At 35.2% G+C, this 566,622-nt stretch overlaps 5 protein-coding genes, 1 long non-coding RNA gene and 1 other non-coding gene across 13 annotated transcripts; 4 read left to right on the top strand and 3 right to left on the bottom strand.

The window, feature by feature from the left end:
- The first annotated feature begins 17,267 nt into the window (after nt 1-17,267).
- Nucleotides 17,268-59,219, top strand: LOC149065576 (uncharacterized). Of its 2 annotated transcripts, XM_089253576.1 has the most exons (10): nt 17,268-17,613; nt 37,795-37,851; nt 38,436-38,481; nt 40,275-40,359; nt 44,061-44,230; nt 46,503-46,654; nt 47,279-47,729; nt 50,968-52,425; nt 53,692-53,969; nt 59,139-59,219. In XM_089253576.1, the coding sequence occupies exons 3-9, from the start codon at nt 38,443-38,445 to the stop codon at nt 53,950-53,952; spliced, it is 2,616 nt and encodes an 871-aa protein (XP_089109702.1). In that variant the 5' UTR covers nt 17,268-17,613; nt 37,795-37,851; nt 38,436-38,442; the 3' UTR covers nt 53,953-53,969; nt 59,139-59,219. The 2 variants fall into 2 exon arrangements, with proteins under 2 accessions (XP_089109702.1, XP_089109701.1); XM_089253575.1 differs by lacking the exon at nt 59,139-59,219 and having other exon boundaries at nt 53,692-54,065.
- Nucleotides 59,220-71,771: 12,552 nt separating this feature from the next.
- On the bottom strand, nt 71,772-104,056 carry Sqor (Sulfide quinone oxidoreductase). 3 transcript variants are annotated; one of them, XM_089253716.1, is made up of 10 exons: nt 103,997-104,056; nt 94,302-94,545; nt 91,651-91,821; nt 91,460-91,513; nt 88,862-89,056; nt 87,566-87,778; nt 82,489-82,675; nt 75,496-75,563; nt 74,471-74,649; nt 71,772-72,005 (listed from the first exon to the last, which is right to left on the bottom strand). In XM_089253716.1, the coding sequence occupies exons 2-10, from the start codon at nt 94,506-94,508 to the stop codon at nt 71,945-71,947; spliced, it is 1,335 nt and encodes a 444-aa protein (XP_089109842.1). In that variant the 5' UTR covers nt 94,509-94,545; nt 103,997-104,056; the 3' UTR covers nt 71,772-71,944. The 3 variants fall into 3 exon arrangements, with proteins under 3 accessions (XP_089109842.1, XP_089109840.1, XP_089109841.1); XM_089253714.1 differs by lacking the exon at nt 103,997-104,056 and adding an exon at nt 103,839-103,928 and having other exon boundaries at nt 71,807-72,005; XM_089253715.1 differs by lacking the exon at nt 103,997-104,056 and adding an exon at nt 103,852-103,876 and having other exon boundaries at nt 71,807-72,005.
- Nucleotides 104,057-109,144: 5,088 nt separating this feature from the next.
- On the top strand, nt 109,145-125,189 carry LOC149065574 (uncharacterized). 4 transcript variants are annotated; one of them, XR_016195615.1, is made up of 4 exons: nt 109,278-109,487; nt 119,144-119,275; nt 119,663-119,855; nt 123,982-125,189. It is a non-coding gene; the product is annotated as an uncharacterized LOC149065574 (long non-coding RNA). The 4 variants fall into 4 exon arrangements; XR_016195617.1 differs by lacking the exon at nt 119,663-119,855 and having other exon boundaries at nt 109,145-109,487; XR_016195616.1 differs by lacking the exon at nt 119,663-119,855 and having other exon boundaries at nt 109,291-109,487; nt 122,296-125,189.
- Nucleotides 125,190-138,339: 13,150 nt separating this feature from the next.
- On the bottom strand, nt 138,340-471,310 carry LOC149065573 (metalloprotease TIKI2-like). Its single transcript, XM_089253920.1, has 7 exons — nt 471,115-471,310; nt 388,335-388,394; nt 351,961-352,521; nt 289,640-289,961; nt 181,425-181,515; nt 140,902-141,171; nt 138,340-138,956 (listed from the first exon to the last, which is right to left on the bottom strand). Exons 1-7 carry the CDS (start codon nt 471,157-471,159, stop codon nt 138,746-138,748), a joined length of 1,560 nt encoding a protein of 519 aa, XP_089110046.1. The 5' UTR covers nt 471,160-471,310; the 3' UTR covers nt 138,340-138,745.
- Nucleotides 471,311-493,431: 22,121 nt separating this feature from the next.
- LOC149065572 (protein XRP2-like) lies at nt 493,432-525,155 on the top strand. The gene is made up of 10 exons (XM_089253578.1): nt 493,432-493,465; nt 493,894-494,019; nt 498,249-498,366; nt 498,684-498,775; nt 501,576-501,748; nt 503,486-503,589; nt 513,183-513,311; nt 514,100-514,180; nt 520,368-520,461; nt 523,709-525,155. Exons 2-10 carry the CDS (start codon nt 493,901-493,903, stop codon nt 523,888-523,890), a joined length of 1,092 nt encoding a protein of 363 aa, XP_089109704.1. The 5' UTR covers nt 493,432-493,465; nt 493,894-493,900; the 3' UTR covers nt 523,891-525,155.
- Nucleotides 525,156-528,069: 2,914 nt separating this feature from the next.
- On the bottom strand, nt 528,070-528,143 carry TRNAS-GGA (transfer RNA serine (anticodon GGA)). The gene has a single exon. It is a non-coding gene; the product is annotated as a tRNA-Ser (tRNA).
- Nucleotides 528,144-541,605: 13,462 nt separating this feature from the next.
- Nucleotides 541,606-556,916, top strand: LOC149065570 (uncharacterized). The gene is made up of 3 exons (XM_089253856.1): nt 541,606-542,316; nt 546,088-546,243; nt 555,477-556,916. The coding sequence occupies exons 1-3, from the start codon at nt 541,950-541,952 to the stop codon at nt 556,709-556,711; spliced, it is 1,758 nt and encodes a 585-aa protein (XP_089109982.1). The 5' UTR covers nt 541,606-541,949; the 3' UTR covers nt 556,712-556,916.
- Nucleotides 556,917-566,622: the final 9,706 nt, after the last annotated feature.

Below are 566,622 nucleotides of genomic sequence, written 5' to 3'. Positions count from 1 at the left end.
ATTTATGGACCCATTATTTTCTTTTGCACCCGGGCCTCGACCGACTTTTATCCGCCACTGAAAAGAACTTCTCTTTCAAAAGAATTTAGCGCCTCTACTGGTCCACCGCCCAAGGCACTAGATCCGCCAGCATTCTTCTATTGTCTCGGGGGTTAGGGAGACTGGGAAAAACTCTATAGGTTTGAATAGAATTTAGAGCTATTTACTTTGTGTTAATGTTTAGTCAAACGTTATGAACGTTAACGTCAAAATGTGATCAAAGTATTTTAACCTGCTTTGCGGCTCCCTTAAATTTAGCGGTCCGGTGCAGCCGCGGTCTTCGCACCTGCCTAAATCCGGCCCTGTATAACCATGAATATGAATATTCAAATATTGCATGGTACTTGCATCCCCGTGCCACATTATCTCGATAATTTTTTAAGCTTTTGCACAAAAAACACGTGATTTGTGATATTATTAATTAATAATTCTCGGTTATGCTCTATTTATCTTTTGCCTAATATTTTTTACTTCATTTATATTAATTTATAAATCATTCTTAATTTAAAAGCATGCAATTAATTGTAAATAAACGCTTTTGTATTTAACGTCGTTGGTATTTATTTGTCACAAGCTTCAGTGTTAATTTTTGTGATTTCTCACTAAGAGGTGTTAATTTCTTGTCGCCAAGAGAATTTTTCCGGGGATGACCGATAAGTACCGTTTAATTATATTGTATAGTTACGGGGCGTTTAACCAGCACATCCTAGAGATAGAAGGCCTCCGCACGCTGCTCGTGACGTCACGCAAGTAGTCTATCCTCACTCAAAATATTCAGAGAAAAAAAATCCGCTGCATGTGCTAGTATCATCGTTGTACGGAAGAGAAACGATCGGGCACAGAGTTGGTGATTTCTATGCCCCACATCACCGTGTGGTATTTGTGAGCCAACCCGGAAGTTTTTACGCCAAAATAAGAAGAAACTAATTAGGATGCTGTGGTTCAAAATGTACCGGACTACTCGCATGACGTTCAGATGAACTTGGCAACCCGTGCTCAGGCCTTCTATCTCTAGGAGGTGCTGGTTTAACGATAGGCAGAGACGTATTTAGGGTTGTGCTGCCTGTGAGCTGTACAAATTTTGCCATCCTTCTTCAATTCACTCTCTAGGTCTTTGTTTTGGTCATTCATATGTTTTCAAACTCTCTAGGGGCGTGATAGCCCAGGTCGATAAGATACTCGATTAAGTACCACAGGATGTTTATAGGTGTCGCGAGTTCGGTACCCGGTTCGTCCTTGTCAGCAACTTTCCTGACAGGGGTACAACAGAAACGGCGACATGACCACAGAAGAAAATTGCTACCACAGGAAGTCCCACATCGAGGGGTTAACACACGAACCTCGCAGTGACTATAAAAAAGGCTGCCGTTCGGAATCGGTAATAAATTGTTGGTCCCGGTTTTATTAGCCCTCGTGTGCAGAAAATGACCGTGGTGAGACAAGAACGATCAAATGACCAAACTCTCTAGTCAGTCACATGCTTTATACACTGTTTTTGTCACTCTTTTGGTTGGTTTATTGATCTCTACGTCACTAATACGCTCAGAAACTATTCAGATTACTCTTTTGGCCACTTGGTTTAACTAACCTGGTCCCTCACTCTCTAGGTCACTCTTTTGGTTGCTCACTGACCTGGTCATTTCATTTGATGTCTAGGTCACTCTCGCGCTCAGATACGTTCTGGGTCACTGCTTTGGTCGATCACTGATGCCGTCACTCACTCTACGGGTCACTCATTGACTGGTTCTTTGCTCTCGTAATCACTCTTTTTATCCCTCGTGTACTCTTCCGTTCACTCACATGCTAGCAATGCCTCTAGGTCACTTGTTTGGCCTCTCACTGGCCCAACCCCTCACCCTCTAGGCAGAGAGAGACTTATGATTTTTACTCTTGCGGGCTGTAATAAAACATCTTACCACCACTCTCATAATTTTCTTGACATTTTTTCGCATTCCTCAAATTTGCTGCCTCTCCGAACTTGCTGCCTTGGGCTACAGCTCGCTACGCCCCGCCTTGTAAATATTCATCTGACGATGAGTGTTCGAAACGAATGAAAATTCTAAAGGTGATTCTTTAATAAAAATAGAGAATGTGAAAAAAATATCTGCAACAAAATATTAATTCACATAAGTGATAAGAGTCTGTATTGATAATCTGTAAAATTTAATTTCATAGTTAAATATTTGAATTGAAAAAAATAATTTGAAAATTAAGAAAAAGTGCCAATTAGTATATATAATTTTCATATTTTTTAAATATTTTACTTAAATAAAAATTCATCGAGATATCGGTGATTAAAAATCTTGATCTTTGCTATTTTCCGTGTCTTTTCGAAGTCTAAAATTTTGGGACTTAAATATTTTAGCACGTAAAAAGTGGCGAAAATCAATAATTTCAATCACCGATATCTCGGAGAATCACCATTAAATTATTACAGCGTGATAGATAAAAAGTTCCAGCATTTATATATATATATATATAGTTGGTGTTGCCAACTATATTTCAAGTCACCATCTGTCTGAAAAATACGTATCCCGTATCTTGATTTTTGAGTAGTACCTGCTAGATACTATTAGGAGGTACCCCATTTTACGGTACTTCTAGATATTGGGTTTTATTTCCCCCTCGTGAATGCAGAAGCGGATTTAAGGTTTTGCCGCCTGTGGTCTATTCGAAATTTGCCGCCCTTCTTCATTACAGCCAATTTTTCTTGACCACTCATTCATAGAATTCGCCCCCCTGTTGTATAACCTGCTCTCCCCCCCCCCCCCCCGTAAGCATGCCTGTCTCTCTCTATAAGTCACTTTTTGGGTCACACGCATGCTTGGGTACCATTTGGTTCACTCATGTTCTTGCATAATCTTTTGGTCACTAACATGCTCACACACGTTCTGGGTTACTCTTTTGGTCATTCACATACGTGCACACGCTCTAGGTCACTCTTGAGGTCTTTCCTATATACTCACACACACTCTCTAAGTCACTCTTTTGAACCTTCACGTGCTTGCACATACTCTAGGTCTCTCTTTTAATCATTCGCCATACGATCTAGGTCACTCTATTACTCATTCGTCAAGTGCTTGCACATGCTCTATAGGTCAATCTTTTGCTCATTCGTAACGTGCTTGCACACTCTTTCTTTACACTTACATGCTTGCAAACTCTCTAGGTCACTCACTGACCTATCCCTCGCTATCTAGCGAAGGTGGATTTATGGTGGGCTATACAAAATTTGCTGCCCTTCTGAACTTTCTGCCTTGGGCTATGGCCCGTCAAGCCCCCCCCCCCCCGTAAATACACCACTGCATGAATGGCGTAAAGATCTTCGATTTATGCAATTTTTATGAAAATGGAAAAGTCCGTAAATATTAATTATGGGGAAAATCCGATTATACAAATTTAATGTAATGGTTCTTTGAGCAACTAGCTAGTAGTTGCAGTTTTAGTTTTGCATAGTATTTTTTGTGGTTTTACTTTGTTTATTTTAGCATATTTTTTCAGTTTTACTTTACATATTTTTACAAGAAACACTTGGGAAATATTTTTCATCAAATTGTCTCTCCTGTCAGACGATTATTGAACAACAAAAAAAATTCACTATTTTTTTTCCTGTTTGTTGAAATATTTGTGTTTTGCCGGAATCACACCTCGCTGAATTTCAGAGGAGAAACAGATTAGTATTTTACTGTTGCCGGCTCGCACTAAATCTCGACTATCAGGTGGTGGTGTGGCTTCCGTTTCTGTTCCATTGTAATACCGTAACAAGGACTTAGAGATAAAAACTCCTTATTGAAACAGAAGGACGCATCCAAGGACTCCCAGAACAATAACCGAAATGTTTTCCCGACATGCTGACGGTGTTTTTTTTTTCGCGTCCCTCTCTTTTATTTGTCACTTGCACAGTGATTTTATGCACGTCTGAATCGGATGACTAGAATAGTTCGTAGTCAATTCTCAGTCGTTAAATTTGTTACCGGACGGCAGTATAAGAAATGCGGACATCCCAGTACATGGGTCATATTCATATTTCCTTAGTTTATGTTTATATTGACGGTAATCAAGATGGAACATATTTTCCAAAAAAATGAAGAACATTGTTTTCGTTTGGGTTTTTCTTTTTTCTTCCCTTGAAAATGCAAACAATGGGACATCTTAGACCTCTTCTTATGATAATGACGCAAAAGCAGATGAGCAAGATGCGTAACGAAGGGCGAAATAGAATAGAAGGTATTGAAGTCCAATAGACGTGATCTGAGCATTAAAAGAATCCTAAATAAATACTATCCGTGATGTCCGACAGAGAGCGCCTTTTCCGAAAAATTCAACATGAAGGACTTGTACGGTAATCTTGTCCATGAAATGGTATTGTGCTCTATCTCTGCGTTCTTTAGAATTCTTGATTGATAGCAATCTGGTTGTCGTGTGGTAAATCGTTCGAAAGGTCGGGATTTGTCCCTGCCAATGTATTAAGACTTTCTAACAGTACGTAGGCTGTTGATTTAACTAGTAGAGGTGGCTTTTGAAGAAGGCGTTGCCTCTCCGAAAAATTAGAGTTTTACGTCATTAATTTAATTCTTCAAATAGATTTGATACCAACTTAATACCATTGAATTACTTTTAATAAAATGAATTTGATAAATTATAAAATGAATATTTTTGAAAGTGCTGAAAAAAACGAGTCCCGTAAAGTGTAGGGGTCATATGGTTACCTCGTGTTTCCAACTACTGAGGTTCAGCGGCGCGTCCCATCACGCGCCGGCAAGAGCGACTTAATAGTTTGAAACATGAGGAAGGGTGAAACAGATGGTTGTTAAGCAAATTATTAGGCTGGGCTCACACCGGTTAGACAAGACTGCTTTAGACAAGCTTACTTATTGTTGTTCACGTTGATTTGTATGACGCAACGCACATTGATTAGTCATACAAATTAAATCGTTACGCCGTACAAATCAACATTAACACCAATGACCAAGTTTATCTAAAGCTGTCATGTCTTGTTTAACCCGTGTGCGCCCAACCTTATGCTTCTTCTGGCCGCGCGGAAAAACGCAGCCACGGATACTGATGTTGCACCATCTATCTTTTAAATGAGAGTATAATAATCCCGATTTTGACTTGAGTAGATCCTGGGCAAAGAAGAAATTAGTGGGAACTCTTTGCAACTGGATTATAGATATTTGGATAGTGAGTGAATATATATTTAAATTTATGGCTTCAAAATCATTTCAAATGCCCGACTTGCCCATGTGAAAATCGGGCCGTGCCTGTATCATAATGCATTGCAAAACAATTTTGGGTACCCCAAGAAATTTTTGTGATGAGCCGCCACTGCTTAGGTGACTATGGTGTCAGAAAATTATCAAATATGGTTGGTTTGATATATAACTTCATTCTTCGCCAGTTATAAAAAAAAACCACTTTAATCGTCTATAAATAGAATAATAGGAATTCTTCCTGCAAATAAATGACTTTTCTCTAGGCTAAAAATAATAGAAATTAATACGCAAAAGTTGTGGTGTTGAGTGCAGTGATCAAAATAAAGGTATTACTGAATAAGAACCATTTTCAATATCTGGTAGTTTCATGTTCATCTAACCGTAGTCGTATCGTGCAGGGTATATATATGCGTTCTTTTGTAACGAAACCTAACAGAAGCAATAGATTTTCAATCAACTGACTACAGTGGCTTGGTGGCGCAGGTGAGTTAATAGTTCAACGACCAAAGAGCAAATTGACAGACAGGGTGGCAATGTCACATCACATCATTTTGATAGAAATAAAGGTGATTTCCGTTAAGCGTGACTATTAAAAGAATATAACAATCTAAAAACAAAACTGACGTTGATCCAACGAGAAAATTGACCAAAAAAGGGATCTGTATTGGACGGGTTTTCATTCTCATTGTTGACCATCATATAACAGTAATTATAAATCGATTGTTATTTATTTATCCAATGCTGTTGGCCGAGACCTATACAAGTTGGCACTATATTGTTTTTTGCACTGTCGGGCAACTACTATGCCAATGTGTCAAAATGAAAGAATGATCAATTAAGTTTTTGTTGGAATAATGAGTATCCTTAAATCCGTCTGATGCATCAATATCCATGGCCAATGTCACATGTATCGGATCCATGGCCTTAATCAGGGTTCTCGTGACATCAAGCATACGTAAAAAACATCTGTTTGATAGCCTCTGGATAGTCGTTCCTTGTCCTTAATGATAATTCAACCCTTAAACACATTTATATAATCATCGCACTGATTATATGGTGTGAAACTCGATATGTTCAATTCAACTATAAGAGAATTTCTTAAAAGTTATATGTGAGTATATATTGAATGTTCATGTTATTATGCATTTCCGCATGTATTTCTCAGTATCGTATTTTTAATCATTGTTCGACTCGTTTTTGTTTTTTTGTGCTTTGTCGTATTCACCTTTTGTATTTGTGTTTTGTATTTCTCTTCTCTTGTCCATCTCAGTAATTGTGAAATCCTTGCCTGTTGAGATGTGAATAAATAAATAAATAAATAAATAAAAAAAATGAATGAATAAAAATAAATAAATAAATAAATAAAAAAAATGAATGAATAAAAATAAATAAATGAATAAATAAATACATTTTCAGTCCTTAGCAATTAACAATAAAAAAATTGTAATTGTATCGTACGTGAAGTTCCATCTATAAGCTGCACGCGTGCGCGGCCACGCTCGGTGAAAATGCTTCCGTGTACGAAAAATCACGAAGTACACCATAGGTCACATAAATGGATAATGACACATTGCTATACCGTGCACAGGAGAAACAGTTTCGCGCACGTAAAATAAAAATGAGAGGAAACGTTGGTCGCGTACGAACAGGTCCCAACTTTAGACCGAGTGCTCTCTCAAGATGAGAAGGTGACACCCCCCCCCCCAGACACATAGATTATCTATTTATAGTCTATGGATCTAGAGAGGACTTGAGTTCGAACCCCACCGTCGTCCCAATGGTGGTCGGCTAAAGTTGGTTTTCTGTAGATGCCGACTTCGAGGCGCAAATGATAGCAGATCTCCCCGTTAAAAAGTCTCGCCACAGAGAGCAACAGGCCTACGCACACACACAACGATAAAATTATTCAATCATTACACTTCAGCCATAGTGAGAAAATTCGATGGCAACATAACAAACATTACACAGAAACAAACTTCACGTCAGGTTCACAACACACACATTCCAACAAGTACCAATTCGTTAGAAGTTCCGCCGAGGAATATGGACGAGGTGCATGTTTGGTTTAGTAGTGATAGTCCACTGATCTACCACTTCCTCGTCTTAATGAGTTTAGTTCATGTCCGGAAAGATCTTTATACAGGGTGTCCATGCTTATCGTGAAAGAGTTTCAATTAATAAGTTCAATTAATTCGATTAATAAGTTTCAATTAAATAAATGTTTCAAATGATGTCGCCCATCATCTTAAATGCTGTTCAAATGAAATATATATATATATATATATTAATAAAAAAGTTACAACTTACCTCTGTCCTCTAACTTTCAATGAAAAAGTTGTTGCCCTGTCTCTCCTGAGGCCAACAAAAAATGTCCATGTTTTTAAGCGCAATATTCGCTGAGATATTTTGATTCAAAAATCAGAGAAATAAGGCGAAAGAACAGCATAAATGAGGGAAAAGGAGCGTTGTCCGTTACTCGATGCTCGTGATCGATTCTGTGCTCACGAGCACTTGATCAATTCGTTTCAATTAAATAAATTCCTTGGAGGAATTGCATTCAAGGACTGAAATCATCGTCTTTAATGATGAGTATAGGCAGTGTTCGCGAGTGGAAAAAGATTAAAACCTCTTGGTTTAAGTTAAGGTATTATTTCTTCTTTTTTTCTGCTATTGAATTCAAATATCTCAGCGCATATTGCACTTGTAAACATGGAAAAGTTTTTGTTGGCCTCAGGAGAGGCAGGGCAACAACTTTCTAAATGTAAGTTAGAGGACGGGTGACCGTATAAAAATGTAAATTTTGTAACTTTTTTATTAATAATTTTTTTCATTTGAACGGCACTTCAGATGATGGACGACATCATTTGAAACATTTTTTTCTAATTGAGAGTTGTCTCTGAAACCAACGGTTTATAAAATATAAAATAGCCGTTGGACAATGATAAGAGTGGACACTGTATACAGGTTGTCCGGGGCTAAAAATTATGCAAAAGTAATGACTTATACTGAGAGAACCACACATGATTAATTGTGAAAGTGCTGAGCCATCTATAGAAGATTGTTTTTTATCGAAGTTTTCTGCCAAGGTTGCACATGTACACTGTTGATAGCTGCTTTGAGACGCTTTTCACAGCTGTGAACGCCGCAACGTAAGGTTCAGTACGTGCTACGGCTAGCTGAATTTAAATCAGTGACGTGTATTAAACGCCGTACATGAACTGAATGGAATGTGGAGCCTCCCACATGATTTGAAATACTGTATCTCTGAAGCGATTGATTTGATAACACCTCTAATGCTACTAAACACTTGGCAAGAGATCGCGTACCGTTTTGACATCCTCAGAGCCACTAATGGCGCTCACATTGAATTTTATTAACCTTTAAATAAACTTGAGGAGTTTCTCCTCTTTAATGAAACCAAAATTCATAACTAATCATGTATGGTTCTTACACTATTACTTTTGGATACCTTTAGCTCGAACAACTTTTATTATATTTTTAATTAATTTTGAAAGGATGGCTGAAGATATCCATTCACGAGGTACAAAAAAATCTGAATAATGTCCTAAACAAGGGAATCCCTCATTTGCATCGTTGAAATATTTTCGGATCAGAAGATCACTATGAGGAAAACAAAGGAAACCATTTATATATGTATATGATTCGTAAAAGATTACCCGGACTCGACCTTGCACAAAGACTAGGAATACTATTGTTTACATCACTGTGACGACCGAAGGAAAAAAAATCCTAATTTTATTATTCCCAGAACGGAATGAAGTCATATAGTGTAGGTAAGAATTTATGACTGACGTCATGCTTTCACTCTTTTTCCCTACACTTACTCTCTATCGCGTATTGTACGCAAGGTTAAAAAACTTGGATGTCAAGTGAAAATACTCATATTGTCCCAAAAAGCCTTGGACTTCTAACCAAAAGACCTACTGTAATAGATCCGGGGAAGCACACAATTCAAAGATCATCAACTGTTTGTCCACGCCCATTTGAGTGAATTCCAAAACTAGTTACGGTTGAAGTGGTTTTTCTTCAAATCGAACTAATTCAGCTTAATATCATTTTATTACTACTATTACAAATAGTAGTAATACTAATAATACTAGTCCAACACCCCCTAAGGAAGAGGTTCTTCTTTAGGGGGTGTCGGGACAACCCTTACTGCAATGATTCTTGACCTCTTCCAGCTGCGACCCGAAATCAACAACATGACTAATTTCGCAACCCATGGTTATATTTTTGAAATTAAACATGCCTATTAAATATTTTTTACTAACCAATTTTTTGATTAAAGAAGTTAGTGAAACCAATGTACGTCAATTGTTTCAGTAGGAATAAGTATAGATATTTAAGAAAATTTTAAGTGAATTAGTGTGACCTACTTCGTGTGTGGTGGTATCCCTTTCGTATGGACGAGCTTGGAAAGAAACAGGGAGGAAACGTTCACTATAACCATCGCTCGTACGGAGCAGTTCATAGTTAGGAAAGAAGGAGGCCCCCAGTGATTTGGTTCCCCCGGGTAAAGCCATTACCTCCTAGAGACAGTGCCGTCTTAACGCATGAACCCACCCGGGCACGGCCCGGGGGTCTCAAGAGAAGAGGGGCCTCAGAAAAATGAGAAGTAGTTGAATTTTTCGATAATTTGATAGGTAGGGCCTCAGTGAAATCACTTGGCCCGGGGGCCCATAATGCTCTTAAGACGGCCCTGCCTAGAGATACTGTATCTCTAGAAGGTAATGGTAAAGGCGACATTTCAGTCAGTCACTAAAACCATAGTTAAAACCCGCATCTATCACAATTCTCTCTAATCCGTGCCCACCATTTTACTGGTTTGAATCGTGAGGTTATAAAAATGTTGACATACACTAATGACCAATATCATCATCACACATGACGTATTTGACACTTTTCCCAGTACTTTTGATGGTAAATGAATAAAACTGGAAATATCACTCAAAAATGAAAATTAAAACAACAATAATTATCACAATTATTGACTTCACGGGGACTTTCAACTAGTATTACAAATTCAATTCATCAAGCTATGTACATTGGTTATCAGATTACCCCCCTCTCCCTACCCTCCAACCATCGGTGCGTATTTTAATGAACAATGAACACGTGTTTTCACTGGTAATTGTTTAGAACTAGGCCAGGTATATATTACATTATGAATAGAAAATATCCTCTCATTAATCACCATATTCAGATGCCAGAGATATCATAAGCTATCACAATTTAACTTCGCTGCTATTTAGCTCCCATGCCCCATTTATGGGGCGTTTCATTCAAAAGAAACGTACCACAAAGAAGATAAAAATTAATGCTTAAAACGTAACGCGCGCGCATGTTTTTATATTCGTGTTTTTAAATAACAAATAAAACCGAAAGAGCTTATGTACGCGAGTTTTCCCAATCAAGTTGAACCGTTGTATTCGTTGGTAGTAACTATGGTAACGCTTGCATCATGGACGATGCTTTCACCTGGTACTTCCGGTGGTTGGTCCTATGATGTCTAGTCACTTCCGCTTCCCGAGGGTTAGAAATTAAAAGCTGCCTGTGCTATGGCTGCCATATTCATCAGATTATCACCCTGTTGTCTATTAGAAAAAAAAAATGAAAGTATATTAAAACTTATACTAAGCCGTTATACTGTTTTTCGTTGCAGGAACTTCCAATTTTTTGTTTTAAAACCATCAGAAAAGGAGTTATGAATTGTTTTTATCGTTAAGAATGCTTCGTTTATTTATTAGATACCAGGAATCGTATGATGTCGTGACTGTGTGTTGCGACGTGTCCGTGAAAACGACGACCTTCGCAGAATGATAAAATATGTCTGTGTGTTTGAATTGGAATTTCGAAGTGCTTTTCTCTGCTTGTTGTTGCGTGTATTTTTAGATATTACGCTAGATTATATGTTACCATGACGGTGTTTAGCGCTATATTAAATAATAAATAGTGAGATTCCGGGGTGAGAGTTACCGGAATTTCACGCATTTCGCTGTGATACCAATGCCCTTCAACTCAGAATAACTTACTTTTGTGTCACTGTTACACAGGTCCTAGTTCACCAATTATTTCCTGTAAGTTCGAATTTCAAGGAATACCTGTGTTCATGAAAGTAGAAATTGTCGGCTACAATACTTACCCTTATTCTTTTCAGTAGAGAATTGTTTTGACTTCAATTCATAGTAAATCACACATTTTTGGGACGAGGTGGTAATTGCCAGAAAGAAGAGATTCAAACTTCAAGAGAGAACCACTTCTTATATATATATTTCCTTATTATTATTATTTTTCTAAACAAAATAAAAATAAAAGCCAAGTATTCCTAAAAACCACAAACAGTTAACCATAAAAGAATTCAAATGACATTTCAAAAGTAAAAAAAAATGTTTTTAAAACTTAAAATAATGATTCTCAGACCAGATTAGAAAATATCAAAATGGATAGAATTGAAAAAAATGTTTTTTTTTCTAAATTTTCAAATTATTTTAATTCGCCCTGGCTAGATGTCATCCATTCTCTTCTAACTTGTTCGAGGGAAAACTACCCCTCTACTAAGGTTTTTATTTTCTACACCTATATCCGTGTTCTCAGGAAAAAGGAATTTTTCTATTTCGTTCTTCATGAGTATATAAGGCCCACTATAAAAGTTTTCGAGAGAAGGAAAAACATTCGAAATTCGGGCCCCATCTTGAAAATATTTTCTAAATATTCTCTATCCAAATAACTTTGAGCTATTTTTCATCCACTCTCAGGAAAAAAATTATGTCTTTATGTAATTTAGCTGGTTTTGAATAAAAAAGTAGTTTATTAGGCTTTCAAGCCTAGCATTGTATTTCATTTTTGCATTGCATCATAGAACATAAAGAAGTTCTAAAGAAGCGAAACAAATTAAAATGAGATGATGTCTGTGGTGAGTATAATCAATGTGATAAAATCTCCCAGCCTTTTTCTCATGGAATTTGTTTTGGTTGGCAAAATAAAAATGATGTCTTGAAAATTAGTCATTCACACCAGTGCCGTCTTAACGCATGGGTCCACCCGGGCCCGGGGGGCCTCAGAAAAATGGGAACTAATTTAAATTTTCGATAATTTTCTAGGTAGGGCCTCAGAAAAACCAATTGGCCCGGGGGGACCCATGACGCTCTTAAGACGGCCCTGAGTCACACACTGATCATCGATCCCCGTAGTTGTTCTCCGACTAGTTTCATCAAATATTTGTGAACTGTACTAAAAAGTAAGGCTTTTGATTAGAATCTCTGCCAAGTTAAGAAGGGGAAATTTTTGATTTTCTCTGTTATATCGGAGTTTATGACATCGTCATCGCTGTAACGGGTCACCATCTTTAATCGTCACCCCTTCCAGATTTAAATTTCCTTATTTAAAACTTTTGAAAACCATTGAGAGAGAGAGAAGTGTTGATTCACGTAACGCATCAACTCAATAGACAATGAATATTTATAACTCTGCACTTTTTTTTTAGCAGAATTACATTCGTTTATAAAAAAAAACGCAATGACATCAAGTGCCTATATAATGGGAAAATTTCCATCAGCCATATTCACGGAGCCGTAACAAATTTTTTCTGGAAGGGGGCGTAATTTCGCCACTCACTTCACTGTAATAGTCGATGATTTTGCAAGAGTATTTTTTAATGTGAAAACCTGCACCCCCCTCAATATTGCCATCAGTGACGTCGCCCCATTTAATTTCGCCCTTGCAGATTCAACATATAGCACTTATACTTTTTTTTACCTTGTTAAACCCCCCCCCCCTCCCCCGGACACCTTGTAGGCCATTTACAGGTTGCGACTTCAGATTTACGAATTTTTCGGCTAACGAAGATTTTTTTTCGACTTTTTTGTGCCTTGGCTAATGAATTCGGATATAACGAACATTTTAGTTTATATTTATACATCAGCTCTCATAAAACAGCAGCGTCGTGAGCTAAATTTTCATGTCAATTGAAATGAATCCAGTGATTTATTTATTTATTTATTCAATATTGCTTGGCGTATACAAGACAATGAGGTGGTGAAGTATGACAAACGTGGCGAGTGATGTTATAAAGTCGGAAATTGAAGTACAATCAAACAATATTGGATGGGAGATTGTTCCGATCAAGTTATAGTTCGAGGAAAGAAACTAGATTTGAAACAGTCTGTGTGTAGATGCAAAGATGAATTTCAATTTTTGGGAATGGTTAAGTCTATTGGAAAAATGTGAAGGTTCAATTTAGAACATGGAAGTGTTGATATTTAAAAAGCAATGGAGGATTTTGGAAAGTAGAGTTAATCGAGAGATACATACGCCTATGAGAAGTAAGCGGTTGGATATTGAGTTGGCGCTTGAGCTCAGTAATGGAAACAGGGGAAGATCAGAAATTAAAAATGAAGCAGATGGACTTTGTCACTTGTGCCAGATTAATTTATTTCCACCTAGAATCACTTTCTACATATATATACACCTCTCTTTCTCTTTCAGAAAGATTTTGAGCCATTTCATGTAAAATGAATGATTGAGCTAAAATGGGAAGTGAATGTAAAAAAAAAGAAGCTTCAGACATGAATGAATGGTTTCGGTGAATACGACAAAACTCTTCATACCAAACTGAACAGCCTGGACATTCCAGGAACTTATTTTTTCCATCTGTGTGATAGAGCAAAAAAGAATGTATTTTATTCGTACAGGAAGGAGCCCCAGAATTTGTAAAGTAGGTTTCTTAGCAATACCGAGAGGCAAAAAAACAAGGAAAAATTACGAACATTGGTAAATACATGAGAAAATGATTAGTTAAACAAAAATTTATATGGAACTCGGGAAAAAATATTTAGTGCAAAAATGGAGGATGTGTGTGTAAGCAAGTATAGAAAAATATATGGAATAAAATGACAAATAAGTATATTAAAAAAAAACAAATGAATCAAAAAATAAAGAACAGAACTCGATCCCGCTTATAATGTTTTTCAAAAAACCGTCTTGAAAAACCGTTGTAAGCGGGAAAACCCTTTGAACGGGAAATCTCGATGAGTATAATGAAGAGTTGGGACTACGAAAATGAGTCGTACTAAGCGGGAAAACGTTATAAATGGGAACGTTACAAACGGGTTCCATTGTATACAACGAGAATTAGCAGGTAGAATAGTTAGAAGCATTCAATAGCTTGATGAAAAACCAAAAATAATTTAACAAAAAAATTATAGATCTCCTGCTCCCTCTAATATTTTTCGCTTATGAGAGAAAAAAGCAAGATTTAACTGCTGTCATCGAGTTAAGATGGGCGCGCACTGGTTAGACACAACAAGACAAGGCAGCTTCAGACAAGCTTAGTCACGGTTGTTCCCATTCATTTGTATGATGCAACGTTACAATTTGTTTTTGACAAACTGGTGTGGATTTCGTCTTACAATCAACGTAAACAATAATGACTAAGCTTGTCTAAGGACGGGATTACACTATAAAAGTTTCATAAACGTTCATTTATAAAACTTGAAAAATGCAACCAATAAGGTTATCGGTTGCATTTGCTCAAATGTAGCTTAAGCTTATTGGTTGAAGTTTTATAAATGAACTTTTATGAAACTTTTATAGTGTAATCCCGGCATAAATCTATCTTGTCTAACTGTGTCTGACCGGTGTGCGTCCAGCCTAAAGTAATCAACGTCGCAAAGATCAAATTCAGTCTCGGGTGCAGTAAATTTCTGATATAGTAGAAACTATTCTGAATTCAAGTAAAACTTTAGGAAAAAATTAGTAAGCTTGAAACACAGTCTGAATTTATCACGAAATCTGATGAAGTATTTCATAGACTGTGTTTTATCAACACGATTCATAAGAATTACTTTAGATCAGCGGTTCTCAACCGGTGCTCCGCGGAGCCCTTGGGGCTCCCTGTGCACTCTCCAGGGGCTCCGCGGCCGCTCTAGGAAAAAACAATAAAATTTAAAAACATAATTATAAATATTTTTAAATGGTAAAAATAAACCAGTAACTTTAATGAATAATTAAAAATGGGCCTACGGGGCTCCACCATAGAATTTTTTTACTAAAAAGGGCTCCGCGCGAGTCAAAAAAGGTTGAGAACCGCTGCTTTAGATATATCAACAAGTTTCTTAAAAGAGCCATTGTAGTGGAAAAGTATACCTAGATAATTGCATTCGTTAACAATCTGTATTCGTTTCCCCTATAAAACCATTTAAGATTTTTTGCGAAGTGTGTGACCCTTACGGAAGATAAATATTTTAGATTTAGACAAAAATTAACTTGCATCACATAGAGCATCGCGAAATTTTCTAAGCGTTTAATCAATTTTTGCAGACCCACCATGGAATCTAAAATCATTACAACATCATCCACATAAACAAGTATTTTAATTTCCACGTCTAAGATTGAAACACCATGCGGCATCGGAGTTATAAATATCAATAATTAGACCATTTATAAATAAATTAAATAACACGAGACTTGAAATGTGCAACCCTGCTTCACCATTATCAATTGAAAACTCTGGTGAGAGACCCGAGTCAGCGATTACCTTGCCGCGCATGTTATGGTATGAATATGTTAAGGCATTGACGAATTCATAACTCATACCGGCTGTAAAGTGTCTTTTCCACAACAACTCTCGATTTATAGTATCGAAAGCGAATTTGTAATCGACAATAAAAAACATTCCATCGTTTTTGTTTCGGGACTTTGTTAGTCACTGTTTCTTACATAAAGATACGGTCAATTCACGATAATTCGATAATGCACGATAAACTCGAAATTTTCACTCAGCACCAGAACTTTTTTCGTATTTTAATGTTAAAATTGTCCCTTAACTCGAATTTTTCGAGAGTGAGAGAAATTTAGAAATAGCATTTTAGCAATATAGAAAGAATACAGCATTTATCAATACAATTCAGCACTTAGCAATACAATTTAACACTTAGCAATACAATTTAGCATTTAGCAATACAATTTAGCATTTAGCAATACAATTTAGCATTTAGCAATAGAATTTAGTTTTTTTGCAATACAATTTAGTTTTTTTGCAATAGAATTTAGTTTTTTTGCAATAGAATTCACTATTTAGTTATAGAATTCACCATTTAGCAGATTCACACATTTGTCTGCTTGCAAAAAGTGAATGACTTTCTCACAAAAGAACAACAAAAAAGAGAGAGACGGTAAAAAATTTCTGCATTTTTTGACGGAAAATAATCTTGTATGCACTGTTTACTTATAATTCGTTTCATTTATACGAGTTGTGCGTCCGTTTCCATAATACAATATGCACACGTCTAGTTTATCTCTAAATATTCTCATTCAATAATTAAATATGATTGAATTAGAATAACTTATCTTTTGAAGTTCTTCATCTCCAGTAGTTTTGACATGTTTTACTAATAATTTTAATAATTCGTAGATAGCACTGTTTTATTTTACTAATTTTTTTTTCCTACTGTTAAATCGGAATTTCCGATAAGTCGAGCTTACGATGACACGAAATGTTTTGTCGGCCGCTTCACATTCGACTTATCGGGTGTTTGACTGTATTATCGAGTGTTGAACGTACCTTGAATTTGCTTTCCAACTCCCTCAATTTGGTGCGTTTTTATAAATGTCTGAACACGTAAAATAACACTGACGAGGAATCTTAGATAAAAAAGTATTGTACTTATATAGTCGTATTTTGTATTGAAATGGCACTAAAAGATGTACTTTCTAAAATACCAAAAAAATTGGCAAATTTTTTTTTCCATGTATATTAAAATATACACGATGAGAGTTAACTGGCATTGTAGTAGAAAATTTACTTTTCGTTTTTTTTTTTTTGTTTCTAAAAGGTAAAAGATCGTTGAAACGAAAATCGTTTGATATAAGGGGAAAAACCGAAACTTATTTGAGGTGAAGGAAAAAATACTTTGTTTTCTATAACGAATTTTTATATTGGCGAGATTTTTTTCTCGCCAAATTACTCCAATCTCGTTAGTTGGAACGGAACGGTTTTTGAAAGCGTGCAATGTTACGGGACTTGCGGTTGACAGATGAAATGAACTTGTACATGTATTCACTTGCACAATTGCCAGATGAGCTTCCATGCAGAACTCACCACCAGTTAACGCGCGAGTTTCGTCTTACATAGTTTATGTTCTTCCTTTATTATTATTATTTTCATATTAGTTTTTTTTTTTTTTATCGCGTATTATTTCCCTGGATAAGTGTATTTTTTAATGGTATGTGAATGAAAAGAGTGATTTCTACAGTGAGCGACAGACGCAACAGGAAAATAGAAATGTTCTCGGCTTCTGTAGCAGCACGTGATCGAATATAACGAACAACGTGCGAAAAAGTGAGTGTTTTGTTTTTATTCTGCAATATTTTTTAGATTTATTTGCTCATAAAATATATTTTGAGTATAAAATAATTTTAATGCTTTGTATAAAGCATAGAAATAATTTTTTTTACACATTATATAAAATACAGGGTATTCGTGAACTGTTTAGAAAAAATTGGAGTAATGATAGTACCCATCAAAACGAACAATATTCACGATGGAACCTACGAAAGAAATCCACTCAGAGTGTCATAGAAACGTAAAGTAAATCTTTCACGTTGAAGTTTCAACAATGAAAAAAAAGAGACATAATGAAATCATAAGTTGCTCAATCTCGTGTAGATCAGCAAAAGACTCAAAGGAGATGCTCAAATGATGTCCAAGGGTGTCATTGCACAGCTTACATCAGCGAATGCAAGTGCGTTCTGTAGACTCCTGGTGTTGATCTTGTCAGCTGCAACAAGGATTCTTGCGATGAGATCTTCCGCAGAGCCTACAGGTGTCTCGTACACTAATGCTTTCATGTGCCCTCACAAAAAGAAGTCCAGCAGATTCAGGTCCGGCAGAGCAGGAATGACTTCAGAAGTGAGGACTTGTACTTATTGGACGTGCGTGCATCTACGTTTCGTTTTTCCGACACTCTCAGTGGATTGCAATCATGGGTTTCGTTGTAAATATTGTTCACCTTGATGAGTACTATCACCCCTCCAATTTTTATCAACATTTTTCGAACACCCTGTATGTTATGTTTGTTTATGAGTCTTTGCCTCCATGACAAAAAAATAAGATAACATAAATTTTTTGTATAAATCTAATCTATAGATAAAATATCTAATCAATCTGTTGGATGTAGTAAAATATCATGGTTTCGACGGTTGTGTGTGATCATATGTACAAATTCAAACACAAAGTCCACAACAGGCAAATTGCCATCAAGGTGGTTGAAAAAAGATGTTCATAAAAAATATGGTTGTCAATTATAAATAAAATACACAACCCAATATAAAAGCATATATCACAAAAAAAAATCTAGTAATTAATACTATAGAATGCACTGCCTATAAAAGATTATAGTTGCCTTATATGGATAGCTTCCCGATTTATCCCAATGTTTATCGTATTTCTTTTTAAACGTGTCAATTGTGTTAGAATTTACGGCCCCCGTAGGTAAGCTATTCCATTTATAAGCAACCCTATCAGAGAAAAACTCCCTGCGGCACCACAACCTGGAATTGTTCGATACTATACGATACTAGTGTCCCCCTTGTCGGAGCAATTGATTGACGGCGTATTAATAGCTCATGGCCCATCCTATCCATCACGTTGGAAACTTTAAGCACTTCGATCATATCTCCCTGACACCTGCATTCCTCCAATGTAAAAGTATCCAAGAAATCAAGTCTTTCTTCATAGCTCAAGCCTTGTGTGCCAACAAGAGCACGCGTAGCTCTTCTCTGCACCTCCCTCCCCCAACCAAATCAATGACCCTCTGTAAGTATGGTCTCCAAAACCTTACGGCATAGAGGAGTAGAGAGAGGAGAGATATACCATATCATATAAAGATATACCATCAACTATTGCTATCACATGTGACATATATAGTAGCGTTTGTTTACTTTCCACATTTTAGTGTGAGGGATTGATTATATGATTATATTGACGGGGATATATAGAATATTTAAAGCCAACTATAATTTTCACGTATGTTACGCAGTGCCTGAAAATAGGAAAAAATATCCGAGTCAAGATTTTTGTATTCTGATGCAAAGGTAGCATGAACAAAATTTATGAGAAATCAGAGGATTAAAAAATAATAATTTATTTATCGTGAATAAATGATTTAGAATTCCCCGACATGTTTTCCTATACTGCAGTCAATCTTTTTGATCCGTAAAACATTTTTTCATGGCTTATCGGTACATGTGCGTCACGATTTTTCATAGGACTTTGGTATTTAGAAGTCAAAATGCCTGAGACATGAATGTATGACTTCAGACCACTCGGCTATTATACAATACAGGAACAAGCTCTCGTGACCGATTGTAAACTCTGCACGTGAAAGTTTGAAGGACAAAGGCACAAAACTGCTTTGTTGAAATCGCGTGTTTGTTTTCCATTAAAGTAGTTTTCAATTTAGCATACAGCAAGGAATGTTGGCCTATATCATTAGATTTTCGTCATACGAAGAAAAGTAAGCACGTCGAGTTATCGAAATTAAGTTTTTTGAATACACGAGGTGAATTTTCGTCCACCTTTTCCTTTTCCTGTCATATAAGTGCATACTACTCTTCCTTTATTAATTGTTCTGTGTATTCTGGATGTATGAAACTTTTAAATAGCCTTCATCACACCGTTCTGCGAACAGGAAGTTTTGAAACATCATGAAGTTGTTAAAGAAAAGAGAAAAACATTCGTTTTCCTTTATTTTAGTCATTGCCACGAAACTTCAAAGAGGTTGGCAAGCGGAATGGTTCCATCCACTTCCTTTGAGAAGATTGAAATTTGGTCAAGTGCATAACTATCCACTTTGTTAGTTGAAATCCAACAATGCGTATCTTCCCGAACGTCTCTCTATCTAATCTTAAATAGCGCTAAAAAGTTAATCCTCAACAATATCCGAAGAGATCTGCTTACTCTCCCCACTTTCTCTGTTTTCGAAAGATTTAAAGTTACAGCTTATGATGCCCACTCAACTGAGAATAGATTTTGTATTTTGAGAAATAATACGCAAAAGGAACTATCGAGTTGATTCGATTCTTGTGGGTCTTTCAAAAAAAACAATGACGGTTCGGTAATGGTAAATCGGAATTTAGAATTTTGATCAATTTCGTTTTCAATATGTTCAATCAAAAATATGGTAGATGGATTTGGTACTAGATAGGAGTGATTCACGGAAGAATTATTTGAAGATCCAATATATTGATTTTTCTGGAAGGTTGAAGAAAAAAATTATAGCCTTCGGTTTCAAAAAAATTACTTATCTGAAAGCTAGATATCAAGGGTTATATTTTATTTCGGTAAGCAATATTTCCGTGAGGTAAAATTTACCGATATACGAGTAATTTATATTCACCCATTTTTCACATCATTCCGTGTGTTAATTCAAAGTTCAAAATAATAATACAATGATTTCTCACGCACACCTGAGAAATTGAGATCGTTATTCCATTTTTTTTTCAATTTGATTTACTTGTCTTTTTCTGGAGGAGAAAAAAAAACTAGGTAAAGAGATCAAACTTCATTTTCCAAAAAAAATATCAATCAACAAGGGCTACTTTAGGTTGAACAACTATCAGATACGCTGGCAATGATAAATTTCTACCCTAACCCAAGCTCATTATACATGTCGATGTTGCCGTCACTTATAATTTGCCACTCATTTGTTCCTCCAACGAAGCATTAACCGGTGACGTGACAGATGAGGTCTGTACGCCCCCACAACAAGGAAAAAAATTCTATTCTTTTCTATGTATATATTTTTTTGTTTTGGTTTTCATGCGCTCTATTGACTCGCAGACTCCATCCAGACCTTTAACACTAAGCTTTGTTATTTGTTATTTGTGCATTGTTAACTTCCACGTGCAACTTGCAAGGACTTGCGAATCTTAATTAATCAGCCTGACAGATTTTTTTTCTGTAGAGAAAAACACTATTAACCTTCATTTCCACACATGCATTGCTGGAGCTTCCTTCTTTCATTGAAGTGTTTGTTGTTAGATGTATCAGAAAAAAAGCAGATGCAGCTTAAGAGCGATAATGATAAAATCTTAGTATATTGTATTCAGCCACTCAATCATCTACTTTCCCATTTAAACACATTCATCGACAACAGTAAGAATACAGTAGTTGCATATTTTGTCGACTGAACGTGATTCTCCTTTCTCGCACTTAGATACACACGAAAATGGTTGAAGCCTATCATAACGATATCATTTTGCGGTTGAATGGGAATCGACACAAAATTTTAAACAGATGTCAGCATTGAATCTCCTCCCACAATACATTTATTTAGGGGAACAAAAGCGTATCCGATATAGAGCGACGCCAAAAATAGTTACCGAGTGGCCGTCTTATGGCTTGAGAAGTAGACTCGACGAGCGTATCTTATTGGCGTTTCGAAGATTCGCGAGAATGGAAGAAGCTCCGAACTGGTGACGGATATTGCTCTTGTTAATCAATTGTCACTGGCACGATTGTCCCATTTCCCATATAGTCTGGAACACGAGGACCAATACCAGCACCTCAGCCAGCGTGATGATCAGCCATAACGCACCGTAGTTATGACAAGGGCTTTCGCGGGTCATTGCGCGCTCAACATGGGTCACCAATCAAAGATTCGAAACAACAACAAAAAATCAACGGACGAATATAATAGAAAAAAAAAAGGAGAGTTCGGAGTGTCTAGGGATGGAACACACACAAGCACTCGTTCTAAAGTTCTGAAGATATATTCGTAAACACCGGATTAGTCTTCTGATGATCTTGATCTAGATATTCGATATTAACCTGATAAACAATGGTAAGATGTGAATCAGATATTATTTTGAAAGAAAACCTAGTCGTACCACACAAAAGAACAGGTGATTACTCATTTTGCCCGAGCGTTATGAATGTGATTGTAAATGTTTTGAGTTTCTTATAGAATTTTCAGTAACTATGAAAAAATGACTAACTAACCTATTACATAGGCGTACGCAGAATTTTCTCAAGGAGGATTTCAATTTTTTTTTTCTTCTCGGGGGGGGGGGGGTTACGTTTTTTCCTGCAAAATAAAACTATAATCTCGGCTTGGGGGGGGGGTTAGAACCCCAAACCCCCCTCTGCGTACGCCAATAACCTATTAGCCCATAGTTTCCCAAACTTTTTGTCCCATCGCCCTCTTCTTCAAAATTTTTTTCTTCTCATCGCCCCCCAACTCAAGCCTACCTATAGGATCCTATACTAAATCCAAAGCTTCTACCGCCCCCAGGGCGATATTTACCACTTTGGGAAACACTGTATTAGACTAAACTAAGATTAACCACAGACGTGTATGTATGGGGGGGGGGGGGATAAGTGGGCTATTCCCCAGGGCTGCAAGTTCGAAGGACAGAAAATTTAACTATTTGGTAGTTAAGGACACATTAAATTAGAAAAGGGGGAAGTGGCAGCAAATTTGAATAGCTCACAGGTGCCATATATAAATTCATCTCTGATTAACCCACTAATTTTCATTCTGACCGGTCTCGTCTATTGAATCCCGATCTGTAAAATTGATTTTTTTTGTGCATCCATTCAGAATCAACTTTAATCCTTTGTCGCGAACCATATGAATATTAATGCCATCAGTGTAATCTGTCCAATTAAGACAAAAATCGAACTGGTGAGGTTGAAAATGAACTAAAAAATTTGAACTTGTTTGAATTTATCACATTCTGTGATAATTGAAATCATAAAAATTGAAAAAAATTACTGTGAATCACTGGTAATTTTTGAAAAAAAACCTGGTGTGAAAACTCTCAGATAAAAAAATAGATCGTGCGTCTCACAGATTACGTGCGCTCAATGGAGAGTTAAGCCAACACTTACTTAGAACAGTGGTTCTCCACCTATGGAAGAACGCAGCCCGGTAAATGTCTTTTGTGGAAGTGAAAGGCCCAGTCATAGGCACAACTAACGAGAAATTAATAAGAAAAATGAAACTGCGAATCGCTCACGGCCCGGTGAAACTTGTGTGAGGGCCCGGTAGTGGGCCGCACAGGTTGAGAAACACTGACTTAGAGTGACCATTTATAGGGAAAATGAAAAGTAAATATATCAGTTCTATATATCAACTGAGATGATGATATTGACAAATCTGAAAGTTGGTATTGTCAACCGTCTTGAGTAGCACTTATAACTCGCCTGCCCTGTTCCAACAAGCTAGTGTACTAATTAGAGCTGGGAAATTTACATCTTTCTTTATCCATTCAGAGTCAGCTCCAAACTTTAGATCAAGATACAAAAGGCCCTGAAACTCGCCTCGTATACATAGAATAGATGTACTGAGACAGGATAATAAGTAAATATCAGTTCTATCAGCAGAGGTGAGCATATTGAGAAAGATGGAAAGAGCTTGGAAATAATTATTGAACACCATCTTGGGTCCAGTTACAAGCTGCCTGACCACCGAGTGTTTTGCACGCGAGCCTTCAGTTCAACGAAACTGTGTTCCAATCTCAGCTCTGGAGTATGAATATTTTTCTCTAGTCGTGTAAAAAATCAGCTCTAAACTGCAGGTCAAGGTACAATAAGTCCTTTCAGCGAAATGTGACCGTGGTGTATCAGTCACAGGAAGTCACTCTAGGAAGAGAAAGAAAGCAAAGAGAACTTCACTCAAGAATCATTGCCTTGATCCTTCCACCCCGTAGGGCTATTGATGGTGCATGTTTACCCATAAAATATAAAAAAATAAACAACTACGCCATATAATAAATTATAGGCTATTCTAAATGGATTTTTTAGTTAATCGGATAGCCTTAAAAAAAGCAACGACATCTTTGGATTATACAAAATTATACAACACCTGGTCATTTGCAAGTTATCCTCTAAAATAATGAAAATTTTATCTTCACCTGAGAAAAAAAATACTCTCCCACATACAAATCAATAGTCATAAAACATAATTCACTGACTGTATAAAGCATGACGTAATTGTATAATTAGAAAAGAATCTCTTAATATTTCGAAATTAATTACTGCTTATAGAAAATAGGGTTTAGTTTCTATTCGAATTCGGGAGCATAAATAGGGTTTTTATTCAAATTCTCGGACATTTTTTTTTTTCAGAATTGAATCCGAAGGAATCAGATTTCCAATAGCTTTAAAAAAAACTTGGATATAATGAACTCATAAGGCGTGAATTGAAACGAAGAAGGTCTAATGAATGGCGCAGGGCGCTCAAGTTTCACCTTATCTTCTAACCTTTCCGCTCGTGGTCAATTCGTGCACCATTCATCCTTGAGGTGCAAGGTTGCATTGCTCACTAGCACTAGCTCATTTGTTTAGCTGGTATTCTCGACAGTGTGGATTTGTATTTTTTTAAGCCATTTATTCTCTCTCTCACGCTGCACAATTACAACTGTAACATGTACATATGCTACCTCTTTTTATTTTGAATAGAAGAGTTTACTTTTTTTTTTCACCCACTGTAAATTCTGATTAGCTGTTAAAAAATTGCATGGAAAATAAAGGACACAGCCGAGTATAAGGATGTTATGCTCTTTTTGTGGTGTTAATGAAGGTGAAATTACGTAATTTATAAGCAGGTGTACAAAAAACCGGTATAGTACCATAGTCGAGAGGATTCGAGGACATGTTTTCGCAATTGAAACATATTGCCATGAGAGAGAGACGAGTAATTGCTCATTTTTCTCGTGCTAAATGTTTTTCTAGAATTGCTTCTCCATGTGTAATTGAAAATTTTTCAATTCAAAGTTATATATATATATATATATATAAAAATTACAAGACATCTATGGATCTAATGTAGGTAGTATCATCAGCAAGCCCCAAGAAACTTTAGAAACTTTCTGGCATGCACAACTGAAAGACTTTATGTAAATACAAATTTTTTGTGTAACTCATCTCAATCTTCAATGGTATACAGGGTGATTCAAAACTCAACGTACAAACTTTTAGGGGAGGTAGAAAACACAAAAACAACAGAATCACACAGTATCACATTTTTTTTGTGCATAACTGTGGATTGTAAGAACTTTGAGCACTTAACGTGTACACGTACTATCCTCGTGTAAAGTATCGCTAAATAAAGAGTTTGTCCACCCATTGGGGTAAATCGAGAAGCTATCCATACTTAGAATAAGACAACCATAAGTATTCTTTATGGGCATTGTATAATATTTTATCATGTGTATATATTGTTTATAATTTTTGTTAATTGCATTTTTAATTGGGTTGCTATATTTTTGATATATGACATCCATATTTTAATGGGCATCTTTTTCTCAGCCACCTCGTTGGGAATTTTGCCTGTTGTGGCGTTGTATTTGTATTATTGGCTTGTCATTTCTGCACCTTCGTTATCTCCAGCTGATCAGGTTGGGGTTTCCGGCATACATTCCTATATGATTCTGTTTTGTGTTTTTGTGTTTTCTACTTTCCCCTAAAACTTTTTACATTGAGTTTTAAATCACCCTGTATAAACATCTTCAGAGAGAAGAACTTTCCATTCTTATTTCTTTACTAATGAATATAAATACCAATTAAAAAGTTATGGCCGAAAAAGGCAAAGTGTCAAATGGGGTGGCACATGGAAATGTACGTGTGCACATACAATATGACATTAAGCTCAGAAAAACGTGCTCTGCTGGTGGAATTCCTTTACGAAAACTGTGATTCTGTAACAGTAGCTTCGCGAAAATTTTCCATCTTTGGAGGAAAAGCTTCGTAAATTCTCTCTACCCTTCATTAAGGCGTTCACAAACTTTCATAACTTTCTCATGAATAGTTATGGCTTTAGATAGCCCAGGCCAGAAGAATTTCGATTATAGACACGCTGTATTATGACATCGTGTTATTCATAACGATTCGTTTAAAACCTACATTAAATCACATGTAGCAAATACTAAAAACTGATCTTTAATATCAATCGTTGATCAACATTTTCCAAAGCCTTCACCATGTCATCCATCAAAGAGAAAAATTTTCCAGCTTATCTAATTATCCTCATAATACTCTGTGACAATAAAAAGCACGAATTTTACAAGTCAGGTAAAAAGTTCGAAAATACGGTAGTTAAAGGGTTATTTATTTATTTTAGACCATGTTAAGGTTACCGCATCATTTATTTTATGCTCAAGTTACTTACCTACAACGAACACTCTTCAGGTCACGGTTGGTAAACAAACAAATAAGGAAAAAATTTGGGAGAAAATTTTTATATGCTTTTAAAATTATGTTTCAGGTCATATTTTACAAATACGTGGTTCAGTGTTTCAGTCAAAGTGTTACAGTTGACCGAGAATATCACGCAACGTGTGGGAAAAATAAATAACAATATACTGAACACATACAAGCGTGTGACTGTTTTTCTGGCATGACATTCAAAATTCGTAAAGGCTAATGACCATGAAGAGATGATGGTAAACATATTTCTAAAGTTTAATCTCTGGCAATACGTGTTCGTCACACCGTTATTTTGAACATTAAGTACTGTATTTGGTCATATGAACACGAGGAAGTGCGTGTAACCTTCGCGTGTGTTTAGAATAGACTTCGAACGAACGAAAATAAAATACCGTTGTATATGGCAAATCCCTTAATGCTATATATAAAACGTTATATCAATAATTGAAATCTTTTACAGATATTTAAGTGTGCATGGTATGAATTTATTTTAAAGATCACGTTGTTTGTGAGTTGGAATACACTTCTGTTTCGACTTATAACGTCTGTACAAAGTCCCTTGATTTAATATTTAGTGGTTGGGTTTGTTGGGTCATATATTGAACATCGATGTTACTAGATGGTATGGAATGTCACCTAAGACATCTTATTTTTGTATTGCGTTGATTGTATTCTGTGGTAAGTAATTGCTACTCTGGCCATTCAGTTCATTGGTGGTAGCATATTGCCTCTTAAGGTTTTTTGCCTCGCCACTTTCTTGACACGAGCAGAGAGAAAGAGAAATTTATCATCACAATCATTTTGTTTCAAAGCGGAAATATTTCCATACTGAAATCTTTAATGAAGGTAGTCTATGGAGTTTCTATGAACTACATTACACTGTAGGAGGTTCTTTGTCACACGGATAAGTTGTCACATGCATTATTTCTCAGAGCATGGATGGTGCCCACTGTCCATAATAGTACAGTTTGTTCATCTAGTTAAGAAGATTCTTCTTCCTAGTATTCATCTGCTTCGGACACATTTGTAAATTTTTAGAAAGATTTTTCTGAATTTTAATTGGATCAGTAATTTTTTCAGTTTCAATTTTTTTTTATTATTTCAGTGACATGACTTTATTAATCGATTTTATAGAGTATTTCTATTATAAAGTTGAGTCTTTTATTTAGTCAAGACCACAAAATTTTGATTTTTGATAGACGTTTTGTGTCATTTTCTGTGACTGACACACATATCATATGTCGTTTTTCGCTGCCAGGGACTTTCAACAAAGACTTTCTAACGGAACCTAAAATTCAGAGCCGATTCGGAAAGCATATACAAAGACATCCATTTTTTTCAGCTAAGATTAGTATCCAACTCTGTTAAATCGAAGTCTAGTAGGCCAATGCTGCGGTAGATTAACAGCGGTCACAACTTACATACGTTTACAATGGATATTATATCCTATATTTTTTCCCTGATAGAATCTTCAAAAATCACACAGTCGGGATAATGAAATTCTTTAATAAAACCTTTGTGAAACGCCAAGGAATAGATGTATTTTAGAGCTTTCCATGATGGCATAAATGCATAAAATAAACATAAGATCGCTGTCGTAAAAGAAAATCTAAATGTTTTCAAAGTCAAGGAGAGGAAAGTGACTGAGAAAATTCGGGGGAAAAAAATGAAGGATTATAAGGTACAATATTCAAAGAAATAGAACAATAATAATAATAATGATAGTAAAAAAACACTGTCGGAATCCATAGACCGAAACGAATCTATCCTTAGACAATGCCTTTATTTTCTCTTTTGAACAGAACAACGGATATACATACAAAAGCCACGATTTCCCTGTATATCGACCATAAACAAGTGTTTGAGAGATCGGGAAAATATTTGACCGCAGACAAATATTCTGGAAACCAACCCCTATGGGATGAGTGTGGGTTCACGAGCTCCATCTATGATCAATCATCAGCAGAAAGCACTTATATGACAACTCTAACACATGTTTAAATTTAAACGAAACTTTAAAAGTTAATTTAGGTGTCCATGAAAAACACCATTACACACAAAACAAATACAACCATCGAGCGATTCCTGGATGCATCCATGAACTGCGGTGCTTCCTCGCGGTGAATTGCACGGCGGTAAATTGTTGTCGGTGAATTGCTGGCGGTGAATTTTCCGGACACGATTCCATCCACAGCATCGCCCACTTTGGGAAACACTGCTCTAAAGCAGCGATTTTCAACCTTGACAAGCCCGCGGCCCGGTTTCATTCATTTTCACCAATTAAGTCAAGACTAACGGAAAATGAATGAGGAAAAATGAAACGGCTGATCTTTCGCGGCCCTGTACGAATGATGTCAGGGCCCGGCACCGGGCCGCGGCCCGGCGGTTGAGAAACACTGCTCTAAAGGACTGCATTCAGAGCACGCTAGATGATTTTGCAGCTTCAGTTATTATGAAAAACACCAGCCCCAAGAATCTGCTGGTAATCCTTGACCTGATAAAAAAACACACGTTACTATTATTAAGCGTTATTTTCGTAAGCTGATGCTGAGCATTGTGTCCGCGTATCGGAAACACAAACACAAACAAAACTGGAGCAACACCCGTATACGCGGATCCAAACGCCATCACATATATGTTACCAAAGAATGCGTCTTGTCTTCACATATTAGATCAAGACCTGCGACAGCACAAATATACCGTACATTGTTGCGAAACACTGATCGCTATCTGGTACCATAGCTGGACCTAAATTGAAATGCATACATGTCGCAACGTCTGCCGAACAAGTTAACAATTTACTTCTCAGTCGATTCATATATCTTCCGGTTTAAAAAAAAAAATGCTCAACGGTAGAAGTGTTGTCCATCGTGTCGTCTCTTCTGTAACCGGATTTGCGCTCGAGAAGTGCTAATGAACACCGTTCTGCCTTTTTGACGACCCTCTCAGAAGCGAAAGCTGTGTAATAGCAACGGAAGCGGACGTTAGGACCCAATGTTTCTTTTTTTTTTTTTACTTTTCAACATTCAACAAGGAGAATGAAAACAATCATTGGAGAGATAACAGCAATGGCCCTCGTTTTGTTGTTTTTATTAATTTCCGAACACTAACTGTGTCAAACCTCATGCCAGGTGTTCTACACCCGCACAAACAAAACTTTCGATGATGCCATTTCTCTGTTTAGATTAGTTTTTACCCCTGCTTTCTCTCTTCTTTTTTTTTTTTTCCTATTCTTCAAAGGACTTGAAACACAAATGATCTTAGGACATGAAGTCAAATCTTCTTCTTTCTTAAGCAGGTGGTGGGTTTCTTCACCCGCTACTTCAGTGTAATATTAATTTGGTTAAACATCGCGATTGTTGCCGTTCACACGGTCGATCAATAGGTCATCCGTAGTCGACAAATGAGATGTGCAAAAAAGGTTTAGGGAATGACTTTTGTGAGCGTTAATGGCTGATCTTTTATCACTTCCTGAGAGAAAGCGTTATTATCAACGCCCAAAACATCGTAAGATTCTATAAAAATATGACCCGAATGGTCTTTGTTTTTTTTTTCCCCCTTCTCGAAATCGTGAACTTCTGGGTAACCATGAGTATGATGACTCGAAGGTGATAAGTTGTCGGTAGCAGAAACAAGTTGCGAAGGTGTTAATTACACTCGGCATTGTATCGACTTTGGTATAACTCTGTATCGAAACAGAACCGTCACTGTATAAACTTTGTGAAGATTAATTTCTTTCATCTGATATATATACACTACAACTTGATGCACTGCGTTTATTTGAGACTAGCACGCATTCACCCTTAGAATCATTACTCTAAATCTTCCAGCTACTCATAAAAACCGTAGTTATTGTGATCCGCACTCACCAATCCTGTATACAAGCGCATAAATATATCTACAAAACCGACAAGAGAAGATAAGGAGTTGATGCTGCTCTTTTGATTAAAAAAATGACTATAGTGAAGGCATGGTAGAGCCTAATCGCTCATCCGCGGTGAAGTGGAAAATGGCGGCATTTACTGAACACCTCGCACACAACAACATGATATCGCCCGGAAAATGATCACAAATAGAGCTATAACAATCTAGTCGATGATAATGAAGATTCAAATAAAGCAGCAGTCCGTAAAATAAAAATCTTATGCTTAAACACTAGCCAGAACACTAATGAATAAATTTTTTTCGTGTATGTCAAGTTGTAATGATTGAAAACACCCACGCACTTCAACATAAAAAAACATTAAACATTTGCTGCTACGTTAGGTCCTCAAGGTTATTCGTAATGATTGTTTCATTTCTAAGATCTTTTGTACGGGAGACTTCTGTTTAAGAATTTTATTTGAAAGGACCAAACGTTTAGCATTGTAATACAACTATATTATAGATTTTTTTCAGAAAGAAAACAATGAAAAAGAAGCACAGTAACGTTTAATTTTTGTTTCGATTGGTGACGTGTTAGAAACTCTTTTAACCATGGCAGAAACTATATATAAAGTTTACCTTTTGCTATTATTCCGTTGTAAATTAATTTTTTTAATAGGACGGGCGTGAAATTATGCCGAAATTTGGGTGTTTCTGCGCAACATGCTTCACTAAAGGTCAAGTTCTTGGATGACGATGTATAGTTGGAACGCATTTTTTTCTTATCATCTGGAGCGATGATCTAAGATTCTGCAATCCATGCCAAACACAGCAGGAATTTGGCAATTATTTAAGAAAAATTTAGCCAAGTGTTGTTTAATGTCACTTTTAGGCGTACAGAATAGAAGTAAAATATTACACATTTTTTGCGTTGAAATGTTTCGATATAACAAAGTGGTGGTCTCTGTTCTCGTTTAAAGTTAAAGAACGTTATAGAATACCAGTTGCAATCAAAAACCAAGGTTACTCGTAAAAACAGGAGCATTTTCAATGGCTTTTTTTAGCACCTTACTTTAAAGGTTGATAGATAGTACCGTGAAGGATGGGCATTTCACAAAGGTTTTCTTGTCAAACTATTGTCACACCAGCCTTCGAATTAAACAATACTGAAATCTGTTTATGAATGGAACGGTGGAAACAAAAATCGATTAAAATGATGTATCTTACACAAGTGACGTAGAATAAAACAATATAAAACAATTTCCTATATATTACCACTTTCAGCTCGAAATAGAGCGTGGGGAAAATTTAGCTATTTCAGCGACCTAATAACGGGTAACGACCGTCGACATAAAAAGAAAAGAATCCACCGAAAAACCTTGAGTACATAATTAAACTAGCATTGTCTTTGAAGCCAAAGCAGGAAACATAACACAAAAGCAGCTGTCAAGCACGAAGTCCAAAAGTCTAGTCGATTCCTTCCTGAGGCTGCCTATTTGTTTTGTGTGTATATATATGTGTTTATTATATTACTGCACCATTATTACTATCTCTTCTCACTATTTGTCGTGGTCATAGACATTCAAAAAGTGAGTGAATAACATTACAATACACCGGTACAAAACATTGGTTCAAGGACAAACACACAAGTGGTCCCGAGAAAACAAAAAACGCTTCACTGTGCTATTTATATTTGTTTGTAACAATTTCGAAATGCTTCAACATTACTGATTGTGTGGTATAACCCATCGTACTACACGTAAACATTACAAAATTTTGGGTTGCAAAATTACTAGATTTCAGTGATTTTCTCAACTGCGAACGTTCCCATTGATCGTGGAATAAACTGTGATTTTTTTTTCCATTATAAAATTGGTATAGGGATGATGGGTGTAAAATCAACTAGAGATGTAAAATTATTTATATAATGTGAGATATAATTTTAAGGTATTTTTTCCGACTACTTCTCTTGTCACTTTTCTATAAAATGGTGTACTGGAGTAAACTTTAAGGTATATCCGACTACGTTGAAAACGTCACTTAGGAACAAAATATCGAATTTTATTTATTTTTTAATACTCTTTATGAAAGCCGTATTTCTTGTAATTCTTAAATAGGCTTTGCAATCGTGTTTGGAATACCACATGAATTTCGCTTGAAATTTGACATGAAAATGATTTTTTCATGTAAAATACATATGCAACGCCATAAAAGACAAAATGCCCAACGAGGTGGCTGAGAAAAAATCTGTAGCTTTTCTGTGGGCGGGTTTGAACCTATGTATCCTGAACGGAAGAAGAAAAAATCACGAAGGCCCCGCCATGTTTTACCAACTCACCACAACAGCACTGACATTAGGTAGTCCAAAATTTGTTATTGTTTTCACCATTTTGAGACACTATTAAAGCACTCCAGTACTATTTTATAGAATAGTGACAAGAAAGGTGTCGAATACCATAATAACATTTTTTTTTTATAGAAAGTGCCTCAAAATGGTGGACAAAAAAAAAATTTGACTACCTTGTCATTTTCTATGAAAAAATCATTTTGAGGTTAAATTTTAAGTAAAATTCATGTAATATTCAAAACACGATTACAAACAATTCCATGAATGTAATTTCACAGTACATTCAGCTACGGATGGCGACGGTTATGAACTTAAATTTAAAGGATTGTATGGTATGCTCATAAGTTATACCTAAATCTGTTGATGTGCGTGTGAATTCTTTCGAAATTTCATTTAACAAATCGTGTATAAAACACTGTAATTAGACAAATACATGAGATTGACCTTAAATTTTAGTTTATAACCTTAACAATATATGGAAAAATATTATATAAAAATTTTGCAATGTTACAATCTTTACATGTTTAGAAATCGTGTTTTTTTTATAAGTAAAAAGTCAAAAAAAGCATTCCTCGCAAAACACGTTTAAAGCTTTTATTCACAGATTACTTGTATGTAAAAACGAAACACTAAAGTCAACATAACTTCGATCCAAATCGTTATATAAAAAAAACAAGGCCTGCTTTGGAACTACAAGAAATGGGTCTTTCATAAAATTAAATTTTTTTTAAATAAAAATCAACATTTTCTTTCAAAATGACGTTTTAAACATAGTCGGTTACCTTAAATGTCTCAGAAATTGACAAAATGGTACTGAAAATGTGCCGAAATTAAAAGTATCAACATATTTATAATAATTTTTATCTTGTCTTGAAATATGGACTGTGAAGAGAAAATCAACAAACGCGTGCAATATATTAAAATCATTCTATCGTACAATATTTCCTACACGTGGGTGTAAACGGAATCAAACAGTTTTATTCACTTCATTTCGTTCTTTATTATTTAATACTCTATCGAAATTAGCATTATCATCCATCACAGGGGGCCTTTCTTAGTCAGATACATGACTGAAATGGCATGTCCTAGGCTCATAAGATACGATAACGTATTGGTGACAGTTGCCCTATGACTTCCATGAACATTATCAAGGAAGAATAATCGGCCATTAAATGCGTTTCTTCAAGAGAGAGAGAATTAGTAGCTAACGTTTTCTTATTTTGCTGAAATCCCATTGCATAATGCATTGTTCCCTCCTGCTGCAAAGATTAAAGGAAATAAATTACAAATCCCGTATTTAAATAAAAATGCAGGGTGTATTTTCAACATTTTCACTTAGGTTTTAATTATTTTACATTAATTTCGATCAATGGTTCGTGTTATTTTCTCCTCGTGTTTAAACACTAAAAGAGCAAAGTTTCAATTCGTACACGTTGAAAAAAAGTTGAGCCTTCTTGGTCTACATCGGTCTCTCAATTGTGTTCCAAGATCCAAGTATTCACAGTTAGATACTATAACAAATGAAAATTAAATCATTCAACAAATTCATTTTTTTTATATGAAATTTTATACATCGCTGAAGCCAAAAAAAGACTGCAAATGTAATTTTTTTTACACTACAGTTGATCGCGTGCATCTTCACTGTCATTACGAAAGTCAACTAAAGTCTTTTTTTAATTTATTTTTCTAGATTTTACTGCAATGAGGACAAACATAATGTGCCATTGTTTCTGTTTCTCCTTTTTAATTTAGGACTTCTGTGAAGTTTCTACACGCTCATGTCGAAATTTTTCAAAATGGTTCTCTCTATCTAACTTTAAAACGGCCTTAGATGACTTTGGAGTATAGCAATACGGAAAAGAGGCCATCTGGGACTCTTTCCGACATTTTTAAGTTCGGTTCTTTCACCAGGAATATTTGAATGACTTTAAGAATGATAAAGCGTTTTTACAGCTGGTTTTCGTAAAAACATAATTGTGAAGCTTTCTTTCAATATAAGAGGATTTATTTTGTAATTCATAATTACCATTGTATGAGAAATATTTTATTTTGTATTTAAGCAGTTTTTTTTTTTGTTCTCAGGTGAGTTAATTTCAACAATTTTCGTGTAGTTGAATTACGGAGTGTTAAAAAGAGTAAAACAGTACAATGGAACCGCATGTATGCTTATGTATGTATAGCCATATGTTAAACATCTATCCCCATCAGATAAACGACAAGCATTTTAGATTTCCCATAATTTACTTTCTTGTTAAAACTAACAATGTTATCGTACAAACGAGTATGTATAGAGCGTTCTAAGTTCTCTGATTAACGTTGATAGGTGACTAGTAATTAGACATTTGAAAAAGGTAACGTCATTAACATTGAAGTGATCGTTATTTTTCGGACCAGACACCAGACTAACAATAGTGAACCTTCCGGCATCGAAACGCTGCTAATTATCATAAATCAACGAGCTTTGTAGTCAAAGCATTTTTTGAAAAGGGATTGGCACATATTACATGATCAAAAGTGTGCTTACTAATTGACCTTATTATGAATTTCATTCGAAAACAGCGACGATCTAAATAGGCTTTCAATGGTAGAATAATAGTAACCAAATCACTCACGTTTGATTGGACAAGTTTAATTTCTTAACCACTTTATGATTAAAGTAAATCAAAGATTTAAATAGAGAAACCAAAACACATTATCCGTTTTCCCGTTCTATCGACATAGAACAACTAGAATTTATGTAAGTGATTATTTAAAGCATAAGTTGGAGTATAGCAATACGGAAAAGAGGCCATCTGGGACTCTTTCCGACATTTTTAGGTTCGGTTCTTTCACCAGGAATATTGGAATGACTTTAAGAATGATAAAGCGTTTTTACAGCTGGTTTTCATGTTTATCATCAACTGATATAAGAAAAAGTTTATTATGTATGAAGTCAAATTCAAAAAACTAAGAAGCATCATTTTCGCTCGTCTGTTCTGCCACCTAGTGAAAGCAATATTGCATATCAAGTTGAATTCAATAATAAATCAAACATCATCGTTTTTGTTTGACTTTCGATCCTGCCACCAGCTGAGAAAGAAAGTTCTATTCAATAAATCAAGAAGAAATGTGTATGTGCCTGTTTTTGTTTTGTCTGTTCTACCACCAGCTGATAGTGAGCACGATATTGTGTACAAAGTTGAATTCAACAAATGAAGTTGCATCGTTTTTGTTTGTCGATTCTGCCACCAAGTGATGGATAAACCTAATGTTGAAACACAAAGTTGAATTCGACCAATGCACCAATCACAAGTCGCGTGTTTGTTTATGTCTGGATTAGGAAGAACAGAATAGCATCCGTAGTTCACGGACAATGACAATTGGAAGGGGAAATCGAATATAAAGAATTTTTCTGCTGCGCACATACACGCCACAGACAAGCTCCGGGTACTGTTCATCATTTGATCTTGATTAGAAATTTATTTATTATTATATATTACACAGAAAATACAAGCTTTGGTGCAGGAAGGAAGGAAGGAAAGAACTCAGAGACACATACACACAACAACTGTAGTCATCGAAGCGGAGAGAGAGAACGTGTCCCGCATATAATTTTACTCGAAGATTGTGACTGTTCTTACGGTAACGAAAACAACACATTGTAACAGTGGCACAGTGACCCTTTTATATATATAGTATACTCCATGGCGTGACTGAGAACCATATTACGATGAGAGTTTCTCTAGCTTTGTAGAAACATCCTTTGAATTGAAAAAATTACTTCGTACTTATACGACAGTTAGAACTTGGAAATATGCAAACATTTACCGAAGTTTTATTATTCGCATTTCCCGACCGAAAATTCTTTATATCCTCCACATCTCATTTTCAAGCTATTATTCTGCCAGCATTTGTGTTATTTTGAAACCTTGTCTATTGTTGTGAGATAGAAAATCCTGCATTTGGAAACTAATACATACCACTATCCATTGTGATTGCTATTGATTTAAATTTGGATTACCTGGATTATATTAAAATTTTGCCGTTTATAATCTTTTTGAGTATACCGTTTAATAATATGGAGCATTGTTCATTCTTCTCTATGAAATATATATTTTTTTTATTTACTTTCCGGAATGGCTTCTGGATTCCAAATCTACCGCATTTGTGCTGCTTTAATTCTACTTCATTTTCGCTTACGATAGTTTTAACGACTCTTGCAGTGGCTGGCCCATATTCAGGCCATTGTTGGAAACCTCAATTTATCTAATTACCATGATAATCGTCCGTTCAACTAATGCTTGTATCTCTTCCTCGTTTCATAAACTTTTATCATATCATTCTTTGATGTACTTTATACGAGTTTCATTTATAACCAGTGCTGAGAAATCTAATTTTATTTTCCGAAAATTTCAGAAAAGCATCTTCATATGATACATATGTAAAATTAGAAGTATGACTATTAATCTACCAAACAAAAAAAAAAAGGAACCCGGGATTACAACAAAACTGATTGAGAGATGCTAAAAGTAATTACACGTGTGATAAGAAAACGTCCTAGAAAAATTGAAAGAACCTGAACCGCTTCAGTCATGCATCTTTTTTGCTCTGATTACCTTTGGAGAAATTATCTTCAGATATAATATCATTTTACCGAATATTGCTCAAATATATATACATATACTACATCATATCATACTCGACTGATTCTTAAAATGAATACAAATATCTTCCTCCATTACCATCATGATTTTTAGAAACGGTTCGTGAAATGCACATCGTGTTTCGCTTGACTGTTGGAAGGAAAAAAAAAAACATGAAAAGCTTGATCGCGATCACTCAAGAAGAAAATCTGCTGTGACATTAAAATAAGATGTTTTGTAAACGTTAATGTTTTTCATTGATGGTTTCCATTTTTTTTTATTACGGTTTCAATTCAAATCGATAAGTACAGGAAAAATTAAACATTTTGTTATGAAAATTGTATCTTACCAGATTTATATAAGCGTTTTTTTAATCCATCTAATCCATACTTATATACATATATACATTTGATATTTTTCTACGGATAAGTGTGGAAAAAACTAATTTTCATTGGAAATTATTATTTTGTTTTCCAGATTATGTGATACGATGTCGCGTCAAACCAAAAGAAACAAGAAAACGAACCAATGAAGGTAACGGGTATTTTATTATCAAAATATCTTTTGGTGTCTTTGAGGTCGTTGATAACAATGAGTTGTGCTTTTGGAGTTGAAATTTAGTACAAGATGTCTGAAATCGCTCATCCAATTGAAAAACGGGCGACAATATTTTTAACACGGTTGATTCTGAAAAAAACAAACCCGGATGATATTTGAACGACGATTGTTAGATGAATGGAAAATAGTCCTCATATCCCAAACGCTGGAAGATACATTACACAAAAATCTGCAAGTTATGCTACGTAGTAGAAAATTATACTGAAAAGGAGTACGTTTCTTTCTTACGTTTCATTATTAGGTTGCCCGTTCCTATTTATTAATTCCGTCCTTTTTCGCGCTTCAGCAATTTGAGAACAACGAATATACTACTTTCTTTTCATTAAGATATTGTACTATCTTTGTTAATTTACAGATGCACGGAAGAAAGTCTTTTTTACTTTATCTTTCATGTTATTTTATTTTTCCAGTGTCTTTTAATGACGATCCCTGTTCCTCTTTGATATCCTTTATTACATGCCTTGTAATAATATCGCTGATTTCTATTGACAATATTCTAGGTATACGATGCTCCTTGGACTGATGGCTCTTGTGACCGTAGTTATGGTAAGCTGATCTTTTATTCGTTCCGCAAAAGGGATATTCAATTTCTTTTTTATCATTATTAGATTTGTTAAAGAGCTTTACTAATGGCTACATAGAAGAAATTGTTTTCAAATGCATAAGCTATGTAGACAATTAACAATACGTTTTTTTTAATGTAAAATTACTTTTTTTTGGTACACATGGTGAATGAGGGTGCCTTCTAATAAATCGTCCTTTGAGTAATGTAAGAGTACTTTTATTTTGTGTTATATACGCGGACATGTATGCAAAATGTGTATTAACGAAAATGTTTTGTGCTGGTTTTCAAATGGTTTTTCTACTTCCGTAAAAAAGAATAATTTTTACTTCATTAAAATTCCAAAGTCTATCTATTCTAACTATATACAGCACTCGTGTATCTAACGCTTATTAATAATTATTAATTTATAACTTGCTGTAGTACTTCGTATACGTTTTCTAAGCAGACCTATAGTGCAGGTTGACAAAATTCCGGACCTGAAGAGAGCTGGATTTTTAAAAATGCCGGATTTTTTGGATGGTCATACATACTGTATATGTTGCTCATATTTACAGGTCCATATACACGGTTTACAACGGTGAAGTGGTTGTGAATATCGCTCATACCAGCGCCACCTATCGGCAGTTTTTGAGGTTCCCCCCCCCCCTTCTTAAAAAAATTCCCGTAACCTAGCGATGCTAACCCTGCAAACTGTTTTTTATTTCGGTTATTTTTCCGGTTTTTATGAATTTTTAAAGTTTCTACGGACGTTTTGTCCAACCTGTATATAATAATCTAAATCATGAAATAACGTCGGAAAAATGTATTAAAATTTAAACGATTACTAATTAATGATATCAATCTTAAGTAAAGAATAGAATGTAGTCTGTCTGGTTTTTTTTAAAGTATCTTATGTTTAACTGTATTAGTGTTTTATAATCGGATCAAATTTAAATTTCAAATGAGCATGAAAAAATTACGATTACAAATTAATGACATCAATTTCCCAATGAGCAAATATAATGAATATTAATTTTTATGTACTTAAGTCAAGATAAGAGTGCTGTTTTACCTCGTTGGTCTGTTGCCAGGTATTATGCATTAATGAACCCTACAAGGATCGTATGATTCCTTGAGTTAATATCGGAATGCAATATGTGTTTGTGTATCTGTGTTCTGTATTTGTCTTCATGCGTTAATTAAATTTCAATTTCAATCCATGCCGAAAATCTGAAGGAATCGGATTATTGATGGCCAGATTTTTCAATGTAAACCTATAATTTTTTATTCTATGTATAAAATGATTAATAAAAATTGTAGAAAAATATGCGAGAATAGATGTTATAGATACACGTATCATTTTATGGTCGTAGTAGAATTATATAACCGTGATAATAGTATTATATATTATCATTTTACAACCGTGTAGGATTCAAACATGGGTAAGTACAATTGTTTTGTCAAATTTACATTAGTACAACTTCGGAGAATTGTTTCTGCGGAAAAATTATTAAAACATTCTGCTCATACATTCTGGGAATGATGGAAAAAAAGGTAAGGTACGGATGCAATTTATAATTTACTTTATAGTTTTGATATCATAGTTTAAGGGTAAATCATGCAAAGAAAGTACATGAAGAAACGTTATATTTCATTTAGATTAAAATATACTGTATTTATAGATCAGTTAAAGAATATGAAATTTATAAATTTAGTTAATTAAATTCAACTGTAAGTTTTAATATTTTATGATATGAAGTTCAATTAGTGGAGTTTTCACCTCATTTACTTTCAGCACATGGTTTCCGCACAAAATCGTGGATCTGCTACCGTCCGGCAAAACGGTGAAAGTAGTGAGATCGTTACTGCTAGAACGCGAGGTATATCATATTTGTTTAAATGAAGTTTCATAATGAATGCCAAAAACACATTCATAATGTTATTTGTATTTGTGTGTGTGTTCTTATACTCGTATGAAAAAAAAAATCATAAATTTATTATAATTTGACCATGAAAATCAATTTATAAACTGAAACATTCGAGAACAAAAATGTTCGACCACCTCAGTTTTGAGGAAAAAAGTGATCGATTATGGGATCTAAAATGAGAAATCTAATATTTCGTAACTCCACCTTTGGCCCGGATGACGGCGTTCATCCTTCGAGGCGTAGAAGCAATAAGTTGTTTGCAGTGCGTCGGTAGAATTTTTTTCCAGCTGTCTCTAATTACTTGCTTCAGTTCCACGACGTCATTTGGCCTTTTAGCGTGGAGGAAGTCTGTCTACCTTCTTCTTCAACTGATACTAAACATTCTCGATCAGGTTTATATCTGGACTGTTGGCAGAATTTTTGCAATGTTGGTAATTTTTAAACATCTCTCAACTTTTTTACTGCGATGGCAAGAAAAGCATCGTCATCATAGTCAATTGAATTCCCAAACCATTTGTCAACACTGGGAATCGAAAGGTTTTCAAGAATGTCCATGCAGACTTCTGAGTTGACTATATGCTTCACGATGCTTGGTTCTCCTGATCCGTTAGTTGTCATGCAGCTCCACACGGTAAACGAGCGACGAAATTTAGTTCTTTTATCAATGCACTCATTTTTAACTTTTCTCCTGTTCTTCTCCAGACTCTCATTCATTCATGTTCTTCTCCAGATGAATTTGCCGTAGTTATTATCTCCAGTTCCTGAAAAAATGACTTTCTTTCAATCATTCATTTCCCAATGGACGTGGTTTCTTCACCATTGCATCAGAGACCTCTTCTGCTGCCAAGTTAAATGAGGTTTAGGTGTTGACCGATTACGTACGGTACTGTTGCAGATATGAACGTTGCACTTCGCTCACTCTGCATTCAGCTGTTTCGAGGTGGCATGGTGATTTTTCTTGGCAATTGCAATCAGTTTTCTAAAACCTTTTTTTTTGTGGCACTATGAGAGCGACTAGGCAAGCTAATGCTGTCCCAATACGACATCAGTTGACGTCATGGCTCCAACAGGGGGGGAGCTCACAGGGTTCCAGCCATGGAACTCATGCTGTTTTGATTTTATTTTATTTTTTACGTCATAAATAAATGCAATAAATGAACTGCAAACAACCATGGTAAGTTATTTTAGGTATACAAAAATCATCTCCGGAATTTGAGAAATCTTTTTTTTTTTTTTTTTTCGAATTGGTGCAAACCGATCGAATACAAAGCTCGATACTTGAAAATTTTGAGAAAAATATGCCGTTTCAGTATAAAAATATTTTAAATAATTCCATATGAAAACGTTATAGCTTTTATATAATTATTCTTTAATTTAATCTAGTACTATTTTGCATCACGCAAAATTACATATCGAGTATTCGATTATTTGATTTCGATCTTTGACATAATTATTTTTTATTAAAAAAAATTAATAATGCAGTTATTATCTATTGATCAAATAGTAGACTCAGTGAGTGAAATCAATTTTTTATCAATTTTTCGCAATCTTGATATCATAGCTTTAAATTACTTTTCCATTTTTCCTATTGATTATAAATGCCTTTTTAGTGCCTGTTTTAGACAATTTTAGTGCCTTTTTGCCTACCTATTTTGACTAGTGCCTGAACTTCCAGGCTCTACTTATTATATTATACTGCGTCTACTCTCTTCTAGCTCGTAAATCAATTAACCTGTTTTGGTACATTGAGTTCACTAGTATAGCTGAATGTATTTTTAACCGAATTATCACTCTAAATGTCTTCTGTGCTTAGACCTAATTATATAATTATATAATATATTGTATGATTGTGTTATATTGTATATGAATTGTATCTTTAGTCTATGATACAGTCTTCGATAACACTAGTCTACAAGATTTTCCTAACGTGGAAAAATTTAGCCGTTCTTAATTAATTTTTGGGTGCTGATTCGAGATCTGACCTTAAAAAATGGCCATCTCTATTTTTTGCCATCTAAAACTTGGGGAATGGCAACATTGATTTTATCTCTAATTGCAACAGCATTCTTGGTATTTTTAATTGAAAGAGAAACGCGTTCTTTATGTTTATGTATGTGCAACCCTTTAGTCAAAAAATGGAGTTAAGTCAACGTCGCAGATGCATTAATGTTCCAAATAAGTTTTGCTATATGTTTTGCAGCCACTACGTGATATTAAATTGGGGATGTTCAGAGATGTACTCAGGGGGCCACGAGGGCTTATGCCCCTCCCAAGACGATCAAAAATTAAAAATATTTTTTTAAATAAAATATGAAAGACTAATAAAATACCTTTATCAGCTAATTTTAGTAAATTTCCGTTAATTTAAATGTTTTTGAAGGTTAATAACTAATAATTTATGTGGAAGAAAATCACACATTCTGAATACCCTCCTCCAACCTTTTGAGACCCCTCCTTAATCAATCCTGCGTACGCCGCGGGGCCCTGATGGAAAACATTATGAAGGTTATGGACAAATCTCTCCCAGGTTTTTCGCAAATAAAAGAAATTTTTTTTCGAAATTAAATGAAACTTTCTTCTAGTTCGTCTAGAAGAAGAAGTATTTGTAAGTCCTCAAATAATGAAACTATCAAGTGATTTTGTTTAGACATAGAACGCGTTGCATGGCAATCATTCACGTCTGCAATGAAGGGGTTTTTTTAGGGAACCCAAGCAGGTGGGACCCTTCAATGATGAGTGATCACTATTGGTTTTTTCAGAAAGGAGACAAAACAATACATAAGAGAAAGAAATTAATTATTTTTATAAAATACTAGAAAAATTGGTATAAATTTCGTTTTGTGTATATGCATGCGCACTCTATGGATATTACATGCATATGTATAAGAAAAAAAAATTTTTTTTGTTATTTCATATATAACGGTGTATGGGTATGATAAAATAACTATCGTAATAAATACATTATAATTTGTTATTACGAATATGCCAATTATCTCCATTTTCAAGATGCGCAAATTTTTCATACGGCCGTATTCACCGACCGAGTTTAAACTACAACCGCAGGTAAAAGGATTAGAGATTGACACGGATTGGTTAAAATCCTGAATTTAACCAATCCGTCTCGATCTCCAATCCTTTCACCTGCGATTGTAGTTTAAACTCGGTCGATGAATACGGCCGATAGTGTAGTGTATTTCAAAGAATGACCATCATGCATACAGGAAAAACTGTACGTGATAGAGATTTTTTATAATCGTATTTGAATTCAGCACTCCAAAATTAGTCTAAAAAAATTTATTTTACTCATGTTAGGAAAGAAAAGTTAAAAATCGTTGACCAGTGGGACAGATATGACATCAATTACTGATATTATATCAATCACAATCACATCAATTACTGATATTATATCAATCACAATCACATCAATTACTGTTATTTAACTTAAATTACAATAGACTTACGAATAGCATAGATGTTTGCCTTAGATTTTGATTGATATAGTACGCTTCAGTATACCCGTGAATTTCCTTACTCATCTTTACCTTTTGGATATCTTGACAAATGAATACACGGTTACGTTTATACTTTTTACGCACATTTTTTTCTTTCACAAATTGCTTTCATTTACTATTTACTGTCTCGCATAATTCAAGCGTATTTGTCCTGCAAGAGTGGAGATATGGTTGTTACAGTGAACTTCACAAGGCCTTTCCGTGGTCTCATGTACGCGTACAAGTCCCGAAATTCACCTTGTCGAGTTTTCGGCAGTGGAGGAACAAACTACGTATTGCGGATACCACTGAAAGGGTGTGGAACATGGCAGGTAATATTTTTGATTCAACATGTTCATTCATCCTATATGTGTAATGAATAAATGTGCGACCGAATAACTAAGAAATCATTCTTTAAGAACAACAAACAATTTTCGACATAAATATCACGAGTGGTATTGCCATAAAACTAAAATGACTCTCCAAAGCTAATGATTATTATGCTATTCTGATCATTATATGCAGGGTAGTAAGGAAAGTCTCAAGGTAACATTTCACTGGTGAACCATTGATCCTAGAGAGGCACACATCCAATCAGAAATAGTATCCAAATAACGTGTACACACCTTAGATACGTCATTCATACTTCACAAGGGAATGTGTAGTTATCAAAATACAAAGACTAACTTTTTATACGGACACCCTGTCCTCGAAAACCAAATTAGAAAGTTGTTGCTCTGTCTGTTCTGAGGCCAACAAAACAAAATTCCCCATTTGTAAGTGCAATATTCACTGAGATATTTGAATTCTAAAATTTGGAAAAACGGCACAGATAAAGGGAAAAAAGCGTTGCTCGTTGGTTTTTGCTGTTCTTTCTCAATCTTTCTTCAATTTTTGAATCAAATATCTCAATGAATTAGACTTACAAACATGAAATTTTTGTTGTTGGCCTCAGAAGAGACCGGGCAACAAATTTTTAATTTGGTTTTTGAGGCCAAGGTGTCCGTATAAAAAGTCAATTTTTGTATTTTGATACAACCCCTTGAAGTATGAATGACATATCTAAGGTCTACACGTTATTTGGATACTTTCTAATTGGAAGTATGCCTCTAGGATCAACGGTTCTTCAGTAAAATTTCTCCTTGGGGGTTACCGCATACTCTATATGTATACGTTGTGTAAAAATTTAAGTAAAATAGGAAAATATAGCATTTGAAAGAAACAATTCATTTTTAATTGTTATCGAAACCTAAAAATTAACTTAATTGAAATCACTAGATTTTCAAAATTTTATATCGATCAATATAAAGAATATAAACCAAAAACTTGGTAGCAATACGTGGTAAAATACTAATTATCGAGACATATACAAGTTTGTTTCAAAAAATTGGAATGTCGCAGAAATTTACCAGCGCAGTTCATGAAATGCTCAAATTAGAAAGCTGAAATTTATAGTATGGCTGTGTAATTTGAGTTTCCATCTTCTAAGAGGTTCTTCTTGAGCATGTGAGTGGCAAAAGTGTACATAAATGTAGATTGTATGCATCCTAAAATGTTATTTACTGAAGAATTTACAAATCACTGAAGAATTAGAAATAAATTACTTAAGAATTTGTTTGAGGATGGAAAACGCAGATTGGATCAAGAATTCGGCAATGTAGATCGAAAATCATCAATACTTCAGTGATTTCGGGATATCTGATGATTGTACCGTTGGAATAGGCTGATTCTATCAAGAGATTGGGAATCGTGCTAAAAAAAAAGCTGGTCAACTGCAAACCAGCTGCTATCGGCTCTACAATAGCAACGATAGGATTCATGGTTGAGGTCCAATCCAGATTTGTGCCAGAGATTTATCAATTCAATGTCTTGATGCATAAAATCCATAGTCAAGGCCAAAGATGGCCATAGTACAATGTATTCGTGCGCTATCAACACACGTCTTTTCAGACTTCCCAAGCAAACCACATGTAATTCTGCGCGTTTGCAGAAATATCCCGTTTTTCTACTCGTAATGCAAAGATTTAACTGTTCTAGGTTTACGTACATAACCAGGTAAGACATACAAAACTTGTTCGATCAAGTTGATGTAAATTTGCATGAAAATATTCATGTAATAATTCCTTTTAGGTCAAATGTTCTAATTTTTTGGGACAAAGAAAAAAGATCATACGGCATTTTAGGACGCATTCGATCTATTTTATGCATACTCTTCCCCATCGATATGCTCAAGAAGAAAAATCTCTTAGAAAATTTAAATGCAAATTACAATCATACTGTAAATTTGACTTTCTAACTTGAGGATTTCATGAACTGCTCTCGTAAATTTCTCAGACATTCTAATTTTTTGAAACTAACGTGCACTTATGCTTTCACAGCATGTATAATAATGGTTATCATTGTTTTAATTCTAAAAGCTTCTTGACGTAAAAAGTTATGCCTTCTTTACTGAAATATATTCGTGTCTAAGAGCAATGTTTCAAGTGCAGTAACCCTTGTTATTAATTTTCTCAGACGTCATTCACATTTTCACTGTTTTATTACTTGAAAGTACTGAATATTGTGTAATTGTATGTTTTAACTTGAATAATCTTTTAATCAAAGGAATCGCCGAGAGTATTCGTAAACAATATCACCATCCGTTTTCATCCAGCGCTCGAACTGGAAGAAGATGAAACAAAAACACTAGTCTGTCGATATCCACCTCCACTGACACCTTCTCCATCAGAAAGTATTCGTATAAAGGAGCCGATTTCGTAAGCAGTTTTTTTTTTATACCCTCGAATTTATTTTGACCATCTTTAATTAAAATTCTTTCCATCGTATCATTTTCTTTGTGGTCCATATAACACACGATTGTTAAGCATTTTAGCTGACAGGCAGCACACACACTGAGCTGGATTCATAGAAACTTTTTGTTAAAAATGGAGCACTATATTGTTTATATCTATGGCTTTCGTTGATAACTGAATGCTGCAAGTACTACTTTACCGCACACCAACTCTGATCATACTGCCATACAGCAATTTACTACAGATGGAGTTGAGTGAACTAGATACTGCTGGTAATTGTTAGATCAGTGATGGTTATGGGCATTATATGTACGTGTCTCCTAAGAATTCCAAATTACAATGAGTCTTACTTTCCATCGTTTCGAATGGTGTATAAATAAGTTGAGAAAAACGCACGTAAATAATAATGTGTCACTTTTATGGAATATTAATCCACGCGTCTGGGATCAAAGTTCAAGAAAAGGATGTTTCTGAGTGAAGGTCAATTTTTTTGCTGACTCTAGAATTTTCTGTTAAAAATTTACTACTTACGTAGCTTTGGAATTTCTATACCTTTTGTGTAATTCCTTTCTTTTATGTATCTTTCAGGCCACCTAATAAAGGAACCAAGAGTATTCAGAAAGCTCGGCTGTCTGAGGTTGAGATACTAATCATCATTTGTGTTCTTCTTTTCCTTTCTTTACTGACATTAGGAATAGGAATCGCGTATTTTTGCCTCAAAAAGAGAAATATTCATCTGGTTCGCCGCAAGACAGTATCCTCGGCTCCTCCGAGTCAAATGACGAAACTAAGTAATCTGTCGCCTCAGCAATCTTCGTTGATTTCTGGTGCTATATTGAACCATACAGTGAAAATTCCTCGTGCTGTGCCGTATTCTGCATCCTTGAGAACACACACGGTTTCTGATCATCCGTACGAGCGCACCTATCGCTCCAGCAGTGCAGATGTAAGTCCAGATTCACTCGAGTTGACTCCATCAACGTCAACTACGAGTACGGAGTCGTCGGATGGAACTACGCACCTTCTACGCTTCAGTCAAGTAAGATTGTTTCTTAAAATCCTAAAAAAAAATTAGCTGTTCTGTGGAAGTACTGTATTTTACATTGTGTTATTGTCGGATGGTTTTTAATATGATTTAATATGACATAATACGTTGGAATGCTACAGCACTACAACTGTTTTTCAAAACATTGTCAGTTACAGTCATCCAACGTTAACTGCGACGAAAATTTAATTGTCATGATGTTTTTTTAATCTATCTCGATCAATTTTGTTGGAGTTTAAGTTCCGTTAAAGATATACATTACTAAAAAAGTTGTCATTCTGTAGCTAATATGAAAAATGAGTAACAAGTGGGTATTTTAACCCGAGACCCAAGAATCATGCTGTTTTTTTTTAACATGTCTCGAAGAGATTTGTTTCTCGTGTAGACATCTTTATCGGTTTTATTACCAAAACTTCCAAGTTGTGCTATCACTTACCTGGAGTTATAATGGATAAAGATTTTGTCAGGCAATATTAGATCTTATTTTTGATTGTGAAATTTCAAACTTTCATATCTACTCAGATGAAGCCCGTTTTCATCTTCACGAACCTTTGAACAGACGATATCACAGTGCACTTCACCAGCAACAATAACAGTGATACCTCGGCTGTTATATACTCAGTGATATAACTCAGCTAACGAATACGGATTCAGCTAACAAACGTTTTAGTTGACATGAATGGACGTGCTCACATAACACAGCAGCGTTGTAAGCTGAATTTTTACGCAATCATCATCAGAATCACTGTGCCACTCGAGTCTGATTAATTTACATCCGTCTTTTAGAATCATTTTCTTCAAATAAACTTCTATTTCTCTTCCAGAAATCTTTTGAGCCATGCTATTTCGTTCCATTTCATTTCAAGCTAAGAGAAAAATGAAAAAGACCCTAAACTTCAATGTTTTTAGTGTGCAAGCTCTTTTTGCATCAAACGGGACAGTATGGAAACTCTAGGACAGTGGTTTTAACCACAGGCCAAGCACCTCATTTTGGCCTTAAGAGAGGTTTCAAGGGACAGTGAGGGGTTGGATGAGAAAACAATATTGTTTGTATATCATTATGTACTGAATAATTATTTGGGAAAGCGGTCTGCAGCCTTCATCTTATCAGCGAAAAGGGTCCGTGGTTACAAAAGGTTGAGAACCCTTGTTGGGGAGCTTATCTTTCCTATCTGCATTTGTGAAACACAGAAATGATCTGACCACATCACTTAACAGGGCACTTATGAACCCGAGTGAGTTGTGCACATAGTGTAAAATAAAAAGATCAACAGTATCTCATCTTCCTTTAAATCTCCTTCATCCGATTGTGCAGCTGTTCATTTCAGCCTTTGATCAACTTTTGTCTTTTCTACAAGGCTTAGTGTTCTATAAAAGAATAGTGTTCGTCAAGAACTTGGTGTTCTATAAAACCTATTTTCAAATTTCAGTCCGTACCTGGAACAGATTAAATAACTTTCCATAGAAACTTATGGCAAATCGCGTTTCGGCTAGCGAATATGATTTTGGAACGAATTATCTTCGTAAGCCGAGGTATCACTGTAGATGGTCTAAAAATTGCTACGTTCATCGCATACACCCTGTCTCAATCATCACAGGTTTTGAGTGTAATTCTCCAACACAATTAACTTGATTAACACAATAAACTTGTTGAATGAAATCGATCACAGTCACAAATTGTCATTATGAAGTCTAACAACTACAAATTTTTACGGCACCCATATGTTATCAGCGTGCATATGAAACAATATTCAAAACCATGTTTAGAGAACAAAAAATAAAGAGATAGCTTTCATTTTGAAAATTGAGAGCTATGGGGGGGGGGGGATGGAAGGGTGCATTGTTTTTCAGAAAAAAAATTAAGAAACGTGAAATATAAGAGTATCTCAAAAGTGCGGCAAAATTTGTTGTGCCTAGGGCGGCGAAAGCCTGAAGTCCGTGACTGGTAAGAGGGACCCGGAGCAATCGCACCTTATAAATACGTCCCCCCCCCCCCGAATAAAATTTCACCTGAAAAAATGACCATTGAAGGAAATTAAAGAATTTTAATTTTATGGTTCTTTTATACACAATTATATTTTTCCTATCGTTCTGCGTGAATCATGTAGGCTGGAATAAATTTCGAACACGTCGAAATATTTCTTGTGAAAAGAAAAGTAAATTTATCAAGACAGTACGGGTTCATGAAAGACAACATTTCACCGCGATAAAAACCAATTATAGTTTCAATGAAGTGAAAAATCTTTATTGCAATGTGTACAGCGAATTATTGAATTTTAAAGTTTTTCTTGACTTTTGGATCAATTTCTGTAGAATTCGATATGAAATGTGACTGAATGAATAATCAATAGAAAAAATCCGAAAGAGAGCACTAATTATTTTCAATATTTTAATTCATAAAATAATTAGTTTGATTATAAAAGTCTCTGATTGAATCATTGTTATTATTTTACTGTTTCCACCAGTCACCTTCGCCAAGCTATCATTTTTAAATCCTTTCATTGAAGCTTTTAACGCGTTACGCGTAACAGTTTCGATTAAAATATAAAATATTGCCTCAAAAAATATTGCCCTGTTTTATTGATCAACATGTGGTTTAATTCAAATGAAGGGTAAACAAACGGTTTCGCTGTAAACACGTATGCACATTCCCTCAAAAAAATTGACTTGATAGTGAAGGAGAGAAAATTACACATTCTGACAAAAAGTGTTAATATTTTGGTTAAAAAAATTTCAATTAGATCTCATTTGTCTAGCACTTTACAAATCAGGTGATAAATTTGTCAATATAGCGGGCGAAGGTAACACGTAATGACAAGGTTATAACATACTCTACACGAGGAGAAAAAGCGCCAATCGTGGTAAAGAAATACCGAGCTTGGCTTCTAACGAGATCGAATATTTCAGTTCATTTTCAGGAAGTTGCAACCCGTTGCAAGGGAACAAATTTACTTTCGTTAGGTGTGTGTGTGTGTGTGGCGTAACTGACCGTTATGAAACTGACACGTCACACAACTTCAAAACAGTTATAGTTATAAACTCCCGAAAGATTTTACCGATCTTAAAACGGATAACGTTCTCCGACATTAGTTTTCCACAAGGAATCATGTGTACAATTATTGGGCGGTGGATAGTATCCACCCTGTATATATATATACAGCCTATTAATTTCACGAAAAAAAAATTATTGATTTAAATTTTTCCTGATTATTCTTTACCTTTTCTTTTCAAGGATCGTTCTGGTCCGTGTCTAACAATACCTAAAGCGGTCTTACGGAAAGATCGGACAGAACGGCGAAGTTTCCCTGGAGTTCATCGGCGTTCATCTTCTACGCCACCATTAAAAATATATCGATCTGGAGAATTGGAAGACCAAATTGTAACTACTGTATTAGAACCCGAATCTAGTGATAATAGTAACAATGTTGACATTAGTGTCACATCTCCAACGCATTCCATGCCTGTATATGCTCAAGTCAATAAGAAGAAACAGAAGGTAAAAATCGTGGAAGAAATTGGAATGCATCGCAGTACAGGCGTCGATGAAGTAGACACTCAAACAGCTCATGAAACGCGAAGGGAAGTATTGAACTTGGACACAGTGCGTGTGAGTAGATCGAATGAAAAAAACACAACAGTCACCTCCACTACAAGAAGCAGGACAACTGAAAGCAAGTCACAGCGTGAAACATCAGACAAGCATATTAACGCTTCACTAAAAGTTCATACTAAAGAGCCAAATGTCAGAGAACAGCCAAGTGGCAACATACAAAAATATAATCCAACCGCTTCATCTCTAAAAGACATTGATGGTCCTGATATTTTGAATTACTTGAAGGAAGAGAAAAGTATTAGCATCAAAGACATCTCTGACGTATTTATAACAACTACAGTCGAAACCGAATCTACTGAGGTGAAGACAACTGTTACGCGAGATATTATAGAAGAACACGTAAAAGATGGTCACCGTAACATTGACGAATGTGAAACTCCCGAAGACGTTCAGGACGAAAATAATTCGGAGGGAACAGAAAGTTCTAAACTTACATTTCCAATATTGAAAACTGTGTTAGCAACGGGCAACGAAAAAATTCAGAACTTCGAAAGTCTTAGCAATACAGAAACATCCAACAGTGAACTACAACAGACTACTGATGAATTAGAATCTGCTCTCAAGACTTCAAAAATTGCTACCAAATCTGCCATCGAGAAAACCAATAACTGGAACGTAATAATTCGGCAACGGAAGCCCTCAACTACCGCCAAAGATTTAAAATCTTGTGATAATGACAGTGACGACATACGGTCTGTTGATCAGACTTCACCAATACATTTTGATGTAAGAATACGGACTTTGCCTCCTAAAAGTGCCAGTGAGAAAAGAGAGGCTACAGAAAGGAGAGAATCTACGGAACTTGTTGAAGTCCCTCAGCTTCAAATGCCACATTCCATCGAAAAGCTGCGAGACATTATGGCTAGACTGGAATCAATTAATTCTGAAATTTCCTCTCGAGAATCTGCTGGTCCAGATGAAATATCGACTGATATTTTTAAAAATAAAGCAGTGCACCAAACGAAAGCGGTAAAATGGTCAGATGATTCAAAGCCCGTTATTTCTACGTACAGCCCTGAGCCAATAGACAGTTTAGTCAGCTCAGAAACTAGTCTTCGAGATAGGTCCTCTTCTGAAGTAAGTGAAAAAAAAATTACTTCTTCCAATAAAACAGGGGTCCTTAACCTTTCTTTCTTTCAAACCGAGCACAACTCCGGTCTATTGCCATGGATAATTTACTACCTATAGGTCGCGACTTAAACGTGAGTTGCAGGGCTTCCGAGATGGATTGTACACATTCACTTACAGCCAGGGATTGTTAAGCTATGGGTCATGACCCAAACTTGATTGGCAGGGGCTTCCTAGATGAAGCGTACAAATCCCCTTGCGATCAATCCTGTTATAAATGCACTTATTGCGTCACTGGTTCCACTGATCTCGAAAAACAAATAGACCCATGGGTCACTAAACTGATCTTATTGATTTTGGGTCAGGGACGGAAAAAGGTTAAGAACCCCTGCAATAAAACATAGCTATTACAATACGTCCAAAGTCACTGGGAAAAAGTTCGAATTATCCAATTAATCTATCCTAGATCCGTAAAATGACTACAAATTGCAACTTAATCATCAATATTCACATAGGGCAATAATCATCACTTATTAAAATTTTGTCAGTTACGAAACGGTTGCCCAAATTTTAATAATTTATAATTATAATAATTGATCGTAGCTGCTACATTATTCCACTGTTCTGGAATCAGAATCACTAGAATTTTTTGACCATGCTCAAAGCCTGATTTACGGAAACAGGTCATGATAATCCATTATGAAACCGTTTCCTAAACTTTGCGTATCATTCTTATGCTATCAAGGAAATATACTTTCATTAACACACTGCACAATTTGAACTTTCCGATATTTTCCATACTCATAACGACATCAAAAGATTCAGATTTTAAATGATACAACTTGATCTATAGATTACAGAAACATAATCGGTATTAAGTGGTACACAGTATCGATGCACTCCAGATGAACATTGTTAAAATGGGCATTGAATTATCAAAAAAAGAAGAGTAGAGGAAAAACAGGAATTTGCCAACCCCTTTATTTGTCTTTGAAGATTTGCTTTTTCAAGAAAAGTCTGACTTCTTGTAGAATTTTTTGAAACTAAATTTGCTCATGCAAAAATCATGATTTTTCCCTCTAACTTCGAATTATTCAAGAAATTCGAATTAAGCAAGAAATTTTAACATTAAATTAGATATAAAATCCGTAAAAGTTCCACTGCAGAGGTAGGTATACATAGGTCACACCTAAATTTCATATTTGGGAATAAGTACATTCTGTCTTGAAATTTCTATTGAAAATCTGAACTTTTGTTTTTGTTTCTTCACCTTAGGTTCTCGAAAAAGCCCCCACTCTCTTTAGTTCTACGGATTCTCCCAATTCAAATTTGGAAAGGTCCACTTCCGAAATAGTCAAAACTCCAGAGAACTACAACAAGCAGAGCGCAAGTGTGCCAGTATTTGAATCTTATTCGCCAGAATTTCTTTCGAATATTCCAGTGGTGTCTCAAGGTGGATTTTTTAGCAGAACCAAAGAAGAAGACACGGCGAAAAAGAAAGAAAAGAAATTTGAATTAGAAATTTGGAGAGTATAGCAGATCTACGTCAGAGGGTATCTACTCTTCTCGTTGTTCAATAACTAATACCGTTAGTCTTAGACGAAATTTCCTATTAAAAAAAAAAACTTTCAAATAATATGATGATATAATATGATAATAATAATATGATTTTTCAAATAATGTCACCTATCATCTTAAAAGCCATTGAAGTCTGAAAAAAGTGTTAAAAAATTACAAAATCAAAATTTTTATACTGTCTCCGGGTCCTATAAGTCATACCTAGGGAATCATTTTCATGAACTGACATGTTAAACAAAATGAAATCCATATTTTTACGATCAATATTGACCGAGTTGTGAAACGTTAAATTTTTTGTAAATTTTAGGCATATTCCTTATTAGTAGAGCCTGGAAGTTCAGGAAAAATTTTATAAATGCCCTTTTTTACATATTTTTATTTTTTTGTCTTTTTTGGCTTTTTCCAGCAGTAAGTGCCTAGTTCGACATTGTTTCGTGTTTGTCCTTGAAACTTAGAGGCCATAATCTATAAGACTCGGACATTTTCGGTTTCGAGAACGTTAAAGGAATGAGGTTCTCGGAATTGTTCTTTAAAAAAATTTCAATTCTTAGCATTAATTCTTCTCAGGAAGCCTCGCCCTTCCAGCCCCATTAAACGCAAACAGGAGTTAATGTCTGAGAAATAATCATCTGACAAAACTTGTTATTGCCAGGCATAGAAGTGACAAAAAACTTTCATCTCTGCTATACATAGTTTTCCGATAGCAATCAACGCACCATCAAATTCACACTGAGATTGCATAAAATGCCGATTTTAATTAAAACAAAATTGTAATTATTCACTGATTATATTTCTTCCATTTTAGCTAACAGTATTTTGCATGTTAGTTTCCTACAAATACAACGCCACAACAGGCAAATTGCCCAACGAGGTGGCTGACTTAAGAACATCATGGATCCCCGAGCCATTTTTTTGGAGACCCTACCTACTACTGCTACACCATACATTCTGAGTTGGAACACAGAAAACCAACTTCAGACGACCACCACTGTGGCGACGGTGCAGTCCACCGTTATGACCACTCCACCACCATACCGGCGATTGTTAGATTCGCTCGAATGTAATTGATACTCTTATTGGTTGCATTTTTCAAGTTTTGTAAAAGAACTTTTCTAAAACTTTTATAGTGTATAATCCCGGACTTAAAAAAATTCGAACATTTTTAGTAATTGGAAGTTTCCTATAAGACTAACAAATAGCTATTGGACAAAGCTAAGAGTGGTACCCTATGTACATGTTACGGTAAATGTGATAAATCGGTGAGAGAGAGAGATTATCCATATATAATAGCTGGTTAAATTATGCATAATCACCACAATCGTCTCGGTAAGTTTGGTAAATTTTCCTACATTTATCACTTTTACCGGTGATTATGCATAATTCCCAAATGAAATTGGTAAGTATAATAAATGTGGAAGAGAAATCATACGGAGAAATATCACTTAAATTTCAATCACTTATCAGTTTCTCCCGTACGTGATCGGTGTGTGTACTACACATATTTTTTCATGAAAATTAAATTAAATTTAAATAAGTGCTATAAGTAGAGCCCGATTATATGGAAATGCATATGTGCATACGCATTTGCATATTTTGGCCTTTTTTTTAAATTAATGCATATAAATGCATAAAATCAAAGAATTTTTAGTATAAGTGCATATTTTTGAAGGTTTGTTTAAGAGCTCACTCAATTTTTTTTATGTTTCAAATAAATATTGTTCATAATGTTTTCATAACATCGGTTTTTTTCCAGCAGGTGAAATTTAGTGAATTAATACAAATTTATAAAGTATTTAACGAATATTAACCGTTTTATTGTAATGCTATTTCTAGAGATATGTCAAAGTGTTGAATTTTTTTATTTTAGAAATAATGTCGAAATTCTTTTGCTATTGGTATTTTCGTTATCGAGAAGATACAACAAACTGAAAATTAAAAAATGCCTGAATAAAAAATATGTAGAAGTTATTTGCGAGTTATATGAGGGAATATTTTTGGAACTGGTGCTGTATAATCCAGACATTTTAAAAACACATATGCTTTTTTTTTTGCATGGTGATTTTTTTAATGCAAATTTTCTCATTTTTTGTGCATATTTTTGCATTTTTAAGTGCATATTTGCATATTTTTAGAGTATATTTTGCCACTTTTTTAGTGCATATAATGCTCCAGGGCCGTCTTGAGCATCATGGGCCCCCGGGATAAGTGATTTTTCTGAGGCCCTACCTGAAAAATTTTCGAAAATTTCAACCAGTTCTAATTTCTCTGAAGCCCCTCTTCCCTTGAGGCCCCCGGGCCGTGCCTGGGTGGGCCCATGCGTTAACACGGCACTGCCGAGCTCTAGTTATAAGGATAAAACCGGATAAATTATTATCAGTCTTGTAATGTTAGCTTTCTTCACATTTATCAGCATTTTCAAACATAATCAACATCACCAAATGAATTCACCAGAATTAGTAGTGTCAATATACTGACGGGTGCTACATTGATCTGAGCAGTGTCAGTATACTGAAACTACTCAGAGAGACCTATGTAGCTCCCGTTCTGGTAGACGTATTCCATTGAAACTAGGTGATACATACGCTATATTGACCATGAAAAAATTTAAAATGCAATTAAAAAGTGCCACTTTTTCACCTGGTGGTCGAAAAATGAACTTTTTATTTATTTCATAAATCTCTCTCTCGTGGTCTCATTAAGATATCCTACACATTTAGCTGTATTCGGATAAGCAGTTTCTGAGAAAAACCACTCAGAATACGGGAACTTTAATTATAATAACCCTGTACATACGTTTTTATGCTTATTAACACTTATTTTCATTTAATTTCCATTAAATAATAGTGTAGTACACCCATCACGTACGGGAAATATTGATAAGTGGTTAAATTTAAGTTTTATTTCTACATGATTTCTGACATATTTATCATGCTAACCAACTTTATTCAGGAATTATTCATAATCACCGGTGAAACTAAATAAATGTAGGAAAATTTATCAGACGATTGTGGTGACCATGCATAATAACCGGTGGTTATGGATAATCACTGATTTACCGTAACAGATACATCACAAAATTGGAATCACACATTGGCATTTTACAAAGGAAAAAAAATCGCTTCTCTATATTTTCATAGTTACGTTTTTCCATGCGTTTAGCCTATACAGGGTGTCCTGTAAATGCTAACGCGACCTTTATCTCATCAACTGCCTGGCGTAGAGGTGTGATTCCAATTTAAAAAATGCTCAAAAGGCTGTCAGAAATTACTGTAAATTTAAACTGTACCAGTTTTAAGAGCGAGAATACGGTGTGTCACAAAATAAAGAATCTAAATTTTTCTATGATTCCCCTTGTCCTCTAACTTCCAGTTTGAAAGTTGTTGCCCTGTCTTTTCTGACGCCCACAGAAAAAATTCCCATGTTTCTAACTGCAATATTCACAGAGATATTTTAATTCAAAAACAGAGAACAGTTCATATATATATATAGCAGCAAAAACTAACGGACAACGCTCCTTCCCCTCATTTATATTGTCCTTTCCCAACTTTTCTCAGATTTGCTGTTGGAAACATCGGATTTTTTTTTATTTGAGTCAGAAAAGACAGGGTAACAACTTTCTAATTGGAAGTTAGAGGGTAAAAATTTAGATTTCTTATTTTGTGGCACACTGTATTTTCACTCTCAAAACTGATACAGAGTGATTGCCGAACACATTTTAAACATTTTTCTTAGATTAAAACCTCTACGATGAAGGGTTGATGAGATAAAGGCAGAATTAGGATTTACAGGGTATACCCTGTATTACCCTGTATATTCAAAACCGGTTTTTCTTCTCACAAATGTCAAATTATATATTATATCTTGATAAATCTTTAAGTGCTTTTATAAAACTTGAAAAATACAACCAATAAACTGATTGGTCAAATTTGCTCGAATGTAACCGATCAGCGTATTGGTTGTATTTTCAGGTTTTATAAAAGCACTTTCACAAAACTTTTATAGTGTAATCCCGTCCTTATTGTGTTAATATCATTCAAGAAAATTCCAATTTTCCCATATTTTGAGCGTGGTAATAACTGGGTATAGATACACTTGGGGAAAGAAATTTGCCATCACACACACAAAATATACCTACAAGTCCATCTAACACAGAACTAAAAAATAGTTCAGAAGCGAGTATCATTACTAGAACCCGGATTATATGAAAATGCATATGCGCATACGCGTTTGCATATTTTGGGATTTTTTAGCATTATCGCGTATAAATGCATAAAATCAAAGAAAATTTTCCAAAGTGCATATTGTTTTTTAAAGGTTTATTTTACTCAATTATTATTACTCAATTACTTTTTCTTAGTTTCCAAATAAATATTGCTCGTAATATTCTCATAAAAATGGGTTTTTTCCTCCACAGGTGGGATTTAGTAAATTAATAGAGATGTTTGTGATATATATATTGTATTTTCCAAATATATCAACCATTTTATTGTAAGGTTAATAGAGATATGTCAAAAGTGCTTTTGGTGAAAAAGTAGTTTTTCTTTTAAAAATAGTGTCGAAATTCTTTTGTTACTGATATTTCGAAACTGAGCAATTGCAACAAACTAGAAATTAAAAATGGCCGAATAAAAAATATGTAGAAATTATTTGCATATGCAGTATATGCATATGTCGGGATATTTTTTTTTTTTTTTGGAAATGAATATGGACTTCTCGAAGAAATAGAAAATGTGCATTTTAAAAACATGTCTGTTTTTTTTTTCCGTGGTAATTTTTTTAATGGATATTTTCTCATTTTTAGGTACATATTTCGGAATTTTAAACTTTTTCAAGATTTATAGTGCATAACTTCTTTTGGGTTTTTTTAATACATATATTTTGAAAAATTTTTAAGTACATATTTTGGCAATTTTTAAGTGGATATTTGCATATTTTTAAGTGGATATTTGCATATTTTAGAGCATATTTCGCCACTCTTTAAGTGCATATAATCCGGGCTCTAATCATCTTACCACATTTCGGTCCTTCGTTATCTTCAAGTAATGAGGTTGTTAAGCACCAATAAAATTGCCCTTCCCCCCGGTATTGATATATATATAGATACCGCATATATTTCAGTGTATTTTCTCACAAATTATTTTCAGATTGATGGGAGAAAACAACCTATTCGCCTGTACATACATTTCATGTAAAGTCTGTATATACTGTGTAAGTAAGCTATACAAAATTATGCTGCAGGCGATGAAAATGCCTTGACTAATGTCAAAAAAATACCAAAAAAGATGTACTCGAGCTATGTTTTAGAAAAAATAAAGCTAAATTTTGTTGTCTTTTATGGGTGGAAATTGTAATTACAAAAACCTTATGGTATGTGCATAGATTTTTCGAAAACGACGAATAATGATTGATGTGTATGAGGTGAAGGTGAAATGAATCATCAATGAATGTCGTTGTGCAGTCGTTTCAAGTTAGAGTGATTCCAAGGCCACCTTAATTACCTGAGTATTAAGATGTTTTCTCTACCCAATTATAGTGTGGGGAAAACACAGTATTCATGTAATTTTTACATCATTTAAAAAGTTTCGTTCAATTGTTATAGAAACTTTAAAAACATTTCCTTTTGCGAGAAAGAAACTACGCAACGTTTAAATAACTACATAATGTTGCGAATAACTAGAGTGACCCATATGACCCGTATTTTACAGGGCATACTCGTATTTTTCCGTCCTTTGTGAAAATTCACTTTGATCCTACTAATTTTCACTTGATCCGACATTTGTGAATACATATATATATATAATATGTATTTTTTCTGTATTTTCAACGAATATTTACTTGAATTTTTATCATTTGCTGAAATCAATTACGACTACTTTCATAACTCATAAATTATAATTTCACTATTGAAAATATGAACGTATATCTCCCATAGCAGTCGTTAAACATATTTTTCGAGAAATACATTTTTACCTACTGCAATTTGCAGCAGGGCTTTCTTTCCTACCATTGGCCAGCAATTTCAGCGATAACTGACTATTTTGTTCACGTTTGGTAACTATTTTGGCTGTAATTAGCGATATTCCATTTTTAGGATCTCAATTCGTCGTGTTTTCTCTTTGATATTTATTTATTTATTTAGCATACAAACCTGTTAAAGGCCAAAGGTCCCTGACTTTACTAGGTACACAATACAAACAATGAATTGGAAGGAAAAAGCAGGGGATATCAGTAAAAACTAAATTAATCCGATACACGAACCTATGTAGAAGGAAAAATGCATAAAGATGACACCAATAAATATGTTAAAAATCCCCGAATAGGGAATGAACATAGGAATATATTCATAGGGAATGAACAATAATCGAACATGGCTGACAATAAGATACACAAGTATACAAAAATAAAATTCAATGTATGATAAAATAAAAAAAAATTTAAAAATTGCATGTCATTTCAAATTAAAATAATCAATAGAACTGGTAGGAGAGAGAGAGAGAGAGAGGAAAAAATAGTTATATCAGTGAAAACAATAAAAATATTACACTCGAAAAACGCACATAAAGGGGGAAAATACATAAAAAGATGACACCTATTAATAAGTAAAAAAAAATTAAATGAATAAAAATGAAATACCGAACACAACATATATAGCAATAAAACTCAATATGATGAATTAAAATGCATAGCATGTTAAAAGAGTTGAGAGATCAAAAGCACTTAGCGAATGACAAAAATTGTGACATGTGGATGAACATACAAGATCCGGTGGCAATTTGTTCCATACTCTTCCCACTCTACAACGGAAGCATAAAATTTAGTATTACCCCTGGCAGTATATATGGTCAGCCTATGAATTATTAGAGATTTATCTTCCTTTTTGAAGTAATCATCTATTTAAACTACAAATTTTCAAACATTTCAATCTGTGTTTAGCCCAGAATAAGAATATAATTAACTTCAGGATATATATATATATATATCTTTCACCAGAATATTAATGAGATATTACGCAATCGTGAGGTATATGAAGCCAATGGCGATATTAATACGAGTTCGACCTAAGTCAGACCTAATTCAGGCCAAAGCTCATAATTTCTGACAGTGAAACCGGTTAGCGACTTATCCGAAGTTGATGTCACTCTGCGCTAATCATATGAAGATTTCAACAGCTGGCTGATGCGAAGATCAAGTCAGGAAAAAAAATGCAACTGGCTTTGCGAAGAATCGAACTCACGTCCTCTCACTTAAACGATGAGCGCGCCAGACCAACACCTCCTAGAGATAGAAGGCCACCGCTTGTGACGTCAAGTAAGTAGTCCATTTTCCCTAAGAATATTCAGGGGGAAAAATTCCCTGCTCGTGCAAGTGCCATCGTTGTGAGGAAAAGAAATGATCGGGCTCAGAATTGGCGATTTCTATGCCCCACATCCAATCACTATGCGGTATTTGTAAGCCAATCAGGAAGATTCGACGCCAAAATAAGAAGAAACGAAATACGATGCTGCGTGGCAAACTTGCTAGGTAGTCTGAATGACGTTTATGGCATACAGTGCAGAGGCCTTCTATCTCTAGGAGGTGTTGGCCAGACCACTATACGCTACAAGGGCAACGAACCTCTCTCCTTAGAGCTCGTGTGCGTTGAAGGGGATCGTACACCGATAGTCGGACAACTCAAGTTGAAGCTCACAATTGCTGATACAGCCACCAAATGGCGACTTATCCGAAGATGATGTCACTCCCTCACTGATCGTACGAAGGTTTCAACAGCTAAGTGAGAGGACGTGGGTTCGATTCTCCGCAAAGGCGGTTGAATTTTCTTTCCGGAATGCATCAGCCAGCTGTTGAAACTTTCGTATGATCAGCGGAGAGTGATATCAACTTCGGATAAGTCGCTATATCCGGTTTCACTATCAGAAATTATGAGCTATGGTCTGAATTAGGTCTGACTGTTTATGTACGGTCCCGTTCAGCGCACACAAGCTCTAAGAAGAGAGGCTCGTTCCCTTTGTACCGTAGCGGTCTAGCGCGCTCATCCGGTAAGTGAGAGGACGTGGATTCGATTCCCCGCAAAGGCAGTTGCATTTTCTTCCACGAATTAATCTTCGCACCAGCCAACTGTTGAAGCCGTCATATTAATAAAGGTGTTGAGTAATGTTGCACCATACCTGCAGAAGGGAAGCTTTCTTTTCCAACTGTTGGGTTGCATGTTTAGGTTATAATCAATATGCAACTCTTTTTCCTAGTACGTTGCAGACTTGATATGGTTCACGTCTGGGTAACATGCTAGTCAGCTCATTCGAATAAGAGGTCTAATATCTACCATGCCTTTAGGCCGAGACACACTACATTGACGTGGCATGATTTCACGTCATGTCAGAGACGTTATAATCACGTCACGTCGGTGTAGTGTGTTTCGACCTTTAGACTCACAGACGCTCATTTTGAGGCTACCACGAACAAACATTACGACGCAACACGCAGCATATCGCTCAGACGGTAAAACAGTTTCAAAGTGCTTTAATGGTAGTAGATCGCAATTTTGGAATGGTGAAGAAGAAAACGAATCCTACTCCAGAAAATTTTCTATAAGTTGAAAACGGTATCAGAGTAAAATCATCACTCTCGAAATCAACTTAACTGCTGCTACATAAGTGGTTGAAAATGATCTCAGGATATACCCAATCACGATTTGGTGTCCCCTTTCTTAATTATATTGATTACCCCCCTGAAAGGGTTATTATTATTCAAAATAAGTGTACATTTTTTGTGGACCCCATTCCGTTCGGGGCCCTGGGGATTAATGAAAGAGATACTTCCACAGTTATTAAAAGAAATTATTCCATCATTAATGAAGTTATTCCATCATTAATGAAGTTATTCCATCATTAATGAAGTTATTCCATCATTAATGAAGTTATTCCATCATTAATGAAATATATTATTCCAGTATTAATGAAAGAAATAAATCCAGAACTAATTAAAGAAATATAATTTAATCTTTTTTATCTTTAGAAGAATTCTCTATCCTATTTTTTTTATCTTCAAAAGACAATTAATTAATTAAAGAAAAGACAATTAATTCAATATATAGAGAGTGAACTGCACATTTCAATGGGGAAATTGCCTGGCGCGAACTGTGTATTAAACACGTCGCATGATATCATCATATTCTTCGATGTTACTGCCCTCGCAGCGGCTCCTGCTCCCTCCACTAATATAAAGCCGAGCACATAGTGCTGCGACCAAGAGGTACGGAGGTGTATAATAGAGTAGCGAAAAAAACAATTGTATTGTTTTGTTCTACACCGCACATATTCGAGAAGCGAGGCGAGGAAGAGAAAGAGGGCGCTCAACGAGGTTCACGATTTGAACAAACCTGTCTATTTTCGTCTCGATCTGCTGATTGGTCCGTTTCTTCCTTTTTTCTTTGACTCTTCTGCGGTGGGATCATCCTCATTACACCGTTACATTTCAGAACCTCTCCGGTCATTTTCTATCCTCCTCGTCCTTTACTATATGCGGACATGTCTTCCTCCACTCCATGCATTTTTTTCTTCCTATTCACAATTCTTGAAACTCGTACCTCGTCGCTCCACTATGAGCACAGCCTAAGTTCGATGTTCATGGTCCATGCGCCATGTACCAACAATTGTACGCACGCGTGGCTCTTCTCTGCTCCCCCTCAACCAAGTCTATGTCCCTCAGTAGGTATGGTTTCCAAAACGTTACGGCATACTTCAGTCCAGGACGAACCAAGTCCCTGAAACGTGGAAGGATCACTTTAGGAGAACGCAAAGACACCTTCTTAAGAATGAAACCGAGTATTCTATTCGCTTTTTTGACCACCGCGGAACAGTGTTCAGAAAACCTAAGCCACTCGTCAATGAGAATTCCCAAGTCGGCGATACTATATTTGCATCCGGACAGGGCCGGACCTCGAATCCTGCGAACTACGCGACCGCAGAAGGCACCAACTGAAGGGATCCGATATTTTAGGGTGACAACTAAAAGGGAAAGGTGATTTTTCATAACCAAAATATTATTCGCTTACACTTGAAAAATGTCCAGAACAGGCCCTGCATCCAGAATCCTGCCATCATGATAGTGAGATCTAGTTACAATTTTTGAGAGTATGTAAATGTGTTGGCAGTTACTTCTACCCGGGTAGGAGACCTCAGTAAAATCACTTTGCTTCCATGCTAGTAAAAAACTCCTGGGGCTACATGATGAGATCTGGTACTGTGATAGATCTATTTCTATGGTTTTCAAGAATAAATGTACAAATATGTATAAGTGGAGTGACCATACGTCCCGTATTTACCGGGACAGTCTTTTCTGTTTTTGTAGCCATCCCGACTTTTTTGCAAAAATGTCCCGGTTTTCCCCGTTTTTTTAAACAAATCCTACTTGAATTTTTATTCTTGGAGGCCCCATGATGTTGAGAAGACGCTGCATAGAACCGCTACAAAGAGAAAACTCTAACCCAGGAACAGTGTTGCCAGCAGTCAAAAAAGTTTCCAGCTAGATGGAAAAACAACTAGTAACTGGGCTTAAACAACCAATTTTAGTCATCATGTGTATGACCATATGTCCGGTATTTATCGGGACCTACCCTTATTTTCACGTGATTTAATAATAGACCACTAGTGCACGAGAAAAATCTTTCAAAAATACTAGAAAAACAATTAGCAAAACAACAAGAAAAACAACCAGATGGGTATTTTTTTCTAACCGAATGGGCGAAAAAAAAAAAGACGTAGTTGTAAAATAACACTAAGTCGTCGACACTGCCCTGGGATCCGAAGACTGGTGTTACTTTTCGTTCATTATGCACATTTTACTTTAAAAAATCAATTCAAAAAAGTACAAAAAATCTCACTCCGGAATGAGGACAAGACGGGAGCCACAAGAAGAAAATATTGTTCAAAGAGGGGACACATGGGCTGAAAAAGGTTGAGAAACACTGCATAAGCCCATACTGCAATCATATTCAAATTCGTCTGGAGCAACTCCCTATTGGATAGAAAGTGACGATTCTTCGTTTCTGTGAAAGAGTAATCACTTTTACGAAACGGAGAATCGTTTCTAAAGTTTCTATTCAATAGGGAGTATATATCACTGACTTTTTTTATCCCCATAACATCCCTTACATACGTACGTTTTTTGGGTATTGATATTTTGAAATATAGAGACTGTATAACTACTTTGCGATTACTAGAAGACAGCACAGCAACCTTTTTTTAGTCCATGGCCAGTACCGTTTTACCGCGTGGGGCCAACCGGGCACGGCCCGGGCTCCTCAAAAAAACGAAAAGTAGTTGAATTTTTCATTAATATTCCAGGTAGGACCTCAGAAAAATCACTTGACCCGGGGCCCATGATGCTCTTAAAACGGCCCTGCCCATGCCCCCCTTTGGACAATATTTTCTTCTTGAAAAACGGAGGAAAGTTACGAATTTGAATATCTCAGCGAATATTGCATTTTGAAACGTGTATTTTTTTTAGTTAGCGTCAGGAGGGACAGGACAACAACTCTCTAATTGGGTTTTCAAGCACACAGGGACAGTATAAAAAGTTAATTAGTTTTATTTTACCCCTTTGAAGGGCGGTGGGAACCCCTTTTTGTCCCACGTTTTTCAAAAATATTCTAGTGGCTATATCCAAGCCTAACGAGAAAGAGATATGTCAATCTCGTAGCCCCGCACACATCCTTAGTGACGTCACTTATCCCAATTTTTGTAATAGATGGCGCCACTATTCCGACCAATAAAACCGGCCAAAACAATAATTTTTCTCAAAAGCAGAAACAGAAAAAATTCTGGAAATTTCGACGTCTATTGGTGAATGCGTGTGAAAAAAACCACAAAAACACTCATATCAATGAAGAAATATGTTTCAAAGTGGAGAAAAAATTTCCTAAAAAAAAAAAGAAAAGTAATTCTGGAATCCAGAAAGGACAAAAGAATGAATTTTCCGAAACGTAGGAGGACGCTTGAAATGACAGCAGAGAGGAGGACATGCCCTCCTAAAAAACGACGGTTAGTAACCCTACATTCCTACATATGTGTAAAATGTCGCGAAAAGGACTAACGACTAACAGCTACTGAAGCTCTTGCGCTTATTGAATAAATACCATTGTATCATAGGCGGAGATACAGGGGAGGGGGGGGAAGCCTGGGGGGCATTGCCCCCCCCCCCCCAGAGTCAAACGTGGAGTCGACTGATCTAATGTATATATGTATAGATGAATTGACATCATCATCATCGTGCCCCCCCCCAGCAATAATGACCTTGCCCCCCCCCACCCCCAGACTTCCAAGTCAATTCCGCCTATGCATTGTATCCAGATTCCCCAATTGAATCTGATAATCATGAAATGCAAGAATGCATAGAAATTTGTCTATCACGGAATGAAGAAGCGACTGTTATGGAAGAATCTATTGTTAATGAAACATAGACTCCACAGAACAATCAATAATGTAACAAAACCAAAGCCTCCTAGATGTAGTATCTAGGAGGCTTTGGCAAAACTCCACAACAAAACACTATTCCGGAATTTGGAGAAAAGACTGGACCTGGAATGATGAAATTTTGGACCTGAAAGAACAATTCCCCCATTGCGATTTTTATGTGTTTATTTACATCATCCTTGATTGAGCAAATTGTTTTGCCAAACAAATCTGTATGCAACCCAAGTTTGAAAGAATGGGTTTCTATGCTTTTTAGCCATAAATTTAGCTATTAGTATAAAAAAACTTTTTTGTTAATATAATTTTTTGCATTTTATATACATTTTTTGCGTATATATATCATACATATACATCCAGGTTTTTTTTCTTCGCATTTAAATCGCAGTTCTATAAAACTCTTTTTTTTTTTTGATTTTGCATTTAAACAATTGTCACACACACATTTGAGACATTGTCTTCCATTAAGAATCAAAATACAATTAAAAGAAGTATTTCTCCATCTTATGACATCCTTTAACTATTCTAATCTTTTTCCGGTTAATAAAATGAAATATTATCTATTGTAAAGGTGCCTTTGTGTAATGCTTTCCCTGCCAAGCATTTTCAACCTCGCTGAGCACGGCCGAACACATACTGGAGATATGGAAAAAAGTGCGCGGTGGGACAAACGGTGTCCATATTCATATATAAATAAAAACGTAATATTGTTTTTCAATTTTCTGAAAAACCTAATATGTACACCCATATGTATCAGTGCATCAAATAATTTTTTAATATTTCGATGTCGCACCCTTCAAAGAGTTAATAACTATACAACCCCTTGCAACATAAATGATATGTCTGCGTACAAAACGTTATTTGGATACTTATAAGTATGCCTCTAGGATCAACCGTTCGCCAGTAAAATGTCATACGCCCTCTTACCTATACACCCTGTATTCAGGGTAACTATCGACCGTCCAATAATTACACACGTGATTCCTAGTGAAAAACTGATATAGAAAAGTGTTTCACATTTTTTGATCGGATGAATATACACTGCTGGCCACCCAAATTGCAACACCAAGAAAGACAAGAGATATCGCAACAATATTTATTTTGTAGATAACATGTTGACCAAGCATCAAATGATTAAATTTATAGACTTCTGTGAAGTGTGGTTCCTGCCAAAATCAGTAGCCAGAGTAGCCGCCATTGTTGGAGATCACCGCTGCCACACGCCTCGGCATTGATTCAAAGAGACTTTGGATGTGTTCTTGGGGTACAGCAGACCAAGCAGCTTCCACGCGTTGCCAAAGTTGATCTGGTGTGGCAGCTGGGGATATAATCTGGGTCAATCGTTGAGCAACCATGGACCACATGTTTTCTATCGGCGAAAGATCCAGAGAGCGAGCTGGCCAGGGAAGCAATTCAATCTGGCGATTGACGAAGAACCTTTGGACAATGCGTGCCACGTGTGGTCGCGCATTATCCTGTTGAAATATGGCTGTGGGCAAGCCCTGAAGGTAAGGAAGGACAACTGGCTCCAACACCTCGGAGATGTAGCGCTGGCTTTTTAAAGTACCGGCAATGCGTACTAGAGGAGTGCGAGAGTGATATCCAATACCGCCCCATACCATAATACCCGGTGCAGGACCAGTGTGGCGGTGCATAACGCAGCTGTTCAGCATCCTCTCTCCACGGTGTCTCCAGACTCGAATCCGACCATCGTGGTGTTGCAGACAGAAGCGTGACTCGTCAGTAAAGACACTTTCATTCCATTGTGCCGTCCACATCCTTCTTTCATCACACCATTGGCGGCGGAGACGTCTGTGGTTCTGCGTCAAGGGTAGACGAAGCAATGGACGTCTTGCGGACAGACCACTCTGCTGTAAACGGCGTCGAATGGTACGCGCAGACACTGGATGATGCGGTACAGACTGAATGTGCTGTGCTATGGTTCGTGATGTGGCTGAGCGATCCGTCACTGCCATACGCACAATACGCCTGTCATCACGTGAAGTGGTGCACTGAGGTGGATGCGATCGAACACGTCGGTCCGTCGTACCCTCCTGCATCCAACGATCACATATCCGCATTACAGTTGTTTGGTTTCGTCCAACACGACTACCGATTTCCCTGAAAGATAATCCGCAATCTCGGTAGGCCACTATCCTTCCTCTGTCGAACTCGGATACTTGATCAAAAGATGATCGCTGTTTTCTACGAGGCATAATTGATCGTTTTTTTGAAAAAACCACAAGAAAAACACAATTGCCGTACTTCAAATCGTCGAAATCTCCAAGCCTTAAATAGCGCTTTGAAGTGGCGCCACAGGCGCGCGTGATGTGCGTCTGCGCTGAAATTCTAATCATTTGCATATCTCACCTCCGCTAATGCATGTTGTAAATTTCATATTATTTGCATGCTTCCTGCAGGGTGTTGCATTTACGGTGGCCAGCAGTGTATTAAGTGAGTTATAAGGTTTGAAATTTTGTGACGTGCCACTTTTTCTAACGGTCAGTTACTTGCCAAACTCAGAACGAAAGTACATTCCTCCACCAGCAGCGGGTTGTCACTTCTTAAAAATTAACTGAAACATTCAATCCCATTTGAAGCCAAGTTCTGCCTTCTTCCTTCACAATTGGCGTTTTTCCCCTCCATGTAGTGTGATATTATAAAGTTGTTATTACGTAGAACTTACGTATTAGCTTCGTCCCTTATGTTGGCAAATTTAATTTATCACCAGATTTGTAAAGTGTTAGCTAAATGAGATCTGTTTGAAATTTTTTTTAGCCAAATCAACACTTTTCTGCCAAAATGTGGCAATATGTTCACCTTTAATATCAAGTCAAATTTTTTGAGGGAAGGTGCACGAAAGTACGTAAGTGTTCACTGTGCGATTGTTATTTTACGTTGTCGTTTTAATCAGATTACATGTTGATCAACAAAACGGCAATATTTCTTTGAATTTTTTTTAACTTTCATCGAAACTGTTACGCGTAAAAGGCTTCAATAAAGGATGTAAAAATTATAGCTTGATGAATGTGTGACTGGCGGAAACAGTAAAATAATGATTCAATCGGAAACTTTTATGTAATCAAATTTATTATGTTATGAATTGACCTATTCGAAATCATTTTTGGTTTCGGATTTTTTCTATTGATTACACTATTCAATACCGATTTTATTTTTAAAAAAATTTCAGTGATTTTAGGGTGTTTTTGGGGCATCGATTCCGAATCTGACATTGGTTTTATCAGATCGGCTCTAGTTTTTGGGATGAAGTGAAAGTTGAATTTCAATGGTAATACCATGAGACAGGTGTGGATCTATGGGGCGCAATTCATGAAATTTTCGGAACTTTTATATGTTATTACATTTTTAGTCAATCCGTTCAAAATTACTGTATAAACGTTTTTGATTAAATAACAAATTCAAGAAAACTTTGATTAAAAAATAGGAAAAAACCAGTACATTTTTCAAAAAAATTCGGGACGGAGAAAAACATAAAAAATCGGGATTATTCAGGAAAATACGTGACAAAATGAGGAATGTATGGTCAGCCTATTCAAAGTGTATAACTCATTTTATTTATTATTATTATTTTGCAAAATCATCCCTCTAAACAATGAGCTCTGGATCCGCTCATGCCACAATCAGCATACAAATTACATTGAAAACTGTGCGAAATGCAAATCATTAATAAACTTAATATCAACACATAAAGATCACTGATGTCTGGTAATGATGCAGGGCCGCAACTAGATGCTTAGTCACCCGGGGCAAGCACGCATTTTGACGCTCCTTGTAATGTTGAAGGAGAGATTTCAGAATGAAATTTGCGCACCCTCGGTTCTAGCGTCAGGGGCACAAGACCCGCCTGCTCCTCCCTAGTTGCGGCCCTGTAATGATGTGTAGAATAAAATGGGAAAGTAAATAAAAAGTTGAAATATTTCCACGCAAAAATTAGTGGCTGCAGACTATATTGAAATATTGATATTATGCATTATATCAAAAACTAGAGCCGATTCGCCAAAGCCAACACCAGTTTTGAAATCACACACACATAGCAGCCCCAATATACCCTAAAACCATTAAAATTTCCTTTGGGAACATGAAATTTCTTTTTTCTGGCCTAAAATGTGGCTATTTTAAACCTACTCACAAACGTTTAGTTTTATGGTAGTTATTAGAGGCAATGTATGAAGTCAAAAAAATAATTTTGAAGAATAACTTCATCCCTCTCAGATATTTTCAATAGAAATTAAGCCATTAAGTTAGAAATTATAACCGAAAAATGTATATAAAATAAAACTCTCTCTTTCGGTACTTTCTGGGGAACAAAACAAAATGACTAATGTTTATCTATACCCTCTGTAAAGCTGGTGTTATGAGATGCAAAGAACATATTCTGGTTGACTTGTAAAAAAGTTTTTCTTTCCTGAAAAGTGAGAGGAAAAAAACTGGTTTTAATATCTCTCATTTTCTGGATTTCTGTGTGGGGGTTAATATATTTTTAGCACTTCCAAAAACGGCAGGTTATATGTTTGGTGCACGATTGGTAAATTTGGCAGGATTTTGAAGTGACGTCATCAATTTTTAAAGCATTATAACTCATTAATTATGACTCGGATCAAAAACTGAAAACACTTTTCCATATTAGTTTTTCGCAAGGAATCACATGTATAATTATTGGGCTGTCAATAGTTACCAACCTGTATATATGTCAAATTTTACAAATAAAATTGACTCAAACAAAGTACTTATATCAACCAAATTTCATATTTAAGCATCATAGAAAGCATGAAATTTATAATGCAATTAAATAACAAACTAAATGTGGTTTTAGAAATGCTTGTATTAAACACGTTTGACTATATTTATGGGATAGCAAAAAGTATATATAAAAAGAAATCTCTCAATATCAATGGTGGAAAAAATTTGTCATACCAAATATTTTGATTTCCCAACAGAAGATTTTTATGGCATTTGCTTTTATGGTATTTTCCCATTTTGCTATAGACTATGCACAAACGATCATAATTAGTGATAATAAAAATATGATGATAAAGCAGTGTTCATGAATTTATTGATATGTTCATACTATCATTGCTCCTGAATTATTCTAAAATCATTGTTATAAGAATGAAAAACAACTTAATTTTTCGTCACACTGAACAGAATTTGTTTTTCCAAGTATGTGAGAGAGAATTCATGTTTTTTTTAAGAAAGTATCTAAAAGTGAAAAACTACTTTGCTGATGCAAACAAAAAAGAGCAAAAAAACATTATTGAATGTAGACTATTAAAATGACAAGAAAAAATTCAAATTTTATCTTTATTAGACATAAAAAATAGAAACATATCTCAAATTTCACAAATAATTTTTCAACGTTCAATAAAAATAATAAGCTCTTACAAATTCTCACTGTAAAGTCAATATACACTTATGAAATGACAAACAAAGAATTTCTCCTCATGGACGAAAACAAAACTCTTCTATGAATACATTCTTGGATGAATAATACTCCTGAGTAAACCAGGGCCATTCCACCACCCCCTACAATATATACAAAAAAATCATGAGAATCATTGATAATGTAGAAAATTATGCAATCAATTAACTTGAATGGAGATGGGGTTGAAGGGAAAAAATGTGATAATGATGTCAGCAGAGGGGTCAGTGCTTCAAACCTGTTGATTTCATAGTTTTAGCTTATGTAGGAGATTTTGATTTAAAAATCAATTCTGGGGGGCTTGAGCAAAACTAAAAATATTGTGGTTTCTAAAGCACCCACAGCTCCCACATCACTGGACTCATAGGTATGTAGGATTTTCTCAAGAGAATGGGTTTCAATTTTTTTCTTTTTCTGAAGGGTTTTTTTTCCTGTAAAATAACAATATAATCTTGACTCTGGGAGGGGGAGGGCTTTGTGTATGCCAATGGCGGGACATCAGTACATACAGAGTGCAGCTGTGGTGGTTGAGTGGCCATAGTGACAGACTCGCATCGCAAGGTCCTGTATTCGAACTACAGTGACGGTCGGCTGAAGTTGGTTTTCTGTGGTTCCCACCTTTGAGACACAAATGCAAGTCAATCTCCCCATTAAAAAGTCTTGTCACAGAGAGCAACAGGCCTGCAAATAGTACAAATATTAAATCATTACACTTCACTCACTTCACTTCTGAAATATAAATGGCAGCACTTACAAATCTGACACAACATTAGCACTCTCACACTGTTAGGTGCACAACTCACTAGGAAGTAAATTGTCCATGGTGATAGACCTGAGTTGTGATCGGTTAGAGAGAGTAAAGTACATACAGGGTGGTCTGGAAATTCACCTACAAAATTCTAGGAGTGATCTTATGCATCAAGACAAATAACTTTTACAATGGAACCTTGGCTCAAAACGCAATTATTTAGTTGGAAACAACGTTGCCATTGGGAGAACTGCCAAGCAAGCGGCAACATATGCAGGGCGGTGGATTGGTGTAGTGAACCTGTACGCTCTCCGGATCTGAATACACTGGACTACTTCTGAGGCCACCTGAAATCATTAGGTATGCATAGCCTGATGAATTGGTATGTTTTATCTTTTCTGATATCTGCAACCTGCGGCTGTTTCTGTGCTTACTTAGTTCCCTGATTGAATAAATGTGTTTCAAAGCAAGGTTCCATTGCAAAAGTTATTTTTATTGACATATACAATCACACCTAGAAGTTTGTTGTTGAAGTTCGACCACTATATATATATATATATATATTAGATCAGTTGTTTTCATCATTGATGCTGCGAGGGCATGCTCCCCAATCTCTACCCATATTGACTAGGATAAAACTATACCACATATAATAGTAGTGCCCGACCATTATATGACTAGGAGTGCACATGTAATTTTTTGTAAGGTTGGCAGAACAATGTACAAATTTATTCTTAAAAATGGATACTTAAATATAACATAATTGTTATAATTCTTGCATAAGTAACTTGTTAGTCATTGCCAAGCACCAAGGGAAAGCATGGCTCATCCATGTAAAGTGTCTACAGAAACTAGAGTAGAAACCAGTGACATAATTTAACATTAAAAGAGCATCTGAACATAAAGTAGCTACATTTATAAAAAAATAAGAAAAACTGAAATTGAGATCAAGTAGGAAAAAATTTTCAATCAATCAAATTGATCAGTTTTTCAATATTCAGATTATTATCAAACATTGCTACATTGCTTAAAAATTCCCTGCTTCAAGTCACAATTTATCTTAACAGCAATTTAGACCCATGGCAATAGGAAATTTATGAATAATTGTTTTCCAGGCCAGCATATCAAAAAGTCTATGCTCTGAGATTAGAGAATGTGTACATAATGATAAATAAAGTGGTTTAAAATTCTAAAAATGGGACGAATATTCGGCTGATATTTGGTATTTAGCCCTTTTGCCAAATAATGCTTCAGGTGAATAGTAGAATAGCTTAAATGTCTTGACCAACTCATGAATGCTAAAAAAATGAAAAATAGGAAATGTTTAGGGAAAGGTAGTAGGGAAAAAAGTTGTTGAATAGGGTGGCTTTGAATCAACCGCAACAGCTAAAAATCAATTTTTAAAACTATAAACTGGTATTGTAACAGGAAAATAAGGTATACTGAATTAAAGTCCTTCTGTAAGTCAACACATAGTAGATAGATAGTAAAAAAACAGATACTAAGTAGAATTCAAGAACTTGAAGAGTAGAAATCAATATAACAATATTTATGGGAGAAGGGTAAGGAGTATTAAAACAATATTTTCAACAAATTTCCCTTTTGTTTTCATATCTGCCAATTGAATTTTTTATAATTTTTATAAGAGACTTTTTTTTTAAATTTTCATCATAAGTTCAATTTCATTTTTCCTCAATTTCTCCTTTGTTTATGTGAACTTCATATGAAATAGCATTTTATATTATTCAAAGAGTTTTTCACGTTTAGAGCCAACACAAAAGCAAAATATACTCTCTTTATTCACATACACAACAAACTAACCTTAGCATCAGGTTCCAATACAGAAAAGGCAAGGCATCTTTTTTCATGATGTAATGGATGTATCTTTCTTTGCTTTGATCAAATGGGAATGTTTCTATTGGTTTGAGATCATAATCAAACTCAGCAATAATTGCCTTCTTATTGCCGGTAACCAAGGGACATGATGTGTAGCCATCATACTATAAAAATAAAACAATCCGTTTATAATGTGTGTGATTTACATATCTAAAAAAAATATTGGCCAATTTAAAATTTAATCACAGAATCAAATTTCTTAAAATTGCTGTATGTGTGCTTTAGTGAAGAAAATTTTTCAAAAGAAAACTTTTTCTGATTTTTTTTGTTTTAGATACTTCATAATCTACTTCTAGTTTATCAATATATCACAAAGAAGAAGAAAAAATATATAATGGGTATACAAGCCTTTTCTCAATGTGTCGCAATTCTGATTTAGTTATAATTTCATTACTTCTTTTTTTTGGAATGGATATTTTCTGACAGCTGCATGATTACTGTTCAGATTATAAAATTCCATTGAAAAAAAAAGGTTTTTTTCATATCTGATCGAGTGCAGGCAAACATTAGATTTTAAAGGATTTTTTCTCTTTTAATTTAGACTGGTGCCAAATAATAAACCCTATGCAAATATAACGTTTCTGTATAATATTTATCTTGCAAAAATCAAATAATTTTTCATGAAAGTCTCTCTTAGACACATCCTTTAAAATGTGTATGTGAATAAACATCTACTTAAATTCTATTTTACTATGAGGTTTATGGGGATAATCTTAATTCCTTTTACGGATAAGTATAAGTATGGTAATTTAAAAAGAAAAAAACTACTTTGTACATATTTTGATTGATAATCTCATTCTTACGAAATAAACGCTAGCCAAAACCAACACCTCATGCTATATCTGAATATATAGAAACAAACCCCTAAGAAACTTACTCAAGTTTTATGTTTAAAAATAAAATAAGTTTTCAGTTTTATGAATACAGATGTATAAGAAACAAAAACATACTGAAAGACTAAGAGCCTTTTTTGACATAACAGCTCTTATGTTACCATCCAAAACAGCACACTGAGCAGCTAAAAAATGAAATAGAACATTTACACACATTTAGATATAATTTAAATAAAATAAACTTCATAAGCAGGATCAGTCAATTAGAATGCATCATTATGTAAATCACCTCTTCAAAGTGTTCAAATTCTTGAACCACACATGCATTTGAATCAGTATTAACTCTTCTCTTTTATGGGCTATTTTTTTCTCTTTCAAATTATTATTTTTATTATTTATTATAGTTTTGAGAATACCATTTAAGAAGAAAATTTTCATTTTATTGAACATGTTGGTTTTGAATAAACTTTAAGGGGTGGGAAGCAACACATAGTGATCGACTATACTGGCTTGTTCCAAATTGTTTGCACAGCAGATATCTCTACAACCATCGACTTCAGAAGCATATTTCCAGATATAAAGATTTGCCAGATACCTGGCACTAATCTCAATGGATTACTTTGGAAAGCCTGGATATATGTGTTGATGCACGAGGAAACTTCACATTCTGAACATATGTAGCATATCTTTTTTTTTTTTTTGGGCTTTTGTGTTTTTTGCATCTCTTATACTTAGGAATGAATATATTTTGGCATGAGTGCTCCAAAAATAGGCTAAGTGCACATTAGCTGAAACCACTCTTGTCTTGTAATGGCCATATTCATCGACAAAGTTTAACTGTAATCACAAGTTAAAGGATTAGAGATCGACATGGATTGGTTTAAATCCTGAATTTCCATTTCCAACAATCTGTTTCAATCTCTAATCCTTTAACCTGCAATTGCAATTAAACTCTGTCAGTGAATATGGCCATAAGATAACCAAGCATCTTTTACTCTTTTGGAAAAAAACCCCAACATATCTATTAGCTGATGAGCTAATAGATGGGATGTTGGCTAGCTACGGTTTCAGTTTCTCTCTTGTTCAGTCAACAAAGAATTAAATTGTTCATACTACCTCATATCAATCAAGGAAAAAAAAAAATGGTGCCCTATTATATCGAGCTTTTTCTTTTTTGTCACCTTTCTCTCTTTCAACCAAAATAGTCAACCCCTCCCAGGATTTCACTGTGCAATGTTTTGACCATACACGTCAATTGCATTTAGATCATATAGAACCCTTACCCCAGGAACATCAATGTTCAATTGACAATTGCGGTGACGACCAGCGTGTGTGATTCCAGTCATACAATAATAGTAAAGCAAAAGTATGCTAGTGAGAAATGGAATTGTTTCTCAAAGAATCAAAGAAGTAGGTGAGAAGTATATAGATCTCACCCAGTGGCAGATCCAGGCAGGGGTGATGGGCGCGATCTCCCCCCCCCCCAAGAGCCTTCAAGCCAACCTAACTACAGTTACCTCACTTTTTTTCTTTATTAATCCTTAATTATTTTTAAATTAATTTTTTCTCTCAAATTTCTTTTCGATAAAATTTGTGCACTTGAAGAAAAGTTTGACCTTGAGCTTCCTTTTCTTCTGCTGGTAAGGTCGAAAGAATAAGGAAGCCATGACCAGAGGAGGGTCAATTCAGTTGTATTACCACCAAAGATAGCCTAAGTTCTGTAGGGATTCCATGTGATTCGACCGTCACATTGCCTTTCCGGTGCAACTCACCCATATATATCCATAGTGCTTAAGGGCACAAGTGCAATTTTTGGGAGGGAGAGGGCAAACATACACTCTTCAGTTCTTTTGGTAATGCACAATAAAGAACAAGCCATCGAATAAGATGAATCATCCGTTCCCAGCCAGTCTTTTTATTTGCTTTTGGTCCTTAAACATATAAGCTTGAGGTGGACCTAAAAATGGAAGGATCTACAAAAAAAGGTTTTTTCGGTAAGTGAGTTTTCAAGTTTTAAAATAGGTGGGTGAAGAAAATAAATTCAACAACTTTTGTAGCATATCTGGAGTTTCTCCAAGGAATGAAGCTGCATTCGCTTGTGGATACACTGATAATGACATTAACGGGGCCCCAGATGAACATTTATGATTTTGATGCTTGCGGGCTACACAAATTTTACTGCCTTTCCCCAATTCTAGTCTAATTTTCTTGACTACTCTTTATCCGAATTTGCACCCCTGTGCAATAACCTGCTTGGTCTCCCTCCACTCCTGCAAGTACACCTGTGACTGTCACTAAGATCTAATTCACTCTTTTGGTCACTCCCATGCTCACACACTCTTTAGGTCACTAATTTATTCATTCACATTGTTGCACACTGTTCTGGTCACTCACATGCTTGCACAAGCTCTAGGTCACTTTTTTCATTGCTCACTGACATGGTTTCCCCTAGTTGCAGCCTTATTCACATGTTTGCTCATGGTCTAGATCACTCTTTTGGTCATTAACATGCCTCCACAACCTCCATGTAACGCTTTTGGTCATTCAAATGCTTATAAATTCTCTAGATCACTTTTTGGTCCCTCACTGACCTAGCCTCTGACTATCTAGGCAGAAGTGGATTAACTGAGGGTTATACAAATTTTGCCACCCTTCTCCCAAATTTTCTTGGACAATCATTCTTCAAGTTTAACCCCTTTCTGAACTTGCCACCCAGGGCTATGGCCCACTAAGCCCCATATAAATACGCCACTGCAGGGGCCCTCACAGGGTGAAGCTAACAGGACTTCTCATAATTTTTTTATTTTTAGGTCTACAAATTCACCATAGTGGGACCTAAAAATATGAAAAATCTGAGCAGAGCCCTCCTTCACGCTCTATAATATCTGAAAATATAGACCTCTGCCCCATCCAATAATTTGAAATCTTTCAGGTGCAAATAAATAAGTACCTGAATTAAATGTTACAAGTGGATCCCGCGCATAACACTTTTTTAAAAACTGTCATAAAAACATTCTAAGTGGAAAAACGCTTTATACGGGAACTATCAATGAATATTAGTGAAAGATGGGATCACGAAAATGTATCGTATTAAGTGGGAAGAGGTTCTGCCATGACAGCAGTGCCACGACCAAATGCTTGGTCAGGATTTCCCTTTGTAATGTTGAAGGGAAGTAAAAGTGTGAAATACACCCCTCCCCCGGGACACCAAACCCGCATCCACTACAAGTTTCGGCCCTGAGGAACATTATGAGCAGAATCAACTATATAAAATTGATTGTGTGATGTCAGATGTTCTGCCTGAATTAAATTTAACCACGAGAGGAATATTTTCGGGAAAAAAAAATTAAAATTAATATTGTGCAATTAACTTTTCAATGTTTTATTTTAATTCTTGTAAAATATTTTCATATTTTATCTCGAATATGGGTTTCCGATGCAAACATTTTTATAAATTGTGTTGTTCAAAGCTGGAAATTTTTAATGAATTTTCTTGATTTTATCATCTTGTTTGAAAATTATAAGCCGTAAATGAGAAAGTTAAAAGGTATTATTTGTGAATACAGACATGTTATCAGTGGGCAAAAGCTTAGTGTTTTTACAGAAGAGTTTCTTTCCACTTGAAGAGAGGATATAAGTTTGGTGTGTTATAAAAATATTTTTGAATTTCTAAAATCATTCACAGAAACACAAATTAATTGTCAAGAACTGAGTAATTGAAAGAAGAATGCTTAATGTTCCCTAAACAAATCGCTAAGTCTTCAAAGCATATTCATGAACACCAAAAGTTGCTAATGTGAGCAGAGCTCAGCTGTGGACACTTGAGTTTCAAGCAGTGGTTCCCAACCTTTTCAGTGCATACGCCAAACAGATGAAGGGTAAAGACTAAAGAAGGTACTGAACGAAATGAGCAGAGACCACAAAAAGTTCACCTGAGGGTCCCTCATGTCAGGCCCAGTGCCGGGTGGTAAAAGTACGAGATAAGCAGAGACAACAGAGGTCCCACCTGGGGGTTCCTCACTGGGGTAAATGAAGCTCATTTGGTCGGTCCCAGCAGTGGCATGCAAAATCTGAATAGATAACAAAACTATCCTGTGCTGCACTGAAACAGGAACTGTTTTATCATGGAAAATGCATGTGAGAGGTAAAAGATGTGCCGCGTAGGTTCAACTTTCTTTTCTCATAGCATGTGACCATTTAAAGTTTTTGAGCGGTCCCATACATTTTTTGCAAGCACAGTGAGACCCATTACAGGTAAGGGGCTATAATTGTGTGTCCGCAGTACATACTTAATTGATAACTGCTTTGTTTTTGTGTCTGGGTTTCTATTAATTTTTTTTCTTCTAATATTCAAGGATCGTCTCTATTAAACAAAGTGTCTGGTATCCAAGGTAGCACAGAATTGGTTTCCTCTGGTTGACCGAGATCCTTACTTTATTCATATTATTTTGCGTAATTGTTATCAAAACGTCGCAGAGAGAAACGTTTAATACTGTCACAGGGATAAAAAAAATACATTAATAAGGAAAGTATCTACCTGCATTGACATGAAAAGCTGGAGAAAAAACATTTACCGAATACATAGGGATGTATTTTTTAGTTGTGTATATTGTTTTGTCTGGTTAACTGTAAGCCTTAATTTTTAATCAACCAAAAGAGAAGGAAGTAGGATTATAGAATTTTAAAATAATAATTTACCATATGCTTTCGATATTCTGCAATATTTTCATCTGCAAACTTTTCATTTATTTGTACTGTTGCACTTGATACTGTTAATATAAATTGTTTTTAGCTGGAAATGCACATCAGAATTAACGTGATCCACATGTATTTCCAAGATATCTTTATGATCTGGCCAGGGAATTGGTTAGTGGCAGTGCTGTCTTAAGACATGGGTCCACCAGGGAACGGCCCTGGGGTCTCAAGAGAAAAGGGGCCTCACAAAAATGAGATCTGGTTGAAATGTTTGAGAATTTGTCTGGTAGGGCCTCAGAAAAAACACTTGGCCCGGGGGCCCATGATGCTCTTAAGATGGCTCTGGTTAGTGGTAGTAGACATCCCTGCCTGAGCCAGGATTCGAACCCAGACTTGCAAAGTCAGAAGCTGGCTTCCTAAACGCTCGACTGCCAGGTGGCTAGAGGCCTTACAATGTTTATAAATACAACAGATTATTCAGTCTGCTCAACAATTTTTTTTTACGTACAATATTTTTTGTGAGGATAGCCGGAACAAATGTCCAAATTTATTGTCAAAAAAAGCTAATTTATTAGTTGTAACATTAATTTCTTAAATAAGTGTGTTGCTTATTGAAGAAAAATATAATTTGTATTAATATAAATTTTGATTGTTTTAATTTTTAATTAATTTAATTTTAAATTTAAAGTTACAAATAATTAAAACTTATAAATAATTCAGTTATAAATAATTTTAATTTTTAATTAATTTTTAAAAATATATTAATTTTTATATTTTAAGCACTTTTGGCATCTGCGGATACTAGGTTGGGCCTCACTTATTGAAACCTTCACTGTAAAACTAAAAAATCGCCCTTCCCCCACACATCATCCTGGATCCGCGCCTGATCTCACCACCCACAAAAAAGGGGGCTAAATACTATTACCAATAATAACCACTGTTTTGAAGAGAAAAAAAACATGAGGAAATGAAGATTTCTGCTTTATCAGCTTCTAATTTTGCAAACTGATCTGTTTAAATTTTATAAAAAATATTTCAAACAATCTCAAAATACTTTTTAATGATGCTCCTTTTTGGACATTACTTATGGAGTGTATAATAGAATAAACTTACATATTTTTAAGAAACAGTAAATAATAATTATAAAACTTTCATTTTTTCTACTTATGAACCATGTCCTCAACAGTAAATGATAAATGCCATAAACTTAAAATTTGGACATCTTTGTAAATATTGCATTAAAAATGTGGAGTTTTTTGTCCATGACTTTGCAGAGCAGAGGCTCTATATTTCATTAATTGGAAGTTTTAGTACATGGGAACTGTAGAAAAAGTATATTTTTTTAATCTATATAACCTCTCAAAAAAAATTACAATATTAGATGAAACTGCACATCATTTAAAAACCTTTTGTAATTGGAATCATATTTCTGAAGTAAACGGTTGCAAAGATGACCCTGGGGATAATTTAAATCAATCTGCAGTTTTAAACTTTACTATTAGTTCCTCTGGGAAGTTGAAGCTGCGTTTTCTTTCCATGGCCTCTTCCAGAAATAATGTTAATATTGATGAACTTTACTGAGTGGCGACAATGATAGAAGACTGTTAGCATTCATCAGTCTTCCTCTAACACTTATCGTCCTACTTTACTACTATGTGGTTTCATATTAAATATAAATCTCATGGCAGACACAACAAATAGAAAGAAAACTACTCAGATGATTTGAATAACTAAACTGACCAATGAAAATTCATAACCATTGAGCTTGTTATGTGATCGAAAAGAGTGTAAAGGATTTTAATTCACATACGCTCTTATTGAAGTGTTTCTTTTGTGTGTTTTTTTGTTTGTGCAGAGAGACACTATCTTTTGCTATATTTGATGATATATCTAAAAGCTTTCAAAGATCTCAATGCTCTGCCTCCAAGATATTTTGCATTAAGTGTTTTAAACAAAACTGAATTTTCAAAGTTGGAACACAAACTGTGTTTGTTGTTAAATCCACATATTTCGTTTATTTTTTTATTATTGTAGTGAGCTTAACTCTCCAACAAACTGTAAACGGCCCTGGATATTGTAGAACAGTAGTAAAACAAAACATACTTCATTCATTGTACTTCGTAGAACAGTAGTGTCTTCAATAGAGGGATGTTGTGATTTGTTTTCTTTCTGAGTTCAGAAAAAAAAAAGCTTTGAGTGGAAGATCTAACAACTGTATTTTGTTCTGAATGTGTATTTTTTTCCCACAAAATTGTGGCATATATAAAACTGCAGCTTTTTTACTCTAAAATATTTTTCTGGGTGTGGCTTAAATTTAATGTATATATTCACTATGGTGTATATAGTCACTGGAAATTATGATGCACATATTCGAAATAGAATGCATTATAAGATAATAATTATAAATCCACTTACCTACTGCAGCAGCTGTTTTAGAAGTGGGCAAATTAGTGCAATCTCCAATGCCAAAAATATTAGGAAACTTCAAATGTTGCAAAGTATATGTGTTCACATGCAGATAACCAGATTCATCCCTCAGATCTTTGCATTTGCTTATGGGATCAGGTGGAAACATTGGTGGTGTCACATGTAGCAATTCATACTGAAACACAAATAAATTAATAAACATATATTTTTAGATATACAGCTTAATGCAGTGAAACCTGTATAAAATGGAATGTAAAGAGACTGAAATCACTTTCCGTTGCAGACAGGTTTCTATTTTATAAAGGTGCACACTATTTTTTTTTTTCTGTCGTTATGCAAAACTTAAATTTTGGGAATATTATCAAAAATACAATAAACCACTGGTTCCCGAACTTTTGCCGTTTACGGCTTCCATGACCTGTTCATGGTTTATCTGCGACTCTCCAGAATTATTTAGTAGATATTGTGCATTCGTAAAAGAATCATTTAAAAGCATAAATAGGCATTCACATCAATATTTTCAGCTCCTCATGACACCCCAGATAAAGGTTGATGACACCCCTAGGAGCCACAACACATACTTTGAGAGAAACATTTCTATAAACAAACGAGTATTAAACAGTGACATGCATATTATTACTGTATTTTGAATTTTTTCAAGTTTGTTATTTCAAATTACTGCATATTTGAAATTTCATATTTAATACACAAATAATTAATCTTCATTATAAAACATTCTCCTGAATAGCAATAGAATGAACACTTACTTATGTCAAAAAGTGAAAAAAAAATTCAAAATTAAAAGCATATAATCAAGAAATGACATACCTTTTTAAAAATAGTGACAATGAGATCAAAAACCAATAACCTTTGTGAAAGAGATTATACAGTTCCGGCAGTATTTATCTATACATGAATTATTTTTTTGAAATAATCAAGTATAGTTTTGTCAAGTACACACACGGGCTATCATGTGCAAAAGTTCCACGTCATCAAAGCTGCAAAGTCTTGTAAGATTGTAAGGCACTGAACTGCAGTTGTGTACGAGTTCATTACAAGATCTTTTTCTGCAACTGTGTTGGATTTCTCTTCTTCATCACTGCTGCTTTCATCAGTAAGCTGGCCTGGACTATCAGTTTCAATAGTTTTTGAATGGTAATACTGTAGCTAATTCATCATCCACTGTTATGAAATCTATTGCATTCAATCCTACTTTTGCTGCATCTAATGTGACTTGTAGATTATAATCATGAAATTGATTGACTGATTCTTCTATTGAATTAATTTCTCCGAGGAAGTTTGCTTTCACAAAATAGAGAGTTATTTTGGTTTCATCATAAACTTTTTCCCATGCTTTCAAAAGCCACAATAACACAAGTGCATTGATAAATTTGGTTAATACTGGTAAACTTGATGCATTTTTCATCTTCTCCAGCAGTGATTGCATTACAAAGCTCTGGTAATTTGTCTTCACATTGCGAACCACTCCTTGATCCATTGGCTGTGTAACACTAGTTGTGCTAGGTGGGAAAAAAGCCAGTCTAACATTGAAAAACTCATTGTGAGAGTTCGACAAGAAATAATAGAACATTTCATTTTTCTTCCTTCATTCTGGCACTGAATGCAACAAGCCAATCTTCCATGATTTTAGCTGTCATCCATGCTTTTTTGTTCGCCTTCCACTCAACTGGTAGATTTTTAGGATTTATATTACTGAAATAATGCAGTTTGAGGACTTACCAATAACCAGAGACTTTTCCTTTTCTCCAGTCATAAAAACACACAAAAACACGGTAAGTCACTCCTTCAACTGTTTGCCTCCAGCACAATATTCTCTCTTCATGCAAAGAGGTTTTTTTTTTTGGTAGAGCCCTGTAGAACAATCCGGTTTCATCTCTATTTGCTATATCTTTAACATCATATCCTTCAATTACAGTAAAACCTTGTTACATCATCACTATGGTTAAGTCGTCATTTTTCTTCAGGCCCTTCCAGCTTTCATAGACAACAATGTTATTAAACCCTTGTTTACTCGTCGCTAATTTTGTTTAACTCGTCACAATGAAAAAGTTTGAGAAAGAAACAGACTATTTTATGGCTCCCATTAGAAAAAGAGCTCGTTAACAGCATTTCCGTATGCTTGAAAGTCACCATAAAATCCTACATACCCAAACAGAAGAGTTTAAGTAACAAAAGTTATGCTGAGGAAGTTCATTTTCTGACTAAGGTTTTTGGAACGTTAGGGACTGTTCGAGCTAGATCTCATTCCTGCATGGACCCTACAAATTTAGGGCTTCAAATTTAAACAAAATATTTTTGTTGAGAAAAATCTGACATTTTTTCCCAAGTAGAGGTCATCTGTTTACTTTTCCCTGCCCAAACCCCCCCCCCCCCCAAGTCAAAAGTGTTTGAGATTACCTTGTACATGTATCATGAACTAGTGATGAAGAATTAAAACACTAAAATATTAAATTTGATGATATGTAAAATTAATGTGCAATAGAGAGTTCTGTTATGAAGAAAAGCTATCTATTCTAACAGTTGCTCTGTTAGTCTAAATTAAAAAATTACTAGTATAAATCAAAGTGTACCAGTACATTTTACCACAATAAGTTAAGTGATAAGAAATCAAAAAAGGTAAAAAATTGCTATTATTTTTTCTTTTGCAATCTATAAATTTCATAATATTGTTATTTTGATTAATATTTTAATAAATGTCATATTAATTTAAATTTATAAGATTTTCACAAGATTGCACATTAAAACTGACGGCACTCCACTTAAGTTATCATTTAAGTGGCCGCTGTGGTGGTCGAGTGGTTATAGTGACGGACTCGCTATGCGAGGATCCGGGTTCGAACCCCACAGTGGTGGTCGGCGGAAGTTGGTTTTCTGTGGTTCCCAACTTCAAGGCGCAAATGCGAGCCGATCTCCCCGTTAAAAAGTCTCGCCACAGAGAGCAACAGTCCTACAACGATAAATCATTCAATCATAACACTTCACTCATAGTTAGAAAAACTAGTGGCAGATGGCAGCACTACACATAACAAGCATTACAGAGAAACAACAAAAAACTTCACGTCGGGTTTCACTACACGTACACGCACATTCCCGCATGTACCGATTCGTTGGGGAGGGGTGTGGGGCGCGGGAAGAGGGTGTGGTGTAGTAGTAGTAGTAGGTAGGGCCTCCAAAAAATGGCTCGGGAATCCATGATGTTCTTAAGTCAGCCACCTCGTTGGGCAATTTGCCTGTTGTGGCATTGTATTTGTATTTGGCGCCATAATTTTCCGATAACATGAGGTGACGACTTGTCGAGGTTTTACTGTATATTCAAAAGTCTTTCCCCTCCAGTTATTTACAGTCACAGGGTCAACATCAACAGCTTCACACCACAAACTTCCTTGAATTTTATTGAAGGTCATTTTCAAAAAATTTCTAGCCATTCATTGAATGCATGGAAATCTACCTTTCCAAGTTGTTTGGCAATTTTTTTTGCTTTAGCTTGAACCATTGACCCAGTTATTCGCAGATTTTGGATCTGGCATTCACAAACCATTCCCATACAATTTCATTAATTTGCTCATTTTCAGTCTTGTGCATTTTTCATTTTGTTTCTCTATTTTCATTCAACCATTCTTGAATTTCATGTTTTCTTCTGATAATGTCATAACATTGGGTTTTTCCAATAGCAAACTTTTTTGTTATCGTTGTAACATTTAAATTTTCTTTTGCTTTTACATCTATGACCAGCATTTTTGAGTTCAAATCCAATACATATTTCTTGTGACTGGAGGCCATCTCTACACGAATGAAATGCTAAAACATAGTAATGCTAAATTGTGAACAATAATTCAGTCTCCCTCACCTATTTTTCTTCCGAACTAATTTGAATAGAAATTATCAACATTTCTCCAAGAAACAGGAGTGTTTCCTAACAAAAGCGACCATTTCTAGTGTAAATAAAATGCTAAGTGGGATTTTACTAAATTTTGAATAGTAAATCCGCTTCCACCCAAGCCAAACCCCAACCTTCAGATACAACACAGGATCTTATATGTTGTCTTGGCCTGTGATGATAAATTTTTTTTCCTGAGGGGGGAGGAAGAGTCTACAAGGAAAAATAAATTATGAGACTTTTGCTTAGACAAACATATTAAACCTATTGTGGCAACATCATAATCATGCACATGAAACTTAACTCATGACATCATGTTACCGGATCTATAAAAGGCGATGTGCCGATCCAGTTTTGCTCTTGTTCTTTAGCTCACTCACAATGTACTAAGTTGTTCCTGTTAATCATTAATTCTCTGTTCATGTTATCAGCTGATTAAAAAATGTTATAGGAAATATTCATTCAGTTGGGTGTTGATTTTGCACAACCACACCTGTTGCTAATGAGTAATTCATAGATATAAAGATGATTTCAGTTTTGATGAGTTTCTACAGTAACCTAAGAAAACATCAGTCACCTCAATTTATTGTCAAAAATTTTTCAAGGTATTTCTTTCAAGCTCTTTCAGCTAACACAAATGTATGCTCAACTTTTTGAAAAAAAAATCACTTTTATTATCAAAAAAATTGAAAACAAATGAATAAATTATTCAAAAACTAAAAAGCAAGACCATGAAAATTCATATTTTCTAGAGGAAAAGAGGGTACCAATATGCAGCAATACCTTGGCGAATGAGTATATTTCATTAAAGAACCATATTCATTAGCTAAAATGTGATTTCCAGTAGGTCTCTTGGAAAGTGTTCGATTATCATTCTTAATACTGCCTAAAATTTAAACCATAAGTGTTATAAAACAGTTAGTAGTGCTAGCACAAAAAAAAATCTGATTGAAGGCTGAAATACCAAGTGCAAATCAGGATTTGAGTCCAGGATCAATGAGGTGAAAGTTTGTTTTAAACACATAGCTACAAGATAGCCATCATTCCATATTTTTATATATTTATACATAATTAACTTCTTACAACTGTACTCTGATTTATTATATTGAACGGTTGTGAACAAGAAAATAGTTTAAAACCAATCTCTGCATAAAAAACTAAAAATACCTTTATTGAATAAGTTGAACGTCTTATGTCTTGCAACTTTGCAAAAACAGCTTCCCTGGTATGTGGCTTTACTTCAACTAAATTATACAAGGTGTAAACTTCTATGTCTTTACTCTGAGCAATCTTGGAAAGTGCTTCTGCATATTTTGGAACTGAAAATATTTTGTTCATGGCTGTGCAGAATATAATTTTTGCGTCATCTCTTTTGCCTTTCTGAAATATACAAAGAGCTAATGGTGTAATGATACATAAATAAAATACAAGTAGTTCAATAGAGTTTAGGTATTGGCTGTGTGTGTGCCAATTATCAGAATTAAATCTATTCTAAACAATTTTGATCACACAAACTTGTAGAGGAGAGTAAAGTATAGTGTATGCAGTCAACATAGCTTATTAGAATCACAGATAATGTCATCACTTGGGTATTGGTATCGTTTTTGCAAAGAACAGAATGGACCAATACCATAACATAGAAAAGAATTGGTTTTTTTCTTATTGGGAGTTTGGATAATGTTATCAAATTTTTTTTGTCAAAAGGGTTTTTTTTTGCACATTCTGAAGCTAAAATTTAACCAAACTTAATTTTTTTCCTGTAAGTTATTGTTATCAGGCTGCAAGACTATGTAGGATTCTAGAAGAAGTTCTTTCCCCCTCTTGTTGACAAACATTTCCGTACTTAATCAGTCCATAGCTGTGATCCATATACGTGTGGAACTGCTTTTGCAATGGCCTTCCTATAGTGGAGGCAAATTTATGGTGAAAAAAAAACCACTTTCCTTCAATTCTTAATCAGTTTCTTTCAGTTGACCAGATTCAAATGTCTTTTTCCAAGAGACTTTCTCAAGAGATCTATGAAATGTACTGTGTTACTGTGTGCATTAAAAAAAATATCGTACTTAGTGATAAACACTTGATATAGTTTCATTCTAATGCCTCACATCGCTGTTTAGCAAAAATGCAAAATTTTAGCTTAGAGGAAAAAAAAAAAAGAGGTCCTGTTTTAGAATGGAGTAAAAAAATGGTATGATTGAACATTTTGCAACCAATTATGTGGGAAAGAGAAATGGTTGTCCCTTTTTACGAAAACCAATTCCCTATACATTTCGTTCAACCAAATGGGATGTATGGTCACTGTACTTGCAAACAAGACTTTTTTCAGATGTAATTACTATTCGGTTATTGTTATCAGAAACCCAGAGTCCTGATGTGATCACATTAAACTGTGTGGACTGTATTTAATTATTTAGAGCAAATCACCATAGCTACGTCCAGTAAAAATAGAAGGTTTAAATTTACCTGTCTAAGGTAATCATCAGCTAAATATGCAATTTTTTGAGGAGCACCAGCACATTTTATTGGGGGAAGAGGCTGCGTAAATATGGCATTACCACTCTGAAAATTTTTCAATGCAGCAATGGTCTTTTCCACAGTATTTGGTGAGTAATTAGAGCACACTCCAGGTGTATCAAAAGCTTCTGGCAGACCTTTAATCTAAAAATAATCAATTCACACAAGATGAAAGTAATCAGAGATTTGTTGATAAATCAAATTAGAAAAAAAAGAGTATCAATTTAGGCTTTATAAACACAAATAACATACAAATTTCCAATGTCAGAAGTGCGAAAAAATAAAAAAAGTAATATATATATATTTTTTGCTTTTGAATCAGTGACAATGGAACAACCATTAAGATGCTACCGATCGTTGTTGCAATTTACTTTCAAGATTTATGATTCAAATCACAGATAGTACAGAAATTAATTCCCATCAATATACTATACAGTAGATGCAAGCATGGCCCCACATTTGCAAGACTCTCTAGACCAGACTTTCTGATGAATTTATAGCATGAAAAAATGATGAGAATTGACCCGAGCCCTGTCAGCGCCACCCTTTTGGGGGCCATGGAAGCAAGTTATGCTATGGAATCAGGTACATCAAAATCATTACACACATTTTACTTATGAAAAACTGTTTGATCAAACGTCTTTACTCAAAATGTTGTAAAATTTTATTTTTGTTGTCACTCTCTTAATACTGTGTTAAGCATTCTACCATGAAATTCAGTTAAACCCTAAAACGAAAAAAAAAAAGTTGTTTGTTGTTTTGAAACTTTGAAGGAGTCTTTATAATGGTAGCCACAATAGCATCACGAATACTTCATCCAAACATTTTTGAAGTGACACTTCATTAGGGATGGTGCAAATTATCAGATTCATGTCAGAAAAAGTGAAACAGAAAAACAGAAATAATAACTTTCCCTTTCCTTCAATGACAAAAGTGAAACAGAGGAACAGAAATAACGCACACATTCCTTTCCCTTAAAACCTGATCCGTAGATGGATTTACATTGGGTTGGTGGTGGAGAGAAAAAATTCAGAGATTGTCTTGTGGTTGATTGAAGCATTTTGTGCTTTGTGTCGGACAAAGGCAGTTTGTTATCTTTCCCTACCTTGTGTGACGACACTGGAATCATAGAACGTCCCCTTTAGAGATGGTAGGATGGACAATATGCTCACAGTTTGGAAGAAAAGACGAGGATAGGGTGGAGTGGACAGGAATGTGTGTGTGTTGTATGCATAGTGAGGGTGAAGCAAATTTTTTCCATGCATCACAAAGCTCTCATTTTCTTCCCACCGGTTTTTTAGACAAAATTACTGATGGTGGTGGGAAGTTAAAAGTGGTAGGATGGGCGATGAACACAAATTTGTAAGAAAAAAAAATTGGTTTGGTAGATTGGGAAGGAGTGTGTATGTGTTCATATGTTATATATCTTGCATTGCGAGCACGTAAGGTATTGCATATTTTATAATTATATTTTATATTTATAAATATTCAGTATAAGAAAATCCCTTGTTATCGTATCCACTATATGAGTTGTAAATTTTATATACAGGTTTCACTTCTGTTACGCAAGATTCTCATGTAAATTTTTCTAAAATCTAATTCCTTGAGATACAATTATTATTTATTGCCAGAAACAACCAAAATATATGGAAATTGGAATAGTACAACAGCAGTTCTTTATATTTAATATGCTAACTAGTCAGAAAGTTTACATTTCAGAAGTTATTTCATTATCAATTTTTTGACAATTTTTATTCCATCATTAACACTTTACATAAGCAAGGACCAATCAGACTGGGACCTAAAATTCAAAGTTGATTCTGTATGGCTATTTTTTCAGATCCTCTCACTATAACCAGAGATGGATTAAGGTTAGTTGAAGCCCCGGGAACAGAAGAAAATATTTGGCCCCTTAAATTAGAAAAAAATTTAAAGTTAGGGTTTTGCAGTGGCCTTCAGAACTCTGTGTCCAGGGCACACACCTAGTGCACCTGCACTGTTAAATCTGCTTCTGACTGGGATTCAAACCCAGACCTTATCAAACTGGGAGTAGGTATCATTCAGCTGCAACTGCTGGGGGTGGGGGGGGAGGGATTATCTGTATCAGGTATTACTGACATTTTTCTCACATTACAACTGATTGAACACTATGATGCCTTATATTTCACTTAAAATGAAGGAAGCTACTCATATATGTTCCCACCCACTCAACTGATGTTCAATTTGATTTTGTTTAATTCTGATTTGAATACAATATTTTCCAGTTTCATGTTTTCACACCAAATTGCTTACTTAGTCATAATTTACACCCCCCCCCCCACTTGTCATCAAAAGTAAGCAAAGAAACCCCCCCCCCCCCAATTAGTGCTTACGTAATGCTTGAATGGCCTCTGGGAAGCACCAGAGGCTGGTGTACTAACCATTCGACAACCCAACTGCAGAGTAACTTTCTAAATAGTCTTTTCTAATTCTCTTTCGTATGTAATAGTTGAACAGACAGTTATTAAAAAAATATTTAGCATGTAGAATCATATTTTTCAACAGTACCTTTTCAAAACCAAGTTTCATGCCCAGTGCAATGATGAGGTAATCATAATTAACCTAAAAATTGCATACAAAGAAAAATGTAAGTAAATATTGTTTGATAATCATCAAATTTAGATGCCTAAAAAAGAGAAAGTCATTAAAACTTTAATTTTTAATTATTAAAAATTAAAATAATTATCAGTTAATCTTACGTGCTTGCCAGATTTTGTTTTGATCATATTTTCTTTTGGATGAAAAGAAATCACACTGTCCTGAAGCCATGTCACTCCATTTGGTATCAAACTACACATTTTGCGATAAGATTTCTGAAAATCTACAATGCCACCGCCGACAAGTGTCCAATATGGTTGATAATAATGTACCTGCAAAATGTTTCAATGCAATCCTTCTTTAACTTGATACAAATTTCATTATATCAAAAATATTGTGCAAAGGGTAATAAGTCAATGTAAATATTAATTATTTTAGTGCAATAAAGTTAATTAATGCTCTCACACAATAATAAGATTGATATATACATTTTAAGGATATACAAGAGTTAAATATTCTTGAGGTTGTGGCAGTAATTGCATGACTCTTAAAAATCCAGATGCAGTGGAACTTCAGTTTATGAGCATGATGATCCATTCCATATAAATGTACTCATAATCCACACAAAACACTTTCAAAATACATATTCAAATGCAAGGCCACAACAGGCAAAATGCCCCCAACGAGGTAGCTGAGAAAAAGATGCCCATAACAAATATAGACGTCATATATTTCAAAAATGCAGCAACCCAATTAAAAATGCAATCAATTATAAAAACTAAAAACTATATATATAACATGAAAAATATTATACAATGCCCATAAAATATATTTATGGTTGTCTTACTATAAGTATGGATAGCTTCTTAATTTACCCCAACTTGTTTATCACATTTCTTTTTAAACATGTCAATTGTGTTAGAATTTACTACCACTAGGGGTAAGCTATTCCATTTACCAAACAACCCCATTAGAAGAAAAACTCTCTGCTACACCACAACCTAAAATTGTCCCTTACCAATCGATACTGGTGTCCCCTTGTCAAAGCAGTCGATTGATACTGTATTAATTATTCATGGTCCACCCTATCCATCCTGTTGAAAAGTTAATAATTATAAAAGCAACCTTTTTTATATAAAGATGAAGTGTCTAAAATGTACAGAATAAAAAAAACAGAGCAATCTTAATAATCTTTTTAAAAACTTAAAAGTGAATTCGACTGTTTTTCGGATGTGTGTGTGTGTGATGTTCATCCAAAACAAAACTATTGTAATTTGAACACTTTCAATTTTTTTTTAAACCAGCCCCTCATATGTACATGTTAATTTAAATTTGCTACATATAAATATTAGAAGTATCAGTATGAATTTTCACTACCTACTTTAAAAACATCTGGTTGAAATAAATATTCTAACTTTATCTGAGAGAAATTTGGATTTTTGACAATGAATTGACTTATATAACATTTAAAACATTGATAAATCTCATTCTTGCAGAGATCAGTCTATATCAGGAAGTGTATTGGTTTTTCATAGAAAATATTTCATTAAAATGAAAACTTAATAAAAGTAAAATGTTTTCATAGCATAACAAGAACCAGGGTTGTTTGGTTTAAACCACGCCTGTTTTAACCAAGTGGTTTTTTTGGGAAAAAAAAAACCATGTGGATTTATATTCATAAAACCACGTTGTTTTAGGAATATAAATCCAAAAACTCTACCGGTTGAGTGGAAGGCAAACAAAAAAGTGTGGATGAGAGCTAAAATCATGGAAGAGTGGCTTGTTCCCTTTAATGCCAGAATGAAGAAACAAAAATGACATGTCCTGGTATTTCTTGACAATGTGACTTGTCATCCTCACATTAAGCTTTTTAATGTTAAACTGGTTTTTTCCCTCCACCTAGCACAACTAGTGTTACACAGCCAATGGATCAAGGAGTGGTTCGCAACGTGAAAACAAACAGAGCTTTGTAATGCAATCACTCCTGGCAAAGATGAAAAATGCATCAAGTTTAACAGAATTAACAAAATCTATCAACCTACTTGATGCGATATTATGGCTTACGAAAGCATGGAAAAAAGTTGATAATGAAACCATAACTCGCTGTTTTGTGAAAAAGAACTTCCCTGGAGAAATCAATTAAGTAGAAGAATCAGTCAATCATGAAATTGATAATCTACAAGACACATTAGATGCAGCAGCAAAAGTAGGATTGCATACAATACACTTCGTAACAGTGGATGATGAACTAGCAACGGTAGCATCGTATAAAAACTGTATTGGAACAAACCCAATTTTGAAGGTTATCTGATTTCCTTCAAATAGAAGAAATGCCATAACAGACTATTATAATGGACAACTCCCTCTTTATTAAAGGTAGCTGAACAAAAATGTAATGAAAAAAACATGAATCACATAAATAAAATCAACTATTAATTGGAACACAAGCAAGTCATTTGATCATTTTTTTTACACCACAATCATTTTGATCATTTTCAGCACACAAAGACTGATTGGATTGAGACCTACAAGTTTATAGCTGTTCTACATTTTTTCTTTCTTCCATGTCTTTTGCTGACAGGTTGATAGACCTCACTTTGACAGAGGACTTCCTCTGGTAGCAATGTGCTTTTGTGATCCTGTGTCACAAAAGGCTCTGACAAAGACTAATTGGGGTATCAAACTTGTAACACCTCCTAACATCCTTTGGTACAATAGTTGAGTATCTTATTGACTTGGTCAACCCGTGCCCCATTAACAAATCATTCATTTAAGCCAAACAATATTCATATTCAATATATATATTACTTACATCAGATGGTTCAATAATTGCTATATTGCCTTTTCCAAACTTAGCAGACAACTTTGCAGCCATTGTAATACCACCTGTTCCACCACCTGCAATTACCAGCTTATAAGATGTTTGTTCACAGACTGCTGAAGTATTCAACCAGATAGAATTGTTAAACATGTGTGTGACATGCTTTGTCCAGAGAATGCGTTTCAAGGTTGACAGCATTTTATTTCAATGTAACACAGGCAGATCTATACTGAAACTAAAAATAATGAAATTATGGAAACTGATACATTAAATTGAATTAAAAAAAAACAAACAAAACTATTTAATGAGAATAAAACATTTTTATTCTCTATTAACTAAAACACACTACTATCTAAATTTCATTAGGGTGGGGAGCTCAAATATCGCTCACCTAAGCCATCATTTTAATTACAGGACTAATTCATATGCAATTTATGTAAAAATTGTTCTATTCTATAGTCCAGAGTGTTATTTAAAAATAAACTGAATTACAACTTCAACAGATAATTTTAACACACCCAAAAACTTTTTTTTGCAACCTCTAAATTTTTCCTATTAAAAAAAGTGTTCCTAATATCGCCTATATCTAAAATGGGTTGAAATAAAGTTTAATTTATGTTATGATTATTACTTTCTTTATTAAAAGTGAAAATTAAGACACAACAAAATTGAAAGTAATACAAGACAATTTTTTTGTACTTTTAGAAATATAATTAACGTACCTTTTTAACACTTATCTTAAATACAACATAAAAAAAACTTAATAGCATTCTATACAAACATAACATTTTGTTTTCTTTACTTTTCTCTCATCACATTTTTCGTGGGGCCATTTGTTACATATCAAACATTTTAACCATGTTTCTCTATGAAAATCATTTGAGTAGAGTCCTCCACAAATCGAGCATTGGGCATCATTATCTTCTTCGCCACAACTGCTGTCGTTGTCGTCAGTTGACACATACGGAGATTCTTCATCTTCTGAAGAGATCCTTCTTTCTTCCATTTTTCTGATTTGCATTTTTTCGGAGCTAGTCCCTTTACAGTTTTGCCTGATGTTTTTGCCAGTGTCTTGCTAGAAGTTGACGAACTTTCAAGTGATATCGTGCTTTTTCCCCCTTTTTTTCTTTTCTAGAGATAAGTCAGGGTATCTGTTGAAAAAAGAGGGAGGCATTTCGTCATTCATATTCGTCTTCGGCGTCGTTGGGAACGGACGTGCTATTATCGCGCTCCGCTCACCGACCAATAGAAGACGTTTTATCCGAAACCGTTGCCAGGGGATTACCGAAATATTACCGTCACGCCAGTGCGCCATTTTGTGTCTTTCTTTGTGTTTTTCTTCGTTCTCGTGAGTTTTACTTAGCGTGTTGTTTATTTTTGGGTCATATTCTGCGGTGATTTTCTTTTTTTCAGTGCACGTTGGATTGTGAGATAAGTGGTTTTTTTTTTATTATATTGCTCTCATTTTTTTTAAATTTTCGTTGTGTATTTTCGATCGACTTTAATTTATTTTTCTCGTTCGCATTTCATTTTCGTTGTTTTTTCGCCAGGTTCGCTCGCTTCTTTGATATAAGTTCGTAGGTTTTTGGACGTTAGTGTTAACAAACAGTGTATACTTTTTCACGGGTACTCTCAATAACTTTGTTTTCCTTTTATTTGGGCCTATTGTTGTAGTGTAAGTGTGATGAGATAGTTAGCTAATTCTAATAAGTATAAATTGTACTTCGTAGCTTAATACTTTTTTTAGAGGGTGTTGTATTCTTTATATACATATTTATTTTATTATTCTTGATTTAGTGCTGAGCATTCTACTTTACGTAATTTTTTCGTATAATCTCTTACGTATATTTTGCATAGTAATGTATTTTACATTATTTTAAATTCCAGTTAACGTTTCTCATTTTCCTATTTTTAAGTATTATTATTATTATCTAGCTTTAGCAATAGTGTTAGTATGCCTCGACCTCGACTAGTGTTGTGTAGAGCTTGCGACGGGAGGTTTCCCTGGTCTAGGGGTATAGTAGCTGATAGTTTCAATTGTAAAGGGTGCTTGGTTAGGAAAAGGCTGGAACTCGAGGTCGAAGCTTTATGGGAAAAAGTTAGGGTGCTAGAGGGCCCGGTTATAACGGAGCCTCTGGTCGTCGAGCCACCTGTTGATGAAGAAGCAATCTCCACGAACAACGACATTTTAGAGGGCGAATGGGTGGTCGTGGATGAGGTAGAGGGGGATAGTGATAGGGGTTTAATCATCGGCGATTCTATGGTTAGGGAACTTGGGAACCGAGTGTGTAGGGATTTTCGGGGTTTCGAGCGCTGTTGTCTTCCTGGGGGAAGATTGGCAACGTTCGAGACGTTTTTCATCGCCGAAAGTTGCCCTTGCGGGTGATTCTGTGGGTGGGAACAAATCAGGTAGGAGCGAATATTAGTGAGTCTCTGTCAGAATACCGGGATTTACTATTATCCGCTAGGGAGGGGGGTTCAGATGTGGCAGTGATTCCAGTGCTGCCAAGGGGTAGTAGGGGATATAGGAGTAGGATCCACCAATTCAATATAGGCCTGAAGGACATTTGCTCCTCACTTGGGGTCACGTTCTTGGAGCTTCCCACATTTACCGATAGGTGGCTTCGTTCGGATGGGATCCATCTAAATAAGAGAGGGGTCTGGGAGGTTTACGATAGTCTTAGGTCAGGTTTTTTACTCCCAGACCACGTAGTCGGGAATGCGGGTTAGTTAATGATAATCACAACAGTACTGACTTGAAATTACCCACCTCTGACTTGGATGGCTTCTCGATTGACAACAAACCACCCGGCAAATTAAAATGTGTGTTAATAAATGCCAGGAGCTTGGGTAATAAGAAAGATTTTTTAGAATAAAGCGATAAGGGATAGTAAAAAGGAAGTTGAATCTAGGTTGGCAGATAACATTGGCTCTGACCCAAAATCATTTTTTCGATACGTCAATAATGGATGTAAGGGGACAGTTGGCCCCCTCTGGATAGGAGGCTCTAAGGTAGAGAGCAATGTAGGCATGTGTAGTGCTTTCAATGACTTTTTCGCGTCTGTTTTTAATGGAGATAATGATATTCGATATACGGGTGTTGCATGGGGTAATAAAACCCTCAACGATATTCAAGTAGAAGACGTGGAGGTCCTAAATCTTCTAAGAAATGTATGTGCAAGCAAAGCACCAGGACCAGATGATATCTATCCCAGGGTTCTCAGGGAAGGTGCTAATGAATTGTTGGGGCCAGTTGCACAGATATTCAGGAGTAGTGTTGCTGAGGGTATCGTCCCGAGAGATTGGAAACTGGCTAACGTTGTTCCGATATTTAAGAAGGGTAGTAGAGAAGTGGTGTCTAATTATCGTCCAGTGAGTTTGACGAGCTCCCTCTCGAAAATTTTGGAAATTATCATCAAAAGGCAGTTTGTGAAGTGGATAGACGAGAATAATGTATTGTCGGATAATCAGCATGGGTTCAGGAAGGGGAAGTCATGTGTAACTAACCTCCTTTGCTTCTATGATTACGTGACTAAGGCTTTGGGTAAGAGCAAAAATGTCGACATTGTTTACCTTGATTTCCAGAAGGCATTCGATCGGGTCCAACATGGCAAACTCTTGAAGCGTTTACACGAGATTGGAATAGGGGGCAACTTGCTGAATTGGATAGAATCGTGGTTAAGAGATAGGTCACAACGAGTTATGGTGAACGGGGAATTCTCTGGTTGGACAGACGTCACAAGTGGGGTTCCTCAGGGAAGTGTCCTTGGCCCCATACTTTTTTCACTTTTTATCGACAAACTCGATCAGGGTATCGATGGAATTACTAGCAAATTCGCAGATGATGTGAAGCTAATGGGGGTAATCGGGAATGAAAGCGATAGGGAGTTGCTCCAGACCAACTTAAACAAGATTGCAGCATGGGCAAATGAATGGGGCATGACGTTTAGCGTAGATAAGTGCATGGTCGCTCATTTTGGTTCGAACAACCCATGGTTATCTTACGAGTTGAATGGTGTCACTATCCCGGATGCAACTAGAGTCACCGATTTGGGAATTCTCATTGACGAGCGACTTAAGTTTTCTGAACATTGTTCAGCGGTTGTCAAAAAAGCGAATAGAATGCTTGGTCTCATTTTCAAAAAAGTCTCTTCGCGTTCTCCTAAAGTCATTCTTCCGCTTTTTCGAGGCTTAGTTCGTCCTGGACTGGAGTATGCTGTAAGGTTTTGGAGACCATACCTACAGAGGGACATAGACTTGATTGAAGGGGTGCAGAGAAGAGCTACACGTGTCCTTATTGGCACACAGGGCTTGAGTTATGAAGAGAGACTTCATTTTTTGAATATGTTTACATTGGATGAACGCAGGTGTCGAGGAGATATGATCGAAGTGTTCAAAATTTTCAATGGGATGGATAGGATGGACCATGAACTTTTAGTACACCGCCAATCGACTGCTTTTACAAGGGGACACCAGTATCGATTGGTGAGGGACAATGCAAGGTTATGGTGTCGCAGGGAATTTTTCTCTAATATGGTTGTTAATAAATGGAATAGCTTACCCTCGGAGGTAGTAAATTGTAACACAATTGACACGTTTAAAAAGAAATACGATAAACATGTTGGGGTAAATCGAGAAGCTATCCATTCTTAGAATAAGACAACCATAAGTATTCTTTATGGGCATTGTATAATATTTTATCATGTGTATATATTGTTTATAATTTGTGTTAATTGCATTTTTAATGGGGTTGCTGTATTTTTGAAACATATGACATCCATATTTTTATGGGCATCTTTTTATCAGCCACCTCGTTGGGCATTTTGCCTGTTGTGGCGTTGTATTTGTATTTGTATTTGTATTTCCCACCTGAACTTTTTGTTCTTCAGAAAATGGATGGCATGAATTATTTCTATTGGCAAGTTGAAATTCCATCTTTTTTTACATCCTTTACTGTAAGTCCATAATAAGTTTCATCCATTTGTATAAATAATACTCAACAAATTGATCTTCTACATAAGGCGATAAAAAATGTCTTCATCCTAGTGGCACATCAAGCAATTTTTGAAGTTCATCTTCAGGTTTTTTACGTAGTCTTTTAATGCAGATCCAAATACTTGAAAAGCTTCTGATGCTTTCAATAGTCCCATCGCTATTTTTTACTGCTATATTACATCTTTCATTTTAATCTTGCTACACATCTTTCTATGTGACATCTAAAAAAAACCTACTTAGAAAGTGTTCATAATATCGCCTAGGGCGATAATGGGAACACTCAATTAGGAACAACCTAACTCTCAAACATGGCGGCCTCCACCCTCGGAATCGAATCTCAAACCAAGAAACAGACTACACCAAAAGGTAGCCTTTTACGGTCGCTATCACTGCCTCAAATGATATAATGCTATCACTTGAACTTTATTGATTGAACTAAAACTAATGAAACATGTTTATTAACTCATACACGAAAATAAGAAAAAATTCCCAGACAGAAGAAAAAACAACACAGGTGCGTCTAATCAAGAAGAAACCATGGTAGGCGATATTAGGAACATAGGCAATAATTGGGCCCCTTACACTGTATCTAAATTTTCAGTGTTTCAAAACTTTATATTCAGTTGAGTACAGTCCGCTTACTTGAAGACTCTGCTTATAGCAAGACTTGACAAATCTGAGGAACTTGGAAGTCACTGTGACTAAAAAATCCACATTGATGTCCAAAACTTTATATATATGATTACACAAAAAAGGTAGTTACTAAAGTAAAAAAAAATATTTTCGACTGATTTTCTGGAAAAAATATGCTTGGCTCCTAATAAATTTGGCTGGCACCTAAATTGTTTTCAATTTGTCATCTCGTCTTTTTTTTTTTAGAGCAAAACCTTCTTGGATGCAAAATTTATCTCATAGAGGCAATGTTAGAGTTCCTTGCTTATTAATTCATTTAAAAAGTGTTACCAACTTTTAGCAAGATAATGCTATAAAAGCATGGGTCACTTAGGGATATGTCCTGAAAAGAAAAAAAGATGGGCACAAAAGGAAAAGATTGAAGTTTGTTAGAAAATATGAGCAATATATGAGTATATTGCCTATCATTCACTCGTTTACAATATGTATATTGTAAATGAGTGAATGATAAGCAATATGCCTATGAAATATTAAGCATGAGCCCTGGAAGGATACCATCACTCATATCTCCAACTCCCCTAAAAGACCAGGCTTTTCTAGCTTTAGATTGACTACTGGACATTTCTTGGCTGCTCACCTGACCATATTACAATGGATTGAATGAACTCTGTAAGTTACTACATAGATGAAAAATAACATGTCCTGAATAGGAAACTATTTGAAACCTATTACAGTCTATGTTCATTATAACGACTCCACATTATAGCAACCATTCCATTATTTTATCAGCCATCTTTTTATCAGCCACCTCGTTGGGCATTTTGCCTGTTGTGGTGTTGTATTTGTATTTGTATTTGTATAATGACCTGTAAAATAAGTCCCAAATTCTTTCATGTAACTACTACTCTATATATTATCCATTTGATATAACGACCACCTGATATAACATAATTTTTGACGGAGCGGAAGGAGTCGTTATAACGAGCGTCGACTGTATATTGGTAACTGTAATGGAATGGTCATTATAATGCACATTTATTATAATGAGTGTCAACCATAATTAAATGGAAGAGTTGATAAACTTTGCCCAATAATATTAAGAAGACACCAACGAATAAGGTAAATACACGAAAATACAAAAATCTTAATGCATTTCGACACCAATGGGTGTCGTCTTCAGAGGAAAAGTTTCCTCCTTGGGTAGAATAGCAAATCTTAATGCTTGGTTGCTCAGTGGAAAAAAGTATGTCTGTTCACTTCAAACGTCATGGTCACCACAATGTTTTTATTTTTCTTCCATATCTTGTGTGTATTCAAATATTCCGTAATTTTCCACGGGCTGTAGCAGTTCCAATTTTATGAGGCGAGTCCTCCAGTACTTCATTTCTTTACTTCAACCTGTTTTTCATATCCTGTTTCTGCTCAGACAATTTCATTTTTTGCGTACATGCATTACAAGCCATGACACCAACATCCAGCAGCAGGGGTCCCCAGGCCAAACTTTCTCACTGGCTACTCCACAGTGAATCTAGTGTCTGCCACAATGAGGATAACTGAATCAAGAATGAGCAGTACGCTTTTGAACCAGGTTTTCAAAACTTCATCTTCATGTCCTTGTGATAATCCTCACAGACATGTCGCTGTATTCTAATTTACCTGTTATTGGCCAAATCTGGGTCCTTTTTGAGTGAAAGTGGGTCCCTCTTGAAAAAAAATTAAAGTATGCCCTTCCCCCATCATTCATTGGTATCCTTGTGAAGCAAATAATTCATTTCTAAAAACATGTTCAATCCAAAGATTCACTGAAAAAAAGATTAATTTACCAGCTTATACCTAGGTTCTTTTACTTTCATTCTCTCCTACTGCAGAACACGTCCCATGGGATGTGTTTATCAAACTTTTATGCATCCTTTTCCGAAATTCCAGGTTTTTGGCATGCTATAGCGTGTCAGCAGCATCTCTGCCTTAGACTTTTTCGCTAAAACAGAGCTGCAAGTTCTTTGGAAATGCGTATATTCTCAGAGATAAGTGATCCCCCTCCAGTGTATGTCAAAGCGCATGAGTAAGAAAAAAAAATCTTGTTAACAGCAACAAGCCCCTGTATGCTGTTTATAATAGTCACTGAGTAGCTGCAAAGAAATAAATTTTTTAATGGTTTTCTCACACAAGATAGACATGCACAGCTTTTCAAACTGTGTTCTCCTTTGTGTAATATTTGAAATAACCATCATTTCATTGTTCATTGTCTAATGTGTCCCTATATAGCAGCGGTTCTCAACAGGTGCTTTGTATGCACTCTCCAGGGGCTCCGCGATCACTCGAAGAAAATATAAAAAAAGTTAATTTGAAAAAAATAATTATAAATATTTTTAAATAATAAAAATAAATGAGTAACTTTGATGAATAAATAAAAAATAGGCATAAGGGGCTACGACATAGAAATTACAAACTAAAAAGGGCTCCGTGAGTCAAAAAAGGTTGAGAACCGTTGCTATATAGGATTATTTTTCATCAGGTTGTATTGTTCCTATATATATATTCTTTAACAAATATATATATATATATATATATATATATATATATATATATATATATATATATATATATATATATATATATATATATTCAGGAACAACTTTGCCTTTTTTGTCATGGCTTCTGTCTTTAATGGTCATGAAATATCAGGTCATTATTTCTAACGACCTCAATTTGAAATTTTCTTCAAGTCCCAAATGCGTTGCTTAAAATGCGACGGCAACACATGATATTATTCTTTGTTGTCATATCGGTTTATTATTTAAAAAAAGTCTGGGTTTTATTTTCTTTTATACAGAGAATATTTATTTATCTTATTTATAATATTGTTGGTTTTTGCTTTTGTTACGTTTTCTATGCTGGTGTTTTTTCTTCTGTCCATAGCATCAGTTATGACCTTGGCCACGTTTCGTCGGGCCGTCAGACATGTTTAGCGCCGAAAAAGAAGTTGCCAAGGGGATCTGGATTATACTGCAGCTGTTCCAAGAGGTGAAATGTTCTTTAACCAATCATTTTGAGTATTGCACACATGCTTTTGTTCACATCAGGACCAAAGGTAGAATGAACAGAGAATAGAATGTTGTTTCGTTTCTTTTATTATTTTTTATCATTATTTTTTCATTTCAACAGCTACAGTATGAAAAAAAATTATGAAACCAAGAAAAATGTAAAAAAACATGACCTGCTTCACTCTCGGCAACTTCTTGTTAGGTTTTTCGACATTTTTCTTGCCAAAGAAAAAAATCGCCAAAAAGGGATAATACTATAGCTGTTCCATTATTTTTTATCATAGTTCTTTTTTTTTTTTTTCGTTTTAACAGCCATAATATAATCCCTTTTTTCCTCATAGTATAATACTATACCAGGAACAAATCAAACAATTCTCCATAAAAACCTATGGGAAATCACGTTTTGGCTAATGAATGGGATTCCTGAATGAATTATAATTATCTCCATTAGCCGAGATGTGACTATCAATATTTTGTTTCTTTACACAATAAACTAACTGAAAAAAGTCTGTGAAATAATTAGCCTACACAAACCTATCTCATATGTGGGTAGCATGTGATCGATTACATACTGTACTCGCTACACATGCTCATTGGCGAGAATGGTTGTTGGCTCAACGGCAAATTGCTATTCTTTGAGTATTTAAAAGTATATAGTGTTTTTTTTTGCAAGAAATCACAGATTGCAATTCGCTATAGGATCATGTGTGTATTAACAGGATGACAATATTTTTCTCAACTTTAAGAGATAACACTAAAATGGAAATTAGAATCGATAAGCAAGCATGATAGTTGATTTCTTTTAGGGTTTGAAAAAAATCTGTAGAATATTGAATTTGCAATAAGAGAAAATAACCTGATTTCTTAACTATTGAAATAATTTGATTTCGTGAACAACTCGAATGACGAAAAGAAAGACCAGTAATTAAAGTAGTCGCAATTAAAGGAACATGTCATTGATGTGATATTTTAGCACAGAAATCATCATCAATTAAAGATTATTACAATATTTACCTTAGCAAGTTAGTTTTGAAATGGCAGGAACTTCTTGCATGGATGATGATGATGTTGTGTGGTAATTGTATGAGACTTGATGTTCTGACCATATTTCATATATAAATGGCCCTGTCACAAGGATTATGGTTTGATGACCATATTTTTTCGGGAAAAATACGGGAAGTTCAGATTTCGGGAAAATACGGGAGATCGCCGATTCTCGCTAAAGCACCAAGCTTATATTACTAGATAAGGTGGCCATCCGCTCCATGCAGGAGAAATAATACTTCTTTCCTCCATGCATCCACCCATTATTTCTTCGGACAGTCCCGGTTGTTTTTTCGGCCATCTCGACTTTTTTTGCAAAAATGTCTCGGTTTTTCCCGTTTTTAAACACAGCCAACTCGAATTTTTATTCTTCATTAAAATGAAAAATTATTTTTCGACTTACAAATTACATTACGATAGCTACAACTATAAATACGAATATTGATCTCTTGTTTGTCGTGGTGAACCTTTTATTTCGCGGAATTCATTTTAATCTACTGCAATTTGCAGTAGTGCTTCATTTCCCACCATTGGGATTATATGTTATTTTAGAAATATTTGGCAACTTTGTTTACCTTTGGCACCATTTTTGGCAATAACTGGCAATGTCCAAGATTTTCCCGTATTTGGGATCCCAATTTCCATGGCAAAACTAGCAAAACGTTTACTCGTTATTAAATCATTCCGTTAGTGAAGTCATATTTACATTCGGTCATCAGGTGTGACGTTATACTGAGGTCTGACTGAAAATGAAATGGCGTCGGAGCCGGGAAAGCTGTGGCACGTTGCAAGGAGCGGAGCACCTCTAGATTCAAAAATAAAAATTTGTTATAATAAGCATAAAGTTCTAGTTGTTTCCCAAATATTGAACACATGCCCCCCCCCCCCATCCTGGAACAGCCCTAGGCTGGGATCTTTTGCCTGTCCCATAGACCATACTTTCAAGAGCCTCTTTATGATGAATTTATATAGCGAGAAAAAAACAAAAATGATGAGAAAAATCGTCCCAGGACTCCCAGGCTCTGTCAGCCTCCACCCTTATGGGGCCATGATTAAACAAGGGAAAAGTGAAAAATCCGCGTTTGCCGTCGATACGTTTTGAATTTGTTTTTCCTCCTGGGGACATGGGCGGAGATACGGGGGTGCGTCCCCCCCACCGCCAAAGGTGGAGTCGACTGATCTAATGTATAAATGTATATGTGAATTGACATCATTGTCATCGTGTCCCCTCCCCAGACTTCCAAGTCTATCTTCCCCTATGCCTGGGGAGGGCCTATTTTGTTGAAACTATTGAAAGTCTTTAGCCGCCAATAAAGAGGCATTCCTGTAAAGCCCCCACACCCCACCTCTCTTTCTCTAAATTTTCATCTGAGTGAAGACTTTTTTTTTTTTGCCCCAGGAATGCAATGGGTGCATCAATAGGAAAGGAGATCCAAACACACATGCTTACATCTGTGCTACTCACCAGTGGCCAAGCCGCAAAACTTCAAAGTGGAATTACTGGTGAGTGTTGGGGAATTTTTAGGAAATAAAAAAACACCTTCCACCATTGGAGCTACTATTTATGACCAGCTGTAAAACCCTTAAAAATCTCTAGCAGTCCAAATATAACGATGAAGGACGTATTAACCTGTTCTCAGAAATGAACGAAGTAGTTGACATATGCAATGGCAAATGTCAGCGACTAATCAGTGAAGTATCTGCTGTATACAGAAAATATTGTGTTTTGAATCGGTCATCAATGACTGGCACATGACTGGCGGTATAATGCTTTCTTTACACGAACGCGGTGAATTACGTTACGAGTTTTAGTTGTGATTTTTTACCAGTGTCGTATAGGTTCACAAATCTAAATCTTTGTTACGAATTTGGAGAAAATTTTTCAAGTTTTAGAGTGGAAAAATCGCAAGCTCAAGGTTTGAAATTCACAAAGTTACACAATTTACATAAGCATCTATCGTGAATATACCGCAATGAGTGTTTCTCACAAAATTTGACAATTTTCTGCTCTTCAGCTGACTTTTATGGTGAGTTACAATGTACGCAGAATTTCTTTTTTATATCACTACCTTCTTTCTAGCTAAGATAAAATACAAAATTCAATAAAATAAAATACATTTTTCATTAAAGTATTAATAAAACGTGCTGACACCACACTTATTAATTAAGTCAGCACAAATAAATTCAAATGTATGGGAAGATTATCATTTCCACTGTGAATGAAAACTTCGTATTTGGAAACTATGCAAAATTATTCTATGAAATTGAATATAAAGACCTTTCGATTGATTTGTGATCAATCATACTTTCCAATGAGGATGTTTGATTCAGTTGCTGATGAAATGCTTCATTGATACGTACCTATTTTGAATTCTGTGCGTTATTAATACAGTCCCAAAAAGGAACAAGTTCTAACAGTCCGTTAAGACCGTAAGATAATGATGCATTCAACTCATAAATTGATTAAAAAGGTTTTAAATTAATTAATCCATTTGTGTGTGAATATTTTTAACTAATTAATAGATTTGTGTATGTGAGAATAGCTTTAATTAATTAATAAATTTGTGTATGTGAATGGTTTTAATTAATTAATCAATTAATTTGCACGCAACTAAAAAGTAATTGATTGTTTGTTAAATATTTATTACCTTATGAACGAGTAAACTATTCCAGACCGGGCCGTAGACTCATAGAAATTTGATTCAAAGGCCGAGGTTTGGAAAAGGTTTGAAAACCACTGTTTTAGGATAATTTTTGGGCTCTCAGGTTATGTTTAGCCCTGCTCAACAACTCTCACTACTTTCTTGGGATGGATGTCATACCCCCTCCAAGGGTAGTGCTGACAGGGCTCCAGCCTGGGGTCATAACAATTACTCGGCGCGCGGCCCACTATTTAGAGGGCTAAGGAGGGTGACGTCGAAAGAAATCCATTATTGTGTTTTATTTTTTACATCATAAATTTACTGAACCGGGGGGGGGGGGGTAATTTGATCTAGAAACTCACCAAAAATCCCAGCTTATGGGTCGGCTAACATTCTTAACTTTTACGCTGATTCAAAGTGATGATTGACCACAAATCAGTATCATTTTAACGCATGGGCTCCTCGGGCATGGCCCGGAAGCGTTAAGCGAACAGAACAAAAATCAGAACTGCTCGATATTTTCCGAATTTGCTAGGTAGGGCCTCAGAAAAATCACTTGGCCAGGAGTCCCATGATGCTCTTATGACGGCCCCGCGACATTTATGGATAAAAGTGGAACTAACAAGCAATGTGTGTGCGCATAAACACGAAAACCAGAGGTTTAAAATCGTCTGTTCTTTATTAGGGGTGCTTGGAGGTCAGTGAGCTTTAGTGAGAAAATAATCAACTCATTATTCTTATATTATACACTGAGTGGCCACATTATCATGACTACTTGATAGTTTTAAGAAAATGAACTATGGCGTCACACTGTTTCCGCTAAAGGGCTAGGCTGTCATAAAGAAGGAAAGCTTCCGCAACTAGAGGGAATCAAGCGGGTCTGCTGCCACGGGCACCGGACCAGAGGAGAAGTAAATTTCACCTCTTTACCTCTCATTCAACATTACAAGGAGGGCGCTAAAATGCGTGATTGTCCCGTGCTGACCAAGTATCTATTTAGTTGCGGCCCTAATTGTACAGGTTAGTGGTTCTTAACCAGGGGTGCGGAAAAGCATTTTTAGGGTGCAAGATGGAGAAAAAAAATTGTAACATGTTGATTGATTATTCGGAGAAATTAATTCTGGATTAAAATTTTAATTTTTAAATTGAAAAATACAAATCGCACACCTACATTTTGACGACTCATTTTTTAGCTTTTGCTTCCAGAAATGTGTTGCGTGAAATTTGAATGTTTCCAGCTTGAAGGGATTTAGAGGACACACTCATATATACAATTGGCACATGCTTTTGCTAAGTTTTTTTTTCTCTTTGCGACACCAGATCCATTTCTTTCGATCTCAATTCTACGAATGATGGTAATTTAGTGCAACATGCTTTCATTAAAATATGAGCCAGCGCACGTATTCAAGTGCACTTTCAAAATTCTGATTTAGAACAATTTTTGTGTGCTCAGTTGGAACCATTTCCGAAACTTGGGAAGACCGCTTCGCAAACACTTCTACCATTCGCTACCACCTACATGGGGTTTTTGCATCACGTTTGCTGATGAAAAGAAAAACCATGAATCACTGGAATGCAAGTCATAATATGCTAGCAGGTCCCCTCTCAAAGAGAAAACCTAAATTTCAATATAATTATGAAAAAACCATAACAAATTATTCACTAAAAATCGATATGTAGTGAGCGTATTTTAATTTTTTTTTGCGTTGATAACTGTGTACTTTTTTCTTCAACAAATTAGTTTTGTAATTATCTTTTAACTTTAGAATTTTTCAACTATCAATCAATGAATAATCAATGTAATTAAGTGAGAAACTTAATTTTTTAACAAATAGTCAACACATCATTCAAGGGAGTGCGGGAAGATAAATTGAACTGGATTGGGGGGGGGGGCGTGCGGAGTGGATAAAGGTTAAGAACCACTATTCTGAACCTTTGGAAGACCAATATCAATTATGTCAGTACCCACAACTCGATTCAAGACACAAAGAAAGCATTCACGTCAAAATTTGCGGTCGTGTCCACAACAACACACACAGCGTACCCAATTTTTTTTCCCTCAGAAATGGAAACCAATGATTTTGAATTAAAACCATTAAATTTTTTAAAAAAATTCTTAAAAAAAGGACTATGGACTATGGCGAATTCTGTCTTAATAGCTTAGTTGGTAGAGCACTCGTCCGGCAAACGAGAGACCGGGGTTCGAGTTCCCATCAGGGCAGAGATGAAATTTCCTTCCCTGAAACACCGATATTTTTCCAGTCTTCCGTATCCGTTGTTTTAACAGCGGAGAGTGACGTCTTTCTACGTATTTCAGCAATATAGTAGACATTTTTGTTCATCGACGATGGCCCGTATTTAGAATCCCAATTTTCAGTATCTTTCTCGAGGAGATATGGTCAGTATTCCTAGGTTGGTCCAAAGATGTAAAAATAATACAAATACAAAGGTCATAATAGACAAAATGCCCAATGAGGTGGCTGAAAAAAGATGCCCATAAAAATATGGTTGTCAAAATTAAGTCAAAATATTCAGATATTTTTAGTTAAAAAATAAGTCAACTCAAGTAAATTTTTGACAGGAAATTTGTTAAGGATCTGGCAACTCTGAAATTCTTGAAGCAGTCTTTGGTTTTATTTCATCACTTTCGCTGTGCAAGTAGGTTGTGCTTGGTCCGAGAAAATTTCCTCTGTCCTAGAAATATTTTGATAACAACCACGAAATTCTTTGAAGAACATGAATCGAAATTCAAGAGTTGATTGATCTCCAGATTATTGTTTTCTCTGCGATGGTTATTGTTGAAATATTTGAAAGTCACCGTGAGTATCTCAATTCAGTCTCCAACATTATATTATATACAGTGGATGAACCCATATGAACTTGGTAACTAGTTCGTAAATAACAGAGACGATGAAAAAAAGTGTGGGGATTAAAAAATGAGTTGGTCATTCACCGTTATTGATGATTTTCATAAAAATCACTTACTAACATTTTGCTAAGAATAAGATTCCATGGGATTGGTATAGGATAACATTTCACTTCTTTGACTTGGCTTCTCTGAAATATTTTCAAGGATGGTGGAACTACTTGTTGTAAAACCTATTTCTGTTTCTGATCTTTGATTAGAGGACTCAATGTAATTTTGTGAATCCCATATTTTCTCTTTGTCAATTTCTGTCTTTGTGAGAGTTTGCACAGTAATTTCTTCCAAAATATATATTTTTTCATCTACTGTCAAGCACAATCTTTTCCGTTTTGTTGGCATTGCAAAGAAGAAAGTACCCCAGTATCATTAAGATATTCACAACGATATCATTAAGATATTCTTACCAATACCGGTCCGACATTGAATGAATGCCAAATGTTAGAAAGAGGTCGGAAATTTTTACGTCTCAAATTTATCTGTTTACGTAGCCGTTCACTTCTCGTCCAAGGATGCCTGCTTGGGTTTTAACAAAAAAATTTAATTATAGTTTATATTATCATTTATTTCAAGTATTAATTTCAATTATAATATCATTTATTCATATTTTATATTTTTATTTATAAACAATAATAAAGCCATTATATCTAATGTATATGCCATTATGCTAATGTATTCTCTAATAATGTAATGTAAAATATCAGCTAAAAAATATCTTATTTTTGAAAAATTAATATGGTTATACCTCTTTGGTGGGTTATTATCATCAAATACCTCTTTTTCCCAGACCCTATTAAGAGCGTCCTGAAAAATCATGCTAAGCATAGGCGTGTGTAGAATTTTCTTGGGGGGGGGGGGGGTTAATTTTTTTCTTAAGGGGGGTTTAAGTTTTTCCTGCAAAATAACACAAATATCGGCTTTGGGGGGCCATTAGAACCCCAAAATGTCCCTTTGCATATGCCAATGATGCTAAGGCTTATTTTTGGGGAAACGTGGTATGTTCTGTGTCCACTTGACCCCTGCGAATATATCTATTGATGGGTCAACAACACTCATTGATTTGTTCTCCTGCCAACACATCACTTTGGATTTATGTCTGGGCGAAAATAACACTTTTGAATGCTAATACAGTATATGCCATGGATAATGTTATCATTTTCACAAAGTACGGAACAGAGACCAATATCATAACATGGGAAAAAAATTTGATGGTAGTTATCAGGATTTTGGTTTATATTCTAATTTTTTTTTGTCTTTTTTTACATATTTTGCAGCAAAGGTTGAACCAGACTCATTTCCCCCATAGGTTATCATTATCAGATTGCAAGAAGGCTCTTTTATTGACAAAAATTTCTGTACTCAGTTCACAATGTTCTAATTGGGCCATAATCAGGGGTCTGTCCAGCCAAAACATTGGTCCGTTTTCCCGACCCTTCACAAAATTCTGGATCTAAAAAATGAATGTTTCACAAAATTCTGGACCTGAAAAACGGACCCTTCACAAAATAAAAATTAATGAAACCATAAATTTAAAATTTCATTTCTTTTGTGATAGATTAGATTACTTTATTTCCCACAAAATTACTTATTTTTCACAAAATGAATGATCCTTTGCACAAAAATAAGGAAAATTCTCAAAAACAGGACCCTACAAAAAAGTCTAGACAGACCCCTGATAATAGCTGCTATGATCCATGTATGTGTAACGCTGCTTTTGCAATGGCTTTCCGCTGGTTATAGTGAAGACAAGTATGAGGTAAAAGTGGTGCTTTCTTCAGTCCCCTTAGTCAGTTTCTTTTAATTGACCATATTCACAGTTCCTAGAAAGGAAGAGTTTCACAAGGAGTCTATGGAGAACCTACCATACATCACAAGAAGTAATGTAATTCGTGATAGGCCAACACATTAGACAGTTCTATTCTAACTCCTCAGTTTCTGAAAAAAAAAGGATTTTAGCTGAACGAATTTTTCATTTCACTTTTTCCCCAACACAAAAAATTAGTAAGATTCAACATTTTTTAACTAGTTATGTGGGAGAGAAGAGTTGTCTCATTTTCATATGTACCATTTGACAAAACGAGACATATGGTCACAAAGCCATCTTAAGAGTATCATGGGCCTCGGGCCAATTGATTTTTCTGAGGCCCTACCAAACAACTTCTCAAAAATTTCAACCAGATCTCATATTTGTGAGGCCCCTCTTCGCTTTAGACCACCGGGTCATGCCTTAAGACTGTATGGCCATTGTACTTACTACCAGAATTTTTTTCAGATAGTTATTAATCGGGTGCTATTATCAGGAGCCCCAAATCCTGATGTGATCACATTAAGCGGCATGCACTGTACAATAGAAGCTTCTTTTTATGAACGTGTGCAGACTTGAAAACTTATTTGTAAATAGAAAAGACATTCTGAAAATTGACATTGTTTGGGACCAAAAGACTAATTTATGAAAACATGTTGGTTTGCAAATTTGATACGAAAATCGAGCTTTGACTGTTCATAGATGCTTAGTTATATTGACATCTGCAACATTTGTTTTTTTTTATGCATTATTTATAAAGTCCCTCCTCTTATTCCTCCTCATTTCTAGGTTTTTTTCTGGCAAAATAGTTCTGAACATAATTTTTTTATGTCAGCCAAAGAATTGAATTTCTCAGAGTGAAGAAAGACCTGTAGGTGTACCATTAAAGTACATTCCTGGTTTATTTTTTTGTTTTCCCAACAGATAGCTCATCAGCGAACAACAATAAAGAATGACAACTTTCTTTTTTCCACTTAAATCATTTATTAGCAGTGTTAAATTTTACAAGTAAAACATTTTAAGATTGAACATCATAATGAAAAAAAATGTATGGTTATTGAAACATTCTCATCAAAGCAGTTTGACGAGACATCCTTCAGGGTGTCTTTATCGCAGGAATCAATACTTCATTATTTGGCTGAACAGTTCAAGCGCTTGGAGCATCTCCTAGGGATGCAAGTCCTACAGGAACAGTGTTGAGAGTCCAGGGAAGATGTAGTTATGTCTCGAAGCTGGTCAGAAAGATCCCATCCTAGATGAGAGGCATCACCTCGAGCTTTTACATGGGGACTTTCACACAGGCAGAGAGATGGTGACCAGGAGGAGAAGTAAGACAACTTGGGAGGTGCTAAAGCACGCTACTGGATTATCAATACATAACGTAGAAAAAAATGCAACTCATCGCACAGCTTTCAGAATGAAGTGACATGAAATGCCACAGGAATGAAATGTGGTAGAATGAAACACAACTGTACATAGCACACTGCTGGTATATAAAGGGAAATTTTCCCATCACACATTATTGCAGGAACCAATCAGCTTTGAGAATCAGTGACACATAACATTTGACAAAATCTTATTTGAATATTTTTATGAAATAAAACAATTTTGTATAATTATAACATTCAGAATCTGGCAACACTGAAAATGTGGACCCCAGCCAGGTCTTCAATATTTACAACATTAGGCCTATTTAGCGTTTCCAAATTCCCAACATTTTGAAGCCATTGGGAACGGGAAATCATATTTCCCGAGAATTCTCTGGAATTCCCAAAATCACTTACCTACAGTTAAACCCCATTTACACAACTTCCTCCATTTATATGACATTATTTTCTTCCACTATTACTCTTTATACTTTTTAAATTTAAAATATTTCATTTATGCGCCCCACAACTTAAATTACATGACGTTTTCCCGACATGAATCCCAAATTTTATAATTACTTGATTAATATTATTATTATATTTATATTATTATAATATTAATGATTAAAACGTAGAAGGTTTACGAATCTTTGCGTTAAAAGGTGAATATTGGCACCCGTGCTGTACTCAACTCTCCTGGTGGCAGCCCTGGCATCTGTCCTGAATTTTATTAGTTTAGATATAGACTCTGAAAAACTTATTCAAAACTGATTCGATTTCATATTTTTCCTGTTGCAGATCAAATTAAATTTATGCATGTGAAATTTTATTCCCTCTAATTTTTCCTCAGTTAGGGTCGTTCAAGCAGATTTTTAGCCATTTTTGACCTCTTCCCTTGGCAGCAAAAGTCAGCAAAACTCTGATCCCTTCCTCTTGTCAGCAAAATTTCATCAGCTCTGCCCCCTACCTCATAACGTATATTGGGATCAGAGACATACGCAGGCTTGGGGGGGGGGGACACAAGCTTTTCTATGCCCCCCACCAGATGACAATCAAAAAGATTTTTGGTGCAAAAAATATTTTTAAAAAAACTAAAATTTCTGAAGAAAATACCTATATTATTATAATCAATTTCTGTTAATTTCAATGATATTTGAAGGTTCTCTATTCTTGTTACCTCGTAGGGAAAGAAAAACATCATCTGTCCCTTCTGTTGTCAGACTTTGAACAAAAGCTGATTCCATCCACTGACAGTTGATTGACAGGATGGGGGGAAGGGAAGGAAAACATGTTATCAAGGAAAGACTGTTCTACAGAGCTAGCTGCGCTTGTGTCAATGCAGAAATAAGAGGGGTTTTAAGAACCTGGAGATATTTCAGGATTGTGCCAAAATAAAGCAGATCCAGTTAGACAAGATATCTCAGGATTGTTGCTGTAATGGTTAATCCCATATGACAGTAAACATTTTTTACTTTTATAAAACGTTTCATAGATGGAAATATGATCCATCAAAATATTGAATTGTCTGGAGCCTATACATCATGGTGTTGGAAGATTCTTGCTTGTGAGCTATAGTCTGGGCACTTTGTTACCATGTTTCATCTACATATGTGACAGACATACTTCGCAGAGGAGTAAAGTCAATTAAATTGTTTTCACTTGATATTTTGATGCCTGTTTAATATTTGTATAACTATCCCTTTCTTAGTAAACAACATTCATTGTATGTTGAAACGTACCCCGGAGAACTTTATTTGCTCTTTTTTTCCCATTTATTAACTTAATTCGAAAAAATGAAAGGTGTGAATGATTGGAAACCAGCAAAAGCAGATATGATCTATATCCATAGAAAGGATATCATTTTGCATGAATTTAATAAAAAGGCTTCAGCCATTTAAGAAATCACTTTCCTATATAAAAAAAAGTTAATGCTAATTTGAAAACTGAAATTTCGAGTGTTTATTGATAATTGAATGGTTATTTCAACAGTCTTCAGCTGAAATGCACTGGCATCGTGTTTCACTTGTGTATAGTTAATAGTATAGTTGAATTGTAAAAGTCTAAAATTTCTCCAATATCTTGTTTCCAAATTTTTCTAACCACTCACAAGTTCCAACATACTGTTGATATATATATATGAGTATAATATAACTGTTTTTATACACCGCTGGCCACCGTAAATGCAACACCCTGAAGGAAGCATGCAAATAATATGAAATTTACAACATGCATTAGCGGAGGTGAGATATGCAAATGATTAGAATTTCAGCGCAGACGCACATCACGCGCGCATGTGGCGCCACTTCAAAGCGCTATTTAAGGCTTGGAGATTTCGACGATTTGAAGTACGGCAATTGTGTTTTTCTTGTGGTTTTTTCAAAAAAACGATCAATTATGCCTCGTAGAAAACAGCGATCATCTTTTGATCAAGTATCCGAGTTCGACAGAGGAAGGATAGTGGCCTACCGAGATTGTGGATAATCTTTCAGGGAAATCGGTAGTCGTGTTGGACGAAACCAAACAACTGTAATGCGGATATGTGATCGTTGGATGCAGGAGGGTACGACGGACCGACGTGTTCGATCGCATCCACCTCAGTGCACCACTTCACGTGATGACAGGCGTATTGTGCGTATGGCAGTGACGGATCGCTCAGCCACATCACAAACCATAGCACAGCACATTCAGTCTGTACCGCATCATCCAGTGTCTGCGCGTACCATTCGACGCCGTTTACAGCACAGTGGTCTGTCCGCAAGACGTCCATTACTTCGTCTACCCTTGACGCAGAACCACAGACGTCTCCGCCGCCAATGGTGCGATGAAAGAAGGATGTGGACGGCACAATGGAATGAAAGTGTCTTTACTGACGAGTCACGCTTCTGTCTGCAACACGACGATGGTCGGATTCGAGTCTGGAGACACCGTGGAGAGAGGATGCTGAACAGCTGCGTTATGCACCGCCACACTGGTCCTGCACCGGGTATTATGGTATGGGGCGGTATTGGATATCACTCTCGCACTCCTCTAGTACGCATTGCCGGTACTTTAAAAAGCCAGCGCTACATCTCCGAGGTGTTGGAGCCAGTTGTCCTTCCTTACCTTCAGGGCTTGCCCACAGCCATATTTCAACAGGATAATGCGCGACCACACGTGGCACGCATTGTCCAAAGGTTCTTCGTCAATCGCCAGATTGAATTGCTTCCCTGGCCAGCTCGCTCTCTGGATCTTTCGCCGATAGAAAACATGTGGTCCATGGTTGCTCAATGATTGACCCAGATTACATCCCCAACTGCCACACCAGATCAACTTTGGCAACGCGTGGAAGCTGCTTGGTCTGCTGTACCCCAACAACACATCCAAAGTCTCTTTGAATCAATGCCGAGGCGTGTGGCAGCGGTGATCTCCAACAATGGCGGTTACTCTGGCTACTGATTTTGGCAGGAACCACACTTCACAGAAGTCTATAAATTTAATCATTTGATGCTTGGTCAACATGTTATCTACAAAATAAATATTGTTGCGATATCTCTTGTCTTTCTTGGTGTTGCAATTTGGGTGGCCAGCAGTGTATATATGAGTATAATATAACTGTTTTTATATATATGAGTATAATATAACTGTTTTTATAATCTCGGCAATAACCATGCTCAATAATTGTATAGTGATGCTGAATCTAGAATAGTAAAATAATTTCAAAGGTAACATAACTTTTATGAATCCTATAATAATGATGAAAGTGTTGGATCTTTTGGATAATTCAAATATCCAGTATTGATGAATTTGAAAATTGGAATTATATATTTTGTCGTCATTTTGAACGTGAAGTTAAACAAGTTTGACTACATTAATTAGCCTATGATCAGTTGTGGAGGCTGGAGGGTTTATCTGGTTATTGTTTTTAACCTTCAGATGCTACTTGGAGGCTCAAGTGTATATCGCTAAAAATAGAATTTGAATGTGCATCTATGGGATGAATATCATTCCTAAGAAGTTAATGCTTTTGGGATGTAGTAGTTCATTTAATTTATGCCGATGCTAGATGAGCATGATTATCATGCAGGCTGAAGTTGACAACAACAAACAGTTGTCAGGTGAGTCCTGTTTTTCACGGAAAAACTGGTTTCATAATGGAAAAAAATACTTGTCAATGCTGCACAGTTTTGCCATTTGCAATTGACCAGCAGCTCTAGTTTATTCTTCATCCCCTAAAGCATAAACTTCTATGCGTGCAATTAATGTTCCTGTAATATCTGCCAGAAGCCAGAAAGCCTCCTCAAGAGATTTAAATGACTATTTTTCCATCAATCATCACTATTGCTTAAAAGAGCATGTTTTGCATTTTTTAAACCTTTGTAAAGCGAGTCATAGATGGAAATATGACCCATCAAAATTTTTCTGGTTGAGTTGTATGGAAATCATTCCGTAATTCTGTTGCTGTAAATTCTGTCATGATTGACATGCTTAAAAACAAATATGTAGGGATCAATTGAGAAGCTGTCAATTCTCTTAGACATAATACATTAAAAAAATCGCAGAATGTAATCTTTTTCCTTCTTTGCCTCAGAGTAGTGAAGATGAGCCCCATCAGCGGGGCAAACTTGTAATGCTATTGCCACCACACTGTGGGCCACCAGGATCTCTACCCATGGTGGTCCCACAGAGAACAGGGCACACCCAGACATCTCTTCTATCTACCAAAAACTTCCTGTCATTGAGTGTTCTTCCTTCTTATATTTTTCATCTTTATGTGGTATAGTAGATGGTAAAAAGCCCACATAACTCTGATGCATGATTTTTTCTGATGTATCATGTTTGATAAAGTAGCGTCCCATCTAACCAGAAATACAGTAACTCTTGTGATGTACATTGCGCATAGTTTCAAATTACTAGACATACCTCCAACAATTAATAAACACTTTTCAAAACTTGTCTTGATAAATTTCTTTATATGGGAAAACAAATCTTCTATACATATAGAAATGTCCTCTCCACTTGTCAATACAAGATTCATTGAGAGGCTGGTTATTTGTGGAGGTGAAGATTACAAGGAAGAAAATTCATCACTGCCCCCACGGGGACTCAAACCCCGGTCTCTCGCTTGCCTTACAAGTGCTCTACCATCTAAGCTATGGAAGCAGATAGAATGTTTCAATCTTGGAGCATATATATATATATATGTTGAAAGGCACCATACATGGATGGCGTCAACAATCAACTAATAGCTCCTGAATGACATAGGCCAACCAGATGGTCGCATGCATATAGAAATGTCCTCTCCACTTGTCAATACAAGATTCATTGAAAGACTGGTTATTTGTGGAGATGAAGATTACAAATTATAATCTTCACTGGGTTTCGAGTCCCCGTAGGGGCAGTGATGAATTTTCTTCCTTGTAATCTTCATCTCCACAAATAACCAGTCTCAATGAATCTTGTAAATCTTCAGCCATAATGATGGTGACAACTGAGTAACACTGACTGTAGAGCATCATGGAGGCATTTTAAAGTAGTTTATCACTGTTCTCCTTGGCCGCTTTACCTGAAAGAGGAGAAAACCTAGTATTCCATATTACCCACATATTCCATAATCCCTACCACTTCCTATATATATTTCCATACGCCACCTCATCAGGCAATATTTCCGCTGTAGCCATGTATTTGTATTTAAAAAATTCAGTAATTGCTTAACTGTATCTCTTTAGGTGGAAATCTTCTAATGCTGGCTATGAAAACTTACTTTTTTTGTAACCAATAAAAATGGTAAATAACAGCTTTTAATTCTAATGTGTTTCTACATATAATGAGTATAGTTTTCTAAGGATGAGATAGCAATCTAACTGACTAACAATTCATTGACTTGGGCTTCCTTTCAGGATTATCTTGACACTTTTCTACTGGTTTGCTCAATTGACAGTGATAGCAGATTTGATAAAGTCAGACGCTAAGGTCAATGTGATTCATTGGGAAATGAATCAAAGTCAAAATTACATATTATATGACTATGGCAGATGTATTGATGTTTTCTATACAGTTGTAGTTTGTGTTATTTTGCACAAGCTCATAAATGACATTTTTTTTTTGGTAATTATAAAAAAAAACATGTGCTAGCCTGTCACTGTTGAGTGAAAAATAATATTTGCTTATTATCAAAGCTCAGCTTAAAATTTAAATGCTGTTCGCATCGTGTCTGCCTAATGTCTACCTCTAATGTGTATAGACATAAATTGATATAGCTACCAAATAATTTTTCATGAAATACACAAATTCTACTGTAAATGTAAACATTGTTTGCCAAGATCTTTCATTCACTTCATTCTTTAGTTATTCATGTTTCCCCCTCCCCAATTATTTTAAATCTAATTTAGATTTTGTATGTAGATAATCCACTGAGGTATTGTGATAGAATCAATGGCTCAATGAAGAAAACAGAAATTATTTACAATCCAGAAGATCAGCATCTAACCTTAGACATGTTGAAGAGATTTTTGAAAACAGAGCTCTTATTTTACGGTATGAAATGTTTTAATTTTATTGTAATGTTTTCTATTACTGAGCATGCTTTTTTTTTATATGTGAGGGTTACCCCCCCCCCTTTTTAATCATTCTATGATTTGTAATCAGTGCATTTAAATTGCTAGTTAACTTCATTTGTATCAAATGGTTTTATAATTGTTTTAATGTTCAAGTTTGTTATACTGAAACCCTCATATTTGCTGATTTACTGAAGTTTCTTCACAACTGAATAATTATAATGTAGAAATATGAATTGAATTGCGATTGTACTCAGCATACTGCTGGTATATGAAGGGAATTCTTCCCATCACCTATATCGCAGTAACGAATCACTGTGAAGAATTGGCAGCATTAATTGCAATATTAACAAATTTTTTTTTACAGACAATTTCTTATTTGCATATCTTTACGAAATAAAACATTATTGCACAGTTATGACATTTGGAATCTGGCAACACTGAAAACACAAACATTGAAGACTTGACCGGGGTCTACAACATTAGGCCTATTGTAAATTGAGGAAACTCATAATAATATTGACCATAAGAGTGGTCCATGGCCCACCATCGATGTGAAGGTAAATATTGCGCATTTTAAATATAATTATATTTGCAAACATTTCTAAATTAAAAATATATTGCACATTTATCACATTTTAACTGAGGTAGACTACAACTCTTCGCAAGGTTTCCAATCGTGAACCGCAGAACCCCTATTATACTATCTGCGATTTGCAGGTCCCTCATGTTACACTGTCATCTATTACTCTTAATGCTTAGGTCTCACCCAGACACAGCCCGAGGCAATTAGGCTCGCTCAACACAGCCCTCATAACAATTTGATCTGTTTACAATTTGCAACAGTTAGTATGTAAATTATGTGTGTGGAAGGCAGGTATTTTTAGCTAGGGGGAGAGGGCTCAGAAAAATCAGTTCACTCAAGGGCCCCATGATGCTGTTTAGAAGGCCCAAGCTTACTTTATGAAAATTGCATGAAAGCTCATTCCAAAAACTCAGCATTAACGTGATCTATAGTTTGCAATATTACTAATTTTTCTGCATTTGTGCTATCCTTTTATTGAAGGTTGTTCAAATAATGTATGAGATATGTGGTACAAAAAAAACTGCATGAAATGTTATACATAATGATATTAGTAGTATTTGAGAATGAATTTGCAAATTAAAAATAATAGGTGTAAAAGGCGCGAATTAGAAGAGAAAAAATATACGAATGCAGATATGATTAGCAAATGCAAAAATTTGTATACTCAATGCTAAAAACCCTATATATACAGGGTGATTATAAAAAAACTACCCCGACATATGGGCCCCTAACTATCATACCATTCACAGAAACTGAATGAAATTTTGGCATAAGGTATTTTGATGTATGCGCTCAAGAATGATATGGAAAACAACAGTGTCACTCTAACAGTTACGGTTACAGTGAGAAAATTTCGAAAATATCAAATGGCAACACCAAATTTTTTGTATTGGAATGTGATCTCCATTGTGAAAAACCCTAAATAGCGTTCGAACGGCAACTGTAGCATGAAAATTAAATTAAAATTAATTAAAATTATTCAAAGCTCAAAAACTCATGGCCCACATCCTGCAGTCAGGCATCTAGGCTGGGATCTTTGGTGGGCCCCCCCAGGTCAGATCTTTACAGGCACCTCTAACATGAATTTGTAATGGCAAAAACAAAGAATCTCATCTGATGAGAATCATCTCAGGCCCTGCCAGACTCTTGTGGGGCCATGTAGGAACCTCAGTTGAATAGGAGTATGAAATTAATAAATAAAGTCTTATAACTATCGAGGGTTTTGAGAAACTTTACATTGGAAACCTCTGATATAGAGTACAGATATAGGCTTACAGAAATAAGCAGTCAGAACATTCCAGAGCCAAACAGCACCACACTAGCAGGGGTGGAAACTCTGCTCCAATTGCGCCGCACTGTGCCAAAATTAACATCTTGCTCCAATAGTGTATTTTCCTATTTTTCTGCACCAAATAGCGAATTTTGCTTCAGTATGCCCAGAATTTCGGAAAGGACGCCAAAATATTTTTGTTCCTCCTTGCCGTGAAATGATCCTTTCTGAGAAGAGCATGTTTTATTCTACCGTACTTAAACTATCGCCTTATTTAAACTATCGGCCCCTCATCGTGCGAAACCCAGATAATATCTGTGATCGTGCAACTGAAGATGGTTTGCAATGGTCTTTCAGCTTTAAAGTGCAAAATGTGAGTCAGTTTCCGTTTTAAGAAAAAAGTCGCTACTGGAAGCAGCAGAAATTACTATGGTCGATCGTCATTGCGTCAAATCTCGATGTTTCGTGAAAACAAATTTCATTCCGGGAGTAAAAAGAGCATGTCCGCCGAATTACGAATGCTAATTTAGGAACTGCTGAATTCTTTATGGGCGTTGTATAATATTTTATCATGTGTATATATTGTTTATAATTTGTGTTAATTGCATTTTTAATTGGGTTGCTGTATTTTTGAAATATATGACAACCATATTTTTATGGGCATCTTTTTATCAGCCACTTTGTTGGGCATTTTGTCTGTTGTGGCGTTGTATTTGTATAACGAGCGTTAAATCACCAGTATCGCCAAATAACGAGTGTAAATCGCTAATCTCACCAAACAACGAGTGTCAGATCGCGAAACATTGTGTTGATTCTTCCGAAATTCTCTCCCATTTTGCAACAATTTCTTTCCGAGTATAAAAAAATTGAAAACATAAAAAAAATTTTAGTTCATTTGAAGTGCTGCTGTTCCAGACAGCAAATAGTGCCCTCAGTAAGCAAAAATCATCTTAAATAGACTGTCATAAAATTTTATGACAGCCACTCTGTCAAACAAGGTGTTAAAAGCCTGAAACACCAAAAACAAAAAGCAAGCTGATGAAAAGATGTCTGATAACAAAAAACAGTGCAGTTGTTTTATTTTGAAAAGGGGTAAGGGTTAACGAAAATATTTTTGTTAAAAAATTCTGCTGCTCTAATTTAGGAATGTCTGCTCTGAATCATATTTTGCTGCTCCAAAACTGCTCCGAATCCTGAATTTGCTGCTCCAAAGCTGCTCCGAATCCTGAATTTGCTGCTCCAAAACTGCTCAGAATCCTTAATTTTGCTGCTCCAAAACTGCTCAGAATCCTTAATTTTGCTGCTCCAAAATGGACTTTGTCACTTCCCACCCCTGCACTAGGGATTCTTCTAATATGGTGTTGGCTGAAAGAAGCATTAGTCGGAAGATGAACAAGGAATCCAAACTTGCGATGGAGGGGATTTGATGAAAGAAATGAAAGTTGATTAGAAAAATTTTGATAAAGAGTGATAAAGATCCTTAACCTAATTTTTTTCAGAAACCAACCCTAGAGACAGGTGGTACTTTTTTGGAAATGCAAGGAGGTGTGTTGAGATGAATTAAGCATTGAATAGTAAAGACTTTAATAGCATTTCAACACTGAAAAGTATTGTATTTACCTGCGTTTATATATTTATCCACTCGTGCTTTCCCTTCAAAATTATTTTGAGGTGTAAAAAAGTATGAGAGTGAAACAGTCGTAATAAATCTGCCATGCAAGGGCGGCATTTGGATCTAATGAAATTAACCACTTTCACTACAACAAACATTACATGTTCAAAGTTGGAGAAAAACTTCTTGCACAAGTTTTCTTGGTGTATGATGCAGTGGAAAGGCACCATCTTCATATTTCTGCATTTTTTGTCATCTGACTTTGTCAGTGTGATTACCCGTCTTCTGACTGGTCATAGAGGGACACCATCTGTAGTTATGGCAGATATGTTGCATAAGTCGAGCTCACATTTGGCCAATGTTTCTACCATACTTAAATATAAGTCGGAACTTCATGTTGTATCTTTAAGTGCAACAACACTGGCTAACTCCTTAACAATATTGAAGTTTTTGTCGATTCCATGAATGAAAGTGGCTGCTTATGCGGTATCTGTTGCATCCGTTGATTCATCCATAGCTAATAATCTATCGCACAAATAAATCTATCTATCTACTGAGTAAAACAAAAATTCCTCATTTGGATTTGCAGGTCTTGAATACATCTGCAAACAGATCCTATGCGCGTCTTGCTACTGTCACATCAGACAAACTAATGTTCGAGGCCTTGATGGACAAAGCACATCAACTGCAGACTGATGACATTCTTTAACAAATTCTCCATCAACGAAGGGCTTCCCATGTTTCACAATTTTTGCTGCTATTATATAACTGACACGTATAAAATTTTCAGATTGTTCATTTCTTCCGAAGAATAATGATTGTTCAACTTTGATTTCAGTTCATTGACTTTTTCACATTGAAAATGTCCCTCCAATCCAAAATACTTCTAATAAATGTGATCAAAATGCTGTGCTTGTAATTATGCCTCCATGTTGCCTTGTGCCGACCCTGGTTCAAAGTGTATGTAAAGGTAGGGACACAATCATTGCATTCTATATCTATGAATTATTGGGGGGAAGTCTTAGCCCACCACAAGTTGCTATAGGAGGCTTAAAGGGCTGGAACTCTCTAGAATTTTTTTATGAAAAACTGCACTAGAGTCACTATTCATTCTTATTTTAATGCAAAAACAATAGCGACCAGTGTAATTTATTTCATGAACCCACTCAATGCTTGCTTCAAAAATGTGAAATTTTTATATTCATGTTTATATTACAGGGAGCTTTCCAGGAAAAGTTTTTGAAAATCCTTTAATTATGGAAGTGATATTTGATTATTTAGAAACAAGAAAAGAAAATCAGTTGGCTTTGCATCAGTCTCAAGAACAACTGGTATGTAATAGATTTGCCAGAGTTTCTGAAATGTGCTTTCTCAATTACAACAATATTAAACTGAGACCTAGAAATTATTCCGAGAGACAGAATAGCCAGAGTTTTGCGAGTCCATGTCTTGTAACAAGTCTAAACCAATATCATCGGAAAAGCTTGCTGACCAACATTTTTAGTGGCCTTTCTGCAAACATTTCTTCCACCTTTCTCTTTACTTCTTTTCTCTTCCTACTTTTTTTTTGGTTCCATTTTATTTCTTCTTGCAATCCCTATCTCAATTTTTACATCTCCATATATATTTTTCTGTTTATTTTTTCCAGTTCTTTTGGTTATTTCTGTCTTTACTTTAATTTTACGTCTTCTTAGCCTAACTCTCATTTTATTTCGATTTATAAACAATTTATAAACAACTTTCTTATTTTTTATTCATTTATTTTTAATTTTATAATTTTTTTTATTTGAATATTCTTTTACTGCATTTTTTTAAAATTAGTTAATTTATTGTCAAATATTTTTTATTGTGTTCACTTCTTTTGTTATTTTTTCATTTAATTTTTTTCTATTATTCTTCTAGCGTTATTCTTATTCAGCTTTTTTTTGTTATTTCATCTTATTTAATCTTATGTTGATCTTTCTGTTCCTGTTATCATGGTTTTGCAAAGATTGAAATTGGGATATATATTAGTATTATTTTTTATTTGTATCCTAATCTTTACTTTCCTCATGTTTTTTTATATTTATTATTTGTAAAGTTCTATTTCCACTGTGTCAATGTTAGTGAGAAAAAAAAAAAGCTAAATATTGCTAAGCAAGAAATTATGGCATTCATTCTTTGAATTTTGTTTTTTTTCGTTTGAGAACATGGAGAAAGTGCCACTGAAAAGTTAGGAAAATAATGCATTTTTTGCATGTCAAATGGTTGTTGCTTATTCATCCTGTTTGTGAGGACTTGTGTATACATGAAATACACAGGTAGATCTTGAACATTTTTTGTTGTATATATTGAGAACAGTTTTGTAGCTAGCATTTTCATGCAGCCTCTGTAAAATAATGTAAATAGAATCATATGAATAATAAAATGTTTTTCATGTGTCTCAATCTTTCATTTTTTTTTTTTTTTGTGTGTGTAAAAAAAAGTTCCTTTTGAATACCTACACAGTGTAGTTATCTTAGGGTGGTGCAACCTGTGCAATTGCACAGGGCGCCGAAACGAGTTAGAAAACTTAGATGCACATAAATATAAAACATGAAAATTAAAGGATGAGGGGAAAAAAATCTAGGTTTGGGTAGTTGATCAGTACTTATACTACTGATTTCTGTGAAAAGAATACGCACACACTAGCTTTTCTTTAATCATCCAGGAGATACTGGGAGGTTTGCTTTTTCTTTGGTTGTCCAGCAGTGATGGAAAAAATAAAGAGAAATCGAGAAAATCTCCCGCTATCATCCCCTTTTTCTGCTAACAAGGAGGGCTGAGCCGTCTGCGAGTTCCGAATTCCCTCACCTATTCAAAACACGGAATCGAATCGCCAGAACAGTATTTTTTTTAAATATTGGCATAAGAAATGAGTCAAGATCTGCAGGTTTCTTTGAACAGGGATCCGGCAGGGGCTCGGGCAGCTAATTTCGCAAATGCACCGCGATTACACGATTTCAGCCAATCACGTCTCTTCTTGGTTTACGATAATTCCCACAACTGTTGTGCCTTCGGTCACAAGATGGCTTCGTTGTCAATCTTCAACACAATCCAATCTTCATTCTAAACTATCTTGGCCTGTTGGACAGGCGTCTTGCACAAAGGACACCGCGAACCAAAAAAAGTTTGGTAACTAAGGCGGTTTTTAGACCGTGTTTTAGGAAATGGAAACACTTGTGAAGAGAACATCTGAAAGAAATGCAGGATTTTTGAAGAGCAGACTGAGTGGTATTTTATTGCTATTAGAAAGAGAGATGTAGAACAGTTAAAAAAAAGTTACAATCAACTCAGCTTTGTATGAACCATCGATGGAACTCTTTTTTTCGTACCGATCACAAGAAGTGAAGTGAGAAAGATTTCTGGCGGGACCTATCTGTTTTCAGACATCTGCCGCCCTAAAAACGGGCTCCTGGGGGGCCCATATGAAGAAAAAAGACGAGAGTGAATGTATGTATGTCGGGTTTGGACAAAATCGGGATCCCATAGGTTTAAGAACTCAACATGTCCTTCTGAAAGGTTAGTATTATTAATAATTTCGGCAGGAAAAGTGAACTGCTTCGTGACGTCATCATCTGCGTCTGCTCTCACCTCATTGGTCGGTAGAGTACCTAAAAAGTAATTGGCTAAAAAGATACAAAAATACAATTTATTAATCAAAATATTAGTTAGAGGGGAAGAATATTATTAGTAGTTTTACAAAGTTCAGGGAAAAAATAGAAGCGATAATTTTTATTTCATTTTTTCACCAAGCCATTTCTGATAAAAATCAGGAATGACTCGGAAATTTTTTGTTTTTTATATGATTTTTTGAGAAAATATTTTTGGAAAGATGGTGAAAGGAAACTAAGAAAAAGAAGTTTCCGTCAATTTTTACAAATACAACGCCACAACAGGCGAATTGCCCAACGAGGTGGCTGACTTAAGAACATCATGGATCCCCGAGCCATTTTTTGGAGGCCCTACCTACTACTGTTACACCACACATGCACCCCGCCCCGCGGAACCCCCAACGAATCGGTACATGCGGGAATGTGCGTGTAGTGAAACCTGACGACGAAGTTTTTTGTTTCTCTGTAATGCTTGTTATGTGTAGTGCTGCCATCTGCCACCAGTTTTTCTAACTATGAAGTGTTATGATTGAATGATTTATCGTTGTAGGACAGTTGCTGTCTGTGGCGAGACATTTTAACGGGGAGATCGGCTCGCATTTGCGCCTTGAAGTTGGGAACCACAGCAAACCAACTTCAGCCGACCACCACTGTGGGGTTCGAACCCGGATCCTCGCATCGCGAGTCCGTCACTATAACTACTCGACCACCACAGCGGCAAAAGTATCACTTTCTGGGGCAGGTCGGAGTCGAACCTCAGGGTTCGTTCTCGGATTGTCCCTATGTATCTCACGCCATGCCTTTACCGATCGCGCTATCGTAGCAGTTCAAGAGCTTTTAGCTGCTCTTTTGAAAATTTACTCGCTGCTACTTCACGAGTATAGTTCCGGCTTCTTGCAGGACTTTATGAAGTATTGCTCGTTTTTCTTTCTGCGAGCTAAATTGCACGATATCTTCCATGCAAGCTTTGGCAAATTCGTACATTTCGTACGCAGAATTAAGATTGGCCACCGATGAGTCAGTGAACGCTGCTTCTGGCGTCCTGGTCACATGTTTGCCGCCCACGGCGGATGCTATCTGCTCGGTCGGGGTAACGTTGACACTATTTTCAGTCTTAATTTCGTTGTTCTCTTGGGCTTTCTGGACCGGGGCGAGGGACCGCTAGCTTCGTTTAGTCTGACTTCGATGACTGACATCGATAGCAGATATTAAGTGATAATCGATTGGGGTTACGTCGATGTCTCCCTATCGATATGGCAACGAGTAGCAGTTGCTTCATGTCGAATATTTCCTTTGACTTGTCGTTGTACGGCAGTTCAACTTTCCATAACGGAAGCATTTTTGAACGCAATCTCCGTCTTTGAGATCGTAGCTGAGACACGAAAATCGGTTCGAAGCCCTCCTCGATTAATTCCTGTTTGATGTCTTCAGCGGGTACCGCTGAATCAAGTCCGTGTATGATGACGCTGAATGAATGACTTGGCATCAGGTGTAGATTGCCTTAATATTGTAATTTTCTCATCTGCCAGGACCTCCCTGACTCTGTCGTGATCAGTGGTGCTGCGAAAAATTATTTTATATTCACAGCGCCAGAATTTCACTTCACACGCGTCTCGGCATGAATCTTTAATTTTCTTTGCAATGGACATTCTCGAGTACTGTGCTGTTGTGCACAAAACGCACAATTAGGCCTATCATAGCACGTATACGATGCATGTCCCGTTCTAAGACAGTTCCTACATTGCAATTCATTTTTACTGCCTCTATACCTCTCTACCCCTACAGGTGCTCCACCTATTTCATTGATATTAAAGAGTCCCTTATTCTCTATAGTGAATTCTACCAAAAACAGTGGCAGCGTTTTCCCTGTTCTATAATTTTTCATATTTGAGACTCGCACTACCTCAAAACCCTGGCTCAGCAAGTCCTCAGCTATCTCATCAGTTTTCACATTATATGGCAAACCCCTAATTACAATTTTTAAATGTCTCTCCGTTTTAAGTTGAAATGTATAAAATTTAAATTTCAATTCCTTGCATTTAGCAGTTATAAATCTACACTCATTGCCATAAAAATTTGCGTACCAAGAAATAATTGTGGGATCGAAACGAAAGTTGGCCTGAAGGTACATGTCGGGCAGATATGCAAATGATTAGAAATGCAGCGTGATTGAGCATTGCGTAATGCCACTAGAGGGCGCTGAACTTCGTTCTCCTTGGAGTATAAAACAGGTAAGCAGAGCTTGCTGGAGTGTACTTAATCGTTTGCAAAGGAAATGCTCAGGTAGACATGCCGTTACGCCGCCGTCGAAGACCATATGAGCAGTTGTCAGAGTTCGATAGGGGAAGAATCATCGGGATGATAGAAGCTGGGTGGTCAGCTCGGCGAGTAGCTCGTCAACTAGGCCGTTCTGATTTTACTGTGAGGAGGTGTTGGGACCAGTGGACAGAAGAGACGCCATTTACACGGCGACCAGGTTCAGGACGCCCTCGACAGACCAGTCGTCGAGAAGACCGTCACATCATCCAAAACGCACGCGTAGAGCCAACCAACTGCCTCATTGGTCGCTATCCAGACACAGGCAGCAGCTTCACTACGGGCCCCTGTGTCTTCCCGAACCATCACAAGGCGCCTGGCTGAAAGACATCTGGTATCGCGGCGCCCATTACGTGTGCTGCCAATGACACCCACCCACCAACGCCTCCGTTTGGAGTGGTGTCGAGCACGACGGGATTGGACTGCAACGGAATGGAACCAGGTCGTCTTCAGCGACGAATCGAGATTCAACTTGAGCAGTGATGACAATCGTGTTCGTGTGTGGAGGCCCCGTGGTGAACGCTTCAATCCTGCCTTCGCTTTACAGCGACACACCGCTCCCACAGCTGATGTCATGGTATGGGGTGCCATTGCTTACGATACACGGTCACCCCTAATATTGATCCATGGCACAATGACAGCCCAGCGGTACGTCCATAACATCCTTCAGCCACATGTGTTGCCACTCATGGCAGGGCTCCCAGGAGCCATTTTTCAACAAGACAATGCTAGGCCACACACAGCAAGCATGTCACAAGACTGCCTCCGCCACATTACCACCCTTCCCTGGCCTGCTCTATCCCCAGATTTGTCACCAATCGAGCATATCTGGGATCATTTGGGACGGCAAGTTGGACACCCTACGAGGTTGGTCGAACTAGAGGCGCATTTACAGCAACTGTGGAACGAGATGTCTCAGGACATCATACGGAACTTGTATGCCTCAATGCTCGCTCGTATCGCATCGTGCATTCGCGCTAGAGGGGGTCCAACAGAGTACTAAAACTTCTGTTCATCTGTACTTTTTTCTGCAATAAATGATCCTTTTTCTTGGATTTCCTAATCACTTACTTATATCAACATAGTACTTACCTACATGTGTAAAATTTCGTTTCATTTTGACGACTTCTTCTGGGCGCGCAAATTTTTATGGCAATGAGTGTATAATCATTTTCCGAGAATACTTTTACTGAGACCGTTTTATCCGTGGATTTCACCTCAGGAATGAACTCACACCTGGTCTTCATAACCCCGTAGTCCCTCAGCCAGTTTTCTTCCCAGTCAGACAACACTATTGGGGGTATATTAAGTTTCCTCTTTTTCCTTTGAACTGGTATAAAATCTTGATTATTCGCCTCATTCACGTTACGCGTCAATTCTCCGTCGCCATTTATCTCATCCGCAATAGCGGTACTTGTACTCGCGCCAACGTTAACACCCAGCTCCGGATTTTTTATATTTACATCAATTTTTATTTTACCCCCAGTTTCCACATCACTCTCATCTTCCGTATTTATTGCAAAGGCTAGGGTAGCACCACCATTCTCAACCGCCTCATTTACCCTTTCATTATTTACATCGTTAACGTTCTTGCTAACCCTATTTTCAGAGGGGGCGTTTCCTTTGTACTCACTTTTACTATTTTTTCTCTTTCGGGGTCTCAACCTTTTCTTTATGTCGCCGCCATTTCCAGCATTGACTTTATTACCCTTTTTATTCACTCTGAAATTACTTGCCAAACTATGGCGGCACGGGTTTTTGTCGACATATTCAAAAAACACACAAGTTGACGTGAGTACCTCCGGCAGGCAATCGCACTGATCCTCCTCCTCTGCGGTAATATACTTGTCGAAAGTTGCTAATAAAACATTAAAATTTTCAGCTATCGGGCAATCCGCACCCTCAGCAGATATTTCTCTGAGTTGCTTATCATAGTATCCCCCCAACCATGCCAAGAGCTTTACCTCAAATTCATGGGTGTCCGCAGCTAATTTAAAATCCCTTCCAAAAATTTCATTTGCATTTCCCTTTAAAACAATAAAATCAGTATATCTCCCCAAACTCGCATCCAAAATGGGGCAAAATTTCACCATATTGCGCAGACAAGTATTCAAGTGCACTCACCTGTTTTTTCTGCCAAAATTCCAGTGTAAGGCCAGTAGCAAGGCCATCATCCAGCTCAGCCAACGCCTACTATCCACAGGCGTCCCAGGAAGTATACTCCCTCGACCAGGCCGGGAGAACAAAAACAGCAACAACGCCGAGAGCGCAGAGTGCCGGGGCCCCAGACCTGAAATAAAATATGCGATAATGCGATATTTAGCGGCTCTCAGGCCCGCTCTAGTATGAACCTTCCCGAAGACGACCTCTCCAAACTCTCGTCCAAGACCGTCCAGCAACTTCAGATTTATATCCGAGCTACCGCTGGAAAAACGACGGAGTGAACCCTTAGCTCCAGGAGGGGGCAGACGTAAAACTTTACTGCCGACACGCTAGCACCAACTCACAAAGCAGCAGCCAGAAAGCATCGACCTTCTTGAGGGCGCGTCGCGCCGAAATGTGCAGATTGCGAGGCAGTAGTGCTCGTCGATTCTGGCGAAGTACTTCGGAGCAGCCTGGTTTGCTCGGGTGGTTTGGTCTTCTTGTCGCTGAAGACATCTGCCATGGTTTTCTAGGTGCGATTGCCTTCGGAAAGCGAGTTGCCACGCAGGAAGCAGACAGGTTGCTTTTTCAGGTCAAGTGTCATTTCCAAAGATTTAATTTTTTCGTTTGCAATTAAAATAGTTAGAGTTTCTAATATTCCTACATTAGAATTTAAGATCCGACTGAGTACGGATTGTTGGTAAGTTAAATTAAGCTAAACTAATTCAGCATTGAATGTCGTGAAGTTCGATCATCGGAGAACAAAAAATACGTGCGTCTCCTCTCGTGTCTAGCTCGAGAGGGGTTCCAAAAAATTGAATTCGTACCGATCACATTAGCCCCGTTTATATGGGAAATAGAAAAAGCGGGTTTGAAACCCGCTTCAAGAATTTCCACCAATAACTGCGCTTCATTTCTTTCTTCACGAAGGAAAAAAGTCAAGCGGGTACTACAGTATATAACTCCCAACGCTACCGCAATATTAGCACATGTAAACGGACCTATTGATTGTGTGCGGAAGTCGACAATGTAAGTTGTATTTCCTTCAAGAGTGAGGGAGGTTGATAACCATCAGTCAGTTTAGAGCAAAACTATAGGAAGCTAGATAGAGCTATGTTGGTGGAGTCAGAAGACAGGAATTCAAAGCGATTGTAGTGCCCCGTTTTTTATGACTTTCAAGTGGGGGTGGGCTCAGGGCTGGATTAACCATTAAGCAAAATAAGCACGCGCTTAGGGCATCACAAAAAAGTTATCTATATTTTTATTATTGTACAATTTTTTTCACAGTATCAACCATTCGGTAGAAAATCCTCAAAGATCATATTGGAAATGGAAGTATCTTGAAATTCATCTTTGACGTAAGAGACGCGTATATTTCCACAGCACAACAATATAGAGAAACTAACAATATTGCAAACCAGAGTTCCCGTTAATGCTGAGTTTTTGGAATGAGATGTCACAAAATTTCCATAAAGTAAGGCTAGGGCATTCTTAACAGTATCATGGGCTCCAGAGGCTTATGCAGATAGGGCCCCATACCCTCCAAAAAAAAAAAAGATTAAAAAATTAAAAATATTTTTAGAAAAAGATTTAAAATATCGAAAGAATATCCTTTTATATGTTACCAAATATCTGTAGATTTAAAATGCTTTTTTGAAGGGGTTAGTAACTCAAAATTTCTCTGGAAAGAAGATTCCTTGTGCTCCTCAAAAGACCCCGATTCTGTGCAAGCTTTTGATGGGCCCCCGGGCAAAGCGAATTTTCCTAGGCCCCCATCTAGCTAAAAATACCTGTCTTCCAATTTGCATACATACTCTCGAAAATTGTAACTCAAAAGACTAGAACAAAAGCTAAAAATCAAAGGTCTGTCTTTTTTTGGAAAAGAAAAAAAAAATATTAAATTAAAAATTCAAAAATGGACTACATTTTGGCAAATTCAAAAATAGTGATAGTAACATTGATTACTATCACTATTTCGTATATCACATTTCTTTGGCTTGCTCAATTCTAACAAATTAGATGTAAAATTTATTAGAATCCTTAATTAAAAAAGTATTGAATCAAGCAAGATTAAAACTACACAGAAATGTAATTATTAGCATTTAAACGTAAAAAATCGCAGAACTGTAGCCAATGGCATGAAAATAGGGGGGGGGCGGCACAAAAATTACTCAAGTGCTTAGGGCCTTCAAGTGTCTTAATCCGGCCCTGGGTGGGTTCGCTGTTCAAATGTTAAAAAAAAATGTGAGGTGTCGGTGAGATACTAATTTTTTTTTCGTTACTCTCTCTCTGTTGACACTTTGAATTCGTAAACGTTGGGCACTTTGGAGGGAATATTTTGTGATAGCCCTTTCTTAGAGTGATTAGCCAATGAATGATCTTTCAAGCTGGAAGGTCGTAATCATGAATGAACGCATGAATGAATGAACGCCAGGGTCTACGCCACCGGACTTATCCCGTTGCCGAGATCTCTTCCAGCCCAGCTTCGTGACAGAGTCTGGAACAACGTGAATGCACCTAACAGTCTGAGTGTGTAGCTAGTGTTGTGCCTGATATTTCAGTGCTGCCATCTATGCTTTAAATTGTGAGTGAAGTGTAATGATTGAATGTTTGTAACGTTGTAGGCCTGTTGCTCTCTGTGGCGAGACTTGTTAACGGGGAGATCGGCTCGCATTCGCGCCTTGAAGTTGGGAACCACAGAAAACCAACTTCAGCCGACAACCACTGTGGCGCCGGTGGGGTTCGAACCCGGATCCTCGCGATGTGAGTCCGTCACTATCACCACTCGACCACCACAGCGGCCATGAATGAACGCAGTAAAAATTCTTGAGAAAAATTTGAAATTGCTTGACAAGATATGCCTTTCAGGTGGGGGGCCAAAAAGCTCAATATGAGTTTGATGGAAATGAAAATCTGGTGATCCTAGTGAAATTTTTGATTTTATTTTTCTTAGGAAGTATTAGTTTTCAAGTTGTAGAATTTTTTTTTCAGCATCTTAAAAAGAGTGAGTTATTTCTTTCCTCGATGAATAAAAATTATGAGCAAAACAAGCGTATTTTCCAGCAGATAATCCGCAGGTGTGAATTTCGCTGGTTCAGAGGAAAAAAAGACCGTATAGAGTCCGCAGCGGTATATAACTCCCATGAAAAAATTTCATCCATTAATAATGGAATTTTAAGGAATGGTGGAGGGGGGAAGGTTTGCTACGTTTTTGTAAATACAAAAATCGACATTTTATCCACATCTATATCCCTCAAGAAATATTTAAGAAATTGTTTGTAATAAATACATTTTTAAAGTAATTATAAGTAAACCCACACAAGCCTTCTGAGAAAGAAAAAGCTTTAGATAGCTTTACTAATTTAGTCAACTTGGTCTTTACTTGGTTTTTGAAGCCTTCAGTCAGAAGCCTTTTAGTTTTCAAATGAGTGCATGATGGTAAACCGTGACAGCATAAAAAAAGGAAAGTTTACGAAAAAAGGGAGAATTTTTCAAGAAAAGCCGTCATCCCTTTATTTTTTCGTCGAACACATGGCCAAAGCAGTTTGCCTCATTTGCAATGACAACATAGCCAGGGCCGTCTCAAGAGCATCGCGGGCTCTCGGGCCAAGTGCTTTTTCTGAGGCCCTACCTGGCAAATTCTCAAAAATTTCAACCAGATCTTTTTTTGTTAGGCCCTCTCTTCTCTTGAAGCCTCTCGGGCCGATACATTGGAGCGCAAATAAATGTATACTAGTGCTGCCATCTCTTACGGATATCTTGCTGAATAGTTTGTTTTTCTCGGAAACCCTTCTAAGAAAGGCACTGAAAATACTGTATACAGGCGTCCCTCGCTCTACGCGATTAATTGGTTCCACAAACTGATCGCGTAAGACGAAATCGCGTAAAATGAGTTAAATTTAACATGGGTAAGATAAGGATAGAGGATTTCTTCAGTGTACGAAAAAAATACACCGTGGAACTTCGGTTAACGAGCTTAATTCGTTCCGCCGACGTGCTCGTTATTAGAATCAAACCTCCCATAGGAAATAATGGAAATTCGCATATGATTCGTTCCACAATTATTCATTCACATATAAAAGTGACTAATAAAAATGGCTTCATTCAATAATACAAAGCAATACGCAATAATAATATAATAAATACAGGACCACAACTAGATACTTTGTCACCCGAGGCAAGCCGGAATTTTGGCGCCCCTTGCATGTAGAGTAAGCAGTTAAAGGGTGAATTCGGCGCCCATTTCGGTTCAGCACCCTTCAAGCAATTTAATATGCTGATCATAATTGCCAAAACCTGTAATTTTTTCATTTGGATCTTTTTTTTTTTTTTAAATCGGTTATAGTTTCGGTTATTATTCACTGATTTCGAAACTACTTTCGATTATACAGCGTGTGTGTGTTGCTTGTTTTTCCCGAAACTCCTCTCGAATGGTGCTTGTGAGGAGATGAGCTAATGCTCCCAAGAATACGAAAAATACGGGGTGGGGGGGGGAACACGAGCCTCCTATGATCAGAAATTTATTTTTTTGATGCAAAAATATTTTTTAAAAATTAAACTTTTTCGGAAGAAAATACCTTTATATGTGTTGTTATAATAAATTTCTGTTAATTTCAATGCTATTTGAAGGCTAAGAACTTTTCTCTTCAAAAAAATTCATTGCGACCCGCCCTCTAATCTAATATGCTCAATCCATGACCCACGGCCAAATGTGGCCCTTGGTGTTACCTGATGTGGCCCGTCACCGCAAACATAATTTTATAAAAATGAACTATAAGCGGCATATTTACAGATCTCTTAAGTGACCCGGAACACAATTCCAGAGCACCCGTGGTGCATTTACAAATCACTTAACTGACCTGAGCACATTTACTGATCACTTGAGTGACCCGCGGTACAGTTCCAGAATATTTAAGTGGTCCGTGGCACATTTAGAGATCCCTTAAGGGACATGTGGCACAGTTTTAGAGTACTTAAGCGGCTCGTAGTGCAATTCTACATCACTCAAGTTACCCGCGGCACAGTTCCAGAGCACTTCAGCGGCCAGCGACACATTTCCAGGGCACGACGTAATACTTGAATGACCCCTAACAACCTATACTGACATTCGTAATTCAATTTTTTTATACGGTCCTGGGTTCCTTTAAGTAATATCTGATTAAACCATTTTTGTGCACTGACATGTTAAAAAAAAGAAATCCAGTTTCTTACAACCGAAATTGATCAAATTTTAAAAAGTTGAATTGGCGGATTTTTGGCATATTTTTTTATCTATCAGAAAACGTATCATTCCAGTCAAGCTTTAAAGGGGTCGTATAAAACTTTACATTAAAAAAAAAATGCTTAATCTAATTTTCTTGATTTCATTCAATGAAGTTGTTGAAGTACTGCTGATGAATGAATTTTAAAGTTGTGAAAATTATTTGTCTCTGAAATAATTTTGTGGTATGATCCAAAAAAAAAACAAAAACGAAGCTTGATCTTCAATTAGCTGTAACTCGTTCATCCTTGGTTGTGGGAGAACGAATGTTTTTTCTTTCACATGCCAGTGCATGAAGAATGTTGTACTAAAAATGATTTATCAATAAAAATCAAATTTCATAAATTGCTCAGAAATTATTTTTTTGACTTGAACGGTTTTTAGGATGATGGAGAACACTCTATATGTGAAGCATTATCTGGAATTGGAAAAGAGTTTCCTCTAAGACTGACAGCTTAGGAAGTACATGTTATTAAACAACGATAAGAGCAAGGTTTCTAGAATATATATACACTGAAGTACCAAAAGTCATGAGATACTTCTTAATATTGCTGCACTTCGCCGGGTAAAAGGCGGTCCCACACGCTATTAAGAGGTATCCCATGACTTTTGGCATTTCAGCACTGAAGTCATGGGATACCTCTTAATATCTCGTGTGGGACCTCCTTTTACCCGGCGAAGTGCAGCAATATTAAGAGGTATCCCGTGACTTTTGGCACTTATGTGTAAGATAATAGCTCACCAAGATAAGAATGGATGACCTGTATGTAAAGGGTGAATACTGTAAGTAGTTACGGTAATTTCTTGTGCATAATCTGCACATGCGAATGTTTACTTTGAGAATAAATGCCATTGTATAATCCGCATTTGTAAATTTCATTGACACATTCAGTTTTTATTGCGAAAAATTTCGGAAAAGAATGTAGACTTTTAAACACGTAAGCGCCATAGTGCTTCTTTTAGAAATTCCGGTAAAAGCAAGCAAACTCCATATTAAGTTTAAAGAATCAAGAAAAGTTCAATCTTCAGAGAGAAATTTTGCTGAAGGATTGTCGAAACAATCTTGATGTACAGGGTGACTTTTTTTAAGTTGTGATTTCGAAACTGTGTGAAATAAGATCCACTATTCAGAATAACTTGAAAATTTGCATGAATACTCCTGAAGCAATGGAATTTTGTTTGGCAAAGGAAACGAAAATAAACCCCTAAAAATTTATTGATAGGTTGCGCTGTACTCGTGAAACATGAGGAATTCACTCACAGAATGGAAACAGCAGTGAGCCAGGTAAAAATGAAAATTTATTTAACATCGTAAAATTTCATAATTCATGGAAACACACCACAAAAATGAAGCCACAAAACAAACACCTACGACTTACGCAAGTAATGCTCAATATGTTGTCCACCGTAGAATGAAACGATGACCCTTTTCACTAATTATACGAAGTATAGATGACTGAATACCAAGCGAAGATAATTGAAAAGAAAAGGCGAAGTCAAAAGGAAAGTGTGTGGTCGGTGGTTCGATTCCCACAGAGAAGAATGTGACTTTTCTTTCCAATTATCTTCGCTTAGTATCCAGTCATCTGTATTTCGTTTAATTACGAAGAGGTTCGTCGTTTCGTTCTATGTTGGTAATTGGGGGCTGATTTCGTTGCGAGCTGTCGCTGTGTTAGGAGGCTGTCTATTGCGCAGTCCCCGTTCAGCCCAAAAGGAACACAATGTTCTTGGGAAAGAAAATGCCTGTCCTCTGTGCCTTAATGGCAAAGCGCGTGCTCCTGGAAAATGCAAGGCTGGTGGTTCGATTCCCCACAGAGGAATGTGACTTTACTTTCTAATTATTTTCGCTTGGTATCCAGTCATCTGTACTTTGTATAATGACCGTGTACATTAATTCTTATAAAACAGAATCTTCCAGACTTATATGGGATCTTTCACTTTTTTCAGAATTTTTTTCCTCAGCACGCCCTTCGTAAGCCAATTCATAGGATACTATGCTGTATTTGTAACTTTTACCGTCTCTGTGGTGCATTCCAGTGCTCCCTCCTCCAAGGGTGATAGCACCCACTTTGGGAGATACTGTGTTCCGAAACGAAACAAACCCCTTAGTGCCCTTTCAATGATAAAAAACATGCGAAGTCAGGAATTTTTTTTTTGGTTTTCTCGAGAATTTTTCTGATATACATGGGAAAACTACCGTGCTTGAAATAAGAACACAAAACAGAATACATAATATTTTGTTTATCATATAATACCCATATACATACAGACTACAAAGACACTTTTATGTATATCATATTCTCACAACATATATTCCAGACATTGCTGATGGGATGGGAAGAAAAAGAGGATTCACATAAAAGCACTCATCACGAGTTGTAATGAAACAGGTCACGGTTTTGTATGATGCATTTTTTTTAATTGTCTTTATGGCCACATACGCGAATTTTTTGCAGACTGCATCCACAAAATAAAAAAAAAACTCTTCATAGTTCATACACGTGTGGTACAGATTTTGTTTTAAATAATATCGTTACTATTTGCTGGTTTTTTATAGTCTCACGATTTAGTCCTGTATATATAAATCACACATTCTCTTGTAGAGAAACAACGAAATGATACGATTATTTTTTCACGTGATGCCACTGAAAACGCTGCCAAAGTCACAAGTGAGGTGACGGAACCATACTAGAAGATTCGTCATAGTTATGAGTAAAGAAAGTAAAGTTGAAACAGACATGGGGCTGGTAGTTTGACCGAAACTTCGATGGCTTTGTCGGTGTGATAATGTACGAGCCACTGGACTTGCTAAATCAACGTCTTGTTTGTGAAGATGTGAAGTTCTGAAACAAATTACAAATAATAAAATTGCATAAGTTTTTTTACGCCAAATATAATCTTTTTAAAAATCTTAAAATCAAGTGATGAAACCATAACGCATTTTTTACTTTCCGATCATTTTAATTAGTGCTTGAACCAATAATGTTACATTAATTCAATTAAAAGAAGACAATTTTTGTTTAATACCTATAATTTAGATTATATACAGTAAAACCTCTCTATTTCTGACACCGGTAGGACAAAAGAAAATCGTACGTAAAAGAGGGGTGACCTTTAATCAGGGGTTTGAAATGCATACTTTTATTATGTAAGGGGAAATTATTATTTGGCAGTAAAAGAGGAGTGACTGCATCTGAAAGGGTGTCCGTTAAGAGGGGTTTTACTATATATATAAATAAAACTGTTCCTTTTTTCCTACAGGTGTGATGCAATTGTTAAATAAGAGTTATTTAACTCCCATCCATGGAAAAAAATTTTCGTATGACAAGTAGGTTTTTGTAAAGCCTGTCCACACACGCAGGAAATCTTCCCAATCCTTTTCTCCTCAAAAGTTGGTCATAGACCAAATCTTTCAATTGCAAAAATGTAAATAAGGTAAATACTCATATTATAGCACTTTTAAGTATAAATGAATTATTTTTGAAAAAATTACGAAATACAATTTCTATATCTTCGAAATATATAAAAAAAATTCAAAATTTAATAGATTTGTCAATTTTTGTCGTACTGAGATCAAACATGTTTTGTTTCTCATATTACTGCAAGAACAAACTTTTTATAGATACTTTTTATAATTTTCCCTGGGAAAAATATGAAAAGTTTTGTGATTTAAAAAAGTAATTTGTTTATGTATAAAAGTGCCATAATATGAATGTTTACTTTATTCAAAACCTTTTTTGAATAGAAGTTATTGTCTATATACGACCAATGATTGAGAAGAAAAGGGCCCGAGTAAGAACTTTCTGGACACGCAGCAGGCTTTCACTAATATTCATCATGAGGTATAAGTGATTGTTGGCCTTCATGACATGTTGTTTGGAAATCAAGATTTATTGAAACATCATCTTCCCAAAATAATGCTTCGGTTTGCAAATCGCAGACCCAGTTAAATGGCTTGGAGCCGAATCTGCATAGAAACCTTCTCATAGTCGTCTTCGTAATGCCATCAGATAATTATTATATATACTGAAAGTTGTCCTGAAGAATGTGCAATGCGGCAAAAAGATTGAAGTTATATCACTTTATTCATGAAGTGGTTTGAAAGAAGATAAAATTATTCACTTTCATTACATCACACCATGTTAATTTTCTGCGCGAGAGATCGCAACTTAGAGCTTAGCGTAGGTTTTAAGAAACTGCAAATATATTCGTGCTGTAGCGTGACTTTGAACTCGAAAACCTGTTAAACTTAATTGAAAATCAATGCGATAACCATAGTGTTAAGCAGAATCTTATCCAGCATCAGTAGAGATTAAGCCTAATATCTTAATTGAAACTGTTTTAGAGAGAAGTTGAGCACGTGAATATTCCATTGAGCAACAATTGATTTTAAAGCCTGCCATTCATTTATTTTTCTTCAAAACTTTTTCAGAGCAAATTATCTTGTTTGTGCTTATGCGAAATGAGCACAACATCCCTCTTCATTCTTAGACAAATACCGCCTTTTCATATTCGAATTAATTTCGATGATGATACTGTAAATGTACATACATTTCCTATAGAGCATGGTCCCCACATCTTGGAGCATAGTCTGGGATCCTTTGCGCCCCCCTCCCGGTCAGACTTTTCACGGGCCCTTCTATACTTAATTTATAGCTTGAAAAAGCAAAAAAATGATGAAAATTGTGACGGGTGCAGGGGCTAGAGTCCTGTCAGCCCCACCCTTATGGGGGCGGCCAGGCTATAGAGAGCTAAGTTATATCATAGTTCATAGCTGTGTTTGCTTACTGTCTATGGTAATCATCAAGTCGAACCCACAGGTCATTGAATAAACGTGGTCTGGGGGTTGAGTACTCTATCCCTTTAGCTGATGTATCAGTGCGTGTATTCATGGTGACCGATGAAGACTGAATCCTCTTCCGGCTAGGTTTGCGACTACTCGGGTTGGATTTCCATTTGTTATCGTCTTTCGAGGCTCGCTTTTCATTGCTGAGTTCACCACTGGCACGTAAGAGTGTTTTAACGAGAGCTCCAGATCGTAATCCCAATTTAGGTTTTCTGTAAAGAAAAAAATAAACACAAAAATCATAAAACATTGATTGAGCCGTTCTCGAAAATATATAAAAAATTGAATGTTTCACAATCGAACATTGGAATTAGTTTTAGAATGAAGAAGGAAACGTAAGTGATCAGCAATTTAAGATAAATATTTCTAAAATTAAATTTTGCAACTTATACGAATATATAATACGAAATGTTCAACAAAGTTTTCAACAAGAAAAAATATTGTTTTCCCTAGAAAAGTTTGGCAAATTTTAGCTGTAGGACATTTATTTCCATCATTTGCCATCTATGAAACATCCGTGGCACTAAACATTTTACAGTAGAATGCTATCTAAGCCACTTACTATTTGCAATCTGCTGTTTTCATTCTATGACAAGTTATTGTCACTTATTCTTCTTGAGATTCTTTGAATCGTAAATTTTATTAGACAGGGTCGTAATAAATAAACCGACACACACACACAACTCTTACTCAGACGTACAGTATGTAGCATCCATTCTAATAGAGTATTTTGTTGAAACTTGGTATATAGGATGTATGAACTATAGGGAAAAGAAAAATTCAATAAAAAATAATTTGATTTTTGATCACCAGGTAAAAAATGGCGCTTTTTGCAGTTATTTTTTTCTCATGGTCCAAATAACGTATATACCAAGTTTTAATGGAAGTACGTCCACCACAACGGGCGCTACATAGGTCGGAGTAGCGTCAGTATAATTAAACTGACACTACTTCGAGCTATGTAGCGCCCGTTGCGGTGGACGTATTTCATTGAAACTTGGTACATACGTTATTAGGACCATGGGGAAAAGATAACTGTCATAAAAACCGCCACTTTTTTACCTGTGGTCAAAAACTGAACTATTTCTTTATTGAATCTTTCTTCCATAGGTCCATATATCCTGTATACCAAGTTCCATTAAAATATCTCCATCAGAATGGGTGCTACACATGCCTGAGTAAGTGTCAATATATTTATAACCACCCTTTATTTGCAGAGAGTGAGCTACCATTAAGTTCGTCTCAAAACAAGACATTTTCGAATTGAAAATTTATCAGTTAAAGAAGGCAGCCCATGAACCAGCATTCACCTTTGTATAGACTACTCCTACCTCTGTCATATATTACAGTAGAACATGTCAACTTGGGCAGCTCTGTTTAATGGAGGCCTACCTACAGGAGACGGTTTTGAATGAAACCCATCGTAATCCTATAACGCAGAATGTCCACAATACTGTACCTCTGTATCTTGGACACCTAACTTGAACAGATTTAAATTGGACCTATAGGTATCCAACTTGCACAGATTTTGCTGTATATAAATAAAACTAATATATATGCAATCTCTCTCTCTCCCTCTTTCTCTGTAATGGAAAGGCTTAATACGTTTCCACAGCATAGTATAAAATTAAAAAAAAATAGCGTTTCAAATAATTTTTGTAAGAGACCTAAGAGAGAATAACTCGAGTTTGATCCTTCATACACACATATATTCTTTAGTTTTTACTGTTTCTCTGCTCTCTATTGCGTTGGATGAATGATCTTTTTATGGGACTAAAATCACACCTACAGGCGAATAAGAAGTTTCGATGAGAATCGCTAATACGTGACCACCAGAATTTTAACAGACAAGGCAGTTATTGCTGTGTGAATGGTATATATATTTTTCTTGTCTCACTGAGATAAATTCGACTTGCCTCTTCCATCAGCTTCCGAAGTCGAAAGTCTTTTGACCATTTTTCATCTTAACGAGATAAAATGCCTCACGGTGCTTACGAAAGAAAAAGACACGTTTTTTTCTACACATTTCTTCAAGCTAGACGTCAGTGGAAGTAATTTCTAAAGTTATCGGCTATCTTATTCAATCCTGGAAAATAAAAATGAAAAAACCTGTGTTCCCTATGGAAAAAGTTGGAAAGGTAAGAAAAGACCGAAGAGAGTATAAAAGGATAAAGAAAACGAGTAGGAAACCCTAAAAAATAGGCCTTTTCTCGTCGATGTTATCCACTTTGACGCAACAGAAACGAATTTCTGATGTAATGGAAAAAATACGAAATTTAAAGTAAAAGAAAATAATAATAATTCCAACGGCGAAATCGCCGCGGGACTAAAATTCTGATCTGATAGGGAACAGTATCCACTTTCAGGTGCCAAATACATTAAGTTGATTGCATTGAAAAAGAACTCCTCAATTTGTGTGCAAGAAGGATGTCAGTATCGAACGAATTGCATTCGGTATCACATATACGTGTTGGGATAGAATGTTAGAAGGTCAGCTGAATTAGAGTTTAAGTACGTAAATTATACTTTTAGATTGGTGATAGCTACACTCCTTCTGATTTTTTATTTCTCACTAATATCTCTCGTTCGTCCCAGCTCTTCATATATTTCTTGTAAATAGTGACTAAATTTCATTTAAATTTTTTTTCTAATATTCTTTACAGCAATACGGGATGGACACATAGCAAGTAGGAGACTGTAATATCCTGCGTTCTATGGCTGGAATGTTATTTTTTTTTCCACATCACAATTTAACTGATAACAAAACAAATTCAAGAATATGAACTGTGGAATTGTTTCCGATTGTTAATTATTCATTCGTTTTTTCTGTTGTTCACTTTGAGACAAGAAGAAAAAAGACAAACACGAGTTGAGTGGAAAAAAGTTTTTCTTTTGCTTGGATTGATCTAGCGTCATGCCAATGTTCGTGATATTGTGACAAGAAGTAGGCTAAAACATACTTTTACCGTTTTGTCTAGAGCACTCCTGCTTCAAACATACGCGGCATTTCGCGGAAGTTCGCAGCTATGACGGAGATTCTTCTGACGAGGTCAGTGTCAGGGTGCCCCACAAGAAGAAGTCCAGGCTAGAATAAATCGGGCTATCATGGTGGCCACGGGCCAACAAAGCCCTCCAGCGGATAACAGTGCCCTCAAGTGTGCATAACTGTGGATGTGGTAAGAACTTTGAGCACTTGTGAAAGTTAACGTGTACACGTACTGTCCTCGTGCAAGGTATCACTAAATAAAGAGTTTTTGCACTTATTATTTTCTTGTCATTTCTGCATATTCGTTTATCCTCCAGCTGATCAGGTTGGGGTTTCCGGTCATGCATTCCTATGCGATTCTGTTTTGATTTGTGTTTTCTACCTCCCCTAAAAGTTTCTACGTTGAGTTTTGAATCACCCTGTGGATAGGATCCCATAGAAAAAGGACTAGACTTTCTAAAATTATCAAGATGTGGATGTAGCTGCCTCTTACAGGGCATTCTAAACATTTTCCAGAAACATAAGTTGTTTCGGGACATTCTCGGAATGTGCCGGTTACCTGCCCATCATATGAGAAAAGACTGGAATTTGTATGTGCTTTTGGATGAGAAATCTTTCAAGCATTTCACGCGTATGCTTTTGAGCAATGTTTCTCAACCTTTCTGAAGACAAGGACCAGTGAAATGTCTGAAACAATTTGACGAACCACTCATGCCCCGTACTACGGGACATTCCTGTAATTTCGTCTTTCCAATTTTTTTATACATTTGTCCCGTTTTTTCAACGATACTTATTCGAATTTGTAGTAGTTACTGAAGTCTTAATACACCCGCACATCGTTTTCATAAAATACCTGTGATGATTATGGCAAAAATGATAAATGTTCATATCACATATTTGTCAGGTTTAACGTTTTTTCCGAAATTTTTCAGTAACTTTAATTATGATCGGTGATCGTACCCACTTTTGGCAATGTTTTTTGATGACAATTGGTGATGTACCGTATTTTACGAATTATTATTATTCAATATTTCAGAGCTTACAGTATTTTTCTCAATGAATGAATGAATGAATATTTTTGCATGAAATACTGTACATTATTGTAAACTGCGATTCGTAGCAGCCTTTATTTCCACACCCTTCAGCAATTTTAGCAGTAACTAGCAAATTGCATTTAAAGCAATAAATTACAATTTTTGGCAAAATTTAGTGATATCCCTTAAGTAAGATCGCAATTTCCTGCATCGGTAAGGATCTAGAGGAAGGGAAGGAGCGACAGGAATGACAGCTCTCCCGAGAGCCGAATTTATATGGGAAAATTTGTCTGTCCCGTAAAATACAGGACGATCAAACGAACTTACCCAATTCTCCCCTCCCGTCACATCGTCCTGGATTCGCGTCTGACAAGAAGTAGTCTAAAAAAAACTTTCCCCGTTTTCGCTGGACCACTCCTGCATACTAAATGTTTAAACAGTATTAAAAGTAATTCAAAAATTTGTTCCAAAGAAAGTTGCTGTTTTTTAACCGACGGTAAAAAAATAACCCATTGAAATTAAGACGAAAATTGAACTTAGTAAAAATTTCTATTCGAAATAGCTTTAAGATTTTCTTAGAATAAATCTAAAAGTTCAGTTGTTAAGACACAAATAAAATTTACTTCGGGTGAAAAAAAAACTTGTGAAACTTTTCATGATTCATTAATATTTACGTCTCTGAATCTTCTTGATAAATGGCTCTTTTTTACCGAACTTATTAAATCGTTCTGTCGTGCATGAAACTTAAGACAATAAGTTAAAACACTTTTCCTTTTTTATTTTGTTTGAAATTCTATTTTTCGTTCGAGTGAACAAAAGAATAATAAGAAATTCTACGAAGTTATCGCTATGCATATGCCGTCGGAAAAAAAAAAAATAAATAAATAGAAAACGTTCTTTTTCTTTCCCCTTTTTTGAAAATTCTATCTTCAAATACGTAAAGTTCATTTTTTCAGCTATTTTCTTTTGCTATAAGAAAGTTAGAGAGCTCTTCTTAACGGAATTCGTAGCTATAAATTTTTAAAGGGGAAAAAAATCCACAGAAAAAAAAGGTAAAAAAAAAATTTTTCTTCTTCTTCCCCTAAAGTAAAAAAAAATCATTCGATTTCCGTAAGAAAAGGAGTTGAAAGTCCTTAATAAACGTGGCTCGCAAATAAGATTGAAAAATTTTCCCACAAACATACATAAAATGTTACGTACCAGAAAGTATCGACGTTAAAATATTTCATATTAAATACCTAGTTCTTAATAAATGTTTTGTTAACAGTGTAAATATTTATTTCGGAAATTTAAAACGTAATTCTGTAAATACCTAGCCTCAAAAGAATTATAATCAATGAAATTCTTTGATGAATATTATAAAAGAGGAATTCAGTCGAATAATTTTATTTTTTCACCGTATGTGCTGACTATAAGTAATATATTTTGTTCGTAACTTATTGTATGAGGGCAATAAAGATTTTGAACTGTTTGGAAGAATAGCTCCTTGTACTCATTTAAGAACTGAATGATTTCATTCTTTTTAACGGGAATTTTACAATAAAATCGTCACATTACTATATGAAATAGTTATCAATAAGCATTTTGGTATATAATAATGATTTTAGTTTCATTGGTGGAGAAAATATAAGGACAAACGATCTTAAAACGCCTTTAAACCTCTTTGAGGTTCAAAGTCCTCTACCGCCTTTGCTATTGCAAACCGAGGCGGCACATTCTCTGACAGAAAAATGTTTAGGTATTCTATCAACCCCTTTAAGAGTTGGATGATTGAGTTTTGAAACACCTTTGTATAAGTCTACGCAGATGTTCATCTTCAAAACATCAATTTGCCAGAACGGTATTTATGTATTTCGCAAATGTTTTTCAGTTCATTTCAGATTTTACGTTCTTTCAAGGTCTTTGAAGACTTATTTTTCAATAAAACTATGATGAAACAATGGAGAGATGTCATGGCCAGTCGTCGATACCCGTTTCGAATCATCACTTAGGATGAGCCCTTCTGGCAGATTCGTACCAATGGGATACAAACCATTGACTTTATCACATCGAATCTTCTGCTCAGCGTTTTAGTCAATAGTATAACGAGTGCGATGCGCGAGCTTTAGTAGCAGCAGTAAATTTTTGTTAGGAGGGGTAGAAGGCTTGTTTCCACCATCCTATTATGCATTCTCTAAAGCACGGGGTGGCCAACCTTTATTCAAGCCGCGCCACGATCAAGATTATTTTCGACTCATGCCACTTTATGAATTCTAACATGTAGACCATACACGTTGCGTTTTTACGTGACATGAGCGTTCTCTCCGTTCTTGCAAAATATTGTTTGACTGTCTTCTTATTTTCGTAAAAATGTTCAGTTGGTCACTCTTGAATTCTAAATTGTTTCTATTTTTGAGCCATAAATTCGATTATCGCAATGCAGATTGTGTATGTACGTATATCGGTAGAAGTTCATCCCTACACCATGTTGGGATAGACGTCGGAACCTGGGGCCTCAGGGTGCTCGGCCCTCTCCCTAATAAATTTTTTTAGAAGGCTTAGCCCCCCCCCCCAAGAATTCATGGACATACGACGTAATCATATTATTCTCCCCCCCCCCCCCCATATGTGGTAAATCCTGAATCTTGACACATGGGACTTCCAGCAACTATGCAGTAAGATGAAAAACCGAACAGAAACACATTTAATATAAAGTCATCACATAGTGATTACTTTAAGAGTGCCTGTGTGTGTGTGTGTGTGTACCATGCTCAATATAGGTTAGGCGGCCTACAAGAACATTATTCACAAGAAAAAATTATGTAAAAAATTAGAATTTCTTTGATTGAAAAAGGGAACAGAATTTCTTTAATTGAAAAAGGGAACAGAATTTCTTTAATTATGGAAAAGCGTTCACACGTGTCACTCCTGATACCACGGGTTGGGGCCACCCCTGTTCTAAAACATATTTCAACTGATAACATTCCAAATTTTATACAGTGCTGCCGATAATTTTTTGAAATCACATTCAAATTTGATTTATAACACCGTTCACACAATTTTGCATAATTATACACGGTTTGAAACAATGTATTCAGTGAAATTGTCATAGAGATAACTGTTTTATAAATTTTCTCGTGCAGTTTTGCATTTTTTAATTACACTTATCTGTGTGTCAGCTGATTGATGTTCCCCTATAAGTGCAAATTTAAAACTCATGCGTTCAAATCTTGGGAAAACAGGAAAATATTGAGTTAAGAACTCAATGAGTTGAAATTCATTATTGGATGCCCTTTTTCATCTCTGGATTTTGTCCCCAACTAGGACACAGATAATAAGTACGTTTTAGTTCAAGATTTAGTTCATAGCTTTATAGTTACGGAAATCTAAAGAAAATCTACAGATCGTTTATCTAGAGTGTCCTAATTTAGGAAAATATATTGCTTGGAAACACATCGTGGCTTGAAATCTAATTGCTTTTCTCGGTCCTTTTTTTGATACAGAACTTATTGGCACCTATCTTAATTGGGTCTAATGACGAAAATTAGTGGATTTTGTTTTAATCTTCATGGCAACAGCGAACCCCAAAATTTGTACCAGACCTTGAGTGACGTTACACTAATCTGAACAAAGATCGTTAATTATGGAAACTTTTACTCATTAAGTGATAAGAAGCTGGCGCTAGAAATTAAGGGTCTCAAAGCTTCTTCATCTTTTAAATAACAGAGAAATTTCCATTCAGTGTCGAAGTGGTAATTATTGATTTTGTTTCGCAAAAATTGACATCGCTATTCTTTCTGTAATCGTCGGTAAAAGGAAAATCAGAACGGATCGGCACTAATAAGCTGTTTTTAATAACCATTAAATTGGCTCTCAAGTTCTAAAGTTACATCTTGACATGTACGTGACGTCTTCTCTCCTGAAATGCGATAGTGTTGCAGTTTTTTTCTCACTTTAAGCAATTTTTGTTCCGCATTGCAATATATTCATACATGAATAAAGCATCATAATGAATATATCATTAAAAAAATAAATAAGAAACCTCAAAGTTACCTTAATTAGAATAGCTTAAGAAATTAATGAGCATTATGACAAGTATTACAAGGCAGTTTTGTATGGTTAATTATTTATTGCAGAAAAATTATCTTCTTGAAGAAAAATCTCTTCAAAAATTAGCTTTTAATAATTAATCACAAAAAAATCTTTGAAGTTTCATAGTTTTTATTTTTTACTGTGTGTGTCTTCTGTTCCCCCTCTCTCTATATTCATATAATTCTAACAAAACTAAATGGCATTTGCTAGAGATTATTAACACAGTAGGTTCATGTCGACTTGGTTAATTCGAAGCTCAAGGGAACAGAGAAAAAGTTCGAATTGCCCAACTCATAAATATAGGATTACTGAATTGAAAAAAATTAAAAATACTTAGTAACTATAAAAATATAATAAATGCCAAATAATGCCACTCACTGTGCCAGTTCCCTCGTTGTTGCAACTAGTGTTTTTGTATAAAACGTAAACGATTACGAAAACTACCGTGTTTTATTTGTAAATTTGCAGTTTCAATTTGTTTTCTTTTGGATGCTCTTGAGCATGGTATAAAATCTTCAAGTTTATTTAGAGAATGAATGATGCGATTTTCGAGCTTCAACAGCCTTTTTTTAAAACATGCCCACGGCCTCTGAAAGTGTTGCAATAGGGACCTCTATCGCTTTCTTGGATTTGTTTTCGTCGTCTTCATTAGATGATTCAATGTGACTTTATTCTCTACTTCTTCATCGATGTCCTCATCCGTAATTCAAACGCAATTCTTTTTCTAGATGTGCAAGTGTATATTGAACTCCGTTTGGACATGGTGAAAAATGTTCCTAAGCTACACGGGTATTCCAAAATAAATGAACAATAATACTAGAGAGACATGAATCTTAGGCCAGGATTACGCTATAAAAGTTTGATAAAAGCCCTTTTGGAAAAAACTACCAATAAGCCCATTAGTTACATTCGCTTAAATGTAACAGATACGCTTATTGCATTTGTGAGTATTTTGTTGCAAATTTTTCAAGTATTATAAAAGAACTTTTCTAAAACTTTTATAGTGTAATGACAGCCTTAAACACATTTTACCAGACAAATGACTGAGATTTCAGCACTGCAAATTTTCAACTTTCCGCTTCGAAGAAGATGATTACCACACACGTAAAAAACTCGTATTTCTTACTTAGTAGCATTTGCATTTGCCATTGGTAAGTGATAATGGAGTCATCCAAGATCAAGTAGAACTTCAGCTGCCCACGGAGAGACAAAAGAGATTGGTAACGAAATCATTGCTCCTTCTTGGAGCCACAAAAAAAAAAAAAAAAAAAAAAAATTAAGATTTTATTAATTTTAATTTTTTAATGTTTTAATGTAGGCTACATGCTATATTCCAGAAAAGATCTGTAAATCACGGGAAAAAGAAAAAGATGACTAAAAGTTAAAGTCAAACGAAAAATTTTTCAAATGGCATATCGTTGGCGTGCAAGAAAAAGTCACCAACTCCAGTTTTGAGATTTTGTCAATTTAAAATTTTGAGCCGTTATGAAAAATAATAAAAGTTATTTCAAAGATTTCTGACTTCTAAAATTTAGCTATGTTTAGATATAAATACCAACACAAAGGCCACAATAGACTAATTGCCCAACGAGGTGGCTGAAAAAAAAAGTCAATAAAAAGATATGGATGTCAAATATAACTACAACACAGCAACCCAATATAAAAGCATATATCTCGAAAATAATTAATAATATATAATACACTGCCCATAAAAATAATTATGGTTGTCTTATCAAACAATAATTATGATAAAATATAAATATAATGCAAATAAAAAATCATAATTGTCTCATCTAATTGTTTATCGTACTTTTTTTAAACGCGTCAATTGTGTTAGAGATTCATGAACAACGGAGGTAAGCTATTTCATTTATTGACAACCCTTTAGAGAAAAACTCCCTGCGACACAATAACCTGGAGAATTGCCCCTTACTAAACAGTACTACTTCACCAACTCTGGCCATATCGCTATATTGCAATTTACTGCCATTAATGAGATGGAAATGAAGGCGCTGTCTATTAGTGGTCGCCTCAAGTTCGTTAGGGAAAATATCTTATCTATATCCTCCCTTGGGTTCGAACTCCAGGACCGTGACAACAAGGAAACCTTCATGGTGGTAGACGAGCATCTTACCACCGTGCCACTCGTTGTACTAAACAATATTGGTGCCCACTTCTCGAAGCAGTTAATTGACGGTGTATTAATAACTCGTGGTCCATCCCGTTGAAAATTTTAAACACTTCACATCACACATCATATTCCCATGACACTTGCGTTCTTCTAATGTGAACATATTCAAGAAATCAAGTCTCTCTTCGTGCCTTGTGCACCAAAAAGAGCACGCGTAGAGTTGTGTGGTGTGCTTAATGCGCAGAGTTTGTTACAAAAATGTTTTGTAACACGTGTTTCAATAGGGATACACACACATTGACGTTTCAGGCAAAACTTAGATAGCAAAATAAGGTACCCAACCAGCTGATAAAAAAGTGAAAAAGAATGCCTAGGCAAAATATAGAATAAAACCGGTATTTCATGCTTTGCCTGAAACGACCAGGCATTGTATACCAGAAAATTGTATAGAATGCCTGGATTTGATACTTTGCCGGAAACATATATATATTATTATTATTTTCTTTTTCATTTCTTATTTAATTATTATTATTATTTTTTGTTTTCTTTTCTCTCTCTCATTTTGCTTATGTAAACAGAGAAGATATAAATCTCATAGGCTTCATGGAAGGGCAATTGTCCCTTGGGACCACATAAATGTCCATATTGTGTGTGCGCGCGCTCAATTTCATATATATATATATATATATAATTTCATGTGTGCACTAATTAAAAACTAAATTAAATTATAATAAGTGTGAAGAAGATAACTGTTAAAAACCTTTATAACAACATTATCAGTCATTAATGTTGGCTTTTTTACTCGTATACCAACCAATAAAACCAACACATTACCATTCGAATTCACCGTCCTGGACCATAGTTATGTTCAGATAATTAAGTAATTAATTGACGATATTTGTCATATTCACCATCCCGATTTTTGGATTAAACAATCCCAGTTGAATATGATGAATTTTCGGTTTATAATAAAAAATTAATAAATTGTAGTTTGGCAAAAAAAATTAGAGTATGCTTGATTTTACTGTCCGCTAACGGGGAGTGAAATACATTAAAGCCCTATTCCACTTGACCGGGGATAAGAGAAGTGCCCGTTAACTAGAGGTTCCCATTAACGGAGAGTGTCCATTAGGGGAAGGTTCCACTGTATTATTGTTATTATTTTCTTCAGTGTAGAAAAATATCTCCACTTGCTGACAACACAAATAGTCGTAATCTTTAGATGCTGCGACGTTTTATAAATTCATTGATGCAAAATGTTAAATTCCACGGAACGGATATCCTTGACCATCATTCAAGATTTGAGTTTTAGATGGGAGAATTGAGTCGTTGCCCTCAAATTTCAACCTCAAATGATTTCAGAAGAAAAAAGAAATTGGCAAAGGAACCGTTCCACTTCACCCAGTTGGCAAAAGACGTAAGTTTCGATGCATTTCGAAAATCTCCGCACCGGACATAACATAAACTAGAACAGATGCCTAAAAAAAGGCATCCAATTATTCTTTTTATGCTCAGTTTATTCGATAGAATAACCAGATAAGTCTGATGATACTGAATAAAAATCACCAAAAACAATACTAGAAATTCTTACTTGATAAAGTACTGTTAAGACTGAATATTCATCGTATTCGAGTCACGGTGAATCGATTATTATGCGCAATTTCCAATCGTCTCGGTAAGTTAGATACTAATTAAATTATAATTTTTACCGCCATAATACCCAAGTGTCGTTGGTAAATTTCATAAATGCTAAAAGAAAAATTTTAATATGATACTTAACACTTATAAATACAGTTAGGATTGTCAAATGAGAGTTCATTTTATCGGGGTAAAATCGTAAATTTTCTTAAATAGGAGTTCGTTATTAGGTACGATTATAGAATTTGTCAAATACGAGATAATTATATCGGGGTCTGATGGCAGAATTCGTTAAATTGGAGTTTTTTATATTGGGGTCCGATAATATGCGCACAAAAACTTGTAAAAATTCTTAAATCAAAGAATTTCTCAAATGAGATTTCCTTATATCGAAGTATGATCGTAAAATTTGTTAAATGAGAGACTGTTATATCGGGATATGACGGTAAAATTTATTAAATCAGAATTTGTTACATTCAGGTACGATCGTACAATTTGTTAAAAAGAAGTTCGTTATATCGAGGTATGAACATAAAATTTGTTAAATAGTTCCTTAAATCGAGGTCCGATTTTAGATTCATCAGATACGCGTTAGTTATAAGAGTTATTTCGAGAATGTTCGGAAAAATTCGTTAAACTGGAGTTAATTATATCCGGTGCAGACTCTGCCTTACAAATACGGTCATCTAAATAATAAATCTTACCAAGGCAATGGAACCGATTTATCTCAAATTTACAGATACGCAATGGCGATTATGCATAATAACCGGAAAACGTGAATTTAGTACGATTATTATGTTTACAAACGACACTTGGGTATTATGTATAATCAACGGTAAAACGGATAAATTTAGGGAAATTTATCGAACTTACCGAAATGGTCGGTGATCAGAGGCACATTAATAATTTTCCCCTCCCTTTTCCCATTCCAGTCAAATTCTCTTGACTACTCTTTCCTCGAATTAGACACCCTGAGTTACTTTGAACCCCCCCCCCCCCCCCACCCCACAAGTACACCCGTGTCTTTAAAGTCACTGTTTAGTCATTCACATGCTTGTACACTGTTTGGTTACTCACGTACTTGCAAATGCTCTAGGTCATTCATTAACCTGGTCCTTCGTTCTGGAGATCACTCGTTTGGTCATTCACATGCTTGCTCACGCTCCAAGTCACTCTTTTGCTCACTTACGTGCTTGCAAACTCTAGGTCACTGTTTTGGTCACTCACTGACCTAGTCAATTCTATCTGGGCAGAGGTGTATTTGGTGGAGGTTTTCCAAAAATATAGCCTTCTTCCATTCTACGAATTTTCTTCGCCACTCATTCCTTAAATATCCACCCTGCCCCTCTTAACTTGACTCCCTGGGATATAGCCCGCTAAGCCCCACCTGTAAATACGCCACTGTCGGTGATTATAAATATGAGAAACCAGATTTATCACATTAACTGCAACATATACATATTATACAGGGTGTCCTGTAAGTGCTAATGCGGCCTCCATCTTATCAACCGTCCGGAGTAGAGGTATGACTCCAATTTAAAAAATGCTCAAAATGCTCAATAACATGGCATCAGGGAAATCCAATAAAAACGGATTCAAAGTAAAGGAAACTGTTCAGTTCATAGAATGACAAAACACGGGACTTTCTCGAATATCACAGAGATATTCGCATTCGAAAAAAGGAAGAAATTTGGGAAAGAACAGCGTTAAATGCGGGTAAAACGGTTTTTCCCGCATTTAACACGCTGTTCTTTCCCAAATTTCGTCCGTTTTTATAGAATCCGAATATCTCTGTGAATATTTCATTTAAAAACATGAATTTCTTTTTTTTTGTTGGCATCAGAAGAGACTGAGCAACAAATTTCTAATTGGAAGTTGGGGAATAGTGGGAACTTATAAAAATTTAGATTTTCTTTTGTTATTCGTTACACACGATATTGTCACTCTTGAATCTGGTACAGGGTAATTTTTTAATGCCTTTTGAGCATTTCTTAAATCGAAACTATACCTCTACGACGGACGAATTATAAGATGAAGGCCGCATTAGCGCTTACAGGACACCCTGTATCAAGTGCGTGTGATGGATCTTAGTTTGTGATTTAAATTTTTTGTTTCGGAAATTTCCCGCGTTTTCAGGAAATGCACTTTCCCGCAGCTGTCAAACTTCTTGACGGTGGAGCGGGATCAAGATATATAAAGAGAAGAAACGCTCGAGGAAATAGTTTTTCGTTTCAAAGTTCCATGTTCTTTTGGTTGCCTGCCAGATATAGAACGTACTGACCGAGTCATGAGACGTTTTTCCTTTCCTTATTCTTCGCTTTGTTTATTTCTAAAATTTTCATGAATATCGTCTGTTGAGATTTATTTTTGCTGTTTCTATTTTTCGTACCATACGGAAGGATATAAGAGCTTTCCGTAGGCAAGTGCATGGTATTTAGGACTTTTACTGAAATGCATCTTTTGAGAAATGATGGCATACAGTATTTATTATACCTGACATTTATTTGCCACTATACTGGGTTCATGTCCCTGCAGGTGGAATTATGATTTTGCCGCCTGTAGGCTACACAAATTTTGCCGCCCTTCTCCTATTCTAGTCCAATTTTCTTCACCACTTATTCCTCAAATTACCGCTATAAGCTGCTCAGCCAGCATCTGCTAGAGATAGGCCACCGCAAGGTTCACCTGACGTTATGAGAGTAGTCCTGTAAGATAACCTAGTAAGTTTGCCACATTTTGAACCACCGCATCCTATTTCGTTTCTTCTTATTTTGGCGCAGAATCTTCTGGGTTGGCTCACAAATACCGCGTGGGGATTGGAAGTGGGGCATGGAAATCGCCAACTCTGTGCCCGATCGTTTCTTTTCCGCACAACGATGATACTAGCACGTGCAGCGGATTTTTTTCTCTGAATATTCTGAGTGGGCATCGACTACTTGCGTGACGTCACGAGCAGCGGGCGGAGGCCCATCTCTAGGAGGTGATGGCTCAGCCCTCCAACCCCTGTAAGCATGACTCTGTCTCGAAGTCTCCAAGTTACTCTTTTCGTCACTCACATGCATGCACACTTTCTTGGTCAATCTTTTGGGCATTTCCTTGCTTACTAGGTCACTATTTGGGTCATTCCTATGCTTCCACACTCTTTTGGACATTCCTATGCTTACACACTCTTTTGGTCATTCCTATGCTTACACGCTCTTTTGGTCATTCCCATGCTCATAAACTCCCGAGGTCACTATTTGGTCACTCAATGATCTAGGTGAGTACTCTCTAGGTCAGTGTTTCTCAACCACCGGGCCTGACATTAGTCATGCCGGGCCGCTTCATTTTCCACCATTCATTCTCCGTTAGTCGTGTGTTAGCCCGGGCCCTCCGCTTAAAAAAATGAATGAATCCGGGCCATGGGCTTCCAAAGGTTGAGAACCACTGCTCTAGGATAATCTTTTGGTTGATCACATACTTGCGCAGTCTTGGTTATTCACATGCTCAAGCTAAGTCACTCTTACGATCTCTCACTGACCTGATCCCACGCTCTCTTTGTCACTTTTTGGTCACTGACATGCTTGCATACTACAAATTCAAATATCTCAGTGATTATTGCACGTAAAAAATAGAATTTCTTTAACTGACCAAATAAAAATTTGATTTTTTTTATTTTAATGAATATACAACTCCTTCCAATATGAATGGCCTTAATCTGAGGTCTATACGTTATTTGGATAATTGAAAGTATGCTTCTAGGATGAACGGTTCAGAGTTATTCCAGGGTAAAGGAGCTTTCCTATGCACCCTGTATATATCGCGGAAAACTATTCATTTTAGTTTTTCTTAAGTTTTCATTGCATTAATTTTGCGAGAGAATTTTAGAATTTCAAAATCACGCAAATTTGTTTCCTCAGTCATAAAAATTGAAAATATGAAGCTTTAACCTTATTAAATTTTATTAGTCATTTTTTTAATCCTATTATAAAAACATGATTGAAACATGACTAATATCTACATTCGTAAAATCATAAATGACAAAAAATTTTGTGACTGTGAATCTAATATTCATGTAACTAAAAATACATTGCAAAAAAGTTATGAAATATGTATCTGAAAAAATATTCATGATACAAGATTGTAATAGTGTTTATAGATTCAACATCTAAAAACTTAACCTTTACAAAATTTCATTATTTATTCAAATAAACCCTGCCTGGTTAAAAATAAGACAAAGAATGAGATAAACTATATATATAGACAGAAAGGAAAGCAACGTGAAGTGGTAAAACCGAATAAAATCATAGTCGAAAAACAGTTTTCATTCATGGTGGATACTATCGACTGCCCAATCATTTGACACGCGGTTGCTTGTCAAAAACTAATATGGAGAGTAAAGTGTTTTGCGTTATTTTTTATTTCACCCATAATTAAAGAGTTATAGCGCTTTAAAAATTGATTACGTTACTTATAAATTGATTACGTTACTTATAAATTGATTATGTTACTTATAAATTGATTACGTTACTTATAAATTGATTATGTTACTTATATAAATCCTTTACAAATTCACCGAACATACACCAAACGTACTACTTGGCATTTTTGAAGGTGATAATAAGTTTTTTCCCCCTTGCTTTCAAATTTTTTTCTCGCTATCGTTAGCCGGGATTACAGTATAAAAGTTTGATAAAAGATCTTTAACAAAACTTGAAAAAAAAACCCAACTAATAAGCCTATTGGTTACATTCTCTCAAATGTATATAATTATTCATAATTACCGATTTATTACCTTTAACATAACACATATATGTAACAATGGTCTGTTGCCCAGGGTATCCTCAATCGATGAACCCTAGAGCCTAGACAGATCGTGTGATCCCTTGGGTGTGATTAAAATGTAATATAGGGTTGTGTTGATTGTGCATTGTGTTTGAGTGTTGAATACTTTTAAATTTACAATTTTTTGGTTTTTTATAAAAATTGAGAATATGAATCTTTAACAGCATACATATTGTTTTTATAACAGGAATGAAGCATGACTAGTTTTTACTTCTGTGAAATCATAAATGACAAACATTTCTCGGACAGTAAAAATTATAAGCAAAATGTTTACTCGATTTTCACAGACTGGAACTATAGACTACAATGCTCACCTACATATGATACAAACTAACCAACGCTACACATGACGGAATGTTCATCCGAGATCGATACAAAGACTACTGTAATGGTTGGCTAAGACAAATATTCCGTGAACTAGTGGGAAATCGGATTAATTCCATAAATAACTTTCCGTCTTTGATAGCGATTCCAGTTTGATTGTTTTAAGCATTGAATTGCTTGTTTTCACTCGATTCTAAGGAAATCACAGGTTTCGATCACTTAAGAATAGTTTGGGAAAGCTTTGCCATCTAATGCTGAAATTGGCCACTCTCCAGTTTAATGCTTCCTTGATCTCAACTAAACAACATAGGATTAATTAGAGCTCTTCATGCATTAACGTTAGATGTGTGTACGGAGAAAAGAGAAAGAGAGGAAAGTCATTTGGCTGCCTTCCGCGTCAAATCCTTTGAACGAGTTTCGAGTCGAGTGATATTTAAGTGCTTTTTCATTCAGTCGAGTTCAGTAACAGCTTAAATTTTTCAACTATGAAATGGCATCTGAACAACACACATTTTTGTCTGAGCTGAAATGTTTGTTTTTTATGATGAACAGTTTTTGCTTGATTTTCATTGCCATATATGTATACACACTTAATTTTAGAAAGCTTTTTATGTACAAACTGCGATAATATGTCTATACTTACGTAATTCAAGCAGAGACGTGTCCTTAAGCAAGTTTGAATAATCACTAAAAAGTTAATTTCTTTCTCGCCGAGACTCACAAATGGCCAAAAGCTGTGATAACTCTAATCAAGTTGTGTGACGAAAACTTATCAGGGAAAAGTTTGATCGAAGTTCTTGTAGTTCGGCAGTGTTTTTTTTTTTTTTTTTTGGATATATTTTGCAAGTCTTAACTTGTATTAACATTAATGTTGATCAAGGAAACAATTATTTTCCGGATATTATGCTGAGGTGAGCTCGGAAAGAAAAGTCATCACGTCTCCGCCGGGACTCGAACCCAGGCCCTCTTGCATACCGGGCAAGCATGCTACCATCTACACCACTGGAGACACATGAATCTGCCTTCCTAATTTCACGCACTGTGTCGTGAGGCGCTGAAGTAGAGGCATTAGTAGCCTCTCTTAACTTCAGGAAATGGCCCCCGGGTGGGACGGTTTAGAGAGATATAGATGGCCTTTTTCTCAGCCAGAGATATCAAGGAAACAATTATTTTCCGGATATTATGCTGAGGTGAGCTCGGAAAGAAAAGTCATCACGTCTCCGCCGGGACTCGAACCCAGGCCCTCTTGCATACCGGGCAAGCATGCTACCATCTACACCACTGGAGACACATGAATCTGCCTTCCTAATTTCACGCACTGTGTCGTGAGGCGCTGAAGTAGAGGCATTAGTAGCCTCTCTTAACTTCAGGAAATGGCCCCCGGGTGGGACGGTTTAGAGAGATATAGATGGCCTTTTTCTCAGCCAGAGATATCAAGGAAACAATTATTTTCCGGATATTATGCTGAGGTGAGCTCGGAAAGAAAAGTCATCACGTCTCCGCCGGGACTCGAACCCAGGCCCTCTTGCATACCGGGCAAGCATGCTACCATCTACACCACTGGAGACACATGAATCTGCCTTCCTAATTTCACGCACTGTGTCGTGAGGCGCTGAAGTAGAGGCATTAGTAGCCTCTCTTAACTTCAGGAAATGGCCCCCGGGTGAGACGGTTTAGAGAGATATAGATGGCCTTTTTCTCAGCCAGAGATATCAAGGAAACAATTATTTTCCGGATATTATGCTGAGGTGAGCTCGGAAAGAAAAGTCATCACGTCTCCGCCGGGACTCGAACCCAGGCCCTCTTGCATACCGGGCAAGCATGCTACCATCTACACCACTGGAGACACATGAATCTGCCTTCCTAATTTCACGCACTGTGTCGTGAGGCGCTGAAGTAGAGGCATTAGTAGCCTCTCTTAACTTCAGGAAATGGCCCCCGGGTGAGACGGTTTAGAGAGATATAGATGGCCTTTTTCTCAGCCAGAGATATCAAGGAAACAATTATTTTCCGGATATTATGCTGAGGTGAGCTCGGAAAGAAAAGTCATCACGTCTCCGCCGGGACTCGAACCCAGGCCCTCTTGCATACCGGGCAAGCATGCTACCATCTACACCACTGGAGACACATGAATCTGCCTTCCTAATTTCACGCACTGTGTCGTGAGGCGCTGAAGTAGAGGCATTAGTAGCCTCTCTTAACTTCAGGAAATGGCCCCCGGGTGAGACGGTTTAGAGAGATATAGATGGCCTTTTTCTCAGCCAGAGATATCAAGGAAACAATTATTTTCCGGATATTATGCTGAGGTGAGCTCGGGTTCGAGTCCCGGCGGAGACGTGATGACTTTTCTTTCCGAGCTCACCTCAGCATAATATCCGGAAAATAATTGTTTCCTTGATATCTCTGGCTGAGAAAAAGGCCATCTATATCTCTCTAAACCGTCCCACCCGGGGGCCATTTCCTGAAGTTAAGAGAGGCTACTAATGCCTCTACTTCAGCGCCTCACGACACAGTGCGTGAAATTAGGAAGGCAGATTCATGTGTCTCCAGTGGTGTAGATGGTAGCATGCTTGCCCGGTATGCAAGAGGGCCTGGGTTCGAGTCCCGGCGGAGACGTGATGACTTTTCTTTCCGAGCTCACCTCAGCATAATATCCGGAAAATAATTGTTTCCTTGATATCTCTGGCTGAGAAAAAGGCCATCTATATCTCATTAATGTTGATGATAATTGTGAGGCATTAGCAATGAGAAATCAAGCTGTATGATATGGATGAACGAGTTCAGCACACAACTGATCAACTCAATCTACTTTTTGTATTTTAAGAAGCCTTATTATTGATTTTTCCCCCCGAGATTTAAATACTCTCTCCTACATGCTTACAAGTCATTAATTACTTAACCCTTTATTTTGCAATGTTGCTCTCAAAAAAAGCAACATGGTTTTCTTATATTTTTCAAATAAACACATTTTATATTTTGAGCTCGTTTCGGCATTGGTAATTCTAAACAACTCCTAAACATGTGATTTTTACGTGTGAGATGCTCATGAAGTTTCTATAACTATTAGCAGAATGTCTCCAAGGTATACATGTCCCCTATTTCTTGACAAGCCAAGCAGAAATAATTTTTTAACCCTTGAATTTTGAGAGGAAATACTTTATATTTTCGTCATGAAAATACCACGTGTGGAGGGGAGATATTGCTGAGTGTGCCTTCTTCAACAATAATAGAAAAGTAAGTTGGCAAACAATAAATGAAAAGTAAGTACTATTCAAATCTATATAAATCACGTAAATACAGTGTGTTCCCCTGAAGTGCGACGTCCCATATTGTTTTAAATATTGACAATAATTTTTTTTGTCATGTAATAGCTATGAAATCATTCGTATCTCATTTGCCTAATGTAATCCCTCAAAAATTTTCTCTTTTGGATATTTCAATGCTTACCAATTAAAGGGTTAAATGCCCAAAATTAAAACGACAAAGAAATCATTTGATCATTTTAGTCGCAATACGGTTATTTTCAGCACACGAGGACTAATTAGACCGGGACCTACAAATTATTGCCGATTTCGAACGGCAGCCTATATTATACTCACCGAGAGGTTTGTACGCTAACCCCTCGGTGTGGGACTCCCTGCGGTAGCAATATTTTTCCGTGGTCATGTTGCCGTTTCTGTTGTACCCCGTGTCAGGAAAGCTTCTGACAAGACAAAGAAGAAATATCGAACACAATCAGAAAGTATATACTAAATATATTATAATAGAAATGCATAAAATGAAAATATACGGAATTGATCGAACTTAGTAAGAATGCATATATATGCCAGAAACTTTTGAAAATGAAATAACAGAAAAAAAAAGAAATACATATTACACGTGTAAAATGCACCAGATTTTCAGTGTCTGCAACTTGTACTTGGGACTGTATATCGATCGAATTCTTTACATCGAGCTCATTAGAAACTTATGTACTCACATGTAAACAGTTTCTTATATTCACGAATGATCGGAAAATTACCAGTTTGCTTCTCGTGGCTTAGGTAACTTGCGTTCAACCTCTTAAAAAATTAATTTCACGCTTCGATATAAAAATTTTATTTGTATAAAATGTGATGGAAAATTGAAAACTTTGATTTTGATGGTTCTCTTTCAGTTGGCAGCTTTTTCAGTAATTAAAATTTTCAACAAGTTTTAATTATTTTTTCCCTTTAGCCCCAACACTAAGTTATGCTTCGGAAAGACATCCTAAACAATGCAAAACTTGAGAAATTAAATTGTTTTATCATTATAAAATGATTTTTTTATATTAATATACGTAGATATATATGTATATACAAATACAAATACAACGCCACAACAGGCAAAATGCCCAACGAGGTGGCTGAGAAAAAGATGCCCATAAAAATATGGATGCCATATATTTCAAAAATAGCAACCCAATTAAAAATGCAATTAACAAAAATTGTAAACAATATATACACACATGATAAAATATTATACAATGCCCATAAAGAATACTTATGGTTGTCTTATTCTAAGTATGAATACCTATATAACAAGTATATAACACGTGTGGAAATCGTGTGAAAAACAATTAAAAATTCATTTGTATCCAAATTACTAATACGTGACCATTGTCTTGTTTGAGTAATAGCACACACACACACACAAATGATAATCTGATCTCACCACGAATGCTAAACCCTTTGTGCTTCTCACATATCAAATACGCACGTAAAGCGATTATTCGACGATTAATTGCGTTGGATCAAATACGATAGGCGCTGAAAATGCAATCACGGAATGATATTGACGTGATGTTTGCGGCATTGAATGCTCAATGCACACACTCATAGATTATATATAAACATGAAAAATTACTCTGGTAACAGGTGTTTCAATTTACCATATGGAAACCTAAATATTTGAGTCGTGCAGTTGCAAAACTGCAAAGCACGAACCAGATTTTTTTACAGAAAGCGAAAAAGAAACTTTTGTAGAGTGTATTTTTTGAGCTGACGCTTGTTAAAATGTTAATGTTATGTTGTTAAAATACACTCTCCAAAAGTCTCTTTTTCACTTTCTGTAAAAAACTCTGGTTGGCGCTTAACGAATTTTGCAACTGGGTGACTCATTTGTTGTGATACAAAAATCCATAAAAATATTAAAATATATAATTTTTTTATAGTATTCAAACCAGCAGATACGATCGTATTATTTATATAATAAGCCTATATTTTACTTTTACACGAGATATTCATGATTTTTTCCATTAAATATTTAATTGGAATCATAACCCTTTATTTTTATTTTAAAATTCTTATACAACCACAAAATATACGCTCAGTTTTATTCCATTTTCGGTATTTTCCATTTTATTCGTTTATGAGTGCCCATTGAAATCGTATCAGTTGCAAATTTAGAATGTCATGACATGGGAAATGGTATCTGAAAAACTTAATGCGCGCTGAAATCTACGGGGAAAAATATCCCAAATTGTTTTATAATGGTCTTTATTGAATTTTTCAAAAATTTCTGAGATATATTCCGCAAGTTATCTTCAAAAAAAGAGTTCATATTATGTACTTTTGAGAATTTAGGATAGGTTAACGTGACCGTTAGACTCGAAATGGAATTCGAATGGATCAAAACATTTATGCTCACAACTGAAAGAAATTTCCTGAAAGTAATTTTTCTTGAAAATATAATTCGTAACATTTCTTTGTTATTTTGCTTCCATTAGTGAAAGATTGCACTTGATGCAATATAAAACGGCAGAAGAGAAAATACAGACTGAAATGCGGACAAAACCATCGTGAATCAGTCCTTGATGTTTCCTGAGAACTCAATTCTTTGAGTGCTACAATGGAATCCCATCAAAAACTCGGCTGCCGACATCTTCAGATCGGTCTACACAAAGATTTCATTTACAGAGATTGTTGAAAGGAGACGAAAAGATGTTTTCTTTCTCGAACGTCTAGAAGAAAATCATGAGTACTATCGAAAATCGAGTGGTTCTAAAATGATCCAGTTCAGTTATCTCTGGAGAGAGAAAGCTCAAAAGAAGATTCACCATTAAGCAAAACTCATCGATTTATACACAATGAAGAACGAACACAAGGACACGCATTATATAAAGAACACAAAGAAACACTGTCCATATAAATAAAATTCTCATATTAGGATAGTAAATAAAATTCATTGTCGAATAATAATGATGAGGGTGAAGAAAAATGTAGGCTTTCACGACTGGCGTCAAGATAAAGAGATTCTAGAAATTTAGTTGGTACTTGAAAATTCGTTTGTGAGCATCGAGTCCATCGAAAAACTTTCGAACCACAAACAATATAATTTCAAAAAAAAAGGAAGAAACGCTTCGAGTGTATTGAGTTTGGCTTTCAGCTGTTCGCTACCTTAAATTGAAAACAGTCACTCAACTGGTCCAAGCAGCTATTTCATGATTAGTCCAAGCAATTCTTTTGTGATTGGTACAAGCAATTCTTTTATGATTTGGTCCAAGCAACTACTTTGTAATTGGTTCAATCGAGTTGATTGAACCAATCGCAAAGTCTGCTATGATTTGTCCTGAGCCCGATACGAACCAGATGTAGATGAAATTTAGCAACTTTGGGCATATTCCAGATCTATCTACTATATATTCCATAGACACCGCAACTTGAGGACTTGGAGCAATTGTGTGAGGCCCTTAATAAAATTTCAGAGAAGGCTGTGTGTGATTCTCTCCCAATAATTCTTGAATAAACAATTCACTATACACCACCTTCTCCCCAGTGTATGCCACGCAACTTTTTTGATTAGTCCAATCGAATCTTTCGTGATTAGTTGAAATAACTTTTTCGTTATTGGTCGATGCAACTTTTGTGATTGGTCGAAGCAACTACTATATTTTGCAGTTGGTTCAATCAACTCTACTTTGATTTGTTCCCAGCCTGACACATCTACTCCAGCTTCGGTCCACGTTATCTTCGAGCACACAGGCCGGATGATCCAATCTACTATATTTCCATACCGGAACTTGAAGGCTTAAGACAATTGAGGCCCCTGCGCGCCCCCTCCTCTGTGTATGCCCTTGAACGACGTCAGGTAACCCCGCCTCCGTTTGTCGCTGTCGCCACTGAAGATGTCTAACGCAGATGTGAACGAAACGTTTCAAAAAAAAATTTCCACTTGACCAAAGAGTTTCCCAATTTTTTTTCTTTCGTCCCCTTCTTCAGAAATTTTTCGTTCTCATCGTCCCGCAAGCCCCTGGGAAGGGAACATGGAGCTCCAAGAGCTCCGCGGAGCAACGGTGTAGAACCGCTGCTCTAGACCATAGGTTTCCAACTGGTATTCCGCGGAATCAATTTCGTAAGAGCTTTTTAAGGCAAGGGTGCTCAACCTTTCGAAGAGCGCGGACCACTTTGATGGTTTGAAAACGTGTCGCGTGTTACATAAGTGATCTGTAAATGTGCCCCGGGCCAATTGGGAATATGTTGCGGGTCACTTAAGTGATCTGGGAATGGCTTTAGAGTCACTCAACTGGTCTGGGAATACGTCGCAGGTCAGTTAAGTGATCTTAAAATGTGCTGCGGGTCATTTAAATGATATGGAAATGTGCCGTGGGTCATTTAAGTGGGGTAAGAATGTACCGCGAGCCGCTTAAGTGATCTAGAACAGGCCACTTAATTGATTTATAAATTTGTTGTGGATCCCTTAAGTGGTCTGGGAATGTGCCGTGGTTCAATTAAGTGATTTGTAAATGTGCCGTGGTTCAGTTAAGTGATTTGTAAATGTGCCGTGGTCCAATTAAGTGATTTGTAAATGTGCTGCAGGTCACTAGGAATGTGCTGCTTAGTTCATTGTTACAAAATTAACTTTGAGCTTGTGGGCCACATTTGGCCCCCGGGTTGAGCTGCATGTTTTTAAAAGGTAAAAAAAAATTCATTGGTTACAATGAAAATATTCCACATTAGTCAACTATTTTGTCCGGATTGCGTGGAACAGTCTCGTAACCATTAAGCGTACAGCGGAACAATCTCGTAACTATCAAGAATCTCAACCAAAACGTTAAGAAAAACCTCTTTCCTAAACCACATTTTTTTTAACCCGGAATCAGTTTACGATGAGTATACACTTCTAATTATCGATAAAAACCCCAATTCATATCAAAACATCGTATAAAAATTGTAACTCATTACTTAACTCAAGCTATACGGTTCAAAAAAATTCAAAATTCAAAAAAAAAAAACCCAATAATAATCCTTTGACTACGAACAATTTATTCTGGAGAAAAACTTAAATATGTTTTTCTTTAACAAAAAACTTAAGTCAACATGTTCTATTATGGGTAATTTATCTAAAGATAGAAAAAATTGTTTTTGTTCGATATTTTAAGTTTTACTTCCTTCCAATAACCTAAAGCAATGGGCTGAAAAAATAAATATATATTATAGTTTATATATAAAAATAATAAGTAAAGGGACCAAAAAAAATTGAAAAGTAAATTTTCTTTAAACTACGCGTAAAAATTGAGCCACACGAAAGCCGATATTCCGTACATGGAAGAAAGACCTAGTCTAGTGAAGAGTAAAAAAAACTATATATATATAAGATGAACTAGTCTCAATTTTCTAAGGTAGAAAAAAGAAATAAGAACTTTTGTCCAAGAGATTTTTACGGATTAATGCTAGAGGATAAATATCGAACAAGTTTTGTTTTTTTTGGAAAAAAACACAAGTTTGTTTTATATATGGTGTTGTATGTGTTCCAAAGACAACAAGGGCCAACGTATCAACAAAGAGAAGAGTTTCTCTCACCATACTTATATAGATATAAAAGAAGAACCTAAGAAAACTTTTCGAGAAGTTTACCGACTGTTAAAGAAACAGAACACTTGTAAAAAATATCTATAGAGAATAAACTCACGGTAACTTCATATTTTTGTAAATAATGAAGAAAGATTCAAATTTTAAACCATTTATTTTCTATTAACGGGAATAAAAACATTCGCCGGGGGTAAACTACAAAACATTTTTGGCATTGGAAAATTTTCTGATGTGTGTGTGTGTTGAGGGAATAATTTTTTTTTTTGTAGCAATATAGTATTAAGTTGTTCTACTTTTTTTTATTTTTATCGTTGCTCTTGAATTTGTATTATTACAAACGATTGATTTAACCCTTAAATGATGAATCTTTTTCGAGTTGATAATTTTTTTTTCATAGTTAATGACAGGTATATAGAAAGCCTGAAAAATCATGTATCTTGATTTGTACTGCTTATACAAGGCCTTAAAGAGGCCGTATAGAGCCTCAAAACTCACTCATACAATAAATGTATTGAAGCAATATTACATTCCAAATATATTACTACCTTCTTTGTGATTTTAACTATAGCATAGCTGCCAAGTCTCCCGAATTTTTCGGGAATCTCCCGAATTTTATCTTCATCGCTCGATCTCCCGAAATGTTCTTAAATCTCCCGAATTTTTACGAAAATCACAAAAATCCCTAATTGTCCCTAAAAATTCCCTACTTCATTAAAAAAATCCCCGCTTATGAAAACAATCCCTAAGGAATTTCTTGTGGGGCATGAAGCCTCTTTTTTTCCCCTTTCGAAATGACGTCACACGTCGTAAATGGGGAAATTCCCTTTTTAAGGAAGTTTTACAAACCCTCTGATGGTAACAAGAAAGTTGTTTGTCTTATCGTGCAGGGAAATGGCTTAGCAGCCAATAGTCCTGGATAATAATTGAAGATTATGGTGATGCACATGTGGTCAAAATTTCTTTTGTTGAAGTTACGTACGTGCGATATAACAAAGCATGAATAATGATAAGCAAAAACATATTTAATCAATTTTAAAGATACTTATTCTGATGAATTTCCTTTCATCAAACGTTCCAGAAGAGGGCTGACTTTTCCTTTTTGTACAAGTTGTGTTACGGACATAAACATCGGTCATGGAAAGACTGCCATCATCACTCGTGAAATGAAAAAAAACATCAAGTGTCACAAAAAGTCAGTGTTCTTCAAAAATTGACGGTGTTTTCCTTCATCTTCCGATGATTTTGGGGTCATTCGCGGAGAATGTTTGTTCACAGCGTTTCTGATTGAACACAATATTTATTTTTACATCATTGAAGTTTTGGCCTCCAATTTCACTTGTTTTTTGCGTAGGAATTTTATTCCCAAGGGTTTAACTTCCATGTGTGTAAAATCCCTATTTTAATTTAACTTCAGTTTTTGAGTAGGGATTTTATTCCCTACGCCTCAACTTTTATGTTTGGAAAATCCCTATTTTAATTGGAAAAATCCCTATTGTATTTATTAGGGAGTGGTTTTAGCATAAAATGCGGGTGTGCGCGAAAATCTCCCGAATTTTCATTTTCAAAAGTTGGCAGCTATGCTATAGTAAAAAAAAAAATTGGGGTTGCAAACTTGAAGGTAAAAAAAAAAAAAGAAATGCACAAAAAAAACCCCACTTTAACAAATGAGCGAAATCGTTGCGTTACTTGGGACACCTACCAGCAAATTCGAGACATCAAATGGAAAGAAAAAGACCTCAGCTTATGTGGAAAGTTGATTCTGAATTTTTATTTTCAAACTGGTTGCAGTAATGAACATCTAAAGGGCCCTTTGCATAGATGCAAAGCTACGCATAAATAGGGTTGACGCAATGTAGTCCAGATGTCATCGTGTGGAAATATCACAGAATTGAATCATTAGAATGGTGACAAAATAGTGATGCTGGTTTATAAATAACCCAAGATGTAAAATGCAATGAATTTGATGATGGGGCTGTAAAAACCCATTCAAAAACCATACCGTGATAGTTAAAAAATAATTCCCTGAAACAAAATAAAAATTTCAAGAGACAACTTTTTGAGTTTATCAAATATTTCTTAGATTGACGTAGGTATATCGAAAAAAAAAATGAATGAATAAAATTAAATGGTATGATATATATGATATACATTTATAAATAATATTTATAATATATATGATATATAAATAAAATAAATGTCATATAACGTAATTTTAATAAGTTAAAATGGAAACCTCATTTTTAAAAATCTTATTTTAAAAGCAATTATAGCTTAACAGAAAATTTCCAGTTTCCCATGTGCTGAACGGAATAAAGCCCAGGTCTTCACGTGAAAAAAATCACAAAATTTAATCCCTAGAATGACGAAATCCTTGAAGTGAAAAAATGGTGATGATTAATTACAAATAACCCGAGAAATGATAAATATGGTTATGGCTGTACAAACTTATCAAAAACCATATTGTGAAAATGAAAAAATAATTCCGAAACCAAAATGAAAACTTCAAGACAATTTTTTGAGTTTATCAAATATCTCTTTGTTTGATACAGGTATAGTGTATTCATTCGGGTAATATGGTATACTAGGTTTTCTCTGCCTTCAGGTATGACCTCCAAGTGGAACAGTGATAAACAAAATCGCTTGAAACTCTTAATGCAGCTTTGGTGATAAACAATTTCAAAATGACCCCATGGTGCTACAGAGTCAGTGTCGCTCGGTTGTCACCATCATCACGGCTGCTATGCGAGAATATTTGTTTTTCCACTTCTAGAAATTTACTTAAGAAAAATTTCACAAAAGTGTTTATTAATTATTGAAAATGTGCTCAATAATTTGAAACTAAGCCCAAATGTACATCACAAGTGTTCAATTATATTGTGCTGTGCTCATTTTTAACTAGCCATTGTCTCCGGCTACATGGAACGCTATTTTTCACAGATGGTGTGTCGGGTGATAATTATGAGTTGGGCTAGACTATCTCTTCAAGATGGAAAGTTTAGTAAAATAACACGAGGAAATATCTATATAGAAATAATGTGCATCCCGTTCTCGTAGGTACACCTTGACACTTTTGAGGCAGAATAAGAAGATTGCATTTGTGACTCTTGTAAATAGACTATGACACCACAGCATAATCATATACAAAAACAAACGATAGAATTTTTATTTTTCATTTTCATAGACTCATTAAATCTTGTTTTTGATCAATTTGAATTAGTTTTCTTTATTTTGAACCCACTGTTCCATATTCCCTCATGCAAATGATTTTTTAAAAGCTTTTTTTAGGTACAATATTTATTTTTAAATACGATACACTTGTCAATGAAAAGACAAGAAACCAAATTTTATATAAATGCAGGTGTCAGGTTTTTCTACCATGTTTCAAATCGGAATAATCGAAAAAAATAAAAGTGGTATTCCATATCACCCGAATGTGTTATATATCTAAACAAGCAAAAAGAAAAAAAAACTAAAACGGTACATAAAATAAGTATCTCATATAGCGTATTTCAACATGTTTACTGATGAGAGCCATGTTTAAATAACTCTTATTTTAAAAGCATTTTATAATTTACCAGAAAATCTTCAATTTAACAAGTGTTGAACGCAATAAAGTCCAGGTCTTTCGTAGAAAGATCATGGAATTTAACCCGTTTATGCCCGCACCTTCACGCGCTTTGAATCCCATTTCGATATTGGGATATTTTGTTGAAATTGCGCCAATTAAGAATATTCCAAGAGATTTTTTTCAATACATCAAAAAGGAAGTGTAACATTGGACGACAAGTGTCCTTAATTGAGGACAGCAAAATATGACAACGTATTTGAAAAAAAATTTGAAGTGAAATGAAACTGAATCGTGTTAGTTATTCCTATTAAACACTGTAACCTAAATAATCAATTATTAAAGAATCGCTTGCATGGAAATAGCAATATAAGGTCGATAATATAAGATGGAAAAAACAAAAGTACCACGAGATAATAAAATACACCAACTTTTCAAGAGAGAGTTCATTTCTAAACCAGAAAAATGGCTTCTCGAGAATTTTTTCGATGTCAATCTCTGAGTAGGACTGTCATCTACACGTGCTAAAATATACATCTAGCTACCAGGCTAAAATATTATCCAAAGCCAAATTCTCGCTGTACAAAAATGAGTACAGTCGGTACAAATGTGTTAATCACTAGAATGAAGAAATACATGAGGTGAGAAAATGGTGATACTTGATTATAAATAACCCAGGAAATAATAAATTTGACGATGGCTGTAAAAACTATACCGTGATAATGAAAAATAATTCCGAAACCAAAATAAAAAATTCTAAGAGATATTTTCCTGATTATATAAAATATCTATCTCTTTGTTTGGTATAGGCATATCCAAAAAAAATTGAATGAATTATATAGAGTGCATACAATAATTATCTCATACGCGTACTTTCAACGTTTACTGATGGGAGCCTCATTTAAATAACCCTTATTTCGAAAAAGCAGTTATAGTTTCGCAGTAAATTTTTGATTTTCCGAGTGCTGAACGCAACAATTGATTGAACGCAATAAAGCCAAGGTATTCACGTGAAAAAAATCACAGAATTTAATAACAAGAATGATGAAATACATGAAGTGACAAAATGAAAATGCTTAATTACAAATAACCTAAGCAATAACGAATTTGATGGATGGCTATAGAAACCTATTCGAAAACCATACCACGCAGTAATAAAAAAAATAATTCAGGAACTAAAATAGAAACTTTTGACATTTCTTTTTAGTTCATCAAATATGTCTTTGTTTGATGTAGGTATATATAAAAAAATAAATAAATAAAATAAAAATAGCACATAAAAAATGAATGTCTCAAATGCGTAATTTCAACACGTTTACTGATGAGAGAGGTCTCATTTAAAAAAACTTTATTTCGAAAGCAGTTATAGTTTTCGCAGAAAATTTCCAATTTTCCGAGTGCCACTTAGTATGGATTTACCATCAGTGAATACTTTAAAGGTTTTTTATTTATGTTTTTTTAAGCGAAAGTTAAATCGTTTTATCATATTTATGAGGTCTGTTTGGTATATTTCATGTTTCTATTTTTGCTCAGATATTGCGCATATTTTTCCGTATTTTATACTTTTTTGTGACTTTTTTTTAAAAAAACTTTTATATATATTTTCCCGCTAGTGCTATCAGTTTTTATCCCGTGTGCTTTTTTACGATAAGTCTATGACGTAATATACTGTATATATTTTTTTTTCTCTGGTTTCTTTATACATGATGCATAAGCACGAGTCGTTATCTTCTTTTCAGCTTTGGCTATTATTGATCTTTTCCGAATGCTAGAAAACGAAATAAAAAAAAAAGAAAAAAAAAAAAGCCGAATTTCTGGAAAAAGATCCACGCTATTCAAAAATTATTTCATTTCTTATCATGGTATGATATCTCTCCCGCAGAATATTCCACATCTGTTAAAAGGAATCATCGGAGCCGTTATTAACTTGAAATATGCGGCTGGAACTCACAGACGTTATCAATGATCGTGTGTTAGATTTATTCTTTTCCAATATGGGATTTTCTAAAGGATCTACAAGGATTTTCTAAATTATGTATTTTTTATTTCTTTGGGAACTTGTTATCATTATCCGTGATATAGAAATATAATTCAAAAAAATGAATCTGTTTGATTTGATAACTACATAACAACGACGACTTACCTGAAGCGTGGCCCGGTACAAAAATAATAGAGACACTAAATTAAATGTCAACTAACATAAAAATGAATGAAAATTCCAAATTGATGAAAAATTCGGAACTGAAGAAAATTTTAAAATGACGAATATTCCAAACCGAATAAAAAATTTTGGACTGATGAATATATTCAGAACCGAAGACAGTAATGAGAATTAGGACTTGATGTAAGAAATAATTCCAGAATTGATGGGAATCACGACATGATGGAAGAAATGATTCCAGAACTGATGGTAATCAGAACTTGGTGAAAAAATATTTTGAGAACTAATGAAAAAATAAAAACATTTTGAGAACTAATGAAATAAATTAATTTTTATAATTAATGAAAATCCAGAATTAAGAAAAGAACTTTCTTTCTTCACCTCTATTACCCTGATACTATGGATCCCAATGTGTAGGTTGCAACCCCCTAGGAGGACGGTCACGCTGATGATTTATTGCAGTGATTCTCAAACTTTTGGCACCCGTGGCTCCCCAGAATAGTCTAAAAATAGAACCACTTCAAAGCAATAAACATGCAATCATCAATGTCAACAGCTCGCAGCGACGTCCTTGACAAAGGTTGAGGGTCAAAACAAGCAAAATACAATATAGGGTGTTTCAAAAAAGAATAATCGGATTTAAAAAAATCATAACTATTCAGCTTTTAATCCGTTTTGATCGAATAATATATAGGTAGAAAGAGGGAAATCTCGAGTTCCACACAGTTGCCGACAGGTAGCGCAAACGCTCTTCCTTCGGCCGCCACTTCAGTGTTTGTCAAAATGGCGACTGCACCACAGAAATCGTTTTATGTTCTAAGCTTCGCGAAGTGTGAGTTCGTAACAACTGTTCATCGTGCTTTTCGTCGACAATACCCTGGTGTTGAACTTCCTACCGCTCAGAGCATTAGGCGATCGTATAAACAATTCCGTGACATGGGTTGTTTGTATAACTGTGTAAAGGGAAATCCGTCCCCGCATGTCAGACAAAAATGTGGAGCGCATCCGACAGTATCGCACGTAGTCCACAGAAATCCACTCGCAGTGGATGCAAACACATGCTCGCAAAAGTTTGGGACGAATTTGACTACCGTATAGACATATGCCGTGCATCCCAAGGTAGACATATTGAGCACCTTTAATTTGGTTAGTAAAAAAACTTTATGATTAGCCATGTAATACAAAATTAATCTTAAGTGTTCAATATTTTCCGTAATATAAGAATTTCAAATCGGGTGATTCTTTTTGAAACACCCTGTATATTATTTATTATTATTATAAATTGTTAAATATGTGCTTATATTTACCCATCGCGCTTTCTCCTCGGAATGATTTCGATGTGTAAAAATCTGCGGGAGTGGTAATACCGTCGTAACAAATTTAACACAAAAAAAATGAAAATAAAATAAATAAAAATGCCGCCATAGGCTGCCGTCCCGTCACCTCATGAATGGCACCGGCCCTGGGTGAAAAAAAGTATGCATTTTTCTGCCCCATACCTACAAATATATTTCAAAGTTTTATTTTTGATATACTTTTATATTTGATCATACCGAACCCCATTAAATAGAATGAAAATATTGTGTTCTGAGAAGAAAAAGGATGCTGTAACTGAATACCTACATTATTACGTCATTTGTCATTCAATTGAAGTAACCGTATTTTCCGGAATGAAAAACAAATACCTACCATTTCTTGTTCACTTTGTACAACTCTTTACGACATCTGCAATCCGTCTCATAGGAATAACTTCTCTAAGAGATGCCGTGTATTTTCGGAAAACAGCTGGCCGTTAAAAGATAAGTCGTGTAGGATGTAAATTACAGATGACTTTTCGCCAATGTTGACACATCTACTCGAAACAGACTATTTCGTATGAGCTTCGGGAAAGGGTTCTACTTACAACTTCTATCTAGCGAAATGCTCTTGTATTAGATTAGCTGCGTCGAACGTGCCACAGAACAGCAGCACCACAGAACAGCAGCAGCCACCCGTAAAATTGTAAGTGCTTGGTAACGGCAAGCCTTTTAGTTCCCAACGGAAGGAAGTTTTAGAACGTGAGGCTTAAGAATTTTTGCATAAACTCTCGTCTTGTGTTTTAGAGTTTGCATTTAAACTTGGAATTTTACTACATTTACATATTGATTCGGTCTAAGATAACGATCTTCGAAAAATGCACTAAAATGAATGGAAGTCATACTTACATATCATACTGTATCTACACAATTGAGTCATATTATTGTGACGTTATTGTGACTACCTCCTACTTTAGTGATCAACAGCTTGTAGCTGATGAAATGAAGGATGTGGCGCCAGCGGACTTCGTGAGGACATGATGCAAAATTAGAGCCATTCAGCAAAGATACATTTCAAGGTACCTTTGTATACTTACCTTTGTGCCTAGTATCTGCGCAATCAGTACAGTTGTGCAATCCACTGTCCAAATGGATTTCAACTGGGAACCCGGAACACAAAGTCTCTTTGGCCGGTACCTGGGCCGATCGGCAACTCCGAAATATGGTGGCAGACGCTCAACCGAGCGCTGGGTGCTCAACTGGGAGCCGGCATCTGGGCGGGTCGCCAACGTCGAGGCATGGCTGAAAAGCTTAACCGAATGCTGAGGCTGGTCGGCACTATTGAGACAAGACCTACTACGGATGGAACTCAAAAGACTTGGTGAAAAACGGAAACAAAACGCCTCTGGCGATGATAAAGTGATGTGAACAAATAAGTGAACTTTCTCGAGCGACGGAATAAGCTGTGCAGCGCGAACACTGAGCCAATGAGGCATACAATGGCATATATTGTAGAAACCTTGGCATACAACCACGCCGAACAAAGCTTCTGTTTACGTGGCGGCGCTGTCTGAGAGCTGGGCCAAAATGGCCAAGCGTCGTGTGACAGCTCAATTCTTTTCTTTTTTTGGCCTGTATCTGTATATTTGTAATTTTATTAAATGTGTTTTATTGTTATATATGTAACACATATATGTATTTTATGCATGCATAATGAGGCACCCGAAACCGTCCAACCCTTCTACCTGGCGTGTATGGTGTGAAATGAAATGGAAATATCCAAATGGATTAGAGTGCTATCAGATTTTTGTCTAAAATGTCAGTGTAGCGGTGCTTGTTGTGTATAGGGATTCAAAGCATATGAATGGTCACTGGACTCAAGGTCGAATAAGTTTCTTTGGTGGAAACGATTTCTATTTGTGTGGTGTTATCAAAACACCACACAAACGTAGACTGATTTGCCTTAGACGATTAGGGCATCCTTCTCTAGCATTTTATTGTGAAATAAATGCAAACACTCGAATTGTTTAGCTGCTGTACGGACTGCACGAGACTACTAGCTAATATTTAGAATAATAGTCTTGTGCCGTATAAAATGCCCAAGACCATTATTCTGAATATCAGCTGTTGGCCACATTAATATTAATCACCTACACAGTTGATAGAATACATTATCACAGAAGACAAGGAAAGCCAACTGTACAAATTGCTAAGATAAGTTGGTAATTATTTAGATCGTGATTTCGGATCAGTGACTTTTTGGGTGTATTTTTTCAACAAACAGACCACTTGTTATAAATAATGTAAATGTAACGGAAGGAATTGGCAAAAAAACAGCATTAAATGCGGGTAAAACGCTTTTGCCGATTTTAGCGCTGTTCTTCCCCAAATTTCCTCCATTTTTCGAATTGGAATATCTCTGTAAATATTGCACTTAGAAACATAGAATTTTTTTTGTTGGCATCAGGAGAAACAGGGCAACAACTTTCTAATAAGAAATTAGAACACAGGGGGACCGTATAAAAATTTAGATTTTTTTATTTTGTTTCACACTGCATTTTCACTCTGAAAACTAGTACAGGGTAATTTTTGAACGCCTGTTGAGCATTTCTCAAATTTGAATCATACCTCAACGACGGACGGTTGATGCGGTAAAGGCCGTGCTAGCACTTACAGGACACCCTGTATATATATTCACACGATGTTTGACTCACTGAAATAACAATTACTAGATAGTTTTCCAGGCCGTGGGTTTTATACAGCGACGCAATTCGATTGTACGGATACCATGAATAATGTTTTGGTAAAGAACATAAACATTTCATTAAGGGTTTTGATCACTGTCTCACAGAAACTGCTGAGTAATCAAATGTATAATGTACGGAAGTTGTAATAATTATAGTGGAGACATATAGTTTTGCTGCCGAGTGGAACTGAAAAATGATATCTCAAACTTGATTCATTTTCTATTAATTATTCACCTAAAATAGCCTTAGTGGTGATAATAACTGGCTGAAGCAAACACGATAGCTATTATTGTGTAATTAATAGATTTATCTATTAAGATCGCTAGGAGAAGGGATACTGGAGGTGAATAACCCCCTAAAGTGACAGATTTGGAATTGCGCGTTGGTAGAAATTCCTGTCCTCGAAATGTCGAACTAATTCGGAAGCGAATGATTTATTGGCATTAGAATATTTTGGCCGAGATACTCAATTAGTAACACCTGCCTAGATGGATAATTATTCAACGAATGTGTTTCGGAAAATTTCGAACCGAAACAACCCACAGGGGCTCAAGAGCAGAAGCATGTCGTTTCAGATGGGAAATCGTGCATAAGAGCCTTTTGGGAGAGAGAGAGTATACGTATAGAGAGAGATGAGACGCGTATTTACGAGAGATGAATTTCCTTTGGATATGTTTGGAAAGATTGTTTTCGGAAGATTGAGTAGCATTTAACCTCAACTGCTTGAACATTTTTAATGAGTAGTTCACGTGGAAATATGAATGATCGTATTGAAATGTTCCGAGTCGCGTGTCAAGTGACGTTGAGATAAGAGATTTCACGGTTTAAGAATTTAGTCGACATTGTATTCTTTCTAATATATATCTATGCGTATGAGGTGTAATTCATCATTTGAACAGCCCAAGGGTGCCGTAGTTCTGCGAGCCATCCATCTAAAAGACGTTATGTGATTTTTGAATTTAAAACCTTGACTGTAAGTACAGGGAGATTCATGAAGAAGTTAAACAGTTTCCGGGTGCTGTAAAACAGTAATAGTTGAAGACACAGACCGGAATTGTGATCCGTTAAGCCGGTTCCACACTCGCAACACTACACTACGCCGAGCCGCTCAAAAATCTGTTTTTCAGGTGAGGCTGAAGTGATTTTGACTGATTTTGCCGTGACTTGGCATCGGGTAGCGTGGCCAGACTTTAAGTAGGTGTACTCATTTGATCATTTTTGCAAGGTCATTTTGGACCAAGGTCATTTTTTGCACACGAGGACTAATTAGACCGGGACCTACAATTTATTGCTGATTCCGAACGGCAGTTTTTTTTAATTCTCACCTAGAGGTTGGTGCGCTAACCTCTCGATGTGGGACTGCCGTTTCTGTTGTACCCCGGTGTCAGGAAAGTTTTTGACAAGGACGAACAGGGTATAGAACTCGCGACACCTCTAAACATCCTATGGTACTTTTGGCGAGTATCTTATTGACCTGGGCTACCGCACCCTAGATGTACTCGTAAAGTTTGCTTCCCGTTGTTGAGGGTTGTGACGTAGGCGACAGCGTGTGCGTCACGTGAATAGTCAGTCGAAATGGCAGCATCTGCAGTGCAGAAGACATTTTGCTTTTTCTAGAGAAAACTGCGACATGAGGCTTTTTTTTCTCGATATGTCTAGTCTGATTCATGCCACAGTTGCAAGAAAACATTGAAAATTCACACACACATCACAATAGTTACAGATTTCACTTTGCTCAAATCAAGAATGCAAAACTAGTCAATGAAAATGGCAGCGTCTGCGGTGGAGAAAGAGTTTTGCGTTCTTCATTTTGAGCAGAGCAGAATCTGTAAGTGTTGATCTGTAAAATTGCACTATCTTTCTGTAACTGTGGCATCAATCAAAAACTTAACATATCCAGAAAAGAGCCACGACAAAGCGTGACAGTTTTCTCGTGAAAAAAGGACACAAAATGCCTTCTCCTATATGTATGCTGCCATTTCGATCGACTATTCACGTGGCACGCGTCCTATCACCTACGCCACTTCCATCAGTAGCGAGACACAAACTTTATGAGTACATTTACCTAATGGATCGCAGTTGTGGTTCGTGTCTTCAACTTTTACTTTTTTACAGCATCTGGAAAATGTATGTATACTTCTTTACGAATCACACTGTACTACTTCTTCTAACGGAAGGTAGATAATGAGTGTCCTCATATACCCGATTACTATTTACCGAAATTCCAGCACTATTATTTTCGATAATACTGTATATGAGTGTGCTTTGGGTATCATTTCGAAAAAACAATTCCGTCAAGGATTTTCGACATGACATAGATGATTATACACTATAGGAAATGAAACTAATACATTTTGAAAGACACGTGAGAGACATTATTTCCACTCGCGTGGAAGATACCGAAATCCAATTGAAATAGGAGAAACTATTCAGGTTGGAGGATTAGTTTGAGAATTGTGGAAACAGACGATTATCCATCAAAACAGCAGAATTTCGGTGATGACGGGAGGGTTCAGCCATTAGAGTAAATGTACCATGATGAGAGAATATTCGTATTACTGTCGTACTTCCTTTCTAGATATTGGACGCCTCGTCATACACAATAGTTCATACAATAATGCCAAGATAGAACAGATGCAATAATACAAGTCCATAACACATTTTAAAATTTAACAAAAACTTTACAAAAAAGTGCGGTTCGCACTAAAATATTCATCATAGCGTAGAGGTTTTTTTGATAAATTAAAAAAATAATTCAAAATTTCACTCACAGATAGCACAGTATCACAAAAAGTCGACATAACACACTCAATTCATAATTAATGTTTTTTTACGATTTGCTTTACATAAAAAGTACCGCATTTCTAATGTGAGCACCCTTTGTAGCTCAGGGAGGGGTACATCTGAACCATTTTCGATTTCAACCCACGTTTTTGCTAACAACAGATTGAGAATCGACCACTTTCGTGATTCTTATCTTCAGATCCTTATGTTCTTTACACGTCAGGAGTAAACTTTCTCTTTGATATACGTATCCCCCCTAGAAGAAATCAGGAGGAACACTAAATCTGGAGACCGAGGTGGCCATAACAGGGTTCTATCCCGTCCAATCCATCGGCAAAGGAATATGCACTGTTTATGTCGTATTTTTAGTGCTATGCCGAGTTTTTCGTGATACAGCGCTATCTGCGGGTGAATTTTTGAATTTTTAATTCATAAAAAAACTCTAAGCCATGCTAAGTATTTTAGTGCAAACCGCACTCTATGTCATTTGGTTGATTTTTTTATTAATTTTTGAAATGTGACATCGACTTTTCGCTTACTCTATTATTGGCAGCAAAAAGATTTTTCAAACCTACAAAAATATCCAATTCTTTCTATCAGATACTAAAGAAAATTAATTAATGATTTTTTAAGTGGTTTAAGTATCAAACATTTAGCGCTGTCAATTCAAGTTATACACAGTTTTACGCATTAGCACGTGGTGTTCTCTGAATTCATGAGACATATTTTCTAATGGTTTTTGCCAGTTAGCATCACAATGAATTAATGGCATGCAGGGCAAGTTTGTATCCGTAAATGGGCGGATATGTGTGTGTGTTCCGTTGCTTCCTCTTCTATCCGATCCCGTATTCCCATTCTGTGTGTCAAAACAAATGCTAGACTGAAACCAGGAGGTATAAACATGATACATTATCACCCTTGTCATAAATATTAATTCGGTACCACGCATTCGAATATCCCGAAATATGGCTGATATTGAATTTGTAACTCGGAGAAATGTGATTAGCCAACAATTCAAATGATCAGTCAAATGTAAGACCAGGAACCGATGATGTGACTCAGCCTGGGAAACATTCTCTTTAACGTAATGCAAGAAGCAGATGGTATCAGAAGGAATTTCTCCGTTATTATGCAAATTTCTGCGCAAGCGGCAAAACTAGATCAAGGAGAGAAAAGTTTTGTTCTTATATCTTTTCGAATACTAACAAGAACGTGTATAAGCGTGAATGTTCCAATTTTATTTTCCAGAGGGAGAAACTTGAGGCGAAGAAACTCCTAAATACTTGAAAAATTCTAGAGTTTACAATATATATATATATATTCCCAAAAATTACATAGTTAGGGATCTAATTTAGCTTTACACCACCATCTACATCTGTTTTGTATTTAAGTGTATGCAAAACGAATTTTCGTGCTCTTTAGGAATTCGATTTTTATCCACCAATTACTCTGCGGTGTTGAGCTCCTGATTTCGAGGAAGCTCTTTATCTTTTGTTTGGCGTTAGGATGGTTGCCAGACGGGGCTCATCTGCGGATCAAATTAGAGTCGTGCATCATGTGTCAGCGCTTCTTGTTAAATATGCAACGAAACAAAGGCTTGCGAGAACTGATTGTATGCTAAAATGTTCCGAGTAAACAAACTAAGCTGCCCATAATAATTTGTTTTCACTAAATCTTCTCGCATATATCTCTGAACTTCATTACGAAACTCAAATATCTCCTTTTAGATTGAGAAAACCACGTATATGTACTAACTAAACAATGAAGACAATACATCTTGGTATTTCAAAAAAGCTGTTGGGAATATATTTATGATAATAAAATTGACTAATACCACCGACTCTAACTTTATTCTTTATATTTATTAATATCATACAAAATACCTAATTACGGAGAAAAAAAAATTAGAGTTCTATCGCCTGATTTTTTGAGAGAAAAACAATTTTCAAACGACATTTTCCGGGTGAATCGATTTCATTGAAAAAATTATTTTGTCGGAAGTTTTGAAATATTTATGATAAAGTGATAAATTAAAATAGAAAAAATGGAGTGATGATTTTTTAAAATATGAACTTACTTCTGTAGTTTGCTTCCAACTGGTATATGCTCGATTTGAAAACCTTGGCTTTCCAGGTAATCTAATACAGTGTTGTTCCCGAGGAAGTGACCTGCGGTGGAGGAAGAATGATGAGATATAACCGTTCAGAAACAATCATAATTAAGCAAGATTTTGAAAAAGTATGAGCATTTCTTAGTATTTATGAGGCATATAAATCATTCTTATGTATTTATGAGGCATATAAAACATTTTTATTATGTATTTATGAGGCATATAAAGCATTTCTTATGTATTTATGAGGCATATAAAGCATTTTTATTATGTATTTATGAGGCATATAAAGCATTTCTTATGTATTTATGATGCATATAAAGCATTTCTTATGCATTTATGAGGCATATAAAGTACATTTAAAGTTGTACCTATCTTTACGACACCCCTTAAATCAGATCTTTCCCTAAACCAGACTGAATTTTCTTATTTGATGGTCAAGTAAGCTTATCTTACTGCAAAACATAAGTATGAAAAACTACTGTTCACAGTGGAGACAATAAATTTTTTCTTGCCCTACTCCCATCAAACTCCATTTGAAGCTGAAATCATCAGTTTTCGTTGAATCAATTTGAAGAAAAATTTGATCAAAATATTGATTCAAATACTTTTAAATACACTGCTCAAAACAAGTAGGGGAGCAAGCAAAAAAGTGAAGAAAACCGTGCGAGACAGCCACGTATTGGCATACAATGGATAGTACACGCGTATCAATGCGCAATACAGAAAAAAGACGTAAAAAAATTTGGAATAAAGATTTAATTCTTTGAAAATATGGAAAAAACATGAAAAGATGATTTAGGGCAACAATTTGGTTATATGTAAACGATAAAAAAAGTACTGTTTAGACATGATGCATGAGTTTTAATAGGGCGTGTGGTCTCCTCGAACACCTAAGACTGCTGCACACCTGTTTGCCATGGATGCGATGAGGTTATCGATCAGACTTTGGGGAATACTGTTCCACTCCTCAAGAAGTGCTATCTGCAAGTCTCGGACAGTAACAGGCGGCCTTGGTCGCGCAGCAATGCGTCGTCCGAGCATGTCCCAAACGCTGGCCATTCCATACGCTGTATTGTTTCAGCTTCAAGCATGTTCTGCACCAGACGAGCTCTATGCGGTCGGGCATTATCATCCTTTAAAACAAAGGAATCTCCAATGGCTCCAGCGTAAGGGATAACATGAGGTCGCAGTATCTCGTCTGCATACCTTCGGGCCGTCAAAGTGCCATTCCGAATGATATGCAGGTCCGTACGTCCGCTTATGCTGATTCCACCCCATACCATCCAACCAGCTCGTCTGTATTGTGACCTTTCACGAACGAATGCGGGGTTATTTCGAGTGCCCTGTCCCTCCATACCAGAACACGTCGAGTGTCACACTCCAGACTGAATCGGGACTCGTCTGTAAACAGCACTTGGCTCCAATCATGTTGCTCCCAATCTCGATGTTCAGCAGCCCATCTTCTTCGGGCCGCGTGGGGTCAACGGAATGCAGACCATTGGCCTACGTGCATAGAGCCCTCCCTCATGAAGCCAATTACGTACTGTTTGGCTGGACACCCTTCGTCCTGTTGCCAAGAGCAACCGTCTTTGCAGCTGCGTAGCATTCTCTGTTCTGTTTCGACGGGCTGTTAACCGTACATACCGGTCATCAGTTGCTGTAGTGGCGCGTGGCCGACCTTGCAACAACACTTCTGGCGACTCCAACAGCGTCCGCGACACTACGTTGTGTTTGCCCGGATTCCAGTCTGCCTATAACACGCCATGCCATGGATTCCGGTAAATCACGTTGTTGAGACATCCTCAAGTCACCTTGTCTCAAAAAAAAAATACTGCGCAATCGAATTTCACAGTTACGGCAGTAAAACAGACGTTTCTGCAACATCCCGATTTCTGCCCTTATCTCCTTTTTCTGGTTTTTGACGTCATGAACTTTGATTTGCATATGAAGTTTTCTTCTTCCGTTTCCTGCTAGGCTTTAAATTATGGATGATTCATTTTATGTTACTTATCGGTATACATCTTTGCGTAATTTTGTTAAAACCATGTGCTCCCCTAATTGTTTTGAGCAGTGTATATCTCATGAACTGTTTCAGTAAATCAGATTTTGAGCACGGCCAAGAAATTCTGCAATGATGCCGATTCTCCAGGATAGGAATGATTTAGCAGCTGCGATCAAAATTGTTATGATTATAAATTATTAAAGTTTGGGAAACAGTTTCTCTCGTAACTGATGATAAAATTTTAATAATCGATAATTATTATCCTATGTAAATGTTGATGATTAAGTTGTGATTTTTAGTCATTTTACGGATTCAAGATAGATTAATTGGATAATTTGAGTTTTGGATAATTGAACTTTTTGCCAATGACTTTGGAGTTCCAATAAACCAAGTTCGACTGTATTGACAAATATTTTTTTGTCATGTAATAGCATTAGGGTACCTCATTTGTTTAATGTACAGGGTGCCCTGTAAGTGCTAATGTAGTCTTTATCTCATCAACCACCCGTCGTAAAGGTATGTATCCAATTAAAAATTGCTCAAGGCGTTCAAAAATTACCCTGTACAAATTTTGAGAGTAAAAATACAGTGTGTCACAAAATAAAAAAATCTAAATTTTTATACGGTTACCTTGTCCTCTAACTTCCAGTTAGAAAGTTGTTTTCCTGTATCTCCTGAGGCCAACAGAAAAAAAATTCCATGTTTCTCAGAACATTATTCGCTAAGATATTTGAATTAAAAAATCGGAGAAAAGTCATGAAAGGACAGCATCAACTAACATGCATCCTTTATTTATGCTTTCCTTTCCCAACTTTTCTTCGATTTTCGAATTCGAATATCTCAGCGAATATTGCACTTAGAAACTTGGAATTTTTCCTGTTGGCGACAAATTTCTAACTAGAAGTTACAGGACAGGGTGACCGTTTAAAAATTCAGATTTTTTAAATTTTGTTACACACTGTATTATCACTCTCAAATCCGGTTCAGTGTAATTTCCGAACATTTTTTTAAATTGAAACTATATACCTACCTCCACGAAGGATGGTTGATGAGGCCGCATTAGCACTTACAGGACACCCTGTATAACCCCTAAATTTTTTTCTCCTCTCTCACGGATGTTTCAACGCTTGCCTATTAAAGAATTAATTCCCGAACTTTTTATAAAAATTTAATCGAGTTTTAATTGGATTGATCGAGTCGATATAAACTCAACTAAAATTTAATAATTGATTTACAATAATCGATTAACCTACTCGATGAATCTATTAATTGGACCAGCCCTAATATTTAGTATCGCAGTTTACCGTGTTTTCCTCGATGGGATATATATAGGACTACCCCAAGTATATACATATATGGAATTAAGTTTTTTATTTGAATTATCAGTTACAACAGTTGAATATTTTTTCATTCAGTTAGAATTAAAATTATTAAGTAGAGACCATCTGTACCATCATTGAGAGAAACGCTACTTTAGACATTTAAATCTGCGATGAACCAAAAATATTTAGGCGAAAACGTGGCAGATATTATATATAAATATGTAAAGGATCCCCAGCGGTTTGAAAATTTGACGTATAAAGCTTGACGTTATGAATACCGAGAATACAAAAGAGATGGTTTTTTTTTTTTTGGTAGAGAAAGAAGAAAATGTACTTTTTTTTTAAAAAACAGGAAAAAAGGAATAAAAATATTCACTGCCATTCATATGGGTTGACGATACCACAGAAACATTTCTATCCCATATCACTTCGGAATTCAATTTCTTTCCTAGATTTGTTGCGGCATACATCCCATAGGCATCCATTAATGGATATCGCGTGATTCAATGCGAAACAAGCGGGATTATGATCAATTTTAAAATAATAATTTCTCCAACAATATCGGGATCATTCAAAAATGTAAACGAAACCTACAAGTACATATACTCAACGTATCTCATTCCCGTTAATGGATATTGATCATTTATTATTATTATTATTTTTGCAACGGTATTTGGTTTCCAATTTCTAAGTATTACTGAAGATGGAAAGGATTACTGAATAGCTTGTGAATTCATTCTAGATATTAATTTTCCAAAGAGTAGCGGTCCATTAAAATTTAATAATTTTACTTGATGGTCGTAAATCTGGATTAGTTTAGACGCAGATGCTGCTCTACAGAGAATAAGAAGAGAAATTCGGTTCTCATTTTTTTTCTTAAAAACCTCTTCTGGTTGGTATTTTACTCTGAATTCGATGCGGAGAAAACTGGAAATTTTATTATCGTAATCTAAAGAAGCAGAATGTATACATAGAAGAGCATTACGCAAACAGATATTTAATCCGGTGAAGGATGATGGTGGATGTTCATGTAAAACACGACGACTAAAACGTTGACACAGGAAACTTAATCTTCTTACCTCTTTGAGAAAAATCTTTCGTGCCCATGAGACGAAGCAAAACTCCATCGAATGGGTTATTACAGGATTATTAGTGTTATGTTTCCGTTGTAAGTAAAGCGATAATTATTTGAGAAAGCGGGATTTTAAGCCGCTTATCAAATGTAGTGGTGTGTGTGTGTGTGTTTTGTGCAAAGTATTTCTCTCTGTGTGCGATTTTCTTTTCAACAGATCGAGTTCTCCACTTCAAAGAACAGCAAGCAAAAAACAGCTCCTTTGAATTTTCGGAAAATGATAATAAAATAGTCTATCCAATATTTTTTTTATTATAAAATAATGAATGGCATAAAGTCCATGGGTTTGCTTTCCAGGAGATTAATATATCATTAATATTCGATTTTGCATTCAATCGATGAAAATTAAACTCGTTTTATTACAAATTTATATGTTGTGGTAATATGGTTCAATGATTATGGCACATGATATAGGCCGGAATCACACTATAAAAGTTTGATGAAAGATCTTTCACAAAACTTTAAAAAAAAAACAACAACAAATAAGCCTATTAGTTACATTCGATCGAATGAAACATGTTCATATTCATTAATTTTAGAATGATTTTTCATCAGTTGTCGAATCGTCATCAATTGAAAATATTCAAGAATCTGCGTCAATTCCCCAAAAATGTCTGAGTCCCAGCCCAGGTCACTGAAACGTGAAGCGTTAAGGCGCACTTAAACTTCAAACCAGTGGTAGTATTCCTAATAGATTTATATTATATTATAGATAGATTTTTAGAGAGAGAGAGATATAGACGGCTTTTTCTCAGCCCAAGAGAGATATCAAGGCAACATATGTTTTTGAATATTATGCTGAGGTGGACTCGGAAAGAAAAGTCATATTTCTCCGCCGGGACTCGAACCCAGGATGAGATTTTTCTGGATATCATGCCCCCAGCATATTATCCAGAAAAATATCTGTTTCCTTAATATCTTTTGGGCTGAGAAAATGCCGTCTATCTCTCTCTAAAAACTGTCCCGTCCACCTGGGGGCCATTTCCTGAAGTTGAGAAGCTACTAATGCCCCTACCTTAGCGCCTCCCGCCACAGTGCGTGAAATAAGGAAAGCTGGGTCTTGTCTTCAGCGGTGTAGATGGTAACATGCTTGCCCAATATGCAAGAGAGCTTGGGTTCGAGTCTCTATGGAAACAAGACGATTTTTCTTCCCGAGTTTCACCTCAGCATAATATCCAGAAAAACATTTTTCTTTCCTTTATAAACGGATTGTATAAGTGGATTCGTACGACCCATCCCAGGAGCCCCTGCGACCCAAACTTCAAGAACCCCAGGCATAGCCGTTCTTAATTAGTATTATTTATCCTTCATTTGAAGAAGTGACAGAACACACTTATTGTCCTTTGATATTTAATATCCTCAATGAAGGATTCAATAATGTTTGCCGCAATCATAGCTCCAATTTTAAGGGGGTTGGTGCACGATCTTGGCTTCCTATGCTTTTCTATAAGAAAAATCTTCTTCCTTTAAGGAACATTTAAAAATTTTCTATTCACTTTCAGCAAATCAATTTGTTTTTCACACAAATGGATATTTTTATACAATTTCACAAGAGCATTTAGGATTTCATTTTAGTTGGTTATTTTTTTCTCGATTTTTAACTTCAATAGCAGGAAGTTTTTTCAAAAACCCCCAAAATTTACATGTAATTTGTGCCATAAATTTTTTTTTAAAGTAATTTTAATAAAAACTCTACGTGTTGAAGTATGTAACACTATAGTGATGAGAGAGACACAGTTTCAAGACATTTAAATTAGTGGTGTTTGAAAAAATGTTCCTTATCTAACAAAAAACTTGGTTTTCAGAAAAGAGTATCTTAGTGGAAAACATATTTTAGCATATACAGGGTGTATAGAGAAAACAAGGGATATGACATTTTACTGGCGAACAGTTGAACCCAGAGGGATACTTCCAATTAGAAAAAAGTTTCCAAATAACGTGTAGTATTCACATTTGTGATTCATGTTTCAAGAGGTTGTATAGTTATTGAAATAAAAAAAATTAACTTATTAAACAAAATTAGGAAGTTGTTGCCCTGCCTCTTCTGATGCCAAAAAATATCCATGCTTTTAAGTGCAATATTCACTGAGATATTTCAACTCGAAAAACTGGGGAAAGTTGGGGAAAAAACAGTTCTAAATGCGGAAAAACCGTTTTACTCGCATTTAAGGCTGTTTTTTTTCCAAAATTTCCTCCGTTTTTCGAATTCGAATATCTCAGTGAATATTGCACTTAGAAACATGGAATTTTTGTGTTGCCATCAGGAGAGGCAGGGCAACAACTTTTTAATTGGGTTTTGGGGCACACGGGGACTGTATGAAAAGTTAATTTTTTTATTTTAATAACTGCAGGATCCTTTGAACGATAAATGACACATGAGTACTACTTGTTCTTTGAAAACTTTTTCTAATTGAAGTATACCTCTAGAATGAACGGTTTACCAGTAAAATGCCATACCCCCCCCCCACCCCGATTGCTATGCAGTGCATAGTATGCTCCCTGTACAATGCGTGCCAGCAGTTTATATATATATATATTAATATATTTGAAAAATATTTCTAGTACAGTGTAGAACAAAAACTCGAACACGGTTAGACGCATAGTATTTCAATTTCATAGTATTTGAAAATTCGAAAATGTTTTTTTTGTAAAATTCCCGTGCATCAAACCCTTTAAATACCGTATTCACACTCTTCCTCTCACATGCAAAAAAAAAAAAAGTCATTCAAAATGATTCTATTATGAGGTTTTCATGTGTGACTTGTAACGCTTTGAACTCGTTCTAGAAAGTTTCTCGGCAGAGTCATCGTGAAAGAGTTTTCATAAATGGGAGAAAGAAGACGAAGAAAATAGAAAAGAATCAAGGAACAGAGCAAGATAAAGTTCCGCAGGGAGGTAAATCACACTGAATCGCTAAGTGCATTTTGAAATTCAGATACCGAACCGATCAATCATTTCCAGTGTCAAAAGCATTCTTCGTTTTTCTAGCGAACATTTCTGTCTGAATGGAAAGAGTTGAAGCTTCTTCGTATAAAAATAGATGCGAGAGTTGTTTTACGCTCCGCAGCCTCACTTCTCTCTTATAATGGAAGATTAGACGTTTAGCACTCAAATGAACCTACGCTCCACTTCATTATTGTAGTAGTTGTTTCTTTTTGTCACTATACAGTAGTCAATAGGGGCAAGTGGTATTACGAAAAACGGTTATTCGGGTGGATAAAGATAAAAATAAATAGCAAAGAGAGAGAGAGATACCTTTTCTCAGCCCAAGATATCAAGGAAATTGATATTTTCTGGATATTATGCTGCGGTGAACTCGGAAAGAAAAACCATCTTATCACCGCCGGGACACGAACGCAAGCCCTCTCGCATACCGGGCAAGCATGCTTCCATCTACACCACTGGAGACGCGACCCTGCATTCTTTATTTCATGCACTGTGGCAACCATCTACAGCAGAAGGTCTCCGCGCGAAGCTTGTGACGTCAATGAGGTATGCCATTTCACCTATAATCATTGGATGTACTGCAAAAAAAGGTAAAGATATCGCATGCGTTGGCCTGTTATATCAAATGGCTACAAGTGAAATGGCCTACTTCAGTGACGTCACGAGCATGGTGTTGACTGCGGTGTGAGGCGCTGAAGTAGAGACATTAATAGCCTCTCTTAACTTCAGGAAATGGCCCCCCAGGTGGGACGGTAGAGAGATAGACGGCTTTTTCCTCAGTCCAATATCAAGGAAACATATTTCCTGGATGTTATGCTGAGGTTAACTCGTCGGAGACAAGATGCCTTTTCTTTCCGAGTTCACCTCAGCATGAGCATGCAGAAAATATATCTCTGTTTCTTAAATAACAAAGTTTTACTTTTCGCTAAACAATTGATCAGTACTGCTTATTGTCATTGCATCTTTTGAGACTATAAAACTATTCGACCGTTATTGCTTGGAAAAAATAAAATGTTGGTGGCTACTAAAAATTTTGTTAAAAAACTGATAATACCGTTAGAAATGAAATTTTTTATAACATTACTTCCGGGAATACTTTCGGGTTGATTTCTTAGAAAAACAACTGGAAAAACAGTACCTTAAATTCTAACTTTTTGCATACACAAGATTCCTAAAAAACGCTAAATTTTAAAAACATATAAATACAGTGGTACCTCGGCTAACGAGGATAATTCGTTCCGGAATTTCATTCGCTAACCGAAACGGGATTTTCAATAGGTTTCTATGCAAAACCGTTTCACTCGTTCCAGAAACGGGACAAAATTTGAAGATAAGTTTTAAACACTATAAGAAGCATTAAAAAAAAAACAACTTCATGGAAATTTCAAACCACTGGATAGAGGAGGAGAGATAATTTGAAGAAAAATGAAAAACTGAACATACTTTATTTTTTACATTATGTGCGCTATAAAGTCGAGTTCGTGAACTATAGTGATAAAGAAGTGTGTGAGTTGGTGAAAAGCTATGCGATATAGTTAGACCTTTTCTTTCTCACCCACATGCAGGTAGAAAAGATAAGTTCCTAGAATGTCCAGACTGTTCAATTTGGTATCAAAAATCTTGCCGTATGCATCCAAACCATTCAAGTCTAAGGCATTTTTTTATGTCTTTTCTCTTACCTTAATCATTCATTTAACATGAAATTCCTCAAAATCTTTCTGTAAGAGAGGTGTATCTGGAAAACAATTCCGAGGTGCGAAATAATTGATCACGATCGATTAACAGTTAGTCAATGGATTAATTTCTGGTTGACACGAAAATTTAGTTAATTAAGCGGCTGTTTTATGTTAGCGCATGCTTACATACCTAAAATGTTCGTTAACCGAATCCGTATTCGTTAGCAGAGGCAGAAAATGTCTAAAAAATATCTTCGTTCATTTTTTGATCATTGATCATTTTTGTCGCACCACGGTCATTTTCTGAACACGAGGGCTAACTAGACCGGGACCTGCAATTTATTTCCGATTCCGAGTTTTGCTTTTTTTTAGCGCGCTAATCCCTTAGTGTGGGACTCCCTGAGGTAGCAATTGTTTTCTGTGTGTGTGGCCATGTTTTTTCGCCGTTTCTGTTGTATCTCCGCGTCAGGAAAGTTTCTGACAAAGGCGAATCGGGTATCGAACTCGTGATACCTCTCTAAACATCTTTTGATAGTTTAGGCGAGTATCTTACTAACCAGGCTAATCAGCACCTCCTAGAGATAGGCCTCTGCACTGTTTGCCATAAACGTCATTCAGACTACCTAGCAAGTTTGCCACATTTTGAAACACAGCATCCTGTTTCGTTTCTCCTTATTTTGGCGTAGAATCTTCCTGATTGGCTCACACATACCGCATAGTGATTGGATGTCGGGTATAGAAATCGCCAATTCTGAGCCCGATCATTTCTTTTCCTCACAACAATGATACTGGCACGAGCAGGGAATTTTTATCCCTGAATATTCTGAGGGAAAAGGGATTACTTACTGACGTCACAAGTAGACTGCGGAGGCCTTCTATCTCTAGAAGGTGCTGGGCGAATGCATCCCCAAAAAAAAAAAAAAAAAAAATCTTCGTTATCCTAAAAATTCGTAAGTCGAGGCATCATTGTACCCATATTTTACCAGGGATAAAAAAAACCGCAACATATATATTTATCTTCTAATAATTCCATAGAAGCGTAAAATTTTTGTTTTAGCAGTTTTACACCACAGATATTACTCGAAAATCTCATCTCCATTTGGCACATTTCATTAAAATGTTATCAAATTTTGAGAACTCCCTCTGGAAAACTGAAGAGTGTAATCTTCTCATAAGTTGATAGATATCATTTCATTAATGAGACACGTCCAAGGGAACGGAAACGCTTTTGAAGAATGGATCAAGAGAGTTTCGAGATGTTTGTCCAAGGGGCTGTCGTTATCATCTCGTAATCCTTTCGGGAGTCGTACCGCAGTGTGATGAATTATAGGGGGAACGGGTCCAACAAATGATTAATATCAAAGCAGTCGCGTCGTCTAAGGATATTAATCACTTTGTAAGTAGGGTAGCTCACTATCTTTGCAAAAGAAGACTGACTCGAACGCCACGAAGCGCCAGTTTCTCACTCGTTCTTCCAACACTAACCACTTTTCCTCACTTCTATGCTCTCAGTTTGATAAGCATTTCGTTAATGACATCGTCTTTACGTTATGTCTTGGCAGCACGCAGATGTTTGACCATTCATCACTGGGAAGAAAAGTTGAACGCATTGCAGATTATGTATTCGAATTCATGCAGAGTGAAACATATTCTGCGACAATATCTTAGCGACTATTGAACGACATCGAAACACGGAAGGAATCTAAATAGATTCAACGTACAGGGTGTCCCGCATATCATAATTCGGTCTTTATTTCATCAAGCGTTCGTCGTAGAGTTATAGTTTTAATATAAAAAATGCTCAGAATGTGTTCCGAAATCACCCTGTAGCAGTTTCGGGAGAGAAAATACAGTGTGTGATAAGATAAACATCATTTTAGAGCCTGGGCCATCGTGTTGGGTTTGAAAGAAAGAAAGTAAGAAAGTGTGTTATATATAAAATAAAAAAAATGTTAATTTTTATATGGTCCCCCCTGTCCTCTAACTTCCAGTTAGAAAGTTGTTGCCCTGTCTATTCTAAGCCCAACAAAAAAAAAATTCCATGTTTTTAACTGCAATAGTCGCTGAGATACTTGAATTCAAATAAAAAAGTTGGGAAAGAACAGCATCAACTCGGACAACGCTCCTGGTTCGGTCGTGTCTCCAGTGGTGTAGATCATATCATGGTTGCCCGGTATGCAAGAGGGCTGGGGTTCGAGTCCCGGTGGAGGCAGCTGACATTTCTGTCCGAGTTCACCATCCAGAAAATATGTTTCCTTGATTGTGAATTTAATTCATATTTCAATAAATTTTATATTACTTTGAATTTACATGATTTTCACAATATTGCACATTCAAAGGACGGCACTTCGCTCAAGCCGTCGTAATTTTTCTATAACATGAGTGATGACTTATCGAGGTTTTACTGCAGTTAAATTTTTGCTTGACCGAAAAATGAGATATCGGATTCTCATGGAAAGGGATTGAATGATTATAATTGATAATTATATTGTTTTGGAAAGTTTTTGCAAATGAAATTTAGCAAATTATTTGTTTGCAAACACGAAATTAATTAATTTTATTCGTTAATTTTGCTATACAAAATAAGTAGCAAAATTATTTAAATTGGAAAAAATCCACCACTATAGTTATTGAAATTTAATTTTTTGCAACGACCCATCAGTGGCAGATAAAAAGATGGCTTGCAAGCATCAAAGAAAAAAATTAATTGCAAACTTTGAAGTTGAATATCTCGCTTAAATTTTGTCGCACGGTGATGAAATTCGATTGTTTATCATATTAGATAAGATATTTGTCTGTGAAAGGACAAACGCTTTCTACATACCATAAGATTCTGAGGAAAATATGAGAAGTTGAATTTGGTAATATTAAAAAAAACCCGTCAACTTGTTCATGCGTGTGTACGAGTACCATATTATGAGAAGAATAATTAGAATATTTTTTTGCAAAGAAGATTTTATCTACTAAAACGGTAACGGTTAACGGGTTGGACTTTCAGGACACACTGTATAGCAAGGGTGCTCAACCTTTAGGAGAGTGTGAGCCATTTCATTAGTTTGAAAACGTGTCGCGGGTCATTTAAGTGATCTGTAAATGTGCCGAGGGCGGCTCAAATGCTCTGGAACGGTGCCGCGGGCCACTAAAGATATATGAAACTGTATCACGGGTCGCTCAAGGGATCTAGAACTGCGCCATGTATCACTCAAGTGATCTGGAAATATGCCAAGGATCCCTTAAGTGATCTGGAAATATGCCAAGGATCCCTTAAGTGATCTGGAAATATGCCAAGGATCCCTTAAGTGATCTGGAAATATGACGATGGTCGCTTGAGTGTCTGTAAATGCGCCGTATGTAAAGAGTAAATTCAGCGCCTTTCCTGGTCCAGCGCACTGGCACCAGACGCCCCTTGTCCTCCCTTAGTCGCGGTTCTGTGTGGAACTGTACCGTGATGATCTGTAAATATGCCCAGGGCAGCTTGGGTGATTTAGAACAGTGCCATGGGTGACTTAAACGATTCATAAATGTGCCGCGGGTCGTCTGAGCGCTCTGTAAATGTGCCGCCGAACGCTTGAATGATCTATCACTGTGCTGCGGGTTTACTTAAATGATCTACAAATGCGCCGTTCAGTTCTTAATCACAAAATTAGTCTTGAGATCACAGGCCACATCAGTTGACTCCCTCCGAGGGCCACAGTTGGCCGTGGGTCACGGGCTGAGCATGTATACCGTACAGTTTGTTGCACAGTTTTTCAAGTACCGTACCATACAGAAATAAAATTTTTACAATTTCTCCCTTTCATTAAATAAAGATTTTAAAATAAAACAAAAAAAACGTCTGCGGAAGCCATAGTTAAATATCAACTTCTCCCGAGTGACATTCGAAAAGCCTTTTTTTTTTCCAGGTTTTCCCGATTGTCAAAATAATGACGTTTTTTTCCAAGTATTTTTTAGATATCACTTGAATGGTTTCCTTTTTTTTTTTTTTCTTCAGGAAGCAGTTTTGTGTTACACATCGCCACCTTCTTGAAGAAAAACGATTTCATTCCATTTGGCCTCCTTGATCCTTACTTCAGAGAATAACACACAGAAAAAAAAAATGAAGGAGGAATTTCGAGCCCGAGTTACCGATTTCAACGTCAGATTGGGAAGAAAAAAAAACACACACATCTTATCAATCAACTCTCAAAGCAGTTCAACCATTTTTGAAAGGGTTCCACGATCTTCTCGAAATCACACGTGACTTATTCAACCAGAATGTAGAACCGTGTAGATATCGAATAATGAAAGAACGGGATCCATTCTTCAAGGTTAGTGGCATGTGCATGCATAGGGTGAAATCTTATCGATCTCATCTCTCTTATTTGAGTCTGAATAAATTCTGGAATGGAAGTGCGTAGAAGAAAGTTTTATCTCTCATTGTTTCCGATAGAAACATGACCATCATGTCATGTACTACTCATTATCAGAGAAATCCACGTAGAAATATATACGTATGAAAATTTCATATGAAAGGTAATTCGGAATGAATGGTACGAAGAAAAATTTTCTGTTTGTAATTATTTTATTTTCCCACGTAATCGTTAGTTTCCTGTGAACAGCTAACCAAAAGAGAAGCTTATGAGCTTTATGATATCCCATAGCTTTTCGATAGCTACCTCGTTGGGCATTTTGCCTGTTGTGGCGTTGTATTTGTATTTGATAGTAGAAAATGTCTTGATAAAAGTACGAAAATGTTCTGATAAAAGTACGAAAATGTTCTGATAAAAGTACGAAAATGTTCTGATAAAAGTACGAAAATGTTCTGATAAAAGTACGAAAATGTTCTGATAAAAGTACGAAAATGTTCTGATAAAAGTACGAAAATGTTCTGATAAAAGTACGAGAATATCAGTTTTTTTACGTTTTCGATAAAATGACATGTACTTTTTTATGATTTCGAATTCGGACAAAAAAAAACTGGTATGCATAAAAAATTTACTTGTTATAAATATTCATGTTTAAAATTTAATGATTATAGTAGTAGATAATAATGAGACATCACTTGACATCACACAAACACACACATTAAACTGTATTTCTCTACGTGAATACGCTTTTGAAACCGAGTACTTCACATAAAAAGAGCATTATGTGGATAGGTCTTGTTAAGACAAAAAACACTAGAACTTCATTCGCGTGTATAAATCGTTGAATTTAGTTGATCCCGGAAATCCTTGATCTCGGATGCACTGTATCGTCACGAAAACAAATGCAACTTTAAAAACTTATAGGAATTTCGAGCCCGAGTTCCCCGATTTCAATGTCAGATTGGGAAAGAAATACGTCTTATCAATGAACTCTGCCAGCAGTTCACCCATTTTTGAAGGGATTCTACGATCTTCTAGAAAAATCACACGTGACTTTTCAACCAGAATGTAGAACCGCGTAGATATCGAATATAATGAAAGAACGTGGTCCATTCTTCAAAGTTATTAGCATGTGTATACATACATGGGGCGAAATCTTATCGAGATCTCATCTTATTTGAGTCTGAATAAATTCTGGAATGAAAATGCGTACGAGAAATTTTTATCTCCATAGTTCCCGATAGAAACATAACCAACAATATCTACCTACCAAAGAAAAAATGTCTGTAACTATTGTAATTAATTCATTTCACACATAATCAACATGATGTGAAAGGTCAAAACCCATATTTGGCCATCGTTCTATGTACAGGACAGCAGCTTCAAACGGTTACAGCGTATTTATAAGTACTTATTTGGTTATTTTGACATTTAAAAATTTAGACTTAAACATATATTCACTATTTTATTAATATCACCGGGAGTAGTTTAAATCAAATTGAATTTTCATGAAAAATCAAATTGATGAAGAACCACATCAGGTACTCAATTTTAAAGGCGTATTCACGTAGAAAAATACAGTTTAACGCACAGATCAAGTGATGTTTCATTATTATCTCACACTATAATAATCCAATTTTAAACACGAATATTTATGACAAGTAAACTTCATATAAGCACCAGCTTTTGCGCGAATTCAAAAACATAAAACAAGTATAACATGTCATTTTTATCGAAAGACGTAAAAAAAATTGATATTTTCATACTTCTATCAAGACATTTTCTACTATCGACAGCCGAGTTTGAAAAGCTGTGGGACACCATAAAGCTCATTTTTGGCTTTCTCTTTTGGTTAACTGTTCGCGGGAAACTGACGAAAATTCTGTGATGAACGATATTGGATGGAATACTTTCCAATAAAATACTGGGTATATATCGAACTAGAGAGAGCTCCCCATCGACTTTCAATGGTTGCTGTTGAACTACACGTGCAACCGGAAAAGGCATCACTTTCACAATCGAACTTGTAACCTTTTTTTTTTTATTTTTTTTATTTTTTTCTTTTCAAAAACGATATCGATTGTTAAGAATCGAACTCCACCAGACACTGGATCAGTGAAAACTATAATTAATTATAAGATTCCCACGGAAAAGTGTGTATTGGAAACGAACACCAAGGGAAACCACTTCGGAAATCGGCGGCTTGCGGTGAGAAATACTTAATTCTGATTATGAATAAATTTACTTCACACACACATAAACAGTTAATACAGTGAAATCTAACTACAACGATACTCGATACAACGATAAATCCCTCTATAACGATATTTTTTTGAAATCTTGTTTGAAATCACAAAACTTTAACTTCTCCCGATACAACGATATCCTCTACTACGGTAAATCTGTCTATAACTATAATTTTTAAAAGATTTTTAAACCGCTAAAACGATGTTTTCTTTTAAATTTCGCTCAAAAAAATAACTAAAAAACAGCCAATAGGTGGCGCTGACGTACATAAGTCAAAGAAATGATACGTAAATAACTAACGGAATGCCCCCAAATCGTTTATTACAGCAGAATGAGTTCCACATGACCACCGCCACAGGGAACAACACGCTGCAGGCGAGTCACAAATCCAGCAACGACAGAGTACAGCAGGTCCACATACACGGTTCACAATGGTGAACTGGTTGTGGATTAGGAGCGCAGTTTTCTTATAACCGCCTCTTTTGCATATTTCCACCGAAGTCGCTCGTACCAGCGCCACCTATCGGCCTTTTTGAGTTTTTTTTTTTTCCTGTCTTAAATTTCCGTGACCTAGCAATGCTAGCCCTGCAAACCGTTTTTTATTTCGGTTATTTTTCCAGTTTTTATGAATTTTTAAAGTTTCTACACCGACATTTTGCCCTACCTGTATAAACAATGAATGAAAAATTACAATGCTAGAACTTACGATGAGGGAATTGACTTGGACAATTAGAGGAAATTAGCAGGAAGTAAGGGGATTATTTTAAAAATGGAACATTTCCACTTTTGCTAAATTTACAGTAGAAGTACAAAAGTAGAATATAGCCCAACTGGTAGCATGTAGGAATGATAGTAAAATATTTAAATACGATGTTTTACGATCAACATTGAAGACAGTTATCTACATTTGAATTTTGGAAATGTTCCGGTTTGAAAGAAAATTAGTGGAAATGTTATCTTTTGATTAAAATTTGAGCTGGTCAAGTCTGAAACATTGGAAATTTCTGCATCACACGTTGATTCCAGAAAGTTTTTACTAGCCCAAGAAGGTACCCTTACTGTCCTCTCGTCACATTAACATAAGAAACACGATCATTCTACAGTAGAACCTCCCATAACGAACACTCCTGTTAGTGGACATCTCCCCACTTATGGTCACAATTTTGAATTACATTGACGGGACTCAATGTATCTTACTGTCCATTAAAGGACACTCCTCATTAGTAGACAAAATTTTCCGTCCTATGGGTGTTCGTTATCGAGTGATGAAAAATGCCGAAGGGTATGAAAAATTTGATAGAAACCACTAACTTTTTATTGTAATTTCTATCAAAAATATTCCCGTTTGAATAATACCGATTACATAATATGACAGAGCATATCCCACAGATTCATAAACCGTTAAAAAGTGCATTTCCGAAAAAAAAAAGTAGAAATGTTCCCTTTTGAAAATAAGCTCCTCAAGTGTGTACTCAGTTATAAAATTGAATTTAGCACTATTACTCATAATGATCCAGAGCTCTCTTTATTTCTAAAATGATAGTTGATGTTAGCTATTGAGAAAAGATGATTTTTTGAACTTTTTTCCCACACAGTATCGGTATGGAATGAGAAAAAATTATATTAAATAAAGTTTATTATATAAAACTTCGTTTATATTTTTAAAAAATATTTGTAAAAAATATAAAAAAGTTTTATATTTTTTACATGGGACTTTACATTTAAAAAATTTCTATCTATAATAATATCAAGATATTTCATGGAGTTCACTCGTTTTAATGATGTACACGTACATAATAGGTCAAAGAGATAGTTTTCCCGATTAAAATGATATTATAGTTATTATTCATATTAATGAGGTATGAGAAATTAATGTCTTTTGTCTTTAATATATATTTCTTTTGAGATCATTTGAACAAAAAACCAATTTGATTAAATCGTTGTTAATAATATTATTCAGAGATTGATGATTGCTTCCAGAATAAAGACGTACAGTGTCATCTGAAAATGTGATTATTTTGGCAGTGAGTTCACGGTTATAGTTTATATCATCGTTACAGTATATATTTATCGCTATATCGAGTATCGCTGTAGTCAGTCTTCACTGTATATCTAAATTATACCAAAAATACAGCAACCCAATAAGAGCGATAAAAAACCGACAATTACGATAAAATATAATGCACTGACCACTAAGATTTTTTTCTGAAAATTCGGTAAGAAAATTTTGATTTCTACTCTTTCGGTCATTAATCTTTAAACAAAGTCCCTTTTTGCTCGATGGATTTGGTTTGTTTTGTTGTCTCTTTTCAAGGATCTATTTTTGATTGACAGTAAATACCACGCAATCGAACTTCAACGGTGCGTGGACTAACGTGAATGATGAAAAAGCGAACGGAAGAAACCTTTGTTGAAAGGACGAAAAGACAAATTATTATCAAAGACACTCTGACAAGAGTAAGAAATAGTTCAACATAAAAAATATAAAAGGAAAATGCTGGAAGCTATCGATTTACTCTTCGGGGAAGAAAACAAAAAGGTAAAAGACAAAAAACAAAAAATAAGGCGTCATCTTAAAAGATCATTCTGTCAGGTTGTTCAAACTTTCCTACCACTGTTTACGCCCAAGGCTCAACCACTTCATGATATACGATGCTTGGCATCATTTTAGATTGATGGATAAATTGAGGTGCTCCGCAAGACAAGAAGAGAAAGCAACTTGGGTCAAGTCACCATTATCAGCCATCGGAAAGATACTCCCACTAAAATGGAACGTTATTGGAAAGCAATATCTTCTTAAAGTTTTCTTTTTCTTTCTTTTTTTTTGACACTATTTTCAATTGGCTAACCATTTTGGCAAACTTCTTTGGGATTGTATCAACTTTCATCCAATAGGTAGATGTTTTTGGGTAATCATTCGATATACAGTGTGAAACCTCGCTACAACGATATTTTTTTCATAATCTTGCTTAGAATTGCCCATAGTGTATATATAATGCACTGTTTCTTAACCTTCTTCAGCCCATGGCCCCATTTGGATAATATTTACTTCTCGTGGCCCGCTGTCTTATCCAGGGCCCCCACCGTCATCCCAGATCGAGACCCTGTCTACTTATAGAATTTAATTTAAAGGGTTTCCTACCTATTAACATAGTAAAAAACTTTCTTATGTAGAAATATTATCAAAATTATTATTTATTCCCATTGATGTATTTCAAATTTTTACCACATACATTTGATTGTGTATGCCATCCTATGCTACTACTGAATTTACATATGTCCGATATTTAATTTTTTACAAATAAATTTTCAAAAAGCTCATTAAAAACAGCTTGCGACATGATAAATAACATGTCATCAGTGAAGTTGAATAAAAACTTATTTAAAGTAAAGGGGGAAAAAAGCTGTCCAGAGTGCGTTCATAAAATGACGAAAAACGGAAAGTTTCCGAATATCACTGAGATATTCGAATTCGAAAAATGGAGGAAGTTTGGGAAAAAACAGCGTTAAATGCGGGTAAAACGGTTCTTCGCATTTAACGCTGGTCTTTCCCAAATTTCTTTCGTTTTTCGAATTTGAATATCTCTGTAAATATTGCATTTAGAAACGTGGAATTTTTTTGTTGGCATCAGAAGAAACAGGGCAATAACTTTCCAATTGGAAGTTGAAGCACGGGGAAATTTATAAAAATTAAGATTTTTTATTTCGTTACACACTGTATTTTCACTCTCAAAACTGGTACAGGGTAATTTTTGAACGCCTGTTGAGCATTTTTTAAACTGGAATCATACCTCAACGACTGACGGTTAATAAGATAAAGGCCGTGCTATCACTTACAGAACACCCTGTATATATTAAAAATACTGCTACCTACTAATACACTCTATTGCAAAAAATACAAAGCACCATGAAGAAAGTGACTGTTTATATTGAAATTAAATATGCAAAAGCTCATACACAGATAATGAAATGATTAAAAATACAAAGCCGTAGAACCCATCAATGGCTAGCAATTGCACATTGAATGTTCAAATCAGTAATTGGTGAACCCCCACCTCTGGCGGCGATGCATGCTTGTATACGTCGATGAAGGAGTGATAAAGATTCCTAACCTCATCTTGTGATACATTCTGCCAGGCATTCATCAATTGTTGCTCCAGATTTGCACATTTTGGGGTGCCTGAATCTGGCAGCCGACCACGTCCCATACATTTTTGATTGGCGAAAGCTCCGGTGACCTTACTGGCCAAGGAAAAGTATCAACAGTACGGAGGCAATCCAGAAATATGCGAGCCGTATTTGGCCTGGCCAAATAATTTTGTAATTTTGTAATTTTTGGCCTGGCCAAATAATTTTGTAATATTTTTGTAATTTTCCAATCTTGTTGGAAAATTACCCCAGGATGACGTGCTACGAAGGGTAAGGCGACCGGCCGCAGGATGTCATCAACATATCGTTGAACTGTTTAAGTTGCACGCAGGATGATTACAGGCTACCTTCTGTCGCAAGAGATTGCAGCACACACCATCACACCGAGGGTAATGACTGTACGCCTCTGTAAAACAAATGCTGATTGGTACCGCTAGCCAAGGCCCCTCCACACACAGATCCAATGGCCATCTGCTCCAAGACTTAAGCGGGATTCATCGCTGAACACTATGTGATGCCAGTCTGCTGGCAGCCATGGTGATCGGTAGCGACACCAAACTAGACTACTCTGCCAATTTTAAAGGCAGAAGTCTTAACGGCCACTGTGAGCGTAACTCCGCCTCAGCCAAGCGCCGTGAAACGGTGGAAGGTACAACAGGTGGTATGGAAGAGTCTGTAGCACGTTGGATAGCGGACAACGATGTCGTTGGGAAAACGGTTCGGGATAGGACAAGGTCGGTAGGTTGTTTCATGATCTACTTGGGCTCGTCTGTCAATCCCTTTCGTTTGACAGAATAGGTCGGATTCACCTTGTATGCTACATTGAGTATATTTTTTTACGTTACAGTATTTTTTTAATAGATTACATTAAATAAATTGATTGAAATTAATAGATTTAAAATTTTAGATTTCAATACACAGCTAGTATTGCGTTTAGAAAAACATGGAATTTTTTTTTTTTGTTAGGCTTGATAAAGACAAGTCAACAACTTTTTAAGTGGAAGTTGAAGGACCGAAGGACAGTTTTAAAATTTAAATTTTGTATCTTGGTACACCATAAATAAATGGTAAAACAAATGACCCCTGGTAAAATGAATGAAATATAAGAAATGGGCATATTATTCGAATACTTTTTATAATTGAAAGCATGTTTCCATCACCAACGGTTCAAAAGATAAAATGTGTGTAACGACTAATTTTTTTTGTATCCCGTATATTAGTTCTATATGATCCACGAGGGCGTGCTTGATCAATAATGCGACCTCCAAAATTTTTCACCACCTCAATAAAGTTATTTTAGAGATTATTTCATTGAATAACCCACCAATATTGATGAAACAAAGTGATGATGAAATTGATGAAAGAAACTTTTTTAGGCCAGTTGACACAACACCCATTCCAGTAAGTTTTCGATAATTCAATTTCGATCTACTGGATATATAAAATTGAAATCGGTGAAATTGAATTATATTCAGTAAATTGATTATAAAAAATGCAATCATTCGCTAAAAAAATAAAACGGATATTAACAGAGATACTATTTATTTCAGCCCCATAAAATAGATCCCATTTTGAGCGCAAATACAAATCAATATTTTCTATCTCTAAATTGATATTTCTTATCACATCTTCAATCTAATCATATGGATTTGAAAAGAAAAGGAAAAACTTAAATAAATTTTCAAAAGTGAGACGATAGCTGCTGGTGCCATCTTAAGACATTAATGGCTATTTATAATATGATTCCACTTGCGAAACCCGTCAGGAGCAATATTTCATATCAGTTAATTGGATAGATATCACTAATTCTATTATAAATATTTTTTCCTCCGTTGAAATAAACTCGCTAAATCACATCAAAAATGTCTGCGCAGAAATATTATCCTTAAAAATTTCAGATAAATATTGATAACCACTTTATTTATTCTATCAATTTGCACGCACAAAGCACTTTAAGGGGGGGTCTCCTACCTTTCAACATGGTAAAAAACTATGCTCTAGTGGAAATATCATTAAAAATATTATTTAACCATTCATTTATTTCAAATTTGGTACACATTGTTTATGCTATCCTATATCAATACAAAATCTTATATACGTATCTTTAATACTTAAATTTTTTGCACTTTTTCAAACAAATGCATCATTAACACCTTGCGCGCATGATAAAACAGCATCACATCACTGTAGAGGAATAAAAATTGATTCAAATAAATGTTTTTTTAATAACCAAAGCATTTATGAATGGATCTCAGATCTTTATTGTCATTTCATAAAATAAACAATTTACATTATTTTGAATCCATTTTTATTCAATTACATTGATGTCATGCTATTTTATCATGCATTTTTGTACTTTAAAAAACTGCAAAAAAAAAATCGGTACTGAAAATATGTAAAGCATTTTATTAGCATAGCATAGCATATACAATCAAAAATATGTGCATCAAATTTGAAATAAATCAATGGTTAAATAATAATTTTAATGACATTTCTACTAGAGCACAGTTTTTGACCATTTTAAAAGGTAGGAGATCTCTTAATAATCAAAGCAGCAAAACAATACTAATAAAATAATTACCTCTGGCGTTTCACAAATTTTCAGTGAGTTAATGTTCATACGTTACTCTCGAATAAATGAATAGACTTTAATATGTACTAAACGCAAAATGGAGATCTAAATCCATTTATCATATGATGCTTTGAAAATCAAAACGAGCTTTATATTTAAGATTTCTTTATTGTATAAGCATTAAGCTTTTATTTTTTCAAGTTTTTTTTTTTTTTGCTTTCGGCAATTAATCATCGGGAGAAACGTTACGAAATGGAGATGCGATTAATTTTAATGCGTTTCTTATTTTTGAGGGTAAAAGCAAGAAGAGCACCACATACTACGACATACCACGGATAAGGAGATAGAAATAATGAAAAAAATAAAGGATGTGGATGAAGGAAGGGTTTTCAGATTATCATGGTTAACCTGACAGACAACGCTGACAATGCCATTAGTCGGTCAACGGAGTGGAAATTGCGTTGACATTAGGGGCATTGTAATCTCGTTTCCACCCATGGAACAAATAACAAAAGCAACAAAATGAAAGGCAGAATCAAATTAAGGAATCAAACAAGTTTCCTGCTTTTATCAAACTCATTTCCCCTTTCTTGAAGAATTCAGAATAATTATTATATAAAAAAACTCAACTTTTTTCCTTCAACGTTTTCTTTGATACCCTACGGGAAGTAGGTTTTAATGAGAAAACCCCCAAAAAAAATTACCTTAAAAAAACCAGGAGATATTTAAATATTTAAACCATAGGAGAGAGGAAGACAAATTCAACATCAGGGGCTTAAATACGTAACATGCATCTGTTTGCAGATTTCACTATTATTTTGGTGGTTTTTTTCGTAAAATTCAAGTCATCCGTATTGGATGTTTCGATTTCATGTTACCTCGAACTGAGAAAACAATCTGAATAATTTGTTGGATCAAAGACTTATTTTTTTCTTTTGATTGTCATTATGCGTTTTTTTTTTAAGGTTTTTTTTCTTATAGGATTTACGTATCCAAATATTTACATTTGTACCTTTCCATTGGGAACTATTTTCCGACTGTTGAAGCGATCGAATTCGTGATTACTTTGCAGATACAGTTGTTGAAAGCACGTGTTCTATCTGTCGTGGTCTCTTTTCACAGTTTTTAACAACACTCCTACTAACTAGAACATGGAATGCCGCTCTGTCTCAACGAAGAGATATAAGCAGGTGGCCAATTTATTTTTAACAACAAATGTTTTTAACAACACTGATGATATACAACGAATGTTGGTAAAAGGGCATAGTATATTTGCTTCCGTGAAACATAGAATTCAATTCGTAACAGGAGTTCAAAAAAAAGAAACAGTTTTTTCTACGTTTTTTTTTTTTTTGATACCCTACGGGAAATAAGGTTGAATGAGAAAAAAAAAGAGAAATTTAGCCTGTCATGCTAAATTTCCCTTCATCTCTCCTATGATTTTGGTTTAAAATAAATAAATAAATATATATATATATATAAACTGAAGAGCCAAAAAAACTGGGGAGGCATGCGTATGCAAATAAAGAGATATGGAACCAATCAGAGTACGACGCTGCGGTCGGCAACACCTATATAACACAACAAGTGTCTGGCATAGTTGTTAGATCGGTTACTGCTGCTACAATGGCAGGTTATCGAGATTTAACTGAGTTTGAACGTGGTGTTATAGTCGGCGCACGAGAGATGGGACATAGCTTCTCGAGGTAGCGATGAAATTTGGATTTTCACGTACGACCATTTCACGAGTGTACCGTGAATATCGGGAATCAGGTAAAAAATTAAATCTACGACATCGCTGCGGCCGGAAAAAGATCATGCAAGAACGGGACCAACGACGACTGACGAGAATCATTAAACGTGACAGACGTGCAACCCTTCCACAAATTGCTGCAGATTTCAATGCTGGGCCATCAACAAGTGTCAGCGTGCGAACCATTCAACGAAACATCATCGATATGGGCTTTCGGAGCCCACTCGTGTAAGCTTGATGACTGCACGACACAAAGCTTTACGCCTCGCCTGGGCCCGACAACACCGACATTGGACTGTTGAGGACTGGAAACACGTTGCCTGGTCTGACGAGTCTCGGTTCCAATTGCTTCGAGCTGATGGACGTGTACGGGTATGGAGACAACCTCATGAATCCATGGACCCTACATGTCAAGGGGCTTGTGCAGTTGGCGTGATATGGGACCCCTGATACGTCTAGATACGACTCTGACAGGTACGTAAGCATCCTGTCTGATCACCTGCACCCATTCATGTCCATTGTGCATTCCGACGGACTTGGACAATTTCAGCAGGACAATGCGACACCCCACACGTCCAGAATTGCTACAAAGTGGCTCCAGGAACACTCTTCTGACTTTAGACACTTCCGCTGGCCACCTAAATCCCCAGACATGAACATTATTGAACATATCTGGGATGCCTTGCAACGTGCTGTTCAGAAGAGATCTCCACCCCCTCTTACTCTTACGGATTTATGGACAGCCCTGCAGGATTCATGGTGTCAATTACCTACAGCACTACTTCAGACATTAGTCGAGTCCATGCCACATCGTGTTGCGACACTTCTGCGTGCTCGCGGGGGCCCTACACGATATTAGGCAGGTGTACCAGTTTTTTTGGCTCTTCAGTGTATATCTCCTTTGTAGGAGAGATGAAGGGAAATTTAGCATGACACACACACACACACACACACACACACACACATACACTCATGTCCATAAATTAAGGATAATGCCAGCTCCGGCAAATAAAGGTTCAGAAACAAAACAAACGTTACTTATTCATAAAGCCCATTTATTAAACAAAAGATAAAGAACAAAAACGATGGTGTATGTATGATACCATTCATAAAAACTATGATTTTTGCTCCCTGGAGCAATTGTAAAAAATATCTCCTTTACAAAAACTTACTATTACATGGTTGGTATGATAGTTAATACATTGTATGTCTCCCATGCGATGAAATACAGTCCGTACAACGCCTAGGCATGCTGAGTATCAAATTATCGATCTGATCTTGGGGAAGATCACTCCACTCAGCAAGCAATGCTCTCCGAAGTTCCGGTACACATGTAGGAGGTAGTTGACGGGCTGCAACTCGTCGGCCAAGCATGTCCCACACATGCTCTATCGGATTCAAGTCTGGTGAGAATGCTGGCCATTCCATACGGGTTATATCCTCAGATTCAAGGCATTCGTTTACGATGTTTGCTCGGTGAGGACGGGCGTTGTCATCCATAAACACAAATTCTGCGCCCATGGCACCCCTAAACAAACGTACATGTTGTTCCAGAATGATGTCCCGATAAATTTGGGCTTTCATGGTTCCGGTTTGAGCATGCAGATCTGTTCTGGAACCCAGTATAATTCCACCCCAAACGAGCAATGCTGCACCACCGTAACGGTGTCGTTCAATGATGTTGCCTTGGTGGTAACGGATACCTGGCGTTCTCCATATGAAAGTCCGACGTGAATCAGACTGCAAGCTAAACCTGGACTCGTCGGAAAACATCACACAAGCCCACTGTGACGATGTCCACATTGCATGTTCTCTACTCCAGGCTAGTCGCTGCCGACAGTGAGTTGCCGTGAGCGGAACACGTCTGACAGGCCTGCGAGCATATAGACCAATATCTCCCAAACGACTGTACACGGTTTGCGTTGAAACTGTGGTACCCGTGGCTGCAGATAGCTGACGAGACAGGTCGGATGCTGTGCTCCGTCTGCTTCTTTTGGCAGTTACTGCCAAATATCGGTCTTCATTCGGCGTTGTAACTCGGGGGCGACCTGTACTGTAACGTCTACTGACATTTCCGTTATCTTGGAATCGTTGCCAAAGCCTAGAGATGACACTTTGGGTAATTCCAAGTTCCTCGGATACTTCCATCTGAGTACGCCCACATTCCAGGCGGCTAATAATTCTACCACGTAAAAAATCCTCCACATGCGTCCTCTGTGTCATAACTATTCGCTTATGGCACTGAGCGCCTTACAGAACTCTTGTGAACAGTTTTACTTCTTTGCCACCATTCCTTATACACCCCCCCCCCCTACACTCTCGTCATTGTGACGTACTATCGGCATCATCTGGTGTCTTCCTGAAATTTGCATATCATTCTTGCAGATGTGTGTGATAATTCTACAGGTGAAATTTTTACTTTAGATTTCGATTTCCGTGTGATTCTGAATTATCCTTAATAAATAAATAAATAAATAAATAAATAAATAAATAAATAAATATATATATATATATATATATATATATATATATTTATTTATTTATTTTAAACCAAAATCATAGGAGAGATGAAGGGAAATTTAGCATGACAGGCTTAGGTACGCGTTTCCGGATTTCACTATATTAACTTGTTAGTTCCTTTCATAAAAAATTCAAATCACCCATTAAAATATCTATCCTTTGTTGGATGTTTCGATTTTATGTTATCTGGAATTGAGAAATAATCTGAATAATTTGTTGGATCTAAGACTTAATAGGTTTTGTTATTGCCCTTATGCGTTTTTAAGGGGTTTTCCTCATAAGAGTACGATACGTATCCAAATATTGGCATTTGTACGTCGTACCTTTCCATTGTGATATTTTTTCCGACCGTTGTTTGGAAATGTTTATACTTCAATGTTAAACTGCTGCCTCTCGATGTAAAGCTAATTCCTATACAACGATATTTTTTCTTAGTCCGCAGAGTATCGTTGTATCGAGGTTTCACTGTATACAGCTCAGAGACGTTTATCCGTCAAGTTACGGAATTCATGATTACTTTGCAGTTACAGCCGTTGAAAGCACGTGTCCTCTCTCCCATAGTATTTCTTCAGAGTTTTTAACAACATCAATGATATACAACGAGTGTTGGTAAAAGTGCATAGTGTGTTTGCTTCCGTGAAATACAATTGAATTCTTGGTAGGAGTTCGAATTTATCCAAGGAAGGAAACGCGCATCTGTTTGAACTCACACGCTTTACGAAAGCTCAATACTGGAAAAGCCCCAATATTTAGCACGCAGCTGAAATTAATTGAATAGACCATCCCCAATAAAAATCGATATCTTACTGTGGTTTCGATACTTCTTGAAAATTGTAACAGTTTTAATCGCGTAAAACGTATAACTCCGTTTTAGTTGAATAGTTTTATTGACTTAGAAATGCGGTATTATCATATCTGTGAAATTCAATTTCATAAATGGAATTACTTTGTTAGCAAAAGTTGTTTGTTAGTTAAAGTTGATTATATATTGCTGACAAAACTTTGGAAAGCAACGCAATTACACATGCTTCTTAAAACATCATTACAGTGAAACCTCAATGCAACGATACTCGATATAACGATAAATTCCTCTAGAACAAGTCTTGTTTGGAAATGTTTATATTCTAATGTTAAACTGCTGCCTCTCGATATAACGCTAATCCCTGTACAGCGATATTGTTTTTGGTCCCCAGAGTATGGTTGTATCGAGGTTTTACTGTATATAGCGTATTGAGACGTTTATCCGTCAGTTGCGTATACTGCACGCATAATAACTCAAAACTATTTGACTGATTTTTCACGAAATTCAGTAGACTGATGTAAATAAATATGGTAATCAAAACGACGGAAAGTATTTCTGATACGTTCATAAGTTTTTCATGTTTAAAATTTTAAATTCAATTTTTTTGAAAATCTGATTTTAAATTCAATTTCAAAGAAGAATATGTGAATAAAATTAAAATCTTTTTTGCCATTTTATTTGCATGACATGCTATTCTGTGAAACAAATTTCAAATTATTGTGCATGCAGTATACACAACTGTGCATTTATGTACCAAGATTCGAAATTGTAAATTCGAAAATTTGTAATTTATTTTATAATTATTTTATAATTTTATATGTATATACCGAGGTACAAAATTTAAATTTTTATACGGTCCCGCTGTCCTCTAACTTCTGAGTTTATACTTCAGCGAATACTAAAGTTTTTTAGTATTCGCTGAGATAACCGAATTCAATTTAATGAAAATGTGAGAGAAAAAACTGATTATATATGGAGCGTAAAATATAAGTTTGTCCGTTACTTTATGCGGTTTTTTTATTTTTTCCTCATTTTAAGCAATTTTTGAATTCAAATATCTCAGCGAATTATTGCACTTAAGAACATGGACTTTTTCCGGCTCAGGAGAGATAGAGCAACAACTTTTCAATTAGAATTCAGAGTACGGGGGGACCGTAAAAAAATTAAATTTTGTATCTCGATACTTATACGGTCCTTAGTAAAATAAATGGCATATTCATGATGGGCAAGCTATTTAACGCTTTATTTGGCAATGTTGCTCTTGTGAAAAGCAACACACATCGTTTTCTTATATTTTTCAAGTAAACGCACTTTATATATTGAGCTCGTTTCGGCATTGATGCTTTTGAGTGACCCCTAAACATTCGATTTTTACTTGTGAGATATCCATTCAGTTTCTATAACTACCAGTAGAATGGCTCAAAGGTAAACACGTCTCCAATTTCTTGACAAGATAAGCAATAACGATTTCTGGAGAGAAATTCTACTTTTCGCCTTGAAAACACCATGTGTAGAGTGATGTATTATTGTGTGCGCGTGGCTTCTTCAACAATAATAGAAAAGTAAGTTGACAAATATTAAATAAAGGACATCTTTAAACTATTAAAATCTATGTAAATCATGTAAATTCAGCGTGTTCCCGGAAATATAACACATACCATATTTTTTAAACACCGAAAATAAATTTTTTTTGTCACGTAATAGCACGTTCACTGTACCTCATTTACTTAATACTGTATATAAAAAACTCGTAAAAAATTTTTTCCTCTGGATATTTCAATGCTTGCCAATTAAAAGATGAAATACTTTTTAATTAAAAGTTTGTTTCTATAGCCAACGGTTTACGAGTTATTTGAGGTGAAATGGATTCAAGTTTTCACCCTGTATATGACAAATTTAAAATATTGTATATAGCTTGATATCAAGTATGGTTATCTTCAGCTCAATGACCCGGATTATTTTTCATCACTATCCATAGACCTGCTAAAGAGACACCTTTTTGAAATGGTCGCGATATAGCCCGTTGGTTCTGAAAAGACAGGAAATTCCAAGATTTTAAAGTATGTGTTCAACGTGTTTTGGGACTAATTTTATATCTTAAAATCTCCAATCCCTAAAAAATCGTCGGTGATATGTAAATGATGAAATCGAAACCTACGCAACGCTATTCATTCATATGCTTTCGAAACCAGAATTTTAAACTGTATATACTTGTAAAATCAAGAAGAATTTTGGAAAGTATTCCATATTGTAAAAGACGGGATTAGACTGATCTTCGTTTTACTTATTTCGGATCACAAAGCTACTGGATGAGTGTCTGAACAAAACAAAGTATTTCGAGCACATATCATCAAAGATAGCGGAATTCTTGGCTTTTTCTGCAGCCCATAAGTTTTACGTATCTCTGGGGAAAATGGTGAAAAGCTTTTCAACGCCTTTCCCTGCTGTCACGTCGAACTCTAAACGAATTCTCACTCCGATGGGTCTCATAAAAAGACATTCCCGCGAATATCTCGTGAAATCGAACACCTTTAAATTCGCACCTGTCCAACGATACGTTTTTGTTTCTTTTTCTGATTTTTCTGTTTCCCCCTTTTTCATATTATTGTGTGTGTGTGTGAAGGAATTGGAAATTGAGATGCTGTGGGGATTTAGAAGAAATTACAGACACGAGAGTGGTTTTTGGGTTGACTTTCTCTTATTATTTTATCCAAAAATAGGCATTTCATGTATCTTCTTCTAACCATATTGATTCCAAAATGCCATTAGAACGGAACACTTTCGCTTCGATATTATCTGCAATTTTTTCGTTTAAACTAGATTTCACTTCTTGAAAACAACCAAATATTGAAGGAAACTTCATATATAAAATAAAAATTTTAAAACAATAGAAAAACTTCATATAAACAATAGAAAAACTTCATATAAACAATAGAAAAACCTCATATAAACAATAGAAAAACCTCATATAAACAATAGAAAAACCTCATATAAACAATAGAAAACTTCATTATCATTAAAAAAGCATACGTGAGCACTATTATGCATATTCTCAAGAAACTACAAGATGTCTCGAAAAGGGCACCGTAACTTTTCAGAGCAATCTAACTGCTAGTGATAAAAAAAATATATTTTTTTTGCCGCTTTCCTTGTTTATACAGAAATTTAATTAGTTAGGGAAAATTTTTGAATTAGCTAAAATGGTTAATTAACGGTAAAATACCCAGATTGTCACAATTATAATGTTACCTATAATCAAATGAAATCTAGTTTGACAATGCTGAATGTTTTTTACTTTGCCTTAAAATTCCATCAATTAGGTGCAATTTTATGAATCTTTGAACACGTAAAATTTCAGCAGCTCTCAAAAAATGACATACACAATACTGAAAGTTATTGAGTAGTTTTTGGAAGACACAGTACAAAACAAATCATGAGCTCGGTACGCACAAATTCCATTTTTCTAGTATTTGCATAGTGATACATATATTTTTCGAACTTCGAACGGTTGTACCCAAATAAAAAAAAATAAAAAAAATAAAAAATTTTTATAGAACAAAGAGAAAGACCAACGTTCAGTTTGGATTTGAAATGTTAAAATAGCACAGCACACGTTTTCATCCAATTTCCCAAGAAAAAAAAAACAAAAAAAACTGAAAGATGCATCGAAAACAAAAACCAAAATGTGTAGCCAACGCCCAGTGCTGGAAAAAAGCCAGCGGGATCGGAAAATATCGCTGAATTTATAGAATAAGCCCCTTTTTTTTAACCCTTAACGTCAGTCGAGGCTGACATCTAAGTTACAGTCGAGAGCGGCCATCCGGAATAAAAGCAGAGTTTCACGATGGATTTTGCCAAACCATTTTCAAAGCAGGAATTGCTTGTATTCCAACGGGACACTTTATGTCCTTTCAGCAGTATTTCCTAGAATCAAAGAAATGAGAAAAAGTGGCGCAAAAAACGAGAAGCACGATGACGTGGTGTTGGGTAGAGGAATTTTTATGAGCGCTCGTTGTTGCCGCGAATAAACAAAATTTAATGTCTCCTCGATGGATTGGGTATTTCAAATGCACTGGCTTCCATTCCATACAGCGAGCGAATGAAGCGTCTTTTTGGAATCTGTTTCCATTTTTATTTTACTCGTATTTTTATTTTTGAAAGCTCTCACTTACTCTTTTTTCTTTTTTTCGATCTCCATCTCCGATACCATTATATATACACTATATACGTATCATGAAAATGCAATGAATGCTTTCGGTTGATCTTTAACACCCAACGTTTATGCTTTTAAGACGTGGCAATATTTTTCTCTGTATATATGAAAGTTTGATATAGCTTTCAAATTGAAGCTGAAAATAGCGCACTAGAGGAAAAATAAAACCGGAGAAGGTATATGTGATACTTAAACACTTTCTCTTCTCTTATGTTCTCACGGATCTCTATTTCTTGGAAAAGATTTACACGTACAATTTCGAAAAAGATAGATTTATATTCAAATTTATTTTCTTATGAATAGCTAATTAGATTTAATGGTAATGGTTCAATAACGTTTTGAAAAATGCGAACAGTTTGTTTTTAATTTGTTGATAGGGAAATACCATGCAGTTGTTTTGTAAGGAATTATACGGTATGTGTCTTATATAGGCCGGGATTGTACTATAAAATTTTTGTAAAAGCTCTTTGATAAAACTAGAAAAATGCAACCAATAAGCATATCGGTTACATTCGAGTGAATGTAACCGAATTGGTTGCATTTTTCCAGTTTTACCAAAGAGCTTTGTTTTATCGAGCGAATGTAACCGATATGTTCATTGGTTGTTTTTCTCACGTTTTGCGAAAGATCTTTTTTCAAACTTTTACAGTGTAATACCGACCTTAGGTTTGAAAAATATTTTGGTGAAAACTCACCGTACAAAAACAATAAGTCTCTAAAAATGATCTAAAAACTATTTTCTATTTCTTGATTGGATATGCCTTATGAGGAATCAATTGAAACCACACCTCTACGACGAACGATTTATGAGATAAAGGCCCGCATTAGGACTTACAGGACACCCTGTATATGAAGTGTATAATATATATATATATATATATATGGTATCTTTTGTAATACGGGAACATTATGTTGGGCCTGTTGTTATATGAATCACCCTTTGGATCATCTATGTTGATAACTAATACGTATAATACGTATACACTTTTTTCATTTTATTAATGGCAAACTTATATTCCTGAGTTTTAAACGGTATATTTGTCAATAATTTTTTTCGAAATCATAGATAAAACAAGAAATTTCCGTAGACATGCTTCTCATATATGAAAACCGTGTATGAGAATTATATTCCGCAGCACAAGAATACATTCCCTTACCTTTACGTAACTGTAAACTTAACCACAAACGGAGAATAGCTCTCGTGTGCTAATAATGAAATCATTAATTAAACACAATATATAATTACTTTAGTATCGCGTAAAATTTGGATTCAGTATCTAGCAAATATTGTCGCTGCCTCTCCAGAAGCCAACAAAAAATTTCATGCTTCTGAGTGAAATATTCGCTGAGATATTTAAATTCAAATATCAGAGAAAAAGTGGGAAAGAACAGCATAAAAAAGGAAATCAGAGTTGTCCGTTAGTTTATACTGTTCTTTATTAACTTCTTATTATTTTTGAATTCAAATACTTCAGCGAATATTGCACTTGGAAACATGGAATATATTTTGTTGGGCTCAGGAGAGACGGGGCAACAACTTTCTGACTAAAATTAGAGGACGGGGGGATCATATGAAAATTTAGACTTTATTTTAGGACACACTGTATTTTCACTCACAAGATGACAAGTAAGACCATCGTTGAATCCTGCTGAAAATAATGGTGTGTGGGTTTCACATCATTCAATTCTACTCCATGAATTCTCCGAAAGTATAGAAGTATACAGTGGTGTCCACGGTTGTGTTGAAAAAGATTGGTCAAATGCAGTGTTGCCAACGGTCAAAAAAAATTTTCAACCAGATTCTTTATCAAAAACAACTAGAAACCGGGCTTAAAACAGCCAGAATTAATTTTAGTCATTATTCACATGACCATATGCCCCGCATTTCTTTTGACATTCCCGTATTTTCGCGTAATTTAATAACAGACTGCTAGTACGCAGGAAAATTTTAGAAAAAGACTAGAAAAACAACTTGCAACTAGATGATTATCTTTCCCAACTAATTGACAGAAAAAAAGACCATATCTAGTTGGAAAATAACTAAGTCGGCAACAATGATTCCTAAATCAGTGTTAATAAATGGAATAGCTTACCCCCGGAGGTAGTAAATTGTAACACAATTGACACGTTTAAAAAGAAATACGATAAACATGTTGGGGTAAATCGAGAAGCTATCCATTCTTAGAATAAGACAACCATAAGTATTCTTTATGGGCATTGTATAATATTTTATCATGTGTATATATTGTTTATAATTTGTGTTAATTGCATTTTTAATTGGGTTGCTGTATTTTTGAAACATATGACATCCATATTTTTATGGGCATCTTTTTATCAGCCACCTCGTTGGGCATTTTGCCTGTTGTGGCGTTGTATTTGTATTTGTATTTGTATTTGTACGGTGCACCAGAGCCCTACTTCTGCACTGATCATCGTGCAGCGATGATCAGTGTTGCATACAGTCAAAACATTTTCCTACTATAGATTCTTCATCAAAAAAACTAGAAACAACCAAAACTGATTTTGATCATTATTCAGATGATCATACGTCTCGTATTTCTGGATTATTCCCGTATTTTCACGTAATTTAATAGACTCCTCTAGTACACAGGAAAAATTTTAAAAAAGACTATAAAAGCAAAACTATAAGCAACTAGATTGGTTTTCTCCACAAATAAATGGTCAAAAAAAGGAAAAAAGACCAGATCTAGTTACAAGATTCAATAATTTCATGTGTGCACCTTGAATTTAGCACCGTACGTGCTGCCATCTGTTTACACCATCCGCAAATTGTTCCATAATTCGACCCTACACGCACTATTATGTTCAATCACAGGATTGGTCAACCTGCGACACGCTATGGTATCAGGAATGGCACATGAAATTTTAATTTAACTTTAATTTTCAGAAATCAAAGAAATTATATTCCATTTTCCAAAGGAACTCTCTCCAACTTTTAAACAATTCTTATCTTATGAAGTATGAAGGATTGATATCTTATGAATCCTTTGTAGGCTGCCAAACATATGTATAAAGTATGGTATGCACTCTTAGATTAATAATCATGTGATGACTTTCTATTCAATGCATTTTTCTGTTGCTGGATGTCCCATGTATACGAGATTCGGGATCCACCGCATATGGGGGACATTCATTGTATAAATACAATTACATGGTATATCCATGAATTCTTGGGGGCAGGGGTGGCTAAGCCCTCTCACAAAGTTGATTGGGGGAAGCATCCTGGGTTCTCAGGTTTCGGTATCTATTCCCAACATGGTGTAGGTAAGATGAACTTCTACCGATATACCTGCATGGACAATCTGCATTACGATAATCGAATTATGACTGAAAAATAAAAACGATTTAAAACTGAAATGAATGGCAAACTGAAGATTTTTACGAAAATAAGAGGTCAGTTGAACAATATTTTGCAAGAACGGAGGAAATGCTCATGTCCCGTAAAAACTGGGCGTATGGTTTGCGTGGGGAAGAGTGGCACGCACATTGAAAATAATCTTGGTTGTGGCGCGGCTTGGGAAAAAGTGCATCAGCTACGGAAGTATTATCAAATTCATCTAGCCGGATTTATAAGAATCACCCTGTATATAACAACTGCTTCCACATTTTGTCTCTAAATCCTAGAAAGTTCTTCCACGAATATCATTTTGCTGGTCAAATTAATTATTTGCTTAATTGTTTTCAAAATTATTTAAATTGTTTTTTAAATTTCTTATACAAATAAAAATAATGAGCTACGATCCAATTTTTCTTTCGTCTAGTTTTGCAAATACAGTAGATAGATGTTTTGCTAATACAGACGAATAGTCAATCGTTTCCTATTTTATTTTTCAGAACCAGACTGGAATGAACTTGCATCGTTGATTACATGAAGTGTTTGCCTTGGACATAAATAATGTGCTTTACTACCCCCAGTGGAGACATCAATTTTTTCGACAAACATACCATCACTTGTGTGTGAGAGGCCCATACAAGGGTTTAGATGTGGTTTTGGCTCTACATTTCCTCCCTTATACGATATTGGTGGTAGTTGAAGCTTTCGTAGTTGTCAGGGAGTTTCAAAACCACCATCTTCTATATTCTCTTTGATGCTTTATCAAGAAAATATTCGATTTTTTTTCAATTCCGTGTTCAGAAACACTGATTTTAAGCAGCAGTCCATCATCGAGAAAAAGGATTGAAAGTAATGGAAACATTATGTGTAATGGCCAGTGATGGGCAGATATAGAACATTTTTTCGAACACCATTTGTTAAGGCTTTGTGTGTCTCTCAACACTAATATGTTACATGCCTTAACGAGAGGATTGCTCATTAAAATGATTTAAAATAATTATGACACTAAATATGGGTAAATTTTGGTTTTTTTTAAAAAGTTGGTGATGTTGAAGTTGAAATTCGAAGAAATATTAACCAGCAACTGAAATTCTAAAAGCTCTCGCTGAATTGTATAAAAATATTCACAAAATTGGAGAGAAAAAAATCGAGGACCTAAAAATCAATAGAAAATTTCTAAATGTTCTTCAAAGCCAGGGGATTTTTCCCATAGGAAATCCAAGATCGTGCACTAACCCCCTTAACCATGAACAGAGAATAATTACGAAAATTTAAAACTGGTTCAGAACAGCTATTTTCCATGCCTTAAGATCAAAATTTCAATTCAATACATTGAATCGTAAGATAGTGTCAATGAGCTGCAAGGAAGCGCATCTTGTGTCTGCCATACCTGCAACTCATCCTAAATTCTTACCTTTAAAATCTTCAGTGAAGCAATAATGCTTACACAACATCAAAATGCGCATTTAAAGATAAAATCCATTAAGATGAATTCTACTCTACCTCTTTATCATAGATTATCTCGAGCTCATCAATTCTAAAATTCAGGTTTTATACCAGTTTGTTGAGTAACACACGTATACATTGTAAGACCTTAAAGAATACTTAGAAAGTAATTATGTTCTTAAAAACCACATGAGATTAAAGCGAGGAATCTTACCGGAGGTTACACGCAAGCTCAAACAATCTGGCCATTAAAAAAAATAACAAATCCCAACAGACTCGTATTAAACGGTAGAAGAGATAAAAGTAAAGACGACTGAGACAAGATAGCTTTTACACGTGTGGAAGATCTATCTCTTAGTTGGTGTTATAATCCTCACTTCTCTCTCTTAGTGAACGCATGAATGTCTTATAAATTGGGAACTTTCCTTAATTTCCTAACACCATTCTTCTTCCTCATTTTTGTGAAGTTATTAACCGAGAATGTAATTTGTGTTTCCCAAGAAGATCCAAAGATTTCTTTCATCTAATACTTGGATAACAAGAAAAAAAAGAGACGGAGCCCGATTATATAAAAGTTAGTTGGGAATAGTCCGCGGCAATACTTTTCAAAGTCGTCATGAACCTCCGGAAGGAAGAGGGGCAGAAAGTGTGGTATTCATCTCGTTCGTACTAGAATATCTGCTTCAAATAAGTGGAAACGATGAAAAAATACGTTCCTCGGAACTAAATCTTTACGAAAAAAAAGGTAGAAAAGAAGTAAAATGAGAAAAAAATATATAAATGAACATGGGGACCAGGAAATTAAGAAAGCAACCGGGAAAAGAACGCCAAGGAGCATTAGTCAGGATGGATGGGACGGATTGGGAAAAGAGGCGAATCTAGACGCGGATAGCTTAATAATGGGGAATGATCCCAAATAGAAGAAAGAAATAAAATAAAATAAAAATGGCTCAGAAGAATAGCTATAGTTAGTGGCTGGTAGTAATCCGAAACTTGGGAGATAATGACCTATCAAGTTGAGGATACAAGGATGAAAACAGTTAAGCTAAAAGAGTGCTTCTATTCTTGGAGGTATAGTGGACATTCCAGACAGGCAACGGTGGAACAATAAATAAGGATTGCAGACAGACCGACTGAATAAAACACGACATCAACTTTGAACTAATGAAAGGAATGCTATTTTTTCGCTCACTGTAATAGTAAATGATATACTAATGATGAAAATGATCCACTGGGTTTTGTTCTGAGATTAATTCAACCCAACTAGAACTTATCATGGCACCAACCTAAAGCTTCAAAGTTTGTTATCAGATGTATAGCTTTTGCTGGTTCAAAAGAAACCACAATCTTTTTGTTATAATAATGTTTCTTTTTAACCCCCCTTCACGTACAGCCTTTTGGCAACAAATTTGGTTGATCTCTATTTGACGTAATCGGCGATAAATCTGGTAACCTCTTCCTAACCTAACCGCACGTTAGAAAAGAAAGAAGAAGGACGAAAGGAAACGGTAGAGGAAAAGAAAAAAAATAGAAAAGGAAAAAAACAGTATATTAGATAAGCAGATAAGAGAGTATACTGTAGATTTATAGGAGGTATTGGGATAAATCGAGAAGCTATCTTACTTAGACGAGACAACCATAATCTTTTCTATAGTCAGAGCGTATTATATATTATTAATTATTTTTCAGATAAAATATGCTCTTATATTTAGGTTGCTGTGTTTTAGTTATATTTGACATCCATATTTTTTATGAGCATCTTTTTTCAGCCACCTCGTTGGACAACTTACCTGTGTGTTTGTGGCCTTTGTATTTTTATTTCTTTTTTCACCCTCGCCCTCTACTCTTTCGCTCTTACATATATATATTAGAAAGATACATAATACGAGGAGGAAAAATCACTAACAGGAGTATGGAAAAAACGGAAAAGGGAAAGCAACTTCGTGATCATATGGTTACAACAAAGCTTCGCAATGGTGAGGAGAGAGGAAATAAAACACAGAACTGGATTGAATTTATTTCACTGGCATTTGGACGAAATATTTAGTACATGATCGTAAAGAGGTTAAGGAGGAAAATCATTTGTCTTTTTTGTGATAGAAATATAACAACTATAATGTCTTCATAATTTTGTAAGATCATTATTTTCTTATTACTATTATCTACGTCTGAAATAGGGCATTTGATTCAGAAAATCAAGAGTTCTGCAACAAACTCAGGAAGAAAAGAATTTGATCCTGGTGACCACAGTACATTGACTTAACAGTGTCCTAAACTAAAAGTTATTTCTCCAAAGCGACGCATGTTCAGTGGTTTCCAAACCTTGAAGTTCAAACGCGTACGAGTTCCCGCTTTGGTGAAGTCGGGAAAATACTTATTCGTGGGAACGCACTCATGTCTAATTCGAAAATTAAACGCAGCTCATCAGTTATGTTAATCAATTTTATGCGGTATCAACAGGGGCGGTTTGAGAAAAAACCTCTACCCATGCGGGGCATATTTTCGGTGTCCCCGACCACGTTCTTTTGTCGACAAAGATTTTTATACCTTTTAGCTTGGATTTAGCGCCCTTCCTAGAGTGGCCGCAAAGCACAAAAGCCACCCCTTGCAAGTTGAACCATTATGATGAATGAATAAATAAATAGATAGTTGAACTAATTTAAATATGAAGGCACTATCATACCCGGTTCGTCCTTGTCAGAAAACTTTCCTGACACAGGGGTACACAGAGTATACAGACACAGGGTGAAACAGAAACGGCGACATGACCGCAGAAAAAGTAGCTACCGCAGGGAGTCCCACACCGAGGGGTTAGCGCACCAACCTCTCGATGAGTATAAAATACAAGCCTTCCGTTCGGAATCAGCAATAAATTGCAGGTCCCGGTCTAATTAGCCCTCGTGTGCAGAAAATGACCGTGGTGTGACAAAAATCATCAATAATCAAGGTACCATCCCGATGGTATTATATTGCAAGCAGATGATAGGAATTTGGTGTCTTCACGTGTGTAGGTTCGAGTTCCAAGTAAATTTTTATAGTTTTGGTGATACCGTCATCGTACTCATTGGTTTATCTGGACATTTTTTGTATTTTTACGACGTTTATAACAACCAAGAGGCGTTTCAAGGCTTAGTAAAACATATGGAGAACAAATATGGACGTAACTGCTAACAATAATTTTTTAATGTTTTGAATGCAAGTGGAATATTTATCTAAATATTACATCACAGTTTTATCTTTTATCAATTAATTGTAGATTCATCAGAAACTGGTTCCAATTAATTGAAAATATTTGGAATCACATTTCAAAAGATTCTATTCGAAGAACAGGTCAGAATAGCTCTCGATTTTATTCAAATATAGAGAGATAGAGACGGCTTTTTTTTTGAAGTTAAGAGGCTACTAATGCCTTTACTAAAGCGCCTTAAACCAGAGTGCGGGAAATAAGGAAGACAGGGTCTTGTCTCCAGTGGTGTAAATGGTAGCATGTTTGCCCGGTTTGCAAGAGGGCCTGGGTTCGAGTCCCGACGGCGACCAGATAACTTTTCTTCCAGAGTTCACCTCGGAAGAATATATAATATATCCAGAAAATATCAGTTTCCTTGACATTCAAGTATAATTTGTTGGCAGAAAAGAAAAAGAAACCTAAAACGTGCCAAAATACGGACAATTATATGTAATATTCAAGAGCTAATCCCCAATTATAAAACAACAACCCCTGAGCATGATGAATTTTGACTGTGGTGACACCAAAATAATATCGAATACACCGTAGTCTTAGTAAATCTAAAATCACGCATTATACATCTTATTATGGTATCTAGACCCGAGTACCATAGTTGTTGCTCTCACATCTCAAAAAATGAATAAGTGTACGCATTTACACATTTTTCTGAATATGGCATTTAGTGATTTCAATTTTTTGTGAAGAAAATGAAAACTCACAACGGTGTAACGTTTTATCAAAAGATTTCGGCTAGGGCTATTTTCCTTTTGCGGGAAAAGGCCACTGGTTCGATACTAGACTGTAAAAATTAAAAAACGTTTTTCGACCAATAATTCTTTAATTTACATTAATTAATTTTAACTTAAAACATTTATTTTCAGTTTAAATCAATTTTTTTTCCCAGCACTTGCCTCTATTTTGTACATTCTATAATTTTTTTTTGCCGGTACGAGGCAAAAACATATTCTACCGACTACATAACACTCTAATAAACAGCAAAGGGTGTGAATATATTCTGCCGCATCCGTTTTTCCAATCGTTGTACGTAGATGGAGCGTTAGATAACCGTATTTACCCGTTTCCAATAATTTGTTACGGGTAACCATAACCGAAAGGATTCAGTATGAATCATATTGCGCAATCGTACGAGGGCGGTCGGTCTTTTTAGTCGTGTCGCATTTACGTTCGTCTTATAAAATCATCTTAGGCTTATCGAAATTGTAGAAGAAATCTAAAATTGGGTAAGTTCTTTTCTTTTACGATCCATTTTAATAATTCAGGTGAACATTTCTATGTTGTTTTGATGGATATTGAATTTTCAAAAAATAAACGGCGTATAACACAAAATCCGGATACTATGTATCGTCAAATAAATTCTGTATTAAAATACGCTTTCAAGAGGTTGGAAAAGACCAAAAAAAATTCTTTTCTCTTAAACTTTGGTGAAAAAAATTTGGTTTTGTGCAGTCAAAGGGAAACATAAATTAGATTACCGTATATTCTTTTAAAGGTAGAATAATTTACTTGCATTCTAAATAATTTGCTTAAGCTTCTTCTACCAGGTCTTATTCAAGCTAAATCACTGTTATTATCTAGGTAGGAGAAAAAATATTCAATCCTATAAGATAGAGATTAAAGCCAAAAAAATGCTCTTTATTTTGTAACAATTCATTCTATTTATTGATTTAGCTATTTCGTATTTTGCTTCGAAAAGGTAAGAAAATGCCGATTAGATTAGAAATAAATTGCCTTGAGGGAAGTATTTTGTTGATATTTTTCATCTTGGAAACGAAATTCCAGGAAATTAAACCATCTCCGTTGAGAAAAACATTTCCGTTGAATGTATATGAAGTATTTTCTGAAATTTATACTCTTGTAAGAATCGTCTTATTTGAAATTGGAGAATTTTATGTTTTTTTTATAGAAATTTTCGATTAAGAAATACGAGTATATTTGCTGTTATATATTTGGTGAATTTTTACGGAGGTATGTGTTATAGTATATTGTGTTATCATCATGGCCCCCACATACTGCAGCAAGGTCCTAGGGCTAAGGCATTTGGTGAGGCCCCCCAAACCAGATTATCAAGGGCCCTTCAAAAGTGAATTTATATTGTGAGAATAAACAAAAAATGATTAGAATCGTGCCGAGCCCCCGGACAGGAGCCCTGTTAGCCCCACCATAGTGAAAGCCATGGTTATAATGTCGAAATCCTATCCCTCGCATTCTCATGATGTTGTCAATTTGACACCACATTGCCATTTTTACATTTAAAACATTTTTCTTTTTAACAAAATAAGATTTTAGACTTTTTTTCTTAATCTTCTTGTGCTTCTTTTTTTTGTAATTTTGAAAATTCTACCATTATTAATTTTTTTTAATTTCCGAAAATCGCGGATTTGGCCACGAGTTTGGCGAAAATGATGAAAATGGCCTTGTTGCGTCTTTTTTTTGTCATTTATTAGCAATACTTCGGTAGATATTGCTGCTTTTATTGCTTTCATCATCTAGAAACAAATTAAAAAGCCGGTATTAATTCAAAATCTTTCAAAAAACGAAGGTAATCACTTTTTACAATTTTTTTTTTTGGTTTTCAGCAATTTTTTTTATGCACAATTTTAATTAATCATGAATATTCAAGAAATTTCATTTTCCCATTTATAATAGAAGCGAATTATTTTATGTTACATTTTATATTATTGTGAGTAGTTTTTTTTTACCTTACGAACCCATAGACATCTACTGATGTCAAAACGCTCCCATTTGGGAAACTTTGAAATTTTTTGTCACGGTTTGTTATCCGCACGTAATTTCTCGAATGTCAGAGTTTCTACGTGAGCTAAAATATAAAGGAATGCCTGGAATATATATATTCTCATCTATGTTTTAAATTCAGTTTTGTTTTTAATTTGTTATGTACACCGTGGTCATAAAATAGACACTTCTATAGAAAATTAAGAAATCTGAGATTTTCAAAGTTTTGTCAGTGACGATTTCAGCTGAATTTCTTGAAATTTTAGTAAAAAAGTTAGAAGAGTCGTAAAATATGGAAGTGTGCGAAAAAAAGAATAATAATTGAACATGTTAACATATTTGTGTCGTGAAATTTTTGAGCAATAAATTTTAAGTATATTATCTTTATAACCTGCAGTGATTGGTTGAATTCTTGGCCCAATTAAATTAGAATATTTGAAAATTGGAATTTAAAATTTAATCACTTTCTTAAATACACCTATGTCCAGTTTAGGATTCGAATCGAGACACAATTTGTCGATGCATTAGTGACTTGGTTAAAAAGTGATTATCTTCAGTTTAAATGTCAAACCACGATAAGGCATTTTTTGATAGTCCTCCTTTAAGTTCCCCTAATTCTTCAATTGTTTGTCAAAAAATTTCCAATCAACACATGTCGTGTGCATTCAATGACATAAACATTGAAATTGTCAGATGCTTGCTCCTGAATAAACTGAACTGATCAAAATAATTTGTCTTTGAATAATTTTGTGTATGAATTTCTTGGAAAAACACATTGTTCCACTTCAGTTCGCTGTATCTTGGTCAGTTTTGTGGTCGTCAGTGAATGTTTTTTTGTTGCTTCACACGTTAGGGCATGAAAATATTTTTACTAGACATGACTTTTAAGATACAGGGACAGTATGAAATTTAAAAAAATTTTAAATAAATTTCGTAACTTTTACCGACATAATGATTTCCTTGAACGCCTTCAAGGATGATAGGTGTAAGCATTTTAAAATTTTTTTGGCAATGTTTTGTAACGTTTCCGCTAAAACTAACGGTTAGGAATTCGTTATTGAACAAACAATAAGAGTATATACCCGATGCATTATAATTGTAAAAATGTCAATGCAGTTTCCATCAACGTAAGTAAATTTCTTAACCAGAATGCTCTACGTATAAACAGAAGGTCGTACAAAAATTCCGAAGCATCCACAATGTGGCATTGACATTATACTAATTTCCTGCCGTTCTCCGACGGTAAGCAATTAGATAAAACCTTCACCTAAGAACGCATATGTCACGTAATAGTCTCGAGTCGAGTCATTCGTTGATTGCCTATCAGAGCATGTCTTCCCCAAAGATACCGAAACCTTTCACTAGAATATCTATGAGATACACGGAATCCAACTGATCACAGAAATATACTACTCAAGAATTATTGAAGACACATATGTATATAAAAAAATTCAAACTTCACTCTATGGCAGGGTCGGCCAACCTTTTTCCAAGCCGTGCCACAATCAAGATTATTTTCGATGCTCGTACCACTCTACTAATTTTAACATACAGACCATATAAGTTCAGTTTCTACGAGACACATGAGCATTCTCTCCGTTCCTGGAAAATATTATATTTTGAGTTCCAAATTGTTTTTATTTTTGAGTCATAAATTCGATTATCGCAATGCATATACATATATCGGTAGAAGTTCATCTTACCTACACCATGTTAGGTATAGACCTAACCAGAACCTGAAGACTCAGGGTGCTTGGGCCCCCTCCGCAATAAATTGTGTAAGGGGGGGCGTAACCATTAAATTCATGGACTCCCACCCCCAATTACTCATGGATATATAATCTGATTGTATTATGCAATCCACGTCCTCCATGCGGACGATCCTGAATCTCGTACACATGGGAGGTTGAGCAACTGTGCCTAAAGATGAAAATCTGAACAGAAATGCTTTGAATAGAAAGTCATCACATAATTATTATTTTGAGAGTCCTTACCATTTTAAATATAGGTATGGCAGCCTATACAAGACCCATCATTCATTAGGAAAAAGTTGCATGAAAGTTGGAGAGAATTTCTTTGATTGAAAAATGGAATAGATTTCCTAAATTTTTGAAAGGCGTTGGCGTGCCATTCTAGATACCATGCCATTCTTGGGAGTAGGCGGATCTAGTGCCCGGGCGTCGGACCAGAAGGGGAACCGAATTCATCCTTTAATTGCTTCTTCTACATGGCAAGGGGAGCCAAACTGCCGCTTTGCCCGGGTGACAAAGTATTTAGTTACGGCCCTGCCACTAGATTGTGAAAAATCAAAATGTTAAACAAGGGATTCTATTAGAACTATTAGTTCTAGTAAAATCGTCTTGTTCACAAAATGAGAACAAATCCACTTACACCACCCTGACTTTAACGTCTCAAATGAAGATAAAATTTAAATTTTAAGTTATATTATACACTTAATTACATTTTGTAATTTTCATTATTTTGAAGGTACCATATATTCTTATGGGTTTATGGTGTTTTTTATGGCTTTTAAGTATATAATACTTGCTTTAAATCGGGATTCGTTTTCTGTTTGATTGAATTTGTTATGGTGAAAAGAACACATTTTGAAGTTTCTTTACGCTGTTCAGTGATTCAAATGAAGTATTTGCATCGAAGGAAAGAAACCACATGAGTGTGTAGAGAAATGTCTGGCGAATGAAATGCTGTTTGCTTTTTGGTATTTGTTTACATTGAGAGGTTCCGCAGGAGCATAGCTGGATGATGACTCACTTGGATGGGACTATGTGATGAATAGCTTGACCTTCTTAGCTGGTAACACGCTTGTATTCGAGTGAAATTATAATTTTTTTGCCATTCGTTTTTGGTTTTCTGTTCTCTTTGGCTCATGGTTTTTTCTCAGGCTGGTAGAGGAAATAGTTCTCGAAAATCGTTCTTTTGAATTAATTTTTTCCTAGTTGTTTTTTGTTTAAAAAGTGACATAAAAATGTCTTACTTTCTTCCATTGCCTTTTTTTGGATGTTCTATATGTCGTTAATGAATTTTTTATACGATACATAGCCACCCATTTTGTTGTTGGAAACTTTCGAAATTGCCTTACGTGGGACTCGCATAGAGTTATTGAAAGCAATTTGCTTAAATGCAAATTCAGCTGTCTTTTTAAAAAATCTACAGATCTGCTAATCAAGTTAGAAGTATTAAATTCCGGCTGAATATCAAACGTTTTGTTAGTCACCATTTAGAAGAGTGGAAATCGTGCGACAAAATTCTGACAAATTTTCTCGACAAAAATTCATCATGGTTATAGGGAAAAATATGTATTCCATCGAAAAAAAATCCTGAAAGATCGGGGCAGAATCAGAGGTGTGCTTATAGGGGGGGGGGGGATCTGAGCGGGTTAGTTTGAAGTAGGACGAAAATTTTATTAATTGGTGGTCAAGAACATCAAATTAGAACTGGAGAAAAGGCGGCAAAAGGTTGATAGCCCACAGATAGCAAGCCATAAATCCGTCTCTAGGCAGACCTCAGAAAAATTTCCAAGCTAAGAGTTTGAAGGCTAAAGGCACATTCGACTATGATGTCACTCTCCGCTATCCATACACAGGTTTTTTACAGCCAACTCATGCGAAAATATATTTTGGAAAGCGAAAAAATATATTTTCTTTGTTTCCGAAATGTATCTTCGCATCAGCCATCTGTTAAAAACCTTTCGTAAAAGCCCATTTACACGCGTGAAGTAATTTAGTAGTTAACTAAATTTCAAGTCGTAAAGTACTTTTAAATGTACGCAGACGTCAAGGGCCGTTTACACGGATTAAGTTGTCAAGTGATTTAGTTATAAAGTAAATAAGTAGGATAGAATCTGCTATATGTGCCAGTGGGCGTGGTCTCGTATCATCCAATGAGCATTTACTACTTATGTTGGATCAGATTTTAGTACTTATCTCGACTTATCAACTTAATTACTTTCTCTTTCAAACCGAGCACAACTCAGGTGTATCACCATCTATGGGCGCGATTTGCTACCTAGTGAGCTGTGCCGGAAGTGTAACTGTGTGTATACCTAACACTCTGAGCGCGTACGTTGGTTTGATTTTTCGGTGCTGCCATCTATATTTCAGAAGTGAAGTGAGTGATGTGTTATGATTGAATTACATTTTTAATGTTTGTAGGTCTGTTGCTCTCTGTGGCGAGACTTTTTAAAGGGGAGATCGGCTCGCATTCGCGCCTTGAATTTGGAAACCACAGCAACTTGATTACTAAATCACTTGACGCGTGTAAACCGGTTTTAAGGGTTAAAAAAAACCTGAATTTTTTTTTTCAGGATTTTTAACCAATTTCTAACGACACCTACAGAAATTTATTTGGTTTACGTAGCGCGCGCGCACACACGCACGCACACAAACCCTTTCATTCTACTCCAAGTGTAAATGCTATAAATGGGAAGCAATTACTTCAAGAGTAAAAACATATCTAAATATATTTTCTCTTATTTTATAATGATATCGACGAAGTAATAGTTTAAATTATACATTTTCAGAGCTTGTTGCCAATCAAAACAAAACTTCCAAAGTTATGGCAAATTTATCACCCCGTGCTCACCTTTCGGCAAACAGCGTACTTTCTCTAAAGAATATTCACAGAATGGAAACAATAATGCACGGAATCCCCCCTACCGGATAATTCTCCAGTTAAATAAACATTTCTTTGCATCATTTTAAATACCGAAAAATCCATTAAAGTTCCCACCGACCAAAGACGAAAATCAAAGTTATGGACGAATAATAAATCAACAATGACGTCAAGAAGCCGGAAAAATTAATAACAGTATTTTTTCCTTTAATGAGCTTCAAACATGAGAAATTAAAAAAAAAAGAAAAAAGAAGCGAATATGTATTGTTGTCTCCTCCACTTCAAAAACATTATTACCAAGAGACTTCTCGACATCATTTTTTAAATCCATTATTCAAAAGATCAAAACAAGATAAAATGATTCATTATCGAAGACTTACAAGTTGTTGGGAGAACTTTCATTGAGGATTAAACAACGAAATAACATTAATATATAATCATGTAATTTAAAAATAAACTAGTACATGATTAATTCTAATTTTTTTTTATACTTCAAAACCCAATTTTTTCGTCATTTTAATAATAAATTAATATTTTTTTCCGTCAGTTTTTCAGTATTAAAATTCCGGTATTTTATCATAGTTGAATACGCATCGTTGAACCCATGGAATATTTATATCTTTCTTTTTAAACTGTGAGTTTTGCGTTCAAATTTATGAGAAAATAATTCATTTGATGGGATGAAAATCTCAGTCGGCATTGCTTTTCTTTGGTTGTTTGTCTTCGAGAAAAGATCCGAGTCCTTTATTTTATTTGACTAATTAAATTTAAGTGGAGAGATAATTGATTGGGATTCCACAAAATCCTTTTTTTTTATCATGTCTAACCATGAGTATTCAGCCTCAACTGACTCAAAGGTTCCAAAAACAAAGAGCTTTTAATTTGATATTCTTCTATCCTCTTTGGTCGGAAATAACCTAAAAAAAATTTTACCTTTTTTTTTTACCTAGAATCGTAAAAAACGTATTTCGTTGTTATAAAACTTTTTTTCTCCCGTATTCAGAACATATTTTTTTTAATTTTTTTGTACAATATACTGAGATTTTGTTTTTTAATTCAATTAATTTCGAATTTATTTGTCTTTCTCTTTTTAACTTTGGTTCCGTTTTTCTGTTTTTTCGTCTGATTCGCTGTGATGTTTTTTTTTTTGTTTCGTAAGTTATACTAGCATGGTATGTAATTTACATGTGTTTGAGAAATCATGCAGAAATTATCCGCTAGAAAAATCTATTCGCGTGTTGAAGAAAGGAAAGGGATTACGCGTATTCGTATCGTGCAGCATTAATTATTTGATTTACATGAATATAATATATTTTCATCGTTACCTTTGATATTTTATGGCAATGGATAAATGTTATGCAGTTCCGAAACAGTTCTAGAATATGAATTAATATTGCATTTGACTAGTTAAATTCAAGCAAGCTGACTTCTCCGCTAAAAAATCTCGTCGCAGAGAGCAACAGATCAACAACGGTACAAATATTCAATCACTATACTCCACTCGCAATTTGAAATACAGATGGATAAAATATTATCGTTACCGTTGATACGTTTATAGCCGCGGTTAAATGTTATGCTGCTCTGAAATAGTTCTAGAATAGGAATTAATACTTTATTCGACTAATTAAATTTAAGAGATGAAATTATTGCTTGGAATTCCACAAAATCATTTTTATGATGTCTAACCATGAGTATTCAGCCTCAAATGATGCGAAGGTTTCAAAAACAAAGAGCTTTTAATCTGATATTCCTCTATCTTCTCTGGTGGGAAATAACGTTAAAAAAGTGTTTTTTTTTACCTAGAAATCATAAAAAACGCATTTGATTGTAACTGAAGTTTTTTTTTCCTGTATTCAGTACATTTTTCATTAATATTGAAATACCGAAATTTTGTTTTTAAACCCACTTTGAGTTTGTCTGTCTTTCTCTTGGAGATTTTGGTTCCGTTTCTCTATTTTTTTGTCTGATTTGCTGATGTCCTTTCTTTCATAAAATTATACTAACATGTTATGTAATTTACATGTGTTTGAGAAATCATGCAAAAATTATCCACTAGAAAAATTTACTTGTTTTAATTTTAATTTAATTTAATGTAATTTTTTTAAATTTAATTTAATTTAATCGTTTATTATTTGATTTACACACGTGAATATAATATTTTCTCCTCATTACCCTTGATGTTTTTATTTTAACGGTTGAATGTTATGCAGTGCCGAAATATTTCGAAAATTAGAATTAATATCTTATAAGCATTTGCAGTCTTTGAAATAATTCGAATTGAAATTAAATTGACTTTTTAATTGAAAGTTTGAGAGAAAAACATCATTAGGACTGATCTTTAAAATGGATGAACTAAAAACGCTTGAATTGTTCAGGAATTAATTTAAAAGTATAAATTATTATTCTTATTGTTCAACATATTTTTTGAATGTGTAAAAGATACTCTTTTAGATTCAAATTTTTAATGTACGTTTCGCAAACATGCTGATTCTTCTCTGCAATGAGTGTTATTTAAATTGATTTCACGATTTGAATATTGATATTGATTTGAATTACTATACGAGAGTATAATAAATTTTGGTTAATTAAAAGGCTTTATAATAACGTGGATGTATGAATTACTACTAAGTCTTTTTCGTCCTTAAACTTTTGCTAGAGCTTGCTATATTTACTTATAAAAAAGAAAAATGCGTAAAAGAAAAGCTTAACTGAGCTCTCTGAGCATCGATGAAAAATCATACCAGTTTTACGACGGTATAAATTAAATCTCGGTCAATTTATTTTAATTAACGTTTTAGTATCATTACGATCGATATAATTAAACAACTTTACACGCAAGGACTACGAATAGCGCTAAAACTTTTTTGAACTACATAATGTTTCTTCTACAGGCATAGAAATTTAACGTGGTTAAAATATTTTAAATTATGTTAAATGAAGGTTGTTTTCGAAAAAAAAATTCAAAATACCAACACTTGAGGAACGAAACGGACGTTGATGTACTTGACGTTGGTAGTGATACAAGAATGCTAGATTTGTGTTTTATTTAGCGTTCTCGGAAGTGAAATTTAAAATTGCTAGAAATTACACCTTTTAAATTTAGACGCAACAACTTCAAGAAGGATGCTTTTAATCAAATAATGAACATTGTTTCCTTGCTATGTGGATCTATTTAATGATCTTATTTTAATATTGCATTGCGTTGCGATTCTCAAAATTGTTCGAAATACACGACAAAATCATAATTCGTAACATAGATAATTATGCTAATATGAAACATACAGGATGGTTCTATAAACCCCCTTCCGCCTTTTACTGGCGAACCGTTGATTGTAGTGGCAAACTTCCAATGAGAAAAAGTATTCAAATAAGGGGCGAGGTAGCCCAGGTCGATAAGTTAGTCGCCTAAAGTACCAAAGGATGTTTAGAGGTGTCGCGAGTTCGATACCTGGTTCATCCTTGTCAGAAAAACTTTCTAAAAAATAGTTTTTTATTCAAAAATTATTCCACGAATATTAATATGGTGTCCCGTGAAAACTACAAGAATTCTGCTGGAAAAATCTCAATTCGGGATAAACTAAAAATTCTAAAGAACCATACTACAGTCGACGCTCGCTATAACGACACCACGTTATAGCGATAATTCCATTACAACAACTGGTAGGATAAGTCCCGAATGTTTCCATAGAACAACTATATACGTTTTATTTCGATGTAACGACCCTCTCAGTATAACGCACATTTTCAACGGGACGAATGGGGGTCGGTATATCGAAAGTCGTCTGTATTTCGACCTAGAATATCTGAAATGAAACGCGAAACAATGTGGCGCCTATTCGGCTCGCGTAAAAGAGGTTTTATTGGAGACCTCAGAAACTTCGGTGCATGCATATCACATTGTTTGCATGAAAAGGTGCTCAAAATGTCCATCACGTATATCGAGGAATGCTCGTGTTATGAACCTAATGTCAACGGGGTTGTGAAAAGTCGACGTGATTTGAAGCGAACTAAGTCTATTTATGTAGCAATGTAAGTGAAGTTCGATACACCAATTCTTTCGTATTGTCATATAAAAAGCAATCCAGTGAAGTCATGTCAGTCGTAAGTAGATACGTGGCCACTTAATCGGATACCCATGTCCAATCCATGGAACGTCATTAAATTTTGTTTTATGTTTCACTCGAAATCTACTCGTTTTGTGAATATTATGTGGTGTAGTCTTTATGACTTTGAAATCTTGAATGGTGGAACGATGGTCCTCGCTGAGTGTATCATCAACATAATAATGAAAACCTTATGTAAGCGCCAGTAACAGGAAAATTCAGAAATGAGCTGTTAATTTGTGCACAATGCATTTTATAAGACCGATTTGCATATTTCCAGTGATTTGCTTTTGTACAGCACCCTATATCGTCAAAAATTTGGACCATTTTTTTTATTTGAAAAAATATCCCCTCCGTGAGAATAACTTTGTCGCAAAGTGCATTCAAATATACAAATTCCTTTAATTTTTATGAGTTTTTAAACAATCCACGAATTTATGGGACACCCTATATTATTCTGAGGAATTCATGTTTATCAAACTGCAGATATTTACGTGTTTCATAGTATTTGAATAATTGTCTCTCATCTTCCTCTCACAGGTAAGCACGTGGACAACCATCAACGCAGGAAAAAGTGCCAACAAAAGCCTGAATTACACACATTACGTATCCAGTGCCTACCTCATCTTTGACGGTAGCAATCCGGCTGTTGAGGAGTGAAAAATAACCGGGAATAACTGCCTCCAAAATGGATGTGATTATCTACCGATATAGGATGTCCATCGATGAGGATGATGTTTTACATCCTTCTCAAGTTATCGGAGATGATCATCACGTCTATAATCCTATAAGCAGATGCAGAAGAAATATCCAATTTTGTAGAAACAAACAGGTTTATGGAGAAAATTATCCTCTGCACGAGACGTTCAACGTCTTTGATGGCGAGAGTAATTTTGTTATTTCATACAAAGAGGTGTTAGAGCGTTTGCTAGCTTTTACCGTGCCCAGGGTTTGTGAATCAAATGACGCTGCGTTGTCATACTATGAGATTAAAAACAGCTATGCCCGTTACTCCTATAACGACGAAACTAATGTGTACGAACGAGACATGGTCCTTCAAGAAATTTACTATCAAAACGGAAATGGCCAGCATATCTCTAACCAAGAGGTTGTCACCAAATTACGAGAAGGGGTAACGAAGCTACTGGAAAAACGTAGTGTCCAGTTTTGGAGACGCAAATGGCTTAGAACGAAACGTTGGTTTATATTGGAAACACCCTTGGCTGCAGAAGGTGCTGGTGATCCTGACTTGGGGTCTGGATCCAGAAATGGAAATGCCGTTGCAAACACTCCCGTTGAAAACGGAACGGATATGAAGCCTCGTGTTTCTAACACGACTGCAACTGAAGAAACGATAGAGTCAGTAAAGCATGTGAGTTATGCTGAAAAAGTTAGAGAAGGACTTGTTCCTAATCCAAAAGTTGGCACCGGTGCTGGTAATGATGCCCGAGGATCTTCTCAAACTACATCAACGAGGAAAGAGAGAAGCTCGCAAGCTTTGAAATCTACAGGAAAACAACCCGTTTCGAAATCAAGTAAGAAATCTGGAAACCGAAAGTCAACTGCTGCGGATACCAATGTTCCATTACGTAGGCAACGCCCATCTCGAGCTAGACGCCCTCCTAGGTTCACTAAAAAAAAAACTGAAAAGAACTAATGCAAGTATTTGTGTGTGGTATTGCAGTATTATCTATTCAAGATATTGTTTTGTTTGATGAGTATGTATTGTACGCTTTTTCCATGACGTTTTTTGGCAAAAATATGGTTTTGGTTTTCAAACTTTCGTTTAACTACACCACCTAAAATTCTATGCTACATTCCGTTCGTTTTTGTAAGAATTAACATCTTCGCAAGATTCGGGTCACAAGTAAATTTGATGTGATTCAGAAACTGATTTGACAATTTTTTGTTTCAAAAAGAGCTTGAAACATTTTACACACTTCTTGAATGCTTTTGTTTAAATGATATTACCATTCTGTAAACGGTATTCTGCATGTAATGCCGATGTCAACAAAAATATAATTTACGATGTATTATGATGTCTTGAATTTTGGAATTAAAGCTTTCGTTAATATTCATGTATTTGGAGCTTATACATTTGTTTCTCGCACCATCATTATTATTTATATTAAGAGTTCTTTATTATTTCTTTAAGAGTAATTAAAGCAATGTAGTAACAGAATTTTTACGTCAACATTTATTCTAAATGATTGTTCAGCTTCCGTCAGTAGTTTAACTTAGAAAAAAAATTCGTATTTTTTCTTGATGATATAGATGTAAAATCCTATTTTTTTTTCTTTAACCATCTTAGGAAAAGAAGTTTTAACCTGATGAAGGTGCCTTTCTGAACCATTTAGAGCATATGAAAAAAAAAATGTTTGAATAGCTGAATACACAGTGAAAAAGTTTTGGTTCGAATGATTTTTTTTGGATTGTTAGCTAATGGAAAAATGCATGCTTTATAAAGGAGAAGAGGTTTATATAAGCAAAGAATACGAGTGTTTTCAAATATCAAAAACCTAATAGAAATTTCTCAGGTGTTATCTGATTAATATGATTCATTCCGATGCCTTAAATATCAACATTCATGAATATTTTTTTAAATTTTCATCTAAAACTTTTCGTACACTAAATACCACGTAATATACATATGATGCTATTAGTTAAAATTGATTAGTTAGTAACTGATATAAAATGTTTGCAATTATTAAATCACAAGTTAAAACACAAATATGTTGAGTTTATTGATCTTTTGTAATTTAAGTCACTCGAATGCAGGTATATATAACTATATTGATTAAAACAAGTTTTAATATTATGCGCAAAATACTCTTTCCAAGACATTACCAGAGCTAAGGATTCGTATCCTTCAACAACTCACCACCACATACAATAGCATCGCAACATTCATTTGAATGAAAAAACTGTCTAGTTTAATTTAGACTTCCATACTGCTGCCAATGGTGAATTACAAAGAAGGCAAAATACCTTTGTTTTTGAGTCAAGAGTACAAAGAAAGTAGCAGATGGTGGCCAAGAGTGGTAGGAATACTTTATTAGAACTTTTATTTTGTTTTTGTACAGAAGAATATATGATATTTTCATAAGTCTTAGTGCCTCTAAATAATTGATTTGTTATGTGAATTTACTTGAAACAATATAGTTATAAAGGATAAGAGAGAACCAAAATTGTGTACACATTTTTGAAGCAGTGAATCCGTTCGAAACCAGTGTAGTAGAACACTTTTAGATGGCCTTTCGCATGCTCTAATAATTGGTTAACTTCAAGAAGAACAGTCAAATACTCAGAATCACAGTGTTACAACATTATTTTGCATGCGTAAAATACAAGGTGTTTCAAAAAAAATCATCTGGTATTAAAAAATCATAACTATTCAGCTTTTAATCCGTTTTGATAGAATAATACATAAGTAGAAAGAGGGAATCTCGAGTTTCACACTGTTTTCGACAGGTGGCACTAACGTTCTTCCTTCGGCCGCCACTTCAGTGTTTGTCAAGATGGCGACTGCAGAAGAGAAATCGTTTTGTGTTCTAAGCTTCGCGAAGTGTGAGTTCGTAACAACTGTTCATCGTGCTTTTCGTCGACAATACCCTGGTGTTGAACTTCCTACCGCTCAGAGTATTAGGAGATGGTATGATTCGCGAAGTGTGAGTCCGTAATGTGATGATACGGGTTATCTGTGTAAAGGGAAATCCAATGGGGTTGTCTCCGCATATCAGACGAAAATGTGGAGCGCATCCGACAGAGTTTCGCACGTAGTCCACTGAAATCCACTCGCAGTGGATGCAAACATGCTCGCAAAAGTTTGGGACGAATTTGACTACCGTATAGGCATATGCCGTGCATCCCAAGGTGAACATATTGAGCACCTTTAATTTGGTTTGTAAAAAACTTTATGATTAGCCATGTAATATAAAATTAATCTTAAGTGTCTATGTGTTCAACATTTTTCGTAATATACGCATTTCAAATCGGGTGATTCTTTTTGAAACACATTGTATATTAAAAACAACTGGAACATGTTGTAGACGTCGATCACTCAAAACAAAAAACAGGTAACAAGAAATGATGCACAGTGTGATTACTTAATTCCCCTTGCCGCGCATTTTACTGGCGAACCGTTGATCCTAAAGAAACACTTTCAATTCGAAAAATTATCCGAATAACGTGAAACTCAGATACGTCAATCATGTTGCAAGAGGTTGTAAAGTTATCAAAATAAAAAAATTAAATTTTTAATATGGACACCCTGTCCTCAGAAACCCAATTAGAACGTTGTTGTTCTGTTTCTCTCGAGGCCAACAAAACAGCTTCTACGTTTATAAGTGAAGTATTCATTGAGAAATTTGATTTCAAAAATCGAAGGGAAGTTGGGAAAGAACAGCAAAAACTGACGGACAACGCTTCTTTCCCAACTTTCCCCCAATTTTTGAATTCTTATATTTCTGCGAATATTGCACTTGAAAACGTGGAATTTCTTTTGTTGGACTCAGGAGGGACAGCACAACAACAGCTTTTTAATTGGGTTTTTGAGGACACGGTGTCCGTATAAAAAGGGATTTTTTTATATTTTAATAACTGTACAACCCCTTGCAACATGAATGACGTATCTGAGTTCTACACGCTATTTGGATAATTTTTCTATCTGGATGTATGCCTCTAGTATCAATGGTTCTCCAGTAAAATGCGGCAAGAGGAATTAAGTAATCGCCCTGTATATTGTCCTAAACAAGAAAGCAGATTGACATCTGGATGAATTAAAAAACTGCTCAATCTGCTGATAGTTAAGAGCCTTATAAAATCATTCTTCACTGCAGCCAAACGTATATATGGAAGTAGACTATTCTTACAACGACTAGAGCGTTGCATGTCGTTGAAGTTGGAGACACCGACTACAATTATGTAAGTCACAGAAACTTTGCCATGCAACTCTTGGGTAACACACTCGCTCCTGATGAGACTTCATTCAGAGTAATGGATGATTCGTGACGTTAGCAGATCTAAAAAAACGCCATACTATTGCAAACATTGCGGAAAGAGATCAATACGGAAGAGGAGACAGATGTTATCGTCTGGAGAAGCATCATAGTGAATTGTTATGCTTTACTAAGGGGAGTTTCATGACGGCAAACTGCTTTTGCAATGATGTTAACCTTTCCCATGTGCGTCTGCTTCAAGATGGCATCCCTCTCACATTCGTGCTTATGGACGATAATGCCAAAACTAATTATAAGTATGCTGTAAATGAGCTGTTGAGAATCTAAGCTAGCTCGCATGTATTGGGCTAGTGTACTCTCCTGACCTAAAATTCTGCAGGGGAACGTTTTACAAAACACATCCACTAAAAATATATTTCTCTGAGAAATAGCATTATTTGGAGAAAAGACCGCAACCGGGGGGGGGGGGAGCAGGCAGGTCTGTAAGATATAGCTAAATAAAGGAGTGGACAATTTTGTCCTAAGAGCTTATCGACAGCATCGCAAAGCAGTCATTATTATTAATGAACATCATACATACTAAAAATCATCCACTCTGCTGTGTTTCCCAACATCTTTGACGAAAATGCTCCCCATGTTATACTGTGCATTGTTGCATACTGTGCACTGTGTAACAAGCGCGCTTGCATCGCGCGAACCCGAGTTCGAACCTCACCGATGCCACAGTGGTGGTCGGCTGAAGTTGGTTTTCTGTGATTCCCAACTTCGACGCCTGAATGCGAGCCGATCTCCCAGTTTTAAAGTCTAACCATAGATAGCAGCAGGCCTACAACGCTACAAATATTCAATCGTTACACAGAAACGAACTTCACATTAGGTTCATAACACGGACACGCACATTCCAACATGTGCCAATTCGTTAGAAGTTCCGCAGAAGAATACGGACGAAATCCATGTATTGTTTAGTAGCAGTAGTAGCAGCAAGCGCGTTTGATTTAGTTCACTCTTTTCACAGCATTAAATTCAATTGACAGCATGGGCGGAGATAACGGGGGCGGGGGGGGTGGCAATTCCCCCCCCCCCCAGCATCAATGACGGAGCCAACTGATCAATGTTATAGCATATGTAAGAGAAAAAATTGGCATCATTATCATCTGACCCCCCCTCCCAGCCTTTACATAATAATCTTCGTGCCCCCCCCCCCCAGTCATTCAAGTCTATCCCCGCCTATGATTGACAGACATAGTTGAAGTATGGTGGATTTATTAACCCCGTGCTCTCTCGTACCTTATAACGCCTCCCCACAATAAGGAAGGCCCCTGAATGTTTGTCTCTTTTCGATTTCTGTATAGTTTTTGAGTTCTGCTGAGCAGCCGGATGTGCACATGATCCTTCCTATTATCGTAGGGGGCGTTGTAACAATGAAATACCGTTGCTTCCTGATGCACCTCACCATAGGTCCGCAAAAAATTAAAACTCGTCAAAGAAATATCTTGTTTTCGATCATTCGATTGATGAGTGTCGAAATGAAATCATTAATAGAATATTCGAAAAAATATTTCTACGTCTTGAAAGCGAAATGCAAGTCTATAATTACGTGCCTCATAGTGATAACATAACGTAATTTGACGAAGGAAATTTTGTTAAAATATAATACCTGTACCTAAAAATACTATAAGGCCGGGATTACACTATAAAATTTTGATAAAATCCCTTTTATAAAACTTGAAATATCCAACCAATGAAGCTCATAGATTACATTTGTGCAAATGCAACCGATAATGTTATTGGCGGAATTTTTCAAATTTTGAAAAAAGCTCTTTTAAAGGGATTATAGTGTAATCCCGGCCTAAGAAAAAAAATTAAAAATCTTCGTGTGTTCAATCACTAAAGCTCAATAATTGAAACATTTTTTCAATTTTGCTTTAAACATGCTTCAGATAAAAGTACAGTACAAATATTTTTGTGGTTTTATTTTATGTAAGGAGACACATTTACAAGTTAACATTATTTTTTTATGAATATTTAAAAAACTAGTTTGCCCACATTTTCAATCAAAATTTACTAAAAATTTAATTTTTTGAAGCAAACAGAAATTATTTTCTGTTTTTTTTTGCCATTGAATATAACAGTTGAAATGAATCAATTAAAAGTTTTTTTTTTATAGTGTTACATATTAACAAGTAACATATGTTTAAAAATACATGTTCCGTTTGTAAAACATTGGCATTTCAGTAATTTCGGTTTCTAGGAGGCCGAGAAACAACAAAATAACGGCTGAAGTGTGGTAATATATTTTTCATTCTTAAGAGGTCGGAAAAACCATATAAAAGGGAATTTATTTTCCCTTAAACATATAAAATTCCATTTCTTTTGGTGCAAAAGATTGGTCTTCTGCAGTCAAAGGGAAACATAAATTAGATTATGTTCTTTTAATAGTAGAATAATTTACTTTGATTCTTAATAATTTGTTTAAGCTTCTTCCATTAGGTCTTATTCAACGCAAATGACTGTTATTATCGGGGTTGGAGAAAAAACACTCAAACCTATAAGATAGAGATTAAAGGCAAAAAAGATGTTTTTTTAAAATATATTTCATAACAATTTCATTCTAATAATTTATTTAGGTATTTCGTAGTTTGCTTCCAAAAGTAGGAAAAATGCTGATCAGATTAAAAATGAGTTGCCCCAAGGGAAGTATTTTGTTGCTTCTTTCCGCCATCTTGGAAAACAAATTCCAGGAAATTAAACCATATTCGTTGAGAAAACATTTTCGTCTCTCTAATGAACATGAAGTAACGTGTTTTTTTCCCCTGAAATACTTGTTAAGATAGTCTTATTTGAAATTTTTTTAGAGAATCGTCTATTTTAAATTGTTTGATCATGCAATACGATGCATTTGCTGTGATATTTCTGTTGAATCGTACTGGTATGTAAGTCATGTTATTATTTATCAAATTGCATTTCATTAGTTGTTCAACGTGTGATTTCTCCAGTTCTATAGCTTTCACATGCACTAAAAAATGTACAGCCAATTCGAGATAAGTCGATACACTCGGCTCCAGAACTTTTTCCGTAGTTTAGTGTTAAAATTTTTCCTAAACTCGAAGTTTTCTTTCTTTAAGTCGAAGTTTTCGGGAATGAGAGAATTTTGAAAAGTAGCATTCAGCAATATAGAGTTTAACATTCAGCAATAGAGCTTAGCATTTAGCAATAGAATTTACACTTTAGCAATTGAATTTACACTTTAGCAATTGAATTTACACTTTAGCAATTGAATTTACACTTTAGCAATTGAATTTACACTTTAGCAATTGAATTTACACTTTAGCAATTGAATTTACACTTTAGCAATAGAATTTACAATTTAGCAATAGAATTTAGCAGAGACAGTCAAAAATCACTGCATTTTTTGACGGAAAATAATCTTGTATCCACTTAATTTATAATTCGTTTCATTTATAAGAGTATAATGTATGCGTCCGTTTTCATAATACAGTATGACGTCTAGTTTATTTCGAAATATTTACATTCAATAAAAAAATATGATTAAATTAGAATAACTTATATTTTCGAATTTTCAAATCTCTAGTAGTTTGACATGTTTTACTAATGCAATATTCGTAAAATAGTGCTGTTATTTTAATAAGTCTTTCTTTTTCCCACTTTGAAATCAGAATTTCCGATAAGTCGAACCAGCGATAACTCGAAGTTTTTGTCGGCCGCTGCACATTCGATTTACCGAGGTTCGACCGTATATTATATCTGAAATGTTCTCATACATTTTTTATATGCACAGTCGAATCACACTATTCTGATCACCTCTAGATTTACTGATACGTCTGGAATTCACTTAAAACTGTTATGATTATGGATGAATCCTTGCCGATCACGTGCGTCAATGAATAACAAGTGTCTTTCCTGTAGCGTTTGGGATCCTCCAGAACTTTAATGCAACATGTCATATTTCGGTAATCTGAAAATTGTTGGAGGATCATGATCAAAACTTTCCAGTGCTTTCCTGATCTCCAAATTCCTCAGACATGAATTCAATCAAGCATAATATGATATTTAAATATTATTTAAAATCAATGCAAATATTATTTCATTGAATATATATACATCATGTCCACTATACATCTTTCAAGCAGTTATCGGATGGATAACCGATTATCTCTAAATAACCGAGACAATTTTCCAATATCTTATTCCATTTTCAGACCATCTAACTGCTGCCGGACAGCATAAGACTATTATTCTGGACATTGGCTGGTGGTCACACCAATGTGACTCAATTGTGTATGTATTTTGTATGTTTAGGTCATGCATACCACCATAATAAAATGGCTTCTAGAAAATAAATATGAAATTTTTTAGGGACTTCAAATTTTTAAATTTCAAGTTTCATCAAGTGATTTCAGTTGGAATTTTCAAATAAAGGCCAAAAAATTAGGATGATTAGTTTACAAAGCCACAACAGACAAAATGCACAACGAGGCGGCTGAAAAGACGCCCATAAAACTATGGATATATACATTTCGAACATACACACACACAACAGTAAGTACATTTCGAATAGCTACGATACTTTTTCTAATTAGACGTATGCCTCTAGAATCAACGGTTCGTCAGTAATTTGCGGCAAGGGAAATTATGGAATCACCCTTTAATTGGCATCATTCCCAAAGAGGAATGGGCTATGAAAACTAAAACTTTTAGTGATTTCACCAGGGCAGAAAGGGCTAAGTGATCTTCTCCTGTTATGATTAAAATTTCTCAACGAAATATCGTAGAATAATGGTTTTGATATCACCATTTGCATTTATATCGACAGAAACTGATCAATACGTAACAATTCGGTAGAAAATCTTTGTTTCCTTAAACTTAAGAAAATTGCTAAACCATAATACGCTACGAATGGACAACGTTGTGATCCCAGCGAAAAAAAAAAAATCAGCTCCTCCACCATATGACGGTCAATTTGACATTGTTAGTGCACTAATTTTTCCTCGTTCCTTCTTCCTCGATAAATAATTAGATAAACCTCCACCAAAGAACGCAGATGTGCCACTCCTCTCAAGTCGAGCTATTCGTTGATTAGATGCTTAGCTGAACATGTCTCTTCTTTTAGATCCGGAACCAGATACTGCGAAACATACTAAATCTATCTTCAAAGATAAGATAGTATTTTTACGAGAAAAAAAAAATATTAAAAACAACATAAACAATACAAAAATATTCGAAACTTTCTGGATCAAAACACAATTTATTAGTTGTAACTAGCAGTCAATAGAAATAACTTATGGACAACTATACTCTTTGACAATTTCTTCTTTCCACCAGAACAGTGAGATTTTGTGCCATAAACTTATGAGGGACAATGTTGGAGGTCAGTGACAGGAGATAAACATATTTCGAGGGAGCATGGTCATTGAAGCAAATTCAAAAATTTCTCGTGTCAACAAAACGTGCTAAGTCAACAAATTTCGCAGTCTCGGTAGGGTATGACAGACCCTAGAGCAAAGTTTTTTAACAGCTGCTCTATAATTTCACGCCTAATCCCTGCTTACATCATTACTTTCCGATCATAACTTTCAAATTATTGAACGTATCACTGTTGGCGATACGCTCTCTGGCATCGCTCTACCATTTGATGGCCATAATCGCTCTTCACGATGGATAAAATCGATTTCATATGAGAGCAGCATCATTGACCGTTCTTATGGAACCAGCGATGATGTTGCATATCGTTGCATCAGGGTCCGTCACGGCAGAGACATCTTCCTCAAAGATTTTTCTGGTTGTTGTTCATCTTTTCCGTGGAATAAGGGGTCTAAATGTTCTGTATATGAACATTGGGCAACAAATCGCCCAGACAGAACAGATGCCATATGACATCGCCTGCATATTTTTCTAATCTCAATTTCATGAAACATGCCAATGATGCTCTCGGTTAAGGTATAACTCCCAGGAAAATGCTCTCACCTGCACAAACCATTAACCATTCTAGGATTTACTTGACCTGCAAGAATGATCGAAAAGTTTGTCGCAGACGCTTTCAAAGATAGAACTAAATTACCTTTTGGGTGCGAATTAGTATATTGTGCATCTAATTAGTATATTGCTTTTGAAGAGTCATGCGCATGATAAACAGACACAGAACGTGTGCCGGAGTTTGAAGAGGCTGACTCTCTACTGACATTGCGAAATCTATCGTCATTCACGAGAAAATTTTCATTTTTTGCGTTCATGTGTTTGCCGTTTTTCCCAGATTTAATCTAGACCCCCCTTCAATTGCATGCAGACCCCCCAGATTCTCTGATGCAAATTATATACCGTAAACTGGGGTAACTTTAGTATAAGAATTGCGCATTTTGAATATGGTATCCGTTCTGTGAGTGTTAACAACATGATTTCTGGGGGGAAAATATAGCTACAACCCTCAGCTGGCTAACCATGCCCAGTTATTCAAAGTTATTTATAAAATAAATAGGGAGAGACATAATTCTGTTGTCCTAAAGTTACCCCGGCTGATTGTCACCCCAAAACTAGCGTGTAAAAATTCTACAGGACGAGTTTAATAATGAAAAATTGGTCTTTTTTTTTTAGTTTCTTTCTTAAAAAACATTTTTTAAGTTTTTTTCCCAGTTAAGTTCTTTTAATTCATTTAAAGTTTACGAAAAATTAGGAATTTTATTTTTATATACAGCTTTCAGCAATTAAGTAAAAAAAAATTAAATGAACCTGAATAAAAAGCTACTTTTCTTTTTTTCTAAAATACAGGTGATGGGAAGTTGTAAAAGATTGAAAATTCTTCACTTAAATTAACAACGTTGTATTGAAACGCAAAAATAGGTGAAAATTTGCACCAATTTTTAATAATTAAGATTAAATGACACCTATTTCTTCATGTTGACTTAGAAATAAATAATTTTAAATTTTTTTCGGTACAGGAATTTCTTTTATCAAATTCGTAGCAACATATCAAAGTTTGTCCTCTTCGTTTGCCCACATCCAATATTTTTCTGCCATCTGCATAAAATTAACCTCGGATTCAAAGGTCAGAACGAACGAGAGAAAAATTGCTCTAAAATTACCAAAATTTGGACAGATATGTCCTAATGTTACCCCGTCAGACGTAAAATGTTTACATTCGTTACGTAAAAGATAACCTAACTAACATACAGAAACAATTTAAACATCAAGTTAATAATTATAAATTTATGATTTGAATAATTTACTTACTTTTTGTTTTCACTTGACATACGATTTTGACTAATCAAAGTTTTAAGAGATTTCGCAAAGTTATGATTATAATGAAAATTTATGATATAAATGACTAAATATATCAGTTGATAATTTTTGTCGCACCACGGTGATTTTCTGCACACGAGGGCTAATTAGTCCAGGACCTACAATTTATTGCCGATTCCGCATGGCAGCCTTATTTATACTAACCGAGAGGTTTGTGCGCTAACCCCTCGATGTGGGACTCCCTGCGGTAGCAATCTTTTCCTGTGGTCATGTCCTACCGCGCCCCAATCACTAAATAGAAGAAACAAGGTGCTAACAATCAGAAGCATCACTTAGAATATTTAAGCACTTTAAGATACATTTTGCTAATTGTTGTGAACAATAAGATCAAGAACGGGATGATAACACAAAAACTCAGCCCCCTGTATAATTTCAAATATAAAAAAAATGCTTGTCCTTAAGTTATCCCGGTTTACGGTATGCCTCAACCCCTCGAATAGCGTCCACCGTGAGATATAGCAAGAGATCTTGCCACATCCATATCAATTGCGCAACACATACAAGCAGCGTGCTTTCTGACAGCGGCACCCACAAAATCAATCAGTCAAGTTTATTGTTTTGGCCGCTGGCCTTTCACGCTTTAAGATTAAGGACACAATATTGTGTCGAAACACTTGTGGAATAAACTCAAACAAGCTCTCTGTTTTCTTCCCTCTCTTCTAATGATCGCGAGGCTTTGTTGTAACCTTACGAAGTTGTTCTTATTACCTTCCTTTTATTTCTATACAATTATTAATGATTTTTTCTCCACATACGAAGTATCCTTCTACTATATACATGTAAGAGCAACAGAGAACAGGCAGGTTGAGGGTGAATAGAGAAATCTACTTCGTATACCTAGTCTCTCTATTTTATCTCCATACTCTCTCTCTCTTAGCTATACTTATCTATTACACTGTTTTCCTTTCATTTGTTTTTTTTTCTTCCACTTTTTTTTCCTTCATTTCTTTCCTTTTTTCGAACGTGCGGTTAAGTTAGAACCAGGTTACCATATTTATCGTCCATTCGTCAAATAGAGATGATCTGAATCTCTAGCAATAACTTTTAAGCGAAGGGGTTAACAAAATGCCACCGCTGGCACCCACAAAATGACAACAGCAACAAGTAATCTCAGATGGTAACAAGTACGTGAAATTATCATCTTAAATAACGACAATTTCATTAAGCTTTCCCACCAAAAGACGATAAATTATAAAGTAAAATTTTAGCATCAAAAAGTAAAAAAATAAACAACAATATTCTCCCTTTAATGAACACCTAATTTAAACAATTAAACAAAAACTATATTATCGTTTCAAAAACGTTACTGAGACTTTTCAACACACTTTTGTAATCCATCCATTCATGATACAATAAAACGATTCTCGTTTCAAAAATTTACAAGTTGTTGGAAAACTTCCATCAATCATTAAATAAAATAATATTAATAATCATGTAATTTAAAAATATTACATCATTAATTCAACACATTTCTATCATCATTCAATTTTTTTTCGTCTTTCCTGTCACTTTTTTTTACAATTAAAATTCCAGTACTAAATTATATTTGAAAATTGCATCGTCGACTTTATGAAGTGCATATATCTTCCGTTAATTGAGAATTTTCTGTTCGAATTTATGAAGAAATAATTTATTTGATTAAAATGAAAATCACAGTCTCTATTGCTTTACGTTTTTTGTTCCTTTGATTGTTTGTCTTCGAGAAAAGATCCCATCCAAGTCCATTATTTTATTTGACTAATTAAATTTAAGTGGAGAGATAATTGATTGGAATTCCACGAAATTTTTTCTATCATGTCTAACCATGAGTATTCAGCCTTAACTGATGCGAAGACTTCAAAACAAAGAGCTTTTAATCTGATATTCTTCCATCCTTTCTCAATGGAAGAAAGACATGAAAAAAATATTCACTTCTTTTTTTTTACCTAGAATTAAAAAAAAACGAATTTGGTTGTTACAGAACTTTTTCTTCCAGTATTCAAGAGTATTTTTTATTGAAAGAAAATACTGAGATTTCGTTTTTCAATCTGAGCCTCTCTGTATTGCTTTTGAAAAACGTTGCTTCTTCTTTGATATTTTTTGCGTTGAAAGATCATATTTTTACATTTATAAATTATATTTATACGTTATTTGATGTGCGGTTTGAAAAACCATGAAAGAGCTATGTGTAAGGAAAATCTATTTGTTTTGAAGATTGGAGGAGAGTTTATAGTTTCAAAAGTGAAAACTTCCACTTTTTTCGAAATGACCTTTTCAAGTGAAACAAAATGGCCAAAAAACTCGAAAACTCTTAAATTTAATTCTAATTGACCTTTTCAAGTGTTTCTGAATCTTTAAGATGAGCTCTGTCGGATTACGCAACAGTGTTTATTTACGCGGGGATATTTTTGGTCGAAATTATAATGTAAAGTGGGTCGTTTCTACTAACAGGGCACATATTCACCTTGTTCGTTCACTTCGGTATTTTTCATTCAAAAGGGAACATAACAAAGCGGTTGCCCTACTGATGTTAAGGGATTTGGAACAGCTTCGATATACGGTCCACCTTGGCGATTTTTTGCTGACTTTTTTTTTCGGCATCAAAACATCTGTTCCAGGGATTTTTTACAAAACCGCAAATTTTTCAAAGTCGCATTCCACAGTAGAACCTCTCGATAACGGATATTCACAGGACCGAAAATTTTGTCCGTTAATGGACAGTAAAATACATTGAATCCCGTCGACGTGATTCAAAAAAAGTGTCCATTGGTGGATTTGTCCGCTAACGGGAGTGCCCTCAGTAGAATGATCGTGTTTTTTATGTTATTCACGAGAGAGAAGTAAGGGTACCTTACTTGGGGCCAGTGCCGTCTTAAGGCATGGGTCTACCCGGACACGGCCCGGGGGGCCTCAAGCGAAGAGGGGCCTCACACAAAAATGAGGTCTGGTTGAAATTTCGAGAATTTGGTTGGCCCGGGAGCCCATGATACTCTTAAGCCGCTGTGGTGGTCGAGTGGTTATAGTGACGGACTCGCGATGCGAGGATCCGGGTTCGAACCCCACAGTGGTGGTCGGCTGAAGTTGGTTTTCTGTGGTTCCCAACTTCAAGGCGCAAATGCGAGCCGATCTCCCCGCTAAAAAGTCTCGCCACAGAGAGCAACAGTCCTACAACGAAAAATCATTCAATCATAACACTTCACTCATAGTTTGAAAAACTGGTGGCAGATGGCAGCACTACACATAACAAGCATTACAGAGAAACAAAAAACTCCATGCCAGGTTTCACTACACGTACACGCACATTCCCGCATGTATCGATTCGTTGGGGGTTCCACGGGGGGTTGTGGGCGGGGTGCATGTGTGGTGTAGCAGTAGTAGGTAGGGCTCGTAGGTTGGGTAAAAAAGGGCTCGGGGATCCATGATGTTCTTAAGTCAGCCACCTCGTTGGGCAATTTGCCTGTTGTGGTGTTGTATTTGTATTTGTATTTGTAAAACGGCCCTGCTTGGGGCTAGGTTAAATCTTCTGGAATCAACGGGTGGCGTAGAAATTTACGATTTTTGAGACTAAACTACCTCCAATTTAGATCAAAAGGTAACATTTCCATTAATTTTTTTTTTCAAAACGAAACACTTCCGAAATTTGAATGTACATGACTGCCTTGAATGCTCAACAAAAATGTGATATTGAAATATCCTTATACTATTCCTATACGCTACCCGTTGGGCTATTTTCTACTTTTGTGAAGCAAACGTATTCCGGAGGAAAAAAAAGTTTCTACATCTACTGTAAATTTAGCAAAAGTGGAAATGTTTCCTTTTGAAAAAAAGCTCCTCAATTATTGTATCCACAGTCAAATTAATTTTGTATATGTTACGGTAAATGTGATAAACCCGGTTATATTATGCATAATCGCCGACCATTTTGGTAAGTTTGATAATTTTGATCACTTTTACCGGTGGTTATGCATAACACCCAAGCGTCGTTGGTAAACATGATAAATCCTACTAAATTCATCACATTTGCTGGCTATTAAGCATAATCGTCATTTCGTGTTGGTTAATATGATGAATCGGCCCATTGCCATGATTTTATATGATTTATTATTTAGACCTACTTGTGTGAGTTCATTATATTATTTATTGTTATTATTTTTTACTATATTTTTTCATCTGTCAAATTCACTAATGACGAAACATATTATGAAAAACCAGCGGTAAAACTGATAAATTTATAAAACTTACCGAGACGATTGGTGAGTATGAGTGAATGCATAATAACCGATTTATCACACCAATTTACCGCAACATACCGTATTTTAACGTGTATAAGGAACCCTATGATTTTTTGGGCTTAAAATTTGGAAAAAAGTTGAAAAGACATATCTATAATATTATTCATGTAGAAACTACTCCCATTTTTGGGACCCAATTTTTTTTTCAAAAAGGGGTTCCTTATACACGTTAAGATACAGTATATACAAGATGCATAGCAAACACGGCGTATGACATTTTACTGGTGAACCATCGATTCTAGAAGCATACTTCCTGTTAGAAAAAGTATCCAAATAACGTGTAGCACTCAGATATGTCATTCATATTGAGAGAGGATGTATCGTTAAAAAAAATAAACTTTTTATGTATTTCCCGTGTGCCCAAAATCCCAATTACAATGTTGTTGCCCTGTCTCTCCTGATGCCAACAAAAGAAAATTATACGTTTCTAAGTGAAACGTTCATTGACATATTTGAATTCGAAAAACGGAGGAAAGTCGAAAAAAAACTGCGTTAAATGCGGGTAAAACCGTTTTTCCACATTTAGAGCAGGGTTTTCCCAACTTTCTTCCGTTTTTCGAATTTGAATATCTCAGTGAATATTGCACTTAGAAGAATAGAATTTTTGTTGGCAGAAGGAGAGAAAGAGCAATAACTTTCCAATTGGGTTTGGGGCGTACAGGGACTGTATAAAAAGTTAATTTTTTTATTTTAGTAACTATACATCCCTTGAAACACGAATGACATATATACTACACGTTATTTGGATACTTTTTGTGATTGGAAGTGTTCCTCTAGAATCGACGTTTCGCCAGTAAAATGTCATATATACTCCCTGTTTCTTAGCACCCTATATATTATTTCGATCAGTATAATCATCGTGAAATCTAATAACAGTATAATGTAATTTTTACAGACCAAGCAAAACCGTTGCTGTAGAGAGAAAGAGGCCACCGTGTTGTATCGAGAGACATCATCATCACGAACCCCGAACATCTTCTATTCCAAACTGAAGCATCGAATTCGTAAATTTCATACATGTACTAATTTCGAAAAAATTTAAACTGTCTGAAAATTTGTTTTAATGTTTTCTTACACAATACAATTTTCTAATTACTTTTTAACAAGTCCCATAAAAATCCACAAATAACGTTCAAGTAATCATTGATGTTGTAATTTAATTACGGAAACCAGGGAATTTGAGCGAGTAAAATCGGTATTTAAATGAGAGAGCTTACACAAAATTTAAAATTTCATGCATAGCGTTTCACTCTGTTTGTACATATTTACTTTTTTTTTGAAGTTCAAAATTTCCAAACTATAAATTACTTTACATCAGTTCCCTGAATGTTCTGAGTAACTTCATCAACCGGTATAAAATTTTCAAATTCAAAATACGTATATGTCATATCTAAAACGTTAAAAAAGAATAAGGAGATATGTACTAAACTCCAATATATAAGGGACACTTAAATTTTGTTCGAAATAATGGATTCTGGAAACATTACAATTTTACAATATTTAGAGCGAGGAATTTCATTTTCCTTTCATTTATGGGAAAGCTTTCGCAATCTCTTGAGAGGAATGTCATTTTGAAATTTACATGAACAGTATTTGTATTATATATTATATTCCGTGAATGACAAACACTTTAATACTTACATTTATTCGGAAGAACGTTTTTTTTTACACCGATGGCTTATAACGACATTTTTCCGACGTTTATATAAAAATAGTGAAAGTACGTAGTACATTATAGTAGAGACGTTGTACTTATAGGGAGCTTTTGATTATAGTTTGTATTCCTAGAAACCTTTTCTTGTAAGAATTTCGAATTATATTGAATCGAAAAAATATGCAGACTTTTCAATACACATTCCGTTAGTATAATATTTTACCAATTTATTACCTTTTATATTAATCTGAAGAATTTCTTTTTTTTAAATGCAAATATATTGATGAACGTGTGTGGTGGAATAATTGTCTCAATGGGTCTCCTTTCATAGGTAGCCAACGTGCATCAACGTCGTGAAACATCAGTGGGAATGTGCATTGATGAGTATATATATCAGGTGATCACTAATCATTGGTAACAGTGAAAATAGTTTATGATAAGTTTTGAAATCAACGTGGTTACTGAAAGTTGGCTATCGGTTGCACTGCAGAAGTTTGTGTGTGTGTGTGAATTTTGCTTTTTATTTCATAAAATATTATAAACTTTTTAAGGTGTTCAACTACGTTTAAAACGTAGGAAGAAAATATGGATTTCTTATAATTTTTACATTTTTTATGAAAGCCCTATTTTTTTTATTCCAAAACAGGCCTTGTTTTCAAGGAAACAGTTATTTTCCGGATATTATGCAGAGGAGAAAGGTCAACTCGGAAAGAAAAATCATCGCGTGTCCGCCGGGACTCGAACCCAGGCCCTCTTGCATACCGGGGAAGCATGCTACCACCTACACCGCTAGAGACATGGCCCTGCCTTCCTTATTTCACGCACTGTGGCGTGAGGCACTGAAGTAGAGGCATTAGTAGCCTCTCTAGGCCTTGTTTTGTTTATACAACGCTTAGAAACGAAGTTATACCCACTTTAGTGTTACGTTTTTACATACAAGTAATCCGTGAACAAAAACTTTAAACGTGCTCTACGAAGAATGCTATTTTTTTGACATTTTACTTAAGTTTGAAACATAATTTCAAAAAATCTATTCACTATCATTACGAAATTTGAATGTAATATTTTGCTACATTTTTACGGTTATGAACTAAAATCTAAGGTCTATCGCATGTGTTTGCCTAATTACAGCGTCTTATACACAATAGGCTAAAGGAGAAATTTGAAAATATTCGCACGGACATCAACAGATTTGGATGCAACATTGAGCATACCATACAATCTTTTGAATTTTGATTCATAATCCGTACCGTCACTAACTGAATAAACTGTGAAAATAGCAAAACATTTCATCCAAAAAATGTTTGCAATCGTGTTTCAAACATTTCAAAAACTTTGCTTAAAATTTGACATAAAAATTACTTTTTCATAGAAATTGTCATAGGTAGTCCAAAACTTGTTATTGTTTTCTCCATTTTCGGATACTTTCTATCAAAAAAATGTTATTGAAGTTCACTCCAGTACCAATTTTTTAGAAAAGTGATAAGAAAGATAGTCGGATACCTTAATAAAACCAAAAGAAACATCCAGTTTTGTGGAAAGATTTAAGTCTATGAACAAGTTTGTTTTCTCCGGTTTAAATACTCCACGTCTTTGATTTCTATAGAAGAACATTCTATTTCTCCCTACAAAGAGATGTTACTGCACTTGCTAGCTTTCATCATGGCGGAAGCGAGTGAATCAAACGGCGCATTGTTATCATACTACGAGAATACGTATAATTATGTCCGTCACTCGTATGACAGTGATTCTAACAAAAGTGTGAAAAAGAAACGCTTCTTCAGGAATAAATAAATCATAGGATGTTCTCTACTGCAGAAAGTGTTGACAAGTTATCCCTTTGGGTCTGGATAAAAAAAAAAAGGATTCATGAAAACGGTTGCAACTGAAAACAATCCTGCTATGAACGTGATTGATATGACACCAAGAAACGAAGCGGTTCTACCAAAATGTGTTTCGACCTTTACAGGTACATAGTCAGACATGGACTTGTTTCTTGATCCAACAACTGCAAAAATCGATGCTAGATAATTCTTTCATGCTTCATCAACCAAAGTACAGTAAAAAAAACATCGCTTATTATAATCATGAATAATGTTGTCATTCGGGTATTGTTGTGTCACTTTTGCAAATACCAATACCATATGGTATGACATGGGGAAAAATTCGTTCATATATAGCTATCGAGGTTTCTCTTGGTGAATGTTAGAAAATTTTCTCCATCGAAAGTTCTCATCTCAAGAAATTTCATTTGTTTTGCTTATACATGCTTAGGGGTTATTCAAGTAATACGTCAGCAACGACTTTTTATGACGGGGGGGGGGGGAGAGATTTGAATGATGCTTACGTCATCAACCACCTTTTAATATGAAATATTCTTAATGGCATCTTACTCGGTGTGCCAAAAACGAGAAAAACATTTCCCTAGTTTGTGGGCACCTGCACTAGCATTCTCCCAATCGATAAGCCCTCTACGGAGCCACGTTAGTGATCTCTTAATGTTCCTCGGATCCTTCAAGTGATCTAGAAATGTGTCACGGGCCGCTTAAGTGTTCTGGAACTGTGCCGCGCGTCACTCGAGTGATCCATAATTGTGCCGCGGATCACTAAAGTAATCTGGGAATGAACAGTCGGTAACTTGAGTGATGTAGAACTGCACTTCGGTAAAAACTAAAAGTGTGCTCTAAAACTGTGCCACATGCCACTCAAGGGATCTCTAAATGTACCGCGAACCACTTAAGTATATTATCACAAAAAATGAGTAACTTTGCGTAGTATACTAAAAGTATACTAAAACTGTCCCGCGGGTCACTCAAGTGTTCTGTGAATGTGTCACGGGCTTACTTGTGTGATCTGAAAAAGTGCTACGGGCTGCTTAAATGCACTGGAATTGCATCATGGGTCACTTAAGCATTTGTAAATGTGCCATGGAAGGACGGGGGGGCAGAAGGAAAACAAGTTAGCAGGAGAAGAAAACTTACGACAGTATCTGGGCTCGTCAATGCCGAAATGAGATGATTTAGGTAAGGGCGGGGGGCATACACACATATATTTCCAAGTATATACATTTTTACTCGTACATATTATTTTAAAAAAGGATGAACGATTTATTGATCAAAAGGGTTACATTTATTTATTGATCAAATGAATGAGGAAAGACCGGATTTCCTCATGCAGCTCTTCCAGCCAGCTGCAGATCGGACAAAACTTTGAATTGGGGAGTTACAATAAATAATAAGATCAATGATCTTCATAGAGGGAGCGCAAACCGTGAACAGATCTTAAAAAATAAAAAATACGTTTTATTTCAACATTATATTCAAAGTCATGTTGTTATTGAAGTATCGCCTGATGCGTAGGTTGAACAATCCAAAAATAGACGTTTCCACGTTTCTGATTAAGATTACAAAAATTACAATTTATAAATGGGTTAATACAAATATCCGAGGATGATGTCACTCTCTGCTATCCGCACGAAGGTTTTTAACAGCTGACTGACGCGAAGATGAATTTAGGAAAGAGAGAAAATTCAATAGCGGAGAGTGACTTCGTCCTCGGCTAAGTCGCCATCTGGTGGCAGTGTCAGTAATTGTGAGCTTTGGCCTGAATTAGGTCTGACCGTCCATGTACGGTCCGTTCAGTGCACACAAACTCAAAGGAAAAATTGAGATATTCGTTGCCTTTTTAGTCTAGGGCGCTCACTCGGAAAGTGAGTGAACGTTGGTTCGATTCTCCGCAATGCAGTTGTGAATTTTTCTCTTTTTCCTAAATATATCTTCGCATCATCCCATCTGTTAAAAACCTTCGTATTAATACAAGTTCGATTTGAACTCTGGCTGACTCTTAGGCTGCCAAAACACAAATGGACCAAGAATCTTTAAAAAAGTTGCAGTTGTTTATTAGATGGTCTTCCATATCCCAAAAGAGTTTTTTATGCTTTTACAAAAAATGATTCATAGTAGGGTTATACATATTGTGTGTCAAGCAGCTGAACACTTTGTGACATTAGAATGTTTACAATAAAGGGTATATGTTGTTTAATTGTTGCAGTATCTTGAGCTAGTTTAAGAAAGCTAAAGCCAGTTTCATCAAAGATTTTCCAAACCTCGAGGAGTCAGTTATTTTCATTATTATAATTATTCATAGCTTTACATCTAAGTTCCAACAAGCATATTCTTGCAAATCTAGTATCATTTATTGAGAGAATACGAACATATAAAATTCCAATTAAACACCTTGGAGGAATTGCATTCAAAGATTGAAATCATCGTCATTTCATACATTCGTAAGTTAAACTCGCTGTAAAGGGGCTCTTCTTTTGATGATGGGTACAGGCAGTGCTCGCGACTGGAAAAAGGTTGAAGACCTCTGATTTAAAAAGGAAGGTGACAACGATTACTAAATTGAATGAAAAAAAAATTTCACCCCCCTCATTCTATGGCAGGGGTCTTCAACATTTCAGACACTGCGGGCCAAATTGAAACTTCAAAATGCAATCAGTATTCATATAATTTTTTCAATCTTTCCCATTGCCAAAAAAAAAAAAAAATTAAGTGAAAAAATATTGTGAAAATGCCAAAAAAAGCCCAAAAACTAAAAAAAAAATTGTTCTAACAGTAAAAAAACAGAAAAATGCAAAAGATGCAAAAAAAAAAGCAAATGACATCAACATCCGGGCCCTGATAATGACATTGAGAAATCGGAGGATTTTTTCTGTATCACCGTGTATATTTTTCATTAAGGAATTAAATCTATTATTAGTGATACTGATATTATTTATTTGGAAATTTTGGGTTTATAATACATTCATTTCCTAAACCATTATCATTATTGCTGTAAAAGAATAATATATTAGTGTAACCAGTTTTACGTGAGCGGTATATAGCCTTTCTTCAAATAAAACTTTAAATTTCGAAACAAAACGCCGAGAAAGAAAATTTTTCCGAAAAAAACAGCAAAAAAATCTCCAACGCGGTTTTTATGTGAGAGAGGTTTTTTTTTTCCAGCAGCTGGTTAATTGAGGGAAAAAATCGTATTTTTTATGTTGTACGACAAAAAATACGATTTTTCCTCAACCGCCATTCAATAAAAAAAACTTTAATCTAATGAAAGTATCTTTCTCAACACACATTCCATTAGGAGTGTATAAAAAATAATGGAATATAGTGTTGAATTCAGAGGGAAGAAAAATCTTCGATTTGAATTCAACGCGGATTTTTTGAATTGTTGACTAATGAAAAATAAATCTTTTTTAAATAAAGAGTGCTTTATACGTCAGAGTATTCAGTCAAACTCGGTTGTAACGACATCGAAGATCCCGTGTAATTTTTTTTTTCGTTATAACCGATGTTGATAGTTTTTTCCAAGACTTTTTAATGATGAAAAACACAGATCACGTGCGATGAAATACCACACATCGAGATGAAAATTAAATTACTAAGAGGGTGGGTGACCCCATATCTTATCGATTAAATATGTGGGAAATTGCAATCACGAACACGGGATATTGATGATCCTGTCGGAAAACTCTTGCCAATTACACTGCGCAACACTGATTTCGGTGCCGGGGTTGTTTTAATTGACTTTATGTGTATTTTGTGTGCTGAAAACGAATATAGTATTAATTTTTGCCCATCAGCTCTTGTTTGTGAGATATGAAAATAGCGTTATTCATGTTAACACATTAAATTAGGCTTAGGGTGTAGGCGTTAAATTGAAAAAAAATTCTTAATTAATTTTTATCATTTCAATTGATTTTAAAAAACGCAGCAACACTTCTGTAAATCTTAATAGCTTAATTAAAAATCAGAAATGAAAAGAATAAGGTAAAAAGAACAGGAAAAATTATTCTTTTTCTGCCACCCTCGTTGGGCATTTTGCCTGTGTTGTGGCTTTTTATTTGTATTTGATAGCTTCTTTTGTTTGAAATTCTTGAGTGGACTTTCTTTACACGGTCTCATTGCAGATTCCAACAGTAACCTGCCATCATATGAGTATCCCATCTGCCCGGGTATCGGTCCCCCATTGTTTTTATGTGCTAATGAAATCGTTCACCTTGTTCCTAACTATTATCGCCTAGATTTTTGGGGAAACGGTCTACGTGGCTATGCTAATGAACCTTTATGCTCATATTACAACCAAGGTCTCTAAAGTTGTCGAGCATGCTGTTAACTAGTTCAGCATAGTTTTCAGCCTTGTGGTTGCCAAGAACTTTCTTGATAACAAGGACAAATGAGATCCACGCTGTCATTCATGGAACCTACAAAACGAGTATCATTTATGAGCTGTCTGATTTGAGGACCATAAAAAGTTCCAGCTTTGTTTTTCTGTACTTATTCCATGCATTTTTCTTCCTATGTATGCAAAGCAAGTGCTGTCCTGATCAAGAGCTTGCATGATCTGTTTCATTAACCCTGGCTCTATATACAGCGGAGGCAAGATGATTCTGTCTCGTCTGGCTAAGGGTTCACGAACGACATTTCTTTCTCCAACAATCATATTCTCTCTCGTAGGCCACTCTTTTTCTATCCAGTGGTATTGTTCGGCTCTGCTATCCCATAGGCGCAAGAAGCAAGGATATTTCGTGTAGTCCCCTTGTTGGGGGTAACGACCAAGGGGGTAACGCTAGCCATTTTCAACCCCATGCAAATTACTCATTGATGTGAGTGAAACTTAATCTTCTCCATAACCAAAGCGATAGTATCGTATTCCTCTTTCATTTTGGTTGAGTGAGCAATGATTATCGACCCCTTTAGACCCCCGTCTCTTCTCATTAATCCACTGTCGTAGATGTTTTGTACAAATTTTACACATTATGTGTGTGGAGTCCAAACTTTATCTATGTATGGACCAGGGCCGTCTTAAGAGCATCATGGGCCCCCGGGCCAAATGATTTTTCTGAGGCCCTACCAGGCAAATTTTCGAAAATCTCAACCAAATAACATTTTTGTGAGGCCCCCTTTTCTCTTGAGGCCCCCGGGCCGTGCCCGGGTGGGCCCATGCCTTAAGACGGCACTGGTATGGACACCCTCCCAACTATAAACCGTAGTTATCATCTTAACGTACAATTTAATTTTTTCTCAGAATTTTACGTGATAAATTACTTTTCCCGGAGGCATTTTTTCTTGGAAGCAATCTTAAAACCACCTGGAAGTTCAACTTCAAGCTACCCTCTGATGAAAGCCTCCAAAATTCATATTCACTATATTTCCAACTCAAAACTTACACAAACTTACACAAGTCAGGGCCTAACTCTCTGAGGTAAAAAAAATTTTACAGTGAGAAAAAGCAAACCAAACATTTGTAGCACCAAAAATGTTGAAATAAAATTTATATTGAACTCTCCTTTTCCAACAAAATAGTATTGAATCCACCATTGAATAAAGCAATCTAAACCTATCGCAACATTCAATTGAATGAAAAAACTGTCCAGTTAAATTAAAACTATCCATCTTGTGAAATAAACACCATCGGACTCACAAAATTCCAACTGTGGATGAATATTGGGTTTTCAACTAAAAATTGAGAAAAGGATCAGTTCTCCCAACCACTCTAAATGAAACGCAATAATGTATGTACATGAATAAAATATTTCAAATTATTCCTGTTATTTTATGCATTGAATTTTCTATTTTTATTGTGTTTTGCGTATCGATATTAACGTTAAATTTTTATTAATTCCTGAATTTTTCTGGGAGTGAAAAAGAAGATCTGAAAGAATCCTCTTTTGTTCTTGAAAGGATGAACAGAGAAACGCATTTGTCTAGTAATTTTATCCACGAGAAGATCTTTGGAGCATAGGAATTCTGTTTTTTTCTTTATATATTTTAAGATTCCTAGCAACGAGTTGCAAGCGTAAAGAATGCGATATTTCCCTGCATTCTTTCCTAAATTTTCAATGCAATTTAAATGTTATAAAATTTATATATATATATATATATATATATATATATATACACATATATATCGTTTTTCCAATGCTTACAGTATTTCTTGGATCTCAAAGCAATTACTTTATTCGAAATTATATTGTCTTTTTCCGTACAATAACAAGTTTCGTACATACTAGTTACTATATATGTAATGAATTTATTTGAAATTGCAATTATTATGATCCCCAAAAAACGCGTCCTAAAATGTTATTTCGTCTTAAGATATTTTCATGATGAAATGTTAAAAAAAAATTTTTTTTCATACCGGATTATGAAAAAGAAGCAGCTCTCACAGATAGGAAATGGATATAGGATATTTATTATTTACCGAATGTTTCATGAAAAATATCCAGAAGAAATTGAAATTTTATTGCGATTGAATTCAAGTATGAAAAATTGAAGTAATTCAATTGAAGCAAAATATGAAAAAAATATCAGAAAAAAAGAGAAAAAAATTTTGTAAAATGGTAATTGAAGGAAATATGAAAACTAAATTTTTTATATACGGTCCTCAATAAATACCAATTTGTGAAATTTGTGCCTCTTTCTGTTACACCGAGAGAAATTCACCCCGTGACATGAATGATAATTCTTTGAGATATCCAGATTTAAATCCTTGATTGATTTTTGTCGCTTTTGTTCTAAAAAAATTTTCAAAACATCGAAAATATAGTCAAAAAATCAAGGTTTTAAATAATCGATATCTCGGTGAATTTTTATCCAAATGTAGGAGGGTGATTTTTTTTCAGCTGCGTAAATTTTAGTAAACGGATTTTTATTTTCATTTTGGGGGCGTATACAATTTTCATTTTTACAGTTTCCCAAATTATTACTTTATGAAAATTTCACTGCCACAGGTGAATTTCTCACTTGACTGACAATTTTTTAAATTTTCCTCAAAGTCACCAAATTTGTATGTTAAAATCCTCACACAATAAATTCATATTTGTTGGAAATTTTCCTACTTAGATGATCGCCATTATTCAATCACAACATGACATTTGTACATGATGTTGTTAATTGACTATTCACCAATCCAGATTTTAAATATTGATTAAGATTTTTTTTATTCCAATAGTCATTATTTGCCATTTTCTACCCATATCGTGGACTGAAAAGTATGAAAAAATACGAATGACCCATAAGGCTTATTGGGTATATCTCGATAACGTCTTGAAAACTGCTCCTGCAAGCAAACACAATGGTTGTTGATTGATACTTGAGGTACTCAGCTACGTGCCATTCATTACACGTTCATTTTGACGTTATCTGAAGAGAAATTGGGGTCTTGATAAGAACTGACAGCACCGACAAGCGCCGACAATCCATTTTCGACACAATATATCATTACAAACACCCGTTATACATACAACAGCAACACTCGCTTTTATACTTTACCTCGAGACTTCATATACTGATTACACCTATCTTCACAATGGCTGTTACTAAATAAACCATCTAAAATTTCAGGGGAAATAAAAATCCTGTAAGGAATCTATGGAAAAATAAATAAATTGTTTGAATAAAATAAATTAATTGAATCTCAAATTGAAAAATAAATAAAAAGTTTTTCAGGAAATAAAACTATGACTTTTTCAAAAAATAAACTATATACAGTAAAACCTCGCTACAACGGTACGCGATATAACGATATAAAACTCTCTACAAAAATATATTTTTTCAAATTGAGTTTGGAATTGCTTATAGTTATTAATGTTAAACTCCTCTCGATACAACGATATCCTTTACTACGACAAATCACTCTACAGGGTGTTCCTGAATTCATGGGAACATTCACATCCCTAATTCAGGTAAAATACGCATAAAAAAGCACTTTTTGTACAGCGATGTAGGGTCGGAAATGAAAAGTGTCGTCGGAAAACACGAAATTCTAAGGAAATGAAAAAAAGCTTTTCATTTACATAATTGTGTGAAAGTCTTGCTAAGAATGGTTTGGTAAAGTTGAATGCTGAAACGTCCGAACATTAACTGTGATAAAGCCCTGGAAGTGTCGACGCAATGATTGGCTTACATTGTGGTCGGTAGAGGGCAGCATGATGCGGTCCTCTGCTGCAAGTAGTCAACATCAATTCAAAAAGACGTATTTCAAACGTGATGGACCAATTTACTCTCTCTGAGAAAACAGACATACATTTTATGTACGGGGCTGTGAATTGTAACGGAAGAGCAGCGCTAAGGTAAGGTTGCATCGTGAATGCTTCCCCAATAGAACAATGCCGGATCACAAATTTTTCCACGTTTACACCACCAGCTTTGTGAGAGCAGTTCATTTCATGTCACGAGACAGGATACGGGTCACTCGAGACATGCACGAGTTCCAGAAATAGAGGAATTTATTTTGAGAGAGGTTGACGAAGCTTCTTTTTTTTTTATTTCCTCAGTATTTCGTGTCTTTCCGCAAGCACTTTTCATTTCCAACCCCATTGCTACGCAAAAAAAATTTCTTTATGTGTATTTTACCTTCCTTTAAAGTTTGGCTCACGAGTTCAGGGACACCCTATATAATGACATTTTTTTAGATTTTGAAACCGCCACAACGCTATTTTTTTATATTTCACTCGAAAATATCCTTAAATATATTTTCAAACTCGTCACATATTTTACTTCTTCCGAAAACGTCTAATAATATCAGTATTTTTACCACCAGCTCACTGAAAGTGTTGATGAAGTTTTTGGTATCTTCACTTTTGATACACCAAAGTGTATCGCAAGAAACCTCTTTACAGGGGCAATACATCTAACTGAATTTGGTTTATCTACTTATCAATTACAATTTTTTTGTTTCAAATAAATACCCCTAAAGAGCATTTTCCGGTGACACTATCAGAACCGACTGAGAAAGATGTCATCAGCAGCATACGTTTGATGACACATGATGATAATGCTGCCTCTCGATATAATGATAGTCGCTATATAGCGATATTTTTTCTTGGTCCGCAGAATATCGTTATACGGAGATTTCACTGTATATTGTAGATCTTTCCTTCCCTATCTGCTCGTCAAAAATCAAGACATTGTTTTTCGTCCTTTGTTTTGATGTTTTCAATCCGAGCTTAAGGCTATGGCCATAATATTACACTTCACCATTGCATTGAGAATTCTCATACATAAAATCACATTTAGAACACAGAATTTAAGAAATCATGTGTTTTTTTGAAAATATTTTAGTTTTATAGATATACAATGAAACTTTGAATGTATTTATTTATACACACATTCAACAGACGAGGATTGTCTAATTACAGAGATGGGCAAGCGAAGAGAAATACAAATATGCATAGACAAGCGAAAGATGATGAAATGATGATTACGTAATCTTATAAAAAGATTCAAGTTAAGCGTTATTACTAAATACATGAGAATAAAATCCGAAAAAGAGCTAAAAAATAGCAAAAAAACGAAATTCAAAGTACATGAATATATAATTAGTTTTTTCCGGTACGAGTGAATTTTCCTCTACGTTTCCAATCCCATTTTTGTATTTGATTCACGCGGCAGCGGAATTTCATTTCTCGGATCATTGACCACTTCAAGCAATTTTAGGTTTGATTTCTGGATCTAAAGTTATTCCAAGATTGATGTTATACTACCTAGATTAGACAGGATATTTTCCTCTCGTGTCATTTTCTACTTCTAACATCAAAGCTGAATGGAAATCATTTCATGAATCCATTCTGACATCGATTCCCTACCCTATTAAAAAAATAAAATTCACTAATAATCATACAATGAAAACTGGATTATTACCATGTTTTTTTGTTTTTTGCACATACAGTGAAATCTCGATACAAAGATACTTTTCAGACCAAGAAAAAAAAAACGTTGTAGAGAGATTATCGCTGTATCGAGAGGTAGCATTCTCATCATGCCCCGGCAATACTGTATGCTGTTGGCATCTCTTCTGAATTGGCGTCGTTATGCCATAAAATGCATTCAAAGCAAAAAGTTGTAATCGATTTAGTTGATTAATAAAATTTAGTTAGTTGCTTCACCCTGCAAAGTAGTTTACTGTACAATAGTTTTGTGTTACGCACAGAAAGTAGCATCACGAAACTTCATTAACATTTTTAAAGGATAAATAATGCAAATTACCGATGCTAACGAAGAAACAAAAACCGATGAGGAATTTAAAAATATATTTAAGGTGATGTTGAGAGAAATAAAAAAAAATATTGTTGTAGCAGTTCCGAAATTTCCACAAAAATATCGTTATAGAAGGATTTGTCATGAAGGATATCATTGTAGAGGGATTTATCGTAACTGGTAAAGGATATCGTTGTGGAGGGATTTATCGTAAGTAGTAAACGATATCGTTGTAGAGGGATTTATCCTAAGCAGTAACTGATATCGTTGTATCGAGAAGACTTCAACATTAGACCAGAGTTAATTGAAAATATAATTTTGAAGCTAATTTTTCACTAATGTCCAAAATTTTAAAGGGTGATTTTGTAAAAAGAGGGGGTATTTTTTTAATGAAAAATAGAGAAATAACTCCATTTAAAAAAGTTATCAAAAATATGAAGGAGTATTTTCACCCCTCAACAAAATTTAGAGGAGTAAAATTAAATTTTTATGCGTGAATCACGCATCTAGATGCGTATTGTCGAACACAGCAGACTATAGGCAATTACAAATACGACTTGAAAAAATATCGTTGAAGAGAGATTTATTGTTGTATCGAGTGTCGTTGTAGCGAGGTTTCACTGTATAAACGAAATATTTTTGTGCTGTATGTGAGAGGGATTTTATCGATTTCTTTCACTCTTAGAGGACAGGGTCGTGTGTGTGTGTGTGTGTGTTTTTTTTGGGACATTGCGTTAGGTCTTGCACAAAAGAAATCTCATTATAAGTGGATCCACAGTGGGACACACAAGAAATAAAGCCTTCCACTTTCTCGGATGCACTGAGTAATACCAAGCATTCTTTCGGGTTTATATAAACGTAATAATAATGCTTCCCTAAAGCACTTCTAGAAGCAGCCAACAGAGAAATGCGAGCCTGCTTTGAGTATACCCTGGAGAATTATGGCGGTGCGAACCGCGAACAGAAGAAAATAATATCTAGCTAAGGCACCGGGGAATTAATACGGCAAATTCGAAACGTAGACGTTGCGTCGGGTTTTTTGAACAAAAAGACCGACTGAGCAAAAAAAGAAAACACATTTCCGATAGGATGTAGGTAAGAAATTTGATATAACTGGAGGGAATATTATATATACGGAAAAAAATGCGCCTTTTATGATCTTATAAATATAGTTTAGGGTTACGCCGATTACTTTTTCTCACCCTGTTTATTTTCTATCTAGATATTAGATTTAGTTACATGATGAAATCTTTTCATGAAGATTAAATAAATATCTGTAAAATTAGATTTCGTCCCATTCAGTCTGAAGATCACGAGTCGTAATAATAAAATAAGTATAGTCACAGTAGTATTTCGAACACGTTTGATATAGATCAGGGGTGGCCAACAGCTGGCCCGCGAAGAGAAAGAAGTTGGCCACCCCTGATATAGATCGTAAAATTTATCTTCTTTACTAGGGAAACAGTTATTTTGTTTTGAAAAAGTTGTTATATTTGTGAAAAATAAATATATTATATTATTATTAAAATAACTTCAAAAAATATCAGGTACGAGTGGAAAAATTCAGCTATCATAATGGGATTTATGTAAAATGATAATTGATGGAAATATGAAAATTAAAGTTTTTACACGGCGATTAAAAAATGTTAGTTCGTAAAATTTGCTCTTCTTTTCCATTATGCAGAAATAAATTTACCATATAATATTTGAATGAAGATTCTTTAAGATGTCTGGATTTCTGGTTCTTGGTTTCTGTCAAATCCGTTCAAAAACTTTTCGAGACATCGAAAAAGTAGTCAAGATCAAGATATTAAATAATCGATATCTCGGTGAGTTCTTATTCGAATGTGAATGAATAAATTTTTTTTCAGATGAGCAAGTTTTAATAATCGACAACTTTTTTTATTGTGGCTGTAAGCAATATCCATTTTTAAATTATTATTTTAGGGAAGAAAACACATTTCCGATAAGATTTAGGTAAGATATTTGATATAACTGGAGGGGAATATTACGGAAAAATGCGCCTTTTTTATGATCTTGTAATTAAAGTTTAGGGCTACACACCTATTACTTTCTCCTCCCCCTGTTTATTTTCTGTTCTAGATATTAGGTTTAATTACACGATGAAGTCTTTTCGTAAAGATTAAATAAACATCTGTAAAATTAGATGTCATTCCATTCAGTCTGAAGATCACGAGTCGTAACAATAAAATAAGTACAGTCTTGATATTATTTAGAATACGTTTGATATAGATAGTAAAATTTATCCTAGTCACCATGGGGACAATTATTTGGTTTTAAAATAAGTTTTACATTTTTGAAAAATATTGATGGTTTTTTTTTTATATAATTATTTAAATAACTTCAAAAAAAATATCAGGTAAGAGAGGAGAAATTCAGCTGTTATAATGGCACCTGCTCGAATTGTAATTGAAGGAGATATTAAAATTAAAATCTTTATACTCGGCCACCATTTAAAAAATGTTAGTTAATAAAATTTGCACTTTTTTCTGTTATACTGAAAGAACTGTCACTTTTGACTAAAAATTTTCAAGGTATCGAAGAATTGCTAAAAATCAAAAATTTTAATTTTAATTTTTCCCCAAAAATTATTATTTGAAGAAAGAAAACACATTTCCGATAGTCGGTAAGAAATTTGATATAACTGGAGGCGATATTATAAACGGAAAAGTGCACCTTTTATGATCTTATAAATATAGTTTAGGGTTACGCTGATTACTTTTTCTCCTCTTGTTTATTTTCTGTTCTAGATATCAAGTTTAGTTTACACGATGAAATCTATTCATGAAGATTTGAATAAACATCTGTAAAATTAAATTTCCTTCCATTCAGTTTGGAGATCACGAGTCGTAACAATTAAGTTATAGTCTTGATGTTATTTCCAACACGTTTAATATGGATCGTAAAATTTATCTTCGTCACCGTGGGGACAGTATATTTGTGAAAAATAGGTATATTATATATTATTGTTAACCCTCTATGTTTTACCCCCCTTAAAAAACATACTGAACCAATAATTTTTAAAAAAATACGGATGTAAATGTTAATTTTTAATTGAAAAATCTTTCAGCACAGGAATTTAATTAATTAGATTGGATTTTTTTTCAATCCTCCAAAATGGTTAATTAAGGGTAAAATATACAGTTTGCCTTGATTTAAATGTTGCTTTTAAACAGATGAAATCTTGCTTAGCAAAATTGAATGGTTTTTACTTTGAATTTTATTCCCGGTTCCCTCTCAATTATTGAGCGATTTTATAAATTTCTAAACACGTAACATTTCAGTAGCTCTCAAGAAATGACGCCGACAAGGGATCAACTCTTTCTAGATAAAAAAAGTATTGTATTTACATAGCCATATTTTGTACTGAAATGGACACTAAAAGATGTACTTTCTGAAATGCCGAATAAAAAGAGAAAAGCAATAGGTATAATGGGCTTTTTGACCACGTATTTGTGATGTATATTCAAATATACACGAAACTATAGAGGGTGAAAATATCTTCACACGTTAACACTATTCTTTTTTTTCAGCATATCTGAAGTTGGATACAAATGTGTTGAAATTTTTCCCGTTTGGATGTTTATTTTTCTGTCAATAACGCATGTCTCATGATTTTTAGGGGGGTTACATACCTATAAACATGGTTAAAAAGCCTCAAAAACTATGATAAAGTATAAATATAATTACAAATATTATTTAATCATCGATTTATTTGAAATTTGCTTAAATAATTTGGTGATATATGCTATGCCGACACAATCCTCCAAAAATGATTTTTTTGCAATATATAATTTTCAAACAAAAAAAAAGGAATTATTGTTAACACATTGCGCATGATATAGAATATATAGCATAACATCATATAATTCAACGAAAATTGATACAAAATAAATAAAACTATTCAATTCATGAAATGAAGCAAAAACTGTAAATTTAATTGTGCTCAATTTTATTTAAGATCAAATTCAGAACTTAAAAGTAAATATTTTTTATAAATCAAATATTTATGAAATGGATCTCAAATCTTTTGCCTCATTTAATTAATGAACCGAATAGTTTTCTTTATTTTGAATCCATTTTTGTTCCATTATATGATGTCATGCTGTTTTACCATTTACTCAATGTGTTAACATTACTTATTTTTCCTTAATATTTGAAAATATGAAAAGAAAAATAACGATTGAAGATATATAAAATATTGTGTTAGCACACATATATATACAGTATATATAGCATATAAAGCATATATAGCATAACAAATGTTGAAAAAATGTGTATCAAATTCGGGGAAAAATCAATAGTTACATAATACAGGGTGATTCAGAAAAGATGGGAAAAATCTTAAGAGGTAACATAGTACACACCAATAGAAACAATTGTCATCGAAGAATCCATGGCCTAACATGAAACGCAAACGCGCTAGCGCATTTCGAAACGGTCGCTCCGCAAACGTTAAAACGGCATTCCTGTTGAAATATATCGGGAGAAAAAGAACACCACATGCATGCATTCACCCGGGGAAGAAACCGTATGAAAATCTGCGTCACAGTGAATAAAAGGCGCGGAGTCAGTATTACTAAACTGTGCCATTATCCCGTACGTTACAACTGTTAGAACGGTTGTAGAATAACTTCTCAGGACTGGCGTTCGCGCCTTTTATTCACTGTGATTGCAGATTTACACACGTTTTCTTCTTCTTCTTCCTCAGGTTACATTTGCGTGCATGTGGTGTTCTTTTTCTCCCGATAAATTTCAACAGGATTGCCGTTTTAACGTTTGCGGAGCGGCTGTTTCGAAACGCGCTAGCACGTTTGCGTTTCATGTTAGACCATGCGATCTTTGATGACAATTGTTCGTATTGATGTGTACTATCACCTCTTAAAGAGTTCTTCTCATCTTTTCTGAATCACCCTGTATATTTCATGATATTTTTACTTGAACATAGTTTTTAAGGCTTTTGAACATGTTAAAAGGTACGAGGCTCTAATTTATTGCTTGTGAATCGTGCTCATTAAAGCACCCAGTAGTGCTCGATGCTTGTGCCTAATTTCACATTCGCGATATCTTGATGGACACCTCAATCAAACCATAACATTAAAGATGCATTCAACAAGTAACATTATACTGAACTAAATTTAAATATATGTAATTTGGTTATTTTTGTCACAACACGGTCATTTTCTGCACACGAGGACTACTTAGACCGGGATCTACAATTTATTGCCTATTGCGAACGACAGCGTTCGACATTTTGTCTTTTTAACATATGTCAGAGATTCCATAAAAGTTCTCTTCTGATAACGGGCATAAACCGTGTTCGTGACGCGAAAAATATTGAAAATTCCAGGACTTGAGGGATATTCAGATTGTTTAGATTTAATCCGTGTATTGTTGATCTGGCTGTCAACATTTTTTACAAAAATTCAAAAAAATTAAAATGCTTCCATATGCCTTCAATTTATTCGTCATAAAAATTATTGAATGAATTATGAAAGAAAAAATAATAATAAATACAAAATATTATATCTAAAGTATACAAATACAAATACAACACCACAACAGGAAAAATGCCCAACGAAGTGGCTGAGAAAAAGATGCCCATAAAAATATGGATGTCATATATTTCCAAAAAATTTATAGCAACCCAATTATATAATTCTTAAATAAAATTATTCAATTATTTTTGCGGTTACTTTTTCTGCTAACAAATAGAAAACTTTCAAAAAACATATTTCCATAAACTTCATTTAATCGTTTTTTTATTTGAACTATTTTAAGTACATACGTGTGTATGTACTTATATATATACATATTCAATTTATAAGTCAAAGGAAAATTATTAATTACCAAAAAAAATCAGCGCTATTCATTAGAAATTATACGACATTTTTTTCCATTACCCGAGGAAGCATAATCGTAAATTCCAAAGTAAACGAATTCAGGTTTTATTATTTGAGATTTTCTCTTACATTCGAAGAATATTTTTGTAAATTTGTTTTATTTCCTCTTACCTTTTCATTATTTCATTTTTCATAATTAAAAATAAGAAAAAACAAATTCCGACCGATTAAAGGTAGTAAATAGTTTCCACCATTTAATATTGTTATTTTTCAATTCGTCTCTTTTCGTTTATATTACGTTTTCTTACGTTGTATATTTCTTCTATTTTATTCTGTTTCAGAGAAGATTTGTTTAAAAATAAATAAATAAATAAATTGTAAGTGACTGATGGGAAGTGAATTTTCCTTAACCCTTAAAATACTAACTATATAAAATAAAAACTGATAAAAATTGCATGTTAACTGTCTATACGGCTACGTTTCTCAGACGTATAGTTAGTATTCTAGGGTTGAATATTATCACAGAATATTTGCTATATTTACCCTTTATTTGGCAGCGTTGTTCTCAAGCAACATGAATCGTTATATTTTATTATATATTTTGAGCTCATTTCGGCATTGATGCTTCTAAGTAACTCATAAACTTTTGATTTTTTCTTGTGAACTGCTCATGAAGTTTCTACAATTAGGCAGCAGTATGGCTTACATTCCTATTTCTTGACAACCAGGAACGATTTTTGACCCTTGCATTTAAGGGGTCACGACAGTTCAGCGCGGTGGCAATTCAGCGCAGTGATTGTGTTTTATAAATAACATTTCCTTTCTCCCACTTTTTCCAGAATTGAGACTGACCGAATATGCATTGCTCTAATTTAATTCCTGTTAGCTTCTCTTGTTTCTGCAGATCAGTTATGAATTTACAAATATTGGGATGATGTGGACTTATAGTGCTACTGAACGAATTATACCAGCCTTCAATATTATTATTGGTTTTTGCAGAGCGTCAAACTGATTCCATAGATTTATAAGAAATTTTGGATCTCGCCTATGGTTCTCTCATGCTCATGTTGGCCTTCCAATCCAGGTGTCTTTGAAATAATTTACAAAATCATGCAAATCTTCTTCATTGTCTCTATAGTACTCTATAATATCTTTCAAGAACGCTTCTATATCTCGATGCATTTTTTATGACGACGACACATTTGTGTCAGAAAATTCTAACCACACCTTGTTTTCAAAATAATTTCAAAGCATTTTGATGGTATGTATGCCAGTTCTAAGTCTGGAAAAAGTGATAAGGGAAATGTTATTTACGAAACAAAATCACTGCACTGAATTCTCGCTGCGTTACATTGTCTCGCGCTGAATTGTCGTAGATTCGAATCTTATTCTGCGCATTCATTTTTCAACAATGATAGAAAAGTTGGAAGTCATATAAATACTGCGTGTTCCTTGAAGTGCAACATCCCACATTTTTTTTAAATATTGACAATAATTTTTTTTGTCATGTAATAACATACAGCGTATACCTCCTGCTTAATATAATTCTTCAAAATTTTGATTCTCTGGATATTTCAATGCTTGCCAATTAAAGGGTTAAGCGAATAATGTCAATTTTCTTTTGTTACGTTTTTTCACTTATAATGTTTGATGCCCTATTGATTTATACTCGAGAGCCACACTTGAATGATTTTTTTTCCCGTTTTTCTATTCAAGAAGCACCTATGGCTCATCAAGTTCTAGCTTAAACCATAAAACTTTATTCATCATCTTCGGTTTCCGATAACTTTAGGATAAATCCTCATGCTCTGGTTCTTGATGAGATATTAATGCCTTTTGGAGCAATCTCTGAATAATTACTTCCCATGTCTTCGGTTTTTTTTTCTTTTTCCGTGCCGTGGAATGTATGCTATCATTACATGCTTTCCACTACAAAAATCACCAAAATGGTAGGGATACGATTAGCTGATGTACTTTTTGTTCAGTTCTGCCTCATTCTTTCTTATTATTGCAGTTTTAATCACAACCATAACACTTATACATATACTAATACAGAAACAAATGTCACGGAAAGCATCAAAGTCGAAAAAATAGCTTATGATAGAAAATAAATATCACATTTACCATTAACTACAGTGTAAAACATTCACGCTAAACCTGAGATTATTATGTAAAACTAAAAAAAAAAATAAAATAATAAAAAAAATTATTATCTGCAATACTTAGGGCTTTCCTTTAAAAATGGATACCATAGCTTTTTTCATTTTTCCAGGAGTGAACATCGCAGTTTTATGAATGCAAATACGGTGAAGTTGCTACTGTTTGGACTCTGATTTTCGTGTCTGGAGCTCATGTCTCATGAATATGACTGTAAAAATACAACAATAATCTTTAATTTATTGCTTGCAAGTGCTGTAGTGCAAATTAAAACACGTAATAGTGCTCGATGTCTGTGACTAACTACATCTTGATCGACACCTCAATCGAAACATACCATAAAAATGCATTCAGCAAGCAGTATTATACTGAACTTGATTCTCTCTCAAAGTTCGATACGCGGTTCGTCCTTGTGAGAAAATTTCCTGACGCAGGCGTACAACAGAAACGGCGACATGACCACAGAAAAATATTCCTAGATCGAGGGGTTAGCGCACCAACCTCTCGGGAGAATAAAAAAAGGCTATCGTTCTGAATCGGCAATAGTTGCAGGTCCCGGTCTAATTAGCTCTCGTGAGCAGAAAATGACTGTGACGCGGCAAAAAAGATCAAATGATCAAAAACTTAAGTATTACAGATATATAAAAGTTAATACTGACACATAAGATAATATATATCATCAAAAATATGTGTAAAAAATTGAAATAAATCAATGGTTAAGTAGTATTTTTAATGATATTTCTATTACAGCATAGTTTTTCACTATGTTAAAAGGTATCAGACCCCTTAACCTTCTATGGTTCGGTATATGCCTGTATTTGAATACATGCCACGGTAAAAGCTCGCGGAGGCCTTAAGTCCTCATATTCTGCACTCTTTGGCCAATTGCCATTGAAATTTAAGAACGCTACTTGTCTGAAATCAGTACAAATTCTCTCTTTAGACAAGGTCTCCATTATTCTGGCATGAAGAACGCAGTCCGAAAGCAGCTCTGGAAGAAGAAAATCTTGGGAACATTATTGTTCGCTCAGTAATTCCGTGCACCGAAATGACTGAAGAATGACTGAAAATGAGACATAAAAAATGAAAACGTCTGGTGACCCTATATTCTACATACACAAATTCCAATTCCAGGCTCCAACTACTAAAACATTCCTGCGAAATCCAACTCTTTCAGGGTTGAAACGGGAATAATAATAAATTGGAACTCCTCAATTCACAATTATCATTCCAAATCACGCATGAAAAATTTCGTCAAAGACTCTCCCAAAACTATTCTAACGAAATGCGATTCCGTACATCGTATCATATTTAAAATAAAATGAAAAAAAGAAATCCCAAATTCTCTCTTTTGATTTTTCTTTCGGAAAAATTCCCTTTGTATCAAACCATTTTAATAATTCAGAACGCAACTCTTACGTTCATTGTTCCAGTGGGGAATCATTAATAAGAAAGAATTGATTGAATCGAATTTCTCCAATAAATTTCATCCTCAAAGAGTATCATTCGAATAAAATAGGGGCTGGGGGGAAACCACCCAAGGCAACAGAAAAAAAGTACATATAAAAGTATTTTTTTTTCTTTTTAATAAAATTGCTTTTACCCGTGTTTGATTATTTTTTGGAACTTTTCCGTGAAAAAAGATAGAATCCAGGAGAGAACTGCGATAATAACTATAATAAGCAGATATATTCTTTAGTTGTCCCAAGAAATGGTGTTTTGGAGCGAATTCTTATCTTTCGGCCGATTAAAAAACGAGACTCAAAGTAAATTTTAGGATATAATATTTTTAAATGGAAATAGAAATATCAAAATATCCAGAAAAATGATAACAATCAGAAATTCCCTCGATGCAGCTAGGAAGATACCTTAAAGGCAAAGCCAGGCATTGCTTAAAATTAAAACGATTTTTCAAATTTTTTTAAATAAAAAAAATTGAATGTGTGCAATTGCTTATGCCTATATTATCAAACTTTATATAATTTGAAAAAAGAATTGAATTTTACAGGAACCTTCATCTAATCATTATTCATATTCATATTTTTTTCCATGAAAGAAAGCTGAAACACATAATAGATTGAAGGCTATGATATTACGACTAGTTTTTGTTTAGAGTGTCCACTTATGGTGCAATATTTTATCGATTTGCTAATTAATAAAATATTTAATTGATCTCGTACCCTGATTCTTCAACAAATGAATTTTTTGTCTTATAATATTATAAGTTTTAGATATTTATTCCCATTTTTATGATGGTCATTAAAATTTTTTTTTTACTGTTATAAAGGCAACTGCCTGCATTCGGGGTACTTTTTTTTATTTAGAAAATTCATTTTGGATAAAACGAATGGGGTTTTCGCTTGGATATGGTATAAAATTAAGGAAATGAACACTATTTCATATTTTGACAAAAAACATTATTGCCAATTTTATATGTAAAATTATTATTTTTAGGCAAAGTTTACCTACTCTTCAAAAATTAGCATATTTTTCAGTACTTCTGCTAGACATTGTACATTAAAAAATACTGCTTGTATCCACATGTTCTTCACACGGATTATTGTTCCAACATTTTTCTGTGCAATGAACCTAGTTTTAGAATACTGTAAAACCTTTTTCAGATATGATTGTTTACGTAAAAAAAATACACATTTTTCGTTAAAAATACTTGATATTCTCAAAATCATGTAAATCTAAAAGTGTCAAATATATTGCTTAATTTTTAGTTCATTGCACAGCCTGAACTGTCTAAAATACAGGGTGTTTCAAAAAGAATCACCCGATTTGAAATGCGTATATTACAAAAAATATTGAACATAGACACTTAAGATTAATTTTATATTACATGGCTAATCATGAAGTTTTTACAAGCCAATTTAAAGATGCTCGATATGTCCACCTTGGGATGCATGGCATATGTTTATACGATAGTCAAATTCGTCCCAACTTTTGCGAGCCTGTTTGCATCCACTGCGAGTGGATTTCTGTGGACTACGTGTGAAACTCGGATACTCGGATGCGCTCCACATTTTCGTCTGATATGCGGGGACGGCCAGGGAATTTCCCTTTACACAGACAACCTTAATTAACAATATTATTTATACCATCGCCTAATGCTCTGAGCGGTAGGAAGTTCAACACAAGGGGTATTGTCGACGAAAAGCACGATGAACAGTTGTTACGGACTCGTACTTCGTGGAGCTTAGAACACAAAACGATTTCTCTTGTGCAGTCGCCATCTTGACAAACACTGAAGTGGCGGCCGAAGGAAAAGCGTTAGTGCTACCTGTCGACAAGAGCGTGAAACTAGAGATTTCCCTCTTCCTACCTATGTATTATTCTATCAAAACGGATTAAAAGCTGAATTGCTATGATTTTTTAAATAGGATGATTCGTTTTGAAACACCCTGTACAGTGGTAAAATTTCATAGAGATATTTTAAAAATCCTCGAACTACGAAGTTTTTTTGTGAAGTGAAAAACCTAGAAAAAAACACAAATCTTCAGAAAACGCATTCGAAGATTTTACTTTACCGGATTTAGATCATTATATTCGTTTTACTTAATTGGCAATAACATCGTTTCTACTTATTGTAGAGACAAAAATGAAACAGAGAGTTTTGGATTTTACAATAACTGCAATTTCAAATAATTACATGAAATCAATCCCAAATGTTTTTGTGAAATTCGTCATTGGAAGCCAGACAGTTGCCTTAATCAAAAATTTTATGGACCCTAGAGAAAATAATTGATTTTTTTACGTCTATTGATATATAAATTTTGAATGCCACCTGGCAGTCGAGTGGTTATGGAGCTAGCCTGTGACTGTGCAGATCTGGGTTCCAATCCTGGCTCAGACATAGATATCTACTAACGCTAAAAAATTTCATGGACAGATTATACGGATCTCTTGGGATTATACGCGAGTATCACATTATCCGTATAATTCTCACTGTAGAATTTTTTCATTTGGCCTCTGAAAGAAATTGTGCTTCCTTGGCCTGCCTATGTAAGTTTTGTGTTTGAAATGTGGTGAATATAAACTTTAAGGGCTTTCATCAGAGGACAGCACTTTCTGGGGGTTTGTAAGATGGCTTCTCTCCAGGAGATAGTGCGTCCGGGAAAAGCGTGATTTATTACATAAAATTTAGCAATTTTATATAAATTCTGGAAAGAATTGTATACGTAGATGAATACGTAATATTTTGCATCATCTTAGCTGAAAAAATTTGAATGAAGTAAATTATTTCTACACAAAAAAATAATTTGATAAAATAAAGATTTACTAACAAAATTTGAAAATTCCAAAAAGTGAACGTTCGTGTCTGAAAGGATTATTGGAAAAAACTAGGATTGATTGTAATTTATCTAATACACAATTCATTGAACTGTTAAAACTTGTATTTTTAACCAACGTATTATTGAAGTTTTCCAGAAATATTTGTGAAAATATAAATGAGAAACGATCTCCAGAAAACTGAATAGGTAATTTTTATTTTATTTTTAATTAGTTATCATTATACCCTTATTATATGTTGAAGATCTGAATGAATTTTTCAAAATGTAGATGGATATGGATGAAATTCAATTCAGCGTCTTAGAAATTTGAAGGGAAAAAAATGAAGGGGCATGAGAAAATTCTGTTGTCTCTGCTATATCGATCAGCTCAGCCTAGAAAAATGATGATTAATGTAGGAGGTACTGGTGTCCTGGACAAAGAATTCATCACCTTGGAAGTGATTTGTTTGTCCCGTCCAGTTAGTATGCTATCTATCTATTTATTGTAAAGCTCTTCCAACCGAGAGAGAGAGAGAGGTCTCTTTTCTCTCACTGAAATTAAATAACACTAGTGTAAAAATCAACGCCAAAAGAAGCGAATGAAAAATGAGTTGTTAACTTTTTTGTCGGCAGACGTTTTTAATACTGTGTTATCTTTTTTGTTCTTCTCAAACACCGAAAGAAAAATGAGCTATGGATTTCAAGATATGCTGTTCTTGTTTTAGTTTCTTCATGTATAATTTAAGTCGTATCATAATGATACTGACTTCAACTGTGTGAAATCTGGGCAGAATATGTAAGTTCAACAGGATTGGAGCGTTGACAAATGCATGGTCGATCATTTTGGTTCGAACAACCCACGTTTTTCTTACTAGTTGAATGGTGTCACTATCCCGGATGCAACTAGGGTCACCGATTTGGGAATTCTTATTGACGAGCGGCTTAAGTTTTCTGATTATTGTTCAGCGGTGGTCGAAAAATGAATAGAATGCTCTGTTTCATTTTCGAAAAGGAAATGAAACAGAAAGGAAATCCTTTCTCGAGACTTAGTTCGCCCTGGACTGGAGTATGCGTAAGGTTTTGTGGGCCATACCTGCAGAAGGGACTTGGTTGAGGGAGTGCAGATAAGAGCTGCGCGTGTCTTTGTTGGCACACGAGGCTTGAGTTATGCAAACACCAAACATGGACCCGCTCTGTCCCTTGTGGGATATAAGCAGGCTACCTGAAGAGATACTTCATTTTTTTAATATGTTTACATTGGAAGAACGCAAGTGTCGGGAGGATATGATAGAAGCATTAAAAATTTTCAACGGGATGGATAGGACGGACCATGAATTATTAATACGCCGTCAATTGACTGCTTTGACAAGGGAAAACCAGAATCGTTTAGTAAGAAACAATTCTAGGTTGTAGCAGAAAATTTTTCTCTAATAGGGTTGTTAATAAATGGAATAGCTTACCCACGGGGTAGTAAATTCTGACACAATTGATATGTTTCGAAAGAAATACGATAAACATGTTAAGGTAAATCGAGAAGCTATCCATACTTAGATAAGACAACCCAAAAATATTTTTTATGGGCATTGTATTATATTTTATCATGTATATATATAGTCTTCAGTTTTTATAATTGCATTTTTAATTGGATTGCTGTATTCTAGAAACATATGTGACATCCATATTTGTTAAGGGCATCTTTTTCTCCACCACCTCGATGGGCATTTTGCATGTTGTGGCCTTGTATTTGTATTTAGAGAAGGGAGAATGTGTGACGCATACAATTTGGCTTAGTCCTTTTTTATATGACTGAAATCCCACTGGTAGCCTATATGGGAGGGGGGCGAGATGCTACAAATATACTTAGTCAAACACAAATGCACAAAACTGACTAAGCTCTCGAATCTTCTCTCTATAGAAATCCCTCCCCCCAGTATCTCTCCCCTATTCATTCCCCATGCAAAAAGGCTTCTCTTCCATAATGTATCGCACTGTAATCACTTTTAGCTATAGCACACAAGAGCTGAGAAGCTCCTCGCTCTGAATCATTATTTGATGGAGTGCGGCAGCATAAGGGTTGCCACAAGCCGTATCAAGGAAAACTCATGAATTAGAAATTGATCGATCGCCAACCTTGCCAAAAAAAATTTAAGGCAACGATAAAAAAAAAAAAATTAGAAAATGTTAAAATTAATTATGTACAAAAACATTCGGATAAAAGCTGAAAGTCTATCTACGTTACGTTATTCAGATTTTGGACTTAATCGTATTCTATAGTGTATCTGTGAAGTTATGGTATATAGGATTGGTCGCTTTCGTTTTCAGTTACGAATGTAGAAAAACTCTCACGAGCACATGGGACACAGCCACCCTTAAGGATGTGCGAGACGGGCGCGCCCTTCGTTTTGGGAGTCCCCCGCATTTACAGAAATAATAATTCCTTTTTATAAATTCTAGAGTTCTGCATTTCCATCTAGAAAAAAATAATTCTGGAATTTTCTGAACTTTCATCGTTTTTAGAAAGTTTTATCAATTTATAAAATTCCGAATTTTCAAAAATTTCTGGAATTTCTGAACTTTCATAAATTTCTGTAATTACGAACTTTCATAAATTTCTGTAATTACGAACTTTCATAAATTTCTGTAATTACGAACTTTCATAAATTTCTGTAATTACGAACTTTCATAAATTTCTGTAATTACGAACTTTCATAAATTTCTGTAATTAATTCTTTCATTCATTCTGAATTTTCGTCAATTCTAAAATAATTTCTTGCATTTTTTTTGAATTTTCATGATCTTAATTTTCTGAATTTTTGATTCCTACTCGTAGAATATTTAAAATTTGGGGCTGAGGAGAACCGAAATCATCAAGACGCTTCTGATCCTACTACTATTTTCGCACCGGTTCCCGCGTCTGGTAAGGGTGGCCGTGGCATAGAATAAAAAAAACGGGAGAAATATCTTTTGTTGATACTGTGTTAAAAACATGAAAAATTTCCTTTGTTTAGCCTTTTAGAGTTCCAAAGAAAAATGAGAGTGAGCGCCAAATTTGGCAGCTGCAGTGTTTCATTGCTAGATGAAGTGGAAGTGTGGCATTATGTCATCATGGGAAAAGTACGAAGTGGGCACTGCATGATTACGCTTTCACAATAAGGGGACCCTGAGGCGTGCGTAGAGATATTGTGGTTATTTTTCGCTTTCGGGTTTTCCGTGGTTTTGCTGTTCTTCTATTTCATTGAAAGCTCCTGTGAAATGACTTGTTATTTCCTTCAAATTTGTAACCGTTTCCTAAGGTTTTCGATTAAAATTTTCGTACATTGTTTCGTGAAATAATACCTACCACGAATATTTTCTGAAGTACAGGGTAAACGTGAGAGGAGATTTTTGTTTATATTCCCATTCACACACTAAGTTTGTCACGAAAAAAGTATAATGTAGAATTTAATTTCTCAACGTACAGTATAAGCACTCACTATCTCAGAAAAAGAGGCAATTACCGGTGTGTGCTTATGAGTGAGCAAACCATGACGTTCTCCAACAACAATAAAAAACATTGTACAAGTTCAGTAGGCGTAGGTAATTAAAAATAATAAGGGATGGCAATTTCATAAATCATCGCGCTAATCACTCCAAAAAACTGTAATAAAAGCACGCAACAGGGGAGGAAACGTTTACATTCCACTGTTCTTTCATTTTTGTTCTCATTGCGGGATTTCCAAACACGGCGTCCATGAATTATCACAGATTTCTTTTCGCGTTTGGATTATTACAACCAGGAGTACAGTGTACTGATACGGGTAACGGCGTGAGAATAAGAGGTATTAGATTCGGAGAATAGGTATTACATTTACGTTCTTCCATCAATCTCGAAAACTGCATGAGAGTGCATAATTTCCACGCGTTAATACGCGAAGGCGTGTGATTTATTATTCTCTACAGCTCATACTATATTCTTAATGGCTTATGTGCAGAGTTCATTGTGAGAAATAGAGCCGGCATCTCATGGAAGTACCGCAGTAAATCATCATTAATAAAATCAGACATTAATACTATAATCTGGGAAGTTAAACTGCTGAAATTACCACGGCCCTCTTTTCAGAGTTATATATTTTTTTCAATGTCATCCATAATTGAATTGTTAATGAGATCTTTCATTTTCTCTTTAATTGAATACTTATAGAAAAATGCTAAATTAGTTTGACGTGAATATCATTAGTGAATCGATATGAGCACGGTGCATTCAGAGGCTAATTACTAACTCATTTCGTATACATTAGTTTTAATAAACAAATAATCAATTTCCAGCTTTACTAGAATCTGAACTTACCAGAAACAATTTCCGCACTGAACAAATGTCACGAAGTATTATGGTATGCTATATAAGAGTGGAAAGATCCCAACATTAACAAGGAATGACATTTGAAGCATTCATAGAAGATTCACCCTCTTGTTCGAAATGCGAAATTGAAATTTATTTCGATTCTCGAATTTCCTTCATTCCCGATTCTTAATAACGATTGCTAATGGAAGTCAGATGTTGTTCGTGATCCTTGTTTGATTCTGTGAAATTGCTATTTGCACAATGCCACATCATGAGATGAATTTCCGATGTTGAGAACATGAAACTGAAATATTTCAAATTTGTCGGATCGCTTAAAGGTATAACGGTTACGAATTAGAAGGCATTTCAGTATTTATTTCACATTATTGAAAATTCTTTATCTGTAGCTATATATATATATATCCATACGACGTGTTCTTGAAAAATATATTAGACAATACCTTCGTGAAACAATATTTATGCCTCCAGAATAGAAGAGAGAGTAAATTTTACATCTTTAATTCACATGCGTAAACCACGTGTCGATCCATTTCATGTAAAATATGATATTTAGAAGTTTTTATGTGTAAAACTGTTCAGATCATGTTAGACTATTTCGTGACCTGATGTGCTACTTCTATTTCATAAACAGTGCGTCAGAATGCTGCACGAAAACATATGGCTACCAGAAAAAATTTTCACACTTGGTGTTAAACGCATATTGAAGAAGAGCCATTAAGAATCTGCTATGAAGCATACATGGGTCCCGGTCCTATTTACATTCTTTACTCCTATTCGAGCATGAGAGAAATCAGCATGCCGTAATTATTATGTACGAGTGAGGAAGATATGATTGTTAACCGAGTGGTGATCCAGTTAACATTCCATAGGAATTTCTGAACCGCCTAGTGATACTGCATAGATTGTCGCTGAGTAAAAAGAGTAGGAATACGTCACTACAAGTGGAATTTTTGTAAAGCTCTTTTTGCTAGACCGGCTTGAAATACCAGACGGATCTAAGCGCCATCTTTGAGCAAAAGTATGACGTCAGCGTTAGCCAATCGCTGTTCCCTATCCTGCTCTTTTTGACGTGAATACGCCTTTTAAATCATCTGACGATACTGGGTGCATTCGCAAAAAAGTTACGTAACGCTATGCTTTGAACGCTCATATCTCAGGAAGTATTCAGAATCTATCTGTTTTTTAAGTCTGTGGGTATATCTCGTTATGACAAATTTAATGAGGCATCTCAGTCTGGTTTTAATACCTCTTCCGGTCTTGTCACCAGGCTCGTAGCCCGCTTTCGTAACGAAATTGTCTTACGTTATATCTCGAGCAGTGCCCAACGCAAATAGAAGCCAATGGGGGGTGGTGTCATCTGATAGATATTCTCCAGAAAAATCCAACGAAATCACTGGTTATAATACCTCTTCTGGTCTTGAAACCCGACCCGCGGCCCTCATTCGTAACGAAATTGTTTTACGCTATAATGATAATAACGTGACCATCACGTACTCCCATGAGATATTTACGATCTGTCCAAGGAGTTTGTTAGAGTGTGTTAGTAGACATCCATGCCGAACCGGGATTCGAACCCAGACCCGTACAGTCAGAAGCTAGCTCCCTAACGGCAGTCCACTGGTTCGCCCAGTATCTAGGGAGGTTCGCAACCCAAATAAAAGACAAGGGTATCGTCTGTTAGATATTCTATATATATATATAAAGACAAATCCAAAATGATATCAATTTCATTATGTCAGTACCTACAACGCGATTCAAGTCACAAAGAACGTATTCACGTCAAAACTTGCGGCCGTGTCTATGACACAGCCTACCCAATTTTTTTTTAAACGATTGAATGTCACTTGGAGCGTCAAACCGGTCTTTTGTTCAAAAGATGGAGGACGATGGATCCGCTCTCCTTTGTATAAGTGCCTTACTTTCTTCTAGCAAACAGCTCCCCCCTGTAACGTATTACGAACTTCGTCACTCGCGGTGACTAATCACAGCGTGCTCATTTTTCCTTATGCACGGACAAGAGTAAAGAGTGTAAATATGTGCCCCGATCTAATTATGACCCAAGTACATAGAATGACCTTGGTGTAACAGAATGACAAAAGATCACAATTAAAACTTACGCATCGCAAAAACGCAATCAAATAACTTTCATAGAAATATATCTTTCACTTTGTCTTTCAGAAATAATAATGATAATAAAAAACTCTGACTTAACTGCACATTTTCATTGACGGTGATAATAAAACGCTAACAAGGAATGAAGATTCTGGAAATTCTTACAAGACATCTTTAAGATTTACAAATTACCACGTTGAGAGAAATATAGTCAAGTATATAAATATAAAAAAGGAAGAAAAACCAAAAAAGTCTCGCATGCACCTAGTCAAATTTATTTTAATAATGGATACCCATCTGAAAACACCTCTGAAAGAATAGGATATGCAGGTCTTGACAAGCAGAAGAAATACACAAACTGGTAACAGTCATGTAATTAGGACTCCACGATACGCAAATTATATCCACGGGAGCCTTTCTGCTTCCCGTGGTAATTAGTTTTCTTCACAGATCTTTCTTTATTTTTTTTTCGGTTTCTACAGTTTCTAACCAAGAAGAGGATTGTGATTTTTCCTCCCGCGACCAAATCACAGACAAGAAACACTGCGAAAATAAATTAGCCAGTCTGATTTGTTGAACTTTTAAAAGAATGATGGTGGCAAAAGACGTAACTTTCCCCGTTGTTTGAAAGCTGAGAATTCAATGCTTTTCGCCCATGACAACTGGGGTTTTTTTTTCATATATATATATTGCATATAAATATAACTATCAACTATTGCCGCAAAGAGTGATGATTTTTAGCCTGAAGTTTACGTCATTTATCTTGCTGGTATTGATAGTTAGCCCAATTATGCGGAATCTTGTTACGCATTTCATTCATCAAAAGTTTTCACTTTACCTCCTTAAGTTTAGAGCATTTCTTTGTTTTCGACTTTAGTCATTGCTTTAAGTATTTATTTTTCTTTGAAAAAAAAAACCAACTTGTGTTCGTCCATTTAAAGCATGATGGATCGTAACTTCTCCTTATCTATTAATCATGTGCAGATAAGATATCTTTTAAAATACTTTGGCTGAGTTTCAAGTTCTATGACATTTCACTTCTCTCTCTGGAACTGAGATATCTACCGACAAAATTAGAGGGTTTCTTAGTGGACGTCAAGACAAATAATTTTTCTATAGAACTCAAGGTAGGAATCTACTCATTTTGTCAAGAAAATAGTACAGTATCAAGAGTACCGTCAGTCGATGATTGAAAAGGCAGCGGATATAACGTTGGGGACCTGTGGCTTAGTCTGCACTCCCCGTGGATCTAAATCCACTGGACTGCTGTGAGCACTTCAAAAAATTAGTGTATGACATACCTGTGAACTCCTTGGAAGATCATTTCTTGATGAGGATAAGACCAAGTCCACACGAGGAATCTGCGAGCGAATGCCGGAGATGATGACTTCAAGACAAATTCAAATGAGCTAACCACCCGAGTTTATTCCTGAAAAACGACGTTAGGTCTCATCCGACTGTGGTATTTTCAAATTGCCTAGACAAAAATTTTGATAACCCCGTCACTGCTTTTGAATTACCTCTTCTCAACCAGAGTACGAATAAAGTCACCACAATTTTCATTGGATGTGTATGCGATTTCTTTCCATTTAGTTTCTTCTCTTACAAGAGCGAGATATCTCATCTTAGAGTGGCTGGAAGAAATACTTTAGAGCTCCCTTTCTTTTCTCTCTCTCTCATCATCGTGACGTTTCATTGGTTTATTAATCCTATGTACGGAATGAATTTGAATTTTTGTCGCTTACCTTAGCATTATTGTTTCTTCTTCACTCTTTCCTTTCATTAGCGGTATGGAAAAAACTTCGTTTTAAAATTACATCCTATGATTGTCGCTGATGACAGATAAATCGAGGAATACCGTTGTATGACTTTCATGTATTGTAAATTGACAGTTGCTGGTGTTGAAGCACCCCCCCGTTTGTAAAAGTTTGTATTAACAATGAAAAACCTCCCAAATTCTATGCCAGAATCACTTCTTCAACACTTAATCTATCACATTATGAAAAGTAGAACAAGAAAAGGATAAAAAATGAAAATAAACATAACATAATGAAAAGAAACATAAATAAAATAAAAATAAATGTCACGTAAATTACGGTAAGTGAGGGTAATATGGCCTGAGTATGATAAATTCTGAAAAACAGAAAATGCTAAAAAATACTTTGAAGCGTTGTTTAAAGAAAAACAGTAATGATCCGCGTACATATATGGACGGAAAATATGAAAAAATATTTTTTTCCCAAAGAGTCTACCTCTTGTCCATATTCCCAACAGGTGAAGGTAATATTGCCAATGAACTCTTCAACGTACATATCTTAACAAATTAACAGACATTTTCACGGGAATTTATATATTCAAAAAAAAAGTTATTCAACTAAGAAAACTAAAATGGAAATTAATTTTGCAATAGCTAACAAACGATACCAATGTCGTTTATTTTGTGAACAGCTCGAGCTATAGCGGAGAAAAATTTGTTACGAATCAGGTCAGCGAGCCTGGTGCACAGACGGAAAAGATATTGAGCACCTTTTCCATCGGTACTTCTTGAGATATGAGAGTTTAAACGATTTCATCACGCAACTTTTTGCGAATGCTCCAAATATCGCCATGCGATTTAAAAGACGTATTTTCACGTACATGACAGGATGAATTTATACAGATTGAAATTACAATAAAAATTGAAAAACCTCAAAAACTGCACGTCGGGTGATTAACGAACTAAAATTGGAGAATAATGGTACCTGAGAAATAAATGCAAATGTATCGTAAGAAAATAACAATGTGGTTTTCTGAATGACACTTTCGGCACAATATGTCGAACTGACGAGAAACTGCTCATCAACCAAGCAAAAAAAATAAATTAAGTTATTTGTCTAAACAAATAGCTACACAGCATAATAAAAATGATATAGAAAATCGACTATATTATCATCACGCAGTTTAACCACTGTTTTTCTAACAAATAGTTTGTTCATAACAAATTGTCTAACTTCAACTACCGTCGGCAAATAAAAGGTTAACTTAACACTGATCGTTTCCCTGACATTATTTTTCCGAAAACGGTGAGTCCATTTGAGGACACCCTATATGTAACATATCTTAGTAACCGCATTAGTATAAAACATTCATATCTAATGCATATGAAACGCGGTAAATGGGATAATGAAGAAAAATGTAGTAGGTTATTACGCATAATCACCGAGCATTTTGGTAAGTTTGATAAATTTCCCTACATTAATCATTTTTACCGGTGATTATGCATAATACACAAGCATCACGTCATTGGCAATGATAAATCGTACTATATGATATACTGTACATAATAATTAATACATGTACTGTATCATTTGTTGTCATTATATCGGGGTCCGACTATATTCATCACACATACTACAGTAGACTCATTTGGAATTTTTTCATATTTATCAAAGTAGCCAACGACACTTGGCTATTATTTATAATCACCGGTAAAAGTGATAATGTTTTCGATATTTATTACCAAATTTACCAAATGATGCTTGGGTATTATGCATAATCTCCGGTAAAAGTGATAATTTTTTTAGTACAGTATTTATCAAATTCACTAACGACGCTTGGGTATTATACAGATGCAATGGTAAAAGTAATAAATTTATCAAATTTACCAACATGGTTGTTAAGTATGCATAATAATCGGTTTTACCGATTTATCACATTTACTATAACATATACACCCCATGTACGAATTCTGCATTCAAATGATATTAAACCATATTTTAAAAATGTTCTATGGTTAGTTGTATTTAATGGAACTCGAATATTAGTGCGCTCTAAGTTTGCTGAAAATTTTCTGCATCATCAATGTGCTCTCATTCGAGATTAATAGCCTGCAGAAAACTGCTTTGTACATAGTAATTGAATTACTAAACCCACACATATATATCATGTAAGCTCTCGCTCTGTGTCTCTTCCCTACTCCATAACTATTGGTTTTCTGTACTCAGTATTGGATTTGGTACACCGAGGTCCAATTCCAGAGGATCAGTTGAGGAGGGAGAGGCGGAGAGAAATTCTGTTCCTAAAGCAAATGGAAACATTATTTGTCCTCATCCAATAACAGATACTAGGAGACGGTCACGTAGAAACTGGATAACAGCAATCGGGTCGAGTTCCCGATTTCGAATGGTATTCGAAGTCAATCTCGTGTCTGCAAAAGCGCCTTGACTATTGGGACACGAGCCACGGAATGCATCGCGCTCAGTTAACCGTGATCCATATTACGACGCTAAATGCTGGTTCAAGTTATGCTAGATGTTCAAAACGTATAAATGGGAATCACACAAAACGCTATTGTTAATACTCGGATTATACTGCGTAAGGCTTTGATGGAAATAATGGAACTCAAATGGAACGCTTCCGTGGATGATCACGGGTTATTATGACCTTCCGTTCATGAATAATCCTTTAAAATGTAATTTGGTTCATACACGACCGGTGTGTATGATGATAGCAACGTTTTCTGCATAGTTATGTAGAAGCTTCTAGTTTTTTTGTTTTTTTAGAAATATGCTACTTTTCGATGTATTTCCTATTAAAGAATGCATAAAGATGCAATAATTTTATGCATAGCTATATTACTCGGTAAATGTGATAAATCCGGTTATTATATCCGGTTTTTATTATACACAATAACCGTTTTATGTGTAATCGCCGGGCACATTTTGGTAAGTTTCATAAATTTCTTTAAATTCATCTATTTTACCGACGATTATGTATAGTACCCAAGCGTCACGTCGTTGGTAGACATGATAAATTGTACTAAATGTTATACTACACATGATAATCCAAACATGTATTGTATCGTTATATCGGGGTACGATCGTAAAAATTGCTATTATGTCAGGATCCGACTATATTCATCACACATACAAGACTCATTTGCAATTGTTTTCATATTTATCAAATTCATCAATTACACTAGGGTATTATGCATAATTAACGACAAAGGCGATAAATTTCAAGTATTTATCAAATTTCCAGCTCTTTCTCTCACTCCTGTGAAAGATTTTCCTATGAAAGAACTCGTCCATTATACGTGGCCAAGGTCATCATCTTATGGCAGCCTGGTCCAAACTAGAGATTCATTGCACCCTCTGTCTTCATGTCTTGGTAGTAGCTGCCATAACAAGGGACACTCAGACTGCTGGGGACTGAGGGCCTTAGTTTAGAGACAGAGTTGGAGGAAGCTCATCCACGATCGTTCACCACGTAATAAACATGGCTACCTACGGGTTGCACCAGGAGAACGTATGGATTAGACCTTAAGCCTCTACTCCTAAGCGGTTCCTTCAAGTACTCATAATAAAGCAATCGAACTGTCCTCTCCTAGTAAACAAGCAAAGACTATCCAGAAAAGGTCTGTTTCCCTTTTCTGGATTCCCTTTACAGGATTTCTCATTCATAAAAAGTAAAAAAATCGCATAGTTGAGTTAGATAGCACATCTGATAGAATTGCAAAGTTGGTTATGCCGATATCAAGCAGTACCGGATAATGATTATTCAAGTCTATGCACCAACATCAAGCTATTCTGAGGAAGAAGTAGAGGTCTTTTTTGAATAATTAGGCGAGATGAATAGTAAAAGAAACCATCATATCAAAATAGTAATGGGTGATGTCAGTGCTAGAATTGGAGAGAGAAGAAATGGCGAAAGCTCAGTCGGAAGTCATGGTTACGGCGTACGAAACAACAGAAGAAACCGACTCGTCGAATTCGCAGAGAGCAAACAGTTATGCATCATGAATTCTTTTTTTAAGAAGAAACCCCAAAGAAAGGGGACGTGGAGAAGCCCAACTGGAGCGACAAACGAGATCGACTACATCCTAACTAATAAGAAGCTCTAGATGAAATTGGGGTAGAGAAGACTTACATCAATATCATTAAGGAAATATATGGCAAAGCAACTGCAACTGTTCGTTTGGATAAAGAAAAAGCAAAGATTAAAGTTTGAAAATGAGTCCGACAGGGTGATACTATCTCACCAAAGCTCTTTACCACTGTTTTAGAAGAAATATTCAGAAAACTGGATTGGGATGAGAAAGAAATTAAAATAAATGGAAAATTTCTCAAATATTTATGTTTTGCCGACGATATTGTTATTATCAGTAGTAATCCAGACGAACTACGTAGAAGAAATGGTGAAGGCAGGTGTTCAGGTGGGTTTGAAAATAAATCTACAAAAGACTAAAGTTATGTTCAACAACACAGAGATAGAAGAAGTAGGAAACTATGTATACCTGGGACAAGAAATTACCATGAACAACGGGATAATTAATGAAATAAACGGAAGAATCAGGATCGGATGGAACACTTTTAGCAAAAAACTGTAATTCTGAAGAATCGCATGCCATTATGCCTGAAAAGAAAAGTGTTTAACCAGTGTGTGCCACCACCACTGCCATACGGAGCTGAAACATGGAAAAAACGATATAAAGGCTACACACAACACAAAGGAGCATGGAAAGATGCATGTTAGGCACCAGAAGGGGAGACAGAAAACGAATCACTTGAATAAGAAGCCACACAAAGGTGTATGATATCATGGAAAGAATTAAACGTTTAAAATGTAAATGGGCTGGACATATTGCAAGAAGACAGGGTAACAGATGGACCACGAGCATTCTGGATTTGTACCTCCGTATTGTTAAACGTCCGAGAACTCGTCCCCACGCAAGATGGATCGACAAGATCCGGAAAGTGACTGGAGTCAACTGAATGGCAAAAGCATCAGACAGGGCAAAAATGGAAAAATTTAGGGGAGACCTTCATCCAGCAGTGGATGGAAAATGGTTGATGATGATAATGATTTATCAAATTTACCAACGACGCTTGGGCATTCTGCATGTTCGCCGGTAAAAGTGATAAATTTATCAAAACTTACCAAGACGATTGGTAAGTAAGCGCATAATAACCGGTTATTATATATAATAACTAATTTATCACATTTACCGTAACAGCTACACGAGATGGGATCATAAGGTCTTAGGGGGTAACTTGGCACAAGTGTTCTTCAACTTTTTTACACGTGTGGACCGGAGGAAATTAGAAGCATAATTTGCGGACTAGCAAAAAGAGATCAATAAAAAAGAAGGAATGATTTTCGGACCGACAAAAAATAAATATCGAAAATAATTTGCGAACCGTCAAAAGATAAAATGCAGTGTAAATAAATACGAACAATTATTTGTGAACCGGCAAAAGATGAATAAAAAAAAAAGTATAATTTGTGAACCGTCGAAATATAAATAAATTAGGCAAAAAATTTTATTCGAACGGCCAAAACTAAGTACGCAAAATAATTTGTGGAATGTCTAAAAATAAGTATGCACAACAATTTGCAGACAGTCAAAAAATAAGTAAATTGAAAAAAAATTATTTGTGCAACGGCGAGAAACATAAATGAATTGGAGGAATAATTTTCAAACTGTCTGACAGGGCTGGACAAATTGAAAAATGAAAATCTAGGTGCCAGAAAAAAAATTTTACCTAGAGAAAAGGTCCAAAATAATGTTTTTTCAGGACAGGCCCTCTTTCGGGTTGGCGGATATGCTGCTATTAGTTTTAAACGGTTTGCGCTGTTCTCAGTCTACAATTTAGTAAATACACGAAGAAAATTTTAAGCGCCAATAACAATTTTTTAATCGCCATGATGACCTGGTGGCTGGGATTTGTCCAACCCTGCTGTCTGGAGGCAAAACGAAGTAATAACAAATTTATAGACCTTTTTCTTGAAGTCTGGAAATTATGTAGCGGCTACATTGATTGGGTGGAATTTTTGGCGGACCGGCAGAAAGTTCCCAAGGACTGCCACTGTCCGCGGACCAGCGGTTGAAGGAAACTGAAGTAGACGCAGTTTAAATGGCCGAATAGCTTTTGATAACCGTTTTAATTAGATAGAATTGATCAAGATTAGGTGCAAATTCATGGATGATATCCTGAAAAGATAGAAGAATCGGACTTACCAGCTCCAAAAGCGAAGAATAGACTTTGTTGAGGATTTTTCTCAATCAGTTCAGCAACTCTCATTCCCATTCGCGTGTTACGCTTGAAAATCAATTCTTGCTGGAAGTACAAGTCTATGTCCCTGGCAACTGCAGCGTCCTCTTCCGTCAGACTAGTGTTTATGAGATTAGGTACTTGGGTGGTGTCCTGGCTGAATATCACAGTATCGAGATCACCACAGTTATAGTGTCTAATGAGATCATCTGTAGTGTAAGATGCATGCATATCACTTTCTCGAAGCTCTTCGTGCTGTTGTAATGTGTGGTTCAGAGCGAAGAGAACCTATAAATACATAAAAGAAAGGACTCTTTTTTAGACTATTATATATATACTAAATTATCGTTTTTCGTCAATGGGGATATTTTTATACAGATCTGTCACAAATTACTCTTATTTACGATGAAGTGTTTTCATTCTACACTTGAAGAAATGATGAACTTGAAAAATGATGTCCACTATGTTGAACGAAGAATCAACCACAGTGCTTGTAAAAAGTGTTGGAAGCGATAAACAAGCTAAAGGCTTCAAGAAATAATGACACGAGTCATTCTCAAAAATATGGTAGGCCTACGAGGCATTAGTGTAGCCGGGCAAAAATTCTCGGGTACGTGTTTAGAGTATACGTGCTTAACCCGTGGCCCTCGTGGCCTCAAATGTGGGCCCTTGGAATCATCTGATGTGGCCCGTGACCTAAAACTAATTTTGTAAAAATGTATTAAGCGGCATATTTACAGATAACTTAAGTGATCCGCGATGCACCTCCACATCACTTAGGTGATATGCAATACACCTGCACATCACTCAGGTGGGATACGGCACAGTTTCAGATCACTCAAGTGGCCCGCGGCATATTTACAAATCATTTAAGTGACCTGTAACACTGTCACAGTTCGAGAGCACTTACGCGGTTCGCAGTGCAGTTCCACATCACTGAATTTCCCCGCCGCACATTTCCAGATCACTTAAGCAACCCGCGGTGCAGTTTCAAACCACTTGATGGCCAGGGGCATATTTACAAATCACTCGAGCGACCCGCGGCACATTTACAGATCACTTGAGTAATCTGTGATAACATTCCGAATCACTAAAGCGGCCTACCGCACAGTTCCAAGTCACTTAAGCGATCCGCGGCATATATACAGATTACAAAAGTAACCCGGGATGCTAATCCAAATCACTTAGATCAGCATCCAAGTGGCTCATGATGCGTCTTTGAAACCAATGAAGTGGCTCCGCACACCTTCCTGAAAGTTGGAGCGCCCTTGGTTTAGATGATTTTTATTTAATGATAATTAACTATCAGAAAAAGACAACAAAATGACACTTTTACTTACAACACCAACTAGTTTTACTATCCCAACGTGGCGGCTCGAGAACAGTGTTTCTCAACCGCTGGGCCGCGGCCCGGTACCGGGTTCAGACATCAGTCAAACAGGGCCGTGAATGAGTCGTCTCATTTTTCCCATTTATTCCCTATCAGTCGTGTGTATGACAGGGCCTCCCCCCCCCCCCCTGTGCCCGAGTGGCGCAGTGGTAAAGATGCTAATCCACTATGAAGGTTACCATCAAGGTCCATGGGTCCGAATCCAGGCATAGAACATTCGAAGCAAGTTCTTTACCTACCGAACCTAGGGCGACCACCGATGGATGGAGCCTTCATTTCCCACCCAACTCCACTGGTTGGAAATTACCGTATGGCGATAAAGTAGGGCCTTTCCCCCCCCCCCCAAAAAAAAAGAAATTAACCTGGCCCACGGGCTTCCAAAGGTTGAGGACCACTGCTCTAGAAGATATCAACTACACAAGTTGAAAAAACGACGATAAAGTTTTATTTACTTTATCACTGAACTACAGCGGAGAACACTATTCTTTTTTACCTTTCAATACTTGTAAATTTACGCTCAAGGATATAGGTATTGAGATATTACATTAGACACAAAAGAAATACCGCAGATTACACGGAAGCAACACGAAGTTATTCCAAAGCAATATAACTTCAAACCAACTGCAAGAATTTCAAGGAAACGTCGGTACAATGTAATTCAATCCTCAGCTTCTAGCGTCTCTCCAAAAAGAAAATCCACTGAAATAACGGGACTCGGCCAAAATATCATTTGCCGATGCGAACACGCAAACGGAACAACGATGTTATTTGCATTTATCAAGTAATTAACGAAAGAAAATGTAATTAACAGAACTTCGCGCGAGTCTGAGGGAACATCGGGTATCTTAGGAATAATGTTACACGTATGTAACTGTCATATTTCCCTATTAACTAAAATATTATTTACTTGTTTTTTCATTAACCGAGAAAGATTCACATGCTTCGAACAATTACAATTAGCGTTTTGAAAAATAACTTTATCGACGAATTAGTTTCCGTCATAAACTTTGTTAAAGAGATGAACAAATGTTATGGCTTCTCTTTTCTAGTTTTTTTTTTCTTCTATTCTCATTTTTCATGCTATTTTTTTCTTCCTTTACCAACAAAACACTGAAAGTAAAACTTTTCGGGAAAAACTCTTCTCGAGATTTTCCCAAAGAAACTAATTCATTTTCTTAACTAGCCAGCCAAACAACTGCAATTTCTCAAACATTCTTTCCTAGTGGAATTTCTACTAAGTATCTACTATTGTAGACACATATGTATATGGGTTCGTAAAAATATTAGATTTTTTTTTTTCGCTTTTCATGGAGAGGTACAATATGAAGTTTCTGTTAAAGGTGAGTTTCTGATCTACGAGGAAAATATGGGAAATCGATTGTTCTCCTTTAACTGAAAGCACAGATGGGGAATAAGATTATCCGTATAAAGAGAAACTCGTATTTTAAAAGGAATATGTCACGTTTCAGATATTCTTTGGAAAATACCGGGTATATTTCTATCGTATCTAGGTGAAATCTCATATAAGAGAAATCTAATTATTAGAGCCTAGGGGTAAAATGCCATAAATACCTATTTTTGAATATTTTCGAAACTTTTTTTTTTGTAAAAATGTCTTTTTCAAATTTTTCCTGCCATTAATGTATTTTAACATTTTTTTTTTTAGTTTGTTCGTAAATTTCGGAGCCCATATTCTGTAGAACTTGGATATTTTGAGCTTGAAAGTTTGTTTTGCCTTTCAACAAATACAAAACCACAATTGAATTTTCTGGATGTTAATGCCGAAACTGATATTTGGAAAGTGATTTGTCTCCTCAGGGAACATAGCAGCCTCCCTTAACTACAACAATTTTCGCCCCAGTTGGCGTTTTTGTATGAAGAGATGGTAATTTTTCGGCCTAAAATATACTGAGAAATTGAATTTTCTGGATGTTAATGCCGAAACTGATATTTGGAAAGTTGTCTTTGGATTTATCTCTTCCCGGAGGAGACAAATCAATTTCCAATTATCAGTTTCGGCATTAACATCCAGAAAATTCTATTTCTCTGTATATTTCAGGCCGAAAAATTACCATCTCTTCATACAAAACCACAACACACAAAATACCCGAGGAAGTGGCAGAAAAAAGATTCCCATAAAAATATGGCTAACGAATTCCTCGGCTTACGAATTTTTCGGCAGACGAAGATTTTTTTGTGATTTTTCTGCCTCGGCTAACGAATACGGTACGGCTAACGAACATTTTCACTGAATGGATGCTGTTCATATCAGCCTACGGTCAGTTCTTTGTTTTTTTTATAGCCCTCCTTGGTGTTTTAAAAGAGTTATCCAGAAATTTTTGGCATCGTCTGGAACGAATTAAACGATTTCCCATAGAAACCTATAAACAATCGCGTTTCGGCTAACGGACGTGATTCTGGAGCGAATCATCTTCATTAGCCGAGGAGGTATCACAGCATATCTAAACTACATCAAAAATACAGAAACCCAATAAGCAATAGAAAACAAATATAACCAAATAAAACTACAAATAGATATAATGCGGAGTAAGTGCAACCAAAATTATCAGTCAATTTTCGGATACTTCATATCTAAAACATAGAAGAGTTGATCCACTTTGCCCAAGAATATTGAGAAGACACCAACGAATAAGGCAAATACACAAATATGCGTATGTGTATTTGCCTTATTCGTTGGGGTCTTCTCAATACTTCACATCTAGGCTTTTAGTTTATTTTTCCTTTCTTCCATTAATTGTAAATGCCTTTTTAGTGCCTTTTTGCCTGCCTATTTTGACCATCTTTAGTGCATAAACTTCCGGACTATTAATTATCAACTATTGAAATAAAAAAGAAACACCAGTTCCCTTTACAGCAGCGGCTACTAATACACGTTTTTATTCGCGCTTCTCACTATTAAATTTATATAATGCTTATACATTTTTTTTATTTCTTCTAAACGTTTATTATGTTACCTGCTTCAAATATTTACCCTTTGTTTGAATATTTTGTTTGCATATTGTTTTTTTCCCCGCTGTATTTCCTATCACTTACGTAAACTTGAGCGCGACTTGTTGAAGATGTTTTCGGAACTGCGTTTAAAAAAGCTTTAAAAAAATTCGATTTTTTCCCTTAATATATCTGAATAAATACATATATGTGTGTATATATATATATATATATATATTGCATTTTTCCCCTCTGAAACACATTATTTAAAAATATATATAGTTTTAATAATAAAAACACTGTCGCGAAATTTTGAGTTTGCTTAGTTTGTTGAAATTTTTTTTTTCCTATAGACGCTAAGATAAATTAGGTTTTATTTTATTAAATTATGTATTTTTGGAGTAAATATTTGATCGTTATAATCGAAATTTTATGTACTTTATAATGATGTGGATTGGAGAAATAAAATGGTAGCTTGTTGAGTGACTACGTTTAAAAGTTGCTTAGTTGGAATATATTGACAGTGAAAATGTAAATAGATTACAAAAGAAAATGTAAATAGAATATTATGTAAACGGATATTTATATATAGACAACTAAATGTGTCAAATTTCACGGAATTTAATGAGAAATGTTTGAAGCCTTATTCAATGAGTTGTGAAAGGTGCAGTATTCTCTCTAGATCGATTCGACAATGTTCTGTGATTTTGCATCGTCTCAGATATTATTGGAATCTTTCTAGTTCAGCGTTTGTACAGACCACTTGTGTCCCGTATTACACGAAATTCCTGTATTTTTAGTTGTTCTGAATTGTTTTATATATTTGTTTCGTTTTTTCCACGATGTTTACTTGAATTTGTAATGTTTATTTAAATTGTGAATAGCCGTCGTTTTCATAACTTATGATCTGTAATACAAATATTCATTTTAAATATATGTTACGTTCAACGTTTTTCCTTAATTTTTCAGTGATTTTAGCTGCAATAGGGTAATTTGTCTACTTATGGCAATGTTTTTGGTGGTAATTGGCGACGTCCCGTACTTAACACATCCCAGTTCCCCTTATTTTCCTCAATGAAATGTGGTCATCTAGTCATTTGAATGTATTTTTCGTGAAACAAATTTTTGTTTACTGCAATTTATATAGCAGCCCTTTATTTCCCACCCTTCACCCATTTTTGCAGTAATTAGTCAACTTGTAAATTGCAATCTTCTGACTGCAATCGGTGATATCCCGTATTTAGGTTCGCGATTTCCAGCATTTTCCTTGGTGATGTATGGTGGACCTAAATATGAAGGTACAATTTTTACTTGAACCCATATGGATATTAGTAATATCAATCACAACAAATACAAATACAACGCCACAACAGGCAAACTGCCCAACGAGGTGGCTGACTTAAGAACATCATGGATCCCCGAGCCCCTACCTACTACTGCTACACCACACACATGCACCCCCCCCCCCCCGCGGAACCCCCCAACGAATCGGTACATGCGGGAATGTGCGTGTACGTGTAGTGCAACCTGACGTGAAGTTTGTTTCTGTGTAATGCTTGTTATGTGTAGTGCTGTCATCTGCCCCCAGTTTTACTAACTATGAGTGAAGTGTTATGGTTGAATGATTTATCGTTGTAGGACTGTTGCTCTCTGTGGCGAGACTTTTTAACGGGGAGATCGGCTCGCATTTGCGCCTTGAAGTTGGGAACCACAGAAAACCAACTTCAGCCGACCACCACTGTGGGGTTCGAACCCGGATCCTCGCATCACGAGTCCGGCACTATAACCACTCGACCACCACAGCGGCATAACTAAATAAATAACTGAATTTTTTATTCAGATAAGAATCGAATTATCAAGTCTGCTAGTGCCATCGTCGTGGACCAGAGCTGTTCCGCGGACTATAGGTTGAGTTCTAGTTTATGTTTCCTTCATGGACAGACTTTCTTATCCATAATACCCAGTGGGCGAGAATTCCTGGACACAAATTGTTTAATTGACACAAAATGGTGCGGTTTGCACCAAAGTACCTACTTATCATGTGGCCTAGAATTTCTTTTTTAAATTTTTGTAAATTAAAAAAAAATTATTCAAAATTTCACTCACAGGAAGCGCTGTATCACAACAAACTCAACATAATGCATAAAATAGCGATAATTAATGTTTACTACGATTTACGTTACCCACATTTGAATATGAGCACCCTTTCACTCATTTACTTTGACTCGTTTTTACTCGTTTCACTTTATAATATACTGGAATATACAGGGTGGGCTAAAAATCCTGGGCACATTTTAAAAATTAATAAAAAATCAACCAATTGATATGAAGAGGTGCGGTTTGCACTAAAATACTCATTAAAGGCGTCAAATTTTCTTTTTCATTAATAATAAACATTTCAAAAATTCTTTCACTAATGGCAATGTATTACTAAACCTGACAAACACATAAAATGCGACACAAACGGTGCATAATTAATGTTTATTACGATTAATACATAAAATAACCGCATTTCAATATGAATACCTTTTCACCCGTTTAGACGTGGTCCGAGCTGAAACTCGCACTCATATTGAAATGTGGTCGTTTTATGTAAGCAAATCCTAAAAAAACATTAATTATGCACTGTTTGTGTTACTTTAATGAGTTATGTCGAGTTTTTCAAGGTGCAGCGCCATCCGTGAGCGAAATTTAAACTATTTTTTATAACTTATGAAAAAAACCCTCGATCCCTTGATACGTATTTTGATATAAATTGCATCTCCTTTTTACGTGAATCGGTTTATTTTTTATTCATTTTTAAAATGTCTCCAGGAATTCTCGCCCACCCTGTACTTTTTTTGACGAAAAGATTGGTTCCAGGATCAAGGCACAGGCACATATGACTTCCAAAATCTCCTCACGTGAATAAAATTATCATTTGTCAATAATGTGACATTACGTTATATCAGAGGCCGATACGTTTTCATCAACGATGTAAGCAAGGTTCATCGACATCATTCTCTATGGGAATCAGCCGATCAGAATATAAACTATGAAAATTACCTCTATTTACAATTTTAGTTAAGATAACAGATTAAAATGAACTTCATTGTGAAAAAACGGCGGATTATGTATCATATAAAAAGTCTATCCAACCAAAAATAATGGACGGTCCCGTAGAATACAGCTCATACTTGTATAGTCACACTACGTACTCATAGAGGTAGGCCAAAATGTTTCAGACAATGTACTGGTCCTTGGATATCCCTTTCAGACCTTGCAAGCAAAAATGTGGTGGTTGCTTTTTCTCACTGTATTATATATATATATTTTTAACTCAGGTCTTTAAGCCCTTGCTTAACCTTAGGAGTTAAGTTCTGACTCGAAGGATTGTGTAAGTTTTGAGTTGGAAATATGATGAATATGAGCTTTAGGGAGGCTTTCATCAGTGATCAGCACTTAAAGTTGAACTTTCAGGATTTTTTTAAGATGGCTACCAGGAGTAAGTGCCTACAGGAAAAGTGTGATGCATTACATGTAATTTAGCAATAAAATTCTGAAAAAAAATTATACATTGAGATAATATCCACAACATCTTGGCTGAAAAAATTTTAACGAAGTGAATTATATATCTTCACAAACAAAATTGAAAATTTGAGAAAAAAAATGAAGATTCGCTGACATTTATGTTTTAAATAAAGTTTTTGAATACGAAAAATGCAAAAAACATCTTGAAAATCCTAAAAAATGAATTCATGAGTCTGAAAGGTTGAGAAACGCTGAACTAAAATATTTCAGTCAAACAGCAGCGGTACATGAAAATGAGCAGAACTCCGGGGTTTTACATACACAAATTTTCAGATAGCATCGTCACACCTTCATCGAAAATTCATTAAGGTAGACTCGATTCAAGTTAATTTCAGTCGAGCTTAAATAAGGTATGGAATATGAAATTCTTTAAATAGCAGATCATTTATTTTATAAAGATGTAAAATACCCCCCTTTTTTTTGTTCGTTTTCCCGAACAAGAAGTACACACCTCTTTCATCACATTTTGAAGTTAAATGACTCCTAATTCATCGATTAACTCTAAAAGATAGATATGATTCAAAATTGCTCGTTCCATTCGGAGAAAGATATCAGCTGTCGGAGGAACTTTCGGTCGTGTGTGAACCGAACTCATTACGGAGGAGAAGCAGCAAATCACTAAATTTTAAGAGTCGAGCTGATGATTTGAAAGTGAGTGTGGAGAACGTGATGAAAGAATCAGTTGGAGGTTGGGTTTGTTGTTTGCTTATCATAAGAGAGAGAGAGAGAGAGAGAGAGAGCGAGCGAGAGCACCTTTCTTGCAGATAACATTATAGATGACGATCATTAGGGTAATCGTCTCTGGCGCTGATTATATCAGGTAGATGGGTGATTTACCGAGCTTAATGCTAGCTAATGACGGACCCTAATAAAAGGAAACGCAAATGGCCGATCCCCCCCAGCAAACAACATAGAGAAGCATCCTGGAACGTTAATGGACTGAAAGCGCGTTGGTGGGAGAATGTTGCTGCACTTCATTTCCGGAGTGGTTGCCATGAATTGTCGTTAAGTTAAACACTTTTAAAACTTTGATGAATTCTTTCATGTCTTATTCCCGTTTTTTTGTTTGTCTCATTTTCGTTCTCTGCTTTATTTTGCTCTCTCTCCAATGACTTGATTCGTTTCTACAACTGACATCGATGACTTATCCGAGGAAAAAAAAAGGAGTCGTTGAACAAACTTCACATCCCGCGTGATATTAGTGAATCCAATCGCGATTCCTGTAAACAGCACTTTACGGTATCATTTCGTATGTCGATGTAAATAGGTGGTACTTGACAATGGTTGTTACAATGGATGATTCGTTTGGGGCGTTTTACGAACAGCTTACATAAGAAATAAAAAAAAATCTGTGGTTGATTCTAAACTCAAATTGAGATACAGTCCATGCCGCTTAATGTGATCACATTGGAACTCAGAGTTTCTGATAGCAATGAATGTGAACGCCAGAACTTTGCCACTGGACCTATACCGTTGCCGAGATCTCTTCCAGCCCAGCTTCGTGGCAGAGTCCGGAAGGGTTTCTGATAGCAATAACCGAATGATAACTATATCGGAAAAAGTCCCGTTTGCAAGTACAATGACTATACATCGCGTTTGGTCGAACAAGACGTGTGATAAACGGGTTTTAGTAAAACAGGACACACAACTCTGTTTTTCTTTCGCACATAACTGGTAACCGAAATGTTCAAAATCGTTCCATTTTTTCTTATTCTATTCTAAAACCAGACTTTTTCCCCCTTTGAGGTAAACTTCTACATTTTTGTTATTCAGCCATTGTGAGTCATTGCAATGGAATGTCTAATATCACGAATTACGATATTTTTTTAATATACAATGCGTTCCATTAGCTATCTTAAAAGTGTGTCCTGTGAAAAGAAATTTCAATCTGGTCAACTGAAAGAAACTGACCATGAATTGAAGGAAAGGGGGCTTTTTTCCGTCATATAATTGTCTTCAATACAGGAATTCCACTGCAACTGCACGCGTACATGGATCACAGCGAAGACTACGGACTGATCACTACATTAAGTACGGAAATGCTTGTCAACAAGGGAGGTGGGAAAGAACATTTTCTAACCTCCTACATAGCCTTCCTCATAACGATAACTTACGGGGAAAATAAATAAATTTGGTTAAATCTTATAACTTCAAAATGAGCAAAAATAACTTTCGACGGAAAAAAATGGCACCATTATCATATATCATGGGTGAGCGGTAGCCAATAATACGATAGGCTACTCACCTAAAGTACCAAAGGATGTTTAGAGATGTCGCGAGTTCGATATCCGGTTAACTTATCCGATTTAGGGGTTCAACAGAAAGGGCAACATATTATATATGTGACCACAGAAAAAGATTGCTACCGCATGGAGTCCCACATCGAGGGGTCAGCGCACCAACTTCTCGGTGAGTATGAAAAAAGGCAAAATTTCGAACGCTGCCGTTCGAAATCAGCAATAAATTGCAGAACCAGATATAATTATACCTCGTGTGCAGAAAATGACCGTGGTGCGGCAAAAATGATGTGAACATGATAACATTATATAAAGATCCGATAAAAAAATACGAATTTTTCCCCCATCTTATGATATTAGTCCGATCCGGTTTCTTTACAAGATTGATAAAAATGCCCGAAAGATAACAATATCTGTGAATCTAATAAGCGGCGTCGACTGTCTCAGAAATATTAAGAAAAAAAAGGGGATTTCATTTGCAAAAAAATATATATATAATAATTGGGGCAATATAAAATGATATTCTGCCACCAGAGACCGCTCGTAATGAAGGCACGAATTTTCTCTCCCCCAGGAGAATTTCAAGACACCAGTTTGATGCCCTAACCTGCTATGGAACATACCTGTATAAATTCAGCATCTTGTGGGAAAATTGTGGTCAAACGTACTGTACTGACTGCTTACTTCTATACAGCCAGGTTGAGCGTGATTTTTTTCTATTTTAACACCCGTATTGAACATAAAATTTCAATATTAAGAAGACAACAACGAATAAGGCAAATACACGAAAATACAAAAAGTCCTAATACATTTCAATACCAATGGGTGCCGTCTTCAGAGGAAAATTTTAACCACTAGTCACGCTGACCGAGTTTCCCACTTGGGTTGAATACCAAATCTTCACGCTCGGTTGCTCAACGGAAAAAGTACGTCTGTTCACTTCAAACTTCGTGGTAAGAAATGGAAATTTTTCAGCTGAGCAACCGAGCGTGAAGATTTGGTATTCAACCCAAGTGGGAAACTCGGTCAGCGTGACTAGTGGTTAAAATTTTCCTCTGAAGACGGCACCCATTGATATTGAAATGCATTAGGACCTTTTGTATTTTCAAATACAAATACAACGCCACAACAGGCAAAATGCCCAACGAGGTGGCTGATTTGCCTTATTCATTGGTGTCTTAATATTCTTGGGCAAAGTTGATCAACTCTTCCATAAAATTTCAATACGCAAATTATATAATTAATTAGAAAAAAAAAATTACAAAAAAAATCATATTTGTGAAAATTGACTTCTGGTATCTTGGAATGAAATTTTGTTTTAACGTCCCCCAGAACATTCGACCACGAGCAGCCACTGACTGCCACCAATCAAAAAAAAAAAATGCCTATTTATAATATTTGCGATCCTCTTTACGGTATCAAATGTATCCAATTAAAACTTCGATAAATATCTACTGAGATAATAGAAATTAATTCTTGATTTTTAAAATAAAAAATTTAAGTCTCAAAAATTCTCAAAAAACTTCGAAAAAACGCGAGATGTGGTAAAAATCACGAATTTCATTTACCTATAATTCGACGAACTTTATCGCGTGTGTGTGTGTCCTGGGGTAAATTTCATTCATTACATTAGAGAAAATTTCAAATGCTATAATATAAAAAAAAATATTTGTAACCATGCCTCATGATTGTTACTAAATTTAAATTTATGAGAGAGATTCTAATATGTCCGTGTGTTGTCATTAAAGGCGTTACCATGGCTTGTCTTGGCAAGCATAAAATATAATCTCATATTTTCAGAAAATATCAGTAGTGATATGAAAAGGATATATCTATCTTATATTACTCTTAATAAAAAAATTGAAACTTTTTTGTTGGTCCAGCCGAACTTTTAACAATGATTATTATCAAATTCGGCTTACAAGGGCTGGAAAAAAAGAACTTTCCATATCTGATAATAAAAGAGAAGCATGTCTCAAATTATAAACTAAAATCGTACATTTATTATGTACCGAGAATTTCAGGAAGAGTATAAGAAAGAAATTAAATTTCCGTGGTTGATTTTAAAACTAGAGGCACACAAAATGAAAAAATATCAGCAAAGAAACAGCTGTTATAGTGGCACCTCCGTAAAATAATAATTAACAAAATATTTCTAACTTTACTAATTAACGCAAATTTTACTAATTAACAAGTTTCTGATCGAGGCTGTAAACAATTTTGATTTTTATGTTTTCCCTGTTATTATTTTAAAAAAGTTTCACTATCACAGATGAATTTCACTGATATTTTTTCACATTTTCGTCTAAATCAATCAAGATTTATTATTTAATATAATAACAAGAATAAGAATAATTATTTATTCTTTTCGGATACTCTTCTCACACTCTCTGATTGTTAACTATTCCTATCATTCTGCAGGGTGATTCTAAATTTCGGACTCAATTTTAAGAAGTGATATAAGTTGTATAAGACACCTAAACAAGCATTTTTTTTTTTATCATAGAATGTGCGGTTGAATCGCAATACCAAAGGCGGTAGGGGGTGTTTTTAGGGAGTGCTCAACAGCACTTTACTAAAAGCAGATATATTTTTCGGATGGATTTGCTGCGATGAGTGCAATTAGCCATTCGTTGGTTCATAAGAACAATCGGATTGGATCGCGCGCAGTTTGTTTTTTTAATTGATGTAAGGACCGTCAAAGTTATGCTGTGCCAAACAATGCCTTGTGGTAGACAATATGCAAGGTAAAAGGTACAATGACTTGTGGTAGAATTTACGTTACCCAGGTTGCACCATGAGTAGGCCTACCACACTGCAATACCATACACCCTCGAATGGTTGATTGCACTTATTGCAGCAAATCAGTCAGAAAAATATGACATTTACTTTTGATGAAGTGCTGTTGTGCACTCTCTAAAAATACCCTCAACCACCGCCTTTGTTATTGTGATTCGACCGCACATTATATGACCAAAAATGTTTGTTTAGAAGTCTTATATAACCTCTTAAAGTTTGTCCCATGCATTTATAATCACCTTGTATACACTTTCTTTTTTAATAGCATCTTTAAAACTTCCATCATTTATATTATTCATTTTCAATGACTAATTATTATTTAATTATTTATTTAATTAATTATTATTACACAATAATTTTTTAATAAGTTATTATACTTATTTTTATTATAAGTTCTTCGCCTTTCAGAGGCTCTGCAATTATAGATAAAATTTGATATTATACCCTATTCCTGAGCCGGATTCCAACAGATCAAAATCCCGACTAGTCAAAAACCTCACAGAGCAAAATTCCACAACAAGTGAAAACATTTAACAGACCAAAAAAAACCCCAACAACATAAAAAACTCGACGTATCAAAATAAATTTCATGAAAAATACTTAGTTAACTGACTTCATTAATTTATTATCTGGTTGTTGCGGAATAAAACCATAAATTACCATAAAAATTCTACAAATTTAATTTTCAACAAACAAGCCACAATTTTTTGCTATTTGTTAAAAACTTAATTTCTCGCTCTTGAGAACATTTGGATTTCGCAATAATTTCAGTAATAATGATAACAGTGTAACCATGAGAGTCTTCATTTATTTCAGTTTTTTTTATTTACTATATTTGTAGTTTGTTAATCATAATTGCTATTCCCTTCTCTAACATCCCGTGGTTCGATGTGGTGCGAGAGATTAAATAGTCGAGTTATAATTGAAAGAGCGCAAAACTGAGCTTATTATTTTAAACTTACTGCGATTTGTGATTTTTTTATAACAATTTAAGAGTATTTTATTCTGCATCGTAACTTCCTCTCTCTCTAAAGTTAAGATCAGTTAATTAAATATTATTTTATGAAATTTGTTTTGGAACGTTCGGATTTTGTCTTGTCGGTATTATGGTCTTTCGAGATTTCGGATTGTTGGCATATTGACTGTCAAGATTATGACGGGAACTGGATTCATACTGATGAAAAAAATAATGACCGCGAACATGAAAATCTGGTGACTGGTGAAAATCTTGGTGACTTTTTACTGCTAATTCCATAATTTGGCACTTGACTATATCCGAGCATAGACTTGAAAAGGTTATTGTTACACCTAATATTCTACTATCCAACCTACTATGTCTCGCCTATATTGATAACATAAATAATATCAATACCTTTCAAACAATTCCACTTTCACGTCAGTTAGTCAGTTAACCTATTTGTACCCACTGTACTCAATGAATACCTCGAGGACTCGGCTTTGTATAATATTTCAGCCTTGGAGATAGATGTTGCGTATTTTAGCACGTGTAGATTACAACCCTACTCAGAGACTGGCATCGAAAAAATTCTCGAGAAGAAATTTCTGGTTTAGAAATGAACTCTCTCTCTCTCTCTCTCATAAAGTTAGCGTATTTCATTACCTCGTCGGCATTTTTGTTTTCCACCTTATATTATGGGCATTATATTGTTATTTTAACGCAAGTGATTCTTTTGTAATTGTGTATTTAGATTATACGGTTTAATGTGAATAACTAACAAAATTCAATTTCGTTTCACCCGTCCAGTGTTATACTTCCTTTGATGTATTAAAATCTCTTGGAATATTCTTAATTGGTGCAATTTTAACAAAATATCACGATATCAAAATGGAATTCAAAGTGCATCAAGGTGCTAGCACAAACGGGTTAAGGATCTTGTGAGTGAAACAGAATCCAGTAGACTGTTTCAAGATTTCCTAAACAAATTGAGTTCCTCGCTAGGCACAAGGAGTCCATATCCCACGAAACACGCACTCTATACCGGAACTAATATACATATAAGCTTACACAGTATCTCTTTGTTCCATCACGTTCGTAATCTCAGTAACCGGAGGCCAAAACACCTTAGTCTTGGGATATAAGGAATAAGTACGCCATTCCTTGGACTAATCAACTAAAGAGGGCTATTCAGAGAGTCTTGAAGCTCAGAATTTGCGATAATCGTTGAGCAAGAAACGCAATTCGATCTTTAACATATCACGTACCTGGTATTAACAAGATTTATTCAACAGACACACAAATTTTGAATCTGTAAACGTAAAAAACAACAAATGTGTGTGTGTGTGTGTGTGTGTGTGTGTGTGTGTGTGTGTGCTGTAAGACTGTAAAAAAGGTCAATTTTTAACTTATGTTTCAAGAAATCATTAACAAAAAGGGGAGATAAATCACCGATTGCAGTAAATATCTTACGTTTTTCTCATCGAAAACAAGGTTTAATTCCGAAGTATCAAAGTCGAAAATTAAATTGCAAAAAGTATTTTGCTCGCAATTTCGAACATCAAAAAATCTAGGCCAAACACGAAGAATCGAATGTTATTACTGCAATAAATACTTTCTTTAATGTCACACTAATGACCAATCGGATAAAAGTAAAAGTTTCGCGAAGAAGGAAAAAATATACGCTAAAAAAAAAGAAACACACAGTTTTATGGTCGTAGAAAAGTGGTTAAAACGCAACCAAAGAAAAGTAAAAAAAAAAAGGCAAAATACGAAAAAAAGATCTAGAGATAGATGAATGAACGTCCGTTTTAATAGCACAAAAAGGCTTTGGTACTGAGCTCGAAGATAACATTCAAACTAACGTATCATGCCTGTAAGGGCATCTCAAAGCAATGTTTAATGTCTTGAAATATCGGTTTCCACTGTTGTTAAACAGCACAATAAACTGCAATTTATTGCGGATCGTACATCCGATGAGTCTTAATTGCAAAGAATAGGGAGGGGAAAAAAATTTTTGAAATGAAAGAAATTCCAGTCGTCGGTTTTGCATTTTTCTCCTGCCAGACAGAGCTAATAGAAGAACAACGTATGTTTTATTAGAGTAATTTAAGAAGAAAGAGAAGAACTTTATGTATATATAAATCCAACAATCGAACATCGCTTTATTTTATTTCATTTATTTATTTTTTTTATGCAACAAGAGTTATAACAACAACAACAAAAAATAATGTCAGTTTGTTATTGATCGTATTTACGGTGAAAAGGAATTCTGGAATTAAATTTAAAAAAAAAACAAAAAACCAGGAGTTGTCTTTTTTTGAATAGAATTTGAAATTAAGAACCCAAATGTCAAACGACAATGACGATTTTTTTCTTTTTTGCCAAAAGCTATTATCGGTGATCCATCATGATATTTTTGCTTGCGTATTTCGTTTTCTGAAATTCAACGTAGAATTTTTGCAAACGTAGTTTTCATCAAAAGAAATTGTTCTCGCAATTTTTTTTTGTATTAGCGAGAAAACGTTTCTGTTTATTCTATTAAAATGAAACGAGAAATTTTTATTCACGCGTTGTAATTTTCAATAAATAATAGAAATTACTCTTTTGGAGTTATAAGAAAAACATTTAAAAAAAATATCAGTCTGTTATTAATTGTATTTACGATGAAAATAATTTCGTAATAATTTTTGTGCTGATTAAATACATCTCTAATCATTTATTGTCCGTGATTTTTAAACTGATTATATTACGCATTTCCTGATTTTTCTGTTGTCGATCCCTCAGAATTTGATGGTTTTCTAAAAATATTTTGAAAACCATACTAAATACAATAGAAAGCCATACTAAACCATTTTGTATTCTGTACTTTCAGGTGAGGATATATATAGATTATATAAACGCGATTTATAATCTATAGGGTGATTACTTAATTCCCCTTGCCGCATTTTACTGGCGAACCGTTGATCTGAGAGGCATACTTCCAGTTATAAAAATGGTCCAAATAACGTGAAGCTCAGATACATCAATCATGTTGCAAAGGATTGTATAGTTATTAAAATAAAAATGTTAACGCTTTATACGGACACGCAGGGCTCAAGAACCCAGTTACAAAGTTGTTGCCCTGTCCTTCCTGATGCCAACAAAAAAATTCCACGGTTTTAAGTGCAATATTCACTGAAATATTTCAATTCTAAAAAATGAGGAAAGTTGGGAAAAACAGCGTTAAATACGGATAAACCGTTTTACCAACACTGCTTTAACACTATTTTTCCCCAAACTTTCTTCCGTTTTTCGAATATAAATATCTCAGTGAATATTACCCCTAGAAACGTTGAATTTTTTTGGTTAGCATCAGGAGAGACAGATCAACAACTTTGTAATTGGGTTCCTGAGCATAGGGTGTCTGTATAAAATGTTAACATTTTTATTTTAATAACTATACACAAAACCCATTGCAACATGAATGACGTATGAGTTTTACACGTTATTTGCATAATTTTTGTAATCGGAAGTATGCGCCTCTAGGTTCAACAGTTCGCCAGTAAAATACCACACATGCACCCTGTTACCTGTGCACCTTTTATAAATTTTCTTTCACTGGTTTATGTGTTTCGGCCATGCAATGGACAGCCATCTTCAGAACATCGTGCTCTGAACGGATGTTCTGGACGAGCATTGGATGTTCGTCCTGGAAGAGGAAGAAAACCCGTTTCTATAGACGCAGTACAGGAGGTTTCGCTTCTGGTGGAAGAGGACAGAGCTTCAAATTCTCGTGGTAGCACTAGTGTCAGGGGTGTAGCACAGGCGTTGGATAGGCCACGTTCAACTGTCCATAAGATCATGCGGAATATCCTCCGATATTACCCGTACAAACCTTCACTTGTACAACGGTTGCTTCCACATAATTAATACGCTCGACTCCGGTTATCGCTGCACTTTCTAGCTCGCGTTGAGGTAGATTCAGAATGGCCTTGTAATATCCTCTGGACAGACGAAGCGCATTTTCACTTGGATGGGGCAATCAATACTCACAACTGCCAAATTTGGGGACCAGAAAATCCACATGCTATCTTAGAGGTTCCGATGCATTCCCCAAAAGTGACGGTATGGTGTCGATTTACTGCATCATTTATTCTCAGTCCCTATTTCTTCAAGGAGTTACGTTCTTCAGGTCCAGTGACATGTTCGATCACCGGGAAGCGAAATGCATTGCTGTTGCAGAAAGAAATGGGCCCGGCTCTGAAAGTACGTCACTGCCGTGCAGACACAATCTTTATGAAAGACGGAGCTCCTCCGCACATTGCAGCGTTGTGTTAAGAAATTTCTAAAACACATCTTACAGAAGAACGTTTCATCAGCCGGCACTTCCCAATCCCCGGACCTTAATCCAGCAATTTTTGGCTTTGGAGGCATTTTAAACGCCAGGTAAGTCATAACAATCGAAGAACTTTACCTCACCTTAAAGGCAGTATTTCACGCCATGTGCTGAACATTTCCCCGCATACACTTCGGTCAGTTGTGGAAGATGCCATATTGCGATTTCACATGGTATCTGAAAATGATGGCATGTTTTGTTGCAGTAACAAATTGTAAAAATGTTTAACGATTGTTAAAATTATAAACGTTTACCTAAATGTATCACTTTTTTATAAGAAAACCCTCTGGTGGCGACATGTGCAACTAATTTTTCCCTCTGAAACTAATTTCCATCACTTCATGAAGTCCTACACAAAATTTCACAATTGCCTGTAGGCCAATTTAAAATAGGGTATTTTAATTATGGACGCCCTGTATATTGGTGATTTTTGAGCGAGGTATAAAAAATATTGTGTTGTAAGAGGATTTTAAAATCTCGTCAAATAATATCGTTATAGAGGGGTTTATCTTAGCAAAGGATGTCATTGTATCGAGAGGAGTTTAGCATTAGACTATAGGCAGTTCCAAACAAAATTCGAAAAAATATCGTTGTAGAGGGATTTATCATTGTATCGTGTATCGTTGTAGCGAGGTCTCACTTATTAGAAGTAGCTAAACAGCGAGAACTGATGAATCTATCTCACAGTATATGTTAATATACATTTAATAAATCATTTATTTTGGTCGTGACGCAACATTAGATAACAGCAATCATAAGATGATTGAGCCATGTTTCGCATGGTCAACGATTTATTAGAGAACTTTAACATCAAAAAACAAATAAACAAATAGAAAATGGTCGTAATTCTTTGAATTCGTGTGAAAAAAAATCCATCGTCATAGTTTTTTCGGATTAAATAATTCGTAATAATACGTTTAGGGATATAGCGTGATCTAAAACAAATGATCATACTAATATTCCCTTTTTAAAAGGTAAAAAATTATCCTGGAGGTGTAAACCTCCGGTTGACAACTAGTTGAAATTAATACTATCAATTATAAAAGCAACGTAAATTAATTATGCGTTGCGTTGCTCCTCCGATAAAAAAAACAACGTAACGAAACTTTGTTTCAGAAATCTTTAACGACTCATAATGAATCGCAAATGGCGTCGTTTTAATGTCTTTTCACGCAATTAAGTTCCATATTTTTTCAGTGCCTTGCTTCTCTGAAGCTTCTGCAACGGAATGAGCAAACGTCTGAAAAATTCTAGTAATGGAATTAGACTTCAGGAGTAGAACAATAAGAAAACTACGTGACCGTTCAGAACCAAATACAATTAAGGTTTGATTCATTTACGCAATTTTCGATGTTCAATTTCATCTAATTGATCATAAACTATAATACAATAATAAAGGCCTTCAATTACACCCGAAACCAATGATCCATACGCATCATTACGAAATAAAAATAAATGCACTTACGTAAATAGCGTTTGAGACATGTAAATTCGATAACGTAATTTACACCCGGAAATAAATTACGTACCAGGAAATTAATGAATAAACCAGCGTCAATTAATTATTAATTCCACGTACGGAACGAGGTAGTTTAAGGCAGGGGGGCACAATCTTTTCAGTCAGCGGGCCAGCTATGGGTTATTTCTGTTGCTCGCGGGCCAGAAACTTGTGTAAATAGGGTGACCATAATTCCCTATTTTACGGGACATTCTCGTAATTTTGGCCGTCCCAACTTTTATATGAGAGAGAGAGAAATATATATATCCCCTTCTTTTCCTTATTTTCAACGAGGCTTACTTGAATTTTTAAAAATGAAAAGAGTAAGATTATTTTCATGACACATAAATTATATTATGATAATTATGACTACCATGGTTAATTACTGTAATATAAATATATCCATATAATATGACCTAATCCTCTAAAAGGATTATGAAAGTTATTTTATAAAAGTTGAAAAAATTTATCTGTTACATTCGAGCAAATGCAACCGATCGGCTTATTGATTGCATTTGTAAAAGAATTATTACAAAATTTTTATAGTGTAATCCGGGCTTAAGACAGAATTGTGATGTGAATATTTCTAAGCACAAACATTTTAAAAGTCTCCACCCCTCCCCCTTTTTCTACTTGCAATCTTTGATATCTCTGAATGTTTTATTTTATTTATTTATTTTTTTGGAACATCATTGGGTGTTTTTGGAATTTTTCTTTCATATTTTACAAAAAGACAGATTTTTTTTCAAATCTTTTGAAAATATTTTAAGATATTTTCTCCCATCGGCTACTTGTGAGGATCGAACTGAAGGCATCTTTATACCCATATTCTATGGGCTCTAGATTAAACCACCAAAGAATGGATCTAGGCTGCCTCTCTCTGAATCAGGCGTAAAGGAGAAAAATAATTACAAAAATTGCAAAAAAACGTATTGAACGTATTTTATTGAAACTTTTTATATACGTTATTTGGACCATGGGAAAAAAACAACTGCGCAAAAGCGCCGCTTTTTCACCTGGTGGTTAAAAATTGAACTATTTTTATTGAATTTTTCTTCCCCCCCCCCCCAGGTCTATATATCCTACATACCAATTTTCATCAAAATAACTCCATCAGATTGGGCACTACTTACGTCTAAGTAGTGTCAGTTTATTTATAACCACCCTGTATTTGTCACATTTACGTGAATTACATTTTTATCCATTGTAACTTGTAGTAGCCTTCTATTTGCTGCCATTGCTGGAGGGGGGGGGGGAATTTTTCAGTAATTTTAGCGATAGATGGAAACTTCACTTTCAATTGACAATTTTTTTGCAGTAATTGGCAACTTTACCTGCCTTTGACAAGTTTTAGTTTTGGCTGTAACTGACATTTTTAACTATAAATGGTTTTATCCCGTATGGATCACGATTTCTCGTATTTTTTTTATGAAGGAAATATGGTCAGCATAGACATTTATCGTGTTTTGTGTATTGATACCCTTCTACCGGAACATCTTTCGCGAGCCGGATGGAACCCCCCTCCCGGAGGGCCACATTCGGCCCCCCGTAGTCTAAGTCTAACGTGTTATCATTGTGCTTAAGCTCATTATGCAATTGACATTCCCGTAATATTAAATAAATAATATTGCATAAAAATGTTTATACAGTTATTTTGCGTGTCCATGGTGTAGAAGATTTATATATTCGGGAAAATAAAATAATAATAAACAATTTGGGTTGGTCGATGGAACGGAGTGTTCATCCGAAACTGATGATGATCATTTGAGATGTTTAATGACTCTTCGTAATCTGATCATCACTTCCAGCGAAAAACAAAATCTTTTCACACTTTTCTTGTACGATTCCATTTCCGTCGGATTCTGGGTAAGAAAAAAAAAATTTTTTACTTGGTAGAATGAAAAAAAGGAAAAGATATATGTGTACTTATAAAATAGCTGCAGTTTCCAGTTCGTTTAATATCCCCAAGAGATAATCACCATTTTTTACTCAGCGGGAATTTTTGACAAGTTTTTCCTTTAGTTTCATAACTTCTTTTTTTGCATGTTTTTCGGAGAAAACTTTTCTAAATAAATATGTATATATACTTTAATGTTTGCTTCTTCATTACTACACAGCTGGACGCTTGAAAATCTTGTTGATGGACGCATATCATTTGGGAACGTGTATCAGCTGCAGCTTCTATAATGACCGTACTATAAAAAATTTCTGTCAATTCGACGAAAGCTGTCATCGTTATCACAACATCCGGATATTATTAGGAATCGTTCTGAGAAGGACTCGTTTGAAAATGTTTTATTTATAGTGAAACCTTGATATAACTCTACTCTGCGAACCAAGAAAAAAAAATATCGTTGTAGAGAGGTTACCGCTGTATCGAGAGGAAGAAATATTATCATCAGTCGCCACCAAATTCATGCTGTTGTTGGCATCTCTTCTGAGTTGGCGTTGTTGGTACTACCATAAAATGAATTTCCTGCATTTATTCACAACAAAAGTTATAATTTATTATTACATTCCGTTATAATTATTCCACCCTGCAAAGTGGTTTTCTGCACAATTCTTTTGCGTACTACACAAAAAAGTAGCTTCACGGCAACTTCATTTATACTTTCTGACGGTAGATAGCATACGATACCGAAGTTATTGAACACTCTCGGTTGACTAGACCGATTAAATGTCTTAAATTATGTTTCTATACATAACATTTCAGATAAGTGACCATATTTAAAAATATTTGAATGAATATTTTGATCAAATTTTTAGACATGAGAAAACACAAGTCGATTTAACGAAAACTAGTAACGATTTTTAAAATTACCGATTAAAAAGAACAAGAAGAAACAGGTTAAGAAATTCCAGGATATGACAAGCATGTTCAGCATATTGTCCCCTTCTGCCAAAGACATGAATGTGCAAATTTTCACTTTTGAGTTTATCGGCTAGTTGGCTCACTTATTTTGCTAGAAACGCGAATGCGTATCCCCTATTGAAACACATTTTACAAAACATTTTAGGAGAACAACTTTCATATAGTAAGGCCGGGATTACACTATAAAAGTTTCACAAAAGTTCATTCATAAAACATGAAAAATGCAACCAATAAGAGCATCGGTTACATTCGAACGAATGTAATCAATAGGCTAATTGACTTATTGGTTGTTTTTTTCAAGACTTGATGTATGCCGTGTGGCAAAAGGAGCGTATATTGAACATTTGTGAGGACTTCAAAACTTGATTATAATACCTCTACTTGTATGTATGTATCTTTTGAATAAATACATGAATCACATTTTTCGTAGTAAAGCTTTGAAATCTCGGCATTCATTTTGACTTACCCTGTACATGAATAAAAAACAATCCAGTCAAATATGAGAAAAAGGAACAATTCACGATAAAAAAAAATATTCACATGATAAATCACATATATTTAACATGACGTTAGGGCTTAGAGTTAAATACTCGATGGTTATTAAAATCACCGGGATCTTATGGTTGTAACATTCATAAACGCAAAACGATCAAGTAGAAACAAGTTTTTCATACAGAAATCGCCATTCGGTTTAGTACTTTTCTGACAAGAAGTATGAAGGATCGGTAGCGATATTAAAGCAGTTTTACGTTTCGATATAAAGTGCTATGAGCAAACCTTTCGGAAATGGTTGCGAAGCAAAAATATTAAAAGAAAAAAGATGTTCGATAAAAAAAAAAATCGGGGGATTTATTACATTCTTTTGTCGACTGAAAAATACTGAAAGTAGTAATTCTTAGGGGGAAAAAGAGATGATATAAAAGTGTTTGAATTTATATATAGAAAGTATTATTTTTCAGATACATGAAACTCACATTGGAACAATGTTTCTCGTTATTTCATGCCAGAATACGAAGCAATCGAAATTCGAATGCATCTTAATAAAATACAAGTTTCCGTATATTGAAATACCAAGTGCATTACCAAAATATTGTGGAATATATTTTCAAGACTGAAAACGAGATGGTGGAAATATTTTTTGATGTAATTTATCTTTGGAATTTCTAATAATAAAAGTTACAAAATTTATTTTTTAGCGTATTTCACTGGGGACGTGAATATGATATTCGTACTTGGGAATATCCGTTGTCAAAAATCATTGTTGAGCTTTGATAAATTATCTCTAGCTTTTGCTTTGTAGAGGCAAGAAATATGGTACTTTGAAATAAATCAGAAATGAATGGGATAAACGTTTGAAGCAATTCTTGACCCTTGGCTAGTTTGCGTATTACAGTCGAACTTGGATAATTCGAAGCTCATGGGGAAAGCAAAAATGTTCGGATTATCCAATTATAGGATAGCAATAGAATTATCAATATAGGATAGCTACACTGTCACAAATAATCAAAAACTCTTATTAATCATTTGATCATTATTAAATGCTGTCTATAACTATATCAGTTTCTTCCTTGTTGTAACTAGTGTTTGCATAAAACGCAAACGATCACGAAAACTATTTTATATGTAAATTTGTAATTTTAATTTGTTTTCTTCTGGATGGTCTTTAACATTGCACAAAATCTTCAAGTTGATTCAGAGAATGCTATTTTTAAGGTTAAACAATCTTATTCTTTTCCTAACATGACCGCAGCCTCTACAAGTGTTGGAATAAGGACCTCTGTCACTTTCTTAAATTTGTTTTCGTTTTCTTTATGAGAAGTTTCAATATGTGACTTTATTCTCTCTAGTCATTATAGTCATTAATAGTCATTAATATCTGCATTGGTTTTTTGAACCACAATTTCTTTTTCCAGAGGTGATCCAGCGTATGAACCTTGTTCAAACATGGTGAAAAATATTTCTAAGCCACATTTATCTTTCAAAAATAAACAAACAATAATGCTAAGTAAACAAGAATTTCCAACACGTTTTACCAGCTAACAAACTGGGATTTCAGCTCTACAGATAAAAATTTATTCCGACACGCTCCGACAGTGAACAATCACACACTCGCACACACAAACTTTCGCATTCTTTGAGTAGCAGCATTTGTATGTGACATTGGCAGGGGCTAATGAAGTCATAAAAGATCCAGTAAAACACCAGCTACAGTGGACAAAAAAGCCAGCGTGAGAAACTCGTAACAAAATCATTGCTTGTTACTTAAAACCACACCAAATAAAAGTTCAGATTCCATTGATTCTAGTTTTTTAATGTTTTAATGTAGGCTACGTGTTATACATTCTGGAAAAGATCAGTAAACCAAGGAACAAAGAAAAAGGATGACAAAAATTTGGCAAAGAATTCAGAGAGACATTTTGCAAATGACACATCTGAATCAAACTTCGAATTATCCAAAACATTAACACTAGAACGGCCAGAGATCAGTCATTTTCACGGTTTTTGATTTTGAAAACTCTATAATGTCGACAGTATTCGTCGTATACACTCAATTTTTTATGAATTCTCGTTATTTCTATACTTTTCTCGGTGTACAAAAATTTGAAGGCATTGAATGTCCTGTTCGGGAGATATCAATATTTATACCCAGAATGGCCGTAAATTTTATGTTTCCTTGTTTTCGGCACAGGCGTTGTATGTTCTTGTTTTTATTATATTCCCTGTCATTCGCCGATGGCACACATAACTCAACACATATTCACTAGTAATAAACAGATGTGAAAAAGAAGATATTTGTTGCATCATTTTACTCGACTAGCTAAACAGGCTTTTCGCGGGAGCAGCAGAATTTCATGTATTCAAAATCAAAACACCATTTCAGGTTTTCCTAGGAGCAGGTTTCTACAACGTGTACAGAGTAAAAACTCTGATTGGTAAAAAAAAAAACAGAGTTTCAGGTTTTAACTAATCAGCGTGAAAACGCTGCACGCGGCGCAGAAATTCTACTCCTAGGAAAACCCGGCTTTAGGCCGGGATTACACGATAAACGTTTTACAAATACAAATACAAATACAACGCCACAACAGGCAAAATGCCCAACGAGGTGGCTGATAAAAAGATGCCCATAAAAATATGGTTGTCATATGTTTCAAAAATACAGCAACCCAATTAAAAATGCAATTAACACAAATTACAAACAATATATACACATGATAAAATATTATACAATGCCCATAAAGAATACTTATGGTTGTCTTATTCTAAGAATGGATAGCGATTTTATGAAAGTTTTTTTATAAAACTGTTATAGTGTAATCACGGCTTTATCAAAGTCGGGGAATTTTTTTCCCCCCTATCATGCACCTGGCAAGTTCAGTTTTTGTTTCAGTCAGACTTTAGATATGCATCTGTGGAGATACGGGTCCCCGCGTCAAAGGGGGAGCCGACTGATCTAATGTACATGCCTGTATATAAACTGACATCGTCATCATCACGCCCCTCGAAATCATCATCGTCCCCCCCCCCTTGCCCAGACTTTCAAGTATGCCTATTTCCGCGTATGTTTTCATGTCATTACCTGCTTTGAAAGATTCCTAGGAGACATATAGGTTCACTTACAGTGTGTAGAAATGGCTCTTAGAAGACGGACCTTTGAACAATTGTGATATTTTATCAGTACTCGAAATGCTGATTCGGACAATGAATCTGAGACTGAGGAGACTTACGAAACACTGACAATGAAGATCATGATTTTCTGCTACACCCACCCGAAGGAGAAATTAGTAATTGCGAAAGTTACTGGTCTGAATCAGATAACACTGATGAAAAGACAAAAATGTATTTTTCTTTTCAATTTGCGTACTCATTATAACTTAATTTGTAGAATGAAATTTTAATAGTGCACTAGTTGTTCCTCAATGTGCAAATTTATGGTAACATATGTTATCCATAGCGTTCGCGAATATCTAAATAGTCTGAATAGAAAAGACTGTGATATACGTATAAAAAAAGTACACATCATTAAAATGGAGCAATGTACGATGTGACGTAAGTGCAATGTTTGTCTATCCCTTATTCACGATTATTCTTGTCAAAAATTGTCCTCTATATTTTCATATTCAATGTTAGAGTCATTTTATGGACACCCCGTATACTTGAGAAAACGTAAATTTCTTCAAAATTCACATATTAACCATGTGAGATAATGTTGATTACTTTTATTGTAAAAGAATTTTGTGTGGTTAATTATATTGTATTCAAAAGAAGCAGCGGTCAAAATGACTACCGTTGGCCTTTCGAGGTATAAGGTATATATACGGCCTCCTAGTGTTGAGGGAAAAAATCGAATTGAACAGGCGATTTCACCATTAAATTGAATAGAAAACACAAGGGGAATTCCTAAAATTTTACAGAAGTTTCCCCATTTTACAGAAGACTTACTTTGCGTTTGACTTCTTATTGGTGATGGATTTTGTATTTTAATTTGGACGCAAATTAAAAACACACAAAAACACAAAAAATGAGCAAAGCAAACCCAAACCCATGTAGACTCTGCTAAAAAAAAAAAAAATCTAAATTTTTTCCCTTTAGCGTAAACTTGAAGAGAAAAAATTCCAGGAGAACAAGAATAGGAGAATGGCTTTTTTCTCTGAGGTCAGGGAATCATTTCATTATACTCAGTGTCCTCATCTATAAGGATGACGTGATTCGGATGTCGTCTTTGGGTACTTTTGTTTGTCCCTTATCTGGCCCTGATGAGGAATGATGTCATTGTCTGGGGAATGAGACATCGATTGCAACTGTAATGATAGGCTCTTGTGAAGACGGTCATTGAATTACCTACTAATGAAAAGACGCCGACTCTTATAGTCGAAGAAAAACTTTGATTTTTTTGGTTGTTTGAAAGTGACCCGTAACCGTTTTCTCAAACTTTCAAGGAATCGAAAAAAAAGTTTCGTTTTCTTTCATGTTTGAATTTCATAATGAAAATAATTGAAATCTCAAATACAAGATCAAGTCAGTTTATAACCAATATTTCTCAAAAGTATCGACATGCTGTTCGAAGATAATCACGAAATCACGTAAAAAAATACTTGAATTTTACTTATTTACATATATCAAATGCATTATTTATTGAAAACTACCAGAAGACTCACTTAAATTAATATTGTAAATACACAAGCATCTTCAATATATTGTGGTAAAAAGAATATTATTGTAAGAAAAACATGGTGAGCGAAAAATCATGGACACATTTCGAAAATTAACAAAAAATCAATCGAATTATATAAAAAAGTGCGATTAGCACTAAAATTCTCCAGGCAACGAGATTTTTTTTCCACTAAAAATAAAAAGTTCAAAGTTTCATCCAAAGATGGCGCTGTATCGCTAAAAAAACTTGACATAGCACATGATATATGACACGGACAGAGCGTAGTTAATGTTTATTACGATTTGCGGTACATAAAACCACCACATTTCAATATGAACACCCTTTCTGACTTGGGCTACATTTAAATCGGTGCTAATATTGAAATGCGTAGTTTTATGTACCGCAAATCATCGTAATGAACATTAAGTATGCACTGTCCGTCTTATATTTTATGTGTTACGTCACGTTTTTGTTTTTTTTGTAATACAGTGCCAGCTATGAATGGAAATTTGAACTTTTTCTTTCGAATGAAAAAAAATCTTGACGTTTGATGAGTATTTTATTGCTAATCGCACCATTTTATCAATTAGTTGAGTTTTTTTATTAATTTTTAAAATGTGTCCAGGACTTTTCGTCCATCCTGTATATTCCAGTGTTTAATATAAAGTAAAAAACGTAGATTTTCGAGAAGTTTAGCAAAATCGGGATATAATATCCGCTTAATAAAATGATATGTGGATTAGTTATGAGAAATCATTTAGGCATAGAGAATTCGGATGTCATCATCCCCTCTACGCTTCCAGTGAGAATTGCGTTAGAGGTTCATTAACGAACACGTCAAGAGACGCCGCCAGTTCATGAGTTACAATGTACAAACGGAGAACCTGTTTGTGGTCGCAATATACGCTTCAATTAACGGCATCTATTTCAACATGTTAACTGAATAATTCCAACACGTCAAGTTCTCATGTCCGATGCCAATGAAACACTTCAGGGGTTTCCTATTCTTTATGAGTTGAAACGACAGGGAATGTGATCTCGCGTTCAACTAAAAATACATCTAATAAGATTAATGAATATTTTTGAATACAAACAGTGTTGTTATAAAACAGAGAGAGAGAGAGAGAGATTGTTAATTATTACCATTGTTCAAGTGAGTGGTACCTAATGAACTTCAGGAAATGCACACAAATACGGAATATGTCTCATTATAGAGCTCCTAGGGATAATTACTGCTCTAGTATGAATTCACGTCGACGCTAAAGTCCATTATTATGAGCTGAATTCTATTTGCGATCATCATACTCGCAATTATTGCAGTTTACGAATGCGTAGCATGACGTATCAAAGCCATTATGTTGCAAGTGTGCGTAAAGCTGTTTTATGCGTGCGCCCGTACGTATGTGTCGTAAAGTACTTCACTATAGGCAACAATAGTTGCATACGTGCTTTTGTTTATGTCTGGAATTGAGTTCAGCATTGCAAACTATATAGCTTTATGCACCTGAGTAGTATTAAGTATGCTCGGCTTCAATACATCGAAATAAATCAAATACAGTAGCGCTCAAAATATTTTGACAAATGCAATAATGTTTGTAGCGCCAGCTCATTCGCATGCACTGCCATGACTCTGACACGTGTAAAGCGGAAGGAAAATACTTATCGACACCTCTACCTGAAATTGGTTTGTTTGGGGTTAGTGAGCGTTTTTATTCTCTAATTTTTGTTTTTTGCGATCGAAAGTGTTTTGAAAAATATATTCCAATTCAATATAGAAGTAATTAATTCTTATTCAATATGAATTTATGGTAGGATTATGCAGAACACATAATGAAAACTGAAAAACATAAAAAAATATTAGGTACATTTTTTTTTGCGTAATTAAGACTTTAAGTAAGGGTTGAAGTCAAGCACATGTGGCAAGCGATTTTGGTATTTCAAGACAGTTCGTAATTTTTAGAACCATGTTTAATAATCTCGGTAACCTGTAAAGAGTACTTTTCTTTCAATTCGACCAAAGAAGACAACAGATAAGATAGATAGAATAATGAAAATGCAAGCAAAGAGAGATCCTTGAAATGTCTACTAGGCAAAAAAACCTGATGAATTTAATTAAAATTATGCCCGTAAAAATATGGATGCTGAATGACCAAAATACAGCAACCCAATATAAAAGAATATATCACCAAAAATAAAAATTAATAATATATAATACACTGCCCATAAAAAAATTAGGACTGTCTTATCTAAGTATGAATAGCTTCTCGATTTATCTCACTCTATGCCTATCGTACATTTTCTTAAACGTGTTAGAATTCACGACCCCGGAGAAAAGCTATTCCATTTACTGACAACTCTATTAGAGAAAACTTCCTGCGATACCACAACCTGGAATTGTCCCTTACTAAACGATGTTGGTGTCCGTCAAAGCAATTGATTGACGGTGTATTAATAACTCATGTGGTTTATCCTATCCATTCCGTTGAAAATTTTAAACACTTCGATCACCTCCGACACTTTAATTTTCCTCCAGTGTAAACATATTCAAGAAATCAAGCCTTTCTTCACAGTTCAAGCCTTGAGTGCCAACAAAAGCACGCGTAGCTCTTCTCTGCACCCCCCCCCCAACCAAGTCTATCGGTATTTTGGTCTCTAAAACCTTATAGCATACTACAGTACGGGACGAACTAAGCCTCTGAAAAGCGGAAGAATGACGTTAGGAAACGCGAAGAGACCTTTTTAAGAATGAAACCGAGCATTCTATTCGCTTTTTTGATCCCCACTGAAAAATGTTCAGAAAACCTAAGCCGCTCGTCAATGAAAATTCCCAAATCGGTGACCCTATTTGCATCCAGGATAGTAATACCATTCAACTCGTAAGTGTAACGTGGACTGTTCGAACCATAATGAGCGACCAGGGATTTATCAACACTAAAGGTCATGCTTTATTTGTTAGTTTAATGCTTCAATCATATTCAAGTTCGTCTGGAGCATCTCCCTATCTCTTGGATTCCCGACTACCCCCATTAGCACACGTCATCTGCGAATTTGCTACCAATCCCATCAATACCCTGATCGAGTTTATAGATAAAAAGTGAAGAAAGAATGGCACTAAAAGAACACTTCATTGAGGGACTCCACTTTTGACAACTGTCCAATCAGAAAATTCTCTGTTCACCATAAGCCTTTTTGACCTATCTCTCAACCACGATTCTATCCAATTCAACAAGTTGCCCCCCAATCCCAATCTCGCTTCAAGAGTTATGAATGTGAGTCTATCACTTGTGAAACGTTGGCTAAACATTATGGGCTTGTTTTGGTTGTCTTCCAAGCGAAAAAGAATCGTTTCTATTTTATTACAGAAGGACAAGGGAGAGGGAGGGAGAATTATTCCCACATCTTCCTATAGACAAGAGATACAAATAGATGATATATAATACACGTATGAGGTATAAGGTAAATTATGAGGTAATTGGCAAGATATTATATGTTCTAACTGTTAAACACGAAGGTGGAATTTTTTTGGGCAAAAAGCCACGAAAAAAGAATTTTCAGCCACTTTGGGCAATTTACCTGTTGTGGCCCTTGTATTTGTGTTTCTATTTGAATGCTTCTGTACTAAACATATCGGTCCTCTTCACCTTTTGAAAAAAAAAACACAAGTGACAGGTTTCGTTAAGAAAATGTATTTCATAACCACATTCCGTCCTTAACGACGAGACACAGCCGCTATTACCGATATTCCAGCAATACAATGATCGTAAATATTGCTCAAAGGTCGTTAGACATTACTTGAAAGGTAACAAAATGAGAATTTTATTGGTGGTAAAGTCAGAGCTATAACTTCAATACCACCAAACATTTATAGATTGAGTTCAAAGGACGAGTCAGAGCCAGAAATTATCTCAATTCGATGGTTTTTTTCACTTGTGTAAAAAAAGAAAAAGAATGGGAGAAAAATGCCCATTTTTTGGCCATGAGACAAGCTCATTGAGTTCATGCCCAAGACATGACAATCAGTTATACAATCCAGAGGTTTTTCAATGAAAAACTGACTCATGCTACTTTACTAAGAAATTGAATTTTCTGGATGTTATGCCTAAACTGATATTTGGAAAGAAAAGTGATTTGTCTCCTCCGGGAATCGCAATATGCAAGGGGACCCGGGTTCGATTCCCGGAGGAGACAAATCACTTTTCTTTCCAAATATCAGTTTCGGCATAACATCCAGAAAATTCAATTTCTCAGTATATTTCAGGCCGAAAAAATACCATCTCTTCACGCTACTTTATTATACTGCCCATGACATGACGGATTTGACTATTTATTAGTTGTTTTCATTCTTGTTTGTGTATCAAAAGACTTTTGACCCACCATACAAGTGATTATTTTTTTTCTGATTTTACAAAGCAATTTTGATAAGCAATTTTTTGGTCATAATAGTTTGTAATAAGATCCGGTGTTTGTGTTTCATAGGATAGATTTCATTAAAAAATTCAAATACGAAATTCGTAGGCAAATTTATTGTTGTCATTTTGAGCGCTACTTTACATCTACTTTACATTAGAAAACTGATAAGCAGTTGACACGAAATATCCTAGATAATAGACTGATGTCCAAATATCATGAATTCCACAACCATTATTTATTAGATTGTGTTTTTCAATTCCGAGGCATTTTTCATCAATTCCGAGACATTTTTTCTCTCAATAGTTCGGAATTTTTCATCAATTCCGAACTTCAATCACTTCTGGAATTATTTCTCTCGTCAATTCTGAATTTCAATCAATTCTGAGATTTTTTTTCCTCTCATTAATTCTGAGATTTTTTTTCCTCTCATTAATTCTGAGATTTTTTCTCTCATTAATTCCAAATTTTCATCAATGGGATTTTTTTCTCTCATCGATTCTGGATTTTCATTGGTGAGTAGATATCTTTAGCATTCCTGTATATTCAGTGATAATTCACCAATGTGAGTCTTTGGATGTCCAATTCTCCTCCACAAAACATACAATATAAAATCGGGTTAAAGAGCCCCGAAAATATTTTCTCACCGGGCGCCCCGCGTCTGATACCAACCCTGCGTTGCAGAAGCATGTGAACACAGAATCAATCTGTTGACTTAGTATTACTTTTGATACCGTGTAATATTTGCTCTCGAACCAAATTCGTATCACACATAAAAATGCTTCTCCTGCAACTAAGCATTTTTGTTACTTTCTAAACTTCAACTTTGTCGATAAAACTTTTTCGTCTTTCCACACACAGCCAAAAATGAACTCTCTCTCTAAAATATTTTCGGCATTCTAACACGAATATCACCGTAGAATATTTACGTAACACTTAATAAACCTTAAATTAACAGATAATTTAGCGTACAGAATTTATTTCCTATTAGTTTTCAAGACTACTGTCCTCCATCTAATGCAACAAACAGAACCAATTAAATAAATAAAACGAGAATCTATGGTATCCAGATAACAAATCTAAATTTGTTTTTGAACCAACTATAAACGAAACTTCGAGTACCATTTATTTCATTAATGTGTTTTGTAATGGTAATTTCTATTCGAAATTTGCATTGCTTGCTTCTGTTTGATCATGTATGTTAGAACTATTACGTTAATAGTTTATCCTGGATAGTAAGTTTTTCGTTGAAGAAAAAAAAAAGCTTTGGTGTTATTTTTCTTAAGGCTGTTTCAAGTTAGTTTTTTTTCTTTTTAAGAAATATTTACGAAAACCATAAATCACTCGCTGAATCAAACTCCGATCACAGCGATTTCTTTCGCGAGCGAACCTTCGTGAAATATCTAATCGTTTTATTTACCTTTTTCCTATTTTTTTTAGCAAAAAAAATCACTTTTTTCCCCTATTTCATTCGCGGTTTTCTGAAGAATATAAGAAAAAACCCACCATATTTACTGAAGTTTTTCCAGGGGCCACATTTCTTTTTAAATCGTTCGGAGAAATTTGAAAAAAAAGAAAAAGAAAAACATTTTAGATCACTTGGAATATTTCCGGGAGACGGCAGTTTAATATCTCGAGACATTTTACACACACAGTACTTTTCTCAAGCGCGTGGAAAGCCGCATGTCATCAAGGTACGTGCGATTATGATAAATGTTTGTACGTAGAAAGTATCAAGTATAGTGGTTTTTCGTAACAAGAAAGGAAGAAAAAGAGTAAAAGTTTGTGTAACGAAAGATAAGAAAAGTGATTTTCAAAATGGGAACCAGTTATTATTATTATTATTATTTTAATACCTGTGCATGGATGTTGGTGTTGTTACGATTACTTTTGTCAAAAATATCATATTTTAAATATTTTTCATATCTTGACATTAAACGTCATTTGATGCACACGAAATATAGTTAATCAAGGACTTCAAACGGCTAATCCATTTCTGTTAGGTCGTATAAGGTCTTGGGTTCGAATTTTAGGGATTTTTTTGTGGGCTTTGGAGTCGTGGTCCAACGATGTGAGTTAAAACACTCCAATCAACATGAAGGTATATTAGAAGGGTTATTCTTATTTTTGTTTTGTGAATAATACCATTCAGTTCAGATGCTCGTTGAATTTCGTCAGCTTTAGACCATAAATTAAAAACCCAGAATAGAGTCATCACGTTGTAACAGCGACTCCAGAGGCAAACCTATGGTTTTTCGGCCTGGCGACAAAGCCACCCTTATGAATGTGCGACTGGTGTGGCCGCATCCGGACACGCACTCATTAAAACACAAACAAAAAAATTTGCCGAATTTTACTCGCGAATCGAGAGGCATACTTCCAAAGAGCAAAAGTATCCAAATAACGTGTAGTACTCAGATATATCATTCAAGTTGCAAGGGGGGGGGGGGGGTTGTCAAGTAATTAAAATAAAAAATTAACTGAAGGACACACTGTGCCCAAAAGCCTAATTAGGAAGTTATTGCCCTGTCTCTCTTGAGACCAACAAAAAAATTCCACGTTTCTAAGTGCGATATTCATTGAGATATTTGAACTTAGAAATCGGAGAAAAGTTGGGAAACAACGACAAAAATGAGGGGAAAAAGCGTTGGGTGTTGGTTTATGCCATTCTTTCTCAACTTTTATTTGTGATTTTGAATTCAACTATCTCCACGAATATTGCACTTAGAAATGTGAATTTTTTTTTTTTTTTTTTTTTTTTTGGCCTCGAAAGAGACAGGGCAACAACTTTCTAATTGGGGTTTTTAGGACAGGGTGACCAAATAAAAAGCTAGTTTTTATTTTTATTTTAATAACTATACAATCAATTGCGATATAAATTCCGTCTACACGTTATTTGGATACTTTTCCTAGTTGGAAGTACTGTATGTCTCTAGGATCAACGGTTCGCGAGTAAAATGCGGCCAAGGAATTTAACCGATAATCCTGTATATTTTTTGTGATACTAAAACAATGTGACTGCGCTTCACCAATGAGAATGTTCGGAAAGAGCTAAATGAGAACTCATTGGAAAGAGCTAAATGAGAACTCATTGGAAAGAGCTAAATGAGAACTCATTGTAAAGAGCTAAATGAGAACTCATTGTAAAGAGCTAAATTTTTTAAAATTTAAATAACGTGATCTTCACGTATTCCCAAGGGATCAGCATGATCCGTCCAGGGAATTTGTTAGTGTTAGTAAACATCCATGCCCGAACCGTGATTCGAACCCAGACCTGCATAGTGAGAAGCTAGTTCCCTAACCACTCGACTGCCGTCTCTAAATGAGAACTCATTAGAAAGAGCTAAAGCAGAACTCATTGGAAAGAGCGAAAAAAGCTAATACATAATTAGTTTAAGTTATCCGTACTGCGAAGGGTCTTTCGCTGTTTGTTTTTTTTTTTTTTCACCAGGCCCCGCTTCTGGTAAGAGTGGATCTACCTGCGAGATGCACAATTCATTTCTTTTTTTTCGCTTTCTAGTCTAATTTTTTGACCACTCATTTTTTTCTAAATTTCTGACTCATAAAAACTTACTACCCTGAACTACAGATCGCTTGACTCTTATCCCTGTGTGAATATGCCTCTGATTCACTTCAATCGTGAAAGCTTGCATGTGTCAAGCCTCGCTTTTTTTGCGCCAAATGCCGCCAAGGTCCTTATAGTACAGTCGAACTTGATTAATTCGAAGCTCAAGGGACCAGCAAAAAAGTTCGAATTATCCAATTAATCTATACTGGATCCGTAAAATAACTGCAAATTACAACTTGATCACCAATATCCATAAAAGCTCTGCTACATTACTCCACCGTTCTGGAATCGGCATAATTGTAAAACCTCTTGACCGTGCTCAGAACCTGATTTATGAAAACAGCAACTGACCGTCAGTTACGAAACTGTTTCCTTATTTTGTATGGCATCGGGCAAATATATTTTCATTAGAAGAAACTGTTCAAGGATGAACAGTAGATCAAACTTTTCCACTTTTTATAAATTTAGATCACGTCTGTTTTCAAATTTTCCCTATTATTCAAAACTGGTAACTTTTTTGTGTATGTGAACTGATTTGTAAACAATAAATCTAACGCGAAAAGAAAATTAAATTTTAACACACGAAGGGTGCCGTTTTCAATGAAAAAAGTGCTCGTTTTTTATTAAAAGTTCTCATAAAACCTGGAAATATCTTTAGGAATAGTCCGACAATTCTTACACGTTGCTCAGTGGACAGTTCGAGCAGAAGTTAAGGTCGAAAAAAATAGCGCCCATATCGTGAGGCTAAATTCAGAAACGTCAGAATTTTTTAAATTTTATTTTTAACCATTTGCTGTTTAGTAAATTGGTCAGCAGTCAATGATCCTGGATAATGAAGATTGAACAAATTGCTCGATAGTAGCCATGTCTGACTCAACCGTCTACATTTGCTCATATTAAAGTCATGATTTTACTTCTCCAACTTCAAATTATCCAAAAAATTCGAATTAAACAATAAATTTCAACATTAAATTAGATATAAAACTCAAGAGGAGTTCGTAAAAGTTCGAATTGTCCAAAATTTGAATTAACCACGTTTTCATTATCGATGAATGGGTTTACAGACCGACCGTTGCTGTGTGAGTATTGAACTTATCGGATTTATATGAAGCGTGTTGCGTATTCACATTGGTGATGCTAATAAATTAATTTGCATTGATGACTGTATTGTCTGCCACTGTATATATTTCATTAATTGCCTATATGTGCACTTTTATTCTATTGACATATAAAGTTATTATAAGCACTTACTGTCTTCTATTTTGACGAGAAGCTTGTAGATATAATACAGAGTAGTACACAGTCGGTCTGTTTATAAATGCAGACCGACCGTGAGTTTTAAGCGTATCGGATTTATGAAGCGTGTATGGTATTCAGAGGGGTTATGCTAATAAATAAATTCTTCCTGATGACTGCATTGTCTATAGTTACTATAAGCGCTTACAGTCTTCTATTTTGACTAGAAGTTTGTGTAGATAATACAATATGTGCCTCTCAGTATAATGAATGTCATCAATCTTCGAATACGAGTAATTACCGCATGTACGTTCACATGCATTTACCATCGTTCGGATTTACTTCTGGTTGAAAACGAGACGAAAAACAGATCATATATATATATATATATTGGTTAGTCTCATGTTATTTCTCTCATTGACACTAATATCCATCTACCATTACGAGAATATCTAGCTTACTTAGTGAGAATTCATTCATTGAGTGTATTGTTTTTTACCATCCGATACAAATAACAGAGCACTCGTTATCTCTTTTTTTGTTGTATTTGTATTTGATAGAATCGTCAATATGGACAACTCATGGGAAATACAAAACAAAAAGAAACGTTGTTATCTCAACGTATTTAACTTGCAATGACTCATTTATTTTTGTTTCGAAGCCATTTTGTGCTAAGCATCTATAAGAAATCTTCCGATAAAAAAAAATAATAACCTAATGGTATCCGTTGACAAAAACCACCAAAAGAGTATTTTTATTAGTACTTATGTGTATGATTTTCAGAAGAGAATTACCGCTTGTAGAAAAAAGGGCTTTATGGTCAAACAGGGATCGATATCGTTACGAGTCTCAGAGATACGATGATACTTTTGATTACAGATGCTTTTTCAAGCAGCTAGATCATACTAACCAGTAAAACGATTATCATAAAAAAAAAGTAGACTATGTTGAGATATTATTTTTCTTTCATGAAAAAAAATCATTTGTTCGCTCGTCATTGACGATATATTCTCCAATATATCGGCCGATATGGTCCTGTCAATGCGATTCCATTCGCATTGTAATTTATGGCAGTGAATAGTTTTCCTTACTCTTCTCTCGGATGCAAGAGATTATTCTTATTTCATCAATTTGTTCCTTGCTTGGGTATAGCACCAATGTTTCATTATGTTCTACAGATTTATTGATATTGCTCTTATACTGGCTCTTTCTTTCCGATTCTCATTATTCATTTCTGCTTTTTTTTTCCTGTCATTTGTTTTTTCATGAGAGTTATTTCTTGTTGTGCAGTAATTAGTTCCCTGAACACTAAAAGATTCCATGTTGTCTCAACGGGTCATAGCAATATACGAAACTTTTCTTGCGTTTCGCATATTCATAAGGTTTCTCTATGTCTTAGTTTCCATTTTATTGCATGATTTCGTTTGTTATGACTTGATTTTGGTTTTTAAAATTCGTTATTTGGTATTTCTTTATTCCGCAAATACTCAAATATATTTCATTCCTTTTCCCTTAGAAATGTTTTCCCCGCTATGCATTGACTTTATTAAAGCTTCGATTTCGCATTCATTTTAATTCTTGAAACTTTCGCTATCATATTATTCTCATTATTTTCAATTTTTTCTCCAAATCAGTTTCAGAACATGTATTTTTTTTAATTCAAAAATTTTTTAACCTTTGTTTTCAAAATTTATACCTTTCTTTGTTTATTAGGAATTTTTATTTCAAAACATATCATTCCAGGAATAAATTTATTATATAAATCCTTATTGTAATGTTAGGTGAGTTTTTTACTTGTTACTAAAAATAACAAGCTGTCTGTACTTAGATTCCCCTTATCATTTTTGTATACCAACATGATTTTCTGCACGCGAGGGCTAATTAGACTGGGACCTACAATTTATTGCCGATTCCGAATGGCAGCCTTTTTATACTCACCGAGAGGTTGGTGAGCTAACCCGTCGATGTGGCACTCCCTGCGGTAGCAATCTTTTTTCTGTGATCATGTCGCCGTTTTTGTTGTACCCCTGTATCAGGAAAGTTTTCTGACAAGGACGAACCGGGTATCGAACTCGCGACACCTCTAAATATCCTTTGGTACTTTAGGCGAGTATCTTATCGACCGGGCTACCGCGCGCCTTACTAAGATTTCACTCTTTTTACTTTGTTGTGAAAATATATTGTTTTATTCTTTTGAACGATGTATATAATGTCACTCATAATCCTATAAAAAGAGAGGATCACAAAACATCATGAGACACACCCGCTATATCAGAATTAATTTCTACTAGACACATGTTGCGAGAATATAACTAAATTTGTCTTATTCTCTCAGTGATGGGATTAAAGAGCTTTTATGAAGTAAATCATTGCAGTATTGCTCTGGGTAATACCGGAAAAAATGATTTCATTCCGAGTAATTCTCCGCGACAATCAATTCCGCGTATGAGACCACTACTTCAATAATCACGCAAAGAAGTAAAAAAAATAAATAAATAAGAAGAAAAAAATATTAAGAGTACGGTTAAGAATGATAATTTGTCATCCAAACACAAGTAATATATTCTAAGTAAAAAATAAGCAGTAATTTCCTTTCCACTGAACTGGAAAAAGACATTCATCACGAATAATGAGTATTCTAATTCATTTACGCAGATAGCTCTGTATAATTAGATGTCACAATCAATTTAGGTAAGCGTTAGCATCAACCTAAATATATATAAAGTATATGTGTATTAATAGAGGAATTATTTTAATTGATAATGAATTATTTTTATCAACACGTTGCATTATTTTAGATATTTTTTGCGTGTGGGGGTTTTATGCGTGTACCTAAATTTATCAATAGGTTGAAGATTATATCTTTGGAATTCTCTATTCACATACTACATGAAATTGTATCAAAAGTAATGTATTTTGCACTTCACTGATTTATAAAATGTTTCAGAAAAAAAATCATAATACTTTTCTTATAATACAGGTTTTGTCTGAAAAAAATCAAGATTCAGACTAATTTTTTTTATCTAGGCTAAACCGAACTGACTGGAATTCTGGTCGATATTGGGACCCTATTTAGGCTAAGAGTTCTAGACGTCGATCGATGCAAGTTACGTCGATATATCTGATAGAAATCTTTTAGAAACTTGCATTAACTTATTTGATTCGAGTTCGGAAAAGAAAAGATATGAAATGACTACATTCAAGATATTCTTAAGTAAATGATGAGATCATTACACACAGTCTAGAAACTGACAAGAACATAGGACCTAGTATAAATCTAGAGGGTGATTCTAAATTCATATGACAAACTTTAAGAGGTAATATAAGACACCCCTAAAAAAAGCGTTTTTAATCATAGAATGTGTGGTCGAATCGCAATAGTAAAGACAGTAGCGGGTGTTTTTAGAGAGTGCACAACAGTACTTCACCAAAAGCAAATATCATATTTTTCCGGTGGATTTACTGCGATATGTGCTATCAACCATTCGAGGTTGCATATGCACCTACGGATTGGATTGGGGTTTGTTTTTTTATAGGTGCAAGGACCATCAAGGTTATGCTGCGCCAAACAATGACCTATGACTTGTGGTAGAATTTTCGTTACCCGGGTTGCACCATGAGAAGACCTACCACTTTACAATACTCTGCGCCCTCGAATGGTTCATTGCATTTATTGCACAATATCCGTCATAACAATATATTTGCTTTTGTTGAAGTACTATTGTGCACTCTCCGAAAACATTCTCTACTGTCTTTGCTATTGCGATTTGACCGCACATTCTATGACCAAAAATACTTGTTTTGGAGTCTTATATCATCTCTTAAAGTTCGTCCCATGAATTTTAAAATCGCCCTGTATATATCTCTAACAATTGAGAAAACATAGACATACCGCTTTCTCCATATAAGTCAGAACTTTTTTTACATGTCTGATAAGAGTTGAATTCAACAAAAATATCGGACTCGGATCATAAACAGGGCGGCGGGGGGGGGGGGAGATAGCTTCTATTTTGGTTTTTTTTTTAATTCGACAGCTAGAAATTTTCTCCAGGAATCATGATATAATTTCTATTAGTTTCACGGCATGAAGTGCACTCAATAAAAACGTCATTCTAGACATTAATCAGGTAGGGACATAGTATTGAGAAGATCAACCAGACGTTCAAAGAAAACGCAAAACAAAAATGAAATAAAAAAGACTCACGATAGAAAAGCGGTGGCATTTTCATTAGCATATAAAGTGGAGAAGAGTTTCAGCCATCGGCTTCTAACTAAACGAGTAGATGTGACTGTTAGTTATCGAGTGGATGATGTGAGAGGTTCAATTTTCATCTTAATTGCTTTCTGAGAAGTTTATGCAAATTACACTGAGTCATTTAAGAGTCAAGTGTTCTGAGGTAAAATCCTAGAAGCAATTTATCCGTCTTTTTCTACATCCAAAGTAACTTATAAGCTCGGATAAAAAAATATATTTTTACCAGAACACAGCATCACGGAAATTAAAAAAAAAAAATGCACGGAATTTTGAAGGTGAAGAAAAACAAAATTAATTTTTTTTTATTAGATCAGTTTCTCTGGAGTATTTAATGAAAATCGAGTTATTAAATAATTTAAAATATTCCACAAACCACGTCAGTTTGAAGTATAACGTATGTTGCTGCATAGTGATATGAATGATTACTCGGGATATCGATTTTAGTTTTAGGTTCTAGTATTTTTTTGGTAATATTCTGTCTGAGATTGAGACGTTGTAGGAAAAAAAAATACTTCTTTGAACCCGTTCTCTAATGCTAAAAAAATACAAAAATGATGTGAAGTATCCACGGACAAGAGGAAAAAAAAAGTGGCTAGAAGATAAGAATTCAGAGAGCTTCCATTCCTTGAAATTCTTGTGCTTGAAAGCTATTAAGATCACCACCGCTGCCTACAACAACAACATGGAGTATTCCATTTTTCTGGAGGAAAATAAAATGTTTAAAAAAAAAAAGCCTATATATAGAATATGTACTATTTTCTAGTTCCCAAACCCATCAAAGTAACTCAGAAAGCGGGAATGAGCTTTGAGCGCAACGCCGGAGAAGAATAACACTTTTTTTTTTTTCTGAAAAAGCGACAAAATTCTATTCTGTTATTATGATTGCAGTGCTTTCTGCATAAATTTCTTGGTAAATGCGAAGAATTCGAGGATATTTTTTTTATGATTTTTTTTTGGAACGAAAAAAGTTGAGAGAACAGCGCGTTGCCCTTATTTTTCTTTTAAAACTGAAAAAAAATGAGATTTCTGGCGGAAAATTTGAGCTTTGGAAAGTAGCAAAAAAAAATTATCTTCTAAACATTTCATGCAATCTCTGTTAAAAATATCACGAGTAACTAAACACCTATTCTAGTAAAGTATTCACTCATAATACGTATTCACATCAGTTTAATTTTACTAAAAAATAGAAAAGAGATAAAGATAAGAGAACTCGAGCGTGTTTTTTTTTTCGGGGAAAAAACGTTGAAATTACGGTGTTCTGAAAAATCTACGAGTTATTTTTATATACGATTCTAGTTTCCGAAAACTATCTGTACAAATGGATAGGGTATTTCCTATTTTTTTTTTATTTTAGAGCTCCGAAAACATGCTCTTTATGGAATAGAGATATCATTTGATTGAAAAATTTCACGACGAGTTGTTATTTTCTGTGAATTCTATAAAAATCTCAGGTGGACGGAAATGTTTAGGTGATCGTTATTTGTATCTATTTTGAAGAAAAATATAGTTGACAAGAAGGTTTTCTAAGCTTTTTCGCAATGTTGGAATCGTTATCGACGGATCATTGCGGAAAAATAACATTGCGATTGACGGATGGTAAAAACTTTCCGTTTTGTGAGGTTTTTCTGATAAAATATCAATTTAAATCGGATTTGCGCTCCGATTCTCTGTTCCATTATAATAATACAAATAAAATACCATTTGTTTCCAGTCACTTCGTTGGACAATTTTCTTGTTATTATCAGAATTTGTATTTGCAATAAAAGTCGGCACACTAACCTTAATTATAGACACCTTGCAGCTCACGTGCATATAATGATCGAATGATAACAAAAATAGTCACAGTATTCCAGATCAGGGTATTCGACTCATGGTATACCACCTTCTTTTGTTTTGTCTAGTATCAAGATCGAAATGTAGTAAGAGAAAAAGAAACTGCTTCTTGAAGACCATTTGCAGATAAGTCACGTATTGTGGATATTCGAACAGAAATCGTTCGGTACAACTTTGGCCTTATATAACTACTGTGAGTTTATGTATATAAAATCAGTTGGCTGTGTAGGCAATTCAGATTCCAATTCAAGGGTGAACGTCTTTAACCAGCTAGAAGGAATCGTGTCTGAACTGTCGTACAACTGAATACATCTGTACAATTGAAATGTCTGTGGTGTAACAACAAATATACAAAGAATTCATCAAGTACAATCGAATTGACTAGACAATCCGAAGGAGAACGTTGGCAATTATATCATGCTTTAATTACTTTCAAATTTTTCCGATTCGGGAGAACCAATGATACCGGAACCTTATTAAAATGGCTTACAAGGAAAGGGTCCGAAGGTGACGCCTTCAAAAAGTTTTGAAGAAATTACCACTGACTCTATTCATTTAAATATGTATAAAAATATTTAAAAATCCAGCGGAAGTATTATGGGCCACTCAAAAAAATTGTAAATATTAATATTTTAAATGCCAAATTAGGCCAAAATTGGATTTAAAAATCTCGCAACGCTAGAGTGACGTCATTCAAACAACACATGATCAAGTACAGCACAGACAAAGATAGAGAAAGAAAAGAGAGCTTACTATATACTAGTTTATATAACAGGGAAGCTGGAGGAAAGAAATAAAAAGAAAGAGAACAGAAGTTTTTTCACATCGTCAAGAAACGCGAGAGGCGATGAGTATCCGACTGTTACTATTTTTAATAATTTTTTGTGGCTTTAATAATTGCATTCCACCAGTATTTTTGGTTTTTATTTGTTTCTTGGTTAGATGATTGAATTAATTTTAATTTTCTCATATTTTGAAGTTGGCACCTTGACACCCTTTACTTATTCGTCCATTCAAGTTCTTCCAAGAAATTTTGATTGGACTGAGCACCCTCCGTAGTTGATGAATACAATCAATAGCACCAGACCTCATACGTACACACCCTTTACTTCCGTATACAGGAGCCGTCCAGCAACCCCAGATTCGAGCAATGTTTTGTACCCCCTGGTGAGCACTATTTATACCCGAAATCAGAAGAGCAAGAGCTCATGCAACACCGTAAATGGGTACGAAAATATGCTTAGTCAGCAGGAACAAGCAGGCATTTTGGTGGCCCCCCACCCCTAACGTCGAACGAGCGGACAAAGGAAAGAAAATACCAAACTGTATGCCCCCTGGTCTAGCTCTTGAAGCACTAGACCCACATGATGTCCCATAGCGATTCCTCTATCAATATAACTCATCATAATCTGACTCATAGTGAAAAAAAGTATAATATGAATCTTTCAAAATTCAATTTGAACTTGGTCTAATTGAAGTATCAATCAAGAACTCATGAGCACGAAATTAGACACAACCATAGAACATTCTCTAGTGCAAAAGGGAGCTCCGTGATGCTCACGAACAACAGACTAAAAATACCTGAAAACTATATTCACCTAGTAGAAAATTTAATTTGTTCTTTTACTTTAAATTAGTTTTTACTCGATAAATAAATTGTATTTTACAGATGTTTAAAGTTTATAAATAAAATTTTAAAGGACTGAAGAAACTTTGTGTTTCTTTTGTTGTTTTTTTAATGGAAACAGAAACTGTAAAAATAGAAATAAATATATGTATAAGCAAGAAAGCAATGTCTCACAGAAGAATGGGAAGTTGTTCTATACCTTCTCTTTTTCAATGATAGCACAAAATTCTATCGATTCAGATTTAGCAATGTTGACGCAAGGTAAAATAAGGGGAAAAAATCTATTTTTTCCTTTCTCCCGTTTCTTAAAAGTTGGGAAATACGCTCCTCTTTTTCCAGGGGGAAGTTCTGTAGACTGTTCATTGAAATCTGACGCCCTTAAAACTCATTCGGAGTTCCTAGCCCCAAAGGGAAATAGAAAATAGTTTCTATTGTTGAGCGAGAATTTCAAGGGAGTCCAACCTCTTCTCCATTCTCAGCAACAATCTTTTCTCCCTTCTCTTTACCAAGATGAAAAGATCTTAGTAAACTGAGAAACATGAAAAACCTCCAGTTTCCAACATGTTCTTTTTTTTACTACCTTAAACAAGAAACTAGCTGTTGATATTTCCAAAGAAACCGAAATATATATCATATGCATTTATATGTTGTATTATTGAAGAGATTGTCCAATAAAATAAGTTCCTATACCAATTTCAACATTGTTTTCAACTTTTATTTTCCAATATTCAAAAATATAGGGGTTTTCCTAGCAATTTAGTCAACGATTTGACGTGTCTGAGATTAATAAGTATAGTTTATCTTCTTCCATAGCAATACTAACTCGAGCAACACACGCGTAGACATCACTTGACAATGTAGGAAACAACTTAGAAGTAATACCAACGTAACAAAAATTGAGCAGAATGTTTAATTTACTAATTTTTTTTTCTTCAAATAAAATTTCAGATGAGGAGTTTATTTTCAAAAGGAAACATTTGCGCTTTTGCTTCCACTTTACAGTAAAAAATAGCCCAACAGGTAGCATGTAGAAATGGTAGAAGAATATTCAAATATGAAATTTCTTGATCAATATTCAAGAGAGTTATCCACATTTTGGAAATGTTTTGTCTTGAAAGAAAATTAGTGTAAATATTACCTTTTGATTAAAATTCGAACTTGCGAAGTCTAAAAATTTGGAAATTTCTACGTCACCTGTTGATTCCAGAAGGTTTTAACTAGCCCAGGAAGGTACCCTTACTGCCCTCTCGTGATTAACATAACAATCACGATCATTCTATCATGGAACCTCTCATAACGGACATTTCCGTTAGCGGACACCTCCACTGACGGACACAGTTTTGAATTACATCGACGGGACGCGATGTATCTTACTGTCCATTAAAAGTCACTCCTCATTAGCGGACGAAATTTTCCGTCCTATGGGTGTTCATAATCGAGAAATCAAAAATACCGAAGTGTATGAAAAAGCTGGATATGTTCCTTTGATAGAAACCACTGACTTTTTATTGTAATTTCTGTCAAAAATATTCCCGTTTGAATAATCCCGATTGAATAATCTAACAAAGAATATCCCACAGATTCATAAACAGTTGAAAGTTCATTTCCGAAAAAAAGTGGAAATGTTCTCTTTGAAAATAAGCTCCTAATATGTATATCAAAGTATGCACTATACAAAAAAAAAACATCTATCTACTATCTAGCTCTCGGCCTAGATGTCTGTATGATTACAGATTAGCATAAACTCGAAGTAGATCCCAAATAATAAATCCGTTCAAATCATCTAAAAAGAATATATAAAAAAAACCACACGGTAAGATAAAATAAAATCAAAATAATCACTCAAGCTCAGAGAACGAAAACCAAAAAAAAAAGTACCTAATTACATGGATTTTGAAAGAAATAAAACGTATCAGATGAAAAAAAAATGATAATAATCTAGGAAAAAAAACTACAATCTTTTTCTTCTAAAACAAATTATTATAATTAATTGTTACACGGGATGCAAAAATAATGACCGTAAGCCTTTCAAGTTGAAAATGAATGTAGATTTAAGTCTCACCAGAGAGACATACATATAATACGAACTTTGCTTAACGCTTTGGGCGGAGAAATGTCACTAAAAAAGGAAAAAATAAAGAAGAGAAATGATTAAAATGGTAATGACTAGTTACGATTGCTAAGATGTGGCAGCTACCAAGTTGCGAAATGGCCCGGAGCTTCGGTATCAGATAGTCCGAATTTTAATGAGGCCTCATTAGAAAAGATATTCACGCGTTGCTGAAGTAAAAAAAAATATATATATATATATACAATAACATTCAAGGTATAGGAGAGTGAAGACCGTCTTAAGATTATTTAAGGTGATTTTAATGATCGCGATGGATCCTAGATCACTTTCCATGACCCTAAGAAAAAAATCCCTCCAGAGAACTAAAAACAATAATAATGATAATAATCGCGTGAATATTTTTTCTATTTATGAGTTTCTCCATAGCCATAATTATTTGACGTGAGGAAATTTCCTGTAGAAAACGTCAATGGTACGTGCGTACGTGACGGAGAAATCCGAACTGTACGCTCCTGAATAACAATGGTTTCGTTTGGTGAAGATTGCGAAAGAATGCGTTTTCTTTTTTTTTTTTTTTTTTCGGCTGACGCTGACTGGGTCTGGTTGGCTGAAGAATCTGATGGTAAACAGAGTTTCTGTGACCAAACAACTTCTAGAAGTTCCCGTTTTTATATAAATTTTGTTTTTTTTGTTTTTGTATCTATCTCTAAGAAGTCTGTACCGAGAATTCATCTTCAAGATTTTACGGGATCTTGGAGAACTGGGTGCGTGTATATGTTACGGTGAGTGTGTAACAAATCGGTTATTATACATAATAACTGGTATGAATAATATATTATTTATACTTACCTTTTATACTCGTCTTGGTAAGTTAGATAAATTTATCACTTTTACCTGAGAATATGCATAATAACCAAGTATCGTTGGCAAATTTGATAAATACTTCTGACTTACCGCCTTTATCTGTGATTATGCATAATGCCCTATTGTATTTTTTGAATTTGATAAATATGTAAAAAATTCTAAATGAGTCTAGTATATGCGATAAATATAATCGGACCCCAATGTAATGATAATAAATTTTACGATCGTACCCGGATATAATAATACATGTTTGAATTATCATGTATAGTATATCATATAGTACGAGTTGTCATGTTTACCAACGACGTGACGCTTCAATATTCTGCATAATAACTGGTAAAAGTAATAATTATTTTGGTAGTTATTAAATTTACCAACGAAGAGAGTGTCTGACAATAAAATATACGTAACAGTTATATCTAACTGTTTTATATTTAAAAATAGCCGTCTTAAGGCAAAAGCTGAGACAAAAACAGCCCTGGGTCCTCAAGTGTATGGAAAAGCTTCGTGATGATGAGATTTGGTGATGTAATTTTCTAGAGTAAGTATGAAAATTGGTTGCTAAGTACTTCCAGCTGAGTTGGGGTCCCAGAACATCACTTTTTTCAATATCCCGTGATAAGACCGGAGCCAGATTTAATCAGGTTCGAAGGGTTCGACTCCATCGGGCCGTAAAACTTGATCGAAACACGTAAAGATTACGTGTTAAATTTTGACTTTAATTGCTTAACAAAGCCATACCTCGCCCAAATTCTATCGACGATTTATAGATATGTAATACGAAAAATATGTGCCTTACCCCCAGAAGCGAACTAAGGTCGGTTGAGGCTCGGGCACAGAAGAAAATATTGGGCCCAAGTGTAGAATTGGGGTTTTTCGGGGCCCCTGAACGTGCTTCCGGTGGGCCCGCCGTTAAATCCGCCACTTGCCTTACCCGTTATTAACAGATACACATTCAGGTAGAGACCTATGACCTGTCTATAGGAAGGCCAAGATGTTCGGTTCCTGGTGAACTATTTTGATTGGCCTTATACTGATTTCTTTATGAAAATGTTTAAAAAAATTAAAAATATATAAAGTCGATAACTGCGTCCCCAGGTCCCCTCCCACCCGTTAGTTAACTTATTATAGGAGCCATTCATGCGCTAACCAGGACAGTATTTTTAACAGGCTTTCAAACTAAGAATTTGAGCGGATCTCCTATTTTAATTTTCTGTAATGTATAGAGCGTAGAGCAGTGTTTCCCCCAAGATGAGCAATATCGCCTCCTGTTGGGCGATGGAATGGTTCAGGGGGGCGATAGAAGCTACGGATATAAGATAGATCCTATGGGTTCGCTTGAGTTGGGGGCGATGAGAGACAAAATTTCGGAAGAAGGGGCAATGGAACAAAAAGTTTGGGTACCTATGGTATAGATAGAGCATAGATTCCCAACATTTTTTGACCCATCTCGCCCCCTTCTTCAGAAATTTTTTCTCCCATTGCCCCCAACGTAATCTAACCCATAGGATCCCATGTTATACCCGTAGCTTCTGCCGCCCCCCCCCAGGGGGCATTAACGCCCACGTTAGGAATCACTGGTATAGAGCGAAGGAAGCTGTTAAGCTTTGTCAGTCTTTCTATATGAATGCGGCATTTGTTGAAATATTTTAAAACGACGGAAAAAGGTTATTACAGCAGGTTGAAAATGAATAAGTTCAGACCTACAGGGTCTGAGATGCCATTGTTTCTCAAGCTGGTGTTTGACCCTTTACAAAGAAGTGTATGCTATTAGAGCAATTAATTCTTCACAGTGTCGTTAGTCTCAGCGTCTTCTCAGATAATGTTTTGAGGAAGAGGGTCAGAGGTTTGAACTGTTCCATCGTTTTGAAGCAAAAATGTGTCAGAAGATTGTTTATTTGTTGTGAAGCATATATGGACAGTCATCATGTAAAACACAAGACACGCACTTACTATTCCAGAACGTTTGTTTTTTTTATGACATGATGCGAACATTGCAATGTCTTCGGATACCACCGATTGATGACTATGGCTCCGTATTTGAGAAACGCGATCGATATCGATCTGTGGTAAACTTCTTCAATGACCAAAGGCCACAGCTAGTCACTGCTCGTCAATATCTTTAACAAATATGTATTGGTTTAATGCAGTCTTCGTCACTTTTAATCAAACGTAATAAATAATACTTGAATGCCATCGTAAACCCATAATAACTAATAAAACAACCTCATATACTTCCAGCTATTAAACTCTTCGATCGGAGATGCCATGCTACTTTCATTACGCAAATTAAACAACCTTAAAGAAGCATCAATTAGAACTGATTTAACCGTTGAATCATAAAGTGAAACACATCCCCGTACATTAAAAGTAATAAATGAATATATATATAATGCGTTTATAACGAGTATTTTATGAAAAACGCATTTAAATTTTTTTAAATATTTTCAATTAAAAAAAACCGGAATAATTTTATTTTTTGGAAGTTTAGATTTCAAGTCTCAAGATGAAATAAAGATGAAAAGCTAATAAAGAAGTGAAACAAGGTCATTGAATTACACACGAAAATTGGGTGACCCGACACTTAATTGAGTTTTGTTGGATCGTGTTCTGGAATTTAATTACGTCTGTGTTGTTTCCAGCAACCGAAAGAAAGTTCCGCAAACAAGATGATAATCTATGTGAAAGATTAAAATAAAAAAAATCTAATTTCAAACTATATAACCGATAGCGGCTCTTTTAATGATTTTTTTCCCGAGCTTATCTCAAGAATGAGAATGTTGACCACAATAAATATGATATGTTGTGGCAGTATTAAGCAAATTTTTCTTCCATGCTTATGATATAATTTTTTCAAGTAGCGTAGTCGTTCTTAATTTCTTTACCTAATTATAATATAATATGATTTTCTTTAATGAAAACACGCTAATTTAATGAAAGTAGAGTATGGTGCGGAATGCGGAATGCGAGAAAATTTGCGCGGAGAAACGACCCAAAGCATGTGACTACCTTAAAAGCGGTCAGAGTTGAATCTACGACAATTTATCGCGAGATGATTCAGCTCCGACGATTCAGCGCTGATAATTCAGCACCACGACGATGTATTTTTGAAACATATGACAACCATATTTTTATGGGCATCTTTTTATCAGCCACCTCGTTGGGCATTTTGCCTGTTGTGGCGTTGTATTTGTATTGTATTTGTATTTGTATTCAGTGCAGATAATTCAGCACCACGACAATTCATCGCGGACAATTGGGAATTTTTTTAATTCAGTGCGTATCATATGTCCAGTTATTCAAAAACTAATAATTAATCCAAAATTGTTGTTGATCTTCTCTTCGAAAACAGTTACACTACAACCCTTGGCGGTCTACCGTTTCTTCTTCATGACAGCACAGATTCAGATTGTGTAGATTTTAAAGATATAGCATTGAATTGTTTCGCGCTGAACAGTCGTGAGACCGGCTGAGTGGTCAGTGGTTCAGAAAAATTAAAAAATCCTTTAAAATCCCCTATAAGCTGTAATCTCCGGGCTAATAACTGTCGGGTGTGTAAAATATCTGTAACACGACAAAAATTAAATCACATTACAGTGATATCTCGACTAACGAAGACTTTTTTCATGATATTTCTGCCTCTGCTGACGAATACGGATTCGGTTAACGAACATTTTCGTTGATATGAATGTACGCGCTAGCATAAAATAGCCACGTCGTGAACTGAATTTTCACGCCAATCATCATCAGAATCAGGACCGTAACTAGGATTTTTGTCATCCGGTGGATAATTTTATCACGGCGTTCTTTGTTCCCATCTAAAATTTCCACCCGGGGCAGTTGTCTCTCCTCCCCGTCCCCATCTAGTTCCGGCCATGATTCAAAATTACTGTCGCTAGAGCCCGATTTTAATTCATGTTCACCTCGGAATCTTTTTCTTGATATACCTACACTTCTCTTTCTGAAATTCTTTGAACCATTTCATGTAAAATGAAAGATTCAGCTAATAGAAAATGCGTATAAAAAAAAGAGGTGGGAGCTTATGTTTTCAGAGCACGCGTTCTGTCAGTGCAAGGCTATTATATTAGCATCAAGCTGAACAGTCTTGACATTCCAGGAGATTATCTTTTCCATCTTCATGTATCATAAGATGACCGAATCACAAATGGATGAAGACACCTAAAAACTCTATTGGGTTGTGTAAACACGAGCTTCAGTAGACTAAAGCTGGTGTTGGCTGCGTACATATTACTGGAAAATAAAAAAGATCTTCAGCATCTCTCTCATCTTCTTATGTAGATTCTCATTTATCCAATTTTGAAGCTGTTCATTTTAGCCTTGAATCGGTTTTTGTCTTTTTTATAGTATTCCTCGATATTTCAAAAAACGTATCCTTAAACTTTAGGCAGAAACTAGAACGATTTTTCATAGAAACCTGTGGGAAATCACGTTTCGGTTAACGCACGTGATTCCGGAACGAATCATCTTCGTTAGCCGAGGTATCACTTATTTAATCGTGGTATACACACAAAGATTCATAATATAAATTCAAATAGAAGCTGCATCGTCTTACATCTTGAGAAGAATTCTGCTCTTTCAGTTGAAATTTTATCTAATTTTGTTTGTTGTATTTCAATTATCAGAAAAATATAATACATCATTTCAGTCTCCTATGAAAAAATTCTCATTAACTAGTCACTTAATTACCATATGATAGTTATTCGTTGAGCATCTAAAAAAACTAAATCACTCGACTTCAATCAATACGAAAACTAATTATCATATTTAATTAGATAGTATGTTCCTTCGATATGTGGAACAATTTCAATGAAATTGATAACTTTTTAAATTAATGTAAATAAATTTTCTTGCGTAATACGTTTATTTTTTATATATCTGACCGAATGATTGTACGAATTTTTTAATATTTTTATTTAATTAATTCTGGCTGTATCTATCTTGTAACCAGGGCAGCAGAGGTGTACGCGGGTGGGAGGGGAGAACATAGGGTGCTCGTGCCCTCATTTCCCAAAGCCAACCAAAAATTTAATTTTTTTAATATACAGGATTTGCACAAATGAATGACACGATTGTAAAGCTTTATATTTTCAAAACTATTACACATAATATAATGTGTGATACATAAAAATAAAGAAAAACATTCAACGTTTTTTTTAAAAATTGCTCAATAGATGGCAGCACTTCCGTACAACGCAGTGTCTGGAATTGGGGACAATGAGAGAAAAAAGTTTTGTGTATTGGAAATATATGCAAAGGTTCTATCCGCTACTTCTGTGTAGCGTGCATTGGCGTACGCAAAGGGGGGTTTTGGGGTTCTAACCCCCCCCCCCAAGCCGAGATTATAGCGTTATTTTGCAGGAAAAGATGAAACCCCCCCCCCCCCACCTGAGAAAATTCTGCGTCCGCCTGTGGCAGCGTGCATTCAGAAATTTGTAACTAAAAAAAGAACAAGGGAATGGTTCAGTCATTTTCTGTGACTACATTCTGCGGAAGTGCTGCCATCTATAGAATGATGTTGATTTTTATGTATCACAGATTATATTATGTGTAATAGTTTTCAAAATATAAATTTTTAAAATCGTGTCATTCATTTGTGCAAATCTTGTATTTTTTTAAAATTAAAATATCGAAAAACATACCTTTTATACTATTTTAATCGATTTCTGTAGATTTATATGCTTTTTGAAGTTTAGCAACTTCCAATTTGTTTGGGAGAAATTCTTTCTTCCCCCTCGCCCACCCTGAGGGCAGGTTAACACATGCACCCACCTGTTCAAGACTCTGGGATCTCGTGATGATAATGTCTGGCACTCTGATTTTCGAGAGGAAATGTGTAAAAATTGGTAGGCTGTTACTTCCAGCAATGTCGTGCGTCAAAAAATATCAAATTTTCCAAGTCCCCATGATGCTGTTAAGATGGCCCTACTTGGGACTGATATTTTCATCTAAAAGCAGAAATGCATCTGATGCATACATATGTATCGATTTCTTTGTGATACGCAGGTATATACGAATACATATGCAAGCATATATTCAGGTAAAAAAAGGAGACTCTTTCACTTGAAAAATTCGATGAAAACTCCTCCACTTTGCTGGTTGCATTATCTCGATATTGAAGCAATAAAATAAGGAAGAGCGTGTAAATGAGATAGAAAATTCGCCGTCATCATACAAAGATATAAAACCTACGGAAATCTCGTTGTATCTTGCACCAGAAAATAGATGAAATAAGAAACGAAACGCTAATAGCCAGTACCTACTCCTTCTCGAAGCAACGCCGTAGAGAAATCGTATTCCTAAAGATTCCGTGGATGTATTATATGCTTTTCTTCCGGCATAAAATTTTCAGGACAAAGTCCCCTCTCTCCCGCACGTACTATACTATACAAAATGTAGCTTGGAAAACTCAGTAAAAATACCATTTAAAGCGTAACTTTTCCAGAAAGCAATTCAGAAAGATTTTGAGCTGTTTTCTCCGCATGTCGCATTCCCAAACATCGCTTCCGTCTCTATTTATTTGAAATGTGTTGCTGATTCTTCATACATATATTTTATTTATTTCGGTCCTTTTTTGAACTGCTTGGCAACTGGGACAAAAAATAGCAAAACACTTTCTTGATGCCGATATACTGAAGTAAAGGAATTTGTGGGTTTGTGAGCCAATTTACCAAACATCAAAAATTCACAACGTTTTTAAGAGTTGGGGAAATGAAAAAATATTCTTGATACGTGAGAGTAGTTATGACAACTTTGAAATGTGAAAACAAAATAAAAACTTTGATGTTGTATGTGTGAAAATGTGAATCGTGTTTATATTTGAGAGAAAACAAGTTGAAAATTTTATTAGAAGAATGTAATTTGAAAGTGTGGGAATACGAGAGGAAAAATGTGTAATTATATTTATAATATATATTACATATTGTAATGTACAGGGTGGGAAAAAAGTCCGTAGAAACTTTAAGAATGAATAAAAACCGGAAAAAAACCAAAATAAAAAACGGTTTGCAGGATTAGCATCGCTAGGTCACGGGAATTTTTTAAGAAAGGGAAAAAAAACTCAAGAAACAACCGATAGGCGGCACTGACGTACACAAGTCAAAGAAAAGATACGCAAATAACGAACAGAAGGCCTCCAAATCGTTTATTATAGCAGTATGGATGTATGTGACCACCACAGGAGGTAACACATTGTAGACGATTCACAAATCCAGCAACGGCATAGTGCAGCAGGTCAATATATACGGTTTATAACGGTGAACTGATTGTGGATTAGGAGCGCAAGTTCTTATAACCGTCTCATTTTCATATTTCCAACGAAGTCGCTCGTACTAGCGCCACCTATCGGCTGTTTTTAGGGGTTTTTTTCCTGTCTTAAAAAAGTTCCCGTGACATAGCGATGCCAACCCTGCAAACCGTTTTTTATTTCGGTTTCCGGTATTTATTTTTAAAGTTCCTACGGACTTTCTGCCCACCCTGTATATGTACATAGTTGTTTCTTTTTTATCCAATTTTCTCGTTATTCAAGAGAAATGATCGAAATAAAATGGCTCGGGGTACAAAAAAAACTAAATTTCTTTAATTTTTCATTAAAAACGTGAATTTTTAACAATTAGCATAATATAACATATATATGTAATCAATCTTTCTTTCTCTTTCCTGAAATATCACAGAATTTTGGTGACTTCCAAATTCCAAAAAGGCAATAGTTTATACGGCTTTCTTATCATCGGATGATGAATCTCAACATTGCTCGTTATCATCTGAAAAAAATATTCAGAAAAACATTTTCTCAAGCCGTATCCGAAAAATATAAACATGAAAATATAAAATTCAAACAAAATTTTTGATACATTTTATAATTTCTTATTATTTTTTTTCCAGACATTGATTTTTTCTAGAAATGAGTTTAACTAGAGAAATTGGACATTAAAAAGTCAGTAAAATAGAAAACATTGAAATATTTTTCTTGCACTTACTGTCTTTTATTGCTGAAATCACTGCATCAGTACATTTATATACGGTAATACTATCTCAAAAACTCACTTGGCTTCACTTATGTCCATGATACATGCGTCTTTTCTGTGAAACTGAGATAAGAACCAGCTCATTTGGCGCATTTATTGCTGTTTTGGCATCTCACAAAATGAATAAAATGACACTAAGTTTGACGTGCGGCTGCAGCCTGCGGTAGACCCAAAACGAGCAACCAATGAAAAAGCTGGATTTTATGACGTCAGTAAATCGGGAGTGGACTTTTTTAATGAGAAAAGAAGTTCATTCTCTCATCTTCACTAGAGCTTGCTCGCAGGATATGGTCTTGGTTAATTGGCGCGATTGGTTGATTGGCACCAACATATCTTCTGGCAACGTTTAATGATAGATATACTTAATTTTGCTAGGGTTTCGTATCCGCAGTTGCAGTGATTGTCACTCGTGGGAAAAATTGGTCAAAATTTGTCCAAGTGGGAAATTTCTTAGCATTTGTGGGAAATTTTGAGAGTTCATGAAACAAAAGAATTTTTTGGAAAAAATTAAAAATTAATGCAGCACAAAATACTTTTCTATTGTAAAATACTTGATTATGTATTTTTCCGCTAGATGGCCGCACATTTTTTGGAAAGCGGGGGGGGGGAAATTTTGTTAAAAGGGAAATTTTGCTGGAAGTATTCACCATCACTACGCAGTTGGTACAGTGGTTAGAGCGTGAGACACGCTAACAATCTTCGTTTTTTAAAATGCATGTGTGATCCTAAATTTATTTTTAATTTTAATAAAATTTAATTTTTTATTGCATTTGTTTTGCATTGCATTGATTAATAAACTAAAAAAGTAAGATTTCTAACGCAGATTTCACATGAATAGATAATATGAAATGATTTATTCAATTTTTTTCTTTTTATTTCATAGATTTTTTTTTAAATTATGAAAAATCCATGTTTACCCTTTTTTGAAGGAAAACTCATTTGTTCTTGATGTACTATATCCTCACAAACAGAATGCACTTATTTCAAATGTTTTCTGTAGTCACTTAATGTTCTAAACTTTGCAGAACAGTTCTCTTCAACGCTAGAAATGAAACCTTCACATAAAATTTTGTGGACATTTTTCACCTGTTTCTTTAATTGGAATTAATTTTTAAAATGCTTTTTATAGACGCCACAAATTTCTCTCGCCATTATGACATACAAGTAACCAAAGCAGGACAAGTCACCGTTAAGCAAAGCCGCTTGAAAGTTGAACTCTTAATGCAGCTTTGCCGTTCAGCAAGGAAGGGGGGGCTGCGCTTTCGGCCTTCTGTTAATTTCAATGCTACTTGAACGTTAAGAACTTAAAATTTCTTTCTAAAAAATTCATCGCGGCCCACCCTCTAAGCCATGTATGGTAAACCCTTGACCCACACACCAAATGTGGCCCTGAAGGTTGTCTGACTGATATGGTCTGTCCCTCAAACTTAATTTTGTAAAAATAAACTAAGTGGCACATTTACAAATCCCTTAAATGACCCGTGGCACAATTCCAGAGCATTTAAGTGGCCTGTGGCATATTTTCAGATCACTGAAGTAGGCCTCAAAGATCACTTTCACATTCAAAGGTCACTTAAGTAACGCGCGACACAGTTCCAGAACACTTAAACGATCCGTGGCAGATTTAGAGGTCCCTTGAGTGACACGTGGCGCAGTTTTAGACTACTTAAGCGGCACCCAGTGCGATTCTACATCACTCAAGTTACCCGCCAAACATTCCCAGATTATTTAAGTGATCCGGGGCATAATTACGGATCACTTGAGTGATGCGTGGCACAGTTCCAGAGCACTTGAAAGATCCGTGAAACATTTAGAGATCGCTAAAGTGGCTGTGTATGGGGACGTATCAATAGGGGGAATGTTAGTTCAGGTGCCCAATAACCAACGAAAGGTTTTTTTCCGTTTTTAGTGCACCGAATAAGAATATTTCACATCTTCATAAAGGGTGGTTGATGACGTAAGCATCATCCATACCCCTCCCCGTTGTCATCAAAAGTCAGCAAATCGGAAATCCCTCCCCTCCCCCCCCCCCATCGATGCTGACGTAATACTTTAATAACCCTTTTTCATTGGTGGTTGCTTGTTTTGGGTCTACCGCAGGCTGCAGACGCACGTCTAGGTTTGTGGCGAATGGAAAACTTGGCGAGTATATGGGTTATTATACTATCAAACCGAAAGACATTTTTCTACTTTGTTTTATACCAAAACCAAAATTGCCTATTTCTCAAAGAGGTGCGTAACCAAGTGACTTTTCATGATAGGACCATAAATTAAAAAAATATATAGTTATCAAATATATCATTCATTATTTAATTACTTTAAAAATAATTTGATGTATTCTTACCTAGCCGTTTCTTCTTTGCTTCTGTCTTCCATTGTTGAGTTTCGCTCAAATTGTAGAGCTCCTTCTATAGAATATACAGAGGCCATGAAGTTTTTGCTTGGTCATGAGCATTTGGTTAAAGATTCAAATCTTAAATTCTGTCGTGTACGGCCAAACGAGGTAATATAATTCTAGCATGGCGAACTCAAAGTTTCACATTATTTAATTTTTTTTCAATAAATATTAATAAAGGATTCAATCCAGCCTATACCATCTTCTCTTATTTCTATGACATCATGAGCTGATTTCGTATATAATTGGTAATTTTTTAAACTCCATAATTTTATTTGGCTCTTCTTATAAAGTAAATTTAAATCCAATTGATACAGTGTGTTAAGATTCATTAAATTCATTGGTAAGTAGTGAAAAAAATTAATTCAAACCTTTGACGTCTTTTAAATGAACCACACAGTCTAGGTGAGTAACTTATTGTCTAAAATTCTTTTCTTAGAGTATCATTTTTACTAACTTACCTCCTGCTGAAGATATTATAATCTCTAATGCGAAATCCCCCGAGACCTTTCATAACAATTAATCTAATATTACATATGGATAAATAAGACTCAACACTTTTCGAAGGAAATTCCATCCAGAATTTCTGATTTCACCACAAGTAAAATACTATTTTCTATTTGTTGAATGTAAATTAATATCGGATACGCTAAATAATATTTTTTTTAATCGAAGGATTATTGAACTAATCTTTAAATTGAAATGCACCGAATGATCTTCAACGTACTCAATAAAGAACAAGAGAAAATAATGTGCAAAGAAATCTCAAACGCTTAATTTTTCTTTAATCAAACTTTATTTACTTTAATCCTTCTTATTTTTTTCTTCTCGCTGATACCGGGAATTAGATGTAAGGAAATAAATCAGAACGAAGCTTAATATCATGAGATAGTTCCCTAAGATTTTTGTAAGGATTATTAATTAATTAAACAATCAAATTACGTGGAATATAAGTTTACGCGATGCCTACACTTTCCTCAAGAAACTCCTGGCATAGTTGTTAACAAAGTTCTTTCAGAGGGGAAAAAATTAATATGTGAAGACTTATTTAATTATGCATAATATTACCCCCTCTCAAACTTTAAATATCCGCTAAAAGAATAACAAAGAAAGAAAAGGAGATGAGATGAAGAGTCTCGGCAATCGCCTTTTTCGGCATTAAGAGGATGCGTCTTTTAGAAAATATTTTCGTCCTTTTACCGAGGACAATATAAAATTTTGTTATAAGAATAATCATTTTCCAACGCAGTTTCTGATCAAACTTTCTGCGGAACGCGCGATGAGAACCATTAATAATTTCAAAATCAAAAGAACAGGATTTTGTGACAACGTAAATATTCCAGTCGTTAAAATAATGTGAAATAAGTAGGAAAAGAGGGAGCGAATGCAAGGGCTTTCAAAGTTGTGTGCTCCTAAAACATGGTTTTGCACTTGGCAATTGAAAATAATTAAACGCGTCATTTGTTTGCTAATTCAGGAGTTGACAGAAATAATATCGGTAATTAAGTTTTTGAAAAGAATGGCTGTTAATTATAGAGATAATGGCCTAATCTGTACGCTTGTGTATGATGCGGTTTCTGAAGAGATTACTTTCGGAAAAGTCTTTGCATTTTATATGTCTTTATGTCTCTTTATAGTCGTGTTAACAAGAATTTTCTACCAGTGCAATTATCTGTAATACTTATACGTTTGTAATTATATAAGCGGTGTTAGACTCGAAGGGTCAATGGTCACGCATAAACACGAAATAAAATTGTATGTCGTAAACTTATGATTTGACAACAGCGTATCAGACGGAAATCGTAACATACTAGAGAATATGGAAATTTTCAAATTTTAACCTGAGTTAGTACTCAAGCCTCATTTACAAATAATGTCTCGTTCAATTAACATTTTGACAAAGTATTACCATAAATGTATTCCACACAATATTCTTTATCCCCTAATCTACTTAGATCTTGTTTCGACAATTGCGTTCTGTGTGTAAAATATACGAAGCCTTTTATTTTTCTTGACGTATTTGAATATCAAATCGGCACCTGTATCGGGACTGAATGGCCTAGTACGTAGATAGAGTATTCGGCTAAAGAAATAAAGAGATGGTATCCAGTAGTTCTATAGTTCAAAACATTTCTAAAGGCGCTGTCTTAAGCACCAAGATGCCGACTCTCTTTCGGGAAGACAGATGGCTTCCACACTACATCAAACATAAGCCCATCGAATAAGAAAAAGAGATTTCAATTCCGACGCAATTTATTCCATTCGAAGGTGAAAGTGTAGTAAATTGTCCTGTGAAAATAGATCGAGGTTGTGAGCAAGAAATAAAGAATGTACCCAAGGAACCTGTATGCGTATTTTACCAGATTTGGTCAATCATCATCAAAAAGGTTTTTGCCTGTTTTCTTCAATACTGACAGACAAGCGAGGAAAAAAGTGTATGGTTTCTGAGGATGACAATTCTCATGATAACCCCTAACGCACGTGACTATCGGACCATATAAAACTGTAGATACGTTGGTGGATCAAGTATAAAACGGAATTTCATTCCAAGGTGAGTGGCCCTCTATCGGAGCCGGTGGTTTGAGTGTTTGCAGTGTCTTACTTTTTCTTGTTGTCTTCAGCAACTCGTATTTGTACTCAGTATACCACAATGACGAGCGAGGGATACATATATCCGCGCAACGTGTTATCAAAACATTTCTGGATAAAAAAAGCTTTAAAACCGTCTGAATGCAAGTCTCTATGCATATTTTCGTAAAAGACAATCTCTAAAACTCACATGAATGATTAGCATAAAATCCTTCTACAGGATACGGTGTGGTCGGTGTGGGGCCCCACTACGGACGAGCATCGCTGCAGAAACCATTCATGCTCTTCGCGAAATTATTGAAGTACACGCCAAAACGCCACATGAAGATATCAGAAATAACATCAGTAGTTGGTTCAGTAGTAGCTGCGAGGAACTCAATCCGTCATTGAGGATGGTCTTGACCCCGGAGCACCGACAAATGTCTGCTAGGGTCCCTCCTGCTATTCTTCTCCACGTCAATGCAAGACCACATACTTTAACATTAACAACTGAAAGATGAAGAGGGCTCTCTGGTAAGCTCTGGAACACCCTCCCTACAGTCCGTATTTATCTCTTTGTGTCTGCCATTATACGCCGCTTAAAGAGATATTGAGGGTAAAGCAATTCTACGATGATACAGGAGTGGTAGAACAAGTGTGAAACTGGCTTCACACACACACACATCTCTCTTCTTCAAGGAAGAGATTCAAAAACTACCAATTCATTAATAAAAAACTATTTCAAAATCTTGAGATTATGTATAAAAGCATTGTGCTATTTTTGACTCTTTTTATTCCTATAGAAAAATATTATGAAGTAATTCCTGTTTATATTTCATTTGCCTTCGTAACATTCCTTTTTATCGAAACTGCACTGTCACGAAATATTGAGCTTATTAATTACACTGTTCAACAAAAAAAATCGATGTTCATAAGGTAATTTAAATGGTTTTAAGATATATTGGGGCTGCTGCTGATTTCAAAACTGGTGTTGGTTTAGCTGAATTGGCTCTAGTTTTCGAGAATGTATATTCTCAACAATGTGATTTGTATGCTTCTTATGTATTACTACTGAAATATAATTTTCACTTTATCACAAAAATTAGTGCCGATCTAATAAAACCAATGCCAGATTTGGAATTAACGTCCCCCCCCCCCCAAATCACCCTAAAATCACTAAAATATCTTTGCCAATCATTTTTCTGTTTTTATTTATAATGGGCAGTTTCTCTCTCAATGTGATTTGTGTACTGCTTGTTTATTACCATATTAAAATGGAATTTTTTCACTTTATCTCAAAACTTCAAAATCAGCGCCCCAAAATCATCCTAAAATCACTGAAATACCTTTGAGAACCAAATCAGTGTTGAGCAGTGTTATGAATTGCAGAACAATGTTCAATACTGTCAGTATTTGCACGAATATTTTTTGATTAAGCCAAACTTAAGATGAAATGATTCCGATGGTTGCTCCAGTATTCAATTGTGGCATATGTTTTCCGAAATTTGAAGGAAATTAAATCGAATGTTATACTGTATATCGGATTGTTCAAGTTACCCTGAAATAAAACATGATGGATACTTTATTTAATCAATATCAAAGAGGTGAAACTTCTTACCTGTGGTAGATTTAAGCCATTCAGCGGTAAACACTGTTCTTCAACTCTTTCCACGGCACCGGTTTTTTTACGGAGTCTGACGGCTTCTTGAGCCAGATATAAATCAAGTACTGGAACTCCTCGAGATCTCACATCACTTTCCGTGAGATAGTTCACCATAAGCATTACCCAGACGGGTCTTTTCCTTTCCCAATTGCCAGCGATAGCTTTGAACAGATAGTCGGCGTACATTCCTTTGCCCTTCTGGTCTTCGGTCATCCATCGAGGCATCATGTCTTTCACGTATTCTAAGTGCCTCTTGAGACGATCGTATAAATCTTTAGGCAAGACGTCGGACAGATTCTTGCCCTGAGGCAACATCTGGCAAGTAGACATGGCAGAGACCGTTTCTGGGTCCATCAGATCTAACTCGAAGAAAACTAGTGAACACGCCTCAAATGCTTGTTTTGCGTTTTCAGGTACATGATCCCAAACTCGAGTGTAAGGAACGTGAATTGTTCCGAATAAATACGCTGGTGGTTCTCGCTTCACCATCCATAAGAAAGAAAAAGGATTTGTTTCCTACAAATAGAACAACAATATTATATCTTAACGATTATTAAGAAAGCTCCTTCGAATCTAATGATTTAATTATAGAAATTAACAAATCAATCTTAAAAATAAAAATCGTTATAAATATTAATAACTCTTGGAATTCATAAAATATTACAAATAACCAGTTTAGAAATTTACTTGATGAAAGCGTATTAATTTTTACAGCAATATAGTCAAACTCGGTTATACATTTGTTACGGTCTAAGCACGAAACCGGCCAGTTGACAAGACTAATGCCCGAATTTCGGCTTTGGCAGGCCCCCATATATATATATATCAATCTCGGTGATTCGGGATCACCCCCATGTTCTCGTATTTTTTGTGATAATTATGGTTATTTATAATTATGGTTAGCTATGGCAACCCTAAAGATCAAAGGAATTGGAATATCGATATCATAGGGATCCGATACACGAGGAATGTCCCATGCACGGGTCATACCAATAAGCAAGTCGGACCAAACATGTAATATTTCTTTTTTATCGTTAAGTATCAGTGAAACAGCAGCAGAACATTCGCATCGATATGCTGAGCTATATTTTTAGGAATTTTGGAATTTTATGGGAAACTGTTGAAAAAACAGAAACAAAAGCTACGAGAAAAACCGTCTCCATAACCAAGTTTGACTGTATATGCTATTACCTAATATCTCTCATAAAAAGGAAAAATTTTGAACAAAATTTAAATAATTTTATCAACTCATTTTTATGCTATAAAATAAATGAATGGATTGCTTAAAAAATTAATAACACATAATATCTTGTGACAAGTGAGCATGGAATTCAACGAGATGACTGTGAAAAAGCGTTACATAGAAATGTCTTAACCGAAACAAAAAATAATGCCGACATTTTCTCTTTGAAAAGCATTTGGATCGAATCACCTGCTGTTGTAAAAATATACATAACTCACCGAATTCTCCCATATAATATGCATTCTGCTTTTTTAAAATATCCATCTTTGCCGCGAAGAAAAGTTCAAATGGAAAATAACACTCTAGTGGGATATAAAATTTCTCATTTCGCGCTATATAACCAACCCTTTCACTCTTTTATGTCTTTGCCATTCGTCGGAAAGCTTAGCGCTAAATTTATAAATTTATGCGTCCCTGGAGAGACTTTGAAAGTTCACCTTTACGCAATAGCTAGGAATGAGGTGTTAATAGCCGACTTAACTGAGGAAAACGGCGTTTCGTCAACGAGCCTGAGGAAATTCGGAAAATCAAATCATTGACACCTTCCGGGAAAGCAACGAGTATAAATTTTAAATTGGCATTCTTCAAAACTCGAAAATATGAAAGTGGTAATGGAAAATTTTATATTCGTTGCGCGTGAAATGTAAAAAGGTTATTAAAGAAATTTAAGGGAATGAGTGCACGAAAATTTTCTGAAACATGCATTTTTCATTTTTTGGATTTTTGCACACTTTGAACTTTTTTTTTTTTGCGTATAACCGCGTTCGGAGTTAGGTTCTACCTGCACCAAAAGTATTTTCAACACATCGCAAGCGGGGGGTCAGTTCAACATCGTCTGACTGGAATATAAAAGTCGTTCTGCAGCTGCAGAAAATTGCTGAGTGTGTAATCCTTTGTTACATTTTTAAAATAAAGAAAAAGAGGTGGTGTTTTGTGACATTTTTCTTCCTTCCTCTCTCTGTCGGATTCAAGTTGGTAAGGAAATATAAAATGAGAGGAAAACATAGAACGGAATAAGGGGGGTGTGTGTATGAAATAATCTTGTCCTTGAAGGGTTGCCTATCGCGCCAATAATGCACCTAGAAGAAAGGACAAAACACTTTTACCGTTAAAACTTAAAATCGTCAGAATAAGAAGTGTAAATATATTTTAATGCAAGGTGTTGGCAGGCATTATTTATGCTAAGGTTTTTTCCATTGCTGATTTCTTTAAACTATGTTTCGACTGATATGGGACATTTTTTTCAGACACTACTTGTTCAAATGTCTCGAAAGCGTTTGTCTCTTTGTCGCACTTTTGTCTTCTCTTGTCTTTGTCGCACTGTGGTGTTACATAATTTCACGACAGGATTCCTTATCAAAATTACTTCAAGAAATTTTATGGCATATAATACAAATACAACGCCACAACAGGCAAATTGCCCAACGAGGTGGCTGACTTAAGAGCATCATGGATCCCCGAGCCATTTTTTGGAGGCCCTACCTACTGCTACTACTACACCACACATGCGCCCCGCCCACACCCCCCCGGAACCCCCCAACGAATCGGTACATACGGGAATGTGCGTGTACGTGTAGTGAAACCTGACGTGAAGTTTTTGTTGTTTCTCTGTAATGCTTGTTATGTGTAGTGCTGCCATCTGCCACTAGTTTTTCTAACTATGAGTGAAGTGTTATGATTGAATGATTTATTGTTGTAGGACTGTTGCTCTCTGTGGCGAGACTTTTTAACGGGAAGATCGGCTCGCATTTGCGCCTTGAAGTTGGGAACCACAGAAAACCAACTTCAGCCGACCACCACTGTGGGGGTTCGAACCCGGATCCTCGCATCGCGAGTCCGTCACTATAACCACTCGACCACCACAGCGGTATAATGTAGGCACATATATGTAGATTTTGTGATTTTTGAAAAAAGTCCATGTTGTGGAAATTAATATTTAAATAATTATAATAAAAACAAACCATTAATATCCTAAAAGCTCTCGTTAAAGTGTTTACAAATATTGATGAAATTTGAGAAAAAAATAAGTGCCTAAAGTAAAAGAAAAAAGCTAATGTGTTCCTTAAAGAATGCTGATTTCCCCATATTAAAGCATGGAACGTCAAGATTGCAATGACTCCAATAATAAAATATTTTATATCAGCTAGTTATATGACTAAAAAATTATAACTTTAGTTATTATTTTCTCCTACAAATTTACTCGTATTCGATATTTACGCCTTTTCAGTATTTTCTTAGAAAATTACGTCGTTAACATTGAGTTATCAAGTTATTATGAGTTAGCTATTACCTTCGATGGTCTTTATCGAACATCTTTTCAAACGGGGGATCTTTTAAGTAATATATTTTATAAGTTGAAACTTCTTGAACTTGAATAGATTTTCTATTCTAAAACTACTTCTGCTTCATCGACTATCGGAACTATGCGCAATTACTCGTCAAGCACGAGAAATATTTACATTGATCTGGAATTCACTTGACCAGTGCACGTGATGTTCCTCAAATGAATCGGAAAAGCGATACATGTTTGCCAAAATGTGAAAGCATCCCTTCCGTCGAAACGTTTGACCGAGAGTTTCAGTTCGCTTTCTATGTTAGTTTATTTAAGAAAACCTGGTCGAGCAATATCTAACATCGCAGTAGAGTTCAAGACATCTTGAGGGAGAAAAATACTGAGAGATTTCCTCTAAATCCTTAAAGACTTTCAAAGGATTTACCTAATCATTCAAAAAGGGTATATATTGATTGAATAAATTTTAAGTAAAATAAATTGGAAATATCTACACATAATTACAACCAATAGAATTATAACCAATTTCCAACTACATCATATTATAGAACATCAATGTTAGGTTTAAATTGCAAAAATGATTATTATAAAACAATTTTTCAACTATTTGATTACTATTCTTGTTTCAGTTAAAGCATCGAGCTTAGAGCTAATGCTGCAAAAATTATTAGAGATAAAATTATGATATATATTCACATAAAATACAAATACAAGAGCCACATCAGGCACATTGCCTAACGAGTTCGCTGAAAAAATTTGTCCATAAAAAATATGGATGTCAAATATAACCGAAATTCCCAATATAAAAGCATATATCACCAAAAACATTTTATAGTATATAATACAAGCTTTCTCTCTTCCATTTTCTAATCAGATAAGTTGTTGTCCTGTCGCTTCTGAGTCTAACAAAACAAATTCCATGTTTCTAAGGGCAATATTAGCTGAGATATTTGAATTCGAAATCGCTAAAAATGGCAGTATGAAGCATATTAGCAGCATAGACAAAGCTGGTCCTTATTATGTAAGCTATATCAGGGTTATATAATAAGGGCAGTTTCGTGACGCGCCGCAGTAGGTGCAAGCTGACGTAATGCGTGACGTCATTGCGCTAACATAACCGAGTGCGCCCGCTTTGCTATTTTGTTAATCACCTTAGTTTGAAGTCGCTGTACTGCCCATTTTGCTAAATTATTTCCCAAATTATCTTTCTGCTTATTGTCATTGATGTCTGTACATTTATTTTTTTGGATTGCCTCGTTCAACCATTTAAACATTCAAAATAAGAAATTTTGCAATTTCTTATGAGGTAACTTCCACTGAGAACATTTTTCTCGGATCCATTCTAGTTGAATACGTACGTTAGTTAATTTTTATTGGGCTGATTGAAAACTACTCGAGACAGATAATTTCAATTATCTTTTGAACTTCATAATATTTTTTAATTCTCTTTTGTTTTCATTTGAATTTGTGAAGGTGAAGCGCCATGGACTTCTTCATTACCAATGCAACTGCAGTATTAAAAAAAATGGGAAGCAAATGTAAAAAAAAGTCCTGATATGCAATTTCCGAAATTATTGTTATTTCGAATGCTAATAACAAAATATATTGTAATTCACCAACTATTTCTTGGATTTAATCTATGTATTTCTTAGCTTAATACCACACGCGCATACCTGTGACAGTAAAACAACACCACGAACGAGATTTCACTCACTTAAAAACAGTAAAATAAACTACTAAAATGTAAAAAAGCCACATTTCAAATGCAGACGTTTCGCGTGCTGATATCGTCTGCTAAAAAAAAGTGAGCAGTGACGTCACGCAGTAGCTCTGAGACCACGCTATATTCTAGAGGCTATAACCACGCCCACTAAACCAAGGCGGCAAGCGTTACTTCAAAAAGATGAAACGGCCCTTACTATATAGCGCTGAGGCTATATGCTATTCTTTCCCTCATTTTCAGCGGTTTTTGAATTCAAAATATCTCACCTAATATTGCATTCAGAAACATGGATATTTTTTTTGTCCAGCTCAGAAGAGACCAGCCAACAACATTTTAATTGGAAGTTAAAGAACCGCGCGAGAGAACCTATGAAAAGTTGCATTTCATGTCTCGGTACCTATACACCTCGTGCAAAAACAAATAACATATCTAAAATAGGCATGTTATTTAAATACTTTTTGCAATTAAAAGTATGTTTCTACAACTCAATGTTAACGAGTTTAGGCTCAAACAGACTTAAAGGGTCTCATACCTTTTAACTGGTGAAAACTGCGCTGGGCGCGGTAGCCCATGTCGATAAGATACTTGTCTAAAGTACCAAAGGATGTTTAGAGGTGTCGCGAGTTCGATACCCGGTTCATCCTTGTCAAAAACTTTCCCGACACAGGGGTACAACAGATACCGGTGACATGACCGCAGAAGAAGATTATTGCCGCAGGGAGTCCCACATCGACGGGTTAGTGCACCAACCTCTCGGTGGGTATAAAAAGGCTGCCATTCGGAATCGGCAGTAAATTTTAGGTCCCGGTCTAATTAGCCCCGCGGTATGACAAAAAATGATCAAATGAAAACTATGCTCTAGTAGAAATATTATTAAAAATACTAGTTAACCACTGATTTATTTAAATTTTTATACATATTTTCAATTGTATATGTTATCCTATGCCAGTATAAAATTTTACACATCTCCAATACTTAAATTTTTTACAAATTTTCAAAAAAAATGCATAAAAAACCGCTTTTACAAAAGATAAAATAGCGTGGCATCAATTTAATTGAATAAAAAGTGATTCAAAATAAAGGACACTGTTCAGTTCATGAAATAAAGCAAAAGATTGAAGTTTAGTCTTATTTAAAATCAAATTTTAAATTTATAAATTCAAAAAGTTTTATATATTTATAATTTAATTTCAGAAGAAAAACTGAGTCAATGGAATCTCAATCTTCTGCTTCATTTCAGGAAATAAACCATTTACTTTATATTTTGAATCAATTTCTATTCAATTACATTGATATCATGCTGCGCACAAACTGATTTCAATGTATTTTTTTTAATTTGAAAAAAATTATTAGAAATATATAAATAATAGCATACGATAACATATAAAATCAAAAATATGTGCAAAAAGTTTTAAATAAATCAAAGATTAATTAGTACGTTTAATGATATTTTTACTAGAGCATAGCTTTCGCCATGTTAAAAGGTAAGAGACTGCTTAAGTTTTCACCCTGTATAGCGTTTCAATAGTTATTTAATAGTTACTTTCGATCATAAAATTCAAATTATAAAAAGTCGTATCGCCTTCGAATAATTAAGTTATTGAATAACCATTGGATTAACACTGACAACAGCAACTCACACGCACAATTCTTTTCTACCGTCTTTAAATCAATAAAAAACAAAAGAAATCCAAAAATAGGAGAAAAAAAAGTGGTTTTGCACCTCCAAAAAAACACAACGGAGTCATTGAATAAAATTCCTCTAGCACCGCTATTCTTCGATAAGCTTTGACTTTCATGCCGCCTCCAAACAAGAGCTTCCAATTAGTTCTTTTCTTACGGACACAGTAGGAACCAAGGAAAAAAATGGTCTTGAAGGAAAAAAAAAATATATATATATATATAAGGTCTGGAAACAGCTGGAAGTATTGACGACTGTGACGTGAAAAGCACTCCAAGGAGGTTACAGCGTAGAAAGGACAAAAAAGAACCAAATCCCTGGGAAAAAAATGGAGGTTGAAGAAAGCCGAGAATAAAAAAGAATAGTCAAGAAAATCGAACCAAAAAAAAAGATAATAAATAAGTAAAAAGCCCAGCTGTGACAAGAATTATTCCGATTCAGTTGCCCGGACTTTGGTCTAGTGAATTGGAAGAATTTCCTTCAGACGTCCGGAATGCGTGTTCCAGCCGACTGACCGAATGAAGCACTTTCATTTTTGGGTGCGTTATCTTACGCACGTATTTAATGCAGTCAAGTTTTGACAAGTTCCGCACTTTAAGGAGTTCAACTTGATGCAACATCTGCCTTACATCTCTGCTGCTGCTTAGGCTTTCTGTAAGTCTACCAAATGGCGTTAACCGGAAGTTGAAAACCTAGTCCTATCTTATTCCAGGTCCATATAACATGAGCTGTCTCATGAGGCGATAGAGTCGGTACCAGCTGACGTCACGCGTGACGTCATTCCCCTGCAGAACCAAGTGCACCCGTTTTGCAACCTCGTTAATTACGGTAGTTTGCGCAATTGCTGTACTGCCCATTTTACTGAATTTTTTTTTAAATTATCTATTCAGTTATTTTCATTAGTATCTGTTTATTTATCTGCTTGCTTTAGCAGTTTTATCGATGTTGCATTGTTAAAAATTTTTGCATTTGTTCATAGTAACTTTCACTAAGAATATTTTTCTCGGATCCATTTCAGTTAAATCTCATACGTGAGTTAATTTTTATTGCGTTGATTGAAAGCCAACTCGAGACATAATTTCACTTATCTTCTGAACTTTCTAATAAATTTTAATTTCCTTTTTGTTTCCATTTGAATTGGGTAAAGCTTTTAAAAGCCTTGAAGACTTCGTTATTACCAATACAACTGCAACAGAAAAACATGGGATGCGAACATAAGTACGCTTACAGTTTACTCTATCGAGCCTCTTATATTTTGACACCCATATTTTACAAGTCTTTGGGTCTTTGGGGAAAGTATGATAAGTACCTTGAATCCAAGTTTCTTTGTCTTTCGAGAATTTTTCTTGCATGTTGTAATCGCACAAGAACTCATATTTGTTTATCACTGACTTGCATGAGAATCACAAAAAATATTATAAAAATACTACTCGCGCATACCAGTGACACTAAAAACAACACCATAAACGAGAGGTCACTCATTTAAAGCAGTAAAATAACCACTAAAATTTAAAAGAATCCTCTTCAATACAGTACGTTTTGTAAGCTGATGTCATCAGCTAGAAAAATGTAGCAGGATCGTGATGTCACACTGCAGCTCCGAGACCACGCCTACTAAGCAAAGGCGGCAAGCGCAACATCAGAGATGAAATAGCTCTTACTATATACCCTGATCTTATTCAGTTTTGCAGTTGATTCTTTTCCTCCTGCAGTTCATTTTATCCGATTATTAGAAAATCGTCGTAAAAAAAAAGTTGTATAATTTGAACTACTATTTGTTCTCGTTTGATTCCTTGGCAATGATTCATTGATGCGTTTTTCGGCCTTCAAGGAGAACAGTTACAGTGCAGCCTAAATAATCTGAGGTGAACGGGACCAAGACCATCTCGGATTATCGGAAAAGACATAGAAAACGGCTGCTCAAATGAGGGGTTCTTATTCTTACCTATTTTGCCCCTAACTCAACGGCTTGATTCATTACACAACTGCTAAGACCCTGGGACTCTGGTATAGGGAGTCTGAAAGGGGGCTCCATGCTCTGTGGGTGCCCGATATCGGTTTTCTTTTTTTGCATTATAAATTTACTACAGAGGGCTTGGGAATCCACCGGAGACCCCAGTTCAGGGATTAAGATCTCCTTTCAATTAGAATTTCTCGCATTCGTAAGACAAATGGGACAAAATGAAACAAAACTCGTGCTAAGAGAGAAACCAAGAGGTTCCGAAAAGAAATTGTGAAAAATTCCAGCACCTTCGATTACCCAACCTCGAAGTTTTGAGACTTGAAAGATCGAGACACTCTACTCTACTCCATTCATAATTCAGTTCTTAATGGGTGAATACGATATATTCACTGTCTACGTCAAGGTAGTTTAAATCTAGCTATATGAGTATGATTCCGAGAGAAAGATACGTGATTCATTTCGATTCCAGACGTTTCATTTACATATGCGGTTAAGACCGGAGAGGAGATGGAATCTTCTTGACTATAAAGAAGTATATAAGACCAACCTGACCCCCCCCCAGACACGAATATAGATTTTGTCGCTAGGTTTCCTTAAAACTTTTTAATTACACGCAAATATTAACCAACATGTGTTCAAGCTGAAGTTGCTTTGGTATAAGAAAAATCTACTGTGGTTTAGAGCACTTTTTGGGATCCTGTAAGGTTGGAACAATGTGGAGTGTGGAATGCAAGAATTTTGTGCCAAGTCCTGCCCTCAAGGCAATTACAGTGGCTTACAAAAAGCCTGTTTGAAACAATTAGCTGGACCACTCACAGAAGAATTGGTTGTACAAATCACAGAAGAATTGGTTGTACAAATCACAGAAGAATTGGTTGTACAAATCACAGAAGAATTGGTTGTACAAATCACAGAAGAAATGGTTGTACAAATCACAGAAGAATTGGTTGTACAAATCACAGAAGAAATGGTTGTACAAATCACAGAAGAATTGGTTGTACAAATCACAAAAGAGTTAGTTGAACTAATAACAATTGGACAAATTACGGGAGAATTGGTTCCATTTCCACCGAATTTACAATCGTAAATATTGACGAAACGTTTGGGATTGAAATTTCTTCTGGATATTATGGCTCTTTTTTGGAAATTTTGACTCCACTAAAATTTTCAATACTTTTTATAAGATCCGGATATTAGTTGCATATCCATGAGCAAAAAAAACCCATAAAAAATCAATCAATGAGTGACATCGATTCAAAGTTCAGTAAGAAAATGATTACTGCGCGCTAAATTATGGGAAAAAAGCATTTCTCATTATCTTTAGCGTGAAAAGAATCGATTTTGTCGACTGTCGCACGATTGGCACACGAGACATTTATCAAATTCCGTTATTTTCTTTTAAAAATACCATAAATACTTTCTAAAACACACTTCTCATGCAAATATTTATACATATACCAATAATCTCTTACTACGTCGATTCGAAAATATTTTTGAAATTAAAAATCTTTCAAAGTGTCGTTTTTCATAATTAAAACGTTCCCACACTCGTAATGAATATTGTTAATTAAATTTATAATCTTTTCAAGAGATTAACTATTTTAATCAACTCGCATATGAAAGTCACACAAACAACAGAATAGGACATACTTTCGTGCAGAACGTTTCCAAATATATCGTGGTTAGAATTATTTACGGGAAATACACTGACTTAAAATATATATAATTGGTTGAATCTACTCGGCGAAGAGTATTTCGTTGATTAAACTTGTCGCAAATCAAATGTGCAAGCGGAACTAATCCTGAATTTGGTTATTTATTTTGTGTGATTTTTCGTACGAGAAAGAGAAAGAGACTATCCTTCTTCATCTACCACCATTTTCGAAGCAAATTTCAGATCAAAGGGCGATCGTCTAAGGGTAAAACTTATAATTTTACGTGACATTGCTGCAGCGAGCATTAATTAGAAAATTATTTCCGCTATTGAAAAGGAAAGGCTAGAGAGAGGAGATGAGCAAAAGGCATCCACTGCCGCTATACTGTACTGTAGTACCTACTGACACTTTCCAAGACAGAATCATTATCTGCGTAAGCCCTTTTCCCTCATTGGTATTTGACAAAGGAATTTTAATTGCGGTTTTGAGATGAACAATCTCTTGCCTCTTTCCTTCCGTGATTTTTGCTTATGATTTTCGTCCGAAAATTCCGAAGCGAAATATTAGAATTAATTCATTCACCGGCTCCGGTTCTCGGAAATTAATTCTAAGGAAGTAATTATTGCGTAAGTGATTGCTTTGACATCGCTGATCTCTCTTCCTTTGTCCCGTGTAAGGAGGAAATAATGCCCAGGGCCCTATTTTCTCGATGATATTATTAGGCCTTAGAAGTATGTATATATTTTGAAATATTCCAGTCACATACATTATTCATAAGGAATTACTTAGAGTTTGTTACTCGTTCACCACACACACACACATACTAAGAAAATCTCAATTAAAGTTCTTTGTGGGAGTTATAATTACTCGTTTGGTGATTGGAAATAGCCCGTGGCATTTTATTAAGCAAGTCCTTGGACTAGATTAGCATTTTCTCTGTATTATCTACGTTTCATTATTTCCAATAAATTTGATAAGAATAATCTATTAATCAAAAATATAAGTACGTATCTTCAAATCAGATTCATTGTTGTAGATGTTGTTGATCACAAAATACCAAAAATAAATATAAGGACATCTTTTGAGTGTAATCTGGCTTTTTTACAAATCTATATCGTACCAACTGGAATTTTGACACATCAGTCCTAATAAACTACCATAAGCTACCCCGAAATGCCAAAAGTGATGAAGTTCCTACTTTTGTCATTTAGGACCATGTTCAGTCCGGCGAAATGCAGCACTTCGAGTGTTATTAACTCTACCAGTTGGTAGACTCTCATGCTATATTTAAAATTATGTTCGAAAATATATTCCGTGGGAATCGTTCAGAATATTCCAATCCAATGGAATCGTTCCGAATATTCCACTTCAATGGAATCGTTCAGAGTGTTCGTCAAACCAATCGCGAACAAGCGTGACCTGGTGATATGGCACATTGCCACCTATAAATATCTAGGCTGACCATATTTCCTTCATAGAAATACGGGAAACCGAAAATCGGGATCCATACGGAATATCACAAATTATCACCAGGAAAATTGACAAACGCAAGTTAAGTTGCTAATTATAGCCAAAAAACTGCGAAAAGCAAGTAAATTTGTCATCCGCAGCCATAAAAATTAAAGGCAACTGAAGTTGCCGATTATAGCTATAAAAATTTTCAAAGGCAAGTAAAGTTACCAGTTATCACTAAAATTGCTGAAAAATCGCCAATGACGGGGAGTAGGTACGTTTCTGTAATTCACCAAACAAAACGTATATGCTTGACAAACATTGCGAGATGAATATGTTTATATGACATGATAATTACGACTAAGTCATGGAAAAAACTCTTAATTCTTAATTTCAAAGTTCACAAAGTAAACCTCACTGAAAATAAGTGAAAAAACATAAAATTTTATAAAAAAAAAAAAAGGTTGGAACGTACAAAATTATGGAAATGTCCCGAAAAATGCAGGTCATATGGTCACACTGTACATACAAATTTCTTTCCCGCGAGCGATAGAAATACCGGATATCTGGCCCACGAACTGAGAAGTTTACGTACCATTGGACTATACCATGGTTTTCCAACCTGGTGTTCCCTAGGGTTCCGTGGTAGCTTTTTTGCGGTTCCACATGATCAAACGGCATGGAACCCTTAAAAATCCCGGAACCCAGAGAGCTTTGAAAGAAGAAAACGTTCATGTTACTGATAACTCGTAAAGCTGTTCTATATTTCGAGTTTTAACGAGATTGTGTCATTTTAAAAAATTCCAGACCACGTGAATGACTAAAAAGCAACTTAGAAACAATAACATTGCATTTTTTCACATCGAATTTTTGAACCAGCACTGGTTTAGGAATGTCATTTTCCGTTTCATCAGAAGTTATGAAAAAGTTGTAAAAACTTTTTTTTGGAACCATTTTTATCCATTCGTTATATTTTTGACTAGTTGTTACCCGCGGCTTCACTCACGTGGATTTGGTAATCTGAAAATTGCTCGGCGATGATTTCTCCATATAACATTTGAACCCCTCATGACCTCCCTTATGGGTTGAATTTTGAGAAATCCCATCTTAGTGAGTCTTTATATGTTTTCTTAGTCAGTATTATATGTTATAAAATAAAATACTGACCAAATTTCATATTTATAGCTTCAGCGGTTTGGACTCAGCGATGGTTGCTCCATATAACCTTTGAACCTTCTCCCTCCCTTTTATGATCCCCTCGGGGGTCGGAATTTCGAAAAAAATCCTCTTCCAAGTTTTATATTTCCGTAGAGAAGTTACTGCGGAATATTGCTGTTTTGGTAAAACAATTTGACCAAGAAAGCGCGATCTCGTAAACTTATCGTCATTGTGAGCAGCAAACACGTAGAAAAACAAGATCTCCGCGAATGTTTATAGGTTTTATAACAGCTGCCGCGTAACATCACATAAATTTACATGTTTACTACAGGTATTCAAAGTGAAACGCCCTCTGGTGGTGACATGTGTAACTAATTTTTTTCCCCCGAAACAAATTCCCATCACTTCATGAAGTCCTCCACAAAAGTTCACACCTTTCTGATGACTGGTTTCGCCTGTAGGCTACTTTAAAATAGGGTCTTTTAATTATGGACGTCCTGTATTTATTTATACTCTTGAAAATAGTACCTGACCTTATCGTGTAGGTCTCCTACGGACACGTTAAGGTTTTCAAGGCAGTTCTATTGAATTGTGAAAGTAGACGTACTTTCCTCACCATTTATTTTACCTAAAAGCTGTAAAATTCTTCGCATTCGATTTTTATTTTTATAGTTTTCAATGGCCCTCGTAAAGCAACTCTGTCAAGGCTCTCGTTTCACAGATTTTCACCCGTTACCCCTCCTTAGGCATCTGTCACGGCTCCCCTTTAACAGATAGTCACCCGTGGTCTCCTTATAATACCCCGCAATCACTGGGGGGGGGGGCGGGTTCATATGGTTGAGAACCACTGATCTATAGTCCGTAGAATAATCATGTGCCACAAAATCATACTTCAATGATCAAGTTAATAATAATACCTGATAAAACGAATGTAATATATCTTCAAGAGACACAAAGGTTCGCCAATTACATCAATAAAATACGTAATATTTATATTACGTCCGCTCTAGTTTAGTATGTAACTCCGATAACGTAATTTAAGGTAATCACATTACTTAAATTACATCCAATTTCTGGAATTAATTCTCTCACATGGACTCATTAATATTCGAAACTAATGACTTCAAAAATTAATTGTTAAAAAATTATCACTGAAGAGAACGTGCATATTCATTAAATTGCGATTGAAATAAACTGAATTTTTTTTTTGTCGGAATTTTTTTTCCCGCTTAATATTAATTACGACGAGAGAAATTGAAATTGAATTTTTTTTTAATATGAAACAAAAGAAATTCTGAGAGTACATACATGGACATAAATTAATATCGGGTTTATAAAGTAAGCCAAATTGAAAAGTCGGAGAAAATTAATAATCTAATGAATGAAAATAATTAATTTTTATGTAGATGATGTCGGAGTGACTTTAATTTTGATTTTTTTTTTTTAATGGATACATTCGGAATCAAATTGCATTATATAACAACGCAAATTTAACTTCGTGTTATCACGTAAAAATATATCTAAGATGCTAATAGAGTCGACGCTCGTTATTGCAATTTATGTTTCATTATAACGATTATCACGATAAGAATGTAATTTCCATCGTATTTTAAATATTATTATAAATTATAATATTATTTCCAGTCCAATATTTTTAATTCAATATAACGACCTGAAAAAGTTATTTAACCCAATATAACATTCAAAGATTATTTTTCTTCAATACAACGTTCTAACTCGACTTTGCCCTGATACTTTTATTCAAATTAAATGGATAAAATCCGTCAGTCTTGACGGTTGATATTTAAGAATTTGGTACATAAGTTGTTCATGCAATTAATTATTACAATTTTATTACTATTTTCGTACTTGATTCATTTTCATCGCTACTGCTTACATTATGACTATATGAATGAAATAATTTTATATTCCGTTCAAATATGGAATTAATGTTCTTAAGCAGAATTTTTTCCCAAATATAATGACCTCCCAATATACGTCCGTTTTTCATAGAACGATGGGGGTCGATATAACAAACGTTCGCTGTAATGGGGCTTCGTGAGTTTAGTATATAGCTTTATTGAATACATTAACTTCAAAATGCAGGTCTAATTTACTCGCGTATAAAAATCTCATTCTATTAATTTTATTTCATTCGGGGTTTGTTCACTGGTTTCTATAATTTCTTCACATTTATATCGGTTTCCCCGTCGAATTACTGCATTAACCCTTACAGCCGCAATGGCCAAATAACTCGTCTAACTTGATCCGCTTTATTTCGGCAATCCCGAAATATCTCGGACTCTTAAAACCCTCTCATTTCGACAATCCCGAGCCCAGCTACGGCGTTGAAGTTGTTTTTACAGTTGAAAATGACTTCAATCTCCCTTCAACCTGTCGATCAACAACCAGTGGGCGCTGTCAGTTTTTTTTTCAAAGTTTGATAACAGAAGGGGAGAGAGAGGATTTTTTCCTTTCCCTTCCAGGTAGTAGACGATTATGCGTACAGCATAAATAACACTGAATGAACGCCAGAACTTTGCCACTGGACTTATCCCGTTGTCGAGATCTTTTCCAGCCCAGCTTCGTGGCAGAGTCCGGAACAAGCATAAATAATATAAATAACAGAAAACTATAGAGCTTTTCTCTTCCTTGCTTTAATTATTATAATTATTTTCGGTGTTGGGGGGGGGGGGAAGCATTTATCAGCTCACACAAAAAAATAATCTTCTTGAAAATAGGTGGCAATTTCCAGAATGTGTTTCGTGATTTCCACTGTGGCAGTTATAATGCGGATCAGGAAAATTTTAAAAACCACTTAAAGGGTTAAGTACGTTTTTCCAGGTGTCGTTGTATGTAATAAATTCTTCTGGATCCTTCTACTTTCACAATTCACACTAGAACATAACTTCGTCAATGGCGTGCGCTTGTCTCTTGAATTTTTATTCAATCACCTGACCCGTTGAAGATGTTAACTTGAACAAAGGATTTAGTAAAGGTATTTTAAATCTATGAGTAGAAACAACCAATATATTGACAGTTGAGATCGAAGAATGGAAATATCTATTTTGCTTTTCGTTTTATTTTTTGTAGATTTCTTTTCTTTGTGTTTGAACATATTGTCAATATTGGTCGAATGAGCGCATAACAGCACGTTAAAAAAAAGACAAATGCAAGAGAATTAAATTGGTATATGTGGGAATGCTGGGGGAGAGTAAGCACCTTGTGGATTTTTTATTATAATAATGAAAATTGAAAAGATAAAACCTTGAAAATTTTACAAAACATATTTTGTTATATTGGAAATAAGAGGGTGGGAATAAAAAGCAGCAATTTTATAAACAAGTTGCAAATTTTCTATAAAATATGGAGAATGCGTACACTTTCCAACCTTGTAAAAGAGTACGCAAGTCGAGTGACCAAAAGTACGCATTCTTGCGTATTCCACTGTGAACATAATCTTCATTCTAGGATTGTTCGCAAGCTTGGTAAATGGACTCATTGCATGCCAAACTTACTGATAGAATTACTTTGTTTCGATGGAGTTTTGGCATTTTTATCCTGTGATTTCGGTGCTTTTGCTTTTACTTTTTAGTGTTATCGTTCTTTTTTTTATGGGTTCGATAAGTCTTTGCTTTCTTAACTTCCAGATTTCACTGTTTTTTAAGAGAGACAACTCGCATTGCAGTTGTGCGCGTGTTGTTAGCTGTCCATGTATTGCTTTTCTGAATATTCCATAGATATAAACACCCTACTATGCAGTTGAATTCTAACATCACTATGTTGGTTGAAAAATTACATATTGTGTGCGACATAATAAAATCGCATTTTACGTATAAAATTGAAGACAAGATGATGAAGCAAAAACACATGAAGTATAGAATAAAACATCAAAGATGTTATCAAAAATGGTTTCTTGAGACATTTTAAAACACGCGCTAACTTGGTCATAGTCACTTTCACATCCCCTGTTGTTAACAGCAAAAAAATGTACATACTCTACAGGCGACTACACACGTAACTGCAAGCATGACAAGCATAAGTGTTCAATATCTTTGCACAAGCATGCTTGAGCGTCTGTTGGAGAATTTTGAGCAATCATCTTGATTGTGCAAGCTGCTTAAAGATTGTATGAATTTCGATTATGTATGTCTACGAAACTGAGTGTGTGCACCATGCAAGTAGCATATTCAGTTCACGTAGCAGTCTCCACTCTCCAATGAGCTCTACTTGGTGTCTTGGTGTGGGTATTTTTTATTTTTTTTTTTTTTTTTTGTTGGCGTTTTTCTTCCTCACCCAAGGCAGCCAAAGGGAGCGCATCATGTGGCCCGAGCTAGACATATTCCAAGTACCAACTACAACGTTATTAGTTCGTGTGCAAGCATACTTGTACCGTGTGGTGTCGAAAAGAAAATAGTGTGCATGCTTGTAAAAAAACTTTGAATATGCATGTTTTCAAGCTTGCAGTTACGTTTGTATACGCCTTTACCCGTGCGTACTCTTATTCCCCCCTCCTTTCCCTGGCTGGTGTTTATTTAACTATTTTGGAGTGGGACACAAGCGGAACCCTATACTTTAGGCAATTTAACCAACGAGTTTTATTCTATCTTTTATTTTTGCATAACTAACAATTTCTTAAATAACTTTCCATTCTGTAAAAATGTTTCAGTATCTTTGCCATTGGTCCTCTTCAAATCTTTCTTTTCGATACCTTTTTTCTGTGTCGTGGAACAGCTTTGAAAGAATAGATATTCGAACCATGTTTTTGGTACTCCACGTAGATCTCTTCTGCATGTGAAAGGCTCGAAAAGCATTTCGCGGGAGTATCACCATGATATAACACTCTTTTTGAAATAAAAATTCTTCAATGATCCGGGAGATAGGTCTTATTCGAAATAATGCCTTTCTTCTACCCTCTTTCTACCTTTAAAGGCTTATTGCTTGCATATACATTGGATATCCTTTTCTTCTCTCACCTTTTCTTTCGTATCGACTTGCGCTGACTCTATGCTTTTTCCACACCTTTATCAGTAGCCTTCTTGTCTCCTCCTGGAAATCCTTTCAATGCTGCTTCAGCATAAATATTGAACACAGATACCGAGAAGAAGCTTTCGTTCACAATCCTTCGTGGTTCTTCTCCGTTACACAGTGTATCTTTGAAAAGTCTGGTGTCTTTCTTGTTGCTTTTTTCTTTTAGTTTTTGATCACGATGGATATCATCTTCATTGTTATCGTTTTACCACTTTCACGGTATCTATTTTAAGCACTGATTTTCAAGTATATCGATTTATAAAACGTTTCTGATATTAAATTATCCAGTTTTTTCCCTTTAGAAGGGATTTCTTTGTTCCAAATTGCTTTACTCTTCTGGGTTTTCTTTCTCAGCAACCACAATGACCATTGTCAGATTGGACATTGACAAAATACAGGGTGATTCAAAATTAATCATCGGATCTCAAAGTAATATACATAGCAAAAATGTATAATACCTCGTAAGAAGCGGAGACATTTCAAGTTTTTTTTTCACTACTTTTAAGTGTTCTATGTGTCTTCTTTTCGCCACGCGAGACACATCTATACGGTCATTCAATTCATCCCCAATACAGCTTGTCAGTATTGATGTTCGTAAAAGCGGTGGTAATTCGGTTCTTGAGCTCATTTAAAGTAGCTGGCTGTTGAGGCACGTACACAGGGTCTTTAATGAAACCCCAAAGGAAAAAGTCACAAAAGAGGCTCGTCTGATGTGGGACGGCGACTATGCTCCATATTTCCTTCGGTACGCTCGTTGCACTGAAACTAGTGATGAAGGTGTCGCATATTCCAAAGCACAATACACTTTTGGGATATTGAATGTGTGGGAATAAAAATTTAACCTTTCATTCTTTATACCCCGTTCACTATTAAACAGTACAATTTATTATGTTTCAAGTTATATTTTTTAAAACCCAATGAAATTATTTTTAATCACCCTGTACATGACGAAAGTAAAATAAGATTGGGATTCACATTTTTATCTTCCATTAATTTTTCCAATTTTCTCTCGATTTCTTTCATCAATTATAGCAATTCTGCAAGTTTGTCGATTTATTTTATTAATTATTATAGCAATTCGACTAAACCGACAGAAAAAATTGCAGCCAAATCAAGAATGCCTTTAAGACAAATTGCCTTTAAGCCAAATTGACCCATTACTTAGTGACATTGACGGGTAGACACACATTGATTGGGGAATAAAGTATTTTATTTATTCGCCAAATGAAAATTTCGTTAAGATTTACCACATTGGCGATTGGCAGCAGGAACCTTGCTTCCATTACAAAATTTGTAAGTCACAGTAAGACGTTATGAGCAAATAAATCAATGCGACAATGAAGAAAAATATCTTAATTTATGGTCGAGCTGAAAGGATTTCTTAAGAACTTGGGTATGACATAATCCGATTTTCTTTTATATCGAGGTTTTACAACGTACTCGATTCTGATAGATGACAGAAAACTAAGTAAGCAAGATTGATTTAATAGGATTTATCGTATCAGACATCCTGATAATCCAGAAAAAGTGTTATTCCTTTGTGTTTGAGGAGTCATTCAAATAATAAAAACCGAATTGTTCTCAAGAAATGCAAAGGCTAAATTATCAAACACCAATAAATGATCAGCTTTTCTTTCTTGCTCTTAACTTGATTAATCTTGCTTAAGTCTTTAACTTGGAGGTGGGCCAACTTAAAGACTCGTAGCAGGCATTTATAGAAGAATTCTTCTCACTATAAAATCTTTGGATAGGATCCAAATTAGTTGCACACCAATAACTTAGAAGCTTGTTTGAGGAAAAAAGAAAGCGAAATAGAAATATACGAGGTGTGAAAACTTCTCATATTTATATCCATTACATAATTTATTTTATTTGGCTCGCGTTTCCTTCTTCAAAGAGTTTTTATAGGCAAGTTTTAGCCTATAATACTTTATGGTATTATAAAACCGTGTAAACACTTTTGAGACAACAATTTCTTTTGGCAAACATTAAACTTTATTGCAAATTTCCGAATTTCATAAAAGCTATTATAAGATAGATGAAATCTCCATCCTCACACACACACACACACGAAGGAATTCAAGGAGGATCTTTATACTATTTTGACACAAGATTACAACTGTTTAATGTGTACAATCGTGCTCGATGTCTTGCCTGAAGCATAGTGAATGGATCGTCGACGAAAAATTGGACTCGAGTATCATGGATACAGGGAGTGATGAGCCCCTTTTCCTAGTACACAATGCTAATACGAGGCTGAGAATATGGCGGCAGCCCTGTGAGGTCCCATAGTTCTTTTATGCCAGACTGGAAATGTGTAATGAAATGGGGATTGATAAAATGGCTTAGGGTGTTTTGTCTTGACAATGTTTGAGAACTTTGGTACTTGTGCTCTCAATTAATTTCGATGTTTACAAGCTGCTGGCCGATCCTATGCACCAATTGATGTTTGTCGTTCATCCCGATAGACGTGGAGTGTACTAGTAAGACAACGGATTATCAGCAAGAACAACCGTATCTCACGGGTCCAGGTTGGTTATAGCCTGGTTAGAGGAACATTCCGTGGAGTTCTTTGTAATGAACTGTCCACCTAAAATGCTGGACTGAAATTGTACTGAGCACGTTTGGGACCCTCTAGCGAAAGAAGTACGCGTAAATCATCCAACGTCAGCAATCGCGTCTCAATTAATGGCAGCTGATGTTTAACAAGCAATATCATCGACATCCTTCCACACGATTGCTGAATCCATGACTCACCGTTGCAGCCTTCATCAAGGCTCAGTGACCTGATCGACTCATTACCAATTAGAGATACCTAATTGGTAATAACACTTTATATTGAGTAAGTTATATTTATCAGAAATCACCAATAATGTTCATTAATGCGTGAAACTTTATACATACATCATTAAATTTTCCTGATATAGGTCTACATCTAATATTTCAGCGATTGCTACTTGTAAATACGGATCCTTGTTCGACAACCCTTGTGCAAAAGTTCGATTTGTTTCATATATCCATATTAACTTAAAAGCAACTAAATCTCGCGAATTCCAACAGCAACAGCAGAGACTGAAGTTGTTTCAAGCATTTATATCCATAAATAATCTACTAAAACGACGTGAATGGAACCTGTAGCGACATTTAAATACCTTCTTGTTTCTAGTAATACTAAAAATATCTCTTTCACGTTTCCAGCTAGAGAGTTTATGAGGGATTAATTGAACTGTTAGACTCGAGAGCACACAGATAATGCGCATTTGAAAATCCGGGTTCAAGTTCAAAGAGACATTAAATCCTTCCGGCCTTCATGAAATTATTCGCAATAACACGGCTGTTCATTTTCCAAATCAGTAATGCTTTATTAAATTCACAGACAACAAACGAACGTCCTAAAGAACTTCCTAAACATATCAATAATATACTCGGATAGTCACATTTACGTTGGAAATGTTAAATATTCCATGATATTTTAGAACTGCCATCATGAAATCACATTGATTCGATATATCTCATTATAAAGTAATATAGACGTCTTTGAATAGGTTCATGTAACCAAAGCATATCGAAAATTATTGGATTATTCATATAAATAAACTCCCAGTAAAACTTTCAGTGATTTCTGAAGGTTTTATTTAAATTATGATAGAGAGAATGAGACATTTACATCAATTAATCACAATTATGATAGTTACTTCAATTATAAGTACTTAACCTTTTAATTGACATAGCAGAAATCACTAAATTCCTGTAAAATGAAACTTCTTTTGAATGAAATAGGCTTTCTTCTGATTTTCAGCACTTGCAAATTGCACAGCAAAGGGGAAATACGGAAAATGTATTTCATTGCGGGATATGATCGAATTGTGTGTGTTTAAAATTTTCAACGGGATGGATAAAATGACCACCGTCAATCAACTGCTTCGACGAGGGGACATCAGTGTCGTTTAGTAAGGGACAACTCCAGGTTGCGGTATCACAGGATGTTTTTCTCTAATGAGGATGTCAATAAATGGAATAGCTTATCTGTGAGGTCGTTAATTCTAACACAAATGGCACGTTTAAAAAGAAGTACGATAAACATATTGGGATAAATCGAGAAGCGATCCATACTTAGATAAGACAACCATAATCTTTTTATGGGCTGTATACATATTATTATTTTCGAAATATATGCTTTTATATATTGAGTTGCTGAATTTTAGTTATATTTGACATCTATATTTTTTATGGGCATCTTTTTTCAGCCACCACGTTGGGAAATTTTTCTGTTGTGGTCTTTGTGTTGGTATTTGTATTTGTATAGAGATAAATCAGCTTTACAAAATATCTGTCATTGTCATTGCTAAAATAAAAGGTTATCAAGACGGCGAGATATCTCGTCTATGCCAGTGAGAGGGTTAAATTGTATCAATACTTCTGACTGCCACATACAAAATTTTTCAAATTCAGATTTAAATCAGATTCGATTTTGACTTTTTTTTCATACTACGGTCATTTTACTCGCACGAAAACAAAAATTGAACTCCTAAAAACCTATAGTTTCTTTTCTAGTATGCCAACCACTCGGTGAAAGGAATTTTTGCGGTAGCAACAAAATTGTACGCCCTTGCCCCATAAACTTGTTTACAAGTTGGAGTAGTAACTCATGTCAGAAAGATTCTGAAAAGAACTAAGTGGATTTTAAACTCAATAAAACCTAAACATGCCCTTTAGTACAGTAAATGGATAGCTTATCGATGTTTAAATTTTCAGTAAATAAAATTATTACTGATTTAAAATGATCAATTTAAAGTTCAATGGATACACCAAACATATTTTAAATAGAATTAAACTATCTTCACTTAAAATAATGATATCGTTTCATTCCCATTTTTCTGATTATTTTCAATAACTCAATAATTTTCTCCCCCAAGATTCATTTTTATTTTTTACCGAATTAATTTATTCGAATCGTGTCATTTCACTGAATTCTCATCGTTTAGTCTATAATGTGGTTTTGTGAATAACTATTGTTACATATATATAAATTGAGAATTTCATCCCCAAATTGCGTTCTCATTTATCAATTATACAAAATAGAATGAACGAAAACAAAATTTACTAAACCTTGCATTTCATTATTAGTCGTACGACACACAACAATAAAAGAAATGTGATAATTATCTTGTGTCGTATTCGTTGGAAAATACATCCTTTGGGATTCGTAGAAATATAGAAATGAACATATTTTTATTGTTGAAATAAGTGTTATTTTCTAATGTTAAAAAATTAAATATTAACGTTGAGAGCATTGTTTAAAATGTTACTGAAATTAAGTTCATCCATATAAAAGCCAATAGAGAACTATGAAATTAAATTCTTTGTAATTTAACAAAACTCTGGGATCGTTTTTAGTTTATTATTTAAAGATTTATTTTTTTATAAACATGTTTTTTGGATGCAATACAAATCATAAGTCGTACGGGATTTGAAAACAACGCCCGACTAACGTTCTCTTATTAAATTGCATAACAAGATTTGCAGGCGTTAAGCAAATTGCCTTGAATGACTGTCAAAATGATTGCTGCCAAATTGACACTGGCAAAGGCTATTTTGAAATGCTCTCTCTGCCTTTCAAATGATCCCGCCGTACTCAGCGGCACCATTCCATGGTTTCCATTAGGCATTTCAGTTTCGGACATATACAAGCTGGTAATTTCCCTTGAGTGTAAAGGGATGTCTGCAGTAGGTAAATGCGCTGAATTGCCTCCTAACATTTCGTATTTAAATACTTAGACGTTTAAAGGAATTACTTGGACGGCTGTCCGTTATTTAGAAATCCGATGGCGCACTTTTGCCTGGGAAATAGCAGTTAAAAATTAATTAGCAACGAACCAACGACTCTCGACTTTGACGCAAACACGGTGACAGAAAGCGAGAAAGATATGGCACCATACTCGGGTTTCATTCTATTTTCATAATGTTCGAGGGAAATTAAATGTCGGCGAGAGTTCCTTTTACGGGTTTAAATCGTCAATCACTTCCTAGTCAGACAAAATTTTCTGCGCGAAGATTTCCAATGAGATTTCTCCAACGACGTCGTTAGATAACATTCAGTTCTAAATTAGTTGCGAGTGTCTTCTTCATAAATCGGGGAAATAAACCCGAACTGAAAATCTATGTAATCAAACTGTCCATTCGTAAACAGTTATTTCATTTCACCAATCATTTCGCACACTTTATTATCAAAAGTTCCGAATTCGAGTCTCAGTAGGCGTTTGATCACTTTGAACAATACTACCACGTTTAATTTCAATTTTACTGGGTTTTTTCTTTTTTGACGAATGAAAATTGCGGGACATCTAAGCACTATCTAATGAGAAAACGTCAACGAACCCAAATACGTACTGCGTTAAAAATAACCATAAACTTCAATAAACTTTATTAAATTAGTGAGCTTCCATTCTCAGTAAGAATCTCCATAACTTTAACAAGAGAAAATATTAAAATAATCTCTCGTTAAATCATTACTTGCTTAAACCGTGAAGTCCATGCGATGTTTAATACCAACCCACGTGTGACGCCATATATAAAATTTCGTGTGAAAGTAAAATTAAAATAAAAAGTTAATTACACTCTAATAAATCATCATTAAACAAACGTAAAACGCTGTGAAATTGTTACTCTCGGAGAAAACTGAAATTTTCCGAGTTTGCTCTAATATTTCATCTGAGACGAATCATCAAATTGCTTTTCTGATGAGTTTCATTAAATAACAGTTTCTGTAACACAATATTCGAAAATGGATCTAGTCTATATATCCTGGTGTAATTATTTCTGTCGCACCAAAGTCACTTCATAAAAAAAGGATATATAGGCAGCGTCGGACACTCTGCCGCAGTTATTTTCGTGAAAACTTCAATCGTGTATAGAGACAGAATTTTGAAATTAAATTTTCCGTACTATTAAATGGGGGGGGGGGGATATCTTAGCTTATGTTTAGATATGTCAGCAATATAAAGAAAATTGTAATCCACATTCGTACTTGACCCAGGCTTCTCAGATGTCTTCTGAGTTGTCCGAGTGCGTTTACGTTACCTACAATGTGAAATTTGTTGCCATTATGCGATAATACTGCTTTAAAGCTGATTTTATTCAAATCAACAAATAGTCACCTCGCCTGTGGTTTATGCTGAACTCATTTCCACCATCAGTTCATTTATGTCGGAACATACACACATACGTAAAACGGGACTTGATTTAAAACTGGAAAATTCTTCAGACAGCAGAAGTTTACATTTTTTTCGACCTAGAACTCAAAATTTTGATTTTGGGTTCAGGCCCGACGTGTTTTTAGTGTTATTATCTTTGGAATTTTGTGCTCTATGCATTCGTACACGATTTTTGTAATTCGGGTTGTACTTTGACCTCATATGCCGCGACATTTAAAAAACATCTGGAAATTTTCAAACTTTATCAACTTCAAAACCTTGTCACTTTTTGAGTTTTTATGACACAGACTTGAAGCTCAAATTGAGTTGTAACATATACATTGTTCATAAAAATAACAATTGATTCATTCGGATCGGATGATTATTCTTTGAGATATGATTCCGTTTATGGACACATGTCGGATCGTAAAAGTCGAAAAGAAAGTGTTAATTTTGCGCCTATGGAGTTCACAACTACTGACTGCCACGAATGTGACCGTAGTATCGCCACAAACTTTAATTTTTCTTTTTTAAAACGAGACCAAGATGGCTTCGCTATGTCTATTCTTTGTTGAGTTATTAAAATATGAAATTACTTCGATAGAAACTGTCGCTCATTTGGGCGTGATTGCCTCCCCACACCCGGCATCGATTTTAAAGACGTTTTCACGTCAAAAGATGCGTAATTATAGACAGATTTTAAGTTTATACACGGTTGTCAAGAATGCTCCATTTTTCCCACCGAAATACTTAAACGTCTAAAATTGCATAGGCAGAATTATTCTCTTTTTAATCAGTATATTTTTTACACTCATTTATTACGTCTTACCTATCGTACTTAGCTTCCACTCTTGGTTTATACTGAATGACGCCCAGACACTAAAACATGATGAAGATTCAATAACATCCCCACGCTTTAATTAATCAATCAGATTAGAGCTTTTTTTTGTAACGAACACGTATCTCTTAGTTACTTTCACTTTCTTTGCGGCTTTTCGTGTAAAGGGTTCGCGTATTAGGCAGTTCCCTGGAATGCTCACGACTCTTGAGTAGAGAACCTCTTTAAAATCGTAATTAAAATGTAATTCAAAGGCCGATTGGGCCGACTACTGGCCGCAAGTAGGATGGTGATGACCATCCTTGGTGAGTCGATTTACTTGTGTGTGTGTGTCATTACGATACATAATCTAATCTTTTATATTTGTGAAACGCCTTTTATTAATTCATTTAATTGAATTTAAACACGGCTCAAACGCAACTGAATGTCTTTTTAAAATGTTTGATTAATGATCTTTAATAAATTTCAAAATGCTTAAAATTTGATTAAAAGTTTATGTGCGGCACACAACGTCAATGTTTTTGAAGTTTTTAACTGTGCATATACGTTTTATTTTAATTTAAAATACGTCGTGTACCTGCTCGCATGACAGGGTGTGACTCAAGACTCAACTTTAACAGTAGAGCACACTACAACAAAAAAATTTTATACATGAATGTATGGGTGCAAATGACGTATTGAGGCACAAACACAAGAAATAGGTATGAAAGGAAACATAAATTGTTTTTACTCACAGCATCGTTGACAAGTGATTCTTTACAGCAGTGTTTACAATAATTGCTTAAAATATCGTCTATAAACAGTAATACATGTTTGGCAGCGTCGATGGAGTGAGTGATCGGAGTGCAGTTTCCATGCCAAGTATTTCTTTCACACGTACAACCACGATGGATAATCTATCGGTAATTGCACACACTGATCACTCCATCGACGCTGAATTACTGTTAATAAACACAATTTTCAGTACTTATTGTAAACATAGGTGTGAAGAAGCACTTGTCAACGATGTTGTCAGGAAATAATGTTTTCGTTCACTGTTTTTTTTTTCCTGTCTGTTTTTATTGTGTTTGTGCCTCAAGGATTCCCTTGCGGCCATATATATTTCTTTGCAAAAAATGTTTGTTGCAATGTGCTGTACTACCTTAAAGTTTATTGCTATGATTCTGATTCACTCCGTGTAGCCACTTTCGAATAACTTTTACTTACATGTATTCATTTACTTTCATTGAAAGATTAGTGCGATAAACCCTCGGTGTGAGAACGTCTTGGCTCTATATCTTGCATATACAAAATTCTTACAAGGTTTTTGATTTGGGAATGATGAAACCTCTAAACGTTTTTTGATATACAGGGTAGTTATAAATAAACTGACTACCTACTACTCAGACGTATGTAGTGCCCATTCTGGTGGAGGTATTTTAATGAAATTTGTGTGGTATAAATACATATGTAAATAGGATATACATTTATGTGTGGGCCATGGGGGGAAAAGAAAGATTCAATGAAAAAAAGAGTTACATTTTTTACCTCGGGTCGAAAAACTTTTCTATCGCAGTTATCTTTCTCTCCCATGGTCCGTATTTCAATGAAATACGTCCACCACAACGGGTGCTACATAGATTAGTAGTGTCAGTATAATTAAGCTGAGTAGTGCCAGTTTAATTATACTGATCCTACCTATGTAGCGCTCGCTGTGGGGGGCGTATTTCATTGAAAGTTGGTGAAAATGGTGTTTCATCAATGGGAAAAAGATAACTGCGACAAAAAAGCGCCATTTTTTTTACCTGTTGGTCAAAAACGGAACTATTTTTAATACATATATCGAATCTTTCTATTCCTCCCATGGTCCATATACCATATATACCAAGTTTTATCCATCAGAGTGGACACTACATTCGTCTGAGTAGTGTCAATTTATTTATAACACCCTGTATAAAATGGGCGTCTTATTAACATAGCTGCCGTGTTATTTCCGATCTACGTCTATAAATATGCATATATACCAAAACCCATCTTGATATTCTTATACCAAGCAAGTTTCATATTTCATAATGAATTCAAAAAAATTCATACATCATTACTGAGTTTTATTATTTTCAAAATCTCAGTAGTTTCAGACAGAGAATCCAATTCCTGATCCATATAATAAGTATATGTAAGGAGACGCAAATACACACGCGCATATATACTATTACTTATATACATTTATAAGTCGGCTTACTCTCACCTTATCCGTATTGTCGGTGTCATTCTGCACGAGCAAGTTTGCATTAGACACGCTTCGAGGACGTAAGAGATAACTGGAAGTTTTTGATGGAATTGGAAAATACAAGTAGTTTGTGTGCCGTGCAAAAGGGAATTCTCAAGGAAATTGGGATACGTTGCTTGAATGGGAAATGAATTTCTTCGGCTCAGACTTTTGCGAGTAAGTCCCGTTTTCAAGGTATTTCTATTTACTTTCGAGTAAGATGAGAAACAAGAGCACGTCACTGGAGAGAATTTAATAACTTTCTTACGAAACTTTCTTATCTTTCAAGTTCAACGACACATCGCATACCTTTTCTTATTCCATTTTGTGTATCTTTTCTATTTGGGAGTGCAAGCTTGCACTTTTTTTTTACGGGAGAAAGCTATAGGAATATAATATGAATTCTTAAATATCACAATGATATTGAAATCTAGAATTTTTTCGTCTATTGGGATTTCCATTAACCGAATAAATTTCTCATTCTTTGATGTAATATGCTGTTTTTAATACAGAGTGGTTATAAATAAACTGACAGTAATCAGACGTTTGTAACGCCTATTCTGGTATATAGGATATATGGATCATGGGGGAAAAGAAAGATTCAATATATATATTAAAAGTAGTTCAATTTTTGACCACCAGGTGAAAAAGCGAAGTGTTTTTAGCCGGAGTTATCTTTTTCCATTGATCAAACGCCGTTTGCACCAAGTTCCAATGAAATACGTCCACCAAACGGGCGCTACATAGGTAGGGTCAGTATAATTAAACTGACACTACTCGTTTTAATTGTACTGGCACTGGTCCGACCTATATAGATCCCGTTGTGATGGATGGATTTCATTGAAACTTGATATGTATGTTATTTGGACCATGGGAAAAAGATAACTACTATACAAAAGCTCCACTTTTTTCATCTAGTGGTCAAAAATGTAATTGTTTTGTATTGAATCTTTATTTTTCCCATTGCCTATACATCCTATATACCAAGTTTCATCAAAATACCTCCGTCAGAATGGGCGCTACATACGTCTGAATAGTGCCAGTTTCTTTATAACCACACTGTACGTGGCTAAAAATGATGAGATCATTTTGTTTTCTGGTGCTAACCAACTGACGCTTCACTAAAGTATGCAACGGAACTTTAATTCATGCCGATTTATAAAGCTCATTTCATCTAAATTGACATTGATTGAGCCTCAATGACGTGATTTACCTCAATCAGTTAATGATTGTCAGACACAGACAGTAGACTAGTGTAGACCACATGAAATTACGACGCAGTCCCCGTCTAAAATAGATTTTATATTACAGGATTGGGGAGAACGAGTACAGCTAGAAACGGTAGTGATCTAATCCATGTTCACATCGTCTGTACAAAATTCCGGGATTTCCTCGAAGAAGATTTCTGGTGATCTTATTTATTGCGCCATTCATTGGACACTGATACTGCTTATACAGTAATATAGGCAGAGAAAAGACTGTCGTCAGTTTTTATTTCTAGGATTTCCATACCAAAAACTTGAAAGTGGATAAAAGAAGCCAACGGAAATATATTAGTGTAAAGTGCACTTATATTTTATATTACAGAATACATATATTTTACAGTACAGTATATTACACATGTATGTATATGTAGAAAGGGTCTCGGAATAAAATGTTGCACAAATGCGTAGTAATTTCACTAAGAATCGTCATCTGACCACTAGATGGATTGTCACGAAGCTGAATATCAGTTGGGTGCGGTAGCCCAGGTCGATAAGGTGCTCGCCGGAGGTACCAGAGGCGTCGCGAGTTCAATACTCGGTTCGTTCTTGCTAGAAACTTTCCTGACACAGGGGTGCAACAGAAATTGCGTCATCACCACAGAAAAAGATTACTACTGCAGGGAGTCCCACATCGAAGGGTGTTAGCGCACCAACCTTTCGGTAAGTATAAAAAAAAAGCTGCCGTTCGAAATCGGAAATAAATTGTATGTCTTGGTCTAATTAGCCCTCGTGTGCAGAAAATAACCGTGGTGCGATTAAATGATGAAATGAATATCAGTAACGGTTCAGCGTGCATAATTACTCTTTCGATCTTTTTTACCGCACTACGACCGACACACAGGGTTGAAATATAGCCGGACGTAAAGGTTATTGCTGATTCCGAACTTCAACGTTCGATATTATTTTCTTCATGTCTCGCCGAGAAGTTTGGGTGCTAACCACTCGATGGAGGACTTCTTGGGGTAGAAATCTTTCGCTGTGCTCACACGTTATCACCGTTTCTGTTGTATCTTCGCATCAGGAAAGGTTCTGATAAGGACGAATCGGGTATCGAACTCGTAACATCCCTAAATATCCTTTGGTACATTAGACGAGTATCTAATTGACCTGGACTTTACTACTCCCGTATACGATATTTTTTCACAGCTCCAGTTTGGGAACTTTTTGTAAACACTACGTACTGTCAACTAGTCGAGAGAGATTTTCGGATAACAAAATTGAGGGATTAATCTTTAAATATTGCGTGATCACATATTCTTTTGCTTTAATCTAGGTGACCATAGGCGTACAGTGACTGAGTATAGCCTTGAATCAAGGCTATAGCGTTCTTTTGAAGTAAAAACTAACCCCTACCCCGGGAAGGAAAATAATGAATTCTTTCCTCTGACAAGATTCCGCTTACGCTACTGTAAGTGTCCATAGACAAATTTTGCATCCACTCAATGTAACAATATTACTTGAACTCAGGCAATTGATTTCGTTCATCAGTAAAAAAAAACCCATCTCATAAAATTCTTCAGGAAATGGCGGCTTTTGGCAATAATGCATCAACGCTTCGAACTAGTGTAAAGAGTAACAATGAGCCTATTATGACATCTAGAACGGTACTTTTGGTCAACCAAAGATATTCGAGATGAAATTCTCAGACCTATTGTCATTCCATACGGATAACCAAGGAGGTGATTCATTTCTTTTCATGGCCGAGATACGCTCGCTGTCATATAACTCAACTAGTAGATAGCAAAGACTCAAGTGGAAGAAATTTAAAGAATGGGATGGCACATATCTCAGCAACTGGGCCAGTTATCCGCACCACTTTTAACAGAAAAAAAACCCTTCTTAATCCTCGTAGATAACGTCATACATTCTATGATCCAAAGTAGTGTTTCTGAATGGACCACGCACAATAGAACATTCTTGTGTTATTAAAGGCAGCTATACAGGGTGTCCTGTAAGTCCTAATGCGGCCTTTATCTCATCAACCGCTTGTCGTAGAGGTATAGTTCGAATTTAAAATATACTCAAAATGTGTTCAGAAATCACTGTGAAACAGTTTTGAGAGTGAAGAAACGGTGTGTCATGAAATAAAAATTTATCTAAATTTTATACGGACCCTCGTCCTCTAACTTCTAATTAGAAAGTTGTTGCCCTGTCTCTCCTGAAGAAAACAAAAACAATTCCACGTTTATAAGTGCAATATTCGCTGAGATATTTGAATTAAAAAATCGGAGAAAAATTGCGAAAGAACAGCATAAACTAATGGACAACGCATCTTTCCTTCATTTATGCTGCCCTCTCCCAATTTATCTCCGATTTTTGAGCACTTGATCATTTTTGTCGCGCCATGGTCATTTTCTGCACGCGAAGGTTAATTAGACCGGGACGTACAATTAATTGCTGATTCCGAACGGCAGCTTCTTTTATATATATATATACTCACCGAGAGGTTGGTGCGCTAACCCCTCTGTGGTAGCAATCTTTTTCTGTTGTACCCCTGTGTCAGGAAAGTTTCTGACAAGGACGAACCGGGTATCGAACTCGCGACACCTCTAAACATCCTTTGGTACTTTCGGCAAGTATCTTATCGACCTGGGCTACCGCGCCCTCCGACTTTTGAATTCGATTATTGCGAATATTGCGAATTCTCGACAAATATTGCACTTAGAAACGTGGAATTTTTTTTTCTTGATCTCTGGAAAGACAGAGCAACAACTTTCTAATTCAATGTCAGAAGACAGAGGACCGTAAAAGAATTTTAATTTCTTTTTATTCGGTAACATACTGTATTTTCATTCTTGAAATTGGCTCAGAGTGATTCCTGAACATATTTTGAGTATATTTTAAATTAGAACTATACCTCTACGACAAACGGTTGGCGAGATAAAACGATTGATGAGATTTAAGACTTAAAGATACCTTGTATAAAAGTACCCCGCATCACATTATACAGGCAGACAGATTTGCAGTTGTCTCATGCACAGAGTGTCCGAAAAGGATACTCTGATGAGTTCTAAAGCTTCTTTTAAAATTAAACTAAAATACAAAAAAATGGTCAGACAAATTGATATTCTTGGTTTTTGCGTTTTTTGGAAGACCTGTATTTTGGAGAAGACCTTCTCTCTCTCTCTCTCTTCTACACTAAGTTATTTTAGCACTGGCAGAAATAAATTTTCTGATCTTTGATATCTCAGCGAATTTTCATCCAATTTTTATGGGTATGTTTCTTTCGGCGAAATAGAGTCAGAAATTTAACTAATTGACATCCCCTTTGTTGTGTCTCGTATATAAATTTCAATTTTTTTTTTGTTCCCTAACTATTATTGCACGTAAGTGCCACTATCAAAGCTGAATTTCCCACTTTCTACTGGTATTTTCCTGCATTTTTCGTGAATTTTGAAATCAACCGCGGAGTTTTCATTGCTCAGAAACACGCCGTATACCTACGTATATTATCCCAGTATAAAACGGACGTCAAAACTTGGCTCGAACATATTTTTCATTTCGTTCTTAACACTTATGTGTAGTGTGTTGTTTCCGTAATTGGAAATTGATTAATTACATCCTTTGTTAAACACTTGAGAGAACACTTTGTTCGGCAGAACAGCGGTAAAAAAAATGCACTTATTTTTACGTATAACCCCGTACTTCCAATTTTTTTTTTCTATGTTCTCGCTTGAGAAATTCCACGATGATGTCGTTCAATTTTCAGGAAAAACATGATAAATAGAAAAAAAAATTATTAAGGATAAAAGATATATAGCTGAAGAGAAAAATAAACGAATGAATAGAAAATATAAAAAGCTCGTGCATGCACGTGCAATCAAGTTGCTTATTCGAGCGCTAACAACAACTACATGGTATAAGAAAAGACAAAAATAACATTGTTATTGATGGAACAACATTATGTAGTCAATCAACCGTTGGAGAAACGCTGACGATGGAAATTCCCCACCTGATAACCACTTTTCTACTGGAAGTAATACTTGTTTTGTACCAAAGATAAATGCTCGTTTCATCGTGAACACCGGCAATTTCTTCAAGTTGACTTTTATCGTTAAAGTGTAATGATGAACTTCAGTGTTTTATTGCTCAACATTATCTTTTTATCTCAAGCACACATAAAAAAAAAAAAAAAAACCAATGTTAAAAGCGAATCCCTTAAGTTTATCCTCTATCGATTGCATAAAAATATGTTCAAGTCATTTCCTTCAAGATTCTGTCGAGAAATACTAACGTGAGGTAAACGAAAATTATTGTCTTAATATAAATGCAAAGGTTACTTACTGCAGGCGAAATTCCCAACGAGTTGGCTGAGAAAAGATGCCCATAAAAAAATATGGATGTCGAATACCGTCGAATCTCGTTATAACCAATTCCAAGCTACCGGAGAAGTCTCATTTCGTTATAAAGGAATTCCAGGTTTTTGCATTGTTCCTTTGTAAACTTCTGGGGGTTAGAAAAGCGTTCGTTAAAAAGAGATTATTTTCGCTATAACGGTATTCGGCTGTATATGTGAACTATATCATTTGAACATTTTTGTGGCACCACGGTTATTTTTTGCACACGAGGGCTAATTAGACCGGGACTTACAATTTATTACCGATTCCGAACGGCAGCCTTTTTCATACTCATTTAGAGGTTCATGCGCTAACCCCCCGATGTGGGACTCCCTGCAGTAGTAATCTTTTTCTGCGGTCATGTCACCGTTTCTGTTGTACCCTTGTGTCAGGAAAGTTTTCTGACAAGACGAACCGGGTATCGAACTCGCGACACCTCTAACCATCCTTTGGTACTTTAGGCGAGTATCTTATCGACCTGGGCTACCGCGCCCTGAACTATATCAAAAATACAGCAACCCAATGAGAACAAACCAATAATTATACGTATAATATACTACCCATAAAAAAAAATTATGGTTGTCTTATCCAGGTATGTGTGGATAGCTTCTCGATTTATCCCAATATGTTTACGTATTTCTTTATAAATGTGTCAATTGAGTTAGAACTCACGATCCCCGGGGGTAAGCTATTCCATCAATTTACAACCTTATCAGAAAAAGTATCCTGCGACACAACAGTCTGGAATTGTTCCTTACTGGTGTCTCTTGTAGAAGCAGTTGATTTACTATGCATTAATAGCTTAACCGTCCCGTTGAAAATTCTAAACACTTCGATCATATCCCGACACTTGCGCTCTTCCAATGTAAACAACGACTTCTATTGCGTGTATTTGCAAGTTACTTAACATATTTTTGATAATTCGAACTTCTACGAACTCCCTTTGAGTTTTCTAATTTAACGTTAACCTTTTTGTCTGATTCCAACTTTTTTCGAATTTTTCAGTTAACTCGAAGTAGGTGGGCTCTATGATTTTTGTATGAGAAAATTTAGTTTGGAAACATTCTACGAGAAGCCAGACTTTGCTTTTCTCAATCAAATTGTTAAACAACAAATGTTTAAGGACTAATAAAAGTTTCAAAAATACGTTTTTCTCTTCTTTTTTTTTTGATGATTTAATTCCCATTTGAACATAGTTCAGCTAGAGGGCATCGACACTGTGTACCACTTGAAACCGATTATGTTGTTCAACCGATGAATAATAATGATTGTGTAATACGCGTTAATGAAAAAGTATGTTTCCTTGATAGCATAAGACCGGGATTACGCTATAAACGTTTGATAAAAGATCTTTTACAAAACTTGAAACAACCGATAAATGTATTGCTTTTGCTCGAATGAAACCGATGCACTTATTTGTTGCATTTTTTTAAGTTTTGTAAAAGATCTTTTATCAAACGTTTATAGTGTAATCCAGGCTTAAGAATGATAAGCAAAATTTGGGAAATAGTTCCGCAACGGTTGATCACATGAACTGTTCCCGTAAATCAGGCTTTGAACATGGTTAGGGAATTCTGCAGTGATGCTGATTCCAGACCAGCGGAATAATGTAGCAGCTGAGATCAATTATTATAATTATAAATTATTAAAATTTGGGAAACGGTTTCGTAACTGGTGATAAAATTTTAATAATTGATAAATATTCTCCCCCTACGTGGATGTTGATAATTAAGTTGCAATTTGTAGTCATTTTTACAGATCCGGGATAGATTAATTGGATAATTCGAACTTTTTCCCAGTGACTTCGGACTTCGACTACACTGAAATTGGAACTGGAACCCGATTCCGGTTCACTATTCTTCTATATCTAATTATAATTGTAATAGTAATGCGGTTATATGAAATATAAATGTCTATTTGTGTTGCTGTATTTTTGAAATACATGACATCCATATTTATTATGTGCATGTTTTTCCTCAGTCACCTCGTTGGGCATTTTGCCTGTTGTGGCGTTATATTTGTATTTGTATTATTTGTATTTATAATTTAGACTGTGTTGTGATGCTTGTGAAAGAATGTATAATGTTCAAGTTTGATAAATCTTTTCTTATGGCATTTTTTTGTAGGTCATGTGTAATTGGACATTTTCTTGCTAGCCGTTCGAAAGCTTCAATGCTCTAGCTGGAACTTGAACACAGAAAATGCATTTGACATATTAATGACATAACAAGAAAATGAAAGTATCATTTTACCTGTTCGCAGAAATTCGGTTTCTTATAGGCTTGCACAAATACAGCTGCTTTCAGCAACACCTATTGAAAGAATCATAGTTAAATAGAATTGATATACTATATATTATTATTATTACTACCGTTATTTTTATTTACACGATCAATTTTACGAAGTGTTGAAGAAAAGAAAACGCTACACACTGGAGATTCCTTTAAAATTAAAGTTTCTCAATGAGAAAAAAGAAATTTTAGATCTGAAGCAGAAATTGTTTTTTCTCAGAGTTGTATTGTCTTTTCATCCATTCTATTTCTCGGACCATCAGCAAAAGATATGCACTCAGGTAAACCATTAGCAGCGTCAACAGAGTTTCTACGATAATCGAATTGCTTCCTCATGCTTTGGAAGGTTCGTATTTAACGGCTAAAGGGTTTCACTCTTTCCCTTGTATACGTATCCTAGAATTTGTTTTGTTTCGGTTTTGCTGTTTATATTAACATTACTGATCCCCATTTTGGCGGCGGGAACGTGTTATTTGTCCTGGTATTTTTCTTGCGATAACAACAAAAAAAAACTTCCCTTAAGTTTCTAAGAAACGTACAAAACCATTATTTAGCGAATCTATTCGGAGTTGAGAGAAAAATTACAGTGGGAACCACTCACAGTAAAAAAATTAAAACATGGTATTCAGCATGTATAGTAAGAATAACAATCATAATGGTTGTGTGAAACATGTACGTTTGAAAATCTAAAATTATTATTTGCTTTTCGTTCAATGGGTGTCTCGATCCCTGAAGTCGAATTTTTAAACAAGACTTTCAAAAATATTTCATTTAATTGAGAATCAAATGAAAAAAATTTCGTGTCAATAGTTTACATATTTTTTTTCAAAATAAAAGAAAGAAATAATGAATTATATATATAGTGTATTTGGATATGTACGTAATGAAGAAAAAACACTTTGAACGCGATTTTCTCAGATTTCAGTTTTTGAGCTTATCCGTATGATGTAAAATGTGCTACTTCACCAAAAATTCTGAAATTTTCTAGAAATGTTTATACAATGTGTTAGTAGTAAAATGAACTTCCAATTCAACAATTGATCAATGGGAAGTATTTTTTTTAAAAATCGTGAATATTCAGATTTTTTAAATTCATAAAATTCTAACAAATGGCCAGATATCCAACTCCAAGATTCATTTTATTAACACATATCGTATAAGCATTTCTACAAAGCTTCAGAATTTTTAATGCCGTAGTTTTTTTAAATCTTACGTATTAGCTCAAAAACTGCAATCGAAGAAAATCGCTTTCCAAGTGTTTCTCTTGTTTAAACGTTTCACCACATAATTCATTACTTCTTTCTTTTTTTTTTTAAAAAAAATAAATTAAACGATTGGCAATAATTTTTTTGCATTTGATTCGCAATTGAATGAAATATTTTTAAAGTATGTTTGAAAATATATTTCAGGTGTCGTGACACCCCTTTATATGTTTACGAGTGATATATTTCTCTATGAGTGCTGACATCTAATTTTCAAATTAGCAGTGAGTAGATGATGCGTGGAATGTCGTGAGTCATCAGATTGCTTTGTGAGACTCCTTTAGCGAAAAATTCGACTCGTATAATCATATCGCAAAAAATAATTAAATCTACCTCTAAATCAAACTTATTACGTATTGTTGACTTATCCAATTACGCAACCACAAAAACCCACCCTAACCATTCAATCAATAAAAAAACAGCAAAATAAATCTAAACCTAGAAAGCCAAAAATAATATCAACGACCCAGCTTTCGAGATGATTTCAATTACCAACGTATATATAATCCAAAAGTAAATAGAATTCCATCCACAAAAATGAAATCGTTCGATCTTGTTCAAGTGCGAGTCCATGATTCCAACGCGAACGCAGGGTTACGCAAACATGTTGACAGGTTTGTTTGAGATTCCACCGTCACACGGTAATCGGGAAGGACAAGGTTAATTAATTAAAACAAAATTATCATCAAGTCAATGAATAAAAAGTAAAGAACAAAAAAAACTCAGAAAAATAATTAGTTCGATTCCGTGCGTAGTTTAATTTGCATTCATAACACGAAACGAGAGGATAATACATAATACGCTTCCGATGATAAAAAGGTAAGAAGATATTGGAATTGTGTGTGTGTGTGTGTGTGTGTGTGTGTGTGTGTGTGTGTGTGTGTGGTATGGCGTGTGAAGGCAGGTGAGAATTTGACTATGGCTGTCGAGTTTGTTGGTGATGGATGAGCAAAAACAAAAGCCGGTTATTAAAATTATTGATCTCTTCCACCCGAAAGTAAATTTCCTCGAGAAAACGATTGGTTCTGCATCTTTTGCGATAAATATATATTTTTTTTAATTTAAGTTTTTTGGGGGTAAAAACAAAATTTACGAAAACGAAATCCCCAAATATGCACCGGATCCGGAAAAAAAAACAAATTCGTTCAATGAAGAAAAACGGGATAGTTACTTATTTTATATTCAAAAAATGCGAGGAAAAAACAAAAAAAAAACCCGTCAGCTATTTTTCTAACATGGGAAAGGAAATTAAAATTGGAAACATTCTAACATTTTTGTTATCCGAAATGGATTTTTTTTTATTAATATTTTAGCATTTATTTTGAGCTGTATTTGCCCGGGAAAGTTTTCGATTACTTCAATCTTATTCGAGAATGTGATAGTATGAAGATATCGAGCGAAAAATTATGTAGTCTATTTTAAATGATGACTTTCAAACGTTTCGACTTTTTACGGTTGTCATCTTCAGTGGAGAGTTCTCGGCTGTTTGAAGGAAATATTGAGAGACTTGCTTTCAATAACCCTTTTAAATACCAGTTACGTTATACGAAGTAGAAATGACTCAATGTCGAGGGAAGATGAGTTTCGGAAAGAGAATTCACATTCTTCTGAGGAAAATCGAACCACCAACCTCTCACAGTCCGGGTGAGAGCTCTACCGTCAAGAAACAGAGGACAGACATTTTCTTCCCTTAGAGTAAGGGGGCTGAAACTTTTGGAGATTGCTTTCCACTTTTGGTTTCGAAACGAGCCGCCGCCCGCTTTGGTCATCTGGAAATCTGCCTCACGCCAACTGAGTGACCTGGAAATGTGCCGCGGGCCACTTGAATGAACTGGGAAACGTACCACGGGCTGCTTGAGTGATCTGAAATTTCGCCATTGGCAATTTAAATTATCTACAAAAATGATGCGGACCGCTTAAATGAACTGTAAGTGTGCCGCTGGCCACTCAAGGATGGAAATGCTCCAGCCAGTCACTTAAGTAAACTGCAAATGTACCACTCGCTATTTAAGTCATCTGGGGTGGTGACGAGGGTCACCCAAGTAGTTTGGAAATGTGCTTGGAGTCGCTAAGAGGATCTGAATATGTGCCGCTGGGAGCTTAAATGATCTGGAAATGTGCTGCGTGCGCTGAATTAATCAGATAATCTTTTGTGGTAGACTCGAGGGGTTTGGCTATTTGTCACGGGCCACATCAGATGATTCCCAGGGCCCACTAATGACGTTAGGCCCTAGATGGCGACATACAGAGGAACGATGTCTCCCTTTGGTAATTACACGAAGTACAAATGACTAGATAATAGGCGTAGATGAGTTTCGGGCATAATTAGTGGAGAGAGAGATGGTTTCTCTGTATGTTGCCATCTGGGGAACAATGTCGATACGAGCAGTTAGCTGAGGCTGCCCACAGCGCAGTCCCATTCAGCTTAAGCGTATGCTCCAAGAGAAGAAAATGTCTGTCCTTTGTAGCTCAATGGTCGAGCACTCGTCCGAACTTTGAGAGGTTGGTGGTTAGATTCTCCACAGAAGAATGTGAATTTTCTTTCCGAGACTCATCTTCGCTTGATATTCAGTCATTTGTACTTCATATAATTAGCAGCGAGAGACATTGTTTCGCTGTGCTAGTTATGTTTCCAGTTTACGCATTGATGATGTCTGACACAGATGTGGACGAGAAATTAGCGGAAATTCCTCCGGGTGTGCGTGAACCAAAGTTCTTGCTACCGTTAGCCATCATGCTAAATCGTAAAGAAATCATTCATTCATTCATTTGGCGAGTAAATGAGATAGCAGATTTGCCAAATAACGCGTGTCCATTCCACAATGTCTAAACAGTGTGTTATAACCTTAACGTACCGGAATTTCGGCCACAAATTTGGACGTTTGGTACATTTAAAATACTAGCGATATATACAGGATGTTCTGTTAATGGACCGACAAACTCAGAGGGTTTTTAGTAGACATCAAGAGGAAAAAAATTTCAATGGAACGTGGTGTCGCAAACCACGTTGAGAGCGGTGACCGCTGACGTCATTGCACAGTCTAAAACGACGTAAAAACGTTTCCCGGACGCGCTCGAAGATACCACGTATGCTTTTGATGTCGTCCGCAGCGCATGCGATTCGCGACGCTGCTTAAGTCAGATATGGTGAGTGATCCCACGAACGCATTCAGCGATCAACTGACATCCACCTTCGTCTCCTCTGGACTCAGAGCCTGCATACGTTTTTCGCGATTTTCACCCTCTCAACGTGGTTTGCGTCACCATGTTCCATTGCCATTTTTGTTTCTCTTGATGCCTACTAACAACCCTCTGAATTTGTCGGTCCATTAACAGAATACCCCGTTAATATGGAAAAATGTATAATATGGATTTTTTTTTTAATTTTTGTCGAAACTCACCTATACCAGTGCCATAGGCAGCTGTAACATGCAGTGTAGTGAAAAAACATTGTTAAAGTTTCATTGTTTATATATGAAAAACAGAAAACAAATTAATTATGGGAACAACTGGGAATTGGGACAATATATATGAACATTGAAAATTTCAAATAAAAAATTGAAGAATTCACAAAGAAATAAAAAATGAAAAAAGTCGTAGCGAAATGTCTAGGGCTCTTATCTGACATTGGCTTAACATAGAACATTTCTGAGAGCATCCCTTGGCCTCCAAAGACTAAATAGAAGCTTGATCTCCCGACGTTCTACTGTAATACCATTGAATTCAAAAATATAGAAAAATCAAAGCAAAATAGCCAAAACTAATGGTTTTTGTCAAATAAAAGCAAAGTTTCAGTCAATGCAGTCCAAGTACGACTTTTTCCATTTTTGAATTCTTTGTGAATTCTTCAATTTTTTTCTTTCTAAAAATTTTTTTGAAATTTTTAATGTTCATATATATTGTTTTCAATTTTCAGTAGTTCACATAATTAATTTGTTTCAGTTTTTCATATATACACAATGAAACTTGAACAATATATAATATTGAACATAAATAATATTTTGTTTGTACCTGGCCCGCATTCTGTGAATCAAAAAACACGAACTGGAAAAGTCTAATGAAATCTCCTTCGGTTACCATGTAAAGAGTATAGCAAGCATAATTTAAATTATTAATTTATACAATAATTTCTGTATTTAAAAATTCAAAAACATTGCATGTTCATAAATTTTTGAGTTCAATTACAATGCATGTCATAGGCAGTATCCAGCCCTCGAGCAGCCAGTTGAAAGTTCAAAAAATGAATTGACTGTTATTTCGTGTAGTCCTATGATCGATATGAGGCATTCATTGTAAAATAAAAACGTGGAAGCTGAAAACTTTTCCGTAATGTACGGATTACTTTTGTGATATACGAGCAAGCTGAACTGCAAAGATCAATGCTTTTGTCGAGTTTCCATCTTGTAAATAATCTCAGAAGAACACCATACGTCACGCGAGGTACATTCTTCAAAAATCGCCCATCGCGTCAATGTGGCAAGCCATTAAGTAACAGTAAAAATGACGGGATAAGGGGAGTCCATAATAAATCGACGAATGCTAGAACAGCAAGTGAAATGACTCATAATAAATTGTAGTACTTTTTCAATGGTGAAACTTTTCTCGCGTGTATCGGCAATTTAATTCGCTGACTAAATTCATATTTTTTGACCCTGTTGTTGTGGTATCCTGTCAACAACAACCCGGTTATGTATTCCAACGTAAAAATACAAGTTTAATGAAAAGACCTGCCACTAAAGTAGTAAATAAATGAAAAAAAAAAAGTCAAATGAAAGAAAGATAGCGTCGAGGCAGTGGCAACAGTAGCAACAATATCGACAAACTTGTATGAAAAGGAGGTGGTACAACGGCTTTTTGAAACTGAGAAGCTTTTGTCCTCGACCAAACATTAATCTCGTAAGTTTTCTTTTCATTCTTTTCTGGGGTTCAGACAGCTCTGGCAGGTCTCGCGGCCCTAAACAAACGTCCAACAGTGAAAAATGGCACCGCACTTCCCCAGGAAAATCTCAGTTCACATTCAATGCAAGACAACGTAAATGTTCTCAAATTGCTTATGTTCGAGGATAAGCTTAAAATATCTGTGGACAAAAAAAAGAGAGGAAAAGGGGTGAAATCGGTTATAAAATTCTCCTTTTAACGTATTTTTTATTGCAAGTACTAAAACATCAAGCTTCTGCTCACGTTTTCACGTATCTTTTCTAAATGACTTTCTCTTCAGTTACTTTGAGCATCGCTTACCCTTTTCCACGCTTTTTACCATCTTTTATTATTATAAAAGCTCCTTAAAAATAAAAATAAAGTTGGGTCAAAAATATTTCAATACATTTATTTAAATTTTATTTATTATTTTCCTCTTAACTTTAAAACCTTGCTGGGAAAGGAGAAAAAAAAAGTTAAAACTCGCAGTGTTTTCGACACAGATATGTTAAATAGTTTTAAAATTTTCATAGGATTCGGGATACGTATTTCAAAAATTTACATTGTCATAAATTTATTGGTAGCATGCACGGAAAATAATTCTGAATGGCAGTAGCTGTATTCAAGCATGCCATATTCCATGGGTGAGATGATAACATTCGTTGTTTAAATATAATAAAAAACTCGTGGCATGGTTCAATTTTCAAATACAAAAGATAGATAGATAGATAGAACCGCTCACAACCCCGGACTGATGCAAAGAACCTTACTTCCGTTACCTCAAAAGAGGCAGAGTTGTGTCGAAAATGTTAGCAAAGATTTATAGTGGCGGCTCCCCTTGGCCAGTGCTCGCAAGTATTGAATCACTCGCGTCATTCTCCCCATGAAGAGAGCCATCAACTCGATGCAACGTACAAGCCATTTGACTAAAATGGATAGCTGAACCCAATGACTGGGGAGATAAAATGCACGTGCGCCCAGTGGCACATAAGCGCCGGAGACCGCAGCCTGGCATTTCGAAAGAAGTGTGGAAAAGACTTATGGGCAAGTAAGAAGAAGAAAAAGTTGACATGTTGAAGTGGGATAGATTTGAGAATGATCTAGATACACAATGTATACAAAATATGTATACAGAGCCTCCGCTGTGACGGGAAACGAAGAAACAAAGCCTCCGTCCACAGTGCTGGGCAGTTTTGTTTCCCTTTCCTTTTACGGAATATGCAATACACACACACAGATAAAAACACACAGAGCCTCCACTGTGACGGGAATAATCAAACAGAGCCTCCGTTGACAGTGCTGGGCATTCACATTTGAATTACTCACATATATTATTTACATTACAAAAATTTTCCTTTTTCATACTGTTGGGAATGTACATAAACATAACTATGAAGGTAATACATATTGGGAACAATTATCACCATGAGCTCATACAAATATTCAAGGTTACTTCAAACACAAGACCAACAGCACACGTGGATGGAATCATAATAAACACAATGTCATAAATGTTTAGAACTGAGAAGAGCAACTGATAAATTTTCAATAATATTTAGAAATAAGTGGTAAAGTTTTAATATATGACTGGGAAATTAGTGGGAAAAATAGGAACCATATCAATGAGAAGATAAGCAAAACGTTCAGGGACCAATTCATGTTACAGCCAGTTTACACTCCCACCTACTTCAGAAGCCAATCCAAAGCATCGCAGCTAAGTTTTAGCATATATCTACTTTACCGCACACTATCTCCGGTCATATATCGCCATACGGCAATTTCCAACCAGTGGAGTTGGGTGGGAAGTGAAGGCGCCATCTATCGGTGGTCGCCTCAAGCTCAGTAGGTAAAGAACTTGGTTTTGATGTTCTTTGGCTGGATTCGAACCCATGGACTGCTTTTTTGATAAGTTTGAACATATAAGCCCGACTTTTCACAACTAGAAGAACCTACTTAAACAAACACACAGCAGTACAGAATCGAAAACCTGCTCAAATCCCATCCCTAGTGCCGTTGAATTTCTATTCGTACCACTATCAAATTAAGAGCATTGGTATTTTTGGTATCGATGAATTCTGAACATTTTCTCCTGTTATTTTCAATTTTTTTTCCTCAAATTCGATTCCGAATTGCCACAAATAGTAATAGTCATCCATGCCACGTACATTGATACATTAACCCCACTTCGCGTTCGCTAATCATCCTTCCTCGTATGCTCGGGTTAATTCGTGTTGACCCAGAGTATGCTGTATTGTTTAAGAGGTCACATCTACAGAAGAGTACGGTATAGACTTGATGAATATTATATTGAAGGGTTCAAGATTTTCATTGGAATAAACCATGCGTTATTAACTTAATATTCACCCTCAATTCAGTACTTCGACAAAGGGACACTGTTATCGAATAGAAATAATTCCAGACAACAGTTTGCAGGGCGTCTTCCTTCAGTAAGGCTGTCGAATATCTTATCTTCCATTATCGTAAAATCTACACACAGTCGTTTAAAAATGTTACATCCAAAAATTGTTATTTTTTTTAAGTTACTCTGCATCAAACTATACAGTAACTGAATTTCGTATGTTACGGGCGTTATTTTTCAATTTTTTTTGCAGCCAGTTCGTAAAGCAATTCGCATGTGATGAATCTTGAGTTCGACATTTTTGAATAGTATTTGGATGATATTTCTTTCAGTCAGTGTCAGTTACTAGTACATCTATAAACAAGATTTTATAAAATAGTCTTTGGCACGAACATCACATAATCAATTATGTAGTAACATTTTATTTGTATATATACTATATATTTCTTTGCTTTAAAACAGATGAAACGGAAGTGGGTATTTTTTTATTGTATGCCTACGCACTTTGGAAGTTTTATTGAGTTGTATGTTCCCTTGAGCTAGAGCAAAAGAAATGTCTTTCGGTCTTACTTCTCTGGAAGTGACTGCGGCTGTTCTTGCTTCTTTTTTTATATATTTTTTATTGTTATTATTTTCATTTCTGTCGGTAAGCAGCTTCTTTTTTTTTGAGTGAAAGATGTGGGGGTGACTCTATCCTTTTTGAATCTTTTCACTAGAAGACGACTTCTGTATGGTAGATATCTCTCTCTCTCTCTGGTATTGATTCGTCGTCAACATATGCATTTTTCTGTTCCTAGTTCACCGTTGAAGCTTCTTGTTCATTCTTCTTTTGCCTTCTTGAAATTTTTTTTTCCCGGCAGTATTCTTCACGAGATATAAATCTCAAGTGCTTCATGATGTCGAAACCTTCAGAGAGATCAGAATCACCGGCATTTCTCCTTGTTAGCTACCGCTGTCATCGGCTCTTTCGTGCACCCAAAAGGATTTCTTCTCCTAGAAAATATATATAGCCCCCCATAGTATTTTTTTTTTCTATCTTTCCCATAGATGCGTATTTCTTCAGTGGAAGGATTTCTATAGTACTGAAGATACTTCTAGAGAAGATTCACCATTTCTATATATCCTCCTCCTCCATCTCTCTCTCTCTTCACATTTTAGGCATCGCCTCAATTTTCGCGTACCATCTGCAAAAGTAGCTATTGTGCTATTTTGTTGCTTCATTTGTCATCTGAATATCCGGATCACACGTTTTCTTCTGCTTGCTCCTTGTCGAACATTTGTCATTTGTCTTGCCAGCCGGCAGCCGCTGGTTTTCTACATTTTCCGTGTTTTTGTTTTTTTTTTTATCTATATTTATTATTTTCCTTATTGCTTTGTTCCGAGAGTATTTGCACCATTAATCTAACGTTTGCTTACCATTTATTACACGATTTTTTTTTTTGTTATTATTTTTCGGATCTTCCATTTTGAATATGCGTGCTCGTGGAGTCGAAGAGCCACTTTGTTTCTAAATCACTAACTTTTCTTTTTATTTTATTCAAAAGCCTCAATGTTATCGTGTTTTTACTTGCACTACCAATTTTTAAAATATCTGACAGTTTTTTTTTGCTTTTTTTTTCTGACTTTGTACATTCAAAATATTCATTTTTCTAAGATACACACAGAAAAAATAACATTATTCAACGCAACATATGTTTTACTATAGAGATAAATTTTATTTTGTATTGAAATCTTTCTCTTCTCTCCCTTTCTTTGTAATACTAGATAGAATTTGATGCAAACGAAACTTGTGCATAGAAAAAACATAGACGTCTTATTGTCTCAAAGTATATCGGAGTGGAAATAATTAATTTCAATAAAATATTCTTCGATAGAGACAGAAAATGATTGGAGCCAAGTACGATCCTTTCATACGAGTAATCAGTGTCGCACAGCAGATTTTTCTTAATCAAGAACGTGTTGTGTTTCCTATTCAAGCTCAATGATCAACTGAAAGTTGCGTCTTCTGTCGTATTATTTATACGCATTCTGTGAGTTTGTGCTTTCAGTGTATCGGAAGTTCCATTCATATAGTCTAAGTAGAGTATCAGAATGTCATTCTGGAGCATCAAGAGGAATGTCTCGTATCATATGCAAACGTTTATATATATTTCCACTCTGATTACGCATCACAATGCGACAACGTTCGACGATATCAAGCAGAACTACTATTGAAGGTTTTTATTAGGGATATGGGAAAATCGCTTTTAGCAAAACTGAATGAATAAACTTTTTCCTTATCATCCCGGTATCCAATTTTCCTGAAATTTGAATATATATACTTGTAAATATTCGTTCGACAAATTTTGAACTATTTGTGCGTGTGTGTGTACTATGTTCATTTCATTCTAAATTTTGAATATTTCGTAAATACGAGCAATTTCTAAACTCGCAAAGTATGTGAAAAAATGTTATAGTACGGTATATGAGAGTCAATCTCAAATGAAACTCGTTGGGGTTGATTTATTAACCCTTTTCGCTGCAAGGTAGACATCACTAAAACCTAATTACACTATAAAAGTTTGACTAAAAATTCTTTTATAAAACATGAAAATGAAATCAATAAAAGTATTAGTTAAACTCGAACGAATGTAACCAATAGGCTTATTGCTTGTTTTTCTCAAGTTTTGTAAAAGATCTTTGATCCAACTTTTATAGTTTAATCCTTGCCTAAACATCCTTTAAAATGCCATATGCTTTTTAATAGAGAGGCTATCTTGCGATTTTCAGCAGAGGCAGACTAAAGGGGATAGGGAAAAGTGTTCCATTGAGAAATAAACTTTACAATATATCTGGGCTTGTCAATGCTAAAATTAGAGGCATTTAAGAAGGCAAGATATCTCGTCGATGCCGTCGGTCAAGGACGAAAAGTTATATACGGTAGTGTCGTAGACTGAGATAGACTTGGAAGTCTCGGGGGAGGGGGGGCACGATGATGATGATGATGCCAATTCATCTATACATATATGCATTAGATCTGTCGACTTTACCTTCGACGCTGGGGAGGCTTGCCCCCCCCCCCACACCCCCCGTATCTCCGCCCATGGGTAGTGTAACAAAATTTAAAAAAAGAAAGGAACCTCTAAAGAAGAGAGAATGCGTGTCTGTACGTTAGAAGTCATTATAGGTATTCAGGCACGAATCCAATTCAGTATTTAGTACCTTCCCATGTATAGGTGATGTATAATATTACTTTATAGTGAGGGCTGATCAAATCCGTTAATCCGTTGAAGAAAATTCATTAATATGACGGAAAAAGACACAGTTATCAGTTGGTGAGGAAAAATTAAACAAAGAAATCCGTAAGGAGAAGACAGAATCCATGCCTTCGTTTAAAAGAATTACAGTAGGCATTCAGACAAGCATACAACTTCTTGGGGGGGAGAAGGCGGATATCCTCTGTGAAGACCTATAGTTGGTTCACTTTAGTGACTCATTTTACAGGCTGCAGAAAATCATAAATTATAAGCAAAACATGGGGGGGGGGGTGAGATTTTGTTACACAACAAATCGTATTCCCCTGTTGCAAACATAGTGCAGGATGCTTCAGCTAGGAAATGGTTTATGGTTCTGCACTACCCATCCTATGGCCTCAATCTGTCACCAGTGTGGCTTTCGTTTGTTCGAATCTTTGAAAAACTCTAAAATGATATGTGTAAGGTATCCGGCGTTGCCTGTCGGCCGATCTTTAATGCATTCTGCAGCTTACACAATGGGTCATTGAAGTCGTTAATAACCACAGTTCTTCATGCATGATATCTGCCTTCCCCTTAAGTTCGATTGCGTGTCCAAATGCCGAACTCACGAGCATCCTAGCTTTCTTGTAGATGTCTTTGTTTAATTTTGCCGTGCCATCAGATATACTGTATCTTTCGCCCTTGTCTTAATGAATCATCTTGAAAGGGTTTCATTTGATCACCCCCTCACTGTAAACTATAAAGTAATATTATATAAGACACTCATACGTGGGAACATACTAAATACTGAATTAAAATAACTGAGGAGAATTCGCAATGAAAGACCCAAAAGTTAATGATGCAATTTGGTGTGAAATTGATATGATTTGAATCACAATTCAGGTAAAATGTAGTTTCGTAAAATTTTAGTAAATATATGCAGAGTATATGATTATATTTTTCAAATTTTAAAATGATGATATCCCTTCCCCGTGTTGCTCACTTATTTTTATTTTTTTAGGAAATTGAAATAAAGAATATTAAATTTCTCCATGGGTATACATAGGCGGATTATTTCCCATTTTAATAGAGTGTGAGTTCGTGTTCTCGGAGTGGTGCCTAACGTGGGTTGCAGCTGAGATCAGAGCTTGTTCGTTGAGGGTTGGAAGAGAGAGACGATTGTGGTGGGTGTAAACTGGCAAAGGGAACTTGTCAGGGATGGCTATGATGGATTGGGAAAAGGGAGATCAGGAAATTAGATCTCGAAAGATTAAGTCCCGAAGAGAACGTGAGAGGAACAATATCGATCTTTTGGCGCCGCAAGGGGCAAATGGCCCTTACGGATCTTTGACCTCAATAAGGACAACTGCATCATGACACATCTTATAAGATACTTTATAATTAACTCCTTCGTTTTATTGTTTTGTTCTTTTAAATTGTAAGCGAGTGCTGTGTTTGCTCTTCATTCAACCACCGAGAATTTCTATCAGTGATATCAACATGAGACGAAAAGTAAAGGACATATAGTGTACCAGCAATGTGTTTTACGACACTCAAATAAAAGGTTAATTTTTAGTTTTACGCCCATGTTTATTGCATTTTTTTTTCTAGTTGGTAGCGACTATACTCGTTACAAACTGTTTCCTTTTTCGTTGACAGTAACTATAACCGGGGTAAACTGGTTTTATTTCTTGTTTACAGTGACTATACCCTTTGTACACTGTTTTCTTTCTCATCGATAGCGACTATACCAATTTGTTCAACAACTATACCGTTGTATATCTTTTTCTTTTCCATTAATAACAACTATGTCTACTGTGTTTCCTACCCTTTGCACGTTACTCACTTGTATAGCATCTAATTTTAAACCAACAATTCATTAACCTTAGTATACGGAAAATAGAGAAGCAATAACGAACATACATTCTATTTGTATCTGTCCGAAATTCTGCTCTCATTTTGTTCACATTGCCATCGATTTTTCTCTTCGCATAGAAACAGCTGCGTAACACATTATAAGCATAATATTTACATATTCTCCCACCGTTACTTCTTAACGCACCCTCAATCCATTTCCCAGTTTGGTGTGTCTGTTTCATAGCAAACCAAACACTTCACTTGGCAACGAATATCAAATTGATATCCCGGAAACACTTCCTGGCATTCTTGTTATATTCGGATACGACGACGTTACCCGACCCTACACGGGTAAGTGGAAGAGCAGATAACATTGGGCGGGTATTTCAGTAGAGAATTTGAAAGAGCCGGAGAGAACAGAATTAAAATTTCCTCTGGATTTCATTTGTGTGTTTTCCCCGAGATATGTTCGATTTCCATATCGTGAAATTTCCATCTTATTCCGCCCGTTTCCGTAAAAATACAAAAGACTACACCGCAGATGAGACGTTGCTCAAGATTACAAAATCTCTAGATATATATTTTTCTTCCATTTTAATCTATTTTTCTCATTTATGTATGTGTTGCACCTGCGATATTTCTGAGATTTAGAAATACCAGTATTCGTTCTTCATCCCGGGTGTTTTTGCTCTAAAAGAGATTCCGTTTCTTGTGAATAAAGTATGATATTTATTCACGGAATGGGGATGGCTAAATAAAATCTTATTAGGGGGTTGAAAATGTTTTACATCTTTAATCTCAACACATTTGATTCAAAGTCAAATAAAGTACAACAATTTATTTGATCGTAATTCGGACACATGTTATTGCTCAATCTACAGTTTGTTAAGATTTCCATATGCGGAGTTTTCGTTCTCTAAGGAACGACAAACATCGCCGAAAACTATCAACGCAGCAGCGTTTCTGATTCACTGATAAATATTCAGTTCACACGCACTTTCCAGAAACTATGTTTCCCTTTATTTTCTTTTCAGAGCAATAAAAATGCAAATAACATTCCGTTATTCAGGGCATATCACATTTCACGTTTGCTTTTCTTTTCCCTGTGAATTGTAAATTTTTACACACTATTTTTTTTTGTAGTCTACATTATTGCTTTACCTTATTTTTCTGAATTATCTGTGCACAGAACACATACTGGTGATAAAAAAAAAATAACGATGTATTTATTAATATGATACCGAAAAATTTTTAGTGGTATTGATTCAATTTTGTATGCACGTAGCCATTTACATGCAGTAAATTTCTATGATTTGATCTATGAGAAATACCCATTTCTCTCTTGGCCTTGCCATTTCTTCTCTTACCTTATACTTATTGTTTGCGAATTCAAGACGTCTCCATCCGATAAATTACGTTTAACCGCATTAAGACCCTTGGGAGTTCCTTAAACCCTGTTCAAATCTCCGCTTTATGTGCAGCAGCTTTCTATGGTAAGCTTAGAAAATGGCTGAGCTCCAACAATATATCGGTTGGAATTAAAGTTTGTCGAGGGTAAATCTCTACTACACAGACGATATTTTCTAGCACACACAATAGGAACTGCATCGATATTTACCGTGAGATGCGTGAATTTCTAGTTAATTTATTGGGTTGTCGATAAAATATACGATGTAATGGCGTGTTTTAGATTTAGTGTTTGAGAAAATTTCCAACAGCCGAGCAAGGATGTGTCTCAAATATGTTTATTGATCGCGTTACTTGGTGTGATGAAATTAATTGTTTTTGACACCTATCATGTATTCGGAGCCAAATGGAAAACTTGACACCCACTCCCAACGTACATTCAGCGTTTTAAATAGCCAATGTTGTTATTACGGAGTGCAACGCGGTTGATGTATCGTGTCATGTGCATCACGTGGGAGATTAGAAAATGGCTTGATAAAAAAATATTTATTATATTGATTTTGATCAAGTTCTGGTCAACTTAATGGATTCGAAATCGGAAATTTTGCTTCCAACAATTTTAATTTCGTTGACTTCTTGTAGAGGATCTAACAAAGTATCGTGTCTTTCAATAATATTTTCTAATTATATCATTAGATTTTACAGTTTAAATAATACGCTTCATCTTTCAAAACAATCATATTCCAATATTTTTCCAAGTGGAAATTTTGCAGCTCTGTTTCATACTGGAGATCAATTATCTTCGAGTGTATTTAGTGTTTCGTTTTGTGTTGATGGTGCCTTTTAACAATTAATCAAGTGTATTTAATCGAATGTTGTACAATTCAGCAATTTGAACAGTATTTTTGTTATGATTGGAATATATGTGGAAAAATGTTTGGAAGTGGAAGCAACAAAATAATGTAATGTGTATGTGGTTGAAAGGATGAAAATGTTTGCCTAGATTCGTAGCATGTTCCAAGTTTCGCGACTCTACTCTTGCATTTCCCTCGCAGCATCATGTCTGAATATTCGTTATGCATAAAATAATTGTCTGTCGCCACGGACATCCAGCAGTTTCTTCACGTCTATACTTTTACGTCCCACCACGTAAGGGTAAAAAGAAAATATTCCCTATTCCTTTCAGCTCGTTCTTCCCCGAAGCTAAAGAACTGCATATTTAACTTGTGCTCGTACGAGTGGGTGTAAGAGAAGATGTATTGGTGAGATACCACACACACTGTATTGCCACAATTCCAAGATGAATATCGACGTGACTCATCTGGAAATGAGACTTTTCGTACCGACCCACGATCAAAGTTGGACGTCTTTTGTAAATGGAATTATGGTAGAAGCGGGAACTACCCGTTAGCTAACACATATCTTCCGCTTTATTACTGCAGTGGGATGATCGATTCACTCTCGAGGATTAAGGGAAGGTGCTTTTCGATGAATGAGAAGAAATCTATACAGAAGAGAAATATATCTGATGATAACACGTTGTCGGGTCTCGATCGCATTAAGGAAAGTCGTTGAGCCATTCAGTCATCAAGTAAAGATTTGTATGGAGGCCATGATCCCTGTCAAAACAAACCGTTTGTTCCCTCGGGTCGACTAAAACACTTTCACGAATTAAACCTGAGATGAATTGTAGGAAAAGACTTTCTTTTAATCAATGCTCCATTGAATAATCAACTTCTTATTGTTTCTTTGGAAATGTCGTTGAGGAAACTGTTAATATCAAAGTTGAAAAGACAGACATAGCTTTGACACTAAAGAGTGCGTTGAAAATTCGGAGAATTCTAAATCCTTTTTTAATATCCGCAGAAAGTTCTAGGACGGGGAATTTTAGCACAGCACATCCCAGCAATATCACTGTCACAAACAATTTCTATGTTTGCGAATAAAATTGTCACGCCTAGTTCGTAAAACTTGACGGAGAGACCGGGGAAAAAAATAGAGATACCGCCAGAAAGGACAAATTTCGATGAAAAATCGCGTTCTTCCATCCAAAGTGATGAAATTTCGTCGGTTTGTCTGAAAGAAAAAAAAAATAAAGCACAACCTCGTATATATTTTTATTTTACTGTTTTGTGAGTAAGACTGCTTCGAAATCTAACTAGCAAAAACCATCCCTAAATATATTTTCTTGGTATGAATGCAAAAGCCATTGGTTGCAAATAAGAATCATAGAAACATGGAAATAGCGAAATATTAAATTTCACGGATCCTTAAACGTGTCTTGGGTAAGTCTGTTTAAAAGGATGGATCCGCAATGACTCGGTGTAATTTCTCACTGACGTTTTGGCATCTCATTTACATATGAGTAAGGGAAAAAAATGGCACATCAAAGGAAATTTCCAATGTGAAAAGGCAAAAATATTTATGTTTCGTTTCGTTTCCTGTCAAAGCACGACTACCGTATTCAATCTCTGAATAGCGAATAATCAATAGTTCGGGTACGAAAATTCGGTCTTGTTTTCTTTCCAATTCACTACAGAACTGACGAAGGTTCAATGGGTTCCCTCGAACAAACATTAGGAATCTTGATTATTAGTATTGAAAGAACGGATATCACTGAGACAAACAAAAGGAGGAACTAGATGTCAAGTCTTTGTATGGTCGAGGACAAATATTCTCAGGCTATTTCATTTCAGTTTTCATAAATTAAATATTTACTCACGGAACAATAAAACTTGTGTGTTCACATGTAATGTAAGCGTAATTACGTCATGTAAGCAATGCATTATCGACACATAATCACAGCTTATGTGTTCATAAATATAAATCCATGTTCGTTTTCATTCAGAAATATAAGTTCTAAGAGTTTGTATTGTCGAGTTAATGCTTCTAGTATTTAAAACATGTAGCATCATCTCAATACGGTCACGGGGGGAAAATTGAATAAATCTCATTATCTTCCGAGAAAGAATGACGGTTAAGACAACTCTTAAAGCAAAAATGTCGCGCATTGAAAATAATAAGCCAAGCATGAAATAATAACCATTCACATTCTTCGACGTCACGTTCACATCGCATTCAAGTAAAGCAGCCAATGCAGATGAATGCTGATGGAAATCATTTCATTTGCATACAAATTGAGCGCAATGGGACATTACAAAACCCCATAAATTATTTTGCCAACTTTGTTACATTCGAATGGCCGGGCACGTCTAGCAATTAAATATATTACTCTAGCCGAGTTTTGTATACGTTCACCGCTGTTTCATTTAATGAGTTACAACTGCTAGTTTTATGAGAGCTAAACCCTGAATACACTTAGGATCAAATTCATTTTCAGGCATCTAATTTTTTTTTTTATACGAGTGTGAAAAAGATTCATGTAGCGTTTGTATAATTCATGAATTTCACCGTTTTATGTTAATCGTGATCGCATTACATGATAAATCTTTGTCCAATTATTTTGGCCGTTTCCAGCATTATCAGGCTTATTTAAAGCTCTGAAACTTTTTCGTTGCCGTTATTTCAAAAACTCGGTCTCCTGAAAGGTCGAAGTGTCGATTGAATTTGAATATGGCACTGGAAATACCTTTATAAGCGTCTTAGATTATTGCAGTCTCTTAGTAACACGTTACTGTTGAGATAACAGTTGTTATATGGTATAGGATTTCGGATTTAATGCATCTCTATGATCATTAGAAACTTAATCAGTTAATTTGCACTAATGCATGTAAATGAAAAACATGCGATACAATATCAGCAATATACTATCCCTGATCCTCAATTGCAGGTAATGATAAATTAGAGTATAATAGTAACCGTTAACGTATAAACATAAGTAACGCTACACCTATTGCGTGATGTGAAGGATGACATGTCAACTGTAAACAAAAATATACTCTATCAACAGTAAACTCACGTAAACCACAAGTATCATTACTTGAGTGGTATTTGAATCGTAAATAACATTTCATTAGCGATGCGACACCAATAGCGGGATCTTATCACTGGATATGTTCACAACAGTATATGAAAATTCTTTGAGTGCAGTATAAAGGATACAAGCGTCATCATAAAGTTTGATTGCCCCCTCTATGATTTCGGATATATAAGCTGTATGGAAAACCATTTCCATGTCCTTGGTTTTTGGTTCTTCGCCAAATTATTGATTCGGCGTCCTCTTGATAGAAGAAAAGAGAAACACGTGAAGAAGACGAGGCGGAAAAAAAATTATAAGAGGCAAAAAAAAAAACTTCGCGAAAACATCGTGAATTGATGCGTCTTCAGAGTGAAAGTGACATTCAAGAGCATTCACTCCATACAACAATGATCAAGACCTCAACATCACTACAAAAAAAATCCTGTTTTCTTTTTCTCCCGTTTCGCTGTACTTAATTTTTTTTTCTCCTCTTGGAATTCCTTTCTAAGAGAGACAGTCGTGTGATATTTCTTCTTGGTACAGAACACATCCACCACCGTTTTATATGCGTGGCAATGCAAAAGAAACTAGTTACAATTGATCTCTATTGTAATGGCGGTCCTTAATTCTAGTCATTTTTCTTCTGATTTCTTCCTTTTCATTTTTTTATTTATTTTTTTTTTGTCTGGAAATCTTCCTCTTCACTTTTTATACTTGTTTGCTATTTATATCTTGTTAGTTTAAAAAATCATTAGATCAGTGACAAGTGGAAGGAATTATAAAGGAACTTGAAAATAAAGTGGTGGTGGAAATATATATGATGGACATTTGAAAGATCTTAAATTTAGGCAAGTTTTTGCACTTGAGATCTTGCTGTTTGTATTTCCTTTTTTTTTGTGTAAATAAATAGATCATGAACTTATTTTTTTGAAAGACATTTTCGAATCGAACCACCAAAAAAATTACTGTTGAGGGTTTGCGTCGATTTCTTGTTTGTTCAATGATAGCGTCGGTTGACGACTTTGGATAGGTGTGTCGAAAAATATCAAATTGGGTAATCTAAAAATCAGCTACCGGTTTTTTTTTCGAAAGAGAGTTGTATGGATTACGTATGTTTTCTCTGAAACTTTTGTGAACAGTGCTCTTACGGCATAAGTTTTCCGTTGGTGCGGGTGTTTCGCCTTATAAAACTGGTAAAAAATTTTATTATGTTCTGATAAAAAAACGTCTACATAACCATGAAATATTCATGTTTGAATGTCTTGGAGCACTTTTTCTCCGAGAATACTAAAGTGTTGTAAACCGCTGTCTTAAGATATTGATTTCACTCTCACGCATCTACGATGGTTCATTACCATGATGTACAAGAAACTGCATATAACTTTTTTACATTATATTTCGTCAGAATAAAGGAATCTATAGCTATTGTATGGTGTGTCTACTTTGCGACATCTATTTCCATGAGGCCAAAATCCAGAAGTTTTTCCCTTCTCATCTTGTAACAATGAATTTGTACACAATGTCCATGGATATCCTAATGCATGACATTAAGAACGTGGGTTGTTATCAAGTCACCTGCCTCATCAATGATCAGTCCCAATCGACAATTCTCACACAACCAATCATTATATAATCACACATATAGCTCACATCAGGTCCAAATAAGTGCACCTAATACTACCCGTGGCAGAAAGTGTTTGATCATCCACAAAAACACTAGCAATGCTACGTTTAAAACGCAAAAAAAAATTAATAAAAATGATTCTTTTTTTCTCCGAGTGAAAATGTCTGGTGAAAACAATCATTCTAAACAAAACCGCACAAAAATCCTACTAGTTACGAAATAAATGTGTTTAAACGTTTTCCTGATCCATCGACTGTCACGTATGTCCAAAGTTAAGTGGTTAACTTTTGTTTTGTTTAACGGCAAAACAAACTTTATTTAGTTATTGCTTTTCTTATCAATGCACTAATCGTTGAGGTTTTCATCTGTTCTTCTCCATACCAATTAATCGTAGCCATCTCCAATTTTCAAGTTGATTTTTGAATTTTCATCGTAAAGTTAGTTGAGGCGTATTTCAGTCAACCATTTTCCGACTGAAATGATTTTTCCCGCTATAGCGATCGGGACCTCGTCTGCTGCCAATTTGAAATGAGGTTTATGTGTTTTTATATGTAGTAGCTAAATCTCTCTTCTCGGGAAAGATTGCTTAAAGTACGGTTGAAGACCCGAACCTTGTACTTAGTTCATTTTGCATTCAGTTATTTCGGGGTGGCACGATTATTCTTCTTCGTAAGTGCATTGAGATGAAGTGCATGTGATTCCAGATGTACGATTGACCCAAGTCAAATTTTTCTCAAAAAAGAAACATTTTTATTCATTTTTATTTTATTTTTATTTTTTTGTTTTAAACGTAGCTTTTCGGGTATTTTTGTGGATTATCAAACACTTTCTGCCAGGGGTAATATAACAGTTACTTCGCAAAACTTTCAATCAAATTTTTAGTTCTGTTATCAATAAAAATAATACGTTTCGATGCTTTTTATGCAGATTACGCATAATATCGTTATAAACACCATCTGTCTGCATTAATATCAGAAAATACGGATGAGTTGGGACGAAAAATGCCTTGAACATTTTTTTCCAAATATTTTAATATACATACTTCCACAACACTTTTTTACTCCTATTCTCATTGTAATAGTGTCATGAGTGAGAGAGATAACCAATTATGTTTCTCATGTATTTGTGTACAGTAGCTAAGATAGTGTTCTTCATTACAATTTCAACAGTCTACAGATCCAAACAACATTTCGTTATTACTCGTGTTAGATATGTTCTGCTTCAATAGCACACACACACACATATAAATAACGAATTTTGATTTTCTTCAGCGTTAAGGTATAGTAGCAGAAATTGCGTTCTTTATTGCGATCTCAACAGTTTTAAAAAGATCCAAGAATTGCTTCTTTATTAATCGCTATTATCACTTCTGCTTCCATAGCTCACATGCAACTAAAATGCTATTCACGTTCCGATTTTCATATATATACCCACGTGAGTAATGAAATTTTAATCAAGAAACGTTGATGGTCGCTCGTCTAGCTAAAACTGCACTATTTCGCTCAAACTTAGGATTGGCTTCGCTTTTCGATTTATAAATTCGAATTTAATTTTAAGGGAGAAGGCAGTCATTCTAAATGTCCGGAACGGATTGAAATGTGCCAAAAATCCGGTAAACATGTTGCAAAAATATTTTGTCAGTAAAAATGATAAATAATCATCCTCGAAAACGTATTTCCAGAAATTCGATATATTTCATCATTTCAAATTCGATATTGAAAACAGATTTATACGCAATCGTTCTTCATGGATGTTCCAGTCGAAGTTCGAGCCATTTCTTTTTTTCTTATCATTCCAATTTTTCTTCAAAAGTCAGAATTTTTTTGCTTTATCTCTCGCTTTCGAGCGTCATCGTCGTCATGTAACGGGCAGGTGGTATTTTCTATGAAAACATCAGTTTTCTGCCCAAATTTTGAAGATACGTTTCAACTTACGGAGAGAAACAAAGGACAGGGTATTTTTTTCTATGTATATATATATTCTCGTATCTCTTTTTTGTCTTTTTTGTAATGTCTCGAACGGCAGTCATGTTAGTGGCAATGGAGGGAGGAGATCATCCATTACAGAGCATTTCCTCAGCATCTTCGTCTTCACTCTCCATTTTTTTAGGGAACAAAAAAAACGAGATCAATATTTCGGGAAAATACAGCATGTGATACATTGACGAACAGAAAAAAATAAAGATGGTATTTCTTTCGCTTTGTTTCACGCTTGGTTCATTTATTACATTACATGAAACATAAGGTATATACATCACATCTAAAGTTAATAATCTCGCTAATTACACTGAATCCGTATTGATTACAATCACCTAGTAATTTATATATGGGGATTTATTCAGATACGCAAGTAATTAATGCATGTATATTGTATATAATCGTATACATATAATGATTCTTTAACTTAAACCAACTGCAAAGGGTTAGGTGAAAACCTTAGACTCACGCATCTATCGAATAAATATTCAAATTTTCGAATCTAACATACGATGGTGTTTACGCTGGAAATATCTGCATGCAAATATGTAAATTATGAGTTGAATGCCTGTACATTAAACATCATGTGTATAGATTTTTCTTTCATTCAAAAGGCAAAGATTTTCTCATTGTTAATATAAGCGTGATAGTTACTTATAAGCTTTCCACAGAGTATATTTTGGAATGGAATTTATTAAGCAACCATTAACGGCTATACAGGGTGCTTCTAAATTCATGGGACAAACTTTCAGATGTGATATAAGACTCCTAAACAAACATTTTTGGTCATAAAATGTGTTCAAAAGTCGCAATAGCAAAGGCGGTAGAGGATGTTTTTAGCGAGTGCATAAACAGCACTTCACCAAAATATATCATATTTTTGTGACGAATTTTATGCAATAAATGCAATCAGCCATTAGAGGGTGCAGAGTATTGTAATGTGGTAGGTCTTCTCATGGTGCAACCTGGGTAACGCAAATTCTACTACAAGTCATTATACCGCTTGATAATTGTTTGGTGTAGCATTACATTGATGGTCCTTGCACCAATAAAAACTCCAATCCGAAGGTGCATATACACCCTCGAATCGTCGATAGCACATATCACAGCAAATCCGTCGGAAAAATATGATACTTGTTTTTGTTTGATGAAGTGGTGTGTTGAGCACCCTCTAAAAAACACCTTCTACCGCCTTTGCTATTGCGATTCGACCGCACATTCTACGACCAAAAATGCTTGTTTAGGTGTTTTATATAATCACCTCAATATAGAATCACCCTGTAGGTTTTACCTAAATGTTCCGAATCTTGTTTTTGTCAGAAATGTTGTTGTGTCATGCCATCCAGGCATGAGGGTTTTATTTGTGGTCAACCCCCTCGCGCGACAATTGCATTGACTAGAAAGCTGGTAGGATTCTAGATAAAAAAAAAATTCTCAAGTAAAAGATAAATCCAAATTAATCCTCGAAGACTATTATGAGAGCGTTTTCTATTGTTAAAACTAAAATATCGTAAGTTACGTTTGGTTAAAAAACCAGGTATGGAGAGAAGTTCAAATTATTAGTCATTTTATTTGAGCCTAATGAGACCAAGAAATTGAATAGGATCGAGCAGTGGAAAAAGAAAGTCCATTTCTCTCAAGATGGTATTGTCATATTTATAATAAAAGCACAGGATGAAGGCATTCGATGCCAATGAATAGCGATTCAAACAAAGACAGAATAGATGGGACAGCCAATCACTCACGTAAAGGTACTCATTCTATATGATCGCTTCCGTAGACTATCACAGTTTCAACAAAAAAATTATTCAGTAATCATAAAGTGTGTCTCGTGACGTAAAAGTTGTGTGTTCAATTACGCCTCTCAAAATACAGTTAAGAAATCCATATAAACTTTCCACAAAAATGGAACTCATCCCCATATTTTCTAGACGCAAGTCTTTTGATTAAATATATTTCCAATGCTATATAACTATTGTTCCCTTTCTTTATTTTCAACAGAGTTTGTTGGAAAATATATCTTTGCCTTGTTTACTTGCTTTAGAAAAATGTCTCCTCTCTATCCAATTCCTAGTATGGTTCCCTTTTTCGACAGAAAGCGAGGAAAAAATTTTAGCCCAAAAAGTTTTAAAACTTTTAAAGAAAATCTAAAAGAATTCATTTTGAATATTTCCTTCGAGTTTTCCTCTGAAAAGAATTCCCATGAAGTAACAATTTGTGGTATAGCGAGTAAAACGCTCAGTAGATTTTTGTAAAACGTGGAAAATTCAACTTGTTGTATGTTAATATACAATTTCCTTTCGGCTGCCCGGATTTTTCAGTTTATTTATTCTATTATAATATTCGGAAACTCTGCCCCTAGGGAGAGGATTTTCTGGAAGAGTTAATGTTTTTGGCATTGAGAAACAACAAACTGAATCATCATACTCGGGAAATAACTCATGTACGCTGAAGGTGTAATAGTGTACGGAAATTGTTGTGGCATTTTTGATGTCTTGAGGGGTAATTTTCTTTAACAAACTCACTTCTGAACCTAATGGGATGCCAGTTCACGGGGGAAAACAACGCATCTTTTCACGTATTTTAGCACTGTTATTTTAAAAAATAATGTAAAGAAATCTATGGGATTTTAGGGGAAATCAATTGGCATAGATTTTGCGGTTGATAAACATATGTTAGAATTGGATTTTATTAATTCGGTAATATCCCGACTTACGGAATAAATGAATCGCGAACTCAGAGTTACGCAATTTTTTAAGAAAAATGCACATTCTTCAAATTCAAGTATAATCACTAGATAATTGTTGAATTGGTAGTGATTTTCAAGTTATAATCAAGTAAGAATTGTTTGGTCGATCAGAACACTATAAAGGGCGATTCTAAATTCATGGGACAAACTTTAAGAGGCGATATATGATGCCTAAACAAGCATTTTTGGTCATGGAATGTTTGGTCGAATCGCAGTAGCAAAAACAGTAGAGGGTTGTTTTTAGAGAACACAAAACAGCACTTCACCAGAAGCTAGCATCATATTTTTCCGATGCGATACGTGCTATCAACCATTCAAGGATGCAGGGAGTTTTAATCTGGCAGGTCTCCTCATGGTGCAACCTGGGTATAACGCAAAATCTACCATAGGTCATTATACCACTTGTTATTTAGCGCATCATGATCTTGATGGTCATTCGCACCAATAAACACCAAACTCCTATCCTTTACCTTTGGGTATATAGATGTGTCGCAGCAAATCCGTCAAAAAAATATGATATTTGCTTTTAGTGTGTGTGAACTGCTGTTGTACAATTTCTTAAAACACTCTCTACCGCCTTTGCTAATGCGATTTAACTACACATTTTATGACCATAAATGCTTGTTTAGGCGTCATATATATCGCCTCTTAAAGTTTGTCAAATGAATTCAGAATCAACTGTATGCACTGAACAACGCTGATTTATAAGAGGCTGCAGAATAAGCTAGGGAGTTGTATTGAGAGAGGATTAAAACTTTTTTAGAAATTTTATTTTTAAAAAAAAATGTTATTTTCACTGACGTTAGTGATGCTGACTTTCTTGTGATTGCGATTCTTTGTTAATATGCAAATTTTAAGATATGTTAAAATTATTTAAGACGACTCTAATGTTGTTTCTCACGCATTTGATTTTCTTTTTACGCCACAATCTCACGTAACAATCCTTCCGCAGATCGGTCCATTGCACAGTGAACAGTAAATGAGATTAGTTTCCGGGCCCCTGGTCTAGACTAAATCCAGGTTCAGTGAGCTTCCCTCTTTTCCTGGTTATATTTGGGGCCGTCTCAGCATACTAGGCCCCGATGTAAAGTGATGTTGAACCCATACTTATCTGAAAGTAACAGCTTACATATTTACAACTTATTCTCGAAAATCATAGAGCCAGATCTTATCATGTAGACCCCATTATGGACATGACGCCTCCCCAAGATATGCCCGGAAGTGCCCTCTTGTTAATTTTATAGCCCTGGTTCTGTGAGCAGTTACTCTGGATTCTGAAAGTAGTCACACTTTTTCTTATCAAAACTTATAAACTTTATTTGTTCACATCTGTAATTTTTTCAGGGCTCTTGCCTGCTCTTAACCATCTGTCATGGTTTAACTTCAACTTGATTTTTCTCTCGTGACTTAGAATAAGTCAGAACCAAAAGAGGGCCATGTGGCCTTGGGTTGGAAACCACTGATTTACACCGGTATATTGAGGCTTTTTCTCTCGTGAAATTGTTTTTAGATATTTTTTACCGATACAAATAAAAATTAGTTTCATTAAACGTGATTTTAACAAAATGGGGCAGCCTGCGTCATAGACACGACCGTAAGTCGTGACGTGAATATGTTCTTGGTGCCTTGAATCGCGTGATATGTAATCGTATGGTTAACATGCTGAAATTGATATCATCGGATTCGTCTTTGAAAGAGCTAACAGACGATGTTGTCTATTGTCGTTTCGAACTTCCCCAGATATAACGAAAAGCATTTCGTTATGAATATGGGCCGCGGGTCTGGTGCCAAGACCGAAAGAGGTATTAAAATTAAAGTAACATCATCGTATTTGTCTTTCAAATAACTAACAGTCTATACTAATGTCGTCTTTTTGCGGTGCGAACTTATCGAGTTATAGCGTAAGACAATTTCGTTACGAAAACGGGCAGCGGGTCTGGTGTCCAGACAGGCAGAGGTGTTAAAACCAGAGTAGTATCATTAGATTTTCCTTGAAAATTCCTATCAGAAAACACTATTGGCTTCTATTTACGTTGCGAACCTCTGGAGATATAACGTAAAACAATTTCGATACGAAAGCGGGCAGCGAGCTTGGTGCCCAGACCAAAAGAGGTATTAAAATTGAAGGGGTATTATTGGATTTGTGTTAACGAGATCCACACTCAGACATCAAAAGCACCGATATATTTTCTGAATACTTACTGAGATATAAGCGTTTAAATTATTTCGTTACACAACTTTTTGCGAATGCACCCAGTATCGTCAGATTATTCAACAGACGTACTCATACTCACGTCAAAAAAAAACAACAACAACAACAAAAACAGATAAGAATCGTTTGTGTTTGAACATGTTATGCGTGTGTTGTATATTGAAACTTTCATTAGAAAAATTCGAAGTGATTGTCCCAAACAATCTGCTCAACACAGAGAAGAAAAAGGTTTTGCTTTTTGCTCATTATCGACTGAAGTGAGTGGTAAAGTCTCGTTCTTCTCCGTGGAGTTTCTGGCTAACCACGTTTCTATCGGAAAAATCCAAGCGGCTGATTCCTTGGAACATCTTCTTTCCTACCCGCCGACAGCTGTTCTCATTAAGCCTAGTAACGCTCGATATCGAAGCTAGAAACGTTCTATTATTGTTTTTGCGTTTTCCAGTACATTATAAGAGACTCCGCCATCTCTAGTCATTCTATTACTGATTGAAACTAAAACAAAATTGTGAGGAATTTTATCTTATTTGGTTTGTTTTTTTTAACCACAATTTATAAAGGAGTAATTTCCCAAAGCTCTTTGATATCAATATGTCATTGATAGTTCTATGATTATTGCATCTGCAAGTTCATTTAGTAAAAACTAAACACTATTTTTATTTTCATTCTCAATCACGACTGTTGATCAATAGCGACGAATGGGTACAAAAACTAATTAAGCGGGAAATTCCGTGAAAAAAAATCTAGTATTTTATAATATGGCATTGATCTTTGAATGCGTTCTCACATTGTTTTTACCTAAAACGAATACGGTGGGAACCCGATTACCCCCGAGTCTTTATTAACCTCGTGTCGGATTATCCGATGCACTTACCATAAGTTTATTTTGAAAATAGAGCCCCCCCCCCCCCTGTTTGCCAAGGAGCAGGTTTTTTGCGCCACGTACAACGTGAACCACTCAGCGCGACACTCCGTTCGCTCACCAATAGGAAAAGCAGTGTAAATGTTTTCCTAGAGAGCGCAAGATTGCCTCACGCTAGCGCTTTAAATCGAGCGTAATTGGCCGATTGGTTCCGGAGGAATCAGATGCGTTGTACACCACGTGTTTCGCCGATCTTCTTTGCATTTTTATTGGCCCAAGTGGCGTGGTGGTAAGACGCTCGTCTACCACCGTAAAGGTTGCTGTCATGGTCAAACCCGAGAGAGGATATTGATAACATATTTTCGCTAACGAGCTTGAGGCGACCACCGATAGACAGCGCCTTCATTTTCAACCCATCTCATTAAGGACAGTAAACTATGTAGTGCCCGAGTGGCATGGTGGTAAGATGTTCGTCTACCATCGTGAAGGTTGTTGTCAGGGTCCCGGGTTCGAACCCAAGGGAGGATGTAGATAAGATATTTTCCCTATCGAACTCGAGGCAACCACCGATAGACAGCGCCTTCACTTCCAACCCATCTCACTAATGGCAGTAAATTGCGATATGGCCAGAGTTGGTGTTTGGTGAAGTAGTAGCATTTTTATTGGATTCTTACAGAGAAATCAAACGCTTGAATGGAGATATACAGACGACAGAACAGTTGATGTGCTGCTCTAGGAAAACACAAACGCATAACTTGATAAAGTTACGCGTTTCTGCCAACGTGAAATGAAATGATCCTATTCGGTTAAAGCGGTGCAAAAGAAACCTCCTCCTAGAAAAGCACTGCTTTAGGTGCAGTAAAATGACGCGCTAAACGCGAAGCCGCGAAAAAATTCTTTCAAAGAATACCACAGCGTGAAACAATAGCTCTATGGGTTGTGAAGGTTACATAAATACTTCTTAAAAAAAGACGATATCATCCTTTGGGAAGACACTGGATCGATCAATGGGGCAGTAGAAGCCGCATATACAACATAAGATCTCATGGGTTGTCTTAGCCAGAGGGCGATAAGAATTAAAGTTTTTCCGAGGAGGTTCAGTAGAAAAATAAATTCAGAACACTCTTTTGAGACTAGACAAACATCTTGAGCCTATTGCTCGCGAGCACTCTGATGACCCCATGAAGCATATAAGATCGGTCGATGACGGAAGACATTGGAAGACTCTATTTTCAAAATAATCGTGTGTAATTCTCGTGATGATGTAAACTACAAAACTTTTGCAGTATGTTATGTAACTTTACTATACCATAACTTTTTATATCACCCTGATTCTGAACGAAATGATTACATTCAAGATATTCTTGAGTAAATGATGAGATCATTACACTGTCTAGAGATTGACAAGAATATGGGATCTAGTATAAATCTACAGGGTGATTCTGAGTTCATGGGACAAACTTTAAAAGGTGTTGATATAAGACACCTAAATTTTTTTATATATTTTATTTCTATCTATCTATCATTTTATATCTATCATTTTCATCATACAGTACAATGAGCTGTCGAATCGCAATAGAAGAGTCAGTCGGTAAAGGGTGTTTTTAAAAGTGCTCAATAGCACTACACCAAAAACTAATATCATATTTTTCCGACGGATTTGCTGCGATATGTACTATCAACCATTCGAGGGTGCATACGCACCTTCGAATTGGATTGGAGTTAATTTTTTTATTGGTGCAAGGACCATCAAGGTTATGCTGAGCCAAACAATGATTAAGCAGTATAATGACTTGTGGTAGAATTTGCGTTACCCAGGTTGCACCATCAGAAGGCTTATGACATTACAATACCCTGCACCCTCTAATGGTTGATTGTACTTATTGCGGCAAATGCGTTAGAAAAATATGTTCTTTTGGTGAAATGCTGTTGTGCAGTCTCTGATAACATCCTCTACTGCCTTTGCTATTGCGTTCCGAACCTACATTGTATGACCAAAGTTCATTCTTGTTTAAGAGTCTTATATCACCTCTTCTCCCATGAAAAAAATTAGAATCATCCTGTATTCTTTTGATCGTATTACACTATGCTATAATAATTGCAAATAATTTTATGTAAACGTAACTACCACCATTTACTGCTTTATTTATTTGATTTCGGGATTATCCGAGGTTTCGTTAAGGTTCGAAGTTATCCGAGTAAGGTCCGGTCTATATTAGCTCAGATAATCAGGGTCCTACTGAATATTGTTAAATTCCGTGAAATCACCACCGATTTCAGAGAAATCTGTATAATTTAATTAGCCGCTGACTTGAGTAATCTTTGCTTGCGATTGAACCCTAATATAAATCCCGTCTCTCGCTACGGTTTGACGGGTAAATAATTAGTAGCTAGCATTGCATATATAGGGAAATGGTGTCTGAGAGAGAAGGAGAAAAGAATGGAGTGTTCCACTCACATCTTTCTTTTTTTCCTTTTTATTTCTCATATTTTAACAGTAGTAACAGTTTTTGAGATATATCGCCAAAAACTTCGAGTTATAGTTAGTTCGACTTATCGGAAATGCTGATTTCAGAGTAGGAAAGAGAAAGATTTGTTAAAATAACAGCGCTATATACAAGTACCGTTGTAGTGAAATACATCAAACCACACCGGAGTTGAAGAAATTATAAACATAAGCTCTATTTTAATTCGATCATATTTAATTATTGAATGAAGATATTTAGAAATAAAAACTAGACGTACATACCGCATTATAGAAACGGACGCTTACAGAAATGGACGCATACATGATACTCGTACAAATGAAATGAATTATAAATAAATTGCACGCAAAATTATTTTCCGTCAAAAAATGCAGTGATTTTTGATTGTCTCTCTCTCTTTTTTATCCTTCTTTCGTGAGAAAGTCATTTGCTTTTTGCAGGCAGAAAAATGAATCCGCTAAACGAATCTGCTAAATTCTATATTACTAAATATTATTTTTTGAATTTCTCTCATTGCCGGAAACTTCGACTTATAGGACGAAAACCTCGAGTTAAGGGAAAGTTTTAACATTAAAATACGGAAAAAGTTCTGAGGCTGAGTGAAAACTTCGACTTAAACCGATATTCGAGTTGTCGGAGTTCACCTTATCGCGAGTTGACTGTATATATCCACAAACAATAAATAGTGTGATTACAATAATTGATAAAACCTTTCGATAAACACCAATACTTTTCGGCTTCACCAATGTTGCCGTGTCTCCATTCGGTTTGAAAACAACGTAAGAATAAAGAGATCCTTTGCGTCAATAGCAATCATAGTCTTTCACATAAAATTCATAAGCCCCCCATCAAGTGAAAATACAATTTAATAATAGCGCAAAATGACAATAAGTAGAAGACAGGCATATTTACACATTGGATCAGCAAAAACAAAATTCTCAAATAAGTATTATCAATGGAGTATTCGTTGATATAAGGGGAAAGTATGACTACAACGAAGTATAGGAGGTTGTTTCTCTTCTATTGACTCAATGTTCCTCTTATCTCTTTCTCGTGGACACTTTCTTGGAATCTCTTTTGTTTGCTTACCAGTATTAGACGGAGATGACAACTTGACATGAGCACCAATAGAATATATTAGTAAGTGTTAGCTTAAGAAGATCATTCTGCCACACAATAACGTTCCAGTAGACAAGACATCCCGTCAAATTTATTCTGATTTCGGTAGAATAATATTATCTAAAATATACACCATCTCAATATATCATGCTCGAGGAAAAATTTTTCAAATATTTTAATAATGAAATCTTTCGGTATTCGTGTCCAAAGTCATTCATTTTAGGCAACAAGAACAAACTTTTTCATTTTTTGGAGACTTGAGTTTTAAATAAGTTTTAAAACTAATTAAAGTTCAATTTTTTTTTTTTTTTCGGTTCAATTTCGGTAGATTGAAAAAAAAAAAATTCTTTAACAAATTTCGGTTATTAGAATGATTGTTAGCGGTTTTCAAGTCTAGACACCAGCGAAACTCGTTTAATGGCGGAAATACAGTTTTAATGTTCACACTAGCGTGATATTCATGATGGTCGCGTATAAAACAAACACTCGCAAGAGGGCGCTAGCACCGATCATGATTGCATTTATCATTTTCGGAAGCCAAAAATTAACGACGATTTAACACGCAAACAGCTCGACCAACAACGTGTGGAGAGTTCGTGATCTGAGAAAATTATAAAGCGATTTCCAAAACAACATATTCGATTAAATCGCTGTTCTCTGCAGTTTCAAAATTATACTTCCACAAACTCTTTACAATATATAATTTTTTCAATCATAACTAACGGAGCAAAAAAAAAAAAAGATTATAGTTATCCATAATATATCAAGGAATTGCTCTTGAATATAAATGAGAAATACAAGTTTGATAATTTTTCGGTATTTCAAAAAATTCCATCCGATTTCCATCTTTATCAAATTTGCAAGATTAAAATTTAAAAAAAAAACAATAAAATTTTTACTTACATTGATAATTTCAATACTTCTTTTTTGATTATTCAAATATCTTTATTAGATTTCAATTACTATCTTATCTTTCTTTCTTGCGTATGGTGAATGTATTTCACGAGGAAAAACATGCGGCATTCGTTATTTTTATGGAATTAACGTTAAAATTTTACGAGTTTCTGTCATTTTCGATATATAGAAAGTGATATTTGTATTCTTTTATTTGGGAACTGTCGTAAAAATCTTAACAAGATATTTAGTGGAATGAAGGAAAAACGTAAGACTTCATAACCAATTTAGGTGCCGGGCGAGATCTATACATTTTTAAGTATGTGCTTGGTTTTTCCTTGATGTACGTGATAAAATTTCAATGAATGTCATGTACGAGGTTTTTCATGGCGGGAATACTTCCAGGTTGGATATATCTCGCCCATCATTCTTAATTTTCAACGTCAAGTACAGTATGTAGCTGGTGTAAAGCTTCCGATATATATCTGGGTTTTCTCTTTTTTTTGCGCGACTTGTTAACAAGCGTCTTCGTTAGCTGATTCTAGCCATTTCTTGAAAATACTATCCGTGTAGCACCGTCAAAAATCCGTCCATAATAATAATAATAAAAAAAAGCCTGTAACTTTTCTGCTTGATAAGCTATTGATCTCGTATCGGTTTTTTTTCTTTTCTCCCGTTGTGTATGAGGATATACTGTAACGAGGATGAAAATATCTATACCGTGTTTTCACGCTCCGAAAATATTCGTGAAATTTTGTACCTACGTGATTTAATAAAATTTTCATGTTTAGAAAATTGAAACAAGCTCGATTTTAATAAAAACTAATATAGTAAACACCACTTAACGTGATCACTTCGGGGTTTCTGATAACAATAACCGAATGATAACAAATTCCCGTTTGCAATTACAGTGACCATGCATCCTGTTTAATTGGACGGGACGAATGGTAAACGGGTATTGGTGAAATGGGACAATCGTTTTCCTTTCCCATATAATTGGTTTTGAGAGAATGTTCAATCAAATGTTGCAAAATGTTCAATCAAATGATGCAAAATGTTCAATCATTACATTTTTTTTTACTCTATTCTAAAACGGGACCTCTTAATTTTCCTTTAAGCTAAACTTTTACACTTTTGTTAATCAGCTGTGTGTGGCGATAGAATGAAATTGTCTAACGTATGTCGCAAAGGCCGGGATCACACTATAAAAGTTTGATAAAAGTTATTTTATAAAACTCTAAAAATGCAGCCAATGCGTCTGTCGGTTGCATTTGCGCAAATACAACCGATACGATTATTGTTTGCATTTTCAAGTTTTATAAAAGAACTTTTATCAAACTTTTATAGTGTAATCTTGGCCTAAGTACGATATTTTTCTAATGTACACGATACGTTTCATAGATCCTTTGAGAAAGTCCCTCAGGAAAAGAAATTTGAATCTGATCAAGAACTGAAGAAAAGTGTTTTTTTTTTGTCTCATAACCTTTGGCTTCACTATAGGGAGGCCATTGCAAAAGCAGCCCCACACGTGTATGGATCACAGCAAATACTATGTACTGATTACGACATCAAACACGGAAATGTTTGGCAGCAAAAGAGGGAGAGAGAACACATTCTAGCCTCCTACGTAGTCTTTGCATCCTGATAACGATAACTCACAGGAAAAAAATTAAGTTTGGTTAAACTTTAGCTTTAGAATGCGCAAAAAAACTTTCGACGGGAAAAAAATTTGATAGCATTATCCGAACTCCCGATAACTAAAAACGAAAAATTTTCCATGTTACGATCTGTTCCGTTGTTCGCAAAAGTGATAACATTATACGTGATTCTAATAAGCGGCGTTGACTGTACTAAAAAATTTATAAAGATACTCATTATTAATATCATCCAGAAAGAAAATCCGGACATTTTGGATTTTACGTGAAAAGGCGAGGTTTTCACTTTTAGGGTCTATTAATTTTGAAAATTTTGTGTCTGTGAAGAATTACATGAGGTAGCTACCGAATTGCACTGCTTCACTCTTGTTATCTATGTCCAAATTGCACTAGACGTCCCCTCCCATCCCTGCTTTCTTTCAAACCTAGCACAACCAACACCATCTATAGCAGAAAGATTCCGCGCGAAACTCGTGACCTCACTGGAGGAAAGCTATTTCACCTATATATGTATATATATATATTGGGTAACTTCTTCAGTGACGTCACGACCTATAGGATTCAGTATATTGGATATACTGAAATAAAAGGTAAAGATATCGCATGCGTCGACCTGCTATATCCAATGCCTTCTTCAGTGACGACATGCGGAGGCCTTGTTCTGGCACAACTCCGGTCTATCGCCATGGGCAATTTTACTACCAATTGCGTTGTGCCGAAAGCGTGAGTACCTAACAGTCTGAATGCGTATATGGTGCACAGTGCGTGAATTAGTGCTGCCATCTATATTTCAAATTGTGAGTTAAATGTAATGGTTGAATATTTATAGCGTTGTTGCTCTCTGTGGCGAGACTTTTTAACGGGGAGATCGGCTCTCTCCTTCTCGCCTGGTAGTTGGGAACCACAGAAAACCAACTTCAGCCGACCACCACGATGTGGCGACGGTGGGACTCGAACCCGGGTCGTTGCGATGCGAATCCGTCACTATGACCACTCGGCAACCACAGCGGTTCCACATTCCTGCTGTTACCGATTGTTAATACAGAACTTTTTCCCCCTCTCCGCATGTTATCCTTTACACTTTATTCAAGCTTAAAACTGGCAGTGGCGTATATATAGTCACCGGCGCGTTTAAAAAATTAGCGGGTTTGAATTCCTTTGTCTTATGTCGGGATGAGATTCCCCCGTCTCAGTGAATACATGAAATCACTGAGACGAGGGAATCAGTGATCTCATATATTCGATTTCTTATCATTTCACCTCATTTCTTTGAGTTATTATTGCATCCATGATATGAAATATATTTCAAATATTGGTATGTCGTTTTCGTGCAGCCCAGTCTCGGTGGAGAAAAATCCGGGAGCTTGGTAGAACGAATGATTACAAAGGATACGAACATAGCGGTTTCCGATTCTGCAAGTCGGTGCCATTGCTGATTGGTTAAAAAAACTAGAGAATTTCAAGATTCATTCTTTCAGATGAGATGTCATGGGGCCCCCTCCAATTGCTTTTAAAATATACCTCCATCCTAATATGTGTACATTCACGAAAATGTGAAACTTAACGAAAACCAGAAACTTTTCTCCAACTCCCAACCCCATCTCGTCTGTAATCATCACAAAATTTGTTAATCGCGACAGTGCCCAATTGTCCGGAGAAAATATGGTGTAAAAATCTTGTATATTATGTTTTTTCTTTTTCTTTTTGACACAAAGCTGGGCTGGAAGAGATCTCGGCAACGGGATAAGTCCAGTGGCAAAGTTCTGGCGTTCATTCATTCATTGTTCTGATTATTTCGGTTTCATTTTTCCATGTTTTCCATCCGCTTTTGGATTTCTTGGGTTAAAAAACTTGAAATTCTCTGGTTTTTAACCAATCAGCAAAATGGCGCCGACTTGCAGAATCGGTAACCACTATGTTCGTACCCTTTGTTGCCGATTCCTTGAACCGGATTTTTCTCCACCGAGACTTGGCTGTATGAAAACGACATCCCACAATATTGCATGTTTTCTAAACATTGTGTTGCATGAATTGCCGTTTCAAAATCCGAGATAATAATCTTGGGATCGAACCTCAATTTCAACTCTTTATAGTGCTTGCAGAGAATTCCATTCTTGTCTTCATAAGTGCAGGTAGTTTTATTTGGTATGAGGAAATGGCCAGTGGTTTTCAATTCCCATTTTCATTTATATTAACAGTAAGCATTCGATAGAAAAATTTTGGGCAATTTGTAAAGTTTCCATCGATAAATCACATTTCACTTTCGGGAAACGAAGCACTATTGCAAATTACAGTGAATTGAGATAAACTCCACGAAATGAAACGTTCAAAAACTTGACAGCTACGTGAGATGACTATTCTTATTTTCAGTATTGTTGTAATTAAAGTCAAATGTCTCAGTGAATATTGAACCGTAGAACACTTAGAAACGTAATTTTTTTTTGTTGGACTCAGAAGAGACAGAGCAATAACTTTTTAATTGGGTTATTAGGACAGGGTGTCCGTATAAAAAGTTAATTTTTGTATCTTGTTAACTATGCAACCCCTTGCAACATGAATGACGTATCTGAGTTCTAAACGTTTTTAAATACTTTTTTTCTAATTGGAAGTGTGTCTCTAGGATAAACGGTTCGCCAGTAAAATGAGGGAAAGGGAATTATGAATCACCCTGTATACTGAATGAGCGAGTGAAAATGCATATTGAAAAAGCCATCTTAACGCCAGCAATTGAGTCAAAGCCCTTGTGGAAGATGGACTTTCCTTGATAACTTTTGATAACCTCATGATAACCTTTCATAGAAATTAACATCAATTAGACAAGTTTCTAGGGGGGTCCAGCGTAATGCTTTACCTAAGAACCCATCTCAAATCAGTTTTTTAGCTGTTTGGATTCGCTGGGTTTTCCGTTATATTGTATTTATTCCCCATCTTTTAGTGTGGTGCGGGAAATATCTCAGCTTAACATAATTTGCTCCAAATTCTTTCATAAAACCAACGCAACTACTGCCTATATTGTGATCTTAAATGACTTTATAGATGAATTGGACAACAACAACTCGATATTGGATATTTTCAGCAGAATAGGACAACATCTTGTACATCACATGTCAGCATGGCTGAAATTGAATTCAACGAACACTTTATCTCAAAAACATTTGTCACGGTGCTCGCCAAATTTAGTGTCAACTGATTATTTTCTGTGAGGATATCTAAAGGCTCGTTTACACCAGTCAATTAGTTTAGTAGTTAACTGAATTTTAAGTCGTCAAGTACTTCAAAATATATGCAGACGTTAAAAACCGTATACACGCTGTTTAGTTGCTAAGTTGTCAAGTAGATAAGTAGATAAACCGGATTCTATTTTTTCGGTTAAATAAGTCCTATGAGCATGCACCGATGGGTGTGGCGTCGTATTATCCATTGAGCATTGCTACTTCATTACTTACATTGATACAGTCTTTTGAGCACTGGACGACACCTGAAGCGTGTAAACGGGTAAAATGGAGAGCGTTCCCCAACCACAAAAAACAAACCATAGACGCCATGAAATTTAGCAATCCCGAAGAAATTCAAGCAGAAACAAAAGATGCCAATTCCGTGGGGATAGAACTCAAGAACGTTTTCTCAAATATGGTTTGCCGGGGTCTCGACACAAATGACAGCCACTTCCAACACATGTTATGATGTCTCATCTCCATATATAACCTAAAAAGAGGTAATTCAGCTTCGAATATCTACATCATGTCAAAGTATTGCAAAAAATTCCGGAAGCGATAGCGATCGTACACCCTGTGTAAAACGGGGAAGGACACCTTTCAAAACCTCTAAAAAACTTTATTTTCTATAAGCCCAATTTTTTAAAAAAAAAGAGAAAAATAGTGGAATTACTTTGGACGTTCGATGCGGTGAAATGATGTGAAACTTTTTCTTATTGTATCTATTCTATTTTTTTCCCATGAAAAAAAAACTAGAATTATTATTTTTTTTTTTGTTTTTGAACTGAAGAAGAAGTACCATCTTAACCACTAGGGGAATGAAACGTTAATTTCCGAACAAAAAGTTCCAAGAAAAAAACGCAAAAAAAAAAACTTTTTCTTTCAAAAAATGGCAACTTGATTTTGAAGTTACGAGATGTGAGAGAGAGGGTTAATGGATTCCAATCCAGCATAAAAAAAAATGATGAAACTTTTGAAGAATTTCTTCGTCTGGAAATTGCTAAAAGGGATTTTCAGTATATGGGTTCCGTTGAATTGGAATTGGGGTTTGTGTATAGGTATATATGTGCCTATATTTCAAGCGATATTCTTCCAATTAATCCTCCTCCGAGAAAAGTTATTCGTTGAAGTTTTATGGCTTTTTCGTGTATTTTATATATATATATATATATATATATATTTTTTTTCGATGAGGAAACACAGTACTTATTGATTTGATGAGTTCTGAGAGAATTACAACAAAAATATAAAATTGTTTGTTCCGTCATACACACATTTGTGCACTCCGGATCCACCTGCACACGTCTAAAAAAGTCTGAAATATATTTGATAAAAGACACTGAATAACATTATAAAATGAACATGCATAATCCACTCAAATGTGATTCTTGCTATTCAGCACCTACAACTCTGCAAAAAAACGAAGAGTTGCTCAGTGAGGAATGGGGGTTTCTGGCAGAGGATGGCATGCATGGTGCCTCGGATGATTTGGCCTTGATAGTATTATACAGGGTGAGCACGCTCAAGTACCTGTTGCAAACTACCGGCGAACCGCTAACCCTAGAGGCATAATTCCAATTAGAAAAAGTACCCAAATAACATGTAGACTCAAGACACACAATTTGCGGCAAAGGACTTAAGCATTCATCCTGTATATAGCCGTTAGTTAGCCTCATAACAGACATAATCCATCTACGGAGATATAACGTCACTCTCTGGTATACAAACTAAGTATAGAAGAACTGGATACAATCTGGAGATAAATATATAGAAGCAAATTTCACAAGCCTGTGTGGGAAAGTAAACCAACGTTCCCTCGAAATGCAGGTGAGTGAGCTAGACCACCACGCTTTAAAAAAGCACTGAATCCTTTCCTCCCCGGATCGTTTTTATGCTGAATTTCTTTGGCAAATCGATTGGACGACAATAAATTGTCAATTTGTAATAATGTTTAAAATAGCACGGCAATGATTGATTACATTCATTTTTTATACATATTGTAGCTGAAACGATGCAATAATAAATGTGTCTAACTACTAAAAAATGAAAGTGTATAAATATTTTATGTAATATTTTTGTGATCAATTATTGTCAAATTACACTTTGTAGGTTAATCAACTGCTAGACAAGGAGACACCAGTATCGTTAAGTACGGGGCAATTCCAGGTCGTGGTGTCGCAGAGAGTTTTAATCTAAAGTATTGTTAATGAATGGAATAGCTTATCTCCGGGGGTCGTGAATTCTAACAAAATTGGTACGTTTAAAAAGAAGTACGATAAACATATTGGATAAATCGAGAAGTTATCCATACCTGTAATTAAGGCATCCATAATCTTTTTTATGGGCAGTGCATTACATAGTATTACTTATTAGTTTTTTCTTTCGTGATATATGCTTTATATTTGGGTTGCTGTATTTTGGTTATATTTGACACGCACACATCCATGTTTTTATGGACATTTTTTCATTCACCTTGTTGAGCAATTTGCCGGTTGTGTTTGTATTTATATTGGCAAGTTTTCATAGGCTTGTGTGAAAATCTACATTTTTGGGGTTATACACAAAGGGGCTGACCTCAACTGTTGGTTGCTTTATTCACATTATCTCATAATTGATTTTCGACTCTCACTGTATATAACTATTTATTTAATTACGATGACAATTATATTTTTTACAGAATTTTTACATTACCTTGAATATTTAGTTCAAGTTTTCGTAATTTGTAAATCCCACCCTCAATCATTGCTGATTGAGATATTATTAATCACTATTTGTTTTTTTTTCCGTGATATATGCTCTTATTTTGGGTTGCTGTAGTTTAGTTATATTTGGCATCCAATATTTTTTATGGGCATCTTATTTCAGCCACCGCGTTGGGCAATTTAGTTGTTGTGGCCTTTGTGTTTGTATAATATATAATTCAGTATGGGTCTGTGAGACCCAACCCGTGCACACTCACGGAACATTCTCTCACCTGTGCACTGTAGGGTTAAACACGAAACTCAAATATCACAAAATTTTATGAGATGCATTCGCGCGTAATATTTAGTACCTTGTGTGTAAAAATGCGATTCGAGATTCAATTTTGGACATACGTATAAATCACTAGATCAGAAAATACCAATTTCTTGGATTTCTTTATTCCAAAGTTTAGCATGATATACTTCATATGAATGGACTTCCTAGTATTTTGCTGGTTAATGAATTCCCATAGTGGTCGGAAATATAGGAGTGCTAATGAATTATTCAGGAAATCGAGTTTCGGTGATATTTCAATAGCAAATTGCGAGAGTGGATAATAAGCGGTTTTGCAAAACCTCTAATCATAACGAAAAATTATTCCACCTCGTCATTTTGATTCGTGAATTGCATTCAAAGCCGAATTAAAATTGGTTTGCTGTGGAAAGATCGGATGTTTTGATGAGTGCAGAGACAGGTTGTTTGTGTGGAAAACGCAAGCGGTGGCTCGGAAATTTCCCAATCAACGTACGAGATAGGAAATTTTGCGCAAGCCCACCATGAAAGAGAGAGAGAGAGAAAGACAGAGGGAGATGCAAAATGAAATATCGTTCTAATTCTACACCTGCTGACGATGGTACATTATTAATTAGTTTTCGTCCATGATTCTGGATTTTGGGATTTGCGAAGTACACGCGATATAAATTTGTTAGTTGGTTCTTTATGATATAGAACTTTTCCGAAAATTTCAACTCGAATATGTTTGCGTTCGAGAAAATTGCACTTAATATTAGAGACCGGCGAAAAATGTTAATTATATCTGGTACACCAAAGACCCTTACATATATACTCGTACGTTCTCTAATTCCGTAATCTTAAAGATATACACAACTGATGATTTTCCAAGATTTTCCTAATTGAAAATTTATATAATCCTCCTTCTCGGTGTTTTATATCGATCGAACATATATTTTCAATTTCTGATGTAACTTAAGTCTTTTTAAAAACATTACTCGGTGGCACTAGATGAAATATTTTACCGATTTCCCAAATGGTCATCGTTAATCCCAGAAATCGCTTTGGTAGACTCGTGACTCATTAAAGCTCTTTTGTAGCATCCTATCTTTACTTTGAATGTTATATACTTAATGAATGGGGTCTGTCTGTATGTAGAACAGTGTCAGTCAATGAACTTTGAGGAGGAAAAGGAGGAAAGGATTAATAAAAAGGTTTTCCTAGATTCAAGTAACGTCCCATTGCACTCAATTTACATGCAAATGAGAAGACGTCTAAAAGCTTTCAGCCGTATCAGTTATTTGGTCTGAAGCCATCCGCTTCCCGGTGCTTGTAACTATTTCAAGGACGATTAAGACAACTATTACTAAAGATTTAAATTTTTTTTGTATATTACATGAAAGCAAAAAGTTGTATCGAATTTTTCATGAACACATTTAAACACCAACGAAAAATTTATAAACTATTCTATCTTCATCATATTTATTTCGAAAACATTTCATTGCTAGTATTAATGTGGATATTTTCTTTAAAAAATGAAGAAATAATATTTTAAGTAAATATATATCAGTGGAGTTATGGAGAAAGACAGCACTCAAAACGAGACGGGGATCGGTGAAAGTGTAATTTATTAGGGTCTAATTTAATCTATAGATTTAGATGGTTAATAAAGCTATTCTTCTGGGATGCATTACTGAAAGACTCTCTCTAAAACTGATTTGCTAAATGTATGAATATTATGGGTGATATTCGAATTTTCCGACCATTAGAAATTGTCATTGTAGTATTTCACCGCAGTCGTAGAACTCCGAAATTACTCTTAAAGTTGTGCTGCTTGATCTTAATATACTAAATTTTATAAAGCCTTACTATTCCGGAAGACATTATCCTTACTTTGATGAGTCTCTTTGAAATTCCAAGGAAAAAACAAAAAGCTTTCCGCATCCATCATGTAACTGCAGGCGATGGTTACAGTTTTCAATACCTGTTTTCTCTCGTAGGAGAACTTTAATAACGCCTGGCTACTTTCGTAATATTCTTAACCAGCTTAATAAGTTTGAAAAAGTTACTTTGATCGTAAATTCAAAGTCCTACGTAAATGGCTTTTATTCTAGATTCAAAGAACATTAAATGTCATTGAACTAGCGGCGATAAGAGAGATGCAGTGAAGTAACCATTTAGCCGAAGACGTTTATCACGAAAGTTTTCGAATCTATTTCGAGCGCATTTTCTCTTCAAAGACCCTATTATTTATTCCCTGCTTTTGTATATATCGCCTTGTCATTACTCCTTCAGAATTTTCGCGCGATTTTGACGATTTTATTTCAGCAAAGGGCATTAAAATTCTGCCTTTATGTCAGAGGGAGCTCTTGTAAAGAGGGCGAGCGAATGCGTCAATTTACTTGATAAGCAAACAGCTTTTCCTTCAAAGCACATTACGCAATCTCCTCTATGTATGTAGTGCGTTCATACATATACATATAGATAGATAGATAGATGTTGGACATTAATAAATAGTCATCTGGTCCTCGTAAAGCGCTCCCCCCCCCCCTAGAGAGAACTAGAGAGAGAGTGAAAGGCACATTCACACAAAAGGAGGCGTCTCTATATGTTGTAGCCTTCGAGTAATGGCGCCATTCTGCGATCCACCGAGCTTGACTACGTCATTTGCATTCTGAGTTATTACAGACGTTGTGTATGTTGTACTTCATTTTGAGGAAAGTGTTGAACATGAGCTTTATCTACCACCAAATGACTCTCCATCGTGTGTATGCGTACATACTTGATAACGCTTCAGCTGGGAAACGCTTGACAGCCGATGTGATAAATGTTCATATGGAGCATATCCGTTAAGAAGTTATATTTTTAAATGTGTGATATGGGTTTGTTACGGGAAACTTTCACTGACTTTAACCAAGAAAGCATTGGAAATTATTCCCCAAAGTGTGAATAGAAAGTGTGAAGCATAGAATAAATTTACAAATAACGTAATTTCTGCAAGACCCGCCATGTTACTGTAAGCGCTGCACTTGCTTAAAGTTGAATAAAATCTGAACATTATCAGAAACACTGAATAACACATAAGCACCACACTCGTAAAATGTTTCCTAATAAAATCTCAATATCATCAGAAACGCGAAATTATCCTACTCTTCCATTTTATTTTAAATATACAGGCTGTCCCAAATTGTTTGCGCAGAGGATATCTCTGCAACCGTTAATTTTAGAGATATACTTCAAATTACATTTTTTAATGACGTGAGGTTACCTAGAATGCCGTAAATTTTCCGAGGTGCTACGAAAAATACAAAAAAAAATTTTTTTGTAGACCCTGCGTGCTAAAACTTTCGATTGGTGGAACATAGGATCTTGCTTCGAGGAATCACTTGCAAAAAATTTCATATTTTCATATGCAATGCTTATTGGCATATTAAAAATGAAAAATTACTATGTTGTGGCAACTTATCGCAGTGTTTTGGCATGTTTTCATTGGTTTCAAAATCTACATTTTTAGGAGCTGTACAAAAATGGGTTGACCTCAACTGTTCATTGTTTTATTAAGATTATCTTACAATATGTATTTAAAATACAAATGATTTTCAGTGCTCACAGAAAATATTTTATATTTTTTCTAAGTTACAATTAAAATTACATCTTTTACAGAAATTTTATGCGTTGAATTTAATTGCGTTTTCGCAATTTGTAAACCACACTCTCAATCATTGGTGATGAATGCTTGAAACTTCAGTCAAATATCTCCGCAAATATTGCATTTAAAAATATGGAATTTTTTTTCAAATTAATTTTCGGGAGCAGGTTTTACATTTCACTGATTGGAAGTTTTAGCAAAGGAGGGACTGTATAAAAATTTATTTTTTTAAGTATGTAACCCCCTTAAAAAATTTCTAATGTCAATGGTTGCAGAGATATTCGCAGGGAAAACAAATCTTGATAGCCTGTATATACGTCGGGATCTAATCTGGAGTAAAATCTGATTGATTGCAATAACTTATACAAATACAAATGCCACAACAGACGAAATTCCCAAAAAGGTGGCTGAAAAAAAATGCCCATAAAAAATATGGATGTCGATAATATCGATGCCATCATTATCTAAACTACATCTAAAATACAAGAACCCAATAAGAGCAATAAAAAACCAACAATTATGTTAAAATATAAATATATTGCCCATAAAATGTTATGGTTGCCTAATCTAAGTATGGACAGCTTCTCGATTTATTCCAATAAGTTTATCGTATTTCTTTTCAAACGTGTCAATTGTGTTAGAATTCCCGACCATCGAAGGCAATCTATTCCATTTATTGACAACTCCATAAGAGAAAACACCACAACCTAGAATTATCCCTTAACAATCGATACTGGTGTCCCTTTGTCGAAGCAGTTGATTGACGATGTATTAGTACCTTATGGTACATTCTATCCATCCCGTTAAAAACTTTAAACACTTGAATTATATCCCCCGACATCCGCACTCTTTCAATGAAACATCCGCGCTCGTTTTCAAAAAAATCATGTCTGTTCGTAGCTGAAGCCTCGTGTGTCATCAATAGCAAGCGTGGCTCTTCTCTGCACTCCCTCGACCAAGTCAATGTCCCTCCGTAAGTATGGTCTCCAAAACCTGACTCCAATCCAGAACGAACAAATCTCCGAAAAAGTGGAACGATAACTTTAGGAGAACGCGAAGAAACCTTTTTGAGAATGAAACCGAGCATTCTATTCGATTTTTTGACCACCGTTGAACAATGTTCAGAAAACTTAAGCCGCTCATCAATAAGAATACCCAGATCGGTGATCCCAGTTGTATCCGTAATAATAACACCATTCAACTCGTAGGTGAAATGTGGGTTGTTCGAAACAAAATGAGCGACCGTGCACTTGTCAACGCTAAACTTCATGCTCTATTCATTTGCACACGCTACAATCCTGTTTAAGTTAATCAGGAGCAGCGCTTTGATTCCTGACTACCCCCATTAGCTTCACATCATCTGCGAATTTGCTAACAATCCCAACGATACTCTGATCGAGTTTATCTATAAAAAGTGGAAAAAGTATGTGTCAAAGACACCTAATTGAACGACTCAGCTTGTAATACGTTTCCAACCAGAGAATGCACCATAACCTGTTGTGACCAATCTCGTAACCACGATTCCATCCAATTCAGCAAGTTGTCCCAATCCTAAACTCTTCAAGAGTTTACCATGTTGCAACCGATCGAATGCCTTCTGGAAATCAATATAAACAACATGTAAAAGTTATTTTTCTACATACAAATACACATACAACGCCACAACAGGCAAAGTGCCCAACGAGGTGGCTGAGAAAAAGATGCCCATAAAAATATGGATGTCATATATTTCAAAAATACAGCAACCCAATTAAAAATGCAATTAACAAAAATTATAAACAATATATACATAAAATATTATACAATGCCCATAAAGAATACTTATGGTTGTCTGATTCTAAGTATGGATAGCTTCTCGATTTACCCAACATGTTTATCGTATTTCTTTTTGAACGTGTCAATTGTGTTACAATTTACTACCTCCGGGGGTAAGCTATTCCATTTATTAACAACCCTATTAGAGAAAAATTCCCTGCGACACCATAACCTTGCATTGTCCCTCACCAATTACATTTTACATTTATCATTACATTTTCAGTTGTAGGAGATAGAGAGGATATACCTCTCCCAACTATATCATTAACATACAGGGTGGGCAAAAAGTCCGTAGAAACTTTAAAAATTCATAAAAACCGGAAAATAACCCAAATAAAAAACTGTTTGCATCACTACGTCACGGAAATTATTTTAAGACAGAAAAAAAAAAAAAACTTAAAAACAGTCGATAGGTAGCACTGACGTACACAAGTCAAAGAAAAGATACGCAAATAACGAACAGAATGATATGAATATGTGTGCACATGACCAATGAATATGTGTTCCACATGACCACCACCACAGGGGATAACACATTGCAGGAGAGTCACAAATCCAGCAACGGCAGAGTGCAGCAGGTCCACATACACGGTTTACAACGGCAGAGTGCAGCAGGTTCACATACACGGTTAACAACGGTGAACTGGTGTGGATTAGGAACGCAAGTTCTTAGTTCTTATAACCGTCTCATTTGCATATTTACACCGAAGTCGCTTGTACCAGCGCCACCTAGTAGCTGTTTGTAAAAAAATTCCTGTGACCTAGCGATGCTAACCCTGGAAACCGTTTTTTATTTCGGTCATATTTCCCCTTTTTATTAATTTTTATCAAGTTTCTACGGACGTTTTGCCCACCCTGTATAATTAATTTTCATTACTGGAAATGTCAGAATAATATTGAGACAAAATTATTCGAAAACGCCACAAGTTTTGATAGCAAAACTTTTCAACACAAACTCAGGCACTTCGTTTGAAAATTTGGGTAATTTTTTATGAATAGGATGAAAAAAATTACTCAGAACTTTAAGAAATAAATTCTCAATTGTACAGAATTCAAACTCACGACTGTCAAAAATATATCTTCATAGCGTCTAAAATCACCCAAGCTATAAAATCCGAAAACAAAATTTTTCTCGATTAGGTCCATCTGTTCAGTTTACTATGGATCACTAAATGTGTCTCTGGAGCGGCTCTGAAGACACAAATCAAGAAAAGTGTGATCAGTAGAAGTGTATATATACCAACCATTTTTTTTTTTTTTATTTCATTTCATTCCAGGAAATGAAAAAAAAAAAAGATAAATAAATAACAAAAGGACAAAGAATCAGGAAGATAAACTGAGAAAAATAAACACACGAAAACTACAAACACATTTTACGGCAATTTCAACAAATTGTCCAGTGGTTCCACATCCACTCAGTTTCGCGAATGAGTTCATGGCAAGAGGCAGAAAGAAGAAGAGGAGGATAAAATAAAGTTGGAAAAATTCACGAAGAAGTTCGTAAAAGCTTTTACTTTTTCGATCAATATCCATTTTATTCTCCGGAAGGACGGACGGGTGGAAAAACGCGACCGGATATTTTGGCTCTACGCTGCCTGCCTTATAAATTCCACACCCATATATACAGTGTGTGTGTGTGTGTGTGTGTGTGTATGTGTATGTGCGTGTATGTATAACACCACTGCGGAAAATCCTCCTTTTTCCCATTTTCCTGCAGGATTCGTACCCGGAGAAATCAAAACCATGTGTCTACTGATAGATCGACTGACTTTAAAACGAAAATTTTTATAAACCATGTACTCGACATGAAGACTTTGGCCTCTTTTTCTTCAATTTATATCTTTTAGAAGTTTCTTAAGAACATGAAATCTTTCGAAAAAGAAGTAGAAATAGACAGTGAAAAAAAGAGAGGAAATTCATACTTTGAAATCCGTTGAGGAATTCCGAAAGTGGTTCTCTGAAGAGATTCTCGGTTATTTACTTGAGCCTTATTTAGTTTCATACTGAAATGAAATGTCTTATTCTCAATAGGTTATAGAATCTTATAGTCTTGATACCAAATTTTTTCGTTTTTCGGGTGGTACTTGGTGTGACTGTGCATTTACTTCCTGAAATTCACAACGAAAATCATCGAAGTCTGAAACATTCTGGCAAAGGCTGCTCGAACTTACCCGTTCCCGGTGCAAAGCCCAAGAGCTGCCCCTAAAGATGACCCTGGCGGGAGGCTGACAAGGCTATAGCCTAGGCGACCCTGGGGTAAACCTATTTTGTTTTTAGGAGAAAGCTGCACACCATGGTTTACTGAGAAAATAAGAAAATAATTGTGACCATACGTCCCACTTTTAAAGAAAATGTTTCGTTTTTTGAACATAGGTGTCTTATTTATTTTTTCTCGTCAGGAATTATTTTACCATTCTTGATTATGCCAGATAACTCAATCCACAAAATAGCACTTATTGATCAGTCATCATAACTTACACTTATCCACTAAAGATGATGTATAAACGAGGAGATTTTTTTTATTAAGGAATTTATTTCAAAGGCGTTTCTGGTGCTCCAGGGACCGGAAAGATTAGAAGCCAAATTATCCTTTGCGTTTGTTTGACTGTTAAGGAAAAATTACTGTTTGAGAGCACCAAAATGCCAGTTGCCCCTTACGATAGAGTAAATTCTTGTTTCTGGTATTACAGTCCGAGGTTTTTTTTTTTCAAGATGTGCGGTTGAAATCCTCAGTGGAAATGAGAGTTAAGACAATTAGATCTTCTCGTTTGTCCTGAAATGACCGAGACTAGATAAAAATCAAATGTACATGTTGGTTCCAAGCCTTTTAAGCTATGAGCTGACTTTGAAATTTGCTTAATATCTTCTATAGTGTGATTACGTGATAGAATTCTAGAGTAGAATCGGGCATAAAAAAATTTCATTGGAATCTCAAATAATTAGCTACTCTGACTAAAAGATTAGGTACAGGGTGTCTGTAATTCAAATTGCAGCGTTTTGAGCTGTCTGTTGTCAGGACTACTCATCAAAAAATTTGTGAAAAGGTGAGAAAAAATGAAAAAAATCCGTTCTGATATTCATTATTAGAAGGTGTTATCTATGCAAATTGTAGTGCAATCATTTTTTACAAGCATTTGACGAAATTGCTCAAGTTTCATGGTAGGGTATCTAAATATTTCCAGCATAACCGTTTCCATTATCATTCATTTACGAAAGACTGCCGTTACAAGAACGTGCTTTGCTGGTGGAACGTGCTTTCACGAACACTCTGATCCCACACCAAAAGCTGTACCAAGATTTCGGTCTTTAAAAGATGCTTCAAATTCCACGTCCCTTTATGATGTTACTAAAGTTATTTAATTTTCTCCTGGGCAGTTGCGGCTCTAGTTAACTCAAGGGAACTTTAATTACATAGACATTCTGTATTTTATTTGCGTGTAGAGTGTTTGAGTAGTGTTTTTTAAAGCCAAATTCAGTCTTCATGTCAAGTTCGGAAAATATTTCGTTCGTGACTGTGTTAATAATTATTTCAATTGACGAAACAACCATTTTTTCTAAATTTCTCATCAACTTTGACCTTAAAAATTACAGACCAGAGCTAGAGCTATGCTGCTATTCCAATGCTTTAGACCGGGGTGGCCCACTCTTTTCAACACCGCGCCATAATCAAAATTATTTTCGATGTGCGTGCTACTGTACAAATATTTACAAGCAGGCTACACGTCCCGTTTTTATAGGACACGAGAATTTTCTCCATTTCTGCTAAATATTATTCAGCTGTCCTCTCATTTACGTAAAAATGTTTAGTTTGTCACATTTTTGAGTTGTAAATTGTTTTTTTTTATGCAGTTATAAATCTGATTATGGCAATGCAGATTGTGTATGTAGGTTTATCGGCAGGAAAGTTCATCTTACCTACATTATGTTGGGCATAGACAACGAAATCAGAGGCCACCCTCCCCAATAAACTTTATAAGAGTAATTGGTCGCCGCCCCCAAGAATTTACATATGATATTCAATATAACTGACATTCCATGTCCCTCGCTTATACAAATACAAAATTAGAAAACACAAGAGATAAATTACCCAACAAGGTGGCTGGAAAAAAAGTAAAAGGAGAATAATAGTAAGAAACAGCATTAGAAAAAAAGCCCTTAAAATTATGGTTGACGTAGTCTAAATACAGCTACCCAAAAATAATAAGCAAGAAAAAAAGTAGCCAAACAACTAAAATATCTGCCCATAGAAATATGGTTGTCATTCTTTAAATATGGATAGCTCTAGATTATTTTCACCCATCTTATCATATTTCCTCTTGAAGGTGTCTATCGGAGGAAAAAGAATTCACGACATCAGAAGATAAGCTATTCCACACATTTACAACCGTGTTGGAGAAAGACTCCCTGCCATACAAAAACATAGAATAATCCCTAAATAATCAAACTGGTGTCCCCGAACCGAAGCATTTGAAAGACGGCGTAACAATATTTCTAAATCCATCACATCGATTTCCTTTAAATTCTTAAATACTTCAGTGATATCTCCAAGACGCCCACGTTGTTCCAAAGAAAGCATATTCAACGAATCAAGTCTTTCTTCATACCTCAAGCCTTGCATGCCCGCCTGTGCTCTAGTAGCTCTTCTTTGCACCCTTTCAAACAAGTCTATATACTTCTGAAGATAGGGTCTCCAAAACCGTACGGCGTACTCTAGGCTAGGACGAACTAAGAATCGGAAAAGAGGAAAGATGACTCTGGGAGAACAAGAAGAGACCCTTCGAAGAATCAAATCGAGCATTCTATTTGCTTTTTTGACCACCGCGGAGCAAAGTTCAGAAAACCTAAGCCGCTCGTCAATGAGAATTCCCAAATCGGTGAGCCTAGTTGCATACGGAACATGGGCAGAGATACGGGGGGGGGGGGCGTGAGCGGCATTGCCCCCTCCCCAACTTCAAAGGTGGAGTCGACTGATCTAATGTATATATGTATATATGAATTGATATCATCATCATCGTGCCCCCCAGCAATAATGACCGTGTCCCCCCCCCCAGACTTCCAGGTTTATCACCTCCTATGATACGGAATAGTTTTCCCATTTAGATCGTAAGTGAATCTTAGGTTGTTCGGATGATCCTGAATCCCGAAAAACATCGGACGTTCAGCAACTACGCACAAAGATGAAAAACCGAACAGAAACGCATCGATTAGAAAGTTATCTCTCACGTAATTATTATTTTAAGCGTGCCTATATATATATATACCGTACTAAATAATGGTTTGGCAGCCTGCAAGACCATCGTTCATAAGAAAAGGATTGTTTAAAAGTTGGAGAGAATTTCTTTGTTTAAAAATGGAATAGAATTTCTTTAATTTTTGAAAAGCGTTCGCGTGCCACTCCTGATACCATGGTATGCCACTTGTGACACGCAAGCCACACTTGGTTTAGACTTTATCGAGCTTGTATCGGACTTAGGACCAATTTCAGAACAGTTAAGGTATAAAAATTACGGACGAGTGTTGTAGGAAGAGGAAGCTAACCTCAATTTCAGTCAATTTCAGTCTTCGTTATTCGTGGACGGCCGCGAAGATGTAATCGACTCTGATCCCACTAGTGGTTTGAAATGTCTATCCCACATGTGGACGAAGCGCATTTGAAAACCAAAATTCCTATACACCACTGTCCGGAATCTTCTTCTCCCTTAATCCCGCATTTTTTTATCAATCTAAATTATTAAATTATTCTCCCCCACCCTTATACATATCACATCGATGAGATTTACATCCCTCACAAAAACTTAATTCGATATTCTTTAAATTTATATTCACTCGTAACTCCTCTTGTTAATATGTCAAAAATCTCTTGTTGCCTTACGATATATCCAAGATTATATATAAGAACAAAAATCCATGCCCTCGTATTTATTTCTTTTTTAACCAAACGTATAAAATATATCATTCAATACATGATAAAGAGCTATTAAATCATGTCTTCTTCTAGTTTCTTTCGCTTATTTCAGACATTCAGACTCCAAACAGACAAAATAATGTCAAATATGGCTCCACGCAGCTTTTTTTTTTTTGGTCGTATGTGATTCACATTGAGATATGTTTTATTATGGAACCTAAAAATATCGTTTGAATCAAATCTGAATAATTGTACACGCATGAAATATTCAAATATCAAATGTGATTTATCCTTTCATCCTTGATTTGATGATTATTATTATTATTATTTTCAATTTATAAGCCATGCTCATTACACAGGAGAAAAGAAAAATCACATTTTCACGGTGGAATGCGTTGATAGTAATATTAAGTCATTTGGAAAAATCTTTATATATTTTTAATTAAATTCAGTATCACACACACAGACATTATCATTTATTTATAAACAACGTTCGCTTACGCATTAATTTTCCGACCGAATAAATATTCAAAACTCTTTAGTAATCGGTTATCAATTTATATATTAAAAAAAACTGAAGCTAAAAAAACTGAGAACAAAGCTAATGGTGAAAAATATGTGTATTTCTATAATAAAGGAAAAAATGCTTCTATTTTCTTCCTGATTATCATTACTATTCACAACCCACAAATAAATTCAACTTACGATTAAAAAAAAATATTTCGCCCTTACAAATAAACAAAATGCTCATTCCTTTCTATATTTCGTTACGCATACATTATTTTTAATGCACTAATTACGGAAATAAATAGCATTATTCGGCAATAACGTGTGGAGAGATTATTTTTATATACGCAAACTCAAATTATATTTAGCTTTATATTCAGTTCTTTAGAATTATTATCAGTCTGCAAAATATTTTTTTGTTGTCAGCTCGCGGTTTTGCATTTTTTTTAGAAAATTTATTATATCTTTTCATTATGTTTTTTATTAAGAACCACGGCTACTTTATTCATATACGAAGGTAAATTAGACCGAGACCTACTAATTTTGAAAAGTTTATTTTCGACCTGGGATATTGCCATGGCCCCACCAGGAGGAGGCTGGTAGGGCTTTATCCTTTGGGCCTGAGAACTGATCTTAAGTTTTAATACTTTTTACAGAATAAATTCACTAGAAAATCAATGAAGAAACACGCTAAAAGTACTGGCCTAGGAAAAATACTAGAAATCTTATCACGGAAGCAAATCTAGACTTGGGCATGTGGTGAAGAGTGTAGTCAGACCTAGGGCTACTAGTAAAAGCTGTTTCATCCGCTAAGGTTTTATTACTTTGAAGTAGCGCTTGCCTCCTTGGTTCAGTGTGCGTGGTCTCGGAGCTACTGCGTGACGTCACTGCACAAACACTTTTTTTTAGCAAACCACATCAGCACACGAAACGTCTGAATTAATGTGGCTCTTCTTACATTTTAATTGCTCATTTTCCTGTTTTAAGTGAGTGATCTCTCATTCATGGTGTTGTTTTAGTGTCACAGGTATACGCGTGTGGTATTTATATAATATTTTTATAATCTATAAGCTAAGAAATGGATTGAATCCAAGAAATAGTTGGTGAGTTATAATATCTTTTGATATTAACATTCAAACTGATAATAATAATAACTTCAAACGTTCTATATCGGGATTTTTTTTGATCGCTTCCCATGTTTTTATGTTGCAGTTTTATTGGTAATAATGAAGTCTCTCCAAGGCTTTTAAAAGCTACACCTAATTCAAATAATACAAAAAGATAATCAAAACTTATTAGAAAGTTCAAAAAATTGAAATTATCTGTCACGCGGGATGGCTTTCAATCAACCCAATAAAAGTTCACTAACGTACGTCATTCAACTGAAATGGATGTGAGAAAAATATTCTAAGTGGAAGTTTTTCCTCATAAGCAATTGCAAAATTTCTGACTTTAAATGGCTGAGCGAAGCAAGCCAATAAATACAAAAATACTAATAACAATTATCGAGAAGATAATTTTGGAAACAATTCAGTAAAATATACAGTAAAGCCGTATAGTTTGCTGTATAAACTATAGTAATTAGCAGGATAGCAAAGTGAGCGCACTCGGTTCGGTTTGAGCAATGACGTCACGCATGACGCCAGCTTGTGCCGACTCGGCAGCGTCATGAAGCAGCCCTTATTATACAGGGGGATTCAAAACAGATGGGGAAAATTTTAAGAAGTGGTAGTACACACAAAAAACAAACAATTTTCATTAAAGAATGCATGGTCTAACATGAAATGCAAACGTGCTGGCGCGTTTCGAAACGGCCACTCCGCAAACGTTAAAACGGTATTCGTGTTGAAATTTATCGGGAGAAAAAGAATATCATACATACAAATATAACCTGGGGAAGAAGAAGAAACCGTATGCAAATCGCAAATCTGCGTCACAGTGAATAAAAGGCGCAGACGCCAGCCCTGTGAAGTTATCCAGCCCCGTTTCGCACAGCTACCGATACAAGTGCGCAAATGTTTTCGGATTGAGCAACCACTTGTGAGAAAAATGCTAGCTGTACATTCATGCTGCATCTGTGGTACTTCCGTTTGCAGCTCCGTAAATGAAATGCATGTCTGCTTTTTTTTTCAGTATTACCAAAGTGCGCCATTATCCCGTACAATACAGCTTATACAACTGACTGCACCCTGGAATAACTTCACGGAGCTAGCCTTTCATTCACTGTGACGCAGACGGTTTTTTCTTCTTCCCCAGGTTACATTTGCATGTATGGTGTTCTTATTCTCCCGATAAATTTTAACAGGAATGTCGTTTTTACATCTGCGGAGCGACCGTTTTGAAACGTGCTAGCGCGTTTGCGTTTCATGTTAGACCATGCATTCTTTGATGACAATCGTTTGTATTGATGTGTACTATCACCTCTTAACGTTTTTCCCATCTTTTCTGAATCACCCTGTATAGCCCTGAGTCACACCGGGCCGTAAAACGGAATAAAAATGCTCTGAATACGTATACATTTCATTTTGACTTGCTTATAACAACGCCTTTTCTTAAAATTATATGAATTAATAAATATGTCATAAGTAACAAATATGGCTCCAGCGCCTTAATAACCCTCTAGCTTGTTTAGAAGCCATTTATTTCAGCAATGACATGCCTTGGTCTTTCGGATTTCTCAATGAAAAAAACACTTTCCCATCCCCTTACTCTGCACTTGCTGAAAATCGAAAAAAGCCTACTTCCTGAAAAAAAAGTATGGCATTTTACTGGGGGTTTAGTGATCTCTTCTATGCCGGGTAAAAGGTTGGTAAACACACTCAAAGACACGGCTGGGCTTGAACATTTTGAGACCCTTCTATAATACATTTGCCACAAAGGAGGAAGATTTACAGGCTATATCTATCTTAGAAGCATAGATATTGACTTTAAATATCTAGAAATCGATGCAGGGAAACCGCTAAAAGTTCTGGTTACGGGCCTGGGTGGAAACCCTGGCTTGGAGACGGCCTCGTCTTTATATTAACAACGCACAAAATTCAAATTATTGATGAGACATCTATAAACTGGTAGAATTCTAAGTTAAACACCGTGTCACAAGCAGATGTTTTTAATCCCTTTTTACGGCACCTACTGTTTTGCGGCCCAGTGAGAGATTCACGGCCTGTCCTGCAAACACCTGAAGCTACAGTTTTGACGAGGTCCTCCAACTAGGAGATTTTAGTAATCCTCACCTACATTGATTTCCTAGAAAATGTTCAAAAAATTACAAAAATATCGGTCGATCCCGGGCGTCTAGGCTAGAGTTTTTCAACCGACCCCCCCCCCCTCTAGTGGGGGGCCGCAAAGAGATTCTATGCCCGGCCCGGCATGGGTGCCTATCGTAGGATATTCTCTCCTATTACCCCCTCCCCAGAACGGCCTTGATTAATTTTTTATAAGTATATTTTTAGGTGATTTCAATTTTTTTTTTCTTCAATTTAATCCCATTAGCATCTTGAGAGGATATTTCATACATCCAAACTTTAACGACGTTGAGGGCACTGAAAAATCTCATGTCAACTTCAGTAACTGTTGTAATTTACTTCGCCATCCATTAAAAAATGTGCTCGATGAATATTTAAATCACACAAGCCAAGAATATGAATTTTTTTTTCCATTATTATTATTATTATTTCGTAACATTTTTTTATCTTTTAAAAATTAAAATTCGAGTAAATCAAGTGACTCTCGGCTCTTCCCGTAATTGCCAGAACATTAAGCTAAGGAAAAAAAACGGTTTTTTTTTCCACCGTAATATATACACTGCAGGCTGTTTTATTTTATTTTTGTTTTTGCAAGTTTTGACAAGATTTTGTGGCTTCTTTTCTCCTGGAAAATTTTCTTTTTAATGCTAAGTGAATCTTCGCCTGAAAAAAAATGATTTTTCCGGCGCACGGCTGCTACTACTAAGAAAATTAATTTTTTTTTTTCAAATTCTCACGTTATATCAAAGCAATTATCAGCTTCTTTCGTGTAAATTGACGTTGTAAAAGAAAAATTTCCATAAATTGTATGCGTAATTTTACATGCATTTTGCCTGAAGTAATTTTATAGAGTCTGTCGCGTAATTTAATATCGTGTATGGAAAATATCGTTATCAGCTAATTACACTTCTATATATATGAAAGTTTCAATTTTCAAATATTCGATGTTTCAAGGATTTTAAATTTCGGGTGATATCATAATAGAATGAAGTTTTTATAAAATTTTATTATCTCGAGTTACTTTTTGAAAAAATTTCTCAATAAAAATTAATCCGTGATTTATTTTTTTTTAATTAATAAATGCTTACATGTCCAATATTTGAATATTATTTTGGGCCAAAAAAGAGTAAAATGAATAATTTACTCATTGGGATACACATAATGCCAGCACTAATTTTTGATACTCGTTAAATGGTAAAAGTTTTACCTAAAAAATACCTCAGTGTGGTGTTACTATTATCATACAGGCTGTTCCAAATTGTTTGCACAGCGGATAAATCTGCAACCGTTGACTTCAGAAACATAATTTCAATTACGAAAAATTTTCAAATGATGTTACTCAAAATGACTCGAATTTCCCATGGGGATCGTATACGTGAAAAAATATAAAAATTAATTTTTCGTGTAGACCCTAAAACTTCGCGCTGAGATGTGTCATTCATGTTTCAATGGGTTGTATGGTTATTAAAATAAAAAATTAACTTTTTATACAGTCCCCCATGTGCCCCAAAACTCCATTAGAAGTTTTTCTGTCTCTTTTGATCCCAACAAAAAAAGATTCCACGTGTCCAAGTACAATATTCACTGAGATATTCGAATTCGAATAACGGTGGATATATAGGAAAAAACAGCTTTAAATTGGGAAAAACCATGTTACCCGCATTTAACGCTCTTTTTTCCCCCGAATTTTCTCCGTTTTTCAAATTCGAATATCTCAGTGAATATTGCACTTAGAAACATGGATTTTTTTGGCATCAGGAGAGACGGGGAAACAACTTTCTCATTGGGTTATGGGGGCACACGGGGACTGTATAAAAAGTCAATTTTTTATTCTGATAACTATGCAACCCCTTGAAATATGAATGACATATTTGAGTACTGCACGTTATTTAGAAACTTTTTCTAATTGGAAATATGCCTCTAGGACCAATGGTTCACCAGTAAAATGTCATGCCCCCTGTTTGCTATGTACCCAATATATTTAATATCTCGATTAATATTGCATTTGAAAATATGAAATTTTTTGAAAATGACTTTTCTGAGCGGGATCTACATTTCAATAGTTGGAAGTTTTAGAACACGCGGAATGTATAAAACGTTAATTTCTTTATTTTTTTAGGTACACAACCCCCCCCCCCCACAAGAAATTTTGATATTTTAAGCAACTTTACGTCATTTGAAAACTTTTTGTAATTGAAAGAATGTTTTTAAAGTCAACAGCTTCGCAGAGATATCTGCTGTGCAAACAATTTGGGACCGCTTGTGAAGCAACAATGAGTTATAATGCTAAATTATTCCCCATCTATGACATCTCATCTCACCATCGGTAATTTAATTCTTCAATCACTATTTTTTGTAGCTCCAGCAGAGTTGGGTGTTGGTGAAAACAGCTATCATCATCCCTAAAATTCATTTGCATGCATTATGCTTAGGCTGATCATATTTCCTTGAGAAAAATACGGTAAATTGAAATTCCAAATATGAGAAAATGCGAGACATCATTCATCACAATTATCACCAAAAATGCAAGGAAAGTAGCCAAATATTGCATAAATCACAATGGAGGAAAACGATGCATTACTGCAAACTGCAGTAGAATGAAATGAAAATTCTACGAAATAAAACATTTTTCATGACAAATATGTGAGGTGAATAGTCTTATTTATAGTTACAATCATCGTAATATAATTTAAAAATTGAAAAATAATTTTAATACTTGATTTTAATAAAGAATAAAAATTCAAGTAGGCTTCGTTGAAAATACGTGAAAAACCAGGATATTTCTACAACAAAGTCGAAACGGCCAAAATTACTTGAAACTACGGTAATGTCAGGTAAAATACGGGACGTATAGTCACACTAATTATATGCTAATTTTTTTACCATTTTATGAACACACACAGTGCTATTTACCAAATACATTTCGGACTTTAATTTAGCCCATCTTTGTAAAAGAGTTCAAGAATACCCACCGGTACTATCTAAACCAAGCTGCATATTTTACGGCAGCGTTCTCAGTTCATTGTCTGAAGTCACGTTATGTGTCTGGAAATTATTCGCAAACTCAAGTCCAATTCGGTAAAACTACCGTTACACATAAATTCAAGGATAGTGTCAGATATTGTCTAACGAATTTAGGATCAAGGTTATTCCGATAACAGAACTAGCCTTCCAGTCACGAATGTCGTTAAGAAACAAAGCATGTCGACCATAATTCGGTGAAACCAGTTGGTTTCCACTTCTTCTGTATACATATAGTTCAATTTAAATTTATCAATATTTATATTTTGTGTTCTAAATTTCGATAAGCTATTCATTTTTGTGACAGAAGTTTCGTTGGACCGGATAATTCGATTATTTTCTTTTCTTTGAAGATTCTTTTTAACAATCTATAAGTTATTCAATTTATCTTGCTCCATTCCAGAAAAATGTAATACATTAGGATAACAGATAAGTTTTACAAAAGATAAATCCTGTTAAAAAAAAAATCCTATGTATATGCTAGAGAAATATATCCAGGCCACATATATTATTTTTCCTTTGGCTGAGGGACAGAAATCGACTTGCCTAACTTTGCTGGTAATAAATCGCTATGTCAGTATACAAAAGACCTTAAAATGAAAAATTTTTGTCATTCATTTTATTTGAGTTGCATGAAAAAAAATTTTCTCGGGAAAAGAAATTTTCTTTTTAAATCCAGATGTAAGGATTGCTAATTTTTTATATATTTCAAATACCTTTTTTTTCATCAATGATATTCGAACTTTTATAGCCTAGTTTCCTAACAGATGTGAAGCTAAAGTTTGACCTGAAACCGATTTCATTCAATTCGTTTTCTTTGACTTGCAAATCCTGTGAAATTGAGTAATTACCGTAATCAATTCCAACAACGTGTGTGTGTGTGTGTTTGAGAGTCAAGCGTATTTTCTCCTTTTTAAATATAATGTAAACGAATCCTGATTTTCGAATAGAGCTAACTTACAGTGATATTTAATTAACGTTTTCGCTAACGTTTATAGATATTTCATTAACGTTTTTCCCCCTATGCATCATTTAATCAGCTTGCTATAAACTAACAACACGTTTTTCTAATGCGCTCGCTCAAACGTGTTCTAATTATTTTCGCATTTAAATTGCTTATATTTTATAAGCTATTGTTCTCGAGTCATTACGGTTATGTGCTGTTAATTAGAGAACGTTTTCGTAGCTTCTATCATGTAAGAATATTTGAAATCATAGTGAAAAAGACACCCGGGTGTGTGAAATTTTTTACGTTTCTCTATTGCGCATTGCAACGTCGTCTCCAATGAAAATTTTCATCTCCGATTTTAGTAAACGAAAATAAGCTTCGTTGAAAAATTTCGAAAAGGGAAAATTACGTAAGGGTATAATTCTGTGTAATGGCCCGTTTTCGGATCATATCAATGATCAAGTCAGGGGAATAACATGTTGTACCGTAGATATTGTTTTCAACATTAGGTATCGATATATATAAAAACAGACAAACATCGCCTAAATGCGATAAGCACTAATTCTAAGAATTTATTTGGAAAACGCAATAAACATGGAAGCAAATTACGAAAAATGCGTCGTTATATCTGATGTAGTTGCTTTTTCATTGACATCGCAAGCATCATCTCTTTGGCCGTGGGGACACTATGAGGGGCGTCAAATTTTAGATAAAAGTGATAAATCCTGGATAGATAAGGCACCAAATCCTAGATAAAAAATATTTTTGTCAACCAAAACAAAAAATCAGGGAAGTTTATTTATCCCACTCTAGGAAGAAGAATAGGTATTTACTTCATTAATCAGCTTGTTTTTTACTAACAACTTAAAAAAATTCTATGTCGGAGCCCCGTAGGCCTATTTTTTTATTTATTCATCAAATTATGATTTTTTTTTTATTATTTAAAAGTATTTATGATTATTAATTTTTTTTTTCAAATTTACTTGTTCTTTTTATTTCCCTCGAGCTGCCGCGGAGCCTCTAGAGAGTACACACGGAGCCCCAAGGGATCTGCTGAGCATCGGTCGAGAACCACTGTTATAAGCGGTTTTTTTTCAAGTCATTATGTATGTGCTGTTAATTAGAACGTTTTCGTAGCTTCTATCTCGTGTAAGAATATTTGAAATCATAGTGAAAAACGACACTGGTTGTGTGAATTTTTTTACGTTTCTCTATTGCTGTTTGTAATGTCACCGTCGTCTCGAATGAACATTTTCAAGTCGACAATCTTCTGCCTTTGATGAAAGACTTTCATTATAAATCTTTCACTTCGTTGGATTTTTTTTTTTTTTTAGTTTTTTTTAGCATTTTGAATCATCAGAAATCCAACATTAAATAAAAGATGAGGCAAAATCGAAAAACAGAACAGCTCTGGGGCACGCTTTTCATTCGTTTCTTTTTCTTTTTTTTTCAAACAAAAATTCTCTTCGTTCAAACTGCTTCTTGGAAAGTGAATGCAAACTGAAGAAAAAAAGTAATTTGTATTTTTGTACTTTTTTCTTAATGCAGAACCAGCTCTTAACATACAATCATCGAACGCTTATATTCCGCCACGAGAGTTGCTCTCTCTCTCTCTCTCTCTCTCTTCTGATAGAGTTTCAAAGCAATGGCTCTACATTTATCATGATGAAAGTACTTTGTTTAACTGGCATCTTCTCTTCGTTTTCTTTTTATCCATTTTCTTGAATAAAATAAAGTGGAATTACTCGACACAGTGTAGGCACTCATTGTAACATTTGTAACAGTGTCGTCGTCATTTAACGATACTTCATGTTTTGCATTTATATAACCTAGGGGGGAAAGGAATTGTAATCAGGTTTTACACACAGAATGTATGACATTACAAAAGTTCAGAGTCGGGTTATACTTATACATTTGACTATGTAAATAATCATATTAATGCACGGTTCCATTCGAGAAATATAAGCTCGATATTTGAAATTATAAAGACGGGATGTTTTTCAGCAATGCCTAAAATACAAATTCATTTAAATTTCTGAAAAACATCTCTAAACAAAAATTCAAATTTTTGTATAATTTCAGATCAGATCAAATTCATTCCAACAACAAATAATTTTTTGATTATTGTTGGAGTTTAAGCTAGAAAAGAGGCAAGCAAGGTTTGAATGGCGAGGTACGTGTGGATCTGTAGGCTCTGAAGTGGAAATTTAACCATCATATATATATAGCTTCATTCATAAATTTTTTGCGATTACTTCATTCGACAAGTACTGTACTTAATGAAATGAAAGAACTAGAAAAAAGTCTAGAGTGTGTCTAATTTCACAACACAAGTAGACTTTCAACAGAACGCAGAATCAATTATTTTCAATAATTTTACTCACATCACGAGTAGAAAAATTTTGCCATTTCATGTTCTCAGTATTTTGTGGATCTACATATTAAAATAAGCAATCGTTTTTATGTAATTCTGTATCAATGAATTTTATTTGGTGCAATATGCGTAATCAGATTACTGATACAAATTTAAAATCGTGCCTAAAATTAAGAACGTTGAAATATTCACAAACTGGACTTCCTAAAAACTTGAAAAAAAATGTTATAATTTATTTCATAACTTGTTACAGTATTTTTAAAATTATCCTTATTTTTATAAATTTATTTATAGTTTACGAATATTTTTTACATTTTTGTTAACCTTTTACTTCTCAGAAGTTTGCCGATATAAGGTTTAGAAAATTCCGGCTAAATTCCCTGTTCAAAATAAATTATCACCAAACATTCCGTCAACATCTGCGGCAAACATGGTGGTGATTCATCTGTGGACCACGTCTCTTTATCCCAGAACTTTCTAACCTTGACACCCGCCGTGAAAATCTATATTCTAAAACAGTTGTTTTCTCTGTATAAAGGGTAATCATGCTGAAAAACGGACTTTCTGAACGAAAATAAATCGGTAAAAATTCTTTTATTCCGCATATAAAGTCTATAAATTCATCAAACTTAAACACTATATCAGTGAAATTCCATTTTCTTAAAAAAACCGATATGCGACAAAAATTGAAAATATTTCTAGAAAACCGTCATTTTTGAATTTAGTAGGATGAAGTAGTGATGGGTGTATGTTTGAAAAATTTTCGTTTTATTACAAAAGTTGAAATTTCAGTTTCTCGTCCTTCTCCCGTTATAGTCTTTGTTTTCTTTAACCATTTCCAAAAAGCATTTTCCGTTATCCTCTTTCTTTTTAGTTCTCAATTTAACCCGGAAAGCAATGTTGAATCTTCCTTGAGCTGGATTTTTCTTATATAGAGTTTTTCTTTTTGATTTCAGTGTGTATTCTTCTCGTTTCGTATCTCTTCCTTCAACAACAAAAAAAAACCATTTTTCCACAAGTTTTTGCTTTTCTCTCCTATGGACCAATAATACTGAAGAAATGAACTTTTTTTCCGTATTTCTTTGTATTTTATTTGTTGATCGGGTTTTCTTTTATGTATCAGTTTTTTAGACTTTTATATATATATGTTGACACGCACTCGCACGAAAGGAACAGTACGTGTTTTTATTATATATATATATGTTTGGAAACATCTGTTTTTCTTTTTTCTTTTGTATGGAATCACGTGAAAAATATGATGGAGTGAAAGGATAAAGAATTTTCCCTTTTCATTTGTGGATTTCTGTTACGTTTTCAATTTTTTTTATATCTACCCATAGAGTTTCCGAAGGATGAACCATCAAATCGTCGTTAGTTTTGAAATGTCTTGAAGATCTTGTACTTTTTCTCATGCTGTTGTTGTTGTTGAATGTTTAAAGAAAGTGATATTTGTGGATCGGAGATAGCTTTGTATATTTTGTTATTATAATTAAGTATATTTCTTTGATGGATTTATTTCTTCAATCAACTTTTGTTGTTTCGAGCCAAATGCCTCGTTGCAAACTCGTTGAAACAAGTTATAAAGAATCCGCATTTAAACAATAAAATTGAAATGTATGCATTAAAATATGCCTAATGAATACAATACTACTATTCATGAAGTTTTTTTCTTATGAAACTTCATGTTTTATACCAGCGGTTCTCAACCAGAGACAAAAAAGGTTGAAAACCACTGTTTTACACAAATACAAATACAACGCCACAACAGCCAAAATTCCCATCGAGGTGGCTGTGAAAAAGATGTCCATAACAAATATGGATGTCATATATTTCAAAAATACAGCAACCAAATTAAAAATGCAGATATATTTTTTTCTGAATGTTAAAAAACTGTATTATATTTCATAAGAATTTAATTTCTGCATGAAAACTACTGCACAGTCAACATGTGGTTTGAGCATTTAATACTACTTCACCAAACACCAACTCTGGCCATATCGCTATAATGCAATTTACTGCCATTAGTGAGATGGGTTGGAAGTGAAGGCGCTGTCTATCGGTGGTCGCCTCGAGTTCGCTAGGGAAAATATCTTGTCAATATCTTCCCTTGGGTTCGAACCCGGGACCCTGACAACAACCTTCACGATGGTAGACGAGCATCTTACCACCATGCCACTCGGGCACAAAGCGTTTACACTAGTGCCTTATTAATGGTTATTATTATAAATATCCACATATTTTTATACTTATTACTATTATTATTCACATTTCATATTTTCTCAGATCGCCAAAGATAATCCAACGGTATTCTCTAGTTTTTGTTCATTAAGTACGTATTCATCCATTTTTGACTGATGTCGATTTTGCGCATCGCTTATTTTAAAATTTTTTTGACTTTTCAAAAATGAAATTTTTGGAAATTTTATCTCCTGATTTTCGATCAGGAATTTTTTTTTTTCATCACCATGAACAGAAATTAAAATTAAAAAAATAGAAATTGTTTTTTCTCAATTTTTTTTTTGTCACGATACACATGAAGTTTCCAAAAATCATAATTATTAATTATTTTAATTAAAATTAAGTTAATAAATTTATATCAATTAAAAGTTAATTAATTGGAAATTTATATTAACTACAAAGAAAAACGTGCTATGTTAATATCTAATTTTTTGAAACTTCAAGAATAATGTTATTAAGGGAAACCTAGTTATCATATGGGAAAAAATATGTGCAATTTGGTCATGAATTGGAGGAACGGTCAAAAATGGGTCAAAAACTTAATTTTTGTTTGGGTGTACTAGTAACTTAATTTTTGTTTGTGTGTGTACTAGTGCCTTGTTCATTAATCATGTATTATATCAATAATTACAGATTAACTAAAAATAAAATTAGTATATCGCAGTATGAAATATAACAGCCAATTTATACTGACACGTTTTCTTATATCAATTCATAGGCCTTACACATAAAATGAATTAATATAACGTAATCCAAAGCAAAATATTCTTCAAAAAAACTTTTTTAACAAAAAAAACCCCGAGGTGCGTGTGTTAACCTTAAGGCCTTTAATTTTTATCTAAATAGGTTAATAAGAGTATCTAGGCGAGCGCTTTCTAAAATTAATTGCATTTTTTTTTCATGCTTCATTTTGGGTGTATACTAGTACCTGAGATGCACATATAACTAATTATTTGTTGTCTTCATTAGCAGTGTGTTTTAAGCAAACAAGGTTCTAGCTTTCTTTCTTGAGGATTTATGAAAGACCCATTATCGAGTCATCATCCCTCCTACTGCCAAACTCCCCTGAAATTTCATTCCTTAGTAACAAGTTCACACTTTTACGATGGTGGGAGAATTTTTGCGAAAGCGAGGGTCTAATTACACTTTAGAGTATGACGTTTTCTTGCTAGTCGTCTCTAACACCACGAAAAATCTATCAGAGCTGCTCTCTCTTTATCCTTTTCGCTATATGAGACGTTATATCATCCCTTTTCCCTTACGTGACAGGTAATTAAGGTAGAGATTTGCGTAATTTCGCTCTTATGAAAACTTCAGAGCTGCTACACTTCCCCCCCCCCCACTAAAATACATATACATACTTTTTTTTATTGTTCGCCTTGAGTTTAAGAACACTTTCTTTTCTTATTATATATAAAACTCATCTTTAATGCCATAACTACTCAAACAATTATGCATCTATAACGTATCATCGGCCTTTGTGAAAGACAACTGAAGCTCATGTTTCCAATTTTGTTTCACCATGGATGAAAGCTCTTTTAATTAGTGTTCCTTCCAGTTAAGCTAATATTGATTAATTATGGAGACTCGTATATCAAAAGTATTCTTAGCGTTAAATGCTATTATAACCAAACGTATGAGAATTTTTTTTCTGCAATATATTACACGCTTCTTTATTGTCAATACAATTTTTTTTTACGACACGACGGTGAGGAACTCTCGGAAAAATTGTGATTAGTTTTTAAACAGTGGCTAATAAATTAATAAAAAATTTTGGGTAAGGAATTGTTTAACGAGGTTTTTTTTAGCATGGTTCCAATTAGAGATAGGACAAATATTCGGCTGCTTTATTCGGTATTCGGCCATTTTGCGTAATATCCGGTTGGGTCGCATACTTACATACGTACTTTTCTATATATACATGCGGTTTTTGTTTTTATTGTTCACATCTTGAGTTTAAGAATATTTTATTTTCTAATTATGTAAAACTCATTTTTAATGCCATAACTTCTCAAACAATTATGAATCTATAAAGTATCATCACCCGTTGTGAAAGACAAATGAAGCCCATGTTCCCAATTTTGTTTCACCATGCATGAAAGTTCTTTTAATTAGTGTTCCTCCTAGTTAAGCTAATATTGATTAATTATGGACACTCTTATATCAAAAGTATTCTCTATAGCATTAAATGCTATCATAACAAACTTATGAAAAAAATTTCTGAAATGTATTACATGCTTTTGCATTGTTAATACAATATTTGTTTACGACACGACGGTGTGGAACTCTCGGAAAAATTGTGATTAATTTTTAAACAGTAGCTAATTAATTAATCAAAATTTTCGGGTAAGGAATTGCTTAACGAGCATTGAGTAGATCTTTTTAGCATGGTTCTAAAGCCGGTATTACACTATAAAAGTTTTAAAAGTTCTTTTATAAAACTTGAAAAGTGCAACCAATACACCGATAGGTTACATTCGAGCGAATGTAACCTATCGGCTTACTGGTTGTTGTTTTTTTTTTGAGTTTTCTAAAAGATCTTTTATCAAACTTATAGTGTAATCCCGGCCTAATTCAATACAACTATGTAGTTGCTATATGCACACAATACAGTGTATCCGGGCTAAAGGTATTTAAAAGTAATGGCGTATGCTGAGCATACCACATGTCCTTAATAATTATTAGTAAAGTGCTGCACCGTAGATAAGGAATTGCTCAAAGTTTTCTATCAAGATCACGCATGCTCACTATCTACCGCTGCTTTGATACGATTTTCGCAGGCGTTGCACTGTCTGGCAGCATTACGACGCCGTGGTCAGCTGAAGTTGGTTTCTGGTTTTTGTAGTTTTCCAACTTCAAATCTCAAATTCGATCCAATCTTCCATTTGGAAAAAGTATTCACGCATAGTACTTGATGCAGGAAAAATAAACTGCAGAGTTGGTTGCTTCAAAAATTGGAAAACATCATTTCGGAAGACGCGCAGCACTTCTAAAACACGTGTTAGGCATTTCTCAGAAATAAAATTAACGAGGGTACATAGCACATACGCGGCACATTCCGATATGCACCAATTCGTTAGAAGTTTCTCAAAGGAACGTTTACGAGGTACACGAGAGGTTTAGTAGCATGTGGACACCACAATATGGTACAGTGCGTGCTTAGGATAGCTGAATTTACATCAGTGACGTGTGTTGAATACTATGTACGAATGGAGGGGTGATGCATCCCACACACGATTTCAAATAGCGTCTGCTCAGATGCTATCAAACACTTGGCAAGAGATTGAATACCGTTTGGACATATGCAGAGTCACTGAGGATGATCACATTCAACTCTTTTAACCGGCAAATAAACTTAAGGAGTTGCCCTCTTTGATGCAACTCAAATTTATTACTAAACATGGATGGTTTTCTCAGTCAAGCAGTTAATTTTGTATACCTCTAGCCCGAACACCATGGAAAAATGGCTATTACATCTCTCACAACGCTTCAGTTAAACAATGTAGATTATGACGCCGATGAACAAAAGGTCATTCCTTGCAGGCTATAAAAAATTCTTGGTTCCTGAAATATATCATATGAGAAAACACGGATGCTTAATTAAAGGTCTTTTATCATCATGGAATAGAAGGCTCAATACGTCCCATTTTCGCAATGTCCTCAAACTTAACGATATTTTGCTTATTTTCAACATCACGTGGTTGGTGCTTCAGAATTTTCTAAATTATATTACGAAGTATCGTCTGAAAAAATGTACAAAAATTATATCTTTTATGAGAGACTTAACTTGGTAATTCAGAAGAAATATTATGCTGAATCTCAACTTGAAATATAAAAATCTCTTGTCCATATATTTTCATATACAGGGTGAAAACTTTAGTCCGTTTCATAGCAAATAACTCGTAAACCGTTGGCGAGAAACTTTCAATTAAGCCAAGTTATATTAACCATAAAAGTTTTTATAAAAATTCTTTAATAAAACTTGAAAAACTCAGCTAATACGTGTATCGGTTACATTCGAGGTAATGTAACCAATAGGCTTATTGGTAGTTTTTTCAAGTTTTCTAAAAGAACTTTTATCAAACTTTTATAGTGTAATCCCGGCCTTAGAAAAAGTATCCAAATAACATTTCCATGTAACTGATGTACCAAGTAACCAAGTAACCGATCCATTTATCTGAAAAAATAATTTTGAAGATCAATTTCACTACTTTCCAAAACTTTATGGGATACTTTTGTAAAAGGATGAGTTTTTTCAATGAAAAACAGAGAAATAACTCTATTTTGAAAACAATCACCTAAAATTTGATGAAGTATATATATTTCACTCCGCAACTAAATTTGGACATGTAAAATTGAATGTTGATGAGTGAATCACTCTGTATTTGCAAACACTTGTACAGGAACACAAAATTTATTTTTTCATACGGTACCCTTGTTCCCGAATTCCCAGTTACAAAGGTGTTGCCCTCTCTCTGCCTCTCTCTCCTGATCCCAACAAAAAAATTCCATGTTTATGTGTAATATTTACTGAAATATTTGAAATTAAAAAATCGCTAAAATTGAAAGAAAGAACGGCACATGAAGAGCCTAGAATAAGCTTCTTCGTTAATTTATGCCATAGTTTCCCAACCTTTTTTGCCTCATCGCCCCCTTCTTCAGAAATTTTTTCCTACCATCGCCCCCCCCACAACGAAATCTAACCCATAGGATCCTATGTTATACTCGTAGCTTCTACCGTCCCCCTGGAACATTCCATCGCCCCCCAGAGAGCATTAACGCCCACGTTGGGAATCACTGGTTTATGCGGTTCTTCCTCTCATTTTTGGTGCTTTTGAATTCAAATATCTCAGCCAATATTGCACTTAGAAAAAAAAAATTTGTGGGTTGGGAGAGGTGCTCAGAAGAAACGCGGCAACAACTTTCAATTGGAAGTTCGAAGACATCAGGATCGTATGAAAAATTAAATGTTGTAATTTGGTACAGATACGGCCCTTTGTAAAATAAGTGACATGTATTAGACGGGTGTGCTATTTTTGGATAATTTGTTTCTAATTAAAAGTATGTTCCTACAGCAGGAATTGCGAGTTATTTGAGGTGATAACACTGAAATGATAGCAACGATATTTCGCAAGTAACTTATACAGCACGTCTTAAGTAAGAATACATATCGCAAATTCCAAAAGTTCCATGCTGTATACTCGCACGTAGTAAAACAGCGGATTATTTTGCCTCTCTCCGCGAGGAGTAAAGTTTCAGTTGCGATTTAAAATGATCTAGGTTCTCACGGAAGTGCAGTATCCGGATGCAGGAAGAGCATGGAGAATAATCAAGACACAGTACGAAATATATCCGAAGCACACGGGACGTCCATCGTACCTATATATATTCAAAACTTGCCTCTCTCGAGCGTAGTTTCCTCTGAGACTTCTATCCTAGAGTTTAGATTTCCAACCCTTGTCGGATGCATGGTTTGAAACTGACACGGCACTTAAGAACGTGTCACGTAATCTTCAGAGAGACACGACGTATTGGTCAGAATACACAGAAAATGAAGCATTTTACTCCAGCGCTAAATTATAGGGAATACTGACTAAGTTCGAGAGTTATCTTCTCTAATAGTTATTCGAGATACAAACGGCTGAAATTTCTCATAAATTCAAGCCTGGATCGTTCAAAAAATAGTCGTTGCAAAAATAGTCGGCATTCAAAAATTATCTAATTTCACGAATAATAGGGAAAAATTATTGCTTGGTTACCATATTTTTCTCCACCACGAAAGAAAATCCATACTTAATAACGTATGTGATTGGAATACAGTCAAACTCGGTTATAACGACCTCTATTGTAACGACACCTCGGCTTCAACTAATTGGTTTTCCCGACTGATTCCCATAAAGAATGTTAATGAAACTTTCTTATAATGTCTATGAAAACGCAACGACTTCGGATATAACGACACATTTTTCGTCACTTTTGCTTATTTCTATGGCTTTTCTCCCAAGAAATTCCTAGAGTTAGAGCTGAGAATCGTTGATGAAGTTAATTTGCATAATTTGTAAACTGTGCTGTAATGTGTGAATATGACTACATTATTAATATTTCTCTCACATATTTGTCATGTTTCCAATTTTTTTCCCATATTTAGTACTATTACTATATCTCTCCAAAGATTATTTTAAAGCAATATATGACGATTCAGAACATTTTGGGTGAGAACTATCCCACATCTACGTTCAAACTTCCCCTGTTTTTCTTGTTCAAATATGGTCACTCTAACCATATTAGAATAGCAACTTTCCATATTAGAATAGCAACTTTCATACGCAGTAATTGTTTGCAATCCGATCAAATTTTTTGTCAAAAAGGTTTTTTGAAAACGTCAACCTCGGTTATAATGATGTTGAAGATTTTCTAAAATTTTGTCATTGTAACCGAGGAGGCGTTATAACCGAGACTTAATTTTCAGGACAGTTAATTACATGAAAAATGTAATCATTAAGTTTAAATTTCATTATGGCAATACTTTATCAAGAAAAATGTGGAAAATCTGGAGCATAAACACAAGACATCGCTAATTTTCGTCAGAATTGTTGTCAATTGTCAGTAAAATCGCCAATTATTGCTTATAAATGACACTTGGCAGAAAAGAGGGTGAACATTAATTTTTATACATAGTCATATGCATTCCAATATAATTTCTAAATAATGCAAATAATCTTCATCCAATTTTAGTAAAGATTATAAACTTATAAACTAAGATAAGTTCCTATTTTTATGGTGTTTCTTTTTGTGGTCGAACACGTTAAGCAAAAATGTCCTAAAACTTCATCGGGAAAAGCTATAAAATTTCAAGTAAAAACGACGCAAAATTTGTTTCTATATCCGAGGTCAATGCATTTCATCAACATTATAAGCAAGATTCATTAGCATTATTCTCTCTGGGAATCAGCCGGTACCACCAATAATTGACGTTTTAGCCATCGTTATTAGCGTCGTTACAGATGAGTTTGACCATATTTACTAACAGGAAAGAAGTATCAAATACACAAATGCAAACACAAAGGCCACAAAAGGCAAAATTCCCAACGAGGTGGCTGAGAAAAGATGCGCATTAAAAATATGGATGTCAAATATAACCAAAATACAGCAACCCAATATAAAAAAAAGTATATATCAGGAAAGAAAAGACTAATAATTACTAATAATTATGCAGAGTGAACGCGGCATTTTCTGCCAAATGAAAGGGGTTGATGGACGAGCCCAAGTAAAACATAAAACACCCCACCAACCCTGTCTTATCTCGAACCGTTTTCGAGTTATGGTGGATAATAGATTATGGACAAAAAATGCATCAAATCAGAAAAAAACCAGAATTTGGGAAGTGTCTGACAAACCTACAAACTAAGCACATATTTGAAAAGAACAGAAAAATTCCTGTGACACCAATTTCATTGAAATATCTGGATTTAATGGCGAGCTACAAGCGCTAAAAGATTGGCGAAGTTCAAAATCAAAACGTCACCAAAATTTTTCATCGCCAATTACGCAAACACTCCCTTCTAGCTCAATCTATCAAATTTATCAAAAACTTTTACATTCCACTAACTCTCGAAACAGCCTACAACAAACCATGTTCAGGACTATAAGGGCTTTTTCATCTCTGTGTACTCACTCGCCGCCCTGGCTCAGATTAAGACGCCTTCATATACATGTATAAAGGGGTTCTAGCTCAGATGGGGGCGTGGTTTGGGAGCTACTGCGTGACGATATTTTTTCAAAACAATAAATTCAAAACGATATTTTTTCATTCTTTTTTTCAAAATCATTAGAAAAATTGAAATATTCTGTATAAATGATCACACACACATCATAAAACTCCAATTTATGGGAACTTTATTTTGCGGCGAAGGAATATACCCTCTACCTTTCTTCCACTGCAAAATTAACCTGAAACGGACTATAGTTGCTTATTTTACTGTTTCAATTGAGTGACCTCTCATTTATGGTGGTGTTTTAGTTGCGCTTGTGTTGTTTTTATAATACTTTTTGTGATTCTCTTGTGAAAATGAGAAAAGTAAAAATGAGTTTTTGTGCGATATTATAGCAACGTGCAAGAACTATACTCGGAGAACTGAGAAACTTGGGATTCAAGTTACTTATCATAATTTTCCTAAAGACCACAGAAACTCGCAAAATATGGGTGTCCGAATGTAAGAGGCTCGATCAAGTAAACTGTAAGTACTCTCATATTTGCAGCAATCATTTTCGACCCAGTGATTATGAAGATGACCTGAAGAATTGCCTTCTAGGTTTACCTCAAAAAAGAAGATAAATCTATTTTAAGAGAATCACGATTGTGAATAAGAGACGAGTATGTTTGAATGCTTTGGACGCATATTATATCTAAGCCCTAAAGAGCCACATATGAAAACCACTGCGTTTTGTTTTTTTTTTTGTAATATTTGCTTACATTTTTAATATTAATTAATATTAATATTATATTAATATAATATATAATTAATGTACATTGCTCAAAACAAATAGGAGAGCAAGCAAAAAAGTGAAGAAAACCGTGCGAGACAGCCACGTATTGGCATACAATGGATAGTACACGCGTATTAATGCGCAATACAGAAAAAAGACGTAAAAAAATTTGGAATTGAGCTTTAATTCTCTGAAAATATAGAAAAAACATGAAAAGATGATTTAGGGCAACAATTTGGTCGCATGTAAACGATAAAAAAAAGTACTGTTTAGACATGATGCATGAGTTTTAATAGGGCGTGTGGTCTCCTCGAACAGCTAAGACTGCTGCACACCTGTTTGCCATGGATGCGATGAGGTTATCGATCAGACTTTGGGGAATACTGTTCCACTCCTCAAGAAGTGCAATCTGCAAGTCTCGCACAGTAACAGGCGGCCTTGGTCGCGCAGCAATGCGTCGTCCGAGCCTGTCCCAAACATGCTCGATTGGATTCAGGTCAGGAGAGCACGCTGGCCATTCCATACGCTGTATTGTTTCGGCTTCAAGCATGTTCTCCACCAGACGAGCTCTATGCGGTCGGGCATTATCATCCTGTAAAACAAAGGAATCTCCAATGGCTCCAGCGTAAGGGATGCCATGAGGTCGCAGTATCTCGTCTGCATACCTTCGGGCCGTCAAAGTGCCATTCCGAATGATATGCAGGTCCGTACGTCCGCCTATGCTGATTCCACCCCATACCATCCAACCAGCTCGTCTGTATTGTGACCTTTCACGAACGAATGCGGGGTTATTTCGAGTGCCCCTGTCCCTCCATACCAGAACACGTCGGGTGTCACACTCCAGACTGAATCGGGACTCGTCTGTAAACAGCACTTGGCTCCAATCATGTTGCTCCCAATCTCGATGTTCAGCAGCCCATCTTCTTCGGGCCGCACGGTGGCGTGGGGTCAACGGAATGCAGACCATTGGCCTACGTGCATAGAGCCCTCCCTCATGAAGCCGATTACGTACTGTTTGGCTGGACACCCTTCGTCCTGCTGCCAAGAGCAACCGTCTTTGCAGCTGCGTAGCATTCTCTGTTCTGCTTCGACGGGCTGTTAACCGTACATACCGGTCATCAGTTGCTGTAGTGGCGCGTGGCCGACCTTGCCCTGGTCGACGTCTAACATTTCCTGTTTCTTGGGATCGATTCCACAGTCTTGCAACAACACTTCTGGCGACTCCAACAGCGTCCGCGACACTACGTTGTGTTTGCCCGGATTCCAGTCTGCCTATAACACGCCATGCCATGGATTCCGGTAAATCACGTTGTTGAGACATTCTCAAGTCACCTTGTCTCAAAAAACAATACTGCGCAATCGAATTTCCCAGTTACGGCAGTAAAACAGACGTTTCTGCAACATCCCGATTTCTGCCCTTATCTCCTTTTTCTGGTTTTTGACGTCATGAACTTCGATTTGCATATGAAGTTTTCTTCTTCCGTTTCCTGCTAAGCTTTAAATTATGGATGATTCATTTTATGTTACTTATCGGTATGCATCTTTGCGTAATTTTGTTAAAACCATGTGCTCCCCTAATTGTTTTGAGCAGTGTATATATAAATGTATGTAATAATGTATATTTTTTTTATATTTGCTTTCCATGTTTTTATGTTGCAGTTGAATTGGTAATATAACGAAGTCAACACTTCTAAAACCTACAATTGATTCAAATGAAAATAACATTAGATAATTAAAAATTATAGAAAGTTCAAAAGAGATAACAAATTATTCGTCTCGAGTTGACTTTCAATTAAAATTAACTAACGTACGTGATTCAACTGAAAAGGAGCCGAGAAAAATATTCTCAGTGTGAAAGTTCCCTCACAAGCAAATGCAAAATTTCTTATTTTAAATGTTTAAATGGTTGGACGAAGCGAACCGATAAATATAAAAATGCTAATAACAGTAAGCGAAAAAATAATTTTGAGAAGAATTCAATAAAATGGGCAGTGCGGCGATTGCAAACTATTGTAATTATCAGGGTAGCAAAGCGGGCGCACTCTCGGTTCTGCTTGATCAATGACGTCGGGCATGACGTCATATGGTTCCAATGATGCCAGCGCCCCATGAGACAGCCCTTATTACATAGCCCTGATTGGTATTCTGGTTCAGGAGAAATTTAGTCTTTTGTTTGCAATACATCATTGAAATCTGTGTTCGTCGAAGTAATTTTAGGTTTTGGCGACATTTCGATTTTTCACTTCACCAATCTCTCAGTGCTTGAAGCTCGCCATTAAATACAGATAGATATTTATTGATAGAGGTAGCGTCACCCAAAAGGATTTTTTTCTGCAACATCAAATTGTCACCAAAATTTGTATCTACCAATTCCGAATTTTCGCCGAATATCTACTTCGATAAACGCTGATTTCAGTGATGAATTGCAAACAAAAGACTGAATTTCTCCTGAACTGGAACACCTATGTGCTCTGTTGTATGTTCTTTCTAAAGCTGGTGGAATGACCAAGTTTTTGGTAAATTTTATTGATTGCAGCTAGAAAAGTGTTTGCGTAATTAGCGATGTAACATTTTAGCGACAATTTAATTTTGAACTTTGACAATCTTTCAGCGCTTCTAGCTCACCATTAAATCCCGATATTTCAATGAAATTTGTGTCACTTTGAAGAATTTTTTCTTCTCTTTCTAAACATGAGCATAGTTTAAGAGAGAGAGTAAGTCTCTCACAAATTAAGGTTTTTTTTTCAGACTTGATGCTTTATTCCCATAATCAATTATCCACCATAACTTGAAAACGGTCCGGATAGGACAGGGTTAGTAGGTTGTTTCATGTTCCACTTGGGCTCGTCTATCACCCCCTTTCGTTTGGCAGAACATGTCATGTTCACCCTATATAATAATACACTGCCCATAAAAAAAGATTATGGTTGTCTCGATTTATCCCACTTGGTTATCGTATTTCTTTTTAAACGTGTCAATTTTGTTAGAATTCATGACCCTAGGGAATAAACTATTTCATTTATTCACAACCCAATTAGAGAAAATTTCCCGGTGACACCACAACCTTAAATTGTCACTTACCAATCGATATTGGTGTCCCCTTGTCGAAGCAGTTTATTGACGGTGTTTTAATAACTCATGGTGTATCCTATCCTTCCCTTTGAAAATTTTAAACACTTCGATCATATCCCCCCCCCCTCCCCCAACACCTGCGTTCTTCCAATGTAAACATATTCAGAAAATGAAGTCTCTCTTTATAACTCAAGCCCAGTCCAAGCTGATAACTCAAGCTGGACGGAATGTAATATCTTGGATCCCATCAACGAAAATAATTATTGTGTTGGTGTGCTTATTGTGTATCCGTCTGCGTGTATTTTGTGAAGAGGAAGGACACCGTGGATAGCTCTGACTCTTGTGGGTCTCATACTAAATTTTTCTAGTGAAAAAGTGTTTGTAGCGATTTTGGACTTTACCATTGGGTTAACACTAGTGCCGGAATACGTGAGTACTTTTAGATTCCAGGGTCTATAATTTTAATTTTTCAATGACGACCCCACATTTTTTCACTGCCTTGTTGTCGGCCAGACTTGCGTCCCTGCACCTTCTCAACCAAGTCAATGTCTCAAAAACTTACAGCGTACTCCAATCCAGGATGAACTAAGCCTCGGAAAAGCGGAAGAATGACTTTAGGAGAAGGCGAAGAGACGTCTTTATGAATGAAACTGAGCATTCTACTCGCTTTTTTGACAACTGCTGAATAATATTCAGAAAGTCTAGGCCATCGTCAATGAGAATTCCCAAATTGGTGACCCTACTTTCAGTTACATAAGAAGGGAATCGGAACTAAAGAAAATATATAATACGTATATCTCCACCCTGAAAAAATGTATTTGAAACAAACACAATTGTAGTCATCTCAAGTATGAGCTCGTAGCAATAAGTCTCTCCAATCTTGATAATACTGTGTGCGTGCGTGTGTGTGTGTGTGTTTTCTTTTGTTCCTAGTTTGATGGTGTTTCTTTTTGGGCTTGAGCATTTTGATTAAAAAAAATTATCAACCTAAAAACTTTATTGGGAAAACGCTATAAAAACGAAAGCAAAATCGACGAGAACTGTGCCGTTATATCCAAGGTCCTTGCATTTTCATCGGCACAATAAGCAAGGTTCATTAACATTATTCTCTATGGAAGTAAGCCGGGACCACGAATTTTTAACGTTATTGGTGTCGTTACAACCAAGTTTGACTGTATGTACTTCTAGCAAACAAGTATCAGTTGCACAAGAAGGCAGTCGGAACTAAAAGAAAATGTATAATACGTGTATCCTTAAAAAAAAAGGTATTTGAAACACAAACAAAATTGTACTCATCTCAAGTATGAGCACGTAGCAATAAGTCTCTCCATTCTTGATGTACTGTATGTGTGGTTTTTTTTTGTTTTCCTTTTGTTCCTAGTTTGATGGTGTTTCTTTTTGTGCTCGAACATGTTGAGCAAAGAGGCTTATCGACCTAAAGACTTGAACGATTCAGTACTTGATGTGTTCCCTCCTTTATTTTATTTTTTATATCTTCCGAGTCGGAAAGAAGCAAAAGAAAAATCGCATAGCTTCGTTCGATTTTCTTATTCCGCTTCCTTTACCTACTCTTGTGGAATTATCCTTTTTTTGTCTCGCGTTTCGTATTAATTTCTTTTGATCTGCATTCCTATCTATATCTAGAATTTTTGTATTTTTTTTATCCATCTCCTTATTTATGTATTAGACCATAAACAATCTCGAGATACCGCAGATTATTTGTATATTATACCTTAAAATAATATTACGTCGGAGACTTTCTTATTTTCACAGCAATAATAATACCAAACCCATATTTATTGATGAAAGTTCGTCTCTTTTGTTTTGTTTTTTAACGTTGCGTGATTTTTATTGAAATAAACCCATGTTTTATCGATTTAATATGAATAAAATATTTTTGTATTGATTTTCAATGATCCGATACTGTTTTTGGACGCCTGGTTTGATTATTGGTTTGAAGAAGTAAAAATGAAAATAAAAATGAAATAAATTTTTGGCTATTTTTGGAACTAATTTTTTATTTTTTCTAACCTGAGAACTAATTTTGTTTAATTAAGAATTCGTTGTTTTAAAAATTTTTATTTTTAGCGGACAAGAAACGTCCAAAATTAAGAATTATGTTTCTCTAATGTTTTCAGCTAATTTGTTTTTAAATAATCCAAGCACACACAATAAATGCATTTTGTGTGTGTCGTGAGAGCGACACTCATTTATTACATCTTACATTATTACACTTGGCTTTCATTCCCCTTAGTTTATACTGAATGGCACCCAGGCATTAAAACATAGGTGTAAATATCATTCCGTTCCCACGGTTCAATTGGCCAATCAAATTAGAGCTTTTTTTTATAACGTAGGGATGTCTCTTGGTTTCTGTAACTTCTTTTGCGTCTGCTTTGCGTGTGTAAGTGTTCGCGCATAAGTAGTTTGTAACTCCCCTTGTAGGAAAAATAGATGGCGAACAAAGTGAAAATTTGCTGCCTAGCAGTAGAGTGGTTAGGGAGCTAGCCTCTGATTGTGCAGGTCTGAGTTCGAATCCTGGTTCGGGCCTGCATGTCCACTAACAAATTCTCTGGGCATACGGATCTCTTGGGAATACGTGAGGGTCACGTTATTATTATTATTACGGGTCATAAGATAGGAAAAAGTGATTTTATTTACGACACAACTCAGCGCTTCAAAGATTGAACAATACCAAATTTTCCTGAGATGATCGGCCAGGTTCGTGTTTTGTCCAGAAAGAAAAAACTTCACTGTGTGTTGCCAACGTATACCTGAGAATGTACTTCCAAATTACGCCACAGTTTGTCGCCAACAACTTTAGGCAATCGTTCATAACATAGGATGAATAATAGAAGCACAGAAAGAAACGATATAGTGGAATTTTTCATCTCTTTACGAAGCGGTATTTCTGGTCGAATCATCTACCTAAACTCGCTTTGTGTGATTCCTTTCTGTGATAATTATAGCAAAAAAACCGAAGCAAAATTATGCAAACATTGCCCAAAAACACTTGAAGTGAAGGACGCGCTAGCATATAAAATCGAATATAACACCATTTATATCAGAAATTTACGTTTATTTTGACTTTTACCCGAGTTCCCAAAATTTTTGGAGCGGACACCTTTTTGACAAGAATTTTATCGGCAATCCTCCCTCCCATCTGTTATTTTGAGTTTTATTAAAAATAAAGTAGCAACTGCCCCGTGATTTTTTATCAAATAGTTTTATTTACTTGTTTCTTACTGTTCCTGGCCATTGACACCCTATCAGAAAGGGCAGCTGTTAAAAAACCTTTCGGAAATCATCCTTTTTAATTGAATCGTCAGTTTTAACCCTTAAATTCGTAGCTTTGCATTATATGCAAAGGGTCCTTTAGACGTTCATTACTGCAGTCAGTTTGAAGACAAAAAATCAGAATTGACTTTATACATAAGCTGAGGTAATTTTCTTTCCATTTTATATCTTGAATTTGCTGTTAAATGTCCCAATTAACGACAACAACTCTTTGTTTGTTGCAGAGCATATGTATCCGTGATTTCGATAATTTGTTAAAATGTTTTGTTTGCATTTCTTTTTTTTTACCTTGAAGTTTGCGACCAGAATTCTTTTTCTTACTGTAGTTTAATCACAAAAAGGTAGTTGTATATTTGTAATGTAATATTCCTTCAGAACATTTATTTTTTTGGGCAATTTTTGAGGCTCTATACGGCCTCTTTAAGGCCCTGTATAAGCAGTACAATTCGAGATAAAAAAATTTAATGATTTTTTAGGCTTTCTATACGTTTACTATGAAAAAAAATTATCAGCTCGAAAAAAAATTGAGCATTTAAGGGTTAAGAAAGGATTAAGTCCAAAAATCAAGTTTTTGAGAAATCGAAAAAACTATGAGTAGTACTTTAACTTCTTAAATCGTTTGCTTTTTCTATGTCCTATATCTGCCTTTGGGAACTGGTCTTTGGTTTTTTCTTACCAGTAACGTGTAGAGCGAAGCTTGGAAATATTTTAATGTACAAAAAATAATTTTATCATTTTTGGTCTTTATTCCTTTCTTCAAACTGATTACTCAATTGTCAGTTGTGTGCTTTACTTTTGGATACTGAATGGCTAAATGGATATTAACTAGCTCAGCAAAGGCTTAAGATGTTCATTAGGTTTGACATATTTTTATTTACGTAGGAAGATGAAAATGAATTTCTTATAATAAAATGTTTTTATGTTGGAAAATTTTTCCCAACCACCCCCCCCCCCTCCAGTTAATTAACGTGACATATACTTTGAGAACCACTGATCTAATCCTCTGGCACTGCTCCCCACTGTAGGGGGATAGCACTGCAATAAATTAACCTGTAGCGATACGTTTATACTATAGTGGTTCTACTCAGCGATCAAACCTTTAAACGTAATAGCAAATGTCATAAAAATTTTAAAAACAAAACTTAACGACATTCAAAGACATTCTTGTTTTGAACTTTTTTATGGCAATACATTCAAATACATCATTTTTAAAGCGAATATTCTGTCATTTCTCGATTAACACTCTGAAACACATTTTATTCAATATTATCCTCTTCACTACCTCATTTTTAACGGTTTTAAATGGTTTTTAATGATTTTTGTTTCAAGTTAAGATATGAAGTACACATATGTGTACCTAACTCAAATAGTCCTAATAAAGATATCGACCCAAATTAATTAATTAATTAAAAAAGAATTCTTATCAGAGGGCATTTGATATACAATTTTAAAAAATTTAATAGTCAGTTTTGGTTCAGGTGGGAAGAAGTTATTAACAAATTTCTCTGAATTTGTGCATGAATTTTTATAATTTCGGCTCTCTTCACGCCCATGTAGAGACTGTTATATATTGTACAGAAATAATAATTGTGTATTTAATACCCACTTTGATCTAAAACTTTGAGATTTCACCAAATCTGCATATCAATAGTTTTAAGAATGATCATGAATTTTATTTATAATCAACATCTCTCTCTATAATTAATTCACACCTCAAAAGAAACCGCTATTTTTATAAAACTCTTCACATCTACTAATCGTATCGCTTTTTTTCCTAGTTTAGACGTTAAAAAAAACAAAATACAATTTCAAGTGTTTTCCGATGTTAGATCCGATGAGGCTGTCATAGTTACGCGAAGTCTAATTATCGGAATTATTTTTTTTCCTTCTTACTGAATCTCGTTACAACGAATCATTAAAGAAACCGATGGCAAAAGTTCCGGAATGTTCCAGAAAATTCAATTCCTAGTTCGTATTTTATTGTTCTTTTTCTTCCCCCGAACAAATAGAACTGCCGAATAAATTCTTTAATAAACCCTTGAAAACATTAAACGGTATTTGAAAGAAAAAATATTTCCCTTAAATATTAATTTTTTTCAGTTTTGTAGCATCTGTTGTATTTGTAATACATTTCTGATTTTACGTATTACTACTTGATGGAAAATCGTGGAGGAAAATTAAAAAAATATATTATAAAATTACATTTTAATGGTGCAGATTTTGGAGAGAAAAAATTTTGTATGAATCCATTTTGTTTATCATTAGTGTTAGTTAATAGGGTGCTTTTTATTTTCCTCTTACGAGGTGCCTGCCATTCATTGAACCTTTGGCGATGAACCAAATTTTCTTCTTGAGCCTCACACGACCGTATAATATCTTTTATTGTATGAAGTAAGCATTAATTTTATAGCTGTGTCGAAATGGTGAAAACGAAAATGTGTTTTGTAAGGCTTTTCCCGGTGTTTTTATATACCATCCGTTAATTCTCTCGTGTGAATCGTCATGCTTCTCCATGTAATAAACCAAACTTGTTTTTCCCTTCATCAAATCAATTCCATGGTGTAGCCAACAGTGATAATAGCGACACAAGATGAATACATTTTCAAGTCTTCAAAGCATGAAATACTTTTGGCACAAGAATTTTTAATTGAATCGGTGAGAATAAGAACAGTACAATGCCGAATTCCGCCTTTTATTTGTTTTTGTTTTTTTTATGAATCGGTTCAATAAAATGTAGATCTAAACACTGATCTTAAAAGCAGTACTATACCAGTTCCCTTTCATTGGCAAAGTCAGCTTACTTGCCTACACAATTTTGACACTTACAACTTGATTATCCCGAACTGAGAACTTCACACTAGTTCCGTTCTTTTTATACAAATACAAAGACCACAACAGACAAGATACCCAACGAGGTGGCTGAAAAAAGATGCCCATAAAAATATAGATGTGAAATATAACCAAAATAAAGCAACCAAATTTAAGAGTATGTCACAAAAGAAAAAAAACGAATAATTAATACTATATACACTGCCCATAAAAAAGATTATCGTTGTCTTAATTCTAAGTATGATTCTAACCGATTCAATTATTGGTAAAGTCAGCTTACTTGCCTACACAATTTTGAAACTTAAAACTTGATTATCTCGAATTGAGAATTTCGGACTAGTATACTGTTCTTCTTCTCACCGATCCGATTATTATGTTTCAAGTAACGCGTGCTTATCTTTTTTAAATATCCATTAAGGAAATCTCCATTTACCAGAAGGTACAAAAATACAAGAGAAAATTAATTTAAATTTTAAAATAATTTTACGTTCTTGAACTTCGGTTAGTGTCCGATTAAAATGTAAATTATATTTTAAATCTTTCCAATACTATACCATAGGAAATCGACCTATAATGAGTGTTATCATCTCTCTTTCTCGGTAATATATGTACAACAATGATAATATAATGATCACAGAAAAGAATAACAACTTACAAGCAGAATCAAGATCCTTGGGAAACTGGGCCACATGTCCAACATCTCTTATAACACGAGCGCCAGTTGATGTTACGGTCTTCACACACACGCCACGAAACAATTCCTCGTGCACATGTCCACACATTGAAGAGAAGCGACCGCTTTGTGTGGTGGACTTACTACTAGTCTTTAGAGTTTCGTTATGCCAGACCCTAATATTGGGGAAGAGATATCCGTGCTTTATAAATGAATGCCAAGTTCTCGAGTACGGTCGCCATGGAAAAGGCGCCAAACCGGGAAAGCTCCTGTCATCCATATACATCATCCGTTTTTAGGAAACGAAGAAGTCCAATTCAAAGATGCTCCAGATTTCCAGAAACAGATCCGGGACACTTAAGTAACAATTCATTCGGAAATGTATTGTAAGGAATAGATACAGTTTTTAAGAAGTAGGAAAACACACTAAATCTCTTCAGTTACTGAGAAATGCCATCATTTCTAAAATAAATTTGAATGTTAACAGCTTATTTAAATTATCATCCAATTTACTCGAGTGAACAAATCACAAAAATTACTTACCAAAAGTACAAAATCCCTTCATATATATAAAGTGATATAAAATGCATTCTCAAGTGGCACTCTGCGGAATGAGAAAAAATATATCGTTGTAGAGGGGCTGTCGTAATATCGGGAGGTAGAATTACCATCACCTATGCTGTTGTATGCATCTCTTCTGAATTCACATTGTTAGTACTATCACATTTATGAATGAATTTTATTCACAGCAAAACTAAGAAATTTCTGAAAATGAAATAAAGCTACCATCACCCAAACATCATGAAGAAAAATTACACTTGTTGGATGCTATTAATTATAGTTTCATTAATTCCTGATTCACAATTGAGACTTTAAAAATTAAAAACTCATGAGCTTGAATGTTTACTTCTATTAATTATTCAAAATTATCTTGCTATAACAAGAAATACTACACTATTCATTCAAAATTAATTAAAATCAAATCTAGCAATTCTGACCGCTGAAACGACTCGAACATTTGTTCCAAAATATCGAATTTTGAAGTTATTGAAAACGCAAACATTAAACATTTCTCATAACGATATTAAATATAAAACTCACTTAATACGGAGGTATTAAAATTTTAATTGGTTGCATGTCTTCCATTAAAAGCGGTATCTCAACACGTCTCGACAGAATTTGGGTAAATAAACATCCAACCCATATCGACATTATTAACAATTCACAAAATCGTGGATATATTTTACAAATATTGAACATCTTAGGAATTATATATATTTGATAGTTTACACAAGACTCTGAATATATTTGAATAATTGTGGAAATAATTACATAAAGTCGAGATGGAGAGTGTCTAGTCGAATATATACCTTCATCACATGCAATCAGGGATTCACTTAAAACCACCGCTAAATAATTTAAGTTTTGCTCAGTAATATTGAAAGAAATATTAAGAAATTCACAATTTTTTTAGAGCTTCGAAAATAACAATTACTGAATCTATTATTTCAAACATACAAAACGTTTCTCCGCGCATTCAAGTAAATATGTTAATTATCTAAAAAATTTAAAACTTGCTGTCATAACTACATATTCAAAGTTAAAAATTTTAAAATAACATTAAAAATTAAAACTTTTGAAATAACATTAAAAATTAAAACTTTTGAAATAACATTAAAAATTAAAACTTTTGAAATAACATTAAAAATTAAAACTTTTGAAATAACATTAAAAATTAAAACTTTTGAAATAACATTAAAAATTAAAACTTTTGAAATAACATTAAAAATTAAAACTTTTGAAATAACATTAAAAATTAAAACTTTTGAAATAACATTAAAAATTAAAACTTTTGAAATAACATTAAAAATTAAAACTTTTGAAATAACATTAAAAATTAAAACTTTTAAAATAACATTAAAAATTAAAACTTTAAAAAGAAATCAAAATAATGATTACCATTCACGGCCATTATTTACCAAAAAAAATTCCTGTCTTATTCTTGTATACGAGAATATTTCTGTAAAAAAATATTATTAAAATTTTAAATTTCTACCCAAAAAATAAGTATACAGCCTATTCATTATTTTTAAAAATTCAGTAATTAAAATTGTTTGCAAGATTTACGTACCAAAAAAATAATGTAAGCAAATGTTTACCTACTAATATAACCGATCGATCACTTTCTTTAATATGGATTTCAATTTTGGGAATTCTTTATACATGAATTACTTGTACAGTATTTGCAAAAATAACAATAATAATAATGTATTTCAACTTGTCAAGACGAAGTGTTTTACCCCACATAATTTATTCAAATAAGGTACCCAAAAAAAATATTGATGCGAAATTTCTTTGAAAAAGGTAGGATAAATATTTGCATCATAAACACGTGTTATCTAAAAAACAGCTCATTTTTTTTATTGATTGGTATAGAACAATACGTTATTTTAGAGGCTTTGAGACAACGTGGATACATATTTATTAAACTTAACGATCCCAACAGACGTTTAGTACACATACAGAGCGTCTAATTCACCAAGAAAGATGATAAGGAGTGGTGGTATCTTAATGGATGCCAGGAGCATCACAAGAGAAGGAAAAGTATTTTCTACCGACTTCTATATGAAAATATTGCGGCCATGTCGGTTATGTCTACGGCATATGGTAGCTGTAATTTATCATTAGCGAAAGAAACTGGAAGAATATACAAAAAAAGAAATAATAGCATTGACTTTTTCTCGTGTAGTTATGAATAATGAATCGATTTATAATATTTCGTGATTATTATATACACGATTCTTAAAAAAAAAATTGTTTATTTTTTTTTTATCTAAGAAAACTATTCAAAATTTGAAATAGTGGTTATCAGAAATTCGGAACTACGAGAGGATAATTAACAACCCACGAGATAAAATTTATCGCCTGTATATTTTGCCAGAACTTTATCTGAAACAAGGTTTACTCTTGATCGTGGAATGAACTACGAGGATGGTTTGTTTGGTGGAGAAAAGAGAGAACTTGAAGCTTTTCAACACATTATATACACCTGCAAGTATTGCTGAGAGGTAAACCATGTTCATTTTTCTTCTTGCTCTTCTCAAGCAGCAAAAGTTTCCTCGAGATACAGTTGGTTTTAACGCTATGTTAACACTTTGTACTTAAGATAGGTTTGAAAAAATAAATAAAATAAACTCGTTTCCCGTGTTTATTAGTGTAGCCGAAAATGAAGAAAAGTTTGTTAAAAACCACACTTTAAGAAATCTCTAGAAAGAAGAAGAAAAAAGAAATACTTACGTGTATATTTATTATTCATGTTTTCTATGCAGATAACAAATGAGAAAATGGGGTGTTTCTTAAGAAAATTATTACTCACATTTCATGTAAGTGAGACTCTGGGAAAGGAAGACACTCGTAAAATACAAGTATTTAGCTCAGTGCTAACACATACAGTCTTGCTCCTTTTTGTTGTATTTTTCACGACATTGTTTTGAATAAAATTTATAACTAAGTTACAATTTTTTTATTTTAAATCTTATTTTTGTTTGAATCATCTAAATTTGTTTGTTGAATTAAAATATTATTCTTCAGAAATATTTGATTACATTATATGCATGAGAAAAAAATGAATTTTGTAAATAACATGAATGTTTGCGTATTTCACATCTCTTCACGTGAGGTTTCGAATGATACAAACACGTTTATGCATGAAATATTCATATGTATAGAAAATATTGTGAACGTTATTAATGCGTTTCATGGTGCTTAAATCTTGGATATGGATAATTTATAATTCATATAAACTAGAAGCATAAAATATGTTGTACATTCGTAGTTTTCTCTCTCAAACTACATACTTTCATCATGATGCCTTATGAAAAATGTAGGTCTTCAGAATGGTTGAATACTCGTATAATGTTTGCATTTTGTCAAGCTCTCAATAGATAAACTCATGTTTTTCAAATAAGCTGATCAATATTTTTGGTGAGTTACATGTAAGAGCTTGTATTGTGTAATATTGAGCTTTTGAATTGTCCTATACATATTCATTGTCTGTGGATATCTTTTCAAGAGCTCCTGTTTCACTCAGGCTTCATCCTAATAGATTAAAGTCAAGTCATCCATTAGGATGAAGCCTAATTGGAGCAAACCCTCACGAGAAGTAATTAATCAACTTATTTTTATTAAACCTTGAATTTCTGACGTTTTTTAAATTGTTCCTATGGTTTTGTATGAAATTCAAATAATAAATCTAAAGCCTCTAAAATATATCTATTTACCTTCGGCTTAATGGTATTTTCGGAGCTCAAATTCAATATCTTGTCTCTGATGTCAGGATTTCTTTTACATATTAAAACCATGCATCGATTTTCAACAGATGTAAAATTTTTTAAGCCTATTTCTCGGCACGACAACACGCTTCAAAATATGCTTCATACACTGAAGATGATGTTCTGGATAAGCCATGGTTTTACAAAAGAGATTTTGATAACAAACATTTATTTTTATACGGAACATGAATAAAGTACAGATGTATGCTCACCTAACGAAATTTAAAGTGAAGATTTCAGTTGAAAGAAAATTCTGAAAAGTGAGTGAAATATACCGACAGACGTTTCGAAAAACCAAAACATTCTTAAACTTAAGTATTGAAATAAAAACAAAAAATTGTACACTTCAACATAACCTTAACCCTTGAAATGAAAGGAATTCTGGTCCAAACCTTACGTTTAAGCCCATGAGATGTTTATCGTCTTCTGATTTCTTTTTGTGACATAAAAGATTTATAACAGGGCTTTATATGTTTTTCGCCCTATTTTTGTGTCCGTTGTATTCAGCTTCACTTTCTTGTGCCTTTACATCATATCGGGTTGGTTCGGATAAATCCAGCTTGAACATCGATATGTGAGCAAAAGCAACAACATCGAGAAAAGCAGACCAAGCGGACCGAAATGGCATCTTAAGAGCACAATAAATATAAACTCCTTGTTTGGTCTTTCCCGCTGAAGGAAATAAGATTAGAAGAGAAGAGGCATTTCCTAGATATCTTGCTTTACTTTTCCCTTAGTCACTCTGTCTAATTTAAGTTACATCATTTTCTGACACTTCGAGTCACATCATCACAAAATTCTTTCAGTGAACTTTATTTTTGCTTTAGGATAAAGATACCTTTCGGTAAACACACACGTTTTTTTCCGGGTGATATAGTAGTAAAAATAATTTTAGGGCAGAGACAATATTTTGGAAAATCTTTTGTATCAAATAATGCCTCGGCACGTAACAAAGACGTAAAACCTGGATTGTCAACGTTTACTGAAAATAATCATCTGATACTACACTATTTTGCATTTGAACGATACCGGGAATACAGGCTCTCATTAATGAACTGTCTCTGCAGAAATGACTTGAAGCTGCTACCCTTGCTCATTATTGCAGACACTTTTGTTCTGTAATCGCATAATGTGGATTGTCTAGCTTTCTCAAATGGCAAACTCAAATTCATTCATTTGATTTTAGTCCGGAATTGGCTTAAAATCTCATTCTTTTAAGACTCGTACTCCATTCATCATTGAATCGAGACAGGGAATCCAGTTGATGTAACTCACATTTTTGTCCAAGATACATAGTAAAGATTTAGTTTGCGAAGCTCCTTCAAAGTTGGTGTAGTGATCAACAGCCACTCGTATGAGCACTTGAAATACCTTGTTACTGATGACATCACTCGTATCTAAGACAAAAATAAAAGTCGATATATATCAAGGGGTTATTTATTAGGAAGTATATTTAGGATTATTTTAGAGGATGTGTTCCAAAAAAGTGCTCTCTCTCTCTCTCTCTCCAAGTAACTCGTTACAATTTTTCAGAGTAAATATATAAATTAGTAGTCACATGTGTGTATGACTCTTTAGGAAGCCTCGCACGCGCGCGCGCGCAAATATCACCTCGTACGTGGACATGGGATGCTTTTAAGACGGCCCTTCACAAACTATGTTTTAAAAATATTTTTTAAATCTTGAAAAATTTAATTTGGAAGAAACCCATAATTATGATACACAAATACAGTAAATATAATGTAATGCATAAAATGGTTCCGGTGTCTCACATTTTCTGTGAAGTAAGGCAAAGAAATTCAAGTTAGACTTATAAGACTTGACTTTTTGACTTGTTTCATTGCTAAAATGCTCTTCCAGGCCGAACCAATTATGTCTCTTTAGTTCTTTTAATGACTTTTTTATGCACTTCATATAGAATTTCGCTTTTACGATCTATTTTTTATATTTAGACAAAGATGAGCTGTAGACTCTTTCTCTATCATCTATTACAAGTTTATATATGATCTACAGCGGTGTTTCTCAAGTTTTTTTGACTCGCTGAGGTTTTTTAGTATATAATTTCTAAGGCGAAGCCCCTTACTTTATAGGCTTTGTTTTTTGTTTATTTTTATCAAATTTACTGATTTATTTTATTTTTCTTGAGCGGCCGCGAAGTCCCCTGGAAGTACACATGGAGCCCCCAACGGCTCCGCGGAGCACCGGTTGAGAACCGCTGATCTACAGCAATATAAAGTCGCATTTCTATCATGTAAGTGACAAACTGCAAGAAGCAAACGTCAGTCAATGAAGTTCCGTATGTGACTTAAAATCTCAGCACTATGAACTTAAGATTAATCTCAGATCTCAGACCTTGAAAGTTAGAACAATAGTGATGTGGACAGATTATCGCACTAGTGAACGATGGTGTTAACCGTTTGAACATTCTTGTGAGTGTATGAATGTGTGTTCATATTATATTTCACAAAATTTTGGAATTGTATCTACTTTCCAAAAATTACTCTGCAGAGAATTTTCTATTTCATTCTCCTGTAGCTATTCGCAGGTGGCTATCGGACTTGGTGGAAAATATGTAGCCACTAAGTAATACATTGACATTGCGGCTGCAGGATTTTTTTCGGCCCTCGTTTCCTTTCGAAATATCTCGCAGGAAGCGATAACTCTGTCTATCTCTCTTTTGTTTTTCAAAAGTTCTCCAACTACCAACCTCAGTATGGCAACGATTATCACTTTCGTTCATCGAAGCTTTCACGGTTAATAAACTTGCTGTACTGCAAGGCAAAGCCCACGGATTTAGGACCTCCTAAAACAAGAACGATAACGTGTGCCATCAGAATTTAACAACTCCGTTAAAGTAACCATAATAACAAGCAGTTCTTCAACTCCCACCTTATCAGTTTCTCTCTCGGAAGTTTCGCTGCAAATATACTTTATTACAAAGCAGTTGCGTTGTTAAAACAAGGTGCCTATATTTCAAAATAAATTGTTTTCCCGTTTCCACGTATCGATCTTACTTGAACTGAGATAAATCTCTCTCTAAACCCGATGATGTTGGCACGCTAACTCGGCTTGAGTTCTATCACAGACTTCAAATCAATCACATTTACTCTCCGACTTCACAAGATTTATTTTATTCTTTCCTCTGTTTCTTCAAGGAGTGGAGAATTTCTTTGCGTTCGTGAACGCTGTGCAAGTTCCACTCAATTTCCAACCAATTCGGCCACTTCTGAATCACGGTGAAATATCTAGAACCATAAAAACCACATCGTTTGCTTCCCCATTTCCACTGTTTCTGTTTGATCACAGCGAAAACAATTAGAATCAACGTTTGATTTATACAGTGTGTCTTTTAATTCCTAATTCGGCCTTTATCTCATCAACCGTTCGTCGTAGAGGTATGGTTCTAATTTCAAGGAAAGCTCAAAAGGTGTTCAGAAATCGCTCTGTACCAGTTTTGAGAGTGAAAATACAGTGCATCATAAAATAAAAAAATAAAAAAAATTTATACGGTCCCCCGTCTTGTAACTTCGAATTACAAAATTGTCTCTCCTGAGGCCAACAGAAAAAAAAAATCCATGTTCCTAAGTGCAAATTTTTACAGTGTATTTTCTTCGGACAATTGGGTACTCTCGGGATTCACAGATTTTGTGGTGATAACAGACGAGATGGGGTTGAGAGTTATTGGGAAAAAGTTCCGGGGTTCCGTTAAGAAAAATTAATATACATTAATGAAGGCATATTTTAGAAGCAATTGGGAGGGGGCCCCATGCCAGCTCATCTATTGTCTTAAACTTACCATATTTTGTATATACAAGGATACAACAAACAAACAAAACGAGAGAAAAACTTATTGTATAATATAAAATATCCATCGGAAATCTCGCTTAACACCTAATTCTGTGAGCAAAATGAATACGATAATATGAGTACGCACGTGTGTTCGGGACATCAAATATATGAAGAATTGGAATAGAGAGAGGAATATAATAATAATAATACACACATATATACAGGGTGGTAACTATCGACCGTCCAGTAATTACACACGATTCTTTTATGAAAAACTAATACGGAAAAGTGTCATCCGTTTTAGGATCCGAGGAATATTTAGAGTTATGATGCTTTGAATTTTTGTGACGTCATTTTTCTAACGGTCAGTTACGTGTCAATCCACCGAAAGTAAATTTTTCTGTCAGCGGTGGGTTGCCAATTCTTGAAAATGAACTGAAATACTCAATCCCGGGCGGGGGGGGGGGGTGTGGGCGGGGTGCATGGGTGGTGTAGCAGCAGTAGTAGGTAGGGCCTCCAAAAAATGACTCGGGGATCCATGATGTTCTTAAGTCAGCCACCTCGTTGGGCAATTTGCCTGTTGTGGCGTTGTATTTGTATTATGGGCATGAGTGTAGTTACCACTCTGTATAACTGCCTAAACTAAGATTTGCTTCGGTCTTGTTGTTTGAGTTGACTCGCTCTGGCTGGTCATATTTATGGAAAATGAATATACAGGGTGGGCAAAAAGTCCGTATGAACTTTAAAAATTCATAAAAACCAGAAAAATAACCGAAATAAAAAACAGTTTGCAGGGTTAGCTTCGCTAGGTCACGGGTCACGGGAAAATTTTTGAGAGGAAAAAATAACCCAAGAACAGCCGATAGGTGGCGCTGACGTACACAAGTCAAAGAAAAGATACGCAAACAACGAACAGAATGCCTCCAAATCGTTTATTACAGCAGTATGTGTTCCACGTGACCACCAACACAGGGGATAACACAATGCATGCGAGTCACAAATCCAGCAGAGTGCAGCAGGTCCATATACACGGTTTACAACGGTGCACTAATTGTGGATTATTGGCGCAAGCTTTTATAACCGTCTCATTTGCATATTCCCACTGAAGTCACTCGTACCAGTGTCACCTATTGGTTGTTTTGAGTTGGGTTTTTTTCCGGTCTTAAAAATATTCCCGTGACCTAGCGATGCTAACCCTGAAAACCGTTTTTTATTTCGGTTATTTTTCCGGTTTTTATTGATTCTTAAAGTTTCTACGGACGTTTTGCCCACCCTGTATATAAAATAAAAAGTACACGTAATGATTATTATGAGACCATTCGTATCCTCCCGCCAGCACCCCCCGCTAGGTGAGCTGAACTGGGGGCACATGTGGTTGCTGTCATATTTACATCGTTGTTATAGGAATATCATAATAATTCTTGTGTTCGGGTTCCGTAGTACATACTACATCTTGTTCATGTATGGTAATGTATTAGTAATGGCAGTCATGTGTATATGATTTTTGTTTTGCTGTTTTTATCTCTATTATTCCCCCCCCCCCTTATTTTTGCAAAAGGTAAAATGTTAAAAACATTATTTTATAAATCGTGTGGACGGATATTTTGTTTTCGTTAGTGTGAAACTAACGGACAACACTTCTTTCTCATTCATGATATACTTTCCCAACTTTTCTCTGCTTTTAGAATTTATATATCTCAAGGAATATTGAAGAAACATGGATTGTTTTTTTTTTTCTTGTCCTCAAGAAAGACAGGGCAACAACTTTCTAATTAGGGGTATATTTCACATTGTATTTTCACTCTCAAAACTGGTGCATAGTGACTGACTTTTGAACAGATTTTGAGCATATTTTATATTAGAACCATACCTCTAAGGCTAACGGTTGATGAGATAAAGGCCGAATTGGGACTTACAGGACTCCCTGTATATAGATAAAGTTTCCAATAAAAGTTGTATTTTGGTATTAAGAATTGCTTCAGTTATTATTAAACGAAATCATATGAAGTTCCTTCACTCATTCGAACTGCTGATTATTCCTGGTTGTGTCACCTATGTAATAGATAATGCGAAACTTATTATACAGGGTGATTCAAATTGGTTGTCCATAAGACTATCTCTGCAACCGTTGGCAGTATATATTCAGTTCCAAAAAGTTTTCAAATGACGTGTGGTTTCTTACAATGTCGTTATTTATTTGAGGGGTCACATGCATAAAAAAATAAGAAATTAATTTCTCATACGGTTTACGTGTGCTGAAAACCCAATTAAAAAATTGTTGCCCTGTTTCTCTTGAGCACAACAAAAACAATTCTATGTTTCTGAGCGCAATATTCGCTGAGATATTTGGATTGAAAAATCTGAGAAAAGGACAACGTAAATGAGGGAAAGAAGCGTTGTCCGTTAGTTTATGATGTTCTTTCCCAACTTTTCTCTTATTTGAATTTAAATATCTCAGCGAAAAGTGCGCTTAGAAATATGGATTTTTTTTTTGTTGGCCTCAGGAGAGACATTGACATTGATGGACCCATAACAACCCGCTTCACATCTCCAAGAACATCTCCAAGAGGACATTTCGATTTCCCGAGGGATGGGCCTCGGGAGAGGCAGAGTAACAACTTTCTAGTTGGGTTTTTTAGCATACGGATATTGCATAAAAAGTTAACTTCTTTATTTTTTTATATACGACCCTCAAATAAATTATGAGATTTTAAGAAATTGCACGTATTTGAAAACTTTTTGTATTTAAAAGTATTATTCCAAAGTCAACTGTTATAGAGATATTCCTATGCATAAACAATTTAAAACAGCCTATATAGGTTTAAAAAATAATCATCTTTACTGCAGTAATGGGGGAAACACTTCATGTTGAGTATTTATAAATTATTGCATGATACTTTCTTCACGAAAAAATTTGTCACATTGATTTATAAATGACATTCTGTTTCAGAAAAAGCTGTAAAACTATCAAAACAGGTTGAATCATGGTGTGAAGATTGATAATACGTGGTTCCGCAAATTCGCGCGTTGACAGGATGTGAAGCATACTATCTCTGAAAGAACCGGAGATTGGATTCTTTTTGCAAAATCCATTTTATTAAAAGCAAGTTGAAAAAAAATGCTTTAAAACAACTTGAACTACGAATAATGCAGTTATTCTTGAAATAACTTTAAAAAATCCTCTCTAACAAAATAGCTGATGTTTTAAACGCTTGTTATAAAGTACATAAACTTATTTTAATTGAATAAAGATTTCGAATAGATGGAAAGTATAAAATATGGATGTTTATGAAGCGTTTGATCGAAAAAAATTGGTTCTATTTGGTATTGATATTTTACACAATAAACTCTGAAAAGATTCAGAGAAAAGCAATTATAATCGATCTGATATGCGCAATCAAGAATTTTGTCAAATTTCTTATTCCTCGAATAATCACTAGAGTTGGCAGTATCACAAAGTGCCGTGCGAACCACATCAAGGCATTTCGGATAAGCAAAACCGCTGTTCACATTCATCAAAAAAACTGAATAGGGGGATGGTAAATGTGTATACATTCTTGTAATATGGAATACCACTTTTATTTTTTCAATTATTCCAATTTGAAACATGGTAGAAACCCAATTCCTGTGTTTTTATAAAAAATTTGTTTTTTGTCTGTGCATTCACAAGTGTATTGTATTTAAAAATAAATAGATAAATATAGAATTAAGGTACTATGTTAATAAAATAGAATAAATAGTAAATAAACTAACTAAGAAAAAAAGGCATTTAAAAATATCCTTTTCTTGGGATAATATGGAATAGGGAATTCAAAATGAAGACAACTAATTCGAATTGATCAAAAACAAGATTTCATGAGTCTATTAAATTTTATCGTTTGTTTTTGTAATTGATGATGCAGTGGTGCCATAGTCTATTTACAAGAGTGACAAATGCAGTCTTCCTATTCCGCCCCGAAACAGTCAACGTGAGCCCACAGAGAACAGTGCACGCATTATTTCTATACTTTTCCTCTTTTATATTACTAAACGTTCCATCTGAATAGATATTATAGCCCAACTCAGGTAACACTTAAAGGATTCCATATTACCCGACACACCATCCATGAAAAAATAGCGTTTCATCTAGCGCATTGTTTCCCAACCTTTTTTGTCCCATCGCCCCCTTCTTCCGAAATTTTTTTCTCCCATCGCCCCCCAAAGCAATCTAACCCATAGAATCCCATGTTATACCCGTAGTTTCTACCGCCCCCCCCCCAGGGGGCGTTAACGCCCACGTTGGGAAACGCTAGATTCTAGCATTTCAGTTGAAAACGAGCACAGCGCAGTACAATACAACGCTTGCGATTCACATTGTGCTTAATTTCGAATTATTGAGTACATTTCCAATAATTAATAAACACTTTTTTTTTTTTAAAACTTGGCTAAATAAATTTCTGAAAGTGGAAAAACAAACGTTCTGCTATACGTTTACGGAGCATTTAGAAGTTGTTTATCACTTTTTCACTTGAAGACCATGCCTGAAGGCAACGAAAACCTGGTATTCCATATTACCCAAATTTGTATACCATTTTGTATGGTACCTGGTCATCCATATAAAAAATTGTTTTTTAATGCAGAGAAATAACGGAGAACATGGTCGTGGACGGGATACGTCAGATTTCGTGTTATATCGAGATTGCAATCCATACCAAAAAATTTGTTGTTTTTTTTTGCAAACAACAACATACAAGCACAATCACATACGATACAAATATATATCTTATGGTAAATGTGATAAATCGGTTATATTATGCATAATCGCCAATTGTCTCGGAAAGTTTGGTAAATGTATCACTTTTTTACCGGTGATTACGCATAATACCCAATCGTCATTGGTAAAAATGTGATAAATACTAAAAAAATCATTACTTTTGCCGGTGATTATACATAATACCCAAGCGTAACTTGTTAATTTGACGAATACTTTAAATTTGTCACTTTTACGAACTAGTGATAATAAATAGTTCATTATAATTATTGTGGTGTACGATCGTAAAATTTGTTAAATGAGAGTTCGTTATATCGACGTCCGATTTCACAATTCGTCAAATAAAATTAATTACACAAGTTATTTCGGGGATGTTTGGAAAAAATTCGTTTAATCAGAGTTCATTATATCTGATTCAGACTCTGGCTCTCAAGTGCGGTCAGCTAAATAATAAATATTATCACAGCAATAGGATTGATTTATCATATTTACCAATACGCAATGGCTATTATGCGTAAGAACCACCAAATGTGATGAATTTATCATGTTTACCAACGACGCTTTGGTATTATGCATAACTAGCGGCAAAACTGATAATTTTTTAACATTTATGAACTTTACCAACGATGATAGGATATTATGCATAATAGCCGGTTATTATTCATAATAACCAGATTAATCAAATTTACCGTAACTTATGCAAAGGAAGATAAAATATAACGAGAAATTAAACATACACACTATATAATGCGCACAATATATACATACGCACTATAAGGGACCTATTTCGGTCTTTTCTAGAACTTTAAATGAAATTTCTGTTTTCTAGTATCAGCGTTGTATCGGTCGTCAATGTGATTGTGTCGGAACTTGAAACTGAGTATCGATTCGTTTAGCAATATACCGTCAACAAGGTGTTAAATGAAAAGAACCATTTCTCTTAACAAAAACTAGTGCACTTGGAATCTCTCTCGTGCTTTATCAGCTAATTAAGAGAAAGAAGTGTGCCCCAGGTGAGACTCGAACTCATTACTCCAACATCGTTCACAAACGCTATCCCTAAAATTCTGTGCATTAACCAACTACGTCACTCGGAAGAGCGGGATTTCATCATTAGTTAATTTTTCAGCCTTATTTCCAATGTTTAACCCCCTTAAAGATCGCATAACTTTCAAGAAAACAGTAATAAAAGTGCCCTTTTTTTTTTTTATTCAAGAAAATTGTATAAATATAAGTGTATGAACAATATATGTATTCATTTTTAATTCTTGGAATTTTTTTTAGCTTGAAATCAGGAAAATGTAAATTTTCAGGAAAACCAACAATCAGGGTTATTGTGACTGAATGTTGGTTTTCCAGTAAGTAGTAAAACATGAAAAATATGTGCTTTGAACATTAAAAGAAAATTTTATGAAATTTACACGTAATACAAATAAATATCAATAGTTTTTTTCTTGTATGATAAATTTCAGAGCATGAGATGCGGTCCAACGTCATAATCTGGACAGTAGTACCGTGTATAGCCACTAGAATAAGGGTCCTTATCAAGTCGCCTTAGTACCGAGTTTCCTTCCTACATCTCTTATTGTTTGCATCTCTTCTCGGTTAGGGTTATCCTCGAAGCTTGACCGGCCTCTTTTTGGAATGGTGTCTGATGACCGATACGTTTCAATAAGTTCATCTACTAAAGACAAACGAAACATCAAATGGGATTTTTCCCCACCTTGTTTTTTGTAAATAAGATAGGAATTCCAAACAGTTTGATCTAACAGATGAAAAAATATTTTCTTATAGTATTTCTTTCCCCTTTTTCGAGCAATAATCTCCAAGATATTGGTCTACAATATCTACTGCTCCCATATTTTTTTTTTTTTTTTGTAATCTGTTACAAGTGTAGGTTTTTCACAACTTTCCTATGGCACTGTACGTCTATCATGTCATTTGTATGGACAGTAGATAACATTATAAATAGTCTGGCATGTAAAATAAGAAATAAAACTTTTTCCGGGTATAAGAAATATATTGTTTTTAATCTTTTCGGTGCGTTACTTTGAATACTCCAGCCCGGAAATATCACGTGCACGAGAAATAGAGGGCGAAACCTCAGCCCGTCATTTTAACGGGCACGAGAGGGAAGGGGTTAATATATAACATTTAGCAAAACCAGTATATTTAAGAGAATCTCTCACATTTTCCATCCGTTAATGAAGAAAAAGCGTTCCCCAAGTGAGGCCCAAACCTATAACTCGGCATCACTCACAAAAACTGCCCTATTAGTGGTGTGCACGAACCAATTGAGACACTAGGAACAGCGAAATCCCCTTATTACCCTTTCAGATACAAACGTTGTTTTTTGGAATTTTCAAGATGTTTTTGCAGTTTTGATTCTCAAAATGTGCAATAAAACAATAAATGTCAGTAAATCTTTATTTTTTGCAAATTTTTAATTTTTTTATCATCATCCATCATCGTTTTTTTTATTATTATTATTCATCGGTTTCCACAGAATTAAAACTGTTTAACTCTGTCGATGTCCGTTATAAGTTATGCTGCACCAGTTTGGCCACTAGACCATTACTTACATATTGAAAAAACTCAAGACTTTTTCGCCGCAAATTGTTCTCAACGTTCATATATTGTCCTGGTTATATACAGGGTGTCAAACAAAGGACTCCCTGATTTTAAAATGAAATAACTCGGGAATGGTGATCGATAGAAGAATAAAACAAGCGGTATGTTTATTCTGAAAGCCGTAAAAATCTGATACAGAAGTTTCAAAATTAGTTACAAATATTGAGACAGGGTATATTGTATGCTGTAATCGCAGTTTGGGGGTGGGGGAAGGGAGGATCGTGTCTTCAGTTGTGTAAATGGTAGTATGCTTGCCCGGTCTGCAAGAAGGCCTGGGTTCAAATCCCAGTGAAGACCAGGTGAATTTTCTTTCCGAGTTCGCCTCGGCATGTATACAGTACAATGTCTCAATTCTTAAGAATTTTACCATTTCCCAATCTGTTTCTCTGATATATTGCTTTCATCTGAAATATCTCTAAAAGATTCCTACTCATTTTCCCTTACGTCGTTTTTATTCATATTATTCAGTTGTTATGACTTACAATCAATGAATAGCATATTTTCATTCACTTCTACGTAATTTGTATTACATTTTTTTCTATGGCACTGAATCGAATCGAATTCGGAAAAATAGCCGCGAAAGTTTCTAAGCACATTTTGATTTTCTATCGTTGTGATCCAAATCATTCGGTGGTACTTTTCCGGCAACAATCATTATTCGTATTTCCATTACGAACTTGGCAACGTTCTGAACGTTTGCTAGCTATTAAACTTTATTGGAAAGAAAATCTCGTCTTTTGCACTCCTGAGCGAATGGAAAATCTTCATATTTATTTTCGCAAATATCATCTATTCATCATCATTATCGAAAAGTAGGAGCAAATCATTTCGATTCATTATCTTTTTCTTTATTCGGCAAATCACGCAGCAATTCGTCCAACCAGATAGGAAACGCGTGAGAAAAGGAGTTTTCTCAAATGACAGAGGTTGAATTTTTCATAAATCCTTGCATCGCAATATACTATCGAGAAGATTCGCATAAAAGATAACTAACAGTGTTTGATCCGCATACCAAGTTGGTATTAAAAGGAGGTTATTTATTCGCTTTTGTCCTATAACTTTATTCTTATGTTTATTTTACCTGGTATGCAAATAAATATTACGGAAGATCTATCCAAACAGCATTGTGTATCTCTCTAGATTTATGATGCAGAGAAGTTTTATACTTAGGTATATAGTTTTTATGCATAAAATGATCAATCATGGTCAGTAAAATACTGTGAATATGCAATATAATCATATTTTTGCTCCCTCTGCATACCACTGTCATTTGAAGAAAAATCAAAGTCAAAAAACCACTAAAAATAGGTCTTTTCAGAAAAAAGTTTATTCCTGGAATTTTTTAAGCTTATATAGTCAATTTAAGAACAACGCCTTGAGTCAGCATCAAGACAATGGTTATAAACAAAAAATTCACCTCCTCAAGCACTTATAATGGAATCAAGTTCAAAATTTGATTTAAAAAATTCAATGCAATATCAAAAGCGATGTAGTAGAACAAAAAGCAGAAGCAAAGAAAATTCAATAAAACAAAATGAAATTTCTATCAGTCTCATATCCGGAGAAAAATTTCTATCCAATATTGTTACGAAACAATCATAAAACAAATTCTAATTTATCGATAACTAAAAACTTTCACATGCTACACTGTTTGGAGTAGAATTGATTGATAAAGAAATAACGAGAATAACATATCTTTCTTTACAGACATCAATTTTCGATTCTTTCGAGACCTTTCGATAAGTACAAGATGAATGAAGAAGGTCAACAATTTAGAAAAAAGTCTCTTAGAAAAGATATTCAAACTTATTTTTATTGATCACTCTATTGTAAACAACTTATTGATTTATTGGTTATGTCTCAGCTTGAAAAAATTCGCTAAGAATTTTTTTTTTTTTTTGGATGAAAATTAATTGACATTATTAAAGAATGACTTTGTACCGACACAGAAGACTTTGATATCGATTTTTTTTAGGGAATAAGGAATTCAGGAATGCCATTTACAGATTTAATTTTGATTACATATTTGATCTCAGTTACAATGTTGATTTAAATTACAGACTCTTAATCTCATTTTATCTAACTTTAAGGGTAACATTTTTCCTTCTCAACGAAACCCCGGAACTTTTCTCCTACTCCCAACCGCATCTCGTCTGTAATCACCACAAAATTTGTTAATCGCGACTGTACCCAATTGTCCGCGGAAAATATGTTGTAAAAATTGTGCATGTTTGTTTTTTGTTGTTTTTTTTTACTCAGAGTAAAGTATTCCGGACTCTGCCACGAAGCTGGGCTGGAAGAGATCTCGGCAACGGAATAAATCCGGTGGCAAACTTCTGGCGTTCATCCATTTCGTAGAGTATTAGCCGAGAAGTGTGTGTTAAGGATAATTAAAAATATTATGTTCGTATCTGTGGATGGAGCTTAACCTATTAAGCTTATTAATCATATCGTGAATTTTCTGACAGTGTATAAACGCCCGTTTGTACTCGTCTAGTAGTTTAGAAGTTAACTAAAATTTGAGTCGTCAAAAGTACTGTTATGTTGCCAAGTAGACCAATAGATAAAATCTGGTTTATTTTTTCAGTTAAGGAGGCCCTATGCGCATGCGGGACTGGGCGAGGCGTCGTATTATCAAATGAGCATTGACTACTTGATTACTCACGATGGAATAATTTTTTGAGCACTTGACAACTTGAAATTTAGTCAACTATTAAACTACTTGGCGCGTGTAAACGGGGCTTGAAAACCGAAACACAATACACTGGCGTGACATGATAATCACGTCACGTCAGTGTAGTGTGTTTCGGCCTTCCCGTGGTCAGGGGTAGCCTTCCCGTGGGGCGTACGTGGCTTGTGACCTAACTTTGTGCGACCCCTGGTATGATAAAAATAGATAGAATTTAGAATGGGTGGGTGATGATTTTTTTTGTACCTGTTAATTTCTACTGCAGACTTTTTGTTTAGTAGACACTCGTTTATTTGAAAGATAAGAACATCTCCGACTAGCTTTAAAAAATGGAGTTTATAAAATGTTTATATGTGTTGGAAAGCCCAATTTTACACAGTATGCCTGTATATATAATTTGTCTTTCCTTCTTCTCCAAGATTCTTCTTGAGAGCGTGTCTGTGATTAAAAAATCTCTCGGAGGATCAGGGCCGTGAATAGTCTGGGGTAACCGGGGCCACAAATCAAATGGGAGCCTCACAATGAATGCACACTTATTTTGCATAATTTTTTCCTCTTTAAGGGGCCCCCAAGTAAATGTCCGCCCCGGAGCCCCGAGAAGGTAAGCTACAGCTCTGCGGAGGATATGGTCAGAACTATACACTCTGCGGGCGTACATTTTTACACGCTGACCATCGTACAATTTTCATCCCGATGATAAGGTCTCTTTTGGAGTTTGACAACAACATTTTGGTAAATATGGTTATGAGTTACACAGGATATATGGTTATCATATGGTTATGATTACACAGTTCGCCTGGAGTTGGACACTAATATACAGTATACAGTAAGTGTCGACAGAAGCGGATTTAACGGCGCAGAGCCCCGACTTCTATAAAGGGCCCCGAAAAACTCAAACTTCACATTTTTTTCTAATTTAAGGGGCCCAATATTTTCTTTTGCTCCCGGGGCCTCGATCGACTTTAATCCGCCATTGAGTGTCGATTATCCAAACTATTTGATACCAAGGGTGTTTTGGGTAATCAAAAGGTCCCAACTGAACTTCAGTTATTCAGTTTGTGTCTGACTTCAGAGCTCCATATTTCAATATATGCATGTATGTATTCTTAAGACAGCGTACATACATATTTTACATTTCAAGACACGAACTTGGTAATTTTAGTGCAGTTAGTTTTCAGATTTTTTCAATTGCTATTTGTGTTTTGTTCAGAGATGTAATTGAATATCATAGTGTTTCACGACGAATGTCTGAAAGAAATGAAAGTTATACTGTTGGTTCTAAAATCGCAGTAAAATATAAAAAATGATGAACAAGAGAGAAAAATTCAGTTGTGCTAGCTTCACTCTTGGTGATGAAAACTAAAACTTATTTATACAGTTCCCAATAAAAAAATGAGTCAATTGTTAAAATTTGCGGCTTTCTTAATACCATAAGAAATTACATCGCAATATTTGAGCTAAAAACTTGCTGAGATATTGATGATATAAATTTCAGATATTTTTCCGCTTTTTACGACAATCTCCATATGCATGTAATTTGAGACTTTCTCATTTTACACGAAGGTTCCAACAGCTAGTTGACACTAAGATAAATCCAGGACCTCATAATGCTAATGATGATCAATGTTAATGCTAATGATGATCAATGTTAATGCTAATGATGATCAATGTTAATATTGCAGATTTTAGCGTAGAAATGCGGAAATTTAGTAAGGGTTTTCCGCCATATAAATAATTTTGAAAATTGAATTGAATTTTTGATTTTCGAAATATTGAGTTTGCTTAGAGATACGAAGCCCAGAAAATTAAATACAAAATAACGAGCCAGACCCCCCCCCCACTTTTGAGGTGGATATCCATGCAATAACATTGATTTCAACTTTTTATTTATATCTTCTCACGCACGAAATGAGAATTAATGTCTCCGTATTATCTTATAATATCGAATTGTATCAATCCATGTAGTTCAGGATGTTTTGAAATTAATTATGTGCCCATATAAATTACATTGAAGAAATTCCGCAGCATTAATCATTCATTTTTTGAAGCAAAACCAGGCAGATCGATAACTTGAATATCTAGCTGCCTTTAAAAAGAACGAAAAACGATTCATTTCTATGTTTCTTTAATTTCGATTTGTTTCTTTCATGAGTCGCACAGGAAGTCGCCATATTGGTCACCTTGTACGTCCCTCAAGAAAGAGAGAAATATCACGTGATCCAAAAAGCCTCATAGGTAGGCTGACCATATTTCTTTGAGATAAATACGGGACATTGGGATTCTAAATACGGGAAAATACGGGACATGGCCAATTATCGCCAAAACTATTATCGCCAAAAATGACGCCAAAACTAAACAAAGTTGCCAAATATTGTTGAAATCATGTGTCAAATTTCAGTGGATTAAAATGTATTCCACGGAAAAAAAAAGTTCACTAAGGCAAATGTGGGAGATTAATATTCTCATATATAGTTGTAATTATCATAAAATAATTTATGAGTTGAAAAATAATGTCAATCTTTGACTTCAATAAAGAATTAAAATTCAAGTAGGCTTCGCGTAAAATACGGGAAAAACCGGGAAACTTTTGCCAAAAAGTCGGGACGGCCAAAAAAACAGAAAATACCGGGACTGTCCCGGGAAATACGGGACGTATGGTCACCCTACTCATAGGCATATGCCGTGGTAGGCATATTGATAGGGTGACCATACGCCCCGTATTTCCTGGGACAGTTCCGGTATTTTCTGTTTTTTTGGCTGTCCCGACTTTTTATCAAAAGTGTCCCGTTTTTTCCCGTATTTTCCACAAAGCCTACTTGAATTTTTATTCTTTATTGAAGTCAAAGATTGAAATTATTTTCAACTTATAAATTATATGAGTATATGAATCTCCCACATTTGTCTTAGTGAAAATTTTTTTCGTGGAATTCATTTTAATCCACTGCAATTAGCAGTAATGCTGCATTTCCCGCCATTGTGATTTCTCCGTTACTTCGACAATATTTGGCGACTTTGTTCGGTTTTGGCGTCATTTTTGGCAATAATTGGCGATGTCCCGTATTTTCCCGTATTTGGAATCCCAATGTCCCGTATTTCTCTCGAGAAAATATGGTCAGCCTAGATATTGAGCACCTTTAATTAGCCATGTATATATAAAATTAATCTTAAGTGTCTATGTTCAATATTTTTCGTAATATACGCATTTCAAATCGGGTGATTCTTTTTTGAACACAATGCATTTAGCCCTCAATTTTCGCTAATAAGTGATTATTCGCCATATTTAGCGACTATTGGCGATATGTCCAGGTGGAGTATTTACAATCCCTACTTTCTTAGTAACATAGGAAGCATTAGCACGCTGGTGATTGGTTACTGAGAGCTAATAAGCTAGCAAGACGTCACGAGAGGCGGAGTTTTGAGAGAAACTGAATTTCAAAGTTCATTAATGAAAAATGAAATCATTTTTTATTGAATCAGTAAATGATAGCTGGGCCCAGCTTCCGTTATTATTGTCTTCTCGATGCACGTGAAACACACTTGATTAAATCAGAAACAAAAATTGAAGCATTTTTTAGTAAATCAGTGAATGACAGCAAAGATGAAAAAAAATTCGGACGGAATCGAACGCACAACCTACGGTACGCGAGTCTCGTACTATCGCCATTGCTCCAAGGGTGGGGGGCAGATTCAAGCCCAATTAAATATTTCTATTGTTAAACGTTGCCAGCAAAAATTTCACCATGAGTGACGTAATGTTCATCACTCATTTCGGCTAATCACGATGCGCTAAATTTCTACAATGTAGCTAGAAATGTAGGGATTGTTTATAAGCGTCCAGGGGTGACCACATTTAGGAACTTTAGTTGTCCCGTGTTTATCTGTCAGAAATATGGTAAGAGAATCACATAGTGCAGAGCACACCTTTGTGCAAAAGAAGACATTTCAATTCTAAATTATATTATTTCTAAAAATTATTTTGAAAATTATAAAAAATACATGAAAAGTTAACAACATTGTCAAAATTATTGTTTAGGATTTCAATGTAATATTTTGGGATAAAAGAAGCCTATCATGTTTACTTTTCTTGTCAGAAAATAATACCGCTTTTGTTGTTGTTTATGTTGTCAATGGTTGCCCTTTAAGGTGGGTTTAATGTGGCGAAAAAAAAATTACCATCTTCCCAATTATAGCTAATAATAAATATATGTTATGCATTATAACTTATTATGCATAATAAAACGTTTATTCATTGTGCAATACATTTTTTATAATTTTGATTCGCCATATGCCATAATGAAAACTTTTATAACGGTATTCAACACGTAACCCTTTGAATTTGATTTGTTATTGTTTTTAGATGCTTATCACCAGTTTCTAATTCTATAAAATTTTAAGCTGAACGGACGGAGGACCTCTAAAAGTGTTTTCATCATGTTTGTTCAATATTTTGTATGATAATTTCACTCATTTAGTTTAGTAATCCAATTATACACATCCAAAACGTAACTGAATTTTTCCATAAACATGTAGCCAATTTACCTAAATAATTATAGGTTTATTTTATTTTTTAGTTTATGCATGTCCTCATGGAAGAAGTTTTTCTTGAAGTACGAGATGGGTAGCTTGTGCACGAAAAAGAAGTCTGGAATTCTCAAACTGGAGTCATCAGGAGAAGCAGTCAATAAAGGTTACTCTTGGTGTGTGTAAATTTGAAAGTAATACTTCCTTAGTGGCATCATGGTCCCTGTCCAAATAATGCGGCAGTGTACAGTCGTGTGGTCATAGTGACGGACTCGCATTGTGAGGACCCAAATTCTAACCCCACTTGCGGCCACAGAGAGCATCAGACCCATTACCCATTCAGATATTCAATCATTACACTTCATTCATAGTTTGAAAACAGATGACAACACTAGATCACGCTCGGGCTATTAGGTACACCTGCAAACTTATGGCACAACTCATTCAGTATTAAATTGCCCATGACGATAAGTCAAAGTTTTGATTGGTTTGAAAGAAAGTAAGTCTGTCTAATAGGCTACACTTAGATTCCCTACAAAGTCTGACACAAGGCATACCGCAGAGGCAGCATGAATGTACGGTAAGCGTTTTCCCCACAGGTGGTTGCCCAATCCAAAAACATTTGTGTGCTTCCATTGGTAGCTGTGCGAAACGGGGCTGGTGTCCGCGCCTTTTATTGGAGTTCTGTAGAACAGCCTCATTATCGTCAAGCAGTCTATGGACCAGCCTTATAACCATCAAGGGTTCCCCAAGAAACTTAACCCTGTAATAGGGAACAGATATACGTGTACAAAAATGGGCAGTCAGAACATTCCAGAGCCAACCAACATGACACTAGAGATTTCTCTATTATGGTGTTGGCTGAAAGAGGCATTTGTCAGGAGATGAACACGAAATCCAAATTAGCGCTTGGGAAATTGACTAAAGAAAAGAAAGTCATTCGGAAAAATGTTGATAGAGAATGTAAAGATCTTTAACTATAAAAGAGAAAGAATCTGATTTTTTTCGTAAACCAGCTTCTCCAGAGATAGGTGACACGTTTTGGAAGTGCAAGAAAGGACGTGCTGAGACAAATAGAGCAAAAAATTGAATAGAGCAGTGTTTCTCAACTGCCGAGCCCTGATATTATTCATACCGGACCGCGAGTGATTTGCTGTTTCACTTTTCCTTGTTCATTTTCCATTGGTAGCGTATTTTACCAGGCCTTCGACTCACAAAAATGAATGAAATTGATTTTACCTCTTAACAATCAAGGACAAGATATCTTGACCTTACACAAATGGAAGAAGTACATGTCAGCTTTGCCTGTTCTCTTTACCTCTTTCCTCATCATCGTTAAGCTTCATTGTAACCCTATGAACGGAAATTATTTTTTCCCATTTTTCTATACTCTTGTTTAGTGGGTCTCCCCCCCCCCCCCCATATAATATATTTTTCTACTATATACAGTAAAAGTTTGTTATAATGACAGCTCATAATCAGAGGAAAATTGTCTTTATAATGGACTTCTCCTTATATTAGCTTTTTGACAATCACTCGTGAATTAATCATAATAGCGAGATTTTCTCTATAAAAACCGTACTTGTTATAATGGAATTTTACTGTATACATATGAGATAGAAAGATAAGGGAGGTGAAGGATGTATTTCATCACAAAAGAGAAATCTACCACCGGCTACTTCTATTTCTGACATGTGAACAAGAAAACCAGTTTTAGAGATTTATCACTGATACTTCAAATAAAGATCGTCCAGATTTGTTACCAAAAGCCTGTACGTGAAAGAATTAATAAAATAATGTACAACAGCAAGCAGCATCTTCAAAAGAATTGTTATGAGTGTGGTAAAAAATGGATACTGGAGAACAGCAAATCACAAGGCATCTGTTCTTCCATTAGTCATGATAAGAAACCTGTTCATTTCAAGATTTTTTGTGATCGTATTAATGCACAATCTCTGTAGTGATCAAACTGACCACTATTGCCATTTTAGGTAGATCTTTGTTTTTATTGCTCAATTTATAAAGCCTAAAACATTTATATTGTAGGAATTTATAAGTCTCAAGAAGAGAAGAAAAGAGTCATAAAATTTCAATAATATGAGACTGTTTATTTTTAATCACATGTCAAAGTATTGCATTCAAAATAACTAATTCAGTCATTCTTGTGTTGATGATATAACAGTTTTTTTAACTGTCCATAATTATTTTTTTTTCTAATTTCTCGTTACCCAAAACCGCAATTTAAAGATTTTAGTTCCCAGCGTTTCACTTCCAGCTCTTCTTCAGAGACAAACAAAAAAGGGGAAACAGAAATTTACTCCTTAAAGTTTTTCAATTAGTGAAAAAATGGCAAATTTTACATTTGATTTTAAAAAATGTTAGATGTACAAAACAAACTTTGCAATTTCAAGCAATTTTTTCATGCATCCTGATTTCATTCTTAAGTTATATATTTACAATTGTTATCAGAAATAAGTTATTACAGCAACCCCAAAGTAAGTAGCTTTATATGATGTGTTACAATTGTGTTTATGCTTCTGATCAATTTTACCCCAATTTAATGATTTCCTTGATTTAACAAATGAAGTTGGTTTATTCTGATTCATTAAATTAGGGTTCGACTATAATCACTATTTTCTTTTTTGAGTTAGAGTTTGAAGCTCATCAGTTTTTAAAAAAAAGACAATTTCAATCACTGATTGGTGTCGTATGAAAAAAAAGAAAGAATAACATTGTTGATAAAACTATGTGATTATAATTTTTTCCCCTTTGTATAGAAATATCCTCTCCACCCCCCAAAATTACCAAAACATTTTACTGGTTATATCTTGTGTTTTCTATCCCCTGGAGAAAAAAAAAGCATTTATGTGTGTGTGCAACTGTGAATTTTTTATAGTTCCGACCTTATGTTCCAAGACAATCCAACTTCCTTCCACCCGAGATATAAAACGCTGACATCCGTTAAAAAATGCTTTCAGTTTCAACAGGTTTTTGTTTCATAAAGTTTTGTCTTAGGCAGGTTTTACAACTATACTACTTGACCTCGTAAACATTCCTGTGGGAAATTTCTAATGGATTAATACATTCTGGAACGTGTGTGTATGCGTGTGGCCCTAATGTATATATATGTCATCAGAGTTTCTTTTTGTTTTGTGTTCTAGTGGTTCTGCTACCTGTCTTCCATATTTTAAATTGAAAATTGCAGTTGCCTGAATTTTAGTGTTATGCAGGCCTACATATTATGTTGAACATTTTCCTATTCTCTGCAGAGAGGCTTTTTCAAATGTGGTACAGGTTCACATTCATATCTTGAGGATGGGAAATTGCAAAAAACCGACTTCAGCCAAACACCACTGTGCCCCCCCCCCCCCCCCGGGCCAAGCAAAATGTGATAATTTATGAAATTTTCGGAACCTCTTTATGATAATATTGTAAAAACAAATTCAAGAAAATTTCAACTATAAAATGGGTAAAACCAGGACATTTTAAAAACAATCGAGATGGAGAAAGAACCATAGAAACTGGAATGTCACAGAAAATATGTGGGACATGTGGTCAACCTATGCTGAGACTAAATTTTTGCGATTTGTAAAATCACCCCTCCCAACAATGAGCTCTAGATCTGCCCCTGGTCCAGCGCAATACCCACATGACTGCACAGCAGTAGGCAGGTTTACCCTTTTAGTGGTTAGCATTTAAAAGGTTATAGTGTATAACCCTTTTAAATGCTACATTATGATTCACTTAATTTTTTTATTGTACAGTGAAAATAAATTATAATGTTGATATAGCGGAATCTCTTGATAAGGGACACCCATGAAACCAAAATGTTTGTCTGCTAATGGGTGGATTACAATATATAGTGAAATACATTGGAACACTTTTCCATGAGCTTCAAACGTGTCCATTAACAGGAGGTGTCCACTAATGGCCGGTGTCTTATAGTCCACTGCCGTGGTCAAGTGATCAGAGTGATGGACTCATAATGCAAGGACCTAGGTTCAAACCCCACTGGCACCACAGTGGTTGGTTTAAGTTTATTTTGAGTGTTTTTCAACTTCAAGGCGTGAATGCGAGCCGATCTCCCCATTAAAAAGTCTTGCCACAGAAAGCAACAGGCCTACAACAGTACAAATATTAAATCGCTACACTCCATTCCCAATTTGAAATATAGATGGCACCATAAAAAAATTCACACACACCACTATATACACACTCAGACTGTTAGGTATACACACACTTCCAGCACAACTCAATCAGTAATGAATTACCCATGGCGATAGACCGGAATCGTGTTCGGTTTGAAAGGAAGAAAGAAAAGAAGTGTCTGTGTTATATGGGGAATTTCACTATAATTATTTTTGGTATTATAGTCACTTATATTCAGTTTCTTTTTTGTTTTAAGGGATAGGAAAGAAACAGTAGACCCCAAAGAGTTTACCGTTGAAAATGTCAAGGAAGATACCATAGTCAGGCTTCCGGGCTCTGTGAAAGGTCAACAGTTTATAATTCAGAACTGTGAGGTATCAAATTTTTATTATGAGCTTATAATCATAAACTTTTTTTTGTGTGTTTAAAAGTTTTGAATTTATGAAAATCCAACTCAAAAAAGTAATGATTCCCATTTATCAGTCTTAGAAATATTATCTCTGAACAAAAAAACCATATCTTTTAATTTTTTAAGCATCAACAGTGATTCCAGCATGTGCATTTAATTAAGTTAAATTCTATGTTTCAGTTATTAAGTATCTTTCAAACAATTTTGCAGAATGTCTAACTTATTGTTTATTTTCTTTATATTAATTTGCTCATATGTAATTTTTTTATTATTATTCTCTAGAAAGCCAATATTTATGTTTATGACCATATAAACACTGCTTCAGTTGATGATTGCAATGGTTGCAACATATTTTTAGGGCCAACCAAAGGAAGGTAAGCTGTACATTTTTTATATATATTTACATCAATGTATCATGAGATACTAAGAAGTTATGTTATGGTTGGGGACCCGGGCTAGAATCAGAAAGGAGTAAAGACGGCATGTGTGCTGGGTGATAATCTTGTGGCAAATTTCAGGGATAAAAGTGAAAACAAATATTTAAACTTTAAAAAAAGAAAGATGCAAAGAAACTCTTCATTATAATGCCATTAGTTTGGAAATAAGAAGGTGCAGCAAAATCAAGTTTGAACTTTTTGGCAAAAATCCTAGTTACAGCCTTGGTCACTGTTCACAATATGCATTGAAATTCAGTTTTACATAATTCAGAAAAAAAAATACCCCTTTTTCCAAACTACCCTTAAAATTTTAGAGGAGTGAAATTACTCTTCGAAATTGTTTTTTTTTTTTTTTTTTTTTTTTTGTATAACGCTATCCCTAGGTTAGACCAACAATGAGTGTATAAGTTGAATTTGTGTAAATCGTGATATAAATATGTATAAATATTGGTTAATCAGTTAAACTTGTTTTTTTGTAAAAAAATGTAATGAAATTTATAGTTATTCCTACATAATGTGATATAAAAACAACACAAAAATTATTTTGATTTCGATGCCATCATAAATCTAACAGATTCATCCAATGACAAAGAGCTTTTCCTATTTCATCTAAAACATTAAACAGTTTCTAAACTTCTTTAACACACAGTTGATCCTTTAGCTTCATAGCTTCACTTAAATAAGCAAATGAACGTTACATGTAGTTGAATATACCCTGAGTCCATTGCTTGTGTTTAGAAGAAGTGAGAAAACAACTTTAACCTGTGTGTCAAAATTACTTACTGGCAAGTTGGTGACTGGGTTCCTTGTCAAAATTTAGAATTTACTTTAAGCAGAATTTTTCTTAACACATTTTAGACCAGGTTTTTTAAGAAAAAGCTCACTCATCACATGGACCACATAGGAATTTAAAAACACAAGTTAACTCGTGACCGGTGAAGAAATTTTTAAGATTGATAATAATATTTGACCTTGGGTATAAAGTGGCCTATGTATTAAAAATGTAAAAACCAAACCACAGTCTTCGAAATGAAAGCTGTCATCCATAGCATAATTTATTCTTCACCAGTCATTAGGATAAAACTACAAGATGAAGTTTACAATTAAATTACAAATTTTACAGCATTTAAAACAATATATACAGAAAACAAATATTTATAATGTTATGAAGAAAGCTGGGACAGGAAGAAGAGCAGTAGCTTAATACTAGTGTCAAATACTCTTGACCCTATGACAATATCTCTCATCTCTAAAATGCACATATATATTCTTACTTCTTTGATCAAAAGAAGTAAGAATATAAAGGAAGATAAAAATATGAAAGGAAGATAAAAAGAACAGGAGTATCAGTCCAATAGGAGTAAATATATTTATTAGTTAAATTAAAGAATGAATGATGACAACCAAAAGCTGATAAGATAAAGTTTTGTGCTACTGATCCCCCCCCCATTAATTCAATGACAAATTGTTAATAATATAGAAGGGAGAAAAAAAGTATAAAAGTTAAAAATAAATAAAATTGACACTTGGTATTAACAGTCTGCATATTCAAAAATGAGTTGTTGTTTCCATTTAAATTTACCTGTTTTATTTATTAATAATTATCAACTTGATATCAGGTTAAATTAAGTTTTCATTTCATCATATTTGTTTGAAATTGAATTTTTTTTTAATTTTCATTCATTATTTTGTTATTGGGACATTGCTATTGCTTACTAACTGCAGTTAGTGAAACAAAAGGAAGTTAAGTTTTATAATTTAAAGTTTTGAAGAATTATTATTTTTTAAAATAGATAAATTTGAGTTTCAGTAAAAAGTTAATTGATAATTAGTTCAGATAAATGAGTCGGCGAAAAGAATATTTTTTGAAGAATGATTGTCACTTCAGATGAAAGTTGAAGGGGGAAAGATAAAAGGTTATGGATTAAGTAGGGGTACTGATGAAAAAATGAATGGAAGTCCCCATATATATATATATATATATCCTTTAGAAAATCTGGTATTATCACTTCAACAGTTTGGTTATGGGGAACAGGTGTTAGAAAAAACATTTATAGAAAATAGTTATGTAGCAAGAGAGAGGGGGAGAAGAAAAACCTCTTATCAATGATAACAATAGTGTTCACCATGTTTTTTGGTATGTATGTACAGATACGTGCATATTGCAGCATATGCATACAATTGTAGTGCAGCAACAATAGTAATTGGAAAGAAATTGTTTAATCTGTTTTCCCTCCATTTTATTCCAACATTGTTGAATTGAACTTGATTCAGTTCAATAAAATTTAATTAATTAAGTCAAAAGTTAATTAAAAGTTAAAAAAATAATAAACAATAAATAAAAAAAATATGTTGAAAGGGTTATGTTATGAAGGTAGTCAGAAACAATTGAGGAGAGGTAACCTGTGGCAAATAGAAAGTAACATGATTTAGAAAAGGGGTTGGTGAATGCAAATTTTTTAAAAGAAATGTTCTCTCACACACACACAAGAAATATATATATTAGTGATAGTAAAAAGATGTTTTTTCAAGATTTTCTTAAAAGTGGATATAGGTGCTGTACTGTTGATAATTTCATTTGGTAAATTATTGTAAAAATTTGGAATCAGATAGCACCTACATGTTGAAGTGCTGAAAACATTGAAAAATATTTTGCATGTTCTATAACTACTACTAGATATAAGTAGTATCTATAACTACTACTTATGCTATGTGATATTTTGTCCTTCCAATTTAGTGTTTTTGTTCGAGGTTGCCACGAGTGTCGTTTTTTGATAGTCTCTCAACAATTCAGGGCACGTGATTGTAAAATGGTTGATGTTTTTCTTTGTTGTCCTACTCAGCCTATTATAGAATCATGCAGTGATATGCGATTTGGGTGTTTTCGCTATCATTACAACCAGTTAGAAGGTAAATATTTTCTGTTATTTGATACTGTTTTGCATATTTTTCTAACATTCTGTTACACATTTTGGTTTGATATGTCTGCTACATATTAGTATGCTAATAATCCTTCAACTAATTGCATATTCATTTTTTTCTCAAAAAATATTTTTGATGCTGAATAGTTAATTATTAAAAAGATTTAGTATATAAAATCGCAATTTAACATTTAAGACTTCTTAATAAATGCCTTGAAGCAAATAAGCAAATATTTTTTTAAATAAGATTCTATACATACAGTGAAACCTCCCAACAATGCCACTAATGGGACCGAGCAAGTCTGGCCATTGTTGGGAGGTTACTGTTGTTAAAAGGTTCAATTTTTCTGAAGCATATATAAAATTTTGTGGTTGCTTATTGAATTACAACAACCTGTGCTATAATTAATTTGAGGCTATGCATATGTGACATTTATTTTGCATTGAAAATGCACAAGTTTTTTCATGAAGAACATTATTTGTGATTTTCTATTGTTAATTTCATTCAAAATTTTCAGAAATACATACATTTGTGCCGAAATCCTTGCATCCTGGCAATATGTATTCTACAGATCAGATTTATCTTCTGATATACTCAACTACTTCTTGTTTTTATCCAGCCACCCTTTGTCAAAAATCATAGAAAACAATGACTCTGATTTATGACATAGCGACTTGCCAAATTCTAACACAGGGGGTTCTCAAACTGCACGCTGCTGTGCCCTGGTGCACTGCCAAGCTTTGTCAGGGATGCTGTGGAGCGATGGCCGTCAAAGGTTTTCCAAAGAGATTCTCTGTTAAAACTGCTTTGGGGAGCTGCAGATAAGCATTGATTAGGGTAAGGGGTGCTGTGGGTGAAAAAAGCTTGAGAACTCTGTTTTAACCCATAAATTATGCTTTATTCTTTCTGAAACATGTCTACACCCCCGTATAGGCTACACCCATTAGCATCTACTTGAAGAACCACATTTTGGAAACAACTGACTTGGGAAAGTACCCATAGTTATTTTTATGTTTGAAGGGCGCAAGGAAGGAAAAAATTTCAAAGCATTATTATTTTAAGCAGGGTTACTTTCCTTATGTGATAATGTATCTCTTTTTTTCTTTCATTTTAAGTTCTAAAAGTGCTGTTATTATGAAATTGTTGTTCTGAGGAAATGTGACCATTGTTCAGAGGTTACCGTTGTTTGGAGGTGACCGTCATGGGAGATTTTACTGTACTTGTTTTTTAATTTTATCTCTAGTATTTTGATTTTTTATACATACTGAATGGAAACTTGAAGGACAACTGTGATTTTTTTACCAACTGTAATCTAAAGTAAATTTTTAATCAATTCTGTTTTTATTCTCTTACTCCATTCAAGTTTTGAAGTTAGTTTTTTTTTTATTATTGTAAAATATAATCTATAGGCACTGTAGAATGAAACTGATTGCATGATTGCACTCTTAGAAAGATGACTAACTTTGTATTGTATGAATAACTTTGTACTCTCTCTCTCTCTCTCTCTGTATATCACTCAAATTCTGCAGTATAGTTAACAATAATGCTTTGATATCTCCTTGAGGGGAAAAGCAGGATGTGTCTGTTCCTTCAATGTATAGTGAAAAAAAGATTTTCAGCACTCATTTTTTAATTTTATTTTTCAGAAAAAACTATCATAATGCTCCATTTTACAATAGAAATTATATTTTCTACCGAGACATTAATTATTTATTTTCTTTCTAGAACAATTCCAAAAAGCTAGTCTCAGTATTTTTAACAACAATTGGAGCAATATACATGACTTTACTCCTGCTGAAGGGGAAAGAAATTGGTCTCTTCTACCTAAAGTATATTATTTTTTCCTGCTTTTTTTAATGATACTTTTCTTTTTGCTCTCATATGATTTATATCGAATTCAGTTTAATTGTTTCTGTCTCCAGCTCCAGGGTTGGTAAAAAACCGGGCTTTTTTGGTTTAAACTGTTTTTTATTTTATTTTAATAGCATTTACATTAAAAACAATAAAATTCCTGAAAAATCATTCAAACTGCTAATAATTAATTAAAATAAAATGTTTATCAATGTAATTAACACAATTCCCATATTAATTAATCTATAAAATCTAATCTCTCCAATTTTAATAAAAACCAACTTTTGCCATTTTGTTATTTTATAGTTAACTCAAGGAAATATTTTGTGTTTGAAAATTCTTAATGTTATTATTAATTATGTAATAAAGATATTTTTTCACCCATTACTTTCAGTATGCTTAATTAAGATGCTATTTTGCAAAAACTATGATAAAAAATAGGCAAATACAATTTTTTTAATGAATCATGATTAATGCATACTAATTAGCAATGATTTGCGATATACAGGGTGATTATAACTGAAGTTCTGATTTCAAAATACTTTAAAATAAAAACCACTGGTCAGAATGGCTTGAAAATTTGCATGAATGTTCCTGAGACAATGGAATTTTGTATGGTGAAGGAGAAAAAATACTTAGAAGTATAAAGTAGATGACGCTGTACTCATCTATCGCATGGGAAATCAGTTATGATAGCCAGTCAAGGCAAAATAATAATGGAATTAGCATGCCATGATTTCATCATTCATGGAAACATCACAAAAATGAAGTAATTTAAGTAAACAACTGAAACTTACACAAGAAATGTTAAATATGTTGTCCACCATGTTCTGGTTGTGAGGTGGAAGAACAAAAATGCTTGTACAACAACAGATCAGAGTAGGCCTATGTCCAGAGCCAGTCTTAGACCTAGTGGTGCCTGGTGCAAAAACAGTACTCTGTGCCCCCCCCCTCCCCAGGTGCGGATCCAGAGTGATGTGTCGGAGGAGGTGATTTTTGCTAGTCATTACTGTCCTGTAAAATACGGGACAGATTCATTCTCCTATATTTTCAGACTCTTGGTGTGGTGATCATTCCCATCGTCCCCCCCTCTTGGTTGGATATTAAGGGACGAAGATGTCTGAAGAGCTTTCTTCCTAGAATGGGCTTACTGCTATTTTACTTGTAAACAAGCATAAAAACCAACTTGTGTGATTTAATTAAGAGATTTAAAAACATTAAAAAAGCAAAACATCACACATTTACATAGGATACTCATCCCTAGAGCCCGAAAGTTCAGGCAAAATTCCATAAATGCCTTTTTTGCCTATTTTCAAACTTTTTTGTTAAAAATGTCTTTTTTGAAATTTCCGTACCATAAATGCATATATTAACATATTTTTAAATTTATTAGTAAATTTCAGTGGCCCTCATAAGCTATATAACTTGGGTATTTTTAGTATTGAGAACTCCAATAGAATTGCTCTTTTTAAAATTTTCTCTCAGTATTAATTATTATCAGAAAGTCTCATTTAGATGTAAATAAGTGATCTGAGATATTGATGTTGTCATGCATTTTACTTTGCTTTGACTGGATGACATTAGACGTGAATGATTTTGTTTTAGATCAACGTTGCCCGTATTAGAAAAGCAGAGGAAAACTAAAAAATTTTTTTTCTCTACATGCTTCACATGTCTCGCTTGGGCATCAGACTGCATTGTATATGTAGGCCTATAGCTGACCGATGCGTGTTCCAAGTGGTCATGAATTTACATCATAGCCCACACAAGGCGGGGTAGGAGCAGACAGAGCTCTGAGTCTACATCATCTATAGTAGAAGGCCTCCCCATGAAGCTCGTGACGCCACTCAAGAAGTTCATCTCACTATAGCCATTGGATATAGCAGGCCAACGCATGTGCCATCTTTACCCTTTTTTTGTTGTATATAGGTTAGATGACCTTCAATAAAGTCATAAGCATCACTTGGAGACTTTCTACTATAGATGGTGTTGTCTGTTCCCATGCTGTTTTGATTTTATTTTTTTGCATCATAAATGCACTGAAAACAGCTATGTCTATTTATTAAATATACGTATTTAGTATTCAATTAAATTGACCAGAGTTGCCCTCAGGTGTGTGTGACAGATGTGACCTCACAGGGCCATGCACTTGAAGGAATCCCGCATATGTGGTAATATAAGAAAATAGTTAATTTTTTCTTTATAAAAATAGAACAAGATAGCTATATTTCAATTATAGAAATGATAATGATTATTCATAATGCAACAAATACATGAGGATTATTCGTAACTCGAAGGAGCCCCACACATATAATTTTCTCTACTGCCACTGTGTCTGGTAATGGTGGTTTTGGAATTGGCCTGGTCTACTAACATTTTATTTTGGACTTGACATAAATATTACTTGTATAATAATGTAGTTATTGTAAACTGTAATTAAAACAATAGAAAAATTAAGTGCACATGCTATATATATAGCTTTTGGACCCCTAGTACCTTTGTTTTTAGTTATTTTTTCTTCATTCCAAAAATAATAAATGCCTTTTTTTAGTGCCTATTTTAGGCATTTTTAGTGCCTAAACTTCCAATCTCTACTCATCATAAATCATCTATCTTCTTCATACTTATTTTAATTGGATTTTTATGGTAAAATACGTGTAGTGCAGGCATCACGTGATTGAATTGAAGTGATATTTCTGTATGATTTCTTTCATATTTATAAAACTGATGAACTTCATTTAAAATTATCTTTTTCAGACTCACAGTACTAAAAAGCAGTAGGAGCAGGCCCGTAACAAGGCTGAAGCAACTTGGGTAGTGCCCCAGGCCTCCGAACCAAATGGGGGGCCCTTATAACTCCTCCTTTTTCTGAGCATAACCATTTCAAGGAGACACCAATAAAAGTCTGCCCCGAGAAAGCACGCTACAACCCTGGGGAAGGGGTTGTTTTTCTCTATGTGGATTTTTTTTTAACCTCACAACTTCAGCTTTAATTTCAATGATAATGAACAATTCTTGAAATTTTGACGATTTAGAGTCCCGATATGGCTACACCTTACGAAGGCTTCGTACTGTCTAGGCCAGAGGTCTTCAACCTTTTCCTAGTCGCGAGCACTGAATATACCCATTATCAACAGAAAAGCACCCTTACGCAAGTTTGAGATACGAATGCATGAAATCAGGATAAATTTAATTCTTGAATGCAGTGTGTAGAAGGTGTTAAATTAGAATGGTAATCAAGTGCTCCCGAGCATGAAATCAGACATGAGCATCGAGTACTCTGGATGCTTTAGGGAGCAACGTGGTGTTCGCAAGCAACAGGTTGAAGATGCTTGGTCTCGATTACTCATAGGAGGCTTGGCGATTACTCACCGGGCATTTGGAACAAGATCCATGGAACTCCAAAAAGATGTTCAATTGTGTATGTAGGGTTTGTTACAATTTTTAAGTCCACACACATACTTTGCATTCAGGGGGAGCAGCTCAAGACAAAATTTCTACCCGAGTGGGGCCTATTTTTGTGCCCTTGACCTCCCTCAATGGAAAGAAAAACTTTTTTTTTCAATCGCTCTGTTTTGATGCGTTCAAAGGAACAGTGATATTTTATGTCATAAAATATCATGTCAAATTTTTTGCCCTCTTTCCTCAGATTTGGCGCTTCTCCAAAGAGTGGGCAGAAATCTTTTCCCATTTTTCACCCTTTTACCTCAGACTTGACGCCCCTCCTGAAGCGGGCACAAATAAGTTTTCCTGGGTTTTTTTTTCTCATTTCCACTTTGGATATGATGCCTCTCCTAAAGTGGGCACAAATCATTTTCTGTAATTTCTTTTGTCCTTTTACATCAAATTTGGTGCTCCTGCTAGAGGGGGCAGAAATCATTTCCCTAGCTTTTTTTGCCCTTTCTACTTCAGACTTGGCGCCCCTCGTACACAGAGGGCACAAATAATTTGTTTTCTTTTTTTCACTTCAGATTTGATGCCCTTGTAGAGCACACCCAGTGTCATAGCTGCCAAGTCTCCTGAATTTTATCTTCATCCCTCGACCTCCCGAAAAGTTCTTAAATTTCCCAAATTTTTACGAAAATCACAAAAAAATCCCTAGTTGTCCCTAAAAAATTCTCTGCTTCATTTAAAAAAATCCCTGCTTAATGAAAACAATCCCTAAGGAATTTCTTGTGGGGATGAAGCCTCTTTTTTTTCTCCTTTCCAAATGATTTCAAAAGTCGTAAATGGGGAAATTCCCCATTTTACAAACCCTCTGATGGTAACAAGAAAGTTGTTTGTCTGAATAAATTAGAATAGCTTAGTAGCCAATAGTCCTGGATAATAATTGAAGATTATAGTGACGCTCATATGGTCAAAATTTCTTTTGTTGAAGTTACGTACGTGTGATATAACAAAACATGAATACTGATAAGCAAAAACATATTTAATCAATTTTAAAGATACTTATTCCAATGAATTTCCTTTCATCAAACATTCCAGAAAAGGGCCGACTTTTCCTTTTTGTACAAGTTGTGTTATGGACATAAACATCGGTCATGGAAAGACTGCCATCATCACTCATGTGAAATGAAAAAAAAAATCAAGCAAGTGTCACAAAAATTCAGTGTTCTTCAAAAATTGACGCTTTTTTTCCCTTCATCTTCCAATGATTTTGGGGTCATTCACGCAGAATGTTTGTTCACAGCGTTTCTGATTGAACACAATATTTATTTTTTTTAGATCACCATTTTGAAGTTTTGGCCTCCAATTTCACTTGTTTTTTGCAAAGGGATTTTATTCCTAAGGGTTTAACTTCCATGTGTGTAAAATCCTTATTTTAATTTGACTTCAGTTTTTGAGTAAGGATTTTATTCCCCAATGCTTTAACTTTTTTGTGTGGAAAATCTTTATTTTATTTGGAAAAATCCCTTTCATATTTATTAGGGAGTGGTTTTAGCATAAAATACAGGTTTGTACGAAAATCTCCTGAATTTTCATTTTCAAAAGTTGGCAGCTATGCAGTGTGACTGGGCTGCCCCTGGTTGCACTCATAGGGAAGAATAGTGAATTGAGAGACTGACCAGTGATTGTGGAGATGCCAAAGTGCATGGGTTTTCTCATGTGAGCACATTTTTGTTTCTCCTCGTAGGACAGATAGGGACGAGGCCCAAGTACAGGATCCCTATTCAAAATGGTCAGCAAATCATAGGTTTTAGCTCATTCATTTTTTTTTAATATTTAATTTTTTTTTTTTTTTTTGAGATATTGAACTGTGTTGGTGATTGAATTCTGCATTTTTAATACAAGTCAGGGGAAAAAAAGAGGCATGAAAGGCCCCTGGCTCAAAATCTCGCCCACATAAAAAAACACCTTCAAATTCTGTAACTCTCCCCACAACACAGGAAAACACTCTTGCTCTCGTTAGCAGAAAAATTGGGTGACAGAGAGATTCCTCCATTCTTTTTATTTTTTACAGCACAATAAAAGAGAACGCAGGTTGTGCCTTCCCCCCAAAATCTCCTGCAAGAGTACACAAACAGAAAAGAGCTCAAGTGTGCGTGTATTTTATCTGACCAAAATTGTTATGTACTGTATATATATATAGGTGCACTGCCCATCGATTCTTTTCTTTTCGATAACCTTAATATTAATTACACTTAAACCTTCAAATATGTACCTTAAAGGTACTTTTCTAGTGGTGTATATCTATAATGTGTTTCAGCGCCCCTTATCATTTGGTGCCCTGTGCAATTGCAGCGGTCGCACTGCCCTAAGACTGCTCCTGCCTATGTCATGGTAATGATGTGGATGTGCTTTCAATTCACCAAAGTTTGCAATCCGACCACTGCACATAACATTTTGGGGTATCCCCAAAGCCAAAAGTTGAAAGGGTTATAGTAGCATTCACCTGTCAGGTGAACATGGTGGCCAGGTGTCGTATCATCTTATCGTCAAAATGGTTCTTCAGCAGCTGCTTTGCTGGTATTGCAATGTGCATCTTGATAAAAGTTGTGCTATCTACCAAGGCTGGACAAATCAAAAAAAAAAAATTGGGTGCCAACAAAATTCATTATGAGGGAAGCATGTTTTTCCCTATAAAAGCAGTCCTGAGTACATAAGCGAAGATAGACTTAGAAGTCTGGGGGGGGGGGGAACGATGATGATGTCAATGCATATATACGTATATACATTAGCTATGTTGACTCCATCTTTGACGCTGCCCCCCCCCAACCCCCGTATCTCCGTCCATGTCTGAGTAATGTTTTTTTTTTTTTTTTAATTTTTCCAAGATTTTATGACCCAGTTCTCATGTTGGAAGACACATTGTTACAAAATTGTCTCGTACTTACACTTCATTTTAGCAATGAGGCATATAAAATTTTAGGTGCCAAAATGGATTTTCTAGTCACCCTGGCATCTGGGATTTGTCCAGCCCTGCTGTTCACACACTGATGCTGTTGAAGTGCTAAAATGATGGTTGCGCAAAATAGATTGTATCACTGGCCAAGTGCAGCATCATCTACTTGTACACATTTTAAAGTATTTTTCTTCTTTCACTAAAGAAAATTTCATTGTTTTGTAACGTCTAGTTGTCGTTACCTCCCGGTTCTTTAATATTTTTCCCCCAGTAAACATTGAGTGGATGACAACAATGGAATAGACAAAGTTTAGATAGAACTATAACATTTATTCAATTATATTGTTAAACCATTAATCAGCGTAATCACAATTATCACAGGCCTTTTATATGTTAAACTATTAATTAACGTTTTATCACAATTATCACAGTTAGGCTTTTCTCTCATTGTCACAATGAAACAGAAATATGAATCGATCTCACTGCCGTGTCCAGGTTTTCACATGTTATCACATTGTCCGGTAGATACTCCCAGGTGTCTGCCACACAGCCAAAGACTCGTCGGCACCAGCTTCAGATGATTTTGGTGTAAATACACACGTTGAGATGAAAGCTCAGCCACTGCACATGGAACTGGAGATGAAAGTCCACGGGTGGCCAGTCTGGCCACTAACCAATCACTGGATCACGATGACGTTGAAACCTTACGTGCGATGAGACAGGATAAGTGCCAAGGCACACTTCTACTATTGTAACTTCATTGTATTTATGAGACGATCTAGCTCACACCATGACAGGGCGTGACACCTTACTGATTAAATCATTGAGTCGGTCATAAGCAAGGAAGTCGAGAGGAAGTCGTAAGTCAGCACATCTCTAGCTGGCTTTTATATAGCAGCATTCCCACAATGCCTCACTGAAGAACCAATCACAACATTGAAGGTGCGGTATTAGCTTGTATCTGATTTACATAATTTCATGAGAAAAGGAAATATTGTAAACATTATAATATTGAATCTGGCAACCAAACATAACAAATTGGAGGCCGATCGGCGGACACACGATCCTACCGGTCGATCCCGGAGACAAAGATAAAACAATGACTAGAATAAAGACGATTTCCACGGGGGCCCAATTGGTAACATTACAATTTCATGCAATAGATCCATACAAATTTTCAAACCATTCTGACCAGCAGTTCTTATTTGTGTTTTTGAATCAGAACTTTAATTATAACCATTCTGTACATAGCTGATTATTTTTCATAAATCATTTAGTACTGTACATCCTAACCAAATGTTGACCCAGTCCATGTTTCAAGGAATTTCTGACTGAAAATTATTTAGACAAGGATAACCGGCCATTTCATGAACTGGCCGATCTCAGGCTTTTACTACTGTATAGTAGAACCTTGATTAACTGGAGGTAATGTTGAAAATATGTAAAAAAAATTCAATATATTAAGCCTGGTGACAATATACAGTACAAGATGTGCTGCTTTCTATGGAAAGAAAATGTCTGTGAGGTAATGTAACTACCAGTACACTAGTCTTTGTCCTTTAGGAGCAGCTGGTGTCTTTTTGGATTATAAGATCACCTGCCCTTAGCATGCCAGTGAAGTCACTACTGTTGCTGCTTCTTTGTGAAGTAAAAAAAACCTGTGCAATAATACACCACCACCACATATATAAGATACAATCATCATTTATGGATTTGCTCAAGACACAGAGCATCATAATGTAGCACAAAATTAGAAAGTACAGTAAGAATGAGAAATTTTGGTACTGTATATAATTTTGAGCAATTGAGAGATACTTAATACAAAAGGAAATTTATATTCAGGCCACTTTTATGAAACTTTTTTGAAAAAAACCAATTATCTTACACCATTTAAATTAAGATATACCATCAGAATGTACCTTAAGAACAGAAAATGTGGTAAACATTTTGGCTAATAATGAATCAATATGATACTTTTCAAGGGAAAAAATTATATTTAGGCCACTTTTATGTGATTTTTTGAAAAAACCACTTGGTTAAAACCAACATGCTTTGAACCAAGCAACCCTGTACCAGCTCAAAAGGTTTTTGTTTGAATCCTAGCATAGGATCATAAGTCTTTGTACAGTTGGTTTCAATCAAATTTAAACTGTAGGCCTTGGTCTGATTGGCCCTCAAATGCATGGAATGGCTACTAAACTAGACATGCACCTAATCCATATTCCTCTGCGGAACTTCTAACGAATTGGTACATGTTGGGATGTGCGTATACATATAGTGAACTTTCCATGAAGTTTGTTGTGTGTAAATGATTGTTATGTGTAGTGCTGCCATCTGTAATCAATTTTTTAAACTGAGTTTTTTCTCAACTCATAATGAGTGAAGTGTAATGAATGAATAATTGTAATGTTTTAGGCCTGTTGCTCTCTGCAGAAAGGCTTTTTAAGGGGAGATTGACTCGCATTCGCGCCTTGAAGTTGGGAACTGCCGAAAACCAACTTCAGCCAACCACCACTGTGACAACAGTGACGTTTGAACCCGGAGCATGAAATGGCTGCAGCACAATACAAATAGTATTACACACTAAGCAACCTGTTTCAAGTCAGGGATGCACACCCCTGAGAGATAATGTTTTTGTGAACTTTCGGTAAAAACTTTTCAGTGGAACATAAACTGCACATCATCCACATCTATTGTCAAAACTCTAAAACACTGTTTTCCAAAGTGGACACTATCGCTCTCCAGGAGGGCGCGATGGAAGAGTCCAGAAGGCTGTACAAGCTTAGGGTTTAGTACAGGATTCTATGTGTTGATTTGAGTTGGGGGTCAATGAGAAGGAAAAAAATTTTAAAGAAGGGGCGATGAAATAAAAAGTTTGGAAAACTGCTTTAAAACAACAAAACTCTCAACAACACCAAACTCTTAAACAAAAATATTGTTATTTTGAAAATGAGATCAATTGCGTTCGTCATATTGACACAAGGCATCCATTTAACAGGAAGGGTTGAGAAACACCAACTCATAGTATTTGAGTTTTGAAACATTAATTATATCTCACAATAAAAGATGTACTAAGTTTAGATAACATAGGTGAGGAAATCAGTAAACAAAATTAATAACTCATCACTATTCTGATGTATATGGAAACATAATCATGTAAACAATTTAATTGATTACAAATAAAAATTTTCAGTCTGTGTTTTAAAGAAAATATAAATTTTCTTCCAGGATGTTCTCATCGATGAATTTTTTCCTATCCCTTGTGCAGAGCTGCTAAACAATATGAATGTCATGACTGATTCAACTAATAGCACAGTGCCTCAGACATGTGGCCCCCACCAAAAAGTTGGTCCTCAGGCATGTTTTTATTTTCTAGCCCAATTTAGAATCATAGTTTTTCCAACTTGTTTCAGTTTTCCAGAATTCATTAATTATATTTTGTTTCTACTTTTTCTTTATTTTATTCACTTGAAGAAATAAACTGACTATGCATAGCATATTTTTTATGAATAGCATATATGCTTTAAAGAAAATAATTTTTTATCATAATATTAGCAAGAAAACAAAATCATTTAAAACTAGCATGTGTGTGTGCAGAAATGATGAAAAATAATTATTGTAAATAGAAGAGTATATACATATTGTTCAAAATTTTGCACCAGTTACCATTCTACCATCATTTATGTTTGTTTCAAGATTGTGTGTGAGTTTTTGGCTCAACACCCCTTTGAATTAGATGTTAGCCTGTAAGTACTTGTTACTCTTCTCGATATGACAATATATGGTGAAATACAGCTATAGATGTCATGTTTTTGTGTGTGTGTGCTGGAGCATTTTGTTTGTAGTTGGCCATTCACCTTCTCAGTCTGATCAAAATATCTTTTTTTTCATTCAACTTGTTAATGAAACGTTGGCTATTCAAACTAAAATGACAGCCAGAAACTTATGAATGTTAAAGGTAATTTTTCATTTTAAAGTTCTCAACTTCAAAGAACTTAACATCATATGCAAACTTACCAACTTACCCATCAACAGTTCGATATTTTGCTTGAATATTTCTTTTTCTTCAAGTTTTATTGTTTATATTGTTTCCTTCTGCTAAGTGTATGCTCAAGTTAAACTTTGGATATTTTTCTTTCAAGTAGAACTGCCTTATAGTTTTTTTCTGTGATGGTCACTCACAAAATAGAGCTTCTGCTTTTATCAAGGAAATGGAACATAGTGATGTAAGTATTAATACCAAATCTTCATTTTATTACATGGTGTAAAATCCATTTTTTATATTTTTTTGCATACATGGAATTTTTCGACTCCATCCTTTGGTTGCATAAAAATAGTCACTGTGGTGGTCGAGTTATAATAGCGATGAACTTGCATGGTGAAGACCTGGGTTCGAATTTCACTGACACCATAGTGGTGATCAGCTGAAGTTGGTTTTCTGTGGTTTCCAACTTTGAGGCACGAATTTGAGCCGATCTTCCCATTAAAAAGTCTTGCCACAGAGAGCAACAGGCCTACAGCTGTACAAATATTTCAATCATTATACTTCACTCGCAATTATAAATAAATAAATATATATATATATATATAGATGGCAACACTAAAAATTCAAACAAAACACTAGTACATACTGGCATAACTCATCTGGTTATAAATTGCCCATGGTGATAGACCTGAGTTGTGCTCAATTTGAGTGAATGAATGCATAAAAATAAAAGATCCCCATAAGAAACTGGTATATATTGTGTGGTTTTTAGTTGTATTTGAACCACTTTTGCAGGCTAACAGTGTTTAGTTAACAGACCTCACTGTTGGGAGGGATGATGTTTCACATTGTTGTGGATTGAGTGACCATACATCCTGCATCTTGTCCCATTATTTCAGGAAAGTCTCAGTTTTTTTTCTTCACCCTGACTTTTTTAAAAAAATGCCTCATTTTTTTTCCTTTTTTTATTCAAAGTTATCTTGAATTTGTTATTTAATCAAAAACGTTGATACAAGTAATTTTCAATAGATTTATTGAATGCAATATTATCATATTCGTATTTCGCTTGTGCCCCCCCCCTCTCCCCCACCATAGATGTTAGTTACTAAGAAATAGTTTGATTGTGTAGCCCTTAGAAACTGAAAAGACAACCACAGAGATGAAGGTTTGGAATTTGTGTTTGCAATACCAGTATATGCATGATATACACCTGTGATAGGCAAACTTTTTTAGGAGTGGACCAAAAACAAAAAATTTTTGCAGGCCAGACATATTCGAAAATCAAACATAATTGGATTTTTATGCTTGGAAATGAAATGGCGGCACATGTTGCATACTTTGAAAATTGCCACGGTTCATTGCAAATGAGGCACTATGACTTATCCTTTATGACTGTAAAAAATAAATGAATATATTTTAATAACTTTATATGAATATATATACAGGGTGTCCTGTAAGTGCTAGCACTACCTTTATCTCATCAACTTTCCATCGTAGAAATATGATTCCAATTTAAAAAATGCTCAACAGGTGTTCAAAAATTACACTGTACCAGTTTTAGGAGTGAAAATATACAAAAGTTTTATACGATCCTCCCTGTGCTCTAACTTTCGATTAGAAAGTTGTTGCCCTGGTTCTCCTGATGCCAACAAAAAAAACATGTTTCTAAGTGCAATATTCACAGTGATATTTGAATTTGAAAAATGGAGGAAATTCAAGAAAGAACAGTAATAAATGCGGAAAAGCCGTTTTACTTGCATTTAACACTGTTTTTTCCTAAATTTCCTCCATTTTTTGTCTCTGTGAATATCGCTCTTAGAAATGTGGAATTTTTTTGTTAGCATCATGAGCAACAGGGCAATAACTTTCTAATTGGAAGTTAGAGCACAGGGAGACCGTATAAAAATTTTGATTTTTTATTTTGTTGCACACTGTATTTTACCCTGTATGCATACAAGCATTGTTCCAAAAAAATTGGAACAAGGTCAAAAAGAGACGAACAAAGAAAGAGCAAAAGAAACGAGGGGGGTCTTTATCAAGGGGGAACCCTCCACATTGTTCCAAAGAGCAAAAAATATTTCTGATGATGGTAAGCCAAAAATGGACATTATTTTACCATCCATTCCCCGACATTTTTTGCAAAAAAAGCTTTGGAAGTCAAGAACATGAGGGAATAGTCAATTAGAAAAAACAAAAAAACATCAGTCATACAAAATGAAATGTGTAGCATTAAAAGTTGAGAGAATAAGATATACAAATACAAATACAAATACAACGCCACAACAGGCAAATTGCCCAACGAGGTGGCTGACTTAAGAACATCATGGATCCCCGAGCCATTTTTTGGAGGCCCTACCTACTACTGCTACACCACACATGCACCCCCCCCCCGCGGAACCCCCCAACGAATCGGTACATGCGGGAATGTGCGTGTACGTGTAGTGCAACCTGACGTAAAGTTTGTTTCTGTGTAATGCTTGTTATGTGTAGTGCTGTCATCTGCCCCCAGTTTTTCTAACTATGAGTGAAGTGTTATGGTTGATTGATTTACCGTTGTAGGACTGTTGCTCTCTGTGGCGAGACTTTTTAACGGGGAGATCGGCTCGCATTTGCGCCTTGAAGTTGGGAACCACAGAAAACCAACTTCAGCCGACCACCACTGTGGGGTTCGAACCCGGATCCTCGCATCACGAGTCCGGCACTATAACCACTCGACCACCACAGCGGCCTACCTACACACAGCAGCCTATATAAAATCCTACCTGAAATGAAACTTTTCTCGATGGAGGTGTCACAAAAGTGAGAGACAAATAATGATCAACTAGCATGTCGAAAAATGTGGGTGAATTTTAAACCCCATGAAGGAGGATTGAAAACCGTTGCCACTCAAAATATTTTTAAAATCAGAAAAAGCTATGAGAAAATCATTTGCATTGTTACATGTTTTTTTAATTCTTGAAAGTTGTCTAAAAAAAATATTTTTCAAAATTAGAAAAACACAAAATTTTTGTATGACTGATGTTTTCTTTTGTGTGTGTTTTTTTTTCTAGTTGACTCCATTTTTTTATTTTTAAATTTTGCTATTTTCATTTCTCTCATGTATTTGATGTTCAAAGCTTGTTTTTCCCCAAAAAAATGTTGGAACAGATGGTGAAATAATGCACATTTTTGGCTTATCATCATCAGAAACATTTTTTGCTTTTTGGGAAAATGGGGGGGGGGGGGTTTCCCCTTGAGAAAGACCTCCTCACTGTTCCTTTTGCTCTTTCTTTGTTAGTCTCTTTTTGCCCTCCTCAAATTTTTCACTTGTATAATTTCTAGTTAAGCTTATACAGCTGCCTTGTGCTCCATGCTGTAACTTTGAATTCTGAATTTTGGACTTCCAAATTTTGAATTTTGATACTCTGTTATTTCAGTTGAATGGTTTTTTTAATCCCTCATATATATATACAGGGTGATTCAAAACTCAATGTAAAAACTTTTAAGGGAGGTAGAAAACGCAAAAAAACGGACTCACATAGAAATGTATGACTGGAAATCCCAACCTGATCAGCTGGAGGATGAGTGAAGATGAAGAAATGACAAGCCAATAATGGGTGGAAAAACTTTTTTTAGCAATACTTTACACGAGGACAGTGTGTACACTTTAAGTTTCACAAGTGCTCAAAGTTCTTACCACCCACCGTTATGCACTCTTTATAGCTAAATAAAGTGTTTTACCATCCATTATTGGTGTGTCATTTCTGTGCCTTCGTTTATCCTCCAGCTGATCAGGTTGGGGTTTCCGGTCATACGTTCCTATGAGATACTGTTTTTTTTTTTGTGTTTTATACCTTCCCTAAACGTTTTTACGTTGAGTTTCAAATCACCCTATATATATATATATCTGTGGTGTTTGGTCAGAACATAACTCCAAAATCACAGTTTTGAGATATTTGCATTTTCATCGTCATTAAAAATCAAAAATAAAGCATAGACACAAATGCAAATGAAAATATACATCAGCATGTTTTATAGCCATACGCACGTATTTGTGCATTTATCTCACTTATAATTAGTTATAATTAGCAAGACTTACTTTTAGATCAAAAAGCCACTTTTTGGAGATATCATGTTAATGAATATATTTTAATGTACATATTTATTGCATATATCTTCCATTTTCTGCATATTCAAAAGTTTTAAATCAATTTATGTTTAAAATTTTTACAACTACATTTTCCATATGCTAAAAAACACCCTGTTGAATGTTTTTTAAAACCACGAAATTAAAAATTTCTGTGCTATTATGGATAAAACCTCTACATCTAGCCCATCCCCAATATACACAATCAAACACTATCATAAAAAATGTCACAAAATGTTTTCCTTATAACTGAGGTATTGTTACAACAGGTAATGTCTTTATTCTTTAAGATCTAAGTATGAAAAATATAATCAGACAGGTGTTAACATGAAGAAAGCTTTTGGGGGGGGGGGGGCTAAAGTTACTAGTCATCCAGTAAATAATAAGGTAGCTCAGAACAGGCATCCAAAATTTTTGGAGTTGTGAAAAGCATGTCAATAATTTTTTCCCTTTCTTTTCAAATTATACACACCATAGAATTGACTAAGTTGAAATTCTGCAATTGTTCATTTCTGCCTTCCTGTATTTAAATTTAACTCATTGATGGTATTAAATTCAACTTCCAAAAAGTGAGAATCTTTCTCTCTTTTTCCCATCCGTTGCACACTGCTCCCAGTTTAAATGCATGTGCACAGATCACAAAATTAATGAGTTCTACAAGTTATTGCTGTGAAGCCTTTCTGCATTAATGATTGGCTGGGTTTTTGGTTTTTTGTTTTTACAATCCATAAATGTCTCACTATCCTGTAAGCAGAGTCCTCTTACACAGAGCTACAAAACACACTTTCAGAATCAGACTATAGCACAGTTCAGAAACATGCTTTTGGATTTGATGATCAATAGAAACAATTTTTTGGAGGCCTTAAGGCAAAAAAAAAAATCCTCTACTGTGTATTACTTGAACTGGGCTGGCATTCATGTCATTTTCTGATATCCCTTCTAATGAAATAAGAAGCTTATATATATATACCAAATGCAGGTAAGAGATAACAATTACTGGATCATAGATCCTGGTTCATGAGCAATATACCATTGTTATTATACCATGGATACCATAGTTTACTGTAGATACTAGCTAGAAAATAGACATCAGTATAGATCCATAACTTCTAGGAGCACTGCCAATGTTCCTGTGTAGAAATGGTGGAACTAAACTATGAGCAAGTCAGAGCTTCTAACATGTAATAAATCTTTTTTTATTATTATATTATATGCAGATGAACATATCCTCAATGTTGTTGAGTTCTGATTCTAGGAATTTCTTCAAAAAACATCATGCAAACGGAAGCAAAAGTAAAAAAAATTGTGTTATATCCAAGGTTCATTAACATTCTCTGAGAATCAGCCAGGACTGCCAATTATCATGACCTCCCTTCCACACTCTGGAGCCTGGTCCATGGGCTGGGATATTTTGTAGACCTGCAGGCCAGGGTTTTTTATGGGCCCATCTGTCATAAGTTTTTTGTATTTAAAAGTAGTAATAAAATATCATTCCCAAGCTCAGCCTGATCAACAACCCTCCCCATTTAGGCGGAAAGATGCACATGATGCTGAGAATTTGAAGAAACTAATTACAGTAGAGCATTGATTATCCGAAACAATTGGGGACTGGGAGTGTTTGGATAACTGATTATTCATGGAAAAAATTGTACCCAGTGTCATAGGAGCAATATGAAACAAAGAAACAGTATAATAAACATAAAAACTGTATACATTTAGTGTCACACGTCTTACAAATAACATAGAGCTGACTAGCCTACACTTTAGGAAAAGAAGTCCAAATTTTCCTTTTGCTTCAAAGCTTAGACTCTTTTATTTATTTTATTTATTTATTTATTTTGCCGCTAAATATTGCAAACGTTTTAAAGACAGCAATTGGACAGCATCACATTCTTCTTGTTATTCTAACCACTTCATAACGGCCTCAAGGCAGTAGTTTTGCATACTAGGATGTTTTTGGTTAGCCAATGTGTTGGTTGATTGATAATAATCGATGCTTTACTGTACATGAATAATTTGTTTTGTGTTTTAATGTAGTGTTAAATAAGGGTTGGGCAATTAGACAAACATTGTGTTATGAACACTTGGAGGAGAAAAGTTTCCACATTTCTAAAATTTGTACTAAAGGCTTTAGTTTTTAGTTTTTTTATAATACTTGCAAATGATTTATTTCCTCCTTTTGGGGAGGTTGCTTCCTGTTTATAATCACCTATCTTGGCTTTTTTTGTGGTCTGTTCTTTATTGTGTTTATCGAATTTGTTATAGAAATTTTGTTATGTTATATATATAATTTTCATTCCAGAATATTTTGGTTCGAACAAAGCAAGTTCAACTTGATCCATTTGATGTTAAAAGAATTTTTGGAACAGATTCATACAGTTCGGTAGTGAAAAGAGGTAGATTCACTTGAACAACTGAATATAACTCATTTCTTATACCTATAGGGGGGAGATGGGCACAGTGGACCATCTCTTAAAAATTTAATTTTCATTTTTTGAATTTGCTACTGGATAAAATGTTATCAGACTAGGTAATAGTTTGGGATTCAATTTTCTGCAAAAAAAAGTTCAAAAACCCACCACCAGTGGGGAATGGCGCTGCATGCAATATTGTTAAACAAAATAAGACATGAAGACATCTGTTTAAAATGTTTTTAATCGTTTCTAAAACAAAACTGTTTGTGTGGTTATGCAAAATTGCAATGGCTACAGCAGGAGGAATGCAAATTAGAATTATGTAAATGCGCTTCACACATCATTTGAATTTTCAGCATTTTTATGCAGGGCTTCACCTCACATTGGTACATGTGTCAAAACAGTTACTTCAACACCATTTCACAGATGACCCCAGCTTATAAGCCAACATTTTCCCATGACTTCTGGCTATGGGGGTTACCTCAAAGCCACTGTTTTTGGTGATAACAAACAATTTGGCAAAATCGAAAAATGTGATACACCAACATGTCTGTAACATTCCTCCAGATATGCTAAGAGCTACTTTTGAGAATGCAGTAATGGGATTTAACGTGCTTTCAGAAAATGGTGGATGCCACATTGAACATGCTTTGTAACACGTTTTAGAAATGATTAAAAACATTTTGAACTGATGTCTTCATGTCTTATTTCATTTAACAATATTGCACGCAGTGCCATTCCCCCAGTGGTGAGTTTTTGAACTTTTTTGTAGAAAATTTGATAACATAACAAAAGTTTGATAACATTTTGTTCAGCTTTTCTTTTATGGCCATTTCAAAGTGTAACTAATTATAAAGACCCTGTATGTTAGACTATTAAGTAATGAAGGTTCATAACCAAAAAAGGATATGGTTTAAGCATATCTTAGCCATTTTGCAGAAGTGTTATTTTAGCTGCATAAAGTAAAATATTTCTCCATCCATATTTGAGATTAGCTGTTACCCACGGCTTCACTCACATGGATTTGGTAATCTGAAAATTGTTTGCTGAAGATTCCGTCCAATAACATTTGAATCCCTCATGACTCCCTTGGTGGTTGCGTTTCCATAAATCCTGTCTTGGCGAGTCTCTATATTACAAAATATAATGCTGTATAAATTTCATATTTATAGCTACCAGCACTTTGGGCTCAGAAATGATTGCCCCATATAACTTTTGACCTCCTTACATTATGAATTCTGAGATAGTGAGCTTTTACATTGCAAAATAAAACTACTGACCAAATTTCATATTTATAGCTTCAGTGATTTCGGCTGAACGATAATTGCCCCATATAATTTTTGAGCCCCGTCATGACCATTTTAGGGGCTAAATTTCAAAAAATCCCTTCTTCGTGAATCTTTGTCATGAAATAAAACGACTGACCAAATTCCATAAATATAGCTCCAGAGAGCCGTTTGGCTCGGCAATAATCAATCAGTCAATTAGTTAGGACATATTATATATATAGATAGATTTCTTCACACACACACACACACACACAAAAAAACAAAGACAGGAAGAATGCATGAAAAATTAAAGATGGAGGGTATGATACTCATTTACTTGTGAACCTATATGAAATGTGTCTATTAATAGTAAGTAAAATATCTTGGAAAGTTTTATTACTGATAGTGGGGTACAATGGACCATATGTTATGCTATTGGCCTTAAACATTATATCAATTTATTTGTAAAAATTCTCTATTTCAACTATTAAAACCTGGCAAGGGATATAAAATGCAAACTGTTAAAAAAATTGTTCTAAAATGAATACTATTTCAAGAACAATTCATAATACAATAAGTAAAATACCATGTTATTTGGAAATAAAAACTCTTAAACCCCTTAAACTATTTATTAAAATATAGTTTGATAGTCAATGGTAACTACTCTAAATCACTAGTTTAAACATTTGTTTGACATTTGTTGTTAATAGTCATGAGTCCCCTCATGACTATTACAGGCATTTAACCAGCTCTGACTAACATTTAAAATAGTCTTTTGTTCAAGTTGGGCCTGTTTACTGGGAATATTCTTCATGAAATCAATGAAAGTTCTTCAATTTTTTGGAACTGGACACCATCACTGCTTTGTCGTCATCAACATTGCTATTCCGCTTTCTTTTTAAAAACATTTCCATGAAAAATGTTATGAAGAAACTTGATAAATTATTAAACTTCTGTTCATTCATTTTTTTAATTCAGCAATTAAAATGTTTTCTGTATGAGAGCCTATCTGGGTATTCGGCTTGCGGGCGTGCAGACAGCCAAACAAAGCAAACCTTTACAGCCACTATCAACAAGGTTGCTTCACTTTATTTCAAGTTCAACTCAATATTCATTTTTTGGAGATGCGGTCTTTGCATGATATTATTTTGTACTCAATAGGATAATAGAATTCAAAGAAATCTCCAATCAAAAACAAATACTTTTGAAAAAACATTTCCATAGTTTTTTTTTGCAGTTAACTGTAATTCTGTATATTATGGTAAAAATCCATAAAAACCATGAACACATTCTGTAGTAGTTAGCAAGTATGGTGTCTATATAAAAAATTTTAACTTTGGGGGGGGAAAAATATTAAGTAAAAATATATATAAATTATGTAAGTATGAAAATAATAAAGAATTGATACATAAAAGACATATATTCATCAAGAAATCACTCTTTGTAAAAAAAAGTTCTTTGCATTAGTAAAACATTTTTAATGCAAACTTTAAATGATACTATTTCACTTCAAATAAGGTGATAAAATAGTTCAGCTGATTAATGAATTTTTTAATCATCAATATTTGTAGAACTTTGTTCTGTCTTTTGTTGTGTATTTCTGTCAGATACTTAATTTGAATGCTGTTTGAAAGTGCTTTTCATTGTAAATATTAAAAATATAAATTGATAAGACCTATCTGGTTTTTTTTTTTGGGGGGGGGGCAGGGCTCTACTGTTACAAAATCTAGGATTTTCTGACTTTTATACAATTTGTGAGAGATAATGGCTTTTTCTCAGCCACAAGATATCCAGAAAATATCTGTTCATTTTTTTCCACTTTATTAAAATCACAATTGTCACCAATCATGTTTTTTCCCTCATAACTTTTTTTGCTTGATTTGTGATTTTTGATTGACTTGTGGGCATTTTTACATAAAGAAAAAAAAAACATTTTAATACTTAAATTACTCATTTTTCAGGCCCAGTAATTGCTTTGGAATATAGTGGCTGCAGCTGTATACCACAGTGTGAGGAAACTGCTAAAACAATTACGACCGAAACTGGCTGCACAGGCTTAATATATGTGAGCACTAGTTCAAAAATTGCTACCAAGCAAGCAGAAAACTTGTTTAGTTATGGTGATGTTCATATGTGTGGGTGATATGATTGCAGTATTATATAAGTTTCTAGTCAAATTTGTAGAAAGTGAGGTTGAAATGAAAATATTATCAGTATATATAAACTTTTCAGTCATTTGTTTTTTCTTTTACTTAACTATTTCTATATCAAGTTTTTCAATTACTGAACTCTAATATCAAGTTCTAACTCTTGTTACTACTTGAGTGTTACAAAATAATATGCATTAGTTTCTATTTTCAAAATTCTTCATGTCGTCTATGTTGAGTCTCTGCATTTTCTTTATTTTCTTCTTTCTGGTGTAAACGTTCATTCTGAATTTGCTTTCATGCTTTCAAAATCAGTGAACTTGTATTTGTATTATTTTTGTTTATTATTGCCAAGATAAGATGATTTCAGAAGTATTTAACACTTTTTTTTTCTAGTTGAATAATGTTGCTTAAAAATATTTCTTTTGGTGGTTTTTTTCTGTTCAAAGTGTATGCAAATATAAAATTTAGCTAGCATAATAGGTATGCTAAATATGCATGCTCTTTTGTGCCCGTTTGATAATTAGAACCACTTGATAGATCTTGGAATGTATGCAACCTTAAGAATTTGATGTTTAGCATTTATTTATGAAATGGATGATTAATTGAACCGTAGGGGATTTAACATAATTTGTTTTTGATTTTTAATTCAATGGCATTTTGTATGAATGTATTTAAGCATATCATGTTTTGCTTTCCCCATTTTTGCTACATATTCTGTTGATAATATTTGCTGTAGTATTTTTTTTACAATTTCTTTACAATATGCTGACTCAAAATTCAAACTATACACCTTTTCGGCTTCAAGTTGCAAGCTCTAAAACTATGTTTTTAAAAACAAACAAGGATGATGCAGTGCTTAATTTAATGGTGTGCATATATATATATTTACTAACTCAATATACACGTGTCTCTCGCTTTACATGATTAATTGGTTCTGCATAATTGTGTAAAGCATGCATACTCAACCCCTGACAGCAGGCCAAATGTGGCCTGTGTAGCCAAATATAATATCAGTCCTGTGTGAATTCCTTACCTTAATGAATATTTTTAATAACAATGTGATCATTTCAACTGATGGTAATTCGATATTTCCAAATTCTCAAAATCTTATGGGGGAAGGGGTTATTTAATTGGAAATACACTGTAGTCTTAGTCAGAATTACCTTGACAAGCTACAAATTCGTGGAATGAATATTTTTTAGAGAGAGCCTCCATTTTCAGTTTTTCTATAGAAACTGCATTTTGGGCTAAAACACAAAATGAGTATTAATTTTTTTTAATTAAATTTTTATAATTTCATATTAAATTAAATTTTTATAATTTCATATTAAATTAAATTTTTATAATTTCATATTAAATTAAATTTTTATAATTTCATATTAAATTAAATTTTTATAATTTCATATTAAATTAAATTTTTATAATTTCATATTAAATTAAATTTTTATAATTTCATATTAAATTAAATTTTTATAATTTCATATTAAATTAAATATTAATATTATGTAATCTTTGTATTCTTATCTTACACGTGCTGGGGCTCAACAACAAAGGTATCTTATTATGGATATTATTGAGTGGATTTATTATTGAGCTCTTATTAGTGGAATTCAAGCATTTTTCTTCACATTTGTCTCATTTACAACCTAACAGCCAACGAATTTTGTCACTATAATTATGGCATGTTTTTGATGTGAAAGCTCATTTTCCAGATTAAAATCAAACTCCAATCCAAATTTGCAGGATAGTTTTTTTTTTTTTCAAATTAACTTTCCAAAATCATGTTATAGCAAAAATATGCAAAGTGAGATCAGATTAATGTATGTGATACCTGTATTTGTTTAAAGATCATTGTTATGTGTCTTATATTTATAGATGTTGTATCACAGTAATATATTGTTTGTGTTTATGTGTCAAAGTATCATATGAATTGTACAGAACTATATTTATGAACTCGATAATTTAGGGGATGAGAGATGCTGTACTAAGCTGAAGTGCTTACCAATTAATTAATTCATGTGGTACAGTACTTCAAGCTACCACATGAATTTTTTCAAGCTACAGTATGTGAATTTTTCTTGTAATGTGACCCTCTCTCTTTAATATCCCTTTAATTAGTAGGCAAATCATATTCAGTAACACAGATTAGCCTAACATCTTTTGATCCCCCATGATAAAGCATATGAGGGATAAGAGCCCAATGCTCTAAAACTACTAGCTAGGTTTACCATGACTAAAAAACTGAGATAAAAGTACAAGAATAGCTAAAAAGCAGAGTTTATGAAATGTTTCCATTAATGAGAGAAAAGTTTCAAATTTCTCACAAAAGCAGAATTTTTTTTCCTTTACATCACATATATCTAAGTCTAAAAATTTCATGTTTTGAATATTAAATGTTTGGCTTCAACTGTAAAAGTTATATCAAGTTCTTAAATCAAAATAAACTTTGTGAATTGTTTGATATAATTAAAACAATGAATATTAAAACATTGTGATATGAATACATTCCAAAGCATGTTATGTACGTGAGAAATTTTGCGCAAGTTAATCATATAAAGTTCCTTTCAGCCATTATGATGGTGGTGTTTTTTTTTTTCATGTTTTATCAGTATTGGAATCCATAACTCGCTATTTTAGGATTTGAACTATGATCATATATTGTAATTTTTCCTAAAACTAATGGATTCATTTTTTTAATTGCGCAGAACCTAAGAGCCCTTTGTCTGAAAAAGTAGTCTTGTAGCCATTTAGTTACTTTTCAGTAGCTAGAAAATGTGAATACATGTTTTTGACTCTGAAGAATCATATAAAATTTGACGTATCTTCTAATCTGAGCACTGTATCACTATGCTGCTAGATGCATTTCTACTGATGTTTGATATCATACTATGCAGTAAGTGAAGACTCGTAAGCAGCTTATTATCATTATAGCATACCATGATATGTATCTGCATATTTATTCCTTTTTTTTCCAATGATAAGTGATAGTAAGTTACCTATAATATAAGTGGCTAAACACTGAGTTCCAGTCCCGTCCAAAACATATTTATTGTGAATATTCCTGTGCATTTAGTCAAAATGAGCTTTTTTTCCCTTGTGTATGATGCATGTAAATATTTTTTGATGCAAAACGTGAGAAGTTTTTCATGTTTTTATATGAAAAATGTTAATATTTTGGATTCAATATGTTGAAAAACAGAATATATACAAAAGACAGAGCTCATCTTAATAAAAAATAGTACCTTAGGTATAAATGAGTCATCATATCCAAATTGATTAAACTATTTATTCATCAGAATATTGAATTTTAAATTGAATTCTGCATCATTACATTTAAAACAAAAATTCAGGCTTTTCACTCAGTTTTGCATATTAACATAAGTTGAACTAATTCATTTTATTACGTCTAGGTGCTCAGAATCAGTGATATTCACTTAAATGAAATTTTGTTATAAATAATGATTGCTTTTTACTATATCAAGGGTCTTCTAAAGGCACATTATAAAAAATAATATTTTATATTAATATTACAGTGAAACCTGTATGAAACGGAATGTCAAGAGACTAAAATAATATTCCATTTTAGACAGATTTTCATTTTATAAAGGTGCAAATCAAAGCATTAATCATTGAACAGACTATATTTTAATTCCATTTATGGCAGGTTTTTGTTTCATACAGCTTTTTTTTTCAAAAGGATAATAGTTAAAATTACCTTTAAATTTTGAATTCTCTCATACATTCTCACTTATTTTTTTCTTTTCTGTGAAATTGTGAAAATGCATGTACAGTAAAACCTCCCATAAGTCACCTCTGAACAACTGCCACATTTTCTTGGAACAGAATGCATTCCATTGGATTAACATTAAGGTTGATCTCTGAACAACAGCCACATTTGGAAATTAAAATGAAAGAAAAATGAGATACATTTTATTACATGAGAAAAATAACCAAGTTTTGCTTTGAATGACTTTTTCCTTCCTCGAGCCTTTTGAACATAAAAATGACTATGGGTTCTTTCCTACACAATTGGTTTTAAAATGTGGTAAAAGAGAAGAGCTATGCACTGCCTTGTTGGCACACGAGAAATGAGTTATGAAGAGAGACTTCGAAGGTTTTTTTTGACAACTGGCTGTTGCGAAGATATATTTTGGAAAGAGAGAAAATTCAACTGCCCCTGCGGGGAATCGAACCCACGTCCTTTCACTTTCCGGGTGAACGCCCTAGACCACTAGACTACAGAGGCACCAAATCTCTCAATCTTTCCTTGGAGCTCGTGTACACTGAAAGGGACTGTACAAGGACGGCCGGACCAGACTCAGGCCAAGCTCACAACTGCTGAAGCTGCCACTAGATGGCAACTTATACAAGGATGACGTCACTCTCCGCTACCATACGAAGGTTTTTTTAACAACTGAGCTGTTGTAAAGATATATTTTGGAAAGAGAGAAAATTCAACTGCCCTTGCGGGGAACCGAACCCACGTCCTTTCACTTTCCGGGTGAACGCCCTAGACCACTAGACTACAGAGGCACAGAATCTTTCCTTGGAGCTCGTGTACACTGAAAGGGACCGTACATGATTCCCCGCAGGGGCAGTTGAATTTTCTCTCTTTCCAAAATATATCTTCGCAACAGCCAGTTGTTAAAAAAACCTTCGTATGGTAGCAGAGAGGACATCATCCTTGTAGAAGAGACGCTTCATTTTTTGAATGTGTTTACATTGGAAGAGAATGCAGGTGTTAGGGGATTATGATTGAAGTGTTAGAAATTTTCAATGGGATGGATAAGATGGACCACATAAGTTATTAATACACTGTCAATCAACTGCTTTGACAAAAGTACATCAGTGTCGTTTAGTGAGGGACAATTCCAGGTTGTGGTGTCGCAGGGAGTTTTTCCTCTAATAGGGTTGTCAATAAATGGAATAGCTTACATCCGGTAGTTGTGAATTATAACACAACTGACACATTCAAAAAAGAAGTACGATAGACATAGTGAGATAAATCGAGAAGCTATCCATACTTAGTTAAGACAGCCATAACCTTTTATATGGGTTATATAAGTATATTATCACGTGTATTATATGTTATTAATTTTTTGGTGATATATGCTTTTATATTGGGTATATTGGTAATATATTTGACATCCATATTTTTTATGGACAAATTTTTTCAGTCACCTTGTTTGGCAATTTGCCTGTTGTGACCTTTGTATTTGTATAGACCAAAGAATCAGGTAAGCATTAATTGAAAATACTGCCCTAGATAAAAAATGGATGATTGTGCATATCAGAGGATATGCAATCATCATATCATTCATATTTGGTATATGAATGGTATGATGAAATATGAATGATATATTGAATGTGTGTGATATTTTTCCCCCATATCATTCATATCTGATCTAAAGAATCCCCAGGATATAAGGATTAAAGGATTACTGCACAGCTGTATGCATTTTTCCTCATGAAATGTTTGAATGAAATTTACAATAGAAAATCACAAATAATGTTCTTCATGAAAAGTTATCGCTACAAAAACAGCTTTTTGCATGGGTTATGTAGCACAAGGCAACCAAAAAATTTAATCTGTTCTAGTGGCCGTTGTTTGGTGGTTGCACTTAGTTTATAAATACATAATTTAAAAAATCGCTAAATTTTTGTGAGAATTTTATATCAAAAGTGTTGACATAAGTATATTATATCCTTAAAATAATGCATTCTGTGTTCTTTTCTGGGTGAAAATATGTCACTGAAAAAAAGTCTGTTTTTCAAATTCATTTTGAATATTTACAAATTTCCTGGAAACTGTGTTTTCCCATTTTTTTAATGAAAATATTTTTACAAGAGATACTCAAACCACTGTGTGCTATAACAAAAAGGGAAACACATTGCTTTAAATATACATTGCTATGTGTAATATTAATGTTTATGATCAAGTGGTTTTTTTTCATTGTTACAGTGACTGGTCATGTTCAGATTGAACATACTGTATATTGTTGGTATGTGTAGCTAGAATTTTATAAACTGTCATAAAAAATTATTAAAAATTAATTATAAATTTTGATTTGGATGTGAATGTTACTGTTAGTTAGACCTTTCCCTTTCAAAAAAAGTTTTTATTTTCATTTCATGAATATCCTGATCATTGGCAATAAAATCTCTATAATCCTTCTTATTCTATCAGTGAACAAAACTAAAATACAGTCCACTCTCAATATAAGAACCCCCTTCGTCCTGTTGAAAATGGACGTTATATTGGGAAGGTTTTTATATTGAAAGTAAAACATGTATGATAGTTGTTTTATGAAAACATTTGGCACTTATCCTACTGGTCATTGTAATGGAATGGTCGCTGTAATGTAGAGTTGTTATCATTTAGTCAACTACTTTAATGACATAGCTCTTCTTAGTTCAGCCACCAAGCCAGGCTGGAAGAGATCTTGGCCTAACGAGATAAGTCTTATGAAAAAGTTCTGGTGGTCACGTCATGAAACAAGATAGTGAATAAAATAAATTGTAACTTTTAATATTTTTTTATTGCTCACATTGAAACAAGATTGAATTATATCATTTTAGTATAAACCATACAAATGTTTACAAAATATTACACCACAAAATTTGACATGTTTCAATCAAAATGCATATCTGTTACAACTTTGGTTGACTGATGATGGGAGAATATAGTTTTGAGTAACAATTATGTTTAATGATATATTTTGTTTAAACATAACAGCTCTGTCTTTTTTTTTACTTGCTGTCAAAACATTTTAGAATAAGAATTTTATATGTATTTTTTTCTATCTACACTGTTTTATACAATTTAATTATTAAGTTTTTTATGTTTATTCATTATCATTATTTTTATTTCATTGCTGCATGTTTAAATGATGAAGCAATTGTTGTGTGTTAAATGATTATAGTTGTTTAGTCTGATGTTGAAGCTCATTAATAAATTAAGTACAATAATATCTTTACAGATTTTTATTTGTTTATTATTACTTTTCATAGTTCAATATGTTATCATTTATCATAAAATAAGTTTCATACTATGTCTTCAGAGAGAAATCGCTTTTGAACTTGACTTTTGCAAGTTACTTTATTCAAAATCTAATTCTAACCTGTCAAATGTTTCTGATGTAATACACCAATATTCTGACTTGCACAATTTCATAGTTACACGATTTTCTGAAAAAAATGTATATTTCTAAAATTCAAGCATAATCACAGAATTATTGCTGAGATAGTAGAGGTTATTAGGTGATAATCAAGTGAGAATTATTTTATTTGATCAGAACATCACATGTGATGAAATAAAACTTATTTTGGTGAGAATATAACTTTGTCCTGATTGTAGAGATGGAATCTAAAGACTTATGTATGGTATCTGCCATTTTTACAGAGAGAGTGACAATATCATACCTAAGTCCAACTTCATCGCCAGTCTTATTAATGAAGTCATGATATTACCAAAAAAAAATTGTTTGATGAGATGCTCATTATTAACAATGTACCTGGACTGTAAGTCTTAATCAATTTCGTGATGAAACTTGTTTTCTTGCCTCCACACACAAGCAAATTATTTCTTTCGATGGACCAAATGGTGTTATCTAAACATTCAGATTGTTTAATTCGTGACTTTTGTTTGTATAGATTTTAGGAAATACACACAAACAGTATTCTTTAAAGACCAGATTGTAGTCACTAAAAGTTAAATTTTATTGAAGTCATAAAAAAGTACCATAGTGATCCACCTTAAATTTTGGTCCGAATCAACCAATATGTATGTGTATTTTTGTATGCAAAATCGTACCCTGACTTATGATGATATTACTGAATACTTTGAATTCGACTTATGCAGTTGTGGTCAGTCCCACCTATTGTGTAACTTCAAGGTATCACTGTATTATAGGTGCCAGAACCTTGGGGCTGAGGCCTTTTGAGCCCCCCAATAATTTCTGAAAAAAACAATGCTATGCACCTTCCCTCTCCTGCATACGCACTTCAGTCCCATACATATGTATATACACGGGATGGCCAGCAACTTTCAGCCGCTCGCCCCCCCCCCCCTTGGCAATGTTTTCGTCATGTCGCCATTTCTGTATTGCATTACTTTTAAAGTTCTATGGAAGAAATATAGAACATAATTTTTTCGCTTGCCAAGTGTGTGTGCACCCATTTGAGGTAAGAAAGTAACCCTAAGAATTTTTTGTGAGAGTAGATAAAAACGTGTTTCCCTTTTTTTCGCTGCTTGTCTTTACTTGAGGGGGTTGTATTTTTGGATTATTTCATAGAGAGAGAGGGTTCGGATAAAACTAACTAGTGCGTTGCCAAATTAGAAATAATATCAAATGCAATATGTGCAAAGGGGTGTTAAGCATGCCCCACCCACATCCTGCAGCAGGACTCCTAAGCTAGGATCTTTAGTGGGGCCTCCTCTTAAAAAAAAAATTGTAAGAATGACATGAGAAGTTGTTGAAAATATCGGAGGGGGTCAAACCCAATATTTCTGTAAATATTATTGAGATGGCGGCAAATATTGAGTGCCCTCTGGCTCATGGGCCGGATACACATTTACATCCTTGATAATTCGACATTATACAGGGTACATAGCAAACATGGGGTATTGCATTTTACTGGTGAACCATTGATCCTAGACATATACGTCCAATGAGAAACAGTTTTCAAATAACGTACTCAGATATGTCACTCATATTTCAAGGGGTTGTGTAAATATCAAAATAAAAAAATTAACTTTTTATACAGTCCCTGTGTGCCTAAAAACTTTATAGTGGCACCGCCACGATGGAACTATGAGTTTGTTGAAATTTCTTGAAGGGACGATATCTCTTGTATGTGAGAGAGAAGTCGCTCTCTGTTTTCAGCGTGTTTCGTCAAAATCGCTGCTTGTAAATGCGTGTACATAGCCGTTCTGTGAAATCTACGTTGTCCTTCGAATTGCTTCGCGCTTTGCCATCGCGAGTGCTTGTGAAAGACATTATCCGGAACAATTTGGTGTTAGGAGTGTTTGGTGTTAGGACTGGAATGGTAAAGACCGGAGGGACGGACATGGACGAGAAGCGAGAACAGCTGAACTAGTTGATGACTGTTATGGACCAGATAAAATTGGGCACCGTGGAAGAGATGAACAAATCTGCCACCACTGTCAACACATCTATTGCTGCCGTCAACTCCTCCATCGCCGAAACCAAAGGGAATGTCACCGCCGTCAACAGCTCCCTTGCTGCCGTCAAAGATGATGTCACTAATTTCATTGCCACCAAACCAGAACATGGCTCCCACTATGTCCCAAAGAGAGATATAAGCGGTTAACGAAGCCACGCTGGAGAACCAATTCCATTGCCGCTGTCAACACTTCCATCGCTGACATGAAAGATGATATCACCACCGTGAAGCAAGACACCGCCATCGCCAGTGTGAAGAACGATATCGCAGCGGTGGAAAGAACGCAGTGGAAGGAACTGTTACCGCGGTCAACGAGTTCTCAAAGAGAATACTGGAGTTCGAGAAGAAAATCCAAGAGCCAACGTCTTCTGCGGATGAACACCTTGTCTTGTCAGCCACAGCTGACGTCAATCGACTGAACATCAAGCCATCGACATACGACGGTAAGACATCGTGGTCGATCTTCAGGGCACAGTTCGAGATGATTGCCTCAACGAACGAATGGGACCGTGTTAAGGCCTTCCATCTAGCCGCCGCTCTCCAAGGATGAAATGCCGAAGTGCTTCAGACTCTCGCGAGAACTACCTTAAGCAGGGCCGTCTTAAGAGCATCATGGGCATCCGGGCCAAGTGATTTTTCTGAGGCCCTACCTGTCGAATTCTCGAAAATTTGAACCGGTTCTCATTTTTGTGGGGCCCTCTTTTCTTGAGACCCCCGGGCCGTGCCTGGGTGGGCCCATGCGTTAAGACGGCACTGACCTTAAGGACTTCAGGCCGTTGCCGGAGACAAGATGACCGTGCGTGGGAAGATGGAAGCCTCGGTGAAATTGCTGCTGTCCCTTACCGTCACACAATCTTCGTGGCTGACATTAAAGACCCATGTATTATCGGATTGGATTTTCTGAGAAAATACGGAATTTCCATTGACTTCGAAATTAACCACTCGCCGAAAGAGAACGTCGCCCTATTCGGATGTGACATCTTTCTCGGAAGATATTTGCTGTTCAGGACTTCACGATTTCGCCAAGAACGGAGAGCATCATCCACGGCACAACTGGGACGGCCAAGGACTTTCAGCTTGGACTGGTGGATTTTCCAAGCGAAAACAAGAATGGCCTACTGATTGCCGCCGCTCTGGTGGATTCATCAAATGACGTCGTCTTTGTTAGATTAGTCAATATCAGCGACAAGCTTGAGGAGATCGCTACGTGTGTTCCAGTCACATTCGTGATTCGTCCGGAAACCAACCAGAAGATTCCGGAAGTTTGTTTGAGAGCCTGATAGGAGACGTCCAGCTGAATCCTAACCAGAGAAGACGTGCTCAGTTGACTATCGAAAATTTCCGAGATTTTTTCTCTACGTCATCAGCTGATGTTGGCCGAAGGAGCATGACGCAACATCGACACCGGAGGCTATTCTCCAATCTAACAATATCTAGAAAACTTCCGTTTGCCAAACAAGAAGAAGTTGTTAAACTGCTAGAGGAAATGCGAGTCAACAACATCATCGAGCCGTCAACGAGTCCATGGGCGTCGGCGATCATGCTGGTGAAGAAGAAAGACGGTTCCACCCGATTTTGCATCGACTGCAGAAGATTGAACGACGTCACCAAGAAAGACAGTTTTATCTATTGCCAAGAATCGACGATTTCCTGACATCAGTGGTTGTCTACCTTGGGCCTGAGAAGTACGGACAACTGAGAAAAGATGGCCTTCACGACCGGACAAGGATTATGGTAGTTCAAGATGATGTCTTTCGGCATGTGCAACGCTCGAGCCACTTTCGAAGGGCTGATGGAGACAATTTTACACGAGCTATCTTACTAATCGTGTCTCGTGTATTTTGGACGACATAATAATAGCTGGAAGAACATAATCGGAGCATCTAGAGAATTTGAGCAAAGTTCTTCAGAAGCTGAGAGATGCCAATCTGAAATTAAGCTCGACAAAGTGTCGTCTGTTAAGACACGAAGTCACCTGCTTGCGTCACATCATCTCTCGAGAGGGAATAAGAACAGATCCTGAGAAGGCCAAAGCCGTGAAAGACTGGAAATGACCAGAGAGAGTGCACGAGTTTCGGAGCTTCCTCGGACTCTGCACTTATTACCGGAAATTTGTCCAAGGTTTCCTAAAAATAGAACCCCCCCCCCCCCGCCTTCCTCCACCAACTCACTGAAGCGAAACAAAAATTCTTGTGAACTGATGAGTGCGAAAGGCTCTTTACGTCAATGAAACAAGCCCTAGCATTGGCTCTAATATTCGCGTTTCCACGAACAGAGAAGGAATTCATTCTCGACACGGACGTGAGTAACAACGGGATCGGAGCTATTCTCAAGAAGTGGAAGGCAAAGAACACGTCATTGCCTATTTCAGCATGAGTTTGCCTAAGCCCGAGGGGAATTATTGAGTCACGAGGAAGGAGCAATCGTCAAAGCCGTCGGACATTTCCGTCACTCTACGGTCGGAAATTTCTTCGACCTCACCTCATTGAGCTTGCTATTGAACTTCAAGAATCCTGAGGGTCAAGTGGCTCGATGAGTAGACATCGAGATCCAGCATCATAAGGCCGTGCGCATAGTGAGACGACCACGAGGTACGGGAATGCATAATAGAGACTAGCAACGAAAACAATTGCATTGTTTTTTTTCTACGCCTCACACACTCGAGCAGTGAGACAAAGAAAAGAAAGAGGCCGCTCAACGAGGTGGGGGTGTTGAACAAGCATGCTTGTTTACACCTCAATCTGCTGTCTGCTGATTGATGCGTTTCTCCCTTTCTTTTCTTTCCCTCTTCTGCGGAGGGATCATCATCATCCCCTTACATTTCAGAACCCCACCGGTCATTTTCTCTATCCTCTTCGTCTTTTACTATGTGCGGATATCTCGTCCTCCACCCCCTATGCATTTTTTCTTCCTAGTCGCAATTCTTGTAGCCCGTACCTCTTCGCTTCACTATGAATGCATCCTAAGGAAGCATCGCACCGAAATACCGACTTCCTATCGAGAAGACCGTGTCCACAGAACTGTCGCCATTGCCTCAAGGCAGAAGAGAAGTACGGGCCGGCGAATCCTACAGTAAAACAGGGTAACATCTCAAGTCTCAAGTGACGATCTTTAGTGCAACGGAAACAACCGGAAAGCCCAACTAGAACAGTGGTTCTCAACCTTTGCGAGCTCGCTCGCGGCCCGGTTTCTTTCATTTTTGTGAGTCGATGGCCCGGTCAAATACATGACCAACGAAAAATGAATAAGGGGAAAATGAAACGCTAACCGGGCCACGGCCCGGCGGTTGAGAAACACTGAACTAGAAGATCCTGACATGCGACCAACGATGAACTTGAAGGAATCCACCGGGAATAAACCAACGTAGCAAGACGTCGCCTCTTCTAGTCCAACGACCAAAAGATCGTGGGCGCTATGGGACTCCCTGGAGATTGAGAGATGGCGTGCTGTATCGGAAATGGGAGTCAGATGGCAACTCATTCTACCACGAGGCCGTGAGGAAAAAGCCCGGTCGGTGGACATTTTGACACTACAGAAGGGCCGTGAACGTGATCTAGATCAGTGTTTTTAAATTAGCAGTTATCTGAGGGCTTATGATACTTACTAACATGGACTTTGCCGTCGTGTGGTTTGCCAGCACTTACCCGAAAGCCCTCTGGTCAAACAATGAGGGAAAAACCAAGAACTCCCTAGTCGAAGAGTTCTCAAACTATGGGCTTTGGAGCGATGGTCCGACAAAATTTTTTCAAAGAAATTCTATGTTAAACTGCTCTGGGGAGCTGCGGATGGAAAAAGTGTTAAAAATTCTGCCCTATATAGTCTGTACCATTTATCGCTCGATAGATTTTCATTCTTCTCTGATTTGCTATAAAACACACACACCCCATGTGAATTTATTTTACTAAAAATAATATACAAACTGTACGCGTATACTTAAACAGGTTTGTATATACATACTGTACATATACACTCACTCGTGTGCAAAATTAGGAGAATTAGCACATTATTTCGAAGGGGGATGGCGAGATGCAATTGCCCTCCCAAGAGCGTCCCAAACATATTCTATAGGGTTTAGGTCAGGAGATCTGGCTAGCCAATCCATAAGCCGAATATACTTTTTCTAGATAATCGTTGACCAGGTGAGCCCGATGTGGACGAGCGTTGTCGTCCATGAACAAAAACCGAGGGTCAACTGCGCCCCTGAAAAGTCGAACATATGGCTCTGAGATCTCCTCTCTATACCTCTTAGCAGTCACGGACCCTCCAAACACATGGACGGGTGTGCGGCCGTCCAACATGATGCCTGCCCAGACCATGACATCTTCACCACCATATTGGTCCATTTCCCTGATGTGAGAGGAATGGTACCAGGCTCTCTCCAGATGAGTGTAGATCGAGAATTTGTGTCCAGGCTGAACCTCGACTCATCTGTGAAGAGCACGGTGCTCCACTGAAGTCTAGTCCAAGGCTGATGTTGTCTGCACCATGCTAAACGAGCTCTCTTGTGTGCTGCAGTTAGCGGGAGGCAAACAGCGGGTCTTAACATAAAACCCTCTCTCATGAAGCCTTCGGGCAACAGTAAACCGTTAAACTCGAGCTCCAGTGGCAGTATGCAGCTCACGTGAGAGCTGCGATGCTGTAGCAGTCCTGTGGCGCCGCGCTGAAAGTGCCAAATAACGATCCTCATTGGTCGTCGTGGCTCTTCGACGGCCTTGTCCAGGTCTTATTGATATGGATCCGTCAAACCGAAAGATACCCAGGCCACATCGCCATATGGCAATATCGGCTCATTGTCCTCACGGACTGGATACCTCTGGCAATTTATTCATAAAAAAAGCATACATTACAATCATAACAACTGTAAAATCATAAAAGATCATTAGAAAAATAGATCAGATAAAATTCATAATCGATTTCATCCTCAATTTAAATCATTCGATTTCCACGGCATTATACTGTTCTTGTGCCATCAGTCAGTCTTTTTTATAGTTGATCAGTTTCTTTTTTCTTTGTGAACGGCGAGGTGGTGCAGTTTGTACTTGTGCTATTGGTTGATGCCATATCAATATATATCGATGATTATGATCTTTCGCTACCACATATGCTGATGCTGTTTGGAGATAGTTTTCGAGCCATTTGTGTATATACGAGTTCTTTGGTCTCCTATTTCTTTGTTTTGGTTATTCCCGATAGAGACTTGGTGTTGATGCAGGTCTTCCGATGGGTGGAAAGTTATTTGTTTTTCCTGTCGCTAATACTTTTCTGGAGCAAAGTTTAATGCACCAATCTTTGTTGGTCGGTGTAGACGTAACAATAGACCCATTTGTGCTTCATAATAATTAATCCATAGGCTCCAAGGCGGACAACCTGTAACGACATATAGAGCACTATTTGGTGGTGTATGGTACGCTCCTGTGATATATAATAACAAATTACGTTGGGCTGAGTCTAATTTCTGTTTCATGGAGTTGATTGCGCCTGCGTACCAAATAGGTGTTGCGTAGGCCATTATTCGTGTTGCTATTGTCCAATAGAGAACTCGTCGGTGTCGATATTTGATTCCCCATTTCGCTCCGCCGATATTTTGGAGCTGGAGAAGAAGCTTATTGATTATATCGGTTTGTTTCTCTATGTGTGGAATCCAAGTTGGTATAGAATCTATGTACACGCCAAGGTATTTTAATACATCTGTGTTCCTTTAATAGATTTTCCAAGCATTCTGATGGTGGGAGGTTTTTTTGAAGATATCCATATAGAGAAACTGTTTTATCTGCTGCGACTGTCAAGTAATGTTTTCTCAACTATGTCGTAAATCGTTCTAAGGCTTCCATCGCTATTTTTGCTGTGCCTTTCACTGTGTGGTATGAGACTATCAGGAGAATGTCGTCTGCATATACCTGTACTTTCACATTTGATGGCCTAGGCTTTTTCAAGATTTCGTCAATCACAAGGTTCCATAAGAGTGGTCCAGAACATGAGCCTTGTGGACAGCATTTGTATTGATGTTTCCTTACCTCTTGTCCAGCTGTAATCATTACTACTTCTCTATTGCGGAGTATATCTTCGACTGTTTTCAAAAGTTGCTCAGATATCGGAAGTTGGAGAAGCTTATCTATAATAGAGGCATATTGTAGATTATCAAAGGCACTCTTTATGTCTATTGAAATATAACGGCCACATTTTTACTTTCTTTAATTCTATTTTCTGTTTTTTCTTTCAGAATGTACAGAGCATGCTCGGCCGATTTACTTTTTCGGAATCCATACTGATTTTCATGCAGCCAGGATAATCTTTCAATATGATATGTCATTCTTTAACCAAAATTCTTTCAAATACTTTGCCTGTTGTTGATAATAGAGATATTGGTCGATATGATGATGTGTTTGCTGGATTTTGGTCCTTTATAGAAACAGAAGGATTTTCTCTGTTTTGAAATGCTCCGGAAAGCAATGATATTTGACGCACTGATTGAATAGATGGAATAGAAGATTCGGGAACTGTTTGTTGATAGCTTTCAAGGGTTTATAACTGATGTTGTCCAGTCCGGATGCCTTTCGGTCATTTGTTCGATTTAATGTTCGTTGTATCTCTCCTCTTGTTATTTCTGTTTCTTCTTGAGCTCTTGTTGTATGCATAGGCGGAGAGATACTTGGAAGTCTGGGGGGGGCGGCACGGTCATTATTGCTGGAAGGGAACGATGATGATGATGTCAATTCATATATACATATATAAATCATATCAGTGGACTCTACCTTTGACGCTGGGGGGGGGGGGGCAATGTCTTTATTGGCCAATGTCTTTAAAATGGCAACCTTCCGATGTTCCCGTTACTATCTGAGGTGTGGGGTTGCGTTTATTTAGTACAGCCTTGTAAATGGTTTGCCAAATGGATCTGCCATCTCCGCACAAAACTGTTTCCACGAATTGATCTTTGTTTTTCTAATGGCTTTAGTATATCTCGGTTTCTCTTGCCGAAATGATTCCATCGCTTGCTGTTTCTGTGCTTCCGGTGACTTTTTCCAAAGTCTCTCTTTAGCTCGTAGCAGTTTCCTATGGATTTCCAGATCTCTGTTCCACCATGTTGCACACGTTCATTGTGACGTTCTATCCACTTGGAGTGTCATTTTTCTGTAGCCTACTTTCATATTTTTTATTAGTTTTGGAGAGAAGAATGTTTTTCTTTTTAATTTATATATTCTCCTACCATTTCTTATATTTTAATCTAAATTTTTTTTTCAACAACTTTTTCTGGGTGATTTCCCAGTTGTGTTTTTGGTGTTAGTATTTGTATAACTACATGATATAGTTTACGGGGTTTTTTTGTATTAGGACACGAAACATAAAATATGATTTACACTTTTTAAATTAATTAAAAAATTAAAATAAAATAATCAATTGACGAGTAATTAACTTAACTTAAAGAATAATATCAAACAGAAAATAAATTTAATTTGATTTTTTAAATTTAAAAATTTCAAGCTCTTTCCACTAATCTTAATTTTAAATTTGCGCCTAAAGCAGGAACAAAAAACGAACAAAAAATGGCGCCTTTCCGAATTTTCTCTCCCGCTGACCAAAACCTGCTTACGGCACTGGACAAACTTCGCAAGTCTGGTGACATCTCCGATGATTTGACGATGTCATAGCGCCAAAAGAAGTGTAAAGATCCCAAGAGAATCGTCGAGATTATTCTGGAAGGTTTCTTTTTCTTATATAGTGACGTCGACACGAGTTTATTTTGCTATCTAAGTTTTGCCAATCATAACACCAAACATGGCCCCCGCTCTGTCTCTTGCGGGATTAAGTTTTTCCAACCGATCGATGGGGCTGAATTGGTAGCCCGCAACACAAAGTCCCTTTATCCGGCCGGTAACTCCGAAATAAGGCAGTAAAAGATTAACCGAGCGCTGAGGGCTCAACTGGAAGCCACAACACCTTTGGCCGGCAACTCCGAAATAAGGCAACAAAAGCTCAACCGAGCGCTGACGCTGAGGGTACAACTGGGACCCTGCAACACAAAGTCTCATGGTCCAGCACCTGTGCTGGTCGGCAATTCGGAAATAAAGCGGCAAAAGCTCAACCAAGCGCTGAGGGCTCAACTGAGAGCCTGCACCTGGGCCGGTCGACAACGTCGGAGTATGGTTGAGAAGCATATAACCGCGCCGAATGAGGCCTGTGTTCACGTGGCGGCAATGTTTGAGACGTTTTTCAAATTTTGTAACTTTATTGCTATTGTATTTTTTTTATTTCTTCCCCCCCCCCCCACCATTTGTATTGCTATTTATATTATCATTTTTTGTGCGTGTGTGCACATATGAGGGGGTTCACAGCACACAAAGGACTGTCTCTATTCTACCAACACCACACTAAATATTTCTAGTGTGGTGTTGATTCTACCGTAGCCCTGGACTGTCCCGGTAAATGCGGGATGTATGGTTACAGGTAAGTATTCTAATTTCCAATTCTTCCGTCGGAAATTTTGCCCCCTTCCCCCAAAGGTGGGTAGACCAAGTAAACTAGGCATTCATAACAAATGAAAGTTTCACGCCATCTTGTTTGTTGTTTATTGTTATTGTTTTTTTTAAGTAAAATAGTAGTTGCTTGGCAACTGTGATTTCAATTACTCCTAAGCTTAACTGAGAAGTTAATCAATCATTTTATTACCATAGTATTTAATAATTGGCTACATTAAGCGAACTTGGGTCTAAATGATGTTATTTTGGATGTTGATGGTAGGATATGAGATGGAGCAACTCTGCCGAAAAACCAAGTCATGCTTTATTCACTGGTTTTTAAATAATTATTCGAAAAATTCCAGTGATTGCCGCGAGTAATATGATTGGAAAAGCCAATAGTGCCTAAAAAAATGGAAGGTGATGAGAAACTTCAAAGTAAATCATCAGAGTTGTGGTTGTCACGCGATGTTGCGTGCAAGAATTATGATTCGGATTCGAACCCTTTCGAAGATGAAAGAACTGTATCTAAAATCAAACCTGAAGTGGAATTGAAAGAGGAAACCGAAGGATACGTGTACAAAGCCGATGTTAGAGGACATTTGAAATTGGTTAGCTCGGAAGTAAGCATTCCAAATGAAAATGCGGATGTACAGCGCCATGAGCAACCGCATCATGAAGTACCCGAGTGCAATTCGTCTAGTCATTACAACCGAGTTCCAGATTTCAAAAACCAATTTCTACATGATAATTTAAGGCCTCATCCTCCTCCACATTTGAGTAAATATCTGTCATACCTAAAGTTTAAGTCTATGTTTTGTGCATTCATCAATTGATAAATTATTATACAGTGAAACCTCGTTACAATGGTACTGGATATAATGATAAATCCATCTACACAAAGATTTTTTTTTTGGTCCATAAAATATTGTTATATCGAGGTTTCACTGTTGTTTTTCAGCACTTTGTAATAGTAACTTCATACACAGTTTTAAATTGAGTGCATCATATCTCGCCTATTACGACTTTTGAAAGGAAAAAATCTGCATCTATCTGTTTTCTATAGAGAAGAAAAAAAATTAACCCTTTTTGTGTGTTACTCGATGGGACATCCAATCTTTTTTTTTGCTGCTCCTGTAAAGTTGGGATTTTTTTATGTATGAGGTTTCATTATAAAGTGACAGTCCAAATCCATGCCTTCTTGAAATGGTCAGTGTCTGAAGTCTGGATAATATACAAAGTTTAATATACATTACAGTTTTTAATATACATTTTGCAGAGAGACTAGACATCAGATTGGGACCATGACATGAACGCTAGAATTCTGTCACCAGACTTTTTCCCCATCGCCAAGATCTCTGCCAGCCTGGCTTTGTGGTAGAATATGGAACAGATTTGGACTTCGACTATAACATATATACAGTGAAACCTGTATGAAAAAGAATGTCAATAGACTGAAATTATTTGTTATAGACGGATTTCTATTTTGTAAAAGCGCACATCAAAACACTAATCATCAGACTATTTTTCATTCTGTTCAAGACAGTTTTCCATCTCATACGGTGTCTGTTTTTGACAGGTTTCACTGTAAATGAAATTTCTTTGGCAAAATAAATTTTTGCTGTGATATTTTCAGTATACAAAAAAAAAAAATGTGAAGGCAAAAAACATAATCGAATATGCGCAACCTCTGGTACCTGAAATGGAGAGGGACCCATCTTTAGTGAAGTTGCTGATGTTAAATATTTGAAATTTCAAAGAAAGATAAATAAAAACTTAATTTTCACATCCCATGATATACTTTATTCTGTAAGGAGTCTGGTTTTTAAAAAATAATCATAACTGATTCTTCTAATTACCAAATAACATATTGCAGTTTGGTATTATTAATATTACCATCAACCCTAGATTTAGGGTGCAAATGGATATGTGGCAGGGTTTAAGCTACAGTCGCATTTTGTCGAAAGAAAATCTTAGAATGTGAAAGAAGTAGTAGCTACTTTTACAAACATGTGTACGAAACGAGTAGACATCCAACCATCAATGATTAGCATTGTAGCATTTTGTTAAAGCTTTTCCCCCAATTTTCACTTTTTTTTGCTAAAGGAATTTTTTACCTAGCTTAAACCCTGATATGTGGTTACATGGAACACAGAGATCTATTTACTATCCCCAAGAAAGTCCTCAATTAAGTACCAACCTGTAGCTGAAGCAAAGATCTGATGGAGAATGTCTTGAAGCTCTCATGGTTCAAACCAATGGTATTTCCAAGTGCTCAAGCGTATGTTCAGAGTACATTTCACATTCACAAAGAAAGCAAGTAGCTGTTTCTTCCTTATATAAACAATATCTGTGGCAGGGTTGGGCAAATCCCAAGTGCCAGGTTGCCATGGTAACTAGAAAATGGTATAGGTGCCTAAAATTTTCTAAATTTGGTGCTAAAGTGGAGTCCAAGGGTGACACAAAATTTTCTGATTTTATTATGCTACATCTTTTAAAATGAGAAAAGTAAAAGAAAACATTATTTAGGACCATTTTTTGTCAGCAAAATTCCATGCTTGGTTCTCAAGAAATTAGGCTGGCACCTAAATATTTTTTTGGTTTGTCCAGCCCGGCTTTATAGGTGAGATCATTACCTATAACATTATGAATGATGCCTTTTATGAATACAGTAACCTTTAAATTTGATTTGAGCCTTATCTTTCAATCTATGAAGTTTTGATATTTTTGTATCTCTGTTATTCTATCCCTGATAATCAAGGTTCTACTGTGGCAGTGTTGTAAGATGCGTTTGGATGTATTATAAATGGGTTTGTTTTGGCAATTTTTTTCTTGTAAAAACAATTTCACTAGGGCAAGTTTAAGTAGACCTTACTCTGAGGATAGTGTCTGTGTACCGTCTAATCAGCGGAGATCTCATCTCTAAGTTTTATGGTAACCACCTTAGAGATGGGCTGCCATCTTTCTGCCTACAAACTCTTGGCGATTTTTAAAATTTTGTGCCAACGTCAATCCAGGCCTTTAAAAACTAACATTTTGTTGAAATAAAATTTAAAAATCTTTAAAACTTAATAACATGTGTTATATAATTATTTGTTAAATATATATTGCACGTGCATGAGAAGTAAAAGGAAAATCGGATAAAAAGTAAAAAATGTAAAAGCAAATAAATATAAAAATCAAATATAAAGTAAATATAATCAGCTGTGTTGCCAACGTCAATAATATAAAAAAACTGATGAGTTGATCGCCAATGGTGCCAATCAACAATTGTGCCAAATAGTCTTTGTACCAAGACAATATTCTCCGGTTAAGGTCTAGTCAAGTTTATGGGGGGTATCCTTTGAGAAGTTTTTCATACAAGGAATTTGATTCTGATAAACTGAAAGAAACTTGCTTAGAACTGAAAGTACTTTTTTAAACTTTTTAAACCATATTGTTCCCACTGCAGGAAGTCTTGTGAATACAGCAGCTCACACATAGCAGCTACTATAGTATATATGGTTTAAGATACTTCAAAGGAGTGAGGAAATGTTTTTCAACAATTTAGGGGGGGGGGGTACACCTTTTTATCTCCTGCACAGCCAGCTGGCTGATAAAGTTAACTGATGAGGAAAACAGTCTAGTACAACTTAAGCTTCAAAATGGAAAACAAATAAAATAAAGGACCCAAGAAGAAACGAACTGCAACTTTGAACAGGGGAAAAAATTGATAACATAATCAGAAATCCTTATAACTATAAATAAAATTTTTCCCATTTTATGGTATACGTTCAGTTCCATTCTTCCCATAATGACAATACCCGAATGCCCCAAAGCAGTATATACCAAAAATTGTGCCATACATTAAAACAGTCTCTGAAAAAATTCTAAGAAAAGAAGGAAAATTAACTAACTCTTGCATGTAGAAAATACTATTATGGGAACTTTTACTACTACTAAACTGAACATGCATTCTCGTACACATTCCTCTGTGGAATTTCTTACCAATCGGTGCAAGTCGGAACGTGATGTGTGAGTGTATGTATATGCATAACCCTAACATATGTATGTTGTCCGACTTTCGCTTTTTTCGTGTACTTGCTAGTGCTGCCATCTGTATTCCATATTTTAAAGTAAAGATGACAAATGCTTGAATTTTCATGTTATGACTGCATCGTGTTGTAGGACTGGCTTTCTTTCTGCAGAGAGACTTTTTTAAATGGGAGACTGGCTTGTGTGTGTGTGTGTGCGCATTTGCGCCTCAAATTTTGAAAACCACAAAAAACCAAATTCAGCTGGCCTCTACTGTGCCCCCAACAGGATTCAAACCTGGATCTTCACAATGAGAGAAGAATTTTTACCGCAGAAAATTTTCCATTAGCTGAGGACTTGTTACAGAACAAAGAAAAGCAATCTGCTTTAGGGGCCTGAATGATAACACTATCCGTGATTCTAATAAGTGGTGTCTACTATATAACATTTATTAAAATGTTTCACAACAGAGTTTTCTGTCATTGATAATTGTTTACTTGTCTATTAATTTTCGTCTATAATTTTTTTAATCAATAGAAATACCAGTAGAAGTTGATATGCACAATGAAGTGGTTGAAGATGGAAGGTATCCTAACAATATTTATAATTACGGCCCACATACTTTGATGCCTTTCACACCAGATGTTAAATACATGAGTGAGCAGGCACATGCACCTCAACAAGCATATGCAGGTATTTACATAAATTAACTTATATGTTTAATAAATGAAGTAACTAATGTCTCAAAAAGGTTTTTTAATGTTCAATGAAAATCATTTCTCAATGATCATTTTTCATTCTTACTACTCTTTCACACCATTGCTATTTCTCTCTGGCATCATTCTTTCAAGATCATGGTAGCTTTAATTACTTGAAATTATATGGAAGCAGCTTTTTTTTCAAAGAGTAAATTGAAGGGCCACATCTAAGTATTTTGCATAGTTAGCTTATACTTCTCAGATTGTGAATTGTATTTTACTGTGTAGCACAAAATGGAAAATTCTTTTTTCTGTTCAAATTGATCATATTCTGTTCATGCAAGATAGTTATGAATAAACTAGTGACAGCATTAGGAAGACCTAGAAATGTAAAATTCTAGAGAATAATCTTTAGGAGAATATTCTTGAGAATATTAATGTCAAAAAGTATAATGTCAAGAATATTCTTGAGAATATTAATGTCAAAAAGTATAATGTCAAGAATATTCTTGAGAATATTAATGTCAAAAAGAGAACTAATGTCAAAAAGTATAATGTCAAGAATATTCTCTGGAAAGACTACTAATATAAATAACTTGAGAATATTTTTAGAAATTCTTTATCAGAATATTCGCCTGTTATTTATAATATAGTTATATGTAAGACTATAACTATTGATGGCTGGTATGATCCAGGATTTATTTATTTAAAATTTCGGTTACGTAAAAATATATTGATACATTTTATACAGTAAAACATCGTTAAGTCGTCACCCTGATAAGTCGTCACTCCGGTTAAGTCGTCATTTTTCTTCAGACCCTTCCAGCTCTCATAGACCACAATGTTATTAAACCCTTGTTTACTTGTCGCTAATTTCTGTTAACTCATCACTGTAAAAATGTTCTAGAAAGAGGAACAGACTATTTTTATGGCTCCCATTAAAAAAAGAGCTTGTTAACAGCATTGCCATATGCTTAAAAGTCACCATAAAATCCTATATACCCAAACGGAATAGTTTAAGTAACGAAAGTTACGCTGGGGAAGTTCATTTGCTGACTAAGGTTTTTGGAACTTTGGGCGCTGTTCAAGCTAGATCTCATTTCTGCATGGGCTCAACTGGAGAAACCGTGAGACACCCAGGCTCTGTCGCAAGGAGCAACATAAGCACTTCGCCCCCCCCCCCCCCAGGGGACAGGGCATCTCCGGCAAAACCAAAATTTATTGATATGTCAAAAATTACATATAGTGAAAGGAAATCAAAAATTATGTAAATCTAAGAATCAAATTAATCAAGTTAAAGTCAAAGTGCAACGGGCACGGATAAGAAATAATCATAGAAAGCATGGACTCTACTAATTTAAGTCTTGAAATTTAAACAAAATATCTTTGTTGAAAAAAAGTAGACATTCTTTCCCAAGTTGAGGTCTTCTGTTTACTTTTCTCTGCCCATGGTCCTTCCACCAAGTCAAAAGTGTTCGAGATTACTTTGTAGTTACATCATGAACTACTGATGAAGAATTCAAACACTAAAATTAAATTTGATGTATATGTAAAATTAATGTGCAATAGAGAGTTTCTGTTATGAAGAAAAGCTACTTATTCAAACAGTTGCTCTGTTAGTCTAAATTAAAAACTCATACTTTAATAAATGTCATACTACTTTAAATTTATACAATTTTCATAACATTGCACATTAAAACTGACGGAACTCTGCTTAAGCCTTCACACCGCTTCAGCCATTATAATTTTTCAATATATCTTGAGGTGACGACTTATCAAGGTTTTACTGTATATAGAAAAGCGCTCTTGCATGCTTCCTACCACAGCAGCATCATGATGAAAAGTGTCTTGGTAAAGCGGAAACAATTGATAGGGTGGGGGGGGACAGGTACAAACAAGTTTTGTTGGTCCCTGATTGGACGAAGGGGTAGAGAGGTTTTTTGGGAGGAAAAAAGAGAAAGCGTTCGTGCGTGTGTGCCCACACACCACACAATGGGAAAAGAGGTAAATTTCCCTATATTATTACACATCCTCCTCTGAAGATCAGTACTGAAGGGGGGGGGGGTGGATCCCAAGAGAGCGAAGTGAATAGTTTACTTAAGGGTTCAATCAGAGACCAACACAGTATATTCAGACATCATGTGGGTTCAATCATATACAGATATGGAAACATAATAGAACACAAATTATACTTTTCAAAATCAAACAGATATCATTAGCACCATTACTGAAACTATTATAATGCTAATGGTGCAGCATCTTGATTAAAATTTTGTGTGCTAGTGGAATTTATCTGTACAATTAGAGTGAAGCATTTAATGACATGATTACCTAGTGTGGCAGTTTAATTGTAATTTATAAAAGTAACTGAAGGATATCCTAAACAAATTGTTGTGTTGTCACTTGGATCACTGCTAGGCCTGACTGACTGTTGCATGTGTAATGCCACTCCAAGCTTTTATACCTGTAATGTGTGAAAGCAGCGGCCTCATAGCAAAGGCAGGATCAAGGCGCTGACCAGATAGTCCCTAGGCACAAACACATCTGTCGTTAGTTCCAAAATTTAACCTACATTCATCTCTAAGGACATTGTATGATCTTCATCACGAAAAGAGAGATGAATGATCTCTTTTCATGGTAAAAATCATACAAGGTCACAGGCCATCTTTCGGTAGTCAGACAATATAGGGCTCCATGAAATCAAATGACCTTCTGCCAAGTGTCTTGAAAATTTGCTGCACATTTGTTACTTGTGTTTTTATGTGTGTGAAGTTATTTTTATGTATCATAATTATTTTTTAATTCATATCCTTCTATTTATAGAAATGTATTTCATTTCATTTGCTCTCATGTTTCACCATGTTATTTGCGACATGATATCTGATGTTTATAACTTGGACAGCAAGGGTAGCGTTAACGTTCACCTTTTTTAAGGTTGTGTGGATTGTTTTTTGTATTTGGTTTTTATGAAAATTGCTCATAAAAACCAAATCATAACTGCTCATAAATCTGTATGTAGTACTTTGTCTTGACATAATGCTTCACTGACAAAAAAAACAAGTTCTTCAAAATGGCATGATATGATTGAATACAGCTTTTACGAGAGTTGAGCATTTTGCTTCCAAAAAGGTATTTTTGCTGGGACAGTGGTGAAAACTGTTAAAAACCAGGGCAAAAATGGTTTTATGAAAAAAAAAAAATTGACTCAATGTGTATTATATGCAACTGAAACTTGAAATCATTATAACAATCAACTTTATAATATTGTATTGTGAAGCAATCTGGTGGAATATATATAACAGTTACAGATGAATAGAGACACAGGCAATACTCATTATAATGACCCCAAGTTATAGTGATCATTTCATTACAATGACCTGTAGGAAAAGTCCCTAATTTTTTCATTCAACGACTATCTTACAATGTATATATTGTGTATTTTTCTTTTTTATACAATGACAAACCAGTTGTCAGAGATAATCTGGGTCATAACAATGTACAATTCTTTTCCATCAATTTTTTTTTTAAATGTGGGATGCTACACATAAGTAAATACAGGAAGTACCAATTTGTTTTGTGCTTGGCGAAAACCTATTTGTTGGGACATTTTTTTTACTCTAGTTTCTTCCAAAAGTAACAAAAACTTACCAACCCGAAAAATTATTGATTAATAAATCAAAATTTGAGTTCAAAACTATGTCATCTGCATAATAAATACATAATAATGCCTTACATGTGCATAGATAGGGAAAGAATCTATTTTTGGTCGGACAGTTCTTTTTCTACCTATGGCAAAAATTTGTCAACCCTGATACAGTGAAATCTTCATATAATGATGCTTTGTGGATCAAGAAGAAAATATTGTTGTAGAGGGATTTATTGTTATATCGAGAATTGTGTAGTGCAGTTTCATTGTACAGTATCCAGAGTTGCGCAATTTCAGAGTTATGCAATTTTCTGTGGAAAATACACATTTTTGAAATTCAAGCATCACTGGAATATTGCTAAGATGGGGGAAGATCATTAATTTATAATCAGAACAACATATTTAATAAAATTACATCAATTTTTGAAAACACACACTTTTTGCCAGGATATCGGAATGGATTCCCAAGGCTTACTTGATATCTGCTATTTTTAGAGAGAATGTCACAATTTTATACCTGAAGTCCAGTGCCAAGTTCAAAAAATAATTTGTTTAATGTATTGCTCTTTGATGACAAAATGCACCTGGTCTGCAATTTTTAATTAACTTCAACTCATTCCTGAAACTTGTTTCGTGGCCTCCAAGCATGAGCAGCTCATTCCTTTTGATTGATTGAGGTGTTATTCAAACATTCAAAGTGTTTAACACACAACTTTCATTTGCTCTGAATTCAGAGTGCAAATACAGATTTTAATAGTGTCTTTTTTATTGGACTGGATTAGTCACAATACAAGTTAAATTTATGAAACTCTATAGAAAAGCATACCATAGCATGATAGTTATAGTAAGAAAGAAAAAGATGGGTGTTCTTTCTAAAATTTGGTCTTAATTAACTAATATCTATATGTATATCTATGGAAAACTGTACTCCAACTTACGCGGTTGTCGCCGGTACCACCTATCACATAACTTCATGGTGTTACTGTACTTTGTCCTTTGTCTATTTTAGAAAGAATTGGTTTACTTGCGGCAAAATTTGCTACTTTCATAGCAAACACGATTGTGTGAATAGTAGGGTATTAGATGTTTTAAACACTTTCACAGAAATAATTTATGCTCATTCTTTGTTTCATAAAATTAATAAGTATATATATATATATATATATATATACACACACACACACTGAAGAGCCAAAAAAACTGGTACACCTGCCTAATATCGTGTATGACCCCCGCGAGCCCGCAGAAGTGCCTCAACACGACGTGGCATGGACTCGACTAATGTCTGAATTAGTGCTGGAGGTAATTGACACCATGAATCCTGCAGGGCTGTCCATAAATCCGTAGGAATAAGAGGGGGTGGAGATCTCTTCTGAACAGCATGTTGCAAGGCATCTGCTGTTCTGTCTGCTAGGCATCGGTTGCAAGGATATATTCAATAATGTTCATGTCTGGGGATTTAGGTGGCCAGCGGAAGTGTCTAAAGTCAGAAGAGTGTTCCTGGAGCCACTTTGTAGCAATTCTGTACGTGTGGGGTGTCGCATTGTCCTGCTGAAATTGTCCAAGTCCGTCGGAATGCACAATGGACATGAATGGGTGCAGATGATCAGACAGGATGCTTACGTACCTGTCAGAGTTGTATCTAGACGTATCAGGGGTCCCATATCATGCCAACTGCACACGCCCCATACCATCACAGAGCCTCCACCAGCTTGAACAGTCCCCTGTTGACATGTAGGGTCCATGGATTCATGAGGTTGTCTCCATACCCATACACATCCATCAGCTCGAAGCAATTGGAACTGAGACTCGTCAGACCAGGCAACGTGTTTCCAGTCCTCAACAGTCCAATGTCGGTGTTGTCGGGCCCAGGCGAGGCGTAAAGCTTTGTGTCGTGCAGTCATCAAGGGTACACCAGTGGGCCTTCGGCTCCGAAAGCCCGTATTGATGATGTTTCGTTGAATGATTCACATGCTGACACTTGTTGATGGCCCAGCATTGAAATCCGCAGCAATTTGCGGAAGAGTTGCACGTCTGTCACGTTTAATGATTCTCGTGAGTCGTCGTTGGTCCCGTTCTTGCATGATCTTTTTCCGGCCACAGCGATGTCGTAGATTTTATTTTTTACCAGATTCCCGATATTCACGGTACACTCGTGAAATGGTCGTACGTGAAAATCCCAATTTCATCGCTACCTCGGAGATGCTATGTCCCATCTCTCGTGCGCCGACTATAACACCACGTTCAAACTCACTTAAATCTCGATAACCTGCCATTGTAGCAGCAGTAACCGATCTAACAACTATGCCAGCCGCTTGTTGTGTTATATAGGCGTTGCCGACCACAGCGCCGTACTCTGATTGGTGTCATATCTCTTTATTTGCATACGCATGCGTGTACCAGTTTTTTTGGCTCTTCAGTTTATATATCATGTTAATATAATTCTTAAACCAGAGTTGGTGTGTTTCAATTTCTTTTTGTATTAATTTTTTTCTGAAATGATGCTAGATATAAATAAATGTGGGAAGCATCAATTTTTGATGCTTGGAAAAACCCATCATTATCAGGACATTTTTACTGCAGTTTTTCAGCCATGGCAAAAACTCACCAACTCAAAAATCAAAAATTTATTAATACTTATATAGGGTGATCCAAAAGTCACGCAACCCATTATAAAAAAATTAATTTCTCAAATTCTACTGATTGTAAATGAAATTTTTTTTTCATAGACAGCAGCATTATACTATGCAGCATTATACACACCCTTCAGGATGGAAAGATGTTTTATTTTATTATTTTCTATGCTCACTGATACTCTCAGTGGCTCTTTGTTGTATGAGCAAGATATTTTTTGTCAGAAGCAAAGAATTTTTATGATTAAACAATATTTTTTTTAACTTATTAGCTTGAAGCCATTATTGAGGTGATCAAAAATGAATTCCCAAATGTTTCTGTGCCCAATAAAACATTAATCTTCTTATTGGTGTCCCATTTTCAAGAAACTGGAAATTTTGAAGACCGCAGGCAAAGTGGGCATCCACCTGTACTGAGCCAACATGGAATACATGAACTAAAGGACAAAACGTTGCAATGTTGTACTGTTCACAGAGCCTTAAAGAAATTGAAGTTTAGTGCCGGTCGTGTTTGGGTTGTTCTGAAGTTGAAAGCTCCAGATCAGTGCACCGAAAATCTGCATGTCCATCATAAAAAGCCACTGCATTCGATCAAAATCAGTGTGTGGTGCTCAATTTCATGCCGTAGGACCTTTTTTTTAAAGAAATGGTGGATGGGAAACTGTAGAAGGTATTATTTTGTGATTAATTGCACTGTTGGAGGAAATGAACGTTTTGGCTTTTTGTAACAGAATGGAGCAACCTGCCATACATCCAGATGAGACAATGGATGACTCCACACATTTTAAGATGATCACCTTATTTCAACAGGTTTGTGGCCACCAAGATCACTGCACCTGTCATGCCCTGATTTTTTCTTGTGGGGGACATGTGAAGATAAATGCACAAGAATAATCCCCATTTCATTGATTAACTAAAAAAAACATTCAATCAAAGATTGAAAAGATGAGTGCCCTGAGAAAAGTGGCCAGAAACCTGGCAAAAAGAATGCCCGCTTGCATTCATGCAAAAGGCTCACAATTTGACTACATGTTGTAACATTTTGAAACAAACTGTGTTTTTGTATCCACAAATGTTGTCTTATTCAAACTATACAGTTTTTTAAATTTATTTCTTGATAGCCTTTTAAAAAATAAAATATTTTAGAATGGGTTGCATGACTTTTGGATCACCCTGAACTAAAGTTTGTGTTCAAAACTATTTTATTTGCATTTAGAAAAATAACCAAATGCACAATAATGCCTCATAAATAGGGGAAATCAATTTTTGCTGGGATGGTTTTTACCCGTTTTTTTCTACCTATAGCAAAAACTCACTAACCCTTTCTTTTCCAATGGCAGTGAGAGACCCAAAAATGTAAGCTGGTCTTTAACTCCTATTTGTGAGTGGTCGAATAAGAGAAGCCCCTCTCCTGATGTGGGAATGATCACTTTTTTTTCATTTTCTTAAGTCCCACTAACTTTCTTGTCTCTTTTGTTACACCAAGCAACATGGCTGTACAGTGTACACTAATTAGTTTATCATTACACAAAAGAGAAAAAAATGTATCTTGGTTATATGTCAAATATGGAGCGCAGTAAAGTTTTAAATTGATCAAATGGTAAACACCAGATTACTTCATCATGTCATGACGAACATAATGAAACATTAAGGCAAATGCACTGAAATGCAGGGGTATGATTTCAGACGCTTATTGCAGCCAAGACATGTATTTTTATATGTAACATGCATATTAAAATATACATATTCCCATGGTGCTTTTTCAGTGGGTACAATTTCAAGTTGAACATCTTATATGTGGTGCCTGGTCCAGCTTGACTAAAATGGAATATCTGGGCTAGAGATCTGCCACACACAAACAAAAAACACTTTACACCATCTGGTGGTTTTATATGTTCATCTACTGAAAGTTTTGTAGCAAAAAGCCAACTGCATGGTCATGCATAATTTATTTTATTTTTGACAGTTGGTGTCATGTACACTCTATTGTGTGTGCATGTATGTATTTTGTTCTTATAAACTTTAATTAAATTTTAATTATAAATTTAAAAGAAGTTCTTTAATTTTGTTCTTATAAAAATCATTTATTTTTATATTTTGATAGAATTTATAATTATACAGTTGGACTCAGATATAACAACTCCAATTCAACGAATTCCTCAATTTATCTAATTTTTTTCTGAAAGTGATGAAAAAAAAAGTCAAACCCCCCTGTATAACAAATTATTTTCAAACTATCCTAATCTTTTTTTTCTTATTTCTTGTCACCCAAATCTGCAGTCTGAAGATTTGACTTTCTAAGATTTGACCTTCGGCTCTTTAGAGGCGCACAAAAAATTAGGGGTGGGGGAACAAGAATCTGTTCCTTTTTGAGTAAAGGAAATAATAAAGCCCTTTAAAGTGTGCATTGGAAGTTTTCAGTGGATAATTGGTGTACACTAGTACTATAAAACATAGTGGTGTCCATATGCCTAACTTTTGGTAAAGAAATAAAGTTACTTCAAGTTGGTGACAAGCATCTTGACAAGCAAAGAATGGCAGGTAAACTGCAGAGAAAGTTTTTCGATTAGCGAGAAGATAACAATTTCATCAGAATTTGATAAAAATGTTAGACGTACCAAAAAAAACTTCTATCAAGCAATTTTTTCATGCATCCTGACTTTATTTCTAAGTTTATATATATTTTTAAATTGTTGTCAAAAATAAGTTGTAACAACAACCCAAAATAAATAGCTTTAAAAATTGGCTGTTTAGATTGTGTTTATGATCCTAACAAATTTGACAATGATTTAACACTTTCCACGATTAAAGGAATAAAATTGTCGGTTTCTTCTGATTCATTAAATCAACGTTTGACTGAATGTAAAATACTTATAGGCCTATGTGTTATGCATTTGCAGAAAATCTTTTTCTATTTGAAGGATTCATTTTTTTTTCTTTTTTCTGCAGAGTCACCACACCATTCAAAGCAATTTTTAATTGATGAAATGAATGCTCAAAATCGATGCTGCTCTGAAATCAATGATAATTATGCAAAAGTGAACTTCCCCATGGATATGCCAGCTGCATACCCCAACGGGAAACAACTTGTTTCACAGGTGAGAGAAAACGCTGAAAGCAGTTGGATGTATAACATGCAAGGAATGAGAGTGAGTGAAGATATTCATAGTGGGCCCACATTACAATATATCAAGGATACTTATGAAGAAATAGGAACTAGCAGTAAACGAAGTGAGGGTGAAGAGGATTTGTGGCAATTGTATCAAGAGCTACTCATGCAGAAAAAAATGGAAGGAAAAATGATCCAGTCTGAAGAACAAAGACGAGAAAAGATGAAGGAAATTGGAAGAATTCGAGCTAAGCTTTACAGAGCAAAGCTACGTCAAAATGAAGATCTCTGGAAAAAACATAAGGCCATGAGAGCACAAAAGCAGCGAGAAGAAAGGAGGAAGTTAAGTGAAGAACAACGTGAAAAAGTAAAAGAATTGGCTCGTATTAGAGCCAAAAAACATCGTGAGAAACTAAAAGAAAATGAAGAAGCTTGGAAAAAATATAAAGAAATGCGTGCTGCTAAACAGCGAATGGAAAGGTTGAAAATAAAGGAGCAGTTGAAAGTGGAGGCTCAGCATTTAGAAGTTATGCGATTAGCGGAACAATCTGAAAAATTAAAGGAACTTGCTAGAGAACGAGCAAAGAAACATAGAGAACGCTTAAAGCAAGATGCTGACACATGGGTTATGTATAAAGAAAGTAGGGCTCAGAAAAAACGCGAAGAAAGGTTAACTATGCCAGATGGTCAACGAGAAAGATTAAAGGAACTTGCCCGTATTAGAGCAAGAAAGTATAGAGAAAAACTTAAAGAAGATGTCGAGGAATGGCAAAGGTACAAAGAAATGCGTGCACGAAAACAAAGAGAAGATAGAATGAATCAAAGTGACGAGCAGAAACAAAGGGCAAAGGAATTAGCTCGAGAAAGAGCCAGACTTTACAGAGAAAGAAAAAGAGTAAGGCAACAAATTGGGGGCAAAACTAGTGATAGTGGTATTGTTGACCAAACTTGGTATGACAGCAGCAACAGTGAAAGCAATAATTGCACAAATATGCAAGCAAATAACAATTGCTCTGTGTACTTCTATCATGCTTTTTTGCAAAATGTCCCAAAGGGAATTATTGAAAATTCATAGCATTCCTTGTTTTAGTGTATGTGGTATTTATGCCTTTTTCTTTGAAATGTTTGAAAAGGGAAAGGTTTATTATGCTTTCTTGTTCTGCAAAATCAACAGAGATTTTTCTCATTTCTACTCAGGTAGCTTTGCATTTGTCACAAAAGCAAAAATATTGTTACATAAGTACTGTATTTCACAAATTAATAAAAGTTTGCTCTATACTAATATGTGAATTTAAAATGATAACAGTAGCTATACTCTGATAACTGTATTTTTTTATTGAAGGTTTCTTTATTTACTTTGAAAAACTTTTTTAACAGTTTTAATGCTGTAGAGCAGAGGTCTTCAACCTTTATCTAGTCGCGAGCACTGTCTTCACCCATCACCAAAAGAAGAGCATCTTTACGACAAGTTTGACATACGAATGCATGGAATCAGGATGATTTCAATCCTTGAATGCAATTTTTAGAAGGTGTTTAGTTGGAAAGTTAATAAAGTGCTTGCGAGCACCAAATTGGATACAAGCATCGAGACTCTGGATGCTTCAGGGAGCACCATGGTGCTCGCGAGCAACAGGTTGAAGATGCCTGCTGTAGAGGTTACATACTGAGATGATAATTATGCAATTTTCTTTGTTCTAGAAATGTGGTTAGTTGTAACTACATGAGAATGCATACTCTGAGCTAAAGATGAGAGAATTTTGCTATTTTGCTAACTTTTTGACATGTAATCTTCAATCATGGTATCTGTTTTGAAAACTGGAAATTTCTCTGTAAACAAATTCTAAGCCAAAACTCTGGAAATAATTGGATTGTTAAGATTTGTTCCCAATTTATGTATTTAACCACAGTTTTTCTTGAGCTATTTTATTCTTTTGCATACAGGATGTTTCATGAAGAACGGCAGAAATTTTTTAAATAAAGATTCTCAGCAAAAGGAGGAAAATTCAGCCACGGTATTGTAATTCCAGTGAAAATATAAATGAGTGAAAAATGATAAGCCCTAATCAAAAATATCAATTATTAAAATTTGTGTCTTTCTATTAAACCAAAAGAAATCTACCATGTGCCATTTGAATAGAAATTTGTCAAGATATCAAAATCATTTTCAATCTAATTAGACTCTGACTTTCAGTTTATAGTCGATTTCAAATGGCAGTGTGCTACAATTTTTTTCTTTTGTGTTTTTCCCAAGAGGTTGGTGCATAAACCCCTCAGATGGGGAACCTCCTGTATTAGCAATGTGTTGTGTGGTCATCTTGGGGCATATCCAACTATATCCGTCAGGAAATATTCTGAAAGGACTAATGGGGGTATTAAACTTAGAGTCACCACTGAGCATCCTTTGGTACAGTCGACAAGGATCTTATAGAACTGAATTACAGTGCTCTTTGAGATATCAATGAGTAAAATTCTTGATTTTTTACACTTTTTGCATGATAAGATGACTTGAGAAATTTTAATTCAAATGTTAAGGGAAAATTCCTTTCTGTATAATAGCAAGAGGCACAAATTTTACTGATGGGCATTTGTTTATTTGATTGTTGCATGAAAATTGTAATTTTTATAATTCTCACAATAATTATTTTCAATGGGCATGATAAGATATGTCACCCGAAGGCCGATAAGATACTCACCTGAAGTACCAAATGATGCTTATAGAGGTTTCAGGAGTTTGATACCCGGTTTGTCCTTGTTAGATACTTTCCTGATGCAGGGGTACAACAAAAACAGTGACGTGACCACAAAAAAAAAAAATGCTACTGAGGGGTTAGCACACCAACCTCTTGGTGAGTATAAAAAAGGCTGCCATTCAGAATCGGCAATAAATTGTAGGTGCCGGTCTAATTAGCCTGTGTGTGCAGAAAATGACCGTGGTGCAACAAAAATGATCAAAATTATTATTTTAAATGACACTGTCACAGCTGAATTTCTCCATTTTTGCTGATAATTTTCTATATTTTACTTCAAGAAATTTTCTTATTTCTTTCAGTAAATCTTCATAAAACATTCTACATATATATTAACACACAAGTATTTCCCTCTCCCCTCATTTATTTATTTTTTCTAATCAATTTTCAGTTTTGAAACAATAATTTGTTCCTGAAATCTTGAACACCAAATGACTAAATTAAATAATAAATTAATTGACTAACTTATAGAAAATGTAATTAAAGTTAAATTACACATAATTTTGCTTACTCATCATTGAAGTTAGGAATGAGCATTGCTGCAAATTTTGCTTGTGAGAGTCCTGAAAACAGTTTAACCCTTTTATCTACTGATGGTACTTGAAGTACCTCCAACTTTTTAACTCCTGCAAAATACAAATACAAAGGCCACAAGAGACTAAATACCTAATGAGGTGGCTGAAAAAAGATGCCCATAAAAAATATGTATGTTAAATATATAACAAATGCAGCAACCCAATAAGAGCAATGAAAAACCAATAACTATGATAAAATATAAGTATGCTGCCCATAATAAATTATGGTGGTTTAATTTAAGTATGGATAGCTTCTTGATTTTTTTTTCCCAATATATTTATCAGATTTCTTTTTAAACGTGTCAATCATGGATAGCCTCTTGATTTTTCCTAATATATTTATCATATTTCTTTTTGAACGTGTCAATCATGTTAGAATTTATGACCCTGGCAGAGGTAAGCTATTCCATTTTTTCACAACCCTATTAGAGAAAAACTTTCTGCTACACCACAACCTGGAATTTTCCCTTAATAAACGATACTACTACTTCACCAAACGCCAACTCTGGCCATATCGCTATATTGCAATTTACTGCCATTAGTGAGAGGGGTTGGAAGTGAAGGTGCTGTCTATTGGTGGTCGCCTCGAGTTCGTTACGGAAAAAGATTGTGTCAGAAGTGGGATTCGAACCCATACTGGTGATAAACGATACTGGTGTCCTCTTGTTGAAGCAGTTGATAGACGATATATTAATCAGGTCCATTTTATCCATCCTGTTAAAAATTTTAATTTCAAATCCACATACATTATTGAGTGTAGCATTTTAAAGTATAAAGGTTGTATAATCATTTTACAATTATCAGATGACAGTACAAGTGTGGGACTATTAGTTTTTAAATATGTTAATTAATAAAATTCATTGTGAAGTTTCTCTCCTGTAAAAGTATTTCCTGTATTACACACACAAAAGTGTAATGCAGTAAAACACTGTTTTAACAGAATGTTCCCTAACAAATGTATAAAAGAAATTATGGCTTTCTTTTTGAGGTAAAATAAATAAATATTCACATTATTATGTGTTATTCAACATATTTGAATTGGTATTTTTATTGTAAGCATATATTGCTGATAAAATTTTCAAGTTCCACCCATTAATTAAATCATTGTGTACTAAATTTTTGAAAAAAAGATTAGAACTAAAAAAAAAATGACCTACCAAAGAATTTGCATGATAATTATTTCATTTTCTCAAAATGTGGTAGATAAATGGCTAATGCCAAAAATGTACTGAACTGAAGTACTGTGAAAATGCCTCTTCTATATGCAAAGTGGCATGTATTGTACCAATTTGAATTGACAGCCCTGTCTGAATTTGCAGGAATCATATACCTACACTGCTACAGCTAGAAGTTGGGTAATAGGTATACCGTAGAGACTTATACAGATTGCTTGAAAATCTTCTTTTACTTTACATAAAAGTTTTCAGACAAAGCAAAAAAGACAGTGGTATGGTGTGCAATTTGCATTTGTGAAATTATTGGTTCGCATGTTTTTTAAGAATCATGCCAGGCATGTGGTAACTGGAATATATGGATGGGGCAGCAGTATTTTCTCAAACGTAAGGCACACACACTTTAGACATCAAATATGTTAAGGACACCCATACACATGCAAACACTTCCCAGCATGCACCAAGTTTCTGGAATTTCTTCGGAGGAATGTTTATAAGGTTCACGTATAGTTTGGGGTAGTAGCAACAGAGTTAATGATGACCACTAATACAAATTATTACAGAATTTCCTCATTTTAGAACTGTGATAGCAATGTTGGATTCCATTTGGTTTTAGATTTTACAACAGATTTTTAGCATACATAGAGCTCTGTATTTTTTTATCCATTTTTTCTTTTTTTTTTCCTAATTAACTGGTCATTTGTAATGCCATACATACCCATTATGACCATGTTGTCCCCCCTTATGCCAGAGACATGAATGTGCAAATTTTTACTTTTTGGGTTTATCAGCTGGTTTGATCAGCTATTTTGCTCTCTAAGCTTTTGCCAGAAACATGAATGTGTATCCCCTATTGAAACACGTTACAAAAACATTCTAAGAAAATAACATCCCTAGAGTAACATGGGTAGAGTAAATATTCAAGCTTCATTTCTCATGTTTTTGAAATTTGCACATTCATGTTTGCGGCATTAAGGGGGATGATATGCTCTGATGTTGAGTATGCCAAAAAATGACTGGTTAAATTATATACCTCATAAGTATATTGTAAATATGAATAATAACTGAATTTTAAATTCAGATTTAACAGTTATTATTAAAGTTACACTATTAAGTAACAATTGCCTTTATTGTGCAATCATGGTATTGGAAACCTATGAAATTGCATTTAAGAAAACAACCACTGCAGTGCTTATTCCAAAGAAATATGTTAATTCTAATCAGCATGATGGCTACTCCATTTTGATAGAATTGTGTAACAAATAGCTTGTTTTGTTTGTACTAGGAATGTCTAGTGACTTTCGTTTAGACAGCCTCTTTGTAAGAAATTTTATGTAAATTATATATAACATAAAATCTACTTTCTTTCTAAAAATTCCTCTAAATTTTGTAACTCAGACATAAATAACTGCAAAAAGGTGTTTCTATCTAAAAAAAGTCTGGAGTTATTCAAATATTCTTGTTTATGCTTTTGCAAATTCAAATTCCAGCAGGAAAAAATACCGCTAAAGGGTCGTTGATTTTGTTATGATATTTTATGACTTAATTTTATAATTTCTTTTATCTAGTTGATGTTTTAACTATCAAGAAGTGTTAAGCAATGTATTGTAGTATGTAAGACCTGACTACATTGATATCCTAATAACACCAGTCAAAAATACCCCAATCTCTTAAGAATCACAATTTTGGAATGTCATCATAGGTTTGTAAATTTTCAGTTAGCTCATAGGTTTGTAAATTTTCAGTTAACTCATAGGTTTGTAAACTTTCATTCTGACTACAAATATGCTTCACCTAATTTATCTTAGCATATTGGAACAAACTTTTTGTGCAATAAGTTATTTTATTTCAAAAATTATCAAAATATTGACTATACAGTGGAACTTTGGTTAACAAGCTTAATTCATTTTGCCAATGTCCTCGTTATACAAATCGCTCGTTATTCGAATCAAACTTTCCCATAGGAAATGATGGAAATTCGCATAATTCGTTCCACAATTATTCATTCACATAAGAATAGCTTCATTCAATAATACAATAATATATATAATATAATAATGCCATATAAATAAACATGGAATACAATAATGTTTACAAATTAGCTTACTTTAAATGCAACGAAGGAGAGGAGGACCAAGGCCATAGTGTGCCTTCTCGGCGCCCCGTAGCAGAATTTTCCTTGAGAACCCTCTTGAAAGGGTTATCATCATGCAAAACGAATGTGAACTTTTGTGGGGCCCCCATTTTTGCTCAGAGCTCAGGGGCATTGTCTTGGTTGTCCCTTCCTAGTTACGGCCTTGAAAAGGACTATTGTTTTGGGCAACCATAGGGACCCACTTTTTTCTGAAAACTTTGTCCGTCTTTGAAAAAGAACATGTCTAATGACACTTGTTTTTACCTCCTTTTTGGGATTTCTCAAAAATAGAGAATTTGAATTTTTCTTGGACAGATTCATTGATCACACTGCTACAGCTTTATTTGATTGGTTTTTCTCTACAAACTTTTGCATGTGTTCCTGCATTTTACGCATCTCTCTAATCTTATTTAAAGTGAGGCACTTCTCTCTTCCTTCCAAAAAGATACCTTCCATAAGATCTTGCTGTTGCATGCAATGGAGGTCCATCAGTTCATCTGCAGTCACCTCCTGGTTAAGCAGAATTTATTTTAAAAAAAACTTCAAGTGCCTAATACGAATGGTTACAATGCAACATCTAGTTTCGTATCGTAAACAGTCAAGCTCGTACACGGGTGTTAATTTTTCAAGTAAGGCATGCTGACTGGAGACAGTAGGGGAGAATATTACCCACAATTCCATTGTACATATGTGGGTGAAAGTGAAAAACCATCAGCTCAGTTGTGATAATGTGACAATAAATAAACAAGCGCAAAATTTTTGCTCGTAATTTGAATCATTGCTCGTTAATCAAATCAGTTTTTTTCAAAATTTTTGCATGTTATGCCAATTACTCGTTAACCAAACCTCCACTGTACTCTTATTTAGTTTTTAGAGTTTATTGTTCAACTAAGATTGAAAGAAAAGTTTGACTGCATATCACTGATAAAGAACAAATTTGAGCCGTTTTTATAGATGTTACCGTGAAAGACTGATATCTGGCAAATGTAGATATTCTTCGGCGAATGTCAGCATTCACTTAGTCGCTTGTTGTATGTCTGAAATATTTGCTAAATATCATTATTTCTCACTTACACCAGCAAATGTTGACATTCAGTATGCACTGATGGTGAATGTTGAATAAAAATATTTTTTTTACGTTAAGACAAAAATGCAACTTTTTAAATCATATTTTATTATCAAAACAGACATGTTTATAAATTATGATATATGTCAAAAATGCATTCTGCACAGTAGCCGTTCAATATAAATTAGGGTATCGGTTAAAAAAATAAAAATTAATCAAACTTTGCATGCACCATCAAACCTTGCATAAGACTGACAAACAGCAACATGTTCAAGAGTCTAACAAATAGATGCCACGTGACCTTAATCGTTCCTCATGTTATCTCTCCATGCGACCTCATCTCATTTTGGCCCCCACCAGAGTTTATTTGTGCTTGTCGACATACACAGATGATGGTCTGAATGTATAAAAATATAACCAAATATTCATCTTTCACCCGCCATATGTGTCAACATTCACTGGAGAATATTGACATTCTCTGATTTCGGTCTTTCACAGTAACATATACATAAATTAAAAACAAGTATTATGGCTTTGGTGCTTTGTTTGTCTGAGGTTCCTAATACCCATCTCAAGCCAAAACGGATTTTGACTTGAGTGGTTCTTATAAGATATTTCATTTCCATTTTTCTTTTTTTTTTAATCCTGAAAAAAAAAATTGTATGTATTCAACATTTCTTGATCATACATATATTGACATTCAATGTACAAAACTAACTTTGTTAGTAATTTAGAATATTATTAATCATTTTAAGAGGTAATCAACAGATTAACAAATTTCTTAATTTCTTTGACTCTATCATATTTATTCTTTGTTAAGAATTATCTAAAGGATAATATGTGACATTGCTCTGTGTATTTCATAAGCTGAAACATCTGGTAACTGAAGCTAAATATGCATGGATAACTTCATACTCTGCTTGTAATTATTAGCTTAATATATTTATAATATGATATGTATAATCTTTTCATTCCATCTATTATTTACCATGACTTCAACATTACCCAATACTTCTAGATAACTAGCTTATCTCATTTTTGAAATAGAGCAGGGGTTGCATCATTTGTTTGCTTATTCACCGCGGATTGTCAGTTCTGGTTCTGAGAGCTCCACTCCACTTGCCTTCTCTTCAGTAAAGGGAGGGGACATCTCTTCCTTTTGTTTGTGTGCCATAAGTCATGCAAATGGTTATTCATGAGGTAAGTGTCATAAGATTTGAAGATAGGTTGTCCCAACCACTGTATTCTCCTAGCCTTAATTACTTGTGCTATGGTCGAACTATTATAGATTGATCTTATTCACTAAGCACTCAAGTGGTTATAAGATTTTTATCAATATCATCCTTTTGAATATTTGAATCTGTTTTCCATCTCTTATATTAAGTTCCAATTTTCACATCTATGTATGAATGTAGGGTTTTTATAAATACACTGCTCAAAACAATTAGGGGAGCAAGCAAAAAAGTGAAGAAAACCGTGCGAGACAGCCACGTATTGGCATACAATGGATAGTACACGCGTATCAATGCGCAATACAGAAACAAGACGTAAAAAATTAATTTGGAATTAAGCTTTAATTCTTTGAAAATATGGAAAAAACATGAAAAGATGATTTAGGGCAACAATTTGGTTACATGTAAACGATAAAAAAAAGTACTGTTTAGACATGATGCATGAGTTTTAATAGGGCGTGTGGTCTCCTCGAACAGCTAAGACTGCTGCACACCTGTTTGCCATGGATGCGATGAGGTTATCGATCAGACTTTGGGTAATACTGTTCCACTCCTCAAGAAGTGCAATCCGCAAGTCTCGGACAGTAACAGGCGGCCTTGGTCGCGCAGCAATGCGTCGTCCAAGAATTCAGGTCAGGAGAGCACGCTGGCCATTCCATACGCTGTATTGTTTCAGCTTCAAGCATGTTCTCCACCAGACGAGCTCTATGCGGTCGGGCATTATCATCCTAGAAAACAAAGGAATCTCCAATGGCTAAAGCGTAAGGGATGACATGAGGTCGCAGTATCTCGTCTGCATACCTTCGGGCTGTCAAAGTGCCATTCCGAATGATATGCAGGTCCGTACGTCCGCCTATGCTGATTCCACCCCATACCATCCAACCAGTTCATCTGTATTGTGACCTTTCACGAACGAATGCGGGGTTATTTCGAGTGCCCCTGTCCCTCCATACCAGAACACATCGGGTGTCGCACTCCAGACTGAATCAGGACTCGTCTGTAAACAGCACTTGGCTCCAATCATGTTGCTCCTAATCTCAATGTTCAGCAGCCCATCTTCTTCGGGCCGCACGGTGGCATGGGGTCAACGGAATGCAGACCATTGGCCTACGTGCATAGAGCCCTCCCTCATGAAGCCGATTACGTACTGTTTGGCTGGACACCCTTCGTCCTGTTGCCAAGAGCAACCGTCTTTGCAGCTGCGTAGCATTCTCTGTTCTGTTCGACGGGCTGTTTCGACGGGTCATCAGTTGCTGTAGTGGCGCGTGGCCGACCTTGCCCTGGTCGACGTCTAATATTTCCTGTTTGTTGGAATCGATTCTACAGCCTTGCAACAACACTTCTGGCGACTCCAACAGCGTCGGCGACACTACGTTGTGTTTGCCCGGATTCCAGTCTGCCTATAACACGCCATGCCTTTGGATTCCGGTAAATCACGTTGTTGAGACATCCTCAAGTCACCTTGTCTCAAAAAAAAATACTGCGCAATCGAATTTCACAGTTACGGCAGTAAAACAGACGTTTCTGCAACATCCCGATTTCTGCCCTTATCTCCTTTTTCTAGTTTTTGATGTCATGAACTTTGATTTGCATATGAAGTTTTCTTCTTCCGTTTCCTGCTAGGCTTTAAATTATGGATGATTCATTTTATGTTACTTATCGGTATGCATCTTTGCGTAATTTTGTTAAAACCATGTGCTCCCCTAATTGTTTTGAGCAGTGTATATTAAATATAACAATATTGAATTCTTTGCATTTTCCAAAATTTCTCTCAAGCCATATGGATGGTGATTTTTCCATGTTTTAATCCACATTGATAATTCCCAACAACTGTCAGCTCATTTCTTCTGGGATAGAAAAGTATTAAATTGTCATGTGACTGCATATATTGAGGCAGTGTGAGGTTTCTAACGTTCAAGTCATTTAAAGAAAGGTATATAATTTATTTTTCAAGAAAATAAAACTATGTATCACACTGGATTGAATTGCTGTGAAAAATGCTCTGGAAGAATTTATTTAATTTTTTAATAGTTTATTTCATTTACTCAAAAGTTCCATAC

The sequence above is a fragment of the Pholcus phalangioides genome, unplaced genomic scaffold, assembly GCF_987345545.1.
Source record: "Pholcus phalangioides strain wild (caught in Gottingen) unplaced genomic scaffold, Ppha-v1.0 ptg000039l_1, whole genome shotgun sequence".
Lineage (NCBI taxonomy): Eukaryota > Metazoa > Arthropoda > Arachnida > Araneae > Pholcidae > Pholcus > Pholcus phalangioides.
This window is presented reverse-complemented; position numbering and strand designations above follow the sequence as displayed.

Excerpts from the sequence above, each read along its gene's own strand:
- LOC149065573 (XM_089253920.1), bottom strand. The coding sequence starts at position 471,159 with ATGTTGGACATGTGGCCCAGTTTCCCAAGGATCTTGATTCTGCTT. Across the intron at positions 289,962-351,960 it reads ATGGCTTAAATCTACCACAG|GTTCTCTTCGCTCTGAACCA; the intron begins GTAAGAAGTTTC and ends ATGTATTTATAG. Across the intron at positions 141,172-181,424 it reads GTTGGAAGCAAACTACAGAA|AAAACCTAAATTGGGATTAC; the intron begins GTAAGTTCATAT and ends TTTTCTTTACAG.
- LOC149065576 (XM_089253576.1), top strand. The coding sequence starts at position 38,443 with ATGCTCCTTGGACTGATGGCTCTTGTGACCGTAGTTATG. Across the intron at positions 47,730-50,967 it reads ACCTTCTACGCTTCAGTCAA|GATCGTTCTGGTCCGTGTCT; the intron begins GTAAGATTGTTT and ends TTTCTTTTCAAG. Across the intron at positions 52,426-53,691 it reads GAGATAGGTCCTCTTCTGAA|GTTCTCGAAAAAGCCCCCAC; the intron begins GTAAGTGAAAAA and ends TCTTCACCTTAG.
- Sqor (XM_089253716.1), bottom strand. The coding sequence starts at position 94,508 with ATGCTGTCAACCTTGAAACGCATTCTCTGGACAAAGCATGTCACACAC. Across the intron at positions 74,650-75,495 it reads AAAAGGCTCTTAGTCTTTCA|TATGATGGCTACACATCATG; the intron begins GTATGTTTTTGT and ends TTATTTTTATAG. Across the intron at positions 72,006-74,470 it reads TATTGGAACCTGATGCTAAG|GGGGTGGTGGAATGGCCCTG; the intron begins GTTAGTTTGTTG and ends TATATATTGTAG.
- LOC149065572 (XM_089253578.1), top strand. The coding sequence starts at position 493,901 with ATGTCCTCATGGAAGAAGTTTTTCTTGAAGTACGAGATGGGTAGCTTG. Across the intron at positions 498,367-498,683 it reads TTATAATTCAGAACTGTGAG|AAAGCCAATATTTATGTTTA; the intron begins GTATCAAATTTT and ends ATTATTCTCTAG. Across the intron at positions 513,312-514,099 it reads ACCAAAAAGTTGGTCCTCAG|AACTGCCTTATAGTTTTTTT; the intron begins GCATGTTTTTAT and ends TCTTTCAAGTAG.
- LOC149065570 (XM_089253856.1), top strand. The coding sequence starts at position 541,950 with ATGGAAGGTGATGAGAAACTTCAAAGTAAATCATCAGAGTTGTGGTTG. Across the intron at positions 542,317-546,087 it reads TCATCCTCCTCCACATTTGA|AAATACCAGTAGAAGTTGAT; the intron begins GTAAATATCTGT and ends TTTAATCAATAG. Across the intron at positions 546,244-555,476 it reads ACCTCAACAAGCATATGCAG|AGTCACCACACCATTCAAAG; the intron begins GTATTTACATAA and ends TTTTTTCTGCAG.